The sequence below is a fragment of the Thunnus albacares genome, chromosome 15 (genome assembly GCF_914725855.1).
Source record: "Thunnus albacares chromosome 15, fThuAlb1.1, whole genome shotgun sequence".
NCBI classification, from domain to species: domain Eukaryota; kingdom Metazoa; phylum Chordata; class Actinopteri; order Scombriformes; family Scombridae; genus Thunnus; species Thunnus albacares.
In genome coordinates this window covers 18,184,738-18,718,124 of record NC_058120.1, presented here as the reverse complement: position 1 = coordinate 18,718,124, position 533,387 = coordinate 18,184,738, and the positions used below count along the sequence as shown (strand labels likewise).

Here is a 533,387-nt window from a genome sequence, read left to right as displayed (position 1 = left end):
TAGCTTGAAATCTGTTGCCAGGTTGTTTCCAAACACTGTGACATTGCAATAATCACCGCTCAAATGATTTTTTTGTTCCTCTTCTCTAACAAAACCCTTTTCGCAACAAAACATTTGCATTGAAGATTTCCAAATGTGTGTTCAATATAAATCTGGAAATAAGCACACATGGATTTACAAGCTTAGTGATTGAATATTGTCATGTTCATGTCCATAAAGACATCTGGGTTGGCTCATGAGTAAATCTAAAGCTCTGGACCTCTAGATGGCAGCAGAATACTGAGAGACAGGATGATCTCTGAAGATGTTTTTCTCTGGGAAGCATGATGCTCAGTCCCTCGCCTGCCTCTGACGTCAAACGGCTTGGCACGGTCTGTGGAGCTTCACTGCAATCTGGAAATACAAGTCAGTGATGTTACTCCCTGGAGCAAAGAAAATGAATGAGCTCTACTGAATTAGTTGCAGTCAAATAAATGCCCAACACAGGGCGATGTTGGATAAATTATTAAGAGAAAATGTGACAGAATAAACAAATATTTGAGACAAAAATATACCGCATCTAGACTACAAATCCCATTTTTAATCCTGCTTATTCAGTACTCGCTGCAAATCACCCAGGACGAGGAGGTTTTGATTGCATTTGATTTATAAATAGGCAGTGATGATTCACTCCTAATCCACCCGTTAATGTTGCAGTGCTGCCGTAGAGATATTTATAGCACTGATCCTGTTGGAAGGCTGCTTTGTTGTCTGTGAGGGGGTCTGTGTCACAGTGGTGAAATCAACAACAGGTCTACTTTTCAGCTGTCACTCCTGACTGAGCATGGCCACCTAAACTTAGCCCACACACAAATATTAATTAAGGCTGTCGAACACAACAAACTGTTCTGGTCACGTCTATTCTTGAGTCCGCTGCAGATGCTTGATTTGCTGTTTGAGGGATCTTGAGCATTAACAGATCAACAAGACTGACGTTTTCATGACCATATGTAGTGCCATTTAAATGCCGCACATGACTTAAGGCAAAAAGGAGGTTCCATCTCCAGAGCTTGCTGTTGTGCTTTAGAGGTCTTTGACTTTGTCCTGGCGTAACCTCAGGATCGTCTGCTGTCTCTTTTGAATAGCCATCTGGCCAGATAAGGATAATTACACTTGATCCTATTAGTCTGCAGGCAATTGGATAGACATGGCACAAATGTGGATGTGACATAGTCTTTATGTGTGTTCACATTAAGAGCTATTTTTTCCCACTGACCTACAGACACCTCCACAATGCTCTTGAGCAGGACTTGAAATATTGAGATTCCCTGAGGAAACTAACTTCAGGCTCCCAGGAGCACCTGAGGGATCCTATACAGCCATCCAACTATTTCATTATTTTCAGGAGCAAATCTAATAATAGGAAAAAAGACACACTAGTGAAGTGATGCTCTCGTGTGTCTCATATAGGACGATTGAGTCTGTGTGCATCATCCGTCTTTCTTGCACCCACTCAAACCTGTCAAAGCAAATTTGAGGTTATGTTCACACGCAGAGGATGATTTGGGGGGGGGGGGGGGGAATAAGAGACCATAAAAAGAACAAAGTTGCACCCTTAATTGGCTCATGATTCATCATCTCCGGTCAGCTTTTTTAATTTATCTGCACCTTTGTCTTTCTTTCATTCTGCGAGATGTCAGCATCACCCTGCCCACCCCCCCGCCCCCTCTTTCAATCCCCCCAGGAAAGCAGAGATATAGCATATAGACATGAACTTCTCTCTTTCCACCACTCTCTCACACACACAAAGGAGTGACATCATTCTGTCAGCGGGAGAAAATAGCATGCTTTCCATTGACATCACTCCACATCCCGTTGCTAGGAGACAGGGGAGTCAACATTAGTTACTATGGTGACCGCACTTCACCTTCAAAGCTCCTGACCTTTTTGGTTGTCTGTGGTAGACTAGAATGCGTGTGTGTGCAAAACACACAAGGCAAACGGTGGTGTTGTGTAACATGAGCATTCAAGGTCTTGTTGACTCATTCACTGCAGTGTAGTGATTTTTTTAACAGTACATTCTAGATTAAAAAGACTGTCGCGACAATACATAACATGCCGTGCAACAACTGATAATGACAGTGTAAAAACCTGTCACAACGTAATGGAAGTGTTGTTTTACATTAGTGGAATGATGAATAAACAAAGTAAAAATCTATGAAAATTCCTACGTAATGTAATAACATCACACTACACTTTAATGTCAGTCATGTCTTTATGTGATGGCTGTAACATTTTAAACTGATGATACTGTTAATCCAGTGAGCTGTTACATCCTTTATCAGAAAATCAAGTGAGATTATATGCAGCATCATAAGTAAAGTCAATTGGCAACATTTGCTAAAGGAAATAAAACAAGAAAGAACCATGACTGGAGACTAGAATGAGTTGATATAGTTTATTTATATATATATATATATATATGTGTATATATATATATGCATTTCTTCCTTTAATAGACGGACTTGTAACAGTGTCTACTGTGTTTACCTGAGGACGGTGACTTTGAAGAGGTCCAGCATCAGCAAGTGGTAAAATAATGAGCAACAACAAAAAAAAAAAACAGCACAAGAGAAAGACTGATACATGTAGATTCAAGCTGGTTCAGGAGATTTAAATTGGTTGAAAACACAAATATGCACCATGTTTGGTAAACTACAACATGCTGATGATAAAATTGGTAACACAGCTAGATCACAGTGACTGGAAAACAGCCCCTTTACACTTTAACTACAGGAGCTTCAGTATCATATAAACAAGAAAAGACGCTTGAGTCTTTCTATTGTGTGGCTTAAAGACATTTTTCACAAAATAAGATTGGCTGGTCTGCACCAGTTAAAGTGGTCAGCTAAATCACACATTGCACAGTGTTACAGAAACTGCTAATGACTACCCAAGTGACAATTTTGTCATAAGTACCAGAATATGACATGGTCGGAAATGGTATTGAGAGCAACAGGAAGGAGAGTCAATGGCTTAAAGTGTGGTTGAAGCGCCGCTCAAATCTTGTTTCAATTTATGTCCTTTTTTGGCACAATTGGAGAAGCTTTCTCAGCTGTCATTCACTAATTGAGTTTAGCAGGCGCATCAATACCAGTCCTCTAGAGAGGGACACATGGAGAGGTGGGCATTGCAGGGCCTTTTTGGATTAGGTTGAGTTCAGGGCCAGTTTTCCACTCCAAGTCTGGTCCTCTGTGCCACCCTGCACATCGAGGGGTAATGTTGTCCCAACAGGACATTCTTCCACCCCAGCACCACCCACATCCTGCCTCTACAAGGCATCCCGTCATTCCCAGAAAGGGCACAAAGCTCATCTGCTTCTACAGTTATCCAGACATAAGATCTCAGACAGATCTTTGATCTTGATGAGTTGATGATTACAAGTGTTGCACCAGTGTAGTTAAGGGCAACCTTCCCACTGGTGGGTGAAGCTACCTTTTCCTGACAAAACAGACTACATTCTGTTCGGTTACATTTTTACATCAGCTTTGCTTCTCACCTTTGGCTTTTATGTGCAAAAGCTACTTGAGCAAACAAACAGAATAACAAATTTTCTTTCAAGAGCTAAAAGTTAACTGTAAGGACTAACTGGGAAAAGTTTATTTCCCAATTTGTACAAAAGGGTAATTCTACCCAGTAAAAGGTAAACAATGGTACACATATATACCTGTATAATTGTTAATAATTCTCTGGGAATTACATTTTTCCTTTTCTTTCCATAAGCTATGAATGGAAACTGATTCGTTTAATTAGTGTCTAATCCAGCTAACTACAGTGCTGATTTGAATATTGGTTAGAGTTGTCAAGTCCTCATATGTACAGGTAGTCTGTACTATGGCTCTGCTCCATAATTTGTTACACTGACACAAAAACAAGAGCAATACATACAAACAAACAAAAAAAATATTTTCAAAGACATGGCAACAGTAAAACGTATACTAACAGCATTGTTTCATGACACATGTCCACATTGAGGTTCGGAAAAAACAATCATATTAAACATCAACAACATAATCCGATAAAATGCACTGACAGCAAGCTAAATAACAGTGGTTATACAAGGAGACGTACAGTGGGAAAACGACACCACATGTAATGACTTCTTTGAACCCATCACAGATAAATGTACATATCATTCCCTTTTTTCCTCCTAGCTTCTTCAACAGGAACATAAGCTCTCTCCACTGAAGCCATGCATACTGTCAGGAGATGCACTTATTACTCCCTTTCTAAAAGGCATGGAGCACTAGGTCCCAAAAAGGGATCCTCCAGCTCTCTGGACTGAACAGACCAAGACAACTGAGTCTTCAGTGTCTTTGCTGAGCACATCAACCCCGTCTTCCATCCTCACTGCATCTTCCTATCCAGCATCTTACTCTTCTCATCCACATTGGCGGCCATGGACTTCCAGTATCGATGGCAGGCCAACTCCAGCAGCTCCAGGCCTCCAATCAGCTTCTGTTGGGCCATATACACTCCAACCATGACCAGGAAGTAGAGCCTGAATGGAGCCCACAGCCACAGACCCGTGAAGCACAGAGCAATAAAACTGCTCCAGTACAGAAGTGAGGCGGCTTTGATCAGAGCCACTCGTAGCTCTGATTTACAAGGTGGCACACGTGCAATACCGTCCCTGTCAAAGCCTCGGGGTTGGTCTGAGTAGAATTCCCGCAGACGAGCCTCCTTCTCCGCCCAGCGCTCTCGACACCAAGACTCCAGGTCAGAGGAAGAGGAGGGCAGTGATTCTACTGGATAGCGGCGGACATGGAAGTGAATCTCACGGGGGAAAAGCCCCAACATGAGATGGCGTTCTGTCTGAGGGATGTTCTTGGGGTATGCCACTGTAATGTCATGGACGGCATCCAGATTGTCTCCTAGGAAACGAGACACATTTTTAATCATCAAAGGTAGAATACTGGCTGATGTAAGAGTTGATAAAACCAAAACAAGACAGTAAATTAGACTCAAAAAGCATCACTTTAAACAATGTAAAATAGTTTCAGTACTCTTAACAGACCCAACCTACTGTAAACTAGTTTCAGAAATGAAAACATGACACTGCAGGGAGGCGTAATGTTTTCTCTTTTCCACATCCACACTGGTTATTCTAACTGTGTTATGCATGCATCAAAACCCCAGCTCTTGACTCCATTACATATGTACATCTAATTATCCATGGGGCTTCATCCCTTCTCTGCCTTTAAAACTACCATGAACTCTACACAATCATCACTGAACTGCAGTGCCCGTACAACACACAGGAAGAGCTGAATGAAATATCAAGTGGACAGGATGACACCTGCCAGCACCTGCTCCTGTACAGCTCAGCTCTAACACAGTAAAAATAGAGCCGAGAGGGGCACGGTGGACTTGGACAAAGAAAACATGCACAGCATGTCAGTCAGCGGTGCAGAGAGAGAGAGAAGAGAATTTGCTAAGTCTGATGACATCACACTGATTCACAACACCTGCTTGGAGAGTTCGTGCCATGCTCAGCATCCAGGACGCATGGGGGATGAGACAGCAGAGCCAGAGGTGGTATTAAGAACTTTGGAGGGCTGCCAGAATTAGCTCATAGGGAAACATTAGAATCTCAGGGGTGTTGTAATGGCTGGCAGTGGGATGAAGCATAGGTCTGAGACTTTGAAGAATAACAGGTATGATCCCTCTCATGCAAACAGCGTCAGTGGAATAACTACAGTCATCATGGTAGCGTGCCATTTTCCCTTGGTTTTGCTGATATAATATTTCCATGGGGACAGGCTCTGCGGCCAAAAAACACATATTATAATCAAAAATGAATTAAGAAATAGCCATGTAAGTACAACACTTATTACTTATAAGTGGACCATTGTCATGTTTAATGAGATTTCATGATTTCACACACTGCTGCTGTGGATCACACCTCACCTTTTCGTAGTCTGTCCACAATGAAGGTGAATCCGGTTGAGCGAGGGTGCAGCACATACTCGAATTTCGGTAAGTTGTTCTGGGCGGCAAACACATCACTCTTTGCTCTTGTGTTTTCTGCAGGAGACACAGATACAGAATAACTCTGACAGCTCCAATCACAATCATCATTGATAGATGTTTGTATTAACTAGGGCTGACCCCGACCAAAGATTTTCCTGGTTGACTAGTAGTTGTTAGGTCAAGCCATTAATGGACTAGTCATCACATGTTTATGATATTGATTTAATAATTTAAATATTTATTTTTTGGGGCATCAGAAAATATTTTTTGTTTTTCTACATTACAGAGAAATACAATACCGTAATAATGAGCCTTTACAATATAAATTTAACAAGAACGCGCACAAAGCAAGCCACCTGTTAACGACAATGCTAACGGAAAAAGCTGTAAAGTTAATGATTCTTAATGTGGCAGAACAACCAGCGAGGAGACTGATTTACCTTATTCAGTCCCATGGGTCAGTAAGTTCTGTTAAATCCTCCTGTCACTCATTTTAGGTGGTTTCCCAGCTGTTATTACAGCAGGCCGGTTAACTGACTGAGTGACTTGGCCGGTTGTCGCCATATACAAGTTTTTGACCTAATTTTGACAAGGTGCAGCTCCCGAACAGAGGTTGAGGTTTTTTTTTTTTTCTTCCTGCGACTAACCAATCAATGAAAACTTGGTTGACTAAGACTCTTCTCATCGACTAACGTTTGGTTGACTAAGGCTGCAACTAACAATTATTTTCACTATCAATTAATCTGTCCATTATTTTCTCGATTAATCAATTAGTTGTTTGATCTATTAAATGTCAGAAAATGGTGAAAAGTTATGATTATGGTTTCCGAAAGCCCAAGCTGACGTCTTCAAAGGTCTTGTTTTGTTCACAACTAAAAGATATTCACTATTTATTGTCATAAAAGACTAAAGGAACAAGAAAATATTCACATTTGAGAAGCTGGAATAAGAAAAAAAAAAGAGAGACTCAAAACAATTAATGAATTATGAAAATGGTTGCCAATTAATTTAATAGTTGGCAACTAAATAATTAATCGTTCCAACTCTAGTATAAGAAACCATGTTGTACATGCTACATGTGGTAGAGGCTAACACTGGGAAGCATATACACTATGTGTATATAGGCTACTATGCATATCTCACTGACTGTAGATTACTACTGCATACAGTAGATTAATACATTTTTCTATTTTATAATGAGAATACAATTAATATATACATTATATTTAAATCCTGTGTAAGATCATTTCTCAATTCAATTTCATTTAACTGGCCAGCAGTCTTATTTTTCTCTTTAGGCTAATATTACATATTGGACTTTGTATTTGACAGCTGCTTACCTACAGAGGAGCTTTACAATGACCCTGTCTTTACCCTTTCTAACAAAAGTAGAGCTTAGTGGACAAGAGCCATACAAAAATAGAAATATTACTCTTCCATTATAAGAACATCAGTAACAATAATAGTCATGCTGGTTATGGGAAGTGAGTACATTCATGAAATACATCTACCAGTGACAAAGGCTTACACATTCGTAAAAAGCAGAGTGGGACATAAACACAGGAAAGATGACTGTTTATTAACCTAACATTCTTCAGGAACTTGTTGCAGGAACATGTAAACTATATCATGACTCATTAGTCATATTATGTAACAAGTGGCTCTTTCGAGCTGACTTGTAGGACACAGGACTATGGACAGCCTTCTTTTGATCAGGATATCTTACCTCACTGGGACAAAGCTCTGACTTATGATTCTTATACAATCTTTCATTCAACTTATACAAGCTCTACAAGCTTAAAAAGGGATCATGGTAATTTTTAGAGAGGCTTAAGTGCACCCTAAACCCGATCCTGTATATTAAGGTCTGTATGTATGTTTCTGGGATATCTATTAGAGTAAAGAACAGGACAACTTCCACATAAGACGTCCAAACATACTGTATAACATCCCCTTGTTTCTTACGTCAAATTAAGCCTTGAGCTTTAAGAGGCTTAAATGCAGACATGTGTACATACAGACACACACACACACACAGGTGCACACACAACACCAAAAGTGAGACAATCTTTAAAGCCCTGAAGCTGCTGGCCAATTGTGATGTAACTCCACTGGACCCCTCATGACATCATGATATGTAAAGAGAAGTTAAGCTTCCCCTAGTAAAGCTAATCGGGACTTTGATTGGCTTAATTGTGATCTGACAGGGCTTTAGACACCGGTGTCACTTGTTGCTTGGACTGAAAGATCAGAGCATTCTTGCAGAAATGACTGTGTGGAGTGTGTGTCAAGGGATTTGGCTATGCCTTATCACTTTGAAATTGTGTTTGCATAACAGTGTCAGTGCAAAGGCGCAAGACAGGTGTAGGGCCACACTCAGCTCTGGAAACTGAAATGTGGGCAAACTGTCACAAGAATGGATGAAGTGTTTGCATTCTTCACTTCTCACCAGTGAGATCTGTGCCTTCGGGGAACAATAGCAGCTGCAGAGGCTCTCTGATGTCACAGAAGTAGTCCAGCATGTTTTCCAAGTGTTTCTTGTCCTCCTCCCAACGACGCTGAATGAAGACAAAGCAGGCCACCTGCATCGCCCAGCCTGGGAAGTACATGCAAAGTATTTACTTGTAACTGATTACTTCTTGTGCTCAACTGATTCTCTAACACTTTTCTCAGGAAAAGGAATTTTTAAGAAGTAAGATTTGGCCTTTGCCAGCAGAGTACCTATGCTCTGTAACCATCTACCTGTGAAATCAGGCTTGTCAAAACACCAGCTCCTTGCGGGAAAAATATGCTCATTTAAATAAACTACGTCTTGCATTTTCATACCATTCCACTGTTCTGAATTTGCAATATACTGTTCCTCTTTTATATTTAGATTCAGCTGTCTCCATTTGAATGATTTTACCTGTTCCTCTACCAAATATAAACTGCTTTGCACTGATGTTTTTCAAGAAGTCCTATCCAAAGCATGTATTACAGTATGCAGGGGGTTGCAAGTCTGTGTTTTTGCGTTTATGAAAGGGCAGGGCATCTACTGTATACCCACCAAAGCCAGGCACAGCCTTGAGGGCGGCCTTGAGGCAGATCTTCTCCAGACGAAGGTAGCTGTACCTGAGCAGACAACACCAGAGGAACATCCAGTCTAGACGTGTACGGTGGTTCATGATGATCACACTGCGCTCCCCCGGGATGAAGCCATCACCTGTTATTACCACCTTCACCCCAAATACCAGCTCCAGCAACGACTATGGAGGAAAGAGTAGCAGGGATGGAGGAAGGATGGAAGAGAAAGCACAAGAGATGGGAGGTAAGGGTGGGAAAGGTGGATGATCAAGGGGAGACAAGAAGGATAATAAAAAAGGACGTAGAGGGAGAGAGAGGAATGGCCGGGAAGAGGAAATAAGGGAAAATGAATTCAAGATAGAGACAGAGTGAGAAGCATAAACAAATAAATTATGCCATCAAAATATGTGGTCACTGTAAACAAGATTTGCATAACTAGTCTCAAGGGCAATCTGAATAAATGAAGTGTACTCCTGACAGAAGTGTAGTGTACTACTTCTGACAAAAATAAAAAATCTGATTAAATAGGGAGGCATAAATAAGGATGAGATGACGCAGAGCATCGTGACTGTGTTTAAAACAGGTAACTCAAGATCATCTAGCACACACGGAAGTAGGCTAAGTAAAGGCTATGCTGATGTACACACCACAGGCAGGGTGAGCCAGGTAGCGACGATGCGATCAGTGATCCAGCGGTACCAGGCGGGAGACAGCAGCATAAGGGGCAAAAATGGACCCAGCATGAAGACACTTCCAAAGAAACTGCCCAAAAACAGGGTCACCACAAAGTACAGGCCCCGCACCGACACAGCCATCTGTGGAGAGATGAACAGACAAGATTAACTTGAAAACAAGTCAAAGCTAAATAAATAAAAAATAGTCTTAAGCAGTCGAGGTATGAGTTGTTGCATGTTGTTGCAAGATAGGGGATAAGAATTATGACATTTATGGAATTTATGCTTTACTTGGATTTACGATATGGAACGGAACTAAAGAGGAACAACTTCGTAACATGAAACAAAAGAGATTATCGACGCTCTCATCAATAGCAAAGCCAGCTGTTCTGTTGTTCTTCCTACATATTTTCCCACAAACAGTGGAAAATCCATGGCAGACATTCCTACTGTGGAATGTAAATAGGGGAACCTTTCTGACTGTGGGTAACAAATTGTGGGTGCATGGTCACTAAATCAAGTATGACTGTAGCTTCATAATAAACACTGGATGTACAGCCTGTACAGCATAAGCTTTGGCCCACATTTTTGATAGTCTTAACATAAAAAAACTGTGGTGAAATATCACACCAAAGTCAACCCTGTACTTTCAGTTGATAAATGTAAGTGTATTAAAAATTTCAACAATGGCTGCCTTGTCATTTTATTAGATTATCTTTTCACCATTTTTAACAGCAGACAGTCGGGACAGACAAGAAACACGAGTTGAGAGAGAGCATGTAAGGTCCCTGACCAGAATCGAACCAGAGATGGTGCAATGTGGTCTGTGCTGTAATCACTGGGCTAACAAGATGCTCCTGCCCTGTTATTTTCACTCAACATGACGACAACATGACATACTATCAACAGACAATCGATTGTAAACAACTTTGATAGTCAATTCAATGTTTAAATCAATTTATCAAGGAAAACAGAAAAAACATTCACTGTTTCCTGCTTCTCAAAATGTGAGGATTTGCTGTTTTTCTGTTTTATATAATTGTGAACTGAGTGTCTATTTGGGTTTAGGACTGCTAGTCGGACAAAATAAGACATTTCGAGATATTGATAGATATCATTCACACCGATGTAAACATGACATGTCAACTTAAATATAAAATAAAGTTAAAAATGAAATTAAAAAGCATACATACAAACTACATACACACCATGATTCTAGATGAACATGAGCAGAAACAATTGAAGTGGACTGAATACTGTTTGTAACAGTAGCTGCAACATTGCAGAAATACCGCATGGTCTAAAGGAAATGAATTGAGCCTGTAATCCTTCTGAAATTCAAAACCAAGTAACAGGACCTTCAATTGTCCATGACATATCTGATAAGTTTAAAGGGGCTCATCTGGACATGCCAATGGGGATTGCTTGTCATTTTTAATGACATCACTGGTGACCACTTCAGCTTCAAATGGTAACATTACACTTGTGCAACATGTCCCTCCTGAAAATCTCTACATAACTGCGGTACACCCAACACAGATGTTTTCACTTATTTTGCCTGATTAGACCTCTCCTCAGGACTATGTGCTTGATTGACATCTTCCTCACTCTCCTGTTCGTTTTGTTGCACCTTATAAGTACATGACCCCATGCGATTCCCAGTATGGCTCCACCCAACCTGAGAAAAAGGTCTAATTAGCCAGAATAATTTAAAACACCTGTGCAGGAACAAATATCCACTGAGCAAAATAAACTTCAGTGCCCAACAGATCTATTTCAACAGATCTAGTGTCATGCGCTCAAATCAAAGCGTGGAACTCTGAGCACAAGGGAAGAATAACACACACATCTCTTTCAAGAGCAATAAAGTCAAACCGCCCTTGAATATGGCACTTAAATGTAATGCTTTGATGTGCCCCACTTTTGAATGCTTTGTGATGACGTGCTATGTAAATTAGACAATTTGATAGTAAAATTTTGACAGTAAAAACTGTCTACTGTAAGTCACATCAGAACTATTTGAATAAAAAGCAGGACACTGCTAATAAACGACATGTATGTCCAGAAAATGCAATGCTTGACAAACAGTTACATTCCCTTATGTTAAATAAGCACTAGAGCCAGTCAATTAACTGGCAAGTCCCCTGACATTAAGGTTAAAAGGGGGAATACAGTGAGTCTTGATTTGATTAGGCCATGGCCCTGCTGACGCAGCGAGTCTGAGCTGATGCTACAGGGAGCTATTTCAACCAGCAGGTGTTTTCTTCTCTTACATCGACTGTGGTTCACACCTTTCCACCTCAATTACTGTTATGATTGCAGAAGCCTTCAGTTCAGACTACATGCCCCCAACGTTCCCATCATCTTGCCCTTGTTGATACCATCTGCAGCACCATGACGCAGCAAGTTTAACGGCGGCAACCAAAGTGGTTGAAGGTGCATTTAAAAATTGCACGTGTGTTTGTGTGCATGATTATGCTGGCAATAAGGGTTTCTGGTTTTAACAACGGAAAATGTGAGGCATGACAGAGGTGAGAAACAGGCTTGCTCAGCACAATTGCCGCAATTAGGCTGTGTCCCCATGCACACACTAAACACACACCCTTGGGTGGCTGCTTGAACAATCAGACAAGCCTATTCATACAGCAAAAAAAAAGGCACAACACACCTGGAGCCAGAGATGTGAGAAGTGAATGGAATTATGAACATTAAAGTGTTAAATAAACATGTTTTTCTTCCGACTGGCGTGGACACCAGGGACGCAACACTATTTATATAACGCATCCACGGAAACCCTTTTGTTTTTATAGCCCGAGGCTAGTACCACACTTTGATATAGTCCCGTCCATTTGGGTTGGTTTAACATTTATTTGATCACCATAGTAATGATCCTGAAAGCACTTCCCCAAACACAACACCACATGCACTGAACAGCATACTCCTCATAGTCCAAGTCTGAATTCTCTGGCAATCATTTTGCATTCCTTGCTTTAAGCCAAGACCAGACATCCCTGCAGAGCAAAGCAGTAAAGAGGTCAAGCATGTCTAGGCTTAACAATGAGCTTAAGTGATGTGTGTATTGTGTGCCTTTATGCGAGTGTGTGTAAAAGACAGGGAATAGATAATGCTGTAAAATAAATTGCAAATAGATTTAAGTGCAGGTCTATTTTATGTTTTAGGGGCACTCGGAGAGAACAAACCTGCACTGAACAACTCTCTAACTTGCTGTTACACCGAAAAACATTGTTCCTATCACTATTTTTAAAAACTGAATTAAAATTTAATTTTGTATACTTGGATGCAAAGTCTGGGAATCAAGTCAATATTTACCAAATTTCACAGAAATCCTTACATAAACTTTGGGATATCTTTTTGGAAAGAGAGAAAAAGAAAGAAAGAAAGAAAGAAAGAAAGAAAGAAAGAAAGAAGGAGAAAAAAATAAACAAACATTAGATGTTGAGTTTCCCAGTTGCAATTACAACTTTGAGGTTGACATTAATGCTATTTACAAGTCGGAAACTGGTAACGCCGATATGACATTAGGCCAAGAGCAACAAGGCTCTTTCATTGTACGAGTGGAGCAGGCAACATAACAAAAGGAGGATTTAAACACAATAACACTGTTTGGGACACATCCCTTTTGCAATTGTACACCTAGAGGATATTGTGAGCTGGAAAAGCTCAACTACCTCTGTGGATAAATTGGATACAATATAAAAGGACTTAACAAGGAGAGCTGATGATGTTGGGAAGATGTAGTGAAAAATATGATTCTTTGAAAAACTTTTCCCTGACGATGTCTAAACACTTTCAAACAGACCCAACTGCAGGTGATGGGAGTAAGATACATTGTGCATGCATACTGACTGCATACAGGAGGAAACAAATGAAATACAGCTTCTGCCACCGAAACCTCTGACAATAATCCCTGTGTAAGCAAGACCTGGCATCAGATCATGAAATTGTGATAACTTCAAATTTATTTTTGATAATATCTTAGTGTATGTGAGTCTGTGTTTGAAGTGATGGGTTAATTAACAGCTAGCAGGCAGTTGTCCCTGAAGCCTTATAGATAAGAGATAAGTTTATGAGCGAGGTGCATGCCAATGGCTGCTTAAAGGTGCAGTGTACAGAATTTAGTGGCATCTAGCAGAACAGACATGGCAGAAATGGAATATAATATCCACAAGTATGTTTTAAATAGTGTATCATCACCTGAAAATAAGGTGTGTTGTGTTTTTGATACCTTAGAATGAGCCTTTTATATCTACATAGGGAGCAGGTCCTCTTCCACCTTCCTCTTCTTCTAGTTTCTCTGATTAAATTACAGCATTAACGTGGACTAAACCAGGCCTTGCTGATGCAATCTAATCAAGACCAATAAGTAGCTAATGTGCCATTATCTATCATACACACATTTTCCATTATTCTAGGGTGGGGCAAATAAAAAGGACTTTAACCAGAGAGCCACACGTTAGCCAATGTGTAACCTGAAGTGGTCACACAAATAGGCCTGAGGACAGGTGTCCTAAGTTCCGTCTGTAAATAATCATCTCTTCTGTTAGCATGCTGAGTGTGAATTATTGCTTAGTCTTACATGTAAATAAGACAATCAACAAAACTACAGAAAAACGGTGCTGTGAGGTGATGTGATGGATGAGAAGCTAATGTTTTTTCAAGATTCAAGAGGTTTTATTGTCACATTCACAGCAACACAGCAGATGGCCACAGTGAAGGCAGAGAATTTTGGCTTCTTTAAGCTCTTGTTCCAATTAGAGTATATATAGTAAAATGAAAGAGAAATATAATAAAATGAGTTAGAAATATAATAAAATTAGATAAATATACAAATATACGAGTCAAGATCACCATAGGGTGCCTTTTAATCCTCACAATACTTTTGTCTTAATTTCCCATTCCCTTTATGTCTTATAAATAGTTTATATTCACTATATTGTACATAGTGCATAGGTGCGGTATTGCATGTTAGTTATGATAACTTTAACCAATGTTGTGTCAGTTAGTGCTCTTCAGTGGTTGGATTAACGTTATACCAAACATGACCAGCTGGTAGCAAATGACACATTAACTGCCGTGGTCATCAATAATACCGTTAATTAACGCTAATTGGTGACGTTATCACTCTATACCCAATTGCGCAATCTTTAATCTAATTAAGTTTAAATTTAGGATAACCTCAACTTGGGGGGAAAAATGCCGACAAGGCTACGTTACCTGCAGCAGAATGCTAAATGCTAACTTAGCAACGGAAGTTTGACCAAACAGACGCTTGTTCATGTTAACTGACGTTATGCTGCTAAGCCAATTAATGCACAAACTACTGTCAAAAGCGCTACTACATACTGTCAGATGGCAACATACGGTACCCACCTTTCGTGTTTTCCTCCAGAATCAAAGTTTGCCACTGAGGTGAGCTCACTAGCTAGCTCCAAGAAGTCCAACCACTTGGTTGCGACATAGCAACTTAGCAAGCCAGCTAGCAGCTCGCTAACGTTAGCAAAGCTTAGCAACAACTGCGTTACCAGTCCTTAAAGCTAACGCCTGTCGAAACTGTCCCGCACGCAACTTATTTTTCGCAAGATAATAGCTGAGCAAACACGGACCCACGTCAACTTCGTCTTCTGTGGTTGCCTCACTATGTCTGCAGCAAAAGTGTAGCCGCCTTACCGTTCTGCTAACACGACCTCTCAACTTGTCACCTCTCACCTGTCCTTGCACCCAGACATCAACAGGCGGTGCTGTTTGTGCAAGCTACAGTCATTGAGTAGGTGACAGTGAACCGCAGACACACCATGTGGACCAACTGTGTGCCCTCATAATGGATGCATTGAATACTTCACATGTTGATAGTGACTATGGTTGGCACATTTGTTATATTTTAATCTGTAGTCTGTCTTTGCGGGAGGTGCGAAGGGATAGAGTTGGGCAATAGGAAAGAAAAAATCATGTATGCACTGTTATTCCAATACACAACACTGCACCAACTGAGTTTTTAACCTCAAAGCATGATGAACAAAACATAAATTCCACAAGATAGAGTCAGTGATTTCCACATAGTTAAAGACAGTAACATTAATAAGCTCAATTAACATCACAGCATCATTATTTAAAACAACATTGATGACCAGGTGAAGCTATACTGTATGTCTTTTATTCAATTAACTAATCATTGATACATGATACTGAAAGGAAGTGCATATAGTCAGAATATCTGCACACATCAAGTCTTTGTAGGTGGACATGCAAAGGGACAGTTGTAGATAATAGAAAAATGGGACTCTTGCATTCACTGCATTCAGTATTCACACCATACAAAGTGTCATTTTGTCCAAACAGGTGAGAACAAAAACATTCATGAGTCCAGTCAATTCAATTAGCCACAACCCACAGAGGATGGAGAGCATTTTATTCAATTAACTATTCAAAACATTACTATTCTAATCATGTGCATGGGTTAATAATGTACAAGATGAATCTACAATATTACACTAAGGTACATTATTCTTGCCCCTAGTTGAAGTGTGTCAAAGGTAAATATCCATCAGGCTTCGTGCTGTGTTAACCAACCCTACATAATGGCCTACTTATGGAAACATAACTTTTGAAATGGCATAAATGTCACAAAATCCTGTTTGAAATCACTGCATTGATCTGCAGCTGGATTAGTATGTCCATTTCTGTAACTACTTTTGTACTCACTATTCCCCTTTTCAGTATTTGAAGGTTTTACTCGTGTTTTACTCATGTCCCTGTGTTAATATTATGTCTGAACACATTCAAATCTCAAGCATGGTATTGACGATATACTTCTTGACTGAGTCCCCCAACATAGCCTTTTAAAGTAGTGTAAATCCTAGCATGTGTCATTTGTTTCTTTTACCCACAGTTATGCTGTTCTACTGTTACAAATTACCTCAGCATTCAGTGATGCGTGTGTGCGTAGATTGGTCAATGTGTCTGAGTGTATTCGAGCATGCACATGTACTCTCTTGTGTGTATGTATGTGCTTTTGTGTCTGTGTGTGTGTGTCTCTGTGTGTCTGTGTGTGTGTGTGTGGTGAATGAGGCAGAGACGGACTGACAGACAGGGTAAAAGAGAGAGTGCACTTAGTCAAACTCAAGACTTTTCCATGACCTGTTCCCTATGGCATGCACTCTATCTGAGAGACTGAGTGAACTGTATAGCTTTATCAGTATAAACTTCTCAAAGGTCAACGCATCACTTCAGAGGGGAATGGAAAACTTTGCTTTGAAACAAGCCCTCATTTTTGGACTTTGGTGCCAACTCACCTCCAAAAGAGAAACACATCCACATGATTAATGATGCTTGTCCAAAATAGTTTAGCAAAAGCAATTTGATCAGGTACCTCTAATCATATCCCCTTTGAGAATCCCAAATATCCAAGAGCCCCGTACATGTACATTTTGTTATGTTCATGGATAAAAACGATATGGGAGGTAAGCCAAATTATATGCAACTTTTTTTTTCTGAAGTGAATGTTAGCATCACATTAACAGATAGATGTCGAGGCCAAAAACATTAATTCTTGTTAGACATACCATTCCTCTTACATAAGCCCATGTGGAAGAGGCAGAGTGACTTTTTCGGGCATTGTACACTGTGTTTTGGTTTATTTTCAATGAAGTCTATTGATAGCACTTTAACGAGGCTTTATTGAAAAAAAAAAACTCATCTAGTTTGTTTTTTTAAACATTCTTGCCTTTAATGACCCCTTGTGCTTTTTTGGTAGTTCAAAGAAGGGACATGGTTGATTTAGCATGAGTCTTCTTCCCTTTCACTTCACTTCCTCTTCACATTGATAGCATGTCTTGGCCTTGCACCTGTAACAGCACATGTCATGTCCTTTTTTTACTGTATCTCCAGTATTGCATCGAGTTTTTTTTTTATCTCCGTCTATGTCCATGATCCTTTCCGCTCCCTCTTTTCTCCCTTTTTCCACTCTGGTCTCTAGCAATAAGGATTAGAGTGGCGGGGCCATAAGCTGTCTATTTATATCAACAACAGCCTATGGAAGAGCAGCAGCCTGTGGCTTAGCACATTAACACACAAAACTACAGTACATACGCAAGTGCATGCCAGCAGACTTGTATTGATCAAAGCTTTAAAAGCTTGAGGATGAGATGGAGATGTACCTTACATCACCCTGTTAAATAGAGGATAAGTCCCAGGGTGCTTAGACTCATTCGTTCAAAATATGTGTTGTGGTTGTGAGTCGCATTATGTCTTCAAAGGCTGGTCTGTTGACGTGCATATACAGAGAGGAGTTTGGCAGAGTTTGGAGTGTGCTTGACTCTGATTAATTGTGAATTTGTTGAGGCTTTGTTTTGAATAGCAATCACTAGTTTGTGGTCCTCTGTCCTCCATGGGTGTATCACGTGGCGCCGTGGGATTTTCAAATGTCAAATACGTTCACAGAGAGGACAGATAACAATAAAATGAGTTATCTCACTCGTTTCACCTCATGCAATTTTTCCCATCAGTGTTGTGTGTAATGTGATTTACAAAGTACAAGTTAAATTTTATGAGGGCAAGGTGACACTAAGCAAGTTTCCAATTGTCATTTTCGCTACGGTTGCAGTTTACCTTATCTCGCCAAGTCTTATCTAAGCTGGCCACCACGAGACACAACCAGTCTTTAACCTGTGATTTATCCATGTTACAGCGCAGGTGTTCTTTATGCTCAACCTCCTCAACATCCTTCTTTTTCGTCCACTGACTCCTTCACCTTTTAATCCTCCCTTCTTGTTGCATGCCTCTCAGCGAATCTTATTCTAACTCTTCCCTTGTTGACAGTGCCAGATATGTGTCTACCCTTGGTGGGCTGTCTCCAGACAGGTTATAAATAACTAGCAGAGTTTTTGCTTCATGTCCTGAGAGCTCTACTTTCTTCTCACACTTGAGGAACCATGGGAAAAGAATCTTTCCCTTACGCACATGGCACTCATAATAACAGACACGGTTAGACATAAAACCTCCAAGCACATGCGCCTGTTTGCAAGCTTTGCACAGACACACAGACACAGTTGTGTATGCACACACAGAGCAAACCTCTGTGGCTTACATTAAGGTTGCAGTATAGCAAGGTTATAAGAACAGGGCTTCTGTTTATAATGAAATGTTAACTTACATTACATAACCTGAACTGTGGGAATGCAGAGTACATTTCTACTGTCATGTAAGTATGGGAAACTTGCTGAAACAACAGAATGGGAAGTCTGGGAGAGCGAAAAATAGAAAGACCAAGAAAACAACTGAAGAGAAAGAAAGCTGGACGAGAAGAGGGAATGGAAAAAAAGAGTTCACTGGATAAGCATTATTTTTCTGCTCATGACATATCAGATTTAAGAGGGACGGGTTATGTTGTGGGTACATGAAGGGGCTGGTCCAGGTGTGAGTTCATGTGTAGAGGATTGACAGTGAAACAGCGTTAATGTGCACTATAGTTGGGAGTCGGGGAGAATTCAGGGGTTGGCAGGTCAGACTCTGCTGACACACTGGGATCAGCGATGGGATTGTTTCCACTGGAAAGAATTCCAAGAATGAGTTAGAAGAGCTATCAGTGACTTCACTCAGAGGACTCTGACAACAGTTTTAATACACAGCCAGACACACACATGCTCTCATGCACATTTAAAAATATTGCATCTCATGCCAACAATGGTGTGCAAGACACACTCCGTTCCTGCATGTCATTGAGTTTGCAACGACTCTCACTGAATACTCACCTTGCCATCTGCAAAATGAATGCTGTCACCTCTCACCTCTCTCAACAGCACGGTGATTAATGAACAGATTGACAGTTTAAAGAACTAATTTCAAAAGTTTGGACACACTTTCTCATTCAAGGGAATGGGAAGGTGTGTCCAAACTTTTGACTGGTACTGAACAAGAGAAAAAGTTGAAATCTGCAGTGAAGTGAACTAAAACATGAGGGCATGTTCATAGGGCAAGATAAGATTAAAGCATCTGAAAACTTGGTTTCACATTGAAGTATTTTTCTATAAGTCATGAATAAATAAGAAACAAAGTTAGAGGTTAGAAAAAACATTCATATGTTATTTACAACATCATCACATCACAACATCATTTTACATCAGAATCCAATTCCATTGTTGCTAAACTCTCATGTGAAATAACCAAAACTTTGGCAGAAATCACCTCATGCAGATGCTAGTTGAGAAAACTGGTTTAACACATTTTTTTTCAAGTCTATATTAATACAATACTCACATGCTCATATGTACACTGAAAGCATTATTGGTCACTGTAATAGTTCCTCCAGTCCATACGGGCTACCAAAAATATCCCTTCTGAAAGCAATTTCAGTGTAAGTGATGGAGGACAAAAATGTCCAATAACAGTCCTTTAACCTGAACCTATCCTTTAAATGTGTCCAGATGCTGGAAGGAAATACAGCCTAAAACATAATTATTTTATGAGTGTAAAAATGTGTAGCTCCAGTTAAATTTCTCTCAGTTCCCAGTCTCATTTTTCATTGCTTTCTCAATCAGGTTTAAAGGGGCAAAGCAAATTTTAATTACCGGTCTGTAATTGCAAAGGTTCCTTAATGAGTTAATCAGCTATGAAATGGCAGCCATAAGAGCTGAAAATAAGCGCTGCTCAAAATGTCAAAAAGCTATGGAAAGATGCTGCAGGGCTTCCTTTCATCTCTCCTTTAGCCTCAGAAACACAAGACCTTTCTTTATCAAAAGTGAAGTACATTGCTCTCTCACAGTTCCTCTCTCCAGTAATATTTGAAACTCTGCAAAGTTCAGAGGTTTCTGGCTGACGTCACATGATTACGTAGCTTGTTGCAAGTTGAATCAGTCTCTCTAAGGATTGTGTTATCCTTTTTCTAACTTATTACGATTTCTTCTTTCCATGATCTCATGACATTTTCCACTGAGATCAAGGAACAGTCATTAGAAAAGAGACAAAGGATATTATTTTTTTTTATCCTATTCAGAAGTAGCCAGCGACTCCCCAGGCCAGACGCACACTCTGCTGCTGACCACCATTATCAGCTGAGGATATTAATAACTCTTTATGCTCCATTTTTTTCCAGGAAGAGAGAAGCAGAATAGAATGTCAGTTCATTGTTCCCCTTCCAGGAAGTGACCGTAAGGCCCTGAGAGTACCACCTTGGCCAATCTATCAGGCTCTTGGCCTCTAAAGGCCCTACCACAGCAACTCTGATGGACTGTTCCTGGTATTAGGCAATCAAACTTGACCTAGTGGGTCACTAATACAGTACATAGCAGCAAATCACCTGAGAAGTTTCCACTGTAACAATGATCAGAAAGCTTTCTGTTTATTCCTGTAAATCCCCACAGTTCCCCATTAGTGCTTTTCCACTCAACCACATTTTATTAGTCTTGTATCATTGTGGTGAGTGTTTATGGGTATAGCGTGAGGAGTTGCTTCCATAGGCTTTTATACCCTGTATTGCCCTTGATATTTCTGGAATTGTAAAGTAGATTTTTTCCAAAGGCTGGTCAGTCAATCCAGTGTGCTCCATATCACTGGATGGCAGCATTTTAATATTTTAAATGTAAAAACATGGAAATCAAATCCGTTATTGCACAGGAATAAGATTTTGTTGTAACTAGGGGTTATATCGTGCACTTTTGCCTGCAAGTTGAAGACAGGAAGTAGCATGTGGCCTGTTCTCGCTTCTATATATACGCATATTTGATACCTGCATCTGTATTCGTAGACAGAATCTGTATGTGAGAGATGCCGAGCAGGAAGTAATACTGCTTTTCTCTAACCACTGCAGGTGAAGTGAGTGGGGAAAAGAGAGGGGGGGTGTTTCACATAAACTAAAATGAAAGTAAACTCAGAAGTAGTCTCTTGGAAACAATACTGAGACTGGCTGGAGGTAAATCCCTGTAAAAAGCTCTCTTTTTTTCCATCTTGTACCAGAAAAACAGCATTAACTCTTGATAGTCAATTATTTTCAAAGCAGAGTCACACAGTTGGGTAGCAAATTCAAATGTTTATTTACAGCCTCTGTAACTGTAACAGAGAAAAAGTGGTCTAAATACAAAAAAAAAACAAAAAAAAAAACAAGAGAAAGATGGCGGCTAATCTCCCTGAGCTTTACAAAAACAATGTGGGACCTGTAGGTGACTGACAGGAGAAAGAGAGAGATGTTATGTACACAGCCCTAATGCCACTCAAATGAGAAATTACAAAAAGAGTAGAAACCGACATGCTTGTACAACATTATCTCAGATTGTGTACACGAAGAGAAATCTCCACAAATTGACCAACAGACTTGTATCACAAACAATAAGTGGTGATTTAAAGAGAGAAAAGAGAACACCTACTTTTGAAATTGCAATACAGGCAAATAAAATAAAATGACATTAGCTTTGAAACATTTACAGTCTATCAGAGAAACAAATTTGATTTCCTATTAACAACTTCTATTTATTTTTGTGAATAGATTGTTTAATACTGTGTCAGATATTGCCTATAGCCTCATTCGTGAACTCTGTCCTACATTGTGAATTCTCCATGACCTGAACTCATGTTTCAAAAGTATGGCTGTTTTCATAAAGAAAAGGAAGACTAGGAAGGACAGTCAACTTTCAGTTCAGGTGTTTACAGCTCAGAGCAATTCTCAGTCTTTTGTCTTTCTAAATTAAACCAAACAAGATCAACGCACTGCAAGGCCTCAGGGATTGGCTTACTGGGAACAAGTATTTACACATCCTTCATTGGGTCTGTACATTGCTTTATCCTGGCAAATGTTTCTTTTTTTCAAAAATTACAATTTTCCACTCAGCTTCCCCCTTTTGAACAACAACCTTGCATCACATTTACTCCTCAGTGTTGCAAATTTTTGCTTCGTCATCCAAGTACTGCTTCTCATAAGGCTTCCAGGAGGCCAACGTGATGAGGGGATTATAGCATGACTGTGACCTCACTGCACAACAAGCCTTTGTACTACACATTTATCTCATAAGTACTTAGCATAGCAGGGCATGCTGGTTTATTTTCTGTCACTCTCTGCTCACTTCTCTAAATGACGCCCTTTTTTTTTTTTTTTTTTTTTTTGAACTGTCAATGCCTGACGCAAGGTCACAAAAATACCATTTTAACAAATCCTGTGGTAGGAAAAAAAAAAATCCCAGTAACATTTCACACAAAACACCCACTTCTCAAAAAACAGACAAATCACAAAACATTCACTTCTCAGAAACAGACAAATCTATGGACAGCAGTGGCGATCACAATAATTAACATATCAATCCAGAAACTGAACATGGGTTTGGACAGTGTATTGTAGACGATAATCCCCTTGGGTACCACAATAGTTCTGTATGCAAGGATGAAGTCTCTGGGGTCATGACGCCAGCCATTTTGGAGTTAAGTACAGAGCAGTAGTAGCCCCCTGCAGTGTAAGAGCTGTCCATGGAGCACTGAGCTGCCACTGTCCAACAGGACATCCGTTCTGGGCCGAGACACACACGGTGGTAGGCATGGTGGAAAGTGAGTGTGGGTTAGACTTCTGCGTGTCTCTTCTTGTCAAGTTTGTTTTAATGGGTTTGCCGTCCAGGAGGATAATTTATTGTGTATTTGCGAGAAAGTGTGTCGTGTGTGTGTGTGTGTGTATTGCTTCTTTTTTTTGGGAGTGATGCTTTGGTGTCAAGGGAAATGAGATGACACCACTAATCACCGAATGCCTGCCAGTTAAGTCTGCTCAAGTGCTAAGGTGCAGTGTGACCAGTGTGTGAAAGGGAGAGTCGTTCAGATAGAAGGACAGAACAAGAGTGTGTCGGTGCTGCAACACAACTTCTAGTGCTGGGAATTCTGTGTCGGCTGTCCGTTCTGGATGCTGCCATTATTCTGCTCCTCTTCCTCTTCTTCCTCCTCCTCTTCTTCTTCACTGACCAGGAACTCCTCTGGAGGCCAGCGGAGCTCCCCGCTCTCAACTTCTCCCTCCGTCGGCTCAACCACGATGGATGGGAGACGATCTTTGAGCTTACAGCAACGGTCAAAGTCTGAAGGGTCAGGGAATATCTGAAAAAGACAAACAAGGGTAAAAATACTTGTTATGAATCTTTCATGAACCTAAATCAGTTAACACAATTCAGTCTCTGATATGTAGACCAGGGTGTTTCGAGCTAGTAGAGTCAGCTGTCCCAAATTGTGAAGGCAAGAAATTATTTGTGAGCATATTTCTGATCAGTGCTAAGTGCATGTGTGGCTTTGGGATACCAGAACTTAGTCTTGAGCCTCGCAGAAGTGCTGCAGGCACCACTACAAGGCTAAACAATTGTGAAGGAAGTGATGTGAAGACTAAACATTTGTGATTGGAAGTGGTTACTTAAAATCCCAGTGGCATACCTGTTCTTGCCCGTCCCACATTCCTTGAACAGCTAAGCTAGTTCTCTACATAGGTGCTCACCAAAAAACTAATTGCACAAGGAACAGTGGAGGAAAAGTGATCAGTGGCTGTGTATGGGTAAATGAATCACGTCTTACGATACTTGCAGTAAATGCTGCATCATGTATACTCTAAATGCTTTGGAAGGCGTTGTGCCAAGCAGCTCGTAGCTGCTTAGGGACCCATCCAGTACCACATCATCAACAACTCAGAAGATTATACAAGAGCACAATCACAGCATTTCAAATCAACAGTAAGTGGAAAATACAAAAAGGTGAAAGGTTTACTGGGACATGATGATTTGTGTATCCTTATAACAGTCAGCATGTAGTGTTATGTGAAATACTCCTGTGGAGATTGAGTCCCAAAAAAGCTTTAGGAAAGAACGTGAAATAGGCTACAGTTATCTGCAAATCCAGACTGATATGTCTGCTTATAAATGCAGCGTGCCACAGTCAAATGTTTGGATCTAAACTGAAGGGCATGAGAGACATGCTGACAAGAGAGATTACATGCATTCGCTGTCCTGGCAAGATCGGACATCAACCTCCGACTTTCTCTGTTCTCAGGAACCAGAGAAATGGCCCAGGGGAAAAAGCCTGCCACTCCTGGTCCAAGAACAGCATTTCTTGCTGTTGTTTGGATAAAGTGGATGAATATTTTTAGACCTGCATATTTCACTCCAAGACATTTGGAGGAGGGGGTGTGAGGGGGGCATGTCGCTATCTGGGCAAAGAGCCGAGTGGAAAGAAAGCATTAGATGAGGCAGGAGAGACCGAGACAAGAAGAGAGGGGAAGAGATAGAGGGGATCCAGCTGTGTCCAAGTCTCTATGAATTCCATAGGAGACAGATGTGAAGGTAGGAAACAGACAAAAAGCTATAAATATGCCATATGAATATGAGAATTTGTCAGATTATGTAAGCATGTACAGGGGGGTCAAAAAGTCTGAGACCACTAATCAAGATTTTTCTATTTTGCCTCTGTTTTGAATGTAATACTAATTTTCCTCATTATAAATGATAATATCAGCTTAACAATTTGAGTGAAAAGTTTAATCTTTAAAAAATGTACACGAATTTCAGAATATCTTTGGTATGTCCCCCTTTTGCTTTAATGACAGCATGCTCTCAAGCTAGCATGGACTCCACAAGTTTGTGCAAAACCTGATGAGCCATGTTATCCTTGCATGACTTGACATTGTTCCAATGAGCTTCTTGTTATGTCACAGAAAGCTTGGCTTTCTCAGTCTTCAAGTGCCCCCATAAATGTTCAATAGGATTGAGGTCTATGGAGGAAAGTCCATGACAGTCAGGACTCCTTGGTCTTCTTTGGTAGTAGTCTTCCAAAGTAGTTCTTGCAAAGCTTTGAGGTGCGTTTGGGGTCATTATCCTGCTGCTGTATGAATCCTTCTCCACAAAAGATGCAAACCAGAGGGTACAGCAGGTCTCTGAAGAATGGAGTGGTACGTCTTCTTGGCCAGGATGTAGTCAATTTGGTGCAGGTGTCCAACTCCCGAGTAGGCAAAACAGCCCCAGACTTGAATATTCCCACCACCATGTTTCACTGTCAGTTTGATACACTGCAGCATCATTCTCTCTCTCCTCCTGTTCGTCTCCTTACATACACACCTCTGTTACTGCCGTAAATCTCAAGCTTGGATTCATCAGTAAATAGGACGTTTTTCCAGTCATCCACTGTGAAATGCTGGTATTTCTTAGCCCACCCAAGCATTTGGCCTTGTTTCCCCTCCTGAGAAGTAGTTTAGAAGCTGCTACTCGTCCTCTGAGACCACTACAACATAGCCTTCTTTTGACAGTACTTTGCTGACTGGAGTCTTACGTTCTTTATTTAGAAAATTCTGTATCTGTGATGATGTTTATTTTTTATCTCTCAGGGAACTAAGCTTGATGTACTGATCTTTTGATGTTGTGGTCACTTTTGGTCTGCCTGACCATGCTTTGGTTACAACTGATCCAGTTTCTGCAAAGTGTTTGAGTTACATGCACTGCTCTCTTAGAAACCTTTAATCTAACCATGATTTAACGCTGTGAAAGTCCCTCTTTGCTTTCCCACTATCACATTGCTACTTAGTAAGCAATGGTCTGCTGGAAACTTGAGGCACAGCCATATTTATAACAGGTGAACACTGGCTGCAAACTGAGTTACTTGAACGAGCCTCTGATGAGTAGATCAAATCCACCTCAGTGTCATGTGAATGCATGATTCAATGGAAGGGATACAATTCAAGGAAATCTGATCTTTTGTACAAAGTGTTGTACTAAGTTGGTCAGTGCCACAAATCTGCTTAAATTTGATTGCTGATCTTAAATATTTCTTCTTCATTTTACATGGCATAACTGTGTTTTTAAATGTTTCTGAATCCTCAAACTGTGATTATTTACAGGTTCACGTGAAAATATTAGAGATTTTTCAATGTAGTCTCAGACTTTTAGACCCTACTGTATGTGTGGCTTTTACATTGTCTGAAGACAGCTGTGCATACAACCACGCCAAGAGGTGTGCAAGCATGTCTGTTTTCATGTCTAATGCCTGTGTTTATCTGCATTTCCTGGCCTGCATTGCCAAGCCTTGCCGTGCGTCAGCACCAAGGGGAGTTAGGCGGTGAGTGACCTTGCCTTTGGACCCCTAGCTAACACATGTCATAACTTGTTTCACTTCCAGTCACAGGAAGCGACGACACATCATCAGCCAGGCACAATACTGGCTATTTTAGGATCTTCTGGGGTGTGCGGTTGGTTTGGGGGAGGCATGAGCTAAAAGTGTGAATCATGACTGTCCCTTTTGAGATGATAATTCACTAAATAAAGTATTTGCTCATCATCCTCCGCTAGCAGGGTTAACATTCATTTCTATAGTTTTTATAGGTGCAGCTGGAATTTAATGGTCACACAATGTGTCAAAGCCCCCAGCACCCATAATAGAGGATGTGACTGGTGTAGCGTCATTGGTTCATACAGTGCTTCTCTAAGGAGTGGCTGGGACCTTGGGCAAAAGGCCGAGGTGAGGAAATACAGAGTGGGGGTGGAAAGAGTGGAGAAGTGGCACATTAGCACCCTTCTTTTCTCCAGTTTCCCCCTTATCCGCTCCTCTCATCCTCTCAGACAGACTCACAGCTGGGGTGTGAACTGTGGGGAAAGGAAGCCAGCCTTTTCCTCTAGGTCAGTCTACATCCTCTTTGAGTCAACGTCTGTATACAGTATGGCATTATCAGGCCTTTGTCTTACATTTATAAATGTACTGAATGTGCACCTTTCAATAAAATTATAATCAATCTTGTATGAAATGATCTGTCTTTCAACAGAAATAGCCTTTTTTGCCGCGTGGGTTGACAAACCCTCAGCAGGTGGCTGACTTGCTCATGAATAATTTGGTAGTCATGACCTTAAGGCACAAGTGAAAAGTACTTAAGATGCAGCTTCACTTACTATTCACCACTAATATCTTCCTGTCCAAAATCATAAATGGTCTTAATTGACTTAATCATTGTAATCATCTTTTACAGTAAAATGATTTAATCCCTTTCGTTTCTTTTCTCCCTAGGTATAAATGTGAAACTAAAACAAGCAAGCAGCTGTGTGTTTAAGTAGTTTTGTTTCCAAGATGACCCTATTGAGCTGACAGTAAAACAAAGCTGCTGGAAAAGCAGCTTGTCAAGACCACCTGATGGCTGCTTCTCTCATCTCTCTGAATCTGCAAGGTTTATTTTTGTGACAGGCCACGGTAAATTACAGTTTCCCAGAACTGCACTTTCTCTGTACGCATACAGTTGTGACCAATGGAAACCTTCAATGTCCTATTTATCAACATACTGTGATAAACAGAGGATACTATATTTTACTAGAGTGTCGTTTTCAAAATAACAGGTGGGTGTTTTCATTTAATAACCACTATGAATTCTCAGACAGATAAGTGAGTCATCTTTATAAAATCACACTTCAAATGAAAAACAAATGAGGAAATAATTACTGCAATCTTGTTAGCCTAACAATGTTAAACATGATGAAACAGTTCTGGTTATGTCTTGTTACACAAAAACAGTCTGGCCTCATCAGTACTGGAACAAAAAAACAAAACAAAACTTGAACATGTTTTTTAAAATCCTATATCAATCTCAAACCTTATCTATAAAGTATACTGTATAGCAGTATACAGTATACTGTACACCAAATGCAGCCATGTCTTCACAAATCATGAAATGCTGTCCATCCACTTCTTGAGAGTGAACACACATATGAGGTGGCCATGCCACATAAAAAGTAAGGAAGGAATTGGGACGGAATCAGTGTTTCACTGTCGTGTGTGTGTGTGTGTGTGTGTGTGTCCGTCCTACCTGGAAGGAGAGTCTGTCCTTGCTAGGGCTGAGCCTCATGTCCTCCATGGGGGTGCTGTTGATCATCACCTCAGTCATATCTCGGCTGGGCACAAACACTGGGCTGCAGCGTGAAAAGAAGAAAAGAGGAAGATATGTGGTTAGATGCAACAATGATCATGGTCCACAGGGAGAGACAAGGGAAGTCAAATTATAGTTGAGCAGCAGAAATTCCTGACACCTCAAGAGAAAATGTACACAACGCACAAAAAAAACAAACAAACTAAAACTAAAAAAAGATTAATAGTGATGATTCACAAGTGAATTATCGTTATCAAAATTTTCACAATATAAATGTCTAAGTGTGTTTATGTAACTATAAACATAAAATGTTCTAAATACAAACAAAAAGGGAAAGTCCAACATACGCCACATCTTTCAAACCCTCCTTAAGCATACACAGTCAAAGTCAGAAAGTCATGGTTGCTTTACCCCCCTGTGCATGCTCGACAGTTTTGTTTATGCTCGGTACGTCTTGACCACAACACACCAAACATCCAGTCTGTGCTCTGTGTTAATGCACTGCAAAGCTGCACAGCTCATGATGTGGCTTGCATAAGGTGGCCGTTTCTAAATACAGGATGATGTGTTCTTGCACTAGCAACACAGTCATTGTGAGAGTGTGCTGGGGGCGTGCTGTGGTATTTGACTGGGGTGGAACTCGATGCACTCTGTTCCATCGAAGCTTGGCCAAACTTTCCATTTTAGAGGAAAGTAACAAGAGGTTGGTAATTCATGTTCAGTGCATTTATTATCCAGAATTGTTGTAGTAAAGCTTTAAAAAAATGACTTGAAGCAGATCCCAGGACCGACAGAGATGCAGTCTTGAGACAAGATGCTGAGCGACCTTCTCACGCTCTCTATTTAAAGCCTGGTGCCTTGTGGTCAGTGGCCACAGGCTTGTGGTTTGTGTGGTCACTGGTTTTATAGGACAAAGAAAACAGAACACGATAAGAAGCTCACTCATATCCTCACATTATCTGATTCAGTGGACTTTTTAGGGTGGGGGAAGAGATGTGTGGGCTTTGCTTGACATACTTCAAGTCTTAAATAAAACTGTTTATTTTGGGATCTAGCAGAATGGTGAAATATTATACCATGGTAGTGATTAACGCAGGGTTTTGAAATAAGGGAGTGATTATGTAAACATGCGTTCCACTGAATTAATTTTACCATTCACCACAGTTTTATTCATGGCTTACTTCTTGTCGATTAGATAACGTTTTAAAGACTGAAAACACTGAATACTTTCAGTGTTTAATAAGTTACTTAAAATAAACAGTGTCAAAACCCACAATGCTTTAACTTCATCTGCAATTACAACATGAAACATTCTCCACTGGAAGTAAAGCAAAGTTCTTGTCTCCATTTATGACTCAAACTGAGAATCCTCTTTATGAATATATTTAAATATCTCTGCATTTACTGTCATACCAGTTACATCTTAAAATGAGACTATCCGCATGGAAGTTCAATTGAGGGTACAACAAACTGTGCTGGACAAAAAAACAAACCTTCATAAAATTAGACACCATTCAGTCATAAAGTGAGACTATAACTTTTGAATAAATTCAAAAACTTGAATTCATTTAAAAAATAATTTTTTTTAAAAAAAGCACTCTTGCACTAAAGAATTTGCTCCGACAGCCTTACTTGTCTGATATGACCAGTAGCTAATGGTGGCTAATGTTAACAAATTTTAGATAGGTATTGCTCCGTAATTGACGGTCGCTGACTTTAAGACTCCTCTCTACTTGTGCTGCTGTTGTACTACATTTTGGCATTCAACATTACCCTGTAAAGGTGTGTGGCCACAAGTGACAACACTAACAAAATGATGCCTCCCTTACTGTGGAGCTTAGGGTTCAGATGCCAATGATTTCTGATAATGCGCCCATGACTTCTTGGCATCCACGTTGTTGTGCATCCACAAGCTTTCGAAGTATTGTTAATCACATTGCCGGTATAAGTTCTTTTCAGAAATACAAACACACAGAAATTATATATTGCTGTCTTACTGTAGTCTAAAGAAGAAGAATTAACACAAATTCATCACTCAGTGCCATGGGATCATTATCCCTGAAGCAATGAGATCTGCCATTTATCAAATCAGTTTTTCCATCCCTTAAATTTACACACAGCCATTTTCACTTTCACAAGGAAACACTGACATCACAGCAGGGTGTAGGTTGTCTCTAAAAAATGTGAAATTGAAAAGCTTCTGGTTGAATTACCATAAAGTAACCTTAGCTGCACCAGTCAGACGATACAGCATACTTGGCCGAAACAATAGCCGGATATCCAAAAATAAAAAAAAAAGGAGGCTTGAAGGATATGCAAGGTTTAACATGGAAAAAATGTCAGCTGGGGCTGCTCTTGAGCTTATTTCATCCTTGAGTGGGGTGCAGAGGAGGGTGAGGCAGGCATGCAAAAAGCAGCGAAGGAGGGGACGGAGGGATGAATACGAAACAGTGACAGTGAAGACCTGAGCAGAGGGGAAGAGAGGGAGGGAAGGGAAAGAAAGATAAACACTCAGGCCTTGCCAGTCATATTTCTGTTCGGGGATCGTATAAACATCCTGCTCGGCTAAGAATAACAGAACATCGGCCTAATAAAACATAAAGGGGCACAATGAGGAGGAAGTGGGGGTGCACAAGTAACAAGTCAACCTGGTAGGAAACAAACATACACACACACCAGTCATATCTATTATTGCCTCAAGTATCAAGCAAGGCTGAACAGTGTGTCCCGTTCTCAAAGTGGAATACTTTCCTCCTAGAGAGGAGACGTTAAGTGTTCTATAAGTAACCAACCTGTAAATGTATTACATAAAATCAGCTTGGACCACAGCGGGGGCTCTACTGTCTATGGCCAAAAAAAAAAAAAAAAACACAAAAAAAACAAACACATTTGGCAGCCATGTTTGAATGGAAAAGGCCTAAACTGGACAACAATACACAAAAAGACTTTAAAATGGCTAGATTGCATTGATTTCAATGGCAAGTGACAGGACAGATCTTAAAATGGCTCAGTGTTTAATGTGGGAGGCTTGCATAGTTTCTATGTCAGTAAACTTCTTAACCTCTTTACCCAGACAAGATAATTTACACCTTGTTCTGCCAGCTTCCTAATATCACCTGTAGCCAGGGCACACTGACAGCAGCTACTGGCACAAGACACAGTTAGCAACGTATCAGAGGATTTACAGTTTAGAGCGGAAACAATTAGTTGCTGATTGATAGTTGGCCGATAGAATATTAAGAATATATTTTTTTTATTAGCAAAAATGTTAAAAATGAACAGTTGCAGCTTCTCAAATTTGAATATTTGGTGGTTTTCTTAGTCTTTCTATGATAGCAAATGTAATATTGTCGGCTTTTTGACTGTCGTTTGAACAACACCAGCAATTTTTGCCATCTTGGGCCTTTTTCACCATTTTCAGATATTATTAGACTAATTAAGAAAATTAAGTTGACTTTGCAATATTTTTGAAAACCTAATCATAAAGAAGGATGACCAAGTTAATCAGCGATGCCCTTTCTGGTGCATTTTTCACTTTACCTTGACAACTACCCTAAATGAGAAAAGAATACAGTGTGACATTTTCTGTTTCCTAACCTTGTGTATTACAACATCTGAAGTTGCAGCGTTTGAGTTCTTGAAAAAATAGACAATTGCACTGACCCAATGACCAGTGGAGGAGCAGATAAGCAGTGGAAAAATAGACATGTTGTGTTTAGACGTCTCCAACCTCACATAATTATATAGTGACCATATTCCTGATACGTCTAACTTTATGCAACAGCCTTTCATATGCAATCACATTAACAAAGGGTCTGTAAAGCCATCTGCCACACCAGCCTTACACCTTCATCTATGATGGTCAAAATCATTCTGTTTTTAACCGTAAGCCGGAGAGTCTTACGGCATAATTTAAAAACGTAACACTGGGTTAATCCATCTTTCTCAAGACTATAAAAAGGCCAAGGCCATGCTAGCCCCATGTGTGTCTGTCCTGTAGCAGCGCTGACAGGAGCCCAAGTTGTCTCTATGACAATCTCACCCGAGGCACAAGATGGGACTTGCGTTATCAACATTGTTTCCCCTCTGCCACCCCTCAGTTCTTACTACTAGTATCATAAATCTCAGCCTGTGTGGTGACAGAGCAAAGCTGCTGTTCCATGCCAGCGCTGAGCTTACCACCAGCCGAGTCACACAGCTCCTGCAGGTATGTGGGTGGTGGTGGAGGTGGGGGGCTGAGTAAGACCCCCCAAAGAGTGCAGTGGAATGAATGGGTTGTATCCAGATTCTTGTGGGTTGAGTCTGTCACTGAAAAACACATCATGGATCAGTTGCCACTTCAGTGCCTGACTGTAATCTTAATAGAGAAGTGTGGGAGTGAAAATCTTTTTGACCCAATAGATTTTCTATATACACTGTTGTGTATGTATGTTGAGTGAGATCCAGCTATTGTTGTCTTCCTGTTCACACTGATAGAAAACCACAGCGCACACTGAGAGCTTTGGCCTAACTTCCAACATGCAAATCAAATCATGCTCAAAAGTTTCTACTTTTAACTTTGAATTATAACTAGCCCTGAGGGAAAAGTAAAAAGCCTGTTTATGGGTTTTACATAGAAGTATTTTCACAGAACAGAGAAGCACAGGCCTATTGTAGCAGAGGCGCGAGAGAAAAATGTGGTTACAGTAAAGAGGTCGATTCTGAACTTCCTGGTTAAGACTGCCAGAAGCCTGCTGAGGTTTGAGAAGTGCTCGCAAAACAATATTTCAAAGCAACTCGCATATCCTCTCTACAAACAGGAAAGACATTCAACAGATAAGACAACAGAGAAACTCAAATAAATAAAAGTGCATTCCCTATCTCTGTGTCAAGAAATACACGGGGGAGTTAGAGTACTGATTGTCAGAGGCAATGGTGAAAAAAGAAAGCCTCAGGTTATTAAAAATGATAGAAGCAGAGTGCACCCATCCGTCTCCGATTGCACTGCACCTGCAGCACAAAAGACCAGAGGATGAAAACAGTGTCTTACTTCACACTGTACACTAAAGAAAGCCTGTGCAAAGCTAAAGTGCATTTACCCCAGAATAGAAGTAAGATTAAAATGAAGCAGACCACACTAAGTGACCACTGACCTTTTTGAATTGGCACTTGCAGCAAAAAAAAAAAAAAAAAAATATATGGATATATATAAAAATAATAAGTATGTAACATTAGGGGAGATCTAGAATTTTCTCTTTTTTTCCAATCAGTTAGTACCGTGACATTTCCAAATTCAGGGGCAACACCCCACAGAAAATCTCAAAGGAAACAAGAGTGGGTGCAGCAACAAAGGTGGCTGATTCAGAGGGAAATCACAAGGCAAATATAAACCACAACTATAGAATTCATTGTTCTTACCTGTCAGATGCAAAAAAACAAAAACAAAAAAAAAACAACAAAAAACAAATCTATTGTTTGATACTTGATTTAGTTATTTCTATCAAGCGAGAACAGAAAAAGCACGAAGCGAGTGAACAGGTGAAAGTCGAAAAAGATGTGAGTACTCACCAGTATATCTGCGGGGAAAATACAGACATGAATTCACACCTGCTGTCAATTCTGCTGATTAGGGAATCTAATTACGTGCCACTGACTTCTCTCTGTCTTAATGTAGTTTTTTTTTCTCCCTCCCCAAGACAGCACAGGACGCGCACGCAAACCGAAAGCAACTGTGCGCCAAGTTTTGACAGGCTGTGGGCGAAACGCGGCTCTTTAATTTCGGTGTGTCTGATCAGCACCCCAGTTGTGTTTGAGTATTTATCCGAGAGGCGTGTACTTGTGCGGCCAGAGACACACCTCCTCACTGCACGGGCCAGAAATCCTCAATGGCAGCTCATTATCAGCAGGAGCCAATCAGAGCACATGTGACTCGTGCCCCCTCCGCCCTCAGCCCTGATGACGACAACATGCACTGAACCCTCTCATTGGGAATGGACAAGAAGATACTGCATGATGCTATTGATTTGTAGTCTCCAAGGCAACAAAATGACAGTCTTACCTCCTCTTGAATGACAAAAAACACAGCGATTCGCCTGTTAGGTAATCCGTGACATTCATCCAAATGAGGAGGGAGAGGGAAGGAGCTCATCTGCCTGACTCATTCACAAATATATTCCAAGGGCAAGTCAATGTCTTCATATTTCAGTCGCAATGGATGGTCCTCCTGCAGTGTTTTGCCTTTAAACTCAATGCAAATTACATGTGTGTTCACTACATATTGTTCAAATTGTTTGATGAATGTCAGAATTAGATCCTCCAAATTCATAATGCAGACTTTCCAGGACCTGATTATATTATAGTTAGGACTGCTGGCACATACTTGACCTTCACACCTTATAAAATGCCCAGTTGCCTTTTTCCTTGCACGCAGTGTCCTGTACATTTGGCTCAGAGGAAGCAGGTGCACAGGACGCTCTCCAGTTTAAGGGGGCAAATGGTAAAACCAGTATGACTCTACTGCCACCTTGTGACCAACTAAGGACCTTTTTTTGAATGTTTCAGTTTCCTATGTTTCTCATCCATAATATACTTTTAGTACATACACAGTAGCGTTTTGGAAGACGGTCTTTTATTGACTGTTAATCCACTTCTGTTCTGTGTTTACCTGCTGCCCTTGGGTCACATTTTCAAAAAAACACAACATAATGTATCACTGCTACGCTGATGACACACAAATCTATTTTCCAGTAAAAGTCAGACTCCTCCTAACTGGTTAAATTAGTCAGAAGTCCATTACTGGATGTGCAATAATTTCCTGCATTTGAATGCACACAAGACTGAAATGCTGCTTGTTGACCCAGTTAGATTCACATCGCTTTTATAGACTAAACATTGATCTCGATGGCTGCACAATTTCTCAGACCCATACAATCAAGAATTTAGGAATAATATTTGATCCATCCCTTACATCTGAGCCACATATCAAGTATATAACACAAACAACCCTCTTCCACCTTTGTAAAATAGCTCATATACACCACATTCATTCATCAAATTCAGATGCTGAAATCCTCATACATGCCTTCATAACATCTAGAACAGACTACCGTAATGCACTTTTCTCTGGCCTACCTAAAACAGCAACACAAGGTCTTCAATAGGTCCAGAATGCAGCTGCCAAAGTCCTCACAAGGTCTAAAAACTGGATCATCTAACACCGGTACTGATGTCTTTGCATTGGCTACCGGTTCATGCAAGAGCTGATTTTAAAATACTCCTGCTTATCTTTAAGGCTTTAAATGGATTGGCTCCTTGATATATCACCAGGCTAATTGCTCGGTATACTCTATCACGTCCCTTACGTTCCCAAGTTGCCGGGTATTTGACTGTTTCTCAATTCAATAAGAATACTTTTGGTGGCCGAGCCTTTGCCCACCGAGCTCCATTTCTCTGGAATAATCTACCACTGTACATTCGGGAGACAAGCTCTGTTGATACTTTCAAATCCGGGCTGAAAACACATCTTTTTTCTGTTTACTATGACCATTCCTAATTTCACCAGCTGGGAACCCAAATCACTAATTGTTTTTCTCTTTAACATGAAGCTATTCCAACCCTGTTAGAGCTATATGATCTCTGTTTTAAAATAAATAACCTAAACCTTGTGTTGTAATATTAACATTACTACCAGTATATATGTGTCTGAGTGCGTGTGTATGTGTGTGTAGTTTTACTTGTATTATCATGTGCCTCTTTTGTCTTCTTTCTGCTGTTGTTCTTAATGACTTTTAAAGTGTACAGAGACTCTCTTGGTGATGTGCACTTTAAATAAACTGAAGTTGAGTTGAGTTGAGTTGAGTTGAGTTGAGTTGAGTTGAGTTGAGTTGAGTTGAGTTGAGGTGAGTTGAGTTAATCTCCTTATTGTCTCTGTGGTGACATAAACATCACATTATAATGAAACTTGCAGCCTCCGTGACTCTGCCAGTTTGCAAATGCTCCTTATCTAAACATCTTGGCTGTCAGCAGATGGCACATATGATAAAGAGTAGCAAACAGTGCAAAAATAAACACTTTGTTAAACCAAAATTAAAACGCCCTAAAAAAAAAGTTTTCTTTAAAAAGAGACAATCAACAATTTGTGCCATCAGAAATGCCACTTATTTATAATGACCAAAGGTTTTGCTGTCCAAGATACATTTACTTTGTCCAACACATCACAATACTTTTTAGCATGGTGCTGCCATACAATCAAGGAGCAAATCAAACTGTACAGTCATCTTGGTTAGCACTGTCCACTGTGTGGAGGATCTAAAGCCAGACTAAAGCAAATATTTGAGAAATATTGTAATCACGAGCCTTCCTTTTGGTTTCTTAAAGCATCACCTGCCTTTGGGACTTCAGTCTGTTCCCTCAGCTGTTAAATATTGTGGACTGGATGAGGAATAAAACCACAGCAGCTACAGAACAAGTCTACTCAACAATAGATATTTAAAGCCTGTTTTATCACCCTGGATAGAATAAAACTAAGCAACTGTCTAAGCAATAAGTGGTAAAATGTTCTATAATCACTTATTACAAGTCATATTTGACCATGTAAATTACAAACATATTCACATACTGTATGTAACTGAAGTTTGACTTAAAGATGGAAAATAAATATTTTGTGTGTTTATGAACCAATTACAATTGGAAGTGTATGCATGTTTCACTGATAAGGAATATTTTCCATATTAAGTGAAATGAAAATGTAACTCCCTACTCTTGAAAAGAGTTTTGTCCTTGTTTGTGATGTTCAGAATTCAGAGATACTGAATTGAAAATACTGCACTGATATAATTTATGTTAGTGTTGTGTGCCATTGACACTGTTTGATGTGACTCATAATGAAAAAAAAAAGACTTAAGTAATCTAAAACCTGTTTCTGTAGTGAGTTTGTCTCCCCCCACAACAGACGTACTACACTGTAGGAAGCCAAAGATCATCTTGCAAGATTCAGTGACACAAAATTTCCACAGGATGTCACTGGTGTCTATGGAATAGTCAGGGCCCTTTACAGTCTATGGTAGGGCCCTAAATTAGCTGCTGTAGACTGGCAATGTTTTTTCTCCCAATATCAAGATAAAGATTATGTGTCAACATCTGCATGACATGCTTGATAAAACTTTCTACAGTAATTTCAATTACTGTTAAATTCTAGTTGTGGACTATGTGAAAAATTGAAAAGGATACAGAATGATATCTACAGGGAGGCTTAAACTAAATTATTATTTGAATAATTTTCAATTACTTTAAAAATATAAAGTACATTTTTCAAATGTTATTTGTTATTGCAATTTAAATATTTTGATATTTTTGTTAATAAGTTTATCTCCTTTAGGGGACCAATCACTAGTCTTGCTGTCTATGTTTCTTTATGAATTGAAAAGGATAGACAAGTAAGGGGGCCCTGTTTGTTTCTGATAAATAGATCTTCTTGGCTTTTAGACTTTGTGTGCCAATATATCTAAACACATACTGCATGTGGCTCATCTATGATTAGTCTATAAAATTATGCTAAATATCATCAGCTTAATATAACACCATTTTCATCATGATAATCGCATTACAGGTGGTGTAATTTTGCTTTAGCTACTTACTGTATAATGGTTTAACAGTAAAGGATTAGGTTAATAAAGTGATCCTGAACCAGTTTCCTCATGAGCAGTATGTCTTGAGAATGGCGACCCCCTCTGTTCACTTTGGAGACCTGCAGGCCAGCTGCTTTTATCCCTGCTCTACATAAACAGCTGCACATCTGGGCAAGCAGGGATGCCTCGGGGGAGCAGAGGGGAGGCTGAGGACCGACTGCACGACGTGTAAATGAACGAGGCCCTGAAGGGGACGGCAGTCGACAAGCACCCGTTGTCCTTTTGGCTGCTTTTCCAAGGAGGCTTAGGCTACGTTTCTTCTTGGACTCTGAGCATTTCTTTTTTTTTTTTCCTTTGTGATCTTTTCTTGTTTCTTTCTTGTTCATTGGTGATCATTGGACCTTTGTGGTTTACTAATCTTTTCACTTTTTGAACAGAAACTATCAACATCAAAGCATCACACATAAAAATTACAATGACATTATCTTTCATTCTTTGCAGCAAATCTCTTTCTCACAGCCAGGAAATAATTTTTTGCAGAGAGAATCTTCCTCCCACATGAGTTTGAGTGTTTCCATGTTCGCAGTGTTTTTGTTGTTGTATGTGTTTATGTCCATTAGTGTAAGCATGTGCAGGCCTACAGGTTTATCCTGTGTGGAGACATTGGCGAGTATCGTTTTTTTCTCATGCATACATGTGTATGTTTGTGCATGTGTGTTGCTGAGGGACATCTGATCTCCGGGCTCGCCGCACGCCACGCTTGCTTGCAGGTGGTCTGTCCGCACTTGGGGGCCGACCAGATTTAATATTTCATAGGAGCGCAGCACACCCCTGACGCCATCATTGAGTCCACATGGCTGGCCGGAAAGCTGCTCTGTGAACACTCAGCTGAAATATGCGGCCTGCCAGCCCCCTCTCCACCATGCTGCTCGCTCACTTGCTGGGCCTCACAATTAAAAGCTAACCACAGCTACAGATGTTGGCAGCTGTCTTTAACCCATTAGATGCCACTCTGTAATTCCAGTCTGCTACTCCTCACTGTGTGAGCTGTTAAAATATGCGGATAAAGATTGGATGATTACCCAATCTTTACTTGTATTGGCTTGGTGAAGGAACAGGTCATGTGTAGACAGAAAAAGGCAATAAAACAGAGAGAAAAACAAGAACAAGCTGAAGAGAAGAGAAAGAAGAGGAAGCAGTGTGAGAAGTTCCAAGCCGAGTGTGCTAGCTAAACCCTCAGCTCCTTCAGTTTTAATATACAGTATATTATATTTATACACCACATAAACAGGAAACCAAAGGTGTTTATGGCCACCTTGCAAAATACAAAGTTAGGAATTCAAGGTCAGGTCAGAATTTTGTTCATCATTCATCAGATTCCAGCGAGGCCGATCCTTGTTCTGTGTTTGCCGTATGAGGCCAAACACATCATGTATGGTGTGGAGTTGGACTTAAGCCAAAGAGAACAGAGGGAACTTCACCAGCACCATTATTCAACAAGGTCAAACCCGATTTAGATTTGAAACCAAAGCCAAAACAGGGCATCTTGAAGCTGTTAGGAAACTATTCCAGATCTTAAACAGACCAGGGGGACTGTGTACATCTCCCTAATTGCACATGTCAATTTATGTACAAGCGCTTGGTTTAGTCAAGCTCCATTACCCCCCCTTTCTTTCTCTCATGCTGTTGCACTGTCACTGTCTCCCTCTCTCTCTCTTCTCTCTCTATCTTGCACATATACACACTCAACTTCCGGCACATGGAAATTCACAGATTTAAATGTGTGTGTTGCAACCGGTGTGCTTACACTGAGGCACATTAACACACACAAGCAGCTATACATCCACATGTACAGACCAAACAAACACTTATCAACCCTCCTACACACACGGTTACATACACACACACACCCCAAACCAACAACAAGTCACTGAGACAAACCATGTCAGTTCACAGCTTGACAGCTTGTTAATGTTGTGTGACTTCTCTGGGAACAAAGGATGCATTGCAGAAACTCAAGACTGCATGTAATTAATCCAATCCCAGCAATAACTCTCTCAAATATTTATTGTATTCCGCTATCAGTGGTGAGGGAGACAAATGAAGAGCCTGACAAAGACCTCACACATCCATAGGAGTCTGTAGATTCCAGAGACTGTGGTGAGGAGAGCAGGTGAAAAGAGTTATTTACTTCTCGACCGTCAGGGCCTATATAATGTTTTAACACACTGACCGTAACCCTTCAGGGACCTAACTTCAATAATGCTGTCATCACCTGGTTTGAGAGTTAAGGCTTGATGGTGTGATACAAGCGTCCAGTATCCATGGGAGAGTGACCAAAGCAAACACGAGGCAGACTTTTCCCTGTGAACTTCGCTCTGATATACTGTATATTCTACATATATGTTAGTGATATTTATTCATTTGTGTTGAACGCTGCAGAAATACATTTAAACTTATTTTAATCCCGATACACACTTGACATGATAGCTGTTTGCCATTCGTTAAAGTGGTGAAAAAAAGCATCAAATCACCCAAATAAGGAAAAACAAGAGACCTTTCTTTTTTTTCTTTTTTTTCTTTCTTTTTTTTTTTTTTTTTTACCACTAGTGGTATCTTGCTAGCAGATATTTGCTCATGCTTCAAGATATCTGCCTGCTCCTTATTACAATCAAAGTGAATGGAATTTTGTGCTCAGAGCACTGAAAAATTACACTTAAAGCTGGATTAACTTATTATTATTATTTTAATTTTTTGGCCACTTGGGGGCAGCGGAACAAATGGAAAACACAACATCTGGCATTCTACCACTTTATTAAGTTGTTATGTGGAACATGTTAGCAAACAGTTGTGTATTTACACATCCAGTTTCTGGCCACCTGACGAATCTGATGCTCACTCTTCTTTCAGTTTTGCTTTCTACCAGTTCCTGAGAAATGTAGAGTATCTGGCTCTTTAGCTTGCTTAGATGCTCCACTTTTTTTTTTCTTTCACCAGCTAGTCACCAACTCTGCTGCTGGGCAGGTAGCGTACAGTCAGTTTATCAGAGCTTTTTTTATTGGAAAAAGCTTCCAGATGTGGCCTCAGACTCCACTCTCAACAAGGCTGTTGAGAGTGAAGTCTGAAGCCAGAAAACCAAAACAATGAGCTAAAAGAAACTAAAAAAGCTCAGTAGAGCTGAGGGGAACTGCAGATTCTGTCTCTGTTTGTCATGGGTGAGATTTCACATTATGCATGTTGTTTGATTCATTGTTAATATAAAATACATAAATAAAAACATTCCAATCACCTTTTTTTATGTTTCAGGGGTCTCCGAAACACATCTCAAAATCCGTACAAATAAAACCAAAACTACAGTAGCCGCATGGCAAGAGACCACCATTAATGATCCTTTAATTCTATTTCTTGAATGTGTCATAATACCTCATTCTCTCGAATATATCCCTCTCAATTCTCTCTCAGTTCCATTTTTTCAGTCTCTATTCTCACTAATATTTCTTTTCTCTTCCCAGCCCATTCCTCAATGACTCAGGTCAGTGCCCGAGAGAGATAAAAGCCACTTAGCTCACTGGAGTGTATGATGTACATGTGATGTTAATGTTCTGTTTGACCTTTACTCCCTCGAATTATTGACTACATCATACAGACCCCACATTGCACTGAGGCAAGAAAGTCAGCAAGGACAGACGCCCTCTCACAATACCTTCTCAGTCCCTATGAGCTGGCTATTTTGGATATGAGTAAATAGCCGTATTTGGAAAGCAATCATCTGGCAAACATTTTTGCATCTAGTCAGAGGATGAAAGAGAGAGGAACACATTTGATTGGGCTCAGGCAAAAGTGACCCTCCCTAACTATGTATAGGTGGTAGTACATCTTGCCCAATCTGTTTCTCTACATCTGTATCTGGAGGGCACTGACAGGAATTATTTAGATTCTTCTTTTAATCATTTGTGGTTTCCTTCAGCCAGCAGCAGGTTAAAACATTCTGACAGTCATTTCCGAGATGTAGCTTTGGTGTGAAAACATGGCACTAATTGAGCCATGATTAATCCTAGTTAGTGTGGAAGGAGACGCTCAAAGCCTTGTTGTGAGTCATAATGACTTTAAACACTAGAGGGTAGCCTATTCAAGGGGGATTAGCTGTTTTCCACTTCACAGAGATAATATTACCCTGCCCCACCAAATATTTCAATAGTGGGGAGATAGGGCCATTAAAATACCTTTAAAAGGTCAAAGAAAGCCAACTTCAAGGTTTGTTGTCTTACCATTTCTGTGTTACACTGAGAGGCGGTTTGGGATGTCTTATGGGCTTTGCAAAGAGGTGGGTTCTGCCATTCTACAGGTTCATAGGAAAGATGGCCAAACATGTTTGCTCATGCCATGGGACACAATGTTTTCAGAGGAACAGCAGGAGTAGTGGAGGGGGTGAGAATGGGGGGAAGTGGGGGAGAGGAGGGTGGAAGGAGAAAAAGGTCTGAAGGAGTCTGGTGGCCACATGTCGCCTTTGCTGCTGCAGTGCTTGGATATTGCAGGGTAGGCTTTCGTGCTAAACATCGATGCCGAGGCTGAAAATAAACCCTGTCCAAATACTGGGGCTGGGTGGTGTGCTGGTGAAGACAGGCCCCAGATGAGACTTCCACCAACAACCTCTTTCTCCTCCTCATCCAACCTTGGTCCCTCAAGGGCCAAACCTCGACCCTGACCTCCAGCCCCGACTCTTGCTTCCAACTCCAAACAGCCGAGGCTGAGTCAAATTTTCTTTCTCTCTCTCTCTCTCTCTCTCTTTTGTTGTCTTTCTGTTTCAAATATAAATGATTTCCTCCAAAATGGTTTGAAACATCATCATCGATTACATTTTATTCGGATCACTTTCTGTTTGCAAAATGCACCAGCAACAATAGTAGTACTCTGTTGCCATATTAGGAGCAGACATGTCTATATTAGTGTCAGAGACACCCAGAGGTATGTCACATTACCACACAGTAAAACAGGTTAAAGAGGACCTTAATTGCTCAGTTGCTGTCCTTTGAAACGCTCTGTTTTCCTTGGAAGAAAACTTTCCAAAAGCAGAGGAGACGAGGTCGAAGCAGAAGGAGAGAGCCACATCAAACGAGGAGTGTGCATGAATCTGTCAGCAATGAAGGGCTATTACTACAGTAGCAGCGCCCTGCCTTAGGGAATATGCTGTCAGCTTCCTCATTAAAGGACTGACCTGGGCAGGAGAGAGCCTGGGGTTAGCTCACATTTTCAGGTCTGTTGCTGGTTTTCTGTCATTTTCCAAAATCCAATGAATATAATGATGAAAAAAGATTTTTATATTAGGTTCTTTGATATCTGGCAAAATGTGTGTGCATATGTGAGTGTGGGACAGAGAGAGAGAGAGAGGGTGCAAGTGTGAGATAAACAGCGTACGTGTGTTTGCATCCTGGCAGTAAAATTAGAAACACAAACACATCAAATCTTAAACAAGCTTACCACATCCAACTTCTGCGAGCAATTAGAAAAGCATCAACACCATTACACACTGACTCTGACACGCTATGCCTAAACCCTTCACCTTTCCCAATGAGTAAACACACACATTGGTGATAAAGCTAATGGGGCTCCTGCCAAACTGGCCACATGAGGAGAGAGAGAGAGAGAGAGAGAGAGAGAGATGCATCTCTGTCATGGGTAACCTTGGCCAGAGTCCGGCCTGGGGACAGAGGAACCACCACGGAGGTTGAGCAGGAGTTAGTGAACCTGTCTGTCTCCTGTCAGACTGCTGTCACACACACATCGAGCCAAGCATCAATACACACAGCCCCCCCACCCCTTTTCCAGGTCTATATGCACTGAACGCACATGTTTTGATTGCTGACGGCCATGTCAGGAGTCAAGTAGAGCCTCTTAAAATGTGGCCTAGGGGCAAGGGTCATCCGCTAATGAGTAAAAGCTTTTTTTCCCCCTTTGTTGGCAAGAAGGGAGTAAGGAAATGTGCTCACTAGGTGGTAGGGAGGTGAGGAGGGGGAGGGAGGGGGGGAGAGAATGTGTGAAGGGATGGGTAGTGGCAGGGGAGAGGAAGGGTGAAAGGGCCGAGAGGGTGGAGAGGCTGGAGGGGCGGGGGGGGGGTGTCAGGAAGTAGAGCGAGAGGGGAGGCAAGAGGTGAGGTCTCAGGTGAGAGGGGGTGATAATGATAAACTGTGTTTTTCTGCCTTGTCTGACAGAGAAACTGAGAGATGGAGAAAAAGGAAAGAAGAACAGAAAGGCAGGATTGAAACTACTCTGTTCGAACAGACCTGACCATAACATGTGTTTTTTTAATCAGATACTACATTTGAAAGAAGTGATGACACTGAAGAAGAGTGAATACATTTGTCTAAATTCAGAATACAAGTCTTACTCTCACACTGTTTCAGTGTACAGTTTGTCTTCCTTTGTTATTTTGGGCTTTATCAAGAAAACTGACTTGACTTCAATGGACTGTAGCTTCATGACAGTGTTGTTGGATAGGTATACCCTTTTGACAAACACCGCACTGCACGTAGGGAGGGAGTTTATCAATGTTTATTTTGCATATTAAAACAAAAAAAACCTGCAAACAAAACATAATTTTAACTAAAAATCTGAATCTGATCATAAAAATGCCATTTGTGTTGGAACATTTTTGTGGTTTAATGATTTCCTGTCAAAAGATAACGTAACAAAACAAGGGAATTTGGCACTAAAAAGGCTAACCTTGAAAGATTTAACTAATTTGGACAGCTGAAGCTTCATCTTCACTTAAAATAAACTTTTAAATACATTTTTGCACAAAACAAGGACTGTGGATTTTGTCCCCCATCACTAAAACTGAAAGCACATTATAGAGGGATGTCTTAAAGACTAGTATAGACAGGAGGAGTGATTTCAGCAAGAAAAACCTTTCTCTATGTTCAGTTGGGCACCTGACAGCACCTTTTAAGACAGACTTGAAAAATTGTGATCTTATCCTTTAAACATGTACAGTCGACAAATCAAATCTCTATTTCATGGTTGTGCAATCGTCTGAAAACAGAAATGGAATAATATGGGGTACTATTTGTTCCACTGTCTGGATGGCAGATGTTTTTGCAACATCTATGAAATGATAATCATAAGTCAGCAATTTCAAAACGCTTATTTTCCCCTGGATAGTGCTTCTGATCAATTTTTGGTGTCAAAAAATATGCCTGCTTAGTGCGAATGAAAGTCAAAAACAGAGAAGAATGGTCTTTTCAGATTTATTTCCATTACCTTGGACATTTTCTACATCTTAAGCTGCCATTTTATCCATCACTTTTTCCCTCGTTATTTTAAAAGTTCATTTTCTTCTCTTTATGTTTGTCAGAACTTGTGTCTCTACTTCTTCAGACATTTGTCCTATACTTCTCCAGCTCATGTCATTCATAACACTGTTTACCAGACGTGCGCATGGAGCATATCAGTCTTCCCTCTCCACTGCACTCTGGGTGTTGTAGGGGCTTGTCAGAGGCCAGACAGCCTGACCCTGACATACTGAAATTGTTTCACAAGAAGCCCCCTATGTCCCTTGGCTTTCTCTGTGTCCTGGTGGGCCCGGGACCCTGACAGGGCTGCATATATATGAGGATGTGTAGATGAGACACTGGCGGAGAAGAAAACCAGCCCTTGTTCTAGGAGAGTTAACCTTAAGTGCTGTAATACCGTCGAGTGCAAAGAGACGCTCTTTGTTCCCTCCGCTCATCTGATCTGGCCTTTACCTCTGCAGCCAAGAGGTGTGTGTGTGTGTGTGTATGTGTGTGTGTGTGTGTTTGTGTTAGCAGTGGCGGGCTGTTTGAAGCTGCTCTGATGGTTCTTTTGGTGCTCTCCAGGAAACGTTTGTCTGTGCATTGGATGAGCTCCTCCAGATGTTCCCATAATTCCGCTGGATGTGTACGTGCATGCCTGGCTGAACGAGTATATCTGAATGTGTTAGTGTATGTGTGTGCGCGTGCATGTCTATGTGTTTAGATAGAAAGAGAAGGGAGGGGGGCCATGTTCCAATTAGAGATGGGTAAACTGTTGATGTAAAAGAAACTAAAGCTAACATTTACAGGCCGTGACTCTGTGATGTCTCCCATTGTGACTTCAGTCAGTGCTGTGGCATCGAGCCTAAAGCACCGTTCAGACAAGAGACGAGTCTGAAGGATTGTTTTTAAATTCCACATTATAGTTTCCAAAGTGCACTCCAGTGCTCTAAACACATTTTAGCAAGAGCAAGATCTGTAGCTGACCCGGGGGTTTGACCTCCCTATGGACAAGGGAGCGAGTTAATATATGATTTGACTTTGTGAAAACAGAGAACTGCAAAACAGCCATAAAATCACTCAAAACTTAATGGCCAATAAGAGCCAAACTTGAATGCACAAAAGGTGCACATACATACTGTCCCAGTGGCAAGAGGGTCCATCACCAGTGAGAGCAAAAAAAAACACAACCTCAGTCCCATCCTGAGTGTATGCTAAAGTTTAAAAGTGGTTCACAAAAAGCTGAAAAGAATTAAGATTCTCATAAATATTACTTTAGTAGAACACAAATCCATTGATATGAAAGTATACGTGATTGACACAAGGTACAGTCTTGCCTTTGACCTCAACATTTCATTCTTGACCTTGGAAACAGCAGTTGACAACACAATCTTGCTTGTTTTGGAGCTGTTGGCCGTATCACAGAGTCTTGATCAGCAGATGGAGTTTGTTCACTTGTCATGGAACTACAGATGTTTAAACTTGTCATTGTTTTGAACATTTTTGTCCATTTTGGCTTACAACTTGAGCTTAAAAGTTCATTCTTGACCCTGGAATAATTCATGATTTTCATTCAGTTCCAGTCAAAAACAAGTAAGTGGACCTTTGGTGGAGAGAGTTTTGTCAACAGCATTGTTATGTTTTTCTCTCTGAGAATGTTTTTCCATTTTCAACTGTTTGGTTCTAAGTTTTACTCTCTTCACACTCAATTTCATTTTCATTTACTGTGAAGTTTGTTGAAAACTGGTAGGTTCCTCTCCAAAATGTAACATATCAGGCTACAAGTCATACATAGTGCACATAAGCAGTAGTGATGTGCCTTTTTGTAAAGCTAGTTAGTTAATTAGTTAGTCAATTTTATTCCAAACATGTAAAAATAAAATACAGCTCTCTAATACTGTACACACAGGGTGTGTGTTTCTTCACACACCCTCACTGTCCAGTAGGTTTAATTTCATTTGTGGTGTTCACAAAATTGAAAAATCACACTTTGAAAAATCAACAGCAGCATCTCTTTCCAGGAATAATATCTCAGTTACTCTGGTTAAACCACAGACCTCACTGTGACTGAGCAGTTTTCATTGGAAATTAATTTTTTTTTAGAAAAAATGTACAGTTGGACAGTCAGCTTCTTAAGAAAAAAAACAACTCTCTTTTCTGGGAATTACTGTGGATCAGGTCTTTTTTTAACCATTTTAATCTTTGCAACTTCTTGTTGAGCCCAACCAACGATATGTGGTTGTAAATACCTGTGGAAAAGAAAGATGAGCGATATCAAGGGGGTTTCCTGAAAACTCAGTGGAAGTCAGACACAATGAGTGATTCAAAAGCACAGGAAATATCAGAAGGAAAATACCTGCATAAAACCATCAAAGGTGCAGAACAATGACCCTAGTGGGGTGAGGAGGTTTATCTTGCAACGTGTTCATCTTCAGTGAGTGTATTTATGTGTGTATGTGCATTGTACATGTGTATTGCCTTTGCCAATACATACTGTAAGTATGGATCCACATGTATGACAGTGAATATATACATTTTACTGTGTGTAAATCATGACTCCTAGTGATGTGAAAAAGCCGCTATGTGATCTTTACCTGCTCAAGAAGAAATTTGCAGGAAACATGTGAGAGCATTATATCATGTTATATATAAGGATATCCTTTCCTTTTATCCAACAGCAATATTTCTTTGTTTGAAACATGTTTGGATATAAAGAAAACAGCTTTTGAAACCTATGTAAGGTGAGTACATCACCAAGAAATCAGGTTCAGCAGAATCTGTAAATCAGGGTTCTCCTGGGTAACCAGGTTTCTTGTTTTCAAGATGTTTTAAAAAATCACCTGACTGGAGAAAGTTGACAAAAAAGAGATCATTTAAATGCAAGTTTGGGTAGCAAATTGCAGGACACAAGCTCATACAAGCTAGAGTATATGTTACATGCCTATGTGCAAAGATCCATGTGCTACCCCATTTATGTTGCAGCTGTATTGATATGATACGTTGTGCCCCCCTTTTTTATTTTTGTCCCGCTAGTTATTGTTTTTTCTTACTTTACTTGTAGCTAATTCTATTTGCCCAGATTTATTTTGTTTTGTTTTTCTGTGTTTGTTCTGTTACTTATTCTTGTTTCATTTACTGTAATGTGTGGTCTTGTGTTTCATTATGTTTTGTATATATTGGAAAAGTTAAAAAAAAACATTTTAATTATAAAAAAAAAAGAAAATAATGGAGAAACTCATCTAAACAGATGAACCTACTGTCTATCTGTCATGCATGTCACACGTCACACTGTGTTTATTTGATATGCCATATGCGTCTATTTGCGGTGTGTCTTTGAACATTACTGTCTGTCACTTGGTGTGTGGGAGCCCGTATGTGTGTTTTTGTTCCCATCTGCCAGTTCTTTGCATAAAAATTCCAACCTCCCTCCACTTCTGAAGAGCCACACTTGAGCTGTGACCTCATTTGGATGGTGAGCACCTGTGGAGTACAAACAATTATCCCATTAGTGCTAAGAGGGGCTGCTCCTGCTCACCTAAAGGAGCCCTGATCCCCGCCCACACCTCCTGCAGCACTACATCACCCCCCCCCCACACACACACACAACCCCTCCATCCTACAGACAGCTTTGGTTTCTTCCAGCTCCCACATCTGAAGCTGGAGAATATCTTGGAGGTGTGGTAGCACTCTGAAGGGGAGAAGGGGGGAGAGTCATGGGGATCAATGGTGTTCTGCTGGTTGACAAAGCTCAGACAAAAAGGGCCTTCTCTGGCTGAGACAGACGGGCCAGCCCACACACACCTGGATGGCCAGGGGAATCATAAGTAGGCTTGCAGCGCTTCAAAGCCACTTTGCCACCTGGGCTCATCGCTGGGAATAAGGAGGTGTGTATGTGTATGTGTGTGTATGTGTGTGTATATGAGGATACACACACACACACCAAAGGGGTTTAAATGTTAAGTCTCAGCGACTGAAGTCTTACTTATCTCAAAGTGATAGATACACACAGACATCGACACAAGCAGCTATACATCCACATGTACAGACCAAACAAACACTTAACCACCCTCCCCCCCCCCCCCCCCCCCCCCCCCCCCCCCCCACACACACACACACACACACACACACACACACACACACACAGCTCCATGGTGAGGCTGGGAACCTGGGTGCAGGGCTGCTGTAGGAGCTGTTTGAAGCCAGCTGTCACAACCTGACAGCCTGTTGTTTTAGAGGCCTTTGGTATGGCCGAGGGGCCGAGGGGAGAAAAACAACACCAGGAATGTGTACAAGTCAGGACCCAACAGTAAATCCTTCGTCCGTTTCCTTTCTCCCAATGCAGACAGAGGGGAGCAGGGTCGTCCAAGGGAGCGAGCAGAGGGACGTGGGAGCGCCTTGAGTCTCCCAGATGAGCCACTGAAGCGATCTGCATCTCCTCTCGCTCCCTATTTTTTCTCACACCTTTTACTCTCTTGTCATCTTGTTTGTCGTCTCTTACTTTGCCTTTTGTTGTACTCAATCAGTCTCTCCCTCCACCTCTTGCTTTCTGCCCTATGCGTCACATATGTGCTCGATTGTAATTGTTTTATCATGCGGCTGTTTATCCTGTGGCTGTATTCATTAAGAGCGCACACAAACAACAGCTTAGAGGGAGAGAAAGAAAGAAAGAAATAAATGGGTGGGGAATTCACAGACACATACAAACACATTCAACACACACATATTCTCAGAGTGATGGATGCAAACACACCCACGAAAATGCACTAATCCAGCGGACGTAATACAAACACAGAAATATACAGTAACATCCAAGTGCCTCTGTGATGAGCGCACATTGGGCGCTCACAGATGTGGAAACATGAGCTGCCTCTTTCTTGTATGGGAAAATAGGTCCTGCTGCAGCTACAGTATGCAAATAAGTCAATAACATGCATGGTCACAAAACACGAGAGCATGCAGACACAAGACTCTGCACATTGAGGAGGGGACAACAGAAGTACCACGTCTCATGAAAGCATCTTGGGAAGTGGGTGTGATGTTGCATTGAGTTCTTCTCTAAAATGGTTTACTCGGTTAACTGTTTACGCCCTGCAAAAAGTTCATTGCCACCATCTCTGTACAAACATTTCGTGATATATTCTGAGTCTTATATCCTGGTTTGATTTTACAGACCACACATCCTGAATCTGATCTTTTCTCACTCAGTGTTGTTGTTCCGCTCTGAGTTTTTGGTCACAGTTTTTTCCAGTACATAACTGTAGCCTCTTTAATCTTAATGCGTCTCTACTGGCGTATGATGTAAATAAATGAACGAAACAAAGCCACAGTGAGTATACACAAAGTTTCACATGACACCATTTTTGACTTGTCTGTTTTGGTCAAGTTGAAGAATAGCTTCCTTAATTCCTCTCTTAGCCCTGAAAATATACCGACCAACCCTAAACACACATCTCCTCCTGCATAGGTCGTATTGTTCTACATTTACATCAGAAAATATGATATAATTCTGAATATAATTTAAACTAAATAGTATTTGAATTAACATTGAGGTCAAATGTGTTGCCTCTAATCTTTGTTTGCTGTCTAATAATAATGTTTGTTAGATTATGTACATGTATGATTAGTATTAGCAGCATTAAAACAGTATTGAAGTAATGACCAGGTTGTTAAAATTCAGCCACTATGCAATACTATTAATTATTGTTTTGTGTCTGTATGTGTGTGTGTGCTCTAGATGGAAGTGTCTTTCCACACACACACACACACACACACACACACACACACACACACACACAGGCAGAAGTTCTACACCAAAGCCATGACCCTGGTGGTCCAGTCTGCTATACATCATCGTCCTCAACACTCCTCTAACTCGTCTCTGTGCTTTGAACTGAACACGGTTCACTGAGCAAGCTGCTGCCTCCCTATTGGGATACATAGAGAAACCCAGAAAATCACCACAAAACTCTGCGGTGAAACTTTATGGGGCTCTCAAAGGAAAGCCCAACAGATGTTCAAAAGAGGTCTTTTTTTAGCACCATTGTCCAGACAGGTCTCTCCTTTCTTTGGATTATATCTCAAAGAACAGCTTTATAATCAAATATTGTATTAGATCAGCCTTGGCTCTGGTTTCATAACATTATTGTGGTTGTGAATGGCATTCATTAAGCAAGGATAAGATTCTGGTTCAGCATGGTGAAGTGGTTAATCACATTTTGTAGCTGTGTCCGCTCCAAGTCTCTCAATGAGTAATTAAGTGCCTTGGTAATTACATCATGGCCATGAGAGAAAGGAAGGATGGAAGGTCTGAGGGTAATATTGCTGTTTACACAATTAGAGTGATACATCTTGGTTATGTGTGTATGCTGTGTGGCGTGTGTGTGTGGTCGGAGAACATTTGTTTCCTCCCTACCCAACATGTAAATACAGTTTTCTGACAATCAAGCACCTGAGCCAACATTACTCCCTTCTCTCCTCCTGCAGTTACTGGACATAATGAGATATTGAGACAAAGAGAGAGAGAGATAGATAGATAGAGAGAGAGAGAGAGAGAGAGGGAGAGAGAGAGAGAGAGAGAGAGAGAGAGAGAGAGAGAGAGAGAAAGAGGGAAACTAAAAACAGAGGGATGAAGGAGTGGAGACAGTAGACCAGCAGTAGGTGTAGAAGACTATTTTCTTATGGAATGCCCAAAAAATCTTTTAAGATATTTTACTTTACTCTTTACACATATTTTTGACGAATGTTATAAGTAGTAGTGTTTTTTTTTTTACGAATATTTATTTCATACAAATATTCTAAAAATTATTTGTTTTCGGGGGGAAAAAACCCATGAAATATCAGCGTACAGGTCAGTTAAATTGCTTTCTCAGTCTCTCTCCTCTGCTCCGCTGTTACATCTATCACATTCAGTACCATCCACCTGCTACATGATGCACATTTCCTTATCTGGACATCACTCCCGGAGTTGGGGGTGTTCCCCAGAGATAAAGCTGAGCCACTGACTCCAGTTCGAGACCCGGTGTGGGGACCTCCATTGTCAGGTAGTTTACTCATGGACACTTATTGTAACACTTTAATTTTCTAAAACAAAAACAGGATTTTTAAGCCTTTTTGGAGTTTGTCCATTTGTCATGGAATAGTACATGTTCAAATTTCTCAAATTTTCCTGGCAATTCTTGCTCATGTTTGCTTAAAAGCTGAGATTTACTGTAAAGCTCATCCTTGACTTTGGAAATAGGAGTTGACAAAACAATCTTACCACAAGGTCCATTAGTAGCTGTTCTGGAGCTTTCAGTTGTATCACATCACACTATGTCCATCAGTGCAGTGGAGCAGTGTGTAAAGTAAAAACATGCATTTCCATTCTCTGTTGTTGGATTTATCAGTTTACACCTGTCTGGGTAACAATGACAATGCCTTGTACCTTCAGCATGTCCATGATATCAAGTCAAACAGATCGGATTTAAATTCAGGACACTGCTTTTGGTTATTTCTCATAGACTACTTGTCTCTCAGGACATCCTGACATAGTAAATGTTCTCCAGTTTTAGTCTGCAGTCACACTAGGAAGCAGCACAGCAAAAAAATTTTGTGCTTGATGACATAATAATTACTTGTGGCTCATGCAGTGGCCAGTGATGGATGTGGTTAGTTTTGTTCATGGCAAAACTGAAAAGAGAAAATCTCTATAGGCATTGTTTCATTCATCAGAGCAAGGATAATTAAAACTGGATGGTGTGACAGAATTTAATATGATGGCTTCCTCCATCGTGGAGTTTCATCACTGTAACGTCAGTTTGCAATTGGTCAACACCACAAAGTTGAGTTTCAAAGTTAACCAAAGTTGAACTCTAGGGAAAAGCACCATGCAAATGTCTTTGCCTCTATGAGAGAATCCACACTTTCATAAAAAGTGGTGTGACTGAGCCCTCAAAAGATCCCACTTAAAACTCTTGTATCATGTAAAACTCTCAGTGAATAAATCCAGCCTTTCCTTGTGAATGCCAATGACCTGTCCACAAACTGACCTACATACAAAATGTATTTATTTACAAAGAGTAGGCAGCCAACTATTTCACCGCCACATTCTTAACCATGATGTCAATCCCTCTACAGGGACATCGATAATAAACATGTACCACTAGGACACTGCATACTCTCTTGACAGCTGCTCTAGGTTGTTTATGTGCGGCCTGTACATAAATGCTAACATGGGGGTCTCCAAGTTTCCAGTCCCATATCAGAGCCTGACCCTAAATCTGAACCCCTTTCCCATACTCCTGCACAGGGCTTGGCCCTGTGGGATGACTGCTGGCCTTGGAGGCTGCCCCCTGGCCTGAAGTCCCCCCCCCTCCCTCCCCTGCAGGCCCCTGTGTTGCCTAGTGCAGCCTCAGTCTTTGGGGAGCCATGTAGAGCAACCCCCCCCAGTCTGTGGCTCTCTCACCACCAGGAAACAGGGGCCTTCTCCTGCACCTCTCGGCTGCAACGTTTGACAGCTAATATTTTTCTGCCGAATCCGCGTCTGTAATCCGCACTTCCATGTAGGGATCCCGTTACGACCTGTCTTGAGTAGGCCAGCTGTTCAAACAGGGTGATTAATTAAAGGAATTCTGTTTGTAAAACAATCCCCGACCCCTCTCCCTCTCTCTCTCCTCCCATCTCATACTCTCTACCTCCATCCTGCACACTCTCTCTCGCTTCATCATCACTCATTTGCACTCTCTCTTTCTCCCTCACTCTCTGGCTCTCTCCCCTCGGACTCCTGGTCCAGCTCTGGCCAAGCTCGGCGAGTGGTTAGTCCTTATTAAGACCACAGAGCGCAGAGTTTGTGGTCTCCTTGCATTAAGTCTGATTCTCCCTGAGGTACTGCACATTAGCAAGACAAACATCTCAAATAAAGGGGGTTGAAATAGCTAGTGTGTGTGTGCATCTGCATGTGTCTATGTGTATGATAGTCGTAGTGAGCGGGGGCTGGAACCCAGGAGGGGAAGTTTGCAGGGAGGCTGTTTTTATTGCTCTATTTCTTGTAGCAGGTGAGTTCTCTTGTTGCCAATTTTTGAGCTGGACACTCACTCTCTTTCCTCCCCTCCTCTCCATCTCTCCATCTCTCTGGTTTCCGTGAGTAGTGCAGGTGCTTGCTATTCATCACAGCCGAGACAGATACCTCAACTCCCATCAGGCTGCAGTGCATGGTGACCTCGCTCGTTCACACCGTCCTGCAGCGTCGGGGCAAAGGGTCACATGGGCTTTGAGCAGCACCAAGGCAGCCTGCTCACACGTACACACACTCTTGTATATGCGCACACACTCTTGCACAGCTGTCTCATCACAGGGTCTCTGGAGCACATAAACCCCTGACTAAAGTGCTTAGAGAAACTAGAGAGGCTGGAGTGCTCACAGGACATGTACCACTCTGATGAAAACACAGCACAGACTCGGTCCAAGATGTAAACAGCTTGGGCCTCACCTAGTACACACGAGACATGTATGCACCCAGTGCTCTCAACTGTCGTCTGTCCACAAATGTGCACAGATGTTTCATCACAAGACACAAAAGAGGCCATAAAACCAATTGGACCAAAACCCGTAGCACACACGACCTTACACATGCCTCGCAATCGGTTCTTTCCCTAAAAAGCCAATAGGGAGTTTGTGAAACTATTTCTATTAGGAGTCTGGGTTTTGTCTGTCTAACAACATCTGTTGTGAAAAGGGACTTGGTGAAAGAATTAAGGCAAGGCCCCGGATAAGGGGCCTCGCTACCAGGATTACTGAACGATTCTGCTCATGAGCGGTGTCTACGCCACCTGGTCAGCTCAGGTCTCGCAAACATCAAACACATCCTGTCACTGGGGTTGAGGGGCTGAGATCCTGCACCTGACCTCCTTCACACCATATCCCAGTCTCAGGAGAGGAGGCTTTGCCAAGTGCTTGCTTTAAATTCTTGTATCTTGCTTTGAGTTTAGAGAGAGAGAATGCCCAACTTGTTGAAAATGAGGATCAAACATGGGAAAAATATGAATTAAAATGAGAAGTGGGGAAGTCATATGCTTAGGGATTTTGCTGGTTTGTAAAAATGGATAACTCACTTGATCTTTCTATTCTTGTCAGTGAAATCCACCGTTATTTTCTTCATCTGAGCTAAGCAGGCGGATAGAGGGATATGGAGACTGATGCTAAGCCGACAGAGTTTAATACGGAGAGGTGAAACTTAAAAGTGGAATTACATTGCTGCTGTGTGGCTTATGGCAGCCCAGGCTCCTCCACAACTCTGAATTCCAAACCTCTGAGATTCCAGGGAGGTATTAGGTGACTCTAACCGGAAATCCCCTCTCTGTGACCGCTGGCGTTTGTTTTCCTTAGCTGAGCTCCGAGATGGGTGGCATTGTGGGCCCGGGCCTCACTCATTCTCTCTCTCCCACTTCCAGATGCCCAGAAGGGAATCGTTAGAGCTGCCTTCATGCCCGGCTCGCATCGTGTGGATCAGGTCCAGCTTCTAACATGCTGGGCTGCCTGGTTACAGTTTACACTCCTCCCTCCCTCCCTTCCTCCGTCCCTCCCTCTCCCTTTTCCATCTGGCCCTGCGGCCAAGGCTGTACCACGAAAAAGGAGGCTCACCATTCTCTGTGGCTGAAAGGCTGAAAGACCTTCCTGCGTAATTACAAACAGACACATTCACAATTTTGGCAAATTGGTGATCTCACACCTTTGCTCTGCTGGCTGCCTGACTGCTCCTCAGGAGTGAGCCAAGGGGCAGGCACAGTTGAGAGGCGTATATGAGCAAGAACTTGGGCTGGCTTCCTGGCTGGACGGGGTAGTTGGATGGGACAGAATCCTGTTTTAATCAAGGCAAAGACAAGCCCTGTATGGTAGTTATACTGACTTGTTTTTCCCTGCTTTGACAGAGAACAAGATAAAGTGAGATGGAAATAGTCCAGTATGGAGGAAACACGAGTGAAAAGTGAGCAACAAATATGATTGAAATAAAGAATTATGGGAAGAAAAGGGAAAACAAGAACGGAGAGGGAAGGAGCTGGTTGAAGGAAAAAAGAAAAGAGAGGGGAAAAACATCTTGAGCTGGAAGCGTTCCTTTATCCTGGCCAATCTCGGCTGCACCTGTGATGACAACCCCTTGTGTGCAGTGCAGTGATTGTGTAACCTGGAATGAAAGGAAGGGGGGGAGGGGCTGTGGATGGTGTAAGGGCCAACAGAGGGGGAGAAAATGACATAAAGCGTTCCCCCGACTTGTAAATCCATGACAAGACCCAGACAGTCACCCTGAAACCCCCACCCAGTGTCCCCCTGCAGGGCATAGATGGGAGAAAGAAGGGAGGGTGCCGGGGCACAAATCCAGCGCACTCCCTCCCTACTCCTGTTACCCATATTCCCCCTTCCAGTCCCTCTCTTACCCTCCAACACACACACACACACACACACACACACACACACACACACATTCTGTGGGGCAGTGCGTTTCTTCCATTCCACACAAGCTGTTGTTTTAAATCATAATAGTAACCAGACTGTAATCACATTATTGCACACATGGTGATTTTGACAAGTGGTGGGAGTCATGTGCTGAGGCTTTGGCAGGGTTAGCACACCATTCTCCCAGCTGTGAGCTCAGCCCCAACCCACCCCCCTACACACACACACACACACACATACACACACACGCACACACACACACACACACAAAGACACACACTCACACTCTACCTCCATCTCTCTCTACCCCCCTCCCAGGCAATATGTTGCTCCGCTCCGTTCCACTGTAACCTGCATGCATTAGTGCAGCCTAATCTAAATCAGATTTCTGTAAATTATAGTTACACATGTGCTTTGTAGAGGAACGACAGCGTTGGTTGTTTTGTGCAAACACTTAAAACAATCTATGTTTACATTTTCCTGACAAGTGACCTCTAATGGTCATGCGAATAATGACTTTTCTCTCACATAAGCAAAGGGAGAAATAGCGTGACGTTATTATTGTGCCACAAAACTTCTTAAAGGTGCAGTGTGTAATTTTTAGTGTAATCTAGCGGAACGGACTTGGCAGAAATTGAATATAATATTCATATGTTTTAATGAGTGTATAATCACCTGAAACTAAGAATCATTGTGTTTTCATTACCTTAGAATGAGCCCTTATAGCTACATAGGGAGCAGGTCCTCTTCCATGGAGCCCGCCATGTTGTACTGCCACGTCTCTACAGTAGCCCAGAATGGACAAACCAAACACTGGCTCTAGAGAGGGCCTTTCACGTTTTCGAGTTTCACAGCTACCGTAAGTTCTCCTACATGCTTTGAAGGGGAGAGGGGGGTATTCAGTTGGTTGCAATATGCACCCTCACCTCTAGATGCCACTAAATCCTACACACTGGTACTTTAAAGGGACCCTATGGTTTATTACAAACTGGGTTTTAGTTCTGTATTGTATCTGTACATTGCTGAGATCTCAGAATGCAGAAACATTGTTAAGAATAGGTTAGGCTAGTCAAACTTAATAAATGAATAAATTAATGTGAAATGGTAACATTTTCCACCTTGACTTCCTGGTTCAACTTGGATAATACTTGACAATTTCCTGTGCAGTGCCAGAATATTAGACACTCACCTTCAGTTTTACTTCCAAATAAAGTTTGAGCTAATTTGGCTAAACTGTTAGCTTGTTTACAACATGTGTCATCAGCTCATGTTTGGGCCCGTTCGACGTGTTTTTACCAATGCTGCTGTGTTCCAAGATCTCAGCATTTACTGGAGAGTACAATGATATAAAAAAAGTAACTGAGCATGACAACAGAAATAAAAGCCACACTGTAATAGCCTTTGTTTCTTTTAAGTGCAACTTACACTGTAGTGTATTGTGTCAATAGAAGACACAACGGGTTGTTGTCAAGTTGTTGTCAGAAGTTGTCAAGGTGCGGTAGCTGGGATGTATCAATCCGGAAAGCATATCTGATAGAATTGCTGCTTTTCTGGAGCATTGAGGCGTGTTGATTCTGAAAAATAGGATAGCGGCGTACACTAACACAGATGTGTGGGCTTGCGGCTTGAATAGAAGATATTGTTTTGACGCATATCATACACAGCCGGTGACACAACCTATTTTGTTGCTTAGGTATGAGGGCTTGTTTTGCACGTTTAGCGAACAGCTGTGTATCAGTCTCAAAGTTTCACATTGGCGGTTATAATGTTGACTGATTAAGACATCATTTGATCAGACAACAACTCTGTGTGGGTACATCCCAGCATACATCTGTTCATGCCCACACATGTGGCAGAACGGATGACACTGATTGGTGGGGGATCCTCAGAGCACCATGAGTAGGCATCAAGCAAGCGAAACAGCCATAGAGCCCTTGTCCATGCCTGGATAACATGAGAGAGACAAGGGGTCGAACCCGGAGCACTGCACTCTTTCTGTCCCATCTTTTCTTTCGTTTGTTCTGAGGTGTGGCTGCGCTCTCCACCGCACCGCTAACAAGATCAGGCTGCGGGGTGGGCCTCATCCAGCTGGCTCTTTGTATGTATGTGTGTGTGTTTGGAACAGACTTGGTTATTGAAAATAGTAGGAGAAACTATACTGAAAACAGCATTGTGTGTGTGAGAGAGGGAGGAAGGGAGAAACTACCAAAATAATAGCTTACCCAATCTTTCCACAGTTTTAATACCAATCAGGCAGTGGGCAAACTTTTCAAAGTCAGAGAAGAGGAAAGACGGAGAGTAAATTGATGATATCCATCACAATTCCCTTAAAACATTTAGTTAACAAGAGGGATGAATTTAATCATTTATACTAACAAGGGTATGATATTTCCCTTCATCCCTCTGCCAAGTGTTTCGAAAATAAAGACATTTCAAATGATGGATGGATGAAGCTGACGGGCAGACAGACAAGGAATCAGCACAAACAAATGTATGAAAGCATAAACACAGACTTTGCTTTCGCTGGTGAGATGAACAACAGAGCTGTGCTGTCCCTGACTTTTATTCACTGTGCCATTGTGGTCTCTGATTTATAGCGGAAGAAAAAGATGAGGGAGAACATTTCTCTCTAAACAAAGAAAGCAGATGTACTTTATAAACCCGGCTCACTAAAAAACATACCGTCCTCTCGGTTGTTAAGGGATTTTTGCTTGACACGTCAAAAACATTTGTGCTATTCTGAATTCTTAGATGTTCAGTCCTCATCTTTTAAAAGTTTGCAGGTTGCCTCCTTTTTGCACTCTTGGACGGTGGTCCGAACAGCAGATAATACTCAGTGCCCAGGAATCCCTGGAATGGTTTTGTTTAACTTTGCCTCCAGGGAGAAATATATTGTGAGGATCCTTGGAAATATGATGCCCATATTTGCCTCCTATCTGAGAAGACCCAAAGTGAAACCATCACTCCATCAAATTTTAAGAACCGCAACGAGATAGTAACGGTTTGCAGCAGGGTGATGGGAATAGAGAGATTCAGAGTATGTAGTTGTTAACATTTTGAACCCACACACGCTGTTATCTGGTTTCTAACATGCAGGATTGGCACTGTGCATGTTGGTAATCTCAGATGGTGAAACTTAGAGAAAAAAAAGTAAGATATAAGGACAAGTTTAAAGAAAACATTTTCTCATCTTCTCACGTGGGTGTCTTAACATTTATCCAAGCACAACATTAATGTGTGCATGTGTAAGCCTTACTCGAAAGTCTACAAATAACTAAAAAATGCAAAACATGTTAATGTGTTAAAAAGGTTGTGTATGTAACAATCATGCAAAAAAAAAAAAAAATACACCTGAATTTTTAAAAATACACCCCACTGCCTCAGAAATGAAAGGAAAAACAATAGCTTTGGACTGCGAGGAAAACATGTGTTTCATTGGTTTTGTATTTGCCTGTTTTGTATTTGTGGGTGTATTTATTTCAGATGAAGGAGAGCCAAGGAGAGAGCCAAGGAGAGTATGCCAGGCCCCAGTTAGTATGCAGGCTATAATTTCTGCTTCCTTTGAAGTCAATGTGTGTGTTGTGTGTGTGTGTCCACTGTGGTGTTGGAGTATATAGCGTGGCTATTCTGAAATATACTTGTCTTGCATCAAAGCATATTCTGCTAAGATTACTCCTGTGTAACAAATTGTGTTTAGTTTACTAACTTTAAAAAAATCAGTAAAGTGCAGGGCAACTCTGGACAAAATAGCAGTACATGTATGATACAATTAAATAGAACAGCAGACCTCAGAAGTTACCATAGAGACAGAGTATCAACATTATAAGCACCACAAAGGGAGCTATTGTGGTGGATTGCATTAGATTGTACAGGTGGTCATGATTTTGTGTCCACCCCCTTTATGTCTGTACGCATATTGACCATTTTATCATGTCAGTAAAACACGCACTGAGCTGAACTGAATTGAAAAGCAGTCTGTTATTAATGTTAAATAACAAAAACAGCACTCAAAAACACTCTCGTTCTTCGTAGTCAGCAGCAGCAGCAGCAAAACTACTTCAGCAGATGGGCCGCCTCTTCCAAAATCTCTGCTCTCAGCACCCAAGAGATAGAGGTGCATAAAGGGGGTGAGTTAAGTATGTGAGGGTACAAATATGGGTGACTCATGCCATGTCTTCTGTGAGCCAATTAAATTTAGAAAGTCATGTTTGTGTCTCCATGTTGGTCTTTCATTGTGAGAACACCTAAATTGTGTGTTTGGCAGCAATGAATCATGAAAAGAGCCATTATTAGTTAAGTTTTTAATCTGCTGACACCAAGTTGAATAAGTAAGCTGTGTTATCCCACTCTTATGTTCAGACAGCAAGCAGTTGCCATTGCAGCTTCCTTTTTTTTTCAATGTAAACATGACAGCTGCCAAGGTAGGCATGGCTATTTGCCATTGCTCTCTTAGTTAGATGTTTTCCACAATTTACAGAAAATTATCCATCCATCAATCATTTTCTGCTGCTTATCCGGGACCGGTAAGGTAGCCTAACCCAGACATCCTCCAGCTCCTCCTGGGGGATCCCAAGGCATTCCAAGGCCATATTTTACAGAAAATTATGCAGGAGGTAATTCTACTGATGTCTGACTTCACTGAATTATACACCTCTTCCCCAGCAATGAACAAATAATATCAGCCCGGTCAAAATACAGCACACCAACATGACCACATGGCAGACGCAGTGGTAACCGCTCACTGTCTGAAAGTACCTTATTGCTACAATACATTTTGTTGTTTGCCAATCTAAAGAGAAAAAAGACATTTAGCTTTTTGGCAGAGCAATGTACCTATGAGCTAATTTTGGGTGTTTAGGATTGGACACAGAACTTTTAAAAAGCGACTCTAAAATGCTGGTTTGTATGGAAGTCATTCTCTCATAGGGTTTCCAGATTTATCCACTTGGATGTGGATGTGGCCTCAGTGACTGTTCACTTACTCATTTGGCTTACTAACTTAAAGCCCATGGAGCACTCATCAAATTAATGTTGTGATTTTGTGGCTGTGGGTTTAGGATCCTGTACGATTGTAAAAAGAGTAAGGGTAAGATCATAACATCATAGCCCCCTTACACAAAACTGTTGAGGAGTGAGCGAGAGAGAGAGAGAGAGAGATTGTCATTAGTTCATGTTCCCCGCTGAGTGACACCATACAGACAAAACCTTTAACTGGGAACATTAAAGAGAGGTCAATTAGGGAGCTATGCTGCCCAAACAGTGGTTACCTAACAAAACGAGAAAGTCTCTTTGTGTTGCGGGAAACGCAATGGCTTGTCTAGGTGACTCACAGAGTAAATGGAGCCACATACTGAGTCACAAACAATAATTGACTCACTCACGATTGTAATTGACTCACCTTCTGGGGAACTCTGCATGACCCTGAGAGGGAAGCTAGCGTTACATGCCATTGTAGTAACATGTCTCACGGTAGCAAGGTGTCTTTAAATGAAGACAGATTTTCAGATGTAAATATAATACTTGATCTATGACACATGTATAAAATTAAAACAGATGAAAAGCCACTATGAGCAACAAGCCATCTAGAATTACCACCAAGAAACGATCACTAATGAACATTGCTCTTATTATTTTTTTTTTTTTTTTGGCATTTTGCATTTTATTTAACAGTTGACTGTTGAAATGTACTTTAACCTCTCTCATAGGTACGTTGCTCTGATTAGTTTGCAGGCCAATAGAAAAGAATAGGCCAAAAAAAGGTGACACGAGTTGTTATTGTGAAACTAATACATTTTGCACTGTGATCCAATGTAGCTATGATACATTTTGATGTGAGACTAGGTTGCTGATTAACATGTCATAAGTTGAATGATTTTTATCTTCTGATGTTTGGTCTTCATAGGATACTTTAAATTCCAGGTTGGAGTTTTAAACAGACCATTAAGGAAAAACATCTCTTCTCTGTAACTCAGAAAACTTAAGGTGTTAGAAAACCCAAATAATGTTCCACTTCAAAGCACAACATCTCATTTTCATTTCGCATCCCTCCCCCGCCTCGACACCCACCTGCCCCATCACACGCTCGATATCTTGAATCTGCTCATCCGTAATCTCCTGAGGTTTGCAACATCGCCTTAGAGCAGGCATATCATGGCAGGGCTTACTGCTGCGTCTGATCTTGTAAGTTGCGGACATGTCCGCCCTCTGGCCCACATGTTAAGATATCTGCTTAGTGCGAGTCCAGATAGTGGCCCCTGAGCTGTGAAACCCCACGCTTGGCAGGATGCAGGGCTGCAGCGATAACTCACCTGTGTACTGATGGAAGGGGAGACAATGTCCCAAACAGATTAAAGCCGAGCTGATTGCAAAACAAGATGCATAGTTTTGCTAGAGGGATATACACGAGATGGAAAAATTCTAAACAAACCAGATGAAAGAGGCTGTTGGATGTTTTTATCTTTCTGCCTTTGATTCATTTCTGGATTTGTGTGTGAACATGAGCGCATGCACATGCTTGTCATTTATATAGAATATCAGGATCTATTCATGTTTGGTTTGGAAATCCCAAACAGCCGAAAAAACACGAGACACATTCAGATCTGTTTTCCACAGCTCAACTTCTGAACCACATTGTCGGTGGCACATTTTCAAAACCACATTCTGACATGATATAAAGCACTCTGAAATGTCAACATTGATAGAAGATGGGAGCAGAGCAGCTGATCTCAATCTTCTATTTTCTCTCCTCTCCTCCTTCTCCAACCGTCAGGAGATGCTCTGTTGTCACGTAACGGTCTTTACAGTCTGCTGGCAAAAATGTAATTATGAAAGACCTATCTCCCTCTCTTGTCACAGCAGGCAGGAGATAGTCAGGCTAATCTCTGACAACAGGGACTGTGTAATGTGTTTAGGAGGTTTTGCGCAGAATGATGTGTGAATATTTGTGTTTATCTCGTTGGTAGATAAACTCCAGGTGTTGTGATACAGGTGGTGTCACTGGACTTCTCTGACATTCTGCTGTCACGATCAAGTCCAAGTTAGTGTCTACAGTTGTCAGGATATCACATAAGAGATTTTGTCTGCTTAATAATAATAATCTTTATTTATGGAGCCCTTTTCAAAATCCACGTTACAAAGTGCTTCACGAAGGCAGCGAAATAAAACAGACAAGTCATAAAATCATCAGGTTTTAAAAAGAAAACAGATAAAAAACAGTCTTTGTATATAAAAACCAATTCGTTGTTGGAAAAAGCAAGACTTTTTTTTTTAAAAGAAACAAAAGACAGATCAAAGAAAATTAAAACTCAAGTAATATCGGGAAAGGCTCTCAAAAAAAGTGTGTTGTAAGAGAGGACCTAAAAGAGAACACTGACTCAGCCGACCTGATTTCCTCAGGCCGATTGCTCCAGAGCCTCGGGGCCCTGACTGCAAACCCTGTGTCCCCTTTAGTTTTCAGCCGGGCCTCTGGAACAGATAAAAGACTGCCCGGGGATCTCAAAGTACGTACCGGCTTATACGGTACTAAAAGGTCAGAGATATAGCGGGGAGAGAGGCCATGACGAGCCTTAAACATTATCAGTAAGATGTTAAAATCTATTCTAAATCATACTGCAAGCCACAGTAAAGACGTTCAAACAGGACTGGTGTGATCACGTCTCTTGGTTCTGGTTAAAAGCCTGGCAGCTGAGTTCTGTACAGTCTGGAGTCGATCAATAGATTTTTGGTTCAGGCAAGTAAAAAGGCTGTCACAATAATCCAGGCGTGATGAGATGAAGGCATGTAAAATGGTCTCTGTGTCTTTAAAAGTTAAAATAGATTGTATTGTTGAAATATTTCTCAGATGACAAAAACATGAGCTGAGCATGAGTAACTTAAGCGCTACTGTGGGATTTTGTCTCATTAAAGGATAAGAGATCTGGTGATATTCTGTGTTTTTTTTCCTATCTCTTACAAGTCCAGTGAAAAGACGAAAATCAGCAATAAAATGATCCTTTTAACAATGTTGTATGTGCAGCCAAAGTCTGATATAACTTATTCTTCTATGCCATAAACCTCCATTGTTTTCCAAAAACTTTAAACATACACCAGTGAGCTACACTGTTGTACTGGGTGACAAGTTCTTTCAATATGACGAACATGGGCACCGTAGTTTATTTTGAGTTGATCCAACATAAACCATCCTGCAGCCACAAATACTTGCTAGTGTACCAAATTCACCACTAATTATAGTCTCCAATGAATGCAAAAAAAATTAAAATAAAATAAAATTACTGAACTTTATATAAAAATTAGACCTTATATCCGTGACCCATTTTCGAAGATGGGAGCCACAGAAAGGCTCAGGAAGTTGGACGGTATTGGGAGATGGACTAACTCGTTGGTTTTTTTATGGGATTTGTTCAGAATAACATAAATACAAACTATTGCCAGCCTTACTCTTTAAAGGATAATTATGGTTAATTATAACTTCAGTCATTTTGACCATCATTTCCATCATTTATGATAACTATGAACACGGTGACATCAAAACATGAAAAACACATGAGTGGGTAGACAATCTGAAAGGTTGTAAACCCTGCCAACATTTTATCCAAATGATCTAAATCACTTTATTTGGCGGTATGATAGGTCAAAGCTGATTGTAGCAGCTCTTTTGTCTCTTCACATTTAATTACCACTGAGTTAAAGTCTGCATAAAGCAATGGTGTCTCAGACTCAGTCAGAAAGCTGTCTTGCTCCACAGACTTAAAAATCCAACTGAGAGCTATTGGTCTTGATGTCTTTAATAGAGGTACCTCAGAAATGGAAATGTTAAAACTAGCACAGCATAGATATTGGCAACATCAAATATTCAGTGCTTCCACTTTTCTGAATACACAAATTAATTGTAAAATAAGATTAAAGAATTTCAAAATGTTATATAATATTATATCAAAACATGAATTTCAATATTGCTTTCCTTTCTGTGCCTCTTATACTGATGTTTTCCAGCAGACAGTTTGGGTGATAATTTTGCAGTTCAACTTTGTTTTCTCTTCCAGATAAGTTTGGCTAACCCTGAGGTTTTATGATCATTTGGCTACTTGTGTTTCCTGCCCCATCTGACTACTTTTAAGTAATGTTGCTGCATTACCAGATAAACGGAACAGAAAAATTAACTTGGTGAGGACAATGTTTTTATTAACGATAGGAGCCATGTCCAAAAAGTAAGATCCAAGTTGTGACTAATCCTTTAAACTCTGATCACGTAATAACGCATAACTTTCATCTGAGGCTGTTAATTTGTAATCTGACAGAATATGTTAATCATGCTCATTCTTCAGTTTAATACTTGTTTAGATTAAAAGTGACATCAGTGAGAACACAAACTGACATTTGTAATCACACAATACCCTCTTCAAATTTGCACTACACCAGTCACAGTGTTGCACTGCACTTAAATTAGCTTGAGGTCATTCTATGAGTTAAGGAATATGTCAGCTCCACCCCTGCAGTATACATGAGTTTTATGGTATTGAACATCACGCAAAACATAATTAGACAATATCATGTGACATCATCGTGCACAGGCGTGGGACTCAAAGTGCACAAACTCATGAAGCCACTCTGATGAGCAAATCTTCATGGAGGTAGCCTCGCCGCAGGTCTAACCACTGCCGGAAAACTCAACGAGTTACAGTAAAAAGCTTCAAGTTTAATATGTGAATGTTGCCACACACACATGAGGTTAGGACTGCTCCTAGGGTGGCTCAAACAACGCTAAATCTCATAAAAAGAGGCAGCCAAATAAACAGAACTGAACCAATGCGCAAACAAACAAACAGATTCCTATTACTGTAAGAGAGGAATTAAGGAAACTAGCTAAGTGACTGCAGCCTCTGCGGAGGAGAAAAGCATGCAGTCAGCCTTACTGAGCCCTGAGAGAGTGTCTCTGTGCATCTGAGAGTGTTTATGGACTGGCTCTAAGTGGAAGTCATTATGGGACGTTTGACTTGCGCTGATAGCAATGGTTCTGGGTCCACCCAAGGCTCCTAACGTAGGTGGTCCAGGCCAGGGAGGAAGATGAGCGACAGAAGGGAGGAGGGGAAGAGAAAGAGGGGAGGCAGGGAGCGGAGAGAAAGAGAAAGAGACAGAAACAGAGAGAGTAAGAACCAGAAAGTTTGGCCTCCACCCTTCCTCTACTATTTGCCTCTGCTGCAGATGTGGTCATAAGGAAGGGAGGGAAAAAAATCTCCATAAAGTTATAATTATCCACATGAATGCAGACCAAATTCTGGAAAACTGCACACAAACACACATATGAAGGTTACACACTCACTACACAGTTAGTTTTTCACAAAGAAAGTTTGCACCTTTGCACACCCTTTAAGAGTACAAATTTGCACAATAAATCACCCGAATTATTGCAGTCGCTGTAACAAAGCTTGTCTTGTCATCAATGTAGAATGAGGTTGAGACAATAGTAAGACACAAAACCAATAAAATGGTCAGACCCCAGGTTGCCTTGAAGCAAAAGTCCATCTTAACTTTTTGTGCGTTATGAGAAAAACCTGCTTTTTCTGACATTGCAGGGTGCAGGCGGACAGTGTACAGCACACTGCTTCTATGCAGGCAGCAACCTTTTCATGAGCGGTTAAAATCTGTTTACTATTGCATGCCTACAACTGGTTTGTATCAGCTAAGTTTACTTAACAGTGTATTTCACCTCAAGACATTTGGAGAGATAACCAAATAAACCTTTCAAGGCAGGAATGTTCCTCGGAGCTGCCAGGTTCAAAGTGAAGCCCTTGATGGCCTCTGAGCAGTGCCCTGTGGGTGCCTGCACTCAGGGTGGACATGTTTAGGTCTCACTGGTCACTGAGACATGGTGGTGTAATGAGGAATTGGAAGTACATTTAGCATTGACAGAAATATATAAGGGCTGGTTGGCTTGTGGGGTGGTGGTGGTGGTGGTGGAAGGTGGGTTGGGGGGGGGACATCAGCCAGCAGCAGCCACCCCAGCTTTGACACTTCGCCCAGAAGAGCACACTGAGAATTCAAACATCGTCTCTCAGATGTTCCACTTCCTCTTGTTAATTGCAGGAATTCTTTCATGTTACAAGTGCTTTTGTTTTATGGCCACGGCCCTGGAGAGTGGCTCTGCAGAGGCCCACAGCTCGCAAATTTCTCCACCCGGATGGCTGCCACAGGATTTGAGGCCAGTGCTCATGTATGTGTGTGTGATTTGATTGAGGGCGTAGCAGGAGAGAGAGAGAGAATGAGAGAGAGAGAGAGAGGGAGGAGGTGAGTGTGTGGGCATATCCTTTCCTCACTAGCCCCTCCATTCATCACTTTGTTGTCCCAGCTGCAGACGAAACCACAGTGTGGTGCATCCCTTTTGAAAAGTCAACATGATAAGAATTCCTGGATTGAAGTGGCACAGCCCACGCTTCCTTGGCACATGGACTACTTCCCCTTCAGCCTGGTCTGCGTGGTGGACTGGGACTCTGACAGGACTCTGAGGTTGGCTCAGTCACTCCCCAGACACATCACGTCCTGCCCAATCATACCAATGATAGGGTGTCCTGGCACCCAGACTGTGATGTCATACTGTGACACACAAAAAAGGGAAGAACCTGTCTGGCCTTGGCAAACGGTCGTCTGGGTCCCCCAACCATCTAATTAGGATAGCATATACATGCGTCAACGTGACGACAACCATGAACCACCAGAACGGGAGGAGCTGATGCCAGCTGGCCAAGTTGCAATCAAAAGATAGAGACATTCAGATTTTTTCTCTGTTTAGATGTAACAGCAAAAATACACAAACCTCTTGAAAACAAGAAAATGTGATACTGCCAGAATGATATAAAATACCAACTTGTGTAGCATCCAAATCCACAGCACAAGAACTCTCTCTACAATTCAAACAACAAAGATCTGCAGCCCTCTCCCACTTTTGGGATTTCCTAAACTTACTGACCTCAGCCATTTTGTGTTTTGGCGTCTTTTCCCGATAGAATCCATCATATGTCCCAAAGACAGCTAAGGCCAGACAACTGCCAGATGGTGTATCTATTTGCTCCTCTTTAACTCTGGTCTGTACACCAGATAGATAGATACAGGCCAGCAGAGAGAAGAACCTTGGCACAGGACCAAAAAGGCAATGCAGTGAATTTGCTTTCTGAGTTTAATGCGTTTCATTTCGGTTCAGAGAAAAGTGGGCTCGGTGCGGGTCCATGCTGACAGGTGGGATCGTGTCAAAGGTGATCTCAGGGCAGACTGACGTATGATCCTCTCTCTTACACTATTCTTCTCTCTGTTGGATTGCGCTGTTCTCTCCCTCCCGTCTCGCTCTCTTGTTTCTTCTTCTGTGTGCCAGTGCACCTGTGCTCAGCGGGGGGAGGTTCAGAAACGAAAGGCATTAACGCAGACTTCCAGAAAGTCTGCTTTCATGATTGATCTTTCAACCAAGTCATATGTAAAACTTGTAAGGAGCACTGTGTGTAAGTGTGTATGTGCGTGTTAGGGGCATACAAATATGTACTCTTGTTGTTTACTTGGCCGTATGTGTGTGTGTGTTTTTGAGTGTGCGTAGTTGTGTAAGTGTTAAAGGCAGAGCTGTGTTGTAGACGTGTGTGTTTTCTTGGCAGTGCATGCGCAAGAAGCTGTGTGCTGGAATCCATCCACTGCCAACTACCCAAACACAATAAATCAAAACAGGTGTTTCAATATGCCGACTGCTGTAACATGAAGGCCAGACGCTTGCCAGGCAATTCCTTTCCTCTTCTACCACTAAATCAAAAAACAGAACACCAGGATGAAGTCAAGATGTCAAAGACGATGCCTTAAATGGCAGCCTCATTGTCTCATAAGTTTAAGCTGCGGAGCAGAAAAGCACAGCTTAACCTGCAGAAGAATGATAATTCTAAGGGAATTCTGTCTGGTGAAATTCAACTGATAAATCAACGAACTGCTTTTTTGAAGTAGCTACAACAGAATTTGACAGTTTGTTGCCATTTTGTAAAGGCTTGACTCACTGTCGCCTCACCATACTCACCAAGCAACAAAATCTGTTTGTATTTTTGTGGTCGAATGATGCACAGCAATGACTCATGATTTTTTTCAGACCCAAAAAGAAACACTATTTTCACTGTGAACAGAGACCAGTGGGTAAAAGACATAAATGTTGACCTAAGAAAAGTTTTGTCTGTCGGGATGGCCATGCTTGTGAACTTTGACTTCCCAGCTGTGGTGTTTGGAAGTTTATGTCTGGCACTGGGTGAATAAGTATGACATGGTCTTTTGTATGGGGGAGTTTGATAGACGTCTACGTCGGTGCCTGATGGAAATTGAGTTTCCCAGTCTGGAAATAACACTTTCCAGCTAGTTACGTTGCCTACTTGTGGCTTCTGTTCACTACCACCCTGCCAACGATTACAGCAGAAGTATTGTGATCTTATGATCGGGCTCCATCCTGATAATTTATTCTATTGACGAGGTCAACGATAAAGTTTTTTTTATCAAATAAAGCTTCTGCATTCTTGACCATTTGTGGCGTCTTTCCTGATGGAATTCTGTTACTTTTCCAAAGCATATCCTTCTTTTAGCAGTGTGTGTCAATATACTTATAACATATACATCTGAACTCAGATTGATGGCATTGAGACCAATTTCAGCACTACTCAATTTAACTGTAGTGGTACCCAACACCAAAGATACCACTTTCACATACTTACCCTCACACCCTCACTAAGTCTGTGCCAGTGGTAATCATTTTTAGTGCTATTAACTACACTGAAAACACTAAAAACTTGACTCTGCTTTGCAGTGGTGTTGAATGCTTGAGATACAGATTGACCGAGGTCTCCAATGGCTTTTGTTTGTTTGGACCTTGTCCACACACACAGAATTTTCTGCTGCAGCTGCCTTCTCCTGCAATCCATTTGTATCCACAGTTCATTTATACCAAGCCAAGTCTCTGCCAGTTATCATCACACTTTAGCAAAATCTTTTTGATTGATAAGCTCCTGTAGTCAATGCTTCTTTGTGACCAAGACGATAGCTATGATGTAGCAAGTGTTGCTGAACAGCTATTTGGTGCATGTGTGGCAAGGTAGCTTAATGTTGGACAAGACTTTCTGTTAAAAGTCCTGTCAGAGATGCTCACCTGGTACGAAAATCTAAGTAACCTGACCATATTTACTTTGTTTATGTCATCTAATCTATCTTATTCAGGTTTCTCTTTCTCATACTATTTCATTTATCCAGCTCTCCTCTAAATGTATGGTACAGCAGCATGTGTCTTTTTCTTGCTTTTCTTCTCTTTTTTTGTCTCTTTTTTCTCTGCTCTGGAGTGAATCATGTCCATTTGATGAAACTTAAACAGAAACAATGTAAACACTAATTTGACGCACCAAAACCTGTCAAATTGTTGAGAGTTGTAGTCAAAACTTCAGCTGCGGCCAACAACGCTGTACTGTCTGAGTCTGGGCAGTGTTTCTCTGTTCTTATGCCCAAGCAATATCCCATCATCCATCCATCTAGTAGTGCTTCCTCCCTTCTTTTGGAGGACTGAAACACTTCTAGAAACCCATGTAGGCCACTCTGCTCTTCAGCTTTCTTTATTTTTCCTGGCCTCTCCCTTTAACTCTTCTTCCATTCCATTCTTCTCCTTCCATTTTCCTTGCTGCCCTTGCAGCTCTTAAAATTTGTTTCATCCTACTTTCCCGGTGCTTACCTGCACCAGGAAACCTTAAGTTTGTACTAATGACCCACATAAGGAACAAGTATGCTAACAGACGCCATTAAAGGTATCTGTATCTATTATCTGACACAGGTATGATGATTTTTTCCTTCTTTCTCTCTCAGTCTCTCATTCCCTCTTTCTTCCCCTCATCCCTGATTTGATAGCAGCATGTGCTTGTAAGAGTTACAGTACCCAGCCCATAATGCGCTCCAGACGGCCTGACTTCCTAATGACTGGTTGTGCTCCAAGCCTTTCCGGGCACGGCTGTGGCCGCGAGCCTCACACAAACACACACAGGAACATAGACGCACGCAGACACACACACACACACACACCACGTGTTGACCAGTCAAACGGAGTGCCTTAGTCATGTGCCTGTCTTTAGCACCAACTCTGTCGCCATGTTTTCTACCTGTTCCTTTCAAAGTTAACTCATCATATCGCGCCATAAACTTCAATCTCTCTGACAAATGAATGTGAGTGTTTTGGAAACCCCCTTGCTGTAACCAATAGAGCAGACCATCCACTGGGATAGCCTGGTCTTCATTAGGATGCTATTCTTCCCTACCTTTTCCTCAGATTTTTGCAAAACACTACAATGAAAACAAAAAAGTAGTTTCTCTTCCTCAACCCTCATCTGTCAGCTCATGTAGCCGTTACAACTCGTTCCTCTAGTGGCGATTTAGTTTCTAGATATAGCTCATTTTGATACCTTCTTCTGACACTCATCTCCAGTCTGGCGGGCCCATATGCAACACCTCAGCAGGGGCTTTATCCATTACCAAGGCAACAGGTCTGTTTGTTTGGCGTGACTCTTCCCCTCCTTTTTTATTACGGCTGAAATGTTTAATTGAACGCTTTCACAGTTTTTCCTCCTTTCCGAGTCCTACAGGCCCCAGTCATCTATGAGGCAACAAAATGCTACAAAGAAGGCAATTTTGAGAAGACTACAGAGGGCAACATTGAAAAATTTCATGATATTGCTCCTGATTATCCATAGGTAAAAGTTCATGAACAAAGACACACAGCAAAACTGTTTTCAGCAGAAATATGTGCAACTATTTAAGCAACAATCCAAAATTTAGTTCTGTAAAGCCTAAAATCTTTATTTTGTCAGGAAAAACTACAAGTGCAATGTTGCCTGATTTATTTGTTTGTCTATCCCAACCTTGCTCTCTTGTGCATGTACTTAGTGAACATGTTTTTTCCACTCGGGGAGAGGTAATAATATCTAAAGTATATGATCAGTATTCACTTACACAGCCAGGCCGTCCCGCAGGGCTCATGGCTGCAGGCCTTAACTGCTCAGGCCATATGTTAATGATCTCACTCTTGAATGCCCTAACGTCCATGGCTAAATGTATACAGTTGTGTATGTTCATGCCAAGAGCAACAAACAGCCTCTTGACAATCATTCGCAAAGGAGGGAGTGTCAGAGTTTATTCAAGCTTAGACCTAAATCTGGGGGAAAGTGCTGGCTTATTTTCTCTCTACACTAGCTTGGATGTGCAAATACACACAGATACACCACTGGCTGAAACAATGCTAGTCCCTTATTTGAAAATCCACTTAAGGTTTGAAAATACCAAGCTGCATACAAGGCGATAATAATAGCCTCAACCCTTACATGTTGATTAATCTGTTCTTATGGTGACATTTTCTTTCTGACACTAATGCTGTTATGCTTCTCTCTACTTTCCACTCGCCTCCGCCCTCCTTCATCTCCAGGTGGCTCAGGACCCACTGAGGGCCCCGCTCTTTCACTGAAATGAACAATGTTACTTTTGGCTGATGCGAAAACCTCTAATTGTAAGCCAGGTCTCCTATCTTTGTCAGGATATGCAGCTGATGCTGGGTGGCCTCCCCACACAAACATACAGTGTTGTGCTCTCACCTGAGGAAGCACGTTCTCTTACTGCTTCCGCATTAACACATACATGCACAGACACACGGACACACACACACGTACAAAAGACAGGTTGTGCTGTTGCATCCTGCCACCAGAGGGTGCAGACAATGTGCCCCCATCACCCTTGGCTTCAGTTTGAGATTCCTTTAGGGACCAAAGGCTGAGCCCCCGGATGTTGGATCAGCAAAATGAGCCAACTAGACAACAATGAGCTGTGATAGGATACACATTTTCCACTCATAGACAGTCACATGTTTAAAGATACCGCCACATACTGTATATCTGTTTGAAGATGCATTGGAAGATATGAGAATTTTCAAACAAGCTCTCCCTGTCTCTCTGTATGTCTTTTTGTTTTTTTCTCACGGTCTTACTGCTACTACTGCTCTCTCTCTCATGCACACACACACACACACACAAATGTTCACACACCAATGACGCGCACACACACACACACACACACACACACCTTCCCACTAGAGATCTGGGAAAGCAGAAGCAGCACATTTTTGACAATCCTGAAGCAGCCATCCTCTTTCACCCCAAATGAAACCCAAAAGTCTGCACTCCCTCAACCTAGTTTTTTTTCCATTTCATTCCAGTTCCCTTTTATTTACATTTAATCTTACTTAATCTCATTTAGAGGGCTGATCTCACTTGCAATAGTGCATAAGTTCTGTAACTATACTCTTCATGAGCTCTGTAGGCTACAATTCATAAATAATCTATCTCTATTAACACTTTTTAGTAGCTTACACTAATGGGAAAACAAAAAAATGTGACTGTAAATGTGTAACACACAATTTCAAAATTAAGAATAAAAGGATAATAGATTAAACTTGATATTTTCAACTTGAATCTGCACTTTCAATAGTAACTGCAATGGCTGTTGTCAAGAACTCTGAACTGAACTGCAGTTGAATATGGAAAATTCATTAGTGCAGAGGGTCAACTTGAGGTGGGGAGGTCAAAAATTTTATCTACTGTATGCGTTAGATCGGACCACATGCCACTCTAGCTTTTCTTTTGTTGAATTATTTATACCTGCATATAAATATGGGAAGTTCATCAGTGCAGTGAATATGTTCAGGGGCCAACTGGAGGCTTAGGAGGGCAACAATATTAAACCTACTTTATCTGTTCGATCAGCGGCAGCTTTCGGTTTCGGACTGAACAACGTTTTATCTCAAGTTTAAATTCTTGCTTGCTTGCTTGCTTACACTACTTGGAGAAAGTTAATGAGTCCAGCCAACACGTCTGACATTACAGCAAGAACAGCAGTGGCATTAGCTCAAGGCTAACACTAACAATGGCAAAAAAAATAAAACTGAGCTGCAGCTTATCTGGTGACTCTTTGACACATTCTGTACAAGATGTATTTCCTCTCGACTTTAATTAACACCCTTGCTCTTGCATAAATGTTTGCAGTGCCTTAGTAATGTTCACATCTCACTATCGACAAGACTGAATCAAGTCTGAAGTCAGTGATAGAAAAGCTCCAAGTCAATATTATCTGTTCATGTGTCCTGAGTGGAAGTCACCAACTCAAGTGTCCATTTTACAGGATATAAATAACCTGTGGTAGAAATCTCCCAACTTTACCACTTAATTGTTCTCACCAGGGCCTTTCTGATTTTGCTCTGTTTTATTTTTTTTCCATATTTTGTACAGTCTTTCTGTGATATATGTTCCAACATTTGTTTCACATCTGACTGTCTTTTACTCCCATGCAAACATCTGCTTGTAGCAGGTGTAGAAAGTTTGTGAGGCTGATGTGCGTTGTTGGGTTACTTTCGAAATGTAATAGGTTACAGATTACCCTGTTAAAAATGTAATAAGTAACTATTTTAAATACTTCATCAAAGTAATGTAACTTTGATTTGATTTGATTTGATTACTTTTTGATTACTTCTTTAACAAATGGTTTAAACTGGGCAATAAAACTGAGAGGTCCTAAAAACATAAATTTAAACTAGGTAGTGTAAACCTTACTGTTAACCTCATTTCCAGTGCTGGAAATGACGCCATTACATGTAACTAGTTACTCTCCAACACCGCTGATGTGTCATCAGCTTCGCATTGCATACCAACAGAGTCATACAAGCACATATGCTATGCTAGAATGCACACAGAAACACATTACTGCCTGTGTTGCACATTAATTACTGTTATATATACAGGAACATACACACATGATGTATGCATGCTCCTTCTGAATGCAGCAACAACACACACCATCTCTTTACACAACAAACACCCTTTCCAGTGCTCTCCTCCAACATCGAATCTTGATAACCTCTGGGGCTCTTGTTAGCTCAGAGCAGAACCAGACCGCCACTTTAAAACACACACACACACGCATGCACACAACACAAATATCCCACCCCCAGCATCCCTAACTGTGGCTGACACATCAAAGGGCCATGTCCGAGGAGGGAAGTCAGGGAGGGTCTGGGGAATCATGGGAGACAAAGGAAGCGATTAAGAGATAAGGATCAGTCTAAGATATGACATTTCATCCTGGGCAGATCCGGTAGACACACTCCATTCAGGGAAGAGTATAGCAACAGAAGGGTGGAGGGAAAGGAGGAGGAGGGAAGGAGCTGCAGGGTCTCCCTCTTCCAGCCCTCCTTGCACCTCTCCCGCTTCCACATTGTGTCTAAAAAACATGGGAAAGGGTCTAAACTCACCCAAAATGGACTCCATTAGTCTTACATCCTCCAGTCCTGGCCACCCCACCCTGCTTACAGACACACTTCAAAAACACAGGACAACAAGGAAGGGCAACTTCAAAGGACAGACATGCATTAGAGCAACTCCCTCAACTTATGTACAACAAGCGCTATGGCTCACACACAAAAACTTGTACTGTTGCTTATTTGCTACATATCTGTAAAATTTCCAGAAGCCTTCTGCTAATGCACCCCACGATTCCACGTTTTATTTGCTCTTAAATAGTATTTAGCAATACAAAAGGAGCAAATGCAAAAAAAACGTCCTCATTGTGGGCCTAATTGCCTCAGGGTTGTGTTACATCTCTGGTTTCACGTTGTTGCTTTCAAACTGTAGCCCGCAAGCCCAAGGCACAATCCACCTGCCTCTCAGTGAGCTACACAAAGGGTCAGCGTATGAACACAGAGGGAGTCTGTTAGCAAATAAACACTGAGATCTAACTCCGGCCGTGCTCCAGCCAAACACCAGTTCGCTTCTCAGATATTTATGCACCTGAAAGGGAGAAGCTGCCAGTAGCCGAAACAGGCTTCTGTAACTAACCAGAGAAAAAACAATGAGCTGTCACCAGATGACACCATACTCTATATCAACTATTATTATCATGCTGAAAGGCAAATTAGTGTTTCATAGGGGAGGGAACAGGAGAATGAGATGGTGCAGTTGTGCATAAACAGCTTTGTCTAATTACAGGAGGCTTTTTACAACATCTCAGTTTGCCAGAGGCTTCAGTGGTAGAGATTGTTAAATGAACTGAGTGATACTTGCAATGGTTTACTCACTGTCTTTAATTTCCTGCCATATGTGTAAATAAAGACAAGGATGTGAGAAGAATATGTGATACTTTATGTTGCTACTTGTTTTTGCTAGATGCAAGAAAATTGTTGCAGAGCGATAAATATTCATATTCATGAAATGGCTCAACAATATACAAAGGTGTCATGTACGGTAGCGATCAAAAAGGAACCCATCAGTCCGCTTGTGACTTTAACCTGCTTCTTTATTAACAAGAGCACACTCTGATGACATCATGTAGCTGTGACTACAGTGACCTGTAGTCACTTGTGCTTTTGAGCCTGTTAATAACTTTTTGGCTAGATGGCATTCCCATACACCTGCCAAGCAGTCTTTTTCTATTTGGGAGTATCTCCTCTCTGAGTCAGACAGCGTGAGGGAGCAGAATGCCACTGGCTTTAACTCACCCTTGTGTTCCTGTAATAACGCCACTCCTAAGCCGTAGCTACTTGCATCTGCGCTAATGACAGTTTTCCGGTTGGCATCGTAATATGCATGCGCTGGGGTTGACACGAGCATGGCTTTGACCTTGCCAAACGCCTATTCTTGTGAGTCACTCCATACCCACTCACTCTCTCTCTTGAGCAGTGATTGGATGCAGCTTCATGGAGAGGGTTGTTGAACATTGTCAGCTTTTGGCTGCTTGCATCCAGGGGGATCTGCCAGAATCCACATGAAGTGTCCGGAGTGGAGAACACTTTTGCCCCAGCCAGCTTTGGAGCAATATCCTCCAAAGTTGGTAGGAGGCACCTTTCTTGGTGTACTTGGTCTTTGTTTCTCTTTTCTACAGGAACCATCAAGGCACACCAATCAGTGGGCTAAGTGACCTCCTCTATTATGCTCAGGGCCGGTATATGCTTCAGTTCTGCTTCACTTTTGACAGGAGGGGAAACGGGATGTGGCATGGCGTTGTCAGAGTGTAGGGCTCAGCGTCAGCTTTCAGTTCAATTTTGACAGAGTCACAATTATTCAGAAGACCTATATCCCCAAACACATAACCAAGCATGTCTGTGTCAATGCCATCAACTCTCATGACCAGACCAATCCTCTTGGCAATGCTCCATCCCAGCGGCTTGTGAGTGTATGGCCCCCTTATGACAGTTATGCAGTACCGGTATTTCTGTCCTTTGAACTGACTTGTGGTCAGGAACTTGCCTATACACTGCACTTTGCCACTGGGACTGGTGACGCATGTTTTTTTCCTTGTTGTGACCAATTGTGAGCACTGTGGCAGTCTATTAAATGCAGTCTGTGACATTACAGTGATGTCTGCCCCTGTGTTTATCTTAAATTCTACAGTGCTGCAATTTACAGGTAACTCCACAAGCCACTCATTTTCTGAATCTGGCTGCTCAATTATGGCTGGCGTAGCTTCAGTTACTGCTCCAAGGAAAAACTTATTCTCTCTGTCTGTTGTACTATTGGATGCCACAGCTACCTCTTTCAGCATTTTTGTTTGATGTGCTGCCTCAAAATGTCCCATCTTGAATTTTCTGCACCTCTTGGTTTTGACTGGCCAGGGATGTGTTTTCCCATGTTGTCTATTACAGTGAGAGCAGGCAATAGGGTGTTTTCACCACTGTGTTCCTGCTTTCTCCGCCATTGTCCATGTACCTTGTCTCACAGCGTCCACTGTGCAGTCCGCACATGAACTCACATTCTGCTGTTTGATTTGTTCACTCTGAAATGCAATCTGACTAGACCTTTCGAGCAAGAGTTCTGAATCGAGCTAACTTTTGAGAAACATCATTGTCCAATATGCCAATAGCAATTCTGTTTCTGATTTGTTTGTCTTTAGTCTCTCCAAACTCAGTGTTTTGCCAGCTTGTACAAGTTTCTAACAAAAGTTTCAACCGACTCTCCAGGCTTCTGCACCCTCCCACCCTTGTGAAAGCATCACATTCTGCGTAGGCACAAAATGGTCACTAAATTTAGCTTTTACCATTGTGTAGTTGAACTCTGGACTGACCATTTGGGTGTTGCTGTCCGAGTGCTCCTCTGCATTACCAAACACAAAAGAGTCATAGGTTGCCTCTGCCTCTTTTCAAATGGCATAGAGAAGAGTGTTGACCTGCACTTCCACTGTCTTTGTCTAACTTGGACACCTCTTGAAAGCAATTGGAGCGACAGCGCCACATTGGCCATTCGGCCGGAGAGGTGAAGTCAAATGGTTCTGGCCGACCTTTGCCATTTTTTACTTTGTAGGGCATCCAGTCGGCTACATCTGACACCATGTCACTACTGACTCCAAACCACAAATTTATTTGAATAGACAATGCCTTGATCCCAGTTGAATTTTCATTAGGTCAAATGTCAAAAAACACTATAAAAGTGCATATACCCCAAAATGTATTTCACCAGCAAATCTCTACACATATGCGTCTTATTTTTCTGGAAAGGAAGGAAATCTTTCAACAAAAAGCTGTACAATAAATACATTTAAATTTACAAAAAATTCCAATACTCTAACATCACACAGAGGGAGGCACCTGTTTTTGTGCTTGGATGATAAAAACCAAAGTAAAAAAAAGAAAAAAGAACTTTAATGGAAGTAAACAAGATGCTCCAAATGAAAATAATGTTGTAAAATGTACTTGTGAAAGTCATGCTCTGTAGCCTGTTAAAGAGAGGATGAGGATGAAAAGTGTTTTCAGTAAGTTGGTGTAGTGCTGGAGGGCCAGCTAGCACACCTGTTCAGTGGGAGATGCGAGGCGGGGGCTCTAAATACAGGCCAGAGGAGCGTCAGGGGGCTGGGCTGTCCAGCAGCACATCTTTTCATTAGCCGTATCTAATGAAACTGCACAGGGCCTGAGGAAGAAAGGCCTACTGCAGGGACACCCTGCCCTGCCCGAAATTACACCAGAGACTCGCTCACAAAAGAAGCATTCCGTCCACACAGCGACACTGGCACTTGACACCAAATTTTAAACCCGCAGGTTGTTTCTACGACAAGTGGAAATTTCCACTGCGATCCCTTCCCAGTCGGGGAGGCTTGGTGAGAGAAACGACTGTTGAGGGGGTTTAATCACACAGTGTGTAACCCCCATTATACACACACACTCCATGCCCCCGACCCATTCCTATACGCTTTGTTTGGGAACAGTTGTCAAGATGGAAATATCTGATACTCTTTCTAATCACTCAGGCAGCAATTACTGTTATTAAGCTTTCTTTGAGAGTGCTTCATTGTTTTTCTTCTGACACCACTGACAGACACCAGGGGTGTTAACAGACTGAACGGAGCGAGCAACTTCAGATTTGTGACTGTGCACACGTACTTAAAAGTGTGTGAAGGCAAGCACACACACATACACACACACACACTGTAAGCTAAAGGAAGGCAAAGCTCAAAGAGGGAATGACCAATATCCTAACAACTCCATGTTCACCATCTTAGTTTAGCATGTGAGCATGCTAACATCTGCTAATTAGCACTAAGCACATATTACAGCTGACGCTGATGGGATAGTCATTAGTTTTGCCAACACATCCTCATAATTAAACAACCAAATAGGTCGATTGTACCATGCGCTCCAGAACAACCCATAAGAGTGTTTTCTAATATGCCACCTCTATTGGCAGCTTTCCAAAACAGTTACAAATCACTGTTTAAAAATAATTATGTTCATGCTGTAGTTAAGGTCTGGTTAGATATAGGCACAAAAACCACTTGGTTAGGGTTGGGGAAAGATCATGGTTTGGGTTAAAATGATCACTTGAAATGTGGTGTGGGTTAAAGTTACTACTTACTTAATGTTAGGCAACCTTCATCGTCATGGCAACAGTAAACACCACGACAATTGAAAAAATGTCCTGACTCGCGGTTGGAAATGTGACACTTGCGGTTGGAAACGGGAAGTGAATAGCGGTCTACTACAGCTAAGTCCACTTTTTGCAATCTATCTATCTAGCCATCCACCCAATCCGCCAACTCCGAATATGGAAAAATTTGTCACCTGATATAGAAGATGGCGTCTGTCACTCAAATGTAACCATAGGTCATTTTTGGCTACTAAATTTATGACTTATACTGTAGTTTTTCTTGGGAGACAGGCTGGTTTTGGAGGTATTTGGTCATAAATCAAAGTATTGGACAAACTAAAATTCTGATCTGATGAAGGTGCAAGATAAAAAAAGTTAAGGGATCACCAAAATTATTACAATTCATCTTGAAGGGAGCATGAAATCTGTAGCAATTTGTTTGGCAAAACAACCAATAGTTGTTGAGACATTTCACTAAAGAACACAAATTTTAACTATGGTGGTGCTAGAAGAAAATTCAGGGGATCACCAAAGTCATTGGGATACATCATCTGGGAACCATGAATGTCTGCACAATATTTTGTGCTAATCCATTCAGTAGATTTATTTCACAAGGTAAGTGAACCTTTTGACCTGCTGGTGGTGCTAGATGAAAACTCAGGGTCACCAAAGTCACTGTGATTCATCCTCTGGACACCATGACTGTCTGCACAAAATTTCATAGCAACCCATGGAATAGTTGTTGTGACATTTCAATCTGGACCAAACAAACTGACATTATCATCCCTAGCATGACAGAAAATTGTTAAGCAAAATTTTAAAATAGCATATTTTATCTTAACTTGCAAATGTTTGGCATTTTTTCTTGATATATGGCATAGCTAAAATAACATATGTTCTGTTGTTTTTTGAGTAGAATCACTGAATTTACTATCCTCGGAGTTTATAATCAAAAAGTCAGAATAAGTCAAAATTATACTGAACCAAATTTACAGAGGCACAACTCTCTGTTCTGCTTTGTGTGCACAGTTGTTACACAAAATGAGTATCTGTTGCTGCATTGATATTGGAATTTTAAAATGGTTTAGCCATATATGATCATGAGGGTTAGGATTAGTGCTTTCAGGTTTGACGGAGGATTCAACCTGATGCCATCCCATGTCTGTTGATCTTGTTAATGGGTTTTTATTTCTTCAGAATAATTGCCTATTAATTTCATACCAATCCTTCATTCAACTAATTATTTAGGCCTAAAAATGCACTTGCTATGAATTCACCTGTGTCTGACCCCTAACAAGTAAAACTCTTCTATACTATTACCCATTGCTAGCTGCACTGTACACAGCGAGTGCCTGTGTGTATGTGTTTTGTGCCAGTGACCCCGGGGTCAAAGTATTCCATCGATGACAGCCTTATCCCCTTAAATGCACTGTGGAGCGCCCCGGCTGCCATGTGCCAGCACAGAGGTGTGTGTGATAAGTGGAGATGAGTCACAGACAGGGGTGAGAGGAGGTGTCACACAGATAACCCCTACAGATGGACAGCGGGAAGGGTCTAAGGTTTCAGGCCTGTCTGTGAATGTGTGTACGTGTCTTTGTGTAAAAATGATATACCCTGAAAAAGAACACTGACATAAGCTATCAGCACTGACATAAGCTATCATCACAATCGCCCCTCCTGATTCTCCACCAAACAGAGAGGACCAAACAAGAGAGCATCGACTAACTCTTTCCAGTTTGGGACCAGAGCAGAGCACAGTGTGACGCATCCTGTCCTCAACAACTCAACCATGAACACTATTACTAAACACTATGACACTACTGTTGTGTTTGTCTTTAAGGGTCAGTTCATGAAAAAACAAAAAAAAAATATTTTTTTTACTTCTAGTGGTATCTAGCCTAGCAGATAGTTTGGGGGGTTTTTTTTAGATGGTTTTGAGATGTCCACCACTCAAACTTCTGCCACCACCCCAATTAAATGAGGGTGAATAGAATTTCATTTGTGGTGTTCAAGACTGTTCAAAAAGGATTTTTGAAAAATTCAAGGGCAGCAAGTCTAAGCAGAAATAGTGCCCCAGATCTCTCTCTGGGCAGTTTCTTGCTATCAACATTTGACAGTAATGTCTGAGTGTATCTCAAAACCTTGGCAACCAAAAAGGTGAGTGAAAAGACTGATAAAGATAGCAGGAAACTATAAAATAGTTTCACAGTTTTTCAAGTCTGTCCTAAAACAATAGTTTTAGCCTCTTCATAGTCTTCATACTGGCCATTAAGAGATCCCCTCATAATGCTCGTTCAATGTAGGCTAAGTGATGGGGGACAAAATCTGCAGCCCTCCATCCATGCAAAAATGTATTTAAACTAGGGCTGTCAAATTTAACGCGATAATAATACGCTAACGCAAATTCGTCTTAACACCACTCATTTTTTTGGACGCCATTAATGCAGGTTCTGTTATAGGGATTTAGATTGTAAGTTTATTGTCTGATCCACACTCTGGAGCAGAAGGTGGTGGTGATGTACTAATAAGCTGGAAACCGCCGTAAAACAAGAAGAAGAAGGTGATGGTTCTGTTATGATGACCCCTTGCCTGACCTTTAGTTTAGCCATGCATGTATTATAAGAGCTGGATACAGCACCTGCCCTCGACCTTGCTTCCAATATTTCCCGGTGGCCACTCACAGTATTGCAGCGAAAAATTCCCCTGCGACCCAAAGAGAATTTACCCCATAGACCGCCATTATAAAAGACACGTCTATAAAACTGTTGAAAGGACACCTTCAACTGCAAACAATGTCAATTGTGACTCTTTCTATTATGAATTTTTGATCCATGGAGGTTTTATATTTTTAAAACTTTCCTCAAGCCAAGAAAAACTATTTAAAAATCTGTGATGTCATCACAATGTAAAGTCTATGGGCCAAGTAGGAATTTTCAGTCCGGTATCCAGCTCTTATAATACATCCATGATTTTAGCCCTCTAACATTAAATTAGATGGCAACTAACGCAGAACAATGGATAAAGAAAAATGTATTTTGAATGACAAGTTCAGCTTCAAAGCCCTGTCAGATGGGTCTGTCGACAAGACCAGTTATTTGTAGTTACTGTTGATTTGAAATGAGTTACCACCAGAGTATCTAGTCTTAAATACCATTTACTAGCGATGCACACAGCTAATGCTAATGCTTTATCAGCCCCGAACCATCCCGCCTGCAGCAAACCATGCTTGATAGTGTGCAAAGGAAACTGATGGACAAACCTACAAGCAACAAGCAATCACTAAATTCTTGGCTACAGCTTGCAGGCCAGTTAACATTGTTGAGGATGAGGTTCTGTGTGAAATAAATCAGACTGCATTCAATGACTACACTTGAATTGAGAGCCATCACTACTGTATCAAAGATACACAACCTGTATGATGACCAAAGAGCAAAAGTCATTATCTTTCTTATACTCTCTTTCCACTGTTTCCTGCTCACTTTATGTATTGTTTGTTTTATTTTGTATTATCCTGTTTTTATCCCATAGCACAAGGAGATGTTTTTGTGAGCCTTTATTTTTCCCATGTGAGGTTGGACACAATTACATTGTGTGATTTGCTTTTGAAGTGAGGAATCCAGGGAGTGATGATCTTTAATCAGTACTGAAGTAATGGAAAATTTAGCTGGCCAATGTACCCATCTGTTGCCTGTAGAGCTTGAGTTTGCCATAAGTTATGATTTGAGCATACTTTTAAAAAGCTAAATGATGCACCTGTGAGGGTTTCTGATGTTCTCTGTCATTGTTTTGTGTTGTTAATTGATTTCCAATAATAAATACATACATTTGCATTAAGCAAGCATATCTTGTCCACTCCCATGTTGATAAGAATATTATTACTTTAACACAAATTTTCCTTTATGATTAATTAAGTACACAGAGTCAAAATTTTTATTCGCTTGACAGCACGTATTTAAACATTTATTTAAAGGTAATTTGAGGCATCAGACACCCAAAATTGTCAAATTAAGTCAATATCTTTCAAAGGTACTGTCTTTTAAGTGCCCAATTCCCTCTTTTTGTTACAATCCTTCCACTGCAGAAAAACAGGAAAATGGTGTTTTTCAAGACTCAAAGAGGGAATTTTCTTTTACTTAAAACTGTGGAAGATATCTACTTTTTTGACTAACTCAGACCTATGAAGCCTCACATTATCTTCAGATAAACTTTTTTGCTCAAAACAAGGAGTGTGGATTTTGTCTCCCATTACTTACATTGTCAACACATTTGAAAGGGATCTTCTAATGATCAGTATGAACAGGAGGAATGATTACACCAAGCAAAACTTGTTTCAGTGTTCATATGGGTACCTCATATGGGTACTTTTTAAGACAGGCTTGAAAAACTTTGAACTTATCCTCTAACAGATTCCACTGCTCTGTCACCTCTGATGACTTAGTTTGTGTTGTAACTTGGCTAAGCACACATAGATGTTTTGTCATAGATAAAGATATCTTTGTTGTCAGACAGCTGCACAGGTATAAAGTAGTGATTTAATTGAGGGTTATAAATGTTATACTGTATGTTAACCAAGCTAACAGTAAATCTTAAGCTGCTACATTCAGACTTTCAATCAAATCACTGTTTTATACTTGCAAATTCTTCTGAACTAAAAGATGTCAAAGGCAGCCTCAGTATTGTGAGTTTGGATGTACAAATGATAGATTACACAAAGAGTTGGAGGTGAAAGAAAGGTAGAATTTTATAGAAACTTGTTTTTCCCATCCTTGCTACAACAAGAGAAGTCCATTTTCAATTTCAGCCACTAAAGAAAAGGTATTTTGTTTTGTTTTAGGGGTAAAAAACTCCACTTTTATTACCTAGCTGCTAATGTAAGAAATGTCTACAAAGTCTATAAAGAGGACAAGAGACCTATATTATGTAGCACCATTTATGAAACTTGAAAAACATGAAAGGGATAGATTTTTTGACATGTGGTGGTACGAGTCACTCACTAGCACTAACAGCACTAATTTCCCCACCAGCAACAACCACAGCACATAAAACTGTAAAATGTAAAAGATTTCAAGCTACACAAAATGCAATAAGACTCTATTTTCTTTCTGCAGTTTAATACTTGAATCATGCCTCTCAGGAACTAGTATGTTGAAGGCCAATGTTTTACTACACAGGAGCCAAGTCAAATAGCACGCCACCAATGAGCTGTTAATCGGAAGACGCTCGTCTATAGGCTACAACTCTGGGGACTCTCATCCTGAACGTAGGACTTCAAATAACCTTATGGAAAAACCTGGTGAATCTGTTTTGCTTCACTGAAACAAAAATGTAATTTTCATAAATATTGTGTGTTGTTTTTTCTATCCTTTCTGTTTGATGCAATATCAATAATTACATGACTTACCTGAAAGCCTCATTTACAGACACACACCAAAACTGACACACTGAGATTTCTAACATCTGGTAACTGAGGAGAACAGGAAGATTTCAGGGATAGAAGTATGGAGTGCGCCCACTTAAACAAGGCAATGCAAGCAAGGATCATCTCCCTTTGTTCCTGCAGGGAGGTTTACTGTCTATAAACACTTGGCTTTTACGGTGGAACGTCCAAATAAAAAGCTTTTTGAAGACTTCACCCAGTCAATTAGTTGAGCAGTGTCAATAGACCTGCTGCATAATGACTCACCTGTAATTGCGTGAGAACAAGCACTTACAGGAGACTGAGTGGCACGTCACATGGGAATGACAATAGCCCTCAATCTGTCTTTAAGGACTCATTCTGTAATTGACCCCCACCCCACCTTCCTTCACATACACACGCTCACATTTATCTGTCTATTTCCTGAAGTTCTTAGCAATCACGTGGCTGATGACGTCGCCTCTCCTCCTACAAACTCAAATGCTGAGGGCTCAACTTGGGGAAGGCTGGTGGTAAACTAAATGGCAGGCTCACTGGGTGTGCTGAGCTTATATAAACGTCCCTCTTCGGGCCTTTTAATAAACATGCATCCCCTCTTTGTGTAGGGTAGTGGGATAATGAACAGGCAGACAATTACCATAACTGGCTGATGTTATCTCAACTTCAGGGGGAGATCAGTTGAAATGTTGTAATTGCACTGTCAAGCTGCTGGAAAGACACCCCCCTTGTTTTCCTGAACACGCACGTACACGTACCTCCCACCTTCGGCTCCTTGTCTTCTGCCTTCAGCCACTTCAAAATGAAATTCTTCTCTGTCTTCTCCTCCTTTACCAGTCTCCCTCTTTTTTTTTTGACACTGATATGCAGGCATCAAAGAGAGGCCCACAGGCCATTAGAGGACCTGAGGGCCTGCACATGCTCTGGTAAGAAAAACTAACAAACCTGACTTATCATTAAAAGAAATCACCTAATTTATCTGAAAAGACATACAAGTTAAATAGTTAAGCTGACTGAACAAAAGTTTTCTATCTTTGCCCTGATATTGACTAAATGTGAAGTTTTAAAATTGGATTTACGAAAAAAAAGTTTTATAAAAACCTTAAGTGCTGATACTGTCAACTTTATATCTATATAAAGTCCAGTGGTTTGTCCCTCAGACATGCTGATGTACAGGGCACTTGCTGCGAAACAATGCACAGCCAACGTCCCCCGACAGTTCAAAGGAGTCGCTCTCTCTAAACATTATCATATAATTTGGGCCAGCCGTCAGCTTGTAAATAAGTGATGTAGAAGCCTATTGTGTGATGGGGCACAGGTTGGAGACAGGCGTCTTTGCTCTGCCGGCATGAGCCGCTGAAGACAAAGGCAGGAGACAGAGCGTCTAACCTTTGATTCTTCTGAGGACTCAGCCGCCTTGTATCAGGGCAGGACGCATCGGCCACAATCATGCCCCCAATGTGGGGACGTCAAGAACAATAGAATCACTCTCACACTGTCAGACTCAACAACCCGCCCCAGCTGCAATTGGATTAGCGAGTGTCCAACCACCACATGTTAGCCTAATTGACATAAAAGTGAAATTTGAGAACAATAAGACCCTTACCAAAGGCCCTCTATCTTTGAAATGGCATACCCTTTCTGTAACAGCAACTGTCCTTGAAAAGAGGATGAAAATTGAGAAAATGCAGTACCACAGGGTGATCATTTCCTCTATTTGTCTTTCTTTGGTGAAGTGTGAATCATTCAAAGTTGGTGAGATGCCAAATAATAAAGCAAACATTCTTTTATTTGGGAAAGACAGGGCGTCAGAAAGATTTCTCTGCTTTTTTTTCCTTTAAGCTAAAAAGTGATTTAAACACACTTGAAAGGCCACCAGGATAAGTATCAGCCTTAGAATTTCAATCCAAATTCATGTTAAAACAGTAATAGAGATTTACTGTCGACTTTTATTTCTACAACCCCCTTATAGTTTTTACAGATATTTTACAAAAAGGTGAGATTGATTTTCTTTTAAGGGGCTTATTAAAATAATCTGTTTCATACCAATGTAAAGAGGTTAATTAAAGTCAATGTACATTTCTGATTATTTCAACTGATTCATTAAAAAAATCAGTGTTGTGACAAATTCACACAGTGCTCTAATTTATGCAAATACACAAAGGGTGCATCTTGTGATCTGCTTGAATGTATTATTGGAAGCAATTCATGTTTTTATTTTTCTCCAAAATGTATATAATATGAAAGCAATAAATATTACCAGTAAATAAACTTTTTACTTTTTAGATTGTTTTTTACTATTTTCTCAATAAAAAAACTTATACAATCTAATGTACATTATGAAAAGTTGTACAGCTTTTTTTATGTTTAAAATAAGGACTCAATTTATTTTTAATATGTAGATATAAATATATATATTTTGTCAAAATATATGATCATATTGTCAAAGAAACAAAAAAAGTGAGACAAACATACACCTCAACATAAAAGTTATAAATAAGGGTCCAAGTGAACATTTTTGGGAGTAGACCTTCTGATTTGTTTTAGCGTCCATGTTTCTTTTTTCATGTCGCCAGTCCAAGTCCAAGTTCTAGTTAGTGTGTGTGTTAGCGGCAGCCGCAGCCCTCCACTACCATTTCCTGGTAGTTTTTTAGGACCACCTTGTCATGTTCGTCTAGGTAGAGCATGGAGATGGCGCTGAGCTCTGTTGGCACACAGCAGGCCTTGGGAATGTTGTTGTTCACAGAGTTCACCAGTGTCTGAACAATGGCATGGTTGGTTGAGTTCAGATGATCTGCCAGAGGAAAGGGGCATTCCCCATGGCAGTAATAGGCCTGGTAACCAGGGGGCGCCACTATCCAGTCATTCCAGCCTACATCGCTGAAGTCTACGTACAGTGCGTGGCGCCGGCAGTTGCGGTTGCGCTTGCGGCCCCGTTGCTTGGGGCTGCGCTTGGTCCGGCGGGTCAGCGGATGACCCTTCCCATCATGGCCAAAGGTAACCAGAAGGGGACGTAGCTGCTCCCAGTCTTCGCCAGGCTCCTGGTGTAGTGAACGGCTGATGCGGACATGTCGGCCCTGGTGGCGCGGCGTCTGGTTGAGGTGTAGAACCTCCACAGCCAGCCCATAATTGGGGAGGCGTTCACGAGTCCAGCGCAGCACGGCAGGGCTGACATCGAAGCTCTCCCAGCGTGACATGTTGTGGCGCACAAGTCGTGTGTCCAGGAGTTGCGTGATTAGCTGCCCGGGCCGTGGGGGTTTTAACACCTCATACACGTTTATCCGGTGAAGCCCATGGTCATCTGAGAGGGCGTCAGCGATGGCCTCATCAATCTGATGACGGTAGAGCCTCAGTTCAGCGGAAGAGAGCAGCTCGTCCTCTGGAATGCTGCTGAGGTTGAACAGGAAGCGAAGGGGTGCAGTTTCTCCATCGTCCAGCTCATGTAGCCTCTCCATGTGCTCTGAAAATGACCAAGAGGAGACTTTATAATTACATATTGTTAATAATGTATAATATTAACTAATACAATGTGTAGAAAGTAAGCTGACGACTTTGCTTCAGATAAACAACTCATGAATTTAAAAAATGCATATACTGATGTCTTGTTCATCTGTATGACTGTGTTCTTTGCCCCCCAAAGATTCTGACAGTACCAGCAGATAAAGCTATGAAACACTGCTTTGAGCTGATCTAACCACACACCTCACACTCCACATGGCTTAATTGACACGAAAGAATGTACACGCACACTTTTCAAGAACTTTTAGGTATTCAAGAATGTAAATATACATCGTCCACACTTCCTTATCTATCTATAAGGATTATCTCGCACTTCTCTCAATGCCTTTCTCTAAGCACTTTGCTGAAACACGCATTACAAGGAGGGTGGTGATTAACGTACCACAGCTACAGTATAAACACAGTGGAGGCTCCCTGTTCCACGCTCAGTCTGCAGATTTCTGGCAAGATCACCATTGTTGGGGAAAGGAATGTTGTGTCTACTATTTTCCTGCTCAATCCACCCCTGTTATTTCACACCCAGGCCCTAATCTTACCCAGGTGGTTCTCATTATTAAAACCTGCTGTGTTTTTGATTAGCTCTGCAGTTTGTTCACTTAAGACATTTATCATTTTCATCATGAATAATCATTAAGCAGTCAGACAATACAGTAGAATCTCATTCATCTGAAGCCCATGGGAAAGGAGGTCTAGCGAGGGAATGCGGCGTATTTAAATCCTCAACCAAAGCTTATTCAAAAATTGAAAAGTGATCTAAAATGAATGAAAAACAAGGAGATATCACCTGTTATACACAACCAATAAACCCATTTAGATAGACAGTGACATGATTAACCCTGTCGGTAAAACTTTTCCCCTCACCTAACTGTTCATCTGATGCAGACTGTAGTGCCTCACTGTGTTTTGGACAGATCAGTCAACTGAATCACACTATCACACAATGGTGCTTCCATGAAAGCGAGCACTCCCACTCAAAAGGCCTTGAAGCGTATTATTAACATAGTTTAGCAAAAAAAAGAAGGAGGGTAAATGCTTGTAGAGAGCAGTAGAAACTCATACAAACACACATGCGTGCACACACACACACACATTGCATCACAAGCAGAAGTTCCTGCTCCAGTGGCGGTGCTCTTTCTTCCTGACTAGCTTTGGTACGTTGCCGTGTTAGTGTGTGTTGGCGTGTGCTACTGCTAGCAGTGTGTTTGACAAGCCGCATTAAGGCTGACTCATCCCTCCTTCCTCACTCCTAAGGGCGGACATGTTCTGTAGCCCTAAAGCTCCCCGGTTTTCTGAGTTCACCACGCTACACGTTTGCTTCCTCTCTCACTAAATCTGGTACCTCATCTCTGTCTCTCTCTGTAGATCTAGAAAGTGGTTTTCAAGCATTACACAGCATGTTTCAGACTATCTTTCCAGTCTTGATTTACATTTAGCAGATCAGTCAACCTGGATTTTCTCCGAGCTTAATTGAAACCTCTGCCTTTGCCGTTAAAACTAAGCAGATCCAAGTCACAATAAACAGAAACTGTTCTACGTTCCAGTCCTTCTATCACACCAGCCTCTGAGACTGTTTTTCCATCTATCCAGAGAGCTGCAGCGTCTGCTCTCAGCACCCACATTGTTGGCAGTAGGGGCTTTATTTAGAAGGCTGCAGAGTAGCATTAAAGATAATTGCACGTTGAGGAAGGTCCTTCTAAAAGAGCCCTCCATATAAACTGGAGACATGAGAGAGGAGCACACTCCAATTCCAGGCCAAGACTGGGCTTTTTTAAGCTATGTTCTGCTGGGTGGGGTGAGAAGTGTAAGTCAGTAATATGAAGGTATGCTTTCCCTTTAGCTGCTAACCAAACACGCAGAGTTTTGTCAAATGAGGCTCTTGAGAGCTTGTCTAGCAGAATTTTTTGCCTCTCTTTAGACAGTGTTTGGTGACCACATCCTTAGATTCTTTGGTTATGGTAAGATGGGTGGAGCTGCCTTACAATCATGTTTCAAGGGATGCAGGAATTTTTTTTTACCCCTGAATTGCAGTCCTCGCCCATGCTAATGAAATGCAGTGCTACAAAATTATTGCTGTAATGTTTCTGCACTGACATAATACATTAATCATTTTTTGTACTGTTTTATTTCCTCCCTACTACATATGATGACAACATCCTCCATTTTTTTCCTTACCTTCATGGTGGAAGCCCCTCACAGTGTTGGCTCGGCTGGCTGACCTCTCCGGGTACTCAAAAGAGATGTCATGCGCTCCGGCCTCCTCAGCCTCCCCCGACTGTAGGCGATAGAGGTCCAGCAGGTAGCGAGGCACAGTGGCCGAGCGGCTGGGCCGCGGCCGCCTCTTGAGGCCAAACATGTGCAGCAGCGTGGCCTCGAAGTCCCGCAGCAGTTCATGGCTCTGAGCGGCCGAACGACCCTGCAGGCCTGGTACTTTCTTTTTCCCTTCTTCAGGTATCAGACTAGCATGGTTGCTCTCTCCCAGCAGGACTTGGCATATTAAAATGACCATCAGCATTCGATTACCAGGAATCATGATGTCTCTGAGGGGAGCAGCAGATTGCAAAGGGAGATAAAAAAATTAGGAGAGGACTGAACAGAGCAGAGAAGAAAAAATGCAGAAAATGAAACACAGGGAAGGACGAGAAAGGTCTCCATTTTTAGTGACATAAAAGATTTGTCTCCCCATTTTCTATGTCTTCACCTGCTCAAAAACGCCCTCTCAAAAACCTTCTCAAACTGTTCCCACTGTAGGCAGACTCTAATTGGTTTTAATGGTCCAGTCTGCCTTGTTTACAGCAAAGCAGTCCCCGATCAGATAGACCACTTGCAGTTTATCTTTGGCGACATCCTCCAAAGGTAAACAGCTGGTTCAACAACCCAACTTTTTTGAATGGAATCTGATGGCCAGTCTTCACTCCCTCCCTTCCCCCTCGTCTCCTCCCTCCTCCACTATGATTAGACAAATAAAAGAGGCAGCCCCGGGGTCATAGCAAATTCTTAACTCGATAAGGAGCCACGGTCCCTCACAGTCTGCTCCGGCAAGCCATGAGGCAAGCACACGTGCGAATGTATGTGCCACACATTTAACAAGATTTTTGCCACTGAAAAATGGTCTCCCACATACAAGTGCCTTACCCAACACCCCATAGTGACTTTTAGTCCAAGTCTGGATAAATGCCAGATAAATCAGTGATTCAGTGGACAGAGAGGAAAGAGAAAAATGTGTCACATGCCACAAATTGAAATGGCATGGTCCACTTACTTACCGACAGAAAATAAAGCATGGGAAAACAGTCCATGTTTGTTGGGAGCAGGCAATGGACACGTTCTTCCAGGAAATGTTAGGTGGTGTTGGGCGGCTGCAGGAGAACGTTGGAGTGACCCTGTTCCTGAAAGATACAGAAAAAAACAGGGAAATTATAAACTGAATGCAGTTGCAAACACTTGAGGTTGTTGCATGGTATTTACTCAAAGAGCAGTAGAGGGAATGTGTGTATATCTGTGTCAGTGTGTGTGTTTGTGGGTAAGAGAGACCCAGTGTCTCTTTAAGGCTTATCATTTTGGCTCATGGGCTAAGCTAGCTATTTACTGTAACTGGAATGTAAGGAGGTATGTGCCACAACACAGACAGCAGATCCTTTGCACAGAAAAAACACCTTATTACATTATTACATCTATTGCAGAAATCTGCATGATACCCATTCAAAAATCAGTTTTTATACTTTGCAACAATGGCAACTTGTTGTCCAAGAGCAAAAAACATTTGACAAGTGCCAACTTCAGCTGGAAAAAAAAACTGAAACTATCTTCACACACAGACCAAAGAGCTGATAACAACACTTTGATCAGGAGTGGTAAAATCTATATCCAAAACAAGAGGGCTGTTTGCTTACAGAAACCGGCTCCAAGTGAACTCACTCAACCTTTATCCCCCTTTACACCCCCACCCCACCTCCCCCCAAATGACTGATCACCCATTTCAGACAAGGAACTAATTACATCCATCTCAAAAGGGCTTCATCTCTTAGTAACGCTTCCCCACTTCAGGGATCACACAGGTTGTAGTGATGCTGATGACAGGCCTTCTGCTCTTTGACACCAGTAGAGGAGTCGTACATTAAGCGCTGTGTTTGGTTCACTAATTCAAAGATATTTACTTGATATATGCTACAGAAGACTATATAAATATGATTAGACTAAATATGGACATTTTAGGGATAGTTGCTCCAACAGAAATCTTGAAACTACCCCTTAAAAAATAAAAATCCTGAGCCTTTACAGTCTCCTTCTCCCCTGTCAAGTTTAACAAGTGCAGCAACGTGGCTCGATTGATTCGATTTTTCACACGTCATTTAGTGTGTTAAATGTTGCTGAATCACACTAATAAAATAACTGAATTTGTCACAAATTGACCACAACAACAGCACCATGGAGCAGACATTTAAACTCAGTGCTCCGGAGCGACGTAGGTCTTTGGTCATCATTTGGACCCTGTTCCACTGGAGAGCACCCAAGCATTACTACACAGTGAGGATGCACATTAACGGGAACAGTGTGTGTGTACGTGTGTGCATGTGTTACATACAGTTGGTGTGCTTTTGTGTGTGTGTGTGAGCATGTCTGGGTTCGTATCTGTGTGATTATCTTGGCCCCTGCATGGCTCACTGTACATGCAATCAAGGATCTTTTTCCTAACAGCATTAGACTTTGACCTCCGATTGACCCCCCTTTCACGGTCATGACACTAGATCCAGTGTGTGCGAAGAAAGGGTGATGTGCGGTGTGTTTGTGTGTGTATGTGTGTGTGTGCGTGAGCTAAATGGCGTGCGTGCACGTGCGTGTCTGTACGTGTGCACGAGTGTGTGCCAGCGCTTGCATGTTCGTGAGAACTGTGGCAAAGAGAGAGGAGGGTTCAGAACATGATCAGCTCTATTACCCATGGGGTGGGGGGGATAACGTGTGTGTGTGCGCGATTGTGAGTGAGCGAGTGTGTGAGTGTGTGTGTGCACATCTCTGACAACAAACGTTCATTGTACAGAGAGGGCCTCTCCCATGATTACAGGGATTCATAGCACTCAAAAACACTGACCATACAGAACATCTTGTAACTGTAACCAGCCACTGACAAAGCTGCAGGCTAAAACAGACAGACACTCAAAGTGGTGCGATGATGATGAAAGAAGATGTAAGACAGACAGGGAGTAACTTTCAACTGTGGAAAAAGTCATTTGTGCTCGTGTTTGCTCGCCTGTTTTCACCAGTTGTGACAAAAAAGCATAACATGTCATTTTTCAAAGATTTTGCAACACATTTATCAGCATCTTGTAATCATATTTACACCTCTGGATTCAGTAATGTGACTTCACAGATTATAAAGCATATAAAGCTTTACACTCAGAAGACATTTGAACTGAGCAGCAAACAGAGACATACAGTATTTTGCAACAGCAAATGCAGACCAGGGTGCAATAAGGCCTGAGCAGTCAACTGCCCTTGGCTTTGCTCAATCCTCCCTTGGCCACTCTCTCTCTCTCTTTCTCTGACCAGAGATAATGTGATCAGACTATGCACATGGCTCTTCAGATGTGTTTCCTGAGGAATTTGACAGTGATGGTGGGAGGGAAGACGGGAGGGAGGGAGCGAGGGAGAAGGGCAGCAGGTTACCACGGGAACAGCCAAATCTCTGGCCTGATTTTATCATTTTAGATGCCAGCAATCAGTTTGCAAACACATTTATAGTCATGGGAATTGTGTTTTGTTGTCAACTACTATATTTTGTTTAGGTATCTTTTCCTGGTCAGTGCCAATACAGCTTTAGATTATAAACAGTTTATCATGATGCTGTGAATTTGTGATTCTAAGAGCTACTCCTAACCGCAAGAAAAAAAAATGCAAAATTCAGACAATATCCTATTTTCACAAAGGAATTTTAATGGTTTGTTTACCTTCCTGATAACACAACTGGGCTTAAACTAAAGCCGAAAGCAGTTTAAATAATAACTGGGGGCTACATTTAGTCAGTGTGCCCAACAAAATGCAGTATCCTCATTTGTGTTGAAAGAAATAAAACAGAGACCTGCAATGTCTCCTGTTGTTGAACAGTGTAGGTTTTGGAATTTATTTGCTCCCAGTGAGCAGTTCAACAGTAAGAACATTCACAGTCAGTGAGATCACTAAAACGAGGTTAATGGTTTTAGCTGTATTTTCTGAAGAGTTACAAGTCAGATAAATGATGAGCTGTATAACTTTCCTGAGATGACTAATATCTAAATTAAAACGTGACGAAAAATAATCGCCGTGGTGATGTCAGATGCTCTCAGCTGATTTGCGTAACAGTTTGTAATAACACAAATGTAAAACACCAGGAGCATGAACAAGTCAACACATGTGCCAACACTTTTCCTGAAACAAGCAAAGAGAAATGGGCTCCCTTACGCACGTGATTTATAAATGTATAAATAGCCTGAATAAATGTTTTCGCACTCAAGACTTGACGAGTCGGTTTCCCTGCACGATTGCAGAGAAATTTGAGTTGAAAAGTAAAGGTGTGTGCCAAGGACGCCATGCGCCCGCAGGCCGCAAAATGGTTTCTCTGCTGCAGCTTTACTGTATTAAATGACACAAATCCACGTTATAATAATTTGTTATTTAATGAAATGAACACGCTACTGAATCCTTGTATTTACGGTGTTGATGTGCAATTCTGACCCGAACCTTCACCTACTGTAACTTTATGACACGTTACTGTGTTTTTAACTCTGAATGTTTTAGCAGACCTTGTCATTACTGAACATAATTGTGCCATTTTTATTTTTACATGCACAATTATGCATAGGTAATTGAGTACCTGTATGTGAAGCAGATTTTAATAATTTGAATTAAACGTGAGCTTGAAAAATAAACAATTGTTTTGTTTCGTTTTTTCAACTTAAACTTAAATTCTGTGATGTGTCATCTCCATCTTTCACTTTGCGCATAAGGTGAAGCAGATGCAGGTGTCTAATCGGGTAAAATCTGCGCTAAAATTTGGAAATATCCACAAATGTGAATAATATAAATATTTTAATTGTATTGAAGAAAGAGAAGCGGAGAGAAATTGGACGCTCTGTTGTGAAATGACCTCACTGTGTTGGTTTGTAACTGCTCAACTCTCGGGTATAAAAGACTAACCACCCTTCGTGTTCCACCAGGATCTAAGCGCTATGCGCTCAAAAAGTACACTTTTATTTCAGTTTACCTCCGTTAACGTACCAATGAGGCAGCCTGTTACATTTTATGTGCATGTATGCGTCCGCATTTCAACCAGTAACGATGTCTAAACTCTCAGTGAAGTCGGTCAAACACGCACAAACACCAAAGTCCAAAACTAAAAGTCACAAACATCAGCGATATTCCCTCCTATATTATTCAACAGGTTCGGTTTCTAAAAGCTGCACTGCTGAATCTGTTACGTGCAAATGTGTCAGTGTCAGTAAAGGAGCGCTTACCATCAGTAGAGGTACAGGTATCCTCGAATGAAGTGAATATGAAAGGGAAAGGTGTGAGGCAGTCCAGGCGTAAAGCCGAAAAACGCCGAAATGAGCCTTAAAGGAGAAGCTGAGTGCCTTTTTGGCTCATTAATCCCTTATCGACACCTCTAAACGGTCAAGAGGAGACGGGGCCGGAGTGAGGGCCGGCGATCGGAGTCTGCAGTAGGGTTTCCTATCCCTCTCTAGTACAGTTCGTGAAGGCGGGCGGTGCGCAGGACGGGCAGACTTTCCAAATGATCCAGCATCTATGGCCCCTTGCAGTTTTTATGTGTCCGCCCAATTTACCCTCCCTGCCTCCTCCTCCCTCCCCGACCCCCTCCTCCCTCATCTGTCTCAAACACCTTGGATAACCCCCCTTCTCTTCTCCTCCACTTTAAATAAAGAGAGCTCATTGCGCGCAGTATTTTCTTTTTAATCACGTGAAACTTTGTAATTTGACTGTGAATAACAACTGACGGGTCAAACACTCGATCGTTTGAATCTGCATTTAAATGCTGGGATCCTGACAGTGAACTACTTACAGTACTGCTGGGTAACATCGTGGTACCCTAAATAAATAAAGACCCTTATGCGGACGTAAACATTTGGTCTACAGATAATGTAAGAGGCATTACAAATTTAAGAATTAGGTCAAATTTAGGTTTACACGAGAAACAAGCATATCAGACAAATAAAAATGACAGAATAAAAAAAAAATAATAATACATGTGTGGGTTTGCGCCATAAGTTTTTTGTTGACCTGCTTCTAATATATCACACCCGCCAAAAACTCTCCTCTCCACCACAGTCTCTGCTCCATATTAGCCCAGAAAGTCAAAGTCAAGTTTTGGGGTCCAATTATAGATGGATTTTCTCCAAAAATATATCTCTTATTTTTTTTTATTTTGTCCTGAAGCAGATGTGGGGACATTTATTCAGAGATGTGGCCCCTATGAAGGCCAGCATGGGTGTTAATGAGGCCCCTGATAGTTTGTCACTTACTGTCACTGATGTAAAAACAAGGAGGCTCCATCCTTTACAACTCAACAGCTTCTGTGTTTATTGAGTTCATATCTGGGATTATATTAGTGTGGAGAGGTTTTGGCAGGATAATGCCCTAAATAGTGGTTGCACATTAGACGATACCTTTTGATAAGAAAGTTTCTTCTTGAATCCCTTTTGAGAAGATTTTTGCTGTTACACAGGTCCTCATGGTCATTAGTGTGTAAAATGAAGGTTTAAGAGGGGTACAATGGACCCTCTTCAGGGACCCCCAACCCCACAGGGAACCAGTGTCCTAGAATGTCTTTGGAATGACTCACATTGTACATGTGGAGCTGTGAAACAATGATTTTATCAGTTTTTTTTATTTTTATTGGGATCTTCATCGACATACTCAGCCTAATCCATTCATAAAAACATTTCAAAAACAATAAACTCAATAACATAGATATCATCATATATTAAATATATACAGAAAATCACAACCACACATACTCACAATAATCATACACATAAATTTTTATAATATTGCATCTTTAATATTCTCCATACTTTTCAAAAAAAACCTTTCTCAGATAATTCCCTGTTTGATGCAATTACTGTTTAACCAAACTGCTGCCCAGAAAGAAAGAAAGAAAGAAATCTGTTTTCCCTTAACATGTCTGAAAAATGGAACCACTACTTTCTGCTCCTATTTATATGTAATGATCAACAGCCTGGAGCATTACAACATTTAGCTATTTCAAAATAGCCATTGCAGCTTTGTTTTGTGCTGTTTTTTATAGCCTAGCTCTTCCCCAGATGCCAACACAGCAAACTAATGTCACACAATTTACTGTCTTTGGAAGAAGTTTGCTATTTTACTTATCATACTCAAAATACCTATGATTTTTCTGCATAAGTGGGACATCCTTCAACTGTGTTCCAAACAGTTTACAGTCAATTTATTCACTTGTTTAATAATGACCTCCTCTGCACAAAAATGATTTAGGTCAGGTGCAAGTTTTCAGAATCCCTTTGTTATTGTTCCAATGCACTTTACAATAGGCAAGGCAAGGCAAGTCTATTTGTATAGCACATTTCAACAAAAAAAGCAATTCAAAGTGCTTTACATAGAAAAAATAAGGTACCCATACCTGCTAACATGCATGTTGATCTGCTTTAAGCAGCATTTTATTGTCAATAAGTGCAATATGAGGCAAACTTTGTCAAGCTGCCATGTTTTTGGGAATTTCCGTACTACTAAAGTGGATTAGCTATCTGATAAAGTGCATGCTGAGTAATGTGTTATCCTCATAACTTTAGGATTTATCCTAAGGTAATGATTCAAATGTCTGCAGAATCTGGTAGAAAATATGTCACATATTTTATGGACAATGAGGACAATGAAGTACAAGACATATTCAGCCAGATTTGGCTGAAAAAAGTTTAATTTCCAAAGTGAAGTGAATTTCTGCCAAACATTTACTTCCAAAATGATCCTAAACCAGAACCAGAAGGATTATCTGTCTGAGACACTGTTATTTACTGCTGCAACATAGAAAAAAATTAGCCTCAGTGATTCTTGAATGCTTTAAATCTGCACTGGATCACTCTGGTTCTTTTCCTGGGGGTCTTTTAAGTGCTGTGAAGCCATGTTGATTGGGATAGAACAGTGATCCAACCTGGAAACATTTGGGACATTTATCGTGATGTTAACTTTAATTTGTAGTCCCACTCCTTATATGTTGTTTGCACAGTGGGCCCGTTTGAATCAAATCATTTATTTTGTTAATCATTATCTGCGGGCTAGATTTAAACTTCAGTGGGAAAGCCTTTTGCCTCATTAGGCTCTTGACTGTTGGACCTGAAGGATAAATCCCTATGCAAGAGTTATGCAAAAGTTGCAGTTAAATGGCATGGTATGTGTGCATCTGTGCATGCACGTGTGTGTGTGTGTGTGGCTTTTAGGATGTGCTTTGTGACTCAAGCCTCCTCACCTTCTAGCACATACCTTCTACATGACTCTTGATGCTAGATCTCAAGCTGTGATTGTCTCATTTCAACGCCATTACTAAAACCATTTGTGTTTTGTCTCTTTGATGAGGACCTTGTCATGAACAATTTAACTCGGAGCCTTTCTTGTGGGATCCATATTTCATGTTTTCACTTACAAGTTGTAATGACTGGGAGTAATCATGCTGATGACATGTGCTCTGTCTGTGTTTGTTCTTTTTTTTTTGAGTAAAGTTTTTTTTTTATTATTTACAACAACAAGGTCACAGGAATGACATACAGATAGGAAGATAGGGGTGGATACAAGTTAACAACATGTAGAATATTGAAATAAAGAGATATTAACTGTAGAAGTGTGTGGAGAAGATGTGTGGTGAATCATTGTTGTAGGGAAACAGCTGTGGGGAGTGAGTTTGGGCATAAAAGTATTTGAATCATTAATGATATTTGTGGCAGCAGTAATAGCAGAAAAAACAAAGGGACGGTCGGTAAAAAATAAGTGGATGAATGAGTGAAACAAATGAGGGTAAAAGGAAATTTCAATAAATAATTATGTGACAATAATAATAAAAATGATGATAATGACAAAAAAAGGGCAAAAAGTTTATTTTTTTCTATTCTTCTTTAGCAGTTTCAAAGTAGTGTTTGTGTCTGTGTGAGCGTTTGCCAGAGTGTGTGCATGTGTATGGTCCTATTAATGTTTGTGTATGTATGTGAATGTACATGGATATTATTTGTTTGAGTTTGTTGTGGTACTAGTTCACCGGCAACTCAAGAGATTTAAGAAGTTTTGAATACTTTTCACTGAATTGGTCATTTTGTTTTTGGTCAATTGTTTTTGTTGTAGGGCTGAGTTTTGTTCCAGAGTTACCTGTTCTGTTAAAAGATTTAATCGCTGTGAGATGGTGAGTTGTTTTCTGTTTTTACAATTTAGTAAAATAGTTTCCTTGGGGATAGTTAGGGCTAAGAGGAGAGGTGTTGTGATTTGTTTTTGTGATGTGTCAAGTATGTCCAATTTCCTTATATGCACAGTGACGGAGATAGGGGGATGTTGCACCCAAAGAACAGTGATAGTTTAGTAGTTATTTCTTTCCAGAAGTGTTGTACTGATGAGCAGAGTGTATGGAAGTAGTTGTGTTAAGGGTACAGCAAGAGCATATGTCTGATCTGGTAAGTCCCATTATGTGCATCTTGTGTAATATGTATTCTGTGAATGACTTTGTATTGAATTAGTCTGAATTGGTGTTCATGGACATGTTGAAGGTATTTTTGCATATTTCAGTACAGAAGTCATTATTGGTGCTGATGTTAAGATCTTTATTGATATATATATGTTTATTTATTGGAAGAGGTATGGTGGAATCAGTGGAAGATAAAAGTTTGTATAATTTTGACAAAGGTTTGTTTGAGTGAGCAAACTTATTGATGTTGTCTAATAAGGGTGGTGGTTGAAGGTTATTATTGGATGTGTTGGTTGATTGTATGTTTTAATTGAGTGTATTGTAAGTATTGCCTCTCCCCAATACCCTGATTTTGCATTAACTGGTGGAAAGTAAGTAAAGTATTTTTTTCGAAGATGTGGTATAGATGCGTTATGCCTTTTTCCTTCCATTTGGTGCCTATCATGGGTGATTTGTGAACAAGAAAATCTGGGTTGTGCCAAATGGGTATAGGTGAGATAGGTGATATTGTGAAGTTTGTCATTTTATTGACTTTCCACCAGAATGACTGAGTTGTGGCTATTGTGGTGTTTTTAAAGCAGTTGTGCTTTTTAATAGTGTTGCTAGGGAGGGGTAGATCCTTGATTGCTATTTCTTGGCATCCCGTTTGTTCTATATCCAGCAATGAGTGATGATCCATTTGGTAATATCTTGTAGTCAGTTGGCTAGGTAAAAGTGCTGGAAGTTAGGTGCTTCAAGCCCCCCTTGAGGTTTTGATCTTTCTTGTCAGTTTTATTCTGGGTTTTTTTGTTTGTTTGTTATGTTTTGTTTGAATTTTGTTATGAATGTGTCTACTGTCTTAAACCATTTGACTGTGGGTTGGACTGGGATCATTGTAAATAGGTAATTGATATTTGGTAATATCATCATCTTTACAGAACAGATTCGGCTGTTAGATAGACAGTGGTAATGTCATCCAGTGTTTTGAGTCATCTTCTATTCTTCTAATGTTTTCAATAACGGAGAGAAGTTGAGATGGAATACTTCTGACAGTCTTGGGGATATTTTTATTCTTAGATATGTGATATTGCCTGTGATGAAGGAGAAGGGGGTTTCTGAGGTGTAATATTCCAACTTTGCTGAAACAGGTGGCAAAATAGTTGATTTGTTTCAAGTAGGCATTGATGATTTTGATAACTTCATTAAGTGATTTCTTTGGATTCTGTAGAAATTATAATATGTCATCTGCATAGAGACTGATTTTGTGTTACATTGTTTGTTGTGATGGTGGTGATGCTGTCATTTTGATGTATTGTCACAGCTAATGGTTCGATGAATAAGGAAAATAGTATCGGTGAGAGTGGACATCCTTGTCTGGTCCCTCTGCAGAGTGTGAAGTTTCGTGAAGTTAATTCATTTGTAGTGACTGTTGCCATGGTGTGCTGTAGAGAATTTTGATCCATTGAATGAATGATTTTCCAAGGCCAAACTTAGCTGAGCTTAGTTCCTGAACTAAAATTGAAATACTTTATTGCAAGATTTTTTTCTCATCATCATTCATCATCATCGTTTTCCAAAAACAACCATTAATCAGGAGCAACATCAGCCCCTGTTTGTTTGTGAACTGTGTTTGGCCTAGGCTAGCCTGCTAGCCTGTGCTAACCATCAAGCACAGCTTGTGAGTGCTTTTAAGCTCCTACAGCCCACTGACAGTTGGACAAATTTCTGGCTGGTATTTCCACTAACTGGAAGTGAGTTTTATGATCTCTCATTCCCACGCTCACTGCTCAAGACGTTTTAAGACTGCAATTCTAAAGTGGTCTGCTGAGCAGTTGAAGCCCATTATGTTTGTGAAATGGCCAAGTCAAGTGGGGAAGATTTTGTTACGATATCAATGGTTCATGAATTACTTGAGCAACAGAAAACTTATTTCAAAGACTTACTTGAGCAGCAAGAAAGGAGCTTTAAGTCATGTCTACATGTTTTTGTTGATTCTACAATTGCTTGCGTGGATAACCTTGTTCAGGATGTTGCAAACATGGTTAAGGATATGGAGTACCTAAAAACCACTTTTTCAGTTTTCTCACGCTGATCTGGATGACTTCAAAACCAGCAAAGTGAAAAGTACAGAGGAAATCAAAGTTATATCTGGGAGCCTCTCAAGTTACCAAACCTCTATGAATGTTTTGTCTGCAAAGCTGGACTACCTTGAAAACCAGTCTAGGAGAAGCAATGTGATTATTAATGGCATACCTGGTGCTAAAACTGAATCATGGTCCGACAGTGAGATCAAGGCAAAATAATTGTTTACTGACCACATCACATAGGAACATATGATCCCACAGGACACCCAAGATCAATAGTGCTAAAGCTACTCTGATTCAAGGATAAGGAGGAAATTTTGAAGCTAGCAAAGTATCTGAAGGGTACTAACTTCTTTATCAATCAAGATTTCTTCAAAAGCATCAAAGGCAGCAAGCTCAGGGCAGCAAGCAAAGGAACTGCTGCCCCAACTCAAAGCTGAACGACTGAGAGGAAAAATTGCCTAGTTGAAGTATGATAAGTTGACTGTTTACCCTCCTTGTCTTATCTAGAAATGTTCTGCTTTTTTATATTCATTTTATTTTGTAGTTGGCCCATATACACATTATGTGCATTAAGTGTTTTAATCAATGAATTCTCCCAAAATTAATGATAATGCTTTATTATACATTGGAAATGATATGTAAGGAATGTAAAATGTGCGCATTACTTGGTGATTTCAATATTCATTTTCTTAAAAGTGAAGGTTGACTCTCTTAATGTACTTTATTCAACCTACTTTATCTAACCTACCTTAATTCATAAACCTCATAAATCAGAATAACAAGTTCATCAGCTACACTTAATCAACATCTTAATCAATTGTCTGGACTTTTTTCTGTCTGTTAATCATTATTGAAAGCTAAAAAGAAATATTTTTCAGACAAATTAACCCAAGCATGTAAGAGATAAAGTCAACTCGGAGCCTCAATCAATTGTTAAATTGAATAAATAACCCTAACCCTCCAGCAGCAGTACCTGTTGTGGTGTTAAGGATGGATGGTACTCTTCATAACCCAAGATAGATAGCTAATGGTTTTAATGAGTTTTTTTGTATATGTTGGCTTCCCTCTGGCATCAAACATCAAAGACTGATGAGAGTTCATGTAGTTTAATTAAAGGTCAGTTTCCTTCACTCTGCAGTTTTGAGCCCCCCAGTGCTAAAGAAGTGTATGCTATAATTATGAATTTAAAACATTCTGTCAAAAGACATGATGGAGTTAGAAGCAGTTTCATTAAGGAAATTATTGATTATATTATTGATCCTCTAAACTGTATTTTTTGCTTGTCTTTTCAATCTGGTGTTATCCCATATGAATTTAAAATTGCCAAAGTTCTTCCACTTTATAAATCAGGTGATCCGTATAATTTTGACAATTATCATCCATCATCTATATCACCCTGTTTTTCAAAAATTCTAGAGAAAGTTGTTTATACAAGAATCTCAAAGGACTTGGTTAAAAACAACATCCTTTACAACCATCAGTATGGCTTTTGGAAGAAATACCCAACTGAACTAGCACTGTTGCAGCTTGTCAACAATATGTCTTCTGCTTTAGATGATGAAAAAAGGTGGTTGGTGTCTTTTTTGATTTGACCAAAGCATTTAATACAGTCAATCATAAAACTCTTATTTCCAAACTTAATAAATATGGTATGCAGGATGTTGCTCTCAAGTGGCTTATTAATTATTTAAATGATAGAGAACAATTTGTTTAAATACATCAATTGCAAGCAAAACCTTCCAAATACTTTTCACAATTTTTATATTTTATCATCAGACATTCAATCTCATTCAATTAGGCAAAAAAAATATTTCCATTTACCTTATTATCGTACATCAATTTCTTATCAAATTTAGAGGTTCACGGTTATGGAATTCATTGAATATGACACTGAAGTCGTTATCTTCTTTGCCAGCTTTTAGGTTAAAAAAATTTCCAATTCCAACTTGAACCTTATGGTAAGATGCCTCTGTTGGTTGGTACATAGCTACTTGTGTGTTTTGTGTAAATAGATATTGTTACATTTTGTTTCTTTGTTTTGTTTAGATTTTGATAAGTAACAATGCCTTTTTTTAATGAGGGAAGGACTCTGAATAAGCCTTTAAGGGTTTCTTCCTTTCCTGCACTGTAATTACTGTGATTCCTTTTTCTGTCAGCCTCACTGCATGATTTGATATCATAAGATTATTAGAGTTACTTTTTAAAAAATATGTTTTTATTGAAAACAGCTGAAGGTTCCGCAATAGCAACAAATGTCCTGGCTTACTGGCATTTTAGCAATTATAAACAGATATATGAATCATATATTATGTTTACGTAACTTTATTACAATTACAACATTACTTAGCACGGGTGCACTATTATAAAAAAATATGATTTTCAAAGTTGTATTTTTCAATGTAAGCATTTAACAATGCCTTGAATAGAGCATTGCTGCAGTTTAACATTACTGAAATGTTAGAATGTAATATATTTTAGTTTACACATGTGTAGCATAGTTACTATGAAATTTGATGTACTGTACAACAGGATATGGGGGCAGTGTAATGGAAACATTATAATGCCACAACTATGTTAGGTAAATGTTATTGTAACTTTCAACAGGATCTTTCTGTGATGTTATTGAGATGTATGAGATATTGAGATACTACATCATTATGATGTAGATTCAACAAGGAACAACCGTCAAGACAAGACTGCACCAGCATAACCATAGACCACATGATGTAAACCACAGATAAGCCTCAAAAACAGTCACGCAAAAAAAATGAAACAAACAACAGAGTTATGGAGTAATTTGTTGTGGACAGATAAGAAACCTGGACAGGTAGTGGAGATGAAAAAAATAGGGTTTGTAGAAACAAAGGGACAGCTCACGCTTACCTTACCCATCAAACATGATGGAGGTGATGTAGCTCGGCAAGAATGGCTGCGATTATGACAAAAATGAAAAATCATATATCTAAACATAAACTGAGGTTTTATGATTCTTACAGATTTTCTTTGTTATATGGGTGAAAATGCATCACTTGTATGTCTGTCCCTATCAATGGCAGCATTTTGTGGCAGATGTGTAACAGGAGCAAGAAATGAGTCTTACAAGAAATAACAATTAAAAATGTGTTATGTGAATGAGATACAAATACATAGTACATCTATATACTGAATCCCACTGGTACTTCATCGTGGTGGTGTTTGACATACTTCAGACTACATCAAATACATAAAAAAGGTCTGTCTCAAGACATTTATTTGTTTCCTCCCCTGACACTGTTTAGAGGTGTTTGAGGCCCACCTCCCCATTTGGAAACCTCTGGTATAACATATTACAAAGTAACACTACAAAAACTGTGGGGATATGTTAAGGTAATGAAAGGGGTTTGGGGAAAATCTCTATCTTTCACTAACTGTTAAACTGTTAAAGAAATCCGTTACACACTGACATGCTGTTATCATTTAAAGAATCAGTTTCAGTTCAACATTCAATTGAACATCTAGCAGTGCAGCCTGTTTCATCAGCATAAGAAGCCTTAGTCATGTTTTACCAACCAGGCTGCTGGGAGCACTTGAAGATATGTTGTGGATGTCCCTTACTAGGCATTGACCAGGCTTAGCCCCTCTGAGCCCCTTCAGTTCCGAGGGAGATTACCAACTGCGGGTGGCTTAGACCCACAGGCAGCCACTGACTGACTTATTTCACCACTTACGATTTGAACCTCTGATCCCACAGTCTGGTAAATGATTCCAAAAATATCAGATTTAAAGTATAAAGTATTTCATGCCTTTTAACCATCTATGTAGTCCATTTTTCCTTTTTTGTGTGTATAATTTGTTAGAAGAGCACAAATTTTTGGAAAGTTTCCCTGCCGTCACTTCTATTTGAGTGAGCTAACCATAGTCACAGAGCTCAGTTACCTTCTGACATTTGCCTTTGGCCATTTGAAATGGGGTGAATTCACCTCTGTGCCTGTGTCACTAAATCCTGCTCGGAGCCGCTCACTTGTTAACACCAGCCCTTAATCAGCAGCAGCTCAAAGGTGCCCCGGCCATTTAGACCCCAAGCCCGATGTCATAACACACCTTCATTTTCTCTTTCTTCTCTTTCAGACACTCCGTGAAGTGAACACTAGTGCAGACACGCGCCGCGGCCATTGATCAAACCTTAGCTTTCACTAATGCTCGGACTTCTCATTGGAACATTCTTCAACACAGCCGCCTCGTGTTTCTTTGGGTGCTCGGCTGCAGCGTGCTTGTCCTGTAATCCCCTAACCCAGCCCTGGGACCTGAAAGCCTGTAAGTGGTGTGAGGGGTTAAGGGAGGGAAAAGACAAGGGAAGCAGAGTTTGAGGATGGATTGGACAAACTATTTTAATCCCTGTAATGGAATTGGCATGTAAACTCATGAACCTAGAAGTAAACAGAAAGAAAATGGAGAGGGATGGATGTTGAATTGGTCTGAGCCTTTCTGGGGGAGCTGTGTTGAAACTCACATTTTGCCCCCTCCAACTGCTTGCAACTCCCCTTTCACCAGAACTAAGATAGGTCAAAGTCTTTTCCGGCCCTTCTGGTTCAACAGATATCACTGTTTAGATAAACATTATATGTTTCCTTCTACAAAGAATGTTTAGGTTTAAAGTTTGCAGGTTTTCTTGCAGTTTTGCTCTTGTTCTGTAATCAAAAATACATCTGTTTGGAAATGTTTTGGCTTGAATACCTAAGAGGGTACCAGCAGCCTAAGACATTTTAATGATAAGATAATGGGAATTGTGTTCAGAATAAAAAGTGGCCATGCCAAGCCATCATCTTATATCTTATATAACACTCTTGCTGGGGAATATCATCAGACCCATTAGAAAGAGAGATCATCAGTGACACTCCAGCATATGCGATTGAGGTTCAGTCTGCAAATGATGTGGAGTTGCTGGCTGCCAAGTGAGTGACAGGACTTTAATGTTCCTCCGTCTCCTTCTGTCATTGGTGCGAACCTGCCCCCTGCCAGATGTTATCAAAAGGAGCTGGTCAAGTGAGTGGTGGAGGGGGCCTTTTTTAGGCCTTTCTCTCCGTCTCTGAGGGTGCAGGGAGACACACTCGGGCTTCAACACTGTCCAGACACAGCCTGAGTGGGGCAACGCCTGATGCCGGGACTCTGGAGGTTACACCGGGAAACTTTGTCAATGGATTAAAAAGCTTTTTTATCACCATTTGGATTGGCACTTGAAGATACTCCTTTAATCTGAGAGGGGAATTGACTTTACCCACACTGCAGTCCCTAAGAGGCCGACCTAAGAGGCAGCCAAATAAATTCTCCAGTGGTGGCGCTGCTTAGTGATAGAGAACCTCATAAGTGTTATGTTCTGGAGCTTGAGAGAAAAATAGATTAGACTTGAATAGATGGAAATCGACCAGAATAGAACATAATTAAATAAAATGCAATGCAGTAGACTCGGATACAGTGCTCTGAGAGGTCCTGTGACCAGAGCCTCAAAATAGAATATCTGGAATTCCTTTTGAGACCAATCAAACTATGTAATAGTCTCAAAATCAGGTTATGAAGTTACTTTACAAAGTTGCTATTCAGCAACAAGCTGTTACCATATTTTACTTTCACTAGCCACAATAAAGGAAAGGTAGACGTTTTCCAAAATGTTCCTAATCCAATTTTCAGAAAGTCACAATCCCTCAAAGGTAAACATGCACCGCTTTAACTGACCCTGACTGAAAGCAGAAAGGCAAAGGTGTCAAAAATTATTGATACACAACAAACTGCACATCATCTATAGTTTTTAATTCGGTCTGTTGCAAAGTGTCTAACCTCATAAATCATCAGCAGACCAGGGACCAGCCACAGCCAACCCAAGAGACCACAGTGAAGTAAGACATCAACACAAGACTTTACAGAGGTGGAGTATGGTCAGAACCTCTGCCCTCATTTCCAAACCTACTACCCCTTTACATTACATTTTCACTGCATCTCTATTGCCCAAAGCTGTCTTAGCATTTTAGGCTATCAAGAAGCTCTTAAACGGCTGAGTGTCAACAGTGTATTTTCAAACCATGACATTTAATACAGCATGTAAATCACTCCAGGGACCTGTTATTCCTTCAAGAATGTAATTACATACTTTCAAATAAAACTTGAAAGGGCCCAACAAGTTTTAAAATGCAGTGTGTGCTCCCAAGACGGCAGGAAGGAATTCCAAGCAGTTGGAATATGCTAACATCCCTGTGTGGGCGAATCATGGGCGAAGAGAGGAGAGGAGTGTGTTGAAACAGAAAAAAGACAAAATCCTTGACTCATTAAAATGGCAATAATATCCTGAATTCAATGATAACACTGGTAATTTCCAACTTGAGACATACTTTCCAGTCAATTGACTGTTTGCTAAGCTCCATCCCCCTTAGTTACTGCTGCTACACCTGTTCTCTTGCTTTCTCATATGGCACATATGCAATTTAGAATGATAATGGTGGCATATTTAACAATCAAAATTCATTCTAGTTTTTGAAACAATTACTATTTGGCATCAGACAGATGTAAATAAAAGCAAGCTTCTCATTTTTAGCCAGAGAACTGATGCTGGCAGATTTCATAAGATGTAGTTAGCTAGCTAATTAAGCCAATGTTTGTTGTGTTCATTGGTTGAAAAAGCTGTCTATAGATGCATTTTTAATGTTTCCATGAGACTAGTTTTAAAACAAGAATCCTGTAAAAGGCGGTCTTAAATATGCACTTATACATGGATACATACATATTACATATCATACTAAAAGGGCTAAAGCTGAATGTCCCAGACAAAAAGTCAGCATCCAGCTGATGATCAGTATAGAAGTTATTATATATATATAATTATAAGTATGATAAGATTAAATGTATGAGACTGTTATTTTGTTCAACACTACCCTGTTTGGCCACTTAGCTTACAGTATGTTTTCAATTTTAACATTACAAGTGAAAGTTTTTAGGATGAGGACTAACCTATCGGCTATAAAAAAGACACCACCCTCTAAATTCTTTAAATGCAGAGTATGTCAACCCCTACACATCACCCTGCTTTGGCTGTGCCAATAAATGGTTGCTAAACTATGATTGGACAATCCCTGTTCAGGGAAGTGGTTAAGAGAGCAGTCAAGATCAACGTCAATAACAACAGAAATTTGGAATCCAAATCTGAGTGAGTTGAATCTGGGGGAAATGCTAAGAAAGTTTTATCAGACTGGATCAGCATGATGGCAAAGACTCAGCTAACCAGGTCAAGCTGGAATTAATTAATAAGAATGGCGCTTGTTTTGTCTGTTGTGTTCAGTTGACCTCAATTAAAACACTGTCAGCACCAGTTAATTAAATGGATACAACACAAATAAAACACGAATCTGATGATCAATTGTATATATATAGTTAGTGGACACCGTGGTCTTGCTTCATGAGTAATCTACAGATGCTGTGCAATCAACTCTCTGACTAATAATGTGCTTGACTAATATGTCAAAACACTAATAAAAGCAACATGAATTGATTTATTAGGAGAGACCGATTTGTTTATCAAACTCCAGCTTGGATATTTGTCAAAGTGAATTTGTTTGTAGTGTCAACAGTGCACAGCAGCTGGATGCAGAGTAGAGGGGAGACTTTTGTCACACTGCAGCTTACCAAAAAGTGTGCTTGTGACTTGACTTGAGGATGTCCAGTATGTATGTCTATCACTCCATGAGGCTAGTAAAAGTGATTTTAAATGGTTTTAATCAGTGCAATGGCATTTTATTGCATTCAAATCCAGTCACTGATTATTTGTTATGGTCTAGATCAAAACTTTTGAATTTATTATATGGCTCATGGATGTTAAATGACCATAAACTTACATATTTCCATAACAGAATTTTTTAAAGTTGGAGAAGAGTCTCCAACTTTTTGGTTGTCTTTTGCAGTCCTCATTAAATGTTCTGTAACACTATGAACTGAATTATACGGCTGCCAGAAATGACAAGTTTCCTTTCAGTGATACGGGTTATTCACCGGTTTAATCCAGTCTGAGTAAAGCTCCTGTGTTTGTGAGTATGTAAAGCTGTTCTAAACGAGGCTCAGTATCCGATGACTCACTCCTGACGTAATATTTCATGGTGCAGTCGGATGTTACTCTCAGGGGTATCTGGCCTGCTGCTTGGGATTTGGCACGGAGCAGTAGGTGGTCAGGCGATTAGGTCACTGCGCTGCTCAGAGATCCAGGAATGCTGTAACCCAGGTTTTGGGATCCGCCGTGCTTCTGATCTCTCTGTGGGAACCAATATGTTGCATGCTTGTGCCATGGAAAATGCACTTATGTTGGAGGAGAGTGGAGAGTAGCCTCCAGGTTCCACCCAGGACCACATAATTAAACTAGGAGGGAATTTTACACACTTTAAAGAGAGAAGAGAGAGAACCTCCACTTTGCTTTCGGGGCAGCAGCATGTAATTGCTTTTGCTGGAACGGTTGACGTTTTAGGAGTGGTCGGAATATCCTGGCAAAGCCGGTACCAACAAAGCTCTCGTGTTGGGAAGTATGAGCCTGTTGTGGTGGTTTTGGGAGGAAATTTTACAAATACAGTATGACCCTGATGGGACATGTACTCACTCAACTTCCATGTGTCAGGACGCATGTGTATAGATAGATACACACACATACGAAGGTTGTCACAAAAACTGAGGAACTCTTGAAGAAGCAGAAGACAGCCGTGTCAGAGTTTAAGGAGAAAAGGTACAAGTAGGAGGGGAGGACTACTGAAGAATTCCCTTTTGCAGGATATCCTATGATCTTTTTCTGGATGGCTGACTGAAAACTTAATTTCTAGCTGGGCTTGTAATTGTAGGTCATTTTGCTCTATGTGTGCAATTGCAGATTTGATAAACAAGGTCCTCTGGCAGCGCACTGTTTACTTTCGGGGCCTTGATTTGAGAGCTGAAGCTCAGGGGTGGGATACAGTTTACCCCACATACACTCACGCAGACACGCTAACACAACATACTGTATGTGCGAGCACACAGACGTGCACGCATACAGTAGACACCTCGGACCAGGATATTCAGTACCATGTTGTCCGAATGAAAGGTCATCCTGTTAGAGTACAAGGCTGGTGTCATTCTGCATTTTTCTTATTGTCAACAAATCCCATGAAAAGACAAAAAAAAACAAACAATGTGTTAGTCCATCTCTCAATATTTTCCAACTTCTGTACTGCACTTGTAGCTCTCAGCACCAAGCCATTCACTCTTACTAAAGATGTTAACACTTAAAACGGGTCACAAATATACTATCATTTTTAAAAATGGCAAAATACTTTCCCAAAACGGCCGGATGCTGTAGTGGTTGTATTGGAGTAACATGTCACCTAGTACAAAGATATGGCTCATTTATATGATTTTAATGCTTTTTTGGACAAAAACTATGTAACGGACATATGTTAGTCGGAACAATTCATTGTTGATTTTGGTCTTTTCATTGTATTTGTTTAAAGCATTGAAAATTGCCAGAACTATCCAATCAGTACTCATCTGAATCTGATTCATGAATGAATATGCACGCTCATTTGGATTCTCTATAGTTAAATTTATGGTCTGCACCTCTGGTGAGGTAGTGCAGATCCTAAATCAGATAGTTACGAGGCCGGATGTAACTGGAGTTGTTGACTGCTGGGAAGCTCTTAAAAGCACGCTTAGTCATATTACCTGTAATTCCACGTCAAATCAAGCTTCTTGGGGAGAGCCAGCCTCAGAGAAGAGCTGTAATGCCCACGCAATGGAATTCGGGAGTTTGTGTCATAAAAGCTGCTCCAATCTCTACAAACAAACACAGTTTCAACAAAAATAAAGCTAAGGGGAAAAGGAAAAATAGTCCGATTTATCCGCTATAGTTTCAGAGACATGGTTCGCTGGTAGATCCAGCTAACTGAAGCCACATTTTCTCCTCTCTTTACTTCACCACCGGTCCCCAGGGCCGGTTGACATGACACAAATTTTCCGCTGACAATAAAATAAATAAATAATTAAATAAACAAAGGGTTGGTGATTTTAAAATAAGTCAGGAGCATTAGACTGGTTTTGCTTTTTTTAAAAATTTTTTTTACTGCAATAGCATACTTGAGGGCTGCAGCTGGAGATCACACACACACACACACACACACACACACACAAACATAAGCAAAGACAGGGCCAGACCCTCAAGGGGCCTGCTGGGTTAAGGCACCAAATGACACTGCGAACAGTAAGTGTTTGGATTTTCTTTTCCAACATCTCAAAGTAAAAAACTCATGCACTAAAAGCCCCGCTCGCCATCGGAAAATCTAATTTATAATGACTGTGTCCCTTTATCATTCAGAAAAACAAATACTTCATTTCTGTGTTGACACATGCAAACATCGTATTCTATTCACAAAAAACCCCAAATAAGCTCTTATCCAAGTCATGGAACAAAAGCTTATTGGAAAGAAAGTTAAAAAAAAATACCACAGTTTTAGTGATATTAGCCAGGATAATGATGCATGTGTCCATGTTATTCCAGTTATTGTTGTGTTTTGTGGCTTGGCTCACTTTAAATTGTATCTGAGGGTTCATTTGAAATGTTTTGTTTATTTATATGTGTGGGGATATCCGGGAGCAGGATCTAAAAAAGATATGTATAAACATATTATTCAGAGTTTGATTTTTACCAGAACCCAACTATAGTCCAGAAAACAGCGCATGTGTGTAACCTTCTCCCTACACACACACATTTCCTTCACTCCCTCCATCCTCTTTGTTCATGTAACCAACACCTTCCATCCCAAGCCGCTTCCTCTCCTTGGGAGATGTAGGTGCGAAAAAACGGGAAGCCCGCTCCCTGCCGCAAGGGCCAGCCGGTCACCATGGCAACAGCTCAAACACGCCAGCGGTTGGTGTTGGGTTAACTGCCAAATTCGTTGCGTTACTCTGCCGGTTTCCCCTCCAGTACCTTACCCCCACCCACAGGGAGCCTGGGTCGCAGCAGGAGAGGGGAGGTGAGAACACCGAGGAGAGGGAGGAGGAGGGAGGAGAGAAAAAGAGGGCAACCCAGTGGCTTCCCATAGGTCTCCATTTCTCCTTGTGCTGCTTTGGGTAAAATCATACCACTGTTTTCTATGGCTTCTCTTTTCTCTACCAACAGTCTATCTGTTATTTATTAATGGGACAAGGGGACAAGAGCATGTGTAACCAAATTCACATACAAAGGCTCATGGCAAAAATGATCAAGGTTTTGCTGTGGTTAAGAGATTTGAGTCAGATCCATGTTGTCACAAACTTTGGGGCTGTCTTTGGGGCAGCATCGTCATTTATTTCGATGAGGTCACTGCGTGTCACATAGGGTCGTCTGGCAAAAGAGTGTGGGAGGCTATGCAGTAATGGATCATATTGAAACAGTTATGATCACGCTGATTACATGCTCTGCTGTGCTGGTAAAACTTCGTGGGAACTGTAGTTTTTTGTTGAACCTGGCTCAACTTTTGCTACAACGTACACACCCTCATCTGCATCGGACAATCAAATACACGCAAACGCACATTTGCAGTAGCAAGGCCGTGCCTGGATTTCAGTGAATACTCAGGAAGTAGTCCGAATCCCCTCCAGGAGAACCCACCCTAAAAAATATAGGACACCAACCAAACTTTTGTTTGTTTTTAAGTATTTTATTTTTGAATATTTTTTTAAAAATCACAAAATTTCATGTTTCATTTATTCGTTTAATCGTTCCATTATGTTTTCTGAAATCTTTATCACATTATGATCTAGAAGCCTTTTCTACACTGCCAGGTATTCCTGTAGGCTAGTGTATACTACATCCTTTTTATTTTATATGTTTTGTTTTTTTTCCCCAAAACAGTCAAATTTTAAGATAGGAGTTGTTGTTGTTACACGCTCTCTCATAGTATTATGAATCACTGTCCAGTGTTTCTGGCATCTGATAAGCCTTCCAGCTCATGGATGTATTAATCATTCCTGAATGTGTCTCATTTTCTCACTGCTAACTCTAGCAGAACACCCACATCTACTGTATACAACCTCTTGTGTGTGTTTTGTAATACTGTGCTATTTTCGGTCTGAAGGGTTTTTAGTATATATGTATCAATTTTTCTTGTAATTGTCTGCTTACACTTATTCATAAGATAAGATAAGATACTTTATTGTGTAATTTCCTCTGAACGCTATCCTGCAGCTCCACAGAAGAACAAATCATACTGCAGAGTAAAAGAAAAAACATCAGCATCTTCACAGCACATGGCTGCCATGTCTTCAACTGCAGACATTTGCACCTTGAAGCTTTGTGTACAACCACCGTATTCTACTGCTTTGCTCAAAGGCACTTCAACAGTGGCTGCTGAGGGATGGGACAGTACAACACATCAACCCATTTTTTTCTCTCTTTCACTATGTAATCAGTGTTACATGCAGTTGTCTGAGGCAACTCACTGTCAGATTTAGCTCATCCACCTTTGTGTCATTTCAGCGTGATACTAAATTAGCCAACATGTTTGAATGAAGGCTCCTCAAGAGGAGTTGTTGACAAAAGGACAACAAACATTTACAGAAGCTGCTGCACCCTTCTTGGCAGAACGAGCAGGAGATGACATCAGAGGAAAGCACAGTAATTCACTGTTTACGCGGTTTATTTTGGGGCTTGATTATGTGTAACTCCACAGCGTTTTAGAGGCTTTAAGAACACGTCTAACCATCGGGCCTCAGCCGTTGTTATTATTGCCTGCATCTGTTGAAAACCAAATAATGGCGGGTGGTCACCTTTCATCACGGAATGATGAGAATGGGTTCTGTAAGGTGAAACCGTACAACGCAGGCATGGCTGTGACATCATTGCTTTTAAATTTGTCTTCTGTTCATTCGTTAGCAGTGACGGGAACCATCTGGGCTGGACGGAGAAAGCTGGATGATCAAGGGAGTAGCAGTGTGTATACGTGTGTGTGTGTGTGTGCATTTGTGCTTGAGATAGCGTATACAGTATGTGTGTCTTTGTTAAGTGCTTGTTTTTTTCAGTTTCAGACTAGGTTTTCAAAATGTGCACTCCGTGTCTGAGCCGATAACCCACATTTAATTTTGAGCTTTGATGTGCTCGCAGGAGAACAATGCGCAAGATTGTAAGGAATGTCAGGTTCCTAGGTGAAAGTCGGGCTCACCCACAAACACAGAGATAACTTGGAGCTGAAGTCATGGTGCACTGATCCACCTTAAAAAATCTCTCTTCTAGGCTCATGCTATTTGTGCAACCCTGGCTGCATTAAATACACGTATGACTGCACACACACACAAACAACCACAGAGACACACACACACACACAGCTACCCACTACCGCCACCCTGCCCACACTCTATTTCAGTCTGGACGTTACCGTTCCAGAGACCGCATGCCCCGCCACATAGAGAGGACTGTGTTGGGCTCTCTAACCCCAGTCAGACCAGGCTATTCGATGGGGCGGGGTGGGGTGGGGGTGGCGGGGAGGTGGGGCGAAGGGGAGGCGGGAGGGGGGGGTTGTAGTGCTATCTCGCAGCTGTTTTACTAAGGACGGCGAGGTCTTTCAGCATAAATTTCACTGATATCACCTCCATCAGAGGGCCATAAAGCTGATTTATTATAAATACAGCTCTCATGTGTTTACTGCGCGCATTCTTGGGCCTGCAACATCTTTCAAAGTGAGCACTTGCAGGTGCTCTGGCTCAGTCTCTGTGGGGCAGACTGGAGGAAATCAAGGAAAAAGAGGAGGAAAAAAACAACGACTGGGAGACACAGAGAGAGGGGGGCGATGGACAGGGAGGACGAGAGAGAGGGATAACTGATGAAGGTGGCGAGTTAGGAAAACATGGCAGCCATTACAGTGGTGATTTAACTGAGTCTGAGGTGATAAGGATAATGTGTGAAACTATTGAGTTACTTACTGACACCCCACATTCAACACCCAGAAAATAAATCTGCAGGTGAGATTCCAGCTAATCGGCCTCTGCTGCAGACAATATATTCCTCCATTAGCTGAGATACTCAGATCTAACAGCTTTGGAAGATAATGGGTTTAAGTTGTGGCAACATCTAAAGAAAACTACAAATGAGGGATATATATGCACAGTTGGATAATTCTGATTTATTTCAACTTGGCTCCTCTCACAAAACAATCTCAATGCAAGGTCTACTTACTTGCTTGGTCTGGAGCTTTCAAACAAATCACATCAGTAGAGTTTTCTCTGTTGCTATGGAAACTGCATTTTTCATCCATTTTGACTTAAAAGTTGATCTTAGTAGGAGTTACTTTGTACGATGTGTCATCTGAATATGTCTAAAGGCAAAAGTGTTTTTTACCTGTTCCAACTCGCCTTACTTAAAAATCTTGCAGTCATGGAAACGGGGTAAGATAATCGTTCAAGTGAGGATAAAACCACAAAAAAGTGACAGAAATAATTATGTTTTAAGTCCACCTACTCGCTTATTCTGGAGATTGAGTTGAGATTTTTGATTCCAAAGTCAAGAATAAACTTAGCTCAACTTTACCATTAATGTTATTATATAATATTTTATACTAACTCATTATATTTTCATAGTTTTGGTAATCATCACAGAAACATTACTAAAAAATGTCCACAGTAAGACAATCATACTAGTTTAAACCCCTGAAGTTAGCCAAATGTATTCTGAAGAGAAATCAAAGTAGATTTTTTTGTTTTTTGCCTTGTTGGACTTTTTAGTTATGTTGCCGTGTCCCCAGATCTCAGATAGAAATGATGGCCAACACTAAAAAAATAAGAATGGAGCCATAATAAACCAGAAGTATTCTTTAAATATAGTATGTCATTTCTGTGGCCTCAAATATTTTAATTAACATCCTCCGAGTTGTAGTTTTTCAACTTTACAACATGCATAACCAACTGACATTATTTCACAAAAAAATTAAATTTGTAACTAATCTAAATAATAAACCTAATTGGTAACTTGAATAACTCATTCAAGAGCATTTTACCCACATTTCCTCCTGTGGTCACCCTTTTCTTCTAAAGCTATGTATCTCAATTAACTAACTGCTTCTGTTCTCAGACAAGCAGTGGGATAAAATCTCATCTCACCAGTTTCTGGAGTCTGTTTTTGTATACCAGCGCTGCTGTCCGAGGGCATGGGAAAAACATGTTTCAACGATGACATCAAGTGGTATTTAATCTTGTTTATGAAATAAGGACTTGGCACTGGTGATGTAGCCTTAAGAAAATTAACAGTTCTCATCTTACAACTCCTGTTTATTTGAAACAGTTTAATCCACTCACATAACAGGGTTTCTTTTCCTTAATCTTGCCACTTTATTGTTTGATTGCAAAGCAGAATGAAAAAAAGATAACATCTAAAGGAAACAAAATGGAGTCCAGATGACCGAGAAGGGAGTATCCTTCATCGCAGCTCAGTGGATTTGCTTTCTCTTGATCTCACCTCAGTTTCCGACAGTGACACGGCAGAAAGGACGAGTCAGGGAGGGAGGAAAAGAAGGGGAAGGGGGGAGTAACATCTTGGCTCTGCTTTTGGAACTGTAAGTAGATCAGCAATAATTAAAAAGAGGACAGTAAGTGAGAGGAGAAATGTGAGTCATTCCAGAAATGCGAGGGAGCTGCTTGCTTTGTGGATACAGCAGGCAATTGACTAAACCTAACACCGGGAACTGTGAACACACCACTGAGCTGCATCATTGTGTCTGTCTGACCTCACGCACACACATACGCAAACACACACACTCATATATTTTCTTTTATGAAACATATCTGATGCAAAGATGACGCTGAAAGTGAAAGAAACAAAAAGTACAAGATTTAGACAAAGGAAACACTAAAAGTCTGAGATTACTTTTAGGATCTGCAGTTACTCGTGAAAAAAAACAGAACAGAGGGAGCTACAGATTTTTGGCATGTGAAGAGACAGAGAAGATTATGAGGAAATCTTTCACTTTGATGGAAGCCTTTTAGCAAACCTGTCAGCGATGAATGCGTTCACTTCAGGCTCAAGCGGTCTACCAAACAATCCACCCCAGTTCTTCACTTCTAATCAATCTTACCCTCCTCGCTTTTGTTTGTTAAACACTTCACAGTTAAAGCAGGGGAAGCAGCTTCAGTAAACAGCTACCATTGTTTTAGAAGCACCTGCTATGCCATGGAGAGCGGTAAGGCTTGGTATTTATTTGCGAAGGCATACAGACACACACACACACACACACACACAGACACACACACACACACACACACACACAGAGCAACATGTAAACAAATACCCACAACCGTCCTACCACTAGTCCACAATCTGGCTTGTGTTTGCTTTCCGGCATTTTTTCACAGGGTGGAAATATTTAGCCCTGATGAAACATGCATTTATCTAGCTTTTTTCCTCCCCAACCACAACCTCTAAAATCAAATAAACCAGGGAGCTCTATTCTTTTTTTTTCCTCCATAAAACCCCATCAAGAGGAATACACTAGCCTCAGAGACTTGAGTTAGTTTAAGTTATGCAGAGAAAGAACAGAAACAACATACAACACGTACATGACAGATATCCATAACACAGAGGACGGTCAGTGCGCACAAAAGGGATTAAAATAAGATTTGACAGGTTCCACAGCAGTGGAGTATCTGGAGTTTTTCAGAAACCATATTTTTAAATTCACTGTTGTTTACAATTTTTCATCCTGGCACAGATAACCTGATTTTGCAACAACAAAAAACCCATGAAGGAACAACCCAACATCCCTAGAAGTTACATCTGCATTTCAATTCCCAACCTTGTCTCCTAGAAACTACGTTCATATACAACTAAACTATTTTCCCAATTGCATTGCATTAAGTAATCGCTGCCTGCATTATGGACAACGCAAGATCCTGACACCGTACACCCGAGTTTGCATCCCAAGTCCTGTGTATGGTTAGGTTTAAGCAACAAAAGCACTTTGGTTAAGGTTAGTGGAAGATCGTGATGTGGCTTAAATGTCATAAACATGCTAAGCTTCAAGTCACTACAGCCCAACCTTAACCAAGTGCTGCTAATGCCTAAACACAACCATAAAAAGTTTAAAATTGCTGTAGTTTCTTCTAGCGGATATTGCACTGCAAGATCGGATATTTTGGTAGGAAAAAAAACCAACTAGGTACATTGTCTGTGAACATTTCACTCATACGTTCAGTATCAACATTTATGCAACTTGCCAAACACATTAATTAATATTTTCTCATTATATTGAGAGAAAATGTAATTCAGCCAGCATTACGTTTCTAGCAAAACGGTTTGGCTGTTGCAATTTAGTTGTAGGCCTATATAAATGTAATTTCTAGGAGACAGGGTTGCAATTCCACACCTCACAATTTACGTTCAATGCCAAGGTTTGGTGCCAATGGTGGAAAGTAAGGGTGTGGAGGTAGGAGTTGTGGACAGACATGTAACTCGTCTGACAATCATGAAGCAGACCAGAGTTCATGTCCCGTCAAACACCTGCAATTAATGTTACAACAGTTTTTCCGTAACCTTTACAAAGTGCTTTAGTCATAGGATCTAATATTGATGTTCTTCTCTAGTGGTCAGGTTAGGAGGGACATGCAGGAGGCTCCTTGTGGCTCACAGCCTCCATTGTTCAGTGCATTTACTGAACTAAAGTCACCAGATTACTCAGAGAAACCAGGTATGAAGAAGGTCTGACACCACTAGTGGTCTACCTAAGTCTACTCCAACACACAAGTTTAAAAACTGATTCATTTGTTAGCATTCAAAAAACTACAGCTCCCATGAAGATTTACTAGTGCAACAGAGCATGTAATCTACGTCAATTTAGCTGTTTCACTACTATCCATTACTGCATAGCCTCCCACACTCTCCTCTAAAGTAATCTCACCAACATTTCTCTGCTGTCTAAAAAACTTGCAGAATCATGGTGCAGTTACAGGTCTCAAACTGATTGGTTTTCAGACACAACAGGATTTTGACTGAACCTCAATTCAAGAACACATCACTGATCTGCATCACTAGCCCTTTTATACAGCCTGTTCAAAACTTTGCTTGCGTATGAAGAGTGGTATAAATGTGCACAGCTAGCAAAACCACCTCAACAGTTGTTGATTTTTAGAGGCAGTTAGTCATCCTAAATTTTGCCTCTACTGGATTGAAAATGAGACTCAATTCTCTTATCTAATCTAAATAATTATATATAAAATAAAACAAACAAAAACTATATATTTATAAAGTTCTTCCCCACCCCTCATCCCATTCTCTGATATAACTTCTCAATCTAGGCTTGGAGAGGACCCAGCCCCTGCACTTCTCCAGTAATTTCCACGATATCCAAAAACTTTCTTGTTGCATCAACAACTATCTGTATTCTCTCATATTTCCTTTCTTCCTCAGCAGCACAGTTAATCACCATGGCCAGAATATTCATCATGCTTCCTACCTGATTTGTTCTCCCTTACTTCTTGAATCTTTTCATTCCTAGCTGCTTCCTCATGGCTTAGCCTTCTCTTGGACCTGAGCCTCAAGACTTCCATTTCTTTCTTTCTCTTTGGAAAGTCTGCTTTCCATGCCTCATGACTCCCCCCCACACTGATTATACTTGGGTTCTTTTTCACAGTTTCTGCCGCTGTACTTCTCATCTCCACATTTACCACATATCCCCAAATCATGTCTACACACAGGCGCGCTATGTCCAAATTTCCAACAATGTGAAATGAATTGGTCTGGGAACAAAAGGTCTTACTGGGTAACTGATATTATCTAAGAATACTTTGTCAGGCAGGATTCCTGATTAAAAATGCAACATAACCGATCTTGTTTCACACATTTCTCTGTCACTCATCCTGATCATTCTATGACTGTCAACAACTCTGTTACATTCTTTAAATCTACTTGTATAGACCACATTCGGTACTCCATCAACAAAACCCTTTCCTGGAACTCTTCTATGAAGTGGGAAACATGACACTTGGTAACCATCTATCTCAGATATTTCCAATGCCTTCTTCAGTTGTGTCTGTGACACACATCCAACAATGATCAATCCATTTCTTTTAACGTCAGTTTTAACCCAAACTCGCAACTTCATGTTTGTCTGACAGAACTCGAAATCTGTCCTTGCTCCCAGTCAGTTTTATTGCAGCCAAGTGGATTTCTCTTTTGTTCTCACTATTAACACTGTAAAATGAAATTTCCTCTCTTTTGTTCTTTTTTCTCCCTGATTTCTTCCCGCTGCTTCTTTCAAACTCATCCACCACCATCATCCTTCCACTGTCCTTCTCACTCAGGTTTACCAGACCCAACATGTATGTTATATGTTACACTAGACGCAGACGCTGTTGCATTACACGTCACCCCTCTGATTCCAGAATGCCGGCATGCTAGCTAAAATCACACACTGAGGCAGCATTATGCCGGTTTTGTTTGGTTGAGTGTAAAAAAGCAAAGCCAGTATAATGAGGGGTCTTCTTTGTGGCAGTATTGCAGGATCTCTGTTTAAAACGGGCTACTGTCTGTCCTCACACACACACACACATACACACACCCCTACACTCATATTCCCTTTTACAAACCATATGTGATGCAGAGATGATGCTGAACATGACAGAAATAGAAAAGAGCAGTGACTGTGAGGCTGGTAAAGTTTACAGTCTTGAGCTTGTGGGAAAATGGTGTTTGTTAAAGCCTGCTAAAAACAGAAGTATCATATAAAAAATATATTAAATCTTTTTCTACTAAAGTTACTATTCCTGTCTAGTCAAATCGAGTGAACCACACAACATACTGTTGACCAAGTTTAAAGTTGTAAAGGTGGAGTTTTATGTTAGTGTCATTTTGAATCAGGTTTTCTTCATCTTGGGACACCACCTGGAAGGTCCGACTTCACTTTAGCTCTCTATGCTGCTATCTTTTATCATGTCTTTCCTCTCCACACAAACTGCAAAGGTGCGGAAAGGGGACGTGAGGCAGAAAGAGACTGAGAGGCGTGCAGGAGAGCAGGAGAGAAAGAGAGAGAGGGAGCAAGGACAAGAACGAGTACAATTAGCCAGTGTGTGAACAAGCTCTTGTTTATTGACTTTCAGGGGGAAACTTTATTAACCTGCCCAGCCTTGAATGGAAGACACCTGCTGTTGGCACTTAGGCTGTCATTACTGCTGTAGAGAGCCGCAAGGAGGGCCCTCGCCATGCCCAGCGCTGCCTGCTGTTCCATTGTCCAGCACCCCATCATCCAGCAATTGAGTGCTACAACGTTTACAATGAGATTGCCCTTTGTTGGGTATCGTCGCTAAGCTGACAGACCTTTTTCCCCTCACTTGTCAGCAATCAAATTATGGTGAACAAACCCACCAACTCCGGTTTTGTTCCTTTTGTCTGTCAGTAAAAATAGGCGCTGACCGTGATTGACTTTTTTGTTGAGGTTGCCGTTGGTGAAGTGGGTGATTGCGAAAGAATTAAATTCACTACAATGCTAACACAAAACAACCAGTTTGGATGGATAAAGAGCCCAGATAGGAGACACTGAGTCATTGTCAGCTACAAGTGAGTCAGGATGGACACCGTAGATAAGACTGGGCATTCTGATTTCACACACTTTCCTGTCAACGAGGAATTCAACGTTGCCTGTCATTTACAGCTGCTTGGCTAAAAGCAGCTATATGGAGCTGAATGAATTCCAATTTATTACAATATAGGTCTTATTTTTGTTGTTTTGGTCATCATTCTTATCAGTTGTGATACTCAGAGAAGTAAGTGCTAAGGCCTGGGAAAAGGACATTGCTACAACCTAGTCCAACATCAGTGGTCAGACAATCAGATAGGTTGTAAACAAGCCAACAGTGCAGCCAGATTATCTGAAACCAAGAGTGAGTACATTTAGGGTAAGTATGGAAAGCTGTAAAAGAAAGTTGGTCAATGGACAGATAGGTTACTAATTTTATTGGTCTCCTTTATATTCTCTTTCTGTGATGGAGGTTTATTTGACACCTATATGACCACCTGACACTTGATTCAAGGCCTGGATCTTTTCTGCAGTGTCACTGAGCTCCTAGATCTCAACTTTTAACTTCATGAGCACAATAATATTATTACCAATAGGAATGACATCCAGAACTGCAAAAATAAGACCCAGTTGTATGAAACCAGAATTTCTCTTTAGCATCTGTTGGACAGAAACAGGAAAGCAGAGTTTCTGATCAATACCAAGGGTCCTTAATCCACTTTGACACTTAATATTGAGTTTTGTTGTGATAGTAATGGATTTAATAGATGTAGCTGTTAATATGACTCTTCTTTTGTCTATATATGCCTGGAGAATAAATACGATTCTGATCTTGCTCCAGAAAGGGGAACTGTCAGTGAGGAGATGAGAGGATAGATGGGTCCTCCTACTGAGTGATACTTCCTCTAAAGTGCATAGTGTCAATGGCTGACTTTCAGCAGAGCAGATAAAACCCAGCTATCCTGGCTTTTATCGTCCTTCACGGGCTCAGGGAGCACTGATACCACCCATTACAAGGACAGCACTGAGGCGAGCCTGGATGCGTGGGCTTCGGTATGTCTGCAGCTAAAAGTATCTGTGTGTATGCTTGTGTGTGTGCTCGTCCGTGCACTGATGTGTGCTCACTAAAAAAAGAGGTAGGGGAGGAAGAATTATGGCGATAAAACCGGAGTATGCTTAGCCGTCTAAAGTCTCTTTATGCAAGTGTGTATTTATTTATTTGTTCTCATTCAGGAAATTAGGTAACTGGAAACCAAGAGCAGTTTACAACCAAACATCCACAAATATACAAGCTGTGCACATCCAACTTTTAACCTTACTGGGGCCAACATATACTCTGTGGCCCCCTCAGGCAAACATTATGTTGATGATCACAGCTCAACAAAAATAATGTTGCAAAGTCAGCTATTGGCTTGTCCTTCCGTCCTCCAAGTGCCCAGCAACAAACTATCCATTTGTTTATACACTGTTGGAAAAGATTTGATAGAAGACACTGAATTTCCTGCTTTTGCTTCTTTGTGTGCAACTTTTACTCTCATTCCTGTCAAACTGGCCCACAGTTCTGAGCATGTATGAGAGCTGGGGTGATTATCTGTAGCAAATTCCCAAGGATTACCAGTCAACTAACAGTTACAGGTCAGCCCTGCCTGCCTTCAGAAATACCAAACTGTAAACAAGTCAAAGCATGACATAAGCATATGTTTTGGTCTGGCTTTGCCACAAACGTGCATTCTACTGTACCCTCAAATAAGCTGCTGTATTTTATTTAAACAAAATGCATATGGTGTAAATGAGGTGTCAGCATGTGTGTGTATGTGAGGAGTGAAGGGAGTGTTAATTAGGTGTGGAATGATGACCTTTGCCTGGCCTAACAGGACCTTTATGCATAGCAGCCATGGAGAGATTAATAGGTATTGCTAGGCAACATGAACAAGTGGTCTGCAAATTCTGTCTCAAGTCATTAAAAACACTTCATTTGGCCATGCCAACACCAAAACTACACTTAGTGTTTAGATGAGGACTGTAAAGCTGTGATTTAACCCATATAAATGGAACTTTTTAAATGCTAGAATACCCAAAACAAGGCTCCAATGAGTGATTGCTTGTATATTTGCTGTTCGTGGCTTTTTAGTGACCAATTTGCTGACTAAAAAGTAACTACATGTTAAACAATGCAAAGATAACAGAGGTTATCTGCGCAAAAGAGGAATGAACTGTATTGTTAAAGCTTTTGTTCATTGTTCTCTCTCTTAGCCTCATGCTAACAATAACCTATATCTCCAAAGCAGAAGCCATGTTAGATGGATTGATGTCTGTATAAATATAAATGTATTGTCGTCTACTAAAGGCATTCATTTCATGACTCCTAAAACCTCCCTTCCACCCTTCGTCTGCTGCTTGTTGGCCAGACTCAGCTAACCAGTGCGCTCAAGAGAAGAAGCAGAGAAGCTAGTGTGGTGGAGAGACCTGTAAAAATAGATATTATAACTTAAAGGCACCGCCACTCTCTCCCTCTCTCACTCGCTCTCTCTCCCGGCATCTTCATCTCTGTCTTGAGTCGTTCTATCTGCTCCCTTATGTGTTTGAGCGCCGCTGAAGCCACTTTTGTGGTGCTTTTCAAGAGGAACCCCTTTAAGAGGCAGCTCCTCAGGGACTGGGGACAGGCAGTCGGCCAGCTTCCAGAGTAAACATATAATCATCCCTTGGACAGCTATAATTATATCTGGGACGTGAAGGAACAGAAGCAAGCGAGAGCCAGGCAGATACACAGAAGCAGAGGTAAAGCAGAAAGCCGTGCACTTAATATTTGTTTTCTGCCATGAAATAAAGCTCAGGTTGTGTTTCGGGCAAACAGTGAGCAGAGGGGTTGAGGGGAAAGCAGCTTGTTGTGGCGGGTTTGGAGTTTCATTCTGGGAAGTGGCAGTTTTGCTTAAGCGTGCATACATAGACGTAGACGTTTAATGTCAAGACACGTCCCACACATACACACACACACACCTTGCATGCACATCTCCACCCACAGACAGTTGAACCACACAAGTAACAGTGGGTGGTTTCAGGACCAGTACGGGGAGCTCCCCCCGCTTTAATCCAACATCTCTCAACAGAGGAACTTTAATGCGGTTAACTAACTAGCAGGCTTTGTGGTCAACTACCATTCCACCAGGCCACGCTAAAGAGAAATTGATTACACTGCCTGGCTGGAAAATCAAATCGAGGATGTTTTTTTTGTAATTAAAAATGAATTTGTCGCTACCAAGCAGCATAAATGAACCTTGCCCGCATACCTGTTTTCCTCTGCATTACCTGACTCAGTTTGAAACCAGCCAAGCCTTTGTCTTTTATGTGAAAGTTCCCCTCTAATTTTCCTTGTCTATGGTGCCCCAAGGCAGGTTGGATGGGGGTGGGGAAGGGTGACATCACACCATTTAGGCAAATTCCATATGAAAGAAAAAAAGGAACGGCCGAAGCTATTCTCTATAAAACTGTGGAAACACTATAAAGTTATAGGAAGCGATTAGCTGATAATTAAGCAACCTAAACAACCCCCCCACCGTTCTCACACATCATTATTGCCTCCCAAACATACAAAGCAGTGCACATGTGCACACAAACACACACAGTGGAGGCTGAGAAAGGCTGTCTCTAGGGCCGTAGGTTCAGGCATCAGGAGCAGCAGGGACCGAGGAGGGAGGGCTGAGGGAGCAGGCTGCAGCTGGGGTCAGGAGAAGGCACGTTAATCACCACTATCCTGTCAACAACAAAGAGTGGGCCTCACCCAAATGCTCTGCTCAGTAGCCATAATAACACCACGTAGGTATCACTGTGAGTCAGCCAGAGGTGTCACTTGAGAACCAAGAAGAAGGAAGTGAAGACATGGTGTGATGATGCAATTACAGGAGTAAAACAGGAGAGGGGAGGAACAGAGTGTAAGGCAGAAAAAAAATCTCAAGTGGTTCCTTTTCTTGCTTAAGTATCACTTAATTACAACAACCACAGGGTTTTTTGGGAGCAAGATCCCACACACCCGCTCACCCTCCAATGAAAACGCTATAAATTATCATCATTGGCTGGTGTCTGACATGACTTATTGCTTGTATGCCCCACCCATCCCTGTAAACACAGCTACTCTTTTCACCCGCACCAGACATACTGGAACTGCATGTCAGACACTGAACTTTGCAGTAGTATACTTTCTTTTGTTTATACCGTTCCCCCATGACCTCTGCTCTAATTATTTTGATGTAGTCTACATCTTAAAGAAAAATCTTCTTTCAGAGATGTGTCTTTCTCTATTTGTCTCTCTGCATTCACACACATGCTGTACACTCTTTTTAGTTTTGCCCAACAAATGTGTTGTTTCAAGCTTCAGTAATTGAAACACAAGCCTTTTCCTGCGGTGACCAGACTCCAACCCCACATTGGGTCGCATTACTGAGCAATGGACATGTTTAGATTTTTCACTCCAAAAGAAAACATCATTAGTATCTGAGAGTAGATTTCACTTTTCCCTCATGTCCACAAATTGGAGGTAATGGCCACCTCCCCCCCAGCAAGGCCCATGACCTTAGACCTGACCTTCAACCTACTGGCCCTCCACAGTACACACACGCAAACACACACAGACCACAAATTTCTGAATTTGAAATTTAAAACAGCATTACCACTTACACAAGTGCAAACTGTCTCCAATTGGTAATTTTTTTTTTCTTCTTCCATCTGGACTGTCTCTGCTCCAGCAGTTGTCTGATCTGACACTCAGCCTGATAATAGGGTCGGGCCCAAGTGAAACCAGAAACAATTTGTTTTGGTCTGAGCTATCATTCCATTTCCCATAAGCCATGCCTCTCCCTTCTCTCCTCTCAGCCCCTCTTTGTATCTCTTGCCAAGAATTAAAAGGCATGACTTTAGACACAGTTACAAAAAGCAGCTGCTGAGTAACTTTCCTCTTAGAAACATACTAAAGACCATTCCAGATTTACATATCTTATTCCAAATCACAAACTGCATGCCTTTTAGAGAGCCCCAAGGCTGAAACAAGGCCCTCTGCTTGCTCAGATGGAGCAGCATTTCAGAACCCTCCTCTGGAATGAATAACGGAGGAAGTGGAGAGGCCACACTCACCCTAAGGCAGGAAGTGACATACACTCAATGACACTGGGCAGCAGTTGTTTTGAATCTTGTAAGACAAAAAGAAGGTTCTTAAGAGCAAAGATAGAGTGAAGGAGAGAGGAGGAGGAAAGGAAAAAAGTAATTTGATTAAAGTCATTGCCTACAGCAGCATTTCCAATTCTAAACATGTCCGTCCTAAACCCGCTGATGTAAACACAGCATGCTCTCTGACCTTTGTGGTAAACATCTGTTCAGGGATAGGCTTTCACCCTCATTCAAACACCGCCTGACATGACATTGATGAATACGCATTTAATCACCAAAAGCAACACATAAAATGAATCTTCATTATCTACTTAAGCAACTAAGTAAACACTGCTGTCTTGTGAGTACCAGAGCCACAAGTAAAGCTGTACAAGCAAGCTTTATTGAAACAAATGAAACGGAAGTTTCAAGCTTGTGATTGGTTTGCTCTAAAGTCTCTAATCCATAAAAGTTTATACAAAGTTTTTAACTTAAGTCTTAAATATCTAATCATTTGGGTGAAAGAGTGTCAAGCCTTATTTATTTAAGGACCATGCTCTTCATCACTTCTAACCACATCAGCAATTATCACTCTCTCTATCTGTCCTTGATCTCTCACCGCATATGATTCACATGTTAGTACAGCTCCATTGGTATCATCTGAAAATTGAGAGGAGTCTTGGTGCCTCAGGAGACAGAGAGACATGCCTCGGGAGAGAAGGAAGACCCTTGAAAGGGTGAGCAGCAGCCGGTGGGTCCGGGGCCTGGGCCTCATAAAAGAGCCGCAGCCGGCTAGGAAGGAGGCAATTAAAAGACCCGCAAGTGGCCTGAGCACTGGGCACCAGCTGACTTTTATCGTGTCATGAAATAACTAGATGCAGGGGCAGTGGCAAACAGAGAGAGAGACAGAAAAGGACAGACAGGTAGATGGAGGTAGATGGGTGGTGTGACTGTATGCTGGATTGGGGCTATAGGCCTGGCCGGACCACCACTGAAAAAAGGGGCAGGCTATCAAGACAGACGACTTCCTACTGGAGTCTGATTATTCCCTGGAGGCCCAAGGGAGAGCCCTATAAAAGCCTCCTCATTAAGACCGGACCATTTATAGACGGCTTAATGAGTCTAGGCCACTAAAAGAAGAGAGGGAACGAGGGACTGATAAAGAGAGTGTCCACTTACTACTTTGGGGTTCCTGTCTCCGCACCTCCCTGCCCTCAGAGGTCTAGCCGAAGAAAACACAAGTCACCTCCACAGGTGAAAATAACACAGAGCCAAGAAGACCAAACAGAACAGAGTCAGATTTTAGAAATGTGAAAAATCAAGTCAGCTTATTTGTCCTAAAACATTAGAGAACATGGAGGGTTTTCAGTTAGCACTGTTACCTCACAAGATGAATAATAAGGTTTTTATTTACAATCCCTTCTGCGTGGAGTTTGTTCATCCTTTAAATACCGTGGGGTTCCTCCTTAATTCTAAAACCATGAATATCATGTGGATTGTCGACTCATTCCACAAGTGTGAATATGAGTGTTAGGATAACCAAAGTGCTTCTTTTTTTACCCCATGTATGTTGGAATGTACTCAAGCCCCTCCATGACCTTTAATACGATTAAGAAGTGGGATAAACATACTACTTGGGTAACACTGGCCCCTGATCACAAATTTACATCCAAACCACTGATTGAGCAACAGGTTCTGCAATTTCTACATCTCACTTGAAGTCATCACTCATTAATGAATCATTCTCCACTGAGCATACACAACAACTCACACTTTTTTGCCTCGGAGGCACAAACTGAACTCCAACCAAGTGACTGGATGGGCCCTCAGCATCTGATAAGTCCTACAGTACAAACAGAGCAATAAGCTCTTATAGGTCATTCATCATAGCACTCCCCCTCAAGCTCCATGCATCCTGGTCACCGCCCTTCAAGACTGATAACCCATACTGATCCTATCTGTCCCTATGAGAACAACAAACGCTACATCTTGACACCAGTACTTTTTAAGTCACCCTACACACATGCACGCATACCCTCATGTGTGCACATGTGCATTTAGATGCACAAACACACATTCACAAACCACACACTCTATAATCTTAATTAGAACCAAATGCTCCTTAGTGAGATGTTTTGAGAATAATTCGACTTCATTCAACAAATAGAAAAAGAGGGAAAAATAACGGAAAACCCTCCTCATTTACACTTTATCCAACACCATACTCAAGACCACATTGTAAAATCCCTGTTAGACTAATCATGCAATACTTATAATAATCCAATGCCCATAAGTAGTGCAATAAAAGTGCTGGCAGTAGTCCTGGAATCCTTTCACAGGGCACTTCTAATGACTGTGGATGGACTGGTTTCTACCTCTTCACTTGCTCTGTGGCACACTAGGTGTTATTCTCCCCCTGTGAAAAAAGAGCCATTTTGTTCTGTCAAAGAGGGCTTTGGGGTGGTATCAGTGCGCCACTTTGTGCCAAGGCAGAGAAAAAGAAAGTTTGAGAAAGCGGAGGTTTAGAAACTGATGAGCCACAGCAAAGTGAATGATAAATGACAGTCAGACATGGATGAGACACTACAATAACAGCCCGGTCTCTTCAATCTGTGTACAAATAACGCAACTTTACACTTTCAAATTGCGTGCAGTGCATACGCCAAAGTCCAATTTTGTGTGCAGGTGATACGCCAAACCTTCCCAGGGTAGCGACTTTCTTTTATTTTATAAGGTGATTTTTGGCTTATTAGGAGGAGGCGGTCTGGGTGGATGGCTAGATAATTAGTTGGCAAAAAGTTGTTTTTGCAACTTTTTGCCAACTATTATAATTGCAAAAAGTTGCAAAACCAGCAGGAGAGCACTGTTCGAGACCACCAACCAGACATCCGCAACATCACGTTGGGCATTTTAACCAAAGCTTTTTATCGTCACGTCAGGACATTTTTACTGCATTTAACTGTTTTAACCCAAACCATGATCTTTCCCTAACCTTAATCAAGTGGAATTTGTGCCTAAATCTAACCAACAGCATTAAATGAGATGCGAAAAGGATAAAAATGCAGAGTTAAATTGGCATATCACCTGCATGCAAAATTGGACTCTGGCATATGCACTGCATGCAATTTAAAAGAGTAAAGTCACATTATTTGTACGCAGATTGTGAGACCGGGTTGGACAGTCTGATTAGAATCTTACACATTTAATTAGATAGTTCCCCTCCTGCAGATCCCTTTAGCATTTGAATCCAGGTCACAGCATAATGCTGCGACACCCCAGTGCGAAAGGGATATCATAAAGAAAAATAGTGTCCGACAATCAAAGAATAGCTGAACCCAAGGGAACTTTTTTTTCTTTCAGCCAAACCGGGAAGCACCTTGGAGCATGAAATGTGGCTCCAATTGTTTCTCTGTGTGTGTATCCACCCATAGCGCTAGAGAAGGGTTATTGGCAGGCAGGAGGAGGGGAGTTTCGGGAGGGGATGCTGAGCTGAGAATGCCAGGAATGTCCAGCCCTGTTTACAGCCCGGGCCGGTTCACACCTGCAGGTCAGGGTGCTATCACCAGCCCCGGCCCCTCCTCTCCCTTCTGCCCCCCTCATTACAAGAGGGTCAAGCTCAGAGGTGACCTAATTAGAAGCTCATTACATCACAGACAATCTCCATTAGCATGCCAAGCTGGCCTGTTAATCCATTAGCACCACAGAGGCCCCCAGTGCAGCCTTTACATTCCTGCCCCTGTGGCCCTCACTCAAGGCCCCCGCCACACACAAACCCATACACACACACGCCTATACCTATTTTGATGGGGGACACTAAAAAACACTTCAGTTCTGCCACAAACACAGACTGAGCAATAACACAAACATGTCAGACACTGCTCTAAAAGCTTCATGAATAGCAAAATTGTATATACTGAGTATTTCCCTTAAGGGAGAAATCTAATAAGGTATATTGGATGCCAATATGCTTCAATTGAAATACCCTTGATTCCAGATTTTATCTTTCATAAATCACATACTTTCACCACACTTCTTGATCTTATTTCCCCTTAGCCAAGCTCTTCATCATTTAACAAAAAAATCAACCTGCTACCACCAGGATATAGTAAAATAAAGTTTGGAAAATCAAAATATGTCATGCAGTAACTTAAATTTCCTCAACTAATATTGGTTCTGTGAAAGCTACCATTTTAGAAAGAAATCCCTTTTTTGCTTTCGGTGGGACTCAGCCAACATGAAAGTTAGCCATTTCGATGAGGCAGTGATGTCCTGACACTTCAAGGTCTTTAGGCACAGTGGGACAGGCAGAGGAGGGAAGTGTCAGCTACTTCTGGGCTTTTATACGACTGTGGTCTCTGAGCAGGGCTCCACCTGAGTGTTTTGGCCGAAGAACAGGCTGGAGACAAACTCAAAACATGTTAGCTCTGCTCTGTCTTTCTACATCTGCTGAGGAGCATGTGCGGCTCCAAGATAAATCCTACCCCCCCACCCCCTCACCCCCTTTTTGACCATTAGAGAGAAATGAAAAAAAACACACAAAACTGAAAGTCATATTTCAGCAAGCTGTTTTTTTGGCACTGAAATTGCAAAGTTACAACCCTCTAAATACTTTTGTGTATTTGCCCTAGGTCTGCTTGTCATTATCTTACACTTCCAACTAAAGTTTTAAAAAAGTAAAAAATTACAGATCCTTTCACAGTAAGGTGCTGAGGTGGAGTCAAGCATGTGTCAACGAATTTCCCCGCTCCATTTTCCACTGTTTACCCCTATAAATGGACTTCCCTTGCTGTGTCTTTGTTGGATAAGGCCTCTAAAGTGCTGGGTGCAGCTGTGGGGTTGTGGCCCAGTACAGGGGACTGAAAGAGTCAGTATCTATCTCCTCACTGGGGACCTGGGAGACACTGAGCCCCACTGCCTTCCCTTTGAAACCTCTCCCCTCTGGTGACTGGCAGACCATACAACGCTCAGAGCTTTGTAAGTGACTCCATTGTCGGGGGCAGATTGAGAGGAAAAAAGGGGGCTAGCCCTAGGGATAGAAAAGCAAGGTGAAACAAAAAGGTCTGGCTCTGTGGTCTGAAGAGGGCAGGAATGGATCAAAGGGCCGGGTGCTGACCTGCGGCCTTTGTCCGTCAGACAGCCCTGGCTTCATTTAACCTCTCTCTGGAGGCCGGCAAAGCCCGCTGGGATATCGAGCTACACAGAAGCCATGCCCTATGGGGACATCTCAGTGCCTCCTCTGCAACCCCTCCACCTATCCCTCTGTCTTCTCCTCCACCCCTCCACCTGGGACAATATCACAGGTGAAAGTGGATGGGAGGGGTTGGTCTGTGCATCGCCCAAACCTGTCAGGGATCCACCACAAAGGTAGCTGAGCCTTCTCACCGGATGCCCGGCGGCCAAGTCTTACCTTACTACACGGTATTCAAATGGCCTTGCTGTCTCGCTGCCCTGGCTCCACTGGGAGAGCCACAGCATGGAGGGAATCAGAACAGAGAGGAGCTCTCAGTCGCTCACCTGGGGATGGTAAACCTCAGCTATGTGGCAAACAAAGGTGAACTTAGTGGATCTCTGCTGCATTGTTTAGTTGTGGAAACTTAAATCTTCAAGCCTTAATGAACTGTTGAATAGGGAGGATTTTCCATGATTCAGGGGGCTATGTGTGACTTTTAAAAACCTGTCCATCATGCTTTCTATAGGGACAGGCCGAACAAACAGGCTGTGCACAATACATCCTAGGATCTTTTCTGAGACAGTCAAATTGAATTTTCAGTAACTACACTAGAACTATACTGATTATAGACTGTTAGGCCTGTTATCACATGAATTTATAATAAGCAAATTGTTCACATTTAAAAATAATGAACATCTAGGCTGCTGGTTGGAAGAGAAGACCCTGTTCATTTTGTTTATCATGAAATGCAAATTAATAGAAGCAGCAATTGTCTTATGGACAATTTTTAGTGGCATTAGAGCAACAGGTGAGTATTTCCAAAAGATCTGCCAAACAAAAGCAATTTGCAGGATTAGTGGGTCACTTTGCCCCAAAAGGGAATGGGAGGTCAAGGTGTGGATGAAGCAAAAAGGATGAAGGAAGCTGGGGATGGGAGTCAAATGGGAGCAGGAGTACCTGCGCTATGATGGGGATGGGGGGTCTAACTATGTTGGGAACGAAAGCGGCCAAATTGTCCTGCTTTCATTAGTGCGCTGAGTGAAGCCTCTGCCGAGGCCTCGATTCCCAAGACTCTCAGATAACAAGTGGCTTCCCACACTGAGGCTTTCTGTTTTCTGTTTCCTCTCCAATAAAACCAGCCGGAGAGAGGGAGAGAGAGAGAGACGGGGGAGCAAGAGTGATAGACGGGTGGGGAAAGGGGAGAGGGGACCCCCGTGGTCTGCTGTTATCTGTCTAACTCAGTCATTTGTGGGAGGGGAGGGGGGGCAGTTTGGTTTATTTTCCCCAAGCCCAATGAATGGTTGCCGACAAGGCATTTCTGATGGCTGTGATAAGATAACCCACCCCCGGTGTCTAACCCCTCTAGCCCCGACCAGACCTCCAGCTCCAGCCTTTCAAGTAACCAGGTTAACCGTCTCGCCAAGAGCTGGCACTGAAAGACAAAGTAAGGTGGTCCTGCGCTGAAATGCACAAATGTACCAGACTGAGTGAAAGCGGAAGGCAACGAGTGGAGGTCACTTAAATGACCTCCCACACACAGTAATGCACAGACCAAGACAAAAGCATTCCATAGGCAATGCCAGCCATCCTGTTAGTGATAGGCTCTAGATAGGGTCTATATAGGACTCTACTCTATGCAGCTGGCTGGTGTATGCAGAGAATGTTGTGTTTGTCTGAGGCCCAGCTACAGTCATATAGATGCAAACATTTTGGATGTACAGAGGTCAGTCCTGTTGACTGTTTAACCAGCTGCCAGCTGCTATCGTTCTGTGCAATCATTTTGTATTCTGTATATACGACAGGAACGGTAACAATAAAGGAGTAAAGAAAAGGTTGTCATGCATTTGTGATTTGTTTTAAATGAGTGAACGGGATTCCTCCTAATGCAAGATTTGTTGGATTGCAAGAGCATTATGCAGAGATTGGCAAAATTTCTTCAACTGAAATTTGCAATTGTTAAACACAAGGTAAAAATGTAAGTTTTTGATGCGTACCAGTAGACACCTGTGGTTCAATTCCAGCCACATACTTTTGTTGCATGTCATACTCCTCTCTCTACCCATGTTTCCTGTCTCTGCACTTTCGTCTGTCAAATAAAATCCCAAGAAATGTATGTTTCTTAAAAATCTAGATATATCCTGCAGGTGCCATCACGTGAGCTCAGACTGTGTGACAACATGGAAGGACAGTTTCCTCCACTCTGTGTAGAGGGCCTGTTTAACGCCACATAAAAAAGAAGTAAGGAGGAGGCCAAGAAGGAAAGGCAGAAATGAAATCCAGCGAGAGCTGCTTTATTACTTCCTGTCATATACCCTATCATCCCTCTTCCCTCACAGATGATATGACAGGAACACATTCAAAAATACACACAAATGTGCATTAAGATGAATTGAAGTGCTCACACAGTCATAAACCACATACAAATAGACAATATAAGGGGCTGAAAGCAAGATCTTCAAATGCTTGTCAACACTGAGAATACAGAGGAGACTGAGACACAGTGAGATGAGAAGCTGCACGGGCACAGAAGCTAAACACATGTACACTAATACACACAAACACACAACCACAGCATACTGGGCCAACCTGCTTCTCATTTAGAAGTTCCATTACAGAGCACTCACACACGCACAGCACCAAATGGTCCTAATCGAACCTCCCTTCTCTGCCCTGTCCGCTCACCTCTACTGATAGCAACTGGAGGACGCTCAGCCAGCAGGCTGGGCCGAGGGCGAGAGGTGGAGGGAGGGACGGAGAGGAGAGTAAGCGGGTGTTTGTGTTGGAGAGGTAGGGTGGCAGGGGTGATAAACTGTGACCTTCTCCTCATACTGCAACATGCCTAATGGCTGCACTGAGTGCTCCAGCTCAAGGTGTTTAAGCCTCTAAATGGAGGGGTATTTTTATCCTCCTCACTCTCACACACACTCACATATTAACAAACACTGTGAATGGTGTGTATAGCCATAGCTGACGTCCGGGTGCACCACAGGGTGAGCGAGGGCTGGCGAGTTGGCACGCAGCGCTGGCAGTACTCAAGTTCCTGATAGCTTTCAGGGTCCTTTGATGTTCTTTGCATCCCCCGGCCCCCTCACTGCTCCACCCCCCGGCCTCCCCCTCGCAGGAAATTGCATTCTGTCCACTGCCATAGCAGATAAATGAGGCAGGAGAGGGGCTGCACACTGTCACCAGCCGACCTGGCCTGTCTCACACTGCAACCTGCAGTGTGTTAGCCGCGTGTGCTCCTATCCGGCACCCACGGCTGGCCTCGGGAAGGGAGGATGCATGCACACGCACACGTACGCACACAAAAGTAAGCAGACACATAGACAGAAGTGTAGACAAGCATGCCGTTAAATAATCTCACACACACACTCATCTCTGGTAGCCTAGAAGCGTAGATGGTCAGAAGTGATATTCTGCAACTTTAACACATACATGCAATAAATAATAAAACTGTAAGTAAATTTGTGCAGTTATAGAGTATATAGAGAAAGTATACAGTGTTTTATGTACTATCAACTCTCAATAGCAGTGAAACTATATTTCAACTCAGTTAGCTGCAATATCTCATGTTATCTGTTTGATACTAGCTTTAGCATCAGACAAGGATAACAACACTCTTCACGCTTGCAGTTAGCGTGTCACATCTGATTACATCATGGTGAGATTCGTGCGATTCCCTCCGTAGACATTGTCTGGGAATGTTGAGAAATAACACAGCTAAAAAGGACTGCTCACGCAATGGGGACCCCAGTGGTACTTATGGGCATGGAGGCGACCAGAAATTTATGGGAATTTGCCTATGACCGTGTGTGTAGCTATATGTATGTGTGAGATCATATTTTGTGTTGTGTGAGATTGTGTGTAAGTGTGCACGTGTGCCTATAGGAGATCATGGGTGTATGTGCAAGCGACTAGCCTCAGCCAACAAGTATGTTTGATTAGTACATGCAGCAGAGCCCTCTGTAGCAAAATGAGTTACAGCTACAAGGTGATGTCAGTCCTACTGGAACCCAATGGTACAACCCCACCCTCCATGATATGGGCTTAAAGCCCTTATACTAGGGGGCCACTATGTCAATATGCTACAAACTGAATTGGTGCTCTCAGTTGTTTACTGATATTCATCAAATAAGTCCATCAAATTCTGTTTTGTCCAACTGATGATATACATACTCTTGACCTTGACTCTTATCTTTCTGAGGCTTTATTAAGTTTTCAGAGATATTTACTGTAGGTTAATACCTCACCTCCAAGTGTTCCTAAGTTTTATGTTATGTATGACTCATGGAGGCTGTGAACATGTTTATTACATGGAACATTTATTACTTTAATAAATTGTCGTTTATCTTCCCGCTCAATAGCTGTCCTCTTTCCCTCAGTTTAATGACTGAAGATGTTAGGCTTAGGCTGAAGGTAATCAGCTCCATGTTCTGAGCTGTGTGTGGGCCAAACCATGAGGAGATGCACCCGTTTAGGACTCTCTTTTCTCTTCTCTCTCTCTCTCTTTCTCAAATCTATACATTTGTAGAAATTTGTATTTTAAGCAAAGTTCTTTCCACAAGTGCATTTTCAATCTTTTTCCATTTTGACAAACACAGCTTGATACTGTGCTTGGTCAGGCGGGGAAAACATCCATTTGGCACTCTGTGTGATTACTTATGTGGTTTTCATTTCATTATAGCCAAATTCACAAGAGAAATGTCCTCACTAACTTGCTTTTGAACACAGGTCATATGCTACCTAATAACCAAGGTTACCAACCATGTGTGCTGGTGCATAAAGGCCCTCAATATCACCACTTTACACATATGTCTGTTTCCATGAAAACTTGTGAATTTATCTCTTATGATCCGTGTTTGTATCGGCCACTCTGGTAGACATAGGGGTCGCATGCAACAATGGTTCTTGTCTTGACATCAACCAGGGACATTGCAGTTACATACACTCCTGACACCTGCGCTCTTCATATTCTTTGGTTCTGTTTCTGTCAGCTGTTTTTTCTTTGGGATATGTGAACTTTTTTTTATTTTCCACTCAGGTTTTGAGTATTTGAGTGCATGTATTGCCTAATTGGTCATATTGACATAACCTACAGTACAATTGCAGAGAGAGTTGTAGGTGACAGAATGTGGGCTTCCTAACATTTATGATTAATGGAAGAAAATGTGTGGATTCATTTAAGAAGTTCAGTTTTAAATGGCAGAAAACACATGCTTAACATGGTTTGAAGACCAAAATGGAGAGAAAAAGACGCATTTTCAAATAGCAAACATGGCTCAACTCACCCCCCTCATCCCTTCCTCTCTACAACCAGCAATGCTCCCCTCACAGCAACACTCTCCTGTTGATGGGAGTGATCCTGCATGTGGTGAGTGAGGAGAGCAAGGACACCATGTGGTTCTCTCCCATGTAATACACACACCGCATGCACATACACACATTTATGTACACACCAACCCCATTACCCACCACCACCACCTCCGCAACTGCCCCACATGACCCTTCATCCTCTCCAGATCTGTAGCAGAGCCCCCCTACACATCAGCGGGCTTCTGATTGACAGGCCGTGAAGATACACCAACATGGTCTCCATTTAGCTCAAGTACCACACCACCATCACCTCAGACACCCCTGCCCCACGCCCCCCTCCCCTCCATGTCCCAGGAGAAAACACACTTGAGCCAAAGTGTTTCAGAGCAGGATGTTTCCTGGGGAGAAAAGGTTTCGTCTCGGGTCAGCGTGCACTGCTGTGATGAAGGGTGCTTTTTCACGAGGGTGTGGGAGGGGCGGTCAGCTTATGGTGAGAGGATGGAGGAAAATCTAAGAAAAGGAGGGGTAGTGAGAAATGGAAACAAGGCGTTTGCATGTTTGAAGAAGCGAATCATGGCATAGGTAGGGTGGCAAGAGTGTGTATGTGTGTGTGTTTGGTTGGGGCTGGAAGTTGAAGCTGGGTGAGTGGGTGGTGGGGAAGTGGGGTGTCTGGGGGTTAGAGAGTTTGGAGAGGTGAGGTGGCGGAGGGGGTGCTGAGAGTGTTTAGTCCTGAGAGGAAACATTAGCAAAGCGAGGAGGAAAAGCTGCCAAATTAACTTCTCACCCTTTCAATCACACCCCTGAGAGTTCCTGCCCCACTTTACTTCTGCCGATCTGGCTCCACTTTTTGGATGAAGGGGGTTTCTTTTTTTATCCTTTTTCCTTTTTGGGGGGGTAGGGGGGTTTGTAGGGGCACTGTAGAGAAACATTGCACCCTCACACCAACCCAAGCACAACCTTATGACCCTCTACACCCCTCCCTATGCATCTCAGCCCCCCCCTTGCACCCCAGTTTCACCCACTGGCAAAAACCAACTACAAACACAGCTTCTGCAGCCAATCAGCTTGCAGGACCTCCCTCTGTCTCTGCTCCTGATTCTGCAGCAGTAGAAGGGCTTCAAACATGCCCGTCAAAAATAACATTAATGCAACAGAAATCTAACTCATACCTTGTTAAATATGTCCACTCACAAACACTGGCCAACAGAATGAATCGAGCCCCAGAGAAAAGAGAAAATCGCTCAATGTATCACATCATTCCAGGAAGAGAAAAAAACTGCATTAATGTGGGTTTAAAAGATCACCAGAGGAGTGGAGCAGATGGTCTTTCATGACTGGTGCTTTTGTAAAGCCATCCATGTGCATTCAGCTCAACCCGCTCCAGCCTGAGCAGCATGGTCTGGAGTGTGGTAATACAGTTCAGACCTCTCTCCTCCTCTCTGCCGTTCCCTCCCGCCCTCCCTGACATTCCTACACAGAGCCATTCTGGCCTAATTTGTTTGTATTTGTGCATTTTTTCAGCTTTTCCTGCTTTCTGCTTTGCCTTCTGTCTTTTCTCGCTCCCTCTCTATCATGTACCAGATTAGGTGGTTGGTTCCTCCTCCTTTAGGTCCCTTCAATCTAAAATAGATGATTAGAGTCATTCTGCAAGACAAATGTAACTTTTCTGGACGCTCTAAATCTGTTTAGGCACATTTAATAGTGTCAATTATTGTGGGGCCAGACGGGGGACTTGGGCCTTTCTGTAGTCAGGGCCCTTAATAACATTGGCTACAATGAGAAGCAGATGCTGACCCGCTTGGTCCCTTTGAAAAAAGACATTTGAGTAGCTCTGCTTCTAATTTATGAGCCCCCCTTCACATCTGGAATTCTTTATAATTAAAACATAAACCCCAAAGTTCTACTTCCACCTGTCAAACGTTGAGAAGATGAACATAGTAATGGGCTTCTCTTGCATTGGTGGAGAGATGGAGAGACTGGTTTTGCTTGTTCTTTTTTTAAGGGAGGGAAAAGGGGCAATAAGGGGGTGCAAAGAGAGGCCTTCTTTTGTGATTGTTTTGCTTTACAGCAAGTCTGGTGCACTGCATGATTTTCAGCACTGAAACTTTGCAAGTTTAACCGTAGCTACTACAAATACATCCACAAAAGTCAGCAAATTAAAATCACACTTTGGTTGTGGAAGTTTACAAATTCATATTTGGAGTCAAACCCTCTTAAGGTCAATTATGGGTTCGAGAAAAACATGAACAAATGTTGAGCCATTTTCTTTTGAAGTGTTTTTTTTTCTTCTCAAGAATCAGGTTCAAAGTGATGTGAGACAAAAGCATTAAAGCAAGACGGAAACAAAGATTTCCGATCTCACACTCAATGCGAACAGGAAGCATCACGTTCAAGCTTAATAGATTTCCTTTCCATGTATTAGTAAGTAATGAAAGCAAAGAAATGGATTTGCCATGGCTGGTGAATAACATAATTGCCCATAATAGGGTTTGTTCCAACAGATCAATAAGACCTACATGAGTGAGTGCTGAGTGTGTGTGCATGTGTACGAATCTGCGGAGGTGTGTGAGAGCAAAGCCTCTCAGACTTCAAGCTCCCTTCATTAAATCGAATTAAGATCCTGCACCCAGCAGATTAATTTTCTTTGTTTTTTTCTTCTCCTTTCTTTCTCTCCTCCCTCCTCCTCACACCCTCCTTCTTTGGAGCGCAAGACAAAAGTAGCTGTGAGGGGGGCCGTCAAGCTTGTGGAGGTTGGAGAGTGCAGCTCGTGCAGCTAATCCTGCTGTGAGTATGGCCATGAGGACAGCATTCCTTCCATTTTCTCCGCTATTACCAGATCACCATAATTAAGTCTTCAGTGTTAACGGGGCAACCAGTCTCGAGCAGAGAGCTGATCTACATCAGCTTCCTGTGGCTACTGCTAGAAATCGGGAGGGGTGAGGGGTTTACATACTGTGTGTAGTGGGGCAAGGACGTTTGGGAATCTACTCCTAAATGCACACCTGTAACACCTGTAATAAGACTCATGGACACACAAGTCTACATGGATGAACACACGCTAGGCCTCATGAAAACGCAGCCAGACACATACTTTTTATTCCCAATGTGAAGGTCAGCATGCTGTAGGTATCACACTCCTGATGGGGTCTTCATAAATCTTCCTCAGCACTCTCCTGAAGACGACTGCTCTCTGTTTCTACTGTTAACTCATACTGTCAGCTGTGATGAAGAGAGGCAACAATGTCTGCAGGTGTGAGGCAGTTAAAACCAGACCAAAGTAGTTCCCAACGTCGACATAAAATGCACTGCCTCAAAGGAGATGTAGGCGGGTGTTTTTAAAAGGAAGGAGGTTACACTGTTGTCCTGAGGGAGAGAAATGAGCACAGTATGTGACAGGTTTGGGAAAAGAGCGGGCAGCAGGGAGGAGAGAATGAGCTAAACAAGGTGGAAGGAGAAAAAGGGTACAGTTGTGCACAAGAAAAAAGGGGGGAAAAGTGGTAGAAAAAGAGGGTGAGCGGAGGGGAAGGGGAGAGCAAGAGAGGCGAGGGCAAGCTACTACACAGGGAGGTGAAGGGAGAGGGAGCGAAAGAGAGGAGGGCCTCTTTGTGGATCATTGGCAGATAATGGGCTCATTAGGCCAAACGTAGCTTAAAAAGGCTCTGGCTCTCTAAACAAACAGAACGGGCGCTGAGGAGATGGACTTAAGGGCCCGACATGGAGAGAGATATAATGAGGCCCTCCGCCCCCATCCTGCAGGGCAAAGGGAAGCCTACCAACTGGCTGCCCGCTCAAATTCCCCAACTATCAGCCAACCTGCTACAACCCCAGTTGCCCTCAGCTCCCTCGCAAATGAACCTCTTGATTCATGCTATACTGTTTTTCTGCCTCTTGTTTATTTCTATGTCTACACTGAGAAAACTAAATTTATAAACGTGTCCTTTTCTCTCAATTATTTCACATTCAAAAACAGAGCTTTTGGAAAAGAGTGGATGAATCTGTAACCCGAAAAATATGTAAGGGAGAACAACTAAATTGTGACTTTTGCTTTATTTAATCACAGTATAGATTTAACCAGACCAGACTAAGAGAAAATAATTGCTTTCTGTTCCACTCTGCACCAGATATTGACTATGATGCTAAGTTTTGTTGTTTGCCAAAAACAAGAAGATTAAAAAGAAGAGATTTTACTGTTGTCTTGTTTTGGGAATTGAAAGATTTTTATGAAAACAACCTGAAAACCCTTATGTGGACACAACACACACACGCACTCACACATAAATACACTTTTCAACTCCCTATGCTCCACTTGGTGGCTTGGCCCACACATCAGCCCCCACCCCCCCGGTCTTACTCACTGTAAGCAGTTCTGTTTGTTGACGAGTGGGAAATACTCACTCTGACTCATGCATTAGATTGGTTCTCCTTCACAAAACACCTGGAGTTATTTATTTTCCGTCACCTTATAAAATGTAGCCAACATCGTACTGTACAACATTATGCTGTATTATTCACTCATTAGGCTTAGCAACCCAGCACTGTCCTCATCTCCAGCTTTCCCCATGGAGCAATATTTTTAAGAAAAACCCTCGAGTGATGCAAATAAAATGTTACTGAGAAGGCAGAAGAAATGTGAGCTGCAGTGTTTAATGCTTGTGGTAAATGGATGCTGTTCCAACAAAGACGTTTGTGGGAAACTTGAATTCCTATTAAGCAATTGGGATGTGACTTGCATTGCCAGAAGGGGATCGACCTTCAGTTGTGTTCACTCAGATGCCACTTACAGTAAAGAACCATCTCTATGCGGCAATTGCTTTGGTGAATAACAAATTCCATTAGAGGTCCAAATTGATATTGTATGACAGCGCATGCGATTGAAGTGCTCCACTGTAGCATACTATTAGGTACCATGGCTCTAAGCAATAACAGAGCAGTTCGTCTTGAACTCCTTTGTAATCAACTCAGGAAAACGTTAACACAGAGCATGGCCATCCAAGCATTGAAACTGCCACAAGATTTATAGTAAGAAGAAGTAAAGAGGCTGCTGTCTGGTTCTCCAGGAAACCAAAATATCCTCCTCTCCTCTCCCATTACTGAATGTTTGCCTTTGTTTGCCTTTATTAATACCAATATATTACACTGGAAAAAGCAGGAGAGAATTACTTGGAAGGACAGAAGTGGGGATAAAAAAATGGAGGTATTGTAAGGGGGGCCGGGGCGGTTTCTGTTCATCTCCAGCTGCTTCCCTGCTCATCACGCTGAGAACTAACATGAAACACACTCACGCTACGGCCTCCTCTCACACACATCTGACATCCATTAAGGAAACTGATGGAGGACCAAGCCTCTGAGGGGACTTGCGGTCCCATCTCTCAGCTCCTCTCATAGAAAAGAAAGGAAGGGAAGGGGGAGGAAGAAAGAGATTGAAAGAAGGGGATATTTCTGACGACCAGAAATGGGTCCAAACTACAATGCATGCTTTTTCTCCTCTAGATGGGCACCCAACCACATCTTGGTAGAGTCACAACATGTGCATAAATGTTTAACCAAGCTCATATCACAGAACATATACAATTTGGTTTTCTGTGAAAAGCACCTTATTTTACTGTGTGTACATATATTTTTTAGCATGTTTGACTCCCAGTGAGAATTCCACACCATGATACCATAGTTCAATCAATTCAGCTACACATAACCAATTTTTCAGGACACTGGACAAAGACAGTGAAGGTAGTGAAAAAGAAACCTGCCATGTAACCATTTATCATTTGGAGGCCCTATTCTGCTTAATAATATCAGGTATTGTGATTGAATAGAAAGTAAACAAAATAGACAGACAAGTAGTAGTAACACTGAAACAAACCAGTTGACAAAAAATGAAATGTTTCAAGCTCCGGTTACCACGGCAGCAGTCTGGAGCATACCCGTCTTTGAGGGTCCCCAGGCCATTCTGTAAAAACATTCCAAAGCTGTCTGTGGGATATGTCTATTCCCTGGGAACTTTTCCCCACTCAGATAAGTCAACCCTGACAGTGTGAAACATCATCTGAAAACACTGAGGATCGGCCCAACACATGTAGGTCTCCATGCAGGGCCACAGAGGTCCTAAGGGCAGAACACTCAGCTTCTAAATGACAGGCTGATCTAAAAGAGAACGTTTACTCATGGACAATGTATTATCACCTTCGCGTGCTGTACATGGGATTGTCATCCTTCCTGTAAGGGAAGATAAAAGGCAGTTGGTCTGAAAGCAGTTCAACAGGTACAGGAAGCAACACACAAAGACAATGTGTGCATGCTTGCACAGACATACACTGAGGTGTATCTTGAACAGTTGGAAAATACGCTTATTCACTTCCTTGGTGAGAGTTAGTGAATTACGTCTTGCCTGGCAACCTCACTATAATGTCAAGAGTCTTGGAAGTCACTGCTCCGACAAGAAATAGTCCCACATCCCAGAAAAACACAATCTGTTTCTTCCTGTTTCTGTTTACTGTTGGCTGTGGCCTCAAATTTAACAAATACATACATGAGTGATCTTGCTTGGCTCATCTAACTCTTGGCAAGAGAGGGAATAAGTGTATTTAACAAAATGTCAAACTATTCATTTTTATTGTGTCACTTTTGGCGAGAAAACAGTTTTTTTTTTTACTGAGAAAAAAAGATGGAAAATTAAGTGTGTAGATTGAAGAGGCTAGCATTGGGGGGAAATAAGCTGCAGAAGGTGTTTGTCTAAACAAGGTAACACTAGCCCACTGTTTGATGTGTATAAAGCTGAGTGAGAGGAACATCACCCTGCTGTCTCCTCTACTTGTTTACTTGAGCATGTTACCCCATCAGGCCACCCCACATGGACCCCCACACACATCGACCCACAGCCCGCACAGACTAACAGAGGGATAAAGCGTGAAAGAGAGGAAAGACACACCTCATTAATCTTCCTGGCACTTTCCACTCCACGGCTGTCTGTTTCACCAGCAAGTTTACTTTTATGTAGAGGTGAAAGTGACTGATACCCCTTGAAATGCAAAATGTTCAACGTCACCCACAAGTAATAATTTACACAGTTTGCAATTTACATGCCGTCCTATTTTCTGAACTCTTTCGTGCCCTCTGCGTTGCTCTTGTTTCTTAAAATGGAATATATGTTAGGACACATACTCTTTCTTCTCCGGGCTGGCATGTTAAGGAGTGGGGCGAGTCTATTATGACGTGCTGAAGAGAGCACATCAAAACTTACATGTACAGTTACTTACAGTTTTCCTGATAAGTTTCATTGTCTAAAGATGGCCATCGTGAAGTGCTCTGACTCACTTACACCAAGTTATTTTACTCAAGTGAAAGAGTTCTGTCTGCAGACACAAACCAGGCAGGAAGACTTTTCCACCTTATAAAAAGATGCAGCGTGTCCATTTGTTCTGTTTTAGCTGACAAAAACAAACTTTTCAAAGAAGCAGTGGTCTGGTTTTGTGTTAAAGGAATAGTTAGACATTTTGGAAATTAATACTCTTTCTTGCAGAGAGTTAGATGAACAGATCACATTGACTCCCTTGAGTTTTGTCCTCACCATGAGGTTCCCAGGTGACCAGCACAGACTCTGGAAAGCCACTGTTCCTGGCCAAGAAATAGTCTAGCACATAACCACCAGTAAACACGCATTGTTTATTCACTTTGGTTTTGTAACAGATTAAACAAATTAGATATAACCTGCTAATTCCTGAGCTTTAGACACGCTTCAAGGTAGTTTTTTCCCCTTTGGGAAGTGCCAGGCTAGCTGTTTCCCCATGTTTCCAGTCTTTCTACAATGCTAATCTGTCTCCTGGCCCCAGTTTCAAACTGAACGCACAGACATGAGAGTGGTATCAATCTTCACATCTAAAGCTCTGCAAGAAAGCAAATAAGCGTACTAGTGTACTCTGTGCCTCGCTTGTATGCAACAACACAACAAAAGAGACAGCAACACAGACACAAGAGCAAACAACAGGCTTCATTATTAAAAAGGTTTCTCCCGTAAGAACACATTGTAATTAAAATACTGCCATGTATAAAAGCTTAGCATTCTTGACAAGCTGACATTCTCTCACACAAACAAATACGGTCAGGCAGCCCATCCCAGGCCAGGCTCCAGTATGGAGGGATATCAGACATGTGAATTGTAGCGGGGAGTCTGAATGACAATGGGTCTGGTAGCCCTGGAGGAGATCGTTATGGGCAGCAGGACCAGGCAGCGGCTGCCGTGTGCTGGAGTCAACAGCCCCAATCACCCACCTGGAACCTTGGAGCCCAGACAGACGGGGGGAGGTGGAGCCGCTGACCTTACCCCGGCTACAGGCTGCAGGAACAGAGGAACCTCAGCCCAGACAGATCAGCCAGGGCTGTGATGTCTCTGCTTTAGGTCCCACCCTGTTGGTGACCTGCATGTGCCCCTCCCTTCCATTATATTTGCCCAAAACCAGCCTTGTTAAATTCCCCTTCATTTGCCCTCATCTATTACCAGCTCCTCCCCTTCACAACCCTGTCGACCACACCTACCTATCCCCACCTAAAACTGCTGTGCTCCAGTTTAATCACCTCTGGATGTGGGTGGAGGCGGGTGGGGGTTTTGGGGGTGGAAGAAAAAACCACACATTACATCATGTATTTACTTATCCAGGGTAGCTAGCTTGTGACATGGAGAGTGGAGCTGGGGGTGAAAGGTGAAGGATTCAGGAGTAAATGAGTCATGACCAAAGCCAAAGGGTTGGATTTTGGGGACAAGGTTGCTTAAACACTAAAAGGTACACAACACCTCCGCTGAGATACTAACATATCTGTAGTTGGAGAATAAAAGTCCTAAAATGTTTCACCTGGGGTTTGTGTGATTGCCACAGACAAATTTCCAAACTAATCCTCAGAGACTTCCCAGATGCACATGTCTTGAACATAACACCATAATGTTTCCCAGAATACAGAGTAAGCACTTTGAGATTATTTGCTATTAATGAAAACAGTTAGGGGCTCAGGCTTTTGGTAGCCTGCCAACTACTGTTTCAACATTTTTCCTTCCTTGCAAGTGGAATTTGAACTCTCCAGATTGCTTCTCTTTAGTAACAATGCAGTAAACACCCTCCAATCCCCTCTCAACCATCTGCCCATGGTCAACATCACCTTGGTAAGTGCAAGTGACATGTACTGCAGATCGGCCTTGTAGCACATTCCAACTACTCCACCTTAGCAAGGTGGTACAGCTCAGCGACCCAATGAAGTCAAACTGCACTATTCCATTTACTATGAGTGTATTTTCTTTATTTTGATGGGGGGATTCTCTATCCTGAGAAATTGGGTTAGCTAAGTAAGAGTTAAACAGAGGTAAAAAAAAAAAAAAAAAAGAAAGATGAGGAAGAAAAAGAGAAAGTAAAGCAATATACTCAAATAAGAACAAGCACAGAGATGGGTGGATGGATTTTCACTCATTCATCTCCCATGTCCCGGCAGCTCTTGCCTGTCTGTTGGAGCGGCAATGGCCCGAGCGGAGACATCAAGCACATTCCAAGAGTCGGCCCAATTACGGGCAGATGAGGGGCAGTTCTCTTTGTTTAAGAACAAAGCCAGAAGTGACACAACTGGTCTTTAAAGGGAGCTCTCACAGCCGTGGCTGAGGAGAGGGGGGCCCAATGGGTGGGGGAGGTGACCAGCTGGTTATAAATATCTATTTGGTCAGTTACTGGAAAGAAAATTTGCAGTTTGTTTGTCATCCACTCATCCAGGTGGTGGGCCCGGTGGTTGCAAAACATCAGAGCACAGAGTGAGAAAGAAAGAGAGAGGCCAACCTGTTTGGGTTTGACTGCCAGAAATGAGGAATTTGACTAATTCTTATATGAAAGCCACATGTCATCCTCTAGTGTAAACGTGCAGTGAGAGAAAGCCCTTGGCGAGATCTCATTGCATATTTAACCCAGTAATTATTCTGGTCATACACATTAAATATTACTGCAATGTGAATTAGTCTTGCACTCAGATAATTACACAATGTTAGAGCAATCTTTAATGACTATCATCTGGAAAATACCAATATTAGAACTTACATGTTGAATTGACTGGGATTGCAGAACATTCTCCATACAGCAATTAATAACTAATCAAGAATAATGAAACCATTTAACGTTTTGGATTGTAAAGAACTATTGGTGTGATTCATTTTGCCCTGCTTTAAAGTGTAACTCCACTCAGAATCTGTCTTTCAAACACTCACCCCCAGCAGGCTAGAATGGTGGCAGTAAAAAGTTTGTAGTTTCTTTGTTGGTGTTGATCAGTGGCTGCGGTCAAACTGAATTCATCCTTCATTTGTAATAGATTCAAACGGTGAACAAACTTTTCATGATGGACAAAAAGCATCAAAACAACCACAGAAATGTCTTTTAACTGCTCATGCAGCCTATACACTTCTCTGCAGTCTGCAAGTTCAGCTTGTTCCATTTTTGCCAAAATACAGCTACCCACACTAATTCCACATTGTGCTATAGCCCTCAAAAATTCCAATGCTCCTCCGGAAGCTGTGTCTTTGTATAAGCTTACAGGGGGTGAGAATGTGATACTAAAAAGACAGATTTTGGGTGGAGTAACACTTTAATAACGCACATTGTGCAAGTGGTTGTTGATGGCCAGAAGCGTGGAGTATTGTACTGCAGAGGGGCGGGACGAGTTTAAAGTTTAATTCCCACTCTGCAGTAAATTAGAACACAGCAGGGTAATGTCTGTTTATTCCAAATACAGCTGCCTGGGCCTCTCTGCTATCCCTCTCTCTCTCTTTCCCCACAGACCTCACCATGGCCCCAGGATCACCTGGACCAGCAGTACACACACAAATAGCACTACACAAAACATACATTATGCAAACACATGCACTTGAATTAAAAAAAAAAAAAGCAAAACAATACATGCACATGCTTATGAACATGCAAGAGACAGACACACTCATGTAAACATTACAAAACAGAGTTCAATGTCATCAATAATTTGTGGGCTGAACTTAAACGGCAAGCAATTACACTGTGGTTACTTGCTTCATTTTAATTTCCATTGTTGGGGATGACATGAACCAACCATGCATTTTAATGGGATGTGTATTTAGACTGTTACAGAAAAGTTTTTGATTAATGAATTATTTGTTCTCACATGCAAAAGTGTTGATCACTGACATTTTGATATGTTCAGTATGTCAGAAACATAGTGAGAAAAGGTTTGTCAAAGAATAATAGTAAGAACACTCTTTTTTGTAAACATACACAATGAAAATTAAAAAAAAAAAAAAAAAAAAAAAGATGAGGGGAAAAAAAGGAAATTGAAAAGCTTGAAAGTTCTGGTAGTGATTTTAGAAAGTCAACTTACTCCATTCCTTCCAAAAGTAGCAGGCCAGCTGGGACGTTGCTATATAATTTCTTATGTGTAGGTCTTTGCTGCTCTCCAGCGGAGGATCAGGTCATTGCATGTGCAATTAAGGATGGGTTCACATTTTTCCAAGTCTGTCTTAAAACAATAGTCAGGTGCCCAAATGAACACTGATTTTTTTCCCCTTGCAATTATCATTCCTCCTGTTCATACTGGCCATTAGAAGATCCCTTCATAATGCACTTACAATATAAGTGATGGGAGATAAAATCCACAGCCCTCCTCCTGTGCAAAAATGTATTTAAAAGTTTAACTGAAGCTAATAGGAAGCTTCAGCCATCCAAATGAGACAAATCAAGAAGATATATTTTAATGTTACAGTCTTTTTAGTGCAAAGTCGTTCTTTTTGTTACTATACTTGCACCACAGCTCAACAGGGAAACACTGTCTGAGGAAACACAAAGAGGGAATTTTATGCAACAAAGAACGTACATGTGGCAGATATCTACTTGATATGACTAACTCAAACTGCCCAAATGAACACTGAAAGAGGTTGTCCTCACTGTAATCCTTCCTCCTGTTCATACTGGCTATTAAAAAGATCCCCTTCAAATGCACTTTCAATGTCAGTGATGGGGGCATAAACCCACAGTGTGTTCACACAGTCATTTTGTGCAAAAACGCATTTAAAGATTTATCTGAAGCTTATATGAGGCTTCAGCAGTATGAGTTACAATAGTTTCAGATAAACTTTTAAAATACATTTTTTAGACAGCATGGGGCTTGTGGACTTTGACCCTCGTCACTTACATTGTAAATGCATTATGAAGGGACAATAATTACAGCAAGGAAAACCTCTTTCAGTGTCCATATGGGCGCCTGACTGTTGTTTTAAGAAAAAATGTGAACCAGTCCTTTAAGTCGACGCCAATAACCATTAATGGGCATTTGTCTCCATCTACTGCACAATGACAAGAATGCGTTTTATGAACGGAGGAGAAAAAAAACCTGTCGTCGCGTTCGCGCAGTTTCTACGTGCGCGTTCACGAACGAATCCTGTGATCTATGCGTCAGCTGTCAAGTCGCGCACACGCATACTACAGCACTGTCTCTATGCAAGATTTGTTTGGACAACGAATAAATCTGAAATTCCACAGAGACTCGGAACACGCAAAGTATGGTGACAGCAAAACTACTCCTATCAAGCTGGAGTAAAGCGACTCGATGACAGGGAAGTGATATGACGCAGGTTTGTGTTAGTTAGAGGAGTAGGATAAAAAAGGCGAACAGGTTTTCCGGTTGTAACGTTGCTAATAAGCTAGCCACGGACGGAGTTGTCCAACCGGCTTCATTAGCCGTAGCTGGCTAGCAAGCTAACAAGCTGATGCTGCGACAGCTCTGCTGCATTCAAGCAAATGAGGAGGGAGTTTACCTGGAGGTGTTTAATTCTGCTGTCTTTTATTTTTTTTTAGCAAAAATTAGCATGATATCTTGCGGTAGCTGTTGCGAAGTAGTCAGAGTTTGCTTTAGGTGAAGTGACGGACGAGGAGGTAACGTTAGTGAGGTTGGGTTGCTCAAATAGTTATGAGCAGTTTCAACATTACAACCAAAACGTCCACGTTTAGCTCTTTGAGCACCGACAGTAAAGGTTCACCGGTCAGCGTTGACGCTACCAACAACAACAAGGAGTGGGCTTTGGGCAGCGATGTGTTTTCGTGCTGTCACGAGATGAGCCCTATGGACGGTAAGCTGCAGTCAGGGATGTCCTCCGTCCAGTCCGGACTGGAAGGACACCTGCCGCTTCTACACTCCAGACACCACAGCACCCAAGGCGGGCTGTTGTTGGACCTGAGTTCCCCGACAGCATACCTCGACAGCAGCTCTCTGGAATACAGCGACAACGATGGGAACAACGCTGGTCCGTTGTTCGAGAGGAGGAAGAGGTCGAGGTCCAACAGCTCCAGACACCGCTACAACGAGGTGGTCACGGAACTCGGTCCGGAGGAGGTACGGTGGTTCTACAAAGAGGACAAGAAAACCTGGAAGCCGTTTGTCGGGCACGACTCACTTAAAATTGAGGTCATGTTTCGTAAATATTGCGAGCTGAACCCTGGTGCAGCAGGCTCCCAGGTCAGCGGCGGGGAGGAGGAGTGCGGTGATAACAGTGTGGAGAGCAGAGGGCTCAACGGCGCAGTGCCGGTGGAGACGAGGACCAGCAGTGTGCACGGAGGCCGGGGGTCTCAGGACACATCCACCGTCTCCTCGGATGAGAGAGACCCTGACAGCATTGAAATCAACGTAGAGCCTGTCTGTGTCCGGGGAGGACTCTATGAGGTGGATGTTAAAGAGAGGGAATGCAATCCTGTTTACTGGAAGCGTAAGTATCACTAAAGAAAAACCTAATCAAAGTCTATAAAATCATATTTTTGGTGTGCATCAGTCACAAATCATGGTGGCAGGTCCCAGAAGCATCACCAACTGAGTGCATGTCCATAGTACTAATACCTGCAGTGTACATATACTACATACACTTTACCGCACATTCTGCAGTATAATGGCTATCAGCATACAGATTAGTGAGCCTTATCTCTTCAGGGAGTCATTACAAGCAACATCCACTCCCTATACTGTAAGAGATACATACACGCAGCTGTTTATTTATTCATTTTAGTTAAGTTATGCATTATATTGCAGTTTGGGTTATGTGACACTTTTCACTGGCTAAGCAGACCTAATTACTTACTTTTGGCAACATCCAAACAGTCCAGGAAGTCAGTCTGTTGGGTTTAGCTAATCTGTGCTTACTAATTCATGGATATTTCCAGGAAAAGGCAGGGAATAAATGAAGGCAGTCACTATAGAAGCTCCAGAAAACCTGACTGTGATGAAAGGGTCCATGGGTAGCTGGTTCTTCTGAAGGTTAACGCCAAGTGACATTTAGAGAAGCGGTCATTTTTCTGGATGTTCATGCTGTAGATGTAAGCCCTTTGTTGTATGTAAAGGCCCTTGCTGTGCTGTTTCAGCTTGGTCAATGTCTGCCAACACAGTGTCTTGTAAGTGTTTAAGTTTTCAAGGCACTACATTTCGAGATGGAAACTAATACAAAAAGAGATTATTTTTAAAAAGTAAACCAACTGGACACCACTTGGGGAGAGAGAGGGTTGTTTATGTAAGGTGGGGAGTGGAGGGGCAGGGTTTTTAAAAAAAATATATACAGTAATCCAAGAAGCAAAACCCCCAGATATTTTGATATAAGAAGTTAAAAAATAAGGTTTTGTAAGGTGTCCAGGCATTTATTTGTAATAGCTGCATATTTCTACTCATACATTGGAACTTGAAACATATAGGCACACGCACTTATCTTTGCTGACCAGACATGAACCACCTCAACAAATGAGCGAATAGTATCTACTGTGAGCCTCTTTCAGTTTGTCTTTTTTGTGTGTCTATCTCAGCGTTGTGGACCTGTCTCTTACTTGTTTTTTTGCAGTCACTGTAAATAAGAAGATGCTAATGCGTTTTTATATTTGTCCAGAATAGAGCAATCTCACAATGTACAGAAAGTGATTGAAAGGTCTCTGTCTTTTTCCAAGTGTGCCTACATTCAGATTTGCTATTACACTCTTATTCACCACTAGTGAATCATTTAATGGTGTCAGTCAAGACTGTAATCAAAACTGGCCTCGCTCCATAAGCCACTGAGACTTGGCCCTCATGGATTTGCCAGACTTGTTGGGTTAAATGGAAATCAGCTTTTATCATCCAACACATTCTGAAAGGATGAACAATGGAGTCGGTTCCTAGAAAGCGACTGTAGTGGCACCGTTACTTGGGAGAATTTCTACATGACATATACAGAGCCAAACAAAATGAAACATAGTTGTATTCAGTAATACATTCCACCACAGCCAAAAGTGTTATTCTTTTGCATCTGTGACCAAATGTATGCTATTTTTACTGTTATACAGAACAAGATCACATTCCAGTGATGAGAGGCCAGTGGTTCATTGATGGTACCTGGCTCCCTTTAGAGGAAGAGGAGAGTGACCTTATCGAGCAGGAGCACCTGAACCATTTTCGTGGGCAACAGATGCAGGACACATTCGAAACGGATTTGGTCGTCAGAACCGTCGACAGTAAAGATGGTGAGCTCTGGGGAAGGGCACGGGTAGAACAATAAGGTTGAGATAACAACACAGCACAGAAGCATCCATTCTTATAACTTAAGGTTTAAATCAATAAAAGTAGATATAACTTGATTGTGACTGATTTCTTACCAGTAGCATAAACATTGTACATCTTTTTACTGGTGGATTTGCCAACTCAGCAGTATTTTCATTCCAGGCAGGCAATATCTTGTAAAATAATACTTACACAGTGTTGTGTTAGAGCAGCAAGGTCTTAAAATGCTCCCATGGGTGTTATTAGTTATAAATTCCATTAATAGTGAAGTCATCATCCTCACAATAAAGGCAGAAGGAAAGTATTGTAAGTCATAAATGGTGAATTATGTGACAGCCCTACCTCTCAGGAACGAAAGGAACAGGTGCTTCCATTCACGTGTGCGTAGGTTTTGTCATGTCATCCTCCCAATGTAAAGCAGGTGCAGCTCGTACATTCTGGCACGTCTCTCTCTCTCACAGGGCTGGCTTGGGAAAGATGTAGCAGGCTTTAGCTGTGAAAGGCAATAAGAAAGAGGTTCTTTGATTCAGCATTCTCCTTAAGGCTGCCAGATCTACAGGACCTTGACTGCTGATTAATGCGTGGGTGTGTGAATGTGGCCGATAAATAGAGAGAAAAAGATGCAGCAACTGTTGAAGAGAGTGAGAAAACATTTAGTCTGTATTATGAAAACTGAGCGGATGAATGCGACAGAAACATGCATCAAAACATCACCAAAGTAACTGAAACATGCAAAATCTTACATTGTGATGCCTAAATTATATAGTGGCAGATAAATCATAGTCATAATCAACCCCTTAGTCAGTGAATAGGTTATAGATTTATATTACAAATCTATCCATTTATCTGTTTTTTCATTGCTTACCCCGACTCTCTATTACTTTAGCTCCCCCCTACTCAGAATAAATTAAGGCCTAAAAATAAAGCCATCAACAGAGCAGGGGAAAGTGATTACAATACATTGGCCAGTCTTGCTTGCTTCGCCACCATTTGTGCTACCACTTCTTCTAGCTTCCTCAGACTGAACTCGTTAAGACAAAACCGAAAGGTCACTGGTGTTCCACAAGCATTTGTGTACATGTACACATGGACACTTAAATATCTGTATATGTACACAGGCACATAAACAGTCACAGAAGACAGAATGATCATAATCAGATCATCTGTAAGGTGTGTCAAATATAGTACAAAGGCACATAAATTGCTTTTTTTTTTACACTAGGAGGTCCCTCTATTGCACAACACACAAATCATATGACCTTAGCTTGTCCTGTGGGTGAGATGCATTACAGCAAGAGTGCCGTATAAATCTGCTCACCACATCACGTAGTGAGAAACCCCAGGCTTGTCTTATTTTTACATGTTCCTATAATTTAATTCATTTCATGTACATGGAAACAGCCCACTTCTGTTTGGGACCTTCCCGCTGCCTTTGTTGACAGATTGTTTTACACTCTTAAATCTAGCTGATAAATCCTGTTAATTCACTTTGTTTCGGTCTTTGTTAAAGGGAACCTTCTCAGAATTTTATCTTGAAACTAATAAGCTGGAGCTTTTACAGCCATAAGTAGACTACCTTGAACCGCATTACAACTGATAAATGGATCATAAAGCGAGCGGGCTGAGCTCTGACAGTGCCGCAGTACATACATTTCCCCTGCTATCTCTTACTGTCACCTCCTCCCTATCATCTCTCTGTCCCGTCTACCCTTCTCTCTCCTTGTGCCTCAGTAGCTAGCTGAGACTAAAGGTTAGTGAAGCAGAACACATATGGAAGGCATACCAGCATGCTATGCAAGCATAACATGACAATGTAGGCAGGACTATTACTCACACTTCAAAAGAGAGCATGGATGTCCTGTTCTTTTCTGAGACATAGTTGTCTACTGATTCTTCATGAATCTGAATTTGACAATTAAAATGTATGTATTGTTTAAAGACAACAGACTGTCCTCCTCCCCCTGAATATAAAAAAATCTTTTTTTTTTTAAATCGGAAAATAGATAAACTGATAAAACAAAATAAAAGATGAAGATGATACAGAAGGTTCATAACCAATAGGTTAGTTAAATGAGTTGTGAGGCAGTCATATTACACAAAGACTGTAATACAAAGAATTATATATTAAAGCTGAAATGATTAGCACCATCAGTCCACCAAGGGGAAGAAATCGAGCCAAAATGCCAGATATTTTACAGTTCAAATCTCCCAACTGCTAAGATGTACCACTTTTCCCCATGTGACTGAAATGAATATCCCTTTGATTTTTAATTGAGAAAATAATTGGCTGATTGATCGATAGTTGCAACCCCACTGTGTATATATATATATACAATACACGTGATCATATACATTCCAGATAAGATGGGAATGTCCTCGACACGTGCTGTTATGTCCTTCTATGACTGTTGTTCTTCATTATCTAGTCCATAAAGGTAAGAGGTCCCTCCATTGATATAATCTCTAGGAATGTACAGAGAGAGAGTCGTTTGTTGATCCATCCTTCATCCTTCTAATTCATTGCAATTCATCTTTTTGCTGTCGCGCAGCCAGTAGTTTATCATTTATTTAACCCAACATTCACCTGTACATGATGTAGTGTACTCTACTAAAGAAAGATCAATATTTTAATTAAACTATGGTGGTCATAAATGCAAATAGTAGTCTTGACACTAGTTAATTCACAGTATCAGAAGAAATAAGAATTGATTTGATGGCTTTTATGTATTTGAAAAGATGAATTAACCCTTATAGATGGTTTCCTACGTGAATGGAGAGCTTCAATGTCTGATCAAAATTTATACACTAGTTTTAACCTGTAAAGATATTTCATAATTCTCCTCCCCCTCCCAGATTCATTAGCCCTTACTGGCTTATCTGTGTTTACTGTTTATTACTTTCTTTGAAGAGTGTCTGCTGCTGTTTGAGCACAGAGGAAAGTTGACAGTGGTCACAGAAGGTGAACTTGTGGCACTTGAGAGGCACTTGCAGCTCTTATTTTTTTGTTATTGAAGCTGAAAATAGCCACAAGGTCGATACAGTTGATAGATTTATAAATTGTCTTTTAAAGTTTTTATTTGTATTTCCCAACTTTGATCTGTAAAAAGCAGCAGCAACTGTTTTTTTTTCCCCAAGCCTGACTGTGGAAAATGTTTTTCAGAGCACATATGAAATAGAAAAAAGAGAACAAATATTTAATTAGAAGAGGATCCCATTCAGTTAGTTTAAGAACTACGAGAAATACCCACGTGTGTGTGGGTATAGAGCGGTAGGGCTGTGGAAACTGTAGGGTGTGTCCCAGTCCGCCAGGCCTCTCAAACGTCAAGGAAAAATCAAGCAAGAATCCAGCGGGCTGGGCACGAGGTCATCTGTCAGCACAGTACATTTGGTATTTTTGTACAGCTTACATAGTAATTTAAAGCAGCACGTGAGGCTGGGAACACAGAGAGACTGATGATTGACACACGCTTAAAATAAGAGATTACAAACCTAACAACTAGCTCTTGGGATTTTATTAAATGTTTTATCTATTTATTCATTCATTGTCTTGTATCATAGATGGCCAATCATTCGGCAGTAAGTTGGATGTGGTCATCACTTGTGCTCAAAATATCATGTTTGAAATCATCAGGGGGTATAATAACAAAGTCTAGACTTGTTTGGTCTGATCTGGAAATGAGTGGTATATTGGTTCATTTGTGTCTTCAGGTGAGCTATAAGCCATGTAGTGTGTCCTCAACCCAAAGGACCATCATACACTACAAGCTGCCACACAAATTGAGGCTATTTGTCCCTTGTGACATCCATATGAGGATGCTGTGCATTGTGCATATGTACAGTCATTAGGGAGCACATGTTTTATGGATGGATCCATCAGTGCCATAATGTCCAAATTGACTTCACTGATAGCTTTTACAGAAAACAAACTTCCTGTGCACTCAGCAGGTCTCTTCTCCTCAGCCTTTCACCTCTGCTGAGTGAGACACTGCTGACATTTGCAAGTCTGTTGTCTGTGTTGTCACGGAATGAATGATTTAGTCAGATTTGCAATTTGTGGACTTTGCCGATTTGATTAACAAATGTTGAGGAGGCCTTTTAAAATGTCAAATCAAGATATCCACTTCATTCATAGATTTAATGTTTATGGAGCTTCTGTTAGTTAATGTTGATTTTTAACTAGTATGTAATTGTTTGGTTATTATATATGGATGGATGTATTTTACCAATTATTTCAATATAGTAAATGTTTACCAACAATGACACATTATAAATAACTGATTAGATCATAGCACACAAACCTGTTTAGCTATTAAATTATATTTTGTTGACATTAAACCACATATAATAATATAAATACTATTCTCACTGTAAAAACACTCCCACTTACCAGTATAGGCTTTAAATTACTTAACAGAAAATACTATTTAATCTTTACATAACAGTGGTAGAAAAAATATTGTGTTACTCTTACACCAATGCTAACATTGCAGCACAGTCACAGGAACATGTGCATAAATTGCATTTTTACATTCACTCTTTAATCCACAATGAGTAGTATTCAGTTTCACCTGCCAATATTAAGCTAGCTCTCCTTGAAGATTTCTGTCTTAGCAGCTTCAGGTACAGATTTATTTGGATCAGTTAAAAATTTGAATTTAAAAATAAACCATACCATAGTCTCATTTCATTTCTCATGCTGATGTTTGTAGTCAGTATGTTCCTTCCTCCTTTAGTGGAATTCAACACCAATTTCCTAAAATTGTTATTAATTATTCATTAACCCAAATGAAAACATGCGTTTTAAGAGTGTATGCTCTTATTTTTGTCTCATTTTTTTTCACAAATGGGTCTGAAAATGTTGACCAACTTGTGGTCTCTATGCCTCTTATTATATGACATGGTTTTATTTTGTATTTTCTTTTTATTTTAGTCATGTATTTGTTGGAAACCATTTGGTATCCCCCAAATGACACTTTTGTTACCTACCATAGTCAAGTACTGACAAACATAATGTTCTGTTAAGAAATGGTGGTTAACTTAATAACATGTTTAGTCTTTACCTCACAGTAAAGACAGTAGATTTTTTATAATCAGTGTAATTCAGGAGCTACCTCAGTCATCTTGGGCATGTGTCAAGCAGCGCTGCATAATGGACTGTAGGCTGAGTTACTAAGTCTACTACGAAGGCATTGTTTCAGTTAATTTCTAAGGTATCTGCCTGCAGCCACCAGGCTCCAGGGCCTTGAGGTGGTTATCTGATAGCAGCGCTACTTGATAGATTTGCCTTTTCAAGACTGATGGCAGCGGTAGCCTGTGTGACTGACACCAGGGTAATGGCCATTACTCACTCTCTCTTGGTTGTTAGTTCTCTCCCACCTGCCCCCTTTCTACCTCCCTTTTCTGTTCAAATGGAGTGGATATCAGACGAGTGCTAGAACTACATGTCACAAGCGCAAACGCTGCCAAGGTACTGTAAAATACAACGTTTTGTTTTTTTTTTTACTTTATTATATCTGCTAGTTTATACCCTCTCTCCTTGTAGATCGTAGGTCTCTGTGGAACTACATTTTCCTTTCTTTGTGGTGCAGACCTCTAAAAGCTAATATTTAGAGCTAGACCTAGGCTCAGTTAGAAATGGTTGTGCTAAAAATGGATTTAGGCTGCTCTCCCAGTTCTCCATTGCAGCCTTAACTGGGCCTAGTTGCTAGAACGTCTCCCTTTGTGCTGTGACCCGGAGTTTGGTACTACTGCTGTTGCTGTTACTGCTTTTTGAGGAAACCTGTGTATCTGTCTCTCATCTTCCTGCTGGGATCCTGAGCAGACAACATGGTTTACTCAGCTACTAGCACAAGACCCCTTAAACCAGTGGAAATAAGCTGGTCCTCGAAAAAGCCACCTGATTCTACCCCTTTTTATTTGTCCAACCTCATCACCCCTTTCTCTCTCATCGCTTTCTTGCTCTCTCTCATCCCCTCTGGCATTTCGACCATATCATTAATGAACCACCGTCACCAGCTCCCGCTCTAAGGGCAATGAACAAAGCTCTCTGTTGAGAGCCAAGCACAAGTGATGAGCTGAACAGAGGAGCCATTGTGGCCCTTTACTATAGCCCCCTAACATGTTGTATAGAGTCGGCCTCTTAGAAGTCCATCAGTGTCCTAGTTCTGGATCTATTGACCCTCATCAAAAATGCTAAACAGAGAGGTCTTAGGGTCAGTGTCCTCATTTTACAGTAAATCTCAGTCGCCATTAACAGAAAGCTTTGTATCCAAAGTATAGCCTACCTTGACAGAACCTGTGCATAATCAAACAGTTGATTTTCCTGCATAACACAACCCCTGCATTAGAGTATTACAGTACTGCAAAAAGTACGCTTACTGACATTGCATGAACATTGCACTAATAATCTGTCTTGTCTCCATATGAGGCAGAGGAACCTGATGTAGGGGATATAGTTGGCATGTTTGTCAGGCTTTACCCAAGCAATAATTGTAACTAGTGTCTTGTTACTCTTCCTTAGAAAACAAAAGTCAGAGCCCCAGACCGCTACAATAACACATTGTACTTATGGTTAATTTAAGGAGCCCTTCCCTTTTCATCTCTTTAACTCCTCTCCTCCCTGCTCCATGCTTCCTGCTCCTTTCCCAAACTCTCCCACACACTATTTACCAGTTATTTGTTACTTCCACATCTTACTCAGTTCCTCCCAACTCTTTGTCACATCCCTTACTTTTTAACCCTCTCCCTCACCCGATGTCCCTCAGTAAGTCTCCATAGCCATGTTAGAGAACTCCCTTAGTAAACTCTTGACTGCCAGCTCCTCAGCACACTTTGGTCTCCCTTTCCTTACCCTTTCTTTCACAATGCATTGCCTTTCATTGTAAAACAGGAAGTGTCTTTGTACAACCCCTTAGCATGTCTCTATCTTACTGGCTACATCTTCACTAGTATATGCCATCAAAACCAACATTTGATATTGATAAGTTTAACATAATTTCTATTCTAGTCGGTCTCCTCCTCCTGTTTTACAGTGGACTCGGCTACAAATACAACTCAACAGTCTAAAGTGGCCTCATCCACCCTTGTATTACAGTGTGTAGACCTAAGGGCAAATTCTTTTCTCCCCTGTCTTCACTTGTGAGTGCATGAGGTAAATGAGAAAATGAAGCCACTTTAAACAGGTTGAGATGTAGCCTAACTGGATGGTGAAAGGTACTCTTCTCAGAAGAGTGGATTGTTTCCCTTAGCTGCTGCTGTCATAGTGGTTTAGTGATATGTGTGGTGTGGTAGAAATTAAGCATGTGTTTCTTTTGCTGCTGAGTGGTTTCATTTGAGGATCTGAAAAGATAAATGGAAACATGTGACATAGGAATCCCCACGGGGTCTTTCCCCTCGGGTTTTCTATTGTATTTGAATAAAATGGACATGAGTTTTATTTTATCTAGCTGGGAGAATGGATGTCCTAAATTATTTCAGATGTCTTTGCCCTCTGTTATCCCATATTTGTTTAGTGCCTTTCACTCCAAAACTTCTGCTCCTTGTGACAAACTCTTCTTCCAGACCTTGCATGTCCGTCTACTTCCACACCCTGGTTTTCACACTGGTTGCCCTCTGAGTGAACAGGGCACAGTGAAGATGCAAACTGCATCTTCACCGCTTTAGGCCTCTCTCTACCCACCAGTCATGCGTTTCCAATGAAGATATTAGCCCACCGGGCTGCACAGGCCCAGCTGATCTTCACCATGTGACACACAAACACATTGGCTCTGTTGATATATACTGTATCTTGTTTTATTAATTTACATGGGAAGTTACAAGAGAGACAACTAAACGTGTAAGGACATTTCTGGACACATTTTTGCCCTGTAGACATTGTCACATGTCTGTATTACCCAGGAATGTTTAAAATACTGAATGTCCAGATACTGAAAGAGAAGAAAAAACCCGTGGAAGAATGCACAAGACTCATACACACATATATTAAGTCTTTTTTTCTCTCTCTCTCCATGAAAGGTATAGTAGATACAAAATATACTCAGAAGGTCTTTGGATCACATTTTGCCTCTTGAAAGACTATATTAGTACCTGGAACATTGAATTTCTCCAAGTACTTTACCCCGTTCTCAAGGGTTTTAATCCCCAGATTGGTCCAGAGCAGTACAAAGAGCCATGACTGTGTACTGGACTAGTGCCAAAGCCTTCTACCAATCTCATCTAGATGAACTTAACTGCACAGGACATGTAAAGGACATGCTTCAGGGATAGAAAGCTTAGCTCTCTCAAGTCAACCAGTTTCATTTATCACTCTTAGCTTCTGTGGCAAATGGTGTCTCCTCTCTAGCTATACCTCTGCTCTTACTTGCTCCAGTCCCTGCATTACACTGTGAAGTAACAACCTGGGAAAAACTGAACTTAAAGTGAAAATTGATTTATGTTATTACAGCACAAGCACATAAATACATTCAGTCTACGCAGAATGATGATACATAAGCAGGACGGACAAGCAAGAGCTGATAGACACAATCATGGTGCGTGGTAGTTGGATTTGTTTTTCTTTCTAATCGCAGATCAATGCTCTAGACTGCATTTGATTGAGCTGTTTGAATAGATCAATCCTAGACTTTTGCTATTTTTTACTGCATTCAAGATGGTCACAACTTGGTGTAATTCTTATGTCTTCAATCTCTCTTCCTCTGCTCACCTTAAAATTTGTAATCACAACCCTTTGTATTGGTGATCCTTTTTCCTTCATCGTTTTCCCTTTTCCTTTGCCCAACTTCCCACACCATCTGCCAATGCCCCTCTTTCTGTCCTCTGTCTATTCATTCACTCACTCCTCTCTCACTGCCCCCTCCCCGCAGCCATCCACAGTCTGAAGCTGAGTCGGACCCATGTGGATTGGCACAGTGTGGACGAGGTCTACCTCTACAGTGATGCCACCACTTCCAAAATTGCACGCACAGTCACCCAGAAACTGGGCTTCTCCAAAGGTATGTAATGTACACACTGTCATTATCTTTCCAAATAATACAGTGGGCAAACTATATCATACTATATGCATTTGTGTCTGTGTTTCTTAGTTTGAAATCTACTGTTAGACCAGCATGTGGCCTAAATAATTTGATTTAATCAGGGTTTTATCAAATTTTTACTCCTGCTACAAGGGATTGCATTACTATACATATTACTCAAAAAATATAGATTATGAAACTAGCAATGACATAATTTATAATACATTGAAGACTGTATTGTCTTATAATTATTGAACCAAGTTCATGTCACACTTTTCAAAATATAAGCAGTTTGTTATCCCTTTTGCTGTAGCTTCTGGCTATAGTTGCTATGATGCCAAACATTTAGTCAAACAAGACTAGTCAACAGCCATGTTAGCGGCCATGGTAGCCTGTACTTGGACACATCGATGATTTGAGCTAAATGCTAATGACAGCATGCTAACATTCTCACTGACATTCGGAATAAGGCTTAATTCAGAATATCCAAATGGAATATGCTGTTTACATGGCCTGTATCCAATTCGGAATATTGTCATATTCGGAATAGTAGTGGAATATGAGTGTGCATGTGAACGTAGTCAGTGATAATGGTAACATGTTGCTGTTAATTATGGTAATAATTATGTTCACCGTCTTCTTTTAGCATGTTAGCATGCTAACATTTGTTCATTAGCCCTAAACGCAGTGTTTGAGTCTGATAAAATGTTATTATTTTTGTAGGTAGGCCTATTTGGTCATAAAAAAAGTACTGGACGAAATAAAATTTTGACCTAATTATGTTCCTAGATGAAAGGTTAAGGGATCACCAAAGCTGTTACAAATCATCCTGAGGGGGGCATGAATATGAATATCTGTACCAAAGTTCATGGAAATCCATCCAGTAGTTTGACCTGAATAAAATTTCATGGCTAACCGCCCAGTTGTCTGGTATTTTGCTGATACCCTATGTGACCAGGTCCACACCTGTTCCCACTTTTCTGCCCATCTTATGTACACATGACACACTTATTACTGCATCCACAGTGTGCTGCTATTTGCCATTATCCAACAGCTGTTTAAACGTGGCTGGGTATAGTCCAGTCCCTTAACTGGATTAGCCCAGAAAATCATGCGGTCTCCATCTGTATTTTCAGAGCTAGGTTTGATCAAATGGCCTAAGTGTACCTGAAAAGATGTCAACTTCAGTTTGACCCCAGGTCTGATGTTTGATCTGTATGGATGAGTCTAATCTGATCTACAAACTCCTAGCTCTATGGTACATTTTCATCTCCTGCTCACAGATTATAAGAGGCGAAGCAGGCATTGGTTATCTCAATCCCCCCTGACACACAAATGCCCAGTGAGGGGAAATCTCCTTAGTGCTATCCAGACAGCAGTAAATTCCATTGGCTCCTATCACCTTGCCATACAGCACATGACTGGACTAGACTGTAGATTCTAAATAAGGACACTCACTCGGTCCTCTAGGCACATTACAATTGCTGCCACTGAGTCTCGGGCCACAGTCACAGCAGGACCTTGTCTCACCTACTGGCCTCTTTGGACTCAGAACAGCACGTTACTTAAACACCCGGATATTTATAGCCTTCTAGTGGACAAAGTGGAGATGTGCTTATTTAGCAATACAGTACAGAAAATATTGTATAAAAAGTTTACTGGACAGTAAAGTTAAAGGAAAAATCACACACAAACAACCAGCTACTGAAAATAATGATCCAACCTGTGCTCTCTCTCCTCTTCCAGCCTCCAGTAGTGGAACACGGCTCCATCGAGGTTTTGTCGAGGAGGCCTCCCCAGAGGACAGACCCCCTCAGACTACACACGTTGTCTTTGTGGTCCATGGGATTGGACAGAAGATGGACCAGGGACGCATTATTAAAAACACGGGAATGTGAGTTAAATTGAGATAAGATAAATTGACTGAAGATGTCAGTTAGACCACCGAGTTTTTACTTTTATTCTTTTAGAATCTGTAAAGGGCCTTATAAAGACAGGCTTATAAAGGACAACTTCTTCCTTTCTACTCTTTTTTTTTTTTTTTTTTTTTACTTGAACATGAACCAAAACCAGTTCCAAGTGCAAGCACATAATGAGAAGAAATCTCTCTGGGATGATGTGATGTTTGAATTCCCATATGTTTGTTTGCTCTCTGTTCCTATTCTCTTCTGTTCCAGGCACAATCTGTCTCTCACACTTCTCATCCTGTTGTTCTGTTTTATCTTTAGCTTTTATAAAGATCATCTATTTCTTCTTTCTATTTACTTTGTATCTCTGATATGCTAGAAAAGCCTGATAATATCTTGTTCCTTTAAATAGTTATGAAATACACGTTGACATTTTCTGTGTGGTCTATTCCCCGTCCTCCTAACTGCTCTTACATCACATGTTGTGTTTTTATACTGATGAAGGGTTTCAGATATCGACCTGTCTGGCAGGTTCTTCTGATTCCAGATTACTTTTTTGTTCAACACTGTTGCCAACTATTTAACTAGTGCATTTATGGAATGCAACACAACAGTGCTCATTATAAATACACAGCAATTATTCAGGTATTTGAATTCAGGTACTGTTATATAAGAACTTCATAAGTAGTGTCACGTGGAGTCATGAAAATATATAAATACATTCATACTTTGGCTGGATATTTTTCTGTTTTTTCCCTCTGTTTGGTTCACCCAAAGACACCCATAGTTATAGCTATGCAAGGCATTTCTCTGGACAACAATGCACCTGCAGCTTTTGTGTTTTGTTCTCCTCCCCTCCTCTCTCAATCTTCCTCACTCTCTTTGTCTTTTCTCACTGTTCACTCACTTTATTCTTTGTATTGTCAATGTTCGTGCAGTCTGGTGGCCAAGAGAACACAAGGCACTGAAACTTGAGAAACCACGAGCAAAGAGAGAAACATATTTCCCAGATACGTTGCATTTAGTGAGGGACTGCAACATAAGCAAATAGAGAAACAGTGCAATATTCATGCAACACAATCAAACTGAGGGAACATAAAAGGCTAAACAAATTTTATTTATATCCTATCAGCTGAGACTCATGATATCTCAGTGTTGAAACTGAAGTGAACCAGTTACACCAATATCAGCAATCCAGATTTTAAACATGTGCTTCCAGCTGTGCCAAATATAACTTCTCAGTGGTTTGAGCAGCACAGCAAAAAAATGTCCTTCCATTTTAGTGGAGTGTTGGCACAACTCTCTGAAATAGATATCTCAGTACCTTGGCACACAAAAAAGAGACTATCCGCATGGTCTGACACTGCTAGTTGATCCTTTAACTAACCTCCTGACTACGTTTTGTCTTTCAAAGGCCTAAAGTTTTAATGAGGAACCTCTCAATAGTAGATATTTGTGTAGAAGTCACTCTAATGGGGAAGTTAGAGTGACACAATACTCACTTCTGTCCTCAGAAAGCTGATAAAGCAAATTATTACAGAGTCGCTGCCTGTCTATAAAGTGGTACACCCATGAAATCTCACTGGGGCTCAACAATGTATAGGCTATCAGTCAGTTCTGAATTGTTACTTAAGCCAGGCACAGTCCTTCTCTATGTTTGTGTCTTTGTGTGAAGATATATCTGGCTGTGAACGGCACCACTGAACATTTCAGGCAGTAGTACAGAACATGCGGACCAGTGCCATGTGTGTCTCTGTCACAAAGTTAGAGTCAGCCCATTGCTTGCGGCTTAGGCCAGCTAAGCAGGTAAAGTAGACCAAGTCAAGCCACAGAACACTTTTAAGCCTCACTCCCAACTCCCTGTGGATTACAGCGTTACACGCCTTCCTCAGCCAAGAGGAAAGATCAACCCGATATGTCTAGCCAGTTCCTTGTTTTGCCTTTTACTTAGATTAATAGATCAATTTTTAGTTCTGTTTCTTTCTTTCTCTCATCTAAGGTTTTCTCTTTCATTCCCATATGTGTGATGTTTTGAAACTTGATACAGTTTAGTTGAGTTTCAGCATTCACAGCAAAAGAGGAAATTACTGGAGTTTAGCACATTATTATGCTCTCAAACAAAATCAGGGAGTGTCTCTCTAAAAATAATTTTAGCGAAATCTAGTGTGTCAAAGCAGCTCACTGCCCAATTAATGCCAACATAAAAGCAAGAGGAATCTTGCGAAGCACAGAAAGCTCTGTAATTCAGCACTCAGAGCGTTTAAGTTCCCCTGCAGATACTCTCGCCTGTAGATAGTTCTGTCAAACCTGCATTAGGTTCCCAGTCATCTAAAAGCCTCTCAGCCTCCATTTGCCAATGTCAACACCCTACCTCACCCTCTGTCTCTTTGTGTATTTAGCGCGTCCTGCGAGCTAATGCTGCCCCATATAGGATTAGTAGCAGTGCTGTATGTGTGTGTGTGTGTGTGTGCGCTGCATGAGGGGAGCTGCAGCATCAATGAGCAGTAAAATGGGCGTCCTTCTTCTCTTCCCGACAGTCATTAAAGTCTGTAAGAGTGCAAACACAGACTCCCTAGTCAGTCTGTAGCGGGCTGAATGTACGTAGTGGATGTTACTCATCCACTCAGAACCTGTCATTATAAAACACTGCTGCCCAGACAATGTGCTGATGACGCTGTTTCTAAATCAAGCACTTTTTTTTAGGAGAACGTGTTGTCCTGTCAGCCAACATAACTATCATAATGGCCTCTGATAAAAACAACGTATATTACGTGTCTATTCAGGCTAAGGGAGGGTGTGAGGAAGATGGAGGAGAAGCACTTTTCGGAGCACAATGACGAACATGTGGAGTTCCTGCCTGTGGAGTGGCGCTCCAAGCTGGCTCTGGATGGAGGTTTGTGATTTGTATTTGTGAGAGAGTGCATTTGTGTGGTTGTATGTATGTATTTATTCCTATTCATGTGTTTGGTTTGTGCTTTTAAGTGTGAGCACTTGAAGTGTGGTTTTTGCGTACAATGGATGTATTTTTCTCTTGCGTCAGTCTGACTTATTCGAATGTATGCAATGCAGTTAATTCAATAATAAAGCAACATGGTGAGATACAAGCTCACCAACACACAAGTTATTAAAGTTTTTGTTGACTAAGTACATAAATACAGACACCATTGTGTGGCATTAAAACCTCTGTTTTGTACTGTGATGTTGGTGGTATGTTTCTATAGATACGGTAGACTCAATCACACCGGACAAAGTGAGAGGACTAAGAGACCTTCTCAACAGCAGTGCCATGGACATCATGTACTACAACAGTCCCCTTTACCGGGATGAGGTGAGAGTCACACACATAAAAAAAAAAAAAAAAAAAAAAACTTTCCTGTGACGCACTGTTTCTCCTTAAAACCTCTCCACTCTCTTTCTCTCTCTCTCTCTCTCTCTCTAGATTACTAAGGGCCTAACACAGGAGCTAAACAGACTGTACACACTTTTCTGCTCCCGGAACCCTGAGTTTGAGGAGAGGGGAGGCAAGGTGTCCATTGTGTCTCACTCCCTCGGCTGCGTCATCACCTATGACATCATGACAGGCTGGGATCCTGTGCGCTTCTGTCTGCAGGAGCACCGCGCTGTGGAAGAGGAGCTGGACCTGCGCTGGATGTCCTATGAAGAGAGACATCTTTTAGAGCAGCTGCGGCACACTAGAACAAGGTAAGACTGGTTAGTCTAGATCAGTGACTGCTAGCCGAAGTCGTGATGTCACGTCGGGGCTATCTTCTGTAATATAATGTAATCTCTGATTCAGCATTTTTTTCTTTAAGAAAAAATTGAGCTTGTTCCTGGTGTACTTACTTACTTATATATATTCAACTGGGCACCCACTACAGCACTTATATTAGAAATTGAAACTTTCATGACTTTAAATGATTTTAACAATACTTTGTGAGCTCACAGTACATAAAACTACAGATCCTGTGAAAGCTTACCAACACAGCAGTGTGGGTATTTCCATAAAATTCACCAACACTATATTCTAATGAGTTTGCAGAGCAGCAGTATAAAAATGAACAAAGAGGGGAAAAAATGAACTAGCTAGATGTTTAGATTGGACTTCATTATGTCAATTTTAAAATGTAATTTCAGCTTTAAGAACAAATAACCCATGATGTTCCTATATTTCCAACCACTCTTTGCTCCAAATTCAACATAAAACCTTTGTCTCTAACTTTGGCACACATAGTACAGTATGTACTGTGAGCTACTCTTCTCCTTCTCCATTTTAGAATAGTCAGGTAGCAAGTTGTTTGTCCTGTTTGAGTTTCATGAGGCAGCAGAATATTGTGAAGGGAATGTAGCTCACCTGCACCACCCCTCTGTTTGTACAATATCATTTACTGTGTGCACCATTACCTCAGTGAAAGAGAAGCCGCTGGCAAAATGGTTGTTGATGTGAGTGGCACAAAGACTGTTGGTGACTGGCTTCGGCGAATGTAGTATGTCTAGGTAGCTTGAGATAATAGCAGATTATAAAAGGACATGTAGCGTTATCAATGGAGTATTATATTGGAATTGATTGTCAAACTGTGGCTTCAGAGAAGTTCCTGTACACTGTGCCCCTTTCTGCTTCTAACAGATTACGAGAGCTGGAAAATCAACTTGAAACACTGGAAGCCTCTAAACCGTCAGCACCCCCAGCACTCAAATTTAAGGTAAAATACCCAACTATGTAAACAATACAATATGTATACCATTACAATGTGATACTCTAAATAGATAAATATTAGCGGTTGCTGTGTTGCTGCAATGATATTTGTTAGAAAGACTTCACAACACAGACGCATTGTATCATATTGAATGAAACATGAATGGTGTTTTATTGAATTGTTGCCCTATTTTAGTCAAAAAAGGATCATATCTCAGTACCATCTATGTCAATAACAAAGACTCCCGTTAGGACATGTATATCATCTTAGTACTTTTTGTCTTTCAGGTGGAGAACTTCTTCTGCATGGGTTCTCCTCTGGCTGTGTTCTTGGCCCTGAGAGGGATCCGCCCCGGTACCAGCTGCCACCAGGACCATATCCTGCCCACCTCCATCTGCAGCAGGCTCTTCAATGTCTTCCATCCTACAGACCCTGTGGTCAGTTTTCCTTTCATTGCCCCAGCCCATGCAGATGCTCTCTTTCACTCAGGGTTATGACAGCAAGTCTAGATTTTTTTCTTCTTGTCTTGTTTTTTTTATTTTTGACTTAGACCACACACACATTTATGGTGTGCTTTGACATTTTCCACTGTGCTCCGCTAATCGAAACCAGCCTTTTACAATTTAGTCAGACGTGCAAATTGAAAATATGCAGTGTACCCATTTGACAGCTTCAAATACTTAACTTAGTTTAGTCATCTATCTGTTAGCTAACCGAGTTTTATTGCTCTCCTCAGGCCTACAGACTGGAGCCCCTAATCCTCAAACATTATAGCAATATTGCACCTGTTCAAATACACTGGTAAGAACTTAGTGCACTATCAAAACACTTAGTGTTATCCCTCAAATACACACAGAAACATATATGTATATATGAATATTTTGGGTTGGTTTTCTCCATCAGGTGTAGTGCCACTAACCCCACACCCTATGATGAGATACGGCCCACCTTCCTGAACCCAGTCAAAGACCCAGCATCTGACACAGAGAGCATCCCCAGCCCAAGCACTTCTCCTGTCCTCGCCCGACGACACTATGGAGAGTCTATCACCAACTTGGGCAAGGCCAGCATACTGGGTAAGACACTTTCATAACTTTTCAAATTCTGATACAAACTTAGCTCTGATAATGCACATGACTAGATGGGTCATTTCATCATCAGCATCTGTCACAATCTTGGAAAGAATCAGTACAAAGTATATCTGATAGTTGTAGGGTTACACAGAATCAGTACGTATTATTGAAAATTTCAGTTCTGAAACTGCTGGTTTTATGTGGTTCATAACTGCATATTTGTCCAGAAGACTGTCGAATACAACCAAAACAGGTTATATTCAACTATTATAAATGTATGGGGATAGGATACTGTAGTGAAATGTGTCTGGGGTGGAGAAGAAAAGATATTCTGTTCTCAATAACATATTAATGTTTTTAAATAAGATGTTCCCTTGGACTACAGTGTGTCAACAGGGCCATCATGTGGAGAGATGGAGAATTGATGCAAATACACTGTGGTCCCTTGTACTTTTAAATAATTTTTTGGTTTTATTACCTCTCTTTTGTTTCGTTCTGAACTACATTCCACCCAGCTGACCTCTTTTTTTTCTCTCTCTTCCGTACTCCCTCACTGTAGGAGCGGCGAGCATAGGGAAGGGCATCGGAGGCATCCTTTTCTCACGTTTCTCTCGCTCCAACAGCCAGCCTTCAGTGTCATTAGGACTTGAGGGAGGGGTCAACTCTGAAGAAGAGGAGCAGAAGCGGACAGAAAGCCAGTCTGCATACGGCCTCTCCAGTATGATTCGGCCGACCTCACCTACTGCTGACACATCATGTTAGTTCACTTATTGTACCTGCCCAGAATCAAGCAATCCTAGAGAAAGTCTCACTTTTGTTTTGTTGGTAGATAATTCATTTATACATTTAAAGCATGTTGGGAAAGTATTATTTATTAACTGACAAATGTATTTCGTGGAAATAACAATGATAATGTCTCTGTTTCTGACTTCAGTGGAGCTGGAGCAGCGCGTCGACTTTGAGCTCCGAGAAGGTCTGGTGGAGAGCCGCTATTGGTCAGCAGTGACCTCACACACAGGCTACTGGTGCTCACATGACATAGCACTCTTCCTGTTGACCTTCATATACAAGCAGAAGAACATGCCCTCCGACCCAGAAGAAGATAACCTGGAACCAGACTGAGGCGGCACATTAATTACAACACATACACACTTGAATGGCATCATCTTTTTGACAAGATGCAAAACTAGACTTCATTTATTTTCATGCAGACAATCTGTTCAAATACACTATTAATCTTTTTTTTTTCCTATACCTACCTGTTTTCCAGCTCTTTGAACACATGGGAATCATTTCTGACAAACTGACCCCATACTTTTGTGCATTTTTTGTTTATTTTTGTGTAGTTTGTACACAATCTCTCACCCTAAGGGTGACAGTATTGGACCAGGAACCCCTAAGGAGGTGCACCCTTTGCCAGTATGACCACAAGTTACATATAAATGTGGAATACGAGTCTAAAGAGTTTGACGCGTATGGGTTTATTGCACCCAGTTGCAGAAAGTTCTAGCTTCATCCCTAAAACTTTAACTATAACTCAAATAGTTGCAGCCTGTTGATTACGTGTCAATGAGGTTCCTATTAATCATAGCATCAGTGCTTCAATCCAGCCTCTCTCCTACAGACTCAGTCTGGAGCCTTGTAACACAGTTGCCTGATCCCTGGTCACTGAGGCTGTCAGTTCTGTGTCTGATCTTTTTCACCTTTTCTTTGACATGATGGAAGCAAAAATAGAATTGTCAGGAAATAGTGGTTTTATCTTTAAAATGAACCTTTAGCAACTACATCTGAAAAACTTAACGCTAACAAGCAAGTGCAATGCCTTTCAAAATTAGCCAAACAATGTAGAATATTTGTTTAGTTTTTCTGAACAAAATCTTAGGGCATTATCCCTTTAATAATGTTTTGGGAGTCTGAGGAAAGACATAACAAATATGCTACTTTTAGGTTCTTTTTCTTCCTCTGATGATTTTTTTTTTTTAAATGTTCGCCTCTTTTTTAACATCATCAGACTCTTAAAATAGATATGCACCAATTAAAACATTTTGATATACTGTACAGTTCACTAGAACAGAATTTTCTCACAGCTCACCACCTTACATTACTGCAGTCTCCATGTGACATTAGCAGAGGTTTAATAACCACATGAGGCTCGTAACCTAACATGTATATCGCCACCCTTAAACAAGGGATAGACAATGTACAGTTATTGTCTAACAGAGTTTATGAATCCAAATCTACAATTCTCTTGATGATGTCATTTAATAGACAAGATGTCTCACTCAGAACAATCCCATTCACTCAGACTAATTTCAGTCATTCTATATTAAGGATAAGTTACGAGGGAATTCTCAGTGCTCATATCTTTTATATTGATATCTAGATGAAATCAGAGGAACGAGATGTATTTTTTCTTAAAAATATTTTTCCTAGCGATTTTCAGGCTGTTGAGGATATAAACCTGGATCTCATCTTGAGAAATGGGATTCAAACTTGTGGCCAAATAAAATTTATGTGTCTAGCTTGTTACGCTGCTTGACTTCAGTAATACTAAGTCTAGTTCATACTCCATGAAGCAGCAATTGGCCTGGGGTAAAAGCAGCTTCTTTTTTTTTTTATTTTGAGGCTTTTGTGATACATGGCAAACAAAAGTTAATTGTTTTTCCTTCGCCTTTTTTGGTGAGTCGGTGACCTATTCACACTTTCCCCTTAAAGAAATGGATCTTTTTACTTTTATGTGAAAGAAGGGTTTTTAGTCTTAAAACTTGAGTTTTCCCTGACATTAGACATGTGATCTCCTAATTGACACTATTTGCAAATTTACCCCAAAATTAAGAAAATGTGGACAACTGAAGACTGCAAATTATGATTTTAGTTTTCCAAAAAATACTTTGCTGGTTATCATGAATTTTGCCTTAGGTTTGTCAGAGCATATATATGAACTTTTCTCCAATAATGATGGTGCGTATGTTGTTATTTTTTCTAATGTCGTCCTTTTACAAACATGCCCAGTAATAATTATGAAGAAGTTTGAAAGCTTACTCACTTTGCATGGTGTCGTATTGTTGGTATTGGAGCAAGAAGACATTGCAGAGAGTGCCAACACGCATCTAAAAACCTTGTGTTTGTCATGACTAGAAAACCACAAATGATGAAAGCGAAATCATTTATAAGACATTTGCAATGGATGAAGAAGTGGAACTATCCTCAGATTAATCATTGTGGAGTTAAATGTGACAGACTTGATTATTGTCATTGTCAAATTTACTTTGTGTCCTACTTGTTAATATTATCGTAGTTATCAAGAGCTTATTCTAATTTGCTATGGTGCAAGCTGCTGCTTTACTGTTCCACACAATCAAGGCCTGTTGTTGACTTATCCACCAGTGAATGGAAACCAGCTATTGGTGTCAAAAGTCTGTGTTATGTGTGCAAAGGCCTACTGACTGAAACCAGACTGCCTTTCAAATGATCGGATGACAGAAAAGTCTGGAAGCAGTAAAAGAAGCATGGACATATAAGGGAGAATGTTTTGAAAGTGTTTCTACATTTGATCTGGTGGATCTTGCACATTCGTCGGCTATGAATTGCACAAAATTAATGTTTAAAAAACAGCCTGTTGATTTTATTTATTCATTTCTGGTGAGCATGTGTTACAATGCAGTGATAGATGCAGAAAAGTGGTCAGCAATATTAATGTACTTTGTTACTTGGACGGCATGCATGCAATTTACCTTTTGAAACCTTTAGACATAATGCAGAATACAAGGACAGTCCCATTGTTGCCTCTGCATCTTTAAATCTCACTGTGTGGGTTCAGACACAGCGAACACACACTGACGGAGTATGGACGGACCAGCTTAACAATAACAACAATGTTTCTGCCAGTGTTTGTGATTTGGCTATGTGGTTCCAAAATGTATAATGTGAAATTTGCACAATTTCCATCAGAGCAATTCTTGATTAAAGTACAGATTTGCAACTGTGTTCACTCTGCCTGCTAAAAATTTAGCAACTAAACTGGAGAGCATTACAGAGAAATCTGTGTAGACATGTTGTAAGTTTGACTACAGCATTTTGAATGATGACAGTATATTTTTCTTGTTACAAAGCACCGCAAGCATCAGGGAAACATCTACTGTAACATGTTTTGTAGATGTTGACACCAGTTTGAAGCCATTATTCAGTAAAAAAAAAAAAAAAAAAATCAAGTAATGTCACAAGTGTACCGTCAGTCTTTACAGTAAAATGTTTAGATGTTATTAAGGAAGGACCTGCAGCCATATGTAATCTGTCATTGGGTGAAAAAGAGAACATGCATTACAATTTACTGTGGGTTTATTGAATGAACTATGTTAAATTTATGTCAGGCACCACTGTTGCTCTAACTTTGAATGGATGTCCGGGAAAGTGTTCTTTGTCTGTCCCTAGAGCTGTGCAATAACCCATGCCTGTAATGGATTCTAACTGCCATCCAAAGCACTGTATTTATTTCCTTTTATTAAAAGCATTTCTTTTTTGGATTAAAATGACTACTTTTTCTTATTCTGTCATATCGCACCAGATAAAACAAGGAAAAATGTTGTATTTGGAATCCGTTTATGCTGTCGTGTAGGAGGAGGCTGGAATCATCAGAGGAAAATGGTGTCATTGCTCATTTCCAGACTGATTTCCGAGGACAATGGAGCTATTTGTTCATCTGAAACACAGATCAGATTCTTTCCGAGGCAACCCCCTGATGCGAATAACAAAGCTGACTTATAGATCATGAATAGGCCGTATTGTGATCCACCAGCAGTTGTGGCTTCAATAGGAGTCACTAGCACTTTAATACAGTTTAGCAACATCTGCAAAGGCCGGGCTCACAGATGGGAGCAGTTAGGACTGAGGTGATTCTCATAAATAATGCAATAGGGCCTGCTGTTCTGTGTTTGGCCAGGAGAGGTCAGCCATCTATAGGTAATACTGGAACAAAGAGTCCTACTGACCATCTGTTGTTCAGAGCCCTCTCTCAATCTTTGTTCCCATTTATTGCCCTAAGCTAATTGAACTATTTTGATAGTTGTTAATGCTCTTAATTATAATTTTGTACCTTGACAATTTATGTTTGTCGGTCAGTAAGATGTTAAATTGTCATAAAATACATGAAAAGTTTGATTATATATCATTCCACTTGAATACCCACTCAAACATCATACCAACTACAGTCTAAATGCCAAAAGAGTCATTTTTCTTTCCAAAGGCGACTCATGCAGACAGTGTAAACTTCTTTCCTCACATCGTCCACTTCTCTCCCTCCTCATTTACATCAACAGCCAAGCCAGCACCCTATCTGACTCTCCTGCTCTGCATCTGACTGACTCAAATGTTTACTCTGCAATTAAAACACAGCCTATAAAAGGCAATGGGTCGCCCGCCAGACACTGACGAGGGGGTCAGAGCTGTGGGGAGAGAGGTTATAAATCGCTTTGATGCAGACCGTAGTCTAAAGGCCCAGATTCCTGAGTTGAGGATTGGAGCTCTTGAGCTGGATACTTGGAGCTGAGCGAGTTCACCGGGGGTCTGAGCCAGAAACGCTGATGATTCATGGGTCTTTACTGCAGACTGCTTGGAGAGCGTGTGTAGGAGTGTGTATTGTTCTGCAGCTCTGGAAAGAAAGGAGATAGCACTCTTTCTCTTTCCTTTTCTCCAAACTTGTCACTTGTGTGATGATTTCATTAAATGCATGTATACAGTAAAATGCCATAACTCATCTGCAGCAGTGAAGACGTGAGCAACACCCTGCAGACGATATTATCTTCAGTCGATCAGAGTTTGGCTGATGAAGAAATTCTTTGAAATTCACAATCTGATGACTTGCATGCGTGCATTCTTCACCGACACTGATCATTTATAACTAAATGTCCCATTACCATTTTGAAATTGGTGCATAGGGAAAGAAAGGGCGTTATGTTGATTTGCACGAGATTCTTTTCTCATAGTTACAGGGTTATATTAGGAGACTGTTATAGATTGGTGTAGATGTCTACAGTCTATTAAAAAAATCAAAGTGAGCTGTTATTGAGTTTCTGTAATGTAATGAGATCCTGATATAATGACTGACCTTGTGTGTGAGTTAAGTATAGTTTTTAACACAGTAGAAAAAGGATATGTGACATTTATATGTGAACGTTCCACAAAGATGAAGCAACTACGTATATTGATTTACCTCAAGATCCCCTCCAGGCATGTTGCAAGATACAGTATATAAAGAATACTCTGCTTGGAATAATAATATCTGTCTAAAATGGTTTATCCACACAAAAAATGTCTAATTACCCCATTAAAATCCTTAAAAGTCCATCTCATTCATCTATGTCATTGAAAAATCCATAATCGATGAATATACAAATATTGTTCATTTCAGAAGTTTAACTACTGGACACAAGATGTCTCCTAATTCACTGGAAACTCCATTCTCCGTGTATGTGCACTGGAGGCTTCAAGTTTCCACATCACACTTGTGTAAGTTGCATATTGGACAGTATTAGCTTCCAAACTAGTTGTGATGTCACAAATCATGCTCAGGTCCACCCCTTAAACTCAGATTTCCATTGAGCACAGAGAAACTTTCCGCTTTTTAGCAGATAAATGTGAAAACAGCCTTCTAGTGTCAAACTCTGCTCATACATCATTCTCCACAGTGAAGCTCAAACGTCCAAGTTGAGTAATAATGAGCAAAACACATTTTTGAGTGGAGGAAGACTTTAAGTACAATTGGAAACACTGGTTCTTTACTGTGGTATCTCCATTTTTTGAGAAGTTATATTCGTATTCCATTATATTAATGGTAAATATTGTACTTTTTATCACATGTCTGCTGCTGTATGCACTTATTACACTGCAGAATAAGATTTGATATTAGATAAAGTGATGAAATATTATGTATACCTGTGGTTTAAATCACTCAACAGCACTTAAGCAGTTCATAGACACCAGCTACAACATTACAGTAAGGTGCTGCTCGGATATACGTGATGTGTGAGGAATGAAGGCGGATTTGTGTACACCCTGGCTTATTTTCTACACATCATATTCTTCTGCCGGGTCTTTCAGTTGAAAAGAGGAAAGCTTATTTACAGCTGGGGGGATTTTGTTGATCCCTTTCAACCATTAAAATTGTAATAGTGACTAAAACTAAATGTCTTGTTATTGTGTGCTGTTGCTCCTGGGGCTAAAGACCCAGAGGTCCCTGGATGCTGCTGCTGCTGCTGCTGCAAGCCTCAACACTATTGCCATAAAAGGCAGCTTGAGATCTTAACTGCATGTCCACTATTCCTGCCACAAATGGTCGGATTTTCTACTATTAAATACTGCAGTCTGACAAAATACAACGAACATATTTACTATTACTTATAACAGTGGTTCTCAAAGGGTCTCGGGACCCCCCAGGGATCTTGGAGGGGGTTCCAGGTGGTCCCCAGCAAAAAGGGATATAATATATTTTCACTATAATTGCATCAATGAGTAACATATCATACATGTATCATGCCCTTTCTGTAATAAAAAATTAGAAGCAAAAATCTTATCAGATGGGGGACCCTGGGACAAAATCTTATCAAACGGGGGTTGGTGGTCTCGTTTGTGTCAGTTTAGGGGTCCTTGACATTAAAAAGTTTACTTCACTCTGTCTGTATTTACATGTATGACATGTATTATATTTTTTATGATGTTTTGGTGAGTCATTTTTACTACCGACACTAAAACTCACATGGTTGTTTTTTCTTATCTTTATTGAATTACATAGGTTGGAAAAATTGGCAGACAATTCTAAACAGTTTTAAATGTGTTCAGGCTGAATATCAGAGCAAATTTACTTATCTGATAATGATAAAAACAACTAATGTATTTCTACAAAATGGACATAATAGGTCAAAAGGGAGATTTAACCCACAATTCACGTACACACATGCCCCGTGAAAGCCTTGAGTGTGTGTGTGTGTGAGTGTGAGGTGACAGGGGGGACCAGTAGGCGACCAGAAAAAGCTCCCAGTATGAAAGGAAAAGTAGGATTGGAGCAGTGACGTTATCCGCTGCTGGAAAGAGGGAGGGAGAAAGAGGGACTGCTGGTCTCCATTAAGCCGAAGCTCGCAGGAAAACTGTTTGGGATACTTCACTTCTACAGCGAGTTTTTCGGGGATTTTTCTCTGTTTTTGTTATCAGAAAAAACTTTATACATGATCTAAGGAGGGGGGGACTTGTTCTGTACCGTGTAGTCGACTGTTTTAGTGTGTTTTTTGTCTTTGTGAAGGTGAGTATACAGATTTAAATGTTCGTCCTTTAAAAGCTTTGCTCTGTCGCCGCTATGAAATATGAAAACGTTGTAGCTTTTTTGTTGTGGCTAAACCGCTTCTGCTACATGTAACCTTCGCTTAACAACTTTCCCCGCAATTTTTAGCGGGTTTATTCGCTTTTAGACACACTTTCCAGTGAAGTTACTGCTGTAACGACCGACTGACTGAGTGTGCATGCAGCCGGGGAGCTGTTGTACGGGCTCTGCTTACATAATTAACCCCCTCCGCCTATTTGTAAGAGTGCCTTTACCGTTATATTTAACAGGTGAATCGACACATTTACGGAGATAATTGCTGCCAAAGGTCCTTGTTGAACTTGTAGCCGCGGGCCTAGTCTTTGTTCTGCCGTGTTTATTGATTAGACGGCTGTTTTGATCTGCAGGCCACTCTCTTCTGGACATCCTCAGATCAAAGAATGACAGATAGGCTGTAATGTAACTTCTTGGCAGCGACTTCACACAACAGGGCGCGTCTTATCCCCCCTAAGGAACACTACAGCGGTAGATATATAGGTTTATTCCCCTTCATCCCTTCTTTAGGTTTCCTCTAGGGTCAAATGTTCATTAGCTTAGCTAAGTCACCCAATGTTACCACTGTAGTACTGCCATAACTGTGTTGCAGTGTTGGAAGAAGCATGTCTACTTTACTATCTTTAGGTTACTTTACTTTATCAGCAAGGAAATATATTTAGTAATAAAATACTTAGAATGAAGGATAAACCCTGTTATCAGGGAAATCCTTTCATGGCATATGTGATTTTATCTCATGCTCTTGATAGGCTACATGAATATATCAGTGGAAAATCAATTGAGGCTGTTTATGGATAAGATAATAATAACAATCCAGTGTATAGAATACGTGACATATTGAGAAAGCTCATCACATTGATACAAAAATAATACTTAATGTGCAATAGTCGCCCTCAAGGATTAGCAATCTTTCCTACAGTGTCCTAAACACCCAGTATCTTCTATTAAAGGGCCACTCCAGAGATTTAGTTTTGTACTTCCATAAAGTTGGGGGACTTGCAGGAGACAAATTTGAAAAAGACTTCAAAAGCATCGGATCCTACATTTCCCATAATCCCACCCAATAGCATTTTTTTGTTTAACCCTCAGTGTCTAGTAAATGTGGGTGTACCATTCATGCTCCGCACCTCCAGTGTGTAACGCAGGCTTTCTGTCTCCAAGTCGAAGCTGAGATAACTGTGATGGCACCATTATGACACCATTTACTCTATTCAGACTTTGGAAAGCTCCTCCAGTGTAACAGAAGACTTGAAACAACAGTTTCACAAGCTGAGTAGTACCAACCATGACTAGTAAACTGAATTTGATGTGTGAAATTGCTGGACTGCCACTGTTTACTGTAAATGGTATGGCAAAATATCTTGATGGTAGACAAGTTTGAATCATCTCACAGCATATAATCCATCAACACTTTCATCGTGTTTAAAGTATTGATCCTTTATTGTAAAAGCAAGATGCTCACTCTGATTCCTTATTATAAAGTTGGGTAGTTTAATCATTTTTTTTTAACTAATCTCAGTTTGAATGTAAAATCCGAACTGCAAATCAATGAGAAACAGGAGAGGCTCCAAAGGGTCAAAAGGTTTCTTTTCACCCCAGTTTGACAGAAGTTCAACTGTGGCTCTGTTTGACAGGATGGCGCTGGATGGGATCCGGATGCCCGATGGCTGCTACGCCGACGGGACGTGGGAACTGAAGATGCATGTTACCGACCTCCACAGGGACGTGTCGCTGAGGGTCACTGGGGAAATCCACATAGGCGGAGTCATGCTCAAACTCGTGGAGAAACTAGGTATGTGTGCACGCTGCTGTCATGCTGCAGTCGTAGCTATTCATGGTGGCTTTTGAAAGCGGCTCATCTCAAGTGCGATAAACAGGCTTGAGAAGAGTCTTAATAGACTAATTTGGATGCAAAATAAAACAGCATACCAATGCAGATCATGAGTCTGCAGATTTAGGATGCATTCCATTTGTAACAGACTGGATATGGATCTGGTAAAAGCAATGAAAACCCTTTCTCTTGACTCTTTACCATCCTGCCATAGCAGAATTTCCGTGTGTGTCAATGGCTGACTTGTGTTATCTGTTCATATTTGTTAGGCAATAAATACCTCTTTTCTCGAAATAGTTTCCATTCTGGGAAGTGAAATTCCACCGAGTTAACACCAGTCTTTGATGCAAAAGTACAAACTGTTTCTGAATACAGGCCAAATTCAAGAGCAGACATAATTCAACTTGGAACTCTAGAGTATGCTTTCTGAGAGGAAATCTGGAGTCGTTAGTTTGTTTAAGGACAAGTGAAGCAACACTATTTTCTGTGGGTAAAAAGGGAACCTAGTGTACAGACTATTTAATGAGTACGGAAAGTGAACCGTCTTTGTTGTTTGGAACCAGGTTAAGCTCTTCTGGCAGGTCTGTGGACTTGCAGAGGTTTAGATTCTTCTTTCTTACCCTGCAGCGTATATGGGTCAGTAACCCAAGGTATAAAGAAACCATACACAAGTCCCCCTCCCCCACCCCCCCCCCCACCCCCCCTACTAGATCATGCACTGTTCTGTAACTGCAGTTTTGCACTTGACAAGTCTGGGTGCAAGTAAGCATAAGAGTCCTCTGTTCCAGCCACTTGAACACTGCCCTGTTTCATGGAGGCTGGAGAAAGGTCAGCGGTGGTGGCAGTGAGATTTGGGAGTGACAGTGTGTTGTGTGTGTCGATGGTGCTTGAAAGCTCTACATTCCTGCAGCGCTCCAAGGTTTTATTCCCTGCCCATGGTCCCGTTTTTAGCTCTCCTGTTTGAGCACCACATAATTGAGGTCTTTGTTCTCTGTGGTCGTCTGAGCTGTGCAGCATCTACGCTGGGCGAGTGCAGTGTTGCAGCCGCGTGTGGGACGACATTAATTCATCGGTCCTCCCACCCTGACCCCCCTCATGGCCTGGCCTTATCCAGTGTTTGAGTTGTGTTGACGCTTTTTGTTAAGGTCTGGTTGAAGGGTATGACTTTTCTTAATGTAACACCTTCTCTAAGGTGTAGAGTGGGGGAAGGCTTTCTTTCAGTGGTTCCTCTTTGTGTCATAAGACTGTAATACATTAAGGACAACAGCATGGTGCTTTTGTAATAGTTTTTTTTTTTTTTTATAGAAAGTAAAATTCGCCACGTGTTAAAAATTGCACCAGATATATCAAATAGTATTATGGGTGTGATTGAGGATGGGAGTTTCCTTTTCTTATGGATGTAGCTTTTTTCTGATGAATTGCCCTTTTTTATCTGCTCTGGAGTCCGGTGGCGTGGGGTTTTCACATCCACATTTGACAATGATTTTGATTTGTTGACCATGATTGGTTGTTGGCTGTTGGTGTGCTGAAGAAAAATAACAGGACATGGGTGTGCATGCTTGTTTATCAAAAAAGTACTGTAATTCCAGCCTTGAGTTACTATTCTTAGCCATATTGAAATCCCTTCCTCGTTATCATACTACTACTACCATTATGGCCGTCAAATTAGCATACTGTAGTAAAAGTACTAGACTGAGGCAGAACTTTTGCAGTGACATTAAACTCCACTGTGAAGGGTTGTGTGTAAACGTGTCTCTCGACCTGTTTAACAGAGCGCACTTGGGATATTTCATTTCAGTGCCGTCTCCTTTCTGACCTCCGTCAACAGGTCGTTTTGCATTAATTGTAATCATTAACCCATCCACAACAAGACTTTTCCACTTGACCTAACATTGCAGGAGACTGCACACTGTTCTTGTCACGCACATTATTGTGTGCTTGGAACAGAAAGTGAAGATTATGTTTTCAGTAGCCCAGAAAATACATATTTACTTAAGATTGTTATTATTGACAGTTTAGACCAAGCTCTTGATTGAAATTGGTGAAAAGAAATGACAACTAATTCACGTGGTCCATCATGGAAAAACAAGACCAAACTTATGTTTTTGTAAGTTCTAAGTGTGAGTTACTGAGTTACTTGAGGTTAAAGGAAATGGTAGGGAAGCTGTTTTTATGTGAGTAACCCCTCTGTGGGAAAAATCTGCAGGTCTTTCTGTTGTCAGTAACCTACGTCAGTACCTCCCAGATTTCACTGTTGACAGTGCTTCGCAGTCCTCACTGAACACCTCTCATTTGGATGTGGTGGTTATACACAGAGACTGTTGATGTGCAAATGTACATGCACACATAGGCAACGCTGTGAGAAGGGACACGTAGATACCACAGAGTTTTGGCAGACAGTCTGTCTGTTTCACATTGAAAGGACATCCTGGTGCAATGACAAGTCTCTGTCAGACCCTCCCTCTACCCCCCTTTCTTTCTCTCAGCCTCCACTCCAAATGAAGGACCTCTTGTGATTCAGTAATTGCTTTCCACAAGCCTGACGGTGCTCTTTTTTTTTTTCTTTTAAAACATGAACTTTTGTTGCTGTATGCTGTTTTTTTTTACTGTGGATAAACCAAACAAACCATATGTATATGTGCTGACATCAGCTGTCTCCTGTATGATGGACAGTGTTCTCATTAGTAGTACCTGTGCATGTGTTTCATGGTTGACCATATGAGCATGGTTGTGTGTGTGTGTTTTTTCCACATGTATCCTGCTTCCATCATTCAAATCTTCTTGTGAGCTGTGGGTCTACCGCCCACATCGCAGGCTCAGATGGCCTTCGATAATGGATTAAATAGACAAATGCCAGGAAGGCACTTAGCTATTGATCACAGCGGAGAACTCCGCTTCCATTTCCCCTGCAACCCTTCAGGAGAACCGTATTTAAAGCCGGGCTGATTGACCACCCTCTGGTTCCCCCGCTCTCCTAATCCTTTCATCCTTCCATCGCTCTCCATCATTGGTGCCTTGTCTGACTTTGTTGATGTTTTCCAAAAGTGCCGCCTGCATCTCTAAAAGCTAATTTCGTGCCATTTAGAAGGGGAAAACAAGTATTGCACAAACAACATTAGCCAGCGGGAGTTTTATTGGATTTGAAGGGATTGTTTCCAAATTACATAGCTTTTACAATCTGAAAACTGTGGCTTACAGTAAGTACTTGTGCTATCAATACATTGCTACTTTGCATGCGCTAAAAGTGGAAGAAAAGACCAGCTTTTTTTGTTAATGGTATTCTCCATGCCCCTGGACTATACTGCATGTCAAGGCCTCAGACTATCATGACTTATCAAGTCTATGGATAAGAATAACAAATTTTAGCTAATTGTGCAAACCACCGAAGAAGCACATTCTGTGTGCCAATGTTGTTGCACTTACACTACTGGAGGTGCCCTGGTTGTATTGGCTCTGCTTAGCCTCAACAAGACAGCTGAGGGTAGAGGGACTGGACGGAGAAGAAAATGGGAGGGGAAGAGAGAGGAGTCATAGAGGGGAGGGAGATGTGAGCCTTCTCTCTCTCTGTCTCTCCGTCTCGTTGTGACGTTAGCCACGCTGCTAGAATTCCATAAAAGTCTTCGATGAAGCAGGAAATGACTTCCAGGGTTTGGCATGTTGTTCTCTGGTCGCTGCCGTCATTGCTGGATTCTCTGCTGCCTCCTTTATCCACCTCCCCCTCTTTTTTGTCAACCCTGCCTCTTTTCATTTCTCCCTCTTTCTCTCCGTTTTCAGCCATCTTTCTCATTCCCTTGTTAAATAAAAATACATTCAGTGGAAACTATTATTATTTTGACTCACTTTTTTTAAAGTTTTGGCAGCCATGTGTATATAATTGACACTTTCCAGCCACGTAGCAAAGTCTAGTAATCAATAGGAAACACGAAAGGACAGATTGTTCACGGTCTTAATAGCAGAAATCCATTATGGTTTCTGACCCAGGTTCATGTACGCAGGCTATTTGGTGTTCCATAAATAGAACTCAAGCAAACTAATTGGTCTAGTGTGAGTCTGATAGTTCATGCGGTTGTTTCCAGTGAGGGGCCTGCAGTTTCTTTTGGCTGCTCGCACCACCGGCCAGCCACACAGAACTTTCCCTGCATGTCAGAGAAAATGTGTGTTTTGTATTTGCGATGACCTACATATTCACATCGCAGTTGATCCAGAGAATGTCATCATCTCACATTCATTTCAATTGTGTCTGAGCGAACGATTTATTTGTAGTGACACTGAACTTTTATTTTTACTTTTTTACAGCTCTATTAAGAGGCACATTGAACAAAACACCAGGAAGCAAACACCAGCCATTGTTTCAAACGTATAGTTACAAAATAGATTATAGACACAAAATGCATCAATAGAAGCCAACAGAGAAAGTCTGAACCAACTGGACTAAACACAGATCTGAAAACGCTTTCATATCGTTCAGTTGGCATTGTCTTACATGTGACTTCAATGTTTCCTGTGAGCAACTTTGTTTTTTAAGACAATGTGTGAGCTTTTTGAGCGATGCCAAGAAGGCTCACTCATGGTGCCTGCTGGAGGTTATGGTAACAGAGGTAGATGGCTTCGGTTTGACAATGGATCGCGGGTTTCATAAGGAAACTGACGTGATTTAACACAGGATGCTGAACTTCCTCTGGGCTTTTTTTATGCGCCTTCTCCCTTCTGCCTTCCTTGCCTTCCCGCCTTCCTGTCCTCTGTGTTTATGGCATTTTTTTTAAGGATATGACTGTGTTGGGCTGAGGGAAAAGATGGGTATTCATTCCCTGCAGAGAGTGAGATCAAGAGCCGAGATAGTGATATCTTTCCTGGTGATGTGAGAGCTTTACGTTATTACAATATTCTACATCAGGAGCACATTCCTACGCCGTGTATCATTCTCTCATGACATACAGTTTAGGTGTATCACTGTGTGTAATGCGATTCATTGATTGTGACTATGAAGCCGTCTTAAAGGCCTGGCATCACGAAGTGAGAAATGGCCTGGCAGCTTGTGTGATCATTCTGCTCTCTAATCTCTCTGACAGGAAGTAGTTAGCCTAAGTAGCGGTCCTGCCCAGGCCAGAGCTTTCCTGTTTCGCTTGCAAGATGCTGCAGTCAGTGATTGTGCTCTGTTCTTTACTCAGACTCCCTCATATGGTCACACGTCGACCCTTGGCCTATATATTTACATACCTAATCAGCGTTTCCCCATATCTAGATTTTATTGTTCAGCCCACACAAATAGATCTGTTCTGGGTCTATTTTTTTAGTTCTTCCTTTCAATATTCTGATTGGCAATGCAGCTGAATGAAAAGTTAGCCAGAATGAAGCATGTGATACCATACCATACCATGCCATACCATAACATACCATTGGGTTAGCCCAGTTTTTTTTTAAATTTTGTATTGACATGACACAGTGATAGCCAATTTAAAGGAAAAGGTGTAAAAGAAGGAAGGGTTTTTGTTGTAATTGAATTAAACTTCATGGAAGAACCCCTGTGCTTGTTAAGGAAGATTTAATTAGTTATGTGTGGCATCTCAAACATGCAGTGGAGCAAACTTCCACGGCTCCTCTGGGAATCGGAGCCTGTTGTTTTTTGTCCCTTTCACCTTCCTGTAGTGGCAGCGCTGTGGATCCAGTGAAAGGAAATGTTAGAACACCTCATAATGTAACACCACACACCTGTGTGTCAATGGGGGTAAACTGATCTGGAGTTTATTGTTTAGGTCTTCAGCCCACATTTCATTAATTTCAAGCTGTCTCCGCCTCACAACCTGTCTCTGTGCACTCCCTTTCACGGAGCAACTGGAGAGGGGTTTGTTTTCACAACAGCGCTTTGTTACGGCAATTTATGTGACATTGAGTATGAGTATAAATTGTGGAAATTATTTCAATTACAGCTCTGACACTCATTTAATTTTCTTATTTGCTCCACAACCGGTGTACTTGTTTCAAAATGTCTAAAAATAATGAAAATGGCTATCACAAGTCATCAAAGTCTGAAGGGATGTCGTGAACGCTTATTTGGTCTGAACAGTCAAGCAAAACTCAAAATATGCAGTTTAGTGTCAAATAAAAGCAGCAAATCCTTACACAAGCAGCCAGGAATTTTTTAGTACTTGAAATGGATTAATCTAGTATCAGTCTAGTTGATTTATTGACTAATCATTTGGCTTTGTTGCAGGCCTGCATAGCAGCCACAAATATTTAGAAATCTCACTTTATTGCGTAGTTTCTCTTCTGGTTTTTCCAGAGAGATGCAACTAGAAGCTGAAGAGCATCGACGCTTCCTGTTGTCCAGTTCACAAAGACATCAGTGGGATGGCTTATCGGAGCCCCAAGGGTGCCTTCTGGCAGGATACATAGATGGATAGAAGGACCGATGAATATTGTCTATCTGCTCCATTGATCTTAGTCCCTGAGTTTCTTTGTAATGTCATTATTCCACCGGGTCCCTGAACGCTTAATTGTATAAAGCTGTGTCGGGGCGGAGGGGGAGCACCACCACTGTTTTGCTGTGTTTGGAATATGACACAAATGGATACAAACTATCTGTCTCTAAGGAGGTTTCCTCTAATAGCCCTCTGGCCTCTCCTAATGCATCAAAGCCAGCACTGTTGCACTCTCTTCTTAGTCTAACAGGCTGGATGCTCCTTCTTTTAAGATTTTCAGATTCGCTTCACTCAAAGGAAATGTGCTTATTGCCTTTCACTGAGAGCCTGCTTCACCTCACCTGCACAGTACGCCTCCATATTGACACAACTCTCCTCTTGTCTACTTTAGTTCTGTTTTCCTATCCTCTGGAGCTCTCAGGTGAGCTAAGATGTGATGTGATGCATGTCTTGGGGGGGGGGGTTTCTATGTGTAATCGGACAGCACCCTACTCTCTGAAAATTTAAAAGATTTAGACAGGGGTGTGAGTATGTGGGGAAGTAATAGTGGCAGTACATTCAATAGAATCAATACCTATTGCAACGTCCCCTGACTCCTTTAGGGCCAGCAGTGACCTTATAAGATTTTTCACCTATGTGATCGCTGACACAGGGCACCACCTTGACCAACGTATGCGTCTTGTTTCTGTTGCCTAAAATAGCAGCATTATTGTAAGTGTCCCTTTTGTCTAAATGCTTTGTCAGGTAAGGTTTGACAGCTTGAAAGGTTTCAGGCCGAATCTGGGTCTAAAAAGTGCTGTGTTTTGCATATTTAATGCCTGTGATAAATGGTCTGTTTGGTGTTTTATTGACTATTGGCAGGAAGAGTAGCTTTCGTGTAATAAACGACCGAAATAAACTCAGCTAACCTCGTTCAACTCAGGCTGTCAATGGTGAGCACTTGAGTTTTAATGGTATTGGTTGGCGAACACCTCGGGGACATAGCCGGGATAGATCAGCACATTAGTCAAAAGATTTCATCTTCACTGATGTCACAGATGGAACATGTGCATGGCAAGTATGACACGAGTCGTTTGCAAAAAGGTTATCTTGGATTGAGCTTACTATCTGTCTAAAAAACCAGTTTAGATACCAGTTCTGCAGCCAACGTAATGCGATGATGACTACTCGCTGCTGTATGCGTTGTCTTTAGCACAAGCCCAGGTGCTGTTACATACACTGTATCACTTCAATCTTCCTCTATAATCCCCTCTTTATCTCATGTCTGCCATACAGATATTGTCATCAACTGTCTCTAACAAACCTGTTGTATACATGTTAGGTATCTGATGTTGATACTATCTAGCATGACTGCACGAGCTAGTGAGTGCTTAAAGGCCATGTACAGTAGATCTAATTTAAGGACAGCACAGAGCAGTTGCTTCCTGTATTTTTTGCTTGTCAATACCGACCTTCACCCCGCTTCAGACGTGGAATATATTTAGAAAGAGAAGAGCTTTCATGTCGTAGAAGGGGATAAACCGTGCGTGTGTTCGAGAGAGGGAAAGAGAGAGCGAGAATAAGACTGACAGTCCTGCATATCTGCGTCTTTTGTTGTGTATGAAAACAAGTTGTCGTCTTGCTGTGCTGCCCCCGCGGTGTCAGCCAGGAGTCACCAAGGAAACGGCAGGACCCGCCTCACCCGCCTGTAATGGTTTTATCAGCTGACGGCTTGAAAACGACAAAGCCGTGCGTTTGGTGACCGCGGTTATCACTGACAGCTAATTAAAAACATTATTAAGAATGTGCAAAGACAGTGAGAAAGTCCTGACCTGTAAGTATGTCATCTCTTAAATCATCTCCATCAACGGTGCTAGAGATGAGCCCGGATTTCGCTTCAGGCATCAGCTGACGATCACAGCGTTACTGGTGGAAGCCTAATAAAAAGTAGATATGAATCACTGAGTGCACATGGAACAGCAGGGCTTTTTTTTTTTCCTTCCAGCCTAAAAGCTCAGTGTCACATCTATGCATGACTGCAGGGTGTTCACGTAGCAGATTTGAAATGGTTTTCTCATTCAGCATGTGTTATTAGCATTTTGAATGATGAGAAAATCCACTCATGACTCAAAGTGAGCAACAGCTGGCTGCTGAAATAATCTACTTTGTGTTTTTTGTCCCAGGCGTAGAGGTGGTTTCTTTTTACGGAGGAGATGAAATTGGAAATTCTATTTATATGTTAAGTTTTTTTTTTTTTGCTTGTAGACTTTAATTTTGACTTCCCTCCTCCTTACACTTGCTCACTCCCCAGTAAGCCCTTTCCCCCCTGTCCTCTGCTCATCCTCCTCATCTCTCCTTTTTGTGCCCTTTCTCTCATTCCCTTTTTCTCATCCTCTCATCTGTCCCCTCCCCCTCACAGACAGGCCTCCATAAACATAGCTGCCCTTTAATGTAAACACCACAGATACCTAGAGTAGGTGGGGAGGGATGGAGGGAGTAAAGAGGAGTAGAGGAGAGGAAGATGGAGCCAAGAAAGGAGGGACACTTGAGTTTACTTTAGTTTTCTCTATTATCCCAAGGAAAGCCCTTCAAACTGGGCGTTTCTGTGCTCACAATGCACCACTTCAAGTACATTCTTACTGTTTGCTGTTTGTTCTTTCTCTTAAATGCTTCTTAGAATATTGCACTATTAATCTGTGTCTTCTTAAAGCAGTATTTCTCGTTGTGGTATCTGGTGTACAAAGCAGAGGAAGCGGTCTTGGGTTGAGAGCTGCGGCAGTGATGGTGGCGAATGAAAAGAGCTTGGTTTGACAGAATTTATGGATTAATTTGGCTTGTTAAAGCGCACACATGCACAAACACGCCGAGCTAATGTAGTTAATGGATGGATAAGAACACCCTCTCCTCTACAGATCCCCAAACCCACACACACACACACACACACACACACACACACACACACACACACACACACACACACATATTCAATCTTTGTATCATCTTTCACGTCCTGCAAAGGTCATAAAACATGGTTTTCCCATTCTGTTTCCCCTCCCCTTGTCTTTCAAGCCTTCCTCGTGCGTACACACACACACACACACACCAACCACTCCATTGAGGGGCCGTGGGTCCACATTTAATGCACCCAATTACTTAGGCCCCCGCTCCTCTGGCTGCTGCATTACGTCAGGCTTGGCAGGCTGTATTTTTAGCTGGGAGATGCCATTGGCCCTCTCTCCCTCCCTCTCAATGGATTGAGTTACCACCTTGTTGCTGAAAAGAACCCAATGAACGCCTACCCAGGCCACCATCATCCAATCACAACACATCGAACCACCGCGTAACGACACAAGCAAGCAGACGGAAACACTATGTCCAGTTAGGTTTCGGTGGTGGGTGTAGACATATAGAGAAAGAGTGGAACAGGGGCCGTTGGGAACGCGTTGAGGGTAACTGAGACCAGCCAAGACGTGCATTCATGCCTTGCCACAGACTGCACGGTGGTCATGCATGCTGAGTATGAGGACGTTTCTATAGAACATCGTCTGTGGTGAAGACCTGAGTGCCAAATGTTAATGCTAGCTGTTCTGCATTGCTCCCAGACACCAGAAATTACAAGGTTGTAAGAGGAAAAACTGTCATTATTTCAGCCTTTAATAGCTCTAGTACACTTAAGTGAACATTTTCTGTGATGGCTGCAATGAAGTTGTGCTCTGCACAGCTGAGGCACCAGAATGGAGTGATGACAGCTAGACCCCATGCTGGTAGAGTAACGCACACCGAAAGAAAGCTTGGAATGTTTTCACTCTAGTACCAAGTGTTTGCCTCCGGAGTAAACAAAACCCCAACAGCTTGACAAACAACCCCTCCCCAGTTCAATTCACACAGTCGTAGGCCTTCACAATGACATCTGCAATGAGATGCTGGTGGCCGTTTCTTTTCTTTAACTTTCTTCCTCAACCTACCAGTATAATCTCTTCCTCGCTTTACTCGTAATCACGGCAGTCTTGTTTCCTGATTCTAAGCAGCCAATCTGTTGTTTCACATGCTCAGCGGCTAATCCTTTTCATTCAGCTTTTAGATGGAATCAGCAGGAGAGTGTCAACAACGCATATGGGTGCCCCTATGTGAAGTTAAGGTCAGGGAGAACTATAGCAGCACATGGAAACAGAAGGCCACTTGAGGTTTAGGTTACCATGGCACCAAGCTGTTTGATTGACAGATGGAGATCAACATAGGGTAACATTCAAGATCATTCCCGTCTGTAACATTGTTACCGTATGATTCTTTCAGAGTGAACAGAAGCAATGAGCACCACTCAGTGTTGGATTATGATAAAATAAAAAAATTTAAAAAACAGAACCGCCATGTTGATGTGATCTCTGTGTGGTGTTGCCATGTGTCAGAAGTGAATGTAATTAATAATGGCCTAGAGGGGTTTCTAGTTTGTCCATCAGAAGCTGTGTATGTGGTATGTTACTAGTACTGTACAAAATAAAAATATGAGTAGGATAAAAATAAAATTTTAAACTTTAAGGCAAGATATTACTATTAATATGCAAATTAAATGTAGAAAGTCCATGGTGCATTGCGCATAATGTGCTATCAGCCTTGAGTATAAAGTAGATGTTTTTACTTCATGAGGGTCATAATGCAGCTCTTGACTCATCTCAGGGATGTTCAGCATTAATTTGCACCAGATGCAGTGATTTTTAGACCTTCAACTTACTTTAGTTTATTTTTAGCCACATTAGTGGTGTGGCTCTTGGGATGGGTCAGTCGGTCAGTCCAGTCACTTCATCTAGCGTCATCATCAGGTCCATTTTTTTTATTTGTTCAGTACTTTGATTTATGACCAAATGTCTGCAAAACAAATGACATTCCCATCAGCCTCAGCTATACTTTGTGTTTAGAGATAATTAGCACATGTTAGCAAGCTAACATGCTTAACTAAGACGGTGAACATGGTAAACATTATTCCTGCTAAACACCAGGCTGTTGGCAATGTTTTTGTGAGAATAAGAATTTAGCTCAAAGTACTGCTGTGGCTAAATACAGCCTCACAGAGCCGCTGTAAAGTATAAAGGTAGTTAACATGCTTGACGTGACCAAATTTAAAGATCACATGTTTTAAGATGTATGAAAATACTGTTTTATAAAATTCTCAGAATTACATACTCATTTATTCTCATTAAAAATTCCAAAATCTATGAATATGCAAGTATAATTTATTTAAAAAGTTTAACTGCTGGACACATGTCTCCTTCTTCACTGCAAGTCCATTCTTAGTGTATGTGCACTGGAGGCTTCGAGTTTCCACATCACGCTTGTGTAAGTTACATACTGGACCAGGATTGGCTTCCAAACTAGTTTCTGATATCATAAATAATGCTCGTAGAGTCGTGCCTTAAACTTAAATTTTCTGTGAGCACAGAAAAACTGTCCTCCTTTGGCAGATAAATTTGAAAACAGCTTTCTAGTGTCAAACTCTGCACATACATCATTCTGCACAGTGAAGCTCTGACATCACAGTCGGGTCACAATAAGAAAAACACATTTTTGGCAAGAGAGGGACTTTAAGCCCAATTGAGATATCATTTCTTCATTTATCATTATCTAACATCTGGCCATGACAATAGATGATATTTTGGATATTTTTTAACACACTTGCTGACTCAGCAGTTTATAAGGTAAAGCAGTTTAGATCGGATGCTTTGCTTAAAGGATGACTGGGCAAAGCGACCTCTGTGACTGGACAGTGACTCAGTGAGAAGAGATAGAGATCCAGAGTGAGACAGAGGCTCATAGGCTGGAGAGCCGATGAAGCGGTATGTGGGAGGAGGAAATGAGACACCGCTCTGGGAAGCGCCTTCCTGGACTAATGCCGAAGTAATGACATCACCACTCGGGGGGGACATCTGAAAATGTAATAGGCTAAAAACGAATAGGCCCATTCACTCCATCTATTATACTCAGCTAACAAGGAAATTATATGTTACACATGAACACACAGTAACTGAAACCAAAACAACCAATCAAACAAATTTGACCTACAGCTTAACACCCATAGCTGTTTTGTGAATGTATGCCATTAAGGAGATAAATAGATGACATGGATGTAAAGCAACTCTCACTCTCTCTTGTGATAATGGGGACATTTTTCACTTTCACCTTTTAGGCTTTGAAGTAACCGGTGTCTCAAACACAACTTCAGCCCATCACAGAACTGCTTGTATAGAAACCAGAGCAAGGTGATCTGCAAAACAGCTGCTTTGAGTTCCCTCAAAAATCCCTTCAGGTTTCACCTTCCCCTTGAAGTCAGACAAACACATCATGAGACCACGGGTCCGTCCCCATTGTGTTGAGTCCCTGCGGAGCAAAAGCCTGGAAGCTATGTGGGGTTTTGGGTGGCTTGTCTCTGCTTTAGAGGGATCATAGTGTGTCTTTGCAACAAAGAGGGAGGTATGAACCCGATATCCCCACAGTGTCACACAAACAGCCATGTCTTTCACACACTCGGTGCTCTCCTCCTTCTCACTTTGACTTCACCGCCCCTCTGCAAACCTTTTCTGGACCCCCCCTTTCACCTCAAATGTGATCCTCTGCCCTGGAGGGACATATTTGGTTAGCTCAGGTCAGTACAGTGTGAAAGATACAGACTGAGCACTCTACTTACACTTTCCCACCTTGCTGTCAATAAATAAAAGTGGCAAGTTATAGATATCCCCTTAGAGAAAAGCAATGTATGTAGTAAAAAAAGAAATACAACTGCTCAGTCCTTTCCACATCATTTACAATTAAACTCACCCACTCCGCTCTTTTTTTCCCCTTTCTTCAGATGTGAAGAAGGACTGGTCAGACCACGCTCTGTGGTGGGAGAAGAAGAAGACATGGCTGTTGAAAACCCACTGGACGCTGGACAAGTACGGCATCCAAGCAGACGCCAGGCTGCTCTTCACACCGCAGCACAAGCTCCTGCGCCTCCAGCTGCCCAACATGAAGCACATGAAGGTCAAGGTCAACTTCTCCGACCGCGTCTTTAAGGCGGTCTCCGACATCTGCAAGACTTTCAGTAAGTGGAAACGAAGGGGTTCATTTACTGGACAGCAGTATTTTTTTTTTCAGTTGAGATGTGGGAAATGGTCATGAAGCAAACGCAAGATTGTGTGACTGATTGGTAAAAAGTTATGGGAATTAAACTCTGTGCCCACTCTGCTCAACCAAAAGCTTCTACTATAATATTATTTTTGGAGAGGTTCGGGAAATGTTCTACATCAAATTCAGCTAATCATGTCCTTCCCTCCACTTTGTTTTTACCCTTGGCAATTTGTTGTGTTTATCAAACATGCTCTGAGCTCTGCATGCCAGAGTCATGTCCCCGGACTGGTAGTCAGTCCACTGTTAGCTCTAGAGTCATGTCCTTGGATCCAAGGCTCCATCAGTCTCATAGTAATGTTTAGTAAACAGAGATTATCAATCTGTCTCAGTCTTAAAACACGGGCACACACCAAAGTACAAATTCATGTACACATAAATAACTCATACTTGCTCACTGGCTTGCTTACCAGCCACCTCTTTCAGGTCCAAATCTGACAATCCCCAATGGTGTAAGTAGTGCCCAAGGGTCACACACAAACTATCGATATCTTCCATCACTGACACCACACTGTCCCGATGGGTCAGAGGTCACACGCTGGACCCCAGTGACCTCTAACCTGCTAACGCCCACTTTTCCTAGGCTCAGACTTCGCCCCTTGCTCCTGTCTCTAGTCACTGTCTCCAGTAGAGTTTACAGGGTTGCTGAACCCCCACCCATTTAAAACCTCCCATCAGGCAGGGTCATAACACACCTGTTGTGTCACTGGGCTGTGTTGAGCAGGCAGGATCAGGGGTTCTAGTGGCAGCTTTCCTGTTTTTATTGGCCTCTACAGGTAGCCTTGTTTTTAATTCAACAGGAGTGGAGCTTTTTTTTTTTTTTTTTTTTTTAAATGGTCAAAGGGTCTGTAGAGCAGTTCTGTGAAATGAAACAAACAAATGTCATATTTTATTGAGTGTAAATATACAAAGAGGTTGTTTTTGAAAGTAGTGGTATGGCAATAGGGGAGAAACAGGACTGTAGCCTTTCTCTGGGCCCGGCCTGGTTAGGAATGTGTCTGCTGCTTCTGTAATAAATCTATTTTCGCCTGCAGAAATTCAGGACAAATTGCTTTTGGCTGACTTGGCGCATGCCAGGATGTTGCAAGATGTTGTACGGTGGCTGTAGAGGGCCCTTCACAGTGACAGGCTTCTACTGTTGAATTTACATCAACGTGCATTATTGCTCGCAAAAAGGAGAACTTAACGACGAACGAATGATGGGAATGTTCTTAACTGTAACTTAGGGTATGACAGCTGACTTACAGCTGGTCTGGCCTGGAAGCATTTAAATTTTTTGTTATCTGGGCAGCTCTGAGTTTTACAATTTCCTGTGCATATTTTCTGCTGACTGCCTGTGAGCTGCACAGCACAGAGAATCAGAGGGGACAGGAAGGGACAAGGCCTGTCCAACTGGCCTTCGCTCCAGACAGCAGAAAGGGAGGGGCAGACATACTGGATGATACAGAGAGAGAAAGAGTGTGGGGATTTTTTCTTTCACTTATGAGCGACCTATCATTGGCTCCAGTTTTCTTTTCTCATAATAATCTATTTGAAGGGTTTTTTTTTTGGTCTGGTGTGTCCACTCAGTTGGTCACACAGAAGCCATTTCCTGTTTCAAACCAAGTTCATTTCTGCAGTGTAGTATTTTACTGTTTTTATCTCCGCCCACTCCGTATTTTATTTTTTGCATCACACTCAACAGTTTTATAATGATAGTATGCTGTCATGATTCTATTATTCTGTTATATAAACAAACCATGTCTTAACCTCAAACTTTTTTATTTCGTCTGCTTTTGAGTCTTTTTAGCACAACTCAAACTCTCGACGGTGAGAGTCCCATTCAGGGGCAAAGCATAGAAAATCAACATAACACTCCAAGTTAAACGTATAAAACCAATTATCACCGCTGTGCTTCTCCCATGTCCATGGCAGCTGTGTACAGTCCCCACGTCCTGACACAGACACAGTCCATCTGGGCAGGCTGGGAACAAAGAAGACTCAGCAAAAGATCAGCGTACTGTAATACATGAAATCACTCAGTTCCACTCCTGTTTTGACCTCTGATTACATTTGGCAGCTCTTACATCCTGTGCTGCACTGTACTTGATAGTGAAGGGAAGGCAGCAGGAATTTTCCACTTTTAGTGATAGATAACATTTTTCAACAATTCTGAAAAATTGTCTGAACCCAAGGGCAGAACAAGTCAAAAGTTTAGACATATCTTCTCAAGTGTTTTTCTTTATTTTTAAAATAACACACATGGAATTATGTAATAAAGAAAAAAATGTTAAACAGAAATATTTTTCATATTTTAGATTCCTCAAAGTACCTTTGCTTTACGACAGCTTTGCACACTCTTGGCGTTCTCTCAACTAGCTTCATGAGGTAGTAACTCTGAATGCATTTCTAACAGTATTGAATGAGTTCCCACATATGCTGAGCACGTGTTGGCTGCTTTTCACTCTGCGGTCCAACTCATCCCAAACCATCTCAGTCGGGTTTAGGTCGGGTGATTGTGGAGGCCAGGTCGTCTGACGCAGCACTCCATGACTCTCCTTCATGGTCAAATAGCCCTTACATAGCCTGGAGGTGTGTTTTGGTCCCACTAAGCACAAATCAGGATGGGATGGCGTGTCACTGCAGAATGTTTGGGGTAGCCATGATGGTTAAATGTGCCTTGAATTCTGAATAAATCGCCAACACAACAGTGTCAACGGCGAAGGGAAGCACACATGCAGATACCATCTACTCACATTCTCTGCAACTCACAAAAACATGGTGGTTGGAACCAAAAATCTCAAATTTGGACTCATCAAACCTAAGTACAGATTTCCATTGGTCTAATGTCCATCCCTTGTGTTTCTTGGCCCAAGTAATTCTCTTCTTCTTATTGGTCTCCTTCAGTAGTGGTTTCATTGCAGCAATTTGACCACGAAGGCCTGATTCACGCAGTAGTCTCCCCCATACAGTTGAGATGTGTCTGCTGCTTGAAGCATTGATGTGGGCTCTAATCTGAGATGGTGTTAATTGGCAATTTCTGAGGCTCTACAATGTAGAACATAGTAAAACATAAAGAAAAACCCTTGACTGATTAGATGTATCCAAATTTTTGACTGGTGCTGTATGTGTGTGAACGTTTCGAAGTCCTAAGAATGCTACAGCTTTGGTGTTTGACACTGTGGAAACGCTGCATGAAAATACAAAAGGTGAGGTCTGTTGTTTTAATGGAAAAAAAATGAGTGGCACTATTTTGAAACGGGCTTTTGTAAAGGTTCATTTGTCTGGTGAAGTCATAGCCAGACATGAGCTTGTCCTGTCTAGACAACCTGGACTCTTCCAACACATTAAACACACTCATACTCCTCCTCCCTCTGAAAAAGGAGGTTGTTTAACTCTTCCTGTGAGCTCGCACACAAAATGTGGTCGTCACAACTGACTAACACATGACTGTGGACCTGGGAGCCTGAGGTGCAACAAAATGAGGCTGCTTCTCTCAGCAAAGCACCACTTCAGGGTAACAAGAGTCAGGCTGCTCCACTTAAGCAGTGTGTGTTTTTAAGTGAGCTCTCCTTTGCCACCGCGTGTGGCAAAACTAAGACATAGTAGCATTCTCTAGAAAATAAAAGAGGCAGCAACAATATCTTAATCTGTAGCGTTTGTCAGCGCTTCTCTGAAATGTTACAGTGAATCGAATTCATGATTGAAGGAATGGATGACCAGACAGTGAAAGGCAAGTTTCTGAGAGGATATACGTGGCTACTGAAGGCTGCAAAAAGGACTTGGATGATCGTCCTCCAGAAAGCTTTTTAGATTCACGTGGGACCGTTGCTTCATCGTTTTGGTCCAGCAGATTTATGGCCCATCATCCTGAGGCCTGTTTGAGTGTGCTGGCCACTGTTGTCATAACATGGGAGGAGTGTGGTTTGGCCTTAGCTCCAACTCCTAAATTAAACAGCATTATTATCCTTTTTTGAATGGTCTTTTAGCACCTTTAAGCCTCCTCCTAGATGGATAAATAGAACCTCTGGCACTCTAATCAACCCATTAATTTCAATGAATGCCATTTTTCCTTAAAGTTAGAGCAGAAAATAATCAAAGCGATCTAAATTTTGTGACTCAAGTGACGTGTTGAGTCATAGCATCAATTCTAAATTCCAAAAATATGTACTTGTTATTTGCTAAATTCTTAAAGGATAAAATGTCCACACCATGTGCATTCTTACTGTCTGACAGAAACTGAATGTCAGTCATTTTTTAGTCCTCCTTTTATTTAGTCTTCCCTGGGACAAGTTCTTAATTTATTACTCCGGAGTATTGATCAGTCTGTCCTGCAGTCCAATAAGTACCTCTTGTTCCACTTGAAATATGCAACAGGAAAAAGAAGATGAAATCATCACTCCTCTTTAATTTTTTTTTTGTCCATGTAGGGTCTTTATCTGTTTGTACGGTAAACTTAAGGACTGTAAAATTAGAATGTGACGGTGTTTGTGATTCTTCTGCGGCTGGCCTTACTCACTGCAGTGAATCATGTGTTCCAAGGAGTAGATCTTGCAAGCGCAGCTGGCTCTATGTCAACCCCTCTTTCTCTCTCTCTCTTTCACTCTCTCTCTGGCTCCAGGCCTGGTTACTGCCACAAGTCTGCAAGATGGAAGATTGGGTTTTATTGTCTAGGTGTCATTTCTGCTAATGGAAATGAACCACGCTTTTGTGCGTACTGTACCCATCACTCACCCCTTTCTCCTCCTCTTAGGAGCAGTTTTTTTTCCCCCCCAGCGGATCATGATTCTTAAATTATTATAAACATACAATTCAACAGTCGACTGAGTATGTCAGCAGAAACTGACTTGCGGAGGGCTTTTTATTTTTTCCCCTTAGCCCGTTTGGATTAATTTATCTCTATATTATATCGTTCTTGGTGGTATTTATACTTTAGAAGATATAAAATTTCCATACTATGTCTTTATGTCCTTCATGGGACTGATGAAAAAACATATCTGTATTTACCCCATCCACTCATCTCCCACTTCTAGGTTCTCAGGCACAGTGATTCAGTAGAGGGGGTCTAAAATATTGCTTTTACTGGAACGTATATATTTTAATTTTCTCCCCAGATAATGCATACTGAACCTTGAGTTATGGTTTTCTTAAGATTTTATAGCCAAAATGCATTTGATCTATAGACCCCCCCCCAGATAATGATAATCATTTATGCTATAAAGCAACTGTGTCAGATTGGTCCTGCTCAATAGATTCATAGTATTTGTCCTATGGATAAATTCCCAATATTGACAATTACGTTAAGAATTACCATTGAAAGTGACATCGTAGTAAAAGGCCTCATGCTTCTGCAATGCCTCACCAAGAGATACAGTCCTGCCCACGTACACAAAGTCCGACACACACTTCTCTGTGTGTATTGGCCTCCTCACACAGCTCAGTGGGGCTAAAGCTCGGCAGCACGCCTGCAACTCACATGGCTGTATAAGGGCACAGGGATTGTGCCTCACTGCTACAGCGGAGCGAGAATTAAGGAGGAGGGAGGCAGAGAAAGAGAGGGTGAGCTCCCATCTGGTAGTTCTTAAAACTCCTGGAATGCTTTTGCTTTAGTTACACAAACCAAACAAGCTTTCTCACCAAGCCAAGACGTTCTCTCTTTCTCTCTCTCTCTCTCTCTGTCTCTCCCCCCCTCTGCTCACGCTTTCCTCAACACCCTCAGCAACCTTCTCAATCAGTCTGCAGCACCTTTCCAATCCTGCTTCTTAAAAAAAAAAAAAGATCTTTCAGTAGATATGAGAATATAACATTTTTTACCACAGTTCTGCACAAGACGGAGTGAAAATAATTAAATAAAGCTCTTAAATATCAGCGTGCACCTTTTAATTTATATGGAATCCTTGAGAAAACCAAATCCAGCTGAGGATCCAGATGTGTCTTTAGACAAACTCCATCTATTTTAGTCCTGACACATTCTGGCCGCCTCCCCCTCCCCATCCCCCCCCCCTACATCAGAACCATCCCAAGCCCATCTTAAAACATCACTGCTGCTGCTGAGTGATGGTTCCCTGGCCTCCAGGCCTGAGGGAGGGAGGGGGAAGAGGGGAGAGAAGCTGGAGAGAGAGGCTGCTCTGTTTTAGTCATTATATCCAGTGTGGTGTCTTGCTGTCTGATTGGGATCTTGCACTCAGCTCGTCCATGTACTCACACACATACACAGAGTTAGGATGTGGTTGTTTACTTCATTTATTGTGTTTCAGCTTCTTCAAAGATTCACTTTTTGTGTTTTTTGTGAAAGCTGTACTGGTGCTGGAATACCGGTCATATGTGTGTGAGGAATAGTCGGAGGGTAAGAGGGAGATGGAGATTGTGTCTGCGCCGTCTCAGTTGGGGATTACAGTTAAAGCAAGATTTGTTGGGGCCCTGAGAAAAAGGATTTGCAATTTTCCACCGCTCGTGTGCGCAGCTGTCTACAATTCTTACCCATCTCTTCTGTGCCTTTTGCCTTTTTCTTTGTCCTTCTCCCCTTTCTGCCTTTAAGTTGCCTTAGCATCCCTCTATTCACCTACATTACAGGTTCTACACGTTGTCTGTGCGTTTTGCGAGAGGTTATGTGGTTTATATGAAGCTTGTAGTTGAAACAGTGCAAATTCTGTTGTGTTTTTAGTGACTGTTGCATCAAATCCTTCCCACTTTGTTGTCCAGATTGGCTTCACTGTGTTGCCAGCCAAAGTAATGCTAACATGACATCAAATGAACTTTCTTTCTCTCTCACTCCAGATATCCGCCACCCAGAGGAGTTATCTCTGCTGCGTAAGCCACGCGATCCCAAGAAGAAGAAGAAAAAGCTGGAGGAGGCAGAGGAGGACGATCTGGAGCTGGAGGGTCCGCTGTTAACCCCTGGATCAGGTGAGCTGATGGATAGCAACTCCTATATGGAGACCTAACACCAATACCAAAAGTATTAATGAACATTTATGGCTCCAAAGCACTAGTTACGGTGTTTATCTGAAGAATTAAAGCTGAATTAAAACATTTACAGCTAATTAAGTGAGTCATTTTTCTTGAAATTAAAAGTGCAAATCATGAGTTTAAAGAGAGTGGGTTTATACAAACTTAAGTCTGTAATTCAGTTTTTAGGTTTAGACCTCATTTGAACTAATTATGGAGTAGTGGCTTTTATTTTTGTATTTCATTGTGAAAAGTAATAATCTCACTTCCCTCAAGCAGCAGGTTGAATAACAGGTTCCACTGGCTCTCATGGAGCGTCTTCCATTCTCTTTATGTGTCTGATTGTGCTTGTGGTTGTGAAAACCAATAAGACAACTCCAGATTGCTGCACCCTGCTTCTAGTGACCAAATATGAATATGTGAGTTTGAGGCCTGCATGGGATCTACAGCCCTGGCTCCCAATTCCTTGGCAGGGAGGATGAAGAATGGTTGAGATTCCACACATAGTTGGTCACGCTGCCATTTTAAACCCAAACCAGGCTACACGACTGCAGTTATACTAGCCCTCCTCCCTCCCTCCTTCCGCCAGTGATGGGAGAGTTAGAGCCATGTGAGCAAGGAGGAGCAGAACAAAACAGGCTGCACTGCTGTCACAGAGTTAGCTTTAACCAAAACTGCTAACACTATGAGACAGGGTGAATGGGACGCATTGTGCGATTTGAGTCTCTCCTTCCGTGGCCTCTGGTCTGTCCGCTGCCTCTTAAGACTTTGCTTAATGTGCATATATACACTCTCATGTGAGCGGAGAGAGTGCTGAACTATCATCACGAACTTGGTGAGCCACCATGATTCTTGCAGTCAAGAAAGAGATTTTGCTGACATGCAGATTTGCCCACTGTAAAGCTAGCAGCAGATTATATATTTGTGTGTTTTTATGTTTGTATATAATAAAGTGAAAACACAAAAAGGCAGCAGCATTTCACTTCTAGTTCATATTTATGAGCACAGCACATGATCACACCCAAAATTGCATCACATTTCTCCAAGGTCACGCTACGTTGACGCCTCTGGTATAGATACATTTTGTTCCGAGTGGCCGACTGTAGTCACACTATTAGGTGGCGCAAAAAACAGGATTTCAACAGGAATGTGCAGAATCTGTTTACTCCCATCACCACACTCCCTGTGTGTCTCATGTGTGTGTGTGTATTTCCTGACATCCTCACTATCAGATCACATGCTACAGTCAGAGAGTCTATTTCATGGCCAAGTTGTAAGGCGTTATTCTGTCCCTTGTGGGGAAGGGCTGGCCCCTCAGCCCAGGTCTCCTGATAGGAATCACAAGGCTTTGCAGAGAGGCAGCGATGCAATCAGAACCTCAACCAACTGCTCCTGTACACTCCAAACCAGAGAGGAAGAGAGGGAGGAAGGCTCACTGTAGCTCAACATGGTCTGACTTTATTGCAGGAAGAAAGTTCTTTTATAATTATATGTACAGAATATATTACATAATTACATACATATTTTCTTCCAATTTCTCTCCCAACTAATTAGCTTCAAAGCACCCTTTTCCTTACCATTTTTGTAAGCAGCATTTGCAATAAACAATGTAGGTTAAATGTTGAATAAAGAAATAAATGTCTTATATATTGGCATACAAATACATACAATATATGTACAGTGAGGACTGTCCTGACTGCAGAAGAAAATAACAGTAGGCGGATGTTGAACTCTAAGGCAATAAGGAGTACATGACCAATTATTTCCACTTAGAGACTGGCAATCCTTTTCCAAAACCTCACCCTCCATCTTTAAATGTACCATTTAGGAGACTCAGTGTCCCCTATCTGTCTGCACACTCATGTCAAGGGCCCCACGGAATTGGTCATTTTGCTAGAAAAGCCATGTTACTAAGCCTCAGCTGTTGACTCAGATGCAAGCCACGATCTCGGCCAGTCCGTTGAGTCAGACTGGGCCTGCCACATCTTGACTTGACTGTTGTATCTAATTATCTTTCCTGTCGGCGTGGAGAATGACATACCTTGGACAGCCAGTACTTTTATATTTATGCAGGGCTGGGTCACGTTGACCAACGCCTTTGCCTGGGTTTTTAATCAGTCATGCTGCGTTGAACGGCTACGAATGGGTGGATGGAAACGACAGAGCCTTGCTAGTCATGCCAGGGTGATCTCCCTCTGCAAGGAGGGTGAATTGAGTCATCCGGTCTGAGGCTAGTAGCTGGCAGTGCCCGTGGAAATGCCACGGATCTCCTCATTCTTGTATTCTCCTACTTTTTTTTTTCTTTTTCTCTTCTGTTTCCTCTAGTCCTTGTAGAGTTTTCAGTGTCTTAAATCTGTCCACTTGATGTTTGTTCCCATTCCTCTGCTTTCCTCCACTCTTTTCCTGCCTTTCTTCCCCTTACTCTTTCTTTTTTCATCCTAGCCTCTGAGATAATATACATCGGACCTGTCAAAGGTAAGCTTTCCTCTTCTGTCCTCTACTCTTCAGCACTGCTTCCTCACCCTTGCTCCCCCCCCCCCCCCCCCCCCCCCCCCCCCCCCCCCCCCCCCCCCTTCCTCCCTCCCCTCCCCTCCCTTCCACCCCCCACAGAGTGTTGAGGTCACATGACATCTGTAACCTTTGGGACAAGCAGCTGAGTCACCTGACTGCTCTTCCAAGGGGAAGTCAGCTGATTCGGGTGGTCACATGATAAAGGCTTTGCCCTCCATTAGAATGTAGCTCAAAGCTCACTCTTTCTTACAGCTACCCAAGGCCTGCTCACTGTGCCTGCTGACTGTTGTGCAGGATAGCTGATCACTTCTTAGCCCTTGAAAGTTTTGCTTGAGAAAACTGCAGGCGGTTATAGAGACGGTCAGATTTTGTTTTTGCTATATTGTTGTAGTAGTTCAGACATCAGATCATCCTTGCTACATGCCTCAACCAATAGCCCACACAGAAGGTGTGTGAAAAAATCCACGAGAGACACCTTCATTTATTGACAACCCTCTCATGGTTTACATCTAGTCTCAACAGCCCATGGTGGTCCAGCTCCCTCCATCTAAGCCCCCTATGAATCTCCAGTGTGGGAGCATGAGGGAGTCGTGGCATGTTAACATTCTTTGTGCCTCTTTGCCTGTATTGAAGACTCAGTAAACAGGATGGAGGAGGCCTAGTAGTGTTTTTAATGGGCTGCCAACTTTCTCTTTCCTTATACATGGTCTCTCCAGATATTTTGGATTCCTCAAGAGACCCAATGGGAGATGGGAGTACTCTCCCTGACCCAATGAACTCGGCATTAGGGGAAAACGCTAAAGGAATCATTCAATAACACCCTCCTCCACAAGGGATGGGTGGTCATAGTGTGTACCCCGTTCTCATGACCCCAGCTCGCAAACACAAACACTACACGTGCACACTCACAAACAAAAATCAAGCCCACTTCCTGATTTCAGAAGGGATTTAGTGGTTTAGTCAGTGTTGCTTCTTGACCTAGGTCCTACAGAGGGAGAGAGGGAATGGATGAGTATGGGGCCAAAAATACTCCACAAGGCCAGCCAACAGGAAATGCAAACAGCATCACTTTTGTGGCTTGCTTATGTTTGCAGCCAAAATCCAGTGTAATTGAAAAACGAGTGGAAAAACAAAAGCATAAATATACAGAAACTGTGTATCCACGTTTTTTAAATTATTTTGACTTAATTTATTGAATTTTAAATTATTTTTCCAACCTTCCATGTTTTTGTTATGATCCTCCCATATCGTTGTGCTCCCCGTCTCCTCTCTGTGGCGAGTTGTGCAGTAGTTTGCTGTGTGCAGTGCATTCCTGCAGGTTTTTTGACTGTGAGTAAGTGGGCGACCCTGATCATGTTGTGCATCATCTGCATGCTGATCCACATCAATCCCGCCATCAGCAGGAGGACGTTGTTAAGGCCGCTCATCTGCAAAAGTGCGGGCTGGTAGTCACATGGTGTTGTTGACCGCTAGCTGGCCTGGCTAGGCTGCAAGTGTGTGTGCTTTTTGAAAAGAGTTCACCCTTTTTCCTTTTGATGCTTTATTTTGATGAAGTATTTATGAATGTGTACTTCATTACATTCTCTGAGTGTCAGTATAAAGCAACACAAATATAAAAATGAAAGTAAATAATGTTCATTTAATTAATTTATTATTTAATAGGTATATTTTTCTTGTTTGACTGCAAGAGCCTAACTGGTGACTTTGTGCTTACAGGGAGCATCTACTCCAGTCCAGGCTTATACAGTAAGACTATGACCCCCACCTATGACTCCAGGGATGGCAGCCCACTGTCACCCACCTCTGCCTGGTTTGGGGACAGCCCCCTCTCTGAGGGCAATCCCAGCATCCTCGCTGTCAGCCAGCCAATCTCTTCACCAGATATCCTGGTCAAACTCTACAAGCCCCAGTCCCTGCTGGACAAAGCCAAAATCAACCAGGGGTGAGATGAACTTTGCTTAGTGGTTTGGTGGTTTGGTTACGCTGTTAGAAATGCTGTGGTGGGTTGCAGAATATTTTAGGGTTGTGGAGCTGATCAAAACAGTTGCAAGAGGCTGCAGAGAGATTGCTTCAGAAGACATGATTTTCACTCTCTCTGCAGGTGGCTGGACTCCTCCAGGTCTCTGATGGAGCAGGATGTAAAGGAGAATGAGGTTCTGCTGCTGAGGTTTAAATACCACAGTTTCTTTGATCTCAACCCTAAGGTATGTCCAGCAGATAAATCAGTGCATCAACAAGTTTACCTTCCAGAGTCAATTGGGACATTTGTTGAGGACATGTTCTGCCAGATGTCTCTGTCATCATCCTATCTAAAAGACAGTATCAGAGCTTGCAATGGTGATCCTCACCAAGTGTGCCTTCTTAGCACAACTAGCATAGATACTGAAACAGACAAGACAGTAGATGTGTTTCAGGTTTGATACCTTTTTGTATTTTAAGTGTTAGGGTCGGTTTTCAGTTTTAAGTATTTGAAGGTGAATTTACTACAACACAATCATGGTGCCATTAACTACACACATCCTTTAATACGAGTGAGAGAACGTGAGTCTATGTTTAGTCGCTGTTTGTTTGTATGTATGTTAACTGCTATGACCAACCTCTCCACAGTATGATGCCATCCGAGTGAACCAGCTCTATGAACAGGCCAAGTGGGCCATCCTGCTGGAGGAAATTGAGTGCACGGAGGAGGAAATGATGATGTTTGCTGCCCTGCAGGTCAGGAGACTGTGTGTGTGTGTGTGTTTGTGTTTGTGTGTATGTGTGTGTCTGATCTTAATTTTCCTGTTTCAGCATTGCTTTGTCAGGGTTTGAAACTTGAAGACCTGCAGTCCTCTTTTCATTGGGGTATGGGCACATTGCCTTCTCAACCGCAAGCTAATGAATTGGATGGGCTTCCAGCCCAGATCTGAGCCATATGGCTGCCAGTTCTGCTGCGCCATGCATACTAAAACCTGGCTATTGTACATTGTTGCAGAATGAGTTTATTAGGGCATTATCACAGTCCCACTGGGCTTCTCAGTATGCTTCAATATTTATCAGTTCATTCTATTTCTGACTCATAATCTATATAAAAATAGTGAGTCATTAGGCTTTTGAACAAAATCCCTAATGAATAATTAATTATAATTAACTTTAAAGACATTAATACTATTACCTCACTTAGTGAAAAAGAGTCTGGAAACAAAGCTTTAAAAAACAACTGACCTAGTATGACCTAGTGAGTCATCATGATAAAGAAGTGTGAAATAATAGATAATGTTGGATAATATATATATATATGATATAAATATATAATTTTCTAACCCCACCCCCCCAACTATATACTTCCAACACTACATTCTGTCAGTAATACCAAAGGATTTTATTAGGGCTGCCACCAATTTCCCATCTATTTCCCAGAATTAAAAGTCACATCTTCAAATGCCTTGTTTTGTCCAACAACAGTCCAAAATCCAAAGACGTTTACTATGCTGTATGACAAAGAAAGTCCTCACAATTAAAAAAAAACTGAAACCAACTAATTTTTTGGAATTTGTCCTTAAAAAATGATTAAAACAATTATTCGATTATTAAAATACTTGGCCTTACGTGACCCTATGTTTTATTACATTTCCGAATGTTGTGTTACGTTATGTTACGTTAGAGACGAGTTTAAAGGAATCGCAAGAGGAAGAGAAGTAGGTGAACAGGGGAAGTGATATACAGATGTGAGCCCCTTTAGCCCCTTCAGGTTGCCCCCCAGTAGTCTTGGGGTGGTGCCCCTGCTATTTCTGATCCTCATAAACTGTGGTCGCCAAGACCTGAGGACGCCACCCTGTCCTCACCCCCGGGGTAATTATAGAGCATCCCGGGCCACAGGACGCAGTGCCTCAGCCCAGACCACCCACCCCAGCAAGACACCGTCTCATAGACTTGTTCGCATTCCTGTAAAAGCCCTCTTACACTCCGAGGTGTTACGTTTGTTTCATCAGACCGGTTATAATTACATTTCACTGGTTTCTTGTTGCTCTTCCTTGAGAGAGATGTTGGGTGTTCAGACTGGCCGCTACTCTGTCGCTACCTGTCTGTTAGCACTTTGGTAGCTACTACTATGTTTCAGCAGAGTAGTATGAGCTCAGGATTTTGGCTAAGGTTTCACTGGTGGGTTGAGCTTGACAGCGGGGAATTAGCTCAAGAGAGTGGATACCAGGGTCTAAATAAAGAGCAATGATTGTCCACATCCAGTATGCTGCTGGCTACTGTCAACATGCTATCACCTGGGCATTTCTCTTTGGCAGTACACAGAAATGAGGCAATCAGGAGTCAAAAATAGTAACTGACCTAATAGCCATAGACTTGGGGCACAGGTTGTACTTTGTACCGCAGCAGATAAACACATACACCCACCTACTCAGGCACAGGAAACAAAACCCCCAGTGTTGCAATTGTTAAAGGACTGTCAGAGTGGAAGAGGCGGAGGAATGGAGTGTCATGGAGAGCCCTTTGTCCCACATTCTGTAACCTTAGCTGGCTAAAGCCTCGCATATCCCTCTCAAACTCTACCTCTGTATCTCTCACTCTCTCGACAGCTGTTCATTCATATATTGGTGGGGGGGTTGGTGATGGGTTGACATTATAAATACCATTTGTCAACAGGTTGTATTTAGTGTCTGTGACTCATGCTAAACGGAAACCATGGTCCTTTACGAATTGGTGCTTCCATTGTTACAAAAATGTCCTATCCTATCGGTTCAGTCTCACATATATTCTCTGTAAAAAGTAGTTTATAGCATGTTACAGTTCAAAGAGGCAGAGAACGCTATGTCTAGACCATGCCACTTATTTCTCCCAGTGAATCATCAACCATCACTTCACAGCGTCCTCATCCCAAAACTAGTGTCTCTGCTTCAATGATAAAGTCACTGTTCCATCACTGGTGAACTCAACGTTGCTCATTGGCAGCACTTGCTTATATAAACGCCAGCGAGTCTTAAAGTATTTATATGGCAATTATCACAGACTGATTCACTTTTATAAGACAAATTTGTAAGGTTTATGCACTGGTAGCACAAATAGCAGGAAACTTTATAGAAATCAGCAAAACTCTTGACCAGGTTGTTGGAACAGCTAGCAATTGTTACCATTGTCAAGTCAATCCAAGGGACTGGTAGTTTTTCACCAGAAGGGCACACTATGATGTTTCTAGATCTTCAGGTTTGGAAAGATACAGTGCAGATATTAAAAGTCTGTAAATATCATGGAATCTCAAAATGGAAAATATGTACAAATCCCTGTTGTAATACAGCAAATAAAGCACTGAAAGATTGCTAAATCAACAATAGCCTAACTGTGGCGTCTCTTTCTCTTCCTCAGTACCACATCAACAAACTGTCAATCATGTCTTCAGACAACCACATGAATAATAGTGAGAAGGAGGTGGATGAGGTGGATGCAGCCCTGTCTGACCTGGAGATTACATTGGAGGGAGGGAAGACATCCAAGACACTGGTATGACAACACTGTAGTATATCTTACTCACATCATTGAATGAATATATTTTCCCAGTTGACTTGGGTTTGGTCCTTTGTTTCTCTATTCTGATGAAGTCTTATTTCATCAGCTGTATTAAACAGTAGCAGTAACCTACATACAGTAGACACTGTATACTGACCCACAAAGAAATTTCACACAGTTATTTGAGGCCAGCTGTATCTGACAAAGAGCTGGGGGTGTGAGATATTTGACACAAACCCAACAAAGGCTGCATTTTAAATGGATAGGCTGAAAATATATGCGTCTATTGTTACATCAGCCCCGCCTTGAAAAGTTGTGAAGTTTATACAGCTTATCAGAGGAAACTGAGCTTTGTGATATCACATGCGTCAATGAGCGATGACATTGGAAATGTGCAAAGTTGAGGCTGAGGTCATTGTTTTAGTTATGTTTAACCAATTTTTTTAATATTAAAATATTCTAGGCTTATACTAACGGTGTTTGCATTTTGCCCTTTCTCGCAGGGTGACATCACATCTATTCCTGAGCTAGCGGACTATGTCAAAGTCTTCAAGTAAGTTCACATTCAAAGCTGCCCTCACATATTCATTCAGCTGTATGTGTGTGCGTGCAAAGGTTGTATTTGTCCGAAAAGATCCCATCAAAGAACCAGGAAATAACGTTTTCTGGCTAAGTGAGAAAGCTGCTGCCTGTTTTGCATCAGTGTAATAGGGAGGGTTGTTTGCCAAAGGACATCTGCAAGCTGAACTTTCAGTTTAGCTTTGATTACAATTGGACCAAGCATATTTTAAACCATATTCATTTTTGGCTTTAAGCCTTTGCTGACAGGCAGGTGGCCCCCGGAGTGGTTGTCTCATAAAATGTATGAAACCATGGGGGAGCAAGGGTGGGGGTATGATATCAAAAGGCATTTCCTCTTTAATGGTTTTCCATTAATGTTCACATCCAATGTTGGCTCCTCTCCTGTTCACCTCGCTGACTTTGCACTTTGCACTCCCTTCTTTTTCTCCTCCCTCTCTCTCTCTCCTTCTCTATTTTCTTTATACTCACTTATGATCTACCCCTCCTCCTCTCTTGACCACTAATGAAGAAAATGGGTGATTTTTCCATCTGACATGTCTCCCTCGATCTGTTATATATTTTCCAGACCCAAGAAACTGACGCTGAAGGGCTATAAGCAGTACTGGTGCACATTCAAAGATATCACAATTTCCTGTTACAAGAGTAAAGAGGAGTCACATGGGACACCTGCTCACCAAATGAATCTCAGAGGTGCAGACACACAAAAAATGTCATTTCATGCCCATATAAGATTGTTACGTTCTTTTTTTTTTCTTGGTGGGGTGTGTCAAGCCTGGGTCTAACCTTTGACCTCTTCCTCCGCTCTCCTCTGTGGCTTCCATGTGTAGGTTGTGAGGTAACTCCAGATGTTAACATCTCTGGCCAGAAATTCAACATCAAGTTGCTAATCCCCGTGGCTGATGGCATGAATGAGATCTGGCTTCGGTGTGACACGGTAAGATTAAAGTTAGCGCACCATTCATAATAATGGAATGGCTATATAGAATATCTTTATAGGTATTTATCACCAGTGTCTGACTTTTTCTGCTCCAGGAGAAACAGTACGCCCACTGGATGGCTGCGTGCCGCTTGGCCTCTAAAGGGAAGACCATGGCCGACAGCTCGTACAACCTGGAGGTCCAGAACATTCTGTCCTTCCTCAAGATGCAGCACATGAACCCTGACCCTCAGTTCATTGAGCCCATCACCACCGATATCAACCCAGAATGCCTGGTGTCCCCACGCTATCTGAAGAAGTACAAGAACAAACAGGTAAGCCGCGCAGGATAGAGGCATGCTCCTCATGTTCCTTTATGGAGCTTTAACATACAACCTCTGAATGCACTGTAGGGTCTATTCCCAGCAACGTGGAAGGTAAAGTGTGAGCTTACAAAGAGATAGAAAGAACGCAACTGTCTGCTCTAATGTGTGTTTTGTGGGAGCTTGTTTACTTGTTTGATGAGTTAGATTGGAGCAGCGTCTGATTCTTCCCAGATGGGCGCCTCCTGGCATCAGGACTGTCTTGCATAGGAATGTAGCCTCCCTCTACTCCCCCTCCTTTACTTTTCCTCCTCCTCCCTCCGCTCCCTCTCCCTACCCCCCTTCTGTACGAGGGGAAACCAGGACAGTGGACGTCCAAACCACTCGACATGCTTACAGTAAAGTTGCTCATATCAGACTGTAATAGATACTTAACCTCAGCTCTTGGTCTTTGTCCTAGCAAACAATAGACTGGAAGGGCAGATCTTGTCCACTGGACTTGTCGGTTCTAAACACAACAGTATGGGCTGGTCACAGCTGAGCAACAGTAGCAAGCTATCAACAGACATCTTAATAACCAGGTGTAATATTTAAGCACTAAGAATGAATTAACTTTCTTGTAAACATGAGGAAAATGCTACAGTGTGCCCAGCGGATTTGCATGTAGGCAATAGGCTGGTGTGTGTACACTGGAGCAGCTGAGTACACGGCTGCCATAGCCGTGTTAGTTGGGGATGGGTATGTGAGGGAGGGGGGGATTGCCACCCCATAGCTTACACACCCAATCTGGTTTTGTTTATTGTAGTAGAAAAGCGGAATGTTGCTAGAGGGTTTGAGGGTTTGAGGGTTGTTGGGAGGGCGTTGGTACAGTAAGTGATTACTCAGAAATGGCCTGAAATAGACTGGGCATCTACAGAGAAAGAGGTGGACAGAGAGGAAGAATTAGAGGTGTGAGAATGGATGTGAAACCGGAAATGATGGAAGAAATGAACTACAAAGAGCCACAAGCATGTCTGCCATATTTAACTGATGAGATGGAACTTCAGCTATTATTGGAACAGAAGTTAATGGCATGACTCATGAAAAATAAGATTCAAGTTCTGTAAATGGTTGTCAACATTGCTGGGCTACAGTATTTTGTCTCTTCGGTACTCTTTTCATACAGGAAACATGTGTATGACTCAGTTCTTTTGCCACTTCTCAGAAACTCAAGTCTACAATTGTACCACCACACACTTACTGTTAAAAATATGAATTACCAGAATTACAAAAGTACTCAATTAAAGTTTCCCCTCTCTCTCTGTATGTTTCACTTTCTCTCTTTTATGACCAGTCAGGAAAAAAATCCCTTGAATATAAATGGGGTCATTAAACTCAAGGATTTACCTATCCATGTTGAAAGCCAGGTCCTGTAGTCAGACGGACCGACCCATTAGTTTTAAGCCATCTCATTGTGTCAGTGTGTCGGTCTGACAGACCAAAAAAAGTCCTGGCCCATTTCTTGTTAGGTTCTCTTCCACTAGCTTTTGGTTCTCTTTGGTTCTATACTGTATTTTGCCATCAAGAGTTTCATTCATCAGTTTTTCTGAAAACTAACATGATTCTGAGGTTTTCTGTACATACTGCAGTATGCTAAAAGATTGCTGCACTGGACTTACGCAGCTCATCATTTTAACCAACATGGAACAGTGATTACTTTGCTAGAAATGGAAAAACTACAACTCCCACCAACCAGTATCAAAACCGCATGGGAGCTGCCACAAAATATTTGGTTAAAATGATAAGCTGCTCAAATGTCACTGTCCGCTGACACATTTCCCTTAGAATATGGACAGAAAACTTTCAATCTTTGAAGAAAGACGGATGAAAGGAACCCTTTGTGGCAAAATTCGTTTACTGGCTGAGGCTATGGGAAAAGAGTCCAGCTTGAATTTAGGATTTAAAGGAGTATTAGCCTGGCGGGGTGTGTGCCTGTCTGTTGGTTCTGTGGTTCTTTCTGGCCTCGCTCCAGTCATACTCACAAGCCCGCTCCCGATAGGGGGTATCCCCAGGCACAACATGAAAGAGAAGCAGCATATGTACGGTATATGTGTATGTGCTCACACTCACTACACATGTGTACTCGTGTAGTGGGCGTTGGGTGTCAGGAAATGAGCCGTGCTTGGGAATGCTGCGCGGGAAAAACTGTCTGGGAAAAGCCCGTTTGCTCAGTCAGATACAGGCCCACCCCCCATCCTCCCACCCCCCCATAAACTGGACTTCCTGTTGCCAGACTGGTCCGAGGAGACTTCCGTGCTGTAGCTCCCAGCGGATACACACACACACAGGAATTTTTAGATTACTTTGAGCAATGCGACGTCTGGCCAAACCTATACATTTATGTAAGAGGAAACAAACGATAAAGGCACGATAATAAACTCCTGGGGCTTGGGGACATGGCATTCCTACATATTGGTGCTGCCACTGTGTGATGCTTGATATATATCACCATCTTGTGGATGAAAGAGGAGTTGCAGAGAAGTGTTGCAATTACTGTAAATACTTTAGCAGTCTAAGCATCATCTAGAAATGGAAAAAATTCAAATCCTGCATGACCCTCTAGTCCCTCTCTCTATCTTGCTTCTTTTATTACAGTTATGACCTCCTACTTTATTGTTTTGGATCTTTCCTCCCTCAACATTGATCTTAATTGCTTGTTCACTTTGTCCAATCTTCCTTTCTCTTCTCTCCCCTCGTATGCATCTCGTTCATTCCTCTGTGTCCATCTCCCTCCCTACCCCCCCTCTTCAGCCAAGCTATATCAGGGATTTGGTAAGTTAAGCTGCGTGTCCACTGGGTGCCTTTATGCCTTTTTAGATATGTGCATGATTGTGTTAAACTCTGAACACTTTTCTCGTCTGGGTTGCCTCACATAACCATACGTAGCTGTATGACGTAGTGTTGTCTGATAGTTACAGTAGAATAAATAGTTTTAGTTTGTCATTAGCTCTAACATACTTTCAGGGGACCGTAAGACAAGCAAATGACACAAAAAAATGGAGCATCTTTGTTGTGTGCATTATTAAGATAATTTCATTCCATTACATTAAGATATTCAGTAAAGTGAATGGGCCATGCAGGTGTTTTTGCTTGTTTTAACCCATTTAACACAAATCTGTGCGTTTAACTTTACTGTTGAGTTTTATCAAAGCAAACCATGAGTTTGGTTAATGCTTTAATGTGTTTTTGAATATGTTTTGCTTCTCTCACAGCTACTGATTTCAGTTTATGTCTGTATGAATATATGAAAAGCATAGACTAGAAACTTACTGAAGGTAAGTAATCCATCACAGTGAAATTGATGTAATTATAATAATACGGTAATATGTAATACGAGTGATTGAGAGTTAACTGCTGAAGCTCTTTAATGGCTTGAGAAAAGCTGAGACATTCAAGAATTGTCTTACTAAACATGCACAAAATTACCAACTTCGTGGATTAATTTCTGATCCCCTATAATTTTTCAACGTAAAAGCTCATTTGGAGGGTTGGCAAAATAAAAGGCAACATGAAAGTCACTGTGATGGATTACTTTTTTAGGAAAGTTCCAAGTAGCTGTGGTAGTAGGTGATTTTTCATACTGCACTCAAATAAACTAAACAACCTGGAGGAAAACTGCATTCATAACTAAGAAACACTTAAGAAAATGGACAGCGGGAAGTAAGTATCCAGACAGAGATGACAGACTCCTTTTCTTAGACAGTGGATCTCTCTGTTGCTCTCCTCATCCAGTTGAATTAGTCAATAAAATCTTTTCTTGTGGCCCAAAAGTGGATTTTGATACAGGAGGGAAATACACACATACATGCTCACTCACACAGGTTGGAAGCTTCCCTTTGCTCATTAACCTTAGTCTGGCTCCACAATTTGCTCATAGGATTATATTTGTTTGTTTGTCTGTTTTGTAGCTTTGTGAAATAGCTCTCTGACAGCTCTCTGGTTATTGGCTGACACCGTGCCCTGTGGGCTTTATGGAGCTGGCCACAGCTTGTTTACACATTGGGTGTGTGTGGACCTGGGTGGTTTGAGTGTGGTGATGGGATACATTTGTTTACAGTGGGGGATTTAGTGTTAAGTGGTGGGAGCATATTGAAAAGTCATGTGTGTTAATGTGTGTGTGTGTGTGTGTGTTTGTGTCAGATTTCAGCCCGGATTCTTGAAGCCCACCAGAATGTGGCCCAGATGAGTCTCATTGAGGCCAAGATGCGCTTCATCCAGGCGTGGCAGTCCCTGCCGGAGTTTGGAATCACCCATTTCCTCGCCAAGTAAGTTTTGTCACAGATGACTGAAGTTGAGTAAATCTCTGATGCATCTTTATACTTACAGTGCATCCAAAAAGTATTCAGACCCATCTACTTTTTCACATTTTGTTATGTTGCAGCCTTTTGCTAAAATCGTTTAAATTCATTTTTCTCTCATCAATCTACACTCAATACTAGGGATAAAATGGATCACAAAACTCACGGTTTGGATCGTATCAGTTTCGAGTCACGGATCGGATCATTTTTCGGATCAGCAAAAAAAAAGAAAGGAGACAAATATAACTTTGCTTTCCATTTGTTCTGTAAAGCACTTAAAGCAAGGAACTTTTGCCCATGGTCTTAAATGAAAACAATATTCAAGATTGCCAATGTTTAAAAAAAATCTTAAAAAACATAAAATATTCAATACTTAATTGTTACATTGAAGTGCAATGATACATTGCAAACATGGTAATGAATGAAACAATAGCTTGTATCCACATCATCAAAACTTGAAGATAACTTACAAACATGAACACAAGTCTTATCCTGCAGCTTAGCTTGTTGAACGAGCCACAAAACAAACATTCACCGGGGAAAAGTGCAACGCTAACGACAGTTAGCAGCCACATAGCTAAGTAGCTGCTCAGCTGTTGCACATTAAACATCATATAAACATAGATGTCACTTCAGACCCATTAGATGCCGGTTTGGTCGTTGCTCTTCAAAATCCCTGTTAGCGACATGCTGTCTGTCCCTGACTTGTACTTACAGCAGTTTGTTTGCTTTGTCTCCAATGAGACATTAAATTTTGCAGTTAATCTGTGCTTCACATGTGTGCTGAACCATAGGGATACGATCCGTACGGATCATGGATCAACTACATTCCACCACTACTCAATACCCCATAATGACAAAGCAAAAACGGAATTGTAGATACTTTTGCAAATTCATGAAAAAGGAAAAACTAAAATATCACATAAAATAAGTAGTCAGACCCTTGACTATGACACTTGAAATTTAGCTCAGGTGTATACCATTTCTCTTGATTATCTCTGAGATGTTTCTACACTTTGATTGACTGATTCAATTGGACATGATTTGGAAGCACACACCTGTCTATATAAGGTCTCACAGCTAACAATACATATGAGAGCAAAAACCAAGCCATGAGGTTGAAGGAACTGCCTGCAGAGTTTGGAGACAGAATTGTGTTGAGGCACAGATCTTGGGAAGGCTACAAAAACATTTCTGCTGCATTGAAGGTTCCCAAGAGCACAGTGGCTTCCCCAATTCTTAAATGGAGGAAGTTTGGAATAACCAGGACTCCTCCTAGAGCTGGCTGCCCAGCCAAACTGAGCAATTGGGGGAGAAGTGCCATGGTAACAGAGGTGACCAAGAAGCCCGCTTGGAGTTTGCAAAAAAGCACCTAAAGGACTCTCAGACTGTGAGAAACAAGGTTCTCTGGTCTGATGAAACCGAGATTTCAAGATATTTGGCCTCAATTCTAAGTGTCATGTCTGAAGGAAACCAGGCACCGCTCATCACCTGCCCAATACCATCCCAACAGTGAAGCATGGTGGTGTCAGCATGCTGTAGGGGTGTTTTTCAGCAGAAGGGACTGGGAGACTGGTCAGGGTTGAGGGAAAACTGAATGGAGCAAAGTACAGAGATATCCTTAATGAAAACCTGGTCAGAGTGCTCAGGACCACAGGATGGACCAAAGATTCACCTTCCGACAGGACAATGACCCCAAGCACACAGCCAAGACAACGCTGGAGTGGCTTAGGGACAACTCTGTGAATGTCCTTGAGTAGCCCAGCCAGAGCCCTGACTTAAACCCAATCAAACATCTCAAGAGAGACCTGAAAATGGCTGTCCACCAACGGTACCCATCCAACCTGGCAGAGACGAATGGCAGAAAATCCTCAAATCCAGATGTGCAAAGCTTATCGCATCATACCCAAGAAGACTGAAGGCTGTAATCGCTGCCAATGGTGCTTCAACTAAGTACTGAGTAAAGGGTCTGAATACTTGTGTCAATGTAATATTTCAGTTTTTCCTTTTTAATAAGTTTGCAAAAATTTATAAAATCCTGTTTTTTGCTTTGTCATTATGGGGTATTGAGAGTAGATTGATGAGGGAAAAAAAATAATTTAAATGATATGAACCTTAACAATTTTAGCATAAAGCTGCAACATAACACAATGTGAAAAAGTGAAAGGGTCTGAATACTTTCCGAATGCACTCTATATCTCCATCACCCACTCTCTCGGTTTTATGTGCTGACAGTGAGTCATTTTATCATTCGATCCACACATTTTTCATTTCATCTCACAGTGGATTCTCCTGTTCTCTGCAGATTCCAGGGAGGGAAGCGGGAGGAGCTGATTGGTATCACTTACAACCGTTTGATCCGGATGGATGCCAGCACTGGAGACGCTATCAAGACCTGGCGTTTCAGCAACATGAAGCAGTGGAACGTGAACTGGGAGATCAAGATGGTAGGGAACATATGGAATGTAGCAGTTTGATATCATAGCTTTCTATTTTTTTTGATAATTTCTTACAGTTAATTTGCTGCCCTGATGTGAACAGAAACAAGACTAGGTCAAAACCTAGTATATGACTGAACCGTGTATGAAACGCTAGAGGGCTTTTCATTTGAAACAACGGATACAGGAAATGGTGACATTTGGCCGAGGCAACCGATTATGTAACTTCATTGCCCAGTCAGTCAGGGGCAGACATTTGCGTTTACAGGGCTGGCCCTGCTGTTGTGGTCCAGCCAACAATGCAGAGTTGGTTGTTAACATCTGCAGTTCTAGCAAACTCTTGGAGTGGAAGTCAATTGATCAAACTTTACTTACAATAATATTGTTTAATGAAGCTAGCAGTTTTACAGTCAATAGATTTTTTTTTTTTTGTCTCACACTGAATACGTCTACCAGAGTTACTATTGAGCCATGACTGTGTACTCTGTGTGCTTAGGTGACCGTGGAATTCGCAGACGAGCCCAGTCTGTCTTTCGTCTGTGCTGAGGTGGACTGTAAAGTGGTCCATGAATTCATCGGTGGTTACATCTTCCTGTCCACGCGTGCCAAGGACCAGAACGAGTCTCTAGACGAGGAGATGTTCTATAAGCTGACCAGCGGCTGGGTGTGAGCTGCCTCAAACCAGCAGGGGTCAGTGATTGCAGGCCAGGGGCCAGGAGGGGAGTGTCAGGGAGGTGCAGGGGGAGGGGGGGGTTGGATTGTATGTATGGGTTTATTTTATTCTACTATTTCTCAGTCTTTTTAATTGTCTGGAGCTGTGCTGAAGACTTCAGAGCAGCACCACTGTTGCCATGGCTGACACCGTTTTTATTGTTTGGGGTTTTTTTTTTTTTGCATTAACGCTGACAAGGTGATTTGTTAAAACACTAATATTCTGGTGAATGCAGTCCAGATGAACTTCGAACCTAAACTCCTGTGGTTGAGCAGAAGCCTTACACAAACCTGAAACAGGAAGTTTGTCTGCTTTTCCTGCAAACCACCTGCCTCCTCTCCTCCTGGACTGATGGCCATCAACTTAACGTCCATGACAACCCTTTAAAACACCAGATTTAATCCCAAAGATCTTTTTTTTCCTCTCTATTCCTCACTCTATCACTGTCTTTTCCTCTCTCTCTCTCTCTCTTCTAGAACTGGACTTAAAGAACTGGCATTTAAATTGTCAGCTAAAACATTTTGTGATTATAGTGCCACAGATACCTACAGTTTTATCGAATTATTTATCCGAAAAGGCGGACATCATCAGAGTCCAATCAAAAGGGTATCTCATATAAACAGTTGTGGCGGCTGATCGCAGCACTGTGTGTCCATCCTATCCAATCTATGAAGGGTTTAATCTTTTTGAAGTCACATGTAAGCACTTCGACAGTATACAGTCCTCTTTATGAAATAAGCTGTTGTTGAATTTCCTTTTTGCTTTTGTTGTCCGTTGTCTTGTTTGCTGTGTTTCATCAGAGCTTGTTCACAGTAGTTGTTAGTCGAGTCTCCTCATGTCCAAGCCTCTCCATTTGAATTCTCTCTTCTCTCTTGAAATTGCATTAACTGACAGGTCGGACATTGAGAGTCTAAGTTTTGCTTTGCTGAGAACACGCACTACAGTTCAGTGCTCTGGGATGAGTGTCCTGTGGGTTTGAAAATCTGATTTCCAACTGACCTAAATGTCCTTGCTGAAAAAAATACATGTCCATCCCAACAAAAATTTAGTTTAGTATTCAGTCTGTCTAGTGTTCCTGAAAACAAGATGTCTTTCTTCTGAAAAGCTTTTGTTTGTGGGTACGTTGAACTTAGATTACTAATGCCACAATATATCTTAAAGACAAGTTTTGGAGAAAGTTTGCGTATTTAAGATGTTTCGTCCCATTGGCAGATTTTTACGCTTGTTTTTAAAACTTATTTTAAGACTCAACATCAAGCTAAATGGCTTTTCAAGATGGATGTGTCCATTTATTATATCCAAATTTTAGACGGTCCACTGCTTAGAGAAGGGATTTTCATCTTCGGATCTGGAAATGCGTGCATTCAAAAATCATGTGCCAAAGTGCATTAATATTCTCAAACATTCAGTCAACACGAGTTTTATGTTGCCAGATCTCTACAGTATGTTTGGAATTGCATCCAGGGATTTGAAACCCCTCGCATCTCTTTGCTCAGTGCATGTACACTACATAACAGGGGGGACACTAGTACTTTACTTTATTGCCATTCTGTTTCTCACACCATATAGTATTATTATTATTATTATTAATATTATTATCATTTTTATCATTACACACCAGCAAAAGGTCACAGAGTTTGAAGAATGAATATGCAAACTTTTTTTTTCCTCTGACCTCAGTATGAAGGATCAGTAAATGAAGTATTATTTTTTGTAACTAATGTAAAAACACAGGTTTTATAGAATTGTACAGTTTTTTTGTTTGTTTTTTTTCTGCTTTTTGGGGGGTTCGGAATTTTTGTTTGTTTTTTTTGTTTTTGTTTTTTCTTTCAGAAAAGAGGGGGGGAAGCCATCTGTCAACATGTGTAGTATTCAGAATCGTGCCTGCTTATGTTGTCTTACTGAGTTTTCAGATGAAGATAAATATGAATATATATGAAGATAACACTAGTCTCAAACTCCAGGTTTGATTAAGATGTTTGTCGAGTACATATTATAATTTTTTTTTCTAAAAATACAGATACATATGCCTTTTCAATGTGCTGCTTTTTTCTTTCATGTCAGCTTTGTTTTAGTTATTTTCTGCCTTCTATTCAACCATTTGTGGCTGATTATGTCCGTTTGCAGCCCCGAGTCACATTTTTAGGTCATTCTTTGAACTGACAGTGATACTCTGTGCATTTTTGCTGCAAATTGAATTTCCTCAGCGCCTTTTTTTTAAAAAAAAAAATACTTCACTTGATTGTCTGATTTTGCTGAAGTATTTCATTTAATAATGTCCATATGAAGGAAACCCCCCCACATTGTTTAGACCCTGGAGTTTGAGACAAATCAGCAAAAATGAACAGAGGCAAGAGAAAACCAAGCCTAGTCTGTGTTTTTTTTCTCTGATGTTTTTGTTTGCCTCCAGTGTCAGGAGCAGCAGTGCATGTCCTGCCGCTATGTTTTCTGACTGTAAAAAATGCATTTATTTTAAAAAATAAAAGTAATTTTTATTTAAACTGCTTGTGTTCTGTATTCTTCATCATTTGCCACAGAGCAGAATGTAATGTATCAGTTAAGTTGTCGCAGTTAATTAAGATAAAGTGGTCTGTGTGAGTGGTCTTTATGCTCCTGTCAGTCTTCACATGAATACAGGTGTCTAGGAACGCTATCTTGAACTTAATGTGTGGGTTGACAGTACTGATGTGTTGGATGACACTATTGATACTGGAATAGTGCAGTAGATAAAAGTGGTGTCCACGTATGGGTGCCAGATATCAGGTGGGGTAGAAGCCTATGAATTTTTTTTTTTTTTTTTTTTTTGTAAAACTGCAATTTCCAGGTTATAGAATAAACTTTCAAAGTCAATTCACACTGTTGTCTTACAGATATAAAACTTTTTGTGCTGTAAAATAAGATTAAGACATTGTAATTGCTGTGGGATGCAGATAAACTACAACCCACAGTAATAGAGAACAAGGGTCGCATAGTTAAACATCAGCCTGAGAGGTTTATCTCAAGATTATATATAGAAATGTCAAATTGAAGACCTAAGGTTGTTCCTAAGGCATAATTACTTGACCATGCACATCTACAGATGCATCACCTGTACACGTACAGCACGTGTATTAGTTATGATTCTCCACCAGGGGGCAGTACCGCATCACCTCTCTCCACTGCAGTCTCCCTCAGTGCCTTCCAAACTTTTTCAAAGGTATCTTTCCCCAAATCTGACATGTTTACCTGCAGAAACCAAGTGCCAGATTGAGGAGGAGATTAGATCTGAGAGCACCTGGAGACAGTCTGTCTATTTGCAGGCTTTTGCCCATTCCCCTACAGTGGCACTACACACGTCCGTCTGTCACCTGCTGAGCAGCTTGGGGATAGACATGGAGGTGTTAGTAGCCGTGATAACTGGGGAGCTGCTCACACCACCTGATACCAACAGTAGTATGATGTAGAATGGCAGCATGGGTTAAATAAAGGGAGGTTTTAGAAAGATGCTAAGGATGATGATTGTGAGCACAGGTGACAGTTAAAAGGTTGGATCAAGCACAGTTCATTCACTTTTTTCATGAAGTGTCAGGAACACTATGGCAGTGAATCAATCTTCTCTGCAGACACTTTGGCCTTGACACTTATCCACCCTTCAGTGAGCTGTGAGGTCACAATGAGGTGTGCATCATCGCAGTGAGAACAATGAATTGAATTCTGTGAGAACATCCTGTTCTTGTCAAAGATGGGTCTCAATCCAACACTTAAAGGGTAGGTTCACAATTTTTCAAGTCAGTCCTAAAACAGTAAGATGCCCAACTGAACACTGACACATGTTTTTCTTGCTGTAATCATTCCCCCTGTTCATACTGACCATTAAGAGGATCCCACCATAACACACTTTCAATGTAAGTGAAGGGGGACAAAATCCACAAGCCTGTCTGGAGAAACACAAAGAGGGAATGTTATACTAAAAATAGTGTAACTGTGCAAGATATTCTCTATATTTGACTAACTTAAGTCTCATATAAGCTTTAGATGGAATTTTAAATCATTTCCACTGTCCACTTCAAACATGGACAGTGGATATTGTCCCCCATCACTGACATTTTAAGCATGTTTGGAGGGTATTTCTAATGGTCGGTGTGAACAGCAGGAATGATTACAGCAAGCAAAACCTGTTTCAATGTTCATATGGCCACCTTACTATTGTTTCAAGACAGACTTGAAAAATTCTAAAACCTGTCTTTTAACCTGCGGGTTTGACCACAGTAACTTCTGAGAAACCCTTTGAAGTACTCATCAAATGAAGACACACTTGTAGATGGGATTTAGATGTGGATCTACACCTCTGTTATTATTCTCCTGCCTTTCTCCCACCAAGCCCCCTTCTCCCACCAAGTCACCTCCTCTCCTGCCTCTGATGTTCCCTATATAGCCCGTACTGCAGTGGGATCCGGCCCATTGTGTTCACAGTGTGTATGGGAAGTAAAGATATCTCAACGTTGGCTCCACCTAGTGACGTGGAATTCCACAGACCCCCCTTGGGAGGACAGGGTGGATGACGATATTGATGCGACAGAAGGGAACGTGGGAGATGACATTTATAGATTGTGTTGCTCGCAAAACAATTAAAATGCAGGAAGTAAAGGCATGAAAGAAATAACACAATGCATGGAGCAAAGCAGCACCTGTTGCCATTCAAGATAAAAGCTTTCTGGTTGAATCCAGTGCATAGTTCAGTTTCAAGGAAGTGTTGCTATGCTTTCCTCATTCCTGAAGTTCGCAGAGGGTTAAAGTCATTGTTAATGTCACAGAGATCTCTCTTTAGGAAAGTGTTTCTGACATTCACCTCTTTCGCCTGCAGTGAATGGAGTGCCGTAGGTAATGTCAACCATGGCAGCAGATGTGCTGATAAACTGGTTTCAGGTGAGCCTTGAAATTTCCTGGAGAAAAGTCTCTGTTTTCCCTTCAGACCAGTGTTTTGACCTTGTCTAGATCAATTGTTTTTTATTCTCCTCTAACTGCAGGCACCAACTGCCAAGAGGTAATTGTTAGAGCACATTTCATGGTGGCTGGAGGTTATAATACTTTCTGCAAAAGATGATGGAAAGTGATGAGATCCTACAGGTTTTTATACTGTGCTCTGCCATTTCTCCTCCTCCGTGTTTTGGGAGATAAGCTTATTAGCTTCATGGCCTTGAGCTACATGAGAAGATTGATACCACTAACATTTCGTCCAAAAGTAACAAATTCCACCTACCAGCACTTCTACAGCTCATGTTTTGTTTAATTTGTACAAAAAAACCCCAAAACGTGAATACGAAGATTTGACATTTTACATGGAGGATACTATTTCTTGTCTGGGACCATTAACCTCCTGGAGTCTTCACTGGTTGCCAGGCAACTCTTTGCTAACTAACTCTTTGCAAGAAAGCGAATATACACAAAATGTCAAACTTTTCCTTTAAGTTGATTATAAAAGGCCATACCTTAATGTTGCAAAGTGAATGTTTTTCAGCATGATTAAGAGCCTTAAATATTTTGATTTATAAATCAACAACAAATTGCATAAACTTCACTAAATAGTCTGATGTGTTTCCAGTGTGTGTGTGTGTGTGTGTGCCTCTTTAATTCCCTTATGTGCTTTACAAAAACCAAATCATCTCTGGAAGTCTGCACTGCTCAGACTATTTGTTTTTTTTTATCTTTGCTGGAAAAATTAATTTAATTCTCAGGGTGCGGAAAAATCCGATTCTCTCTTAAAGGGGAAAGTTTGGTCATCTTCTCCCAGTCCCTTTCCATTTAAAAAAAATTAATAAATAAACTTAAACGTAACATGCAACGTCACTACAGTTTATGGGCTTGACCTCTTGGATTCACGTATTAGAGCAAAAAAAAAGAAAAAAGGACAAATACGCCCTAAAAAGAACTCACATATGTTATTGCCATTATCTTGGACAGTTCAGTCTAGATACGTTTCCATGGAAAAGGCTTGGTCTGGGCTAAACACTGAAGCGTGCCAGGACTTTCATCTTGATGTCATCAATTACAATCTGGAGCTGCAGTTTAAGTTAAAAGGCTCTATGAAAACATATGTTCTGGTCAAAGCTCTGTGCGGTTCAAAGGCTAAAACAACAATTCTACAGTGTAAACCTACAAATCATGTTCATTTTTGCTGTCAGTTAATCCAAACAAAGTTTTTCAGATAGCGTACAGTGAAAAAACAGAGTTAACTTGTTGAGATGTTGTTCAGACAGCACGAGAGCTTTTAGATAACTAGGGGGGAAAAACTGTTTTAAAAGATTAAGGAAGAATTTCTTGAGGAATCAATGTATTGATCATCGTTTTTGTCATTGACTCACACACTGCAAGTAGTTTCCGTCATTCTACGGTATCTTTCACCTATTCTTTTGAAAATGGTTGCATGCATCTCATCAGTTGGATGAGTACTGGAAGCCTAAGGTCATCCACCTTGTTAGCTTTGCATCGTGGGCCATCACGCATGCAGTGTACATTAATTATAAACATGTCATTAAAGTCTCAGAGCTGATCCGGGGGGTATCTTCTCAGCTGATGAGGTCATGTCAAATGGTGTTTATAAAGCTGACATGGGCCTGTTGTGAGCCAAGATGTTTGCGTCATCACTTTCTACGGCACGCAAAAATTGTATGGTCATGCATACATAAACAAGTATATACAAATTGCAGTATGCTTTTGTGTGTGTAACGAATTACGTCTAAAGCTACAGATGTTGTGTATTCCAGCTCATGTAACATTTCAAGTTGAATCTTCTTTCGGGCTATTTGCTGTGGGTGTCTTTTCTAAAGTAATCCACTTCTCCCCCAGGGACCTTTTGGCTTTAAGCACAGTTGCACAAAATTGTGTAATTTGCATCGCCTCGCTCACAAAAACCTGTTTTGTTTGCCCAAGTCTTGTTGTTCAGCTGTGTTAACGCAATTTAAAGGGCTGTCGCTGTTAACAAATACATTTGGGACAAACAGACAAGCGTCGGATTCCTTTTTTCTTTCTTTTTTTGGTGGTGGAAGAACCTGTCTTTGCCTGGGGGCATGATGGGAATCTGAGTCTGCTGACTTGTCCTGGGAGATATTTTGTCAAAATCATAACACTGCCAGAATCAATAAGAATTCTGCTTCGGAAAAACAATTCAAACTCACTGCATAGTCAGGCTTAAATGGGACACTAGGGGCAGATCAATGAAGGCATTTTATTAAGTATGAACTATGCCTCAGTGCAAGATGCAAGATAATTCAGGTGTTTATAAATCGATCCCTTGGGATCAATGACCTCAAAAAGAGCCTCTAATGCCATCACCTTTTAAGACCTCACTGGTGCTTTCTCTCTCAGTTCCAGCTTCCTTTTTATTACCTGAATTTGCTTCCAATTGTTCCCACATCAAGACATAATAAGAAATAAATCCCTGCCAATTCCAAAGTCTCAGCACTCCCCATGTCCATCTCTGTATCTCCATGTTATCTCCCTTTTGTTACGGGTATGACAGTGTGACACCACTTGTCCTGCTGACAATAAAGACCGAACTGAGATTGCAAAATAAGTGGATCCTTGGCTCTTTGTGTTACCCAGAGGGCTCTGCTCATTGATTGGCTAAATTAGCTGCTTTTGACTGTTATCTGGCAAACAAAAGATAAAGGGAGGAGAGTGAGCGGGTTACTGGAAGGCAGGGGGAAAGACCTAGATATAGACCCATCCTAATATTTGCAATGCTGTATTTATAAATGAGGATACAGGGTGTAAAAGAGACATAAAGGGTCATATTAAAGGACCTCTTCAATAATGTAGAGTGGGAGACTTCAATTAAATTTTTGGGTGTCTTAATCCTTTAAAATGACAGAGGTTACTTCATGCATTGAGAAATCCCACGCGCAACCACAGCAGCCACACACACATACACACCTATCATTCAACTGTCTGACTGCCATGATGGAGATGGATGTAGTTTGTGGAGGTTAATGGCGTGTGGCTCCATTACAGAGTCTTTTGCCCAGCGAGTTGCTCTGAAATCTGACTTCAGCACACCCCAGAGTATTAACTTTGATTCAGGATGGCTTCTTCTTCAGAAAATCCTGTTTTCACTCCTGAGTTAAGCTTCTGCCTGTAGGGAAAGTGAGATTAAAATGTTTCTACAGTGTTGGCACGATGCACGATACTGTAAAAGCAGAGGGGGAAAAAAAGAGAAGACTGAAACACATCTCACAGTTGAAGTGTTTTGCATTCCATGTTGTATTTCTTTTGTACACTATAGTGAAGCAGCTGTAGGATTATTGACTATTTCCACCTTAACTGTCCTGTGATCCTGATTCTTCCTGATGAATCACCAAAAAATGAACACTTTTATTTATAGGGATTTATTAATGTAGTGTTAATTGCATCACCACAACATTTATATTGCAACGCTAAGCTGACATGCATTTCCTGGCATGTGTTCTAGCACCTTTTTGCACATCTTGCACTATCATTCTTTCTCATCTATCTTTCTTTTCAAGTCCACTGATCTTCAATAGCTTCATGGTTGAAGTGATACAGTATGTCTCTTTCTATTGTTGCTAGAAATTGACAGTGAAAAGGAGAGGGAAAGCATGAATTGGTCCGGGATGAAGACAAGACACCTCGCTGTAGGTTAAAAGGTGAAGTTCTGTTGAAGCTAAACAGAGTAATATTGTAAGATTAGCGAGACCTCCTTCTTTCCCTCAGAACCCAGCAGTCTGAATTTAATTAAATATTGATTTTTTTCATATTAAAACTACATGCGTCATTGATTGGACAACCAACTTTTTATTGGTAATGCAGAATTCAAAACAGGCACTCAGAGCACATTTCTTTGCTATATTTTATAAAGCGACTAAGCATCAATGATTGATCTAAGTATGACAACCATTACTTGTTGCTGTCTGGGAATATGATGGATGGTAGATATCTGCTTTAAATCTAATTAAAGTGGATGTCTTTGGCAAAGGAGTATTCCTATGACTCGTCTCAAAATTCACACTTAAGTAAAGTAAAATCCTCATCGGAAATGATGTCAGCATAAGCAGTGTGAATAATACTTTGCTGGGATCATTTTAAGGAAGTGACAGCAGTGACTGAAAGGTCATATGGATAATTCCTATAATCCTTTTGACAACCATTGTACTAGAATGACTCATTGTAAAATGAATATGCCTTAGAAAGTATGTAATAGCCATAAAAAAGTGGTTCTGCTCAAAAGAGACTTCTCTGCAAAAGCTTGTTTGTATTTTCATGCTACGCTGAACACAATTCTGCATGTAACAAAAGAGCTTGATTACTCCAGGTGTATTCAAATTGACGCTGATTACCAATGGATTTAAAGTACAATGCACTCAGGCATAGAAAGCTAATTGAACATGAGAAATTGGCAAGATTCATACAGAAAGACAATACAGTAAAGCAAAACAATGTCTTAAAAACCACACAGAGGTTCGCAGTTTATTCCCTCATCAAACAGGCTGGGTTCTTGTGTGTCTAATGTGATTGGTTAGGGGCCACATGTGAGAGATATTCTATCAGGCCCTTGCAGGTAAAATCAATACCAGATCCGACGACTAAATATTTTCTTATTTCACACTACTTAAAGGTTATTAAAGTGCATTGTTACACATGACCTGGTTCGATAATGTGAAATGTGCATGAAGGGTGCAGCGAGGAGCCGTGGAGCACTCGCACACATGCTAGTTCCTCACTTGACAAGTGAAAATTAAACAAGAAGTTTCAGACACCCCCCTCTTCATATAAACACACAGTCCACCTCCCTGAATCCTAATGGAGAGTGGCGAGTTACATGAAAGAGCCACAAAACTACTCTGATGAAAGAAAATCAAACTTATACTGTTTGATATTCTCTGCTTGGCACAAAGACGCGCATAAAATCTCAAATGAAACTCACACAGCGCGCACATACACACACTTTTTGAAGTAATCTATGCATGTCAGCTAGGCCACAATAAGACATGTTTTTCTCTCTAGCGAGCTCTCATGCAGTTCTGTAACCAGTGTCTGATGTGTGTTTTTCATGCCTCACACTGTGCAGAGTAAACAACGCACCACATGAATTCAGTGTTTGATTAGTGCAGCAGAGAGACAGAGAAAGAAAAAAAAATGAGACAGAGAGTGTATTGGGGAGTGTGTGAGTGTATGGCAGCCATCTGGTCTTGTGGGGAGATGAGAGGCAACCGTTCCATTCCTCTATCGTCAGATCTCCGTGTTTACCCTGCTCACCACGGGGACTGAGGCACCTAGTTCTCCCTAATCTAGCACAGCACCGGGTGTAACACCACGGCCTGAAGGATGTTTATGTTTTCCAGGATTTTACTGGGAGGAATGGAGGGTGTGCAGGGGGGGGGGGGGGGGGGGGGGAGGGGGAAAAGGATGGAGCCAAGGGAGAAGCAGTGCTAGGTAGAGCTCTCTGATAGCAGCTCTTGCCTCCTGTGGGAGTGCTTTAATGATGGAAGACATACTTATTGTATACAAGGAGAGGGAAAGTCACTGATTAACCTCTCAACCCCATGGATTCTTTGGTGGGTCCATCATTACAGGCTCATGCTGTGTATATGAGCTAATTTCAAGCCCACACAATTTTGTATTGAATGCAAAGGGGAGGCCATCATAAAAGAAAAGAGGTGTCTGGGGAATAAATATTTCACTGACTGTAAGTATGAAATATGTCATACTGGTGTAATAATGTGTACAAAATGATTCATGAGATTTTTTCCATTTACTGTAATGGTTCAGGCTAAAACAATTGACTTGGATTTGAGTATTATTACTCCTACTGTAAGAATGATTAAGCACTGCTAAAAGCAGATACAGAAGGTGATCTTCGTGATGATCAAACAGCATGACAAAAAAAAAAAGTTTAAAGCCAATTAACGAAAAATATAATTAGAATATGAGGAGCATCAGTTTTCTGAGGGAAACAGATGCTTCAGAAAATTATTCATGTAAAACTAAGTGACATTGCTCTAATGAACATTAAACCATTCTGCAACTTTGGTATGATCCCAAAACATGTAAATCTGAAAGTAATATTGCCACTATTGCTTTGTATTCTTTAATTCTTGTGTCTAAATGAGTCCATACTTGAATACTAAACAGAATTCACCGAAATAGCTGCTTACTTTTCCATCTCCATCCCCAAAGATTCCAGTCCTATAACACAACTCGGAAACTTTAGGCAATTTTAGCAAAACCTGGAAAGATGTTTTGGTGTCTGTGGTGTGTCATGCATCCAAAACCCAACCGCAGCAATGAACTGAGCAATAAGCAGTGCAGTGTGAAGCTTTCAGCGTATTTATTGGGCCATCACTCTGCAGTCTGTTACTGAGACTGGTAGTACCGTACAGACTTTGACTTGGTTCAGCATTTCACCTCTTTCATCAGAGCAAATCACCGGTCGATTCCCCAAGAGACTCAGCAGCCTGAATTCCCAAACTCACCGGCAGGAAACAGCTAATGCCCTTTTAACCCACTCTACTCGTGTGTGTTTGCACATGTGTGTGTGTGTGTATGCATCATTTTCCCCCCTTTGGCCACTGTCTCTTTTTTTCCTCAACCAGGAAAAAGTGACTCATTACTCCAAAAGTGTTTGCTCATGTAGGGGGGCCCAGAGCTACAGTTCTGTAGTCTAGCACTGTATCCAATACCTTCTTATTGCTGTCCAAGTGGCCTCACAGCTATAGCAGCAAAACATATGCTCTAGATCCAAATTTAAACTCAACAGAAGAGCTTGTGTAAATCAAAGTGGATTGTCTGAAGGTAAGCGTAAAAAAAAAAACTGTCCCTGAAGACTCAGGAAACATTTTTCAAATCTAAATTCTTGCAATGAACTATTTCCACATGCTGTACCAGATGGTTGAGCAGCTTGCTGTAGTGTGGAATCGAGAAGCCAGACAAACTGTAATCTGATCCCAAAGAAGCTTCAAGGGCTGCAGAAATAAGGAACATTCATTTTTGATTATTGGTGTGTGCCAACTGCCAAGTCCATTTTTGGGTTTTTTTCCCTGCATGGATTAGGGAATGATTTGTCTGGGAGCATTTTGCTGTTGTCAAAGTGATAGTAAATACATTTTATTTATAAGTGAAAAACTGAAAGACATCTGCCTTTAATACAGCTGGTCTTACATGCTTACGAGGACACCTTAAGAAGGCTAAAAGTCTTGCAGCAAACTCCTGTAGACATGCAAAGCTTCTGCAAAGTGTTTTCAATGAATTTTGGAAGCTGGAGAAATCAGGAACATTCATATTTAATTACCTGACTGTTGTTTGTCAGACACAAGTGAATTTGTTTATCCTTTATCATGGCTTTTTCCAGTTGACCCGAGGACATCTGCTACGGTACAACTGGTCGTCTGATTATCATGACAAATAATGATTGCTTAAATGCTCATCATCTCCCACTGCAGCATGTTAATGATCAGCAGCGAAGACCCAGAGGCAAAAAACAGAAGCGCATTAGACTTGAACTATCTCAGACAAGGCAGTGGCGTCCAAGTCTGTTCAAAATGAAGACAGAGCTTTTAGAAGCAGCCAAATCTATCAGGAGAGGAATTAATACTCTGTAGGGACTTTGACTCACAACCAGCCAAGCAAAACATTAGACAGACCCAATCATACACACACTCACAGACATACGCACAGTTTTCCACTGCCTCTGTGTGTAAATTCCCATGGAACAGATTTCTGTTGGCATGGCTGTAGAAACAAAAGATGGTGGTCAACAGCTGCTGGCTGTTTAAGACAGTCATGAACATTGACACCTCTTACACATCTAGCAGTGTGCTGTTGGAAAATATTCAGGTAGTGTCTAAACAAGTATGTGTGCAAAGTTAAACTACTTTTTTTTTCATGATGACCTCGGGGGAATTGCTCATTCAGTTCTTGTGGGGGGAAAACTAGTGTGCCAGAGATATTTAAGGTTTGAGTTACAGAGACCAGGTAATAAAAAACATCCAGTAACCTCTTCAAATAGTCTAGGCCTGTCCGAAGATATAATTCAAAAGAGCTACGTCATTTTTTATGGTGACCTTAGGGAATGTCCCAGTCACTCTTCATTCATACTGTGGGGTGGATGCCTATTTTAATCTGAGGTATCTAAAGGATGGATTTACAATTATTCGGTTCTGTCTTAAAACAATAGTCAGGTGCCCAAATGAACATTGAAACAGGTTTTTCTTGCCATGATCATTTCTCCTGTTCATACTGACCATTAGAAGATCCTTTCGTAATGCACTTACAATGTAAGTAATACGGTCAAAATCCACAGTCCTCCTTCTGTGTATTTAAAAGTTTATCTGAAGCTAATATGAGGCTTCAGTCATCAAATTTAGTCAAATCAAATAGATATCTTTACTTTTTAGTGCCAATGTTCCTCTTTTTGTTACTATACTTCCTCTGCAGTTCGACAGGGAAACACTGTCTGAGGAAACACAAAGAGGGAATCAGATGTTAAAAAGACAGTAAATGTGGCAGATATCCACTTGATATGACTAACTCAGACTGCTGAAGCCTCATATAAGCTTTGGATAAACTGTTGTGCACTTTTGCACAAAATGACTGTGTGGATACACTGTGGATTTTGGCCCCCATCACTTACAGTGAAAGCACATTTGAAGGGGATCTTTTAATAGCCAGTATGAACGGGAGGAATGATTACAGTGAGAAAAACCTCTCTCAGTGTTTTAAGACATACCCGAATAATTGTGCACCTATCCTTTAAGGTTTGAGTCACAGAGACATAAAATATAGGGGTTTTTTTCCATTCTTATCCTATAATATCCTATAAAAAGTCACTTTTAAGAATACTGCAACCTAGGTTGTGAAGGCTTGTCTATAAACAAGAAGGCAAAGGCAAATCTACTTTTCTAGTAGTGACCTCTGGGAATTAGGTTTCATTCATTTATTGTTTTGGGAGCCCACTATAATTAGATACATATAAGGAAGTCACAGAGACAGGATGATAAACATCATTAATTATTATTGTACCAACCATAATCTGTAAAATCCCAGTAGGGACTTCAAGTCAAGTTCAAGGCATGTATAAATTATTGTTGAATTGTAACAATTCAAATGAGTTAAGCTACTTTTGTGCTTTTTACAGTGACCTTGGACAATGTCCTAATAATTGTTCATACTGTGGGAAGCCTGCTGTAAAGAAATATTCAGTCACGGAAACTAGGTTATAAAAGATAATTACATAATACTTTTGCCACCATTTTAGTCCAATAGCCATTTAAAGTGTCAGTTGTGTCAGTTAAATATTGGATCAGGATTGGCTTCCAAACTATTCGTGATGTCACAAATCATGCTTGCAGGCTGAGCACAGAGAGACTGTCCACTTTCAGACGATGAAAACTCTGCACATATATCATTGTGCATAATGAAGCTCAAACATCCAACTATAGGAACAAGATGTATTTTTGAGTGGAAGGGGGCTTTAAGTATATATTTTTTGAGTTTTGAGTCTAAAAACTGCTTTTAAAACGCCTTAGATTGGTAAATTATTTTGCAAAATATTTCTCTAAGCACAAAAATCCACTCATTACTTCATTTTCCTAAGCTTTAGCTTTGGTATTTTCTTCTTCACACTCATAACGAGACTTCCAAAACAGGCGCAGACGTGGTAAATGGAGGTTACGTGGTAGTGTCACACTGTACGTGATTGGCGGGCGGGTTTGTGTGTCTGGGAACCTGCTACTGGTTTCCCCATCCACACTCCACACACACTCACTCACAGTCACAGACGGTCGCTCCACAGAAACGGCAGCAGGAAAAACAAACTCTTCTCCCGCCGCGGCTCAGAAAGCAACAACTGTCGCAGAAGTGAAGTCGACGCGATGTTAATCCCGAAATGCTACCGTTTAGTCTGAGTGGACAGCTAACATTAAGGAAGAGGCTGCTGAAAAGTGGGTGAACTGTGACAGCTGGAGAAATTAACCGACGGATTTGTGGACCGCACGTGGGGGAAAAGCATCGTTGTAACACATTGGTGAGTAACGTTAACGCCAGGTGTACCCTCTGTTTTAAAGAAAACAGTGTACATATTAGTATTAGTAGTTTACTGCATGGAAAAAGTTTAATTGATGTTTTCATCCCCGCCTAGGAGCCGTTGTTTTCGCGGTATCGATAAATAACTGGCACTTGTACTGCGTCAACAACCTTTCAGCCACTTCACGGTGCGCGGGCGTGTAGTTCACCAACTGTTTGTGCACGTGCAGGTTTTGCGCTACAAAACTGTCCTTTTCAGGTTTTATAAACTAAATGTTGTATTTTTAAACGTTTCCATTGAGCGTTCAGGAGCAAACCTTGTAATTAAGTGATTTGTCTTTTGCGTTAAAAAAGCAGTTGTAGTTGGGAGTAAAAACAAATTGTCAGTTTTTTTTTTACACGACAAATGATTTTTATTGTGCTGACGCAGGTGTGGCGCACCTTCTTATGTTGGAGCTGTCGTTATAAAATGAAGCTATGGTCATGGTGTAGATATTGAAAGGAAAACTAAATATCTTTACATCCTTGTGCACAGCCTTAACTCATTCAATATTTGATCAGAGTGTTAGCTGGGAATGTAAATATTCCCGTGAAATTCCAATCAGCCTAGGCAAGTGAATTTGGGTGTTGTCCAACTTGAATAGCTGAGTATTGTGGTTGTTGGCTGCCCTACTGTATCATCAGTCTGTTTATTCTTCTTTCATATGATTACAACATTAACTTATGAGATCATAAAATCCTCGCTTAATGCCTCAAAGCATTATGGTCACATTTTGAGGCTGCAAGAAATCAGATGTCGGTGATTTGTGCCTATGTAGTTGAACCATATGGAATGAGGTGTCATCTTAAATGATGATCATTTGGATCATCATTAGTGGTTGTTTTTCTCTAAGTGTAACAGCATTTAGCAATCATATAACCAGGCTGAAAACAGGTTTTTGGTGTTGTGTTTCCAAATAAATGTTAAGTGTGTACTTGTGTGTGCTTAAGTCGGGCTGGCCCAAAACATAAGCAAACTAAGCAGCTGCATACGGCCCCTAGGGGCCACCTATGGGCCCCAAAACATGCTAATTTTGGAAACATCCTTGCTTTGGATGGATGAGACTGTGTTTTTGACATAAGGATTCTGAAAAAAGGTTTTTACGAGCGTTCACCAAAATTCAGGATACACAGCTTGAATCTGTACATTGACCACAGTGAAATGTGAAGTCCTGCACTTTATTTTAATTACATTTTTAATATCTTTCCAAAAATGCATGGGCTGGCTCTTTGCCAAGTCCAGAGATAAGAAAAAGCTAGTTGTATTTTAATATAAGTATCTCTGAAGAGCAATTACCACATTCCCCCCCCTGCATCTCTGTGACAGGTTGGGACCTGGCAGGCAGTTTCGTGCTGATTAGCCAGGAGGCTCCTAATCCTACCCTTGTACCTCCCAATGGCGTTCACTAACTCACTTACGTAAAAATATTGCTTCCTCCTATGCAGGAGTTCAGGGCTTAATTTGCTCTGACACACCATAAAAGATAAGCCTATACCATTCCCTGTACTTCAGTGTCTAATTACAGTCAGCATACTGTAAACTGTCAAGCTGGCTCCCTCCCTGTGTGTCCAACACCTCAGCTTGTTCTGCCGCCAAAGAGGACAGATATCCTTGAAGGCAGACATAAAGATCCTTGTTTGTTTAGTGGATCATATAATGAAAAGAGCCTCTTGAGTGTTTCTGAGAAAATGACACAAAGATTTGTAGTCCCTCTGGAATCTCAATCACTGAGACTGTGGTCACCTTCCCTGCATTACAGAAACAATGAGCTCTGTCCTATGATCATAAACAACACCTCAGTTTTGCAATACATACTTTAAGTAGTAAAGTTTGGCAGACGGCTGATATTTTTTTGTCTGTTTACCTTAGTTTTTTTTTTTTTTTTTGCTGAGACAGTGCCATTGCTTTTAGCTCATCCTTATGCAAACTAAACGTAGATTCACTTTTGTTTGTTAATGCATCAAGCTATTGCGTCTGTATATAATGGAGTCATTGTGGTTATGATCTCTGCAGTTGTGTTGGAGACATCCATTGGTAAGTGCTCTCTGTTAGTGTATATGCTGTTTACCCTCCTCTGTTCAGTCCCTCTCAAATGTTTCATTGCCATAAGGTGCAAGGCTATAAAGAATGAGCTTATTTGGGGACCCGGCATGTCATTCATTGATTCATGGTTAGTCCGTGCCTTCCTGGCACTATATAACCTTCATTAGCAGCTGAGTCACCCAGGAAAATGAATGGGTTCATCCATATATTTCCTTTTTGAGGGAAAAGAGTAAGGTCCTATTCAACCTCCTGCTTTGATGGAGCTATTCTGTTTTTTGATCAATGGTCTCCATTATTTTATTCCATAAAATAGACATCAGTGGGACGTACAGTATCTGTTCTTGTGTAAATTGTCATTTACCTTTTGTCCAACAGTATACAATGTACACTGAAGATACAAATTACTGGGGCAGGCCAAAAAAAGATCAATGAAATTATGAAAAAAGGATCTTTTTGGCAAAAACTGGTTTAAATCCTTTACTCTCCCACTCTCCCCTTCGAAGTGCTCTCCTCTCTTTGAGCATTTCCAGCAAACTGCTCTAATGTGCCCTCAAGAACAAAACAGTTTACAAATTACAGTAATAGCATCTCACAGATTAGCCAATTGTTGATGCTAACATGGGGTTTCCCATTCATTATCTAAAAAGCCAAAGCTGAACATTAACTTTTCAACTGTGAATAACCTAGAATCTCTGTACTGTTCAATTAAACAACCTCCTTTCCTGTAATTTCTTGTCTCGCCAACATTGTCATGCACACAGTAAAAACAGTGTGGTTCAGGCTTGGCGTCACACATGAAAAGATTTGGATTTGGTTGTGAGGAGTCCAGATGCCCTGCTCTCTCGAAAACCAAACAAAAAAGACTCAAAGCCCACTATATCTGAGTGTCAACTAAGATAACAGGGTCGATACTGAATTTGGAGAACAGAACGGTTGAGTTGCAGTACTGGTTGTCATTTCTATTGGGACAGATAACTAAGATAACTAATAAAGCCCAATGATTTTGTGTTGTATTATAATTTCCACTACAGCAGCATGTCAGTTTTGACAAAACCAAGCATATTTGAAGACTGAGATGGTAGAAAAAACAATGTTAACGAGCTTTGCTGACTGGCATTTACATTGAGTTGGGTCTGATGGAGGTATTTGGTGTTGGATATCAAAACTTGGACAGCTAAAGCAGGCCTGAAGTCATGCCCAGCTTTGGCTTAGCATTAACAAAATTTCCTGTTTTAGAACTGTTGTTCTGTGGTGCAACTTTGACTTACTGTTTCACAATCTAGTCTCAAAGTTGTGCTACCTCACACAGAGGGATGTGAAAGGGATTTATTTCCCCAAATGACGTTTTGGAGAAGTATGTTGCTGAAATACTACTGACTAACTCACTCGTTTTTATGTGTCATCTTATTAAGTACCATAGTTTCTCTTCAGCATGAACTGGAATGTGTAGAAGAATAATAGCCTAATTCTTGATGTTATTGGCCCTTATCAACAAACATACGTATAAGTGATCTGTGACTGAAATGTTTTTAGTGTTGTTTGAGCGTTGTCTATTATTGGTAGCTTGATGCAGCACTAATTTACAAACTTACATTTGAATACATCACAGACTGGTGTTGATACGACAAAAACAGTGGAGTAGAATGTAATCTCTCAATTACACTATGTGAAGTAACATTTACCCATAGACTGTAAAAAATAATGGATGTAGCCACCATGAAGTCACCCATTGGTTTGTGGACTGCTGCTTTAAAGTCTCGAGCTTTCATTTTGACTGTCGGCGTTTTTGATTTTTACAGCCAGAAGTGACCATATTTGGAGCTGACCGTATTGCTAGCTGCTATCTGCTAGCTCGGTAAGCAAGGTGTATTTACAGTCTATGGTTAATTGTGATAATGCTAATGCTAAAAACAGACTTAAAACCATTAAAACAAAATGTCATTACCAGAAAAAACTGAACATCCAATTTCTTAGAAGGTGTTTCAGTACAACCAAACACTGAAGAAGACTTTTTCAGGCAACCAAAATGTTACAATTAACTGAAAACACACTGAAATAGTGATGGCTACTCTGGGTTACGCCATGGTTACATTACCTAACCAACGTTGTGGCTGTGGCAGTGACTTGACTGTGATGGAACCCACCTGTCACTCAAAGCGGCCACGCCCTTAATTATGCATAATTTTAAGCCTTTATTAAATTTAAACAGGTAAGTTATTTAAACATTCACCCCCTGTACAGTTGTCATGAATGTGGAAATTAGCTATAGAGATCAAAACTGTTTTTTTTACCAGGCTGTAAACATGTTTATTTCTGCTGTAAAGTTGGGCATTTTAACATGAAGATCTATGGGGATTGACTTGCTTTTGGAGCCAACCTGAAGTGGCCATTTGAGGAAATGCAGTTTTTGGCACTTACACATTGGCTTAATTTTTCAGCTCCAGAGGTTGCTTCTTGCATTTACCATCCGTGCATGTGGCGATGTTGGACACTGCTCTCTCAAAGTGAAACTGTTGTATGACATCACTCTCTAAAGATGTAATTTATGAAGAAACGTGCGCTGTGGGATGTTCTTCTTTAAAATCAGAGCCATGTGTCAACATGAGACTTGCATGAGTCACCTTATTGGGCGTAGATAAGGAAGATGAATTGCTACTAGGGGATATATTTATTACCGATATATCCCTCAAATAGCTCTTTATAATAGTGAGATCTTGCCAAAACGTCCTCACTTTCTACTTTAGGTGCAAAACTAATTAGTTCTCAAACAGACAGAAGTACAAGCACACAAACATACAAAACCTACATGTCACTGTTTTCAGTTGCCCTTCAGTCTGCCTTAGCTTACAAATCCACATCTGTACTGTACTGCTCACTACTTCATAACTATGTGAGCTGTTTCTGATGAATGACTATCTAAATAACTCTCAAACCAGCTGCCAGCATTTTAATTACACAAGCAGTCAAGTAAACATACTTGGTATTTCCTCGCAAGATGTTTTTTTTTTTTTAAGCCTGTGCCAACTGCTGGTTTGGCTTCAAGTCTCTATGTGTTTCCAAAGGAAATTAAAGATGGTGACATGGGTGGCTACACATTCAGGGCCCATATCATCCCCATGTCTTTTGGGCGCCTTTCCTCTACAGTATCAGCTGCTGTTCTGCTGCTGAGGCAGGTTCTGAGGAGCAGGATGTGTTGATGCTAAAAGAAGTGGCTGTGCATTTTACTCAAAGGCCACACTCCAATGAGGTCTCAGGAGAGCTGTGAGTACTGACTGAACAGATTTCACATTAACACACTGGGCAAGAGTGGAGCAAGGAAATGAGCATGAACAGTGCCTTTGACTGCTTGGCCATACACAGCCACAGTTAATGAAGTGTTTTGAAAGGGGCTATGCTTGGAAATGGGGTGATAAACAGCTGTAAAGTATATGCACGCTGTTTTCACTGCTACAGAATTGCCATGGCTCACTCCAATACAACTGCTCAGCCCTGCACTGTGCATTGCATAAGACGGCTCAAAGTCAAACCATAAGCTATGCATTGTAGCTGGCTACATTTCACTGCCTAGAGGCTCCTGTCTGCTTCTTCTTCTTCATTCTGTTCTTCCTCACATCCCCCATCCCCTTATCCCTCCCTCCTCGTCATGCTTCAGTGGGCCACCTGAGGGAGGATATGTGCTCCCCTTTTGCCTGGTGACAGCTTGCGGGGAGATGTAGGCAGCCTTCCTTCTCAGCTGGAGGACGGTGGAGAAGAGGGATAGATTAGGGCTTCCACAGAGAACCCCGCTGGGCTGATTTGCTACTTGAGAGCAACAGGAACAGTGACTTTTCAACAATTAACCTTGGATTTTTAGTTTTGTTTTCCTCGGAGTACCTTCCAGTAAGTGAGAAGGGAATGAGATATAAAAGGATAGATGGTAAGAGGGGAAAGTGTGAGCTCATTTGGAACAGTTAGTGTCTTTATGTAAATGAGGATGAATACATTTGTGTACAGTATGTATCAATGTATAGGTTGGTTGATGTGTGAATAATGAATGATCTGATAGACTTTCTTGTATATTCTTATATTCAGAGGACATGATATCCAAGTCTTTGAGTGCTGTACTGTTTGTCCACTTTGAGGTTGGACTTGCACAGCACAGGTCTTTTGGTCTTTATCAGAGCTCACTATGACTTGCAGACACAGCGAAAAAAACACTGTTTTTTTCCAATGTCTGGCTTGATTAAATGGCTCTGACTGAATGAGCTTTCCTGCTTTTGACAGAGGGTTGAGTGAAAAACAACTTTGTGCTCTTGTGTAAGGGTGTTATATTTTATATAGGAAAATAAGATGTTTCCTGTTTCCTTGCTCAGAGTGTTGAGATGAAATTATTAAAATTCCAATGAAAGGCATATTTACTAGCTGCTCTAATTACACTCCACAAAATCTTGGCCCATGTATTTGTTTACTGTGAGGTCTTGCATTGCTGAAACAGCAGAGAGGAAAGGAGATGAATAGAAAGAAATTTTGTAAATATAGAGCTACTACAAACACAAATACTACTACTTAAAATAATCCTTATAATCTCACAATAGTAGATTTTCTAAAACAATAATGTATGCATGTTTACTTGATGAGTTTCATTGTCATTTTTAAAATTAAAATTTCTTTGAGGCTTTCCTAATTTTCCTAATTCCACACTTTTATAGGAAATATAGACATTAACCAGAACATCTATGCAATATAATGCATTATAATATAATGCACTGCAATACATTCTACCATAGTGAAACCTGTTGTGAGCCGTTGTGTCAGAGAGGTGATGATTCTCAACAAATTTTGTTGACCCTGTGTACACATTACACACTTTACTTTTCCTTTTTAATGTAGGCTAATTCAGTGTGAAACCAGCACTAACTTTTAGATTAAACATCCAGCTTTCCAGAAATACTGCTTACTGTAGGTCCAAACATTTTCATGTTCCACTGAAAGTTCCTCCTGGGCTGACGTAATCCTATTTTAGAAATGACCACCAGTCAACAATGGCAGCCTTTCAGTTGCTGACTTGGGGGGTGGAGAAGTTGGCTTGTGCACTTTTTACCGTTCATGTAAACCTTGCTCTTCTACAGCTTTTGCTTTTATAATAATCAGTGAATTCAGCCACTGAGCACTCATTTTAAAGCTTTCTGCATTATTAGAAAATGATTTTGTGTTTGTGGTCTGTTGTTTATTAGCAAACCGGTTTGATGAAGGCATTGTTTAGCAGTCTGGCTCGCCTTGCTTCGCAGTAGAGTAATTCATTCACTGGTTGAGACTGACAGATAGATATAGATTTTGTTCATCAACAGCAGAGTGGCCTTTGTGGTATGTGTTTGTGAGTGCTTGTGCGTCTCAAGTGAATATGTGTCTCGCTGAAAAAAAAATGTTTAAGCTCCATATTCCATGAGAGCATTTGGACCTAATTGACCCAATTCTTGACTTTATCCTGCACTTAAGCACAGTTAGTCCAGATAAGCACATTTTTTCCTGACACCATCAGGCATACTGATGTGTCTCCAGAGGTATATTCCCAGTCGCTAAGAAATAAATTCACTAGTAGATGTTGGCTGTAATAATAGAAACATGATTGCTGTTCTGTATCCGTGAGAAGTACCAGTACTCTTAACAGCTTGAGTTAAAGTCATTTTATCTCAGCGAGTGGCAGTGCTTCCAAGGGGAACATTGGCAAAGCATTTAGAGAGATGGAGCGTGGAGACTGGCAGCAACAAAGAGCGAAACAACCATCCTCCATTTTGGAACCCTTTACTCTCCCTGTCATTACTTTGACGTGCTATATACTGTGAGCAATAGAGAGTATACAAATCCAGATTGGTTTTGTGTGTGTGTGTGTGTGTGTGTGTGTGTACTTTTGGAGACTTGGCCTGAGGCTGAGGCTGTGAACAGACAAAAGACATAAGCTTTTACAATGGTAACTGTTCCATCACAGAATTGTTTCTCCTGCCCACTACGTATCACTACAGCCTCACAACCCATCTCTATACTAGAGCACCTCAAAGGGTCACAAGATGAATCTAAGTGGTCGCAAAACAAGAAAAATGTGCCAGACAAAATGATGTTTATTTTTCAGACTGTATAAAATACTGAATACACCTTCTTGAAGGAGGGAAATCACGTCCCAGTTATATCTCAGTACGTAGATCTATCTGGATGGCCAGATACCTGTAAAGGCCTTTTTTTTTTTTTGGTAATTTGGGGTAACTGTGTTAGCCAGGGCCTTCTCTTCTGCATAATTTCATTTGCTACTTTTTCTGACTTTCTCTCTTCTCCCTCCATACAGCGAAGAGTGGGTCTCGTCCTCTCCACTTAACTGCGTGCCAGCCCTTCACTCCTGCCTACTTCAGAGATGAGTGCCAAATCAGCCATCAACAAGGAGGTCTTCACACCCCACAACGAGAAGATGCTTGCTGCTGTGCAGGTGAGGCGGAGGACCAAGAAGAAGATCCCCTTCCTGGCCACCGGTGGTCAGGGAGACTACATGACCTTCATCTGCCTCTCAGGTCAGAGGACAAACGAGAAGCTCTTTGTTCATATCTCATCTCTTCTCTTCTCTTCTCTTCTCTTCTCTTCTCTTCTCTTCTCTTCTCTTCTCTTCTCTTCTCTTCTCTTCTCTTTTCTTCTCTTCTCTTCTCCTCTTTTGGTTTGTTTCTTTCTGTTTAAATGACTTAATAGTTTAATACTTTTTTGTGTGTGTCTGTGTTTATGGGTTGTGTAGTGGCAGCCCAAAGTCACATCGAATACGTCTCCCTTAATTCTCCCACTAATGTTCACACTGATGAGCATGTTTACATCCCGTCTGCCAATAGAATGACACGCTAAATCAATTTGCTGCTGGGCTGTAGGTCAATCCTTTTTAAATAAATTAGATTTACTCTGAAACTGAATAATTGTTTCACCAGAAATTGAGGTTTAAAATAATTTAGTTTTTTTTTTCCCTCTTGGAATGTTATCTAAATATTGCTTGTTAATTGAATTAGCCATGCGTATTATTCATGAGGAGAATAGCTAGAGCCTATTCATTTCATGTCCAGCAGAACTGCTTATGAAGATCAATGAAATTTCTTAACACAGTGGGCGCACGTGCACACAGCGACCAGCAGCAGTGGCGTGGTGTCTGTTTGTACGTTCAGTTTACATCGTGTTTTTTTGATTTATTTATCGTGTTTTAAACTTGTTTCTTTTTTGCCATCGTTTATCATCGTTGGTTGACCTGCACTGCTGTAAAATCATGTTATTGTTCAGTAACATGGAGTGGACTGCTGTATTTATACTGGTGGTGCTGTGGTCGACGTCTCACCTGGCTGAAGGTTATATAAATGGACGCTGGCGCAAAACTAGTAAGAGAGAGAGTGCACCAACGATGTTGAACTGCTTTCTGTTCCCATGCGTTCATTCTACCTGCCTCAGGAATTTCCGCAGATTTTTGTGACTGTGGTCTATATTCACCTGAAGGCAAACAAGGGCATCGTACAGACTGTGCAGAAACTACACTTGCTGTCTCCCGATGCTCTTAATCTAATTCTGGGCCACTTCAACCACTGCTCACTGGACTAGCTTTTACAAATATGGGTCTTGCCCCACCAGAAATCCCAAGATACTGGACTGGTGTTAAGGGTCAATTAAAGGAGCTTCCTACTGCCCCCACTGGGCATGGGACCACAATTGTGTGCAACTTATTCCAGCATATCACAAGTGTTCACCAGAAAGGTGAAACTCTGGTCAGTGGAGACAACGCTGATGCTGCAAGGCTATCTGGACTGCACAGCGTTGGAGGAGTTCATCGGATCATCTTGGGACATGAACAAACTCAAGCGGTCAGCTCAAGGGTATCACATTGTGAGGACATTGTTATCGTTGAAGGGGTAGTTAAGATCTATCCAAGCAGTAAACCGTGGTTGAGCAAACACTTTAAAGTGCAAGAAAAAACATGCATTTAAACAAGGTAACTTCTCTGAGCTAAATGTTTTACAAACAGAGATCAAGTGTGAAATTACCACAGTTGGATTAAATGACAAAGTTAAGAAAATGGAGGCTTTAGAAGGCTTTTCATCAGATCTGGCTCAGGTGTTTAATATGTTTTATTCAAGATAAGATTCAAACTGCTGTTTTAAAACGCAACCTACTGAAATTTAGTCAGTCTGTCTCTTCCTATTCTGTACACAGTGTTGTGAATACTTTTAAACATTGTAATCTAGAATACAATCTACAATTTACAATAGTTTCCATTGCAAAAAATAGCCACCTTAAGGCCAGGGACACACTGCCTACCTTAACCTGAGCAGTGTGTGTGCATCGCTGCGTCGCACATGTGCGGCATCCACACAGACAGCCTTGCTGCTGCGGCACTGCTACTGCCAGCCCTATCTTTCTACATTGAGTTTGACTTTGATAAGGGCCATCAATAATAGAATATTTCATTTCATTATAAATTTAATTTATATTTAGTTTAGACAGAAAAAGGTTAAGAAGCGTGTGTTCAGTTGTGAAAAATGAATAAGAATATGTGAGGTGAAAGTGGCTTTCTTTCTGATGGGCATGGTGGGGTGTGGTTGGAGCCACTTCTCTGTCAGCCACATACACTCCTCACACAGGATGGGTGTTTTTTTTTTATTGATTATATTGATTATTCTGCTAATTAAACCCCTAATGTCACTGCTCCAAGTGAAGAAAATCCCTCCAAACGACACCAAGTTCCCCAAATGAGGCAAACACACTCTGACAAACAAACCTCTAAAACTAACCATCAGGAGGGAAACTGACAGCAAATAGAGAAAATAACAATACCAGATCTCCATCTGGAATCATGTAAAACAAGAGGCAGGAGTCCCGGTTTGAACTAATATCACAGAAAGCCAACAGGAGTCGAGAAAGGAAGCCCTGTGTGCCACCGACTCTATGCGCTGGAGTTCCCTGTCAGAGAGGCTCCCTGCTCCGGCATGCACCGAGCAGGCTGGCCCACAGTGGTGACACTATATTTTTTTATGGCTGTGATGTCTGTGACATATTCTACAGATATAAACATTGAAACTATAGTGAAAGGTGAATTGTTGCTGTTATGATGTTAATATGACTATCAATAGATCATTTCACTGTCTATTTTTGCCGAGAACCGTGCACGTCACGTGGAGAAAATAGGCGAGATGCTGAATCTTTAGATGTTGCGCTGGTGCAGCTGTGCATCTCACGTGGGCTGTGTGACTTCTCTAATCTGTTAACATGGGTGCCAAAATGAAAAGCAAGAGGTTCTGCAAGGCACACACACTGCTCACGCAGGCAGTGTGTCCCAGGCCTAACCAACAAATGCAAACATTTATTCATACCCTCAGCCATTTCACTGCTATACTCCAATAGAAAAAGGTAATATCAGCTTGATCACCCAACCATGTATAGTAAATATTATGTACTCTGTTTTTACATGTACTCTATATTGTTACTTTTTATTATATGTTGTTATTGCCTTGGGTGTTTTTGATCTTGTGTTATTACCGTTTCTTACTGCTGCACAACCAATTGCCCCAAATAAAGTTATTTTTTTTACATTATTATATATATTACTATACATATTATGAATGTTACACTATTTAGTCTATCAGTGCAGCACAAAGGCCTTTACAGCTGTCTGTGTACTGGATTCAAATTCAAGGTTGCCGCCAGTAGTCTCAATAGTGAACACTGAACCTTTGTGTACACTCATAGGTCTGAAAACATAAAAGCCAACCGTGTCAAGTGCAAGTCACAAATTAACCACAGGGGCTCAAAGGGGTTATGATGCATCAATTTTCTTTTGATATGAAAATTAGTGTCGGTTGATATCCACTTGTTGTAATGCCAGTCTCATCATGTCCCCTACAGCAGTCATCACCTCGACACCCTGTTTGAGCGCTGCTGCTTTAAAATCTATTAAAGGCACTGGATATCCTAGCTGCTTCATCTGCATGGCATAATTAAAATCCATAAATTATTTGATCTTGCAGCTTCCTTGAATTTTTTAAATAATGATTACAACAGAATACATTATAGATTAAAGATTGGTCTTGAGTTGAAAGATGCTGGTTTGAATCCCTAATGCCTGTGCCTGTGAAAATTGAGAAATCAGCAGGAGCTTTCTATCCTACCCTATTTTTTAATTCCACCCACATAAAGATTTTTAGTCTCAGGTGTAGTCTTGGTATTGACATTGTCTTTGTGTCTACTTGACTGGTTTTACCTGGAACAGCAATACACAGTACAGTAGCAAAGAATCTCATTTCTCACATGAGTACATGTCAATGCGGGCAAAGGGCATCCTGAGGACTGAGAGAAGCACAGTAATTTAGATGTTGATTGTCATTCTACAAGAGCTTTCATGTGTGAGCATAGAGGGCCAGGTTGTGCTTGGTTGTCTGGCCATGTCTGAAGGTAGTAGGGGGTTTATAGCACTTTGGGGGTGGAAAGTCTGCTGTCACAGAAAGAGGAGAGAAATGATAATGGTTTAAATATGGGGATAAAAGTTCACATTTTCAGACAGTCTCTCCTGTACACACAAAAAGTGAAAGAATTAGTTGAGAAAAAAGCTTGACAGAGGAGTTCCTTTCTCATCACCCAATGCCTGGCACATTTGCTGCATGAAGTTGGTGTTTGATTGTCAATTTTGAAAAGCCACAGAAATTTTCAGACCCCCAATGCTGGTATTTATTTAATTTATTTAGATATTTGCACAATTAAGATCAAACTCAGTGGGGCTGCTCATGCTTTTATACTGCAAGGCTGTCGCACTGGGCACTAGTGTGTTGCCCGTGAGAGTGTGTGTGTGTTTGTGTGTCCCCTGTCTTGGTCAGTCTGTCTCTCTGTCATAAATCCCATGTGATGGGTTGAAGGGTAGCCAATTTAAACTGCCTTAAAGTTGCCATCAGCGAAGGATTTATACCCCGGATCACTGCATTATCTGGTTGAAGCAAGATAAGTTACCTACAGTCAGTGACTCCAACCTCGCTGTAAGGATGGAGATGGCTTATGTTGGACCGTCTAAGGGGACTGTGGGCTGTCGCATTCTTACTTCATTTACTTTTGACATAACCCAGCTGAATAGGTGCATGTTCTGTTTTGGTCTACGGTGGAAGCAAGCGGGAGTCAAGGCTCTCTGTCTATTACATGGGATTGAGAGAACTAACCGAGACATCGGACAATTTCCTCTTGTGTTGAAAAACCTTTTGTTTATTTGATGTTGATCATTTTTGACAGATGAACATTTTGTATCCTTCTAATTCTTTTGCATGTACATGTCAATAAATCGCTCAATCTTGCTATAGTTTTCCTCTTAAATGTGTTTTGCCGTCTGCTCTATACTAGCAGTCTCCTGATTAATCTGCTGTTTATCACATGTTGGAGTGCAGTAGTGAAGGCAAGCACTGTTATGTAGTTCTCATAGTCATGTGGCATCTCTTTAAACCAGCCAAGCATTGTTCTGAGTTCTGTGTGTGTCCCTGTGCGAAAACCGTATAGCCAAACGATGAGTGTTAAACCAGCCTGCGCCTCCTTATGCATTTAAGATACAAGGCTGGTGTGTGTGTGTGTGTGTGACTTTGACTGTTAAGTATGTGTGTGACTACTGTATGTGAAAGGACTGTGTATGTACATAAGGGTGGGGGATGGGGGTCACTGACAGTCTCATGGCTACAGTAGCAGATAGTTGAGGCCTGAGGGCCATACAGTGGCAGAGTTATGTAATCTGTGGTATGTCACGGCTAAAGGAAGCGTACAGTATGAGGAGCTGCACTGTAGAGACAGTCACAGGCATGGCTACTGAACTGGCTGCCAGGATGAAACACCAGGCCATCATTGCTGCTCTAATTCAAGGATCATGTGCTGTAATACTGACATAAGATCATAAAAGAAGAAAGATAGAGCATTATACCTTGCATTGAAAATAGCCCTTACTTGCAGTTACAAAGTAATAACTGTTGTGAAGTTACTTATCTCTTTGGAATAAATCAGTGGGACGTGATGTGCATGTTATGCAATTGACTTTGTAACTACAGCAGTCAGTTTGAGCTGTTGTTTTCAGTTCGGGTGAGTCTTGGGATTTGAATTGGCTTTTTGTTGAACACACGGCTATTTGTCCTAGGTAGCGAGCTACATCTATCAGTGGAACAAAAAGGCCTGGGCAGCTGCCACTTGGAGAGCAGTGTCTCTTGTTTTAGAATTATGTGTGGCTCCAGGACAACAAGATTGGTTCTGCTCACTTAGCTAACTGTTGTTTAGCCTCAGGGTGCACTCTTGGAAATCAGCCATATGGTGCAAAACAGAACAATGATATTCTTAAATTTCCTGTAGCAATAAATTCATTTCTGCTAGAGTGGATGCATGATTAAGCTCATACTCTAATGTGTTCTAAATAGGTGTATTTGGATTTGGATTTTCAGTCCATTTTGCACCTTGCAGTTTGTTGTCAGTTTCTGGGTGTGGATCTTGGTCTGCTTGCGAGGGAAATCTGCTTGTTGTATGATTTCTGGTGAGAACAGAGCACAGATTATGCAATATGTGATGTGAATTTAAAGCTAAACTAACATCATTTTTCTGTTTCCCTTGCTGATCGGGGCAACCATTTTCAACATCATGTCGCAGTATGGAGTCAGGATTCAGAATTCCCTTCCTTTTTTTTTCTAGCTGCCCATTGTTATTTATTACAGCTGAATCCCAGATGCAGTCTGAAATAGTGCTGGTTATCAAACAATGTTTGACAACATGGAAGTCCTCAAGCAAAGTCATGTTTGAACTGGCTAAAAGATTTTAATACTTTGCATATCACATAAAGTTGTGTTTGTATCCAATTTACTGTCTGACTTACTGTCCCAAATATGGTAAAAAATCAAACACACTCTGCTGTTTCACTCTTCACTTCACCTCTGTGACCAGTGGATGCTCCCAGCCTGTGCTGTGATGGGATCTCTAAGATGTCTTTGATCTTATACACATACATGTTCACACAGAATTGCTCAACCGCACACAGAAATGTATTTAACGCCTTAACAACAACATCAGGGGTCTTGATGACATAGGGGTGTGCTGGAGCGAAGCCAGAAGCTCAACATGGTCTAAGTCGGTTAGTGAGCTTTCTCTTTGATCACGGGGCTTCATGCGGTGCCTTGATGGCTGGACCTCAGGGCTGAAACACTGGACCGCCCACAGAATGTTTGGCAAGAGAGATTTGAAGTCAGTTGAACTATATAAGACATTGTGAGGGTTCACTGGAGCAGACTATTAGTTTATGTGGTTTTCTGTGCATCTTTTGTTATCCAAGAGGAAGACATATATTTATTCCTTTCCCAAGCCATTTCTCCTTGGAGTAATCTCAGGTCTTATGATTTTTAACATATTTTTGTCCTTATTGTTTACGTGTGTGTTTGTGTGTGTAAGTACTACAGGCTGGCAGCTTTGGGGGTTTAGTGAAGGAAATGAGGAGCAAACCATCTGTTGGTTTCTAAATCGTTTCAGGGAATTTCATCCCCTTGAAATTCCACTGAACTTTGCTTGATCGATGTAAGCGAACATCCTACAGTTATCTGTCACCAACACATGCCTCGTGTGTTTGGATACATTGATACTTTATGTTAATATGTGAATTTCCATGTGAGAAGCATGTGGGCATCCATGTTTGTGGGTGTATTGACGCACTATGCGTTTATGCAGGCATGGTCCTCTGTGGGTTGGTTTACATGTTTAATTTGATGTGTAGGCTGTGTCTTATACATGTCAAATGCCTCATGCTTGTTTCTTTGTTCATGTGTATCTCTTTGTTTGGTTTGATTTTGTGTCTATCTTTGTGCATATTCGAGCTTCTTTTCCCATCACACCTGATAAGCTCATGAGCAGTTGAAATATGAACAACATAAACTAGAGGAGAGAGAAACATTAATATAGCCTACATAAATACATCATCTTGTATATGGACATAGAGAAAGGTGAAACTGAAACTTAACTGTTATCTGGTAATTTATTTTATGTAATACTCAGGTTTATCAGTTAAGTTTATGAATTACACTGCAGACTGGATGCTCTGCTAACAAGCAGGGTGACAGTCTCCTATGAATAGGTCAAACGTGGGTCAAATGTGCATCGGGTAAGCTTGTATATTACGCACGTCTGCTGTCTGAAAGTGGTATTACTTTCTGTAAAGAAACACATTCAGTGACTGAGCTGAAGTATCTCTGTTTTCTCAAAGGCACTGTGGAATATAAAATTCACATTTACCACACCACTTTCTACTTCACTCAATTCATCATCTGCGGCCGAGTGACTATTGATTACCTTGTAAGATGGATGGGCAAGCAGATCGTGTTGCTCACTTGTAGATTAAGCTGCTTAGGCCTATCAGAAAGTCAGATCAGTTATGACCGTTGTTACTTACTACTCCAAAAACATGTGAGTCTGACTTTCTGTATTGATAAATTTTAGGTTGTGGTTGTGTTTGCTAAGGTTAGCCCAACCTTACAGCTCCAGATGGAAACACAATGAAAGACCAAAGATACATATTTGTAAGCATCTAGGAGATGTTGATACAGACTGAACCAAACAATGGATTTAGTGTTTTTGGAGGGATGTACAGTAGGTTTGAAGTTCAAGGTTAGAAAATACCAGGACTAAAGCTTTAGATCTAGAATAAGTTTTACTTTAATAGTGGGATCCCAGTTGCGTTAGTTAGTTAGTCAGTCAGTCAGGAACTTTATTGACTAAAATGCGAAAATTTGTCTTAGGCTTTTGAGACAATTGAGGACAGACATTAAGCCAAATACCAACAAACAACATGACTTCATGTTGTTTGAATTAATAGAAAATTAATAGTCATAAGAGTCTTCCTAAAATAGTTAGTTGTGCTCTAGGTGTGGGTGAACTGACTTAAAGGAATAGTTTACGCTTTCTTGCTGAGAGTTAGATGAGAAGATTAATACCACTCTCATATCTGTCCGTTAAATTTAAGGCCACAGTCAGCAGTCGGTAAGGTTAGCTTAGCATAAAGACAACAAGAGTGGAAATGGCTAACCCCCTTTTAAACTGCAACATGTCATTTTTACCTTTGGACAGAGCCCGGCTGGCTGGACTAGCTAATCTTTTATGGCAGTCTTGTTTGGTTTAACTTCTGCATTGCATCTAACTGATAAAACTTTTTTTTTAACATCTCAGGGAGTCTGGACAAATGTTTGTTAACGAGGTTTGGCCAGGCAAGGGTGTGTGGGTGGTCTGGTCTGTGTTCTGTTGTGAAGAATGTTGCCTTCTGTGGGTTTCTCGCAGGGCTGGTGTAGCAGCAGTGACTGATGCTGGCCTCCCAGTATTTACTGAGAGCAGATACATACAGCCCACTCACACAGGACCAGATACATCAGCATGACACTAATACCACATTCCCTGTTAATGTATGTGTGTGTATATGCGTGTATACTTCTTTGTATCAGTGCACTGTGGCCATCTTTATCTCGACTAATTAGGTTCTTGCAGCAGTTGAGCTCATTTTTGTGCCAGACTGCTCTCTAAAACACAAATTGTCTTCCCCTCCGACTCTCTCCCTCTCCTATTATCACAACCTCCCCTCGCTCAAATCTCCTCTTGGACAAGATATGAGTGTCCTTATAGTCTTGGGAAAGGCTTCAGTGCTCGATTGACCTGAGCTTAGCCTAGGAGAGGAGGGCTAAGACAGAAAGTAATGGGTATGAGGACATGAGGGGCAGATGGCAAAGTGGAAAGATTAAATTGATGGAATTACATCAATTTTATTTTGAAACCTTAGGATCGTCGGCAAGAAAGACTGTCAGCACATACACAACATGTACAACAACATACACAAACATACGCATATGGAAACTGTGTTAAAAAGATGTTATTGGACATCATTTATTAACCATTTAACTTGTGATTAGGATAATTGATATTTTTGTGATAGTTCATTCATGAAATAATAAAAAAGGGCAAGTGCCATGAAGTATAAAAATATTCCAATAGAGTTACTTAAAACACTACTTGAATAATTTAAAGTGTATTTTAATACAGTTTGATTTATACAATAACTGAATGGCTGAAAAGCTGTAGCTGACTGGAATTTGCCTCCTTGAAATCACACTCCAATAGGTTATCTATTTAATATTAGATTTTCTCCATCATTTTAGCACAAAAGAAAAACTTAGCACACAGAAAACTACAGAAATTATTTGGATTGCTACATCACACTTGACCCTGATGCCTGAATGCCAAAAGATGTTGTTATCCATTCTTATCACTCTCTAGTGGCATTTCAGCCTCCAGTTATGGATCCAATGCACTCATCCATTTCAGTTGTTTGGGAACTACATGTCCTATCCTGTGGCCCTCACAGTAGGCCTGCTAGCAGACAAACACCCTTTTAGTTCCTTGTTTCAAACGTACAGGAATAAGAATATTTGTAGTTTTTTGGCTACAGTCGTGGGATGAAATGGGATTGATCAACATTTTGACATAGGTATGAACACATTAGTGGTTTGCGTATGATTCTTCAGATGAAGCACTTATTATGTTCAGTTTATTCAACTTTCTGACAGAAAAAGTGGAAACATTTGGACAGCGACTTTAAACACATGGAGGCAGTTGCATAGTCTGGTATGCATGTCTCTGTGTCTTTCACTTGCTCACTCATACAGCACACACAAAAACACATACACACACGCACACACAACAGGTGGAGTGGTATAGATGAAAGGCCCAGGTGCTCTGCAGGTGGACTGAGATGTGTGTGTGAGTGTGGTGTTGTGCATACAAAAGCCTCCCTCTGTAGAGACGGCCAGTGTGTTTCATCCAGTCTGCAAAGGTTGAGAGGTTTCGAGTTTGTGTGTGTGTGTGCATGTTGGGAAATCAGTACATGCCCCAATGGTTCTGACACCTCCCTTCACAGCGCTTTCCTATACCAAAGCCAAACTGTCCATCATCGTCCTCCATCAGCTCCTCCTCTGTCCTTTACTGTCCAACTCAGTCTGCTTCCCTTCTATCCAAACAGCACTTTGTATCACAGAACACCCCTACAATTTTGCACCATAATCTTCACATAAATAAACTGTAGTTGTGTGTTGCTGTTCAGCAGCCTACTGCTTTTGTCTTTCATGTGTGTCTGTGTGTTGTTTTCCAGCAGAAACAGTAGGGTGTTTTTTTCCAACAGGAATCTAATGATTGGTGTGGCGGAGACAGCGCAAGGCTGTTATTGTTGTTTTGGAAGACTCCCCTCGGCTCTTTCTAACCCCTCACTCTTTGGCTGCTGATTGTGCAGTTCCACTCCTTCTTTAGGACTCCGTAGAACAGGAGGGTTCCTGCTTATACTGGAAATGTGGATGAGACTGTAGATGTGAAATAACAAAAAGTGTTTGATCTGACTTTGAAGTAGATACATGAAAAGTTGATTCCCGTCTGGGGGTTGCTCATGGTCCTAGCTGATCATTATTACGACAGAACTAGGTGTGGTCCTTCTTCACCTGAAATCTCATGACTATTCTGTCCTGTTTTGACAGAAGTGTTTATAGCGACAGGTTTTGTTTCTGGCCTCCTTGCTGGGGTGAACTGTGTTGTTTTTGTATATTGTGGAAGTATTGATGGCACACGACAGCAGGGAAATGAGGTGATGTGGCCACTTAGGGATCATAGAGGAGGTAATTATTCGAGAAAAGGACCACACCACACATGTTTTTGATAATGTGTACTCTGACCATATGTATTGGCTCACCAATAAAGCAAAGACCGTGACGATAAAATTCCCTGTGTACCTGGCAAAAGTCATCTTCATGGTGTTCTCAGCTTTTGTTTTGAGCAAACAAAGCTTGTACCCCAGATCCTTCTTCTCATCTGTAGTGTGTGAAATGAAGGGGAAAAAGGGAGGAGAGGAGGAAAGAAGACAGAGCTGTAATAAATGACTGAAGAGTCCTGGCCTTATAAAAGTCAGCCATCCATATAATTAGCCAATGCTCTGTTCTTGTCAAAGTGAGAGCCTTCACAACTAAACATTTAATGACCAACTTTAGTTACTCAATCCAATTGACTTTCCAACACATTTCATTTGGCTGTATTAAAACTGTCTCTGATTATATTGGAAGTACAAATAGCTCATATGAAAAACAATATTTTTATGACCTGCAGCAGTGTTTCCCACAGGTTGAGAATTTACTTGTGGTGATGGATGGCGCGGCGTGTAACAAATTACAGTTTCTTGTAAGGAAATACAAAAAAACCAAAACACTCAAGGTCCCTTTATTGGGAACATTTTTAGAGCTTTCACCCACATCTTTTGGCCTTCATCAGTGGATGGAGTTTGTTCAGACAGCTGATGTCTGTTTCCTGTCCTTGCTGTTTCACTGATGTAGTGTTCCCCACAGCTGTCACATGTGATGTCATAATGATGTCATACACCACTCCAGTCTTCCTCTACAGGGCTCTTTAGAATACCAGCAGAGAAGTTTAGGTGTTGAATGGTTTGTGGTTAGTGCTGAGTCCTTGAGACTTGGACACTCCGATTAGATGTTCTGACAGGTCAGCCATGTAAGATAATCCCTCTGTAGCCGTGTTTTGACCACAGGAACTTTCCCCAGGGATTGAGAACCAAGCAGAGGGAGTGGCAGTAGCAAGAACAAAGTTGATAAATGAGAGAAATAAAACTTTATTTTCTGATTGTTTCACGGCAGTTATGCTCTAGAGCAGAAATAAATAACTGTCGAAGATGATTTGCTGTGGAAGCAGACACTTAGTTTAATTTTCCTCCTCTGCATTTCTCCTTTTCATCCATTCATTACATCCAACGAATGCAGTTGGAATAAATAACAGGACAAATCTATTTTTTTAATTCAGATTTTATTTACCTGCGCAGGTCTTAATCTACCTGAACAGGCTGCCCAAGTAGATCTTAGGTATGGGAAACCTGGACCTGTGTCTGGGTTTAAAAATAAGGCTTATTTCAGCTGAGCTCATTTCTTATTTCACAATGTACTGACATTTGTTTATTATTATAAAAAGAGCATTTTAATTCCAGGCATTTTACAGAGCTGCTTTTTCTCACTCTGTAACAAAAACTTGGAGGTAATAAGAGTCCTCTTTTAGATCAAGGAGTTGCCAGATAAATGGAAAAAGTAGCCAGCTACTGTCTGGGCTAAGGGCAAGTGCTCCTGTAGAAATATATTACTTTTTTATTCTTTTGATGTCAGGGACTGTTGAGTGTGACTGCCTATTTTTAAGTTAAGGCTTGGCCTGTGAAACACTATTCAGAGATTGTGTCCTCAACACTCTGAGTGCCTTTAGCCCATTAATTCAAGTCCTCAATCTTGTCTGGATCCTCTTTGCTGCACTTGGCTCTCTTTCAGAAGCTGACTTTGATATAGACTTTGAGAGGCAAACTGTTGCCATTACAACAATGAAGTCAAAGTCTGTGTTCAGGACTGCTTGCTCTCTACTAACTCTCTTCTGTCAACTTGTAAGATGTTTGCAAGATGGCCTCCCGTTCAGCTAACATACATTTTCTCCACTGTTTCTCAGACTTTCCATGTGATGGTCTATTCTTCCAGTAGTAATGGAACACACATGGATTCTGTTTGTCTTATATGGCTTCTTTGGACTTGTGGGATTAGAGTATGAATGAAAAACAACAATGGGCACGCTTCCTGAAATATTTGATCTAAATTCTTCTCCAGCTTAGCCATGTCCCTTTCATTGTGCATTTTGTAACTTTCCTGTATCTGACTTTTTAGGTTTTAGACTGTTGTAGCATGCGGTTTTGCTGAAATATTTAGACCACCTGCTCAGATGAGGCAAAACATTTACTGGCAGTTGTTTTGCGTAAAAACACTGAGTTGTTCAATGTTAGGTGTATGGCATCTGCAGTGTCAACGCATTTCTTGAATATGCTGCAGAAGGAACACATTTTGTCTCACAAGCCACAGCACTCCCTGATGAAAACACATCAGCACATCCACACAAAAAGGGAGCTTGGTAATGTTCCTCCCAGCAGCCAGTGCCATCTGTCTTTAAAGCCTTTACAAAGGCACAAACAGAATGGTTAGAGCAGTGGTTCTTAAACTTTTTCACATCAAGGACCCCTTAACTGACACAAATTAGACCATGGACCCCCATTTGTCCCAGAGTCCCCCATCTGATAAGATATTTGCTTTTTAGATGTTTTATTTCAGAAAGTGTATGGAACCCAAGACCAAAACAGTCATACATTCTGTCATAGTGTTACTTATATATAATTGTAGTGAAAACAAATGATTCCTCTTTTTGCTGGGGACCCCCGGTACCCCTTCAAGGCCCCTGGGAGTCCCCAGACTCCACTTTACAACCAATGAGTTTGGATATTCAAGTCATTTATATACCTATGTCAGTGTGGCTGCAGTGATTTTTAGTGTACTTGATTGGGTCATTTATCTACAAAGAAGAGAAAGTAGATGATTAATACAATGATCTCAATCAATGACGTGGAGGGCTTCTCTCCTTCTCTCAATCACGATATTAATGTGTTTTTATTTTGTTGAGTTGTATCACAAGAGACTTCCTATTTAAATAAAGGTTAAGAAGGAAGAATCAGATTGCAGCAAGTGGTGAAAAGGCCTTTGGTTTGTAGGAGGATAATGGGAGTTACATTAATAGTAGCAGATTATACCTAACAGTAGCTACAAACTTGAAAATGTTACTGAAAAGTGAATTGATTTTGTGTCGACTTTCACTCCACAGTTCAACCTGCTCTCTGTTGGACAAAAATCAGCAAGGAGGTACTTAATGTGTTTGTTGGCTGGAAAACTGACACTAAACAATCATTCTGGCCTCATGCCTCCAGTACAATTTATCATTGTTTTGGCTCACAAAACTTTGTTATATCTACAAAAGATATGGCTAAAATGCTGCCAGGTGGCATGCCCATACTAGCTTTAACGTTAATTTCAATAATTCTTTGTATCTTCTATATATTCATGGTAATAGCAATTAACAGTCAGTCCCTTGAAAGGGAAGACCTATTTGGCAGTAGCCAAAAGCCTGAAATCTACTATATTGCCATGAATAGGACTGATTAATTTCATTCAATAAAACTGACAGATTGGAGTTTGCCTGCATCTCCCTTGTGTTAATCTACAGAAATCTTATCAGATGGGGGACGCTGTGACAATCTCTTCAGTCAGAGTCCCTCTGTGACTCTGCTTGTCATGAGAGACATATCTGATTATTAGAGACTATCTGAGACACCTGAAACTATCTACCAGAATGAAAGGAAGACTATCCAGTACTGTATATATCCGCTGTGCTTCAGGGAGTGGAATAGGAAGAGGCAGGGAGGGGAGCAGAGGATAGTGAAAGAGACTGACATATGGGGGAAGAAAGGGAGGAAAAGATCTCAAGGGTCCCAACCTCTGATAGTCTTTACTGGAAAGGGTTTGAAATGGAAAATAAAAGTTGGAAAGCTATGACTGTTGTTAATCTACTGGGCTTAAGTTTTTTCAAATGTGCCATTAGTCAGAAATGCTTTTTTCTTGTGAACAGAAAGTAGAATGGAAAGACAAGTACATGGATTTATATATTGCTTACCACACAGCAATGAGCCTTCTATTGTGGGACTATGATGCAGTATAATTAGATGTGTTTGCTGATTCACAATATTTCACATAACAACAGAAGTGTATGTCTAATTGTTTCATTTAATGCCTCTTTCAACATTTAGATGATATAGTGTTACCATATATAAGGCAAAATAAAAGCCCATATCATTTATATGCACCACTGTGAAACTTCATTCTTTCTATAATGTATGTCTCCTCTCAAGTTTTTCTTGAGGTAAAGAGATACCCTTCTTCTAAGCCTTTGTGGTGTTGATACATGTCTTGCCTTGATTTACAATTCCTTTGATGGCCAGAAAGGTGTCTAATACCACAAGTGCTGCATAAATAAAATATCTGCCTGGGCCAAAGGAACTGATCAATTTATGCATGTCTTTTTATAAACTGCCAGCTTCTCCTTGTCTGAGATCACAGATAGATTCACATCCGTGTTTCTCAGTGCTCAGTATCTCCATCTTTTTCTTTATTTTTCTCCAGAGACAGAGATAGTGAGGAAGAAGCATAAAAGATGTGAGATGTACTGTAGTTTAGTAGATTATGATCTCTCAATCCCTGTTTTTCTATTTATTCCTCTTTTTTGTACTCTCTCAGCATTGAGGATATGTCTGTATCTCTTGTCAGCTCCCCACAAACCTGTCATGGAGCTAATAAAGCTGAAAGGACGCATTATGTATTGGTTTCCGATGTATGACTGGCTGATAAGAAGTAAGAAAATTGATATAATGATATAATTGATATAATAAGAAAATTGAGTAATAGTTATTGTTTAAATAATGGAATTTCAGCCAATAATTACATCTGATAATGTGGAGCCCTGGCTGCTGACCAGAGATGCCACTCAAAACACAATTTTAATGAGGACTTTTTTATGAGCTCAGATCTTCTGTCTGAACTGAAGGGGACTGATAGTAGAAGAGTGAAAACATGATTTTAGGTGTCCAAAATCACCTATTTTTTTATGCACATTTTCAATTTGTGCATTAAAAAAACTTGAATACAGAAAATTTGAAAAAAAATTGAAATATTCCAAAAAAAGTTTTTATGCTATACTGAGGTGACTTAAACATCACTCAAGCCGTCAAATGCAGTTTGCATTAATAAATTATAGGGGTGCAATGGATCACAAAACTAATGATTTGGATTGTATCATGGTTTTGAGTCACAGATCGGATCCGAACAAATATAACCAAACAAACATTTACCAGGGTAAAGTGCACTGGTAACATCAGTTAGCAGGCTAGATAGCTAAACAACATGTAAACATACCTGCAAATGTTACCTCTGACCAGTTAGATGTTGGTTTCGTACTTAATCTTCAAAAGTGACACACTATCTGTCCATGACTTGTAGCTACAGCAGTTTGTCTACTTTTTCTCCAATGAGACATTAAATTTTGCAATTAATGTGCGATTCACATAAATGTTGAACCGTGAGAGGTGATCCGTACATATCATGTATCAACTACAATCCGTTACACCACTAATAAATTAATATTATTGGTTATTATATCAGTATTGGCCACAACAAACAGATATTTATTGGTTATTGTTGTCTGCCCTGAAATTCCATATCAGTGCGACTCAGGCTGAAAACATCTGCTATCTGAGCCAACACCACAGACAAACACATATACAAAAGCTGGAAGACTGAAATTTCCATACATTAACCTTGGGGGCTCATCTGCCTGGCTTGGAAAAACCTCAAGGAGCAACTTGCTATTTTTTTCTCTCTAGCTGTCCAATTATCATGTTTGAATATCTTTACTGTATGGTAGTTAGTATAAAGGGTGTGTGAGTGTTTTATAATATGATTGTGATGATGTTACTATCCCTCTGGCAGAGATAGTGGCTAAAGAGTTCCAGATTTTGGGAACATAAATGAACGTGGCTTATCTATGGCACAATAGTATTAAAGTAATGAGAAATGAAAGTAGTATTTTTGAATCACTGAATGTAACCTAATTTAACATTACTTTATTTGTGTTAACAGTGCAGGATTTGTCACAGTGTTTAGTTATCACCTGAAATGAAGACCTAAAGATAGCACTAATAGAGACATGACAGGAAACGAGGTAGAAAAATCCAACAAAGTTCCCCAGGTGGACTCGAATCAGCACGTTGCTTTTCATGGTCGGCATCTTAACCTCTAACACAAGGGTGCCAAAAATGTTTGCACTTATGAAATAAGACAGTATCATTTAGGAAAAGAGAGCTGCTCTGCACTGCAAATATTTAATCGGCATATTGCATTGGATAGGCTGTAGCTCGTATCTTGGTAGCTTAGCACCTCTGCTAAACAATTTTCTTGTGGGAAACATGACAGTGGATGTTTCTGTTGCTCAGAGAGAGGAACTGACTTGTTACTGCTTGTAAGAGATTGAGGAATGGACTAAGAATTATCGATTAGGCTCTTTTGCAGAAAAGCTATTGCAGCTTTCACAATAAATACTTCTTTGGCTCTCTCCCACCAGCCCTGAGGTTAAAGAACAATGCAGACAGCATATATGCTGAATTATACTTTGGAAAAGCAAACCATTGCCTTTTTTCCTCCTTCTCTACTATACATAAAAAGACTAAGTGGAAGTGCTGATCCATCCATTGAATTCATCAGTCACGTCACAAACTCATACCTCTGCAGTTTCAAAGAATCCTCTTGCTTGCATGTCTCATTAACAAGATGTATCTAGATCATTTATATTCTAGTTTCATTTTATTATTGAACATTTAACCTATTTGCAAACTGGGCAGATGAATGCAGATGTTCACTCACATATGTACTATGCTAAATACAATATTCAGTGTTTCCCCCTAGGAATTTTTTGTCTGGACCGCAACAATGGGGCCAGCCCTAAACACGCTTCTGTCCATCACTGAGTCACTCACTGTTTGACTGACTGCCTGAATGACTGACTGTGTGACGAAGTTACATCATTGGTCGGCCGAAGTATCCCAGAATGCATTTCGCACCAACCGACAGCAAACAGCAATGGCAGAGATTAAGCTATTGTAATTTTTGCTGTAGGACTGTTAATATGTCACTTTATTAAGTTTTAATATGTTTTCAGACAAGAATAGTGCCACGATTAACGACTGCAGGAGACTGTCCTGTGACATTTACATGAGAAGAGAGGATCTGTGCGCTGATGCTGGTGTAACTTCCTGTCAATCTCCGCATGTTACATGTCTTGTGTCTTTTCAAAATAAAGTACTTCCATGTTCATGATAAATAAAATAAAGGCATTGTAACAAATACATTTACGAATGCAAACTTTACACACATGAAACACACTGTATTGGGAATCATTTACACTCAGCATTAATGATTAACTTGATAGTAACTGCATTAAAACTATTTTTCCGGTTGTGTGTAAGTGAAATAATATATAAAACATATAAAAAAATAGCCTAAATCTTAACTCAAGCCTTCTTACAATAGCACCATACAGTCTACACCCAATATCTGGTGCAATATATTTGAAGTATTTTTAATGTTTTTCTTATGTGTACAGCAACTTGAGTTAAAACTACTGTATGAAAGTGCTATGTAAATAGTCTTTGACCTAGTCTTTTTTCAGCAGCGTGCTGTTGTGCATGCGCAGAGCCCATGATGCCAGGACCCGTATTTGCGCACATCAGCAGTGGAATAACTTAAAAGTAGTTTGAAATTGTTTTAGATAGGTCTACTCATGTTCATAGTCATGTGAATGTTAATTTACAAGGAACTTTAGACAGCAAAAGGGCTCTGGAGTCCTAGACAGCTGTAGTTGTAATAAATGTAAAAGAATTAAATACCTCAACACAGTCAGGGGGTTTGGAGGCTCTCCTTCAAGAAAATTAGATGTTATTTGACTAAAATCTAAGCACTTTCACATAATTTTGGACCATCATCATTATAATGTTTATAAAAAACAACAACACAGGATGTAGTTATTCAAAGTACCCTCATTAGCAAGAAGAAAAGTGAAACAAATAGGCTATGTTCACTAATGAAGTAAGCACTATGCCCTGAAGTAGTCCTAACTCAGAGCAGGACTAGAATTGATTTATATTTTAAATATAACTAAATATTGTTTCTAGTGCAGCAAAAGTGATGTTTACAACAGCAAAGTTACATTATAAACTCAATAATATCTCAATGGGAACAAATATGACATGTCAGTAAAATAAATAATATTCCTGACATCAAAATACTGAGTGAAGTTTAGAAAGGAGGAAGAACATAGACGCTGTCAGTCACTATCAGTCATTCATCCTGTCCTCTGTCCTCCTCCCTCTGCTGCTGATGTAGATTCACTGCCTGCAGGTACCGCTGGTAGAGGGAGGGGGGGCTGCCGTCTCAGCCTGTAGCTAAGTTGACAAGACTTTGGGAGCACTGGTATTATTCTGAGGTGAAGCTCCTCAAACATGCAGCATCTCAGTGCTCCTTACCAATGCGTCAGTTGCTTCTACTATATCTTCTCAGCACATGATAAATTAATGATACATCGTCCTTTAACCCTGCAGACTTTGAGCAAAGCTCTTGTCTAATTGGATAGTTCAACAGGATGCATGTAAAAGGTTAGTGTCATGTATTTGTTCTACACTGGTTGCAAATGGAGGAATCCATGATAATACACATGAAAGGACCTTCCCATCTGCAACACATAGAGCCCAAGGTCTTTCATTAAAGTAGTTCGCTATACATACTGAAGACAGATGAATATGTGCAATAACTCCGTTATGAAATATCTATATTGCTCTTGTCAGAGTTATTGAAGTCACTGATGTTTAGACTTTAATAGACTTGATTTCACAATGCTGGCAGGTGATTTTCGTGTGAGGCTTGATTCATTATTCTTGTAATCCTGTGATTTATCCTTAGCAAGTCTGAGTTTTTTACTTCTTAGACTCAGCAGAAATGTTCTCTTCCTCTGTCCAGTATGCTGTCAGACTACGCCTGTCCAAGAGAAAGAACAAGGAAGATTTAAAAGGAGTGTAGCAAGAAAAGCTTCTCTGCGTGGGTTCTAATAAGGCATAGCAGATTGATACCATCAGATTTAATGAATTCAGAGCTGTATTTGATTCTACGGTTATATGCTCGCTGAGCCTGATGATTCTTATATCATTTTAAAGCTGCTAGTATTGATTTTGAAGTGAGGCACATGGATTTGCTGAGCCAGTGCATCTGGACTTAACTCTATCAGTCTCTTTAAAGGGAAAGTGGATTTATCTACAGCCCCAACATAGAAGAATTCTGCCTTCCAATCAGATCTGAGTCCAGCTGCGCTCTACAAGGCAAGGTGCAGAGTTGGATTTGACGCAGCACAGTATCCCACACTGTATTCACTATTTGTACTACTAAAGAGGAGCTGAAATGTTGTAAATGAGGAGTAAGGAACAATTGTTTTAATCAACAGATCCGTAACAACTTTATTTTTGCACCTGCTTTGGAAGGGAGGTTCTCACAGTAAATAATTTGTGGTCCCTCAGCAACATGTGCTCAAGGCCAAATCTACATGAGCCAACTTTAGTGCTTAGCAGTGCACGGTGCTTTTGCTAGCGATTGGTACAGGGTCCAAAACAGTCTCCTAGATCCCTGACTTAGACAGTCATTTTCTAATCCTTTCCCCCTTCAGAGGCCATAATCAAGCAAGCGACTGTGTGAAAAAGCTTTTACTGAAAGTAAGAGCTGGAGTGAGAGAATGACAGTATAGAGCTGTTTCATTCATCCAGTGTAGTGTTTAGGGAGCCATCTATGCAGGACACGTGTCAAGTGTGCTGCTGGTTTCATGTCTGGGAGGTATGCCAGAATCTCTCTTAGTTCACCCAAGGGTGCAGGCTGGATGTGCACCGGTCACACATGTGAACTACTGATTGCTGTTTTGTTGGGTGGTGGGAGTGTGTTTGTTTGCTTGTTTGTGAGTGCAGCCCTGTGTGTTTGGTTACATCAGGCCATTATATGTGAATCAGTTTTGATGCAAACAGACAGCACTGAATCTACAGAGCTTGATTAATTGGACCTTGTGGGGACCATCAGACCCCCTTCTGGAAAATACACAAACTCATGCATACACATGCAAACATACATACACTCATACACATATTCCTCATAATGTCATTCCTTATTATAGTTGTGAAATAAAAGCCAGCCTTTTGTGAGATTAGAATAAATGGCTTTTTTGGACAAAGATTTTCTTTGCCGTTAAAAAATCTTGAGCAGTGTCAGGGTAAAGTCAGACTCCAGTCAGGTTATTAGAAAGAAAAATTGCTTGGAAAAGCCAGTCAGACTAGTGTGTGCTTTATTGTCACAGGCGGGAAAACAACATCTGGCCAAAAGTTTCTACTGGTAACTGTCACCTCAGTGAAATATTTGACATAAAGATGTTAGCTGGTCTACTGTGACTGAAATTTCTTTCTTTCCATCTAAGTATTTGTTGCATTTGTCATAAAAAATAATCATCTCTCCTAAGAAAAGAAGCAACACACATCAATTATAAACAGAGGTACATATTGCTCATCATCAACATTAAAAGTTTGATAGATCATAGTTGAGTCACTGTCCTCTAACGCTTGATTGCTTCGTGTGTTAGTCGCTTTGGATAAAAGCGTCTGTCAAATGACAAAATGTTAATCTAAGTTTAATTGGACGTATCTAAGGAATAGAACTACACTTATGGATATCTTTATTAATTATTCGCTATGGTATACAGTACCAGTCAAAAGTTTGGACACAACCTCCCGTTCCATTGAATGAGAAAGTGTGTCCAAACTTTTGACTGGTATTGTATGTTTTATGGGTTTGTCTTTGTCATTCAGAGACAAAGTCAAAAGCAAAGAGGATTTAAGAACTGACATAAAGGTACAAGTTTTGACAAGCCCCCTGTTAAATCTGTTTATACTGTAACTTTGCTTTGACATTGAGGTTTCTTGATGAATGTGTTTACTCACAAGTCTCGGTTTAGAAATTTCAATTGAGTCCTTGAATTCCAACTCGACTTCTTATTATTTCTTTAAACCAAATAGTTTAAGTTGCTATTGGGTGCAGAGAACATGGAACAGTCTGCTTATTTTATCGTATTTTTAATCAAATATAAAAGTTTGAAAGTAAAATATTCAAAAGTCACTGTAATGACATTTGAAGCTTGAGTCACCAACCTCCACAGTTTTTTTTTTTTTAATATAAAAAATGATCTGCTCTCCTCCTCATAATTGGCAGGTGTCACTGTGTCTGTTTAACACGATAAGTTATGCTCTTCTCTTTTTTGAACAAAATGTTCTCTAATCAAGACATTTCATGATGGTCATGAAATGAACCAACAGGCTACGTGGCTTGCCAAAAGAAAGAACATGAAATTGAAGTTGGCCTTTTCTCATCAGAATTGTGAAATAACATAGATAAGATGATTAAATCGAGGCTGGTTGAATATAATCCCAGAAAAAAACAAACAAAAAGGCTGCTTATTTACCCCTGAAATTAATACTGCTGCACAAATTACTTGCAATGAGCAAGTTAATGACATCATGCTGATCTATTTTTTTTTTCTGTTTTTACATGCCTCATTCTCAGTTGACGCATAATTTCTAGGAACTGTGATAACACTTTTTCCAGAGCAAATCTTGAGATGGAGTTTATCCCAGCTTCACCAGAAACCCAGCTGTGGTCTCTGTGACGTTTTATTCTGACTTAGTTTTCCCTGCTCTGTGACCTTTCACTACATGTATAAAAGTTAAGACGGACTTGACTGTCTGTTACTCTCTCCTCCCATACAGCTCATAAATCTAACTGAAAGACTGGGAGCTAAGGAGATATAACTATTCCTGCCCATAACTTTTATCTGTTCATCTTTTCCTGTTCCTTTTCTCTGATGGCTCTTTTATCCCTTCACCTCCTCCTCTCTCCCTCACTCTTTTCCCCATCCTCTCTCACTTCCTACGCTATCTTTGAACTTCTCTTTGTTACATTCAACATCTGTTGGTCTTCATCTCCCACCTCTCCTTCATAAGGTATTTTGGTTCGTATCTGTCGTAATGACGAGAGTCTTCGATTTGTTTCTGAGGAAGGCAAATACTGGCCTTCCTTAGAGGCTCAGCAAGAGGATCTGTGAACTGGAGTCTGTGCTTACATGTGTTTTTATGTTTGTCAGTTAAATTCTTATTTGGAAACTTAATATACATTCATACTTTAAGAATAGAGAAGCAAAGTCTTTAACTGATTCTGAATATCTTTTTTTTTTTGTTTTATAAGCATACTCTTCGTCATCATTCACTGGCTCACTGCTGGATTTATGGTTGATGCTTTAATAACGGTTTGACCTGAGGTGTTAAAGTGTCCATGTTACACACAGTTTTATGTAGAAACCACGGTGGTAATAAGCCCTTTAGACTCTAAAGTGGTCTACTTGACAAGAAGCCAAAGCTTATGTCAGCGAATAACACTGCTGTTTCACTTTGGCTCGCCTGCCAATTGCATGTCAATAAGAGTCTATGGGTTTAGGGCAGTGGAATATGAACGAGCAGTATGTTTCAAAGAGTGTGTCAGCTGACCTTGGGTCACTATTTGAATAATGTGCTCTATCCAAAAATCAATCGTAATTTGCATAAATGTAGTCTGCATCCCACAAGCCTACATTTGCAACAAACAATCCAACATTGTAAAATGATATAAATAAAGTATTCTCACTGTTTTAGTCCAGTTTCAATTTTTGCCCTGCATGTGATATGCTACTGAAAAATGAGTCACAAAAAATTCATTATCTTATAATTTGTTACACATACACTTTTGTATGACAAGATAATAGCCCAATAGATGCTTGATTTTTACTAATATTGATGTTTGGGAGTTTAAAAAAAATGATATATCGGCCAATAATAATTTTTCAGAAATTTTGAGCTTCAGTAATCTTGATATGGATCTCTTAGACTTTTAAAATTTCTAATTTTTTTTATTATGATCAAGATGCACACAGAGCAACACATTTTTCTTGTCAGTGCTCTCTGGTGGAGAAACTATGTAGTGGTGACATGGCTTCTCAATAACCTCAAACCTAGTTTGGCATTTCTGTACTGCAATTTCTTGTTACTTATCGGCTGACATATACACCCATACAATATATGTTTAATAACCTAATATCAGCCGATGTCTAGCTCTAGACAACATGTTCAAGTTTTTTCTGTAAAGGTACACTCCTTGACTCCCCCAAATATGAGATGTCCAGATCACTTTTGTTTTGAAGATCTAAACAGCACTACTTTAATGTCTAGTTTCCACACTTTCTCAGATAGATTTGGCTTCATTAGCTTCCTCTATAATCTCTAACCTTTAGCTGATCAATACCAAATGCGGGAGGCCTACTGTCTGAACAACACAGCAGTCTAATACTGCTCTGTTCTACAGTCATTACAAATCAGAACCTCTCACTGACCAATTAGGCACTGTTTTTGTTTGCCCTGCCTCTGTACCTAGGAACCTGATCAGGCATATAAATGAATGGGTCTGTGTTGTGAAGCAGCACCTTACTTGGCCTCTGTGTTCTTTGATTGATTAGCTTTAGAATAATAAACAGAAGTTCCACAATAAAGTGCCCATTAGCTGTTGTGCAGTAAGCTGATCATTTTTCCTTATTGATTTTTTATTGTCGAGGTTTTTAAACAGAAAGAAGAGTATTTGTAACAAAGATTGTAGGCCTTTTAAGATCTAACCCAACCTTACAGTATGTGCTTCAGTCTGGGCCTCATCAGGCTGTTGAATGGTGGTGAAGAGACATTCACGCCTGATGTTACTGAAGTCTGTGCATACAGTGTGTGTAATGGCTTAGTAGCTGTATAAAGATAGCTTACCTAATTTCTTTGAAGGGCAAAGAGACAAACATTATTTCACTCATACAGACTCTGGCGGCACTACATGCCAACTTGTAGTATATGGCTACGTTTTTTTTTAAAGGGCTGTTGCTGATAGATGATTCAGAGAATATACACAATGTTAGTTTTTACTCATACCATCACAATATCAAACAAATCATTTAAAGATTTACAATACAAAGTATGCAGTCAACTGTCTGATTGTACATGCTGCGAGTATTGACCCTAAATTGAACTGTTTTCGTATGATAAAATCAAATGTTTACCTTATTAAGCAATATCACACCAGAGGGAGTGCTGTTACACTGAATATCAGCACGGCTGTGATTTGGTCATAGGTATGAGGCCACAGGTCGAGTGCCGAAGATACTGCAATCACAGCCGTGCTGATATTCAGTATAGCAGCGTGACTTCAAGTGTGATACTGCTTTTATACAACAGTTCTATAAGCACCATTTATTAGTTAACAGTAATAAGTGACAACAGATTATGAATTGTTTATTTAATAATTTATTTGGCTCCGCCAACACAAATAGTTCCATGACGGGACTGTTGCCAAGCAACACACAAACATTTTCCTGCACACTAGCTTGCTACTTTGTGTAGGTCAACACATTACTGCAGGCCAGCTACTTTGTATCATGTACATTTATCTGTATGTTTCCATTTATTGTGCAACCAGTGAAAGAAGAGTCTGTTGACAGTCGCTTTGGTGGCATATGTGATTATGATGAGTTAACAGCTTGATCAGATAATGTGTTGCTCCATCGTTTCCTGCTCTCCATGGATGGTCTTCAGTAACTTTTTAGCGAGATTTCAGACCTGCAAGACAAGTTTTTTTTTTGTTCGTATTTTTTATGGTCTCATAAAAAATCATTATAAATCATAGTTCACATCGTAGTCTGTATGTATGTATGTTTATGTAAAGCATTTCACCTATACCCACACACTGCCATGATCTCTCTTGCCTCGAGTCCCGCATCAGACAGTTCATAGCTATATGGCAGTCACTCTCAGGCTTTGGTTGGTGTAAGATATGTGTGCCCCTGGCTCTTTGCACATCCGGGGTAACATCTGTGACAGCTGGTTTACTCTCAGGGGAATGGCAGCATACCAGAAGCTGTCTGACACAGCTGTTACCCTCCTGGGCTGCGGTTGAGGGCTTTTGCACCAGGAGGAATTTTGCTAAGGAATTTTTCTAGAGATGCTACCAGGCATAGGGGATTTCCTCGCTTGTCAAACATAGTGCCCTTCCGAATTTCTCTGTCTCTCCCCAGTGGGTCTTCATAATTTTTTGCTACATAGTCGAATGTCATGGTGAAATACTTTGCTCCATTCACATCACGTTTTAGGATGAATGAGTCAGGTTTGAGATCCTGCATCCAAAGTGCAACTGAATATCATACCAGGCATTGTTATACGTTTCATTGGTTCCTGCACTGCTTTAACATGTGAATTTCCCCTCTGGGGATCACTGAAGTCTTACATTATCTTATCTTATGAATTTGGTGAGTGATGGATGTCAAACATGCTTCAAAAACGCTTTCTGTGTAGCCCTTTAAAGTCAGCATTCCAGACTTACTTTTGTGTATGTGACATGCCTGCCCTTGTTTAATAGCAAAATTCTTTTAGTTGCACATCCTTGACTCATTTCTTACTTTTTTTAGAAATCTGGAAAGTTTGTTTGCTGCGTTGTAAGGCTTGGTGTACGTATGTTATTACATCCTTGTGTGCTTTTTTTTGTTGGCATATAAGTTTTGGGATTGGGAGCTGGGCTTTATTACAGTTATGGTACCACAGGCAGAGGGGGACCAGGGGCTGCCAGCTTTATGAATTCCTGCATTTATATCATTGCCCTTTGCAGTGTGTTTATTGTAGAAATCCATATTACAATAATATTAAAAAGACAATATAGTTCTGCTGTTTAGCCCTCTCGGGGTGTCATGAGTCTTATGCAACAAAACACCAGTGACGGATGTGTCCACTTGATAACCCCAATGACTCACTCACCCTGAGAGCTCAAGTGCAAAATATAGCTGCCTGTCTTATAGTTTTACAGATGACAATGGAGCCTGATATTTTGTTCAGTTTCCATTTACATTGTAGCTCATTATTGTATTAAACCCACACAAGGGATATGATTAATAGTATATTGAGCGCATTGAGTTAGCGTGGTCTCATTTGTCTGAAGTGCAGTACAATATAGTTTTAGTTGATTTGGCATTGACAAATAGTTGAATATAATTTCTACATATACCACATTGATCAAATACATGATATAGGTCTAGTTTTGATGAATACATTTCTTAGCCATTCTTTCCTCAGTGTTTACTTATTAGCCAGCTATGTCATGCCCTTTGCCCATCTCCACTATGCCCATCCTTACAGTGCAGTATTCACCCTACCTAGTATGCCTGTGAGTGGCATGCATTTTAATTGTGGTAATGAAGGTCACCCAGAAGAGCAGCTGGATTCCTTCTCTGTATCTACAACACTCCCTGTAGGGAAGTTGCTGCCTGGCGCGAACCTCACCAGGACACCGAAAAACACCATATGCTCCCCACCCACTTCCTCACACCTTTCTTAGGGTTGCCACTGAGAAATTCATTCACAGATCCTGGAGCCTTGCAAGACTAGTGAGATACTATGAGGTCCTCTGTCCAATCTAGGATCAAGTGAGACAACTTTCTGGACTAAAATGAACTCAAGAAGCAACGCTCGATTTAAAGTTCCATTAACTGATTTTTGACCATTAGGGGGTAGAAATATTATACAGTAATCTCAAAGAAACATAGCCCTGAGAAACTCAAACTGTTATTGAGCAGCTGTGGCTGATGGCTAATGTAAACAATTAATTACCTACTTAAACATCCAGCAAACACAGGCCAACCTAGTGTTGAAAACCTGATGAATGTTACAATATGTTAATACTCTAGTAGTTTTCATCACATCTGCCCAACTGCAAACTGTTTGTGCACACTCCCAGAGCCTATTAATACTTAAGTTCTCATTAATTTGGTGCAAAGTATTGTGTACAAAGCTGTGATGGTCATAGTAGCAATGAAAATGCAATGTTTGTGGTTGCAGATGGAATCCCCAACTTTTCAATGAGTCACACTGAACTGAGAACACATTTGATCACGGGATGTCCCTGGATGTTTTTCTATTCCTAATGAACATCAAAGACTCAGTTTTCACCTTGTGCTACCTCATTTCAATGCATCTGTCATTCTGCTCATCCTCTCAAACCACAAAACTGGGAGCGCAACCATGTGTGGCACACATCCATTATAGGCTGCTTAGTTGCCTCTTGTTGCTGTCTGGTGAAAACCATTTATCTCTAAAATGCCAATTTTTCACAAAGTAAGAAAAACAACCTTGTTTTGAGCAAGGTGAAAATGCATTTTTGAGATAATCCCAAGGATTTTGAAACAGTTTTATGCCTTAGAGTTTGGAGAATTTTCTTGACCTCTTAGCTTTCTATTTATCTTAAAAAGCAACAATCATAAAACTCTGTGATGCATGGATTTACCAAACAGCAGCACCCTGCAACAGTGCGTGGGAAGCCCTTCAATGCATACAGTAATATTTTCTAAACTTTCAGTAAAATTTCATCATAGCAGCTTTGTAACTGAGGAAGGATTGGTGTGATTTAGAGCATCATACAGGGTATCTGTCATGGAATTCAAAGAGAAATCATGCATTTGGTTAATCATGTACATGAATTTAGTACATTTTGTTAACAGGTGTTCTGCAAGCTTGTTAATGATTATGCTCACAGTTGAATAATTTTCAAGTTTGCACTCTCTCAAACTGCAGTTAATATTGGCTTTAAGTTTCTACAGTTGTGATTGGGTACATTTTATTAACTGAATACCAACAGCAGTCTGTGATGGTTGTCAAATTTCCTGCACCTAGTTTATTACAAGGTCACATAAGTGTAGCTTTGTCACTTTGTACTTGGTGATGCACATTTGCCTGGTGTTGTGATTTTGTTAAAATGCATTTGATAGAATATGTTATCAGATAAAGTGCAAATAACAAATGCTATTGTGGCAAACAGGCTGGCACTGTGTTGTTCAATGCAGAAAGACAGCAACATTCCAGGGAGTGGTGTAGTTGTACTGATAACTGATAGCCTAACTCTGGTATAGTAATGTCTTAATCTTAACAAACATTTGCTGATGTACTGCAGGACTGTACTGTATCTGTACATAAAAAAAAACAGTAGTGCTGTTCACCTTTTCCTAGCAGGTGTTCAGGCCAACACCAGGCAGTTTGGCAACTTAAAGTTTACCGTTAGTCAGGATTTAAAGGGTAGACAGGATTGGGACTGGCACCTTGGCATCTCCATCTCTTCAGGCAGCTGCGTGGCTGAGAGGCCTGGTGACAGCAAACTGCAGGGAGTCTAGTGGTCTACTGTTGAGACTTCCTCGGTCAGGCACTGGGTGGGCTCTGCTCTGGTATTTCACATTAAGGGCATGGCTTAGCTCCCCTGCAAGGCTCCCTGACAGTGCTGTATCGATACACACTGTACTAGTGGGATGCCACTTTAATGTATGCTACAGTGGAAGATGATGTCACAACTGAGGGTATTCTTTAAACATTTTCCATTTTAGTTTAGCTGTTGGAGATTGTTTGCTGAAGGCAAAATAATTGAGGTTCTCATGTTTTTTCACTTGTGCTTAACACTATGCTGAAGGCAGAAGAAAAGGAAGAGTGATATCATAGCTTAATATCATTATCACTGCTCCCAGCTGTTTTCCTGCTGCATGGAGCATCATTCATGACGAGGCCAGATGGAAACCCACTGTCATAGCGGACAAATGAAACTTTTCCGGTATGTTCGTGATCCATCCTGGCAGAGTAGCAATCTGTGACACTGTTTTTATGTATGTGTGGGTGTGTGGCACGCCCACAGGGGACATATTTGCTGTCTCTTCTCACTTAATGCTCTGAAGCGCAGACTTATACAGACATTACAGTGTAATTCCTTCTGATCCATTAGAGATGGGCCTAAGCTCAAGATATGGCACATAACAAGAAAACTCAGATTTTTGGGGAAATGTGCCCTCAAATCCTCAGTCAGATGTGAGCATCAATATCAGTTTCATCTTTGCCATACCAAAATTGGTCCTGGACGTGGTAAGCATAGCTTATAGGAGCTCAAAGACTGTGAGCAGGGGTAAACCGCTGTCCTCCAACAAATCAAAAACTGTCTTGTATACAGAAATTGTTACAACCTTTTAGTCAGAAACCTAGAAATACAACCAATAGTAACCTGTGTTTTGTTGACCACAGTTTCTATTGTTTTTTTCCTTAACACAAATAAGATAAATGTGTAAACAAGATAGTTTCAGAATTTTTAAGACACATTTTTTTCAACTTTTAACAGATAGATCAACCAGCTTCCAGCCTTTAGCTAAGCTTGGCTTAAGCAATTAAGCAGGCTTAATTGGATACTTAAAGATTATTTTTTTCTGGCATTTCCACTTTATTTGATGGTGATGATGGAGAGAGACAGGAAGGGCAGGGGAGAGAGAAGGAATGACATGCAGCAATGGGCCCGGGCTGGATTCGAACCCAAGCTGCTGTTGTAAGGACTCAGCCTTGATATGTGATAAGCGCTCTACCAGGCGAGCTACTAGGGTGCCCCTCTTAATTGGATACTTAAAGAAAGTATTGATCTGGTTTTCAGATTGGTTATTGTTGACATTGGTGAACTTAACCAATATTTCACTCATTTAGGGCCATTGCTTATATTCCCTTAATGCACTTGCAGCCACCATACACATTGATGCTGCTTACCTTTCATCATTTCTTTAATATCTCAAATCCATACCTGTCTACATTACACAAGATCACATCATACCATACATTAATCAATGTACCGATGAAGTGTAGCTAAACTAGACTCATCCAGCCATGTGTCTTAGGATGCATTTATTCTTTAGAAACATCTGCTGTGACAATAATCATAAACTTCATGAGACAGATCTAGGTTGTGTTAGAGAGCCATGTGTCACACTGAACCATTGTTTGATATATCACTGTACAAATATGTTCCCAATGTAAAGTTACATATGTTTATGTGGCCAGATCATCCTCCTTTTGTTCATTCCCATGACCCCTTTGCAATGAATGCTGAATTACTCATCATCCTCCTCCCATTCCTGCTTTGACCAAACGGTCAAACAGGACAGGACTTAATTTCTAGATTTAGAGCGAAAAGTAAAGGCAAAAGGAGACATCCTGGTCATGTAGAGCGCTTTTAACACTTTAAATTAAGTGAATATTGTGATCCTCATGTTTGGGATAACCTTTGACTATTAACTAGACATTACTACTGAACAAATCATTTGGGGAACGTCCCCATAGTTAATCAACAATTTCCAATGTAATATGATTCACATGTGTTTTACAAACTCCTCACTGTAATTGCACACATCTGTCACCATTGCGTCATCTTTGAGATCAGGTTATGTCATCTGTATTATCTTGAAGATAACTGTTGTGAATGTGGACAGCAAATATGGTGCAACTGTGAGGGGAAAAATCTACCCAAGAGAAGCATAAAGTTATATCCCTTGGGGTCCTGTCATAGTCATAATTTCTAGCTGTAAAGCTTAAGCTGATGTAGAGGAAACAAACAGGGTTGCTGGAATTAAAAATGCTATTTTAATAACTCTTGGGCTTTGTTGTTGTCCCATAAGGAGCAAACATAATGGAGCCTTCTGTTCTGTGCAAAGACATTTTTTGTTAAATGTCACTTGTGGCTCAGTTGGCTGTCTCTATGACCTTGATCACACTGTTGCCTGGATTTCTGGGATCCTAGGAGTTTTCTGGAGTCTGTCACTGGTGAGGGAGACTGATGAATGCTATTCATCATCCATCCCTCTGTGGTGACACGCCACATCATATTCCCCCAAAAGGTTGCATGAAACAGTTTAAACAGTTTTTGCTGCTATGTGATTTTTTTCCTTGAAGAAAGTTCAACCAAGTGCTTGAAGCTGAGTTCTCAGTCTGTGTGGTGTGATATCGCAGAGGATGAGTTGCAGATCAGTTTTTTTAACATTTAGACACAAAATACAAATAATAATAAAGATACATAATGTCTGTCCCTTTCCATGGCAAAATATTTAATTAAACTCAAAGATACTATATAGATTTAGGTTTTGTACAGTGTGAAACATGTATTTACTCCACATGAAATATTGACCTCACTCTATAATCCTGTGAAAGCATTTAAGGTGGGGCTCTAATCTTGTCTGTATACGTGATGGGAATAGTGAATGTAACCTTCACCTACCACCAGTGACATATATTAACACACACAAACATGTGCGTATGCACACGCAACTATAAGATATGATTGTGCTTTTCAGTTCGTAATAAGATATATTTTCCTCTTCGATAAAAGCCATAGTACATCTTTTGAAACAGAAACAACATTTTTTTTAGCCCTTAATCTTATGAAAATTAGTGTATCAAAGCTGAAAAACATAGTGCCCCACAACATACAGTAGTACTACATCTTGTAATTGTGTCTGCTGCTGTTGTAGTCCCAAAAATATCTTTATCTTTGAATTTACCTATCACAACCATGGCAGTGAACTTTGTGTCTGTTTTCTTAAAGATGTTCTGAAACATCTGTGTTCTTGGATATTAGGAGAGTTGAGCAATATTAATCTCGCTTTCTCTGCCTCCATATTATATAGATGGTGCTTCACTAAACCATGTTTAAAAGAGAACAGCTGGGCAAGGAAATGAGATCTGGAAACAAGCCTGAAATGTAATGCCTTGATTCATCATTTCATTTCACTTTATAGGGTTTAAGGTAAAAAAAAAAAATCACTGGTATGACTCACAAGTATCCAATCCAACGGCACCATATGTTTGAGTCATGAAATACTGGGATAATGGATAAATTAGTGAAATAATGGAGTGGTTGGTTTCCTAGATTGCTAACAAAAGAAACTCAAAAGCCAGACCACCCAGACAAAAGATAAATAGCCCTGTATCTCTGAAGTGACCATGTATGATGGAGGATTATTAGTCAGATGAAATTTTAGCAGGAAAACAATCACATAATGAAGAAGTAATCTAAAATATTTCCTAAAGACATCCTAAAGAGTCTGACACAGGGAGTGTATGCTTCTGTGATCAACAACATATTTGACTTCATCTCATTTATCTAAAAGCACCATTGATTCACCGGCTTGAAAACCAGTTATTACTAACAGTTTCTTTCAAATACTATGACCCAGGTTTGACACAGGTTGTTTTTGATGTAAGGGTTTCTGTTCCAATCACATCAGTTTAGGTCATGCTGAAGAGGTAAGGGTTGAGGAATGTGCCTGTTTTGACTGTTTGAAATACCGGCGCATGCTATCGTGATGACATCCAGATCAGGTTGTTTTATGAGGTCCTCGTGTATTAAACACTCACCAGAGCTTTGGCACATAGAACGGATTTTGCATGCGTTTGATCTTTTTCCGCATGAAGCTGTCAGATTGTACTGCAGTATGTAACAACATCACATCACCTTTTTGCTTTTTTTTTTTCTCTTTCCCTCATTCTCTCCTTAATCTACATGTTGTATTCATAAACTTCCACTGTAGATCTATATAGAAGTTTAGAAATGGCAACAAATAAATAACAAGCACTTTATCATAAAAATCTAATTTTAAGATTTGAGCCCAAAGAAATCATGTGCATACAGGTTTTAAGTTTTCCATGGCCAACAGGAAGCCACAATAGGTAGACGGGTATTAAATCCATCCCATAGCATCACAGTAGGAAAGAAGCCTCAGGTTGGTGCCTCAGTGTAATTAAATATTTCCTCGTATCCACGGGCTCTGGCTCTAGAGGAATGTCTACTATGTGGGCTGGGGCCCAGCCTGAATAGCTGGGTTATTAAGTGGTCCATGGAGCACTGTGTGATGAACGAGCTCAGAGGGTCACAATGTGGAGTATAAGCATCACAACAGACCTTGTGTTTCCTCCCTAGATGTGCACAGGAGCAGCAAGCGAGATGAAAAAGAGAAACACAATGACCTACCCCTGTGGAAAGCATGATTGGTTTCTTTGCCTCTGTATTTGATGATGATGTTTTCCTTTGGTTTCTCCTCATAGGATCCTAGAACGTATTGCTCGTCCTTTTGTTGTGATTAAATGTAATCTATACCTGACATTCTGTCAGTTTGACACCATTTATCACATGCAGTAAGACAAACATCTTCCTGCATTTATTTGCACATGAATTTGTTTCACTCTGTGCATATATGTCATGGGTATTTATAAATTACATAATTCCACAAATGCTCCACAAACCATGCCACAGCTTTTTCACAGGCTTATCTTCCTCTTAACCTTATCACCCACCTGGTCTTCATTTTCACTTATTTTTCTATCTTCTCTTCAATAACTGCTGCTCTGATTATTTTACTCCGGTAACTTTACTCTTCATGTTACTTCATCAATCAACTCCTCAAGTTGCACTCCACACCTCCAGTATCAGGGGGAAACATCACAGTGATCAGTAGCATGTTTGCACTGTATCATAGGCTGTCAACAGAGCATTTCATCACCCCACAACCAAAGTGCTGCTGAGACATTCTTACCATGTTACAGTTACATTGATAAATGTTTACGATTAAAGCCAAACCAAAGTGATCTGAGATCTATCATTTACTGTAATGAAATTGATTCTGCTTACAAGATATGACATCAAGTGATTATTTTATCTTTTGGCTCACTCATATGATTTGTAAATTTCATTTGCTATATCTTTTGTAGACAGTTAACAGGCTTAACTAATGAAATACCATGTTATGTTATTGTTTACATATATTCTACATCATATACTGTATGTTACATACCTGTTTACTCAATAATTAAAGTATAATCAAAAATGAAATTTGTTCAACTTGACAGTTGAGCAACACTTAATAATTTCTGAATGAAAATAGTTAATTTTTTTCTTCAACTGAACTTGAAGCTCTGGTGCCTCAAATGAGAGTATTCGTTTTGGATGGCTGACGCACATGATTTGTCAAGCTTCCAGGATCCTTTTAATGTGTTGTCCTTGGGTGAGTGTTATAATTGGATGGATAACAGATGTGACTGTAGGCAAAAGGCAGTTATGTTTTAAAAAGCAATTTTGGGTTTTGAGTTATTACTCTTTAAAGGAACTTTGATGAAAGTAATGACTTGAATTTCAAGAGATCAGCAAAGACAAAAACTAGTTTTTATTCTGAACACATGGCTTGAGTGTAATGCGAATGCAAGGTTATATCAGTGCCATTTCAGTCATAGTTAGGTTAATTAAGATACCTGCAAATTTAGTTTTATTTATTGTGAAAATAACAGAACATCATATTCCTTTTTCAACAGTAAATCCTAGTCTCCTGGTGTATTTTTAACAGCCATTAGCACGACCCCATGCATATTCCCGCTGTGATGGTTTACAGCTATTAGCAGTGGTGCATGATTGTTGTTTTTAAGGGTTATTAGTCACTAAATTCAAAATACATTAGCCTAAATCATAGTTCAAACACCCAAGATGGAATAACACCAAATCTCCTTTTAGCTATCCATTTAATTTAAATGAGAAACCTTTCCTTGTAATGACTCGCTTTCAATGGGATGCTCAGCTGCCAGCCAGCTGTGACAGACAACTGGAATATTCAAAGAGATTTTTTCTCAAAGGAATTTGCAAAGCATATCATTTAAAGGGTCATTGTGATTTGGTGTTGATTAAAATAAGTAAGAGAATGTTACTGTCTACTGCTCACTGATTAAAAAATCCTTTGGAATAAAGACGCCCCCTTCATTTAGGATTGATAGGAATTTGATTAAAATCAGTCAATAATTCAAGAAACTCTATAGATTTTCATTAAAAAGTTCCACAGTAACAAACACTCAATAAACTGCTTTGTCACAGTCTAATAATGAATGTTTCATTGTTGTACAAGGGGGTACAACTGTGCAATGCTCCATTGTTACTATGTTGTTGTGGTAACCTAATGGTGTATCTGCTGCATGAGTAACTTGTCCCTCTCAAGGGTTGAACGAAGCTCATCTCTCTTCTATAGCTATTATTCACCATGGTATATGCACTCCCCTTTACTACTGGTGCCGTGCCACTGCATGGGAACCATCCTGCCTCAGGAGGCCTGGTACACAGCAGGCACTGTGTTTTCGAACCAATGAATAGACTGTAGAGCCCTTTGTACCGTGGTGTTGTTGCTAGTCTAGCCAGTGCTGTGGATCCTTCCAGTGACAGCCTCTTTTTGAAGATAACAGTGTGTTCCAGCTCAAGCAGAGTGGGGGCAGCTTTAAAATAGACCTGTAATCATAGACCCAGATGGAGAAAAGTAGACGTGCCCTCAGACGACAGCTCTAATAACAAGCTGCAAAATTTAACCTGTAAGGCAAATCGTTTGTATATTTACCTTGCAAGATAGTGTTCTTGCTACCAAGATAGCTGTTTAAAACACTAAACCATTCTGAAATCGATAAATATAGCAGGATATCATTTCAGGTTGTTGTTACATCAAAAGATGGGGTAATGATGTATACAGTATATGTTGTCATAGGAAATTTAACTGATTTGATACTACTATACAGTACCTCTTAAGTTTAGTGGATTCACAAAGTGTGAAACAAATTCTTAGCCTAAATTGAAAGTATTGCGCATAGTACACTGTGATAAAAATTCTCAAAACAAGGTTCTTACATAGCTATTCACAAAACTTCTGGCTGTATCTCTGCTTTGGCAATGGGTCTTTGAGATTTTATCACAGTATATGTGTGCCCAAGGTCAAGAATGAGCCCCCACACTTTGTGTGCATAGGCTTTTCTTAAATCACATGACCTCATTTGAACTTTTTCTAAACTTACACTGGGTTTTGCATTTTTTTTGGTTGTTTCTTTGTGTGAAATAAACAGACATATTTTGCATTGGTCTGATGATGACTCATTTGGCTTCATCTGTTTAGTTTGTCCATACAGACATGATCTGTCCCTTGAGAACATTCCTGTTTTGCAAATTAGGACAGCTTTCAGCAAGGCCAAGCAATCTAAGGTACAACAGTTCTTTGCAGAATAGCACTTTAGCCACTAGCATTTCCTACTGTCTTAATGATATCCAAGTGACTCAATTTCTCTTAATTGTGATCTAGTCTAGAGTCAAAATTGCATATGAACAGCATTAGTTTGCTTTGCCTGTATGAACCTGGCCAGGTGCCAGTCCCTGCTTCTCAGGTGTCACGCACACGAGATTGCCATGGCAACCGTGTCTACTTAATGTCGGAGCATAGAGGCAATTGACTGCTGACTGAAGGGGTCTGATTTATCAAGAGATCCTTAGCCCAGCTCGTTGATATAGAGGCTGTGAAAAATCTTTGAAGTAGGACAGGCGGAAGTTGAATAATTAAAAACACTTTCATCTTTTAAGCTTGAGTAGCACCTTGTCCTTAAACTGTAATCGGAAACATTAGATCACAATATGACAAGGTCTGGGGTTTTTTTTGTTTTTATATTTGCTGTTCTAGACACCTGAATTAAGATAATTCTTGCCACAAAATATGTGAATTTTACGTTTGCAGAAGCAGCAAAAGTGGTTTGTTTTGTATGATGATCAGTACATGATCAGTACTAGCTGAAGATATCAAAATGACTGAAGAGACAGTAAAAGGAGTACCACATTCAGAAACTCAAAGTTTATTAAGTGAAGATCAGAGGAAAAAGATGCTTAAGTACTGATGAGACATGTAAATCTGTCATTTCCAAAGTGTCAACAAATCTTGGCTTGAAGAGTAGTAAGTCAGTTTTGCAAAACCGTGCCATGATATTGTGGGTGTGCATGTGCGCTAGTTCTCCATGCTTATGTCTTATTAATTAGTTGCTTCACTTCTGCTTGTTGGGCGAGTCTTGGAACAACCGGGCACTCCAAGGGCAACATGGTGCCTCCCTGTCTTGCAGTCATACATTTGCTTCCATATCTGATGTGATCTTTTGTTATTCTGTGGTTTTGGATTCTCATATCCTCTGGGATGGCTACAAATGTTGATACTTATCACATTTCTGGCGTTTGGATGGAGATTTTTGATGAACATCAGTGTTGACACAAGGATTAAGTTGTATTATGTAAGAGAAAGGAAGTTATTAATGTTATTCACATGTGGGTGGTCTTTCTCCATATTCTGTTAGCTTTCATGGTGTCATTATCGAGCTCAAATATTTCTGCATGCATTCCAAGTTGTTCCATACTTTCTATGATGTTGGTTGTACTGGATCATATTTGTTTTCATCTTACTTAGTTCAACATTTCCACAGAAATCTTGGATGAATTTATAATTGAGAACCTGCACACTTCTCACATGACCATTAATGTCATTACTGCTTTTGCTAAAACTCTTCCTGGTGCTCACATTTCTCTCTTAACAACCACAACTATGATACTATTTCCATGGGGGAAAGCTGATCCTGAGAACGTTTCCTCTGTGATGTCCGCAGTCAGTGAATGGTACAGTACGAGTTTTCCTTCAGGCCGCAGAACTTGTGCATAGCCAAGTACAACAAGGGACTGATCCACTGGAGGAAATGAGTGCATGTCACCATCAGAGCATGAGAAAGGAGCAGGACAGGAACCCCAGCATGGCCTTCCTCTGACAGCCAGCCCACATGGAAACAATAGCTTTGGCAGCCTCTCAGTTGTTGTGAACTTTCCTTGTTTCTGCATTTATTATGTAGCCAAGTGTTCTCTGGTCATTCCCATAAAGTTTATATGATTTAACTTTTTATTCAAGGTGTAAAGTGACGGAAGTGTGTCACATTACAGTTTCATTTTCCATCCACTCCAATTCATGTACAAGAGTTCAAGCTCAGTGAACTTTGACCGACATGTGAATCTCAGTTTCACTCTGATTTAATTTATTATGATCAAGCAACTTGGTTTCATTTTAGTAGAGGGGCTTGGGTAAGTCTTCTCTTATTTCAATAAAGCACCTCCTCCAACTTTTAGTGATTGTTTAGTATGCAAGGGAGCAACTGAGACAAGGTGGGAGTCAACAGCTGAATATGAAATTGATTTGAGAGCCTCAAAAGTGTCTGGCAGACTAAGACATCGACGTATTGACGATTTAGCTCCATGGCCTTGAGTCAACAGGCGTCATTCCCATATTCATTGATGCGTTTCAGTAGTCAGGTCTCAGTGTACTGTAACTGTTTTATAAAAAAAACCCATAAAAAACAGTGCTACCAGTTAGTGACTGAACATTCGGTAGATTCTCCTCCCTGTGAGCAACAGATAATTTAGAATGCGTTTCTTGTGTTTCATGTCAATTCTCCAGTGTTATAATCCTTGAGTCAATATGATTGTTTTGAAAGCGGGTTCACCACAAAGCCTGTGACATGATATGAGTGAATATGCTAATGCTAGAATGTGTTGGTTAAAGCCTCTCAGGCTTGAGAGTCGCACTCCTTCATGATCAGGATGTTGCTGTTATGTTGTACAGTATGCTGTACACGTACTGTACGCATAAAAATCTACAACCATTGAGCCATGACAGACCCTACAGTATATTGTAAAACTGCTTGCTTCTCAAATACTCAAATCTTTGAGTTTTAGACTGTTGGTTGAACAAAACAAGAATTTTAAAGACATTACCTCAGGCTCTGGGAACCATTTTGTTACCATTTATTAGCCAAGTTATTAATTTATAAAAAAATATATAGTCAAATTAATTGATAATGAAAATAATCATTAGTTACATCCCAATATAGGATATTTCTGGCAGTATAAGATTAAGGGGAGGCTTGTGCCAGGGGAGAAAGATGGTTTCTGGTTGAATTCAGACTGCTCTTGTGCCTTTCATTCCTCAAACTACCAATCCTCCACGTATCAAGTTAGAGCAATAAAACCCCATTTCTACTTAATAAGTTTGGGGGGAATAATGGTTCTGTGCGATAGTTTATCATCCACTATGGTTGTAGCTCACAGACAAATTATTCTTCCTGCAAATTGGATGACCTTAGTTTCTAGACTTCTGCCCTTCAACACACTGGTTCATTACATCCAGCTGTCATCCTCTTTATAAAATTTTCTGGTTTCCTAGAGCTTCTATTAGCCTACTGTGTGATCCAAGACAGATCTGATCACTCACTTCATCTGTTTGTCACGGTTGCGGCTGCCTGTTTGAATAAAAACAAATTCACAAAGAAAAGATTAGAAAGGAACAGTTGCCTGTCTGCCTCTGTTCCACCTTCTGACCACAGGCCAGCACCTCAAGTATTAACTGCAGCTGTCTAAATGGATACACATAACAAATCCAAACATCCCTCCTCTCAGGGGACCTTGCTAACTGAATGTATCACCTGATGTAACATTCAGCCCTACCTATATTTTTAAAATCATACCCAGAGACGCTTTCACAAAGCAAGACTGAACAAAAGGCTAAATGGAACATAACAACCAGCAGGATAGTAGAGGTTTTTGGAGAAATTAGAAGTGGAGTAAAGAGCAGCAACAGAGAAAGTGACCTAAACACTTCCCTCATTGAAATGACACAATGGCAGATGTGGGAGTGCGGAAGCTGAGGTTCACTGATAGGGTTATAATAAAAACAAAAAACACAGGAGCATGTTGCCCCTGAAAACGACAAAGGGTTTCAGGATCCAGCCACACACATCCAGCAGTCAAGAGATATGATGGTACTGTGAACCTCGATGATCTGTACACATAGGGTGGTGTTGATCTCTGTATGGGAAGAGTCAAACATCAATATCCATGGGAATAGAAGTGTATGTAATGCTGGGACAGGACAGGGCAAGCTGAAGACAAAATGATGTCATTGGATAGGAGGTGAAAAATTTAAGGATAGGTTCACAGCAAGTCTGTCCTAGTTAGTTATTCATAAATGTTACTAATCTTTCAAAGAATATGTCAGGCAACAGGCTGACACCTTTGATTTCAGGATTATACAGCTCTTATGAGCCTTTTTTGTTGTACACGTAATCATGATTGTTTATGATAAGACTATCAGATAAGACTCTGAATACCTAATCCTTTTAATGAAAGCACAATATATTACCACAGTTATGTTATCTTATTATGTTATTATGTCCGTTTTCCTCTTGTGAGTTGTCTAAGAGTAAATGCATTCTATATATACTAGGTTTTGACTTGAGCTCACGAATGGAGTTTGAGGGTTTCTGTTTTGTTTTGTTTTTTCCTGTGACTAACCATCCAAATGAAAACTTGGTTGACTAAGACTCCTCTCATTGACTAATGTTTGGGCAGCTCTATCTGAAAGTTAATGTTAGTGTTGATAATAAGTGAAAAAAATCTTATCTGGAGTTTCTGTTTTTTTTCTGTTTCCACAGTGACAAATAAGAAACCATCCCATGTATCCATCACAAAGGTGAAGCAATTCCAAGGATCTTCTGCCTTTGTAAAAAGGTCACAGTGGACAATCGACCAGCTACGACAGGTCAATGGCATTGACCCTAACAAAGTATGTCATATTTAACCTCCTTCAACCATTGCTATTTATTTAGTTAATATTGCTATTTCATGGTTAACAAGAGTATTTCTGACAAGAATCTTGAGTTGTTCATGTTTCCCTCTCACTTTGATTCTCTCCAAGGACTGTCCAGAGTTTGACCTGATGTTCGAGAATGCTTTTGACCAGTGGGTTGCTGGTTCAGCAGGAGAGAAGTGCACCTTTGTCCAGATTCTTCACCACACCTGTCAGCGCTACAGCTCTGCCCGGAAACCAGAGTTCGTCAACTGTCAGTCCAAACTGCTGGGGGGTAAGACAGTTAAAAAAACACACTGCTAACTGTCCTTTGTCTCTGTTCAGAACAGAGTGGGTCTGCAATGCCAGACTCGCTGCTGTCATACTGTGCTGTAAGCCAGTCTGAATCTGATTATGTATGATGACAACCAGCACCTGGTGTGTATGAAAATGCATGCTTATTCCTCGTACACAACATCTGTTGAGCGCTCTGCTGAAGTGAGGTCAATGAGGATGTCCAACATAATGTATCAGCTGTGACTCAACGCATCTGACAGATCAACTAGTTTTACAGCACATGAAATACTCAAAAGAACACTAATTATTCATCCTCCCCAATTTATGTGATGTTGACGTATTTCAAGTGTGGGGCTCATTATTTTCAATTGGTTGCCACCCTTCAAAATAACATTAAACATTACACAGTATGAGCTGTAACAGTCCCTTAATCATTGTTTGACACTGGTTATTACATCTGTTAGGCTGTGGAAAAACAATTCCATTTCCCTTTGAAAATAACCTTAATATCATGCCCGACTAATAAGTGAACTCAAGCTGACGAACCAAGCCCAACAAAATCCCAAATGTTTGTAAAATGTAAATGTAAAAGCGCATAATGAGTCATTTCCTGGCTGCAAATGGTGTTTGTTACCCAGGAGGTAGAGGGCTCTAGTGCAGGTTGATGATTTCCTCTTCAGTAAAAACCAGCAGAGAGTGCAGCATCCTGCGTGGTTAAATCAGATATTGATCTGTTTACCCCCAAGCTTCATCTTTGAGCACCATTCAACCTGTTGTATTATTCATGTAATTATTTATGGAAACACATCCCCAACCTGCCTCCTGCAGGGTGTCCATCTGCCCCACATATGCAAAGATCAAGTACTGGAAATTGCTGGATTTGAAAACAAAAAAATGTAGTTTGCTGGATTTTAAATGTTTAACTGTTGGGCTACAAAAAAAAAATACTGTGAGCAAGTCACAAAATAAATAATGGCAGGCCAGAGTCTCTTTCATTTTGTGAAAGCTTTCCTCATGATGCAAAAAGGGAGAGATTTTTGAGTGAAGCTGCAGCTATGGACAGAGAGGTGAAAATACACAAAATACCTGTATAAACACTTAACTTAATGTTATTGATTTCCCTTTGTTCCTCTTTTCTTACTGTATGTGTGTGGGAAATCTCTCTGTTTTCATTGATGCTAAATCTGCCCATTGCCTCGACCTTCCTCCTACTCTGAAAACCATGTCCATATTTAACTAAACTGACCCTGGTGCATACCATAGTCTCTGTATGTGTGGGTGGGTAGGTAGTGGTGTCCCGGAAGGTGCTGTGCCTGGGGTTTTTTAGAGTAGGATGGATTATGGAATGCAGATGCTGCATATCAAACACACAACTCCAGTAGATGTGAAAATTATACAGTTATAACAGACTCAGATGCCCTATAGCATTGTTTTGTTTAACTGCACACAATGTAAGAAACTAGTGGATCATTACTGTATGAGAAACATTACCACCCCTTGTGGTAGATACTTGGAGGATTAAATATTTGCACATTTATAAACCAGACCTGTGATTTTGTAGAACTAGCTATTGATCCAACTATTGACACCATGCTGCAAGTCCAGCTAGCCAACAATCTGATAATGAACTCTTGGCTCTTGGTGTGTAAATGATGCTCAGTTTGACAGACCAAAAAGTTTGGCAATGCACCATGCACACTGTGTCAGGAGGAACCGAGAGGATGCCAGCCTGCTGCCAATTCTGTCCACTCCAGTTTAAGTCTCACACCAGTGCAAAACAAAACTCATGACGCTGCTCAGGTGTGGGACCATAACTGTGGTAGACTCTGTCTGCAGAACCTCTGTGATGGCAGCCCCCCTGAAAACACAAAAGGCAAATGGTTAATGCGCATAAATCTGGTCATGCACCATCAAATTTGATATACAAAATGAGCACTCAAGACATGCGTAAATCAATACTATAAGCACCATTTTAGTAAGATGAGTACAGTGTGTGTTGACACTCTGGATAGCCTTAATGGGATGGACGAACTTGATATTACTGTAATAAACAAATCTCTGGGGTTGTTGTTGATTTCCCCGTGTGTGTATGTAAGATGCTAAGAGCTTTGTTGCTGTGCCTCGGCTTTATCTTGTTCTTTTCCTCCTGCCGATTGGATGTTACTACATGGGATCCTATCAATCTTGAGCTGAAAATGGTAATAGACTAAAGACAGTAGGCAGCTTATCCATGCATGGCACTTATGAAGTAATATTGTTAAGATTTAATCATACATTAGGCAGTATAATCCTAAGTCTCATAAAGTAAAAATGCATGATGGAGCAATAAAGACACCTGTTACATTAATTGGAGTTATTGGAAGATTTGATATCACAACATGATGCAAATGATTGATTTAAAATTTCAATTGAAATTAATTCTGTAGTGTCTCATATTCATTTGGCTCGTACGTTGTGCTAATGTATTCTGTTTAAAAAGTCTTTTCTCGGTGATAGACTAGGTGAACTGATGCTGCAGCGCTTTAGACCTCTGCCAGAGCTGTATGGGGAGATGCACAGGCGCGTGTTTTTGATCCCTGATGGGGCATGTAATTGGTCTAGAAATAAAAGCAGCTAATTTGCCTTATCAGTGCTGACTTGCTTGCTGCCTACACTTTTATACCCTGTTATACCCCAATACCCACCTGAGCTTTTCTATCTCACTGGCATGTCTTCATGACTTGAATCTAAATGAAATTTGAAGTCTATGAGCTAAGTGGATGTTTTTTTTCTCTCCATTAGGCAAACCATCTCCCTCAAATTTATAATAGATTTGCTCTGTGTGAATTTTCATTCTTGGGGAGTGTTAGACTTAAGATTCCTCCAGTCAGGTATAAACAAGCAGCTTGTATAAATGTGGGCTAGGCTTCAAAAGGTTTTCACAAATGTGTTAAACATTTCTATAACATAAATGACCCATTTTAACAGTATTCATTGTGTGACCTTCATTTTAATTAATAGATACATAATAAATCGATAACCAGTTTCACAGATGCATGACATTTATAAAATCCTCAACCCTCAGTGCTTAACACGTGATTGAGTAATCCAAAAACTATAACTCTTCTTGACTAATTTCAAAACTATATCATATTTTGAACATCAAAAATGACTATGACTTATGATATTTTCTCATCACAGAAGACCAAGAGGTAGATTCAGTCATTGTCCGTTGCAAAGTCTTTTTGAACAGAATGAGGAAAGAATTGGTTTCACACCTTGGGCATCTACTAAGACAAGGTAAGCCAGTGGTTTACAAAACTACAGGTATCTGGACTAAATTAAAAAGTTACATCCCCTACTAAGAAATGTTGAATGTTCCTTGTGTAATCTAGTTAAGACAGTAGCATACATCATTTCTTGATTTAAGTGAAAAACAAACAAACAAGAATATATCATTTACTAACAAGTGTTGATTTTCAGCTGTAATCTTGTGAAAAGACCCAAGCAGATATAAAGCAATGCTATAGATACTTTTAAAAATATAGTAAATTGGGTCATTCTGCAAAGTTGGATTCAAAAAAAGTTTCAAACGAATCCTGTCTTCTGAATTGAGGGCTCTGCTCCTTGCTTCAGGGACTTAGTTGATCTGAGTTGTCATTTTTAGGGATATACTGTAGTTAAGATTTATACACAGAGATTTTTCCTCTGTGCCGTATGCTCCCAGTGAGCACAAGGTCAAAAATCCCCTGGTATGTGTTGTCACTGTGTGGGAGTACATGTTGAAAGGCATTTTAAGTTTACATCCAAAGGTTGTATGATTTATATTCACTGGCCTCACCCGTCACTGTCAGACTGTGTGTGCAGAGTCATTGACTAATACTCTGCAGAGGTAAATTACATTTTGACATACAAGGGCAGTGACATGATGGAGTGCTTCTTTCCTAATGGTTTCTTTAGTGTCTTGTACAACTGTATAACTTTTCACAAATTAACATTTAAATTTAGTCAAGACTATAATGATAGAAATTATGGCTGCTTAATGCACTTCTGTGATGCTGACATTTATCTGCTGATTAAAGCTACTGAGAGTAGACTGTTAATGAATACCTAGTAGCTATTTTTCTATCAGTGGTGGCATGGCTCTGTAGTAAATTTAGGACACAATGTTCTGTATTTGTCCCCATTAGTGTCCGTAGTGTCTTGTTGAAGCCTTTTTAACCAGCATGTCATTGACTAAACTAAAAGCCAACTGAGCAAGCAAGGTCAAGCCTTTCCCCTCATGAAAAAATGTCGGGGGCAGAGTTATCTCCTTGCTTTTCGGTAAGTGGTTAACCACAGAGTTGAAGGATTTATTCAGGCTACACACCTACCTCACTCCAAAATAAATGTGTGTAAGATGCATAAATATGTGCATTAAAAGTTTATCTTATGTAGTTCAAGGATGGACCAACAAGATAATACAGATCAATTGCTTAATAACTATTTACAATAGGATAATCTGTCATTAGCCTCAGCACTGGATAACATATTTTACATTTATCAATTGAGTGAAAGCGCAAATGTGTTTTTGTGGGTCAAATTGACAATAGCTTGTGGCTCCTGATGCGGAGCAAGTCAAAGTCCTAGATGGTGGTAATGTAGAGGAGGAGAAAGAGCATCGAAGCACCTGAAAGTCAATGACACAATGATAGGCATATACTACATATTAGATGTTTGGGAATGTCCATTGAAAGAGAGAAATGAATTAACTGTGTATAAGAAATGATCGCAGGAAGAATATGGAGAAAAGTGATTGGATGAAAGGCTATAGAAAAATAATAGGAGTATGTTGGGAGTGCTGGGGGGAGGTGCTCTTCTGGTTGAATCACTACCGTAGTTTCATTATGCTGCTGCTCGTAATGTCAAGATTTGCATTAATTAAACTGCAGCAGGGGTTTATCTTATAGCAGGAGCAGTATAGCTATTCCTTTAGGCCTTTATGATGTCTATTATATTATCCAATTCAAGTTTTTTCCCCTTGTATATATCATCCTTCCATGCATAATACATTTGAAAATGTAAAATAGCAGCACTATTACTTAAAGATTCAGTGCTATGTTAATTGGAAACTTGTCTTCTACTTTAAATGTATAGGAAACCAAACCTGGCCAAACAACATGTATATCCACAACAAAGTATGAACTTTTTATATATATATATATATATATATATATATATATATATATATAAAGAAGCATGTAAAGCATGTTGGATTTCATGTTAGATTTTTGAAATTTGGTTCTTATTTTTCATTTTTTAATCCCGTTACATAAAAAATACCATTCCACAGATGGATAGAAAGGAACAATACTTACAGTATAAACATACATGACTGAAAAATGTTTTTTAGGCTTGGACTTCGTACCATAATGATGAATTACAGTATTCAAAATTATGTCACCTATATGTTACCTTTTTACTGTAGAGCTTTAGACCTCAACTTCTCAGAAAGTGCTGCTGTACAAAAAGAGCCAAAAAACAACTTCCAGTTGTTGAATCCAAACTGTAAATACTGCTGTAGTTTGAGTAGAACAGTTATAACAACGTTGCAGTTACAATACAATGTATATTTGGCACTGTTTTAGTATTTCTCACACACTTCCTTGTTTACTTTTCTGGCTACATTCCTCTGCTATGTGATAACTTCTAGAAGAGGGTAAATGGATACATTGGTTCAGTTCAGTTGTTGGTTCAGTTAGAAAAGATTTCGAACATCTAAACACCCACTTTCAACATAATTTTGTGTTCATCCACAGTTTAAGTACAGTTGACTATAGTCTGAATACATCAAATAGTCTTGATTTTTAAGACCCTACATTTGTTTTTCTGCTGTTTACTCCTTGTGTTGACATGCTTTTCTACTTTTGTAATTAATACCAGAAAGTTCTAATGAAATTATGTTGTATGTGGAATATTCAGACAAAAAATATTCAGAAAGTATGTAGTCATGTTTCATTGTAGAGCAACTCTCAGTGAACTGGAAGCACAGTACATAAATTGGCAGTTTTTACCATTGCCAGTTATAATAACAGAAACAGGGAAAAGATGGACCTACTTGAAAATAATAGCAATTGCTGTATACTTCAGAGTCAAGAGGGGTGGTGGCCTAAACGTTAATGGGGAAAGTGAAGAAGCAGCGCTTGCCCCTCCCTCATTACCACCACTGAGGTGCCCTTGAGCAAGGCCCTTAACCCCAGCTGCTCCAGTGGAGCCACTTAGTGGCCGGCAGATTAGACTGTTGTTGTACTGGGCAGCTTCCAGACATGAATTTGTAACTGTGTGAACGTGATCAGGGCTTTCCTGAAAAAGAGAGCATCACTCTCAGAGAAACTCTCCTGACTACGTAAAGCTATGATTAGGAATCACTTATCACTTACAGAAATCCTTGATGGAATGCTTTATATATTTCTCAGCAGCTTAAAGACCTCTGGCAATATCTGGCTATTAAGGAGATTTTTTTGATGGAACTTGTTGAAGTGCAGATAAGTATGTGCTCACTAATATTTAAAAGAAATTATTGTAAAAAAAAAAAACACTCTGCCTTCCAACACCCACACATATTACTCCCCTTAGCATTATCCTTTCACAGTGATGATATGATCATGTGCGCTGCCAGAGTGAAAATATTAAAAGCACTGTAGCATGTATTGTTTGCATGGTTGTTTTTGTGTTGGTGTATTTGTTCTTGAAGTCAACCATCCAATTTGTTCAATACCATGTGCTTGGAGAGTAAATGTGACTTGGCTGTCAGCATCTTGTGAAGTGTATCTGACATGTTCCTGTTGATAACCATCAGCTTATTTTCTTAGGGCCACAGCAGTGCAGCCTGTAATCTAACTCCTACAGAAAAACTGGAAAAGGAGGGGTTCCACTTCCTTGTTATGTTTGTGCTCATGGTTCCTATCTTTTGGAGTGTTTTTTGTTGCAAAAAACAACTTGCCTTTTTGTTCAGTCTCAAGTCTCCCAACAAAATTCCTTCTGCATTATTGAGAGAGGTGTGTCATGGATGTGCTAGGTTCGGCCTTGTACTGTAGATTATTCTCTATCAACAATTTAAGTTGATATAACCTTCACAAAAAAGCTTATCAGTGTCAAAAAGGGGAAAAAATCAACCTCTGCCTCATTAAAATGCAGACTGTATTAATACCAGTGAGCATCCTAAGTAATATAAAAGAAATAATCTTATCCCCACAGATAACAGTGATGGCTGATCAGCTCCCACTTTAAGTTATAGAGACACTAATGCTCAGAGTTTGGATCACAGCACAAAATAGCATAATCTACTCCTACACATGTTTCATTCAGCTCCCGATGCTGCAGCCCCTTCATAAGCTTTCCAGAATGTCTCCACCCTGCCTTCTCTGTAATTACATTCTCCACTGGGGGAGCCCACGCTGCAGCCTGCCACTGATCTCTTAGAATGGAAAAGAAAGGCACCAGAGAAAGGAAATGGTGTGCAGAAAAATAAAGGGACACGTTTTCTGAGTGCATGGTGTGGAGGGGTTTTGAGGTGGGGATGATAGGAGTATTACTCCCCAGGCTCCCATGGAGGAAGAGAGGATTAAGAGGAATCTGTCTGAAGGTGAAAAGGTCTTATCCTTTCTAGTGAAGACCTAAAGCTTCTAAGAGAAAGTGTTTTTTTTCCCAGAGAAAAATGGAGCAGGATTTTTTTTTTTTTTTTTTTTTAGCCTCTGTTAACTTGAATCCTCATTTGCGATGTATAATCATTGCACACAAACTTTGCTTTTCTAATGGCTAAGTAGCTCCTAGTCAAAACACTAGGAACTATGTAGTAAATAAGTAAAAAAAAAGTAAATACTATATTCCCATTCTAGCTGCTTCAGAAAGGTGGTTACTGTGAGTCCTGAGTACTCCTAGTCTAATAATTTGACTTGACCAAATGAAAAAGGAATCCAAACAGCTCATTTCATCATCGGTCCGGATGCGTTTTGTCATGTGTAATGTGACCTGCAGTCTGTGTTTCATTTACTGTAATCTCTGGAAAATTGACTTCAGGAAGGCTTTGTATGTATGCATGTGTTTCCATTTCCTTTCGTGTGTGTGTAGATGTGGGTGTGAGCTTCTATACATTCATCTGTGTGTCTGCGGTACGGGCGTGTCTCTACAGAAATTGCTTTGACTTTATCAAGTTAACTTCTTTTGAAGGAATACCAGCTGGCCCAACCGTCTGCTTTTGGGCTGTGTTATAACCTGCTGCAGTGGAGCTGTCCCAATTATCTGTCACTCAGCCTACCTGCCTTGATGCCACGGGACATATGCTCACTATATTGCGGTTTCCTGTGGGAATAGATTGAATCTGGCTTGTCTCGTCTTAATACAATCGGTACCTTCAGGATTTGCTCTGTCTGTTCTTTCTCTTCAATCTCATTTACTGTATATCTCATGATATAGACCGTGAAAAAGTTAATCTAGCTTATCTTCTTGGTGGGTGTTTGGTGACTTTTTTTGAGCACAGGGGTATAAAGTGTAGTCTTTTTGTCACATTGTGAACCCTGTGGTTCTGCTCTGGTGTAATTAAGAATAACCTGTCAGGGCCTTGCCACCACAAACTGTGAAAGCCTTCTTTTTGGGCTCTTTTTGGGAAACCAAAGGTAGCAGTTCACATCAGCAGTAAACAACACCTTTAATGCAGATGTTTTCCCAAACTGGCATGCTGCCCTCAGATACATCTACATAAAGAGACAGATTATGCCCCACTGGAACAAGATGTTACTGTATTGCCGACAAAGAGAAAGCAGCAGCAAGATGATCCTAGTCTAGTTGTTAGTGTAGTGTAGCAGCAGTCCCGACATGCGGTAGATTAATGGCTTGTCGGAGGAAACATCCGCAGGGCTGCCATGGCTATCTGAAGATGTGTTCTCTGTCTTATATCCACTTTCGGGTCTCCAGGGCTGCCCTTGCAGCCAAGCATATATTCTTTCTTTATTACACTTTAGAAAAGAGGCAAGTAATCATGGAGCTGGCACCACAAGTTCAAATTTGAGGAAAAGCAGTGCATAATGTCACCAGGAATGACATACTTTCTTAAAAAGGGGGCTTTAAATCTGGTGTTGCATGTGTTGAGGTTGCATACTTCAAAGTTTGAAAAGGTTAATTTCACTTGATCTTTCCTTGCAGAAAATCATCTTTGAAGAAAACTCATTAGCCACCTTCCTACGTTGTACCTGAATGAAGCCATTTGCCTTTACATGTTTTCGTCGTCCACCATTAACTCTAATGCTCAGGGTCTGATTAAACTACACTCATCGAATGTCATAAGTTCATTTGTTACAGCTGGTCTCCTAAATTCTGCTCTTTACCAAAGAAATAACAATTTCTTTCCCTTTTGTCTTTTCTCTTCTCTTCCGTGTTTTATTTCATCTCTCTTTGCTCTGTTGCTCTGTTTTCCTTCCTCACTCCCATCCTTATCTGCAGGTAACAGTATACTACATTCAGCTGCAGACAGTGTGACGAGTGCTGTACAGAAGGCCAGCCAGGCTCTGAATGAACGTGGGGAGCGATTAGGTCGGGCTGAGGAGAGGACTGCAGACATGATGAACAGTGCTGAACAGTTCGCTGTCACAGCACACAAGGTGAGGCAATATGTTAGCAAGATACATTATAATGCATAACCTCAAGTGGGGTTAATGTAATTTTAATAGCGTGCATTGAAATTCTGACTTTGAGTTCCACCTCATGTGTTATAGAATTTTAATGACTGATTTTAAAGTCCTTATTAGTTCAGCCAAAAGATCAAACCTTTTACCTAAACCTGAGGATATTTGTAAGAGTTGCCTCATTGTGACTCCAGTCTCTCAGCAGCAGTGCTCTGGGAAGATAATTGTTTTTTCTTCTTTCCTCATTTACTCTCTTTTTGTTCTCTATAGCAGTGGTTCCTAACCTTTTTGGCCTATGACCCCCTTTGAATAAAGCAAAGTCTACCTGCAACCCCTCGTCACATGTTGCATTCTCTACGATTTCAGTTATCAATTATTGTCTCAATTCATTGTTTAATCGTTTTGTCCACAAAATAGTGAAAAATATCTATTAAAGGTCCCCACATTCCAAGGTTAGACCTATTAAATATCTAGTTTTGTCTGATTAACAGCTCAAAACCCAAAGATATTCAGTTTATCATCGTGTTTGACAAGGAAAAGTAATAAATCACATTTAAGAAGCTGAAACCAGCATTTTTGCTTAAAAATGACTAAAACAATTATTCAGTTATCAAAATAATTGCTGATTAATCTTCTGTCGATTGACTAACCTTGCAGCTCTAGAAAGAGAACTTCTTTGTTTTATTTTTAATAACTTTTAGAGGCTTGTGGAGGTAAAACGCAGTAATCTACAAGAAATAAAGCAAACATTAGAAGAAAGCTTGACAAAAAATTACAATTTTGTGTGTCCAAAATATGTTTCTTTTCTGTATATCCTATCCTGTCCAGTCATCCCGTGACCCCTTTGGTTAATGCAGTGACCCCTGTGGGGCCCAGACCCCACGTTGGGAACCACTGCTCTCTAGAGTGTTCCCTTGTCCTCCATCCATCCCACATCTCTTGTATGTCAGGAAAACTAATTGCATGCTGTTTAATGGGGCTATTAGCGTAATATGATTCTTTTTCTGCAAAACAAAAGAAAAAATAAATTTTCTTTGTAACGAGTCCACTTTATTATGATCATCATATTGTAGCTGTCTGTGCTTAATAGCACCCCGTATATCACACACCCCTAGGTTTGCAGCTTGGCTGCTTGTGTAAAATTAGGCAGCCGTGCTGCACTGCTGCTGTCAGAGAATAGCCTTTATTGATAGACATGTGCCATTTTAAGTGGGATGTCAGTGACTTTAATAGTAAAGCCATACAGTATCTAATAACATGACTTTGAGCATTGCATAATGCCATACGGTACTAGTGATTGTAATACTGTATAATTGAAAGATGTTTGAAGAGCCTTGAATGGCCCTTTTACTGCTCACAGATGAGCTTCCCCACTGTGATGAATTACAAAAACTGTGATGAGCAGAGAAAAATGCTCTGGCTTTGATGGTTTCAGGAGAGAATGACTGTGGATCCCCCATGAAGAATCACTCATTTGCAAGCATTTCTCATTTTTCTCTCTGGCTGCTATTAGCTTTTATATGATTTGATTTATAACTTATCATTTGTCTTGCTCATTATTCCCAAGACTCATACTGTCTGAGGCCCCGTATTAAGACATTCGGTGTCCTTATAGATTGATAAAGAAGTCATTCCTGATAGAATTATCCAGACCATCTGAATTGTATCCATTCTGTCTGGGAATGACTTTCAGGATGGTATTACTGGATATATTATGAGTTTTCCTTTCAAGTAATCTGCATTTTTTATACGTGGACCTCTGCACACAAGGAATCTTTAAATTACAGCCAAGTACAGTGCTAAGCATCTGCAGTACTGTCTTACAGAGGGTCACCTTGTCTTTTTTCTCTAAGATCACTTCTGCAATCCCATTTATGCGCCTCACTTTGTGACAGCAGCTAAATTGGCAGCTGAGTTTTAATCAAGGCTACTCCTTTTTGTATGCTGCTCTACTGCCCCCACTTGGTTGCTCCATAGATTTCAGTTTTGTGCATGCCACAGCAATATACTCCATACTCAGTCTGCAGCGTGTGTATGTGTATGTGTATGTGTATGTGTGTGTGTGTGTGTGTGTGTGTGTGTGTGTAAATGTGTGTGTCTTCCATCCTGACATCTCCACACCCTATAGCGACAAATTGGATTGGTAGCCCTGGTCATCTCTCTAACGAGCCTCCAGCCAGGCCAATTAGATCTCTTGTTAATGAGATAAATGAAGTTGCAGAATGCTCTGTCAGTGCCTGAATAAAAAGACCAGAATCCCTGGTGGCCACCATTATTTTTGGTTTCTCTCACTGTGTTATCCTGCAACCCCTACCCCATTTTTTCTGCAGCTTGCCATGAAGCACAAGTGTTAAACCACTGCCAAAACCAACTGGGCTGGGGGGTCACCAATCGCCAGTCGCTGTACAGGAGAAGGATTCCAGATTTTATTCTTTTTAAAAAATTTTAATGAGTACTATTTGTTAACAATGTTAACATTCTTATGTTTTTTGGCTATTGTATTCTGGTGCATCTTGTTCTTATCGATGGGGACACAGCTAGCAGAAGGGAGGAGGAGAGGTAAACATAGCTACTGTACTTTAGACTGTCAACAGAATGTGTCACGCTTCTGTTTGCCAAAACAGTTACAAGCCACAGCCATGACTGTACTTGATAACTATGGTCACCATAAACCCTTTCCCTTTTCACTCAGACACTAATGTGAGTGTACACATGCTGACAAGTTATTATCAGCTATCACTCCAAGACAAGGAATGGCTTGTCTCACAGATTATTAATTGTTTACTGTTATTTATGAGCACTGCAGTGATTATGCAGTCTGATTAATGAGTGACAGGCCCTCTCATGGGTTTCACAGGTGTTGACTTAAGAGTGGGTGGCAATGCACCACACAAATAACAGATACATACCTAAAGACAGGCTAGACGTTCCTGTGGGATGTCAGACGAAATTAATACTCACATCTGTGCTACTAACACAAAGAAAACATCAACTCTACCCCTAAACATCAATAAATCCCCAAGTATTAATTTTCAGTTTAATAAATAATAATATCTCTCTTTTGACTGTTTGGATGTTTCACTTTTTAGATCTGTTGTTTTGTCCATCATTTCAAAATGTATGAAAGCAGTATTAGTCAAAAGTGTGTCCAACATTTTATTTTGTAAACTGCAGGTGAGAAAGAATCGAGTGACTTGGTTTGGGTAACACAGTAAATGAGAACAGTGAAAAGTTTTAACCCTCTGTTAGACTTGTCTACCATTCAAAACAACCAAAACTAAATGGAAAATGTTTGCCAGCATTTTTGTAAGTGTACTTGAAGAACTCTGTTTTGAGAATAAGCTTTTTTTTCTTTCAGAAAATTAATTTATGTTAAAGGGGGGGCATTTCAGTAAACCAGCTTCTGCATTGTAAAAAGCAAAACATGTAATTCTTCTAGTACTATTATCAATGTCTGTAGAACTAATGTCTCCCATGAACGTGGGATGTTTTAAATTACTCCTGGCTGTATTTCAAATTAAATCACTCAGTAGTCATATCTTGTGCTTTTTAGTATAATTGGGTTGGTCATTATAATGATCTATATACTGGTAGCTAATGGACAAAATATCACAAATAGCAACAGCGCAGTGTCGTACTTTATCTGTTGTCAGTGCTCTCTAACTGACTGTGACTTTGGCTTCCTCACTGGCAAGACACCACCCTCACAATGGAGATGTATTTGATTTTTTTTAATTTTTTTTATACATTTTAATTTTATAATTCATGATGTTACAATGCACTGACAACTTTATCTTGCAGAGCACTGTGGAGTTCTTAATGAAACGTTCCAGTTGCCTAAATCTTAGTGTGCTTTTATTCCTCTCTAACACTTTGGATGTTCATTGTTTTAATAAAAAATATATATATACAGTATAGAAAAATGAATTTATATTATTGTGTCATTTTTATAACCAGCTTTAACAGTCTCATCAAAGAATGGTATCAGAAGTTGTACATTTATTTTGTGGGGTGTTATTGTATTTGCGTGTTTTACTTGTAGATATTCCCTACTCATAAACAATAAGCTGCCAAAAAGCTAACAGTGTCTCAAGGTTCGTTATGTCATTCTTTCTATCTGATGTTCTCAGTCAATGCCTCAACAATGCTTATACACTGATTTCAGCTCTCTTTAACACTGTAACATGTAAAATAAAGTCCAATCCACAATCAAAATAAAGTGGTTCTTTATTAGTGCCTTTTGCTGTCAACATCTCACCTCAGTCTGTAAATTGGTGTTAATATTGTCTTGCTTTATGTAGCAGCCCAGGGTAACACTGCCTAAGAGGATCAGAGGATAAAGAAAAAGTGTCTTCAGGTTTTTGGTTATGATTGAATGAAATACTTGGTATTATATAATTATGTGTGTTTAGAATACAGGAGAGCGTTATGCAGGAATCACATTCACAATATGTTGAATTAAAGTCATTCTTGGTCAAGTACTACTCAATTAAATATGACAAGGTAATTAGTTATTTAAACAGTTGAATTTTGCATGCTCACATTTGTTTCACCAGGTTTAAATTCAGTTGTACTTCGTGTGTGTATTCTGATTATTGTACTATGGATGAAGAAAAGTCTTGACCAGCAGGGACAATGGAGTTTTGATATTTCAGTTTTGTCAACTTCCCATCGAGAACTGTGTATATCACTTAAAAAGTAATAAACGTTATACTTCAAGTCCAAGTAGTTCTTCAACTGTTTTCCCAATACTGGTGATGTTTCTTCTGTAAATAATGTAAATAACAGGATTCATAATTTCTACTTAAGTTTTACTGATCTGGCTTATTATGCTGACTAAAATATTTAGACCAAGAATATACAGTAATTGTACTACAGTCAGATTTACGGTGTGTACAATGGCCTGTTGACCTGTAGAGGGCAATGCTGGCAAAATATAAGACAACAGCTTGATATGATGCTACTGATATGACTGAAAGTTTTGTTTGATTGTGTGTGTGTTTGTGTGTGTACATTGCTCAATATGCACATGTGATCCTCTGCCCAGGCTGCTGTGAAGACTGCCCTCATGTGGTATACTTTGAAGACACAATCTGTAATACAAATATAAACCAAAGCCCCACAATGAAAAAAATTAACAAATGATTAGAACTGGTGTCACACTCAAATTGTTTGACAGGTCTTTTAATACAAGGAGTCAAATTAAATAATAAAATCTAAAGTATTGATATTTTCTGATGCTTTTAAAATTTGTAAAACACAAGAGTAAAAGTATTGAATTGTGATCAATTGAGAAACATGTAAAACTTCTTAAGAATTTTTGTGCAATAGAATAAATGCATCGTCCCATGAGCTCATAACACAACAAGGCCTTTATGACCAAATAAGCTTTCTTTCACTTGGAAAAAATATGATAAAGTGTCCATGACCATGTACAGAAATATCCTGAGTACTGTCAAATACATTCCTTTATGCTGTCAGAGGAGCAACACCAGTGTTATTTCTTGTTGACATCCTCACAAGAGCTTTGTCTCATAGAAATACTGAGGTATTTGTCTGTAAAAGACTTCAATGGGTTTTCTGATTATTTGGTTGTGCACTTCATAAAGTTGGGGGACTCAAAAAAGTCATAAAACAAGAATGGTCAAAGTATATCCTGACTTTTATTGTCTATAGCTCAAGCTATAATGCAACTCAATAGTAAAGACCCTCCATACATAGTAAACACTCATGTCTTTCAAACTCTATGTTCCCAGTTTGTAACACAGGCTTACAACATATTAAGCTCCAAGCCAGATGAAGTTCATGCAGCTGGGTTAGTTTAAATCATTTCCCCTTAAAAACAAACAAAGATTGAATTGATAACAATACCCATATCCAAAGATCCAAAAATCCATTTAGCACAGAGTAGCATAGATAATACATTTTTGTAACATATTCATATCACCATGTCACCAGAAGACCTTAAACTTTGAATTCACTCGTTGTTAGGAAAGGAGGGAATAAACTGATGAGCCTAGTCATTGATAAAGACCTACATACTGTAGGTATAACAGTATAACAGAGTTAAGTAAGCATGAATGAATCTTATCAAAACATCTATGTTATGCTCACCTCCTTCCCGCCTCCTAATTGTATTTTAATGTTCTAATTAATGATAGTGACCAAACTGACAAGCAGAAGAGCAGTAAGTGCGGAAGCAGTTCTGAAATACATGATTTATAGCTTTTAGTCCCAGAGAGGGGGGGGGGGGAGTAAGTACCTCATAAAAGCTCCCGTGCAGGACTCTGCTACCATTACTCACTCTGCCAACTCCTGTGAATCATCCCTCACTCCTTTGTATAACTCACCTCTAATCGTTCATCTATCCTCCCTTTTTCTCTCCCAGCACCTGTCCTCAAACTCTGCACGCACATCCTGGTTTATTTCTTGACCCCTGGAAATTATTATTTGTCTGTAAGATTGTGATCTGGTTCTTCGGAATAGAATTAGCACATTTTACATTTCACATGTACACCCAGCAGAGTTAAACTACCCTTGCACACCACCGGAGGGTGCACTAGCCTTGTAGAAAGACTCATCATTTCTGTCAGCTACAGGTTTATAGCCCAGTACTGTATTGATCAGAAGAACTGATTATTAGTGTGTAATTTCGGTGTAATGTATACATTGATCGCAGGTTGAAGGTCTGAATTAAGGGCTGATTGAGAGCTGTTCAATATCAGTAATTGCTACAGTGAATGTCTTGACAGGGGCTTGAGTTACAGAGGGACAGAGGAAGTGGGCAGATACACAATGAAATGTTTTCCCAACCTGCACACGGAGAACAACACACACCAGCAGGAGTCTTGATACAACATCTGATACATTGCTAGTGTATCAGTTTTGTAATGAATAAAAATAATAAGTTTAAAATGTAGATGTTGTTGTTCAGATTTTTAAATTGCAGTCTTAAGTATTGGCACAGAAGTATTCAATAAAATCAATAAAATGTACAAATATAAATTAATTAAAGCGCAAGTATTTATTACACAGAGAAATGTCACAATTGTCAGTTTTATTATATACCATATAGTCAGACTATTATTACTGATACATTAATGCATAAGCTTTATTTTAATGTTGAAGCCAGTTGAAGTGGAGCTAATTTAATCTATTTTATATGCAGTTTGGTCGTTTAATTAATAACATTGCATATATTTTTTAAACTCTGCATCTTTATGTGCAATCTTAATCTGCAAAGTAAGCATTTACTACAATATCTGTCTCAAATGTAGTACAGTGGAAGTATAGAGTAACAAAAACTAATATTATTTAAACTGCAAGTACCTCAAAATTAACTTCAGTATAATGTCATGCAGAGGGAGCACTGTTGTGGGGGACCCAGTAAAAGAACTTCTTGGGTGATCAGTGAATTTGTCTGCTCAGGTGTCACCTTTAGAGGTGCATTGACATTCCTGTTAGCCAGGGAGTTGATGTCACTTCAGGAGAGGCTCGGTGGCTGCCTGACTGACTAACTGGCTGGCCAACTTGCCCCGGGGCAACTCCTTTTTAATCTGCCAACCTCCCCAGAGCTCCACGGGAGTAATTACGTGCTACACCCAGAGGAGAGAAAACCGAATGAGTTGGAACTGCACCTCTATTTCTCATTATTGTATACAAATCTCTGCAATGATTCCTGAGTAGTCCTATTAGTCAGGATAGGATTTTACCCCAAAGTCAAAGTTTAATAACTGTAGCAGGAATTGCATGTGTCCCCGAGGTATTCTGGAAAGTGGGATCCAGAGAAATGTATCTGGATTGAAGTTCTACAAACTATTTCCACCAAGTGAAGGTGCTAAAAAATTTAAGATACAGTAGTTAGGAGCAGCCCAACCTGAGTATGGTTGTTAACTATAACTTAATTTGAAGCTGCAGTTGATTTAATATGGAGTTCCACATTAAAGCAGAGCTAATCATGCCCCAACGACATTTAACAATATATTTATGTTCATCAGTGTCTTAAGAAATAAAAATGAGAGCCATAGATCAAACACTAATGCATACATCACTTTTAAGAACTGAGCAACTCAGCCATTTCAGGGTGATACACTGCTGTTATAAGAGTGAAATTAATCTTAAACTTTATGTCCACATAGCCTTGGTGTTCCATTAATCTTACTTTGAAAAAGAGGTGTCCAACATTATATGTTTGAAAACTTAAGATACATAAAATGTGAATCCTCTGAACTTTTTTTCCCACATCTGACTTCCACACTGCCCCACTTAATTGCTACCTCAGCTGTATCACTGTTTCGAACACTTGCTGCTGCTACTGCTCATATAATGTTTCATAAGCAAGCTTACCTGCCAACAGTCTGCCAGCAGCCACTGTTCCTACTGCTGCTGCCAATATCCATGACTCGTTTTATCGGCTATTCAGCTATCAGCCTCAAATGTGTCATATTTTACTTTAAATATTATCAGTTTACCAGTGTTCAGACTAACACAAATGAGTCAATACCTTGAATCTGTTAACATGTGTTTCTACTTGGCAATGTCAGTAAGCGAATATGTCTGCTCACAGAAGCATATCCTGCATATCTGCTTGTTGTCAATGACATTGAGTCTGCTGGCAACTTCTGCCTGCCATTTCTCTATAGTATGTGAAGTGTTTGCATCGGCATTAATTGTGAATTTCTTGTAGTGACTGGCCTTATTTTTCAAGTTGTGTGGCATGTGCATTATGGTACCAATATTATGCTTTTATGCTATTTATTTATGAGTTTGCTCATTCGCAAACTCCTGTAACACTGATGATAACACTTTCCTTTGCTGCTGCTGCAACTGTGTTTGAGATGCTTTCTGCCAGAAGTGACTTCAGTGCCATCACCCCTCAATTTCTGCTGTGCTGTGTATGTATGTATCGTGTATGCTAGCAGGTTAGCAAAACCGAGCTAGAAACTGACAGTGGGTTAAATAGCAGCATGGCCAAGACCACTGCCTAATGTTAAGCAGTACCTTGACTGAGCTGAGCCATGTTTAGTCACATGGCACCAACAAGCAAAAGCTACATATCACAGACAGGCACTGAGTCAGCACATGTGACACAGCTTCTTGAACTAAGTGAATGAGGAGGGAGGAGTCCGCACCTTAGTACCATTAGTACTGCAGTCCAGGTCACGTTTCCCAAAAGTATCTTAAGGCTAAGATGATTTTACCCCACAGACGTACAATGAGACTAACGTCACATTATCTGTAAGATGCTTTTGGGAAACAGGGTTCAGGCCTGTTAATTAATGGAAGGGACTGTCCAGTGTGTGCTTGTGTGTGTGAATGAAGTGTATTTACTAAGAGAATTTTTAAATCTACGTCAGGAAGATGCGGAGGCCGGTAAAGCTTGGGAAGTCACCTCAGCGCCCTACCTACAGTGACTTGGCAGATGTGTAGCGATGCGATGCGCACAACAGCTGCTTGCTCTAAATTGGGCTGCCCATCCTACCCATTCTCCCCTCTACCTTTGAGTTCCTGTGGAGTGCAATGTCAGCCATGCTGGAATCATCATTCATTATCCTGGAATGTATATCTACCTCACATACTTCTCTTTTAGAATCTCTTCTCTACTTCTCTGTCTTCTCCTCTTCTTGTGGAAGTTGGTTAAAAAATGATCTGACTTTACTCCCTTTGTACACAGAGTGGTTTTATGCCTAGTTTTGTATAATGTGTAATTCTGCATTGGGTTAGCAAAATACACCCAATTTAGTTTGTTGTTTTTATTAATAAACCCAAAGGGATATACTTGAGGTGAAAGAAAAAGCATAGAGAAGCATCTTCTCTTTTTACAGAGTATAAATACCACCGTAAGGTCCTTCTCGAAATGAGACTAGTATTAGAAGACAAACAGGGTTGGGGGAAAAAGATCTGCAGTGACCCACTTCCTTGTGGACCTTTTGTATCATTTATGTTCACGATACAGTGTGCACAAGACTATTGTTGTTGTACAAGGTACAAAACATTAGGGATGCTTGCTTTTTCTGTGAAATTGACAGTGCATTACTGTAAGGCTGCTGTTTGACAGAGCTTGGTGTCTTTTGATGTTTTTACCACCTTCAAGCCTTGAGACATACAGTATAGAAAAGAAAATGTTTTGTATGTGAGCACCTTTGTGTGTCTGTGTACACATGCAGTATAGCAAACCTGCATGAGTCTCACGGTATGATGTGGCATCATTATTGATCCAGCAGCTCACTCATCTAGTGTATCCAGCTGTTACAATATTGACTTGACTGAAGAAACAGATTGGCTACAAACAAGCTGTGGCATGCAATCTTTCCTTCTTCAGGGATCACTCAAAGCTCTCGCCCGGTCACATGGATGAAGTGAGTCAGTCAGCCCCTTTTGAAGATGTACAGTATATCAATCATTGTGTTTCTCTAGCTCAGTGCAGGTACTTACAGATGTTTCACACTCAAAGGTGTAGACCTATTATGGGACGATGCAGATGTCTATTGCACTTTAATGTTTCTTTACATGCCTTCTGTCTGATAGCATCAGTAAGAAATTCAGATAGACCTCTGCCCAAGATCTCATTTATGAAATAATCTTGAGATCAAATTTCATTGTAAGTTAAAACAGAAGTAAAAACTGTTGCAGTCCTTTTTTCCCCCTAAAACCTTACTTTGAATTGGAAATAATTTTATTTCTATATAAATTGGAGACAGAATGGGGTTTCAGTGAATTTGAGTTGGCACCCTTTATAAACAACTTAACTGTCAAAGGATTGCTACAGATTTTTAGAAGTCTATATTGACACAACACTCACAGGCCACATGTATTCTACATTGACAGAGTGATGGTAGATGTAATCATTCCACTTGTCCATACTGGCCATACAATCATACTTTTGTAGACTACATTATAAGAAATTGAGGACAAAATTCACAGTCTTTGATAAATGAGACATTTGCTTTAGAAGTGGAAGTTAAGTTTTTAAGCTAAGCTAAATGCACGAATGATGATGTGCCAGAGTAATCAGATTCACATGCACACGCACGCACCTCAAATTCATGTCATTCCCCTTGACTGATTACAGGCCATTAATCATCCTTATGTATCAGCTGCAGTGCGTCTCTCTTCACATTGATCTCTGAGCAGAGGATGGCCGATTAAAATTCTGAACCCCATGGTGTGTGTGTGTTTTCAAAAAGAGAGGGCTTCACCACAGTGTAAACATGGTCATTCTTGATCTTATCATTGACTGAGTCCTTGCCTCACTCGTTGTATGTACACTTCAGACATTGTGCCTTTTGATAGTTTATACTATACTTTGAATGGATGTTTATTTACTTTAGGTATGTTTAGTGCCTTTAATATATCTGTTGTGTGAAGAATAGTCTTGTTAAACTCTAAAAATCGAAGGAGGCCTCTGATCCTGTAAGTCAAATTCTGTAAAACTTAGACTTCTTAACTCAGGACTCTTGGAGCAAGCAATCGCTTGGTTCTCAAACTACCTTAGTAATAGGTCTCAGTTTATTAGATATGCGGTGTATGTTCTGATATTGCATCTGTTGGAAAGGATGCACCACAGGGCTTCATTATATATATAAATAATCTGAGTCAAAACATGTCAGATGCTAATTTACATTTGTATGGTGATGACACTATTATATAATGCTGTGTGTCAACTCTTGCAAAGGTCATTCAATACTTGCAAAATGCTTTTATTGTTGTCCGAAATACCCTACTGAAGCTGAAACTCATACTTAATGTTGATAAGACCAAACTTATGTTGTTTACCAACTCCAGAAATAGGCCACAAAATATCCCTTTGGTGGTCACTTTTGAGGGAAGTGAAATCGAGGTTGTTATAAATAACTCTTATAAATATCTGGGTATTTTGATCGATGACTCCTTCACTTTTAAGCCTCATGTGCAGTACCTGGTGAAAAAGCTGAGGTTAGAACTGGGTTTTTATTTTCGATATAAGCTGTGTTTTTCTTTTAATGTAAAAAATGTCTTGTTGCCGCCACTTTTTTTTTTTTTTTACCTATTTTGCACTCTGGTGATCTTTTAGATCTTTTATATATGCCTACCTCTGCTCAGTGTCTTCATAGGGTTGACACAACTTACCATGCATCCTTGAGGTTCATTACTAATTGTAAAGCTCTCACTCACCACTGTGAGATGTACTCTTAGGTAGGATGGCCTGCTTTGGCCACCTGTAGGTTTTTACACTGGTACACCTTTAAGTACAAGGCAATTCTTGGTCTGCTTCCATACTACTGATGTGTTTTTATCATGCAGAAAAGTGCCAGACAGTAGTCTTTGTGTTCTCAGGGCTTTTTAATGCTTTCTGTCCCAAATGCCTGTACGGAAATAGGAAAAAGGCTATTTGTGTATTCTGCACCCTTGGCATGGAATATGTTGTAGAATAGCTTTAAACTGAACAAATAACTCTTAAATGCGTTTAAATCCAAAATGAAAGAATTAGAGGCAGATTCTTTCTTAGATGTTTTTAATTTACCTGGTTATGCAATTGATTCCTAGAAATTTCTCTTTTGAAATGTGAGTTTCCCTATGCTTATTTATTATTTTCTTTTTAAATTTATCTCCTTTTGTGATTTCTGTCTGTAACTATGTGTTTTTATTTATGCCGCTTTCTTGGCCAGGTCTCCCTTGAAAAAGAGATTCTTAATCTCAGTGGGACTCTCCTTGTTAAAGAAAGGTTAAAAAAAAAAAAAGTCCTTGCTCTGAGTGAGCAGGACATCAGTATGCAGACAACACCCTACAGATTTGCAGTGCATGCTGTGTGAAGCCTCTAAATCACTGTGGAATATGCAGGAGGGAGAATTCATAACAAAATCTGTCACTTCCTGTTTGTCTATGATACATCACCACAGCCTTGTTAATATTCTTCAAATTCCACCAGAGGATTGGGGGGGGTAGCAGGGCGAGTTATTGTAAGACTAGTTTTTTGCTGCGTCGGGGCCAGAGGTAACCGCAGTGTGAAGCTATGAAGCAGCAGGAATTTGTATCTGTCTCTCTATTGACTTGGGAGATTTATCTTCTGGGCAAAGAGGCGTGCCCAAAACCGTGTGTATCAGCAAAGTAACGACAACCGCGGCACTGACACCAGGGGGCAGCAATTAACATGAATTAATCACATTGATTTAGGCTTCATCTCCGCCAGTTAGAGCTCTGTCTTTCTCTGCTGCATATTCTCACACAACAAGACACTCACAGACAGACACACACACACACACACACACACACCTAACCTGTTATTCAAACATAATACTAGTTCTGTCCAGGTTAATGATCTGTTAATGGCTTCTTCATGTCCCAGAGCAAGTAGGAAGGGTACCATGTCTCTGTCACGCTGGAGGAGGACTAAGCAGGTGAAATACTATCAAGAGAAAGGCAATCAACTGCCAAAACATAAAAATTACCCTCATTTAAATCCATACATATGAAACAATAAGTTTTATCTTTTCAGAATGAAATAATCACTTCATAGCTTTGGGGTTTTGAGCCAAGAGAGGATATAAGTAATTTGTTAAATTTTCTTGTCCTTTTGATGCACTCACATCTCCTCTGTAGACATGCTCCAAGGTTCAGCCTATATGCCCATATTCAACCACTGAGGGGCACTGCAGCTCAAGCAGAGACCTGTAGAGCAGAAGAACCCAGCTGAACCTTTAGCAGCAAGGCATGGCCACGACAGGGTCAACTGCTCACTTCAGTGCCGGGCCCTAAAAGTTACCCAGGATACCTAAATCTGCTGATCTGTCTACTCTCTTCTCCTTCTGCTCCTCTCTCTACCGCAATATGACTTTTCCACCCAACTCCCAAAGAAACTTATTTATATCTTACACTTCCGGCTATCCTCCTTTCCTTGTACCCCCCTCTTGTGTGCTGCACTCCCTCTCTTGCTCTTTCTTTTTTCTTTGAGGCATCAGGTCCAATCCAGCTGTAGTCAATCTAATCCCTCTAATTCAGTTAATCTAATTTTCTGGATATGGTCACACTGCTGATCTCCACTACTGGTCGTCTACAATCTTTCTCTCTCTGCATTCCAATTTTCTGCCAAAAATCCCCTGGAGGCTGCACTTTCCCACTTTTCCTCCACATCACTTGTAAAAAGTAACTGATTGGCACAAATTTTATTTTGTGAGAGTTGGTAAAGTATTATGTAACAAATACCAGTGGCAGGTTTTAAAGAGGAAAACTCTGTATGTTTTAGCTTGAACACTCAGCATCGAGTCAGACGGCTGGACCCTCTACACATGCAGTAGTTCCATATAGTTTGAGCTATCTGTTGGTTTCTAGCAGGACTCATCTCTCTTCAGTATTCATTAAAAGCTGCCAGTGTACAGTACATGCGTGTTTGAGGGATTACCAAGGTCTATTAGCAGATAAGAGGGACTTTCTTGGTGGGAATCGCTGGAGATAGGGTATGTAGGTTAAACATTATGTGTCCCAACATTCGCTTTTTAATCACATTCACAGATAAGCCCAGTGTTATTTGCATCTTGAAGTCTGTTTTAATACTTGCTCACAGCATCACAAATGCCACTTGTTTCATCATGCTTTTCTGCTGTCAATCCATACTTGGTTTGCGTCTTTCACTCAGTTTCTCTCATCTATCTGTGGCTCCTGGCTGCAGCAAATCTCTGCAGTGATTGTCAAAAGAATGAAAGCTTTTTATCCGCATGGAAAATTATCTGCTTTGCTTGTCCTTCTTTTAACATGTCATCAAGTACAGAGGAGGTAAAAAAAAAAAAAAAACAGGATCCAGTCAGCACAGGGGGCAGGAATGGTGTCAGTCTCAGAGGGAGGATTAGGGCCAGGCTGACCAGACATTCACGGGAACTGCTGGGGGGGGAAAGTGGGCCGAACAGGACACACCCATGTGTCATATCTCACCGTCTGGATGTGTTTGCCCTGCGTGACAGCTGAAGGAAAAAAGCACCTAATATTCTTATATGCGTCTGTCTGTCTGTCTGTTTTTTTTTTCTCTTCTGTCACTTTCTATTTTTTCCTCCCTCTCTTTGGATCTCTTTTTTGATCCTATTTCTCTATCTCCCTCTTCCTTCAACTGTCTCTGTCTGTCCGTTCCCCTCGCCACCCGTGGCCCACTTGTGGATTTATAGGTCAACTGTCTGACAATTTCAGGTCCATCTTATTTAATTCCCTCCCAATGGGTGTCAGGAAAATGAGTTACCTGCTGCAGCTCAGTTCTCAGAAATACAGTAAGTTACTGCCTGCTGTCTGCTGTGCTGATGGACCACAGTAATGTAATTTGTGCAAGTCTGCACCCTGAATGTCATGAATAGTAAGAGGGAGGGGTCCAGGCAGGCTGTTTTTAATGAAAAGGAGGGTGAATGAGTAAGTTGTGTCCTTGAATTGTTGGACTGATTGGAGTTGAGCAACATGTTGTGCGACCTTTCAGTGGCCCCTACTATTATTTCTGGCTAATGAGTCAAGGATAGATGAGGCCTGTCAAAGACTCTTAAATTGAGTTTGCTCATTTATCAGTTTTCTTTTTCATCTCTTCTCTTACTTTTTGTTGTCTTGTTACAGTACTTCCCTGTCTATCTCTTTTTTTTTTTTTTCTCAGCTCTGGCGTTGTCCTCAGCTGCCTTTTCTTCTTCGATCTATCTTCTTTTCCCCAGTGAAATATGGATGTGTTCAGGATGACTGCAATGCAGCTGAAACAACAGCAATGGTCTACTCCCAGACAAAGGGAGGGTGGCCTGTCATCCTGTGGTAGTTTAAAGAGCCCCTGTGCTTTCAGGATCTGGATTGGACTGGGTCAGCTGAGCTGGCAGATCTGCCTGGCCAACAGATCCTCAAAGACACGGAGAGAGAAACGCAATGCTCGTGTCTCGGCGTGAGTACACTCCTACAGAGAGACAGAGATAAAACAAGAGATGAAAAGAAACAGACAGAGAGACAGAGACTGAGAAATAAAAAAAAGAAAGAACAAAAAAAGCTAAAAAAAAAACAAAAAATTGCAAAGAGAATTATTCATGATATTCCTTCATTACATTTTTCACACACAGGAACCTCCACACATCATCCCATCAACTTGCTATCATTAGGCATGTTTGCGGTATTTTCAGCCACTGTACAGTACACTGACCTGAGTGCCTCTCAGTGTCGATGCAGCCTCCTGTGGTTTGTGTAAGCAAGCTAGACAGGTGTTTTCCATTCTGCATTATCCTTTTGTTCAGTATCGCTCTCACACCTCAGCTAGGCCCCACGCTAGCACAGCAGGTGAATCTGTGTCATCCAATGCCCACCATGCGTCAGCGAGGTAAATATAACATTGACTTTGGGGCTTTAGAGTTAATTTAAGTGCCATAGGGAGCATTCTGTCTCCTATAGCCTGAATTACATACACTACAGAGGGTGGAAGGAGGGAGTGAGAATGACAGGACAACAAAGCATGTGTGAACATATGTTGGTGGTAGTGTGATCTGTCTTCATACATTTAAAGGGTGCAATAAAATGTAGATAAAACAGGACAAAAAAGCTACAGGCAAAAGCATGTTGGTGACTCCAAATGCCAAAAATTCTTGAATGAATTAAACCATTATATTCAGAATCCATATTATTGATTATTTTCATTATCAATTTATAATTAATCAAATAAATAATAAATTGTTATTTTCATTGATTAATTTGTTAATCACTTGGTGTCTCCTGGTAGAAAATAGCAAATAAATTATATTAGATTCCTTGAAAATTCCCCAAACCAAAGGTCACTTCTTCACATTGCTTGTTTTATTCAACTGACAAATCTTCACATTTGACAAGCTGGTAACAGAGAATGTTCAGCACATTTTCTTGAAAAAAAGACTTAAACAATTAAGCAATTATTAAAATAGTTTCCGATCAACAAATAAAATATTTGACTAGTTGTTTCAACTCTAGATGTGATGTCTGTGAATTGTACACCTCATGTTAACCTTGCTGCTCTGTGATTGTTTTTTTTTTCCAAAATATACCAAAAAGGCAAATGAAGCAAAAGATATGTTGGTGTTTCACTGTTTAGTTTGGATTTCCCTCTGAGGTTAGTCACTTCAACCAGTGACTAGTGTCCACATTCACACCAAAATTCAATTTGGGGCACATAAAATTCATTTACACATGATATATTAGGGGATGGGATGGGACACTTCGTTATAGCACTATTTTGTGGTTTAGGCTGATAACTAGCTTGCTGTAGTAGCACTCTTACATAAAAATCTTGCGTAAAGCAACCCTGAGTTTCCCTGAGCTGAGGCATTTAGACGGGATCCATTTTCCAGAATTCAATTGTATCCCATCTCTGTGATCAGTGCTGTCTGTCAGTGTCCTGCTGCCTATCAGCTTGGCATGACAGACAATTAGTGGCAGTAGAAATGGCCTTTGAAGCAGAGCCATTCCCCCTGAATTCCCTTGTCACTGCTCATTGCCATAAGACAGTGACTGCAGAGGCACTGCAGGTAGGATGGCAGGGCAGTTACACCATGCATTCATATTTCAACAGCCACTTGGGCTGAGACAGACTTTGATAGGAGTACACACGCTCATGCACATGTGCACACACACAAATACTAACCATAGGAATAAGACAACAAGTCCTGCTGTATCATACTCACATAAATTTTCACTCTAGAGTCTGTGTATTTCTGTGAGCTGTAATGAGCCTGAACTTTATTCACCACAGCTGTTTTTTTTACCCACTTGATGAATAACAAAAAAACTGAATGTCATATTCGTAGTCGAGATGTGCTCTGCCGCAGCATGCCTAAAAAACTACTCACTTATTCAATGCACAGAAGCAATTAGGAGAAAATGAAATCTCTGTATTCATGTGCAGAGTTAATGTTTATTGCTCTGGCTGTGGAGCTGATTATTTTTGAGTGCTGGCACCCTTACTGCCCGAAAAAAAGTTCCAAGCTTCTCATATACTCAGAAAAATAATCTGTTTTGCTCACTCTATAATCAGTGAACTGAGATGTTAATGTGCTGTTGGGTGTCTTTGGTAAACCTGGTTCTGGTAAGAGTCAGAGTCTTCTACAGTAAACCTTGAGTCTAGACTGACATCACTGTAGTTGACGTAACAGGTTCAGCCTTTTCATTAATAATCACCCCCTGTGTTACTGGAAATGAGTGTGAGTAAAATTCACAGTGAAAAGATGTGACACATGCTACTGTGCATGCATGTGCCTACTATTACTCATCAGCTTACTACTGCTTTGTAGTCTGGTAGATGGAGGATGGTAGATGGAGTTCAATAGAATGATTTCTAAGAACACCTCTTTTGTTAATCAGGAATAATCTGGCACTGAAGGTTTATGTTAGTAATAGATTCATACTATACATTTTGTGGAATTGAATTTGTTTTACATACAGAGAAATTGTTTGTCTATTTGTAAAAGAAAGTCCGTTAAACTTACCGTAGTAACTGGAATTATTTTTGTAATGTTATCAATTCACATGTCATGCCAATTTTCCATCATTATGGCCCATTACCTGAAAATGTACACTAACCTCACATTAAGGACCATTAATGAAACAAGGAAATAAGCTTTTTTTTAAAATAGTATCCATTTACTAAGAATTACTGATGTGTTTCCTTGTAAAGAAATTAATGGTCAGCTATTTACAGGCCAGTATTTTTATATTTCTCTATTTGAAAACAGGTATGTTTGAATAAAGTAGGGGTCAGTTATTTTCAGCTGTAACTAAAAGGTAATATAGGGTAACTTATAAGGTAGACTGAAATTAAATTATAGAAACTGTATTAACAGTCATAATTAGTCATTTATGAAAGATTGATTTATATATGGCATCTTTGGTTGCTGTATATATATGTAGCTGAAGCATTTAAACAGGACTGACAAATGTCCACTTTATCAAGGATTTGTCTTTTTTTCCTATTAATATATAACACTATTCTACAATCATGATAATTATACTGTTAATCAATCAAAATCTTACCAAGAGGGTAGAATACTGTTTTTTTTTATTTAACCTTGAGGTTACTGACCTTAGATTAAGTAACAAATCTTAACACAAGATGTCAATAGTATACATGGTCAGTGTTGCCTGTTGACCAGTTCAGGGAAACTAATTCTAGGGAGAGGTAATGTACCAGTGAATTAATATGTGTGTTTCTGTACTGTACTGTGTGCCTGCTTTCCAAGTTCCTAGTTCACTCAGAGGATCCTGAGAAACATGGCTAAACGCTAAAAGCTAAAAGTCTTGCAGCCAATTACTGTGTCTTTGTGTGCTTGTGTGTGTGCGAGTGTGCAGATGTGTACTGTATGATGAGCCCTAATGAGGACAGCTCTCCCAGGTGCAGCTGCTTATTATACAAGGACACTGTAGCACATTGCTTCATCATATAGAAACTGACGTATTGTATACAGTAGATGGGTGTTAATCCATTTTAAAGCAGAACATGAAAATCTTACTTTATATACAAAATTTTCATTTACTTTCAAGCAAATTAGTACATTACTAGATGATGGGTATTCCTGTCTTAGTCTAACACAAGTTGCCATTAATGAAACACATAAGAAACATACTGAAAATATGCAAAATCTACAGTAAATTTAAAATAAGTATGAGGGAACTAGTCATTGGTGTAGATGTTTTTTGTATATTAGCTATGGTCAGTGTATGCACGTATCACGTACCTTTATAAATGTATGTTATGTGGACAGGCTCTAGTTAAGGTTACAGCAAATCCTCTTTGCTGAGAAAAATACAGTACACAGAGCTGTTTGACAGCACAGCACACAGTTGGAAACAAAGCTCTGCAGAGGAAACTAGCCTCACGCATGAGACGTAGGGGTCGTAGATTTAAAACTGACCTTTGCACCTTGACCTTTTGCTTCTCTGAGTCGGCAGAGTTGGATACTGTGCACTCAGCATCCCATGGCTGAGTACAGAGGGAGCTGAAGGGGCAGAAGATGTAGGAGGTGGAGGAGGAGTTGAGACTCTTAAGTGAAGCTCCAGAGGTTGAAGGGTCAAAGGGAGGCAGTAGGCCTCTGAGACCTGCCTTGATCTCCTAGTCAATGCTCTCACACCGCTTCACTTTGTGATGTAATGTGTGTGTGCTTCTCTGATCAGCAGTTTTTCTCATGTTAGCCTTTTCACAATGCACTGGGATGTGGCTTTAGTGAAAGGGATTGACTGGGAAAACAATATAGATTGTTGTAAAACAAACAAGCATTAGAACAATGTAGCTCACCTGCCATATTCAGGACATTGTATCTGATTAATACCATTGACAATATGACTCATATTTCCTTTGGACTGTTCACTGATTGCATACACATACATATAGGTCAATACACCACACACACACACATGAACACACAAACATTATGTTCTAAAATCAACAATATTGTAACCAGTGTGACCAATAATCAAATGTGGGAATTTCAAAGGTTGGCAGGTGCATAAATCATCTTAGATACCTTCACCACAGGTATCAAATTAAACATCATTCATACTAAGCCTTCAAATTGTTTGTACTTGCTGAAATATTATTCAAATTAGGACACATTTCCTTCTGATCTTGACAAGCTCTATTAACCATTCTGAGGTGTATTTGTCATCTTGTATATTGAGCCAGGAGTTATAAAGAAACAGGCATGTAGATATGAAAACCTTACAGCATAGATTGTTTCCAGAACAGCATTATTCTTTAATACTTAAATGCGCTGGTGTATGTCTGTGGAAACACGAACACTATTTTCATTTATTATTAGTATGTCATTCATTCTGACATTCATAATGACAAATGAAGCATGTTCAAGTTTGTATTCTGTAAAGGCACTGCATCAAGGAACATCAAGTCATTTATAACCCCTATCGGCAACCAGTAGGAAACGATGCAATGTTATACAACTCACTTTAATTTACACCTCGCTCATTTCCACCCACAGCACTGTCACACTGCCTGCTCCCTTGAGCTCTGGGGGCTCGGAACAAAAACCATTAAGTATGGTGATTAGATCAGAGATCCATCAGGTAATTATGTGATAAACAGGGAATATAATTCAATTAATAAATACAAAAAAACCCACTTTGACTATACAGTAACTTTTTGGCTCTTTGGTTAGTCAAATATTCTTTTTAATATGAAGCCCCAACAAATTGTGGCAGCTGGGGACATATGATTGGCTGAGCGATGAGGAAGTGGGAATTGAAAAGAAGTCATGAAAAGTGTCATCATCAAATAATAATTATAATTACGTAAAAAGACTATTTATAATATATTTATAGGTATTTTGAAATAAATATCTCCAGTGAAACAAAAATAAACTGCAACTATGAAAATAAGAATGATGATATAACATTTCATATCATGAGAGGAATTTTAATTATTTTATTAAATCATTTCACATTTTATTGGTTTATTTATATCTTTTATCACGTCATGTTTTTCTTTCCTTCTTTTATTATTTAATCTTGAACACTCCGGGCTCCATATCCTTTGTAGGTGAGATTTCTCCAATCACTCATCCATCAATCATCACTGAATACTTGAAAATGTGATGGTGTAGGAATGAGTGTGTAATAGCTGGATGGGAGATTCAGTGCCAGGTCATTCTAATGTTATTGTTACATCACTGGTATTGATTAAGCCAAAACATACTATAGCACATTTGAACACAAAGGCATTATAAAGCCCTTACAGTTACATTATGTTGTCATTTTCTGCTGTAAAGCAGTACAAATATTGTTTTTCTTCTTTAAGCTCTGTGTGGGATTAAAATATGACACTCTGGTTCTTTCCACAACAATAATATTTTTGGCTAAACAGTTCTATTCTATTGTAGTTTTTCTCAACACAATACACATGCTATTCATGTTTACATTGTGACACATTAAGCATACTGCGCTGAAGCTCCTGAGTCGCAGGTGTCTCCGTTGGTCTGTTTATCTGTATGTCTTCCCTCAATGAACCTGTCAATCTTCAGTAATGGTGGGTTCAGCCTTGACCCTGACCCGGACCAAACATCATGTCAAAGCTGTCTGCCATTTTAAAAGATAGCACACATTGCTTCCATCCAGCTTGAATCTCTCCCTCCTTCTTTGGACTCAGCCGGGTTTAGATAAAGGAATAGTGTTCAACTCTCTTACACTTCCTACATAGTTTCATATTTTTCCACTAGTCTACTCATCTTACTTCCTTTCCATCTCTTTGCTCGACCATACTAATATATTAACACTACTAATGTGTTAGCATTAAATTTTGGTATTCTTTGGATTGTCAAATATTCAGTTTAGCACAATTTGCATGCAAATAGTGCACACTACAATTTTAAGCTGCCAGTAGCCACAGTATTTGGGATGATTTGTCTGTTTACAGGAATATTCATGATCAGGACTGAGGTGAATATAAACAACAGACCTTAGCTTGTATCCTGAATTTTAAAGTGTTGTCCCCAGTCACCCTTCACCATCTCTTCCTCCCTCCATTGCTTTCCTGACAAAGTGTCAGTCTCTCCTGTATCTCTATTAGCCTTAGCCCTCCATCACTGCCCCTCCCTCTCTCCATTCCTCCATCCCTCCATCCCTCCCCCTTACCTCAACCCCCTGGAGTAGAGCGATACTGCTGATGCATCACCACCCAAGATAATTTGTTTAAATGACAGATTAGGAGGGTAACTCGATTTGTGTCCGATACAGTATGTAGTGTCTGTTACCAATCTAATAAAGCCAACCTCTCCGTTCCCTTTGCCTCTTCCTCTCAACCCCTCCCCTCAGCCACACACCCTGCCCCCTAGCCTGTATCTGCCGCAGTAAGCTCCTATATGAGAAAAAAAAGAGGGGGAGCAGTAGAGGTTTGTCTCCAGGGCTGTAACACGATCGCAAGCAGGGGCCACCAAGGCCTCCACATTAATTGAATTGCGAGGCCGGGAAGCTGCGAGGTTTGGCGAGGTGCTCATTGACTCATTGATCGGCGCAGAGGGGCTTCAGAAATATGCCTTGCAGTTGCGGCCAATCAATCAAACAATTAAGCCTAGTCTCTGTAGCTGGCTGTGCTCCATTTAAGTCTAACCTTCCAGGTCCCGGTGCTGCACATTCCAAATTAATTGCTTCTCACCACAGAAAAGGCCCACCAGCTTCCCTTGTCTCCTTAGTTCCCTCTTTGGACCTGGGGAAAAGGTAACTGTAAGTTTGGATTTCACACAATTCCCATGTCTATAAACCTTCTGTTTAAATCGTGACAGTGCACAATCCCTTCTCTGCAGTGTGTGTATGTATGTGAAAGGGATGTTAAGACAGTAGAAATCCTGGCTTAGTGCCACCTGCCTTCTGTTCTTGTGAGACAAAAGCACCTTTTTATCTGATTTTAGAGGCACCAGAAATAGTTATGCCAGCTATTGTGTTACTATCTAGGAAACCGCCAGAGTTATGAGATAGGAGGGAGTATGTTTCTGTTTGTTTAATGATAGGGATGCACCTAACAACAAGAGGAGGAGGAAAGGGTGGGGGTTTCATCAGTGTGGCCTTTCCTGCAGCATGCCCCTCCTCCTTCCATCTCTTCCACCTTTTTTCCCCTGTTCTTCTTTTCCTCTCCCCTCCTTCCTGAAGATAGTCTTACAGGGCAGTAAAACCATGTCCTACAACAGCAGCAAAAGGATTATTTTTCGTTCATGCCTTTGTGACTGGAATCCACAGCCGCTCTCCTCTAGCCATATGGCATTATCAATTTTGTTCACTATGGCAGAGCCTGTCATCTTAAGACTGCGCCTCCCTGGCATGCAGCCCTAGGTAGCATCTGTCAGAGGGGACTAGTGGGGGTTTTATGTCTGTGTCTCACTTACACTCTGCCTCTTTCCTTCTTCCTTCTTCCCCCTTATCTTTCCCTCTCCCACTTTTCCTCCTCATATCCCCTACTTCCCTTTCACCACAGTCACTTTGGGGTGTAACATGTAGAGGAGTTTAGGAGAGATTTTGAGTCTTGCCTGATACCTCTTGGGTGTCTGCTGAGAGCCTTGCTACATAAGCTCTCACTGCTGCCCTTCAATAGCAGAGATCGCCATGGTTACTGGCATGATATGATAAATCAAAGGTGTCTGTTCTTTAGGAATGTGTCCTTAATCTTTCCAAATGGCCACCTGGCCTGATTTGTGACCTTGAGGATATGTGTCTGATGCTGGAAGGGCAGTAGGATGTCACAAACACACACAGGAGCACACACCACATATGTTCTCACACTCACACGTGCGCACACACATGCACATACATTCAGGCATATGACAAGTAGTGCATTTGTCGCATGGATGTCCTTGGGCTGTGAACACACACACACACACAAACACAGAGTCAGAGAAGGATGTCACCAAATAAAGATTGAAGGTGTTAGGGAGTAATTCTGTCATCAAGAAAGAATCTGACATAAACAGCCAGAGACAGACAGTCAGGCTCCTGGATGCAGCTGGTCAGTCTGCGCAGGGTGGTGATCACATAACATTAAACATTTTTTGTATGTAGCTGCTGCCCTTATCTAAAGCATTGTGTAATGAGTTCATAACAAGCTTAAATTCCTAACTCAACCAAGAATATAGAAGGACATGGTTAATGTAACAGCACACAGACGACAGAGGAAACAGCTACTGTATTCCTGTATTTTTTGGATAATAATGTTTCAAGCTAGAAGGTGGTCTGTAATCATTCCCCCAGGGGTGTGTGTGTGTGTGTGTGTGTGAGTAAATGGTTTTCTGCATATTTGTGTATTCCTACTAATCATTTCTTATTATTTATTTTTTGATTGCACTTGAATTTATGCACGAATAAGTAACAGTTTAGAGAGCTCATGACTGTTCCTCTTACTTTCCAAGCCTTTTAAGATATATCTGTGTATGCATGTGCATCTGTGTTGAATGTGCTGCATGTTTAAACATGTATTATTTTAGCAAGAGGTGTGGTTTAACTTTTTTTTAAAATCTCCAAGTAATTTTTAATATGTTTTTAATACTCACCATGTTAAATACAGAGGGACAGATTGCCCCGGGATCATCCTTGCTTGCAAAACCATAATATTAAGCTTCACATACATTACTAAAGCAAACACTAACCAAAAAACGACCATCAGTGTGACTCTAACAAAAGTTACTGTAGGTAGGGACATGTTGGCAGTGCACCAGGAACCAGCCTCTCAATTTGTTCTGCTTTGTAAGATGTGATGATATGTACCCCACTTTAAGAAAGAATGTCTTTCTTTGGGCTACTCACTGGTCACAAAGATGTGTTAACATGATTTCCCCCTTATCTTTCATTCAATCGCCCATTGAACAACATCGATTTGCTAAATTGCTCTTTTATCCTGAATGTCTTGCCTACATCAGTTGCACAATGGCAGGCGACAATGATGAAAGCCAGCTGGCAGAGACAGCGATCTCTGGCAAGAAGGACTTGATGGGAAAACGGCATTCATATTATGTCCTCTTAATACGCCTTTTTATATTCATGTCCTCTGTTAGCTTCCAAAATTTCCAATTGAATTGCATATGCTTTCACAAAATTCTTTATCTTTTTTTTTTTTTGCGCTGTGCAGCGATGACAAGAAAATGGGAGCTGCTAATGACTATCAGACTTCCAATCTCCAATTAGCTAAAGAGAGGAGCTGGTTAATTACTTCTTACAATGTTCACCAGTCAGTCCTTCAGGCTCTGAGATACGTTATGTTGCACCAGGAGCGTTATTCTGTCAGATAATGTTTCTACATCCCCTGTCTAGCCCACAAAAACAGCTCTTTCTGGACCTATTTTATTTAATGTCACTGTTACACAACTGCTATTACACACTTAAATGGTCCATAGACCAGGTAGTTAAAAGTAGTTGGTTAAATGTAAGAATGGTGTCATTGTACACACATAAACATTGTGTCAAGTAGAATAAGCCACCTTTGTGCTTTCTCTTTTCCTCATGGCTTCTTTTATTTGGTGCTACGAAAACCAATTAGTGGCTTTGAAAGTCTAACAACTTCTGACAGTGTCTTACCTTTCAAGGAAACACACACACACGCACACAAACAGATCTGTATTAGACTAACTTGTTAAATAGCTATCCATTTCCATGTTTGTGTCAGAGCAAAAATAAGACAACCACTGGAGCAAAAGTTGGGGGAAACAGGAAGGAGAACACATCCAATTATTTTGGAAGGTAGACGAGGGTGTACACATTTTGGTGAGCTACAATAATTATGACTGCTTGATTCTTCTCAACACTCCAAAACACTATTGTGGAAGCTGACAGATGCATTTTGATGACCGATGGTTGCGTGTTTGCGTATATCAAATGTAAGCTTGTGTGTGTGTGTAGAGAGAGAGAGCAAGAGAGTAGTACTGCATGTCCGTTCTTTAGTTTTAGACTCTGGCTCTGTCAGTGCTGACTGCTGACAGTGTGAAGGTTCGCTGTGAAAAGCTGCCGAGGAATCCCACAAGGATCCTATTAGGGACACTTCATCTGGGTGCTGAGGCTGCACTGTAGACACACAGTACACACACACACAGGCATGGATATTTCTACTGGACTGTAGTAGAAGAGTTATGCTCATTTTTATACATTCACTGTACAGTATTGACTTGTGCTACAACTCCCTCCTATCTTCTTGAGGGGATGGGTATTGAAACTCAATACTTTTTGACCCACCAAAACGTGTCTATAGACTCAAGTATCAAAAACTGTCAAGTGTCGAAAGTTTGCATCAATTGCTCGGTCAGATTCTCTATGTTGTTTACTTATTCTTTCATTGATGCATTGAGACATATTTTGAATGATAGAAGTAACTATTTTGTTGAAACATTTCTCAAATTATTATAAGGCATTGAAAAAGATATTGTTTAGGTATTGGTACCAAAACTCTGGTGCTGCTTTTTTTCAGCACCCAGACCAATACCCACCTTATTTGTACAGTAACTAAGATGAAGAGGTGCAGGAGGTTGAGGCAGAGTCAGCCTGCTATTGAACAATTTAAAGGGCACAGATTGATCTAGGTTGGAAGTTGTCAATAAATGACCCTCATGATAATCAAAGGCAGATCAATAAATGACCCTGTTGCCAAAATGCAGATCAATACACAGCCTTGTTATTATCATGTAATGATTTAATCAAGCATGAAATACACTTCTGTAGAGTCCTAGTGTAGACTAAAGTAGATATAAACACTGGAGTTCAGGTTATAACAGTCGGTACATCTTATCTTTTAAATTAGGTTTTAAGATGCAAACAAGTCGTTTCCATTTTGTGCCAGAACACACTTAGTAGTTTCTTTTCACATGATCCTCACCAGATATTCATTTCATGAACCAAGAAGGCAAAAAAGAGCAATGTGTAGTATCTTTGATATCTAGTTTTCATCTTGTGCTGGTTCCCATAGCAAACCTGTACTTGCACAGGCCTTTGGGAAAAGATGGGGAACTTGTAGAAAATTAGTATCAGAACAATACAGAGTTACAATACATCTGCAGAGAGCACATGTACTATTTGATGCTCTGCGGAAATGTATGAAATATGAGAGGGATTATGAAAGTGAATGAACACATATACTGTATCTGCTAAGTCCTCCCTGAGGTCCTCTCTTACATTACTTCAGAGCGTTTGGGAGGGAGAAGGTGAAATAAAAACTGCCTGGTTGACTGATTGAGGGCTCATTTTCTTTATTAGCGGATTTAGACTCATTAAGACCGATTTGCCCTGTTAATTTTCTTTCCTATTAGGCAAGGCAGATATATCCAACAGCCTCAGTGGAGAGGGAGCATGGGCTTACAGTAAGCTATGTAATGCATAGAAATGCAAGCATTATTCGCTGTGCTAGGGCTTGGGGATTTACTTTTTGCAGTTGTAATATGATCAAATTTGAAGGGGAAAATGAGAGCTTTGCAGCGCTGATACTGGTATAGATTCATTCCACTCAAAGTTCCCTACATGCTGCAGTTATAGTTTTTGTCTGTGGAGTCTATGTCAGGCATTTAAGCCACTTTGCACGCCCTGGTGGTTGTAACCTGCTGAGGATCAATAACGGAAGTGCTATCCTGTAGCTACTAGCACATTCTTGATTGGCCTGCATCAACCATTCATCTTGCAATTATAATTCCCCCCTGCAAGCACTGGTCTCTGCAATTTACATATAAACCACACAGGCAAACACAGATGAATACATGTTACAAGCAAATATATGCATGCACATACACACACTGTAATATCAATTTACTGCAGTAACTGTCAACGCTGTTTGTCTACACAGCTGTATACATAGTTTAAGCAGAAAAAACAGAGTCGTGCTCTACTATTTGAATTGCTGAGGAGGACTAGCAATGTGTTTGGCTCATAGTCAGCTACACGATGACCTTCATTCACATCTATCGAGACAGCATGGATCCCTGTGAAGAGGAGGAGGGGGGATTGAGGGAGAGGCAGGGTGGGGGAGAGTGGTGATGTTTCGGTTCTGTCCAGTAGCTGCATTTCTATGTGTTCCTGGCTCTGAAACAGATACTCACTCACACAGGAAGAAGTAGGGGTGGAAGAGAGAGCCTTGTTCACCTTGAGAGGTGAACAAGGCAAAGGGATTCAAGAGAGGAAATGAAAAAAAGAAAACAAGACAGAAGGGACTAGAAAACCAAATTAAAAGAGATGTAAAGAATGACAATGAGGCAGCAAGCGAGATGCGGAGAGCTGCAATGATAGGAGGCAGACATAAAGAAGAGTGGGGTAGACAGCAGGGAAGGGAGTGGGAATTGCAGATTTATTTCTGTCCAATTCACAGATAAAACACAGCAGAAACTTCCTCGCTGAGAGCGCATTTATGCACAAATCATCCGGACCCCCATGCTACGATACCCATGTTGCATTTCTAATTAAGATACAAGATTTATTCGTGTGTAGTGACAGAAACACAGCATATTGGCGTTTTTAAGCACACTCACACATACACAGTGAGATGTAGCAACAGAGGTGATGTATAAGATGTAATGATGGAAACAACTGCCCATATGTCACGTCTGTAGACCTTGAGCTGCCTGACCTGCTGCCTTAAAGTGACTAAAACTTGACCCCAGGGCATGTTCATGTTGTGTATATGCATTAAAAACATGCCCACTCCCACTGACTTACAAATACACTCACACTTAATGAATAAATATATGCACACATGCACTTTAAAGCATGCAGAGAAGCTACCTGATAGCAGGTAAAACGCTACTGCGCATTCAACAAATGTTTTATTTTGCTAATTCTGAACCGCACATCAGATCACCATCCATTCATACAGTATATCCAGCACTGGCCCACCCACACACATACAGTGTAAGACACGGATGATGGATAAGTCACACAAGAGCGTCCCATGTCCGTTTAATCATAGCAGCAGGTGTCGTGAATTGAGAAACTTCCCGCAGCTAAGGAGTCGAGATTGATTTGATGGGGCCGTGAGCACAAAGCAATAGCAGGGAGGGAGGAAGAGAGGGAGGGAGGCAGAGCGGCAGAGCGGAGACAAAGAAAAAAAAGCGTGACCAAAGGGGAGGGTGTGAAATTACTTCTTTTTTTTTTTTTTTTTAGTAAGATCCAAGTGAAAGACACTCAAATGAAAGACAGAAGAATTAGCAGTGAGCAAATTAGCAGCAAAGCATTCTAGTGCAAAGCTTAGGAAGAAAAACAACAAACACCCTTTGCCCAAACAGCAAACTAACTAAACATAATTTGCAGTTTAAGAATGCATGCCCTGATAATCAGCACAAGAGATAAGGCAATCAGAGAGCAGAGGGGGTTATCTTACTCTCTTCTTCTTCTATATTGCAAGGCCAGCAGGTGAAAGCAGTGTCTCTGGGAGTAATCTAGTGTCAGTGTTACTGGCCAAAACGTCATTATGGAAGACATCCAAGGAAATTATGATTGCTTATGCTGGACAGTATCTACATTCTCACTTGGAGAACAGAGCAGGTCCCCTCAGAGGTCATGACGATGTAAAACAATATGTAGTAACATGCCTGAATGCCAGTTGCACTTAAGTGTTTTATAGAGCTATAGATACTACAGCAAAAATCTTAAGAAGCAGTAAACATCACTCCTGTTATAAAACAGGCTTTTTTTTATTAGTTGTGTCAATGCCTACTACAGGTGCAGGTGGGCTTGCCTTCAGAGTATAAGCTGATTGTTCCTCATTAGACGTGTGGATTAGACCAGGATTGTAAAACCTACTCAAGGACGTTCTGACCTTCCCCCTGTAGCTTTCTACTTTAAAATTTAGTGTGGCAACAGTTGCTGGGTCCACTCACCTTTGTGACCATACACTGCCCCTACCCTCTCACACCTGCTTTGATGTGTTTGTGGGTTTGTGTGTGTGTGTGTGTGTGAATGTGAATGTGTGCGTGTGTGGGGGCGGGATGATGTCACAGCTCAATTAAGCAACACTAATTCAGTGGTGCATAATTATCTTCACTAATTATTCCTCTGCTCTAATGTACATCTCTCTGTCAGCCTCAAGGTTATAGAAACAAGTACACAGGAAGTCGGCAGGTTTTACAGTAAGTACAGTTAGAGTAGCAGACCAAGTCACCTTAACTACAAGCACTGTCACGCCCTTCAGTTAATATAACATTAATCATGTGTATGTGATGTGCTGTTGCATGTAGCTTTGTATTTTGTATTATGTGTCCTGTGTGTTTTTTGCTTTGTACTGTTTATTATTGTGCTGTTATATGTTTTAATTGTGACTTGCCTAAGGGACTGCAGATGAAAATTAGTTATAAGCTAACTCTAGTACAGTACATCAAATGGTAACATTTATGTTTAACACTGTACATGGTCCCAATAAATACATAAATAAATAAATTCAGAGCTGTGTTGCTTAATACACATGTAACCAGAACATTTTTGAGAATTAATTTTTATTCAGTTATACTTTTCGAGCGTATCTTACTTAATTCATGGAGTCACTATATATGTTATGAGATCAATCCCCATCCTTTTAACATTATTAGAAAGCCCTTATAGACAGAGTACTGCATGGAACGTTCCAAAGTGGAGAAAAATTAGTTACGGAATATTTAAGTGATTTGGGAATGTAGTTATTTACCCCCAAAGCAGTCCATTACAATGACTGCACAAGAAAACGTGTCTTTCTTTCTCATTAGAAGGTCTTTTTTCTGTTCAGCTCTCTGACTCTCTATTATCTCTTTTTCTCCTTGTCTCTCTGAAATGGATGAGTGTGGTCCAAACATTCTCTCTCTCTCTTTCTCTTTCTCTTCCCCTCTCTCTCAGCCTCGCTCTCTTCATTTCTCAGCAGCAAGACAAGCTGTTTTCAGACATACTGTATGTGGGGGGCTGGAGGGAGTTACACCTATTTATTAGAGCGAAACCAATAGAGTTGCCCTATAGACATAAAGAAACAGTCCTTGCTGCCAGTTGCTTGCCTTGTATTGCAACTGCATAAATGTATAAAATAATATTTGAAAATAATCCTCAATATCCCAGTTGCCTTTTTATGCAAAATCAGCAGATAACTTGACTTACAATCGATTATTTTTAACAATGCTTTGTAGGTGAACAAATTAATATGTTTATTTTTTTCTTTTCAGGTTATAACATACAAGAATGAAAATAGTTTTAAGTAATATGCATCATGCATATTAATCTCAGAAGGGGGTTGTGATCCTGCAAATTACATTAAAAATCACAAATAAATAAATTTTGTGAAATGGAACATTCAAAATCCCAACAAAGCCAAAATCCTGGAAGAAGAGAGTGCATAACTTAAGAGGAAAAAAAGAGTGGTGGATGGATAATGAGACAGTAACACATACTATATGCATATAACACATGCACAAAAGCAAAGGTGTCTGACTCCTTTGATTTTTGTGCTCAGGATTTACAAAACACACCAAAAGCAGGTAAAAAAAGAGAGACACAAATGTATTTGTCATTAAAGGGATATTTTGTATTTTTTGAAGTGGGGTTGTATGATATACTTATCCATAGTCAGTGCATTACCTGCAGTAGATGGTACCAGCATGGAAGCTAAGCAATGTACTGCTGTGTATGGGGCCAGCAGCAAAACATATTTTAGACACCTAAAAAAAGGCCCACCTACATTTAGAATACTTTCACCGCTTTACCTTGCTGTCAAACAGCTCTTTCCTTTGGCACAGCACGATAGCACTTTCTGGCCCAAACAGCTGATCTGCAGCATACTACATAGCGTGGCATGCATAGAAATATGAAGTTCTATGGTTGAGACAATGTCGTGCCAAAGGAAAGGGCTGTCTGACAGCAAGGTAAAGTGTTGAAAATTTTGCTTCTGGCCCCGTCCACAGCAGTACATTGGTTAGCTTCTGTGCCATTACTTCTGCCTGTTTCTCCAAACTGGGTGTGCGGACTGCCATCTGCTGTACTGCAGGTAATACACTGACTATGGATAAGTAGCTCATACAACCCCACTTCAAAAAGTGTGAGCTATCCCTTTAAGTGGCTCTTTCTTTGAGATATACCTATTTGAGCTCTTCTTGTTTATTTGATTTTGATTCACAAGGTCAAGAAGAATAATCTGATTCAGATATGATGTAATTTAACTCCCCAAGCTGACAAAGCAGAGGAAAGACAGGCTTTATCTGCCTTTAGTGACTAATGTGCCTGTAAGCAGTGAGCTGTGGGGGTCATGGGTTTCTAGACACGTGTCATACAAGGAAAAGACTCCAATCCCCTACAAACATTTACCGCTGGTCCTTACTGTCACATCCCTTATAAGACCAACTGCTTCTTAAAACAGTCATGTAGAAAGACACTGGCACCAATCAATCAAGATTTATGATGTAAAACAGATAGTCTGAGCCGAGCTTTATGTTGTCACCATACAAGAAAAGGAGAGAATGAAGAGATGGAGAACAGAGAGGAAGGAGGATTGATGCAGACTTTGGTTTTGCCTTCAGGTTCAACTGTGACTTCAGCTGTGCTTTGACATTGGGTCCCTATGACAGCCACTGCTCCAGCTGCAAGACACCCACCACTGACAGCTGTGTTTATGTGTGTGTGTGAGAGTGTGTGTACATGTGTTTAATATAACTGGAATGACTAACCCAACATACTTAAAAGCACACAGAATGATTACATTTTTGCTATTAAACGTACACTGATGCAAGGAGGGAAAAGACGTACACACACATGCAGCACTTTGACAAGTTTACACCTAAAAAGAGAGAAGGATTTAGTGAAATCAAATTGTCCTACCATTTGCTATGCTAGCACGGCTTAATTACTCACGGTCTCACTCTCTGGCAGATTTGAACCTCTCTCCTGATTACTGCAACTCAGCAAGGCTTTTGATGTGTCACTTTATTGACTCTGCACATGCTGTTGTACCACAAGTGAGTTTGGGCTACCCAGCTCCACACATCTCATGGTAATACAGAACAAGGTATATTCAGAAGACATATTTGTACATTGACTCATGTCTCATAACTGTCTGCAAACCGCTCCTCTTTTGTGGAGCAATTTATATTCCGACAGAATTAGGTCAAATAAAGGTGGATTGTGGAACACGGCTAATAAGCTACAATAGCTTCCTCTATTTTGGACTCCCTGTGGCTCAGTTACCTTTGAAGGTCAACACCTTTTAGACAGTATGCTATTGGTCAATGGTGGACATTTGTGGGTCAAAGCTCACTAAAATTGAACTTGACTGGAAAAATATGGAAGCAAATACGGGTCACTAATATTTTGAGCTTGCGAAATGGTTTGTGAATGTGTAATGAAGATTTGCAGATGTAGAAATTTTTTGTGCATGTGTGGAAAAGGTTTTGTGCACACAGATATAATTTGCACATGTTTAAAAATGTTTTGTAGCATAGAAATATTTTGTGTATGTGTAATTAAAATTTGTGCAGGAATATTTTCAACAGTGAGATTTCACAAAGTGAGAGACTGGCTGGACCAGCCACAAGGTAACTTCATCACTCACTAAGGCACTCAGTCACTGACTAACAACCACGGTGAGTGATTGAGTGCCTGAGTGTGCCCTTTGATTGGACAGATTGACCATGTTTGACCAATCAGAATCAGCTGTAAAAAGAGCACACAAAGGTAGGACATTTGTGTCTGCATCTCTCAGACTTTGTGAAACCTCACTGTTAAAACTATTCCTGCTCAAATTTTAATTTACCATACACAAAACATTTCTGCAGCCACAAAAACTTTTATATGTGCAAATTTATGTGTGCACATTTCACACATGCACCAAATACTACTACAGCTACAAAACCTTATTACACATTCACAAACCATCTGACAAGCTCAAAATATTAACAACCCTTATTTGCTTCCATAGCAAATACATCCAGATTTACTTTGCCCCTGTGAGCACATAATAAGTAAATTACTTTGCTGCAAGATGTTGTTGTTGTGGTTTGAGCAAGTCTTTCCTCTGCAAAAGGAGGTGACTCATAAATTTACATCTTGGAAATTGGCTCTAAATTAGGCAGTGATTTGACAAAAAACCTTTTGAAATTTCTAGCAGCTAGATAGTCAATAACAGCTTTTATAAGTATAGAGGAAAACAGTGTTGAGAGGCCAGCATAAAGGTACAGTAACATGTTGACCCCAACTTTTTGCTCAACAAACCTTTACCTGTATGTGTATGCTATCATGTTTGTTATTGATAGAAAGCACTTCAAAATAGATATGATTTAAAATAAAGCCATTGCCATGGAGAAGCTAGGTCACAGACCCTGAAAGAAATAAAACCTGTGATGAACATCTGCTATACTAACTCTATCAAGACCTTCAGCTGATGGGTGATACAGTGGGTGGTGTGGGTGATCTGTTCTTTCTGCCATAGACTCACATTGGCTTGTAGATTTAGATCTTAACAGGCGTCTGCCTGTCTGTCGGTGTCTCTATCTGGTCTGATTGGCCATTGGTCAACTGTAATGACAGGTCATTTAGACCTAATCTGTCACAGGCATATGACTGCTCTGCATGTCTCTCAATTCACTCAGAGGAGAGAAAGAGATATAGACAGGAAGGAAGATGGGAGACAGTGTAAGACAGAAACTGAGAGATGCATTTTGATGGTTTTAATGTGAGTATCACTAGGAACCTGAGCCACTGTCAGCCCTGATTCTCCAGAGAAATGAAATCCCTGGCTTTGATCCAGAAACCTCTTAAATCTCTCCAGTGGAGTGCAGCCAGCTCGGCCGAACTTTTACACCCTCACAGAGATAATGGCTTCTTGAGCAGGTTACAGGTTCTGGCCCTAACAACCACTATTGTTATTGTTTCATGTACATTGGACACTCATTGGGGTGCATCCAGGCTTGGGGGTCATGTGAATGTGTGCATATATAGTGCAGTATGTGTTTGGATGTGTGTTTTTTCATTGTTATTGTCCATTTTAGACTTTCGGCCCTTATTCCACACACACACACAGCACATGTACCAAAACTGCTTGTTGTGCATTCATGTAAAAGCTATTGATTTCCTTCCTCTTCATTTCTCAGTGGATCAATACCTGTCCAGGACAATGCATGTGAACACGCAGCTGAAAATCAGGGAACAAGCCCTTTGATGTCTTTTTTTTTTCTGGGTTTCTCAAGAAAAAGACACTAATTGGTGGCTCACACTGAGGGGCATTGTCATCTGCTTCACTATTTTCAATGGAATGATGTAACATTAACTATTAGAGTTAGCATGGTTAGCTAACCAAGAGCTCCTTTACTGACTAGCACAGGGTTTTAGCATATAAATGATGTGTTTACCATACACTTTGATGTTTCAGTCTTTATTGGTGTTTACGGCACCATGATTACTAAACAAATTTATGATAACAACTGCATATTCATCACATTTTAAATCCCTCAACCACGAGTCAGTGTTATTGCGTTGTTATTGCTGTCAATAGCTTTGCCAAGTTTTAATTACTCTTGCATTAAAAGGCCTCATGCTGCGATGGCCTGCATGGTTTAATAATTGCAGTTTTACCAGGCAGAGTTGTTCAGCTCTGTACTGTGAAATTCACTTCTACACACTTTCATTACTGTGTTCCATTAAATATTCATAGAATCTGAATGAAAAGCAGTTTAGGGTAATTAGGTGTCTGTTAATGCACAGACTAATCCTTTGTGGAGCATAAAACACTGACTGACAGCTGTCAACTTAATATCTTCTGCTTACTGTCATGCAGTTGTTTTAATCACACTCTATTTGTGTGCATGTGTTTGTGTTGTATATTGTGTGTATTTACATAAGTACTTTGTAGAACTGATTATGCATCATCTATGTTGTGTTTGCTGAAATGCGTGACACTGCAGATTAATCAGGTTTATGTATGTTTGTTCATTTATCTGATGATATTAAACATGTTACATGTGGTCTGGCTGGCATTCCATCTGTTGGGCCATCATGGAAAATGCCTGTGGTTGATTGGAAGTCATGATCCCATAAATCTTCCAGATGTCCAGCTAGACTTGAAATAACATTATACAGCTGCTGTTTTAAAACCTCCATGACTTTGCTGTATTTTGTTTGCTAGTCTCTTCCTTTTTTATATAAGTATTTACTGGTATGTATGTTGAGAAAGCATGCTTGTTTCTGTGATTTCACTTCTTTTTAGTTCTTAAAAAGTTCTACTCTACAAAGTGCCAAAAAGCATGTTGCCCAAGTCACTCTAAATGATTTACAAACCTACATATGGGGCTCCTTTCACCTGTATTCACACATGTGAATTAGAGATGCATGTTTGTGGGGAGGATACGACTGCCAGTGAGGCATGCACAGTGGAGGATAGAGAAAAAGAAACGGGAGCTTGGGGGAAGAAAGAGAGAAAGATGAAGGGGGAGACAGGGGGAACACAACTAGCTGACAGCACCTGCTACAATCTGAAAGACCGCTGTCGCCACTCCTATCCCATAACCCCCTCCTCTCCCTGTCAACACCACAGAGGAACGCAGCCACGAACAGTAGCAGGTGACACCTCAATGGCTCATCACAATACTGCATGCATGCAAGCACACACACACTCACACCACAAGTTTTGAGTGTATGTGGATGTCCTTATAGTTGTATTTGTTTTCAAAAATCAATTTGCATCTTGCATGTGACAAAGAACACATGAATGTCCTTGAAGTTCTGTCTTTTTTTGTGCACTAGGAGCTTCTTCAGAACTTCTTTGTGGGTTGGTGCACGTCAGCTTTGCATCTGTGACATCATCGAACTGGTGCCATTAAAAAATGACATCAGCATCCCTTAGATTAGAGACTACAGCGATGTTGTCCTTGACTTCCTGGCATCTTTGCCTTACGTGCTGCAGAGGGAGCAACAGACTAAATCCATGACGGATGAGTGACACAGCGTCATGTGTCTGCTGTAAGTCTCTGACGCATTGTTGCTTAAGTGTGGAACATACAATAACAAGCTTCCAGAGTCTCAGTGTATAGAGTGCGGGCCTTAAGTGGCTACCACCTAAATGTCTTGACAGGCACTTGAGAAGTTCCTCTGTTACCATGCTGCATTAGTGATGCTGGTAGCCTACTAGCAACTGCAGCATGTGTATCTAACTGCTTATACTTGTATGTGCACACACAAACACTCAGCAGGACAGGGTCTAATGCAGGCTTCAATTATTAAGGGAATAACAGATTGAGGCGTTATTGTAATGACCTCAAATTTACAGCCATCAATTCCTCTCCAACTCTGGCCCTGGAACAATTGATTTCTTCTGAGCCATACTTCAAAGATATATGAATAAGAATGTTCCAACCTCAAAGTAGTTGAGTATATTTTGTCACGCTTCACGCAAGGCAAATTCAGATAAAACAGAGTTAAACACAGAGAATGCATAACTGGCTGGTCTGTTTTGATCTCATTACTGAACCATGCTAAGATGCAATTATCCCCATGGGGAAGATGACTTCTTATAGCTGCAATAGTATTACTAATGGAATGCAGCAAGGAAATGTGGATATTTCAATTTTTTTTCTGTTTTTTAAATAATAGTAATTTCTACAGTTTAGTTATTTTTGTTTTGGTTTGTTTTTTTCAATTTGCTTAAATCATCTTTATATTATTAATATTTCACAGATGAAGCTTTCATGCAGAGGTGTATGTATGGAATCCAGAGACACAGAAATGCAATAAGACGCTTATGGAAGAGAAAATTGGTTCTTGTTAAATGGAAAGAAGAATCTTCTCTCAGTGTGCAAATCTGGTCTTGATCTTTGCAAATATGTAGAATAAATATTTTAGTTTCCATAAAATGTTGACATTGAAACTTGCCCATATACAATTCTAACTGGGCCAAATGTCTTGTCAGCTCTACACACACACACACAACCCTGTCCAAAGCTGACAAGCTCAGCAGGACAGGGCCTTCTTCCTCTTCATCATTTATTCACCAACACAGCACACTGTGGCCGGCACATCCTATAGAGCAAACATTTATTCTCAGCATTCTTCAATTTCCCCCACAAAGCTCTTTTCAAGCTCAGCTCGGCCTTTTCGCTATGTAATGTGCCGGCCTTATTGGTTCCATAAGCCAATTTGGTTGCTGGCATATTGTGATCCTGTCAAATAGTGCTGAGAGGAGATATTGGTGTAACTGAATACATGCGTACATGGACAGTATTATGTATGAATGGACAGGATGGAGTCATGTGTTTCACAATGTGTCATCTGAAGGTCTCAATTGGTCAGCTTATGCATGCGGCACTGAATCATGTCGGAGAGAGTTCAGGGAGATGATACTTTCCCTCAATGGAATTCCATGTGTAAATATGACATTATGAGGTAAATTATGATTTAAATGTTTATAGAAAGGTACAAAAAGTAACCAATACATGGTGAGATAATTCAATAAATTATTAAAACACATCTCATTACTCACTACTACTCTGTAATCTCACTTTTCATGGCTGTTGTCATGAATGTTGTCAGTCCCCACCCCGTTGCCTTATAGCCAATCACATGCTCCCATCTTTTTCACAGGTGCTGCAACAGCAATGATTAAATTAGGTTGCAGTTTTCAGTCATACCAATATTCTGTTACCAAAATGAGACACACTGAAATGTGAGTCACATCGAGCGCATACATTACTGTGGCGTTTTTCCGTCGGGAAACAGCACGCAATCCTTTCACATCACACACGTCACTTGCCAAACTCATTCCGAAGTGAATTGTCCCTCATGCTTGCGTCTCAAGAATTGCACCCTAATGGTATTCATGCTTGTGTGCCTGCTAGATAGTTTTCCTGATGCAAATGGAATTAAAGCAATGGCCACATCATTAGCATGCCAGTGACGTTAATAAGTGATGGTGAGGCATCTTCATGGCCCATTGGCACTGTGGTGTGGTGTATGGGAAAAGAATGGAGACGGTATCAAGGCTGATGATTTCCCTCACATGTTTTTGTTATGCATTTTTCATCTACCTCTTATATTGTGAAACAAGGACAATAATGCAATTTTGTGGAATGACTTAAATTAGCTGAGTTTAATTAGTCTCGCTATGACAACCATATCAGAGCAACACAAACATTTTTTAAAAGCCTTTTTGACATGTCATGTTTTTACATCAGGGGACAGATGCTGTTTGTTTGGGGGAAAAATGCATAGTAGATTATGAATGATTAAAAGGCAGAAACAGCTTCTATTTTCTGTCTTATTGTATTCTTTTATAAACTAAATGTCACCTATGGTGCCCTAAGACAATGAATGGAAGGAAAGCAAAGCACCCACTAGCTTGACGATAAAATCTGTTATTTCTCCTATTATTTTCTCCAAACAGGTTTTTCCTTTTGTTCTTAGTATCGCTGTCAGTATTATAAAAACTGGCTCCTATTTTCTTTTTGGCCTGATATAAAGCTCTCAACATGTGAGCCTACATGCTTAAACCAGCAGGCAAGTGCATAGGAAGGCAGTGAAATATGAGAAACTGTTGTACAACACACAATATCATTCAGTTCCACACAGTTCATATAAGCCAGAAGAGTAATGACCAAATGTACGGTTTTCTATTGAACTATCAATACTAGTTGTGATGTCTCATAAATCAGAAGGGTGGGCAACAAAATGAAAATAGGGGAAATGGCCACACTGTGTTCAATGAAGAAACTGTGCAGGATATATATATATATATATATATATATAAAAACTTGTGAGATTAAAATATAACGTTATGTTTTAATTTGGTGAAAAAAGTCAGGAATATCGGTACCTTGTGCTGCTGATAATTGCATTTAAATGTCTTTATAGATACAGTATTTCTTGTTTTCACAGCTGAGCATCATCTTCATTTTTTTGACCCTAAAACAATTATTTTCCTGTAAGATGTGTTCATTTCAGTGGTAAGCTTCCCCATTTAAATAATTGCCCCATGAGAAAGATTATCATCTCTCTCCATGAAAGTCAAAGCCAGAGACAAATAACCGGAAAGCGGAAGCCAGGTGTGACTCATAGATTGAAAGTCACAGAAAATGTTCAGGAGCAATATGAGTAAGATCATGAAATATAGCGCCTCAGTCCGTGGGGGTTTTATGAGCTCTACATCACTCACCCACCCAGTGCCTGTCCTCCCCTAAGGGGAGAGCAGGAAGTTTCTTACCCGAAGCTACTGTAGAATCTCTCTGCCTGGGTATAGCTATGACATTGTCCCGCAGCTCAAATCCTACTGCCCTCACTGCTAACCTTTGACATTGAGTTGCTCAGTTATGCACAAAGGCCACAAAGTTCATCTCAAGGAGGGATGACGCTGCAGACTTTTTCTCACAGCTCAACTGAAAAGTTTACTGTCTAAGTCACTATGTACCAGGCAGACATGTGCGGCACATGCTGAGAAGCATCCAAATTTAGGAAAATCACTCATTTGAGTTACAGAGGGATATAACCGGCTCAGGGCTGCAGTAGCTCTGAAAGGACCAAAGGTCTTCAGCTTGTGCACATGGTTTGATTAAAGTATGTGTCCATGAGTTGAAATACTTTATTATCTTAAGTGCACACATCTTACTCATGATTTTAATATCTAATCCGCAATTCCAGTGGGTACTGTGTGCTGCACTTTTCTGGAATTTGCACTTACAGCATTAGTAACAAAAAATAACCTTTCACTAAAATGATTATCGATAAGACTGTCAGATATGTTTATCTTTATCCCTTTTGATAAGAATTACTTGTTATTTCAAGATTCCCCTGTGTCACTTGCCACAGAGCTGTAGCACACTGTTGTACCAGGTTTTCAAACAGTGATACCTCTCCAGGAGAATGCTTTAAAGAGTCGTGCCTACTTTTCTGCAGGGCGTGTCTCTGTTTCCTGTGAGGAAACCTTGCCCTGATGTAGTTCTGCAGCAGGACTGGGTGTGGCACCCTGGGGTTTTGCTGCATGGCTTCTCAAAGGTATACCCCCTCCTGAACAGGACAGACGGAAATTCTGTCGGAAGCCGCAACAACCTCCCGCACACGCTCGCCAACCCCTCCTCCTTTAGCTGTTCGTGCATACAGCTCACCGGCAGCAGCTTAGCTCCTTGTCGACCTTGAGGGATCGATGCAGAGGTGGTACAGCAGAGCTGAGTGGCTGTGTGGAAGCTCATAAATAAGAATGAAGGATGGCCCCAGGGGCCCGGGGTGAGGAGGATGTGGGGGCCATCACGAAACACCCCAGCACAGAGAGGCGTGACACAGACACTCGGCTGCCCAGCACCCCCTCACCCACCTGGAGATTAATTACGCCTGTTTCCACATTACCATCCAACCCCCCCTCTGGGAAACCTTGACTCCTTCAACCCTATGTGCACTCGTCTTTTTCCACCCACCACCACATCCACCCACACACTATAGGCCATGTCAGGGAAACAGGCAGGTCACTGTAACTCAATCCCGTCTTTTACAGCTCGATGAAAATCTACCAGGCTGCAGATTACAGTATTTATGGTACTGATGCCATGTCTTGGAGTTTAAGAATACATATTCTTGTCATCAACTGTCATTTAACACAACCTCCTCCTTCCCACCGCGTATCTGTAATCATATGTGCAATGCAGGAGCAGGCACTGGAAGTGTTTTCCCATTAGCCTTCCCTGCATGATAACAGCGCTGCGCTCATCACTCACTACTCTGCCCTCAGAGCTTATGCTGCCATTGGATATTGATAGGGCCCTTGAAAAATCATCCACATAGAAAGCATCCTGCCAACAAGACCCATAAATGAATTGCGGATCCATACAGAGGGTTAATGGTGCTTAAAGCCTGCCATACAGTATACCTCAATATATCAACCACCAATTATGCTGTAATTGTGATTTTTTTTTAAATGGACAGAACATGACAGAATGTCATTTACGAATAAAATGTTGAATTTGAAAAGAAATCTCAACTCAAGTCCACTCACTAGCTTTTTTTGAGCTTTCATTAAAAACCTTAAATGATTTTATGGCTTCCAATAGTCATTTTAGTGGAGAAACAGCAGTAGAGCAGGTTCTCTTTCATAATTTAGCAGGTTTTGCTGCTCACGCTAACCCCAGCCAAATATTTTAATCATTTAAATGAATTAGATCAATTTATTACTCTGAATCTGACCCTATTTTTTTCGATCTCAGTTATAATCTTTATTTATTCCACATTTGCCCTATCAGGTATAGGTACAGGAATCTATGTTGGTATTTCGCCACTCCTGAGTGCATGTAGATAAAACACTGAGTTAAGCCCTTTTCTGTGGAAGAGACATTTTCTGTGCAAGTTACAATGTTGTCATAAAACTGAATGCCACAACAGCGAGAGCAGCTGACATTTCAGCTCACCTTGTAATAAAGTACAATGTCATAAAAGTGCTGACAAAGTATCTATCATTCTGTTTACAGCAGGGAATATGAGAATTGTGTGTTCTGGTAAGGATATTCTTTGAAACAGAAAGGTATTTAGCAGCCTTGCCTTTGAGGTGACCTGGTAAAAGGTCACCGTTGGTCCACTCAAAATCCCCACAGGCTCTTTTCTCTGTCATGAAGATTACACACGATTTTAGAGATGTTCACATTAGTGCAATTTAAAGCTCTGCTTCTGTGCATACCTTTTTAAACAAACAAGCCATTTCATGGATCATAAAGTTATCAATAGGTGTCCCCTTATAAGAATATTATAACTGAATGAAATACAGTGCAATCTCCCTTACTTAAAGCCCCGGTGAAACTGAAATAGGGGCATCCTTATCTTCTGTAATGTGATATATTTCTGAGCAAATGGAATATATCAGCCCAGTATCGTTACAGGATGGATTTAAATCAAATCCTTCAGATTTGATTGGATTGCTCTAAAGTGGGCGTGACTTTGTGAATCCAAGCGATATGGAGCTGCAGAGGACTGATGGCCTATACTCAAATATGATTAAATTAGACTCAACCATGCTCTTTTGTAAATGTAAATGCTTGTCTGTATTGAGATCAAAAAACACACCTCCTGCTGTGATATTGCTTTGCCAGCTTCAACAGCCCAGTAGCTAATGGTCAGGTGAAGTTAGGTGTAATGGGCGGGGTTAGCTAGTTGCCCCAAATCACATTTTGCACATTTGGATAAATGCTTATATAAGCCAGAGTTCAAGATTAGTCATCAACAATGTTTAATGTTTGACAGGCAGAAGAAAGAAACACATTTTGCTGTGTAAAAAAAAAAATGCTTTGACATATATTTGGCAACAACATAACAACAACACAACAAAGGATAATTGAACAATCAATACAGGGACACAGAAGACAACACAGAACTTGGAAAATTTATTTTTTTCTTATAGTGTGTCTTTAATTTTGTTTATCATTTATGTGTTTATTTATAAAGGGCACAGCTATTAACACTGACTTAATATCTGAAAAATAGAGCTGGGTTCAGCCCAAAAATAACTCATCTTACTCACATCCATAGTATCAATACAACTAACCTTAACTCTAACAGACAAAATGGATAAAAAATATTCTACACAATAAAGTAACAACAGGAATAAGAGGGGGAAATGGGATTGTCTTGGGTGAATCTGTGTAACACTCTAAGATCAATATTCCTCTGTTACATCCTTTATCGGCTACAGCAAGTGCCAGTAGCTTAATAGAGACAGAGGGGTGTTATTTTCAGCAAGCCTAATTATATACCTCTTAATTGTAAAACTCATTATATCCGTGCATCTCTTCAGCTGCATTATTAACTGGTATCTAACTCACAGGTGTTCTGCCCCACAGAGCCAGGATAATACCAAAAAGTCTAATTAAATACAGGCTTCTACCCCCCCCCAGGATCCAAACATGATGAAAAATATGAAACTGCTAGAGAAAGAGAACAGGAAGCCAGATTTGGTGCACTTTCATTATGCGCAGTGATAATATACGGCAAACTCTGGTTCTATGTGTGAATAAATGATAAGGCGTGATGAGGGGATTCAATCTGATCCTTTCTTGAGCTTTGAAATCCACCAGAACCACCAAAAATTTGACGTGATCAGGAATTATCTTTTCCTCCTACCCGTGCCCAAAGACATATTGCTGCTGCAACGAAATTCTTTAACTTTGTACTTGTGCTGATGCTTGTACATTTACCCGCTTTATCGCTCTGCTCTTGCGTGACTCAGAGCTTTTTGCATTATTTTATTCTCTTTTTTTCCTTTGCTCATACCCTTCAGTCACTGTCTTTGCCTTTGTCTCGCTATTTCCATCTCTCCCTCTCTTGCCCTCTCTGTCCCTCTCACTTGCTCTCTTATTTTTTCTGACTTTAAGCCTCAGAAGCCTATATGGGGAAGATAGCTGACAGGCCCAGCTAGGTTCTCAGCGAGAACATGACAGACATCCTCTATCGTCCGTGTGCATGTCGATGCTGATGCTGAGCTGACAGTGTTGTTGAGAACACGTTGTGCCTGCTCTGTAAAAAAAGAAACCTCTCCATCATCTGCACTCCTTCCTCAGGAAACTTGCTGAACTTTTTTTTACACCCTGCCCTTAAGTGTGGTAATCTTAAAGTGTCACTTATCCATCACCTTCAATTTCTGAGATTGAAAAAAGTTAGGAGGGAGGGACAAAGGGAACAAACACAGCTCTCATAGTGTTTATTTAACTTTAAAGCCTCTACCTGACTCGGCCTTCTCCGTCTCGCCAAACCTGGAATCCGCTCTGCAAGGGAGAGCACTTTTGAACAGCATGTCCCAGAACACTGTGGAGTTAGCACACCTTTCATCCCCCCCCTCTGCACTGCAGTAGGAAGGGTATATGCTCAGTACTCACTGTTTGCTCCGGGTATGTATTGATCTAGCCGTGGGCATGCTGCTCTTGAAATAGCGCCGACAGAGGCACAGAGAGTTGCAGGAGGGACAAGTACCTTCCAGGAGCCGAATGGAAAACAGCAGGATGTTATGTCAGTCTAGTAACCACACCCCACCCATACTCTCTGTCTCTCTGTTTGTGTCTTTCTACATCTCCTAATTCAGAACAAGATGACCTCTCTCAAAACAAACCTTGACCTTTGCACATCGGGGACTCTGGTTTACTCATTGCTGGTCGGGGCCTGTGTTGTGAACTTCTGGATCCACTCTTAAATACAGAGCCTCTGCCATAAATCAAAAGGAGTAACAGTTGTTCTTCTCGCCTCTTCTCTGAGGTTATTAATGATGTGTGCTGAGAGAGCAGAGCTGGACAAAGCCGAGAGGCTGCTGCTGGGATCTTCCCCTCTCAAATCCCAGTGTGCGCCTTGCCTCGTATTTAAGAACCCTATTTCTGTACAGCAACATTTACTGTATGTGTGTATGGTGTGTGTGCATGTCTGGATTTGCACGTACACGCAAGTTGTTTTGTTTTCAACAAAGCGATCACTTTGACATCTAAAAAATAGCCCCCCAGTCTGCTTCATGTGGAAACAATGTAAATCTTATAATCCTCATATTTTCAACATAGCATGATTAAAATGGGAGCTGGGAGCAAAAAGGAAGGAAAGAAAGCACTGTGATATAAAAAAAACCCAAATACTTAACATAAGCTTAGTTGAGACAACGTCAATGGCAGACTGGGAGTTGAAGCATGATAGTGCTTATTGCCAGGGACAGACAGACAGTAGGATGATGGATTTTCCTACAAACATTTGTGTCTGTGTTGAGTGTCTGTGTTGAGTAGGAAGTAGATGTAAGAGTGCGATTTTCCCCCTCCCTTATACTGTATGGTCAGAAGAGCAGAGAACAAGAGAGGAAAAGATCAGTGGCCAGGGAAATAGCAGATGGTGTCTAAGACAAGTGAAATGGCATCTGCAGGCCTTGAGCTGTCTGTCGAGGGAGTATTTGTCACCCCGACTAACCTTTGTACCCTCTAATTTTCTGACACTGTATGGGCAGAGGCATCGAAACAGATGCCTGGTAACGCCACCATGTCAGTAGTACTTTAACCATTCGCATTAAATTCTAACTGAGTTGACTCTAAATGAGTCACATTTAATGCTGTACATGAATTATACTGGCTTGTGGAGTGGCAGCGGGGTAAATTATTTTTCAGCTGCTGCATGTGGAGTTGATCTGCTACTAGACATATCTTAAAGCAATCATTAAGAATTTTGGGAAATATGCTTATTCACTCTCTGTTTGGAGAGTGGTATCAATCTTCTCATCTAACTCTCGGTAAGAAGGCGAACAGGTGTTTTTCCCCAAAATGTTGAACTTTTCCTTTAAGGGGAGAACGAGAAAGAGAAAGAGGGGAGCAAACACACATGGCAGAGGTTTAACAGAGATTCATTCTCATGTTGTAGGATAAAAGATTCAATAGATCCTGACCTCTGGAATAACGTTGGCAGCATTTAAAAAGACAAAAGATGGTGGAGTGTTAGATTTAAGAAAGGCCCTTAAGGTAGAATTAATCAATGTTTTTTATATTTTGTTATGAAACCTAAAACCATGTGACATTCACGCATAAAACCATAAAACTAGAGTATAGCTAATGTACAAATACAAAACAACACATATGTTGTCCATGTGCTGTTTATATCCATCATCTGTTTTTCTATCCATTTGTCTTTCTTCTATATATCTCATCCCTAAGGTCAGGTTATACTGTTTCAAGTCCAGTGAGGACTAATAAGATTCCCTGGATCCAGTTTCCTGTGTTCAGCTTGGTTCCTTGCTCTCACTCTTGAATGTGAATTGACTCAGCAGCCAAGTGACAAAAATACAGAAACTGTAATTCCTTGTAAAGCTGGTGGAGTGAGGGATCAGTCTCACACTTCAACAGTAGCTGAGAACAGCACAGTCGCCACTGACTGTAGATTAGTGGTGAGGAAGAAACCTTCTCATGAGCCATTTTAATGTTTTTTATTTAAGTGTCAAGACCATATTATTTCTGTATTTATATCAACATTTTATTTGACATTTAAGTGAGTAAGGAACATACTGATTATCTTAGTAAATATGGTGTTCTTGAAGGAATGTTTGTTAGTCTTAAAGGTCATGAATGTCATTTAATTATTGATTCATGGCCTTTAACTCATACTGTATAGTATACATGTAAATCATTTTGACATTTTAACGCCCAAGGAAAAAATAATATATTACAGCACTTGAATGAAATAAATGACCAAGAAAATTTATTTGTCAGCAAGAGGCTGACAAATAAATAGAAAATATATAGAGTAAGATGTGTGATGTTGACCAGACCTAATAAAATGGTGTGCTCTCTTATTCTAGGGAGACATGCTGTATGTATGTATCATGTCATGTATGAATTATTGTATGCGTCATGGAGATTTACAATACAGAAGATGATAAGTTTCAGGTCTTATATGTTTACATTACATATATCCATTTAGTGGTTTGTCCAAAGTGATGTACAAGAAGTGCGCTCAGTCTCAATTGGAACAAGAGCTAGCTATGTCCTAGCTAAGTGCATCCCTTTTAATCAAAGAGTGCCTTCAGTCCATAGAGTCCATAGAGGTTTTTATTTGAAGGAACTGACATATTATAAGTATGTGTTGTGTCAGGGTGTAGTCTGAAGAGGTGGCATTTCAGCCTGCAGCAGATTTCTAGACTTGTGATCTTAGTGGGAGTTTCATCATTGTGGTGTCAAGACAGAGAAGAGCCTCAACCGAGACGAGCAACCACAGGCTCCAGAGAGTGATGAGTTGACCAATTGTCCAGAGGCAAATGAGTTCAGTGGTCATGTTGGAGTGTAGGGCTTGACCATGGCTTGAAGGTGAGAGAGAGTGGTTCCCTTTACTGGCCTGTAAGCTTGCACCCGAGTGGATGCACCGAAAGTGGATGCAAGTCTCATGAACTGTGAAGTGTAGTTGTGTGCAAAAACCTAACAAGGACGTGGTAGTCCTTGCAGGAGATGACAAGCGTTTGGATGAGAACCTGCATCACCTCTCTTGAGATGAAGGGGTGAATTCCCCTGGTGTTGCACAGCAGTAATCTATAGGATAGGGCCACTGCGGCAATGTTTGGCATCGAGGGCCACAGAAGGTACAGATAATTTAAAAGGAACCAATCCATTTATGGTATTAGAGCTATGAAAGTAACATAATGTTCAAAGCATAAGTTGTTCTGTATATTTGTTGGGTATAATATACTGTTAACTTACCTGTTAAGGCAGACAAATGGTTGTCAGATACTGAGTGAAGACTATCCAGGGAAAGTGATTGTGTAGCTCCGATTGCTAGAAAAAGAATCCCCTGTGGTTTATTGGACATTGCTGTCTAAACACTAGATGTCAGTATTATTGATGGTAGCTGGTGACCCATATCCACCCAGTGTCAGCCAAAACAATGAGGATAAAGAGCCAAATTCAATGTCCTCATCTTCAAAACAGAGGAGAAGAGAGTCATGCAGCTCTGAATGGAAATAAAAACTGAGGAATGACAAGCAAAGGTATGAGAATACCTTTTAACAGATGAGCTAAGGAGGGAAAAAATGGAGGAAGGAAAAGGAAAGTGAGGAACCAAGTAGAGCGGACAAAAAGGGTGACACTGGAAGACTATCCAATGAAAATGACTTTGCTGATGTCGGCTGCGTAATAGAAGTTGACACTTTCAGGTGTCAGCAGAATTTTTTATGGAATACCCCCCTCTCAACAGGGTGTCACGACAGATATTTCATGTCAACTGGCGGATGCAGAGGAACTTTTTAGTCCTGTCGTGCTCTAACCTCTAAAAAAGGGCGACATCAGCAGGGTAACCTGTCATCCCACATGGGTAGCTCCTGACCTCCAGACATCAGGAACAACAGCTTGACCTTTTTGGACTGTGCCATACACATTGAAGAGGACAGGAGCGTCCACATTGGAGTATACAGGAAACCCACACATACAGAATAATCCTTACTCTTTGACTCTCACCACCCACTGTAGCATAAGCTAGGAGTTATCAGAACCCTGCATCACTGAGCTGATTATGTACCAACAAGTGCCCAGGCCCAAGAGAAGGAGCACAAACACCTGAAGGATCCGCTTAAAGCTTGTGGATACCCCAACTGGACCTTTGTGAAAACAGCCACAAGATCCAGGAAGAACAACAACCCTAGGAGTGGTGAAGAAAAGAAGAATAAAGACAACAACATCCTCATTCCATACACAAGAGGGCCAATTCCTCAGGTCAAGACTTAGCAGTTTCCCTACACCTGAAAGATAAGGGACACTCTTTTGAGGCCAACAACGTACATGTTTTGGATAGGGAGGACAAATGGTTTGAAAGAGGAGTGACGGAGGCTAACTACGTCAAAGTAGAGAAACCATCTCTCAACCGAGGAGGTCTACGAAACCAATTATCCACCACCTACAATGCTGTATTTTCATCCCTTCCAGGAGACTTAACAACCATTTAATTTTGGTCTCATGTGACAACTCCAACGACTGTCATTTACATTTGACCTCAGGTGACTCCAACGACTCTAATGACTGTTGTTACAACTGCCAGAAGCACTAATGAACCAAGTGGTATCAATGACCTTGATAACGACCCCACAGAACTTAAATACCTGGGACTCCCCACCAGTCTGTTAGTACTGAAGAAGCCCCTTGGATGAGAGGTGAAATGTCTTCAAGTATCTACAACCAAGTCCAACTGCCCTTGATTCAACCTTCCTTGGATAACCATGACCTTGATGACTGACAATCTTCACAGTCATCTTATATCAATAGTGAAGTTCAAGCTACTAATACAGAACAAAGAGGATTTAGATGCAGCTGTGCCACCATTTTTACTGCAACATGATTTTATAGAATGATCACTTCCTAAATCAAAGAAGTGGTTTGATTTTGGTCTTTGGTCCATTTTCTTTCCTATTATCTGAGACTCAACCTGGGACCGGAGTTGGGCTGAGTCCAAATTATATTCAGTTTACTGGTTTCAGTGGGGTCCCATTGTATTGCTGCAGGTCTCTGGCCTGTCTTATATTTGTCTTATATCCAAGTGGCTCTGCAATATCTGATCATGTGGTGCGTCATAATCATTGCAGGAGAAGAACAATGAAGTGCAGGAAAATATGATGTAAACTACTATGTATGCTACTCTCAACCACTGGTGCTTGTTAACTGGAGGTGCATCATGTTGCAAGTATTGGTGTTTACTCTCTTTTATGGTCTGAATGGATTGACTGCATTTTTGACTGGATCTATTTTGGATCAGGTCTGTGCCTTTGGGGCAAACTATTTTCTCATCCACCCATCATGTTTAAAAATATTGAATAAAACAACTGTTATAAAATAACTAACTTCTTGTCAGTTCTTTCATCACATGAGAAATATCCTTATAATGCTTGACTTTTGCTGTGTATTTTGTATTTTAAATCTAAAGGTAGATGTTTTGGCTAAATGCAGTAATTGGTAGATTGCATTCAGGCATCTTACTCATACTGTAGGATGCATTTCTCTCTGAGATGCCAGTAAATTCTTGGTTTCACAATCTCATTGGGTAGAAGAAATTTTCATCAAATTCAAAGCTCTGTGCAGTTCTTTTAGTCACAATCCATATCTTCTTTGAAAGCACACCAATTTCACATTCAATTGTAGTATATTACTGGCTTACTCCTGACATTGATTCTGACCAGGCGGTCGGCAACACTGTAATTGCCACCCCTCCTCTCACTCATCTTCTTGTCTATTCTGCACATCCCCTCTGTGTGAATCCCTGTGTTCTGTGTGCGTGCGTGTGCATGTATATACAGTATATATACTGTATATATATATATATATATATATATATATAGGTGTGTGTGTAAGTGTGGGGTGGTATGGTGTGCTGTGTGTGAGATAGCTTTGATTTTCCCTTGGATGACTCCTGGTGTGAGGGTGGGAAGCTCATTAGCTGTTCCTTGCCTGTCTGTAGTAGACAACAGGAATGACCAATCACTAATTAAATCACACATGATTATCATGTTCTGTTGTGTAGGTGAGATATTTAAAAAATGTTTCCACAATTCCATTTACATGCATATATAGAGTATGTAGAGTGGTTGAGCGTTAACTAAAAACTGATAATAATACAGCCCTATTTTCATTTAGAATGAAGGCATGGTCAACAGCAATAGTATGCACAAAAGCATCTCAGATCATACAAAAACCTTGACATGAATATGCTAATGCAGCATAAGACAATGCAGTCCCAGTCAGCTCAGAACAAAGCAACACTGTGAACATGGTCATCAAAAATTTGACAAAAAAGCATCCCCTAGTCCAAAGAAATCCAGTTTCTATTGGCTGTGGCTTAATATGGCATTAAGACCATGGCTGTGTGTGAAATCACCTCCTATTCATTTTTCTATCTCACAATGCAAGGATTCACATTTGATACATGAAGAAATTACCCTCTTTCAATATTACAATGATTCATACGTGTTTGAAATCTCAAGTTACTGCTCACTATAGAGTAAACAATTAAATATGTGGACTCATCCTGCATGTTATTTAGAATACAGGATGCTGCTGGTCCAAGGAGTGTCTTCTTTACATATATTTGACCCTTCCCTAGTTTAAATGCCACAGCAGACCTAAACAATACTGTTACTTCCAGCCTGTGTGAAAAGTATAGCAGCAACAAGATAATATCACACAAAGCACGTATCATGTCAGGATTGCTCGAGCAACATAAAGATTTTTTTTTTTTTGCTGCAAGTCCAATGTCAGAGTGAAATGTTTCCAGTAGCTTATTGAATTCCTGCCTTAAAAACCCTATTGTTGTGGAAATGATGTAGGGGAAGGAGGGTCAGGCAATTGCGACCTGGAATGAGTGCCAGGTTGCGGTGACCTGTACCGATGCCAAACATGTCAGTCCACCAAACCAAAATAGGAGACATCTGGAGATATTGGGAGAGAGGTAGAATACCACACATACACATTTAGTGCAGAGACACCCACTCAAATTTGGTTAAAGTCCATGGCCATGAAAGGAGCCACTCTCAATGACTCAGATGAGTACAATGCAAAAACAGTCACATCCATTCAGGCAGTGCTAAGGCCCACACCAGATTTCTCACACCAGGCTCACGGTATACCAATCCTGACGAGTAAAGTACATACTAAGATACGAGTTAGACGAAACATGTACACTGAGTGGATATGGGAGACAACCTGGACCTTACCAAGTGCTGAATGAACAGTAAAAGCCAATAAAACAGTGACTCCTGTGACTACCACTATGACTGAATCCACAGTAAAAGCAGATAAAACAGTAACCCCTGTGACCACAGTTACGACCAATCCAACAGTTACAACTGACAAAACAGTAGCTGCCATTCGTACAGTCACTACTAAGCCAACAGTTAAAACTATTACGGTTGAAGAAATTACCCCGACCCCTGACAATAGAGATGATGATGAGCAAGATTTATATGATGACTACAGCCAGGACTATGACCAAGCTGATTTAGATCAGTTGTTCGGACGAAGGAAGCAATGGGATGTTCCTCAGCCAAGGCATAGGAGTGTGCGTGGCCGAGCAGGGGAACTTTGGGGAGCCGCTAATCATAATGGATTTTATGAATGGGCAATGTATACAACTAAAAGAATGATGAGCAATGAGTGCCTAGTGTGCTCAGAGTCTCCTGGCACAATTCCTACGGTGGTTCCAGAAAAGCATACATTTAAAAATTGTGCACGATACCAACAACAGCAATGTGCTGAGGGAAAGTTTAAACCACAGGACGGTCTGGACCCACTGTTTAGAAATCCAATATGTGGTATCCGGTGTAGACTTTTGTATGGGTCTAGGTGAAACCATAACTATTTGGATAAATGCCCAAATTGTAGGTTTGAAGAACAGTGTGGAGAGTTTAGCATGCTCACATCACAGAGTGAGCCACCAACCGATTATAGAATCGACTATACACTAGACTATGAGTGTTTTGCCAGTGGAGGTTTCCTCAATGATTCTCGGGGCATAACTGCTAATTGTAATATCACATGGGAATTATCGTGGTTTCCTGAGTCACAGGTTAAACCACAATTTATCACCCAGACGGTATGGTTTGAAAATCCAGTGTCACTGGACCGAGACTGTAAATATGACCCGTCCACCCCGTGCACCTGCTAAGTGAGCAATCCAACGCTGTAGCCAATAGTTTTTGGATGTGTGGGGATGATGTGTTGCGTAACGTTCTCCCATCAAGGTGGATAGGGCAGTGTGCCTTGATCAGACTGCAAGTTCCAATGGTAGTTATGTATGAGGGAGTGAATGAAATAGTCAGCCGTAAAACGGAGTCAGATCAACCTCGAAGGTCAAAGCAACAGTTCGACCCAAACGAGGGAATACAGTTAGGCACGATAGGACTACCAACAGGGATTCCTGATGAATTTAAGGCACAAAATGAGGTGAGAGCAGGATTAGAGTCCATATTGCCCTGGATTACAATTAATAAGAATGTGGTCTGGATAAATTACATTTACTGCAACCAACAGAGTTATGTTAATTATAGTAGCAAGTTGTTCAGAATGAGGAGGTGTTTGGATGACTCTGAGAAGGATTTCTGAGTACGGTGAGAAGATGGACACAGGTATTAAAGGGAAAGGTGTAAGAATGGAAACGACTTGGACTTGATACCTGTTGATGGACTCAATGGACTGAATTATGTACCTTTAAGTCACAGTGTTATCAGCAGTATCCTGAAACTAATGGTGTAATCCAGGGGTCTCAAACTCAAATTACCTAGGGGCCGCTGGAGGCAGAGTCTGGGTGAGGCTGGGCCGCATCAGGTATTCCACAAAAAAAGCTTAGCAGGCGCAGGCTAGGATAGCAGGCGCAAAAAAGGCAACTACTACCGGGTTGTTCATTACCCGCAATGCTTTTGTTGTTGTAAACGTCGACATAGAAACAAGTGAAATAAATGCCATCATAAAGAAATATCTTTATAATGCTTATTGTGCAAGGCATTTACTATGGAGTAAAATGTTTTGAGGAATAAATCTCTTTCCGCAAATGATTCAGTACATTCCAGTCACCCAAAAGACTTTTTCGAATAATTTGTCCGTGAATGTCACATCATTGCTGAGCAAACGTGGAGAACATGAAGCTGGGACAGTGGGACACCATTATCCCATGGTTTGCAGCCATGGAGGCGTTATCTATTGGCTTTTATTTTCTATAATAACTCCATGGATGCAGTGGGCGCTGCAAAGCTAGCAGCGTTGTCAAATCAAATATGACGTGTGGCACAGCAGCATCAGCTGTATGGTGTTTTGTTACACTCTGTATTTATGATCTCTGTCGGATAAACATAAGTGTGTTCATGAAAATGTATATAGTAACTTTTAATTCACTTCACAACGTGGCATTATGTGACAGAAATATGCACATACATTATTATCTGCCAGACTTATAAAGACGAAGATACACCTGGTTCTGTTTTTTTAATGTCACACAATGTGGAATCACATGCACGAGCCTCATTTGCGTGACAGTGAGCCAAAAATGGATGTAAAGGTCTTTAAACCTCCGTTTGTACGTCAACAGTTGTGTCCGTTCCGCTCATCAGACCTCAGTGAGAATTACGCACAGGCTCTCCAACAGCTGATCAGTACGCACGGCTGCTGTGGATATTTGAAATGACTTTACCCTTAATTCATCACATTTTTCTGCAAACCGTCACCACTGTAAAGTGTCAGTCATCATTATTAAACATCAGAAGAATGATAAATGATTTATTGATAGAGCTCGTGTTGAAACAGACTTTACAAAGTGCTTCAAAACAAAATTAAGTGATCGTTAACAGAGAGATGATGCTGAAATAAACAGAATGATGCTTTAATAAGATTTAATAATTCACCTTTGAATTTTACTGAAAGCTGTGTAGCAAAAATAATGACACAATCTAGCGTGAGGTGCACACATTCCCAGCACACATTCTTCCTGTATAAATAGCATAGTTGTTGTGAAACAGCCATCTCGCCAGCTCGTTTAGCTCCAGCTTGTGCAATAAAGGGACTTTCCACACACAACACAGAAAAGTGCCATTCATATAAAACTCGCGGGCCGCACTAACCTTAAACTTTCATATCAAGGTGGGGGCCACAAAATATCAAGATTGAGACCCATGGTGTAATCGATTGTTACTGACATACACACCGTTATACACATTCATATATATATATGCACACACGGAACTACATACAGTCACAGCATATATTCTTGTGTAAGCATCAGTTGTAAGAATTACTGTATCATTACAGTATAAATTGTTTTATCTTATCCATTTAATTTCATTAACCACTGTTTGAATTATTATGAGAATGTGTTGCTTTGAAAGGTTTTTCATTCCCATACATCTCTGAGGTTGTGAACTGTCTCATGTACTCATTATCACAGTAATGTTATACTCATGCGAATATCCTGAATATGATATCATTTTACTGTATCAGTTCTGCAATATGTAATGTTATCCATCACTCATATTGAACACATATAGTCTAAATCACTATAGTGATTTTAGGGGGGATATGTAGGGGAATGAGGGTCAGGCAATGTGACCTGGAATGAGTGCCAGGTTGCAGTGACCTGTACCGATGCCAAACATGTCAGTCCAACAAACCAAAACAGGAGACATCTGGAGATATTGGGAAAGAGGCGGAACACCACACACACACATAGTGCAGAGACACCCACTCAAATTTGGTTAAAGTCCAAGAGAAGTGAAATTGAGAAATGTCCTATACTTCTTTAGAATTTGAGGGTGCCAAAGAGTCTGGCAAAAACAGGATGAGACTTGTCACGTAGCACGGACACATACACACACATAGCCTGTCTTCAGTATAAAAAGGCATGTCACGTTCTGTAATGTTGGAATATTGTCTGTCTACGTTGTTGGTGAGCCGTTGTGAAATAAAAGAGATTCCCCATCTGACACCTGTGTCACGACCATCTGATTCCTCTGTCGTCCACCTCTTTCCTCTGTCATCCATCTCTTTCTGCCACAACAGTGAACATAAATTCTATCCTTGACTAAGTGGATTTGGCTAGTTAGTGCCTATTCAGATGCCAAATGCTTAGCAGGCCTATAGAATACACTTGACGAGACAAGTAAAAAAGCTCTCCTTTTCCTTAATTTATGACTCAGCACAATGATGCACAGTAGGAAAAGTAAAGATTTGATGTGAGTTTGCATTTACCTTGGCTCTACTGGGCCAGTTTATTGTTTCCATGGTGTGTTGAGCTCTGCAGCAATGAGGGGAAGTGTGCAAGAAAGCTCTCCAGAGCACTGCGATGACATCCTGCTGTATTTATCACCTGCTCGTCCTTCCTCTGCTCTCCTGCTGAGCGAGCTGAGTCATGTACTACTCTCTACCTCTCCTCTCCTCATCTTTGCTCTCTTTCCTTCATACCTCTGCTTCCCTATCCGTCTCTTTTCTTCCTTTTTACATACTCTCCTCTCCCTCCATCTATCTCTCTCTTTCCTTCTCCTCCTTGGATTCTGGAAAAGTGCCGGGTCCCTGAAGGATATAGTGAGTTTGAAAGCCACTCATTGGGATAAATAAGTGTACTTTCAGAAGTTTCTCCAGCCTCTTGGGTGGTGCAAAATCAGGCCTTAAATAAGATGGAAAAGAGGGAGGGAGCGGAACAGAAACAGTAGGAGTTGGAAGTGGAAAGTGAGACAAAAAAGAATGAGATAGGGGTAGGCGAGAGAGATTGTACATCAAGGGGCCCTTTGTACGTTATTAGGTCGATATCTCAATCTCACTGTCTGCGATGCAGTTCTGCCATGCTTTATCAGCCTCTTCTCCTCCCTTTTTACAGAGAAAAAACCCTTAGAAAACCATTTACTCTTTTTCTTTGATGTGAAGAGCTTAATGCCGTTCTGAGGCCTTTCCCTCCACATTAAAATAGAGAATCCTGAGCTTTCAGATGGATGTGATAGTAGCAGAATTGTTACTGAGAGCTGATGCAGAAATTGTCCTGTGGCTATTGAAGTGAACTTGAGTGCACTTTTATTAACTTTTCTCTTTTTTTTTGGTGCAGCAATAAAAGGTCAAATGAGGGGAATTACCTGAGAGAGATCTGCTTTATCCTTGAGGAAAGAGACAAAGAAAGAAAGATTAATTTCATGAAATGTATTTGTGACGATCTCCAGAAGCAGCAAATTAATTATAGCCCTAACGAGTGGAGAAAGAGAGAGAGAGAGCACAAATTCCCCCTGTAGCCATTGGTCACGTGTTGAGGGATTTGATCTTGTCACTGTTTGTTTTGGCTGTAATTAAATTCTCACCCTGTGCAAATAAGACTAAATGGAGCTTCTGGTTGTTGGGAATCTGTATTTAGACCATCTTTTGGGGTGTTTTCAATATATGCAGTCCTTAATAGGTTTGCAAACATGCACAGTATCCTGCACAAACACTTACAGGTGTGCACTGATTTTTTTTATTTTTCAACATGTTTGTCAGTTTTCAGACCGAAATGGCACATCATTTCCTGTGCAAAGTCCAAATCCTTCTTTCTTATCCTTTGCCAAAATTTCACAACTATGGATTAAAGAATACACAAAAACACCTTGTCCTCTTCCCACCCTCTGCTTTGATGAAGAAGTTGGGCCTCAAGCCAGGACAGAGATTATGGACATCAAACCTATAGAGAGGATGAAACATGTTGCATCAGAATAGTTACAGTAAAGATGGGTTGATGTTTCATTGAATGCCTTGTCTTCTGTTAAGTACATCTGTAGATGTTCATCCATCATTGCATTATTTTGCTTCTAAATAATATGTAAGTTAGCTGGTGTACAAAATGTCACAGAGGACATAGATAGATGTCACCTTTTCAGCCCCTTTCTGGAGTAATTTACTGTGCTCTGATTGACATTTGTGCCAAGGTCAAGCTGCTCCAAGATATATAGAGAGGTAATGATGTTTGAATATTTGAGACTGATTTAATATTTCTATTTTGAACATTTTGAAACACCACAGCATTTCACAGCAACAGTGAGTGCTTTCTAATTGTGAATGTGATGTGGTCGCTGATCAGGTGCATCCATACATATGTCTGACACCAGAGTAGGATTTGAATTAAGGAAAGCCTAGAGGGGACCCTAGACTCAGACAGAAATGGGAAATTGGGAGGGGATCCCTGCTTATGTCATTGAATTGACTTTGTTCACTTAAATCTTACTGTTTTCATCAGTGCTCCAAATCACATATTTGGACCTGTTTAATGTTGTGAACATGTCTGTGGATAAATACTGTATGTTATATTTATTTTTATTATTTTTTTCTCATTGGGGTTGTTCAGGGAAGGTTTTGGGGATTGGACTGGGGGTTGGTAGGGATGGGGTAGCGGGAAAGAGAAACAATCTGTAGCTGCGGTTACAGTATGATGTAATACAGTCCTTCAGCATGCTTATGTGGTATATGCAAGTGAACTGTTATGCATCTACCAGTGGATATATGCATGCTAAAACGCAATAAATAAATAATTGCAAAGGAAACCCCACAGTTTCATTGAGTAGTATGCAATAGATGACTGTAGACGACTCCTCAAGCAGGAACTTCTCATCTGATTAGATTGCTTCATTTAACTATGTATGTTTAGTATCTTTAAGTCTAGTTTTTAAGTCTGATCATTGTCATGACTCTGAAAATCTAATGATATCTAGTTACTATGTCCTTATATATACTTGTACTTCTTATACAAATAACTTGTAGAATAAAATGTTTATTAAACATGTTGAGATAGTACTCAACATGTTATCTTATTTTTTTCTGCCCCATTTCCTAAGACCTCTGACACAGTTTCAACTGTCTGTCAGAGAAGCGTGGGATTTCCAGTGAAGGATTGGATTGTTGCTTGGTTATGAATCTTCGACTGCGTTGATTTAGTAACCATGACTCCTGCAGTCCTCTGACAGCTCTGATTTGTTGATTTAATAAATCTTCTCCTCATAGACAAACATAGATTTGATAGATTTGAGCTGTTCGATATTCAGCATCCCTGTACAGAAAGGGGCCCCTCTCGATATGTTTCAGTATATCTAATATAAGAATCTTAGTAATTTCCTTAGTAAAGACATTTTCTCCTGCATAAAATGTTTTTGTTTCTCTGCATTTTTTATATTGCCTTGCAGTTGCACAATTTTAATAAGCTACTATAAATGCTTGCAAAAGAGATGTTTTGATGGTAGTGGTTTTGAATACTTAACACTGGTTAAATTCTTTCTTTGGCTTCTAGTCTTCATCTTTGTTTAACAGTAACTAGGGTATGCTCTAAGTGGGATGTAATAAGTAGTGATTGGGTGCTGAAGACCTTCCATGTCCTGGTTTTCAGTTCAAATGGGAGCAGGTCGGCTGGTGTCCAGCTGCAGGATGATGGAACACCTAGATCCAGAGTCCTGTCACACCAAGCCTCAGCCCAGTCTCAGTGGCCAATGAATTAAGATCCTGACTGCACTTTCAGTTCCTATTTGCTTATTGATCACAGATTTTCATCAGTCTTAAGTATTGAAGTATTGCAGAGAGGAGGGCCATGAATCTTATGCCAAACAGCACCACAAGCTATAAGTTAGCCAAAAACAGGGGCTTCTTGCACAGCGGAACCTCAGCCTTAACCTGTCAGGCTGGGGCTAGCATTGTAAATCCAGGTCCAAAGCCTGTGATGGATATGTGGGGATTGGAGTGATGGCCTTAATACCACCAGACTGACCTGTAGGTTAATCACAATGTGCTGTTTAAGCAGCCTAGCACCAACAGCAACACACCTAAAAACACCCACGCACCTCTGTCACACATACACCGTACCTTGCCCATTTGTCATGGGCACATGCATTCACACACACATAAACACGGTACACCTCTCTTGCAATTTTCACTGCATGTGTGTTGAACTAATGGCACAACAGTACATCATGTCACAAGCACACAGCACGCAGTAGCCTACACTGCTTGTCACACTGTTCCCAGGAGGGAGGGAGGGTCTCTGTCACATTGACTTTTCATTATGCTGAATTAGCATGTCAGTCAGTGCCCACTCTGCTGAGGGAAGTACATATAACATAGGGGATCACCTATGGTGTTATGTATACTGTACCTTTAAGTGTCTGTAATGTTGCTATATTGCTAGAGGAGGCATATTTAATAAGCTTGAACTTTGTTCAATAGAATTTTTTGTTAGTTTTTTTTTTCATATTGATCTTTATTCTTACAGCCACACATATTTTTCCAAAATGCATATTTTTGTTGGTGCAGACTGCATGTTTGTAATTTGCTGCCTGTCCTGACATGTTAAATCACTGTCATGAAAAGATGAAAAACTGTTATGCTTTTGGTTGAATTAGATTCATTTGTAGTTAGGCTACTTATATGCATGCTGAATGTAATCTCTTAAACTGCATTGACTTCGCATGCAAAACAGGCCTTCCATGTGAGCAGGCTTTAGCTGCGTTCCCATTATCTGGAATGAATATGCTGACTGGACATGCATAATACATGAGAAAATGGGTGTTATTGTAATGCGCGTTTCTCAGTGGCAGTCCCCTCTGCCTCTCCATGTAGTCAAAACAGACACTTATATGCACTAAAAGGGACATCGCAGCACTGGAGGCTCATGGCCCTCGATGCAATGCCAGGGAGAAAGGAGGGAGGAAAGAAAGAGGAGAAAAACTAAGAATCCCAAAACTGCAACTCATTATTGTTGGCCTCTATCTTCCTCCCTCTGTTTTTCCCTGCCTCTCCAGTCCTCTCCAGTGTCACTCAGCCTCTGGCCCTTATGTTAGCATCCTCCTCTCTCTCCCAGTGGGTTCCCACCAGTCAGTGGATCTGCCCTGGTTGTTGGCACTAAGCGCTAATTACACCGTCTATCTCACCACTGTGACAGCCATGGCCAAGAAGATCTCGGCTCCCTTGTTTGCTAATCCACAGCTGGGGAAACAACACTTCAGTGAATACTGCCCGCCAACTGATGAGTTGAAGTTGACATGTAGCAGCATACAACAGCTGATGGAAATTCTTAGACCATAACAAAGCATCCGTTGCATCAATTGACATAATTCTACAGAATGACATGTATTAAGATGCTTATTATCATCTGTATGTACATGTCGATACAGTAAATGATTTGAGTTTGTCTTGTAAATACACTGTGAGTGATGCAAGGCTGAAAACCAGCAAGCACATTGGTGGCTGTGCAGACAATCCCCGTGCCCACTGTGTGTTTTCCATGATGCATAACATTGCCAAATGAGCATCAAGTTGCAGATGCCCGATGAGACACGGGGTAGCACCAGAGCTGGTAGAAAGATCTTAAATCATTTACAGTGTAATCCACTTTACTATCCCTTCTTCAGATTTTAAACACCCCCAATCCTGTTACTTTAAGCCTTCTTTTCCAACCACAAGCTGCAGGTTGCCAAGCTTATTGTCTGTTGGACATCTAGTCCCCGCATGTGTCCGAGAAGGAACCGTACCTTTTGAGAAGTGGTCGTTACTCATAGCTTTACCATGTTGATCATATGCTTGATCATTCTTTTGTTCATTCCTTACCACCATAAGGAGAGGGGCTAAGCTACATTCAAACCTGTGGAGACAAAAACATGCCAGATTCTAGCCCACACTAAGTACATTAAGAGTGCCTTGGCCCATTTAGTCATAAAAGATACTCTTGTTTACTGAAGCAATGTCAGTAAAATATAAGCTTTCATCATGGGGTTATTGAGCATGTGCTTGCATAAAATTGCACAGTCAGACTAAAGCTGCATAATTGACTTTTGGTCATTTGGGGGCAACACAACAAGCCAAAAACACAACATTGACATATTATCACCTGATAAAGTTGATATGGTGAACTTGTTAGCAAACAGTTGCCTCATTCAGCTGTCACAGAGCAACAATAGCAGTTATTTGAGGTCATGTTTCTGGCCACTGGGGGGATGTAAGTCTAATACTCACTCTCCTTTAAGCTTTAGTCTAGTCTACCAACTTCTGAACATTAGCTGCTAAATGTTCCACTATGTTCACCAGCTAGTCGCTAACTTTGTCTGATTTTGGTTTGGAGCTGGGCAGGTAGTCGTTGAAAGTGTGAATCAAACAGTAAGGACAAAACAATCAGCTAAAAAAAGGTTAAAACGCTTCTTGAGCTGAGGCAAACTGCAGAGTTGGGTGATAATTCTCAGTGGGTTCATCACTACAAGCAGCACTTTTATATAAACTATAATGTTAATTAATGCAGCTTTAATATAACAATTAGGTGGTTGAATCCGCATGATCCTCATTTATTTGTACATATCAGGTACAGCATTTCCTGTCATCAGGCTCAGGAGAACCATTGAAGATAATGTAAGATTTGGTCGTGTTGGACCAACCGCAGGTCATTCTTATTTTATCAGCTAAGTCTATTGACACGTCTCACACTAATGTTATCAGTTTTTTCTGGTTCTCATGTTGACTTGGTATCCTTTCTCCAACCCCCGACCACTGATGTTTTAACCCAAGGTCAGGCCAATTAAAGGAGTTTTAATTGGATCCTGGCACTGCTCCATGCGTGTGATTGTGTCTGAGGAAACAAAGTTACGAGCTTAACCACAATCTGCCCTGCAACAGGTTCTATTACTCCTTTATGTGAATCCGCATTGAATTTTAAAGGTCTTTTAATGACATTTGCTCAAATTTAGTAATCTGAAAATATCTGTTGAGGACAAGATTTTACAATTGTAATCAGAATCTTTATCAATTGTGACAACTGGGTAAATTGCAATATGGTAAAAACATAAACAGTAGCTCTCATATGGTCCCTCTGCCTTTGCTTACATCTCTGTTGGTGCATGTTGTGTGGTTACAGCAGTAAAGGCAGAGGGTCAACGGGTGTGACAACCAGTCACCTCACAATCGCTGTGACAAGTTGTGTAATTGTACTTGTGTATGTATGTGTGTGTGTGTGTGTGTGTGTGTGTGTGTGTGTGTGTGTGAATGATATGTTCTGTATATTACTTCCCCTGGAGGGTAGCTTTTCAGGGAGATATACCATCACACTGACGGGAGTGCTGATCTGCAAACGGGGACAAGATAAATGCACATGTCACTCACAACCACATGGGATCCCTTCTTCACATGCCAGAGGAAGGGAAATGAGAAACAGTCAGGTCGTGACAGTGGACAGCACAACGCAGGTTAAATAGTGCTGGGGAGACTGGAAGCCTTTTAGAGCTCTAGCCCTTTAAAACAGTTGCTGACCTGCACTGTATATTACAGTGCAATGACTGTGGAAAAGATCGGTTTGGGTCACCTCCATCTCCTAAGTCAAGGTGATGTAAAAGAACCCGAGTCCTGTCTAAGTGAAGCCCTGCTGACTGCTGACCTTTGTGTCTTTTCCCATCTATCATGCTGAGCAGTGTGTGTGTGTGTGTGTGTGTGTGTGTGTTTGTGTGTGTTTGTGTGTGTGTATGTGTGTGTGTGTGTGTGTGTGTGTGTGTGTGTGTGTTTTAATGGTGGAGGTTGCTTGTTTGCGTGCCAGTTTATGCATTTGGGTGTGCGCGTGCAAAGTGAGGGACTTTGAAGGATCTGTCTTTGTCGTTGTGTTGCGTGAATGAGCAATCTGTCCTGCTCATATTCAGCCAAGCATATCCAGCCCTGGCCCGCCCCAGCCCTGCCTGTGGTGACAGGAAAGCTGTGGCAGTGGGAAGTGCTTATGTCGAGGATATATCTGTTTTTTTTCTGCCATCTGCAGCAATAAGAGCAGCTTTATCCCTGACAGACTTCAATCCAGGTTCAAACTGCTCGGTGAAAGTGGAAACAAGCAGAACATCAGAGTAACACATCTAATAATAACAAGAAAGTGAGAAAGAAACAATAACATTATTACAACATACAGAGATAACTCCTCTAATAGTTTTACTATTATATCTATATATAGTATTACCATATCAAAAGTGACAGCTTTCTGGCTGAAATGTGCACTTACATGATAAAGTTTTGATATCTAGTTTTGATCAATTAAAATGCTTTCAAATTGTTTAAGTTAATCACCCATCTTGACATCCAACATCCTGTCATCCTGTCATTTGCCTCTTAAATTCCAGATTATACAGTACACTACAGTTGTGTTATGTGTCTGCTTGTTGCAACACTTCAGTGAAGCATTGTGATGCTTACACTAAGTGAAATATTGAAAACCATATTTTCATGGCTGTAGTATATTAAATGGTAACATTTTTGATAGTTTGTGCATCTTTTCATACACATTTCTCCAAAATTCAGCATGACATATTTGGTATCTTTGGAAACTTTGAGAGCTTTAGAGTAATTTCTATGCAATTGAACAATATTTGGCTGAACAACATGAATATATAAACATGAGTCCACCAGTGAGTGTGGCAGATTTGAAAAGGGACACATTGCCAATTTAAGCAGATTCATATTTTAAATAAAAAATCACACTTTAAGCCTTATTTTGAATTTATTTGACTTAAAGGAACATTATGGTATTATTTAGCCCAGGTCTTATTCTCATAATTGTGGCCATTCTGACTACAGGTCATGCTAAATTTGCACTCACCACCTCCATTGTAGAAATTCAGGAAATGAAAACTGTGGCAAAACAACGTAGGTGGGGCAGTGAGCGCAAGCCTCCTAGAGCTTTCCAAATAAACTTCAATTTTACATAAAACATTTAAAATTCTTGTTTTTAAATCTCAGAAAGCAACACAGACAGTAGCCCCCTGAATTATAATAAGACCCAGGTTGAAAAATACAATGAATTTACCGTCATCCTTTAGATATTATAATGGCCATCCATTAATCAAAGTGTACCACCCACTGACTTACCTGACTCAAGAGTGCATATTTAAGCAACAGATAGTTCATGGTGGTCAGTAAAAGGACAACAAAAATGGAATGTCACAGTTTGTATCTGTATTAGGCAGCTCAGTAGACCACAGCTGCAGTAGCTGTATCAGTTCCCCCAATGACAGTATAGTAATAACAGCATTCCAACATCTGGGGAATGCTGAGGTGCAATAGTCACCCCAGGAGGAGATTACTGGGATTCCTGTCTCCCACAGGGATAACAGTGGTGTATACAGCACAGTGGAACAGATAACTGGGCTCTGACAGACAGTTCCATGTTTTTATCGGTAACAGAGGCGTTCCCCGATGCTCCATATTAATGCCAGCCTTATTCTGCATCTTTATATGGCTGGATTTGGAGACTGGCCAAGTCATCCTTCCTGCCTTCTTCCCTCTTTGTTTTTTCCTTTTCCTTCCCTCCTTGCCATCACCTTTCTCTCCTATTCACTCCTCCCTTCTGCCCTTTCTTCCTCTCCTTCTCCTTCCTCCTCCTGCCTTTTCTTGTTCCTCCTTCTTTCTTTGCTCCTCCTCTTTCTGCTGCATGCCACGGTTTACCAATCATTCTGTCTGCGTGTGTGTCAAGCCTATCACTCTAGGCTGATTTAGTGCGCCGTGGGGGGGACAAAGGTGCAGGATATGGAGGTCAGAACTCATCGTTAGCGGCCAATGAATTCTTAATTAGGGCAACAAATGGTGCAGTGCCTCCAGTGTGGCTGGAGCGCTCCCAAAGCACCAGAGATCGGAGGCCATTCACCTACACTCCCCGTGTTAGCTGATTATGTGCTAGACTGCGGCAAACCTGGATAATCATTTCACTTTGTGATATTGCTAAAGTGTCTTCTGCATGCATCACACATACATTACATGGATGTGCTGATGTGTCTGACAACTGGAAGGAGATTCAGCTTTTAATAACAGAAACAATCCTCCTTGTTCTCATGTACTGTATGATTGGCTTATCATTGTATTATGATGGACAGAAGAAGACCCATTATAAAGAGACTCTCAGCAGGGTGTGGATGTGAGATTCCATGTGCCGTAAGTGATAATGGGGGATACGGCTGTGTGAGTCTGACTATTTATGTACATTTAATGAGGACACCAAGAATGCAGGCGTTTTTAAGTGCCAAAAGACAATTCTTTTTTCTCTTGCCTTTATGAAATTGAAACAGTAATACCCTTTCTGAAAGGGGTTGAGACAAGAGCAGCAAAGAGAAGCAGCTTCTCTCCATTTCAAAAAATTCTTTGAGAAATAAGGTTCGTGTGGATTTCAGCATGTTGTAATTTTACTACACAACACTTAGGCACACATAATAATACTATTATAGTGGAATATGTTGGGTTTCACAGTTTTCTGGCACCCAGTGGGATCTGGCTACTGTGATCACAAAGCCTGGCTTGGAAGAAGACCTTATTATTGTCTCAATCCACATTGTCTTCTGTTTGTGACATTTTCAGGCCTGAATTGGAAAATCTTCTCCTTTTCCTGCTTTCTAACCCCAAGGTTATGGCTTAAATGTTGATCCAAGTCAATTCTTGTCTAATTAGCAACCCCATTTCTGCCTGCCTGTCTTGCCATATACGGAGAAGACAAGGCACGACATTAATCAATTCCTCTGACAATTCAACACTGCCTTTACTGGATTTTGCCACCTGTCATACATAAAAATCTTGGGTGCAAAGGGGAAAATAAACCCTGTTATGTTGTACTCACAGTTTCCCTCCCCTGGTGCATGTGTTATTTTCACCTGTTCTTACCTCCTTTTCTAGCTCCCCTCCATCTATCTATTCCCTTCCTCCCATCCGTCCTCTTATCCTCATATGGTACATCAAACGTCCCTGGCCTGGCTGTGTGCTGACAGGCGGCCCACTGACAAGCTCCCAGGCCATTCTGAGGGGAGCTTAGCCTCCCTTCATGAGGCCCTTGAAGAGACAGTGTCAGAGCGAATCCACTCTGGAGGCTGCCCAGCACAGTCAACCCCGTTCAGAGAACACACAGGAAACAAACCATATGAGTTCTAGTTTGTGCATCTGTAATACATATGTATGTGTGTATATATATATATATATATATATATATATATATATATATATATATATATATATATATATATATTGTCCCCCACCTGATGAAATCCGAGGGGTGGGGGGCAATTTTATACGCCAATAAAACGATTTGCTTTCAAAAACAAAAACCCCTGAGTGGTGAAAAGGCTGCTTCTTTAAAGACATTTAGCATATACATAATGTCTCTAAACAAAGAAGTGCTCATTTTAGCCATGGAGTGGATCAAATGTGTCATTTTACCAACAAAGTGAAATTCAAATTTATAGTACTGTTCTATTGTGACAACAAATTTATGTTCTCATCAAAAACAGACAAGATATCACATGATTTACACGTGTTTCCTACGTATTTTCTTAATGTACATAAATATATAAAGTAGCACAAAGCTTATAATGTGATACAGGTTCAGATCAGTGCTGACTCAGCTTTTTCTTCACCACAATGGTCCGGTACAATGCCTGCATTACTGCTGATGCTGCACCGATCCGCCTGTCAACCTCACGCTCCATCTGAATCTCACTCGTGAACAAGACACCAAGAAACTTGAATTCCTTCACTTGGGGCAGCAACCCACTCCCAACCTAGAGGGATCTGTCCACCTTTTTCGAGCAGAGCACCATGGCTTCAGATTTGGAGGTGCTTACTCTCATCCCGACCGCTTGACATTCAGCTGCAAACTGTCCCAGTGCCTGCTGGAGGTCATAGTGTATGAGAGCCAACAGAACCACATCATCTGCAAAAAGCATATGCATTGCAATGAACTGTTAATTGTGAAAATACAGCCAAACCGGACATTATTAGTCAAAATACCAAAGAACTAAAAGAAACAGGAGGATGATTGATAAGTGGGGGGAGGTATTGCTTACTCAGTCTCACTCTGCAGATTGCTAGATTACCTCAGCTGACAGAGACAGGGGACAGGTTAGATTAAGAGCAGCTCCCAGGAGCCTTTATATAATATCACCCTATGTTGGTGAGAGTAGATACTGCATGGTTATCTCCAATTTGTTTATTTTCTTTTCTGAACAGCTGGCATGGTTGCACGTACATTTGTCTGTGTGTGTGTATGTGTGTGTGTGTGTGTGTGTGTGTGTGTGCGTGCGTGTGTGTGTGTGTGTGTGTGTGTGTGTGTGTGTGTGTGTGTGTGTGTGTGTGCGTGTGCGTGCGTGCGTGCGTGCGTGCGTGTGCATGTGCGTGTATGTGTCTGAGTCACATGACTTTTCTCCCAATCTATTATTGAGTTTTCTGCCACACTCTGACAAAGTCGCAGCTGATTAATAAGTCAAGACAAGACCCCAGAGGTTGAGGCGAGCCCTGAGCAAATGACAAAGAAATAAATTCATTACAAACAGAATTAAATCTTCCAAACTAAAACTTTTCCTTTTTGTGAGTTCTGGCTTTCATTTGTCTCATTTGTTGCCATTTGTTTCATTTGTCAGCATCTCAGCGCTGCTATCAGTGCTGCCCTTTGGCCAGAGCTGCTCCGAAATCATCTGAACCAATCAATCTCACTTAACTTTCCTCAGAAGCTTCTCTTTGTGTGGCCTGTGGGGAGGGGTTGGGTGCTGTGTGTGTGTGTGTGCATGTGTGAGTGTGAGTGTGCAAGGGGAAAGGAGGGTGGTACTGAGATGAAGTTCGCCCTCTACAACTCCCATATCTCTGCTCGTTTATGAAAGATGTGGGATTGAACATAAAGATGTGACAATCTACTGCTAAGAACACAGTGCTGTCCCACTATATCTGATCATCCTTACACACACACAAAAAACACCTTCTGTAAAGCACATAAGAGGGCACACAGACATATATTGCACACATGCGATATGCACACAGTGACACACACACAGTGTCATCTTCAAAGGCACCCAGGGGCAGCACGGCCGATGTGACAACAGCCCTAATGAGCTCGCCTGAGTGGGTGACCCTGGCGCCTGGCGAGAGGAGTGGTGACACCATGGAGATGTGGAGGCGGAGGTTCTGACTCATGGTGTCATGCAGGTGTTTTTTTTTTTTTTGGAGGGGGATCAAACACCTTCATTTCACTTCACGATTCGTACATTCATACCAACACACATACAGTGACGCTACATTATTAACATGGTAATGTATTGGTGTGAAGGATTGCCTTAAAACTTGTCGCTAATTTTATTTCCAGCAAGGTGCGCTTCTCTTCTGCTGCATATTACTGTACCATACTATGGCTTTAGCAGTCTGAGTAAGTGGCCATTATTCTGCCTGACAGGCCAAACCACGACACATTTAGGGGTTTGAGGTGTATAATGATGACTGTTTGCTCCCTAGTCTTTCATCATCTCCAGCGACAGAGAGAGAGAGAGACAGTGAGAATGAGAGGGTGTAAGAAAAGAGAGAGAGACAGAAGTGAGAGGAATGCACAGAGCTCCGGGGTCCTCAGTGTGCTCGGTGATGATATGCGGGGTAATGAACTTCCAGACTTTGTGCATCAGAAGCGTGACGCTCTGCATTGCCTTGACTGTCAGCAATTTCTGCCTCGTATCAGTGAGATGAGGCCTCCTATAATCTCCTTCCATCCACTCCATACCAGCTTTTCAGGCTTGCTCTGCCGACTTAAAGCCTGCATTTCATTTGTCAGCCTAATGGTGAAATTTGTAAGGAGTTTAAATTCATGCTTCTCCTGGAGGTGTCATGTGGAGTTGTCAGTGGTAGTGTCACTGGGGAAAGAAGCGAGTTTGCTGCTCGGTGTGAAAAGTAATCACTTTAAACTTAGACAAGTTAGAATTGCTTAATAGAGATATAGCATTCAGTAAGGCTATGTATGTTTCAGTATATACTGCATATTAATGATACAGTTAACATTAATCAAATGCCATAGACTGCATTTATAAAATATAAGTTAGTTTTTCCATAGTTATTTCTGTAATTCCAGATTATTAAAAATTGGGTCTTATTTTTGTAGTTTTGGCATTCTTTTCTATTGATTATGAACATTGTAATCACCACAGTAAGTGCTCAAATCTGGGAACACGTAGCTACAACAGAGTCTGACAGGGTGAGAAATAGGAGTAGTCAGACAATCAGACAGATTGTATACAAGACAACAGTTTAGCTAGATTATATAAAACACTTAATTTGGAAATAAAACTGAAAGTGAGTCACTTGAGATGTCATAATTAATCATTTATTTCCCCAGAAATCATGTTTGTGCACAACTGTGTGGTAGTTGGTCTGTAAACTGTGATGGATGTTTACAATGTGCAGTTTGGGTTCCCTCGTCTCCCTTTACCAATAAGTTTGGCTAAGATGAGGTTTGTTTAAAACCTGTATGACCATCTGACTGCTTCTGTTTCTTGCCCTGTTTGACTTCTGTTTAATGTAGCCATGTTGCCAACTTTCCACATTCCCAGATCTCCGCCATTGACTTGGTTACCATTAAGAAGGCGTAAAAATCTGAATCTACTTACAATAAAAAACAGACACAACTCACACAAAAAGGTTCCGTGGGTACATGCACACACACATACATTTACTGTAGCACTTTTTTCTTGGCTTGCAGTGGAGAGAAGCCGGAGCCTCTCATCACACATGAATAATTAAAACCGAAAGAACGCCTTTGCTTTTTTGCAGGGTCAGCGCACAATGAGTAGGAAAGGTTGAGACCGGGGACACTGTTTTGAAGGAGGGAGGGAATGAAAACAAGCTGGTGCCGTGGTGCACAGATGAAAGAGAGGTGTGGTGTTGAGATTGGGTGACGGAGGGGGAGGGGGAGGGGTGGAAAACTGGACAAGGGTTGAGGATGAGATGAAACGGATTTAGGGAGGGCGGGTGGGTCTTTGGAGTTATTACACAAAGGATGGATATCTTGGTTTGGGTGATTGGACTGAGAAATCGATCATGACTGTGAAGGCGGTTGAAAAGACTGGGTTTTCTGCTGTAGCATCACCACTCTGTCTTTGTTCTCTCTTGGAGAAAATATACTGCAATCTGTGTGTCAGATTACAGACTCAGAGAGTGAATTTGAGTGAATTAATGTTTACATGCCTCTTAACATAAAGGAAACTGTACAGATGGGGGGGATGGAGGGGGATTTGTGTGGGTGAGTGTTTTGTGCATGCATGCAAATGAAAATATGGTAATGTGAGTGACTTAAACTCAGTATGTTCATGTGTGTGCGTGTGCATGTGTGATTGCTTGTGTTTCCAGTGTTGTTGCTTTGGTGACAACCAGTGTGTTGTAGGAGATTAAACTCTGTATTAGCTTTGATGCATTTTAGTCTCTGTAAGTAGCAGATTGAAGCAACAGTACTTAAATGTGGTGTTGACTTATACTCCAGTACAGGTGCAGAGACCTCCAATAATTCACTTAATCTCAGCCTAACTATTTGTACTTACTCTCCTGAAAAAAGGAGAATATTAATACCTTACACCCATTCTTCAGAACTTTTTAATTAATACACTAATTAAAAACATTACAATTTACCACAGTATTTTGTGTTTTTTTCTGAATTTTGTACTGCAGCGGAACTATATACATTTCTATAGGTTACAACAGAGTTAAATAATTAGTGTCCTCCCCCCCGCCCCCCCCACCCCCCACCCCATGTTTTATTTGAATAAGTTTTAGAAAAGGTAAAACTATGACCATGGATCAAATCAGGCTGAAGGGAAAGGGAAAGATCATGGTCTTGGTTAAAATTATTACTTATAGTTAAGGGACCTTTATCATCATGGTTACAATAATAACCATGTGGTTAAGGTTAGGAGATGATTGTGGTCATCGTTTGAAAAAACTATGTTGACTTGCAGTTAGAAATTCATGTGATCCTCCAGGTTACAGTGTGATATCCAACTAGACCTTCTCTCTATGTGTTGCTCTACTAATCCGGTTGTTTTTCTTTGGAGGACATTCTCCGGAACATCCATGAAGTAAAAATGTTCTTTTCACAACAGATATCACTGTTTTTCTGTGGGAATATCTGAAAACCCTAAATTAGATTGACTGTGTGTACTGTAATGATTATACCTACTAGACTCTGAGTAAAATGATAACTTTTGGCCTAAGTTGCATTCGCTAAAATCTTACTCCGCAGCAGACAGACAGATTTTCACATGACCTCAGATTGTTACCAGTCCTTGTGTCCATTCTGCCCACTCTAATCATCAATCGGCAGCCTGGTTCACCAGCCGCTGGCACCTGTCAGGATGAGAGACATGGATTAGAGACAGAGAGAGAACGTGAAAAGGTTGGGCATACAATACTAGCATCACGTGTTCCGTTGCTAGGGAGGTTTGTGTGTGTGTGTGTGTGATGTAAGTCCAACACCCCTGTCAGGCCTAGCTGCAGGCACAATAGGACGATATCCAGATTTGTGTATGTGTGTGTTTTTCTCCAGGTCTTTTTCTCCAGGTATGTGTGTGGCTTATATAATTGTGTGTGAAGTGTAAGATAGCTTGTGCCTCTTCTGCGACGTTGTTTTGGAAAAGACTATCACTACACATCATGCTCACCCATAGAATCAAACCTTACACACACATACACACACACATGCACACTGCTTATCCCCTCCCTATTTCATGTCTAAAAATAGATCTTTTTCTCAATGATCTCGCTGCTTCTCAAAGCAGACTGTAAGACAAGCATGTGCATGGGGTTAACTGCAGCCCATCCTCTGAAGAGCTCTCTCTTTCTCACCACCCCCACCACCTCCACCCCCCCACCGCCACCACCACACACACCACATACTCAGAGCAGCCCATTCAGGGTGCAGATGGCAGCCAGTGTGTGTGAGACAAGAGACCCTGTGCACTCAGTTGGTTAACAGGGAATCGGGCTCATTGACATGCAGGCAGCACTTCTCTTCCAGTCCAGGAGAGTAAAGCTTTACTCTGGAGCGAGCTGGGAGACAGTTAGCTCACAAGCTATGATGGCCATATGTTCATTACACCATGAATTCCTATCACCCCTCTCTGCCCTTGGAGAGGATAATCTTAGGCTGACAATTAACACACAGCAGTTAAGAATAACAGATCTCATAGTGGAGACAGTATATACAGAGACATACAGTAACAAGAAGTTTTGACTATAATATCCAAGTAAAAGGCCACTTGCTTCGTTTTTTGCTTAGATACTTGTGCTTATGCATAGAGAAGCACATTTGTTTTGCTCCCCAACCAATAACAATGCTGTTATTCTACCATACTTCCAACCACATCACCCATTCTTTCTGCCAAGTAGCTTCTGAGCTAGACATTATCTGTCTAGTCACTTACATGTCCAGCTATCCTTTCCAAACTTCTTCCATGTATCCGTTCAGACATCCAAGCATTCAGCCTGGCAGTCATTATTAGATCACATAAAGATCACATACAGTAAATCACATAAAGGCTAAGGCTGTTGTTCAGTTTTTTATTACTATCAATCAGTTGTCACTACATTATCAATTCCATGAAAGGACCAAAAGCAACAACACATTCATTATAGACAATACAAAGAATATGTCTCCATGTTCTAGAGCTTCTTATTGTCCAAAAACTATAACAAAAAAAAACATATCAAGTAGTCATACTGTTGCTTGTATGTGTTGCATATTATTTCACTTTGACGGACATTATTTCTCTCAAAGCAGTGTGTCTCCAGCCACAGCCATTAACATCAATGCGACATGGATCTACACTCCAGAGATTGAAAATATAGTTGCAGCGTGGTCATGTTCACTATAATGAAAAAAATCACCCAAATGTGAAGTTATAGGTCTTGTATGTCTTATTCATATTATTTTGGACATTGTGGCGATTATGGAGATTAATGGCACAGAGGTGTAAGCTACAATATAGCAGACTTTGGCTAAACAGGCAATATTTGTTGTATTGCTGGTTTTCATATTTCCTTTGGATTTACTGACATATAATGAAAACATAAAATAAGACCAGCCTTATGCTTTACGTGACCAAGTACAATATAGGAGAATTTGTTCTGGTTAGGGGTGTTCAACACTGATTTATCATAGGACACACAGCACAAGGATCTCAAATAGAGTGCAAAGAGACAATGCCAAACATACAAGCAGATGATGTCCTCATTAGGAGCGACAGCACAACAGTGAGCAAGTTAGCATAGCAGGTGAAGAGAAGGTCATTGCGGTGTGATTCCAGTCTGTTTGAGTCTAACAAGCAGCCAGGATCATCCAGTGGGATTAGTACAGCACAGCAATCTCTTAAACGCGCAGTGTGATTATGACCTGTTCAGAGAAATGGGCTGATGGAAGGTTCCTTTTCGAGTTTTGACAGGTTATGTAGGAGTCTTCCCTCTCATACTGGTCTGTTTTGTGACCAGACTGAAGACAGGAGTTTGTCCTTTGTCCCCTTTGTGATGTGACTTATGAGCCGTCTCGAAACAAAGTATACACAATAAAACACAAACCCCTCCTCACACTCACTGTCCAATTAGTCAAGCCATTCATGTTCACATCTTTTTTATTGCCTCACACCACCGTGTTAATTAATAAAATTGTCATCCCTCATAAATTAGGATAATTTCTGGACTGTGTGTGTGTGTGTATGTGTGTGTGTGTGTGTGTGTGCCTAATCACTGCCTCTACGAGTTGTGTGTCAGCAATAGCCGAAATGTAACAAAGTACCATCTATCACTCTGCTCAGCCAGGCTTCAATAATAATTGGGTTAGGATAAATGGGCCATGATTTTGGAGCAGAGAGGAAAAAAGAGGAGAGATTGACAGCCAAAACAAAGCCACAGACAATTCAATAACCAGGCCCCACCCAGAGAGGCGAGAAGCAGAGCAACGAGGCACAGCGAGGCAGGGGCTGCAGACACAAAGCGGATTGATGTTCTGCCCCTGTGCAGAGCCAATTCTGAATGAAGATATACAGTATCTGTTACCAAGGCAGGGAGGAGGCTACAGCCCTGAGGCAGTGAGACAGAGTGACAAAGCAAAATTCTGCAATATTTTATCAGATAATATAAGATGGAATTCAGGACAGATAACATTTTATCATGGCAAAGATGTAGATGGTGGTAGTTTAGAATACAATACCCTCAATTCAAAGTGAAAGAGCAGGTAGATATATCATATAAGACAAAATTCATTTCATTTTATGAGAAGTATGTGAAAAGAGTGTGTGATCTGTCACTATTACAAAACATGTTAGTTCAAGCAGCAACATATTATGAAGTAATTATGCTACACAGAGTGGTGCAGATATTAGAAACGAATTGTTGCAATCCTAATACCATAAGTTAGAGCTATTCTAAATTAAGAAAATACTGTAATTAAGTAATTAGTAAATGTACACACAAGTCCCCATGTGTAAAAGTAAACAGAGTAAAGTACCCAACGGTAAATTAATAACTTGCTACTTTTTATATTATATTAACAATTCATTAGGCTCAGGCAGCTAGTAAAATGGCTAGCTTGGTTAGCATTAAAACTGATAACTATCACCAAACGGATGTAATAATAGAGTACCCAGAGAAAATTTGCTGACAAGGGCATATGGAAAGCAGATGAAAGATGACAGTTATTAATTGCTTCCACGCTGATCTTAAAAAAAGTGGACGTCAGTTAAACAGTTACATTTCTACAGAATTGTGCCAGTAGGGGTTGCTACTAGCAACAAAACAGCCAACACTGGTGTCAGAATAGCAAGATTATGATCCAGACGCTAATCTTGTAAGATTAAATGTTGCCTGGGGTATTGGCATTGAGATTAACTATGATTGTATAAATATAAATCTATTATTAATTATATTTATAGATGGGTGACAGAGAAAAACATAAATGAGTGGAGAAACATGACACAACACTAAGACTTTATGTTGTTTTTTCCTTTATTTTGTCACCCATTGGTATATGCAGTTTGAATCCTACTAAAATGAGAATGGATTTTTTCATACACAAGGTTTTACTAACTCATTCAGTGAGGATAATGGGGGACTTTAATGCTGATATTTCATACAATAAATCTGTTTGCAACAATGTTGTGGTGATAATGACCTTACCCTGTCCACTGAAATCTTAGGTTTGTTTTGGTTAGCAACAAAGTATTTAAGTCTTTCATGCTACTACTTTCATGCAAAGTAGAGGCTCTAAAGGAAAGAACAACCTTTTCAACACCCTCAGTTTCATGTATGTAGGAGCACAGGGAAAATGGGAGCAGGGCAGGCGAGAGGAGAGAGACTTTAGATGAGGATGAAAGACCTCGATGTAATTATGAAGTGCCATAGAGGCCCACTGGGAGACACAGAAAACAAGTGTGTCCAAGGTACCATCGGGCATCCCGTGTGTCACGCATGGCAGCACACAAACATGCGTTCACACTCTCGTGACAATATGCTTCACCCACTCATCCCCTGACACTGTGTGAATGACAAGGTAGCAGTCAGTCATTGTGTGAATCATTTGGCAGATTCACGTAAGACTCAGACACATTCAACATAAACACATACTCACCTAAAGACACCATTTAATGTATGCAGGGACTGAGACAGATAGAGGGAGTCTGTATTACTGCAGATCATTCTCCAAAACAAAACAGGCGGATTCCACCTTCCTCCAGTGGGTTTGCATCGGGAAAGAGATTAACACTGCTCCGCTTTCAGAATCTTTTATGGTGTGAAACGGAGTAGTGGCTCGGATACAGCGCAGCAATGTGTTGCATTGCCTAAAGTGGGGGTTTTGAAGTCACAGATAATCTGCTTTTGAAACAATGAGATAGTGTTGTTTTTCATTCTGCTCAGTTAAGCCATGCTCCAAATGAGGGAGAGGGAGATAGTGTGGATCAAACGTTTTTGTGTCGAATCCCAAAATTTTATAGCTCTTTAAAGTCTCAACAGCTGCAAATTCTCTGTCTATTGTGCTGACTTCTTTTGGAGATGGTGGAATTTAGCATTTTGGACAAAAATAATCCTCATGAGGTACTGATCTCAAATATCAATGGAAAAAGAATGCAAGCTCTTTTTTAACAGCTGGGCACTGTATTTTTTGCTTAATCTGCACATTGATCATCTCTGGTAAGAAAACATTGAAAACTGCCAAGTATAAAGAACAACAGATAATTCAGCAGCAACTGAATCAGTTGCCTTGGAGCCACAATCAAAACTATACATCTCTATTATTAGGAATATTATTAGGGTAATTACTATAGTGATAACTGAGGTACTAGTATTAGTGTTTACCTCACATATTGCAGTGTTAAGGTCACAGTTTGCTTGATACTAACTAGGTCGTGCCAAAATGTCATCCAACCATGTTTCAAGCCAACAGTGTTAGCTGTTTTGAAAACAGTACGAAAAGCCTGCCAACATAGAAAGGTTGCTCTCATTGAAGTTTCTTCCTTTTTTCCACATCAATGTTTTTGTGGGAGGATTTTTTTTCTCATCCAAATTGAGGATAGAGAGTGTTGTATGCTGCAAATTGTAAATCATTGATTTTGAGCAACATGAATAAAACTGAACTGATATGACATCTCAATGTCCTCTTGGTCTTGGACAGAGCAGACGCAGCAACATTCAGATGGAGTTCATGATATACCTATATAATATATCCTTGACCATAGTGAGTATGAACACTTTAGTATTTTTAAGGGACTGTTCATTCAAATCATAATATACCATTGCATGTGTTTGTAAAAAGTATAAAGGTTTCATTCAGCAATAAAGTCCTGTGAACTCTTGAACCTGGAATGTTAACAGCCTGAAAAAACATACTATATGCAGCGTTCTGCAGTAAGTACAGTATATTTAATCTCCTCCGAATGTGCTTACCAATGAAAGAGAATTATTTATTAGATCAATTTAGCCCAATCCATATCTTGCATGTTAGTAATGGACAGCTTTTTATTACTCATATTTTTATCATTACCAGGGTTGTAATGTATGAAGCTCACTTGCCCTGTTATTTATGCAGGACATAAATCCAGATTCCTTTGTGCTCCTGCCTTTATTTGTATGGTAATATTTGAGAAAGAGACGTGAAGCTGAATGACATTTCAGTATTACACCGAATATAAACCACACCGTGTAGAATACCAACTACTGTATTAGGATGTGAGGGCAGAAAAGGACAAAGCAGGACACTGCAGAATGCGTCAGAACAGAGATCAAAACTAAATGTTTCTCATAAGGAAAAATTCTTCAAGAAAAAAAAACAACATACATGTACGCGAAGATGTTCAGCTTTCCAGTGCACCTACACTGCTCAATGTTGGACCTGTAGAGGAGAGGGGAGGTCAGTTTGGGAAGAGGGTAGAAAAACTGAGAAAGGCAGAAAACACACAGTCCTGAGCACACAAATCCATGTTTGCTAATGGAAACAGGCTGCTTCTCGGCCCTGCCACATTCAAAAGAGCCCCGGACCGTCGACCACGCTTTAATCTTCAGCAGGTGCACAAACACAGGCACACACAAAAAATAGACACGAGGAAGGGGAAAACAAAGGTTAAGTGGGAACCATAGCAACTTGCTGCTGGTATGAAGTGACTGCCTATTACATAATACTACCAAACTGGCAACCACTCAGTCTCTCTACAGTCCCATTAACGAGCAGCAGCTTAGTTTTGTCAATGTGATTCAAGAGAGCCATTTATAATAACTCTGTCATTAGTCACTCAGGATTTTCATTTTCTTTTCTTACCTGCGACTCAATGTGGGCCCCCTCATCCATGGAGCGCTGTGGCATTGTCTTTTTGACAAGCATTACATTTATCATAATTTCTGAATTGAGCCTGCCCGCATTTGTAATTAACAAGTCTGGCCTCTTTTGTCATTTGAGAGGGTTTGAATCCTGAAATCAGTAAAAACTCTTTCAGCTAAATGACACATTAAACATCAATAATAAAACACTATTTAACCATCAATGGGTTGAACATGAATGAATAGTTAAATGACTTTTTGAAGCTTATAATGTTTAATTTGTATCGAGACTGTTTCAGATGTGTTGCTTCACCTCTATGGTTATTAATGATACAGATTGTAGTGTTAATTGATTGCATTGAACTGTACTAGTTCATTTGATGCTCACCAAATGACTACAAGATTGGACAAGTATTGTCTGCTCACTGTATGTCACCCGTAAGTGCCCATATCAACACTTGTATGTTCGTGTGTGTATGCTAAATGCTTGCATGTTTGTCTGTTGTAGTATGTTTGCAGTCTGAATAGCCTCTGGCAGTTCTCAGAAACCGAGTTGGGAACGAGACATAAGGACAGCACACTGGCCGCAGCTGAGCTCTGGCACTGATGAGCAAACAAGTAATCAAAGAGACATGAAGAAGAGGAGACGCTCCAGATTTGTGATAGGAAGGAACTAACGAAGGATGGAAGGAGGGTAGTCTTTGGTGTTATCACAGCACTGCACTGGTCGGACTATCCCACTTGCGATGTCGGCTGTGGTGGCTGACAGGCATGATGTCTTACACAGCTGTCAGGATCGATGTGTGTGTCTGCTTGTGTTCCTGCAGTCCTATGTCACCGTGGTAGTAAAATAGAGCAAAGAACATCTCAGACTCTTCAACTTGAGTCAGCTGGAGTGTGAGAAAGCAGGCCAGCAAGCTCTCGTTTCTGTCCTGTAAACTGGAAGGCCGGTCACTGTGTGGCACTGTAACATCCTCACACAAACAACAAGCTGAGCTGGTGCAGTTTGGAGTCCATCATGCAAACGTGATATGTGTTACTCGCTCTCACTCAGATGTGTTGGGCTCTGAATGATGCAGTGGGTGTTAAAAGCCTCCGGAATGAGCTAAGGAGCTCCACATATTTCTATAGTCTATCAGCTGTAGATGTCTATACGTACAGACAGGTGCTGAGACCCATCTACACTGTGCATTTTAGACTGTCAGGTAAAAAAATCATGTTGGCATTTCAGTGGACTGTGTGTTTTATGCCATCACCTATGTGATATGCAACATGCATAAAAATAGACCAGTAGCAGTGCTGGTTATTTACAGTGGCTGTGCAATGTAAGTGAGGATGTCTGGGAGAAATGCAGCGAGATATTACAGGCAATGACTTAATACAGTATATCTCATTCAATATTGATGCTTCACAAAAGCAACTTTCTGCACAAATTAAATTAAAAAATTTCCCTTGATAGATGCTGTAGCATATGAAAAGTCACAGGTTTAATCCCTGTAATAGTCTTTTGCCCTTTGAGCCAGACACATTAAATCTTACTTATCCAGGGGCGCTGCAGTCAAGCTTGACCCCTATAGTAGTAATATTCAAATTAAATCTAAAAAAAAAACAACAAAAAAAACAAAGTTCATGCCCCTGTGCCCTGGAAATACTGTAGGAAAGTGTCTGTTTTTCTAAGTCACTTTCCCTTAGGCTACAATATAAAATGAGAAAGAAATGAACAGAATATATGTCACTAGCTGTGGAGAGGTGAGCAACGGAATGACTCTGGAGTGGCTCCCGTGAGTCCCTGATTGAAGACGTCCTGAATCATCACTTATGGGCCCAGCCGAAGTTTGTGTGTGTGTGTGTGTGTGTGTTTTTTTGTATTGTATAACTCATCACTCGGCCCCTCTTGCCTCCATCTCCTTGGAGATGGACATCAGGACATCCTGCGTCACCAGTCGTCTGTCAGGATCACCAAACAACTTCAGTTTATATCACAAACTTGCTTCCCCCTCCATTGTTTCCTGTCACTTGAGAGGCTGAAATGGGACATGTATACCGGGACTCGGGCAGGAGAGAGGGGAAACTGGTTGACTGATTGGAGACGTCAGTCCTGAGGGAACGCTCTTAGCCTTTTGACAGGAAAAATGACTGACAGAGAGTGTATGCCTGGCTGGCAGACATGGGTACCCAGAGGTGGGGGAGTGGAGAGGGCCAGAATGGCAAAAGATGTGCCAGAGAGGGGACAACAAACAAGGTCATGAAAACTGTGTCACCAACAAAACTATAAAGGGCCAAAAGGGCTTCTGAGTTGATGGTACCCACGCAGTTTTTAGCACAGTGATGAGGCCCATATTGAATGTTTGGACTTTAGATGCACAGAAATGTTTTAATGTATTACCTGATTGGTTACTTTTGGTTTTACCTCCAAATCAAATCTAGATGGGTTTACAACCTATCTGAAAAGCGAGAAAATTGGACCTTAGCAATGTCACCACTGTATTGTTAACTTATAAAAAATTATAGCCAGAATCATACTAATAATTCCCATGTTGTAATAAACCAGAATTATCCTTTAAGTTTGGAAGGGAAAATACAAAGAAGGTGGGATGTGTCATAATATAATGATGACTGCTTCTTTGCACAACACTTATAAACTATGTAAAACACAGCCTTAAACCACAACGCTGTACATGTAACTGATTAAAATTCTCCTCTCTAAAAGCGTAAAGATGGATATCTCCAACCAGACATCTTCATACTGGAGCACAGATGCACCTCAGCTCTGATTAATTATGCATTTGAGGATCATCCCAAGCGTTTTTGGGGATTTGGGTTTATCCTCTCTACCCTGTGTAGTAGTAAACACTGCATGATTTATCAAAGGCTAGAAACAGCTTGTATGGCTGCTGCAGGTTTTCGCAGAGGAGGGGAGCCACTTGCATAAAAGTATTTGGCTGCTTCTAACTAATGCTGGATGGCATGGGCTCTGTCTGCATGAGTGAGGTCATATCTGCAAACAAGGAAGCTGTGGTGAAGTCATGTCTCGCTAGCTGGAAGAGACAGCAGTCTAAGAGAAACACGCATGTGGCCTCATCCACTGCTCCCCCGACTTCGTCCACCATTGTTTCTCTCTCTTGTTTCTTTCTCAAATTCAAGTGTAATTTGTTTTATTTCCCTTCACCATTCCTTGCATTCTCTTTGTTCTGGCCTTTCATGGCGCCCATGATGAGGTACAGTGGTGATGTAATGCAGGTCTGCACTCATGAATGTTTGAGCAGAAATTTCACACTCTATTTCAATCATGTGAGAGGCCAGTGCATAGCAGGGATTGACTGAGCATTTTCATAAAGTAAGTGTGTGTGTGTGTGTGTGTGTGTGTGTGTGTGTGTTTGTGTATTTGGTCTTGTCCTGTGCTTCCACTCCAGTGAAGGAAAGAAAACCCAAATTCCTCTAAAAGAAGTTGTGAATCTGAGAAAATATGGTGGCACGCAAAGAGAAACTACATTTCAACAACCTCAGATATGTAACTGCCAAAATACAATATATATAATGTAATTCCAGAGCAATTACTACATTTTGAAGACATTAAACATGAGGAGGCAGCAATAAATCTATATTTTTTTTATCGTGCATGTTCTATGCAGTGCTTTGACTTTCAGTGTGCAACTCTTTTAATAACTGATAAATTATTTAAGCAAAAAATGGCAAACGCTTGCTCCTCAAATGTGAGGATTTGCTCTTTTTCTCTGTTTTATATTAATGTGAATTTAATATCTTTGGGCTGGATCAAAAGCAGTCAATGTGAAGATTTTACTTTGGGCTCCATGAAATGAATTTCATTTTACTAACACTTTATAGACAAACCACACTGAAAAAATAACCAGCTAATTAATGTATCAATCAAATAAACTTGAGTAGGTTACTGAATAGGAGAATAAGCAACAGTTTTAAATGAATACAGACGGATACTTTACTCTGAACATCTTTTGTTTAGATCACAGAAAATCCAATCAGACAAAAAACATGGGCAACCGGCAACAACAGACTGCACATATAAATATGCGTGTGTTTACGTGCACCTTTGGATAGAAAGAGAGAAAGAAGGGAGCTCCAGTAACCCAGAGAGAGTGATGATAATAGCACACTCTTTGCCAGATGTGTGACATCTCCCGAGGGGGAACCCTGGTGCACTGTGCTTCAGGATTAATCGTTTGAATAAAAGAAAACAGAATTAAAACCTTCCCTCATGCCCAGGCAATCAAACAGAGAGAGAAGGAGAGGGAGAGGGGAGAGACAGCTTTGATGGATAACCAATTCTTGCCCCCTACCCTTACACACACAACACAGACACACACACACACACAACATGCCTTTAGCAGAGATGACATACTGCACATAAGCACAGAGAGCACAATTGATGGCTCCTGTCTCTCAAATGCAGACAGTGTCAATTTTCTCCTGCGTGGCATTACAACCACCACGAGGCGGGATGGCAGCTGAAGTTTTGATTGTCAAATGAATCAGTGGGATTCGGAGGTAGTGGGAGGCAATGATTTTGTTGCGTAGACATCCACAGACTTGTTGGTCCAGTAGTACAGTAGGCTGTACTCAGCGATGTGGCATGTGGCTGGAGGCGTTCATGGAGCACAGGCTTGCTCAAATAAAGTGTGTGGTTAATATTCTGTACATACACAAAAGGTCAAAATGTTTCCTCAGTGTTAGGAAAAGGAAGACGAGGAGAGAGGCAGAGACAATGAATAATAACTGTGACTGCAAGTTTGGAAATGGTCATCTGTGGCAACTTCACTATACCATTATTGGAAAATGTGGCTTATTCAGTTTTTAATGGTATTAAAGGCTCTGTAAATCTTCTTAATCAGCTTCTTACTTGCATGAAAAAACTATTATTCTCCAAAATCAGAACAATACTGATTATTTTCACACTGTCTGTACTTTTCTTCATGGCTTTTACTGTGTTGAAAACAGGTAATGCTATGTATGTGTTTCCATGGACCAATCAAAACTTTATATTTATGTGCCATGGATACCAGTGCACAGTGGACAAAACTATCAGTCAAATCTGATGAAATCACACCCAACACTACTGATAAAGCAGATTAAGTGTGATTTGGAGCATTAAACAGCTAACTTTAAATGTGATGGCTTTTTTTTGGTCACATATATTTCATGTTATATGAAAATACTATAAAAAGTTTTCAAGTGCATCAGTCGTAAATCTACTTATAATTTTGTGTGATGTGTGTTTGCACCCGAGCAAATGGATTAGTATATAAAATATTATTTAGTATGGATGGTTTTAGTTTCTATGCCTTCTGGCTATTTAAAAAGTACAATCTCAGTAATGACTTGGCAAGCTGCAAACCAGCACTTGATATTCATGAGGAGATTCTATAGTCCTGTACATCAACATGGGGAGTACACAGCGTTCTGTCCACGATGGCTGGGCACAGTTTTATTGTGAGTGTGTGTGTGTGTGTGTGTGTGTATTTGCGTGTATGTGTGGGAGAGAGAGTAACTCTGGGCACTGCTTTGTTCAAATCATGCCTTGCACATGAGCAGAGCGTCTGTACAGAGGACATTCCCATTCTGCAGTGTGTGGTGCTGCTGCAGGGGAGGACTGTGGGGGACAGCTGCTCACTCAGGTCATGTGAACCCAAATCTCTGTTTGGAGGGAGACCAGCTTGTCTCCAGTTGTGCCTCCTAAGGCCATGGGAGAGCTCCCAGACCAGCCTGAGCCTGAGCAGCACTCACTGGAGAGGCACGACACCAAGCTCCTTTTACATGCCAGTGGAAAGAAAACAAGGAAGAGCTAACATACCAGAACACTAATGTTAAATAGGAAGAAATGGAGAAATATGGTTCAACTTTTTTGTTAGGCGGTCATGACAAATACTGTGGTAAGACTGCAGTGAGCCAGTATGTTGCCAAATTTAAAATGCTATACAAAAAATATGACTCAGGATGATCTAATGCATGTATTAATACATGATATATCCTGAACATCAGCACTGATAAATGATAAATGAAGTCAGCATTAGTTCATGTGATGACTTAAAGCTTAATGGGTCATCATTTCACAATTGAATCACAGTTAAATCGTACTTTATTAAAATGTAAATATAAACCGGTTACTTTGCCAAAAGCTTCTCAGACTTCTCAGCTTTAAATCAGCATTTCCAAAAGACAACAACATCGGCAACACCTATAGCTCTATTCTCTGGCGACTGGACAAATTTTAATGAACTGTTTATTACTACATGACCCACACTCTTTGCTATTGGCCTTTATTTATGCATTCAGATATATACTTACAAACTAGCCATACCTGAATGCATAAAGGAGGCCCAACAACAGAATTCATGAGTGAGCAGAAAATTGGACTGCCAAGGAAAAGAATGCAAATAAACAAACTAGACATCCAGTGAAACGCAGCTCTGTGGGTAGAATCCACCTTATTAAGTGTGAGTTGTTTACCCTTATTACAGTGTTACCCACAGTTAAATATATTTACAGAGCCTTACATCATGCATACTTGTGTGGAATTACGGTATGAATGTAATATACATACAAACATTTACATACAATTTACATACCATTTGTTCAGGTTAACCTCTTGAGCTCTTAATTTGAAGATTGTGTTTTCTGCTGCAAGAAGACACTGATCACTGCAGTTCATAATAAACAAGTTGTTTAAAAAGTGTGGAAAAAATGAGCTGCTATGCCTATTCCCCAAAAGTGAGTAAAAAACAAAACAACTGATACAGTTAAACTACAGAACATAGTGTTTGTGTCACAAAAGATCTTTTGTTTGATTATCACCAAGGTTTTTGTTTTTGTGGTGAATCCTCTGAGGTTACGGTCATGAAATCTTCTCATGATTGTTGACAAGGAAACATGTACGCCTACGTCCTGGGGAGCATTCTTGACTTGCTGTGCACTCACAAAGGGGTTTTTCTTCACCATGTAAATGATTTTCCATTCATCCACAAGATTTGTGCTCCTTGGTCTACCAGTTTGTTTGCCATTTTCTAGTTTTCCTGTGTGCATCTGCTTTTTTAGAATGTACCAAACTGTTGATTTTGGAAAACCAACTACCTTTGATATCTCTCTGATAGATTTTTTCTTTTTTTTCCCCACCCTCATTATTATTTTCTTCACTTGCATGGGTACCTCTTCATTTCTGAGAGACAACTTCACCTCAATATAAATTGCAACTATCAACTGTAAGCCACATGTGAGCTGTTTTGTGTATTAACTAAAGCTGAGATGACACACAACTGCCTAAAAAGCATTTAGTAGCAAAGCATCCAATTACTTTGGAAACCAATTTGGGAACTATGTGTTAAAAAGGTTATATCTCAATCACAGTTCTTTTAATATAAAAACCATTAACCTAAGACGTAAACCTACTCAAATTAAAGCTGAGACCCAGCACTTTAATGCAGAAGCCATTATTTTATTTCAAATTGAATGTACTAAAGCACAGAGTGTGAAGAAAAAAAAGTGTAACTGTCCAAATATTTATGGTCTGGACTGTACATAGTGTTTGTACCACAAAAGGTCTTTTTTGTTTTTGGTCTTTGGATTTTTTTTGACCATTTTAATATCAGAATGATCCGTAATACATTTAAACATTTTCTGAAAAACATAAAGAGAAAATGAATCCATTTGTAGCTTAGTGATATATTAGTATTAGTAATAGTTTAAACCCACTATGCTATTTTCTAGCTTGTTATGTTAAGATCAATTCTCTGCAATTGCAATAGATGAAACAATGTGCTGCTGTCAAGTCAACCATCACACAGCTGGCCATTTACCAAATTTGAAATGACTTTCTAGTGGAGTCTCCACTGTAGTAGAGAGAAATGGAATTCTCTCACCCCACTGGGAGAAACTAAGGTTTTAAGACTAAATTACTTGTAAATATGGACATTTTTTGTAGTGGGAGAACATAAATCCGCTGAAGTCAGGAGAAACAGACCTTCGGTAGGTAGAGCCCATCTGTTTGCTACTGGTGTATTGATCCCAGAATACCATTAAGCCATTTCTTTAAGGATTCCACTGCATCAGCAGCCTGAAGCTACAGTACCTTCCTCTGCCCTCGCTGGCCTTGTGTAGGTCCTCATTGGCGCTACCACCTCTGTAATGATCTTTAACTTGCCACTCCCCTTGTAATGCATGAACAGTGCGGTTTCATTGTCTTGACCATAGTGAGCTCCTGATATTGGTCACTTAAAAGTGTCCTTTTTTTTACTTCCACTGACAATGGTTTTGCCTTTATTATATACTATTAATGTCTAATTTTTCATTTGAATCTAATCTATTTTGTCGCAGCAAATGGCAGCCAAATGCAGCTTTATTATGATTTGGAGTCTTGCCGGTGTTACCTTTGGCTGTAAAGACAAGCTGGCATGAGAAAGCAGAGAATCATTAGCACAATCAACACTTGCTGTACGCCAAAGCCCGGCTGCTATGATTTCATCCAACTTGCAGATTTACACCAATGCTGTCACAGAAATTAATGACACTCCGATTACAATTGATCACTCCCGATCATCTGGAATTTCACACACACATTTCAAGTGGCTTACAGCTAAGACATATTCTGGCACACAGAGCTGGGTTTCTGGTGTGTGGGGGGAGGTGTTTCTGTGTGTGTGTGTGTGTGTGTGTGTGTGTGTGTGTGTGTGCATGTGTGTGTGTAACTGGACGGCTTGGAAGGAGGGTCTAAGACAAGATTTCTCAGTCTAATTAACGCCTCAGCAACAACAACGACAGCATACGTTTCTTCACAAATTTCCCAGCAGCCCTCGTTGCATTTGAGACACTGGGAGCAACTCAGCATGTATGCTCGAAGGGTTATCTGAAATGGGGGTAGAGTGTGTGTGTGTGTGTGTGTGTGTGTGTGTGTGTGTGTGTGTGTGTGTGTGTCAGTGCATGCGTGTGTGTGTGTGTGTGTGTTCTATCATAGGTCATCATGGGCAAATGCTGCATTCTGACACACTATTGGGAGTATTTGTGGTTCATAGCTGACGGGCTGCTTGGGGTTAGTGCTACCATCTGCATCATATCACCAAGACACAAAGATCAGAGATTTCAATATAAAATTTTAAGCCAAACAGACAGATGTAGGATGCTGGTATCTCTACAAGTTCTGATGATGAATATGTGATAGGTTAAACATTTTTTTTCATCTTTCCTCACATGCACAAGCAGTTTCAGATGAAAAGGCACAGAAACTCTCCCAAAAAAAAGTCTGAAATTGACAAGTACACGCATAATCTGCTGTAACATCCTGGGTGAGTTGTACGCGTTTTAAATACAAAAAGGACGCATGCAGGAAATGCAGAAGAAGCCACATTTTTCTAAATCTTAGTTGAGCGTTTTCACCTTTTCTTACAAAATAGTATTAGGTTTGTTCTGCAGCTTTTAAATCTTCATGCAGAACACAAAATGATTCCCCAGAGAGCGCATTTAAAAAGGTGTTATTTCAAAGCACTTCACTGTGTGACCAGAGAAATAGAAACCTCTGCACAAACTAATACAACAGTCTGGCACTTATTATTATGACTGTTGTCATTAGCATGCTGAAAGTATGTCATTTTATGGAAAGCACAAAGACAAAATGGAAATGTGCACATTAAAATTTAGTGAGGGAATCATGTTGCTGTGCTATACGTTTTGTACTTTCTACAGTAAGTCCTGTAATAAATATCTTTGTGAAACAGATTTTGAATTGTTGAGAGAGGTCATTCTTGAGTACGTATTTTGTGCTGGTGTTGTATTGTAAGGTGCTTCTTATTTTGTTTTTTCTACATATGTATAAGTGGAGTAAACAAAGTATTACACACACGTTTTAATACATTGCATTCCAATACTGCAAGTACAGTATTAGATTATACCAAAGAATGTAGTCAACATGCAAAATTGTAGAGCATGAAGGGACAGAACAGAGCTTCAGCCAGGTGAGAGTAACCATACTTTGTCTGTCCCACACCTAACCGGATTTGGGCTGTGATTTGCAATTTTTTTTGTTTGTTGACCCTCAGAGGCAGAAGACAAAGGTGAGATTTAGTTGCTTTTCTATTGTTTGGATTTTTCAATTTAGGCAAAAATCTTGATGAAAACAACACAGTGCTGTTTCAGATTTAGCCAGGTTAGTGTGGATGTCGTCTGACCTGTAATCATCTCTGCTAAATAGGTCTGTGTCCTTCCTTTTTCGAAACATTTGAGTAGCATTTCAACACATTTGCTATAACAGCAAACCTGTACCCACATTTACTTTCAGTCCTCCCTTTTGGTTTAAAATCCAACTATTTTGTTTCAAAGCTCTTCCTTCTAAAAGTGCTGCATCAATAAAAGACCCTGAAAGCTGCACTGTAAAGTGGGATTTCATACCTCTCTTTGAGGCTTTGTAAAACGACAACCACATGATTCACGGCAAAGTGGCATCACATCAGAATGAGAGTGGGGGATGGGTGAAGGAGTGGGAGACGTATTGGAAGGGAGAGCGAGAAAAGAAACACATTGAAGGAAAAGAAAGAGATTAGTAGGACTGAACAGGGGAGCGAATTGAGAAAGACAGAGGTGGATTCTTAAGTAGGAGAGTGAGGAAATAAAGAAGGGAAGGAAAGACAGACAGAGAACATCGGCGAAGACGAAGCAGACAGAAATGTGTCTGGTTCATACAGAGTCCAAAGGTAAACCACAGTGAGGTAGATTAGATGATGAACAAACCAGCAGCAGCGGTGGCAGAGTCAGTGAGCCCAACCCACATTGTGTAATCTTACACTTCCCCTGGGATCTAGAAGCAACTGAATTCACCATTGATGTAGAGATATTTGTATAATTTCTTTGTTTCTCTCTCTCTTTGTCTGCATTTCATTACCTGTCTTCTCTCTTCCAGCAGTAGCTTCCTGGCTCATCTGGCTGCAAAGCAAATGAGTTAAAAGGTGGTCCTTTTATTCTGCAGTCACAAATCTTACAAGATGGGTATTATCTTCCATTCCTGTGTGCCTCTGTAATATATACAGTAGTAGTGATTCATAATCTTCGCTATGTGTGATTGCATTTTAGTGTGGGTAGCTGTAAATTAATATTACTATACCTCTGTCTCCTCCTCCTCTTCCTAAGCACTGTGCTATTCTGTATCTCATGAATCGGTACAAGTCCTATCGGCTGGTGAACGCCTCTCTGTCCGATTAAGACTTGCCAGCCACTGATTTTTATTGGCTGTGTAATGGTGCAGAACCTAAACATTTATCAGGGTCGATGGGCTGTGTGTATTACAAGCTATTAGGGAATGCGGAGGAGGCAAGTGGGTGTAGAAAGTTAGAACAAGCAGTAGGTGTCAGAATGAACTGTCACTTCTAGAGGGAAATCAAAGATGTCACAAACAGGAAATTGTTTAGGGTTTGTTTCTGCTGCAATGAGGCCTGGCCCTGTCTGCTTTGCATTAATGACAAACCACTTCACCTGGCAAAGTTGGTGCAGTATGGCAAAATGCTGTAGGTTGTGGCTTATGAATGCTGGAGCTCAACAGAAAACTGCTGAATATAGACAAAATAATTATCAAAATGCAAAATGGGAAAGTTGTCTGGTCTATTTCTCAAACTTCTAATACCTTCACCCTCATTAACTCTATCCTACCTTGACCTACCTGTATAAAAAGGGAGGAATACACCAGTTTTCGGGTGCATTGTGTCCTCACACAGGTGCTGGCTGTCCCACTGTGAACCTCTGGTTGACAAATCTGTGTATAATCCGCTAATGTTCTTAATCCTGCGGTCACATTAAAAAATGGATGAGAAATTAATCTGCTGTCAGGTCTGTCAGGTATAAAATTTGTCAGTGCCAGTGCTTATTTTCAACCAAATCCTTCTGTATGGGCCAATACAGCCCATCCACCGACCAAACCAGCCAGCCAAATCCCTCTGTCAGACTCTGTCAAATGTTCTCTGTTCTTTTGCCCTTGTTCTGTGAAGATTTCATTAAAGCAGAATTTTTATAGGCAAAAAAAAACAAAAAAACAGAGGATCACAGAAGGAAAAGTTTGGTGCTCTACTTCTTTGAATTGCTATAAAGCGGTGTGGTGAAAAGGGAAGGAAACTATTGTGGCTGGAGACAGAGAAAAACTACTTTACAGCCAAAGAAAAGTGAACAGTTCCTCTCCCCTGGCAGACAGAAAGTTAGAAACTTGGTCACACTCTGTAAATGCGTTACTGCTTCCTCCCCCACATGGATGCAAACATCAAGTGTGTTTTGTTTCAATGTCTGCCATATCTGCCTATGCCATGCTATGCCATGCTTATGTACTGCAGTAACCAGGCTAGTTTCATTGCTTCTGGCTGAGTGGATCAAAAAGACCCGCATTCACTGTTTTTCTTCTGTTTGCTCTCCCCCTTTCATGCAGTAATCTGCGCAAAAAGCAGAATTAAAGCAGCGCTCCCCCGGAGCCAGCCTTCTCTTTTCACATTGGTAAAAGAGGAGAAATTGGGAGGACATGCTTGTTTTTGGGGCAGAGGGATTGCAGGATTCACTCTCAGGTGAAAGTCCTGGTATAAACTGTCACATTTTGGTGCTTCCTCCCCTCTTCAATATTTTTACAAAATCATAATGAACCATACTTCTATGATTACATTCAGGTTGATAGTTTATATATATGCATAATAAATCTGTCTTTTGACATAATAAATGTGTCAAAAGACAAATAGTACACAAACATATACACATATACACAAACACAAATTAGTAGACAAACAGACGTTGGATAATATGAAGAATTTCAATCGTTTGCTGTCCTCTTATGATTGATTTGGTTGTATTTTAGACTCTTTTCAACTGTCCTCACCTAACACCCTATTCCAGTGGAGTTGTCAGTATGATGTAAGGTGGCGGCCATGATTGTTAATAAAGATATCAGCACTGCAGCTCCATCACTCATTTCTGCCAGTCTGGCCTTGTCCCTCAAATAAAAACACAATCTGGTCAGGTTACATTATATCCGCTGTTCCAAACTGTTGGTTTTTGGACATAATTTACCAAGAAACACTTCTTAAGCAGATCAGCTCCTCAAACCACAAACTAGTTGCTCAGTCTCCCTCAGCTCTTTTGGGCCTGGAGCTAAACTATAATGTAACTAAATATATAATAGCTATACTGGCTACTATAAATGCTACTTAATGTTTGATATAAAATCTAAGTGGTTAATGTAAAAGTGGAACACATATTTTAAATAACAAACACAGACCCACAAGTAATCCAGCATCATTTCATCACACACACACACTTGAATCATCATTTTGACTGGATTAATTTCAATATTGTATTTTAACAGTAATTTAGATACAACTGTTAAGTTTTTTTTTTTAAGTTAGGGCACTGAGAGGATAATGATGCCTATTTTGATGGTCCTTTTGTCCTCACCTACACCAAACATGAACATTTTACATTTCAGTGCCAAACAATGAAATCCATACCAGATCAAATGGCTTAAGGATTTGTATCATATATGTGTCATTAAGGATATATACAAATGTGTAGGAACCCCTGTACTGCAATATAACATAGCTTTAATGCTACAAATTTAGCCACTTTGAACCTGTATGGCTGTATCAGCTCTGACTTACGTGCAGGTGTAGTGTATCATTTCTGTTAAAAGACGGTTTTTAATTCTGAATCAAGGTGGACAGAGTTATGATGAAGTGGCCCACGCTGCTCATAAAAAAGCTGTTTGTTTATGAGCTGAGAGCCTTCATCACCCACATTATAGGCCCAGGGAGAAGACCTCTCCTTTAATATAAGGTGTGTGTATGTGTATGTGTGTGTGTGTGAGGGGGGGTGGGTGGGGGTATGGCTCTAAAAATCCCTGCCTTCACCCTGAGCACCTGCAATCACATGAAATTGGTGGTGTTCCTGCAGTGTTTTGCCTTGTAGTCTTAAAATAGCTTGCGTGCAGCCTTGGTGCGTTCTGCTGCAGTTGTCAGGATGGCTAAGGCCAGTAGATGAATGCATAGGTCCTTGAGATTATTTGATCTCTATATATAGTACGTCTGCGTTGTCTTAGATGTGTAAACCTACTGCAAGTGAATTGTCATGTATATTTTTCATACCGTCTGCCAGCAAAACACTCTCTGTGTGGCCTGTATGCTAGCTCTCGTGACTACACAAAGACAGACACACAGGTAAAGAGTAATCTCTGCTGAGTCCTGCAACACTCACATGATGTAAATGCATGACAGCATGCATAATTGCATTCTGACATACCCCAATAATTTTGCCATTTTGCTGGAGTTTGAAACCAGGTTGAATGATGCAGCAAAATAAAACTACCAAAGCATCAAAAATGATCACAACTGTGTTTCAACACTGTACTGTAAATGTACAGTAGACACTTAAAATTGTTGTATTTATTTGTTTTTTTCTATTTCTATTGGTAGACGGTGATTTATAATTTCCTTTATTTCTGTGATGCTGTGAAGTGAATATTGAATTCTAATATTTTTAGGTTTTGTAGAGAGGTTCCTAAGGCCCCAAGTGAATGCCTGAAAAAGAGGAAAATGAACAAAAAAGAGAAGGAGATGAAAATGCACAAAGGCAGTCGCTGCATTGCATCAGATTGAAGTTGACAAACGGTTCTTTCTTTCTTTTGTTTTTCTGTTTTTTCAAGTTCATGACTTAGGGAGAAATCGTGGGTCCCTTCTGAGTTGGATATGGATGCGCCAGTGCCCCAGCTCTTCGATTTCTCCCGGCTTTGCAGAGTCATCCTGGCAGGGGAATCATGAAGAGACCAGCCTTTCCCAAATCACCCGCAATGGTCAGCTGCAAATATCTCATTTTATCTCTCTGCCTTTATTTCTTTCTCGCTCTCTCTCTCCCTTGCGTGGGCATATTGTTGAGTACTTTTCTCTTTTTATCCCCCACCCTCATCCCCCATTTTGACCTTCATGAGGAGCTCACAACCTTCCCCTCAGTTCCTACATCCCTTTTCAAATGAGAGAAGAAAGGTTGAGCGGAGCACGAAAAAGGGCAGCTCCCTAAGTACTCAGAATCATGATCAGCTTTTTGTCATTCCTGCAGAGTACAAGGACGGTTGCAAACTAAAGTTCACAGTGTAGACCCTGCAAATGTGCCTCTCACCATAAGGGCTGAGGGCAGTATTTGATTTGATGCATGCCATATAGACTAAAAGTTCCCTTTGGCCTCTCTGTTATGGAGCATAAGTATTGATGTGTCTCATGGAAGCAGCATCAGTATTGCAACAACATTGCAGAGTGACGAGATCCTGTACAAGGTGTGTCCTGCAGTAAGGGGTTTTATACAGAGTGGGTGTGGCTAAAATCACTGCACCAAGGCAAAACTTCCACTGAATGAATAAATATATAACTAAATAAATAAGTATATGTGTGATAGCTCAGTCAACACAAGCTAGAGTAGCAGACACAAAGTACTGCACCTCACACGTTTCTGGTGTACATGAATCCCACTTTTATTTTCCACAGAAAAAAATGATGTTCTTTTTTTTCTGGTCTGTTTCGGTTACATTTAAAACCATTCTATGAAAAACTGTAGCACCAGAGCAGATTTTCTATTGCCCATTCTTTGATAAAAATGTCAATTTGTGCTATTTCCAGTTTTGATCAGCTTTGATTAGGGAAAGACATTTCCTTCTTGTATATATAAAAAAGACTAGCACTTCATTATCTTTTTTTTCCAGTCATTTGCAAAATAAAACAGAGAAAACTGTATATTCTTCATATTTTTTTCTTTAAATCACAACAAATACATTTAAAGCAAATAAAAAAATTGGGCGGCATTTAGCATAATCCAAGCAGGGAATCAGCTTTCATGATGATTATTATATATTTATATATTTATATGTATACATATATATTATGTTTATATACAAGTATGGCACTTGATTACACAAAAAGCAAGAAAACACTTCACAAATAAAAGCAGTGGGCGCTTTGGTGTGTCATAAATTAAGGAAGTCACAGACGTTAGCGTTTGCAGCAAATTCACCAGATATTGTTTTGCAAGTCAGCTATAAAGCAATGGAATGGTTACATATGTTAAGGTCAGTGGTGCAACACAGGCAACAAAAACATGAATTACGCTGATGTATTTGAACTAGATTGAACCATAGTCAGTAAGGATTTATATATCTATGTGTATATAAATCTGGATGATAGAATTTTTTTTCCTTTAACCACTGTGTATGGTGCCATTAAATGAGGTTGGTGCCGAAAAATAGGTGGAAAGAAAATGTCTTAAAAACACCGTCAGGTCAGTAGCACATTTTTGGATAAGGTCAGGCTCTCAGGTGTTCACCTCTTAGTGCAATTTTTGCATTTACTCTCTTCAAGTACAGCAGAACAGCCCACAAAGAGTAAATATGTGAACACGTTAACATGGTTTCCATTTAGCATCTTACAGAGTATAAACGTTACTAAAAAGTTGCATCAGTGCAATAATAAATAAGTAAACAAACGTGTAATCCACGCTTGCCATGAAGTCCTTAAAAGACCAACAAATCAAAAAAATCTGCCCACTCTTAAAGTCATGACACGAATTAGGCGTGCGGAGCTGTCCATCATGTCCATCATGGTTTTTCAATCTTTTACATGTTTTGACCCCCCTCCCCTCCTCCTCATCCTCCTCCTCTTCCCCCGTGTGCTACACATAAGCAGAGTCACTGGATTGAGTGCGGCCAAAATTTGGCACACTCATCCTTGGCAAGTCCTTATTTCTGATTTCATAGATGGACTTCCGCCGAGCCTGCACACCTCGCACGGCCGTTTTGATTTTCCTCCATCCCAAATGATTTAGTTCTGCCAGGTTCAACACCACACAAAACCCACTGACCGCGAACATGAACACCAGGAACACTGTCTTCTCCGTGGGTCTGGAGACGTAGCACTCGACATCTTTTATGCAGGGGTAGCGATCACATTCATACACCGACGGGACGTTGAATCCATACAAGAAATACTGACCCACCAAAAAGCCAATTTCCAGCGCGTTTCTGAAAACCACCTGGATGATGTAAAACCTGGAGATGCCCTCTTGTCGCCTCATTTTGGACTTTGTAGTTCTCATGGCCGAATTAGGGATCTCTTTGACTTCTAAACAGTCCGGTTCAGCTTCTTTGGTGGAGTTCTCTGTGTTCTGAAGTACTCCATTAACAATGGTGTTCTTTATCTTTTTGCTCTCGTCTCGCTTCAGTGAATCTTGATCCTTATCTAGTGTCAGATATACTGTTGAGTAGCGCCGCTCCTTCTGCTTGGCCGACTGATGCACCGAGTATGTGATAAAGCAAAGACTCGGGGTGCACACCATGATGATTTGAAAAACCCAATATCTAATGTGTGAAATGGGAAATGCCTTGTCGTAGCATGCCTGGTTGCAGCCCGGTTGTAAGGTGTTACAAACAAACATGGTCTGCTCGTCATCATAGACAGTCTCTCCAACTATTGCTACGATAAGAATCCGGAAGATGACCACCACTGTTAGTAGGATCCTAAAAAGCAAGCAAACAAACAAACAAACAATGTGAAAATAAGTGTAAATATATGTGTTTACTGATGTGTCTGTTAGGTTGAGTTGTGCGCTGCCTTGGTGGCTGAAGCGCTCAGAGTCCAATTCTGGTGTGATGATTTAGGGAGCTGTCCAGTGCTGAACCAGGACGCTCTTGAGGATAATATGTGTTTCTTACCGTATCTTCTTATCACACGCTCTGATGTGTATTTGTGTGGGTTGTTTTTTCTGATTGAATGGCTGAAATGACATGTAAGCAATCGGCGTTGCTTTGATTGTACCTGTGTGAGCTTTTTTAATGGAAAGATGTGATAATGCCGACTCTCTCTCAGTCTCTTTCTGCCACCCATGAGTGCACAACCACCGCTCAAACTCACCAACAAACATCAAATGGATAAGTGGATGAATGAATACGTGAAATGACACATGAATTTTATGACTTTTGCTGCGCTATAACCGATTCTGAGAAGACAGCTGTCATCTGAATTACTTAGCCGTCTCGGGGAAAAAAGGAAATCTGGGGAACAAGACAGAAAAAATCCACAACACAGACACGACGGACTGGGAACCATGCTACAGAAGATCCTTGAGGCACAAGACAGAAACGGGGGACTGGGAACCATGCTAAAGACGATCCTGGAGGCTGCTGCGTTTCTTCGGTTTTTCTTGGTTTTTTGTTGTTGATCTTACCTTCCTATCATAGTAGAGTGCTGCTGGACAGCAGCCTCCAGGAGCCTCTCTAGTATAGTCCATTCCCCCATTTCTGAGCATCCGGAGAAGACGAGAGCACAACGGCACTCTGTTCAAATCCCTCCAAAAAAGCGCTTTATTTCCCGTCCTGCTTCTCTCTTCCTCTTGTTGTTGTCAGTCTCCAGATCGTTCGATTTTAGCTAAAAAATGCATCCGTCACGGGATGCTGCTGCCGTCCCCTCTTCTCTCCGTCTCTCTGAGCGCTATCTGGTTGGTTATGTGCTGAGCGCGCAGCGCCAGTGAACGTCCTGCTGTGTGTGCCGAGCGATCCCACGACGTTGCCACACTTTTCCTTGTCATGGGAGTCTGAAGGGCTGATTACTATAAGCCCTCCTATTTTCGATCTTCAGATCAGGTTGATGGGCTGCGCGCTGCGCCTGGATGGGAGGTTGGATTTAATGTCTTGCCAGCGTTAATCCGCCTTTAAGTAGTCTCCCCCCTCCCATGCGTCACGTACGCGCAGACAGGTCGGTGGAGCGCAGCCAGGAGTACCAGGGCTCCTGATTTTCAATATTTCAGTATTGTATATAGCGTGCGCCATTCAGTGGACGATGTTGCAGACAATTGTGTCCAGAGTGCTGCAACCTAGTTTATTGAGTGTGTACATTTTAGCATTGGTGACTTCACATGGGAACCAAACTCCAAACCCGGACTACATACACAGCTCACACGTGCACACATATAACAGAACATCCTTCCGGCACAGGACTTGTGGATGCATTATGTCCTGGGCACAAAGGTCAAGGTGACATCCCAGTGTTTTGTTGGGTTTTTTTTTAACTTATCAACATACAGACATTTACAGAGACATTTTGCATAAATGCTGCGTGTTGCATAATTTTATTTAGAAAACCTATTGTTCTTTGCCTCTAACTGAGCTCTGTGGACTGTATGGCTTTATTAAAGGACACAATCTCCCTTTTTTTTTAGAGCGGATACCCTTGCATGCCTAGAGGTATCCCTCCCCGTGTCGCAGACTGCTGGCCCGGCTGGTAGAACTGTTGTTTTCACCTCGGGTAAAGATGATGCTCTGGATACAGTGACAGAGTGAAAGTACCATCCGAGTTGCTAATCGCTTTACAATGCAGCCTGCCTGCCTGTCTGTCTGTCTGTGTGGAGGTTTAAAAATAGAAGCAAAATATGTGACCCCGCCCTGTATATTGCTCTGAGATTTTATCAATGTAGCGCGTTGCATTGTATACATACACTACTATTAGGCTATCGACACTATTGTAAATCGTAATAATTCATGCGATTGTTATTTTAAACTTTACAATACAGTGCATGCAGCCTTTGGCATACTCTGAAAAGTGGTCTTTTAAAATTCATGTATATTATTATTATTATTATTATTATTATATAAATATATATAATAATAATAATAATAATAATAATAATAATAATAATAATAATAATAATAATAATAATAATGATAATAATATTGTTGTTGTTGTTGTTGTTGTTATGCTATTAATGCAGATTAAGTTTATCCATGAAGTCTAGGTAATATGAGCTTTGTCCAACCTGGGAAACCGGGATTACCGATCACGTGACAACGGTGTTTTCACACAATGAAACTTTGTGAGGTTAATTTCTCATGAGGTGGCTTATCCTCTCCGCTCACTGTAATCTTTTCTAATTCAAATCTTTAATAACCTTTAGTCACCTCCACCACGTGACGAAAGGACAGAACCTCGCCGCTTGAGAGAGAGACAGACAGACTGACCGACAGAGACAGACTGAGAGAGAGAGACTGAGAGAGAGAGAGAGAGAGAGAGAGAGAGAGAGAGAGAGAGAGAGAGAGAGAGAGAGAGAGACAGACAGAGAGAGAGAGAGTGACAGAGAGAGAGAGAGAGAGTGACAGAGAGAGAGAGAGATCCTAAATCAGATCCTGGAAACAGCTCACCTTGCATGAGCCTGTGTTATTTCTCTGATTTGAACTGCAAAGAAAAAAAGAAAGAAAGAAAGAAAGAGGCATGTGTTGGAAGTCCCGGTTCTCATTTATTTATAAACCTGTACATATCCACATATAAATTGCACTTGAGTGTAAACAAAAAATTTGACGACAACACATGAATGTCTGCTTTTTAACCGCGGGCCAAAGGCTGGGTTGTTGGCACAGAAGAAAGGAAGCAACAGAAGGGAAAAGAGAGGGAGGAAATGGGACAGTCTGGCGCTTAGAAACACTTCCTGTGGACGATGGAGGGTCCAGCCTCATCGTACTCGTCCTTGCTGATCCACATCTGCTGGAAGGTGGACAGGGAGGCGAGGATGGAGCCGCCAATCCATACGGAGTATTTCCTCTCAGGGGGGGCGATGATCTAAACACATGTTGCATTAGTTTATTTATTTATTTATTTGTGTCTCCATCTTCCAAAAATTGTTGCCATCAGTGAGTCAAAGTTACCTTAATCTTCATGGTGCTGGGGGCCAGAGCTGTGATCTCTTTCTGCATGCGGTCAGCAATGCCGGGGTACATGGTGGTGCCGCCGGACATCACGTTGTTTGCGTACAGGTCCTTCCGGATGTCGATGTCGCACTTCATGATGCTGTTGTAAGTGGTTTCGTGAATGCCAGCAGATTCCATGCCTGTGCAAGCACAGCGGCCAAGTTAGCGAGTTTTACCCCCCACTGCAGCACAGAACACATCTGACACCGCCGTCAGCTGTCGTAACAGGTGCTGAAACGGACAGCTCCTCTCAACAGCTGCGCGCTCTGCGGCGCAACTGTGAACAATAAACTCCTGCTTTAGATTACTTGAGTCTATTTATCGGTTATGAAGTGGTCAAGCAGAGGATGGATAAAATGTGACCCCCAGTTGGTGATCTTTATTAGTCAGCCAGCTACTGATACGAGCTATAAACACTTCTATTTTCAGAAAACCATTAACTTCTGATAAAAAAAAAAAACATCATTCAAATTTAAATTACATTTATGTCAGTGTGAAATGCTGTGCAAATTATTTTTCGAAATAATGTGTAAAGTTAAAACTTAACATCACATATATAACATCAACATATATCATATATATTAGGATAATATAATATTTAAATCAAAAATATTCTGGCATTGTTAGTTTGTTTCTAAATATTTTCATCTGGATTTTTTTCATACTAAGCAAGAAAAGATCACTTGGTTTTCATTAGGATTTAAAAACACCCATGTTCTAAATGGTTAGCACTGAAAAGAATTGAAATGCTCTACCACTGTCTGAGATTTTATACTTGTTTTAAAGAAAGGTAATAATCTTAAACTCTGGGCCAGTGGTCGAAAAAGTGTTAAACGCGTTTATTTATGTAAAAGTAGTAAGCAAGTAGTATATCACACTATAAAAATACTCAATTTCAAATTAAAGTCGTGCACTCAAATGTTTAAGTAGAAGTACAAAATTGTTATTAACAAAATGTAGCCTAACTAAAGTATCAAAAGTAAAAGTAACATACTCATTGAATGACAGAATTGCATTGGATTCAGGATTATTGGATTATTATTACCAATGCAGTTCAGATCATGTGCTTCGCATGTAAAATCTGAATATGTAAAGTAACTTGTAGCCAACTACAATTGCCCAAAAATGCAGTCCATTAAAAAAGTACAATATTTCCCTCTGAAATGTAGTGAAGTGGAAGTTTAAAGTAGCATAAAATATAAATACTCAAGTACCTCAAAATAGTACCAAAGTACAGTACTCGAGTGAATGTACTTATGTACTTTTACCACCTTAAGGTTAAGTCTAATACTTTAAATTGCTTGGAGTCAATACCCATAGTCAAGTGGCTGTAATAAGCTTTTACGGGACTGTGTTGCAGCAACTAAATTGTTGCCTTTACGCACCAATGAACGAAGGCTGGAAGAGGGTCTCTGGGCAGCGGAAACGCTCGTTGCCGATGGTGATGACCTGACCGTCTGGCAACTCGTAGCTCTTCTCCAGGGAAGAGGAGGATGCAGCAGTGGCCATCTCATTTTCAAAGTCCAGAGCCACGTAGCACAGCTTCTCCTTGATGTCACGCACGATCTCGCGCTCAGCTGGAGCGATCAGATTTGGATGTTGTTAAGTCAGTCAAATATGTTGTGTGTCATGTCAAAAATATTTACTATGTGAAACGTTTTCCCCTGATTTATAGTGTATTCTGTATTTATTTAAGTGTACAGTGCACTTAAATAAACGGTATATAATACAGTATTTCCAGTTTTTATCCATTTGGTCGTGCAAAAGGATGATTGGGTGATTAAAAAATGTTTCTAAATATAATATAGTGCTTAACAGCCAACTTATGTTTGTCAGAAGTCTTGATTAGTAGTCTACACTCACCGGTTGTGACAAAAGAGTATCCACGCTCAGTCAGGATCTTCATGAGGTAATCTGTGAGGTCACGACCGGCCAAATCCAGACGCATGATAGCGTGAGGAAGAGCGTAACCTTCATAGATTGGCACGTTGTGGGTCACACCGTCACCAGAGTCCAGGACGATACCTAGGGGAAATAATAAAATCGTGAACATTTACTTCATTCACTCCTTCACTGAACGGCAATCTCACATACACCTGCGGATTCTGTCATACCTGTTGTACGCCCAGAAGCGTACAGGGACAGCACGGCCTGGATGGCGACGTACATGGCGGGTACATTGAACGTCTCGAACATGATCTGTGTCATCTTCTCTCTGTTGGCTTTTGGGTTGAGAGGGGCCTCTGTCAGCAGGGTGGGATGCTCTTCGGGGGCCACACGCAGCTCGTTGTAGAAGGCGTGGTGCCAGATCTTCTCCATGTCGTCCCAGTTGGTGATGATGCCGTGCTCGATGGGGTACTTCAGGGTCAGGATGCCTCTTTTGCTCTGGGCCTCGTCGCCGACGTAGGAGTCCTTCTGGCCCATACCAACCATGACGCCCTGATAACATACAAGGACCAGGAATCAGTGGTGTGGTGGGAAAACTACAGTTGATCATCACCAGAGAGCATCATAACTACCATGATGGGGAAAACACGAATTTGGTCTTCTGTGTAATAGTTCCATGTAATAAGAAGTTCCGATATTCTGGTGCGCAATTACGCATGGTGAATCTTGCTCTCACCCCATGTCATAGATTGTGCTATGTGATGTAAAAAACTGAAAGCGATAATCTCTCATGATAGCAGGCACGTGGAGTTTATGAATAGCTTGATTTACCTGATGACGAGGGCGACCAACGATGGAAGGGAAGACGGCGCGAGGTGCGTCATCCCCGGCGAACCCAGCCTTCACCAGGCCGGAGCCGTTATCACACACCAGAGCAGTAGTCTCTTCGTCGTCACACATGGTGTCGGCTCTGCAACACACATGAGCGCGTGCACAGGCACGCACGCAATTGCATTGTTAGGTCCAATGATGAAATTCCTTGTTTGTTTGGATTGGGTGATTGAAGATTTTGCCTTCTTCATAACACACGCGCGCGCGCGCACACATACATACACACACACACACACCAACAACAACAACAGCAACAACAACCTGAAGGTCGTTGATAATGGCTTGTGGTGAATTTTGCACCATATGCTATAAAAAGGGGTTAGTATTTCAGATTTGGCACTGTAATATTATCATTATAGCACTCATACTCTATGAAAGTTAATATTTTTTAGCGTTTCATACCAGCTGGATGCTCCAGTTAGATGATGACATGGTTAGTCAAAGGTGGAAGCATGGATGAAAATCACTCTCATTCGTGTTAAAATCCTGTATCCATCCTCTTGTGATAAATCCATTGGTTGGCCTTGAACAGTCCTCCTTGGGTCAGCCTGTGTACTCACCAGATCAGCACCAGGCACCGGATCTTGAGTGTGTAAACCAGGGGTGCCGAAATGTCACGTCAGGCCAATTTATACTCTGACAAATGTCAGTGAGATGACCAAGCAGTGCGACCCCTTCTCCATATTTGGTAGCCCATCGCTCCATTGACAACAGCCACTCCATGAATGGCAAGACAAGGAAAGGGAAGTCCCACACAGACATCTGTGCCTGCTGCCCATATACAGAGGGCAGTGGTGAGGGCAGAGAGACAATGTCAGCCTTCCTTTTCATCTTCTCCAAGCTAATAAATCACTATGATATCACTATCACAAACACTACTGTGACTGTGGTAGGTCTACTCTTGTGAATAATAGCAACAGTATGACACAGCTATATCTAATGTTAGTATAATATTAGTGTTTTAAGGAAGGCACATTTAATAAAATGTTCAGTTGAACGTTATAATTAGTCACTTCAGTCTTAAGGACCCTCTGGAGTCACAAACCTCCTTGCATTGTTGTTTTAAACCTAAGCCACATCTACTGTATCTGAATATCCAAACAAGGCTGTGATTACTTTTGAGATTAATAAATGTTTGCAGCTTCATTGTTATTCAAATTAATAAGTCGTTTGCTTTGTGTCTGTATGTTTGGGAAGGTCTCCTACATCAATTTAGACTGGCAGGACACATGTAGCATTACAGTACCAAATGCAGCGACCACTTGCGCCACACAGCTGGTGTCAGCAGCTGTTTCCCGCTTTTTGAAGTTCCAATCCCCGCATTTTAGATTTGTTTGAACAAAGACGGGGAGCCACTGTTTCAGACCAAACACTCCCAATTTAGTACAGTGTACATATTTCCATAAACAACAGCATGCTGCTGGACTCACCATAAGGCAAATGAGAAGATATTTTGGCAGATATGTTCATAGATGAATTTGCATAAAATCAATGAGTTTCCATAATTATAATGAGCTGCTTGGAAGTTATTGATGTGCTAGCCATGCAGCATGCTGTGCCCACATATGGAAAACTATTAAAATTCATGTTTTAGTCATGCTCTCTTGGTTTTGCATTTATTATTAAAAAAAAACAACATTTTCAGCCTACTGCAGAAAAAATTAAACTAGAACACTCAATATTTAGTCTGAAACACGAAGACACATGTCAGCCTATGTATAATATCAAAGGTTATTGCAGTGCTTTTGCTATATTTACAATTTATTCTACTTGGCATATTTCTCTTCCTCTTTCTGAGACCACATTGGTACCCCAAACACCAACCACCGATCTAGTAATTATCTTTTTATGTAATAAAAATCGAGGTAATGTAGTCCTCCGTGCAAGAAACCTTTGCAGATAAATCAGAACCAATGTTGACAATATTTGTTGTTCGCGACATCAAAACAATGAGGAAAAAGGAACATCTCGTGTTGTGACATATGCCATATTCTTTCTTTATTCCTCCACTAAGGAAACAACAAGACATATGAAATGACATTGCCGGTTTACTTGAAACAGACAGAGAGCGAGCTCTGAAGGCTGTAAAATAACATTGGCTAAGAGCAGTGGATGGTCCTACCACAAGGAGGACAAGACAAAAGGGCACAGCAAGCCATGAATCATATGCTGCTGTCACCCGACCCCGAGCCATAACCCTTCACTGTGTGACTCTTTGTTTTGGTCTTATGTAATGAATGGTAGGCTGTGGTCTGCTTTAAGCATCCTTTTGCCCCAGTATTCAAATAATGTTAACATTTTATGACCATAGCTTAGTTAAGTCTGTCTATGGAGAGCAGCGCTGTTAAGATCAAAGGGAAAGGTTGACGACTACTTTCATCATAGGTTTGCCCTTGTGATAATATATTAAGTTGTTATAAAATGTCATCTTCATAGTGTGTTCAGGTACAAGCTCTGTTAGGCCAAGGGTTTAGGACATATATACCTTTATAATGGTGTTGTTAAACTGTAAAATATTTGTAGTGTTTGTTCTGGGAGCACCTACGAGTGTGAAAGAATCATGCCAGTTCCTGGATTAGATACAGAGATACTTGGAGGCAGCTCAAATAGTCCTGTAGTGTGACTTTTCACTATAGCTGTTACTACTGAGATTAAATTATTGTGGCACGATCATTCTCCTCCTACTCACGACCCTTCAGGAGATCGGCCTCATTACTCAGCAGTTGAGATGAGATAATAAGGACAAAACTGTCCAGAACAAAAACCATATTGATTCTCTATGAGAATTTCGCATCATAAACAGAGTACAAACCTTTTTAAAGAACCCTGAGGGGAAGTCATTTGTCTGATGTAGGCAAGGTTTTGTACCTAAATCAATAATGTGCACATATATAGGAATGTCCCCCACGCTGGATTGTAGCATTTGAGCCGTTCATCATAAACTCGGTCAATACAAATGGTCTGAAAGCACTTTGTTCTGTCCAACATGGCGCATTTATCTGTGCTGAGCGTCAGGGGCCATTTAAAGGTCACAGCAGAAAGAAGACATGAAACATATTGCTTAGTGAAAATTGGCCTTGTTTCTGGCCTGTATACCGAACACTGAGTGACAAGCTGCTGGCTTATGTTAAAGTCTTCTGCTGGGTACCTCAAAGGAGCACAGAGCTGGGATCACTGTCACTATGGCTGCAGTAATACCCCAAACATTTTCTCATTATTACTGATACTTTGGACAGAATGTATCTAAGTAGCATGTTCCTAAAATTTACCGCTTTTAAGTTTTGTATGAACATTTGTTACATATAACAGGCTCACAGGCAACATGTGTTAGGGCTACACTAAAAAGACACAAGAAAAATATGGTCTGATTTTGGAAAAGAGACTTATGGATTCATGAACTGGTGCAGGTCAACATAAAAGTTTGTTTATGTATATTTTCTAACTCCAACATGATGAAATTAATTACTACAAAATGTAACAGCATCCACATGCATGATTATAAATTACAGCGTTTTTCTCAAACTAATTAGTTACAAATTAGGGCTGGAACTGACAGTTATTTTTATTATTGATCATTCTGTTGATCATTCTTTATTTTTATTATGTGTTTAGTCTATAAAACGGCACCACGTGCCCATCACAAGTTCCCAGACCCAAAAGTAACATCTTTAAGTTGTTTTTTTTTTTTTTGCCAAATAAACATTCTAAAACCCCAAAATATTCAATTTATAATGATATGAAAGAGGAAACAGCAAAACTTCACATTTCAGAGCCTGAAACAATAAAATGTAGGACGTTTATTTCTTAATTAATCAGGTAAATGATTAATTGAATATCACAATTTTTGCTGATAAATTTGACCAACTAATCAATTAATGGACAAATTGTTTCAGCTTTAAAACAAATGCTGACATGAATTATATTTTATAAATCTTTACCAAGAATGCAGTGCATGTGTGTATTTATGGCTTTGTATTTATTTGTATACAGTTAATCAATGGTCACATCAAGTTTACTTGTATTGCCACTTAATCACAATCAGTCCCAATGGACTTCAAAACGATTACATCACATTATCGAACATAACTGAAACCTTTTCCATTGTCCAACCTCAATCCTCCAAACTTCAGTGAGAACAAATGAATTGTTAAATGAATTCCTAAAATTCCTCCTAAGGAGAATAAAGAATAAAGAAATCAGGCAAAGCTGTTCCTCTTGTGGACTGGAGATGTGTCCCACTTTGAGGGCCTGGCAAACTGACATTTCCTCACATAGCCATTTAACAGTGTACCCACTTCAACCTTGTGCATGTGTGCACGCATGTGTATGTGAGGGTGAAATTACAGAGCAGTATGTGGTTAATTGAATGGGGAGGCCTACACTTATGTCCTCTCTCTGCCTCCCAGGTCTCCTTGCAGCCAGTAGGAGCAGGCTTTTTCCATAACCAGTCTCAGACCTGAATAAAAAATTCACCAGCCTCACTCTTGTAGCCTCTCAGTAAAGGACTGTCAGCTTGGCCTCTAGGCCTATCGCCTGCTGTATCCACTGCCAAGATTTCTGGGAGAAAAAACAAAGTTGAATGAAAATCTGGTGATTTTTTTTTTTTTTTTTGGCAAGTGGCTACTGTCCTCAGGATATTTGGGAGCAGAGCTGGGCAGACAAAAAAGCAGTGTAACTAGGTCTCATATGACACTCACATAAATATTGCAATACACATTTGGGCTTTGACCACCTCATTTTTAGAGAAAGAATTTGTCTCAGATTATAACCCACATTTAAAAGAGTGAGTGAGGTTTTGTCAGTCAACAGTGAGGGGTAGAAAATGAGGTTAAAAAGCGCTTTGGATTGAAAATGAAATATTCATGAATCAAATTTGAATAAGCTACAACATAGACAGCTACCCAGATTTGTAGGTAGGCTGCTCAGCAAGAGTATTTTGGTAAGTCTTTATAGGGATCCCAAAGTATTGAGTCCTCAGCTATTTTGGTGGTAGCTGAGGGTGCATGGTTCCAGTCAAAACTGATAGGAAAGCTTTTGAGTACCCAGACACCTCGCCCTGAAGACGTTCTGCTAAATATGCTTTTGCTCTCTGATAATCTTGCATATATTCAGGCTTTTTAATTGAGCTTATACAGCAGTAGCATATCCGTAATTCAAACATGTTGCTTTTATAGAAATATGTATCCAACCTGTCTGCTCCAGGGATGCTGTAATTAACCTAAATCTGCTGTGTCATCCAAAAAGAATTTTGCCTTGGGGATCAGTAAAGTGTTGCTTAAAAGATTGCAGAAATAAGAAATAAATTATTTGCACACCAATGTGCCAGTCGTTTGCTGCTTTTTTGCATCTCCATATGACCCCTGTCCTTCTTTAGGATTTCTTTTGAACTGTAATTCTGTTTCATGTGTTACCGCCAGCTTCAAAAGTATAAGATAAAGGTAGCAAAGGTGCTTCAGTTGGACTTTTCAGCTGGAGGAGGCCTTTGCTGTGGACTTATCATGAAGTTCAGTGAGTGAACTTTGGCCAGCAGTTTGAAAGATTCAAAAATAATCTGAAAGACTGCAGACTGATTTCACATTGAAAGAGTTCAACTTATAGACAAACATCCCTGTTCTCATTTCAGTACGTTATTTCAGTATTTCAGTAGTCTCTGTAGTCTCCCTATTCAATGAGGTTAAACTGTACTACTCCACTTGACTTCTGACACTATATTGGCCCTTGACTTTAAGTTCATTTTTCTTGCCACTGCACCAGTTACTGCTAGCTAAAAAAAAACAACCAAAAAAACAAGTGAAGTAGATGAACAACAGCAGAAAATAAAACCTTTCATGACAACATATTTTTTTCATAAAAGGATCAGCTGCTGAGAGCAGCAACATTACCGCTGGCCCCCAAAGCTCAACGCTCTACTGAAGCAAACCGAACTGACCCCAACAGCAGCAATGCAGTGAAAGGTGACTTAAGGTCAGTAAATTAGTATGTGCCAGATAAAAATGGTAATTTACCATGATATTCCTCTAAAATGTTTGGTCAAGCACAAGCATTCCCTCCCCTATTTGTCATGATAGCTCAAGGCACAACGGGTTGAGTCACAGGGGTTGAAACTAACAACTGGCCCTAAAGAAATGGAATTAAACATAACCTAATGTCCCTCTGAGATACTGCATGGTATAAAAGCATGGACCAAACTTGACTTAAGGTCAGGGTTAAAGTTTCATGGCAGTTCATTAAACAAAGACAAGAAAAAAAGAGCATGGAGGACATAATTAAGTAATAGCACATAATTAGTAAAAACAAAGAATAAAGTAAAAATTACATTTATACATCTAACATTTAATTATTATAATTAAGAATAGTTTGTTATCTTTACACTTTGGTTTTTCTACAAATTAAAAAATATGACTGATATGAGTTTTAAAGGTGCTTTTAACAGAGCTAGGCTAGCTGTTTCCACCTGCCTCCAGTCTTTTTGTTAAGCTAAGCAACCCGCCTGTTCGCTCTAGTTTCATATTTATCCTGCAGACATGAAAGTGGTACCAGCCTTTTTCTCATCTAACACTAGGAACAAAAGGTAATAAGTGTATTTTCCAAAATGTCACTTCCTTTAAAGACTTTGATTTGAAATCAATTTTGCTTCTTGACATAATTTGGACAGAGTAACTCTAAAATAATTATTATTTCTTTATTTATTCCTTGATTTAATTAACACAAATAAGTAAGTAGGCGTAAGTGTTTTAGCCTTTGTCAAAAAGTAGAGATTTGAACCAGGCCTCATCTTCTGATGTATCAGGAGTCTGTGTTGATATGTCATCACATCACCTTTTCAGCACACTATGCGGAGTATAATTCATCTGATATTGTTCAGATAATATTGTATCTTCTGAGTTCTTAGGACCTGCTGCTGTGCAATGAAATAGCTCTTGTCTTTATTTATTAAAAATACCATAATTGTGAAACTGGTGCAGGAAAAAAACGAAAAAGGCACTTTATCCAATATACAATATGAAATACTGTATCTCAGATGAATTATACTTAGACAGACCCAGTTCCCCTTCACATTCAAAGCTCTTCACTGAGAACTCTTCACCCTTTCTTCTGGGGGTTGGCTTTCAAAATTCAATAATTTACTCAGTCATGAGCCCACAATGTCAAAACTGCAGCCATCCAGCACTCTGAGCCACTGGGTCATACTTCTTCAGAGCATTTCTTGTCAGAGCGTTTCAATTTTTACTTCAGATGTTTCCTTTCAAATGTTCCAGAGTAGAAAAAAAGGGCCTAAACCTTGAATCCAGAACATCCAAATGTTCATAACAAGTTAACTTGTTTAGCACATAGCCAACTGCAGTCTCATACAAAGTTATAGGACATTCATTATTAGTAACAATGAATGAAAAATAGCTTTGGAGATCTTTGAGCCACTGGGTCACACCGCATTTTAAATTTATCAGTCTCTGCAAAAGATGATGGTGTTTCATATTTTTTTAGCAGCTTTCTGGCACTTTCAGCTACTAAGTCATATTCCTTTCACACTTATTTTCTGAGTGCTTTTCAATCTTTTGTTGACTGCTGACAGGGGCACTTAGTAAGTTTGTGTAACTATTTATCTTAGAATAGTCAGTTTGTTTCTGAGTTTGTTGTTCGACAAAATGAATAATCTCAAAAAGTCATAGTGAAATTTTGCCTACAAGTGTCTTTTAGTGATTGAAACCCTAATGTTGCTCATCTGAAAACATTGTTTCCTTTGCGCAGTTGTTTCTGTACATGTACTCCAAGAGACTTAAAAACATCTTCTGAGTTCTGACTAGATATTGATCATATAAATTCACTAAGTCAAGTAACAGTGTGTAGAAGGAAATCTTGGGATAGTTTACCCTGATTTTGAGTCCTTGTAATTGTCCACCTGTCTGTGTGGGCCTCGTTTCACAGTCTAAAGACATGCAGTTTGGTTCACTTCCACAGCTCTCATCAACCTTGTTTCCAGCTGTTTTCCAAGAAAAAGCTCTGATAAACCCACTGTACACCACAAACCCAGCACCAAATGGCAGACAGACAAAGTTAGCGACTAGCTAGTGAATGTAACAGAGCATCTAGCTGATAAAGAGATATTTCCTCAAAAGTTGGTGGAGATCAAAACAGAGCTAAAAGGAGAGTGACTATTGGACTTATTTTTGTCAGATGGCCAGTAATATGACTCTAAATGAATGCTTATGTTTTTCCTTGTCTGTTGAATGTGTAAAACTGACTCTAATTTATTTGCCACTTTGACAACTTCATAAGGTGATATATGGCAGTGTTTTGTTGCTGACCCCCACTGGCACAAAAAAAATTAATGCTGCTTTAAGTTGTCATTGTGTTCATATGAGTGATTGTTTATCCACTGACATTTAGGCTGAAATGAACTGGCAACTCATTTCATATAAGCTCTAACCCCCTGTGCCCCTAAATAAGAAAAACAAGGTAAACAAAATGATTACAAGAAACTAGAAGCCTATTCTTATCTCCACTTCCCTATCTCTCTCTCTATTTACCTTCACCTTAAAATTTCACAGCATGGATTTTCTGTAAAATGCTGTATACAATAATTCAGTCAACAAAAACAGAGGGCAAGTTCAAAGCAGTTTTAATCGCATTATAAGTTTCCATACAGTCATTTACAAGTCTAAGCATTGCCATTGTTAAATTGCCATTTTCATTCTTATCTTCTCCATGCAGTGTCATCGTGAATTAAACAGCAAACACAGACCATGAGCACAAAGCCTATTTCCTTCCTGACAAACTCATACAAATTTGAAATCCATGGTTAATTACATGTTAACAGAACTAGTGGAATCCATTTTCCAGACCTTGCAGACCTTTTGTTACATAACTTGCTGAAAAGTTTCAAACTGTATTGAGTGCCAATCATCTCAGGATGTCTTCACATAAAACAGACATTGACAGTTTTTTTTTTCTTAAAAGTGAAGGCTTTTTCTCTGTAGAAAAGCAACAATCTTGTGTTCGGTCCCAGTGTTGTCCGGTCCTGCTCACTATGGGTAGATCTCAACACAAAGGCTTTCCGTGCCTCATGTTTTGGGCACAGGTTCGTCCCAGGTTGGCCCCCTCTAAGAGTAGATCGGACAGTCGGTCTAGGCCGAGACAGGTGGTGAGAGGGCTGATGAGACCATAGAGACCGCCTAAGGTGATGCCAAGGGGCCAGCCAAGGAAGAGCAGAATCACCAGCCAGATGATGCACCAGAAACACGACCCACAACTGGCCATCCTAGTCTGGGAGAAAGAGAGAGGAAGTTTAGAGTGGCTGCTTCTTTACTCAGAGTGAACATCGGCATGCTTTGCAGAGCCAAATGCATCCGCTTGAGTTAAGCAGACATACAACTAATACTCAAAATTAATTTGAGATAAAGTGTGGTTGAAGAGCATTTTTTATTGTACACTGCTACTACAATAGCATCAGAGAGTTCCCATGAGTGGCTGCAGCTCTTCAGTGGTGATGGGAGATTATCAGATTGAAATGTACCCTGTTGATGATCTGGATGCACTTGTCAGGATTAGGCAGTGGCCTTGACAAAGCATGATAAGCTGGCAAACCCAAGCAATAACCACCACAGTCTGTGTGCCCGTTAAGGTCAATACAGCATTGAAGACCGGCGCTGGCACATTAGTCACCCGCTAATAGCAGATCAGCACAGATCATGCATAACTTTGGTGATGAGCATTACTTTATCTATCAGTGCTGATAACAAACAGCGGCCAGGAGTATGATGTGCTGCTATTTTAAGATATAAAAATGAATGTTGTATTATCAGTGATGAAAAACTGCTAATTGGAATGGTGTGCAATGTGTGAATCCTGCCTACCTGATGATTTATGCAAAGAATAGTGGCAAACATACTGTATGTGAAGACTTTGCTACAGTAAAATGTATTTTTCCCAAAACATGCAATATTAAGAGATAAGAGTAAGACTGTAACCTAAAAAATGTGGTAAAATCAACGAGAAAAATCTGCCCTGAGGCCCAGCCTTGGAGTTCAGCTTGTAGAACTGATGGTTTTGTGAGTGTGAAAGTGTTGTGTGCTGTCAGACTGATTCCCTGAGCCTGTTTTAGCTAAGACACAATGGTCAGATCCTTCTCCCCTCAAGGCACTACTGTCTTGACTCTAAATAATGTGTAATTTCCTGTTGTGACATTACTGTCACGTAGGGTTGGGAAATAAATTACACATTCAACACGAGTGTGTCCCATGGTGGATCCCGTGCTTTTGGGGAACGCCCTCGCATAAAAAGAGAGAGAGAGAAAAGAAAAAAGACACATCAGCCGCTAAAGCACAGTAAATTCAATTTAGAAATATTTTAAAATTATTATACGGTCAGGACAGCAGCACTCTGACTTCTGTCGCAAATTTGAACCTCACATGGTACACTCTACTTCCTTTATTTTTCTTCCTCATGCACCTCTTCTGCCTTCATGTTTTTAGTGTTAAAATTATTGCATCACATTGTTCCTCTAAATCACCCAAATTCAGTTTTATAAAAATGCCTCCTTCTTAGATTTGAAAATATTTAAAAATATTGCAAAGGATAACCTTATAAAGCAAATTCAAAACATTTTTCACAAACTAACAGTTTGTCACCAGTTTTAATTGAAGAGAAATTTTTGTGTGACAATTTACGTTTACAGCCTACAGAAAACCATAACATACCGACTGTGCTCACAAACAACTTTGCATTAACAGCTTCACTGCATGCTGTTAGTCTTGGTGGCATATCAGCCCATAGCAATGGTTAGAGGTAAGAGCTTTGCAAAGTAGCTATTAACCTAATGAATACCTGTCGTGTGAGTATAAAAGACATGTTCACCTTCAGCAGAGAAAGGTTCTGGAGGAAGATCGCTTGTTCTCCTTCTTGCTTGCAGCAATTCTTCTCAGTCTCCTAGATCCTGTTCCGAGACTTTCAGAAATGTCATGTGTGAGCAGTAGCCACTTCCCACCAGTTAGCTCTAATTTACTACAACAAGGAACCACAGGCAATTGAATTCTCAAGAGGCCAGCTGGGAGAAAACAGAAAGTTAGTGGCTGGAAGGCTTAACAGACGGAGGATATTACACAATACAGACATTCATGTGACTCAAGAAAAAGTAGGCCATATACTGTATATGATGGAACATCATGCGTGTTTGTGTCATGGCTATATACAATTCCATTGTGGTAATGCCTATTCATACGGTAAAAATTATGACATATTTCAGCATCATATCATACAGTATATTGGTTGTATATAGTCTTGTGGGCTCTGAGCCAAAACTTTTGTAATTCATGTTTGCAGCCTCAGCCGACAGAGATAATCTCTTTTATCTAATCTCGCTTTCTAATCCTTTCCTCAGCTGACAGAAAAGCATAGCCCACTATTCAAAACACTCATGTAACCTCGACCCAAACTGCCCTGCTTTCAGAAGATAGAAAAATAGACATTACATGACTCCACACTTGACTGGATGCAGTAAATGTGTCTCTCCACATCCATTGACACATGGTTCTCCATCGGGTCCTTAGTCTGGCCCAGGCTCCAGCAGCTGTGCAGCTGACCTGTTCTTAGCCTGCCTGAGGTATGATGTAACAACAACCAACCTCTGGTGCATAATCAATGTATTTCCAGTCTGTGTTTTTTGCCTGCAGGACTGTGGACTGTGTTAACCTCTTCATAATGTAAACAAAAACGCCCCCGAAGACCCTTGGCTTTCAAATGGCTTGCCTTGGTGTCATCATAAAATTAAGTCTCAAATTATTTGCTCAAATTCAGCGGTCAAACTGCAACCCTAACACTGATCTTTTAGATAATATTCCACAGATCACTGCACTGTTAGTCCTCCACACAAAATTATGAATGGCAGAGGATTTGAGGCTTGCTGGTTGAGTGACTGTGTACATCCAGAGGGCAATTCGAATTCCCCCCGCATGCACACTGGCCCTTGGGTGAAGTGACTGACCTACAAATGCAGATTAGTCGCAGCTTGTGTAGCTGGTATAGGATGAGCCAATCACATTTCAGCTGTGCTTAAAGCAGAGGAGGGAAGCAGATGAATGGAAGTATCATGACAGACAGATTTTAAAAAAGCTTAAACATGTTGACTATACACTGTATTTGTCTGTCAGAGTGTGCGTGTGAAAGAGATATAGATTAGAGCCTCTTAGAGAGTATTATAAACTGTGATAGATGCACATATATAGTATTTAGTAAAACACAGACAATGAAGGATTTCCATTTTTTTTTAATAAAAATTACTGATGGTTACAAAATTGAATGTTTAGGAAAAAAATCAGGATCTCCTTTATCATAGCTGCAGTAGAAAACAAATACACTGACTCCACACTAATCTTTTCTTAAGGGACAATCCACTTGGTCCCCTCAGAGGCCTTTAATTAGACAGTAGTCCCATATAAGAATGGTCTATGGCTCTTGCTCCTCTCCACTGTCCTCCCCGTCACTGTCGCTGTCTCTGCCAGGGTGCTCTGGCATCTTAGCATGAGCCGCGATATCTTGATTTCCATCACTCTCTCCAGTGTCGCCTGAATTTGGCTCTGAGTTTGCCTCTCCTTCTGGGGTGTCCTGCTCCATGGGGGTCTCTTCCTGTGGTTCCACAGAGCTATCTGCCGCTTTCTCTACTGCAGCATCTGTCTTGGTTTGTTGCGGAGGCAGAGCCAGTTTCTGCTGTTGTTGCTAAGAAGCCAGGGGAGAGGACAGTATTCAAAATGTGGAAGAAGAATGTTTCTACCTTTATAGTACAAAATATCAAGTCTAGGTTTATTGTACTGGAACATATTATGTGTTGAGATATAGATAGCATCAGAGTAAAGTGGTCTTCCTTCTCAGTCTTTTTTTTTTTTTTTACATTTTTCTCCACCTATTATGTCATAATCCTCTTTTTCAGTCAACACAAGACAATATGTAACACTAAATGGATGGTTAAAACATCATTTGAGCTCCACTATTAAAATTCTAGGATTGTGGCCTGTTAATTCTCCACATGCATAACAGTTATTTTACATCTGACCCATTTACTGTGCTGCATTAAAGTTTAAAGGTTAAAAATACTAAAATAGCAACCACAGAGAAAGGTTGACTGTAACGCTGCTTAATGTAACAACTTTATGAAAGCTAAGGACAGTGTGTGTTAGTATACGTGAAATAATAAGAGTACCAGTTTTAAATAGTCTCAAGTGTATCATAGATAAGAAGTTGATATAACTGTGAGACAGCAATAGTGTCTGCACTGATATTTGCTTTGAATAATGAGTTAAATACAGTGGTATATCTCCTCTTTGACACTATTCATTATTGTTTTTATTAAAGGTTTTACCTGTCTGTACTTCATGGAGGTCTGGATCATGTGCATGTACATATTATACACCAGGTTGGCCATCTCTGGCATGTTCTTAACAATCTGGTCTGGCTGTCCAGAAGCATCTCTCTGAAGGGAAGAAACCAAAAAATAATAGTTAGAGAAAGATTGTTTGGAATCCAAGATGTGATGTGAAAAGAATGATAATGAAGATTTCTATCTGTCTTGTTTGGGGCATCTCCTGGTAAACTATTGATCTGAAGCAAAATGTGCAGGAAAATTACAATTCACCTTCCCACCACTACCTGCTTGTTATTTGACAGCAAATCTTTCACTTGCTGCCTCCAGTGATCACTGCTCACACACATTCAAACACTTGACTAAAAAGGAGTTGAGAATGCAGAGTCTGTAATTTGATATATTTAGTATGCAGACAGAGTCTTACAGCCTAAACTGAAGAGTGAGGCGAGCAGAATATTCATTTTACTAGGCTGTTGCCTCCTAAATACAGGGGTGATGCTCACAGGGGGCCCTTTGGGCATCATGTCAAAGTGAATACACTGACGGCTTCGGTGTAGTAAAACTTAACTGTGCGTGGTTTTATTGCTGTGAATCTATCAGTAAAAACATCAGCGCTTTAATGTGCTTCCCAATGAGTAACTGTGATTACACATCGTGTTTTATCCTCTCTCCTATACTCTCCAGTAGCGCTTTAAATATGTATATATTCATATGGAGCATTAAGTAGCAGTGTTATACTTTATTTTTTTATAACTGCTTCTGAATCAGCACTGTTCGGTTTGCCTATGACAGTGTTCCCAGACAAAATCTGACTTTTAATCTGCACCATGCGTGTAAGCAGCAGGGGTTTACTGACTCCAGATAGAGCGGTTAAGCAGGGGCCGCATGTGTGTGCCCAAAAGAACTGTCCCCCATGGGAATGAACACTCTAGAGTCAAAGGAAGTGTCAGAGGGCTATGGGGTATTTTAGACACCCCTGTTGCCACACACGCCAGTCAACGAGACACAGTGACCAGACAACAGTCGTCTCATGCTGGCCTGGCGGGATTTGGGAGAGTAGTTTTGCCTTCTGACCTTCGGGGGTTAATTATAGCCAGGCCTGTGTCGTGTGTTTTCCCATGCTTGCAGATGGCCCCTGCAGAATGCTGTTAACAGAACAGTGCCTATGGGTAAAGCTGCAGTAAGACTCGGGACCAGTGAGGACCAACAGGAATGAAGATTCCATTCAGAATATAGAGGCAGGATTAGACAAGAGTGAAGGGGGATGTGGCAGCAATGACGTGAAGAGATGTAGGAGGGTGCAGCAGTGTTGGAAATGGGCACTGGTGTGGGGGTAGTAAGCTCAGTTCTTATCAGTAAATCTGGAGCTTGAGTGCTTCATTATCAGCCAAATTTAATGGAGTAGAAGATTATTGTGCTTCAAGAAGCAGGCGTGTGCATGTGTGTGTGTGTGTGTACGTACAGGCTGTTCCTGGCTGTAGTACTCGTGTGGTCGGATGTGCAGCTGCAGTGGTCTGGCAGTGAGCTGGTTGAAGGCAGGAGTCAACTCAAAGCAGTTCTGGAACAGCGACACCCGGGCAAAGATGTACAGACCCAGTCTGGCTCTCGACATGGCTACCACCAGACGCCTCACATCCCTGTGGAGTAAAAGAGGGAGAAAAAAAAAAGTTAAAAAAATTGATTTGACACAAGGGATGAAAATCAAAAAGAAATAGCGTGGGTGGGGGAGGAAAGTGTGAAATTGTAAGAGGAGGAGAAATCATGTGCAGGAGCAAAAACATAAGTAAATGGATCAAAATCAAAGGATCGAGCAAAGATTGTAAAGGAAGAAAAAAAAAAGGCAGTGTAGGAGGAGAGAGGTTTAGTGAAGGATAAGCAGCAGAAGGTGAGGAGGACAAATATAGAAGCTAAGAGAGAAATAAAGGAATGAAAGGCAAAGGGCAGAGATAAACATGGCAGACAACGAGAGGGAGAGATGAGAGACTACAGGAGAGGGCAGATGGGTTACTTTTTCTTGCCATCCAGTAGAATTAAGGGATTAGAGACAGAGGAGTCATTTCCCTGAGAATGGAGGAATCCTACTCGGCGTGCTGTAATTGCCAAAGTGGTTGTTAACCTGCCCCACTGAGGAGCAACGTTGCTGAAAGCCTATATACCAAAGTTAAACAGTAAAACGCTGCATTTGAACACATGGTAACATACAATGTGTTGTGTATGAAACACTATTCTCACACTATTAAAGTTATACACAATACAAGTTTCTTGGAACAGCGCCAAAAAGCCACAAAAATGTATGTGCTCTTTAACAAATGGAACCAATAAAAAATAGAAGGATCCTACCTATTTTAGGATGTAATAAATCTCTGCATTTTGTGTTTTAAGTGTTAGGAGAGGCAACCTAATGGAGCTGTGCAAACTATGACCATTTCCTATAAATATACAGACAAATACATCTCGGTTTGTAGATATCCATAGAGCATGGAAGACAGAGGAGCATTTGAGGGGGAAGAAGTCTTTGGTTTACTTAAGCCGCTCTGGTGATAGTGAAAACAGTCTTTGGTTTGATGTAGAAGAATTTGGCATACAGTCATGCTTGAATGCATGCACTTACAAAATACACATCAACATGTACACACACTGAAATGCAGCCAATAAATGTGGAATATGTCCACCTGAGCACTTCATGAGATTAAGAGGATTAATCCCTGCAATATGCATGATGAGCTCCATAAATGTGTGGAAGGGGGGAAAAATGCTTATAGGAACCATTGTGCTGGATTTATGAGTGAGTTAACATGTGCAGCCTATAGATTTATGTAAAAATTATTTCACATTTCAAGTGGAAAGAGGGTGCATGGTACAAAATGAAACTTGAAAGCGCAACATTTCCACAGAGACAAACTACAACAGCCTACAACCAATGAGCGCAGAGCTCTAGAAGAAACGAGCCAATCACGAAGCATGATAGCCTGTGGACATGGCACTAGAGAGAGATGCCCACCTGGGCTGTGCTGTGACATGGCAGGGCGAAGTGGATGAATACCGTGTGTGTGCGTGTGTGTGCGTGTGTGTGTTCCCACATGTGTGTGTTCATGTCAGAGCGTGTCTGGATCTGGGCATCCCTGTCAAAGAGTGTGTTCCTGCATGTGAGCGTGCCTGTGTGTATCAGCAGGAATGCTTCTCCTGTCAAAGCAAGGGTCAGCTCGTCATATGGTCAGCTGCGTCCCCTGTGGTTGTCACGGCAGCAGATTGCCACGGGGAGAGATGCAGGAAGAGGGGGAAGGACTGTGAGGTAGGGCTCAGTGGTGCACCAGAGTGATCCCAGTATAGGAAAAACACAATGGACAACACAAGAATCCCATGAATCACTGCTTTTCCAACCAGTCAGCCATCCATTCAGAAGTGTCAGGGACACCAAGATATGAATGAATATAATGTTAAAGCAAAACAGTGAAAAATGGGATCAACCAGACGTTTTCTATTATTTCAATTTTTCTGTTATTGATTTAAACATTAGACCTAAAGATCCTGACAGTTTGAAAAAGTATTTCTCTGTTACATCACAAAGTCTTAATTTCTAAATCTCAATTGCAGTTCAAGTAAAAATATATATATAGTTTTATTTGTCAAGCGTTAATACTCATGAACTCAACTAATTTGTGGTTTGATCAGATTTGATGTGGCACTATAAACAAATAAATTCAATGCCCCTTGTCTTATTTTTTTTACTTTAATCCTTAACCAGACGAGTAGAAACCCTTGTGCTATTCTATGCTCTTTTCCTGAATAACTGGAACTGTAGCGCACATTATTGTATGAGTGCTCTTGCCAACAATCCCACATGGAGTGGGCTAAGAATGTGTACAAGGCAGGGTGTAATATCCATGTGTAAGACAAGATCAAATGAATGATACCGAGGGCAGAACAGGCGCTGCCAGCAAGATAAACTACCACTTTCTGTGGCCCACTGCACTTCTCATTCCCAGCTACATCGAGTCATTGGCTTTATCTGTGAGATGAGGAAAGAACAAAATAGAGTTTTTTAAGTGTTTTTTTTTTCTCTGCCAGCTAATAATGACCAGGCCCAAGGGTGGGGTATAGAGGGGGGGGGTGTATGTATTTAGCCACAAATGAATGACTTATTATTCGCACTGGGGTTCTAATTTGCAGACTGTCCAATGTGAGGGTGAGTGAAAGCACTGGCAGTATAGCTGTGATAAAGCTGTGAGCGGTGCAATTTCAATAGTAGCTACTGTACATCACAGCCAGAGACCAGCATGGCAAGCTTAAGTACTGTGGAAGAGTTCAGCCTCCAATTGTCTGGTATTAAAACAAGCAGCGTATTAAGTGTGAAGAGCACAACAGGATCTCATGGCAGCAGAGGAGTGAAAAGCCATTTCACCACAAATCAATTCAGTGAAATGAGGAAGGAGGCGGCAGGGAGGAGAGGAGGGAGCAGAAAGATAAAGAGAGCAGAAGACTAGTCTTCTAAGAGGAGCAGCCAGCAAGGGAGTATAGATGAGGAGCGAGCAATGGGACGTGGAATGAAAAGACATAAAATTCTAACCGCTGGAGTTTGGTTTAACCATCACGCCTCTTAATAACTGTTACATGGTGGGCCTTTGATCAGAACAAAGCTCTTTGTTTAATATTCTCAACCCAATCATCAGAGCACAATGGCTTCTCTTAACCAGGACAAAAAGTACAGTCAGCTGCACAGACATGCTGCTGTCCTGAAGCACCCTTTATCCTCCCTTCTGCCTGAAATTAAGCTCATGCATACTTCAAGACAGCCGCAGTGTTTTTGTCCTCTCTTTCTTTTGGGAAACTTCATACAGTAGTTACACATGACAAAAAGAGAAAGCCTCCTGAGAGCAGCTGTCTCAAGAGAGTTAAGTGCCTACATTTTCGCCCATGGGGATGTGTGTCTTATGTGTAGTTCCTATTACACAAGTATTTTTGTAGTAGAATAGCTGCTGAGGGTGTCTATTTTGGGTTTTTCTACTTGGCATGCATTGAAGTAATTACCTGAGATGTCCTACGGCTTTGGTGCGGACCAATGAGAGGATAATGTAGTCATTCTGCTGACCCTGGAACCTATCGACTGTTGTCACCTGCAAACACATACAGACACATTTATTAGTGAGCGCAAAATCACACAAATATATAAATATACACACAAATATCAAAGATATGCTAAATAAGCTGTGGCAGCTGATATATTTAGCAAAGTAAATGAGCTTGTGCGTTTTGGGTAGGTAGAGGGATTTAGCTGAAATGTTTAGAAACATGAGCGAGACTGCTCTCCTTCTTAAATTCGATGAGCGAAGGTGCCTGTGTTTTCTTGTTATTGCGGTTATCACTGTGGGCCACATGGGCAGCCGGTGGGGCTAATACGGCTTAGAGGGCATTTGCCACCACTAGCCTCTTACCTGGGCCCCTGAGACTCAGGGCCAAGGTACTGGGGCCACGCTACTTGACTGGATCAGTCATGGAGAAAGAGAATGGAGGAGAAGTGGCTCCCTGTGAGATTTTTTTTTCAAAGCAAAAGGAAACTCATGTCAGCCAATTTGCTTTTATACCCTGGTAATCCTGTCTTGCTGAGAAGCGTACTTATTCTTGTACATGAAGAACAGAGCTGTGTTTTGAGTTTGTACGTTTGTTACGCCTTACATAATAAAGACAGCACACTGTACTTGCATTTAAAACCTGATACAAAGTCAGGAAAAATTACGAGATGCAATTCTATAAAAATGGAACTCATAACACACACAGTACTCGCTCTTCGTGGCATAGCGCTGCTCAAAGCCTACGTCATCACCATCTGTGGAGTATATTGATGGAGTATGGTATCAAGGGGACTCTTGTTTTGCTGTCAAAACACAAGTTTCTCATTCTCAAATGGATATAGCCGGCTATAGGGGCGGCTGTGGCTCAGGAAGTAGAGCGGGTCGTCCACTAATCGGAAGATCGGCGGTTCGATTCCCGGCTCGTTCAGTCCACATGTCGATGTGTCCTTGGGCAAGACACTTAACCCCGAATTGCTCCTGATGGCTGTGCCATCAGTGTGTGGATGGGTATGAATGATTAGATTTCCACTGATGGGCAGGTTGGGACCTTGCATGGTAGCCCCTGTACCATTCAGCGTGTGAATGGGTGAATGTGATTCGTAGTGTAAAAGCGCTTTGAGTGGTCGGAAGACTAGGAAGGCGCTATACAATTACAGTCCATTTACTTTCTGTCCATCTTTAACGGTAATGGAAACCTATCTGGAAGGAATACTGTTATCCTAAACCTTTTAAGAGTTAGTTTTATGCTATTTGATTAGGATAAGACTACATAAACAAAATGTGTCCTTACATGCAACTGTACAGAAAATACTACAGTGTGGTTATATAGGCCACATATTAAGAAACCCAAACCCCAGCAGAAAGAGGCCTTTCCTCTGTGGATCCATTTTCTAAAGTGGATCAATAGGACATCAGCTACTCTGATGCCACACCGTCCCAGGACTACAACCAATGAACCAGCCATGCTAAATAAATCATCCTGTGGCCATGGTTACCTCCTATTGGCTAATGCAACTCGATTTTGAACGCCCCTTTGCCTAACCTCCAAAAAACCTGTTTTTGGGAAAGGAGTGCGGGGGCAGAGTGTGACTGAACGTGTAAAAGACAGAGATGGGGCTAATGAGGTAGTAGACCAATATTTATTTACGTCTCCCTGTTGCTATGTAGAACAGGTGCAGCACCAGAGGCAACAATATGTTGGTTTTACAACAGCATGAGTTGTGGGATGTACGTTCAAGTCAAATGTTTAATGTCTGAGTCAAAACAGCCGTGGTATGCATGCACATGTCCACACACATGTTGCATACACAGACACACTTCGATACAACCTCCATCAAACTAGGTCACTAACTGTGGACTGAAGGGGTTGACTATACAACATAACAGTGCAACTTGTTTTGCAGAGAAGAGGTGCTTAAGAGAGGGAGTTATTCTTAGCCCACAGACAGTGACAATGAAGCCCAGATAAAGAATCTCCCCAAGGCATAGCATTTTGCATGGTGTTTAGTTATTTATGAGAAATCTTCCAGGGAGTGAATTACAAAGGTCATGTCATTGTGGCACATGCATGACTGTGGATACAAACAAGCACACAAACACACGCACACAATGTGCTGTGAGTCGCACACACAGGCACGTGCACACACAAACACGCGGGTTGTTGCGAATCGAAGCTATCTGACAGAGAATCATTTTCTTCCATCTTGACCTCCCTCTCCTCATTTTCACAAAGACAATGACACACTGTCTCTCAGCTGATGGTCAACCATGGATCTCTATTCTCTTTCTGTCTTAGTTACTCTCTCTATCCATCCTGCTATATCTTATTCATAGCAATTACGCTCTGGAATGTGCAGATGTCAGACTGCCGGATTGTTGCATTTTTCACAGGAGACTTGAGTTAACAGCGAAATGCCTCATTTCTTATGGCTTCGTATCCACGTGTCTTAGGATTTCATATCCGTCTAAAAAGGCATGCTGAGCCATGCTAAGAGGACAAGTTTCCAATCTGAGTCAACATATCTGTCTAGAGGACATCCTGGTTGCTGTCACACAGCAGGACTTGCTTTTTCTGTTGTTATTAAGGTTCCAGATCTGACAAACTGAAAGAAGTCTACATAAGGGATGGGGAGGATTGTCGCCATGTGTAAGAATGTGGGAGTGCTGGAGAGGGACTAGGAGGGATGCAAAAAATGGACTCAGGCACACCTTTCTTATTCATTTCTTCTAACAGGAGACAGATTGACTTTATCATAATCAGTTACAATTCCATCAATGTTTTCTGGCCAAGATTTGTGTAACAAGAACAGCTGTTATTACTCCAAATCCAGTTCACATTTATGTCTTTTAGTCTTGGTGAGCAACCTGGATGAATAAACATCTTGGTATTCAAAATATACAGCACCAACAGAAAGGGAACTCAAATGGACTTTGTCTATAAAATTCCCAGAGTAAACTAAACAAACGAAATTCATTAAAGATGCATAACTGCATGCATATGTATGCCAACTGTTGTATTTGAGATTCAGCAGACAGCTTGGGCTAGTGTGCTTATTTGAGTATGGGACTGTGACTGGTGCTAACTGGCTACCACTCCTTTTCTGTCTAATTAAAGTCAACCCAGTAAAGTGGGCTGGCTGCTGACATTTGCTTGGTTTTAGCCGCTGTGACACATTGTCAGACACTGTGAACCCAATGCTCGGTGCCATGACCTTTTAGATGCTCAGCATTTTCCCACAAGAGCCCCTCTCTCTATTTCATCCATCTCCCTCTCTAGCTATCTTTCTTCTCAGCAAATCTAACAGCCTGTCACCCCTGTCACTTTATAACTGGGCAAGCATACTGACTAAGGCCATGAGCGCACTGAATGACGCTTTCTTAACATTGCAGGACATTTAACATGACCAAGCACAATTTCTGGCTAGCTGTCAGAACAAGGAATATACTTGAAGACAAGGCAACAAGGTAGGGTTACACATTGCAAAATACAGACGCCACAACAGAGGACCGTTAGACACTCAAATCCTGTAGGTGGTAGAATGCACCGTTCATTTTGACAACAAACTGCTATAACAAAGACATAAAAAGGATCCACTTCCTGTCTGCTTGTTAAACAATTAATAAACAGCAACTAGCTGTGATTTGTGTTTGTGCCTTTATACATTACAGGATAAGTCTGGTGACATTCTATATTTTTCTTACTGTCAACAAATCCCATAATAGACCCAAAACCAACAATGAATTGGTCCTACTAATAAAGCCTTATTTAGCTTATTCCTCTGTGCCATACACCTCTATTTTGTTCATTACTGTGAACATATGTACTGTATTTTATTTTGATTCAATCACACATACACTGTCCTTCTGACATAAATACTCACTATTCACCAGATGTGGATGTATATAGTTCCCCAAAAATACACTTTTTACTCCTGTTTGAGTACAGTGTGAAGCTGTTATAGAAAATGATTTAGCCTTTTCTAAAAATCAAGTATATATTTGTGAATTGTGACGCAATTTTTTAGATTTACACATTCAGTATTAATGAATTGGCTTGGGACTGAGTGCCACAGAAAGGCTGGGGAAGTCTGAATGTACAGAGAGACAAACTAACATTGTTGGCTCTGGTCTTTTCATGGGAATTGTTGACAATAAGAAAAAAAATATAATAATGCCAACATAATCTTTTCACAAAAAAAGGCAAGAAGATGAAGAAACTGAATTTAGGGTTATATATGTTTGGGCTATATTGGGCTAGAGTTCTTCTCTGACTTGTACTGCGGAAATGGCCAGTGTAGAAAACCACCTCGCTCTACCACTCACATGACACAACCAACATTACTGGAGGCTTACTGAGTGACTCTCCCAGTGACTGGTGATCTGCCGTTTTTACCTCAACCTTGCAACATTCTGGGTTGCCAAAGTAGTCTGTGATATTGTGTCTTTTGTGAAAGGCCCAAAGAACAGAGATCAAAGAAAGGTGATAGAATGTAGGTAGGGGAAAGAATGAAGAGGGAGAAAAGTCATAACCTGAGGCAAGTGTGTAAAAGTATTTAGCAGTACAAACAGAACAGGGATGGGAAGCTGTGCCAGCGGCCTGCTGACTTAAAGGAGACCTATTATGCTTTTCCTTATTTTCAGTATAATGTTACAATGTCAGATGTTCATATTAAACATGGCCAAAGTGTCAAATAACGATATAAACTTATATGGTAGTAATCCCTGTGAAGAAAAAGCACTGGCTTCAGACTGCTCTGTATGCTCAGTTTCTGTTGTTTTATTCTACTTTCAGCCCGAGCCGACATCAGCTCGTGACCTGTTGGAGGTGTGATGGTCGTCTGCAGCTCTTCATCAAACATCATCATCACTGTGGCTGTTTCTGCTTGTACTATTCTTCCCTGAGTTATTTCAAACTGATCCGCAGAACAAAGATCACCAAATATGTCCATATTTTGTTGTATTGACCGGTTTTTAGCACCGCTGACAAGTTCTGCTAATTTGGTGAGGAACACGTTTCATTTCCTGTAAATTCTTCACAATTAAAGTCTCCCTTTATTCAGTCATTTAAAAGCTTTTAATATGAAGGAGTAAAGCAGGAAATGTTGAGTTTTCATCCGTGGTAACTTAACACGATGAGCTGATGCAGCTGCCCCTCGGCAGGCTTCCAGAAAGCTGGGCCAATCAGAACAGAGTGAGCTCCTCGGGAGTAGGGCCTTAAAGAGGCAGGAGCTAAGACTGCCTGTTAGAGACGGAGGCTGAACTGAGGGTCTGCATCAATAGCAGTATAAGATAAATAAGTAGTTTTTTAAGCTATGAATCATGCAAATCTACTCTGGTGGAGTCCCAGAATAAAAATGTAGAGTTGGAAATGAGCATAATAGATCCCCTTCAACACAGTGTAAAGGAAGGAAAGAGGAGAGACGAGAGGAGTTGGAGGGAATTACGTGGCCTGGATGAAGATAACCCAACAATATCCTTCAGGGATGCCCATCACTCTCCAAATATGCTCACTCCACACTCATTTAAAATCTTGTCATGATTTTATGGGGCTGTACAATGAAGGCCAGGGTGAAAAAAATACTATTTTGCTTTGCTATAACAGTGTAAAGTGCATTAAGAATCTCCATGAGCCACTAATTTTCCATCCTGTAGGAATCATGCAGATCCACTAAATTCAAGGAGATAATGTACGTCACACTGCAAGGATAAAGACAGTTGGAAAATGTGTAGTTAAAATATACAAACCTATTTAAATTTCACAGGGAGAGAGACAAAAGTGTGTGTGTTTGCAGTAATGGGAGGCAGCTACAGCAAAGGTCTTGTGAGAATAGGGAGCTGTGAATTTCTCTTGGTGCAACAGAGGATTTGAGGTCGGTGGAAAGACTGCAGCTGACAACTGGAGGTGTGAAGAAACCGTACACATGTGCATGTGTGTTATGTATGTTCCTACTAAACTAGTCTTACACATACTGTACATGAGGTGAAAACATGTCTGTTGGAACCGTCGATTCCTTCCTGACAGGAGAGAAGAAACGTGTCGCCCTCAAGTGATATAAGGAGTGTGCACAGTTCATGCATGTGTAATCGGGCGTGTCTCACGTGTTGCATTTTGCAAATGCAACACTAAATGTGTAGCATGTGAAATATTGAAATGTATACAAGTCAACATTTCATTACAATGCTTTGAGTAACTTGATAATCAGACTGATGTTTTGTTTCATTCCATTCATTCTATTTTAATTGCTGAAGAAAATAGAGATGTGGGCAGTGATTCAGAAGTCTAGAAGCAGGCTACACTTTGAGGGCTTTTAGGTGTGTTAAAAACATAGATACATAGATAATACGGAGCAGCATTGAACACTTGCACTTAAGACTGCTAAGTGAACACAGTCCTTGTCATATACAGTAATAGTGCTTAAGAAAGCTCTTTGCTGGTATAACATTTGTTTGACATCACATTCACTTACTGTTACTTTAGATTTTTAACCCTCTTACATAACATTGAATCATCAGTTACTTTCCAAAATCTGTTATACACAAGATAATTCACCTTTCACCTTGCAAAGTTTTCTCTTCCCTAATTTGCATTTCATACAGAGATACCTCGAGGGATGGGTGTTTATAAAAACAATTAAACATGGCATGTAACTCTGCATGTGTGTCCTTACCTTGTTGGGCTGTCCGAAGAATGGATTTCCACCACAGCGCTGGTTGATGACGTCTCTGATAAGGTGTTTTTGTCCATTGTAAGTGGTAAGGATGCTGATGCGGTCAGCAGGGTAGCCCAACAGACGCATGTACATGTACAAAGCCACACAGTACTCAGCCTCCGCCAGGTTCTTTACAGGGTAAGAGAGAAAAGAAGATGGTAAGAATAACATATTGATATTATGACTAGACAGAATCTGTATTGTTTGAGTACAGAGACAAGGACAGAACTGATGTTTGGGAGACAGTATGTGTACATAATACATAAGTTTGTATTTCATGCCTACTAGCATGACTTCAAAAAATGAATTATCTACAATATGGTTTTGTACTGAATCATTATTGACAGTACTGAGGAGAGGTTTAGCTGAATTACCCAATCACACTGTCTTTCTACCTATCAGCACACCACGGCTGGCAGGATCCCAATCCGAAGAAGCATGAGAATGAATTATATATTTTTACTGTGTGTGTGTGATATTCCTTAAGTGTTTCAAAGATTAACCAAGGAATAGCTAATTGTGTTTTTAGAGGTCTACCAAAGGCTACAACATCAAAAGTTTCATTACATAGTCTGATCTCAGAGCCTTATCGAAATATATTACCCATATTTACATTTTAACAAGATAAGGCAAGTTTTCCAATATACTCCCACTTATTTAAACAACAACTTTAAACAAAAAAAAAACAACATTGTCCTAAACATGCCTATTTGCTATAATTATTAAGCTGTCTCTAATTTCAAATCTCCAGATCCTGCAACTACATCGCAAGAGTATGTCCTCGAAATGTGACTAAACAGAAAGGCATCGCAGGAATCATTTACCCACTTAACAATCAAATTCAATAAACAAATTCCTCAGCATGTGCATTCTGGCTCCAAGGCTACACTCTGCCCTTCAAATGTGACCGAAAAAAGAAAAAAAAAAAAAAAGCCCAAGCAGTATGCATTATTCATCCAGTTTCAATTAAGCCTGGACTGCAGTCTCACATCTTTGATAATAATTAATGCAGCCTCATCAACAGTTCCTGATCCAGCTGCACTGGAGTCAACACATCAAAAACTGTGACAGCCTTTGTTCCTCTATGCCAATTACATGTCTTCCAAATGGCACAAATTCACATAATAATGTGCACTATCAGACTATGTGTCTACCATTGCACATGCTACAGTATGTTGAGGTTTGCAAGTGAGATAGATGGTGAATTAGTTGGTGTTTTCAAACTTTTACTTTGGAAGGAAATCTGTAAACTGCATTTGGACTGACAAGACTGTTGATCTGCCCACAAGTCTACATGAGAATTGGGGAAAATAGAAGGATGGAAAAGGAGCAGAGAAGCGTAGATACAAACACATCACCGTCTAACAGGAACTATAAATCTAGTCTACCTGTGAGTAACTCCCACCATGTCTTCTGCTCTTATGTAAATTAAAATATAGCTTGTGAAGCAGAGCTGCCTACGTTAACAGCCCTCCTAGTGGCTGCTGAAAGGCCTTTTTCTATCAACAAAGGATGTGGATTTAGATAAGCATCTTACTCTTTATGAGCCGTTTGACAACTTTGGGAGTATTATCAATGGGCTACGACTCCGTGTGGAAAGTGCTTCAGCAAATGAGCCGAAGAAGCAAGGACAGACCTTTGGACTTCTGTTTATCTGTGCGCATGCGTTTGTGTGCGTGATGGATGTATAGTTCCTGTATGAGTGCAAAGCAAAGCAGTTGTTGAGGCAGTGTTTGTTCAGCTGTGACAGGCATTCAGCATACACTGGATACATTTGCTTCTCTAGTGTCCAATTTATCCTGTCTGGTTCCTAGGAAAGTGTGTGTGTGTGTGTGTGAGTGTATGTGTGCCTTAGGCATGGTGAGTGATACTGGCAATTCCCTTGAGGAGCCTGAAAATGGCAACAGGCAAATGGAGTAGCGGTTCATGTGACCTGATGTCTCGAGGAGGGCACATGGTCTGGATTTAAGAACAATAAGAAGCTTCAGGGACATGAGCATGCACAGGATTCAAGGCTGGACTTACATTCATGAAGCTCTCTGATGCATGTCCATTGGCTACAGAGCTTACATACAAATCGGTTTCTCATCTGTTACTTTTTCTATTTTGTATGTACCTTAACAACATAGTATTTTGAAATTCTGTTTACCTGAAATCAAGTGTTGCTGGCTTATTGACAACTGCAAGCGGTATTGAGTCCTGAGAAATGTGTTTATGTTAAAATCTATCCTACCCCCTCTAAAAAGAATACAGTTTTTCCAATGAAGTAACTAGTTTCATGTCTACCTTTAATTTTAACAACTTTAAATATTTTTATTAAAATCAATAACTATCATACTTGATTTAACAGTAAAATTTGGGCCAGTAAAATGTAACTTTTATTTATTTATATTTTTTTTACACACACTATCAATCCCCGCCTTCCACTCACACACAATCTTGAGTGTCTCAGCAATGTCATGATGAAACACAATCTGGCTCCTGATGTGAAGGACAAACCCACTGGTCTGTGCTGGGCAGCCAGTGCTAGACATACTCTAAGCAGAGTTATGAATATATCATATGGACTGGTAGCTAAACCATTAAAATTTAAAAATGAATGAAGTGCTGTATAACAACCAATTCAGAGGAAATGGAGGCTACGGCTCTCTGGTCTGGTGGAACTAAGTATGCGTAAGTGTGTATATGTGTAAATTGTGCTTGGAAATTGCACATAAATATATAACATGAACTTTTTACCTCCTTCTTACCTTGTGTATGTACCTCTGCTGTAGATATACTGAATACTGGGTGTAGATATTGACTACTGGGTGTTATACTGCATGTCCACTGTTCTCTGAATTGAAGTAATACACTGCATGGGTGATTATCTTTCAGCTGGCAACAAGTTATTTAACCCCAACCAATGCAATGAGTAGCTTCTCATTTCTTATATGACCATGTCGAAAGACACATCCCGTGGTCATGGAAAAGATGTTTGAGAAGGGTCAAATCATTTGGCATGCATCAAGCAGAGAAAACATCTAAGGAGATTGCAGAAACTACTAAAATCGGGTTAAGAACTGTCCAACGCGTTATTAAAAACTGGAGGGATAGTGGGGAACCATCATCTTCGAGGAAGAAATGTGGTTGGAAAAAAATCCTAACTGATTATGATCGGCGATCACTTAAATATTTTGTGAACTGAAATCGCAGAATAACAACAGTAGAACTCAGGGCTATGTTTAATAGTGAAAGTAAGAGCATTTCCACACGCACAATGCAAAGGGCACTCAAGGGATTGGAGCTGAACAGCTGTGTAGCTCTAAGAAAACCACTAATCAGTGAGGCTAATCAGAAAAAAGGCTTCAATTTGCTAGGGAGCATAAAGATTGGACTCTGGAGCAATGGAAGAAAGTCATGTGGTCTGATGAGTCCAGATTTACTCTGTTCCAGAGTGATGGGCGCATCAGGGTAAGAAGAGAGGCAGATGAAGTGATGCACCCATCATGCCTAGTGCCTACTGTACAAGCCTGTGGGGGCAGTGCTATGATCTGAGGTTGCTGCAGTTGGTCACGTCTAGGTTCAGCAACATTATGTGCTCAAAGAATGAGGTCAGCTGACTACCTGAATATACTGAATGACCAGATTATTCCATCATCTTCCCTGATGGCACGGGCATATTCCAAGATGACAATGCCAGGATTCATCGGGCTAAAATTGTGAAAGAGTGGTTCAGGGAGAATGTGACATCATTTTCACTCATGGATTGGCCACCACAGAGTCCAGACGTTAACCCCATTGAGAATCTTTGGGATGTGCTGGAGAAGGCTTTGCACAGTGGTCCGACTATCCCATCATCAATACGAGATCATGGTGAAAAATTAATGCAACACTGGACGGAAATAAATCTTGTGACATTGCAGAAGCTTATCGAAACAATGCCACAGCGGATGAGTGCCATAATCAAAGCTAAAGGCGGTCCAACGAATTATTAGAGTGTTTGACCTTTTATTTTTAGATGGTGACTTTTTTTTTTGGCTAGGCAGTGTACATGTCTTTGTGGATTCATCCTGTTGGTACTAGGTTACTTACAGTTTAACCATTTTTACCCTAAGTATTTAATTCCAGTTTGATTTTAGTAAGTTTTCACAATACATAAACAGTTCATTTTCTAGAAGTGACTAATTCTAGTTAGTTTCCAAGTTTTAGTTTTAATTTCTTAAGGAGAATCAAAAAGAGGTTCAAATGTGTGATATCATGATTAGGTAGACTCACAGAGTAACTTTTTGTAAGTGCTACATCATTAGTACAAATGACTGCTGTGCTGTGTGTGTATTTGTGTATTTTGGAGTGTACTACTGACCTGATAGAAGTAAGGGTTGGGCTCAGACTCTCCCACACCATTGAAGTCCTCCACATTAATAAGCTGGAAGTCAAAGGTCAGGCCAGGGTTGGGTACCTGGAACTCAGGCATTTGCTGGACATGAGGCAGATTTCCCAGGTGTTTGTAGCGCCAGTTGTACAAGTTACACAGACTGTGGCACAGGGAGATAAAAACATTGTCACACTGTTGTCCTTTTTGTGAGGCAACATCACCAACCCCTAAAACACTGCATCCTTAATCCTAACATTAAGTGTCAAAACTGATTCTATGTTATCTCTTATGTTATCTGCTGGATGACCCACCTCGCACGTGCACGGCCCTGCGCATCCAGATCTATGGTGGGCACTCCCAGGCGCACAAATCGGGTGAAGAGGGACTGTTCCATGTTTGAGTACTTCTGGAAGGCCATGTTCTTGATGACAGGGGGCAACTGGTGGTGGTCTCCAATCATGATCCAACGCTTCAGCCTGCTGTAGCCATCCTCTGGGTTCTGTAGAGAGAGAGAGGGGAAGATATACAGAGAATACTTAAATGAAGTTAAGAGGTCAGAACTAGCCTGATTAAAATATTATTTTAATCTTCTACATTTGGCACAGTATAAGGTTTCTCTTTAAATATGGTGATGAAAATAAATGTCTTACCTAAAGGTACCGGTATAAATTAACATTCTAACCTGTAAAGTCCAGATGTGTAATCCCAGTGCGCTACAACTACCCCACGCTGCCCAGCTTTATTCAATTTAGTTTTTGTCTAATGACTTGACAATATGATATTGTGTATGTGAAATCAGATCAACAGATAATAGCATTAAAGTCCAGGTGGGCAGTTAAGCATGAAGGGCCAGTGCAGTATGTTACTCATGTCTACGTCACGCTGCCAGATTTCGCTAATTAGATGTGGTTTATTTGGAGCTTGACCTCAGACAAATTTGATATACCAACCATTGTAAGTCAAGAGCTGATTTAATCACTCAAATCACTGATAAGGGTTGAATAGCTGGATAATGAAAGGGAAGGAGAGCAGGAGGAATAAGAGTTTCACTGTGACGTATACTTGGCTCACTGAGAAAAGGGAGATAAAGAGAGGAGCTCTAGTGAGGCTGTTGAATGGGCTGATGTGCTTAATGGTCTCATCTGTAAACAGACATTAACACTATCTTGGACAATTAGGCACGACTACCAAAGACAAGCACCATTACCCTGTTTGGAGCCCATCAGTCAGACCTTACTTCACAGGGAAAGTCAGGTAGTAGAAGACTGAATCCTAAAGGATTAAACTGGGCTTGATGTCGGAACTTATGATAGTCCTTAGGCCTGGCATAGAGTTGTCAGGCAGGACATGGCTGTAGTTTTTGATAATAGTTGAGTTTTCAGCTAAACAGTCTTAGTTCTAAAGCACATTGTTAAGTTACCTGCAACAGCAGGGGGATGAAGGTCTCGATCTCCAGAATCTGAGCAGCTTCTTCCATCAGGATGTTGTCATACTAATAAGGAGAATCAACAATTTAATAAAAATAGTTAAAATAACTGAGTCAAGTCATTGTGTGGTAGTTGAAAAATAAATAACTGAGAGGAGTCTACCTTAAATCCCAGCTCCACCAGGTCATGACGTTTGAGTGCAGCGTGTGTGCAGGTCATAGCGATGATTTTGGCTTCCTTCACTAGCAGATACTTGGAGCGGTCCAGTCCACTTCTCAGCAGCTCAAAGGCCCTAAACTCCTTAAAGGGTAGACAAGACAGAAAGTGAGGGTCAGGATTTAATCACTGCACACAATAATATTTTATTAACAGATGTGATTCGGGAGACAAATAGCAGAAAGAAATTAAGAGAAACCATAATCTCCCATAAGTAATTAAAAACTAATTGAATAAAGACCTCTGGAGAGACCTTGGGAAGCTAGGATCTAGGTAGCTATTATGTATCAAAGTATTTGTGAATGTAATTATGTTTCACTTTAATTTTTGAAGGCAATACTGACAAAATGATGAATGATTACTGCGCAAGATGATGGATAAGATGATTATCTAAGGTGAAGTAACAGCAACTCTAGTAGAAAAAAGTCACTTCAGTATTCAGAAACCTAACCAATACACTGTTATCTCTACCCACATTTGAAAAACTCAGTAGATTAACTTAAGACCTAGAACTCATAATAGCTCCAAATGCCTCTTCTTTTGATTCTGTGGAGACGCTTCATAACTCCTAACTAAAAGACAGTCACAAAAGACTGTGGCAGCGTCTCTTGCCTTTCAACAAAACATATCATTAACATAATCCCTCTGCTTTCTACTCTCATTAACAAACACTCTCCTCTTTCCCATGATGCACTGATACAGAGGCCAGCGAGCCGCAGGGCTGTTCTGCGGAGAGTATACTGGGTGTAGTTTTGCTGTTCAATATCTGCAGCTTGAGGAGCACTTTAGCACAGATTTTCTTACATGGCTTATACTGGAATGGAAAATTTAGGGCCGGTTTTTAAACAAAAAATTAGTTCAGAGTTCTGATATCATGGCACTCTGGAAACCACGCTGTAGGGGGGAGCCACCAAATGGGGAATATGGGTGAACAGGCATGCTATTTTCAGGTTACCACACTAGCTGTGTAGGGGCAGGGAAGGGAGAGAAGCAGGGAGAGAGGACGGGAGACGTAGACTTGGACAGCACTGGGGTATAAATATTTGATGTGTTACTATTTTAGCATTAATATTAAACCAATCAAAACATGCAATATTGATGAGCTCTATTTTTAACCCTCATGGCTCCAGAGCGGTTGAAGGGTGAAATCAAGATGGTGAAGATTCACAGACACTAAAGAGAGGGAAAAAATACTAAAAAGAAGTAAACAGTAGTAAAGATGTTGAGAGACTGCAGAGAGGCGAGAGGAGATGTCTATAGAAGCAAAACACAGGAGGCACTTTGTGTCCCTGTCTGTCTGTACTGCGATAAATTCATAGCATATTCCTATGACAGCTTATTCCAAACTGCTTTTACATTTGAAAAGGCAGACAGATAAGCAAATTCAGCAGAATGTCGCCTTCTCTTCCCTGCACCGCAGACAGCAATGCCTCTTAATGGGTGTACAGATTTCACTGCAGCATGGGTGAGGCTGAGGGAGGAGGGAGAGGTGCTGTGATGCAGTGATACAGAGGCCAGCCAGATAAATCAAGGTCACCACATGTGTTGGGATATTACCTCCAGCCAATAACTTCTTTATTGCTTTTCGGAGACCTTCTTGGTGTTCCCATAAATCTGAAATGTTATTGTTATCCCTACAGAAATACTCGATGGGCTGAGGAGGAATGATAACATCTGTGTGATGAGTGTGAAAGAGTTTGAAAAGTAAAAAAGATCTGCAAATATATCTGAAGAGTTGGGCCAAAAATACCACTGGCTATGTGTATGTGTGTGTGTGTGTGTGTGTGTGTGTGTGTTTGAGTAAAAAAATGAAAGGGCTACATGGGCTAATTAGTTAGAGATAGTGTGTGTAATATGTGCATCTGTACATGTTATTTGTTGCTGTGTGCATTTTAATGTAAAGTACATTGACTTGAACTGCAACAAAGTTTGTTCTATAAATAAAATTGTCTTGCCCTATTGCACTCAAGTAACCTCTTTACATCCCACTGGGTGTTGCTCAGCAGAGAGGGAACTAGCACACTCGTGTGTGTGTGTGTGTGAGTGGCCTCCTTACCTCCAGCTGGGTAAATATTTTCTTGATGTGGCGGTAGCAGCCCTCCGCAATGTCCATGTCCTCCTCAAATGACCGACCCTTGAACACAGGCTGGGGGGCGTTGGAGAAGTACTTGTGGAAGGGAAAGTGTGCAGCCACAGCCTCCACCTCCACTTTCTTGGCCTGTTTAGGCTTGACTTTGCTCATGTACTCTTCCCAGCGAGATATCACCTGTAGTTGGGAGAGAGAGCAGACGTACAGCACCCTCAGGATGTTAACGAGTCTGAGTCCCAGTAGTGATATTCTGAGTTAAGTATATAATGTAGAATCACACACGTCCATGTGCCTTGTATGTATTTGGGTGAGCGATCAAAAGGTGGAATGGGTTAGAATACATTACAGGTGGTCTTCAAAATATAATATATTCAGAGAATCACTTAAAAAATGTTTAAATTCACACCTTTATTAAGAAAATCGCTAAGCTTTCTGGTGTGGAGATTCGTAGTACACTAGCCTCCAGTTGTTTGATGCCTACCAAAATGCTCTATGGGCACACACTGGGGGTTCCTTCGTTCCTCTGCCCAGCCTAAATGGTGCATGCTGTAATTTCCTTATAATTTTTTTGTACAAAACTAAAAACACATTACAAAAAAATGACTAAAAGAGAACAGATAGCCTCACTCTCCTGCTGAGGACCTAATAAACCAGCCTCAACAACACAGCAGGGTAGCCTAGTTCTATAAATATCCCTGTGAAAAACAACTTTAAGGATAACATTAACTAGTCTGCTTGAGGACTGAGCTTAATTGTGTGTTAAATATCTGTGTGAGAGGACTATTAAGACCACCATCAATACCTTAAGTATATCTATAAGCATTTGAATCATTGATCACTGACAGAATAGTGTGCTTGTGGTTGCAGATTCACTACGCAAACAACTTCTGGACATTTGCATCCTCAAATATATAAGAACTAGACTGTTGGTCAGTTTTCAGAGCTATGACAAACACACAGGAAACCTCAGGAAAATTAGTTGTATGCTGAGAATTCAGTCTCTATGCGGCATCAAATAAATCATAAACCACAGTGGTGTGTGTGTGTGTTTTTATGAGGGACAACTGTCAAAGTTATGTCAAGGTGCAAAAACTGTCAGCATGAGCATCCTCAAACAATCTCTGACATGAGAGCTTGGAAACGGCCGTGGTATTCAAGTATTTGCTATAGCTTCGACTCACCGGATAACTAGCGGCATTAGGATATAGTGTGAGTTCTGACTACCGCAGAGAACTATGTCACTGGCATCCTTGCACTATTTCTATATGTCTCATATTACTGCCATGATGTGATGTGATACTTCACTGACAGCTACTTATTTGCAGGGGGGGAAAAAAGGAAGTTTGGTATTTTTATGCTTACCAGGAAACTGAAGATGACAGCTTAATCATGACCCCTACCCTTCTTTATGTTACAAATATATATAATGTCTATTTAAGAACTCTTCTAATGAAGGGAATGCAGATAAATAATTGTCTGCAGCAGTGGAACTTTTCCAGCAGCCCAAGAGGACAGTGATAATTAGGTGACGGGAATAAACAGCGAGGGTTGAGATTGTATCTAGGTATTTGCAGTCTAGGCAAAAAAAAAAAAAGCAATGAGTCTGGGGAATGGAAGCTTCAATAATGTCTGGATTTGATTGGCGTGAATATCTCTGAGGAGCAGGGCAGACAATGCAGAAATCTATTCTAATCAATTTTGCAAAATATGTCCCGTATCCCCTTAACTCTCTGTTTCTGTAAATCAATATTAATACCCAAACACAATTTCAAGGATGTTTAGAGTCTTGATAGTAGGACAGCGCGAAGCAGCTGACTGCAAAAAACATCAGGACTTATGAAAGTTTAATTTTTGATAAACATTTATTATATTAGGAATTTTATTTGAACATTACTCTCACATTTAGCTTGATATTATGCATAACATGTAGCAAAATTGTACACTTATTATATTTTTTTATAAACACTAGTTGACATTACTTTTTGCGACTTTCTCTACACATCATAGAAACACATGCACGCCTTGTGATAGTCTTACCTGGTAGAGGTAGAAGTGTCCAGCGGTCTCACAGGTGTAAGAAACATCACCGGGAACATCCAAGCTCTCCTGTAACCTTCCCACCTCTCTGAGGAGCTCCAGTCTTCTGGCGAGGACATAGTTTACCCTGCCGTATCTGGAGATGGAGAGCACAGCATAGTCAGGCAACAATCCTAACAGCTTACCTTTTTTTTGAAAAATTATAAATAATTACAATCATCTGCTGCAATTGTCACACATGTCAAAGGTTTAGAATTATACAATGATGTAAGAAGATTGATGTTAAAGGTTTCACATGCTGTTTCTATAAATAAATGGTATTATTAAGGACACACACACACAAAGCATCATTGGTAGAATCTGTTGATTTGTGAAAACAGAATTTAAGAATTTCTTGGATGCAACTTAACACAGACACATCCATTACTGCAGATTATAGTCTCATTTGTTTGCAAAGGCACTGAATATGTTCGTGTTGTGACTTTCTGATGTTATTACTAAACATCCGGTACATCAAATGATCAGAATGCGCTTGACTATCAACCTCACTGCCCCACAAAAGGTGATGACCCACGTTCATCGACCTACATGCTGGTGTTACAAGCCAGACGGAGACCTCAGACAAACCATTACATATAACAAACAGGTGAGATAAAGTCTCTTCTAATTGTGGATGCCATCTCTGATCTGATCTCGATCACTTCCCTGTGTGGCATTAGGTTGCTTATTGCCTGAATTGATTAATAGAGCAGAGTTAATCTCGATCTGATGGTTGTTATCTGATTGTTAAGTTGATTGTGTGGAATTTTGGTTTTAATTTCCATTACTGTGTTTCTGTCCTTGGCTGAGAGTCAGCAGATGACATAATGCATTGCTATCTGAGGACACGCAGTATCTTACAAGGTAAAATATTTTGTAAATATGACCCACTGGACTACAGAGGTTCCAAGACGGCAACGGGTGTCCTTGACTGCACACAAGGTTTGTTTAGGGTTCCATCATGCATCCTATTGTGCGGCTGAACAATTTTGCTTAAAAGCAATTAGCAGGTGGCAACAAGACAAGCAACACACACAGACAGGAAGTGGGAGGGGTCATAGGGTAATACTGGAGGTGAAGTCTATTTTTAGACACTCTGCAAAGATCCTCAGTCAGCAGGTGACTCAAAGACAATCACACTGCTCTGCCTGTTTGGCCTGAATAAAATTAAACAAAAATGGAGAGTGACCTTGCTTCCCAGGATGTCAGACCTGTAATGCATTCAGCAACTCCCAGAGACAAAAAAACCCCCGAATTGATGCATAAATGTGAACGGCAGACAGACTACATTTATCACCAGGGTTGCAATTATTTTTTTTCTTAAAATCCAATAAATATAAAAGTGATTGAGTATGCTGCATTTTATTTTCACCATGAGCAAGAGAGGCATCATGACACATTTTGACATACTGTTAATTATTTTTTACCTAAAACCTAGAGCTAAATATAAACTGTCTAAATGTGGTCTTCCCCATTCCTGCCACCAACACCCACTCTCAAAATCTCATTAAAGCAGCACAAAATATATCATAAAATGCAGGGAGGCAGTGTTAATTGATAGCGCTGTAGCTTTCCCCTTTGTTAGGCATTCGGAGGAGCACTGCCTTCCATTTTTCATCTCGTATACAGTGTTAATTAAAACTCTCCGGCTCTCTCCTCTTGGTGGTGTCAGTGGGGTGGAAGGAGTGTGGAGTCTGCATGTTGTTATGAGGCATCCAGGCAGGCGGGAACATATTAAATGCTGCTAGCTAAAGCTCCTTCTTTTATGTCTGTGATGCTGCATAATTTAAGAATGTAACAGACTGCTTCCATGTTAGGACCCTAGTTCGCATACACTGCTATTCATACTACAGTCATACAGTCATACTGAGCAGTAGCTATACACAGGGTATGTAAATGAGCGACATGTATAACCCCTCCCTTCCTCTTCTGGAAGTGCTGCTAAAAGCTATAGGGTGCAATTTGCTCAGTGCCACAGATGGAAAAGGTGGTAATTAACTATGTAGGCTATAAGGAAACTTCAAATAGTAACAGCATGAAAACTTAAGATTCAATGACACAGAGCTATTTTTATTCAAATGCTAGCCCAAAAAAAAAAAAAGAGTGCTGGATGATTCACCTAATAATAGTGTAAAATATAGCAGCAGTCATGTAGAACTGTAAATGTTTTGGGTATCTTGAGATAATCTCTCTTTCTCAAGTCTGTCATGAGTGCTTAAGTGTGCTGCCCCCCACTTTCTCTTTTCCCATCTCAGTATGTCTCAGTAGTAAGGGCTGAGTCACTATCCTTCAAGGCATCACACACACACACACACACACACACACACACACACACACACACACACACACACACACACACACACACACACACACACACACACACACACACACACACACACACACACACACACACACACACACACACACACAAATACAGTGGAGCTTACACAAAGACGTGGGTGAGTGAGTTGGGAACTACTGGGGCTTCCCTAAAAGGACTCTAGTGGTTCTTGTCTGAGGCTATTTGTTCTGTGCCCTGCCACCAGTGCTGGATGAAGAGCAACACTATGTGTTTTACATGTCTTTTAGTGTGTAGACAAAAGTTCTTAAACAACTACTTCTAAAACAATATTTAGGTTTAATTCAATTACAGTCAGGTAATGTCGTACACCAGAGATTTAACCTCAGCTACATAAATATTCTTATCTTAAAACCTGAAATGAAAGTATTTATTCTTTTGTATTTATTCATGTAATTTATTTATTTGTTCATAATTTATACCACAGATTGCTAAATATTTTGTTACATGAGTTTGTTCCTATACATTTTTGTATATTACATAGCACACTGTGGATGAAGTATTTGCTAAAATTTGTCATACTTCTACTACTATCGATTTTCTTCTGTGTTATACTACTACTACTTTAAATTTGATCAGCCACAAGTATAACTACAGATTTTTATGATAAAGACATATACTTAAAAACTGGGATATTTGGGCTAATGTTGCCTCTTAACTTCTTTACCAGAGGGGGCAAGTTGACAAGAGACACAAAGAAATACTGACTGAAAGAATGATTATCAGTATGATTGTACATTGTTTAGGCAATGCATAACTATCCATGACTTTTAGGCAGCCCTGAAAAAACTTCCAAAATCATGTTTTCAGGTTTTCTTCTTAGAAATTATTCTCAGAGTGGCCGGTACAAATGGGTACAAGGTCAATTCTTTTCTTGTGGTGTAGTGAGGAGAGGGTTCATCAGTAAGGAATTGCCTCTGAGAGCAGAGCTGTGGGGAGAGATCCCTTACACTGGTGGAAAGGCCTGAGAGGCCAATGCTGCCTAATGAAGATAAACCAGGTCTATGGCCTGGCATATGGGAGTATCGAGTAGCCCTGTCACTGTGTTGGCTCAGACTAATTTCATATGTATGTGGGCAGCTGGACTGCTTTTATGTATGTCTGCGTGTGCTTGTGTTTGTTGTCGGCTTTGATCAAACTGTGAAGGTTGCCTCTGCAGTGGATATGCATAAGTCTATAAACGTATCCAAAGTACTTTCATATGTGCATGTGTGATATCAACCGGTCTCAATTTTCACGTGTGCATTTCTGTTTGTTTAGGTGCATCTATCTGTGTGTGGATCCTCTCTCCACCTGTCTCCTGCTGTCCTCACCTGCTGAAGTCCTTCTCAGTCTCCAGCTCCTCTTCTCCGTGACCCAGACGCAAGAGATGGCGTTCGTCGATGTCTAGTGCCATGATTTTTTCAAACAGCTGGTTCAGAGCCTGGTGTAGAATGAACCATGGTAACAAGTGAACATGATCAGACATGGAAATCCCCTCTTTTTATTTGTGTTTATTTAGTCAACCATCAACAGCACTTGTGCATAAAATGATCTCATTGATCTCTAGTGATTTGGTCCTGTATTGGTGCTGTTAATGTGTAATATCTAATAAGTAGAATAGGTAGCATGCTAAAGGAATATAAATGGAAGGTGAAATGATTGCGCTAGAACAAAGGTTTTCATTATTAAATCCAGTTCTGCTTTTTGTGGCTAAGTTTCCTCCTGGCAAGCTTCCACTGGTGTAAAACAACAGCAGATTACTTTATGATTAAATACTGAGAGGGGATACTGGGGCACAAGGGAGCTTGGATTTAAATTTTTCCTCCATGGTTTGAGTAGAGCTATTGCCTGATTAATGGACAGTTCTGAGCACAAGCCGTAAATTCTCTAGACAGCTTCACTGGTTTTTGAGCAGGGTGTTAGGGAAAATTTTCAGAGCTCATAGATGTATTGTGCTGGTTTGTGTGTAGATGTGCTGTGTGTGTGTAGTGGGTTAACCTGATTTGAGTGTGTCACTATGAGGGTCCTCTGCTCAGGAAAGTTGTGATAGAGGTTTGAGATGATCTGAACAGCAACATCTGTCTTTCCAGTACCTGGTGGTCCTACAACCTGGAGACACAACAGGAAGTGAAGACAGGGTTGGAAAGAAGGAAATAAACATTTTTAATTAGCAAACATGAAAAAAGTAAGAAAACAGAAACAGAACAGAGGATAAGCACAATTAGAAGTTGGGTTATAGTGCAAAGGCATTTGCCTTGGAGACATCCCAGTAGTTTTGACAACTAGGTCATGAGCATGTCAGAACGGGCTAAGCTGGTGCCCCATAGTTAACCATACTCAGACGGACCCCATGCAACAGGGCTGTGGTGTTGCCTGGCATGCCAAGTCAATCCCACTGACTGCACACATGGGCAAGAACACAGAAAGCTCCTGAAAAAGGAGGCAAAAGCATCCTTCAAGTCTCCTTTTTCTTGTTTTCTGAATGTTACTAGCACTTCAACACTCCATGCATGTTGCCATGATAATAAGCCTTGTATTTACTTATCTTAGGGGAATAGCACATCTAATTTACCAAATAAATATTTATGAGACAGGTTGGACCTAGTATGGGTATCTCAGGTGAGTAATTTCTGCTAAAAATAGTAATGCACAATTAGATATTCTTGCATAAATCAGTGCATAATCAGCTCCTTGGTTACCCTACATGAAAGCCAAGCCAGGCAGACTGGGAGGTAGTATGTGTTTATTATGGTTGCTAACGACTGTGACATATGCCAAGAAGGAAGGTTAGAGGAGGTCAGAAGAGAGGAGCAGAGCAAGGCATGCATGCAGAGATGTTTTATGACTCTGCTGATCACCTACTTGCCATATTTACCTCGGCTAGCTGCACAATAAATAACTCAGAACCTACTGCCAGCTTCCAATCATCACATTGGAATAGCACTTTTGTTAAAACGGTATGTGTTGCACCACCCTGGAGATAACAATGGTACTTTGGAATGACATGGCTGTCGATGTGCATAAGAACTGGCTGTATCCATCGCTGTCATCCTTTCATTTTATGAGTGGTTGTTTACGTCATTGGATATGCCAAAATTACAGAGAGGATTCAGAGAAATTCGTCATCACTCAACATAACGGATGGAGGTGAGGACACCAAACAATACCATATTTACTGGTGAGGGAATTTCCTTCTCCCACTAAGATTAATGGTTGAAAATCTTTGGCTATGTAACAGCAAGCTGGGACAATATGCACCTGCAGTATCAGCAGTCACTGGACTGAGGCTCAGCCCAGACAATATCACACACAAGGATATGCAATGATGACTTGATAGGGCTGAGCTTAAAAATGAGCTTGTTCTCCTTATTAAATCACTATGCTTTATTATGTTTTCTTTTTCTGTTACTTATAGAATACATTTAAAAGAGAAAGACAAAATGAAACATTAGCTTATGTGAGGTATTGTGTTTGCAATGTCATTTTTTGTATCAACAGTAAGAACAAATAAACAGATACACAGTGACTAATTAAATCAGTATTCCATAAGTCAGATATCCATGATTACTATTTGATGAGTGTGCAATCTTTTGTCAAATAGATCATCTTTATTTTGCAGGTTTTCTTTGGATGGCTTCAATTCAATCTTAAAACTTGTGTGAGCAACTCATACAATGAAATGATAAAGTCCTTACCATGGTGAGGCCTGGCTGCATCCCGGCTCGAATGGCTTCAATCTGAGTGGGAGTGAATTGAATTGTATTCCTGCAACAAATACAACATTTACATTGCTGGCATTAATAAATCAAGCAATTAGTCAGAGATACTGAATAGCCTTGATAGCATGAACACATTTGTGTTCAAATGTTTTCATTAGTTTAAAAAAACAAAAAAAAGTGCTTAATGCAAGTTCTGTTGTTATGTTTTTTGAGACCATCTTTAAAAATTGTTAAGGGCTGTAATGGGCTTCCCCATGGACATGTGGTTACTATCAAGATTTAAATATCAAAGTGCAAACTGGAAATGCTAAAACACCATTAGATGAATCTTAAATTTTCATGAAGGGCAATTATTTTGTGGTGTTATAATTAGCCAAGGAACAATAAAGTCTTATCTGTTCACTTTTAATTGCATAAAAACTCAAATCTATAAATGTAGGCATAACAACAACCAAAATAGCACCACAACATTACATAGCAAACAAGTCAGAGATACCATGGCGACAAACAAACCAAAACAGTCAGGCATAAAGTAGTTGGAACAGGGCACAGAGCTGCACTGGGATAGCTGTAATAAGCATTTGGCTTCATTTCTGTGTTGTTTGACACTGAAAAGATGCTTTGGATGAAGGTTAAGGACTTAAGGCATGCTACAAAACAACACATGGGCCAAGAACTGAAGGATGGGTGAAACACAGTGGTAAGTGTCAGTTAAGGTGTAACTATCTTTAAAGAGTTCAGCATGCTGACTACTGAGAGAAGTCAAAGTTTAACCAAACACTACACAGCTTTTCGACACCTGATCTCGTTAAGTAGTGAGCCAGGACGCCTAATCTCTCACCGTTTGGGCTGGTTGTAGGGATATGGCCCGCGGTTGGGGGTGACATATGGCTCAACGATCAAGGCCATGTCCTCCACTTTGTCCTCCACTTCTTCATCAGCCTTTCTCTTCTTTCCTTTGTCTGTTTTGTTTGAGATGGGAAACGTGATTCTAGTAAAGGAAAAGACCAAAGGAGGGATTAGAAAATATTACATAATAACATGTAGACCATTGTATCCAGTATGCAAATAACACAAAAGCAAAAGAACTAATGGAATAATGTCTAAACATTTATCTAAAACATTATTCAAGGTAAATCAACCTCCTTTTTCTTCAAAATTTCTTAATTGGATCTTGACATTCACCTGAAAGGAGGGACTTGCAGTTCACGATTCTCCTCTGTGACCTTTATAGTGGAGCCAGGGAAACAGGATCGTAAATGGTCCAGTGACAGAAAGGTGTCATTGAAGTCCAATGTGGAGATCTGATTAGGCATTTTGGAATAGTGGGCACTGCCTTGGTCTCCGTAGCCCAGGATGATGTCGTGAAGCCAGTCTGGGACAACACACTCTGTGTTCATCAGGTTTCTGATGGTCTCTAGCACTGCCTGGAACAGAGAAACAGAGAAAAATGTGACAGATATCAAACCAAAAGTTAGCAAAACAAAAAACATTATTTCAGAAAAAACATGTAGCAGATTGAGGCATGTCAGACAACAGCACTGCAGAAGCTTTCATGACTCAAGAGGTGGTTTAGCCAGATAAGAATAAATGTGTGGTGGGCTGATGGGACAGAAGGAAATTTGTATGTCTGTCAATTATGTTTTAATGAGCTGCAAACTGTCTAATACCCTGTGCATCAAACATTGGGTAGGAAACGTGTTTACTTTTATCTGTGTCAAACATCAAAGATGCAGAAGAATGTTTCTTGAATACCCATTAGTTCCTGCGCCTTTCAAATACAAGAAAAAAAAAAAGACACTTCAAAAACATCTGTCATTCCTATCGCTGTGAAAGACAGAAATGGGTGCTCAGAATTAGAAACAGAGGATTTGACAAAGCCGTGATGAGAAGCTATCGAATAAAAGAACGTGGCAAACAGCAAAGTGATTTGTGAATGGTTAACATTCTAAAAAAGATGCAGCACAAAATGGAGCAAAACAACATCAGAGAGACAGATGGGATTTTTAACAAAAGTTTCACACTTGCATGGTTAACCTTACCATGACCTGCAGAAAAACTCATCAATCTAATATTAGCATAGATTTACCTTTTCTTAACCTTCTTGAAAAGCTTAGTTCTGCTGAGGACATTTGTATGTTATACTGACAATATAATATAAAATGTTTATGCTTTCTTACTGAAGGCACCCCAAGAGTATACCATACAATGTTGGCTTGCTGCCACAAGGGGATTCTTAAAGGTGAGAGAGGGGTATCACATAAAGATCCGGTGAGAAGTGTCTCTCATTGGGATCACTTTGAGGGCCTTGAGTGGGTGGTAATCTCGGAGTTGCCCTGGCCCCAACCTTACAGCTACAATACCCAAGAGAGCATAATACATGCGATAGATCATTCAGGGGTGGTGCTGGTAGGACCAGAGCTCAAGGTCCGAGGATAAAGCACTTAAACACTATGTATGGTGAGGGCGGATCCGAACCTTGAAATTATTCTCCTTTGGTTTGCGTCTCATGATGATGTTGAATGTTTCATATGGGTCTTCAGTGCCACTCTGAATACTGCTGGTCATGTCCTGCTGATACTGGTTCGGGTCCAGCCATACACGGAATGTTCTTGCATCTCCTCGCAGCTTAGGCTTTGGTTCAGGTCCTAGACCAGAGTGGAGGGGAGAATACTTGTTACAGGAAGGAAGTGATAATAACCTTGAGTGACAAATCTAAATTTGTATAACATTTTAAACATAGCTAAGTGTTTTACAGTCAAAAGAAACTACCCATCCGTACAACAGTATAACAGAAAAGTAACAGATAATGGCAGGGCAAATCTTTAGAAGGACAGGGGTCACCATTAAGGGAATACTATTAAAACTGAATCTAAATCAGTTCATTCCCAGAAGTAAAACATTAGCATTTCTTTAAAAATAAAATCCTTTCAAAAGAGCTCACCCTGGCTTGTCTTGCTATAGTGCTATTCCACCTCAGGAACAGGAATTACATGAAGATGCATGACTGACAGATAGAGGACTTTAAGCTTACTCCCATAGGGAGGCTGTGTGGTGCAGCGAGTGCAGCTTTCACAGATTGATATCTAAATAGATTCTTGTATGGCGGTGCGGGGCACAGAGCAAGAGGAGAGTGAAACTCAATCCTACTGACCTCTGATGTGTGTGTGCCCATGAATGTGTGTGTATACGTGCCTGCGTGCACGTGTGTATAGCTATGTGGGGATCCTCAAATCCCCCTTACTAAAATGAGTGTGGTGATAGCTTAGGAGTGGAAGCTACACCCTCTACACCATAGGATAACAACTTGGACAGCTGGGCCAAGGTGTGTGGAGTTAAAACAAGTACGGTGGAAACCGCTCATAGTGATCACTATACTGGTTAGCGTGAATTAGATTGTAATCTGCATGAGAAATAAGGAAAAAAAATCAGTTTTAATAATCATCCCCTTATAGTGATCCAGTCCCAGACAGACATGATCACTATAAGTGGTTCCACTGTGTGTGCTATTCTATTAAACTGTCAGTTATTAAAAGGTGGGAGTAAATCAATGCATGATTTAAAAGGAGATGCATTGCACTTGTTCATTTAACTCACAGAACGTGTCCAGTAACCTCTGCATTCACATTCTGCATTTGAACCAAACATTTTAGAGAGCACCAGATAAGATTATCCTTAGCTATATATAATGTAAGTCAGTTATTAATGTCCCAAAATTCATCTCTCAGCTCTTGTCTCCACAAACTGTCACCAAGTACCCAGTGATTTATGTGAAATCACCCCACCGCCCAGTTAGCTAGAGTACCACTTATCCCCGTTGGGGATCTGAAAGTTTAACCAAGCTCACGCTGGCTGGGCATGTTCCCTGGCAGGATGTCTATTTAGAAAGCCCTGCCCTCTGCATATTTAAACCAAACAGATGAGGGAGGATAGGGTAATGGGTGCTTCCTTGCGTGGACACATGTTCCGGGAAACTGCAAACACTTAGAATAGCAGGGCTGCAGCTACTCAAACCGACCAACTACTCAGAGGGACTGCTTTAGGCTGTGGGGACGAACATGACACACTAAATAGAGATCATATTACTGTATATATATATTTTACTTTCCAGGAAAAAGCAGAGATTTTGATTTTGTCTGAGAGGATTCCTTCTGTGTGGACACACACAAAAAAGACTCTCTGAGTGTTATATTTGATGACAGTACATTTTTTTGATTGGAAAAATATGGTAACTCGGATAAAACGGATAAAATTTCATGGTGTGCTCAGATCATTTTTCTAATGCCAGAAAGCATTGTTGATGGCAATACGTTGTTTCAGATATAGAGGTGAGTGTTGCTTATGGCACAATGAGTGTATTCTGCACGACAAGCACATTCAGGGTTCTCTTACAGAGGCACATACATCCAGATATAAATCCAATAAATAAAGCAGGGGGCAGGGCCCATAGCTCTCAGGTGTTGTTGTCGACCTCAGGTTAATGGAATGTTAATGTGAACAGGTCAGGTCTCACTGTGACTGTCACCATGACAACACCAGAGTGACCCTCTCTGAAGGATCAGTTGGTGGGGTTGATTGGGTATAGGAGGTCTGATGGGAGGAAGGATCTAATGTGTCACCGGTGTATGTGTGTATGCAGGCAGGAGCACATATGAGCATACCTTCCTCAATGACGCGTCCCTTGTCATCCAGCATACCCTGCACCTCGCAGCCTCTCACGTACACTAGGCCGGTCTGCTCCACAAAGGGTTGGCGCCGGTCGAAGCGTGTGCCATAGGGCAGGTTGGGCCGCACCGTGATCAGAAAGCAAACATCGTGCTTCCGCAGCCCTGGAGGGAAAGAGGATGGAGAGAAGGGTTAGAGAGAGAGAAAAAAGGAAAGAAAGGGTTTTAGAAACAGAGAGAGGAAAAAAAGGTAGACAGGGAAAGAGTCAGAGAGAGAAAAGGACAACGATAGAAAGAAAGGCGAAGTGGGAATTTCGATGAGACAGAGTAGTAGTGTGGGGGAGTTTGGAGATGCAAGAGAAACCGCCCTGTCAGCATGTGCCTGATCTTTAAAACATGAAGCTCTAATTATACAATGGGGAATGGGCTATTGGATGGAAGGAAGTAATACTTCATTCCTCCACTGAATTACAAGAAAGAAAGTAAAACCATAAAAAGTGAGAAAAATGTGTGTATGCACAGACATTGGATATTAAGTGAGGACATTAATTTGAGATACATCATGCTTACTTTTTAAAATCCAGTGAGCACCCCATCATTATGTCTATAGCTTACTGTACTGTGCTTACTGAAAGACCCCATTTACTTTCTATATTAATTAGTGCAATACACCATTGGCATACAATGACATGTGAACACATCCTATATCTTTCTCTGGCGGGCATTGCAGCTGGCCACTGGAGGCTTCATTGTGCTTTCTATGTTCACAGTGAATCAATGTCTTTCAAGGCTGACAAGCTTCTGTTAACATTATCCACAGTGCCCCTATCAACAACAGAGAGATAGAGAGAAAACGATCAGGAAATAAAACAAAGAGGCTCAGTGGAGTGGAGACGACACAGAAATAGCATGTCTTCACACAGATGTGAGGTAGGCAAGGGTCATGAGTCAAGGCCCATTGGGATGGAATAGTGTGGTGAGGGAACACTTTATGGAGGTTATAAACTGCTTACTAGGATGCGTATTACATAGTGTCTACACAGGTGGTGTAATGAAAGCAGCATGTCAATAGCACAGCAGAAGCTGCAGCTTCAGACCTTCATCACTGTCTACAAAGGAAAGGTTCAGGCACAATACTGACTGTAGTGCTCAGAACCCAATACAATAGTAGTTACATGCATAAATTGGTGTGTGTGTGGGTGGGTGGTGGTGCTGGTACGCTTAAAGTTGCGACAATGCATGTAAAGCACGAGCCGTTAGCGGCCTGAGTAGACAGCTGTATTGACTAAGAAGTTTATCTGTTCTGTCAGATGCGCATGAGATGGACAAATAAAAAACGCAACTGCATGCTGTGTAGACAAGCATTTGGAAGACATAAGAAAAAGAAGACATAGGAAAGGTATAGGTATCACAAGGGAATATAGATAGGGAGATTAATAAGGCATTATAGAGTTAAGGTGTATGTTTTTGTCATCAGCTCATTTTCCCTTCCCACTATCCCCAATATTTCCATAACAAAAAAGTCTATATACTACAGCCATTTTATCTTCTTTGCTATCTTGTCTACACAAAAAGAAAAAAAAAAGATTGTAATAAAATGTGTGATGCTAAGACTGGCATGAGCAAGATGAAATAGTAGACAAAAATGAAAAGATCTACCGATAATGGTTAGATACACATATGCTATTACCTTCCCACTCGTGCTTGATATGATCTTGTACGTTGAGGTTTATGGTGACATCAGCTCGGACACGAGCAGGCCAGCTCTCTCCAATGTTGGGCTTGGCGACCTCTACTATAGAAAAAGAGGTGATCGTCTGAGCCATCCTGGCCCAACCCCCAAACACCACTCCGCCGTACTCTGATTGCCTGTGTGGAAGGACAGGCACAACAAGAAGTTAGACAAGCGCTGTGGGCTGTTGTCAAGATTAAAATCAGTTGGATTTAGGGCAGCACATAGCACCACTGCTTACTTATTTACTTTTGCAAGAACAACAAGCAAGTTGCTACATCACTTGACATAATGGGAGCACTTATTATGTTAAGCAATGGGTTTCCAAATGCGGTGTACCAAATTGTCACAGTCTTTTAATAAAATGTTATCAACACCCATGCCACCATGCGAGAGGTAGACAGAGGATAAGGATCTTCATTCATGAAAGTAAAAAGACACACACAGAGTGCTGTAGCTAAGTTAATGGTGCCAATTACCAAAAACAACAGTTTTAAATACAGTGAAATTTCCAATGACGTTATCAAGAAAACAGTAGATGATTCTAAGTCAAGTTTCCTGTTGTTCTGACAGAATTGAGGACCTCTCACCATGGTTTCATACGCCACACCACATCTTCTATGTCCTGTCTAATCTCATAGGTAGACTCTAGACGAAAGAGGTTAAAGTTCCTCAGCAGGTAGTCATGGAGGGTCAGGAACTGGAGATTCAGCTTAGGTAGTGCAAGGCAGCCTGAAAAGGTAGACAAATAAAGAGACACAGACAGAAGTCCTTGTCAGACATGGAATACCTTGATGGGTTCATCAAGCTATTAAAGTGGTCATTCAGACATAGGGTTTTTTTTTATGCTAATGTTCCTTGCTTTATTTAGACATGACTAGGTATAGTTTCCGATAGCTGTTCCATTTTGGAGCCAGGTCTCGGTCAGCAAAGTACCTGGTTTCACTCTGATGCCAATGAATCTCTCTGAATCAAACCAATAACCTCCTTTTTTTAAATTGGCAAAGAGCAATAGAAAACATATAAGCAGCAGGTTTCTCATTTTTAGCAGGCCATTGCTTAAATGACTGACATCATCGACGTTAGATAAGATCAGTTGTAGAAAAATAACATGAATTTCACAAAATGGCTACAATAAAAGGTTTGGCTATTCTCTGGTTAATGTCCTCTCTACAGCCAGTGTCTGTATTCAGCCAAAGTATTTGTGCCATACTTTGCCCCTGGTGCGTGAGATTAAGCCGGGACCAGAGAAATAGAGAGGGAACCCAAATGAGTTAAAAATGTTATAATCGAAAGGCTCTGTTCTTTCGTGGCTGCATCACAAATGGATTTTAAAACTTATTTTGCCATTGAAGCCTTAATAAATAACCATCGTGAGTCCTAGTAACACTAGCTTTTGCTTCTCACAGTGAATCCCATAATTCATTTTTTTCCAATCAATTTCATCATTTATTTTAAGTTATTAGATAGCAAAATTCTGCTGCCTGTTGTACAATGTGCGACACGCACAAGCATTGAATGACAGGACGTTAAGTTGAGACTCATTTAATTGCTACTGGCTAACATGCTGTATGTAAAGCAATGCGGTGGTTATCCATTTATTCATCAGTAGGCATGAATGTGGTTGGCATGAGTGAAAATTGAAAATACAGAGATGAAGAGCTTATCTGATTATTACCGTGTTTCTACAAGATGTGCACTTCATCTTTTTCTATGCACATTTCCCCTTGTGCTGCTGCAGCCTTTACATTAATCTGATGGCATTCAGTTCAGACTTCGATGTTTATAGTGTTACGGAAATGTTACTAGATCTGACCTTGCAAGATTGCCTTAGTGACTTCTAAGTAAAAGTTACTCAGGTGCTTATTCAGAGATGGCACCAACATGTTAAAGTGCCATCAGATTAAGGTAACGAGGTAACTAAAGGGAGAAAACTAAATATGTGAGCAATTACACTTACAGTAAGTCAATTAAAGTTCATGATTCTTTCCTCTATACAGTTACAAAAATTGAATGGACAAGATTATGTGTAGCTCCCTCTATAATACTAACTGTGTAAAGTCTTCAATACAGACTACTGTGTGTACGTGAGTAATGTGCTTAAGGGTTGTTGCTTGAATGGTCAGTAGTATGTGAGCTGTTGAAGGTGTCCTTGCCAACTAAAGAGGATTCCCCAAGAGAGAGATGCCAATTCAGTGCCAGATGAGTGCCCTTAGAGTAGGATAACACAAGATGTGGGTGTATACTTACTAGAAACTGAAATTAGCATGTGTGCTCTGGTGCATGACAACTCTCACACGCAGATACTCACACATGAAAAACACAATCACAATTCATACATGTATTTACACAAACACACACCTTCGCCTGAGTAGTACTCCGTCGGGACGATGTTCTCATCCCAGATTATCTTCTCTGTTGGATAAAGGGGCATCTGGTTAAGTTGCTCAATCTGAGAGATCCTGCGCTCATGACGGGACACCTGTGTGTGTGTGTGTGTGTGTGTGTGTGTGTGTGTGTGTGGAAAGCAGTAAGAGAGAAAGAGAGAGAGTGACAGAGAGGACAAAGACACATACAGAGAGAAATTGGGTTAATGAGCAAATGCCCCTCTGCTCTTTTGGCTCAGTCTCTAGGATCTTTATTTCCTGGTCTGTCTTCTAGTAAGGGACAAGATAAAGAAAAAAAAAACATTTCCACAAAATCAGGTCACTCAACCAATCTGTTACATAAGACCCACCTTAAATGTCTGGTTTAACTAAAGCCTTTTATCACTTGTCACACTCAATGTAGATATTCTACTACACCTCCAGGATTGGCGGATTGGATTGGACACTCAATTATAACAATGTTTAAACAAACAATGTCCCATTCACTTGAGAAAGTATGTCCAAACTTTATATTGGTACTGTGTAGATAAGATTAAGTAATTATAATATCACAGTTTTTTGTTATATATATATACACACACACACACACTGCTCATCTCCTTTATGTGGGCATTTGCTTGAGGAACAGTTTGGTCCAAATATCAGCTGTAAAATCTAATAAGGGAACTTCAATTCCAGTTTGCAGGTACCACTCTACTTTATTGCATGAATTTTTGAACCAAGCACCTGTTTTGTGGATGTGCACATACAACCAACTTTACCCTTCCAAACAAAATACACAAATCGCATGAATTATTTACTATGCAAAGGATTACTGCGGAATACAAACCAGCTCATCTGTTCCACCAGAGGAAGTAAACAGCCTAAACTACCTAACATTAGCACCGGTGTAACAGCAGTACTGCCTCTCAAAATGAGAGGTTCTTCTTCCCTGAGCATATTTATGAGCTTGTTTCCTGCAATACGCATGATTGTTTTGCTACCATGTGGCAGAGTTCTAGTCCCGTGGCCCCTTCCTATTAAACTCAACCGGTCAGAGATGTTGGTTGTTGGGGGCAACCTCAGGCGCACACAAATGAGTCCCCTGACATTTTCTCCTGCAACAATCTAATCAGATAATTATGAAACAGCTCTTCTCTATCGCTTCTCAGAGAGGACCTGGGGAGGGTCTGAGTGGGTAATTATGAATAACCACAGGACAGCCTTGAAACACCCACTTTGATGAAGAGGTCTACAGCACATGTGCCAGTGTATGTTGGGGAGACTAGTGGGACAAGGGTCCAGGAGATTCCTGAGGGGGTTTTAAAAAAGAAAATTGGGAGTGCAAGGGAAAAGGGAAGCAGGAGAGCACAATCAAACTAGCTCCAGCCTTTCAAGAGATACCATTAAAAATAGGGGGAAAAAAAGGCTCTTAATCTCATCAGCACTGTCTTCAATTTAACCTACGGAAACCTACAAATGCCCACATAAAACAGTAATTGGATTAGAAGGCAAATCCAAGAGGGACTTGCAGCTGAGAGAGGATACTATATGTATTCCAAGGTCAAGAGCTTAAATTAATTACTTCAAAATGAGAAACACAAAACCTATTATGCCATAGCACTGACTGGCCAGTTATTGTTCTGGAAAATAACCGTTCACAAACATTGTTTGTAGAGGTGCATCGATACCAATTGTATATCTTTTATATTGCCAGCTGACAAGCACACAGGACCTGAGGTATTGTTTCATTCCCACATACAACTAAACCATCTCTCTTTAATCTATTCAAATGTCTGAGGTGTTAAATATTGTCTAGGATAAAAAAAAAAATATTTGATGTACAGAAAAGCAATAGGACAATATTTCTTAGCACATAATATGGGCCTAGTCTTTTCTGGGCTTATTATAGAATGGTCAGCACTTCCATCCAAGATCACACTGTAACAGATGTAAAATATTATTCTTTATCATCTATTACATCCCATTGTGTAGCCTTAGACTATGCTATGGCTGAAGAAAATAATGGATGTCTGTGACCAAGTCTTAAAAACTCAAATGCGCACATGGACAATTTAATCAAAGCAAAGACTGCACTTACCAGCAGCTCAAGGAGGACCTCCTTCTCATGGGTGGTGTCTTGCCCTTCAGGCAACTCTGGCAATAGACACAGATACGAGGCCACCTGGTGAAGCGTATTGGGACTACAGAGAAAGATAAGATAAACAAGTGGTTAGTCAGCTAGAAAATTTGCATTTACAAACTACATATTTAGTTAACACTCTTATCCAGAAGACAGACGACAACAAGCAGGTAATAACTAATGTCCATCCAAAGACAATGGTTAAGTAATATCTGAACTGGTCACAATTTAGAGTAGGAAAGGGACAATCTGATGTCTTCTCATATCACAATGATAATAAAAAAAACATCATCATATTTACAAAAAGAAATAAAGTGTAGGTCCAGTCTCTTTTTTAGGAGAGATTGGACCAACACTGAGACGGATTTTTCAAATAGTGACACCACAATATGCGTGAAGATAGACATCCTTATCTAATTCTTTGTGCTTGTTAGCACTGCGGCACAAAGCAGTTCTTCTGTTTGCTTTGACACTGCACTCCTGCTCTGTCAGCATGTGTGTGTTAAGGGGCCGGGGTGCATTGATGCGACAGGATTATGAAAATCAAAGCCCATCTCCGTCTCGGAAAGCTGAGGCGTGGCTCTCTGCATACAGACATCTTTTAATCAGGCTGACACACTGTGACACAGGCAGGGTCTGGTACACCATGAAGGACAGGGCCTGCACTGGACACATTGTGACAGGCCTGGACAGCCACACGTGGCACTGACAGACTGTATCCGTGTATGTGCATGCATTTTCCTACTTGCGATGCCCCGCTTGGGCGGTGGGGTGGCAAATCTGCCAGTGTTGCAGTTTGGTGGCCCAGTGGATGACCTGGCATAGGTCATGTGGGCATTCTTTCCCTTAGCAACAAAATAACAGCAACATAACAACTCACTCTGAGTAATGGAGATGACTGGACCAGGTCATGACTGACAACTGAGCCGTTGGCAGGGTAAGGTAAGGATGGAGACATAATTGAAACTGGTCTACAGTGAGTTTATTCTATTCCTGAAGGTTCTTGACCCTTAAGATTTTGGGTGAGCCAGCAAACTGAAACTCTATAAAGCTACAGTTTGTATGCACTTTAATCTCTTAACAACAATAACAAATTATCAAAGATGTTACTGATAAGTCAAAGACACTTTCCATCAGCTAGCTAGACAGTTGTGTACACACAGCATAACACAACATCACAAGCCTGACAAGATTATAAATTGCCATCTTGTATTTAAACCTATTCTATATATATATATATATATATATATATATATATATATCTTTTTTTTAAAAATGACAAATGGATTACATAACAGCCTTAATCTGCATATGTGATATAAACTTTCACCATATCTTGTTCTTGTCTTAGTCACATGACAATATCCCAGGAAAAGAAACCAGGGTTTGAAAAGAAATGGAATCAATAGAAATAATTACACTCATTATGTTGACATTTTCAATAATAGTAACTCAAATTTTTGCTTGCATTTTACAAACTGATGCATACTCTTTGATCATGTATTCAATTCATTTTTTGGCCTGAAATGACACTTAACATGTTTTCTGTAACTGTGTCTATGTGTGTATGGGAGAGAATGGGTGTGGAGATGTGCAATAATGCTTCGTTTGTGTGTTTAGGGGACTTAGCGGATAAATTCAGAGCGGCGGGTGACTGGGAGCTTAGCCCTTGGGTAGCGCAGCTGGAATAAACTGGCATTAGTGTGAGTTGTTTGGATGAAAAGTGCCTCGTTAAATATGATCGGCATATTTGGAGTTACCCAGGAGCTGCTTTGGTGACAGTTGTGGAGCGGGGAACAATGCAGTTCCTGCTATATTCAAAACCCCAATTCTGGAAAAAGGAGCAGAGCCTCTTGAAATACATGAAATGGTTCAGATAAGTCTTCACCTGATTCAGCTCAGCTCGACTCATAACCCTCTGCCTGACTCAAAGAAACTTAGTGTGAGGTTTAAGCATTTATAATCCACTACAGAAGTTAAAAAGAGGTATAGAGACATAGACAGCAAAGAGGAAAATTTGTGGTGTGCCAACATGGCACCTCAGAGCAATCATGATACATAAAGATATCACTTACTGCACAAGTGATATCTTTACTTTATCTTTACTCTACTCAACAACACACTCACATGGAGTGTGTTGTTGAGCAGAGACATGATGGCTTTGAGAGCCTATAAAAGCTTGGGTCAATAATTTAAATATTTCAGTATATCAAATGTCACGAAAGGTTAGAAACCCTCAAGTAATTACAAATTAGCAATGAATCAATGTATTTTCACTCCCCTTCTAGCACGTGTACGAGTTAAAAAAAAACACACACACAGGCCAGTTCATCAAAGCGAGGGTGTTTTTTGGCTCTTTGGCAAGTTAATATGATCTGACAAACACAGCTGTTCAAAGAGTTTATTCTCAAGCCACTGCAAATCGATTAAATTAATGAGGCATGCCTCTCTCTCTGGCTGGTACCAGCTGCCTGTTCAAGGGCTCACTGGCTGCCATTTAGCAGGGAACTCAGGCAGTAACGGTGGTGCTGATGCTACAATGAAATATAGGACGTGGATGTGTGCTTGTACTTCAGCTGGGGTTTGGATGTTTTGATGTTCAGAAGACCTTTAATAGGAGGTCAGAGCTACGTATCTTGTGATGTATCGCTTGCTGGAGGGTTTGTGTCTGTGCATCTCTAGAAATAGTGTTTTTGATATTATGGTAGGTTCTCTAAAGTAAATACAGTGAGTACTTGTACTCTACATGTGGGATAAAGCACAAAGGGTAAGCCAGCTCAAGGTAGATATGCAGTACTTTTACAAATCAGGAAGTAGTCTTGTTAGCTAAAACAACACTGTGTTGCTACAACATCTCAGTATTTACAGGTCACTGTAATTTTCCTCAGTCCAATCATGCATATACTCCATCTGTGCATGGACAAGCTGCAAGTGCACTTGTTCATTTCAAGACTCATTCCGGATGTTTTGATTTACCTGAGATGCCCGAAATGCTTGGTCAAGGACTCTCGAGTGTCTACTGCTGCTACGTTGGACAGAGCAAAGTCATGCAACTCTGGGAAATGAGCAAAGGCTGCCCTCTGCAAAACAGAAAACACATAGCAAAACATTCAGATGATGTCCAAATACACATTACTGTAAAAATATTACATAAGCGACTCATAAATTATACTACAAACTGTATATAATAAGGCGTATTTTGCTTTCTACTAAGGTTTATTATCAAGACTATAAAATGCAGACCCAAGGACTGTAGACCCATCCTGTGCATCCAGGGAACATTCAATGAAAAACAACAGAAGGAGCAAAGCAAGCAGGGCAGTGCAGGCAGCTGAAATATGAAGCTGCCTGTCGCATCTTAAAGCATTTACCTGCAGGGATGTGATTCTGTCATAGTGCAGGTTGGTCATCTCTTTCTGTGTCAGGGCGTTTCCTGTCTGGTCATTGATCTCAAAACCTGTGTAGAACTTCAGCATGTCGAGCAACTACAGAGATGAGACAATAATGTAAATCACTTCTAAACATGAAAATGGCAGCTGAGGTAATTTTGGTCTCCTGTGGGCATGGATATAAACTACGTGCACACATTTCCTTGTGTATTCTACCTGGCAGAAGAGGTGTCCCTCCTTTTCTCTGTGGGCGAGACTGGACAGGTGGCAGCTGACCACCAAGTGAGAGTCATCCAGCACCGTATTGAACCAACGTCTGGTGGGCAGAAGGGCCTAAACAAACAGGACACCCTGTTTACAGCACTGGAATACATGCTTACAATTGTGACATCTGTCCTTGAAGTTATCACAAGTGTATTTAACTGTAATGTCATTGGTAAAAACATAGAGGGAGAAAATGCTATTTCAGTGGACTGGACCAAAATAACAACAAATAAAATCCACATTTGTTAGATCTGCAGGAAAAAATGTTTATATACACATGATGAGTCTGATGCCGCTCCATAACAGAAAAGAGTATTGTATGAACTGACACCTCTCAGGGGTCAAAAGAGCCAATTGATCTAAGACCAACAGTTCCCAGCATCTGGACTATGATTATCCATACATCTTATTGATCCATGGTCTTGAGGTTGTTTTGGAACATGAGCCAAACAAAAAAAGGGAAAACTGACAGTGAGATGTGAAGAAGACCAGGAAAAAACTGGCTCAGCCACTTCTATAGCCATGATTTATTTGCTTGTTGTAACACAGGAACATGACATGAAGGCAAGAACAGAAAAAAACCTGTCAAAATGAGATAACAACGCTGCTTTGGTAGGAATATATCAACTGAACATGTTGATGAACTGACAGTCTGAGTGAACGGGTGACTGGTGCACACGGAACAAAAAGGAGTTCAATCTATCACATTATAATGGCTGATAGAGAAGAATTGCCCAGGATAAAAACAGCATTGTGAAATAGAATATGAAATGGAATATTTAAATGCAAAACACCAACAAAGCAAAATATCTATTATTTTTATTAAATGAAAACTGCTCTTCAAAGGCTGCAGGTGCAGCAAGTGATACCTAAACAGTGAGATAATGGATACCTTTATATCCAACAGCCATCTTTGATCTCAACACGGTCCTGACAGCAAGCATAAAACAGGCTTAAAAACGGGGGATCTCTTTTCCCTGCATTAATTTTCAGGTCGTCATCAGAGAGGGGAAGTATGGATTTCAGGCTACTGAGACTTTGTAAAAGGATAGTGCTGAAGGACAGGAGTTGTCTCTAGAGGCAGTCAGCTGGCTGGCCACTAGCCGCTGCCAGGAACAGCAAGGCCGGCCTGTCAGCAGACAGCCAGATGAAATCTATTGAGCTCCCTTACTAATAACAGGAGATCTGCACAGGCAGCAGGAGCGACAATCTTCTGTGACATTGTGTCTTCACGCCAGAGAGTCAACCTCACTAGTAAGGTTTGCTCTCTGAAACGCAGTGTCAAATTCTGTTTTTCTTTTTTTTTTTTTAAATGAACCAATATGATGACAGTTCATAAAGGCTCCTCATCTTTATGAGCTACATCATCACCCTGAAAATGCAAAGTCTGACTCAGTAACTGAGGTGAATGAAAATGCACCATGAGGCCCAACTTAGAATATACTCACCTGCATGCCTCCTGCAACTAAAGCTTTGTATTCAGTCCAACTCCATGTGGTATAGGAGCAGATATTGTTTAACTAAAGCCCCTTTCAGACCAACAGAGTGACGCAGAATAAAATGTTTGTGGCTGATCTCAATGGGCAAGACTACACTGTTCCCACATCAGAGAAGATCTGCTCAATATGCTGAACATCTGCCGCAGTCTCTCAAAGTTACAATTGCAGAGAAGACAATAAAGGTGAAATTACCAAATAGTGCAATATAATTTTCATCCAAATTATTAGATTATTGAGTGTTATATAAATCTGCAGTTTTAAAAAATAAAGATACAGCAAAAGGGGCAATAATAAAGCAAATATGTTTTTACCAAATTGTTCCCTTAAATACCTCAGCATTATTACATAAGGGAAATGGGACTCAGGTCCCAACTCTTATGTCAAACAGACACTGCACATTACTCTACAGCCAGAGCTTTCCATAAGCACTGGCTGCCGGCCAAACAGCCGTTTACTCTATAAGACAAGCCCGCTACTTTATTATATTAATTTTTAATTCTAATAAAATAGTTTTGATTAACAAGTTGTGATTCGCTATGCGTGTACATTTACGACCACTAGCCTCTTCTTCAAAACAATGCTGTATCTGTCTGTATCAGTCCCGCCCCCCACACGCTCTCTATGAATGTGTGTGTGAGGGTCGTCTTCGGTGTAAATACAAATATTAGCAAAATAATTGATGAAAAAAGACATTAGAATTGCATTGGTTGCACAGACAAAGGACATCCTCATTAGACGGGCTACTTCGGAAAACACCGGTAGCAGCAACTTGACGATTGCACAGTAAGTATTAAAAAGTCCACTGAAAGCGCAGCATTTTCCATATACAATACACAGAGGTCAATAAATGAATTAAAAAATAATAAATTAGGTCTAATGATTCTTAATTTAGAAAGATCTGATCCATCAGGAATAGGCATGGTTTTAAATATTAATAGCTATTTGCAGACTGTGTGAGCTAAAACGCACAAGAAGCATAATTCTCCTTTACTACATGTTTACAATAGGGCAGGCAAACTCATTAAAATATGCAATAATTAAGATCAGTGTATATGATGAAATAGTGGCATTAGAATATGCCAGAGGCCACCAAATTTGGGCTTTTACACCCAAAATTTGTCTCTAAGGGGGGCTTGCCCATTTGCTGGCTACTCCACATCCTTGTGGAAAGCCCTGTACACCTTATACCAAAAGTCAAAAGCCACCAGGCTGAAAATAACCTCTCATACTCATACATCAAAGACTACTGTTTCAAATACTGCATAGCTTTGCAGACAGCAACGACAGAGACACACTGGGTAGAGCTGAGACTTGACATTTATCCACTGTCAGTTGACTTGATTTAGCTATAAATGTGAAGGACGAAACTCAAATGAGCTCTGCAGAAAAGGATGTCTACACCATTTCCTTTATCAAAATACCATGATTAAGCAAATATAGACCTCTTCTAGTGTACATCCACAGTGGAAATGAGTGTCTGACTTTTCTGTTTTAATATTGAACAGATCATCTTTCACTGTGAATTTCAAATAATCCTTCATAATTTCTATCAAGAGAAAGATCAAATTGCAAAATATTTTTTATATTCACTGACATAAGGCTGTGAAATGGGAGGTTGTGTCTTACCTCCAAATCAATCATGAGTTCAATGAACCTCTCGCAGTAATGTACCCTCTCCATGGATACAGTCCCTATGGAAAAGGAAGGAGGAAATCAAGGAGGTTATTGCTTCACTTTTGATAAGGGAATGCATGTTGTCAATGAAAAATTCAATCTGACAGACAAGAACACATGACTATATGAACATAAAAGACCAAAAAGTATAAGGAATAGTAGAGGTAACAGCGAGGACAGCAAACGCATGTAGACAACACCAAGGTGCCATGCTGAGTGTGTGAGCCTCACTATGAGATACTGCATGTGCAGCACAGCATCATGCTGGGACCTCAGCCCTCATTAAGGATGTGTGTTGTGTGTGTTTCAAGCTAAGGCATGCAGCAGGCATTAGAGTGATGTGGATCCTGCTGGGTTTTAGATCATAATCTACTCTGTCAGGTTTGAATTCTACCTAAACACACAAACACACGTGTTCTGTTTTTAGCATTCAGGTGGGGGGCCTCTGTGTCGTTCTGCATTATAACATCATGGTAGTCAGTGCCAGTGGCGCTATGGCAGCTGGGGCACATGCTCCTTCGGCGGCTGTGCGATTCAGAAAGAAAGGAGGGAATAGTCCAACTGAAATAGTGATAAAAATAATAATATTGTGTGTCATACTGGCAATATGGCCCTGGACTGAGATATGGTCACCGTGCAAGCTCTGGAAATGCTACAAATAGAAGCTTGGATACTTTACTCATGCTGGGAAAGGTAGAGAGAGCACAAGCAAATAATTGCTTTGGGACCAAAGTTACAGGGACAGTGTCCTGGTATAATTAATTAGGTAGAAATCAACACCATGCAAGTTTTTATAAAAATACGACCATGATCTGATGGCTATTCCTCCATCTGACAGTATGTCATGCTAAGTAGCTGTACACAACACCACATTGATATATCTTAATGCATTCACAGGAAAATAAAAGTATGTTTTACTTGTTTACCTGATGGTGGAATGGACACGAGAACTCCAAGAAACTTTTTAATGAGAACTGAGAGAAAGACTCTCTCTTTTTTAGCCCTAGGAAGACACAAAGCAAACAAAGAGCAAACAAATCAAAAACAGCTTAAAAACTCCCAGGGTATAAAACATAATTTCCTAGTCTGTATAGATCTAAACAGGCAAGCAAAGAAAATAATATTACTGCTCGGCTGAGTCAGCATCCATCTTATCAAATTTCTTCTTGATTAGATTCCAGAACTTCTGCAGCTTTGGGACTTTCTTCAGCTCATGTTGGAGTCTGGACTGCAAACATCAGAGAAACAAATCAGTTAAGAGTCAGTAATATCTAAGTAGGTGTCACAACAAGGTAGCAATTTAACTCTATAAACAGATATCTGCATATGAATGCAGAATCTGTAGGCAACGGGCCGAGATTTTGGTGCCAGAAGTTATGGTTTCCATTTGTAGTCTGTTTGTAGTCCGAGTAATATTGACCAATCACATTTGAGCAGGCTTTGGTTGCATACAGGTAAACAGTCCGTGTGTTGAGCAAAAGAGGTGGAGCACATTGGCCAAAATGCCATCTCAGAACCCATCAGCTATCATCTGAACATGATTTAGCTTTTTTAAAAAATTTATCTGCGTTCATATGCATATATCTGTTTACAGAGATTAGCCGAAATGTTGTCTGGACTGTCTCAAGTTGCTAGTCAGACTGTAAACAATGACCGGGGCACAGAGGAGGAAGTCTTGGCCCAGATATCCGTTATCCAGATATCCGCTGGTTACACTGGAAGTCCTGAAATATTGGCTGTTGCCCCCAGAGGCTAAAACGTCATCAGACAGATAGCCTATGGGTTCCGAGATTGGGTAGCAATTCTTTCTTATGAAATGATCAAACAATGTCACTACTTGGTGTGTGCATCTATAACCAACTGAAAAACTTAATTAGGGTAATAAGTTGACATCTTACTGGTATGAGGCACATCCACATAGGCAGAGAGATGAGCTGCTGCACTTGCTCTCTGATCAAATCTACCTCCTGGAGGAAGGCACACCAAGAGAAAGAGAGAGAGAGAGAGAAAGTGAGAGAGAGTTATCAAAATTTACCATGTATGACAGATTTTTATTAGACTTCAGCCAACAATAAAAGTCTGCAACTAAAATATTTAGAGGGCTTTATGGGATACAATCAAAGGGCAGCAGGCTATCACAGCAGATTTTAAAGTGAGACATCTGCAGTGCTTCCCTGTGGTTTAATGCGGCTATGGAGAATACAGATGGGTGGGAGCTGCCCCTGGTTGTACTGCCTAGTCTACTACTGCCACCTTGTGGATATTACATGTAACTGCTATAATTTCAACATTTACCTTTGCATTTTAACACTGCTTCCATTTAGGAATAAAATGCTCTTGACCTGGTCAATGCAAAACCCTGATTAAAATTGTCATGCAAATGGCTTAAGGCCATATTTAGAGTAACCAAAGGCTGAGTAACACACCTGGATTCTGATTCCGTCTTTTTGTTTATTTCAAAAATCTTGCTCTCTGTCACTGGACACAGATGTTCTCCACAGCTAAGTGATATAATACAGTGAAGTATGTATCGGAGAGCTGTTCGGAATCCTCATATTTGACTGTATCTGTTATCTCAGGATAGCGTCTTACTTTAAATTAGTCCTGTTATCCAGTGATACACTAATTGACATTTTTGCCACATCTAACAACCCAGATTTTTCTTATATGATGAATGTAGGATTTAAAAATTGACAGAAAATGCAATTGGGTGGTTCATATTACCACGGCTGCTCTTGGCTTTAATGATGCAGTGATTAGCAATACAGAATTTATTAAATTAATTTGTATAACCTGGGATATTAGTGAAATCACTTTATTTTAAACCATGTAAATACTGCAATCAAAATATTGCTTAAAGTGATTACTCCCAGCAATCTAGGTATTGGCATGAAAGCAAATATGCTTAATGATCCTACTAGCAGCAACATAAAGCACTTAAACTAATTTCTGCAGTGGGTAAATCAATACATTAAATGTCAGTGTGGCAGTACACACCAGACTGTTGAAGCAGTGGTCCAGGAAGACCAGCAGCACGGTTTGTTCCTTCAGAGTCAGGCCAGTGTTCTCGTCTGCCAACACCGCATCCATCACACATTTAAAGAAGAATGGGAAATGGCTGGGCTCTTTTTTGAACACCTGATATACACCATACAAAAGAGAAGATGATGTTATAGACAGCCATCAATTTGCATCTTCAGCAGCTGAGGTCTCCGTGCATTTCTTACCTCCCAAGCTGGGACATTCTCTCTGAACTTCTCATTCACAATGCAACAAATAGACATGAGGTAGGCATTGCTGGACACCTCAGGAGTGTAGTTCACCCAAAGGTAATTCTCAAGATATTGGCTGAAAGATGAGAAAATAAAATAATAAATATATATCCACCAAGGGGTTTAAATCAGTGTCTGCTTGATAAAAAAGAGAGAATAAAAAGAAGTGAAATATCCCACCTGAACTCAAGCAGCATAATTTTTCTGATGGCAAATCTGACAAGAAAATAATACAATAAAATAAGATAAATATAAATGAAAAGTGTTCATTGGATTAAACAAGGCAGTTCAAGTCAAAGATATTCACTTACTTAGACTTGAGAATCTCTTTTTCGTAAACATCTTCCATCACCTAAACAAACAGCAAAGAATATTCAAATCAATTAAGCAGCAATAACAGGTTAAGTTTATTTTACTTGCTGCCTCTTTATCATTTCATTGTATCAAACTAATTGATTAAGAAATGTACAAGTTTGAATATTACTTTGAAAACCACCTGCTATCAAAAAATGTATGTATTGAAACCTGTAGAGTTAGAGGCAGTGATGCATGAAACTCACCTTGGGGTCAAATGGTAGTTTATTCTTTGCATGAGGAGCCCAATATTTATTAGCCAACTGAAACAGAAAGAAGAACAGAAGTTCATTAAGCATCAAAAAACACTCTTTTGTTTCTCAGTCTGTCACACTGTTAAATCAGAGTTTTGGTTGTAAGCAGGCCTCAGTGCACCTGTGTAGACTAAGCAGTGAATGTGAAAGCGAGCAACTGATTGCACCGCAGCTACTTATTCATAATGTCTGATGTAATATATGTTTGTGGTATGTGATTTGTTGTTTGGTTAAATGTTGACTTTTGATACATATATAAAATAGTCTATGCCTTGGGGCACAAGGCAAACTTCAGAAACTTATTTTGATAATAAAGTCAAAACACATAATGTATTTTCATGGGTGCAAAATCTAAAAGTTTAACAAAATACCTGCATTCAAGAGAAGTTATAATTCTCCAACTTGCATTAACTTTCTTCTAGACTAGACTGAATGAGTCAATATCCTTCACACAAATTAAACTGACAATCTAATGTGGGACAACTGTTGCAGGTACACTTCTCTAATTTATCTCCTTCTCTCGACCCACACATGAGTATTTCCTATATCCATAGGAAGGACACGGGATGCAGTGTTTTATTCAGTCTACTGAAAAATAGTGTATGGCAAAGTTTTTAACACACATAACACGACAATAAATGTGCATAACTGATTGCAGGTGAGGAGACCATCTTTCTTTCTTCAACATCAAAACAACATGAGAAAACCTAATCCTGACTATATGTTGTCCCTTTCAGCACAGTGATGGACCACATTTGTAGTGTACATGTACAATGTTTTACCTGCGTGACATATTCGGCATTAATCTGAGACACAGACGGTGCTGCAGCCTTTTTAGCGGGGGTTTCCTTCTCCATAGTGGCCGTCTTAAGCAGCTGCAATGACAACTATTAGAAAAGCAGAACAAAACATTGCTTGAATTAACTATTCGTTAACCCTAACTGTCTTTATCTTAACTATTTGCAAGGTAACGTTATTCCTGGATTTAAAAACAGGGGGCAACTTAACATGCCCAACACGTAAGTTAGCAAGGTTAACAAAGTGAACCAGGATAGGATGTAAAGGCAATATTATGGTAAATTAAAGGGCTTACTAAACGTTTTATCGAGGTTATATGCCCTACGACATATTTCTAAGATCGTGAAGTCGAATAATGCTACTTTAATTATCATTAACTTAGCTACTTTACAATTTCAGACAGCAGCGCTTTCACGCTAAGCTAATTTGTAGCACCAATGAAATACAATCGACTCACAAATTATTTTAACATTAACGTTACTGTTAGTATTGAGGTGTACGTTGACATATGATAAAATAAAATGACCAACCTTTATTTTTATTTCAGCATGAGTGTTAAGTGCCGTTGGACGGTTAGTTACGCATGTACACAACAAAACGCGCTGTTTGCGAATGACTTCCTGAATGGGTACGTACAAAAAAATCGTCCCCGGGTACAAAAAGCGTGTCTCCCGTTCCTACCGTTGCTAGTAATTTCAACTGTTGCGTGAGGAAACTTGTTTGGGAAAATTTTGAATGAACAAAACAAGCAAAACGCACAAGTCAGTGCCCTAAAGTATGATAAAAACTTTTAAGATAAATAAGTGATATCATCTATGCAATAAATAATGGAGAATACAACACAATTCTTGATTTGTTGATTTATTATTTAGAGAATTTTATTCACATTTTTTAATTTCAATAAAAATGGCCTAATCAAATTAAACAAAATGCACTATACAATAAAACAAGAAACAATTTTTATGATCAAATTTATAAAATCTGGAAAATATACTGAATATATGATATGAAGTTGACAATATATGTGCTACGTATTGTACAATACCATCATACTAATTACACATCATGATCATAACACCAGGGATTTTATACCAAAATATACTAACATTACACAATATTATTCCAATAATTAGTGAATTAGTCGGTGTGTTCTGACATGTGCTGACTGTGTGAAAGTTTTGCCACAAATGTCACATCTGAATGGCCTCTGACCTGTGTGGATAAGATAATGCCTTTTAAGTTTAGAGGGAGACACAAAGTACTTGAAGCAAATATCACAACAATATTTTTGAGTGGAAACTGTCATTTTAGGTTCAACACTAGTATTACAGTTATGTTCCTGAAGATCTTTCTTGCTCTTAAAACTTACAGTGCAATTGTCATCTTCAAACACCCCTACTGGTTCACACCAGTAATAATCTGGCAAATCTGCCTGGATTTGATTCGCAGCCACAGAACTCACACATTCATCACTGAGCTGATTGTTGCTATCTGACATAGCCAAGGCTTCTCTAAACTGACCCGGTATTTCTACATTATTGCCCTCATACTGATGTGACAAAGGTGAACCTCCCATGTTTTCATTTTGGACCAGTTTATTTATTTCAAAGGCAAGTTCAGAAGGAAATGAATAACTATAATGGTCTGTAGCCTGATTACAATTTTCTGTCAGCTGTTCATTTGATTCATTATTTGCCTCTTGTAAACTAACCTCTGGCACTGCCAACCATTCAGAATCTATTGCTTCGATGCAATCAGAAAATTCTCTATCAGTAAGTGTGAAATGACCAACACTGGTATAATGTGACTCTGGTTGGCCTCTTGCTGCACCTACATTAAAGTCTGTATAATCAGTGAGGTTTTCAATGCATTTATCTTGGAGATGATTAGTATTTGTCATTTCTCTTTGATAATAATCTGAGTTTCTGTTACCATGTCTACATCTACATTCATGAACTTTCAAATGGTTACATTGTGTGAAGGTTTTGCTGCACAAAGTGCATTTGTATGGCCTTATCCCAGAGTGAATGAGCAAGTGTCTTGAGAGCTTGTATGGAGAAGCAAAGTTCTTTAAACATATTCGACACATGTGAAGTTTCCTTTTTTTACAAATCACATTACTTTTAGTTCTTTTCTTAATGATTCTGTTCACTTTTGTGATGGATATTTCATGCCTGGTGGAGACCAGCTCACTTTCTCCATTACTCACAGCACCATCAACAATTGAATGTGCAGTATTTATGTTCACAGATTTTTTCTGTGGTGGAATACCAACACTGATCCTTGGGTAAAGCTCCTGTTGACTATTCGCTTTAAATTTTCTGATGTTCCCCTGTTGATCGACTGGCTTGGATGGCTTACTCTTACAGTGAAATCTTTCATGGGTTTTCAGATGTGAAGCTTGCCTGAATGCTTTCCCACACATATGACACTGAAATGGTTTCAAGCCTGTGTGTACCATCTCATGCCTTTGTAATTTAGAGGCACTCGGAAAACACTTGAAACACTGGAAGCACTTGTGTTTTACATTGTCTGTATTTTGTTTTGATTTAGCAGACTGTGTCTTTTTCACAGTCACCTTAGGAACCTTACTTGGGTGCACAACCTCATTTTTCTTTGAGGTATGCAGCAATATTTTGTCCTTCCATTCTCTGTTTTCATGAGTCTGAACAATTGCCATAGAAGGGGTCTGATCCAGCTGTTTTGCAGAGATTAAATCACTGCCATTGTGTGTCTCAAAGTCCCTTTTATGTGTGAACATTTCCTGGATTGGGATATCTCCTGCAGTCCTTGTATAAAACCCACCTATGCGAGAAGGCGGCCTGTTGATATACAGTGATCGCTGTTTGTGATATCTGGACCACAGGTGAGTGCGACAATGTACCCTCAAGTGTGTTTTCTGACGAAATCTCTTTCCACACATCTCACAGCCAAAGGGCCTTTGTCCAGTATGAGTCATTATGTGCCTTTGAAGTTTTGATGAAGATGGAAAACATTTTGAACATGCATGGCACTGATGTGAAGTGTTTGTTCTCTGCTTTTTGCTGGTGGCTTGACATGTTTCACTCTGTCGTTCTGCTGATGTAATTAACTCAGCATCCTGAGGAGATTCATTGAGATCACTGAGATTTTCACTCCATGTTTCTGGTTTAACAATGACGTTTAAGTCAATGGGGTCTGCATTAATGGCTTCAGAAGAATGTTTTATTGCATCAGAATGAGACCTTTTCACATTATTCCCCATGTCCTGTGCAGGGGCTGCCAATTCTTTTTGGTTCCTGTGAATTCTGTGATGACGTATTAAATTAACTTCCAACCTAAAAGATCTGTTGCAGATCATACATCGGAATGGTTTCAAGTCTTTATGGGTCATGTATTGCTGCTCTTGTTCACCTGACTTCTGGCACATACTCTGACTACTTGTATTTAACAGTTGTTCTGGTTCTCCAACTGCACCTGACTTGATTTCAGTCTTGCTCGGGGCCTGCACAGCATTTACACTTATTTTACATTGTAGCTCTAGTTCCACTGCTGAATTCACAGGAGCCTGGTGGCTGGTGGGCTGTTGAAGTGACGACTGAAGCTGCAGATCTGAAGTCTGACTGCCATTACAAAGACTCTGTTTTTTCCCTGCATTGTTTGCAGAAAGTGAGCATTTATTTGAAGTGCTTAAATGGGATTTCAAGTGTACCTTCTGTCTAAATGCTTTGCAGCAGATCATACATGAGTAGGGTTTCTGCCCTGTATGAATAAGTAAATGTCGTTGTAATTTGGATGGTGAACAGAAGGTTTTGAGACATTTAGGACACTGGTGTTTTAAAGTAATTTTTCTTCTGCTGGAGCTCAGTTCTTGTGACATCTTCAATTGTGCCTTTTCAGAAAAAGTCTGCCCAGATATGCCTCTCTCAGATTGTTTTGGTTTGTTATGAGTTGGTGAGTGAATCCAAAGCTGAAGAGATGAAGTGAATGACTTCAGGCAGACTTTGCAGGTGTATCTGTTTTGGGTTTTGCATACAGATGTGTCAGCATTTGCAGAATCAACTTGCCTCTGATATTTTGGATCCATAACATCTGATTCACTGCTCATCAAGGAGCCATCATTTACATGTAGCATATTTTTGGGTGGATTTCTGTTGTCAGCAGAGGGAAGAACCTTAGGAACCTTACTCAGGTGCACAACCTCATTTCTCTTTGAGGTATGCAGCAACACTTTGTCCTCCCATTCTCTGTTGTCATGAGTCTGAACAATTGCCATAGAAAGGGTCTGATCCAGCTGTTTTGCAGAGATTAAATCACTGCCATTGTGTGTCTCAAAGTCCCTTTTATGTGTGAACATTTCCTGGATTGGGATATCTCCTGCAGTCCTTGTATAAAACCCACCTATGCGAGAAGGCGGCCTGTTGATATACAGTGATCGCTGTTTGTGATATCTGGACCACAGGTGAGTGCGACAATGTACCCTCAAGTGTGTTTTCTGACGAAATCTCTTTCCACACATCTCACAGCCAAAGGGCCTTTGTCCAGTATGAGTCATTATGTGCCTTTGAAGTTTTGATGAAGATGGAAAACATTTTGAACATGCATGGCACTGATGTGAAGTGTTTGTTCTCTGCTTTTTGCCGGCGGCTTGACATGTTTCACTCTGCTGTTCCGCTGATGTAATTAACTCAGCATCCTGAGGAGATTCATTGAGATCACTGAGATTTTCACTCCATGTTTCTGGTTTAACAATGACGTTTAAGTCAATGGGGTCTGCATTATTGGTTTCAGATGAATGTTTTATTGCCTCAGAATGAGACCTTTTCACATTATTCCCCATGTCCTGTGCAGGGGCTGCCAATTCTTTTTGTTCCCTGTGAATTCTGTGATGACGTATTAAATTAACTTCCAACCTAAAAGATCTGTTGCAGATCATACATCGGAATGATTTCAAGTCTTTATGGGTCATGTATTGCTGCTCTTGTTCACCTGACTTCTGGCACATACTCTGACTACTTGTATTTAACAGTTGTTCTGATTCTCCAACTGCACCTGACTTGATTTCAGTCTTGCTAGGGGCCTGCATAGCATTTACACTTATTTTACATTGTAGCTCTAGTTCCACTGCTGAATTCACAGGAGCCTGGTGGCTGGTGGGCTGTTGAAGTGACGACTGAAGCTGCAGATCTGAAGTCTGACTGCCATTACAAAGCCTCTGTTTTTTCCCTGCATTGTTTGCAGAAAGTGAACATTTATTTGAAGTGCTTAAATGGGATTTCAAGTGTACCTTCTGTCTAAATGCTTTGCAGCAGATCATACATGAGTAGGGTTTCTGCCCTGTATGAATAAGTAAATGTCGTTGTAATTTGGATGGTGAACAGAAGGTTTTGAGACATTTAGGACACTGGTGTTTAAAAGTAATTTTTCTTCTGCTGGAGCTCAGTTCTTGTGACATCTTTGAATGTGCATTTTTACAAAAAGTCTGCCCAGACATGCCTCTCTCAGATTGTTTTGGTTTGTTATGAGTTGGTGAGTGAATCCAAAGCTGAAGAGATGACGTAAATGACTTCAAGCAGACTTTGCAGGTGTATCCGCTGTGGTGGTTGCATACAGATGTGTCAGCATTTGCAGAATCAACTTGCTTCTGATGTTTTGGATCCATAACATCTGAGTCACTGCTCATCACAGAGCCATCATTTACATGTGGCATATTTTTGGGTGGATTTCCATTTTCAGCGGAGGGAAGAAAACATTTGTGAGTCATAATTTCCCCTTTCCATTCTGGCTGGGAGGCCACAGAAGAAGACACTGTTGATGGTATTATGGTGCAATTACCACTGCCATGTGTGTTCATCACTGCAGTTGGTTTATCATGGTTTAATTGTAGGACCATCTGGTTATTAGTTGAAATGCCATCCTGAAAACTGTCCCTTAGGAGCCTTGAATAGTGAATTTTTTCCGAGTGTGTTTTTAAATGTTCTGACTCTGTGAAGGCTTTTCCACAAATTTTACAGATGAAGGGCTTCTGGCCAGTATGGATGATATGATGTCTCTGGAGTTTATACAGCGATGGGAACGATTTTGGACAAATGGGGCACTGATGCATTTTCAGATCACCTCTCTGTGATTATTCCAGTTGGAGATCCTCTGACTAAACCTAGGGCAAAACATATGGCATTAAAATTCGAAACAAGCTTTAAATTTCAATTAATGCAATTGACAACCATACGAAACAAAATAATTCAACTATCCTCGCTATAACATTTAAATAATTTATAACCCATATAATAATGTTACAGTCAATTACAGCAATAGAACAGCATAATCTATTCCAAAACACAAAACATGGTAGCTAACATTAACATACAATAATAACACAGGAATTAAATGAAGACAATGACAACCTACACTGGCAGCAAACGTCGGTACTTGGTCTGGCACAGAACTAGCTAACGACGCTAACTTATATGTAAAAAAAAAATACTTACAATATAAGTCTTATGTATTCACTATGAGCTGACAATTTGTGCGCCATCTGTTTGCCAATTAATCAACGCTAGCCGACTTAGCTCGTGTGCTAAGGACGCGACAATGTATGACATCACACTGGGTAACAATCGTGTACGTCCGTCAGAATGTTCGGCCGGAAACAAAGATTTTACGTTCCTAGCCACCATAAACCTGTGGATGTTGAAAGACCTCTCATGGCTGTTGACCTGCGTAATATAAATGTGAAGACGCCAAAGCTATGTGACATTATACGGTTCTAATCCATAAGTTATTTTAATAACTTGCTTTCTTGCTTCGAACATGGAACAAAACTAGTTTGGTCATAACAGACTCAGTACAAAAGTTGAATAAGTAAAATGAATGTTCTTTTTTTGTATTTGTGTCTAATGTGGTCCAAAGCATTGTGCAACACAGATATATACAGACAGGTGACAAATTAAAGAAAAAACTGGTACAGGTCTGAATGCTTGACCTCCACAGTGAGGGTTTGGTGGCTCTATGCTGTGGAGGGCATTTTGCTGGCATGGTTTGGGTCCACTTGTCCCCCTAGAGGGAAGGAGTCATTGCAAATCATCACAAAGTTGTTCTGAGTCATCACCTTTATCCTATTAAGGAAACATTTCTCTCCTGATGGGAGTGGTCCTGATCAGAGTGGAAAATCCTTTTGAAGAATGGTGTTCATCCCTCCAGAAGAGTTCCAGAGACTTGTAGAATCAATGCCACATTGAGTAACACCATTCTCCAAAAAGATATTCCCTCATTTGGAGTTTTGATGGTGGTGGAGAGCATTGTCTAACACGTCAGTCCAAAATCTCCCATAGGTGTTCAACTGGGTTGAGATGTGGTGACTGTGAAGGCTGTATATTGAATTTGCATATGATTCACATCATTTTCCTACTCATCAAACCATTCAGTGACCCTTCATGCCCTGCGAATTCGGGCATTGTCATCCTGGAAGAGACCATTCCCATGAGGATAGAAATCTTAGATCATAGGATAAAGGTGATGACTCAGAACAACTTTGTATTGATTTGAAGTGACCCTTCCCTCTAAGGGGACAAGTGGACCCAAACCATGCCAGCAAAATGCCCTCCACAGCATAACAGAGCCACCGAATCCCCTCTCTGTAGGGGTCAAGCATTCAGGCCTGTACCGGTTTTTCCTTTAACTTGTCACCTGTCTGTATTGTCATAAATTGTTCTCATAATCATCAAAAGGTATCTCACATCTTGTACCACTGCCTGCCCAACACAGAAATCAGTGACTCCATTGCAATCATGCCCTGCACATGAGATATACACAAAAACAATCCAATGCTGTAGACATGCAGCAAGAGCTGGATGTGAATATTTTACTGTGGTCAAAACACTTTAAACACTGTGGTGTATTGTAATGCCTAATGCTGTTACTTTGGACTCCACAACATCCAAAATACCACACAAAACAATACAGTGGAATATGACATTACAACTTGGCAAACTACAGTCTTAAACATTAACACAACTGGACCTGTCTCACAGTCACGGTATGGCTATAGTCACATAAAGTAGTATTGATTATAGAGCAATTTAATCACATGAGACTTTACAGATAATATTCTACATCATCACACCACTGTTCTACACAAAATATACAGACTATATAGTGTAAAAATATCATGCTTTTACATACAACATACACCTGTACCTGTTCAGAAGTCTCCAAAAGGTACCTTCTGAATGTACAATTACTCAAGCTGAAACATTGGGTGTGATGAAGAAAGGCAGTGATATTATAGCAACATTGGCAACATTGTCCCTGTTCATTGAAGGTTTCTCTAGATTGAAATGTATGGTTGTTCACTCTTCATTTAAACCATCTTGTCTCTCTGATATTCAATTCTGGATTTCTTATTCTGTAAATGTATACACTTCTAGTCCTTAGCTGATGTGTTTGCTCTTCTATGCGTGTGTTTGTGTTGTTTTGTTTTTCCAGGTGTACATATCTTTACATCTGAAACGTTGCCTCAGGTTCGCAAAATACCAAAATGTTATGTTTTGTGTATGGTTACAGGGGGAACAGTAAGATGAGAATATGATACTAGTTTGTGTTGTGTCTTGATTTATGTTTTTGGTCTGGCGTTCGGTCTGTGAACCTAGTTTAGGCTATCGAGGCAGAGTAACCACATGTTTTCAAACCCTGTTAGATGTATTTCTTTTTCTATGGTTTTAGTGGTTTCAGTCTTTGTTGATCTTTTCTGGATATTTGATATTCCTACAGCTAGTTGATGGAATCAAACAGGAAGTACTGATCTGTGTGGCTGGATGTTCTTCTTTGGCCCCATTGTTCTTTCAAGGATCACCTACTGTGCAGTCAACAAGCCTTTCATGCTGTGAATAATTTGAATATATTCAAGTAGAAGTGAAATTGATTAGTCAACAAACAAAAATTGATCACCAACATTTTTGATGATTTAGTTGTTTGACAAGGGAAATGGCAAACATTTGCTGGTTCCAGCTTCTCAAAAGTGAAGAATGTAAATGGAATATCTTTGGTTGGTTGGATAAAACAAATTATAAAAGCGATTTGAAGATGTTACCTTGGGATCTAGGATAAAATGATGGGCATTTTTCTTAATTTCATCATTTTATAAACAGTTAGTTAATACATTGTCAAATATTGAAAGATTATTATGACCAAAAATCATGATCAATTAATAACCAATAGTTGTAGCCCTATTTTCTAACAGCTGCATTCCATTAAGGTGTGTCAGTACCAGGGCTCTGGTACAATGGCACACCTAAATGGAGTGGAGCCATTGTTAATGTTATTAGTTAGACCTGTGGTTCTCCTGCTAGGAGAAATGAAAATGTTTTAGCCTCATCTGAAAATGTGACTGAGCTGAGGCACTAAGAATTGATACAAATGCTGCTTGCTTTTTCATGACAGCAATGTTGACTGTATTACACACAGAAAAAAAAGTGCTTGGCAAAGTATCAAATCTTGTTTAAGAAGCCCTTTTCCCAAAATTTCAGAAATTTAATAATCAGATTGCTGTTAATATTAAGTAGAAATAAAGCTGAATTGTTGGAACTGTTGTGAAAACTGTTTGCTGCACAAAAATGAATTCAAAATACTGGAAGAAATAAAAGTGGTAGAAATTCTATATTCAAAAATGTTAAAAAAATAAATTCAATTTTATTCATTTTTTTGTCTGATGACTGAAAATGATGCACCTATAAAAGTAAAGTAAGTGTAAATTGTGTGACTGAGGATATGGGTGGAAATAGTTGGTTTTAAATTGCACTGTTTATGTTGGCCACAAGAGGGAAGCACACACCACTCAATGGCTGCGATCGTGATTGTGTGATCTGTGATTGCCTCCCAGTTCAGCAGATAGAACGTTTCATTAAGTCAGTGCTGAGACCATAAAGACAGGCTTTCACAATGCGTCAGGGGAACAAAACTATATATTATGAAACAAAAAGGATCCAAACATGAAAACAAACAAAACCACAGTCACTGAGGCAAACAGACCACAATGTCAGGAGGCGTCTCGTGCAGTGAGGCTGCTGCTGAACTGGGCTCCCCTACTGTAGCCCACTGCTATGGGGAAAGAGAGTCATACACATTGGCCTGGTTAGCCTGGAGGAAGAAACACACAGTTAAAGTCCATGTGCAAGGCCACAATGACAAGGGCCGCAGGCTGGTACACGGCACACTAAGGACAATGTTGGCTACAACAGCCAGTTTGTTTGCAGAGTGGTTGCAGGTCAGCAGGGTAGAAAATGTACATTTGACAAAACACATGAAAAAAACTAAATGTCACCCTGTCTTAATTCATTTTGTGAAGAAAAATAGCGGTAAGGGCACAAAGAAATGTGTCTGCCATAGGACATCGCACTGGCTATGATGAGGATGTGATGATATAATTGTGGCTTTGCCTGTGTCTGTATGAAAACACGCCTGCTGAAAGACAGGATGTAATGTTTACTGCGGTGATCGACAAGTGGTCACCATGCAGTAAATTTTAGTGGCTGAGCTCCTCTGTGTTTACTGAAATGCTGAGTCTTGTATTTTTAGGTTTTGTTACACATGAATTCCTTGTCATTTAACTGTTGTGTTACAAGGACAAAAGCACATGGATTCAAATCTCAACAAAGAAACATTTTGCAGGCTTGGACTTTTAATATTAAAGTTACATAAATCGTACTTATAAGTGGAGTCACTACCAAAGGACAGATAAACTGAAAGCTTGTTAGTGCAATAATGCCTCTCATATGTTTTAAATGTCATTGGATCTGCTGCTTTTTTAACATGACGCGTCAGATAGTTTGTTACACAAGTCGTCCTTGGAAACTGTTTGGAAAAGGGAAGGCACTTTCAAATAAAAATACTTGGCAAGTGATTGGATGAACCATCTGTCTATCACTGTCCTACCTTGCTAGGCAGCTGGATTCGCTACGCTGATTGTTCCGAACCACCGGTAGTTGGGACACAAGTGCATAACTTGAAGCCTGACAAGATGGATTTTCGCGCGATCTTGCGAATCCAGCTGCCTCGCAAGGTGACTGCTTTTTAGTGCCTATATATAATTGAAACACAATTTCTATAGGCTGCCGTGAGTTGTTTCTTAATCTTAATTGCTCAATTTGAAAAGAAAACCCCAAACATTTTCAAATCATTATCAAGACTTCTGAACATGCAAGTTTATTCAGCAAAAATCTTACTCAGCTTCACATTCAGACTGGTAAACACATTAAGGAACCAAGAAAAATGACCAAGAAAACATTCTTAGAGGAATGTCCTTTACTGAAAGTATTGTTTGGCTACATGGCTACATTTATTGAAAACACTGAAATATGATCAAATATTTTAGCTGAAATTTATGGATGCTCACTTGACTGAGGTGTTTCTGTACATAATAAAAAGTACCTTATTAAAAAACAATCATGCCTGAATCATTCAGAAATTCTAAATCTCCTCTTGGTAGGGCCCTTTAAAGCCAAACAGGTGAAAATTAACACACAGTGTATATTTATGGGGCATTGGCTTGCTCGCTCTCATAAATAATGGCTTGTTTGTGTTTTTCAACTCTCAATAAAAATCTTCAGGCTCTACTGGCTGCCTCTATTGTTCAATTTTTGATAACAACAATCAAAACAACACTGCAGTGGGTGAAGATCAATAGCCCACTCCACTCTCCCGCCATCGGAGGCGTGATGACGAGAATAGCTGGAGTGAAGATGCATTCCAACTCAGATCATCAATACGGTTCATGATCTTTGAGAAAAGAAATGTTCCAGGAGCAATGGTTAATAGTGTTATTTTCTTCCCACATCATCACACTGTGTCCATTGACACCCCCAGCACACACAAACACACACACACACACTTACATTCCTACCCTGCAGCTGTGTGTGGTAGCGTCCCTCTCCTATTAACCAGGCTGCCTTAGAATCAATAGAAAACATAAAGAGGCTTAATCTTTTCAGGTGCTTGGTGCTGATTGCCTATTACACAATAATAACACACCTTGAATCCCGTGGAGCATAAGAGGGAGACATAGTCACCTCATCCACACACATTAAAAACAGCCACAAACCAGTCACACAGTAAATCTATGGCTTTACAACTGAACAGATGGTGTCAGCGCTGGAGCTAGGCCTTTATGAGGGGTGTTAGCTAGCGTGCTAAGAGAAATTCCACCAGAAACAGTGGGATATCAGGGGTTACAGTTTATCGCTTCATGGAATGGGACACTGCTGGTGTCTCCTTTTGTAGACTATGGTCTCCAGTCTTCTGGTATGCAGTTTTACGTTATAGAAGTTCCATACGACTTGTCTCTGAGGCAGAGTAACAGCTGCATCAGTATACAACTGTAGTGGATTATCGGCCTAAGTTCTGAGGTATGAAGTGGAATAAACACATCCTCCGAATCGCACATCATCAAATCAACATGGACACACACAGAGTTTTGCATTTCATCCATCAACAGTGATAAACAGTCAACATTAATGAGCAGCTATTCGGTTTTGTTGTAAGTCATTAGGTGTTGGGTTGTCGGAGCCGCGCCTCCAGAAAAGCCCCACCGAATTCCAGTGCCGTGAATGACTGGAGTCCGGTTGTTGATTCTGGCTGTGTTTCTATAAACTGAGCCAGCAGGACAGGTGGAGGATCTGGGAGTCAGGCAAGTTCAGGACTGGAACCAGGGCCACGGATGGACTGGACTCCTCTAGAGAGCTTTTCAAACATACTTCAAGTCCTGGCAGGTAAAGGTGGAGAGGGAGAAGAGGGGTGAGGGGAAAAAAAAGAAGATGGTGGCGTTAGTTTCATGAGAACTTTGCCTGAAGTTGGACATTAGGTTCACATGCAGCTCCCCCACAGGGGCCATCCCAGGAAGGAGGCTGCACTTAACTCTTTGACGAGGGAACATGGGCCTATTTACAAATTATTGACATTCTTAAATCCTTGGCAGATTGTAGCCCCCCCATTTAACTCCCTGCAGTGCAGACATATGGTTAGCAAGGACTGAACTCTAAGCTACCCCTCCCAAAACTTGCACACAGAGCCATATACAAGCAAACACACACACACACACACACACACACACACACACACACACACACACACACAGAGGGAGGGGGTGTGATCCTGCCATGCCCTTTTGGACAATTGAGCAGCTTGTTGGGGGGGATCTAGTGGAATGGATCCTCTGCTCCTGTTGTGTTGGGATGTTAAGAAGCTGTGTTGGGACTGCTGCTCAGCTTTACCAGAGCTGAGAGATGTTGTTAGTGTGTGTGTGCGTGCGTGTGTGTGTGTGTGTATGTGTGTGTGGTCGGACTACAGACGGACAGTGGACATGTGAGAATTCATTGAATGTCTCAGAGCCTGGTCTTGATGACAGCCTGTCTATTTAGCGGCAGCCCGCTGGGATGTTGCCCCCTTCACTCTTATGCTCTGTGCACTAATTGGTCACAAGTGTTCCTGTCTCATGGCAGGCTGTCCTGGCTTATTTCTTCTGATTTACCAGCATGCTGAATGGGATCGGGTGTGGCCCCTGTGTGGCTGAAACATGGTCATAGTGGAGTTAAGCATCTGGAAAAGTGTGCTGTGCCACAATTGCAAATCACTTTTAAAAATCTCTCTCTTTATATTCACAATGGCATCTGTCTAGTATAATGTATGTCAAAATGTAATTATTGACCACTTATCTTGGTCTCAGTGGACAAACACAAACTAATGGCCATTTTAATAACATCTACAAGTACTGCTTTACTACTATCTGACATCTATGTGAACTTGTCGAGAGTGAATTTCGAACATAGAGGTTACAAGAGCAGTTCTGCACTATTTAATAAGCCTCATTCTCTTTCATTTGAAGCACACACAGCATGCCAAACATCCTTACAAAGAGCCCACACACGCTAATTAACTAATACGCGCTACAGCTTAAAATGCCCCCACTGAACACAGGCCTTTTTTTTTGGAGGGCATTAAAAGCCTAAATACGTATGTGTTATCAGAGCATGTGGTGCACCCTGGGAAGCAGGATCCTCTGGAGATGGCTGGCTGACAACTGAATGAGCTAGGCAGATCACAGACAGTGGATGGTTTTATTAAGAGAAGAAACACACCCTTCATCACACCTTGCACACTAAGCCTGTTTTATGTCAGGGTGTTTTAATCTTTGTACTAACAGATAGGAAATAATTGCGCTCTCTCTTTGAGAGTCTCTTTCAGTGTCCATGCACACACACACACACACACGTGCCTGCCAGCATATGCATAAAAACAAAACAAGAGGGGGGTAAAGGTGACTTGAGTGACCATGCAATTGTGAGATTTTTATCTTTGTGAGTGAAAAGTGGTAAAGGCACAGGCTGCTTTGCAACATTCTGTATAAATGCTTCTGTAAAATCACACAAAACCCTATGAACACTTCTCATCACACACCCAATCTCTTCCCCTGGTCTCTCAGCCCCCCCTTTGGGCTACACGGGGAGCCTCATTGAGAGGCCCAGTGGACAGGGGCAGTAAGATTCAAAAAGCCATCACATTAGCAATGGGATGGAACTAAACCATCTACCCGAGAGGACCAGCCATTATTCTGCTTCACGGCGAACACACAGGGAGCTGAAAAGGCTGCTGTTAAATCTCTGTGTTTTCAAAACCAAACCATTACTAATGCCCACACCACCCTTTTATGCTAAACATCCACCATTTTTGTTTGAACTGATTAATATCTAAATATTGTAAGCCTAAGTGAATAGAAGGTGGGGTGTCAGTGAAGGCTGTGGTGAAAAGGAGAGAAAGGAGGGGGGGTTCCTGCAAGGAATGGCTGATGCCTGCTGGGCTTTTGGGGCTTTTAAGCAGTGGCCAAGGCCCAGAGCCAGTGGTTTTTAGTTGTGCTACACTGACTTCCAAACTGGTCAAATTAACCGGTAAACGAGGTGGTAATTAGCAAGTGTTGGCTCATGAAAATTGTTCATTTAGTCCAAGGGAAATGCACAAAGAGGCTGAGGGGCTGGGTGTGTTCAGTGGCGCCACAGAGAAAGGGAAGACTTCCTTGTCTTTCTCTAAGTGTTGGAAGCAACCTTATGTTTATGTTTGTTTAAGTCTTGAGTATTTGGAAGCAAAGAAATCAAAACCTGTTTCATTTTTATGCATAAAGTGTTAATAATACTTAACTTACCATCATTTTTTTTCTATAAAAATGTCACATGACCCTATTTATGTCCTTTGCTAAAAGTTGAGGGAGTTGCGGGGGCCTATCTTCTAGAGAAGCTCTCTATCGTAAGTAACGAGTTGAGACAAGATGTTTAAAGGTTTCATTTGGAGCATATGTCATGTCTATCAGCTGTGAATCCCAACGCAAGTAACCGAAGGAGGGGGTGTGCAGTCACATTTTGCTCCAGCGTTGTTGTCTGTCTGTTCGCTGACAGCAGCAGTTGTGAGGCTGTGACTGCTAGCGCCAGAGGTGTTACTTTTCCTCCTTTGACTTTTTGGATTCATCACCCAATGAGCATAGGCTGTGACCCATAAAGACGCCCACGGGTCAGCTTCCAGGGCTCGGTTGTGCGTGCAGGGTAAGGTAACAGATTCCAATTCAATGATGAGTCAGTAAATGGTTTAAGGGAAGCAGTCTGTACAGTCCATAATCAAAGAAACACACATTTCAAGGGTGAAGATCTAGGTTGATTTTGCTCCAGTTAACCAATGACCCAGTAACACACTTTTTGGTTTCTATAAAATAAAAAAAAGATAAAACAGGGTTTTTTTAATGCAATTTTTTCCATTGCACCAAAAATATATTTAGCAATTATTTGACATATCTACAGTACTAAATATCTATTCTATCCATTATTAATTCTCCTCGATTATTACGTTAAATATAAAATTTACATTTGAGCCTTTTGTAAGGAGATTCCTCCTGATTGCTAAATCCTCTTTCTCTACTATTGTGGATAATGAAAGAAATAAATTACATGCATCATATATCACGCAACAATGTTGAATAACAATTACATCATTAGGTAACAAAACAAACAGCGCCATTTGTCTGTCATGTATATCAACACATTTTCTAAACAGATCAACCATTTTCCCATTCATCACTGGTAACCGTAATTTCTCGTTCTCAAAAAGATGAGTTATGTCAAAGCTAAAAATGACAGTAAGATGGCTGGTTTGGCAAAGATTCAAAAATGTTAATTGACTGCTGCAGTGATGACTTGACAACTGAGCCCGTGTGATCGATGTGCTCCTCGCCCTTTTCCCTGTGAGAGAACATCTCTCAGGATAAAACAAATACCGTTCTACATTTGCCTTGATGAGAACCTACAATCCTGGGAGCAGGAGATGGTGGCATATAAAAGTGTAATGATGACAAAAGACTGTGCCAGCTGCTTGGGTTACTGTACACAGTGCAGACACAACAAATGACTTACAATAATTAAACACAGGAAGAAGTGGAGATCCTCTGGAGAGACTGCTTCCTAGAATACTTTATGGAGTTTATTTAACTAATGTCAGCTCACACTCTCTTTGAAAAGACAGTGCAGAGAGAGACAGGCTGTCACTTTGTTTCCATTAAGTAGAGATGTTGAGCTTAACTTGCAAGAGCAGTGTATCTCAGAAGTGTTGCCTTCAACAGAATAAGTTATTTAGGATAAATCCTCTTAATGAGTATAAATATTAAAATTCAAATCCTTGTGTAGTGTCTTAACTGAGATACTGTGACATACCTTTAACGATGTGCTGTGTCAGTGAATGGTCGCACTTGTAGAACACCCTGGCACACAGTGGCACAAGCTCAGCATCCATCTTCTTCATGGCTTTTTTTAATGTAGTGCCAATTGCTTCTGTAATATCCTTTGCATCATCGGTGACCTCGCAGGCAGGGCCGGGCACAGTCAGGCAAAGGGAGAGCGAAGCACTAGAGCTGTCAGCAGATATTACGGTGTGGCACTCTATGGATCCACAAGCCACCTTTGTAGTCATGTAACAGGAGGTCCTTTGGCTGGGGTCATCCTGGATAGCTGTTACATGGAGCTCAACAGCAGCATCCCTGGGTAAGGCAGGTACCACGACGACCAGTAATGGAGGAGGTTTGATCTCAGGCTCCAAAAACATGTCCTGAAATGCAGACAGATGGTATTCAAATGAACTGGTTGGCAAATAATACACTGTGTTGCGCCACACACCACAATCAAATGTATGGCCCTCCTGCTGAGATACACGCTGTGCTTTCTGACCACAAACACCACGCCATCAACATTAAACATTATTGTAAATCACATCATAAAAATTCTACCACACAGCACTAAGAAAAGGCTTTTTACTTGACAGACTGACAGGCTATCAATTAACGTGAGATTGTGAGGTGACCCTCGGTAATGATAGTGTACAAACAATTGAGACAGAATCCATAGTGCTTGTAGCCACCCTAAATAAAATGCACAAAAGCACTCACTGTGAGCTACATCGCTAACATGACAGGTCCTATCCAAGATGACTTCTCACCTTTCTAAGAAGATCATTCACAACATGCTATGGCAGTTTCAACAAACACATTTAGAGGGAAAACTGCCTCAATTTTATCCACAGAGCCAAAATTTCTTTATGTTTTTTTTTCTCCGCTAGACCGAGGGCCATTAGCAGTAACAAAATGTCTTGGAGCAGTGCTACAATGTGGCCCTCTAATAATACTTGGCTGTGGCTTCATCTGCTAATGGGAGAGAAATGAGTGTTTTATATAACCGTCATTTCAGTCAGAGTCGATAGGGCAAAAACACTTAACCCCCTTTTCAATTTGCTGGATCAATTTTCATCCACTTACACCCCACTTCGTAAGTGCAGAATAATAACAGGTTACTTACATTTTATTTTGATATTCACTCGCAAAAAAAAAAAAAAGAAGAGAGAAATCATTGACAAGAGCAGACGACGGCCTCTTTGTCCCTTCAACAGACGAAGACGTCATGACCCAATCCGCCAGATTCACTGAAGCAGCACTTACCTTCAGATTAAACTTTCGCAAACACTTAATTGTGTATCAACAGCTGACCTCTTGCCTTGGAGAATGAAAAAAAAAAAAAAAAATCAAAAGATCTACTGTCCTGAATGAGTATGTGTGCAGGGGTTAGGTTAATATTTCTTTACTTTTGTAGAGAGCCCTGTTTGCAGTGATCAACAAACAACAATCATAAGAGCAGGGAACAATAGCAGTGTCAGCACGGACCTCTTAGCATGTCAGACAAAGTGACAGCACACATACTTGTCCTATGCTTTGATAAATGTTATATTAGCACTTCTGGCACAGGCTAGGTATTCTCCTAGAGGGAACTGCTCCTGCTTGTCAATAGTGATTGAACATGGAACAGAGAGTGGGGACTGAGGAGAGAAGTGACAGGACAGGGGGTCTTGCTCAGCCAGGCTTAAAGGCCACCCTGCAGGCCTTGAATGCTGAGTTACTATACCCAACCGACCATCCACAAGGAGATCAGGGGACTTCAGTGCTGTGCTCCAGCCGCTGGCAGGACTTTATTGTCACGGCACAGTTGCTGACTTTTTGTCAGAGCTGTCGGACAAGGTTACATCAGTCCCTTTGTTTCTTTATTAATGTATCCACCAAAATGTTACATGCGGTGGGAAGTTTGTTCAGCAGTTTTGTGGAACTAAATGTGCAAAAGGTGCATTACTATGTGTGTGTATATGTCCACATGTCGTATGTGTGTATATGTCTCAGACGTGACTCTAGTCAAGACTTCCATTACAGTGTGCTTCCCCACTAGAGGAGCGAGAGTGGGAACACTGGCTGACATCCCAACCTGACCAGAGATCATTTATTAAATTAATCCAATAAAATACAAACTTTGATATATGGTGGAGCTGAGTGCTGGAGTGGCAAGTTGGGAGCGCAGGCGGGAGGCAGAGTGAGGGCTCTTTTCCGCTCTACACCAGCCACTTAACACAATCCATCTCATTACTTCATCCCACTTCAGTTCCAGGGCATGCAGCCATTCCCCCAGTGCTCTCTCACTCCATAGGCAGCAGGTAAACCCATGAAGTCTGGATCTGCTGCGCTCAGCTCTCCACACTGATGGGGTGTGACCTGCCTCTCCTTATGTTTGTTTTCTTTCTCCCCACTTTCCTCCCTCTAACTCACGTCCATGCGCCTGGAGTGTGTGGCGGGTTGGAGGGCCGAGAGGCGTGAAAGCCGAACGGTAAACACGGTAATAAGGAAGTGGTGTAAAGGCGGGGAACAGCGGGGAGCTGATGGGACTGCACTGCTTAGCCAGTTCCCCTACATTTCCTGCCCAGCGGGACGCCTTCAGCATGTGGCTCTATGTCTCAGCACTTACTGTAGTGCTGTCAGTCTGCTATAATATCCCTTCCCATTTACCCCTTCATTCGCTCACTTTTCTTAAAAATCCACTTTCCATCTCATCAGACTGTTTGTGTAAATGAAACACACAAGGCCATGTCAGTGGGGTGAGGAAAAGTTTAAGGGCATGAGGCCATTACAAAACTATGGCAGAAGCCAATGCATCCCAGTTTAAAAAAGCAGGCAAGCAAGCAGGAGAGAAGTTGTGTAAAAAGGGCTTACTGTGGTAAACAGGGAGGAAACCCTCCACATTGCAAATTCATTACTATTAAATTCTGTTTATTGCCATTTAAAACTAATCATCTCTTTTTAAATATTTTCTACATATCTAAAATAACCTGACGTGCATGAAAAGTGCATGTAAAAAAAATATATATATATTTTCAACCTTAAACCTGCTTAATTATTTTTTTTTACATTTTGACATGTTTTCAAGACCTGTTATTGCTAGAGAAAGGGACGTCTGTTTAACATGTATTGACTTATCACATCAGCATCTCACTATTCATCAAACCGTCTGCACACACACTTGCATGCACACAGACAAACAGGCTCTTTGTGGTTTAATGCACCGTAAATACAATTTCACACTTGTAGCGACTCCAGTATGCTCCCAATTAACCCTGCAAGCTTCTTCATCCACCTGATTAGAGAAATTATCAACGCACAACAACAACATGGCCCTGTGGCTTCACAGACGTTCTAGGCACTGGTGTTTTCCATCGTAAAAAATGCACTTCACAGGTATTGTGTCTGGAAATACACCGAAAAGTATACCATTTATATTTTTGTAAATAAAAGCAATCCATGAAAAAAAACACATATTACATGTTGTGCTGATAATTTTTAAATCTCACTAAGATGCATTATAAGGAACAGATGTCAGCATTCTTGGAAAAAGCGGAAAAAATCTGATTATGTGTAAATGGCAAATATTACTTAAATATCTTCGAGTCTAAATAAAATGCATTTTATGTATTTAAGTAGGTAACAAGGCATATTTAATAACATTTTCCCCCTTTCTGGGAGACACCTTCTAACTTCTCTTTCAAAAAGGGGCTGTACAAATTTAAGATTACCAAACTGCTTACTTATAAGGTCACCACTATTTGAATTGCCTGTATGTGGGAAGACATCACCTGAGAAAGCTGCCTGTAACTAAAGCAAGACTCTTTTTGCAAGTGCCAACTGGTAGAAAAAAAGTTATTTCTGCTCTCTGTGGGAGTTGTGTTATCGGTGTTTGACCTGAGTTAAAGATTCCAATTACAGTCAGTTCAAATGAGCACCGGTGCTTTGTATAATCCCCACCCAAGGGAGAGAGCATTTCACCTAGTTTAGGATGAAACAGTAGCCCCCCCAACCACAGCCTTCTCCTTATCTTCCTTCAGCTGCACTTTATACATCTGCACTTGAAGTAGAAGAGAGGGTGAAAGTGTGAGGGCCAAGCTGGGAAGTCACACTAAAAAGATCTGCCTCACAGACAAAGAGGTCAGGTTAGGAACCCACCACCTAAGCCAGCTCTATTCTCATCTGTTTACAGCCAACACACCCTGAGCTGTCAATTAGAGGTACTTAACTTGGCAATCACTTGAAAATAAAACATGGTCTCCTGGTGACAATCCTGGGTCAGCCAAATGAATATTTTTGATTGTTCTGACACACCAAATTGACGCACAACAGATGGAGGTGTTGTCCATCCTCAGTGGCCTCTGACATGAACCTAGTCTTGTCACCTCCCAAAGCTTTGCTCAGAGTTAGCTCTGTTATCTGAACGACCCAATCTGCATGCTAAATTGATTCTTTTCGGATTTCTATTTCACTGTAAGTTATGATAACGCGAAATGTGTCAAATAAATTAACAAATACACACCTCTTGCTCTTGATTGAGATATGCTGAAACGTGGTATTTGAGGATACTATTACTGGCAAGAAACACATCTTGGATTTTATATATTGCTAGACATTTAAGGAACTGACACAAAGCTGACATCCTCTCTCCAGTCTTTAACATTGTTCACCACTGCACAGATCCACATGTTGGAGGTGGGCTGCTCTGCTGCCTCTGTCCCTTAGGCCCTATTCCCATGGCAAGAAAGATTACTGTGGGAGGAGAAGGGCTGCCAGGGGAGACTGGTGCCCCTATTAGACGTATGGAGCAAGGGTTGTAAGCCGGGGTGGGTGGAATGGAGGGAAGGATGGAGGGAGGTGGCAGGAAAGAGGGGTGGAGAGGGGGATAAGCTGCTCTGAGAGTTGAACGGAGCTCCAAAATGGTGTGTGGGGGCAAAGGATTAGGGAGGCTCTGAGGAAGACATCTGCTTCTGTGCCAAGCTCCACATTATCAAAGACACCAGCGTTTCCCACATCATCAACTTTTCATGAGCGCACTCACTGGTAAATATCAGTCGCAGCGGCTTGGGTCTCAGGGGGGCAGAGAGGGGTGAGGAACTTTCCCTTATTTCACAACTATAAAACACAATACTGAAAGGCCTCTGAAAAACTTGCATATCATATCAAGTTTCTCTTCTTTTACTTATTCATTGACGCATGGATTCCACTGTCTTTTAATCCATTAAACATGTGTTCATCCTATGTGGGTGTAATATTGTATTATGAGTATGATCAATATTTCCTCTGCATCTATAATAAAACAGCCAGACACGGCTCTACTCCTTAACCAGTAGCATATGTTTCATAAACAAAAATCTCACCCCACAGTGACTGACCTTCTCTTCCTCTGCAGCCTTGAGCATGCTCTCCCAGACGGCCCTGATGATGGGGATGTGTTGGTGTCTCGTGGTGTAGCAGTGGGCCTGGACAACATGAGGTAGAGTCAAGCTGCTGATCACGGCTTCCAGAACCTTCTTTACATAGCTGAAAGACAAGTGAGCCTGCGTCCTGGTGCCAGCCTTCACCAACTGCATGGTACAGGGGACCAAAGCAATCTGGCCTGCACAGAACACCGAATCATCAACCTGGGGAAGAGAAGACACAAGAAAAACACGGCATAAATATCAATGTTGGTTTTGGTATGGTTAAAAAACAGGTGTGGACTAGGGTTACAATGAGGTGTCGCCACCCTAGTCCAATGTTACACACACAAACAGACCCATGAGCAAAATGCTTAAATCTCTCTACTAAGTTAACCCATTGCTTTTCATTCAATTACAGCATTTCAGAGAACTGTTCTGCTGCTGTGATGATGATGATGATGATGATTGCCACAGTTGCCACTCTTGAGGTTGAGAAATTTTGTGCAGTGCATTATCAAGACTGGATAATACATTGATTACATTTGAACAAACAACTAAACTCCTGTCTGCCCTCAGATTTGTATTAACTCATGTAAGTAAAAATATAAGAATGTTTAATTAGACAATTATGAACTTTAACATAAAGTTGTTAATTAGCCATAAACGATGAAAGAAAAAAGTCTCCCAACTCAAAAATGAGTTTTGTAAAAAAAAAAGAAAGTACAATATTCATCAGAGGTGCTATAATCAAATTAACATTAATTATAAGTGTATGTTTGAGTAGCAGTGCATTAATTAACAAGGTCCACCTCTCCCGTTTTTCAGCATCTTATCACCAACAATTCTCATTTAACAGTTCTAAAACTAGCAGGTGTTCTGTGAAAAGCCTGTCAATGTATCTCAGTGACACCAGTGTTATTTATAAGCATAATTAACCGTGTGATAATAAGCTCAATTCTTTGTTAAATACCTCTGTTACAATGAAGCTTCCTGCATAATGAAATCTGAAGAAAATCTATCTGTTTAATGCAGAGAGACGAGTAGGGATGAGGAGTGGCATTAAGGAGGTCAGGTCTTTAGAGACCCTGTAGCTCAGCAGTGTTTGAGGCTGGATGGTATTAGTACTGGACACTAGCTCCTAGTCAATGCAAATAGCTGCTTGTGACATGCTGATAATTGCTGGCCAACTCAGGGACCCTGGAGCTCATGCAGATCTCTGGGGAGGATCAAAGTCCTGAATCAATTGATACACGGCCTGAGACAAGGTCCTTTACTTATTAGCAAAGACACAGCCAGGGGTATCGTGTTTCACAGAGATTACCGGGTGAAAGTGGACCAGATGTATTACCTAAGATTTAGCACCTCCTAAACCAAACTCCTCTCACCCATTTCAAACAAACCCTTCCTTTTCGTACTTGGTTCAGTTTGATTGCCTCACCAAAGCCTACACAGATGGTGGTAGGCCATGACACAACTTGTTCAAAGGAGGAAAAATAGAATACTGAATATTTTCCCTTTCCTGGAGTGTATTAGATGTGTCTTATATGGGATACTAGCAGAAAAGGATGTTAGCCACACATCTGTTTAGCTAGAGAGCGGACATGGCTGTGGCTATTTCCATAATAAGATGGGTTTGCCATGATCCCCAGCTCTTGTGTTCACTTGTCAACTTTGATGAATCTTCTGCTTCCATCTCTGCTGCTCCGAATTACTGGGACAGCAGAGGAGACAAGAGATGGAAGGAAGACGAGGAAGACGGGTGCAAGTGAGTGAGGGGGAAGAAAGGGAGGAGATAAGGCCCTCGCTGCTTTCAACCAGTTGGATCAATCACCGGATCATTTACCTGCAAGCACAATCTGCCAGAGCGCCTGCATTACTATGTCTGCCTAACATAAAAGCCAGATTCCCACACATCAACAACAAATTGTCATTGGCATTCCATTTATGAGCCATCAAATGCCATCATATCCACTCCAACAAAGAAGGGCTCCATCAGGTTGGACGGGTGGCCAGAATCTTTTAACAAGCTCGTCCCCATGAAAAGATTTCACTCCATTTTGAATTCATAAAGGCCGGCTACCATTTGTCGATTTCAATATCAAAAGGGGCTAGCACAGGGCCCCTTGACTGTTAAAGGCAGACTCCCATAGCTTCTACCAAGCAGGTGTGTGATGATCAATTATTAAGGATCCTGCTCTGGTTACTCTTAGTGGGAGGTGGAATTGGGGATTTGGGGGTTTTGTGGTGGTGGGGGCACATCTTTCTGTGGTGAACCTGGTTGGGGGAGAGACAGAGGAGAAGGGAGAGCGAATACTATTTACATAAAATTAACAGTTCAAAAGAATGAGTTCACACACCAATCAAACTTGTTAATTGACTGTCAGTGGTGTGTCCCTGAATATACAACACAACTACATTATTCATCTTAGGCCTTGACAGGGAAGACAGTCCAATTTGCATGGGCGTTCTAAACGTGATCAACAACCACAATGCCACATGCATTTTTAATAGCCCAGAGATGGGATCCTTTAATATTCATAAGGGTCAAACAATTGCATATGACATTAAACTTTCTATAACAAGATAAGTATTTTTTCAAATGCTAGCCTTAGCAGTCTAAATGGCCCACAGAGGAAAGAGAGGATGTGCTGTATTACAGTGTGCACAGTGAATCAATACTACATGCTGATGTTGGTTTATTTCTGTTCAACTGCTTCTTAATAATATATGATATTTGCTGCTATAATTTAAAATATTTCCAGACATTGTAGTTTTTAGTATCTGCATGTTGAGGTGAAAATTAATAATCATCATTATATACTATATCAGTGTGTCACTGAAGGCATACAATACCTATTTATGGGCAATTTGGACAAAATTAATATCATGACGATTACCAAAGTAGTACCTCATTATCAATATTTGATGACCTTTGCAAAATTAAGTAAAATATTAGTTAAACTCTTTACCCCACTTAGTCAATTAGTAAAATGTTTTTTGGAGATGGAGAGACGATAAGCTATAATGTTGAGGTATTCCTCTGCTCTAATAGTAAAATTCTACTTTTTTCGACACAAACCTCAACTGAAACATTTTTTTCCAACTTTTTCCAGCTTATCTCAACAACGGATGTGATCATAACACACATGCTAAGTATTAATTAAGCTGTATTTTTGCTTCATGCTTTATTGACCTTTATTTCATGGCTAAAACACCATCCCTTTTCTAATAAAGCCCATGACATGTCAAAAGGTCACCAACCCCAAAGACATTCTCCCTCTCCATCTCTGTGAGCTGCAGACAGTAACATATATGTAAATGTACTCAGGGAGCGCCAGGCTGTATCCGCTGTCAAGCATTAATGGTGTCTCGTTTCGGGATGGTGTGTCTGAGGTGTTTCTAATTGCAGTTTTTTGTCAAAGAGCTTCCAGAGATGACCAGACAGTGCTAGACTATATTCACATTGGTGTTGGAGCCCTCTGGGCCCCCATCTTGTTGAAGAGGTCTCTGAGTGTCATTAGCAGAGATTTGCAATGGTATAGTTGAACTGGGCTGGCCTGGATAAAATGACCTGGTATTGACGAACAGTCAGGTTTTTCTGCCTGGTTCCAAGGACAGAGAGAGGTGGAAAACTGCTCCACCGCTCCTATCAGATATGCTAATGGTCACATTTCTCCCCATTGAGACCTCATGCATAATTTAACCAGGAAAATGATAATACAAAATGTGTAAAATAGGTTAAATTAATATGGTGTAACTTTTCCCTTATACAAGGACACATGTAACCAAGCTACAGGGGCAGTGGTAGTATGAAACAGCTACAGGGTGGCCAATTAAACGCAAAATAAAATTAATATTTGTAATATCTTTTCATTGAGTATTGTTTACAGCCTCACCATGGAGTAAAGGTAGAGTGCATCTTCAGAGCTCCAGGCAAGGCTTTCCACCCCATGGCTAAAACTTTTCAAAGATTATTTTTGAACGTCGTAGGCCTTTATCTGATGGTTTATAGTGAATATAGACAAAATGTTAAAGGAGCATGACTAGTGTCAGCACTAAATCAGATTCAAACACAGGATGTTGCATTTACAAAGTATGTGCCAACTAAATTTTAATATGATACATAAACTCTAATTTACTTTAAATAGAGCACTCTTTGGTTTACTTTTTAATCCCTTATGGAACATTCTTAATGTGTCAAATTTCCAAATTTCTGTGTTGACTTTTCTCTTTAGTAATTTCCTTTCTTTCCTGAATATTTTAGGGTTGGCAAATAGCCCAAAATAGTTCAAAATGTAGGGATCAAAAAACTGAGGTTGAAGTTTTGTTGAATGTATTTAAGTGCATATATTATTTCTGCTTTTTGGCGGGGATTTGATATGCAACGACTGTTTAATCCTTGTGTGCTGGATGGCAGTTTGTCAGGGATGTGTGCCGTGATTTCATCTTGAACTGGCTTCAAGTCTGTGGGGCTCTTTCAGCATTAGTGCATTCAAAGCAGATCACGTCTGGGAGTGGGAAATGATAAGAGATGGGCTCATGTTGTGCTGCGCCCTGAGGAAATCCTGCTTCTTCTGACACCTCATTTCTACAAATACAAACCTTTCAGGAGAACCACAACCTTTCTCCCCTCTACAGAATCTCTCCCCATGTTAGGCTTCTCATTTAAGGCTTCATGGGAAGGGGGAGGGAGATATTTGCCTTTTTTATTCCCTCCTCTTTTTTTCTACTATCTATTTTTTTTCTTCCTGTTTGTGCTCCAGTTTGAGCCTAACCCCTGTATGCTCAACTGTCACACAAAATCAGTGTTACTTAAACGGCGACATAAATAGCTGTATGAAGTGCACAAAGAAAGGCAAGTATAGGGCATTTCTGTATGCACTCTCTCAGGTCTAAAACTGCACATTTACTCAGAAAACAAACCATAAGCATATGCCCCAAACACATAGTTATTACACTGACAAATTTAGAAGAATACTCAAAATTATACAACTGTAATGAGCCATTGTTGAGGCAACGTGTGGTCAGTCTGAGCCAGGGACACTGGCCTTTCCCCAACCCCCCATGTTTTCTAGGCGTATGTGTATTTTTCAATTCTTCCTGTATGTCTGCCCTCGACATGCCCACTCCATAGACACTGAACCGTGTGGAAGAGTAACACTGTCATGTCAGCTCTGGTCAACTTTATGCTGGTCAGGAGCTGCCGCTCAGTACTATAACCAAGGTCAGGGGAGCCTGACTGCTGGATGCTCAAGGAGACACATCTGAATGCCAACAGGCATGAACAAACAAATAAATAAATAACTTATCCATCATGAAAAAAAGTTATTTTTACAATAAAATACAACCAGTTTTGATCAAAATGTTTGTGTTTTCTTCTTGTGTAAATGTACTGTAATGTACTGTAAAATTAATAAATATGATAAAATAAAACATTACAAATACTGCTGCTATGGAATTACTGTGCCACACCAGAGCTGGGCTGTGGATGAAGAGTGATGGAGGGGCATGGTTTTTCATTGCGTTAGGCAAAATGCCCTGCTGTCTTCAACTGTCCCGACCTCACATTTTTTGACAAATTGGTTGTGAGGCTTTTACGACTGATGCACATATCGCAAAAATCATTTCTGCCAAGCTTCCTCTATGACCTGCCCGTGGGACATGACAAGCCCCTCCATGCATCGCTCTATCAAACCGAATCTTTCCAGGACAATGCAAATTATGACAAATTCCATCATCCTGCATTATGCGCTTTCCTGCTAATCTCCCTAATTCGAGAGAATCGGGGAGGGTCTTGCTGTTTCAGCTGAGGGGCATGTTGTCTGATTGAATGATGCTGAAACTGCAACCCTCAACCCCCGTTATCTCTTCCTTCCCAGCTGTGACCACCTCGTCTCTTCTGTCTTTTCATATTTTTCCTTTTTTTTTTTTTTTTTTGAAACTACGTCTCTTAGTCTGGCTGGTAATAGAAGCACTAACCTAACCTGGACATAAAGGAATTATGTCAAAAAAGTGCTGTGGCACAACCATTAAAGTGTAACTGTCAGTAGTGGTGAAGAAAAGTAAGTCTGTGTGTTTGCAATATGAAGACGGGACCATAGTGTGAAATGTCTAATCTGTATCAGTCAATATAAATGCCAAAGAAAAAATCAGCCTGTGATCAAGGGACATGAAGTCCTCTGCATTCACATCCAAAACTTCCAGTTTAAAACACACACAAACCCTCTCTTCACTGCACTGTTGCTACACTATTACTTGTAAGGGATAAAACACATAGTTCAGTATTCACAATTAAAGGGTGAATAGCAGACAAACAAAGAATGAAAGGCTGAGTGAACAAGACAGTGCAACAAAATGCAGAGGGGAGCAAAAAAAGAGATGTAGTCCCATCTCGTCTCAACAGATGGCAGTATGGCTGCATTAAAAAAGCAGCTGGAGTATCAGCAATGCTGCACATGTGAAGTCTACTCAAACCATGGACAGGCTGGCTAGACAGCATTGAAGTCTCCTTGGATTTTCTTCTTGGGGGGGGGGGGGGGGGGGGGGGGGGGGAGTCAAAATGTTCGCATAAATAAGCCACAAATTCCACCACTGAAATGCAGGAAATATGGATGAGGGAAAATTAGTGAAAAATTATAAAAAAATAGTGTGACAAATTGTTTGTGGGTTTCATTGCAATATCTACAAGTGTTTTTTAATCAATAAATACTGAAAAATCAAATCTAGCTGGAACATGTAAATGCAAAGATTAATAGTAAAAACTGATTGAGAAAAGAAAGATTTTTTTATATTTACTTTTGTGTTAATAACAATGTTTTTTTATTTTACTGTAAATGTGCACCAGAGATAATAATACTCTATAAAGCAAACTGATAAAATACAATGTGTTGAAAAATGTACTGTATTCCCACTGAAAAATATACCAAATATTAACATTTTTTGTCAGTACATCAAATTCAACTCAATAAATTTTGCCATGTGGAAAATATTGTGTACTCTATATTATATTGACTGAACTCCTACCCTGAACATCTCAACTTCATTACATTACTTAGAGCCATGGGGCCTGACATCCCCTTACATAATAAATCTATAATATCAATAATAAATATATATTAAAAGTGAACATGCTGATATGTCCGCATAAAAAAAACGGACGCTGTATATTATTCATCTCCAGCGGTTTTTACCTCAGTAAAGCGTGCTTTGATGACAATGGCATTTGAAAAATGAATGACCCAGGTTAAAAGTTACTACTCAGAAGAATTGCTCTATGTGAAATTTATGATGAAGCGAGTGGCCAAAAGTAAATGGAATGTAAACGCTAATCTCTTCTGAGTCATCTGTTGTACTGCTAATAAAATCCCCTTACTAAATGAAGACAAAATGGCAATGCTGGCATACTGTTGCATGTGAATGTAATAATCATTTCTAACCAGAGGCAGCGACTGCCACTTTTAATGTGTGCAACTTAGAACTGCAGGAATAGGAGCATAATAATCATAGAAATCATCTATAATAGTAGTTTCCTAAAATACACAAACTAAAGCGCAGTGCTGTATAACACAGTCAGAAGGTGCATCTGCTGCAGTAACAAGCCATCTCTAACAGCTTCTCAGTCTGAGTTGGTGACAATTAGTGTTACAAACCCTGTATTTGTTGGTAACATGTCAATCATGTTGTTCCTCTTTGTTGCTACATTCATCCTGTGTGAAGAATACATTCTATAAATAAGATGCTAGACAGTGTTATTAAATTCTGTTAGGCAAATATCTATATATCAAAAATATAAAATGCAGTTATTTTTTGTGCCTTAGCTAAATTTAATTCTCTCACTGCTTGATTCCTGTGTCTATTGTGTTCCAATAAAAGATTTGGGAAAAGAGTGAAATGTACTTTTCTCTCCTAATGCTGTTGCCTATTAGTGTCTGTATGTCACCACAATTGCATGTGTGAGCGCTGGCCCCTGTATTGTTCTGTCTGTATTTGCCACACATGTGTATATTTCACAAGGAGCATCTTCAAGACCCTCCCTAACCGCGTGTATTTTGTGTGTGTGTGTGTGTGTGTGTGTGTGTGTGTAGGCCCAGTCAGCTATGCCCTCTCGTCACTGCAGGGGGAAAAAACACACCCGGGCAGCTCTGAATATAGTGGCTAGTTACCATAGTAATGGGATGGTCATACGTCTCTCCTCTCTCAGACAGTGATGGGAGTGGACAGGACACGCCGCTATGCTTTTTATCTATGCATTTGGTATTCAGTTATTTCATTCCACAAATAAAAAGCCAAGCCACTCCACCTCTCGTTTTTCTGTATTCAAATAGAGGGGTGAAATGGGAAGTAAATAGTTGGATATGGGGTAATAATTCACACATGGGACTACAAATAATTGATGTGTTTTGACTGAGTGTTTGTGATTGCAATTGTAATAGCGCAAGTGTCTTGGCAGATATCTGCGGTGGTGGGATCTTTACATGACGCTTTTCAGATGCCTTCTTGATGTCTCTGAACCATTCACCCCTTCGCTGCTCATCAGCAGTGACAAAGTGAGAAGCAAACAAGCATGCACACGCGCATACACACACACACACACAAACACACACACAGACACTCATGTGGCATGTGGTTTTCTCAAATTAAAAAGCAAAGCCTACCATTTATCAAATAAAATCATATTCATACATCATAACTGATTACATTAATCTACATTTCATTAAATATTCTAGTACATTCTACCCATATAGCCATAAATACAACTGCATACTGTAATGCTTTTTACACAGAGTATAGTTATATAATTTGCAAATCTGCAAAGGTGACAGACTTGCACAAGAAGGATGCTGTCCATTCACTAGTGACAACAGTGGTACGTGTCTATCTGCACGTACATGTCTGAGTGTACAAATACACACAAGACATGTATATATTCATATGTATATCTCTAATATTCAGTATGTTTGTCTGTACAGTATGTGCAGTGAAAGAGGGACGATGGCAGCGGCTATCCTGCCCTTGCTTCCTATGGCTTGTTGATATGAACCAAGGCAGTCAGGCACCAATAATACATGAAGAGCTGTTCAAAGGCAATTAGGATCAGTTGTCAGGGCAGGGCCCATTAATGAGTGGGAGTGTGGCAGGGGCCGGGGCAGAGGCACAGCGCCGGCGTACGCGACTGCCTGAGAGCCGATGCACTCAGACAGATCCAGTCCTTCCCCTGTCCTCGCCTGGTACAAGCTGATACCAGCCTGTGCCCACGTGGTGCTGCAGGAGCAGCAGCGCAGGATAATGTAGCGAAGCGATGCTCTGACTCCCGAAAACGACTACTGCCATGACAGGTCAGCTTCCACGTGGTCACAGCGGGAGAGAAAAGGGGGGATGTGGAGTGGGTGGAGATAGGACTGGGAGTAACATAATTATCCCTGCTGCCGTCTACCACTTCCCATAAAACTGCCCCCCCTCATCAGATTAAAAAAGGTGGTCTGAATTGACCTCTCACATATAGCTGTACACATTTAGAGCACTGTTCCAGGCTGGAGCTAGGACCGTGTGTCAACGCATATATATGTCTTAGGGTGTGGAACTGTATTAGAAGTGAGAGAAGAAATTCCTGTTCACATTATAGCATGCAAGACTGAGAGTATGCATGCATGTTGTGGTTGCACGCATGCATACATCTCAGTGTTAGAAAACACTTGTCAACAATAGATATGGATCTATTATGATGTTATGAGATAATGTGTTTATGCTCAATTGCCCATTTTGCTTGTCTTTCCATAATCTTTATGTATCTGCGTGTCACTGAATGTGGTTTGAGTGCCGTATACCTGTCCTGTCAGTCATGTCTACAGTGTGTCACCCGTGACTCATTTTAATGACCAAACCAGTTTACCTTGTCATACAGCCAGGGCCTATCACAAAGAGCACACAGGTGTATTTGTGTGTCTTTGTAATACCTGGCCTCAGGGCATACAGCCGACATGCCATTGTGGTAAGGTCTTACTGGGTTTGATCAGTGTGTTTCTTGTGTGTCCAGTTCAAGTGAAGACAGTTGACCCCAGAGTTTGGGTAGGATGAGTAAAACCTACAGAGACAGACTTAGGTGATGTACAGAGACAGGAACTGAATCAATGCTCGCTGGGGAAAGGCTCTGAGGTGAAGCCCGACTGTCAGTCAAAACCTCTCTGACTCTCTCCAGACAAAAGGTTCAACTCATTGCACACAATTCAGGCATTCAGAAAAGGAAACAGCCAGCCTATTCTACTTGTGCTTTCAGTGAAATGCAAAGAAAAAACAAATCTGTGTTAACATCTTCCGCTGCAACAAGGAGCAAGTAACTACACGTGCAGAGGAACAACATAGTTTTTTAAGTAGCTTTCAATCTCCCGACTGCTCAAACCACTGAGCCTTCAAGACCTAATTTTTCATCGACTCAATTACTCGACAACTGTTCCCCTCCTGGCCCCACCCCTTCCTCCCTGCCTCATCTCACCCCTCCTCCTTGGTTGGAGGTGATCATTTGTTCTTTTATTGAAGTTGATAACATCCCTTGCATTGTCTGAGTGTGCACGCCAGAGAGCCGCCCCTACTGTTCTAGCCTCCAGCGTTTCGTATTATTGGTGCATTATTTCACGCATGCCCTCCTCTTTTATCAAGCGCTTTTGAAGTAATATTAATAGACTAGAAAATTGAGACATTTATGAAGTATGGGCCGTGTTTATGAAAAAATCCATAAAGTATGACAGGGGAGAGGTGAGATAAAAGCAAGGTTTTAATAGATTATGGCAAACAGGGGAAAGGCGTCAGATGCTGACAGGCACCTCCTCCGAGATCCCTCATATTTTATGGGATTAATTTTGTTGTATTAGAAATGAAGTTAAACGTCCTAATTAATCTGTTCGTGCTGCATGAATACCTCCCCAAACGCAGATGCACGCACACACTGTTTTTGGCTAATTACTCTTCTGTGGTAATTGAGGTAGATGTAGTCTCTAGATGTAGGCTGAGGAAGATTTTTGGGGAGGTGGGGGTGATGTTTGATGAGCTGGGGGGTGAGGGGGGTTGTTGAATTGTGCATGTTGGCTCTTTTACAGTAGTGAAACATTCTGGGTGAGAACAACAAACCATAAAACTAAAGCACTTAGCCTAATTTCTGCTATTCATCACTAAAATTTTTTGCTTTCTCACTCACCACACTCACTCCTATTTAGCCGTCAACCCTTTGATTATTCACCATCAAGAGCTGTACTGGCGGGGCTGCTATCTTCATAAACTCATCATATACCATTTGTTCTCCTATGACATTTCCTAATAAAAAACACTGTAATATATGTGTATGTTACTTTTTAAAACACAGATGGAAAATACCTTAAAACATGCATATTATGTGGGGTGCTCTTGTAAGTCAGTGGTCTAAGATGCATACCGTGCAACCACAACATCCATGTTTCAATTTAGTTTGGGGATCTTTATTACATGTCATCCCCGTCTCCCTCATCTTATGTTTCCTGTCACTCTCAACTGTTAATTATCTTAAAAAACATTACAAATATTGTTTGATAATTTACTGTCTAAAATTTTTTTGTTTGGAATAAACCAAATGAAAATGCGGCTTCAAACACACACAGAAAACTTTTTCCTGTGATCTTCTTTTAGTCATTCTCGTGTCCTTGCTCTGGCTCTATATGGGTGGCCCAACCTCACTATGACTCAGCGTGACCTCTGAACCCCTCATCAAGAGGGTCAGAAAAAGTTCAGATCATTGTTTTTAGACATTTAGACTCCTGTAGGAAGATTATTCAAATGCTACCATGCGCCCCAGTACACTCCTCCCTTTGACACTAATTGGCAACGTCAGATCCACTTTCCTGCTGATGCCTCACAGTCCACTTTGACAATTTTCAAAATCCAATGCAAATCCTATCGCAGGCTTGTGCACGACAGTCTTCCACAATATTGACTGTCACTCACAATTAGGGCAATGGGAAAGGGGTTAGTGTTCACAAGCAACCTGAGGCTAGCGTAGTCAGCTCCCCAAACACGCCCCGCAGAATGTGATCAGTGAGTATAATTTCCCAGCAAATATCCCAGGGGTGAGCCACTTACCTTAACAGGAAAGAGGAGATGTTTAACAACCATTCAACTGATAGTCTCTCTATTCAGACCTGGTTTGGCTATTGTGTTTGCCTCTGTAAATGTGACTCCAAAGGGAATGTGACAGAACAGGCAGCATTAATTTAAATATATGTGGAAAAATCCAGCAGTTTTAGACTCCTGTTGTTAACTCTGACTTCAGTAAATGATAGGTCAATTTTTTCCATCTGGCAACTCATAAGCTTAATCGTCTGTTATTAGTACAAATGGATTTCTGTAGAAAAATGTGGATCATTGCTGGCTAAAGAACACATGATCTTTTTTTTTTGCTGCTATTATGTTAATGCAATAGAATTGTTTAAAAGCTCCTTCTAAGAAACAACTGACAGAAAACACAGTAATAACTTTTATTTCTTTTAAAAGCATGCCATTACTCGGCTTTTGTTGTAATGAGAGAATTTGTTTTGATATTTTGCAACAAAAAAAAAAGATGTCTGAGAGCATCTTTTATTTGTTTCAATGATAATAAAACAGCAAAACTTCTTATATCTTAATTAGATTATGCAAATTGTGTCTAAAACAAATGACAGCTAAATTTGCATTTGATCTCTGATAAATAAGACGGAAAAACAAAACAATTAGTGGCAACAAGTTTGATACTACCACACCCACGAATGATATATGGGGAATGCAACCTCCAAACACATGTCAATCAGGTGCGGGACTAATATGCAATAACGTAAAAACAAAGCATAAATTAAATCAATTTAGTCTTTGTAGCTTGCGGCTTTTACTTATACTGCTGCAATATCATACATTAACATACAATACACCAAGAGGCCCCCAGCTTTGACATCATAAAGGTTAACTAATTCTTCAAATCAAGTTAGATCTGAATCTGTCAGCTTGCTAGGCCAAGCCGACATTCAGTCAGCTTGCCATTCCCGAGAGCTGAAGCTGAGACATGACAAGCCAGGCAGACAGATGAATAGATGGATGGAGTTTGAAGGTCCAGCATCCATCACCTGCCAATCTCTGATACCGTCCCTCTCTACCTCCACCAGTACAAACCCTCATTGTGGAGACCTACTGTAGTCAAATCCTGCAGGGCCAGAGTGCCATGTCCTGTCAGAAGCCATGTGCTGTCTCTCAAAACACTGGTCACTTGTCAAAAGAATACATTGTTCCCAATAGAGCTGGACAATGGTCAGTTTATAACCCTACTTAACCACACATTTAAATGGTTAGCGTCACTAGGTTTTGTCAGAGTAACAAATTATAAAGTAAATAATTTACCGGAATAATTCATCAAAGGCTACTCTCATTTGCCATCTCCTCCAATCACACAAATCTCCTCAGCTGAACAAAACTGATTACATACTCTGGACATAATTAAGATCACAAATTCATCCTTTAATCATTTCAAGTTCATCAACCCCTTTCAACCCCTTTGTATAACCAGATCCTTCTTTTAATTTCTAATTCTTTTCCACAGACAGCGAACGTGGAGGCCTCCTGGTTATTTGGTCTCAGAGAGCAGCTATTCTGTCTCTGCTGTTGCCAGAACCCTGTCGCCATGGTGTCACACAGCAACAGTCACCAAGGAAAATTGTCATTAAGATGGAGTCAACGTGGTACTGGTGAAAGGAGGGGTGGCACTGCGTGCTTGCTCACAGCGAGGGGGTAATTGTATCAATATGTAAAAATCTCTAGCTGTACTGAAGAGTTGTTAATACATTTTTGATCAAATTAAGTCATTGTAGCGTGGAGGAGGAGCAGACACACTGAGAGACGACGCAGGGGTCGTATGAAGCGCTGCACGCAGCTTTGAGCAAGCAAACTCCTCTCATTGTTTTCTCAAATTGCTTTGGATATGAATGATCATTAGAGGAGTGAGAGATTAGACTGTTTTCCAGAGGCAATAGCACATGCCCACAGCTGACTTCAATTTCATGTCTCAATGAGACTCCATTGAGGAAATCAAACACTGCTGGCATGTTAAAAGCAAACCTGACTCTGTAGGTTACATCTCAGGAATCCAAACTGCTCAAGATCCTGTGAGCTTCGGTGACACACTGGTGAGATATGCCGTCAAGCTCTAAACGAATGGCTAATCCACACATGTTCTCACTCATAGGCGGATTTGGCTTGAGGATCAAGGACAGTGTGGAGGAGATGGACACTATCCTTGTTGACAGTACCTTGACAAGTGTAATCCCATATAATACACACTGGGTAAACAAAACACCAAGCCAACCGTGCAACCACGGCCCACACTTCCTCTGCTCTGCCTTTGAATTCAACATTCTTGCTGGGTTTTAAACAATATGAAAGAAGTTCGATTTGTAGCTTTACAAACAAGTGCAAAAATGAATACATACTAGGGTTGGGCCAATGGACGATGCCATCGACATCGCCAGTGGCTAACAGTCATCCACCTCTGAGCCTTCTTCTATCATAACATGGTGATTTAAACCCCCATTGGAATTACAAAAAGACAAAAAAAAAACCAGATTAGCGAAGTGGTACCTTTTTTAGCAAACAAGTTGGTCGCTGCCATAATGCATGGTGATTGCCACTGTCAAATATCTGCTCACATTTGCTGGGATGACAGCCATTTTTTGTTTGTTTGTTTGTTTATTTGTTTTTAATTCACTGGTATATTCTGTAGTTGCATCACTATGACTAGTATTTAAAATACTTTTTTAACATCATATGATCTATGATGTATGATCATACCTCCTTAATGAGGTAGCTTAAGCATAGGTTATAGGGAGGAAAAGTAAGGAAAGACAACGTGAGTAGGTGAGGATGGGCTGTAAATGGGCTCAAATTTGCAAAAAATAGAAATAGTAATTAATATCCAGCATAATACATATAAAGAGTATATGTATGTACTCAACAACAATATCATCGTCCATCACGATGTTTCACTGTGGACATTGTCATAGGCCAATTTGGTAGACATCGCCCAACCTTAATACATACTGCCCACTATAATGGGGGTGCATGTTTACATGTATACGTAAAAGTAGTAATGAGAACAAACTATCACGCATGCATCTATTAATAAACAGATACAACAGAGCCACACAGAAAAAGTAATGCACATAATCTGAGACACTTCAATTGCATTGTAAGAGTCAAGTACAACAAAGCATCATAAGAATCACCAGCGAGATTCATTATTCATTCATTCATTCATTCATTTACCGTTCATCAGATAAATCCTTGGTATTCCTCCATTAATCCAATACTTACCTTCTTAAAGTGATCATTTCAATTGCCAAACCAGTAATGTGGAAAACAGAAAAGACAACAGGATGTGCTGTTAAGGATATCCTTTGACAGGACAGTAGAGCTCAAATGAGTATTTGAATAATTAGTAAATCAACACAAAATTATTAGACTATTTTGATTAAATTGATCCATCATAAAGATACTCATAATTTTCCTTTTTCTAAACAATAGATTCATTGATAATGAAATTTATCGTTAGTTGCCTATGCATGAAAATTTAGGCTTTCTTAAGCAAATACATCCTTTATTGCTACCACCCAATTCTACCTCACCCACCACCAGCACCACCTCTCCCTGTTGTGGGCCTTGGAGCCTTACCCTGAAGGCCTGGCTGTAGGGCCCAATGTTGGCTGGGGCCCAGTGGGACAGGCTCTGGACATGCAGGGCCTCTCTCTGGTGGAAGCAGCCATTCTCCAGGGGCTCAGTCCAGTCATGGAGCAGACAGTCCATCTGCAGCAGCTGACCAGCAGGGAGAGGAGCCTGGACACACACCCTATAAAAGGAAAAAAGGGGAAATATGGAGTGAATGTTTGAATGGAGAATAGAACTAATACAGAAAAGCCAACGCTTTAGAGTTTAAACAATACGAAGATGTTCCCTTAGAAGAAAGAGGTTTGTATGTGTGTTTACACTTTTACCTGGCTGGAGGGTTTGTGCCAAAATGTTTTTTGTAGACTGTGTTGAGTGCACCAAAGTCTTCCATCTTCTTCACATACAGGTGGACGAGGATAATGTCCTTCATCTTCCAGCCTCTGCTGTCCAACTCACCTGGACACAAACAGCACTTTATAAATCACTCAACTGAAACATGCTGTCCTGTAAATTACCTATTAAATCACCTACCACCTCATCTTGGCTAAGCTAACTTATGCATATTTGGCAAATGATGTTATGCAAATTACCACATATAATTAAGCCTGCAGAGTAAGGAAAACAATATACTAAATGCAACCTGAATTTGGCATGTTCACACTCCCAAATGGTAGGTTTGAGACCAAAAAGAAGTGTTTCATTGGGTAATCTATAAACTTATCACAGTTTAGGCATTTTTTAATTCTTATTTTGAAGATACAGTATTCAAGTTTTATCTAATGTAACTGGCAGGGTTAGCATCGAACAAATACTCCATGAGTAACTGTTAAGTTTAAACTGTCAGGGTTAGAGCTGTGCTATATCTACCAATATAGCCAATCTGTTCAAACAGTCATTTGAACACTATCCCCCTTGTAGTTAAGAGGTGGATAGTTTGGAAGTTTTTGCCTGACATTGAAATCCACTGAAACTGCTTTAAAGTGGTAATGGTGTTTGTCCCCTTCTGTAAAATGCAGTCTGATGACAAAGTATGCGTGCACATCGCAGGCTTTGGATGCAAACGCAGGCACAAGGGCTCAAAGCACAGCCTTTCTCCCTACAATCATTTGAAAGAGCTTCAAGTTTGTTTTTCCTTTGCCAACACTAGCGTCTCAGACTACTTCGCCCTCATACAAAGAGGTTCTTCATTAAATATTAACTTGTTTAATATTGTCTCTGCACTGTGAAGGCTGTTCAGCCGAGCACCACGATAAACATTAAATATGCTTTTCATCTTTCGCTCCTCTTTCTCCATCAAAAAAGAGAAAGAGAGAAAAAAAAGAGACTGAGATACACTGTAAAAGCGTACACTTTTAAACTTCTGCAGGGCAAAAAAACGATAACCCACCCAACATGACTGCACTCTGTGTGGGTGTGTTTAAAAAGTGGCTTGGTTTGGGTTAATTTGAAGTGCTTGTCCTTGTTTGGTGGCCAGCTTGCTATTCCATTCTTGTGATGGACGGAGTCTCTGACACACAGGGCTTTTCCTGCTGGGTTGTCAAGCACTTTTGAATAAGGAACGACTTCTTAAGCTTTGCCACACCGCCTCATGTGTGTTCAGCTAACACAGCAAGGAGAAAGAAAGACACCCAGGGGACAAAGAAGTTTTCCCCATATGCTTCTTTCTTTTTTTACGGCTTAAGTAAGGAGTGTAGCATAGCAAGCCCTACAGAAATGCTTTTACTGAGCTGTTTAAATCACTCCTGGACAAAGGAATTATGTATCATCCCCCCCTTGATCATATCAAAGATCACATTTTTATTTGATCGAAGAGAACATGACTTATTAAAGGTTAGTTTACTTGTGTGTGTGTGTGTGTGTGTGTGTCGTTCTGTGGGCCTTTTGCTTCTGCGATTTCAGAGGCAAAAAAAAGAATTTTCTAGTAGACCCTTGTGTTTTTACTGAGCGCGGAGATATTTAAAAGCATGTCCACAGCTCTGATACCCCATGTTCAAAAATGTTCACTCTCTTGCTCAATACTTTCTCTCTCTTTCTTTCACTTTCCCTTACTTTGCAACTGTATGAAAGCTGCGGATGTCTGGCCCTGGATCCCGGATTCTTGGTTCTGAAGCCCGCTGATGCCAGAGATCCACTGATAGCCTCTAGTGCTTCTAAGTGAGCAGGATGGAGGGAGATCTGCAGGAAGAGATACAATACCATGAAGAGGAAGAGGGTTAACAGCTTTGGAATTGAACAACTAATTTGTACTGCTTGATCTAGACTTTTGGAAGGATGTCATTTTTTTTGTTTTTTTCTTAATTGATAATCAGGGCATATGCTGTATAAGAGGTAATCTTGAAAACATCATGTATACATGGTTTGTGTCAAAGAAGAAATGAATTCAGAGACTGTCACAAATACACTGCTGAAATGACAGCTCTTGTCAAACAATCACTCAGAAATACTAGCATCATGATGCTGGCCGCATGACACAGATTCAGGGAGCACACACCACACACAGATATCATCTGACACACCCACACATGCACACACGCACGCGCACACACACACACACACACAGACCACAGACATAAATACGTATTCGTGCATGCATGTCAGCGCACGCATGTCTCACAATAAATGAATCTCACCGTGGCCCCGCTGACAACTAAGGTCACAATCTGATGTAAATTCTTGGTGGTTGTCTTCAGCTTGATCAGCATATTCCACCTCCTCAGTCATCTTGTCAATGGCGCTCTGGCAAGGACAACTACCATGGGGCAAAGCTCTCGCCACCACATCCTGCAATAAAGCACCACAGGGAATACATCAGGCCAAACGCCCACCAAAGAGCGCAGAGCCTTTTGCAAAGACAGACAAAACGCTGTATAATTAGCCAACCTTTTCAATGCCCCACCGAGTGGGCTGTGTGTGTCAGTCTTTCACGACAAGGGCCCAGACACACATAACTTCAAGGTGAATGAATATGAAACAACATGCTAACATATTCGCGGTTCAGGCGAGTAGGGAGTGGTGTGTTCTGATACTGTAGATTCAATCATGCTGGCTGTCAGTCAAAACTCGTGACTGGATGTGTGAGACATGTTTTGGATTTCACCAGGTTTTTTTTCTTCTGTTTACTTATACTTCGCCTCTACACACACTACTTCTTTAAATAACAAATCATTACCATTCTCTAAGGCATATATATTACCTGCCAGTTCCTGCTGGGGCGTCACGCGTTTAAATACATATTTCATATTTCCTCAACGCCCCCCTCACCCTGCCCAACACTCATTCACCCCCCTCATCTGCTGTCAACTGCATTAGGCCATATGATAATCAAATTAATTATACTTCAGCCCCTCTCTCCTAGCCAGCATGAAAAATAGCTTGACTAGCATTAACGGAGGGCAAATGATGGTGGTCCATCCCCACCCCCTGAGCCCGGTGCAGTTTCCTCTAGTGCTGGTGTCACCGCAGATCTGTCACCCTGACGAGAAGAGTTTCAGAAGGCTGAACGAGGGCAGGTTCTCCCCTGGTTGCCCACCCCCCCCTCCACTCCACTCCCCTCCCATCGCAGGCCCTGGATCTCCCTGCTCTTCCCCCAGCAACCTAGGGGGGGCTAAAGGGGCTGTGGGAGCATGTGTGTGTGTGTGTGTTTGTGTGATGGGGGTGGGAGCAGCCATGTGGGTAGTGAAAAAATATATAGCTTTAGGGAGTGAGGCTGCAGGGTCACTGAGGTTGTGGGATGGGGGTATGTTTTCTGTCCATAACAGCCCCAGCCCCCACCCAACATGAAGATACACATACACGAGGCTACAAATAGGAACACACGCTCTCTTGCACACAAACAAACACAAACTCAAATGTACACATTATTGTGTGATGTGCAAAGAAAACACACGTGCAAATCCCATGATTTACCCCGGAGACCTGCACAGCTTCAGGCTAATAGCATCCCTCAGTGTAACCCTTCTACTCTTAATTCGCTGCCGCAAACACGACGACATTCAAGCAGCACCTCCTGTCGCCAGGCACATTCGTCAGCTAGTAGGTGTCTTATTAAACCTGACAATTTGAATGAGATTAATTAAAAACACACATAAATGAGGTCATTGTCTTCATCGCAGCTTTCTGACAATTATTTAAGGATCCTTAAGTTGTCAGTCTTCGCAGGGAAAGTAAAATGTTCCAAAGTGTCATCCTTCCAGTCTGTCGAAGCCCCATTGAGCTCCTTCTGATATACCAAAAGCCAATCCCTACTGCTTCCCCGCAACCCCCGCCTGTGTCCGCTTAGCCAGCTACCTGAATGCAAAGCGCCTTAATGTGAGCGGACATGTTTATTAAGCTGGGCCTAGTTTCAGGCTGCAGTGAATATTGCAGACGTCAAAGTAGGCCATGTGGGGCTAGAGGAGAGAGAGCGAGGGATGAAGGGAGAGACCGAGAGCAAGAGTATGCGAGAGAGAGAGGCCCTCTGGAGGTTGATCTGAACCCTGCCCTACAGTGCCGTGTTTCTCTTCTCCTCGACAAAGTTATCAGACACCAAAGGGTTTTGTTCTTGTATTTGTTTTGCCCTTGGAGTGGTTTTAAAGTAATCAACCACAAAGCGACTCAAACTTTTGTTGTAAAATGACTGATTCAGCATCGAACAGCATTGATCTTATTTGTGGAACAAGTTATAATATAATCATGGATTCTTTCAGAAGTTTGACTCACGCCGTCTTTGTTCTCGGCGTGCATCTCGGTGAAGCGCAGGTAGCCAACTGGAGCAAAGGCGTCTGCTGAGTGGATCACTGTCTCCGCCGCATCACTGCAACACACGCGAAAAAAAAAAACTTCCATTCATTGCGGGCAAAATAACATCACCTTCCAAACTTATTGCAGCCACATGTTGAAAAAGTATAACTGTGATCTAAGACAAATATTTGTGTGTTTGTCATGCTTTACTCACATAACAATCTTCTTTTTGAAGAGGGGGCAATCAAGGGTAAAGGTTTCGTATTCACCTCCTTCTCCACAAATATGGACGCCATACTTCTGGGAGAGCTAAACATCAAAAACAAAACAGCTACTTTTTTAAAAATTCTGTAAACACAATTTATTGTGTAAATTTCACAAAATTTTACCTAAACTTTCAATTTATAGTCCACAAACACAGTACAAGTGAGTCAAAAGTTAAACATTAGAACATTAGACGAGCTTTATATTATGTGAGTATTACGTGAGAAAAATATCAAAACCAATGACAAAACAGCACTAATTGTCTGTAAATGTATTTGCACTTGACATGAACATCAGGTAACCTGACTGTGAGCAGATGATGTAGACAAAGAATACATGCGAGAGTTTAATTGGGGTAGCATAGTATCTACCAGTCTATGACCTGTTTCAGATAGGGCTCCATGTCACCCAGAGGTCTTCCTAAGTGCTTCTCTGGATCCAGGCCTGGCACCCACGTGGGAAACACACACACAAAGACAGAAATACACACATAAACACCATTGCATACAGACACACGTACGGAGAGAGAGAGAGAGAGAGGTCTGATCAGGAACAGAGAACAGTGATTGAAGATGACAGGCAGGGAGGTTTACAGGCAGTCACACAAACACACATGTAAACCTGCACCCTGGATCTATTTGTTTGACTTTGCAAGTAGTGTACACAGATCTCTCCGGGTAAGGGCAACAGTTTTCAATTGCTGGCCGCAGACCCCCCGCGCCCCCTTGCCCGCCACCCCCTCATCTAGTTCCCTTTGAGAACATAAACTCTGGAAAGAGATCTTGTTTATTTGCCTTTTCCCTCCCCTTCCCCTGAAATGGTGCATGGAAGTGACTCACAGACATGGGAGAGAAAAGAAGGAGGGGAAGAGAAGGGTGGAGGAGAGTTTGCATGCATACCCAGTGGTGCCACACTCCTAAAATACAAGCTCACTCAGAAAAAAAACAATTAAAACCAACCAACCAAGTAGACTTCCAGAAAGAAATAAAAACAGCCGTTTGCCATATCCTCCTGCCCTTTTAATAAGATATCCCAATTTAGACTATAGCTTAGCACTTTGATCAGACTTATTTAGGGATTATGTACATATTAGCAGGAAGTAAAGGGTGTACTTAAATAGTGAACACCTTGCTCAGCTTGTTGAGCGTTGAAGGGTTTTGCTCCCTATGACACTAAATCCTGATTTTGTCTTCCAGGCGCCTGTTCCTGATGGCACCATGCTGAACTCTGTCTCACCCTGTAAACAACTCCTTTAACAAAGAAAGTGCAGGCATGCAGCCTATGTTTTCCTACTGTGCATTGCCAAAACAAATGCCCTGAGTACCAGGTGCTTTCTACAAAGAATACAACGATAAAAACATAACAGCACATGAGTGTAAAATGCTAAATTTTAAAAAATTCTGAACCATGTAGTTACATATTCAAGCTGCCATGTTTATCATAAAACACCTGAGTGTTATCTAAAAAATATGAGAGCAAATTCCTGGAACTGAACAAGCACGTCTACTGGTAGTAGCTTGCTTTACTCTTCCACCAATCTCTCCCCTTAGCCACAAGGCTAGTCGGGATTTCCTGCACAGGGCTCCCACCGCTGACATCACATGTAAACATGGAAGCGGCCGGGCAGTAATGGCGGTGGCTTTCAGTGGGTTCGGGAGGGGCGACATAGGGGGAATCGGAGGGTCTATCACAGGCCGGGACAGAGTTATTTATGGTTAATGCAATATGAGTGGCGCTGCTCACTTGTGCATTCCCCTCTTGGGACATGCGCAGTAAGGAATGGCAGTGACTGTGACATGAATAGCCTATTGGCTGCTAATAGGGAGCATGGGAGATCTGCCTGTGATGTGGAGGCCGCGGAAGAGCAGGCCTCACCAACTTTTTTTTTTCCAATTTTAACAGCAGGAGCAGAAATTGGATTTATCAAAATGCTGAAACCTTCTGGAAACATTCTGCTGAAACAGGTAGACAGATTATTTGCCTCAAACAGATAGACCACACAGAATAAGTTATGCTGCTCTGGCATCATGTTGGCTAAAATTCTGGTGACATTCTTATGTAAACAAACACATTGGGCAATATCGAGGTTAGCAAAAATGATCGAGATCATGTCTATATATCATCAGATAAGTCGATAACGTAATTATCATGACTAGCCTAGTTGTGAAACTGAAATGAAAAAAATTGCTGAATTGTCCCTAATAATTTGTCAGAAACCCTAATATTCATCCTCTATCTGAGGCATCACTTGGTACTGTTCATCGGCACGTTCATGTGTTTAATTAAAGGAACAAAGTTAATCATAATGTGCGAATCTCTCCTCTCTCATGGCCTGACAACCTCAAAGGTTAATGTGTCATCCGTGGCCCCCATGGGGAGCAATGGATGAGAGACAAGAGGGGAGAGGAGACATGGGGGAAAGACGTCGCATCCCATCCTGGGTGTAGAATGTGTTGTCATGGTTGCTTAGCGACGGGGGGTTCACGGGGGGTTATGCTTCCGCCCACACAAAACAGGAAGTCGGAAGTTCAACAGAGTGCCAGGTGGATTTATTATACTTCTACGCTGGGTTCATCTTAATCCCAGCTGTCTCTCTCTCCTCCGGGCCCCAGTGGTCCAGCACTACAGGGGGAAGAGAAGGAGGGCCACAGTGGTGGGAGGGAGAGAATGAGAGTAGAGAGAGTGTGGAGGGAGAGAATGAGCAGACCCTTATTCTCTTCCCAGGGGATCTATGGTCTTAATTAGTGTGAGAATATCTAATCTCAACATCCTCTCATCTTAACCCTGCCACAAAGGTAATAAGGAGAGTGAAAAAAAGCATTAAAATTCAATCCCATTTAAATATCCTCTTTAATTAGTCATGCCTTTTAACAAATTTTAATAATTGGCTCCAAATTGCTAAGGGGATGCCGCCTTTTTTAATATGTTCATTAACTTCCCTTCTCTTAAATAATATATGACACATGATTTGATATTTACAAGGAGGGAAGAGGAGGACTGAAATTGAGGAAGACAGGGGTGAGTGATAAAATGATAGAAAGATAGCATTAATGTGAGGGTATTTCTCCCAAGACCACTTAGCACTTGTATGAGTGTTTTCTTAATTGATGTTCCTGACTGACTTAAGGTTACTGAAACCGTTTAGATATGAAGATGGGTGGAATGGGCTTGCGCTTGTACAATACGCGCTTTAAGTATAAGTCTTTGAGTAGCCACCAGTGTGAGCCTTCAGCGATCTAACACCACTCATTTACATGATCTTCACATCTCTGTCTCCTCTGAACCTGTTTTACAACTTGACCTAAACCCAATTACCTAACCTCATTATGCCACATTAAACCCAAATAAGCCCACTAGAAGCTGCCATTAGTCTGCCGCCAGAGACAGCAAGACCGCACTTTGGAGAGAGAGGAGCTTCCCTAAGAGAGACTGAGAGGAATGGCTCTCCTTTAAAAGGGCTTTTTACCTCATATTATCCTATAAAACTCCAATTAAATTCAGTGAACTTTAAAACCAGGGAGTCCAGTAATGAGAGAGAGCATTTTTAAAAAACCTTGTCGACATTTAGGAGGTTTGAAATTAGCAAGGAATAAAAAGTTTACCGGGAAACCGAGAGCCATTTAGAGTAGCAAGTGAGTTTTTTTCTTTTGTGAAAAAACAGTAAAAAAACAACAAAAAAAGTACTGTATGTAGGATATTACAAGACAAAATACAAGTTAACCATATAGCAGAAAGCTTACAATAACAGGAGAAATCTGGAAAACTCTTTCTGCATAAATATCCACTTTTTAAAGTCAATTCTTGGACCAAAAGGCACAGCTCTCAGTTAAAAAAACATGTTCTCCTTCTGAACTCTACAGAAAATGCTGGTCTCTCTTCAACGCTTAGAGTAGTCAATGGCAATTATTTCCAGAGCACACTTTTCTACTAATTCTTTTTAACGATCATGATTGGCCTTTGCCCACCTTGAAGAGGTTGATTCATGTAAACCCACAGCAGTGAGTTACGTATTTAATTGGAACTGCTTGTGATTTTGCTTACTGAGCCTAATGCTAAATTAAAAGCCTGAAGATTCTAGATACTGTCTGAGCTGAGCTGAGCGCAGTATCGCAGACATCCGCGGGTTGTCTTAAGATCTGGCATGCCAGCTGACAGCTCAGCTTTAATCCCTGCCTTCAGAGAGAAAAGGCAGAGAAAATTGGATTCATGATGTGTAACATTTTAGCCTTTAAATGGATGAAATAAGCATCTCCTCCCTAGTAAGTGAGCTGCATCAGCCGTTAAACAACACTCTCAAAGACCCCTGCCAAAACAATAGCTGTTCACTATCACCTAATCTTCGCAAGAGAGAGCGAGAGAAATACAGAACGGAAGGGAAAAAAGAAGAGGAGGGAAGCGGCACCGCACGAAGGATGATAAGATTAAGGTTATATGTGAAATTTGTCAGGCTCTTATCTGAAATTCAATGTCAGTGAACAGAATAATAGGCAGCATGAATTGTGTAGCAATCGCATCAAGATTAAATCTTTTCAGTTCAACAAATCAAAAAGGAGAAACTGAAGGTACTTACAACCACATTAAACTGGACAAAATTAACCTGGAGAAATTAATAAATCAATTTTTCAGACTTATGTCTAATGTGTACTTTATTATGAGTTTTTTCAGGTGGTTTAAAAAAAGAACATATGCTGCCCATCATACTTAAACAGTTAAGGCCTCAGCTGAACCTTGAACCCTATACTAACTGTTCCAAGATATCAATGTGACCGAATTGAACTGGCAAGAAAAGGCCAAGGTCAGTGCCCAACAGGACAGGCAGGTAAAATGATTGTCTGGTCAGTTAATCTGTTATAACTTTGTGTTCTTTTTTCTTATTGTGGGTTAGTCACTTTTGAGTAAACTGGATGTTATTAATTTTCACCAAAATTGGGGTATGAGCAATGAGCGGCAACCTCATGGCCAAGGAGTTTAAGATGTTGACCGTTTAACGGCAACCTTTGTTGCATGTCAACATCCATCTCTCTGTCACCTCTCTACTGTTACCTAATAAAGGCAAACCAAACTGACCTAACTGCTAATTTTAATTGTCTTCTATAAGCTTCTCATATCTTATGAACTATATAATTACTCTAACTGCTTTACAGCCTCCTTAAACGTGCATGTGGAGCCTCAGTGCTTCACTGTGGTACAGAATAAGTCAACAACCGATAACATGAATTGATTGACTGCAATGACTAAAAGTTAATTTGGCCTGGGTGGGAAGACAGCCCACTTAATTCCAGGAGAAAATTGCCTCTTGTCTTTTTGCAGTGTTTGAATCCTGTATCTGTACCTATAATCATGTTACAATCGTGTAAGAATATCTCCTGCCTGGTATTGTTTCTTTAAGAACATTTATCACATTTATTGCCTGGGCACTATAGCTCTAACACTTGTAATCCCAAATACAGGATTGTAGTTGAAAATACTTATAATATTGTAATTTTATATTCTTTTTAAATTGAAAGAAAAAAAAAGCTGTTTGAACTGCTGAGCCACCACCTTCCACTTTGAAACAATGTTCAGTAAATTTTCTTTAATGTCTTTGAACATTAATTGTACTTTAAGTATACATTAAATTATATTCAACGTCCTTAAGTGGGTTCGGTGATCAGTGAAAGCAAATTTGTGACATAAATTCTCTTCTTCAAAGCACAAAGGCTACGTTCGTGTGAAGGGTAAAAGATCATGCGGTGATAAAAGGTTTTCCAGTGGATAGACCTTGATTTCACACATGCCAATTATCTCTGGAGCTGAGGACCAATTAACTGCTGAACCTGTGCCCTCACACACACCTGCACTAATCAATCAATTAACTAATTACATGAATATTTAATACTGGCTTTTGAAATTGCCAATTACCACGGTTAGCTCAAGCGATATTGCATTATAAAAGAGACAGTTTCCCAACAAAAATGTGCATTTCCTTTGGAGAGAAATACTTTTTTTTCTAATTAGAAGCATCTTCTGACATTCATAGGCTTAGATTCAGATAGTTAAATTTATTTCACTACATGCAATCTGGCATCTTCAAAGACTAAAATCTTCTTTCTCTCTTTTGTGGTTTTAGGCTGCCATCGGCACGCAAATGAACACTTCTAGAAAATTCACTTAGAGGATCATCCTGCATTTGGACAGCTGTCTTTTCACTACAGGGATTTGTCATCAAGGAATATCCTCTCTTAAGAGAGAATTTTTTTTTTCTTTATCCATTCACTGCTAATTTCCACCTGTCTTTCTGAGTAGCTAACGAAGGAATATTAATCTTGAATGACTTCCCACTAATAAGAGCCCACCAGAACCCATTTCATACCACCATAGAATATTATAAGCTGTTTTGGCTGTCATTTCAGAGGAAGACTTAACCTTTGCCCTGTAAGAGTTGTTTTTTTTTCTCCTCATGAGGTCTGCACAAGTAAATCCCTCCAAATCTCTTTCTCTTACTCACATACACACACACACACACACACACACGCAAACACCAAAGGCCACCAGGTACGCCCTTCTGTCACCCAATCTCCCCTAAACATCACACCTCACTGCTCAGACCTGCTCCCTCCAAAGCTGCAATTATAAAAGTACTGCCTAAAATGCCTTGGGCGCTTGCACCCCTATTCAATTCTCTCCTTTCTAATTACCACTGCCTCGGGACAGGTGAGGAGTCAGGGGTGATAAGATCTTTCCTTTTTACCTGTAGCCAAAACACACATGCGCACATGTTCACACAAACACCTACATATAGTGGGAGGCCAAGATACACACTCAAAGACACCCGAGGTGATTTTCCTTTCTAATTACAATCTTCCAAGAAATGTTGAGAATTTGCTTTTAGACAAAGTTGTGTTTAGGGTAGAAAGCTTGGCGGAGGCAGCTGGGTTACAAGGTGACTGAGGTCTTTAAGGTGTGGCCTTTTCTCGACATGTGTATTATTCCAGGAGGGTAATTTGGCATTATAATTGATCAATTAATATTAAATGCAGACTTAGGTCTTATCTTGTTACAAGTGTAACAGGAGGAAAAATGAATTTTGACTTGTAAACAATAATTATAATCCCAGACGATCCCACACAAAAAAAGAATTGTGAAAACATGGATTCTGACATCATCTCTCCTCTGATGGGCATCTGACAGGTTATATTATTTATTACAAAAAAGTCCTTTATCATGAAAGCATTAAAAATGAGGAATGGGTCCGGCAAATAAAGTACTAAAGATAAATGGCTTGACAAATGCATTCCATGAGAGGTTATTTGAGCAGTGTTGAAAGATATGCAAAATATCTTGAACGCCCCGCTCAGCTCTGCGGGTCATCAGTCAGCTGTGGACCCCTTTTTCGACTGATTGCTACCAAAGGTGACAACAGGCACTTAACAGCACGTAAACAGTGTCTACCTGATGATCTATCGCTGCGAGTAGTCTGAGAGTAAAAAGAACCATTTGTAGCCGTAATTATCATTTATCACTGAGACCGTCAAAAGGGATCCGGCTGCACTGTCAAGTAGATACAGGTAGGGATCTTAACATCATGTACCCAAGAAAAGAAAAAGAAGAGTTTTTTTTTTTTTTACACTGTTATTCAGTAATCTGATCTTCCTGTCCTCGGGCTCCAAAACAGGCAGGTAGAGAGCAGGTGACACCACATTAACCCCCCTCCCTCAGTGCTGTTGCAGTTGAGAAACGTAAATGAGAGATACCTGATTTTCATCTTCGCTTCACGGACCATGTGTTCTGAGCTATGCATAAGCAGAGAATGCGGTGTTTCCCAGACACAATGGGGACATGCGTCACTTATTGACAGGTTGCATTAATGTGCGGGGCAATCACCTGTGATTATTTCTCAACTGCCAACCCCCCCCCCCCCCCTTCCCCACTCCTCCTCCTCCACCCACCCTCCCAATACCACTGCACACTTCTCACACCTCCTCCCTCTGTGCGTCTTATCTTTTCATATTGTTCTCTGCTTCAATACCTTTGCCGCTGGCACAAGTCTCAACACTGCTGCTAAGCCACAGATTAATGATTAGGGCATTACTCTGCTTGTCTCTCTTTTTCTCTCTGGTTACACCTCCCTTTCTCCTCCTCCTTTCCCTCACTTATCCAAATTCTGCCCCTTCGATTCCCATGCCAAACACTACTTAACCAACCTCCAGAGAGAGTAAAAAGTAAAAATAAAGTAAAAGAAAAAGGGTGGCTAAATTAATGACCAGAAGGAAAGAGAAGAAGGGGATATCAGACTGCTCACCAGCTGCCAGAGACACAAAAGAGTGAGACACAAACTCACCGAAGGCGGCAACTTTGATGAGAATAGCATGGAGGTCAGATGATATCATCTTGGAGAGCAGGGACTCCTGGTCTCGGCGCCACAGGTAGGCCAGGGGCTGCAAACCTAGCCGCAAACATCTGGGGAACAGGTGAAAGAGAAGAGGGAGAATAGTATGTTGTAGAAAAGGAAGGAGATGCAAAGAGGTTAATATTGAATATTTGCCAACTTCAGAACAACTTCAAAGCCAACTGGGCTGGGCACCTCTCCATTTGCGGGAAGGCTGCCACCCTGATAGGCCCACAGCACATGCTTCCACCTGCCACCGCTGCCAGAGGCTTTATTTAAGAGGAAAACAAACTCAAAAATACCATCTAAGCTGTGGCTTGTCTGTAGCATAAACTCACATAAAACACACATCCACAGTAGGTAACTGAGGTCAAAACGTCTGCACATAAATGCCTATTGCTCAAGAAATGCCTAAAATGTTTACGTGTAACTACCTAGTGTGTATAAGAGGAAACAATAGTTGACTGACAGAAGGATTTGTTAATAAGAAGAAACCTTTGTGTTGCAATGTGTCCAGTCTGTGTAAGTTTAGAACAAAAAGAGAACAAAGAAAGAGTACGGAAGACAGAGAAAAAACAAAGAGAGAGGGAATAAAACAAGAACAAGACATATGGGTATCTGTCTCATAAGTAAACCATCTCATGTTCCTGTGAATAGGACTGTTGTGTTGCACCTCTAATGGGAAAGTGCATTTTATAATATTAACAAAATCAGTTTCATTCCTTTTCTTCAAATAAAAAATATAAAAAAAAACTGAGCCACACCATAAAATCAAAGCTAGTCTAAATAAAGTGGCATAAACAAAACTTTGTGTGTATATATGTATGTGTATGTGTTTAAACAAAACTCAGTCCAAGTTTGGAACACACAGTGAGGTAAAGACTACAGAGTACTCTTTTCCTTCAGTGGACCACAGAGTGTGCGTCATTCAAGCTCAGAGGCCTAAAATGCAGCGGGTGTATGCGCGCTTCAGTTAGAAAATGTGTTCTGGAGCGTGCGTGTGCGTTTGACTTACACATTTTCCACCCGGACCCTCTGGTAATCGGAGAGAATGGCCCCCACAGACACCGCCTCGACACCCTCCTTTTCCTGTGTGGAGGAAAAGATGGAGGAAACTTAACCACAAAGCTTTTTTGCCTTTTCTGTTATACAGTATATAACGGTAATATGATGTCACTGTCCCATGGGGCCAAATACTCCTTGCTCAACCTACAATGCTATTCCAAAGTGTTATCTGAACAAAACCACACAAACACATGTAAGCGTACATACACACACACACACACACACACAGACCAAAACAGACAATGAAAACAGATTCCTGACGGCTCTTTCCTTTCATTGGACCGCAATCCTGTGGGGATGTTTACACTCTGGTCATATCAAGGCCTTTGTGGTCCAGCCCATATCCCCTGGAGGTTTGTGTACACGGCTCTGTGAGCGAACATGTGTGTTTATGTGTACATGTGAGTGTGTAACTGGAGGCACTGGCACCGCTGAATGCAGTTCCTGGACCTTATCAGCAGTCTTGTGTGAACGTGGAGATGAGTTTGTCTGGCCAAGGCTTCCATCCTTTACCCACGATGGAAGATGGAACGGCGGTGACAACTTGAAGCATCAGCGGAGCATTGTGTCTGTGAGTGGCATGTATCTTTAATATTGCTGAGGGCTAATCTAATTGCTTTTCATATCATATTCATATTTCAGAAACAGTGAGACAACTATGCACTCCAGAGATACTGACACAGCCTTGAGATGTGCTCAATCTCTCTCTCTCTCAAACGCGAGCTTGATCCGGAGTGACACACACAAACAAACAAACACACGCGACGTGCGAGGAAACGGCGCATGTGTACACACAAATACATACAAAGTCATACATGCACAGCCCCCCCCCCCTTCGCCACCTCAATGCCCCTCCCCTACAGACACACACCTGCAGATTCATTAGAACATTACATGGGCTGTAATTAGAATGAGAGGCAAGGGTAGAATCAGTGGAGGGATGCACAAGTCCCCAGTAAATTACCTTGTAGCCATTATCAATTTCCCTGGCTACTGGTCCTTAAGATAACCCCCCACCCCTCCTTCTCCCTGTGGTCCCTTCCTGCAATTTTTCTCTGCCTGATAAACATGCTGATTAAAGCGAACAGCGTGTAAACCTTTGATACTTTCCTAAATGAAATCCATGCCCTGCCTGGGGCCTGACGCTGTGTTGCGACGCTCTGTGCCTCTCTCTCTCTCTCTCTCTCACACACACACATACATACACACACACATACAGCTCCACATAGGCGTGCCAGCTAATCAGATAAAGGATGTGCTCTCTGAGTGTGTAGCTGCGTGCATGTGTGTGTGTGTGTGTGGTGTTTTCGGTGCAGTATAGGATGTGAGGTATAAAGGGGAAGCTCAGCACATACAGACAAACAGCTAGAATTTAACTCTTTGACCTGAAGTTAAAGATCTTAAGAACTTGGGATTCAGTAAGTTGTAATATCTCTCCAATGTGTCCGATGCTGGAATATACATTACAGTCAATTCCACTGCCCAGTGACAGTAATTAAGTCAGACTGATAACATTTCAGCCCAGCACAGAGCGAAGGGGGCTGCAGGCAGTGTCATGTAATTCTAGGTAAGCCCCAGGGCCAGCACTCTATTCTAATACAATGATAACCTTTTCCCTAAATACAACTGTCACTTCCTAAAGAGGCAAATTAGGAGGTAAAGAGTGGGATAAGGACAGACAGAGAGAGAAAGAGGAAGAGAGATAGGAATGAGAGCGTTGAAGGGGTGCGCTGCATCAACACCAATTTGGTCCTTTGGCTTTAAACTTGGCAGGACCAGACTTGGCCTGACAGAATAACACAGAATGAGAGCAACAGCAAACAACAGCCTCGTTTCTCTGTCTCTCGTTGCCTCTCTCTTTCTCTCTGAAGGAAGCGTGTTGTAGGTACTTGGGCCTTTGAGGCTTGACTCAGCCTCAGCCAATTAAAAGGCTTCTCTTTTCACTGGCTCTCATTACATTACATCATGCTGCCTTATAATACCCAAGCCCACTCACCACTAATGATAACAAGACAAATTTCTCACACATCTCCCTTGTTTTCAATGGCGACTCGAGCTACTAGACCTTTTGGCAAACAGTTTTGGAAAATGATTATTTTTGGATGCAGACATGTTTTTGTCGCTATTATAGCTATCACCAGGAGACAGGCAGGAATGAAGGGGCAGCTAATGCTGTTCTGGACGTGATTTTCGAATTCTACACATATTTTCTCATCCTCTGTGGGAAAGGTAGGATAAATTATTACAAAGAAAGGGTATATGTATGTATAAATCTGATTCGATGGATATTAAGGGAATTGTTCCATGTGTATTCATGATGCCATAAAAAATACAAACTTTGATTTTATGCTAGCTGAAAAATTTATCAAAATGGTTTATGGTGGAAATACCTGACAAAGCGACAAGGTAGCTCATGAAGCACAGTATAATAATAAATAATAATAAAATCTTTATGAGAGCTATCTGGCTAAACGATGTTTTGACTGCATTAGAGGTGGGATTCGGGTAAGAAGCTAACATAACGATAAATCAAGGTAGAGGTCATCAGGACTCCTGTGACCCACAAACCACTTTTCTTTCTTCATGACTGTTGGCACAAGATCCGAAGAAAGAGTTCCCTCCCTGCCCTAAGTCCCTGTCGCTTTTTCTTTTTTCAACATTTAATGACCCTAGTTCATTAAAGGAAGCTTCACCTGATCCAGAACCCAAGGCCCTGCATTAACTCCCGCCCAGAGCGGGACTAATTCTGGCGTGGCGTTGTGCAACAGTGCAACCCCCTAGCAGCCCCGTAAGAGGCAGACTAAACAAAGGCCTGGCCTGGCTTCCCTTGTCCTCTCCAGCAGGCAGAGAAGCTATTAATGAGGATCTATGGCCCAGAGCAATGGAAGCCCTCAGTCCCCCAGCCATGTCCATCAGGGTACTTAGCCCCATGCAGTCATTAACTTCTGTTACTAATTGTCAAATTCATTAAACTAATCCTTCCCCCACATCCGGATGTCTCCCATGGAAATGGATGGAGAGGGCTGAGTTATTAAGATGTCAGCTGTGGGGAAGATTAAGGCCAGCAGACATGCTCCACAAAGAAACGATACGGCCATTAAACTCTATATCAAGGTAGTGTGTGTGATATACTTTGTAATTATATATACATTCATCTTAGTAAGGGAGTAAAAGAGTGGTTCATATGTATTCACAGTCACAGACATGCCTTCAGTTAAGATATGTATCTGCCCCAAAGATACATAGAAGACAATCGTAAAGCACCAAGTTCAGCTTGAGAATGCAGCTATTTTATCATTTCTCAGCTTAAAAAGGTAATTCCGCATGCCACACATTCAGTCTGGGTAATATTCAACAGTCAAAGCCATTAACAGCAACCAAGGCAATTAGAAAGACATAAAATATTAAAAATTCAATATTCATTTTCATATGGAATACATCAGAACCCTCATTAGCTCTATCTGAATGGCTGTCACAATGAGGTCTTAATTATACACCCTAACAATACAAAGTTCCATTTTGCAAAATGGTGGGTTTCTAAAATGCCTGCTTCAGCCTGTTCTGACAACTAGGAAGCCAGAGCTGGCAGATCTTGACTATTATCTACTATCTTGACAGACACGAGGCCAGATATGCCCATACAAAATCCTCTTTTTATTGAGTCCAAAGTTGTTGACGTGCACTTTCTATTATATCATTGCTTCCTGTATGTAGTATGCTCGTGTGTGATGGCAGGGAGGCGGGAAAGAAGACAAAGTGGAGAAATTAATTAAAGTGTTTTGAATGACAGTTTGCTCAAGGGCACCGGGGCACAATCGCACACTCTCCTTTTTCTGTATCATCACATCGACACCACTTCTAACTCCACGGCCTCCTGTCCCTTCCCCCTTCTATCCAGCGCTCCTCCTCCTCATCCCTCTTTCCCTGGATCCATCAAGTAAGTGACTGGACGCGACGTGGTTTTAATGTTCTCTCCATTAGATCAGCTCTGGGCCTGTTGTAATGTAATGGGATTGTTCTCCCCTGTTCCCCTACATGGTGGGAACACGGAAAGGGGGTTGGACCTTGTTGTAGCAGCTCAAGTTGATGTGGTACACGGGATGGGGCCATCTAGGGTCAAGCGATTGTGTTTAATGCAATGCGGACATAGTCCTGGGGCGTGTTGGGCTGTCCTGACAACTCAGACATGCCAAACTGACAGGAAGCTTAGTGTGAGCTTAGTAGGAGGAGACACTACTTATTTGTTTTACATCAGCTCCCTCATTACCATTCAGTGCAGCCAGTTAGACTCCAAGGTCACTCCCAGAATTGGTAAAGGAGTGATAGGATGAGGAGAGGTGTAGGCAAGGTATGGGATATAGTTTAAATCTATTATAATGTTTCACGCAATGCTTACAAGATTATATACTGCGCATATACGCTGAGGCTAAAACACTATGTACACGTGTCTATGTCTGATCCATCACTATAAAGCAACAATGAGGCTTTATACTTGGTTTTAAAATGTGTTTCGGTGATCCGAAGACAAGTGGACCGCCGAGATATACTCTCGTTCACATCTGTGTTAATCACACGTCTCCAGGGTGTCCAGCTGACCACTTGTGTTCAGATTTCGTTACCGCCTATGCTACTTCCGCTAGACGGTCAAAGGGCCCTGAGCACAGTTATCACATGAGTCTGTCGCCTGACAAGCGCCAGATTTGTTCTGCACAGGCTAGCTAAGAAAACAAAAATGTTTCAAGAACTAATGAACATGTGCAGGCCATTCCAAATGTTGAGACTGGCAGGAAAAAGTCATTTGGCGTTGGCACGCTGTCACCAAAACAACCACCACATCCTGCATTGATGACGTATTTTCCTGTAACGTCCTTGTCAGGGACACATCAGGACGCATTTAGCGTTGACGCTACAAAAGATATGTGGTCAAATACGTCCGAGACCACCTCGGCATTGGTTTCAGTAATCGGATCACAGTGCGTCTCGGTGGTCATTTACACTCGTATTTAGCGCTGTCCACTTGTGACGCGATCGCCCAAGACGCATTTTAAAACAAGTGTAAACAGGGTCAAATGGACATGCAGGCTTAGCAAATATCTTTGTAAAACAAACATTGGCCAAAACATTGTTCTGAAAAAGCTTTCAGAGACATTCCCTTTGGTAAATTGGTGGGGCTGTCTGTTTGAAGCAGCTGTTGAAAGACAGGCTCTTCCTTTGTGCTCATGGATGGGTTGGAGAGATGACTCACCACGTGTCAGTCCTCAACCATACAGAGTGGTGGAATAAGAAAAACAAACTGCTCACAAAGCCTGCTGCTTATAAAACTAAAATGCCCCGACCGGTTCCCGGGATGATGCAGGTCAGAGTTGCAAGAAGGGGAGAGAGGAAGCAGAATAGGGGAAAGTATTATCCTCCACTGAGGTCACTATGCAGGTGGACCAGGCAACAGAGGATATGACATGAGACATTGTCTCATTGGCATGATGAGTGAGTGACGCTTATCAGTCCATAGAAATGTGATGAGTGACAGGCCAGCATACACTTATTTGGGGCAGGAGAGGAACAAGAACAAAGCTGCGGACTTAATCCGCGAAGGTACAGGGGAAGGAGCTTTTCATGCCTGAGTTCGTATTTGTACAGTTTCCTAGTCTGAAGTTTACACACACACACACACACACACACACACACAAACACACACTTTAGTCTTGGATAGTGATTCATTTACAATGACAGAGCTGTTTTCAGCGATAGAGCCTGAGCATAAATATGCCATGCCGCACAGCTGGAAAATGTAGAAATTCATCAGGGTTAAAAAGTAGAGAGATTAACGTTTCACGAGTTTCCTCTCAGATATATATGGTTACGTAAACACAGACCCAGCCAGTCGTCAGGCAGGGAGGGAGAGGGCCTTGGCCAAAGCAAGCACAAAGCCCTAGTTTCAGCAGGCCAAGGACACGGAGGCTTTCCATATCAACGCGCCTGGAAAACTAAATGTTGGGAAGCAGCGGAGACAAGGTTGTTTATCGATGTACTGTATGTCCATGAATACTTGCAATTCAAGCAAACAAGTTATTACTGGCTCTTAAAAGAATCTATATTTTAATAGTTGTTTCTACGTTCAACAAATTATCACAATTAACCTCTGCTCTCACACGATCAGGGAGTTTTTAGATGACAGGAAATCATGTAACTTCCTCCAAACATTCAAGGTCTCGCCTCTCAACGTTAAAAGGATATGGGTTTCCAATAAATAAGCATCAGCAAAACACTTTTCTGTAGGGCATAAAACAAAGTCATAATCCCAGCTCTGTCACAGCAACATTCCCACTTGGCTAAGGTAAGAATGTTTGAGTGTCTGAGACAGGAAGCTGCTTCCAGAAAGCCTCTATAGGACAGAATCAAAGTGAGAGTCTCATGCCACAGAGAGGTAAACTATGTCAGTTGCTTTTCATGGTTCGTAACAAACCACCTAGTCCACAGGGTGTATGCACGCACATGTACTGACATCCATGTATATACACACACAGTCACGCGCTGTCCTACAAACACACACACACACTCCAAAATGTAAATGTTTTTCTGGTGAGGTCAGGTTCCAGGCTCTTGGCATCTTGGCTCTCCTGTCCTCTATCCTCCATAGCTCCAACAGACATCATGGATTGCCCCCCTTCCTTCCCCAGAGAGACTGGAGGAAAATATAGCAGTGATGCTGGTTTAACCCACTCTCCAGACTCCAGACGGTGTTTTTCTACGGCTGGTTATGACTTTAGCTGCGGGAGGTGATGGGGCCTGCCACAAATATTTCTTGAGGGGAATGGCTCACAAAACATAACATAAAAGCCCTCTTAATTTTGGAGTAGATGAATGGCAGAGAGTTTAAAGACTTAGTCCTATTCCTCAGCTGTGCGTTTTATTACAAGTCCAACTCTTTATCTGACTTCTATTTTTCTTCAATTGCTGGATTATCCTTTACACTTTGGATGACTTTAGATGGCTGCAGAATAAAGTCGACTGGCTAGAATCTACACTCGGAACACTTGGAAGCAAAGTAAAGTAACTTCATATTTTAAGAGGAGCTTAAAAATGTGACTTTCAGAAGAAAGCAGACAGTGGCAAAAATATATTTTCATTGAGGGTGACAATGAAGATGTAACAATAGATTTCTGATGATCAAAAGTAGGAGATGTTTTGAAAGGGACGACATCCAAAGGCATTTTGAAGAAAAAGTGACACAACACACAAAGACAAAAATGAGAAAAGAAATCAAATTTGGTCAGCCAAGACTAGAAAATGATCACAGATTTCCCTTATTTTTTAATATGAACTGTCAAACAAAAGAGAGAAATTATAGCAATACACTCCCCATGAAAGTTAATGGTGTACATCAGTGCATCATAGACCATTAGCCAACAGTTCCAAATGCAAATAACCTCTAGATACATCGACAATTCATCCACTATCAAAATAAAATCTGAAAAAATACCATAAACACACACACACACACGTTCTTCATTGGAACAATGTTCAACCAAGCAGTGGTAGTGGCTCATGCCCTTGGCAAGGCGAGATAAGGCTATCAGCTTCCATCATCGCTAAACAAGATTGAGCAAAGTACATTAAGCAGAAAAATACAAACAAATTACAAAGGCTTGAGGCTAGGCTCTTTATCTAATGTTTGTGGGGACTGTTAGCGTCAGTTGGAGGGAAATGGGCCTGCATCTAATAGATCCTGTCCCACCACTTCCACACGGCCAGCGAACAATACACAGCGCCATTATCTCAGCGCTAATGCTATCCTTCCTCATGTGCAAAACAAGCCTGCAATCTCAACCCCACTGCCACAGTGCCGACGAACATAAATACAAGCGGTCTCAGACCAAAGGAAAAGATAACAATGGCTATCACATAGAAAAGGCGAAACAGAAAGACAGCTGTTTGAAGGAATCTGTACTAGCTTACGCTGAAATGTATCCTCGAGTATGGTACTCAAAACTTGCACTGAAAATGTAACAAAAAAAACTTTCTACAAAGTGATTATCCATCAGTTTTAGACTGCTTGTAAGCTATTTCCAATAACACCATTTGGAGGTCTCTCTGCACCACAAACAAGCTTGCATTAGCTTTGTTATTGATCTGATCTCCTAAACCCTCGCTGTGACCCCAGAGGTCATGATTTATGTATTAAGCTGCTTTTTAAAGAAATCCATTTTCCTGTTGAGCCCCCAATGTACGTCTAATGCGGCACCATGCCGGTAATCAGAGAAGGGCTTCGTGTTTGATTTTGCACACCCTCCCACCCCACTTCATAGTTCACACCCCTCCAAACGACTTGTCTTCCAACACCTCAGCTCCCTAATCAATACCACAGAGCTCCTGGTTCAACTGGAGATTCCTCCGCCTGCCTGCCTACCAGCCAGCCAGCCAGCCAGCCAGCCTGCCCTACTCCTCCTCTCTTCTCTGCTCCTTCCTTTCTCCTCTCCCTCGGTCCCTTCTCCCTCCTTTCCTCGCAGCAGGATACACCTCCATAAGGGCGCTCCCAACAATGCAGTGCCAGGCTTCTGAAAGGTCCGGATGAAAGTGCAACGACAATACAACAGAGACAAAGATGCCAGGAGAAGAAAGAAAGAAGGAACGAGGGAGAGGGAGGAATGAAAAAGAATGTTTGGACTTGTGGACAGACTGTCTCTGCGATCTCAGTGGGCCCCACTCTTGTCTGCTGATGTCGATAATGGAGCGGCGTTAGAGGTTGAGGATGGGGAGGGGAGTGCGTGTGTGTGTGTGTATGTAATAAAGGTCAAGAGAATCAGGGAATGGGGGAAGAGTGTGTGTGAGTTTAAAAAAAGGATTATCTCACTAAAAACAAGGTGTTTTAACACACACCAACAGAGGGGATTGTTTCATCTACAAAGGCCAAAGGTCTCAGCGCACCTCTCCAAGACATTTTCCCAGACATCTTGAGAGGAAAAAAAAAATACCGGCTTGATAAGAAAAAGGGAGGGAGGAAGCTGAGTGTTAACTGACCCGCGATATCAGTTATCCAAAAATGAAAAGAACTTTAAAAAAACACCATGTTTCTAAAAAGTCGAACGCATTACAGGATAGGAAATTAGATTTGAAAGTAACATTTCCATCGTTCTCAAAGCTGGGTCTCGGTACGACAGAGATGTCACAGTGCTGCTAATTAGAGCTGGCAGAAAGGAACATGTGCATAGATATCATCTATTGTTCCTCATCACTCTAATGAGCTTAAATGTCTTTGTCTTTATTCATCAACTCAACGGTTGCAGAGTTACTGCAATAGAGTCACTATCTTGTTATATATTATCTATTACTACATCGAGTGACTGACGCTCCAGTTGGCTCTGCATCTTCCCAAAACTCACTTCCATTTGTGCATCTGAGTTTTTAAAAAATGTTCTCTCTGCAGACATTCATCTTAAAAAATTGTGTCCAAATTGAAATGACGATTAATAATATCACAGGAACATCTTGTAAAAATGAAAACTGCTAACAATATCTAACTGCTACATGCACGCTACATCGATTCATTTGGTTGGTCAAAGAGAAAAAGAGTGTACACAGATGAGAGCAGCGAGCACTTTTTTCCTACTGTAGCGTGCTGAAAGAAGGCAAACAGGGGCCAAAAGAGAAGCAGGTAAGGAGAAGAGAGATAGACCTGTTATCATGTAACAGAGGCCTGTTTTGACCTGACCTTGAACACACGAGCGTGCATGCGCGCACACACACACTCACACACACGAGCAGGGTCACGGGGCATAAAGAGCCACTGTGTCAGGTCACAGAGCACAGAGAGAAGGATAAAGGACTTGAGGGATGGGATATGACTAATATGAGGGGTTTTGCAGCCCTTCGGGGGGACTGGCGTTACAGCCAGGGGTGACTGACACTGCTGATCTGTATCACACATCACAGCAGATCACAGCAGAGGAGAGCAGACCAACCACACACATGAAGTATGGACACACATCCTACAGTATGTACACAGCAGGAAGATTTTTTTTTTTTTTTGAAATCCACACAAAGAAGCTAAAAAATCAAATGTAATATACTTACACAGAGTTATTCCTTATAATAATTATATTCTAACTTGCGTTTGAAGCCTGGCAGAGGACAAAAGGATGTCATCTACTCTATCAAAAATATACCCTTGCAGCCATAGATGTCCAAAAGTGAAAGGTCCCCCCTGCTGCTGACAAAACTGTTATTTCTTCCCCTCAAAGAGTGGGTTCAAAGATCAGCACCTAGCTGGATGGGATGGGGTAGGCTGTGGCTTGCATGTCTATCAGGTTACATACTTCAAAGACACACTACCATACACAGCCAGCGATGAGAGCAAAGGGGCCGAGGATAGGGCCACATTGTCCTTGTGCCATTATCACTACTGCCAGGGGATGGACGGCTCTTTTTTTTTTTTTCTATTATAATTGGGATTTTTTTTTTCCTCTGTCAACAATGGCTCTGAAGAATATGATCTCTTCCTTTTAATCTTTTGAATGACTCCAAACATTCTCCGTGAGGCCAAAGTGGAGAGAGTTATCTCTGGTTTGTCAGCTTCCGGGAATGATCCATAGATGGCACTGTTGGCTCATGCTAAAAGTGTGTTTCCAGCACTGCAAAGAGGAGGGAAGAATATCCACTTAAACTCATCAACTCCGGATCTGAGGGAAAAAAAAAAATCTTTCATCTATGCTCAAGTGTCATTTGCCAAATATAATCTTGTAACTTCTAATTAATTCAAACTGCTAGAAAGAATCTTTCAAAATATCACACTTTCCAAACAGAACACTTTTTTTTCGTGCTAAAACTGTTCTTTTCCAGTAAAGGTGATTTAACAGCTCATTATCAAAAGTGTTGTTTTTTTTTCCCTCTCATTCTAGCCTCTCTATCATTTCCTTCACTAATCAACAACAGCACAAACTTTATGTTGAAAGAAAAACATTTTTTTTTTAGAAATATGAAATAGAAAACAAGTCATATGTGTTGAAGATAACCAAATGTGACTATAAGCCGTGACTTTTTAAAAGGAGATTTGAGATGCTATTACAGGATCGTGTGAGTTTCTAAATAAGGGGAATGGAATGATCTGCATGAGTTTTCCTACTTTTTTACAATGCGTAACAAATGGTGCGGCTTAGTAAACCTAACGATTAGCGAAGATGCCAAAAAAGCAACTTCAGAGAGCAGTAACTTGAAATTTGAGATAAGAAAGTTGTATTCTTATGGTTGACATCACTCAGTGAGAGAGAGAGAGAGAGGAAGCCTGTTGTTTATGGTGCAGGTCTGTTGATGACGGTGAGAGGGGTAAACGGAGAGACGACTGGAGGTCTGCTCGACCCGCGAGGGCCCCATGGGAGTCCAACTGCCATGATCTATGGCCCGTCTGACTGGTGAGGTCAGACCAGAGAAGGCTTGGAAATGGGAAATTAGCAGGCCTTTGCAATTAGAGCCCTGACCACAGGGAGAGATGGTATATTTCATCACGTACAAGAGTGATGTCCACTATTTAACTGTGAATACTCATCAAAACCCAAAACCCAGAAATTGGACTGTGTGAATGTGTGCATAGACACAAGAGAACACACAAACAAAAGCTTTAAAAAATCACATGTAGCTGCATGTGTAAAGCCACCGATTTATACAGAAGACGACAAAGAAAGTCAGGCAGAGGGTGCAAAATGCCCCGAGGCGAGCTGACTGGCCCTTGCCACTCAGGCGGTATGTGGACATGCAGGGGCCCTGGAGCAGCCCTCAGCTTCAGATGAACATATCTCCACACAGACCTACAGGAAGAACCCAGCACCTTTTCTCTCTCATTTACACCACGTCAAACCAACTCCCATCTCAACAACAAACTCTTATCCACCATCCCATAAGAAGCTGTTAAATTTTGATGCTGCCAGCTAAAATGGGAAGGTTGTGTGGGGTTGCAGAGGGGAAAAAGTCCTTCACTGGGTCAATCCCACACCCTCTTTGCGCAGCAGGGAGAACTGTTGCTACGGTTGAAGTGCGCATCCAGGTAGCTTCCTCATGGCTGCAGGCGGGCAGGTGGACCGGCATCGCCAGCAGTGTGTCAAGCACACATGCAGCTGTGTCAAACCTGTCAGTCAGACACCCTGCACCACATCAGACCAACAAGGTCTCATACATAATTTGACATCAAATTAATATTTTCTCAACGTCCTGGCAAAAGTGGTATTTGATGAAATATTAATTCAGTGATTAATTTTTGCATCTGATCTTCTGTCAAGTGAGATAAAAAAAAGAATGAAATTTTTCCTGTGAAGCCAGTTGTTGAAGGGCACCTCGCTTCAACTTCACACATAAAACTTTGATTAACTGATACAACAGGCACACTATTTTCCCCAAGTAAGATGAAAAGAAAATGTACTCCACTTTGAAAGTAAAATCAAGACATACTAAATAGAACAGACTAAAAGCACAAACATGGCTTTTTAATCTCTGGTGCAGCTTGGGTGCACTTTACAATAGGTGCTAAGGACTGTTACTGTACAGCAGGCCGGATGAAACGAGACAAGCAAGCTCTCTTTGAGACAGTGCTGATGGGCTACTAAGTGACTCTGAATCCACAGAGAGTGACTTGTAAAACATCTCAACAGTGTGACATATGTCATGAACCTTAGCCAAGATGAGAAATTTAGTAGTGCTCTGAGAGCTTGTTCCTAAAAAGCAGTCAAGCGTATGTCAGTGGTGGCGTCAAAACGATGACTAGTTTTGTATATATTCAATGAAGCATTATAATAGTGAGCTCACATAATTATGGTGTATTATAAAACTATTCTGAATGAGACGCACTCTCAATTTAATTAATGTTTAAAGCCTCTTACATCATGTGTGAAAATACAATTATTTATATGATTAATTCCAGATTGATGGTCAGATCCTTTATTAATTAATGTAATTAGTTCATTTTGCTGGTTTCATGGGGGTCTTCAATCAACTGTCTTCCTGTAACTAAATGTATACACGTATACATATGTATATGTATATTTGTGGATGTATATGTTTGTTAAATACTGTGTGCATATATTTTATGTTTTACATTGCTATATTTTTTAACATGTACATAAGTAAAATCAGAAATTATACACATTTATACAAAATATATAAAACTAGACCTATACATATTTACTCTTTAGATGTAATCAACAACATAATGATGCCAGAGAAATATTTAAAATTTAGGAAAGATGTACAATTACTGTTGGAAGAGTTTTAGGGTATTATCATTTAAACATATTCTTATGTATTCTAATTAGTGTCGCAATCAAATAGCACTTAAGTAAGTACTCTATTTAGTTTGATCTGTGATTTTGTGTAACTGAATTTGTTGTAACACATATTTAAAGAGGAATCATTTGTACTGTACCTGTCCAGCACAAAATGGCAAACAAAAAAATGTCTGAAGTAGCTGGAACATTAAGCTAGCCTGAGAGACCCCAAAATTTCCTAAGGGGACATCGGACTAAGCAAAGGCTAAAGCATGTGTGAATATTGGATATATTTATATTATTTCTTCTGGGTGTTAGTCAACTCTTTGCCAGCGTTAGCCACAGAAACTTGAAAAGTCAAGATAAGCTTATAAATGTTAAATGAATGAGAGTTTAACAGGGAGAATATTGACATGACCGTGTTTGCTAGATTGTTTTACTAGAGAAAACGTATCACTCATTACATCACATTAGTATTATGGAAACTATAAAAACAGTCAACCCTCCTGCAATCGTACAGTGGTGTTTCTTCCATTACAAATGATCTTTGGTCGAGCACAGTTACAGGCTGCAAATAACACACAAACCCGACAACAAGTTTAATTTTGTCCTGTCATCAAGTTACTCATGGAATTATCATTAATTAGCAACAGCTGATATGACCTGGTGACATCTGTCACTTTAACTGGCGAAAAGCGGTCAACGCCTGCTAAAAATGACAAGCTTACAACACTTATCTGAATGCTGCTCTTTGCTCATAAGAAAAACAAATTTGGCAGCGTCAAATCAATCTCATGTCAGAGTCACTCACACCGGTGCACCCAACTAATTCTAATTTTCAGTCACATATGCAGCAAAATGCTTGTACTGCAAAGCCACATGAGGTGGGAAAACACAGCCGAGTACAGTAAAGAAAGGATATAGTTTTGGATTTGATTGTCTGCACTATAGCAAGAATTTCTTAATGCAACTTTAAACCATCTGACAGAACACAGCAGGGTTAGCATTAATGTCACATCGATGTGTACTGTTCTGTACAGTAACTTCAGCTGAATGTACTTCTAACTGGAATCATGCTATAGATACACACAGCAATAGAATATTCTAGTTTTCAATGCATTAGTAACTATTAGTGATAGAAATACAATGTATTATGAAAAAATACAGTAGTAAAATAAGATAAGAGGGGTGGGCTCAACATGTATTAAGGTCTTTCAACAGCTCCCATTCTCTTGAGCAACCACTGATTTTGTGCTATGGCAAAAAAAAATCCCTGCTTTCTCTAATGGCGGGGACAGAGAGGCCTACCTTGACGAGGTGCAGCAGCTGATACAGGTCCTCCACCTCATCCCCCTCTGTCTCACTGTAGTCTCTGCTGGTGTCCAGGCTGGAGCCCTGGATGGTGCGTCTGTACAGAGGCAGATCCATGGCTTCAGAGTACAGCTCTATGGCCTGGTGGCCCACTGTTTGGTACATGTAACTGTCCAACTCATCTGAGGCATGGAGGAGAATATGATCAATCCAGTGTCTGATGACAAACCATTAATGATGAGCTTACTGACAGAATGTGGTGTTCAATTAATTGTTCCATAGTCCAGAAAAACAAAATATCCATAAGCAATTCAGATGTAAACAAAATACTGCACAAAGGGCAATTCAAACCATTAAATATGCATTTATTATAAATACTACAGTCGAGATTTCAGTATTTGAGAGTAGGTATGTCCCCACTATCAGAGGGATACAGCTCATTGTAGGTGTTTTGTTCAATTAGTCCTGTTACACCCCATCGAACAGCTTAAACTAAACTACTGCCTTTGAAGGTGCTCCTCAGTTGTTTAAGAATTAAATAGTAAATAGTAACTTGAGTATGGTGATACAGGTGGCTCACTATAAAATTAAGATATGAGACTCAATGAAATAATAACTTGAATAAATACATATAATGCCAATCAATCATTTAAAGGTGCAATACACGACATTCAGCCCCACTAGATGTCACAATATAGCACCAGCATGACAACAGCTCATGAAACTCAGATCAAACCAGGCAGTGCTGATCAAATATGGGTCATGAATCTGTTACTGCATTACCTATTTCTTGCCTCAAATTTTTTCAGAAACATATTTTAGTATACTATTTTGCTGTAATATGAGAAACTTTGTGACCTGGCTGCCATGTTGAAAATGGCTGCTGGCAGACACAGACTGGCTACCAAAACAGAGAGGCTCGGATTACAACACACACAGAGGAAGTGTGACTTCATTCTCTGCTCAGGACACCATTACTCCACTGTATCTATACATAGCAAATAGTTGTTTGCTGACATCGAGTGGGGCTGACTGACGTATATTGCACCTTTAAAGTCATTATACAAAATTGTACAGTGGAAACCACTTATAGTGATCACATCTGTGCGGGTCAAATTGATTACCAGAAGCGGATGATTATTAAAACCAATTTTTTTTCTTTTTCTTTATTACATGAATATAAAGTAATGAAACGGACAGCTTCGCTATTTACTGAACTTTATTGACTGTTTCAAAATACATTACAGCTGTTTCAAATGTTTGTTGTTTCGCTGCTGCATCTTGTTGGCTCATTTCTGGTAGTTTGGGTTATCGAATGGCAATAATGGTGCCGCAGCCGCTAAGTACATATCATACATGTATCATGGAAGTAAAAAAAAAAAAAAAATACAATTACTGTAGTTTTAAAATTTTGTCCATATGTTGTCATGTATGAAAAAAATGGACCCCTTAATCGGACTATTTGATCACTAAAAGCAAATTATTTAAACAGTATTTGTATAGGAATGATTCTGTCCCAAGCTTTTTAATCCATATCAGTGGATGATCACTGTGATCACTATAAGCAGTTTCCACTGTGTTAAGGTAAGGCAAGTTTATTTCCCTTTATACAACAAGGCAGTTCAAAGTGCTTTACATAAGATCTAAAAAGGCACTGAGACAAGATATAAAAAAAGGGAATATACAAAGACACATAAGCATGATCTAAAATAAATCTGAATAAAAAAAAATGAAATAAAACTGGACCAACAGAGTATGAGAGTATGTGATTGGTGACGACAAACAGTCATGAAAAGTAACATAAAGACATGAAAGCGTCCCTGGGGGGAAAAAAGGTGAAAGAAATGGTTTCACTGTTTATTATTTAATTTAGACTTTTTTTGTATTTATTCATACATTTATTTCATTGTGTTTTCATAATTTATTTACTTTTGGCCCATAAGGAGTTCCATATACCCAGCACCAAGAACAGTGTCTATTACAACATGAGAAAAAATATAACTCAGCAGTTACAATATTATTGTATTTTTTACATATGTCATGTTTTGAGCCAAAGTAAACATCTGCTATCATGCTACAAACACCAAGGACCTTCACTCCTATGGGATTTACAGTACATCAAGTTCTGCAGCACTTTATTTATGTACAGTTCTTAGTTTCTTGGTCTGTGGAAGTGCAGCTGTCTGACCCATGTAGCCCTACTGGCCCCTGTAGAGCATATCTAAACACCAGCAGCACATCTTCCTCACCTTTGTGAGCAGGACGGAGATTGGCCAGAGCTACGATCCGGTGCCCAGCAGCAACACACTGCATCATGTTGTAGCAGCTGTCTTTGCCCCCACTGGAACACAGCATGAGAAATAGGCACACATGTACAGCTGTGTTTTTGAATCATTAAGATGCATACTTATACATTATCAGGGGTGTACTGGGGTGATCTGAATTAATATTCAGTGATGAAGAAGCTGTTTTTCGCTGCTCGTCGTTACCTGTGACTGACGATGCTCTTTTCTAATCAGTCTTTACCGTACTAGCCACTGCATGTTACTTTTGCATTGCTTTCCAGTACCCCCATAGTCGATTACTTACACTTCTAAATGAATGAATCCATCAAACTTTATTTATATAGCACCTTTGTGACATGGTATATTATTGCTACCAGCTAAGTTAAGTTGTTAAGTTATCAATGAATTATACCACCTTTCATTTCATATAAACACGTTATCTGGTTAAGTGACAGTTTGAGTTTGTGATTTAGTTTCTGCCATGCTAGCATAAAACATCAGTGACAGAGCTGTGAGACCGCTGAAGCAAGAAGATGCGGTTACCTTATCAACGCCACCACTTTCATCTTCTTATATTTTGCTCAAAACTCTACTGACTGCAAAGGTTTTCGCTGTAGTTTTGTACAATGTGATATCAGCTCGTAGAGGTAAGCAACAACTGTGCATAGCAACCGGTGCATGTACCATGGATGGCATGTACACAATAGCACGTGAGAGCTACGCTTCCGGGTTGCTAAAGGACCCCATTTATATACCAAGATGCCCGTTAATATGCCTGATAGAAAATCTGTCCATCTGCTTAAATTCAAAATGAGCTCAAAATGTATCTTAATTGGCATTACCACGATAAAAGCACATTGTACAAGGTTTACAATGTAAGTGTAATAATTAAGATTTTTTTCAAGAAAAAAAGACAAATTGTTTGTACATCACCATATAGTATAACTGACTTAAAGAAAAACAAATATTGAAAAAAGAGAGTAAATCAAGCAAGTAAATTGAGTAAATAAATATATAATAATGATAGAAATTATAATAATTTAATCAGGAATAAAATAAAAAATAAAAATAGGAAATACAAATCTTTATCTCTCTTTTACACGCATACAAGAGCAGCTGTGTGTTGCTATGCATAAACACCTACATGAAGACATGTTGTAAAAACTAAATAGCTCTCATAAACTTACCATATTCAAAGCAAATTTGGAAAACTGCCAGTTACAGTACTGCCAGTGCATACACTAATGTAGTCAATGTGGCTATGAACTGTAACTCTAATACTGACACTGACACACATCTTTTTACCTCTCGTCTCTCGAGAGAGGACCAAAAGTCCGTGCACTGGTATTCACACACAGGTTGCAGTTTTCCTCTGAGGGAGCCCTATTTTGCTCAGAGGAAAGCCTTTGATGCTCTTTTTGCTCTCTGTTGTTGTGCCAGAGCAGAATAATTGCACTGCTTTTGTGTGCTTCCCTCACCTTCTACCCCTAAGCAGGCCAAAGGCAACTGATTTTGTTTTGAGTGTACAAAATTGAGAGCGACATCTCTTCATCCCTTTGCTTTTAACTAGGTTCCCTTTTTTGTTTTTGTTTTTGCTTTATCATTCTGAATATACAGTATGGTAAAATCTACATCCTGCAGATGAGCATCATTTGTGTTGTGGTGCAGACAGTACAGATGGAGAACAGGGATCACTTTTCCTAATAAGTGAATATGTATTCACAAAATTGCTGTATAAAATAAATCCAAGTAATACAAGGAAAAGCCTGCTCCTGTTTATATTTGTGCACATGTGTGATGCAATGTGATAATATAAAACATGTATTAACTTTTCTTTCTTACCCCATTCCTTTCTTACTTTATTTATAGTATTTAAGTATTTAATTTATTTAACATGAACCATGTGGCTACACTAAAACTATAAACTTCCCAGAAGTCTGATGTATTAGAGATGCAGTATTACTAGACAGGTGATATTCATTTTCAGTCCTTGGGCAGGTGAATAGAAATACAATATGGAGACCATGACAACAAACAAAAAATACAAATACATTTTCAAAATGGATATTTCAAAAATTGTGGAAAATTTCATTTGACAGGATGAGAGATATAGTCGTCATGACTCGTTTCTTTGACATGCTTATTTGAAAAACGGCTTTGTCTTGGAGAGAGCAGGACACATCCCCTTGGGTCTGGTTGTCCTTCAGTTTTGTAAACTCATTAATATATCACCTATGTTGTCCAATTTTGTGGGTTATACTTTATAATACAGCCTCACTGCCTCTGGTAATTTCCATTAAAGCCCGGACCCATAGGATATGACTAATGCAAATTTTGTCACTTATCAGTTTTTAATTTATGTAGTTTATTACCCAGACAAATAAAGAGGCATGTGGTTCTGGTTTTATTTGTGGTAGCATTTTGCTGACGCAAAATAGGATTTTATATCCGTATTGTTGGTGCGATGGGGATAAAAAGTGTTGATGGATAGCCCAACTGAGACAGAGCCAATGGATGTGAATATGAGAAGCATAAATATGAAAGCAAGGCAGCAGGAATCAAATGACACCCTTGGCCTTTTCTTAAAGGAGCATGTGCATATGACAGGTGATTTACACAGACACACAAACTAATTTTTGTCACACAAGGACACAAAAACTTTGGGTGTAATGAGAACCTAAGGCCTCAAATCACAAGACGATAAATTGAGTGTCAGAACAGGCCAGCCAAGGTTGCACTCTGAGTGGCCAGAATACAAACACACATACACAGTTGTAGTCCCTTCAACAACATAACAAAGCAGCTATATGTGATACATGCATACTTCTTTGTGAATAAGAGTAGAGGATTGTGGGTGTTTCAACAATAATGCAACAATGAGAGGACACCATCTGCAGAAAACAATATTGTTTTAAAATTATTATTATTTGCACAAAAGAATAGGGGATGAAATAAACTCAAAAAGACACAAGGTTGTACCTTCTGTTTGTTGTAATTGGGAGTTTTTTGTAAATTCATTACATATTGATATGGTATAACATTGTTTTCCAATACAATTGTATTAAGATAAATATTGTCCACTTGAAAATGTAAATCATGTTCATGTCTGTATGAATTTTATAAAATATGGCAAATAAAAATATAATTAAATGTAGGCAACTTTTTAAATGATTACAAATGCAATGGAAAATGTAAAATTCACATTGTACAGTGGATTAAATGGTTCCCTTATTATCTTTAATCAGCTTTTAAAGTTTTCAAAATCATAGATAACACACAC

At 40.6% G+C, this 533,387-nt stretch overlaps 11 protein-coding genes and 1 long non-coding RNA gene across 25 annotated transcripts; 3 read left to right on the top strand and 9 right to left on the bottom strand.

Moving 5' to 3' along the window:
• Positions 1–2,422: 2,422 nt before the first annotated feature.
• Positions 2,423–15,518, bottom strand: lclat1 (lysocardiolipin acyltransferase 1). 3 transcript variants are annotated; one of them, XM_044375179.1, is made up of 6 exons: positions 15,438–15,518; positions 9,723–9,890; positions 9,059–9,257; positions 8,462–8,608; positions 5,950–6,066; positions 2,423–4,913 (listed from the first exon to the last, which is right to left on the bottom strand). In XM_044375179.1, the coding sequence occupies exons 2-6, from the start codon at positions 9,888–9,890 to the stop codon at positions 4,387–4,389; spliced, it is 1,158 nt and encodes a 385-aa protein (XP_044231114.1). In that variant the 5' UTR covers positions 15,438–15,518; the 3' UTR covers positions 2,423–4,386. The 3 variants fall into 3 exon arrangements, with proteins under 3 accessions (XP_044231114.1, XP_044231113.1, XP_044231115.1); XM_044375178.1 differs by having other exon boundaries at positions 15,141–15,513; XM_044375180.1 differs by lacking the exons at positions 9,723–9,890; positions 15,438–15,518 and having other exon boundaries at positions 9,124–9,212.
• Positions 15,519–21,769: 6,251 nt separating this feature from the next.
• lbh (LBH regulator of WNT signaling pathway) lies at positions 21,770–34,419 on the bottom strand. Of its 2 annotated transcripts, none has more exons than XM_044375193.1 (3): positions 34,150–34,419; positions 28,543–28,645; positions 21,770–23,822 (listed from the first exon to the last, which is right to left on the bottom strand). In XM_044375193.1, exons 1-3 carry the CDS (start codon positions 34,176–34,178, stop codon positions 23,598–23,600), a joined length of 357 nt encoding a protein of 118 aa, XP_044231128.1. In that variant the 5' UTR covers positions 34,179–34,419; the 3' UTR covers positions 21,770–23,597. The 2 variants fall into 2 exon arrangements, with proteins under 2 accessions (XP_044231128.1, XP_044231129.1); XM_044375194.1 differs by lacking the exon at positions 34,150–34,419 and adding an exon at positions 34,000–34,135.
• Positions 34,420–88,015: 53,596 nt separating this feature from the next.
• bmp4 (bone morphogenetic protein 4) lies at positions 88,016–97,518 on the bottom strand. The gene is made up of 4 exons (XM_044376035.1): positions 97,243–97,518; positions 93,022–93,144; positions 91,931–92,295; positions 88,016–89,699 (listed from the first exon to the last, which is right to left on the bottom strand). Exons 3-4 carry the CDS (start codon positions 92,286–92,288, stop codon positions 88,846–88,848), a joined length of 1,212 nt encoding a protein of 403 aa, XP_044231970.1. The 5' UTR covers positions 92,289–92,295; positions 93,022–93,144; positions 97,243–97,518; the 3' UTR covers positions 88,016–88,845.
• Positions 97,519–152,045: 54,527 nt separating this feature from the next.
• On the top strand, positions 152,046–176,387 carry ddhd1a (DDHD domain containing 1a). Of its 2 annotated transcripts, XM_044375021.1 has the most exons (14): positions 152,046–153,368; positions 154,960–155,136; positions 160,539–160,640; positions 164,035–164,163; positions 165,931–166,078; positions 168,875–168,984; positions 169,313–169,419; positions 169,531–169,793; positions 170,716–170,791; positions 171,073–171,222; positions 171,522–171,586; positions 171,689–171,861; positions 172,418–172,615; positions 172,793–176,387. In XM_044375021.1, the coding sequence occupies exons 1-14, from the start codon at positions 152,576–152,578 to the stop codon at positions 172,978–172,980; spliced, it is 2,679 nt and encodes an 892-aa protein (XP_044230956.1). In that variant the 5' UTR covers positions 152,046–152,575; the 3' UTR covers positions 172,981–176,387. The 2 variants fall into 2 exon arrangements, with proteins under 2 accessions (XP_044230956.1, XP_044230957.1); XM_044375022.1 differs by lacking the exon at positions 160,539–160,640 and having other exon boundaries at positions 152,048–153,368.
• Positions 176,388–179,928: 3,541 nt separating this feature from the next.
• fermt2 (FERM domain containing kindlin 2) lies at positions 179,929–222,344 on the top strand. 4 transcript variants are annotated; one of them, XM_044374224.1, is made up of 17 exons: positions 179,929–180,148; positions 181,855–182,012; positions 195,288–195,521; positions 202,361–202,489; positions 204,974–205,006; positions 206,759–206,984; positions 207,144–207,246; positions 207,650–207,757; positions 210,395–210,529; positions 211,039–211,088; positions 211,683–211,807; positions 211,945–212,051; positions 212,150–212,368; positions 215,147–215,167; positions 216,536–216,660; positions 218,999–219,140; positions 219,628–222,344. In XM_044374224.1, the coding sequence occupies exons 2-17, from the start codon at positions 181,856–181,858 to the stop codon at positions 219,799–219,801; spliced, it is 2,088 nt and encodes a 695-aa protein (XP_044230159.1). In that variant the 5' UTR covers positions 179,929–180,148; position 181,855; the 3' UTR covers positions 219,802–222,344. The 4 variants fall into 4 exon arrangements, with proteins under 4 accessions (XP_044230159.1, XP_044230161.1, XP_044230160.1 ...); XM_044374226.1 differs by lacking the exon at positions 204,974–205,006 and having other exon boundaries at positions 179,930–180,148; XM_044374225.1 differs by lacking the exon at positions 215,147–215,167 and having other exon boundaries at positions 179,930–180,148.
• Positions 222,345–234,540: 12,196 nt separating this feature from the next.
• On the top strand, positions 234,541–389,994 carry stxbp6 (syntaxin binding protein 6 (amisyn)). Of its 3 annotated transcripts, none has more exons than XM_044374994.1 (7): positions 234,541–234,859; positions 243,258–243,477; positions 284,781–284,911; positions 285,044–285,209; positions 288,392–288,490; positions 294,668–294,825; positions 388,426–389,994. In XM_044374994.1, the coding sequence occupies exons 2-7, from the start codon at positions 243,324–243,326 to the stop codon at positions 388,435–388,437; spliced, it is 720 nt and encodes a 239-aa protein (XP_044230929.1). In that variant the 5' UTR covers positions 234,541–234,859; positions 243,258–243,323; the 3' UTR covers positions 388,438–389,994. The 3 variants fall into 3 exon arrangements, with proteins under 3 accessions (XP_044230929.1, XP_044230928.1, XP_044230930.1); XM_044374993.1 differs by lacking the exon at positions 388,426–389,994 and adding an exon at positions 297,180–299,087 and having other exon boundaries at positions 234,543–234,859; XM_044374995.1 differs by lacking the exons at positions 288,392–288,490; positions 388,426–389,994 and adding an exon at positions 297,180–299,087 and having other exon boundaries at positions 234,548–234,859.
• Positions 389,995–390,108: 114 nt separating this feature from the next.
• LOC122998226 (gap junction delta-2 protein) lies at positions 390,109–393,322 on the bottom strand. The gene is made up of 2 exons (XM_044374992.1): positions 391,986–393,322; positions 390,109–391,278 (listed from the first exon to the last, which is right to left on the bottom strand). The coding sequence occupies exons 1-2, from the start codon at positions 392,054–392,056 to the stop codon at positions 390,435–390,437; spliced, it is 915 nt and encodes a 304-aa protein (XP_044230927.1). The 5' UTR covers positions 392,057–393,322; the 3' UTR covers positions 390,109–390,434.
• Positions 393,323–394,026: 704 nt separating this feature from the next.
• On the bottom strand, positions 394,027–397,937 carry LOC122998055 (actin, alpha cardiac muscle 1-like). Of its 2 annotated transcripts, none has more exons than XM_044374610.1 (7): positions 397,833–397,937; positions 397,213–397,351; positions 396,609–396,933; positions 396,358–396,519; positions 395,880–396,071; positions 394,453–394,634; positions 394,027–394,366 (listed from the first exon to the last, which is right to left on the bottom strand). In XM_044374610.1, exons 2-7 carry the CDS (start codon positions 397,339–397,341, stop codon positions 394,223–394,225), a joined length of 1,134 nt encoding a protein of 377 aa, XP_044230545.1. In that variant the 5' UTR covers positions 397,342–397,351; positions 397,833–397,937; the 3' UTR covers positions 394,027–394,222. The 2 variants fall into 2 exon arrangements, with proteins under 2 accessions (XP_044230545.1, XP_044230546.1); XM_044374611.1 differs by lacking the exon at positions 397,833–397,937 and adding an exon at positions 397,675–397,782.
• Positions 397,938–405,875: 7,938 nt separating this feature from the next.
• On the bottom strand, positions 405,876–409,247 carry LOC122998363. Of its 2 annotated transcripts, none has more exons than XR_006407405.1 (3): positions 408,741–409,247; positions 408,127–408,316; positions 405,876–406,536 (listed from the first exon to the last, which is right to left on the bottom strand). It is a non-coding gene; the product is annotated as an uncharacterized LOC122998363 (long non-coding RNA). The 2 variants fall into 2 exon arrangements; XR_006407404.1 differs by having other exon boundaries at positions 408,127–408,273; positions 408,741–409,245.
• A 267-nt stretch (positions 409,248–409,514) lies between these two features.
• Positions 409,515–461,678, bottom strand: aqr (aquarius intron-binding spliceosomal factor). 2 transcript variants are annotated; one of them, XM_044375070.1, is made up of 36 exons: positions 461,570–461,678; positions 461,024–461,128; positions 460,194–460,250; positions 459,945–459,985; positions 459,814–459,849; positions 459,589–459,709; positions 459,359–459,499; positions 458,260–458,328; positions 457,489–457,589; positions 457,288–457,364; positions 456,314–456,378; positions 453,141–453,257; positions 452,907–453,020; positions 452,512–452,615; positions 449,494–449,596; positions 447,388–447,508; positions 445,617–445,758; positions 444,985–445,163; positions 443,292–443,459; positions 441,109–441,278; positions 439,816–440,057; positions 439,472–439,621; positions 438,607–438,676; positions 436,910–437,020; positions 436,243–436,352; positions 432,532–432,667; positions 430,462–430,671; positions 428,352–428,489; positions 428,183–428,254; positions 427,074–427,261; positions 426,751–426,922; positions 422,364–422,534; positions 415,655–415,740; positions 412,089–412,263; positions 410,624–410,734; positions 409,515–409,983 (listed from the first exon to the last, which is right to left on the bottom strand). In XM_044375070.1, the coding sequence occupies exons 2-36, from the start codon at positions 461,096–461,098 to the stop codon at positions 409,714–409,716; spliced, it is 4,413 nt and encodes a 1,470-aa protein (XP_044231005.1). In that variant the 5' UTR covers positions 461,099–461,128; positions 461,570–461,678; the 3' UTR covers positions 409,515–409,713. The 2 variants fall into 2 exon arrangements, with proteins under 2 accessions (XP_044231005.1, XP_044231004.1); XM_044375069.1 differs by having other exon boundaries at positions 461,024–461,116; positions 461,570–461,651.
• Positions 461,679–461,954: 276 nt separating this feature from the next.
• On the bottom strand, positions 461,955–467,634 carry si:ch211-235i11.4 (zinc finger protein 91). Of its 2 annotated transcripts, none has more exons than XM_044375840.1 (2): positions 467,507–467,634; positions 461,955–467,175 (listed from the first exon to the last, which is right to left on the bottom strand). In XM_044375840.1, exon 2 carries the CDS (start codon positions 467,122–467,124, stop codon positions 462,169–462,171), a length of 4,956 nt encoding a protein of 1,651 aa, XP_044231775.1. In that variant the 5' UTR covers positions 467,125–467,175; positions 467,507–467,634; the 3' UTR covers positions 461,955–462,168. The 2 variants fall into 2 exon arrangements, with proteins under 2 accessions (XP_044231775.1, XP_044231776.1); XM_044375841.1 differs by having other exon boundaries at positions 467,427–467,520.
• A 3,230-nt stretch (positions 467,635–470,864) lies between these two features.
• On the bottom strand, positions 470,865–530,849 carry dph6 (diphthamine biosynthesis 6). Its single transcript, XM_044375759.1, has 15 exons — positions 530,651–530,849; positions 530,072–530,163; positions 527,820–528,004; positions 513,215–513,288; positions 512,152–512,270; positions 504,214–504,275; positions 503,782–503,876; positions 503,547–503,640; positions 501,479–501,629; positions 500,898–501,023; positions 499,175–499,304; positions 498,855–499,029; positions 483,120–483,368; positions 477,755–478,145; positions 470,865–473,772 (listed from the first exon to the last, which is right to left on the bottom strand). The coding sequence occupies exons 1-15, from the start codon at positions 530,671–530,673 to the stop codon at positions 473,654–473,656; spliced, it is 2,085 nt and encodes a 694-aa protein (XP_044231694.1). The 5' UTR covers positions 530,674–530,849; the 3' UTR covers positions 470,865–473,653.
• Positions 530,850–533,387: the final 2,538 nt, after the last annotated feature.

What these genes read in the sequence shown, in the direction of transcription:
- lclat1 (XM_044375179.1), bottom strand. Translation starts at nt 9,890, where the DNA reads ATGGCTGTGTCGGTGCGGGGCCTGTACTTTGTGGTGACCCTGTTTTTG. An exon ending in CAAGGCTGTGCCTGGCTTTG is followed by an intron (nt 8,609 to 9,058) that starts GTGGGTATACAG and finishes TGTACTTCCCAG; the next exon opens with GCTGGGCGATGCAGGTGGCC. An exon ending in TGTGGACAGACTACGAAAAG is followed by an intron (nt 4,914 to 5,949) that starts GTGAGGTGTGAT and finishes CTCGTTTCCTAG; the next exon opens with GAGACAATCTGGATGCCGTC.
- lbh (XM_044375193.1), bottom strand. Translation starts at nt 34,178, where the DNA reads ATGTCTGTATTTTCCCCGCAGATATACTG. An exon ending in TTTTCCCCGCAGATATACTG is followed by an intron (nt 28,646 to 34,149) that starts GTGAGTACTCAC and finishes TTCACGCTGCAG; the next exon opens with CCCAGTGTTTGTGCCCAGCC. An exon ending in AGGACAGACTCTCCTTCCAG is followed by an intron (nt 23,823 to 28,542) that starts GTAGGACGGACA and finishes TGTCTTTTTCAG; the next exon opens with ATATTCCCTGACCCTTCAGA.
- bmp4 (XM_044376035.1), bottom strand. Translation starts at nt 92,288, where the DNA reads ATGATTCCTGGTAATCGAATGCTGATGGTCATTTTAATATGCCAAGTC. An exon ending in GAGGGGCTTCCACCATGAAG is followed by an intron (nt 89,700 to 91,930) that starts GTAAGGAAAAAA and finishes GGTCATTTTCAG; the next exon opens with AGCACATGGAGAGGCTACAT.
- ddhd1a (XM_044375021.1), top strand. Translation starts at nt 152,576, where the DNA reads ATGAGCAGTTTCAACATTACAACCAAAACGTCCACGTTTAGCTCTTTG. An exon ending in CAATCCTGTTTACTGGAAGC is followed by an intron (nt 153,369 to 154,959) that starts GTAAGTATCACT and finishes ACTGTTATACAG; the next exon opens with AACAAGATCACATTCCAGTG. An exon ending in GGGCAAGGCCAGCATACTGG is followed by an intron (nt 171,862 to 172,417) that starts GTAAGACACTTT and finishes CCCTCACTGTAG; the next exon opens with GAGCGGCGAGCATAGGGAAG.
- fermt2 (XM_044374224.1), top strand. Translation starts at nt 181,856, where the DNA reads ATGGCGCTGGATGGGATCCGGATGCCCGATGGCTGCTACGCCGACGGG. An exon ending in AAAGCCAAAATCAACCAGGG is followed by an intron (nt 206,985 to 207,143) that starts GTGAGATGAACT and finishes CTCTCTCTGCAG; the next exon opens with GTGGCTGGACTCCTCCAGGT. An exon ending in TGAACTGGGAGATCAAGATG is followed by an intron (nt 219,141 to 219,627) that starts GTAGGGAACATA and finishes CTGTGTGCTTAG; the next exon opens with GTGACCGTGGAATTCGCAGA.
- stxbp6 (XM_044374993.1), top strand. Translation starts at nt 243,324, where the DNA reads ATGAGTGCCAAATCAGCCATCAACAAGGAGGTCTTCACACCCCACAAC. An exon ending in GACCTTCATCTGCCTCTCAG is followed by an intron (nt 243,478 to 284,780) that starts GTCAGAGGACAA and finishes CTGTTTCCACAG; the next exon opens with TGACAAATAAGAAACCATCC. An exon ending in TGGGCATCTACTAAGACAAG is followed by an intron (nt 288,491 to 294,667) that starts GTAAGCCAGTGG and finishes CCTTATCTGCAG; the next exon opens with GTAACAGTATACTACATTCA.
- LOC122998226 (XM_044374992.1), bottom strand. Translation starts at nt 392,056, where the DNA reads ATGGGGGAATGGACTATACTAGAGAGGCTCCTGGAGGCTGCTGTCCAG. An exon ending in CACTCTACTATGATAGGAAG is followed by an intron (nt 391,279 to 391,985) that starts GTAAGATCAACA and finishes CTTGCTTTTTAG; the next exon opens with GATCCTACTAACAGTGGTGG.
- LOC122998055 (XM_044374610.1), bottom strand. Translation starts at nt 397,341, where the DNA reads ATGTGTGACGACGAAGAGACTACTGCTCTGGTGTGTGATAACGGCTCC. An exon ending in TTGGTCGCCCTCGTCATCAG is followed by an intron (nt 396,934 to 397,212) that starts GTAAATCAAGCT and finishes GTATGTTATCAG; the next exon opens with GGCGTCATGGTTGGTATGGG. An exon ending in ATACTCTTTTGTCACAACCG is followed by an intron (nt 396,072 to 396,357) that starts GTGAGTGTAGAC and finishes TGATCGCTCCAG; the next exon opens with CTGAGCGCGAGATCGTGCGT.
- aqr (XM_044375070.1), bottom strand. Translation starts at nt 461,098, where the DNA reads ATGGAGAAGGAAACCCCCGCTAAAAAGGCTGCAGCACCGTCTGTGTCT. An exon ending in CAGGGCCGTGCACGTGCGAG is followed by an intron (nt 426,923 to 427,073) that starts GTGGGTCATCCA and finishes CCTGTGCCACAG; the next exon opens with TCTGTGTAACTTGTACAACT. An exon ending in CCTCCATGAAGTACAGACAG is followed by an intron (nt 409,984 to 410,623) that starts GTAAAACCTTTA and finishes CTGGCTTCTTAG; the next exon opens with CAACAACAGCAGAAACTGGC.
- si:ch211-235i11.4 (XM_044375840.1), bottom strand. Translation starts at nt 467,124, where the DNA reads ATGCATCAGTGCCCCATTTGTCCAAAATCGTTCCCATCGCTGTATAAA.
- dph6 (XM_044375759.1), bottom strand. Translation starts at nt 530,673, where the DNA reads ATGAAAGTGGTGGCGTTGATAAG. An exon ending in AAAGTGGTGGCGTTGATAAG is followed by an intron (nt 530,164 to 530,650) that starts GTAACCGCATCT and finishes GCTGTGTTCCAG; the next exon opens with TGGGGGCAAAGACAGCTGCT. An exon ending in CCTACAGCCAGGCCTTCAGG is followed by an intron (nt 483,369 to 498,854) that starts GTAAGGCTCCAA and finishes TCTCTTCCCCAG; the next exon opens with GTTGATGATTCGGTGTTCTG.